The sequence below is a fragment of the Podarcis gaigeae genome (genome assembly GCF_964106915.1).
Source record: "Podarcis gaigeae genome assembly, chromosome: 10".
Taxonomy (NCBI): Eukaryota; Metazoa; Chordata; class Lepidosauria; order Squamata; family Lacertidae; genus Podarcis; species Podarcis gaigeae.
In genome coordinates this window covers 66060183-66599122 of record NC_139686.1, presented here as the reverse complement: position 1 = coordinate 66599122, position 538940 = coordinate 66060183, and the positions used below count along the sequence as shown (strand labels likewise).

Below are 538940 nucleotides of genomic sequence, written 5' to 3'. Positions count from 1 at the left end.
GTGAACCAGCTTATACTCGAGTCAATAAGTTTTCCCAGTTTTTTGTGCTAAAATTAGGTGCTTGGCTTATATTTGGGTGGGCTTATAAGCGAGTATATACAGTAATTCCTTTTTTAAAAATTTGGACTCACTTCTTAATTTTAGCCTGCTACTTTAAATTTATATGTACCCTTTAAATTGTGAGATGCTCAACATATTTAAGCATATTGCATTAGAGACGTTACTCTTTTAAATTAGCAATTTAATAGTAAATACTGAATACTGTACTGCAGTCCCATACATGTCTGCTATGAGGGAGGCTTGCAAGGTGGTGACAAAAGAGACAAAGGCCTTTTTCAGTTGTGGCTCCCTATCTTTGGAATGATCTCCCCAGTGAGGTCTGCCTAGTGCCATCATTAACATGTTTTTGGCACCTGGTAAAAACGTTAATCTTTGCCCAGGCATTTGATGGAATGTGATTATTTGCTGCCAAAGTTCTTTATTGCTATTTTATTGAGTCTGTTCTATGGTTTTAATTGTAATGTTCTCCTAGCCTAGCCCCGGTTTCATTATGCTTTATGTTTAAAAAATTGATGAATCGCTTAGACTATAAAGCAAGCAATTAAGAATTTAAAATAATACTAATACTTGTAAGTCAGCGCTGTTGTGTTTATTGGAGCTTATTCCTAGGTATGCATGTATACAATTACAAAGTAATGTTATAGTATAACCTTTTTGATGCTCTTTGGCAATTCTGTGTATTGTTAACATGCACATTTGTCTAAGTGACATTTTATTGGTTTTTCTTGATTTATTACTCCTCATATAGCAACTTACATCTTCGGGTAGTTCACATTTGTTTGTTTACTTCATTTCACAGGACTCAAATAAATTTCACTGTGGCTATTGATTTCACAGCTTCGAATGGTAAGTATTGGTTTGTTTATATTAAACTGAGTATCCGCACAGTATTTGTGAACTGTTTTGGCATTGTGTTTTTCATTTTACTTGTCCTATTGTGGGGGGACTCTAGTGAGAATACGTTTTGAAGATTTGGATCCAAATATTTATGTGGAAGAAAAAGACCCTTGCTTTTATGTGTCGCGCCCCCCCCCTTTTGTGTTCTCTATATTTCATCCCCCTCCCATATCTACTACAATACTGCTCAGAGGGTCTCCCAGGAGGTGCAGAAGACTGCAGCTGGAGCAGGGGGCAAATAACTAACCTTCTGTGGGCATAACTCTTCTCACAAAAATTAGGATTTAAGCCAGGAACCCACCCATTACACCCTAGCGAGGGAAAATGGCTTTCTTTAGGCTGTCTTTTGTTGTAAAAAATATTGTGTATATCTGTAAACCACAGTCACAATCTGTAGAGCAAAATACCAAACTGAGCATTCTAGCTTTTTAAAAAATAGCAGTCCATGCCACTTTTGGAAATCCAGAGCTGTTGCTAATGCAGTTTTGAAGGACTATTGCTTCAAAAAAAAGTCACACAAAGCATGCACAGTTTCTTCAGCATGCCAGAACCTATGGAATTTGTGTCATCATACACCTAAATAAATGCAAATAAAAAAGAATATTGAGAGCAAACACTTAAATCCAAATTCGTCATGGGAAACACACTGTATTTCATACCTGAATTAATACTTAAGACAGAGCTAGTGTGGAATCTCATATATTGATACTGTAAGGCATACTGCTCAACACGTTCACAAACCCCTCTCAACAATGTGCTTTGTTTCAACAGGTAACCCTGCACACCCAACCTCGCTCCATTATATGAACCCATACCAGCTGAATGCTTATGGCATGGCGCTGAGGGCAGTAGGGGAAATAATTCAAGACTATGATAGTGACAAAATGTTTCCAGCTCTAGGTTTTGGTGCAAAATTGCCGCCAGACGGAAGAGTGTCTCATGAATTTGCCTTGGTAAGGAATGGTTCTGCCGTTTTTAAATTTTATATATTTAAAAATTCCTCTTTGCCGGTGTTTCATGGTTCCTCATATATATATTTGTGGATCCATTTGTGCTCAGTTTCATTAATTTTTAAGAGTATTGTAGAAAATATTGGCCTTTTTCTGCTATATATGTTTGCATTTTAATCATGTACCGGAGGTTGTGTCAGCCTCCTGCTATCTGGTAAGGGGTATACAAAACATTCCTATAAGCAAGAATTAATTCTTTGCCCCTGTGTTTTTCCTTATAGAATGGAAACCCTCAAAATCCTTACTGCAGTGGAATAGATGGTGTAATGGAAGCATACTACATGAGTCTAAAATCTGTACAGCTTTATGGACCTACAAACTTTGCTCCTGTTATTAATCATGTAGCAAGGTAATGGTTACGTTAACTATTCTGGGAAAATTCAGCACAATGACTTTATGTTGAGTTGATGTCAGTCACCAAAAACAAAAAGGGGGAAAATATATTAGCTGTTTGAGGGACGGGGGTGGCGCTGTGGGTTAAACCACTGTGCCACTTGGGCTTGCTGATTGAAAGGTCGGCGGTTTGAATCCCCGCGACGGGGTGAGCTCCGGTTGCTCGGTCCTTGCTCCTGCCAACCTAGCAGTTTGAAAGCATGTCAAAGTGCAAGTAGATAAATAGGTACCACTCCAGTGGGAAGGTAAACGGCATTTCTGTATGCTGCTCTGGTTTTGCCAGAAGCAGCTTAGTCATTCTGGCCACATGACCTGGAAAAGCTGTCTGTGGAAGCGGACAAACGCCGGCTCCCTCAGCCTGTAAAGCAAGATGAGCACCGCAACCTCTGAGTCGTTCGTGACTGGACTTAATTGTCAGGGGTCCCTTTACCTTTATATTAGCTGTTTAACATCTCCCTAATCTCTCTAGCAAGTGGGTTGGTCCAAGGACAAGTTGGGACAGCCCCATGGTTTTCATGGCAGCCGTGAAGTCCTGGGCAACCCCAGATTTAGTGGCCTCAATGAGAAGGCCAACAGCTCTGCAGGTTCTCAAGACTATATCCCAGACCACCTCCGGCAGGGAGCAAGTGGGAAAGCAAAAGAATCCCTAATCTGTCTTGAGTGCCTAATGCAAAGCCACACACATTCTAGATTGCCACTCAAGCAGACAGGATACCTGGAGAGAGAGATCAAGTTCCTATAGACTAAAGTAACACCCCTTCCCTGACCCTCAAGACCTGCTCACCCACCCAAGTCTCAGTAATGCAAACCACATCAGACTCCACATCCCCATCGACAATCAAATCATGGTTAAGGTTAAACTTTCTTAAAGCAGACCTGGCATTAAGTAAGTTCCTTTGGAAGTGAGAGCCGGAGCATCAAGAAGGCTGATCGCCGAAGAATTGACGCTTTTGAATTATGGTGCTGGAGGAGACTCTTGAGAGTCCCTTGGACTGCAAGAAGATCAAATGTATCCATTCTGAAGGAAATCAGCCCTGAGTGCTCACTGGAAGGACAGATCATGAAGCTGAGGCTCCAATACTTTGGCCACCTCATGAGAAGAGAAGACTCCCTGGAAAAGACCCTGATGTTGGGAAAGATGGAGGGCACAAGCAGAAGGGAATGACAGAGAACGAGATGGTTGGACAGTGTTCTCGAAGCTACCAGCATGAGATTGACCAAACTGCGGGAGGCAGTGGAAGACAGGAGTGCCTGGCGTGCTCTGGTCCATGGGGTCACGAAGAGTCGGACACGACTAAACGACTAAACAACAAGAAGTTCCTTTGAGTAAAGAGAGAGCTAGCACACAGCATAACCACCAGTTGTCTGTGTCCCATTCCCCCCTCATCTGGCTTGCCCATCCTCTCTCAGCATACCTTCCCCTTCCCCCAGACCTCTGCAGTTGTGGGACTGCCAACTCTTCCCAGCTGACATTGTCCTAGACACATGATAAAAGACAAAGCAGAGATGCAACAAAACAAACCTTAGGTTGATTAAACTAGATACAACTTAGCAAGATAGTTTACATCACTGAATCTACCGCGGTCATTAGATGTTGGGGAGGTGGCTGTTGCACTTCTGCCCCCTCCAAAGGGTCAGCTCTCCTTTGGTGTCTCCCCCCCCCCCCCGCACCACTCCCCTGGGATGGTGCTGCTCATTTCAGCTCAGGAAAAGATACAACCACTCCCACAGAAGTCAAGCCCAGGCCCAGGGCTCTTAGCCAAGAAGGGGCAGGAAAGTCTCTCTCTGCTGGCCAGTGGCCGAAAAGGCCAGCTTTCTTGGGAGCAGAGAGTGCAGACAGTTGCGGAACAGTACTAGGAAAGCTTACTTTCTGCAATGATGGTCTGCTGCTGCCCTGCCAAATACCAGACTTCCAGCTTGGTGATTATTGCTTATGGTAAAAGGTAAAGGGACCCCTGACCATTAGGTCCAGTTGTGACTGACTCTGGGGTTGTGGCGCTCATCTCGCTTTATTGGCCGAGGGAGCCGGCGTACAGCTTCCGGGTCATGTGGCCAGCATGACTAAGCCGCTTCTGGCGAACCAGAGCAGCGCACGGAAACGCCGTTGACCTTCCCACCAGAGTGGACCTGTTTATCTACTTGCACTTTGATATGCTTTCAAACTGCTAGGTTGGCAGGAGCAGGGACTGAGCAACAGGAGCTCACCCCGTCGTGGGGATTTGAACCGCCAACCTTCTGATTGGCAAGTCCTAGGCTCTGTGGTTTAACCCACAGCACCACCCACATCATAAGCAATTTAGGAGTGGAAGACTTACTTGGTTTTCTTAAGGAAAACCATGAGGCCACTATTATATTGGCCCACCCACCAAAAGCTAACTACACATGTGCAATACATAGAACACTGGCCCAAACCCTGGCTTAGCTCAGCATGGCTCGGGAGTAAGAAAAGGATCAGGAAGGAGCAAAGCAGCTTTAAATTCTTTAAGAGCCTGCAAGTTCACATGCCCCAGGTAAATTTGGCTTACCATATAAGCCAGACCATTGCATGGTCTCTTAAATATAGATAGGTGCACTTGATAAATAAATACACCAGTTTTTAATGATGTCCTGGTTAATAAACACACTACTACCTGTCATTTTGAATGTTTTCGTTTCAGTTTTTAGTTTGTGTCTGTAGTACATAGATTTAAAAGCAATCTGAAAGTTTTATATTCTCATATTAAAACTGTAATTGTGTTTGTATGTGTTTTTGTTTTAGATATGCTGCCTCAATAAAAGATGGCTCCCAGTATTTTGTTCTTCTCATTATTACAGATGGGGTCATTTCTGACATGGCTCAAACAAAGGAGTCTATTGTGAATGTAAGTTATGTTTAAACTTGATCTAGAAAATACTTGAAATGTAGAATACATACTGTATTTTCCACTGGGCAACCACTCATTGCCTTGGGTATTTCTGTCTCATTAACGTTTTCACGTTCCTTTGTATTTGAATACCCTGACCATTCCTGTTCTTTTGTCAAATGTCAGCTAAGTAGATTCACTGAATTTTTTTGTAATTATCTTTATTAAACTTATTATTAAACTAAATACAAATTTAAAATAAATAAAACAAAGGGTTAATTATTAACATTACAGACGTAGGACAGCTCAATAACGATATGTACCAATACTCTGTTTCTCCTTTATATTTTCTATAATTTATATAATCTATAATTTATCATGGTTGGTGGGGCAGGCATTAACCCTTAACACCCATTGAAATGACTAAATGAGGTTCACTAATGTCAGTAGATCTATTCTGAGTAAAACTTAGTTGAATGCCACCAGAATAAGTATCTTAAGTATTTAATAATGAATCATTTATAACCCATATTTTCAGCCAACTATTTCAGAGCCTGATATAGCAAAATTCAGTCTAAAATGCAACAACAATAGAATAAGTTAATAGTGCACAGCCTTTGAAAGCTACCATGTATATCCTGTCTTCCATCACCTAAAGCACCTTAAAACACAAAGCTCCAATCCTGTACATACTTACCCAGGTGGAATCTACACACATATAAAAATAAAGTTCTGAAAATGCTTTTTTAAAAAAGCATTTTGAAAAATACACCAAATTTTCCATAAGGCTCATCATTGACATCTAGTGTCGCATTGTATATTGCACTTAAAACACACTTAAAACGTTTTATTTGCAGCTGTATAGCTGAGTCCCCAGTTGTACTCAATGGGACTTTTTCTCTGAATTGGTATGTATCCATTCACCTCCCTGGGGGGCAGTTGACATCATGCCATCAGGTGGAAATAGTGTTTCCCCTAGCATCTGAAGGCACAAATTGCCGCTGTCATGGAAAAAAAAGAAAAACTTGAGGCATTGCCATGCCAACCCCAGCTAGTTTCAATTTCTCCCTTCACCAGCTGAATTGTCAGCTCTTGTTGTCAGCTCAGGCCTGTTACTTATCTTATTTTGTGGTAATTTATGTGTTTTGGTGACTCCCTTTCCTCCTACCCTTTGTCTGACTGTACTCACCCCCCCCCCCAAAAAAAACCTCAGGGTTTGGGGTTTTTTTCTTCCTTCTCCACTTGCTGCCATTTTCTCTTCTCATCTTCTTCTGCCTGTGCTCCCTTTCTGTGCTCCCTTTCTTGCCTGTTCAATATATTAAGAATAAAAAGGTCCTTGTGTGCGCATTTTCTCAATCTCTCCTCCACTCACCTCTACTTCGCTGGGCTAGTTTCCAGCTCGGCAGGTTCTGGAGAGGTTCTAGGGGGAGGTTAATAAGAAATAGTCTGCCCAACCCATTGGAGATCCTTCAGATTTCCAAGAGGACTCTACTACTGGTTTTATTGTCTTAGATATGGAGGAGGATTGAATGGGGAATCAGATACTGAAGAAGCTTTTTAAAGTCATTTTACCCTGCCTCTTGGTGCAAGAAAATCTCCTCAGCAACTTTAGCGAGATGGTTAAAAGCCTCCATTGCTTTAGCTTATAAAAGTTTGCATTTTTATTCCCCCAGCCAAAATTATGGCCCATTCAACTAGGGCTGCGGCTACTTTACCTGCATTTTCTCTGAATGCTTCTCTGCAGGAGGTTTGTTGGGCAGCCACCTTGGCTAGTCCCAAAAGCTTTATTAAATAGTATAAAGTGGGTGTTTGTGCCCATCAGATGCCACGACATGCTTGGAAAGATACCAATATTACTTATCCTTGAAGGGTTCTTTTACATCCATGTAATATGGCATCAGGGTCTCACCCCTTTTTCCAGACTGCCTTTCTCACTCCGCATGATTGGCTTATTTCATATTCTTTATACAATATTTGCTTGAGTTCCCTGGGCAGGGATTGTCTTGTGTTTGTCTTTCTTCATGTCACTGTTCTGCTTTGGCCTCTATTATCCCGGCTTATCAGCATAGAAACTGGCTGGGATTGGCATGGTAACGCCACTAAGTTTTTTCCAATTAGAGTACAGTGGATGCTCGGGTTGTGAACGTGATCCGTACAGGATGCAAGTCCACAACCCGCAGCAGCACGTTTGCGCATGTGCGGGTTGCGATTCGGCACTTCTGCGCATGTGCAAAGCACGATTTAGCGCTTCTGCGCATGCGCGACTGCCGAAACCCAGAAGTAACCCATTCCGGTACGTCCGGGTTTTGGCGGTCCGTAACCCGAAAAAACACAACCTGAAGCATCTGTACCCTGAGGTATGACTGTAGTGATTTCTGCCTTCAACCACTAGGGGGAGCACCATTCCCACCTGATGTCATGTTACATGTATGTAAAAGAACCCTACATAGGTAAGTACCAATGATATCGTCTCCTTACCAGGCACCCACAGGAAGCCTGGCCTGTGTGAGAGAAGAAGCAGTAACTTCCCTGTAGTTCTGAGTTTAGGTGCACATGCCTTTCCTTTTTCTTCCACAAACTTGGTTTAGAGTAAAAAGTAACAGAAAGTGCCCTTTCTGTCTGTCCTTGGATTGAAACACATTACCTTTTTTTTTTTATCTGAGACAGACATATAGATGTTTAGCACAATTCAGTCAAACTTCAGCTGCTTCTGGTGCAATTGATATCGGGTATATGCTGAGTTCTCTCCCAGGATCTTAAACCTTAATTTTGGCTGGATGGTGCCTAGTGTTTGTTTGAATAACACAGTACAAGCAAAATAGCCAGGTTGTTGCTGCAAACAGGTAAAAAAATGTTCAAGAAAGAGAGTATATGTAGATTATTTTTCCAGCATAATTTTACTTCAGCTGCTCCCTAGCCATCAAACCGCTTTTAAACTCCCTCCCAAATAACAGCGAAAGAGGAGCTGAATCATACATATGTATATAAAATGTTTTATGGATCACAGGTATGTATTCAAATGTGATCTTTTCATCTATGATTGAAGGTAGTGTTGTGTACCACAATTAGATTGTACATACCTGCATGACGCTGGGATTTGCTTTTATCTTTAAATTATGTGACAATGTTCATATATGTTTTTCTTTTTCTTTTGAAGGCTTCAAAGCTTCCGATGTCAATAATAATAGTAGGAGTTGGCCCAGCTGAATTTGACGGTGAGCATCCTCAGTTTCAGAATGCTTTTCTTGGAAGGAGTCCCCGGAATTAGGGTCCAATTCACAGCATCACTTAAATGGCAATTTATCTTTCTTTTGTAGCTGATACTCCATTTTTCTTAGCAAAATGAACTCAAAGCAGCCTATGTGATAAAACATACATCACTCCATGCTCTGGTAACTTCCAGATTTGATTGAGACTGCCTTTGGAAGATGGCATGGAAATGTTAACTGGTCCAAAACACAGCAGCCATATTACTGGGTGGGGTTCCCTTGAGAACTCATATAATCCCTATTTTAAAACAGCTGTAGATGTTCAGGATCTTGTGTTTGTGAATAATGAAAGGATCACATTTTCTAGCAATACAGTTGAATTGCCTAATTTGGGTGAAACACCCAAACCTAATTGCTTGCTTCTTATTTCAAAAGTTCAATTGGGCCATAAAGTCCTATGTAAATAAATAACAAAACAAAGAACTATGTGTTTTTCATATGGCCTTTGTTGAACAGATTAAATGAAACAATATGATACATTACTCTGTCTTTTTTCAGCTATGGAAGAATTGGATGGTGATGAAGTAAGACTCTCCTCAAGAGGAATGTATGCAGAAAGAGATATTGTACAGGTGAGAGAAAGCACTTCTGTCTAGCAGATTTTTTATATGCTTAGAGTACACATAATGTATGTATGGGACGCGGGTGGTGCTGTGGTCTAAACCACAGAGCCTAGGACTTGCCAATCAGAAGGTCAGCGGTTCGAATCCCGCGACGGGGTGAGCTCCCGTTGCTCGGTCCCTGCTCCTGCCAACCTAGCAGTTTGAAAGCATGTCAAAGTGCAAGTAGATAGATAGGAGCCGCTCCGGTGGGAAGGTAAATGGTGTTTCTATGCGCTGCTCTGGTTTCGCCAGAAGCGGCTTAGTCATGCTGGCCACATGACCCGGAATAACTCACTGTGGACAAACGTCGGCTCCCTCAGCCAGTAAAGTGAGATGAGCGCCGCAACCCCAGAGTCGTCCGCGACTGGACCTAACGGTCAGGGGTCCCTTTACCTTTCCCTTTTTCAAATGTATGTATACAGGTTGGCTTACTCTTCAGGAAACCAGGCTGGCAGGTTCTAGATAGCAAGGACAATTCAAAGTGCGGGTCACACTTTTAAAGCGCTATACAATTTTGAACTGAGGTATTTTAAGGGTGACTTTCTGATGCCTAAAACCTGCTCACCTGTTGTGATCATCACTGCCATTCCTGCTCCATGTCCCATCACCACCAGAGGTGCAATTTGGCAGTGACCCCAGACAGGATCTTTTCAGAAGCAGCACCTAGGGTTTGTAACTTGCCTACTGGACATTCGGTTAGCCCCTATTTATAAGCATTCCAGTATTATATGAAAGTAGCTTTGTTTCATCAAGTCTTTAGCATGGAGTAACATTTTCCTAGTTTGCTGTTTTGATATTTTGCTGCGCTGTATTTGTTTTTCCATATGTAGATTTATTTATGTTTTGATACTGTGATATTTTTTATGTTGTATGTTAGTATGAAGGCCTTCAACAGAAAAGCCTAAAAATACCAATGTGTAATATAATGAGTGCTTTTTTCTGGGGGTACGCATACCCCTAAACATTTTGTGAATCTAAGTTTGGCCTCATTGAGGGCCAATATTTCAATATGAGTAGGAAAACGAGAGTATCCCTAAACATTTTTTAGAAAAAAGACACTGAATATAATATGCATCTGCAAAAGATCTGAAATATTAAGATCATCTTACCAAGTTAAGTTTCAAAATAAATGACATCTTATTTTTTCAACCTTTGGTTTTCATTTGCCCCAACAGCAATGCTAAACAAATTCTCTCCCCCTCCCCTCCATTTCATTTCAGTTTGTACCGTTCCGGGATTACATTGACAGAAGCGGAAACCACATATTGAGTATGGCCAGACTTGCTAGAGATGTCTTGGCTGAGATCCCAGACCAGTTTCTCTCCTATATGAGGGTGAGAGGAATCAAGCCATCGCCTGCGCCTCCTCCATACACCCCGCCTATTCATGTATTGCAGACTCAGATATGAGCACTCGGAATGCTGAATGCTTTTCACAAACCATAGAGCACTGTTAAGTGCAGTACAGTGGTGCACTTTAAAGAGCCAGCGAGCTGAAGCGAAGCGTTCTTCTTTGTCTGCAGTAAAGGCTTCTGGTGGCATTTGGAGCAAAATAACGTTAACTTCATATACCAAAATGTCCAACTTGGTTGCATGCGCAACTGAACAGCTTTTATGTAAGAGGAAGGAAATGGTGATGTCTGTTTCTGAGTTTTATTTTGTTTCTGACAGAATAAGCTACCATTGTCGTGTGTATTTTGGAGAAAGCACAAGTCACGGGTTCAACTCAAAAGTCCTTGTCTTTCCTGACTTAATATGTACATAAGATGTGAATGCAAATTCCTCTGTATCAATGTTTACATGTTACTACTTTTCAAACTTAACTACTTTTTATAATTCTTCTTAACCTTAAGAATTTGGGATATTGAATTGTCTTCTATCTTGCAATAGTAAAATCCACAAGAGAAGCAATATCTCTTTGAATGATTGTCCAGACAAAAACTAATGCAAAACTGTGAGTAGAAATTGGGAGGCCAAACATATTTGTAGGTCTCAATAATGGAAACACCTCACTGAGGTGCTCGGTAATGAATCATCAGACGGATTTGGGAATAAGCTTCCAAGATGTGAATACTGTAAGATTTTTTTTTTTTTGCAAGGTATTCCAGTTTCTGAAATAACTTGTGTTTACATTTTTTAAAGAATGATTATGCTGGCATAATAAATTTGAACAACAACAACACAGTGTTATTCTAGGAAATGGCAGCATCAACTTTTGAGTCCTGAAATTTGACTCATGCAATGTAATCTGTAGAGTCTCTTGCATAACAGCTGTAGAGCTTTGACAACCTAATTGCTTTCTGCAGGTTATTCTATTATGAGTGACTTGATGCTCTTATGCAAATTGCCAGTTGCTGTGAGGTTTGTCTAGATGGTCCATTCAAAGGGATGCTGGCACATTTTGAGTTATCTGTTGCCACAGTCACACCGCCATATAGGGCACACAAGTGGTAATGAATTAAATGTGTTAAAATTGCACAGCTATGTTGCTTTGTGCACAACTTTGTATATAGAACTACTCAAGTATTTTATTATATATGCCTGTTCTTATCCTAATTATCAAATGTTTTTGCATGTACAGTTTTTACACACAAAATAACACATTTTTGTGAGTATTTATGTCAAAACTTTTAATTAGAACAAATGGCCTTAAATCTCACAGATACCTTGGAAATGATTGTGAATTGCCTTCAGATACTGGAAAACATGTTTTACTTTTTTGTCAAAATTGTAATTGCCTTGTAATGTGTAGCTCTCTTATTTGACACATAACCTGTTTACTACTTTATTTACTACTATATATGTTATACAGACAAGTATTAAATTAAGGTGCATTTTTTAAGCATGAAAAGTTTTTTCTGGGAAAGTATATATACATGGCATTAATGGTATATAATCCTATGTAATACAGAATCTTCCATTTTTAAATATATTAAAGATCCTTAAAATATTCTCATACTGGATATGACTAATCAGTTTGCTCAAAATAGCTAAATGCTCATCTTGGAAACTCATACTGCAAATGTTGAATCTGCAAAAATAAGAGAGCAGTTTGGGTAGAACTAGTTAAAGTTTCTAAAATCTTTGAGAGGTTCACAACTTTTTAGAATAAGACTATCAGTGAGAAAGAAATGTTAAAAGAAAGTGGGGTTGCAGAGATTTCTGAGCATTGAACAGAACTTTTGTTTCTTGAATAAGATTCAGAGCTAGGCTAATATAGTGTGTCATTTTAGTGGATGAAACTTAATTTTTGCAAATTTCTGTGAGGGGGTCTTAAAAATACATTTTGGGATATGAGGAATTCAAATCTATTATTTTTGTGATTGGACAACATTTAGCTCAGTAACTCGCTACGTTTGATGAAGAAGCACATAAGCTGCTTTCAGAAGACCAGCGAGATTTAATTTCACCTTCTGAAAATGTCAGGTAATGCTAAATAATAAATTAATGTAATATAATACAATATAATTATATAACATAACTACAAGTACAAACATAACTACAAGTACTTGGCAATCATTTTTACACACATTTTACTTACCAAGCAAAACTGTATTAGTTTAACCAAAATATCTTTTGAATTTCTAATTCACATTGCAGTGGAACCTCAGGTTACGTACCAACTTTTTAGCAGCCCTACTTTTTGGAATTAAGAAAGTTGAAAATTCAACATGCCCTACTAAGCCATATATGTCTTCACCAGATATAAAATACCTCAGCAAAGCATCTTGTCTTTCTTGATTATTCTCCAGAAGGTTCTCAAAGGGGCTTCCCTCAGATTACATGTCATGTAATTTTAAGTACTTCACTTTCTCATTTGTGTTTCCATCAGAAACAAAAAGGCAATTTTCTAATGTGTCAGCTGAAATCTTTTCTCTGGTGTTCTATAATCTGATGTATGCTATAGGATGCAGAAAGCCTGTCACAAACTTCTCATATGATTTAATAATTGATTATTTCACTTGGTTCCTATGAAAACTACAGTCTTGTTATTTTAAGCTCTGTGTTGCAAATTCCATGTCAAATAAGATGTCTGCCTCATCAGCCTGGGGGGGGGGGGGCTTTTACTATCCATTTATAACCAGGCTTAGAAATGGGCCCGGGCGCATCATTTGCAACACTTTGTTCATGCAAGCCGCTTCCAGCTAAAGAGCGATTAAATGTGTCACACCCTGAGAGGCCAAGCTTGTTATAGATTACCATGATCACTCTCAAGGATCATGATACTATGGTTTCTCAGGCTTGCATGGAAAGAATTTAAAACAACACATTTGACCCAGCATACAGTCAGGAATCAGTGCAGTGTGGAGTTGTGCATTTTCATTGTTACCTAACTGAACAGAGATCTGATGGTGTCGGAAGGGGTTACAGGTGACCATAAATTCAAATTGCATCAGGTAAAAATCTGTTCATGACTGGTTCACCCAACTATGTCACTGCAGAAGACTCAATTTAAAGTGTGTGTTGTGACAGATACAATGTGGGATCTGTTAGGCGAAGTCTTTAGGCTATTTCCATCCAGGGTTGGCCCAAGACATTTTGACAGCTGAGGAGTCTCCGAGGAGCTGTACACGGGAGTGGAAGTGAGCAGTGCATTCCTAACAATCCCAATTCTGGCTTGAGTTCCTAACATATCAGGTAGGATGCCCCCATTTTCTTTTTTTCCTTTTTTAATAATAATTCTTATTAATTTTAACATATAAATTATAATACACACCACAAAACTTCATCACTTATATAATCTTTTTTTTGGGGGGGGGGAACCTCCATCAGCACCTCTGATGATCCACCGTTTTGACCATTTCTTATGCATTTCTTAAATTCATATTGCCTTTAATTATTTTAACTAACCATCCTCCCCCTTATACATTTTTGCAATAATTCCAATAATACTCCTCACAAAACTTCTTGCAAACCTACAAATGTAGTCTGATCATCACAAATACTTTTCAAATAGTCTGTAAATTTACTCCAGTCTTCTGTGAATTTCTGGTCCCGCCGGTTTCGAATCCTTCCTGTTAGTTTATCCAATTCTGCATAGTCCATTAGTTTCATCCTCCATTCTTCTTTCGTCAGTAGTTCTTCCATTTTGGGGCCAATAACATTCTTGCTGCAGTTGTTGCATATAAAAACAACTTACATTTCTTTCTGTTGATATCACTTCCTACAATGCCCAGTAAAAATGCTTCTGGTTTCTTTATAAATGTACATTTCAACATTTTTTTCATCTCATTATATATCGTCTCCCAGAAGCTTTTCACCTTTTTACATTCCCACCACATGTGATAAAATGTTCCTTCTTTTTCTATACATTTCCAACATTTATTGCTAACTTTATACATTTTAGCTAACTTGACAGGTGTAATATAACATCTGTACATCATTTTCATCACATAGGATGCCCCCATTTTCGTCAGAGAAATGTTTGAGGGGATGTCTCTTTATTTTCATCGGAGAAATGTTGGAGTGTGTGGAACAGGGTGTCCCCTTTTTCACTGGAGAAATATTGGAGGGTATGAGCTGCAGAAAACTAGTCAACTACTAAACAGGAGGCCTGACCAAGGAAATTGAATTGTTCCAGATCACGGTCACTACACTCTCCTTGGCCCTCAAGCCATGCCTGGGGTTGTCAAGCCGTATTGTTACTGACCTTGGGGCTTTGGGCATCAAGGCAGCTTACAATGAAACATTCTGAGCCGTCTACTTTATTTTCTTCTGCTTCAGCTTTTGGCATCTCAAGGTTTGCCTGCCCCTAAATATTTCTTGCGGCAACATTTTCCGGATGAAAATAGGGATGTCCTAAACAAGCTATTCCAATTGCCATTTCCTAGTCTCAGCCGTTGCCCTTTATGGAGTACTTAAATGATGATGATTGTAATGAAAGCATAATGGTTGTAAACACCAGGATCCTCATTATCTGTGTCTATTAGGAATAATGCAGCAGCAGGGGAAGGAAAAAGCCCACAGTCTGGTTCACATTAATCCTGCTCTAATAACAGGGCCAGTTTCATTAGGCGTCCCGAATGCTTGCGGATAAAATCCTGATTCCTTTCCTCCCTCCATCCTGGCACATCCTGATGTCACATTTCAGGCCTGCCACAATCGACAGACCACATAGGTCTCGAATGAATGATTGCGCTCCATCAGTAAGTTTTTTCTTTATTTTGCAGTGACAATACTGCTCTCAGCTGGTCCAGGATCCTGAGAAGTAAAGCTGTCGAAACAAAGCCTGGAAGATTCTTTCTCCCCTAGGAAGGGAACATTTCCTGTGTATTTTCTGAACAATTACAGTGGTACCTCAGGTTAAGAACTTAATTTGTTCTGGAGGTCCGTTCTTAACCTGAAACTGCTCTTAACCTGAGGTACCACTTTAGCTAATGGGGCCTCCTGCTGCCGCCACGCGATTTCTGTTCTCATCCTGAAGCAAAGTTCTTTACCTGAGGTAATATTTCTGGGTTAGCGGAGTCTCTAACCTGAAGCATCTGTAACCCAAGGTAACACTGTATAATGATATTAAAAAAAGAGAAGGTCTAGGAGTTTGGGACCCGTTCTGGGCACAGGTAGAAGAAGAAGAAGAAGAGTTTGGATTTGATATCCCGCCTTTCACTCCGTTTAAGGAGTCTCAAAGCGGCTAACATTCTCCTTTCCCTTCCTCCCCCACAACAAACACTCTGTGAGGTGAGTGGGGCTGAGAGACTTCAGAGAAGTGTGAGTGGCCCAAGGTCACCCAGCAGCTGCATGTGGAGGAGCGGAGACGCGAACCCGGTTCCCCAGATTACGAGTCCACCGCTCTTAACAACTACACCACACTGGCTGTCATAATTTAGGAGTGCTCCTAATTCCATCTCTGTCACAAGGCTCAGGTGTCCTCTGTAGCGAAGATTGCCTTTTATCAACTTGGGGTGGTATACCAACTATACCCTCCTTATAACCCCCAACATTCCTCAGATGAAAATAGGGACACTTTTCACTTCCAGCCAACTGACCCTCCTCAACCCTCCACCCCATTTTTTGCCATCGTTCCCTGCATAGCATTTCCTATCAGAAGAAGGATAGGTGCAGCCATCACCACACCAATGGGACACGGAACGCATGCCCTCCACTGTCCCGAAAAAACAACCTTGAGCTCAATGTTACTATATTTTATTATTTGATAGAGTTACAGAAAGAAAAAGACACGGCATTTTAGAAAGTGGCAAGATTAAGATGTGGACACACAAATCGTACTTAAAAAAAAATCAAGACTCATTGCGCTCTGCTCCACTCCCCCTTTCTTCCCACGCAGGGCTGCCCTACTCTCTGCCTGCACCTCAGAGCAAGTGCGTCACACAGGGCTGGACCTTGGTAGCAGCAGCAGCCTCCCCCCCCTCCTCCCCCTCTTCCCTCGCACTCCAGCAGTTGCTATGAGCTCCCCGAGGGTTGAGGCTGGCAGCAATGGTCATGAAAAGGCCATGGAGAGGCAACGGGATGGATAGCTGTCAACTTACAGATTTGAAAATAAAAGACCAGCAGCCTCAAAAAGAAGGGATCAGCAGCCAAAATAAGGGATTTTAGTCAACCAGCTGAAATACGAAGTTAAAAGGGACCAGATAATTTGGAAGAGCAGCGCTGGTTTTTAGCCCTTCGTTTCCAGAGGTTGCTGCTCAAGACACCAGCTGATGTAACACTGCAATTAAATAATTACAAACAGCAACCAATTTTTGCACAAAACGAAGTCCAAGCTACAAAGATGCTGCTGCAGTTCTGTATCTTTTCTCTCGTGTTCCATCTGCAGCTCTCAGTTCCATCAGGCGGAGCAGGAGGAAGGGGGGGGGAAATAGCGCCCAAAGTAAACCCGCAGATCAGACCATCTATGCTAGTCTACCACTACAAATCTATTGGAGAAGCAATTGCTGCCCTTCCTCCGCTTTCCCCCTCTACGGTTAGCCCTTGGAACACCTGCCTCCTCCTCCTCTCTCTGGACTGCTTTCTCTATGGTTGTCCTCGCTCTCCTCTCAAGGCTCCTCAGCAATTCATAGGCCACGCCAGGCTGCCCATCTCATCCGGGTCCTTCAGCAGCACAGCAGCAGTATGGCCTAGCGGGAGCGGTGGCAGCGGCGGCGATAGGCAGAGAAGAGGCCCCAGGCAGAGATGCTCAGTTTGGTGGCTGCGAGCAGGATGGTGGCGGAAGTGCCCGAGGCTCCCGCCAGTCCCAGCGGGGAGGGGCTCCCTGGGGCCGAGGCTGGTGAGAGGAGGCTGGAGGGGGGCGGAGCGCGCAGCCAAGCAACACAGTTGGAGCCTCGCTCCTCCCTGGCTGGCAGGGAGGGAGGGAGAGGAGCTGCTTCCTTTGAAACCTGGGAAATTTAAGGGACATTATCAATAAGGGACAGCAGCGGGACACAGTGCTGGGATAAGGGAGTTTCCCGCCAAATAAGGGACTGTTGACAGCTATGACGGGATGCTCCCTTGGAACAGGCACCAGTTCATCTTCCTCCCCAAGCTTGGCTCTGCGGGTGCTGGCAGGGGGTGGGATACGGATGTTCTGGGATCAAATCCGAAGGTGGGCTGGCTTTCATCATTCTGAGACTGCCTCTGGAAAATTGGGACACTCGGAGGCTGTGTCCCCTTTCGATGACAGGGTAGCTTAGCCGCTGTGATGGATGTACTGGTGACTCAAAGACTGAACTACTGTACAGTCACACACCTCCCTCTGTCTCCCATTCAGGTAAGCAAGGAGGCCTGGTCAGGGGTGTGGCCTGGGGAGAGGGGTGTGTGGCCGAGGGTAGTTCCAAGGGACAGGCTGAGAAATCTGGATTATCTTTTTTGGCCCCCAAGTCTGAGGTTCCCCAACCAGCATTGGACATCTTTAAATCTAAGGTGGATGCAGGTGTCTTCTTATCCGATAAACAATTGAACTAGGTAAAGGTAAAGGGACCCCTGACTATTAGGTCCAGTCGTAACCAACTCTGGGGTTGCGGCGCTCATCTCACTTTACTCGCCGAGGGAGCCGGTGTACAGCTTCCGGGTCATGTGGCCAGCATGACTAAGTCGCTTCTGGCGAACCAGAGCAGCGCACGGAAACGCCGTTTACCTTCCCGCCGGAGCGGTACTTGTACTTTGAGGTGCTTTTGAACAGCTAGGTTGGCAGGAGCAGGGACCGAGCAATGGGAGCTCACCCCATCACGGGGATTCAAACTGCTGACCTTCTGATCGGCAAGCCCTAGGCTCTGTGGTTTAACCCACAGTGCCATCCGCGTCTCTCAATTGAACCAGAAATAGCCTAAAAACAAAACCTTGTGGAGAACGTTCCATTTGTGTTCCCAAAAGTAACTCTGCTCGAGGAAAATAATATTGAGCTCAGACAAGAAAATCCCGCCTTTTAAGTCAACTCCACCCTTGGGAAAGGTTGTTCACTACAGCTGATATTATAGCCAAGCTACACTCCAGCCTTTGTCGGTGTTCTCAGTTGGCCGTGTTAAATGCTATGGCTTATGAACACTGGCAGGTGTGCAGAAATCCCGTTAGAAACCGTCTTGAGAAGCACTGAGTGTGGAATTGCTTCACCAGCTCAGTAGAAAATAATAAAGATGCTTTTCCTTTCTCTATAAGGGAGGAGGCGAGACAGTTTTTCTCTTTTTTTAAGTGTTACTTCTTAAACAGAAACTCTTCGTTTTTATTTAGGGAGCCTCAAAACACCTCCTTGTGATGTTACCAGGTTCTAACTTAAGTTTTACTCATATTGAATGAATGAACCTAAATTAATCATGTCTATTAATTTCAGTGGGCCTACTCTGAGTAGGACTAACCTTGGCTACAATCCGCTGTATGTATCAGGTGACTGTTAATACGTTTACTGGATAAAACTGATCACCTTACAGGAAGAATATTTTGCTATATTAAAAAATACGAAGAAAGTGTAAGAAAAAGGTCTTGACTGGGAGGTAAAGATGGGAGAGAAATCATACAGAGTTCAAATTTAAAGTCAAATGTACCCAAATCTTGCTTTCCAAAACAGCAAACATATGTGGGAACCCCTGACCCATAATACTTTTTCTACAAGAGTCACAGAATCCTTGAAAATCCTTGAAAATCAGAGCTGAGTGAGTTGATAAAACCTGATATAAACTTACCTTAAATAGGTTTTCATCTTTGTGGGCTGGCAGGTAAAAAGGTAAAGGTACCCCTGCCCGTACGGGCCAGTCTTGACAGACTCTGGGGTTGTGCGCCCATCTCACTTAAGAGGCCAGGGGCCAGCGCTGTCCGGAGACACTTCCGGGTCACGTGGCCAGCGTGACATCGCTGCTCTGGCGAGCCAGAGCCGCACACGGAAACGCCGTTTACCTTCCCGCTGGTAAGCGGTCCCTATTTATCTACTTGCACCCGGAGGTGCTTTCGAACTGCTAGGTTGGCAGGCGCTGGTACCGAGCAGCGGGAGCGCACCCCGCCGCAGGGATTCGAACCTCCGACCTTTCGATCGGCAAGTCCTAGGCGCTGAGGCTTTAACCCACAGCGCCACCTGCGTCCCTTTGGGCTGGCAGGTACTAGGGGCATTAAATGGATGGATTTCATGATGGGTGGGTTTAATAAAGTTAAGTGACACCCTCCCTTCAGATGTGAAGGAAATAAGCCGCTATCCTATCTTTAAAAGACATCTGAAGGCAGCCCTGATCAGGGAAGTTTTTAATATTTAATGCTGTACTGTTTTTAACGTTTGATTGGGAGCCGCCCAGAGTGGCTGGGGAAACTCAGCCAGATGGGCGGGGTATAAATAATAAATTATTATTATTATTATTATTATTATTATTATTATTATTATTATTATTGGGAAAGCTTAGTTTTGACCTGACAGGTATTGGTGGTCAACTGTACTTCAGGGTGATCATCTTTCTGAAATGATCCTTTGGATTTGATGCCCACCAGTTGCATTCTGTTTCCTGGTCTGACAGGTTACCTGAGATGAGTTTATATCATTCTGCTCATCCTTATGATTAACACCTCAATGGTACCCAAAGAGAGCTTGCATCCTTAGGTCAAAGACACAACGTCTCTCTACATTTAGCAATCTTGTGCAGTCAAATCATTATTGACATTATCAGACTGACAGATTTGCCTAGCCACTACAGGAAGCGTTCGGCAAACTAATGAATCTTTCACCAAAATTAGCTGCTACAGCAGCTCTGGCTCTTTTTCTGGAACCGTTTCAGTTGTTTTATGATGAACATGCAGAAACTGGGAGCTGATCTTGAGTTGTGCACCCTTGACTGTGCAGGAAGCATGCGAGGGAAGAGCTCCATCTGTTTTAGCAAAAAGAGACTTCTAAGAAGCCATGCTTCTTACGTCGTACTAAGCTACCCATTACCGGGACATCAGTCAAATAATGGCTCCCGGCCAAGGCATAAATACAATATGTATCAAAGGGGCACACTCTGCTGAACTCACAAACGTGACAAAGGAAGGATAATATCTAATACGCAAAAATATCTTGTTAAATCTAAATGCACCCATACACATTTTTGGACATTGTTCTTTTTTAAAAAAATAAAAATAATTTTTATTTTCACGTTTTACAATAGAATCACAAATCTTATTTTACAGATCCAATTTTAAAATCCTATCTCTGAGTCCCCTACCCACTTTCTGCGGTTACTTATGTTATATCTTTCTCCACTGTCTATCCAGTTCATATCTATCTATCTATCAATCATCCTTTCTATTAAATAGTGGGTGGACATAGTAGACAACACAGATATATATATATATATATATATATATATATGCAGGTTTTGGTGTCCTCGGGTGTCTTCCCGTGTAAAAGTTGGGGTGTCTAGGCGACGTTTCGACGAGGTCTCACTCGTCATCTTCAGGCTGGTGCTTTCGGCTTCTTGTTACTGGAACAGAGCGGGATCTCAATGTTTGAGTTCCTATAAATACTGTAGAGGGGGTGTGGTGTCTAGCCTCCAATGTTCTGGGCAGAGAGGAAGTTCCCAGGCTAGTGTGCCTTTTCTTCTTTTGTTCCTTAATTACTTGAGAGATACCTTGAGTGATTTCTTGAGTGATATCCTGAGTACCACTTAGGTGGGTCATTAGGTGTGGATTAGTTGCTAAAGTCTTTGTGTCTTGACCTCTTGAACTTTGTGAAGAGTTTTCCTGAGAAGATGGCTGTATTGCACTTAGTTGTGCTTTGGCTTGGCTTCGTGTATAGGGGCGAGCTGTGGTTTTGTGGCTTGTGTCAGCCAGATCTGTGTAGGGATTGCAGGGGGGTGCAGCATCCGGAGGTGCCACCATGGATTGGCTACTGGATGGTGTCAGTAATTCATCTGTGGAGAGGGTCTGGGTTTGGGTCTGGTGTGGTTGATTGGTGTTGGCGTTCTGTGTGCCTCTGGATCTGGTGTCAGTTTTTGTGGGGAGGGCTAATTTCCAGATGTCTGGCAAGCGGGATGTGTCGTCACGCTTGTTCATGTTGTGAGGGTGTTTCTCTATCTCGATGGCTTCCATGATTATTCTCTTGTGGTGATGTTCCGTGTTAAAGAGCAATTTGGAATCTGCAAAATTAATTTCGTGTCCTGTTTCTTTCATGTGTTGGAAAAGAGAGGAAGTTTTTTCTTCTTTTTTGACGGCATTCTTGTGTTCTGCGATACGTGCATTTATTCGTCTGTTTGTTTGTCCAATGTACGTGGCTGGGCAGACTTTGCAGGGTATTTCATAGATCCCTTGGTTTTCCAACTGGATTTTATCCTTGGGGTTTCTGAGGATATTTCTGAGGTATTTATAGGAACTCAAACATTGAGATCCCGCTCTGTTCCAGTAACAAGAAGCCGAAAGCACCAGCCTGAAGATGACGAGTGAGACCTCGTCGAAACGTCGTCTAGACACCCCAACTTTTACACGGGAAGACACCCGAGGACACCAAAACCTGCATTCCTGTACCCGTGAAAATCTACGAAAGCAAATATATATATATATATATATATATATATATATATATATATATATATGACACCTCAAGGGCATCATCAACACCTACCAACTGAATGTGGGCCTTTTCATCCATAATCTATAGCTCTGCAGCAGAGAAATAAGAAATCTCATTTCCAGTGCTCATGGTGTTTTGCCCTCTTATTACAATGACATTCTTGCCACTTCCAGCCCTATGATCAGGTCACCCCTTGCTGTTCTGGAGGCTGGGTCAACGTCTGAGTCTTTAGTCATTCCTCTGAAAGAGAGCGTTGTACTTCTGTATGTCACAGACCAAACGCGTGGGCCGTGAATGCCAACAATGGCCTTCCTATTTCAGGGTGTGCATTTCTTCCTTTTCTTTCTGTTCTGCGTTCCACTCCCACCAGCCAAGAGCGCTCAAATCATTATGTAAACAGCCTATTAACCTATGGACAATCTGTTCTACGAAAAGCGGCAAAAAGTAATAACCCTTCTTTTCCTCCCCTCCGCCTCCTAGAACAGTCGACTGTACTTAAAGTCAGCCTCAGCAGGGTAACGCCGCTGTTGTGGCCCACAATGGAAAGTTCTATTTTTGGTGTTTCCTTTATTATTTCCTTCTGGCGTTGACGAGGGAGGCTGTGCTAGGTGGAATCCCGCCGCGAAGTCCTGCATCGGCTCCACCACTCTGCAGAACGCACCACCAGCAAGCTGAGAAGGCTGTGCATCTTGCAGGCTTGCTTGTCAATCAATCAGTCAGGTCCGCAGACAGGTCTACACCCCATGATTCGGTGGCGATTCGTTGCTCGCTTGACCTACCTTGCCCTGAGCTGCTGCTGCTGCCAATCTGGGAAGAGAGGGGCAAGGTGGCAGGGAAGCTACTCCACAGTCTCCCAGGAGCAGGTGAAGAGTGAAAAGGAAGGAGCAGAAGCAGGTTACACAGGCGTAGTCTCTGCCTGAGGTCAGGGATAGGGGCTCACTGTTGTGGCAACTGCCTCATCAGGTGCACACTAACAACAACAACAACAACAACAACAACAATTTATTATTTATATCCCACCCATCTGGCTGGGTTTCCCCAGCCACTCTGGGTGGCTCCCAACAGAATATTAAAACACGATGAATCATTAAACATTAAAAGCTTCCCTAAACATGTCTTCTGACCTCTGATGGGAGGGCGTTCCACAGGGCTGGTGCCACTACCAAGAAGGCCCTTTGCCTGGTTCCCTGTAACCTCACTTCTCGCAAGGAGGGAACCGCCAGAAGTCCATTGGAGCAGGACCTCAGTGTCCAGGCTGAACGATGGGGGTGGAGACACTTCTTCAGGTATACAGGACAGAGGCCGTTTAGGGCTTTAAAGGACAATACCAACACTTTGAATTGTGCTCAGAAACGTATTGGGAACCAATGTAGGTCTTTCAGGACCAGTATTCTATGGTCTCAGCGGCCACTCCCAGTCACCAGTCTAGCTACCGCATTCTGGATTAACTGTAATTTCCACGTCACTCTAGTGGCGTTGTATACCACTACAGCAGCGGGCGTATTGATAGCACAAAACTGGAAAGGAGACCAAATTCCAACGAAGAGGAACTGGCAAGTGAAGTTGATGGACTACGCAGAGTTGGACAAGCTGACAGGGCAGTTAAGAGAACAAGAGTACCAAAAATTCAACAACAATTGGAGTAAAATCAAAAAATATCTAGAAGACTACTGCGGCGATTTAAAATTTTTGACTGGACTAGAATGCCTCTCATAAAGACAACTAGTAGAAACTGTGGAAAAGATGGTAAACAGAAGATTAGATACAATTGGAAAGGTATACAACATAGAATTCTATGGACCCAAGTAAGAGGTGGAAGGAAGTCCGGTGCAGACAAAGTAACAACACAACAAGTAGATAAGCAACATAATTTTTATTTTTTGTTTTCGCATACATGTTCAATGGTGTAATGTACAGAGATCTCAAATATTTATTGTAAATGTTGACGTGTATGAAAAAGATGGCTGTAAATCAATTGAAAAACCAAAACATATGGACAATGGAGAAAAAAAGTAATTTCTGGGTCACCTTCAAAGGTAGCCCCATGTAGAGGGCATTGCAGTAGTCCAAGCAGGAGACAAGGAGCTGAGACGTAGGATTGGTGGACATTTCCAGACTTGTAAGTGCACTTGTGACAGTTAAGAGTTGGTTCCTCACTCTGGACATTCCAGGCCTGCCAGCTCTATGACAAATGAGATCTCAAGAGATCTCACTAGAAATCGGTACCTTTTCCAATGCTGCTTTTGTGCCAGTGGCGGAGCCAGACCCCCCAAAAGGTCCCTGTTTTCCAGGTATGTCCCTTATTTAGAGAAGTTGTCCTGCTGATCACCAGTATTGATTGAAACAAAAATAACTTTCTCAGTAATATATTAATCTTTCTGATTGACACTCTGCCCAGCAACGAAAGTTTCATTCTATTTGCAAATTTCTTTGAATATCCTCCCAGGTTTTCAAATAATTATCTTTAAGATTTATATTCTTCGCTGTTAACCTTACACCTAAATACTTAATCTTCTTTTCAATCTTTAGACCTGATAGTATTTTTTTACTCTCCTCATTCGTGTTTTTTTACTAGAAGCTTGGTTTTATCTTTGTTGATTTTAAGACCTGCTATTTCTAAAAAAAAAAAAAACAAAACAAAACCTCTCCTAATGCTTTCGGAATTGACTCTTTTGGTGAAATCGGCACCTATTTTAGTGCTGCTATTGTGCCAGTGGCAGAGCCAGACCCTCCAAGTGTCCCTATTTTCCAGGGGTATCCCTTATTTAGAGAAGCCGTCCTGATTTCTGATTTGATCCTGGAATATCCCACTTTTCCTTAAAGGTAAAGGGACCCTGACCGTTGGGTCCAGTCACGGATGACTCTGGGGTTGCGGCGCTCATCTCGCTTTACTGGCCGAGGGAGCCGGTGTACAGCTTCCGGGTCATGTGGCCAACATGATTAAGCCGCTTCTGGCGAACCAGAGCAGCGCAGGGAAACGCCATTTACTTTCCCGCCAGAGTCGTACCTATTTATCTACTTGCACTTTGAGGTGTTTTCGAACTGCTAGGTTGGCAGGAGCAGGGACTGAGAAACGGGAGCTCACCCCGTCGCAGGGATTCGAACCGCCGACCTTCCGATCGGCAAGTCCTAGGCTCAGTGGTTTAGACCACAGTGCCACTTTTCCTTAGGATGTCTCTATTTTCATTGGAGAAATGTTGGCAGGTATGGAGTTATCCAGCCTCTGAGCTGCCTGAAGGCAATCCTGTACAGGGGTGTCTTTTTTAATGTTTAATATTCTATTATGTGTTTATATTTGTTGGAAGCTGCCTGGGGCGGCTGGGACAACCCAGTAAGATGTCTGGGGGTATAAATAGTAAAATTATCACTATGGAATGGGACATCCCTATCTTCATCGGAGAAATGTTGGAGGGTATGCAGAGCAGGTGAAGTGCCCTTGGGGCTGCTGCCTCCGGGGTTTCAGCCGCCTGAGGCAGCTGCTTCATCCCGCTTCATGGGTGGACCACACCTGCCTAATAATAATAATACAGTGGTGCCTCGTAAGACGAATGCCTCGCAAGACGAAAAACTCGCTAGACGACAGGGTTTTCCGTTTTTCGAGGTGCTTCGCAAGACGAATTTCCCTATGGGCATGCTTCACAAGACGAAAACGTCTTGCGAGTCTTGCAAGTTTTTTCGCTTTTTCTAAGCCGCTATGCCGCTAATAGCCGCTAAGCCGCTAATAGCGCTAATCCGCTAAGCAGCTAATGGCCGTGCTTCACAAGACGAAAAAACCGCTAGACGAAGAGACTCACGGAACGAATTATTTTCGTCTTGCGAGGCACCACTGTAATAATAATAATAATAATAATAATAATAATAATAATGGGCATCACAAGGCAAAAAAACCAACACACAGGCTAATTTAATTTGGGTGAATGTAAGAGAGCAGACGCAGGTGGCGCTGTGGGTTAAAGCCTCAGCGCCTAGGACTTGCCAATCGAAAGGTCGGCGGTTCGAATCCCTGCGGCGGGGTGCGCTCCCGCTGCTCGGTCCCAGCGCCTGCCAACCTAGCAGTTCGAAAGCACCTCCGGGTGCAAGTAGATAAATAGGGACCGCTTACCAGCGGGAAGGTAAACGGCGTTTCCGTGTGCGGCTCTGGCTTGCCAGGTGCAGCTTTGTCACGCTGGCCACGTGACCCGGAAGTGTCTCCGGACAGCGCTGGCCCCTGGCCTCTTGAGTGAGATGGGCGCACAACCCCAGAGTCTGTCAAGACTGGCCCATACGGGCAGGGGTACCTTTACCTTTACCTTTAAGAGAGCAGAACAGGGCCTTTCACACTGTCCTGCTTTTGTCAAGTTGGCCATCAGGTTTCAAAAAGCACCGAAATGAACAATTTCAGAACTGCATGGAATGAATCCAGCCAGGTTCCCACCAGCCTGCCAATTGAGCTACAGACGTAAAAGAGAGTGGCCAAATAGGTCATGGTCAACAATTAAGTGTTTTCCCCCTAGCAACAATAGCTCTGTATGAATTCTCTGCGTGCCTCCTTTGTTCAGCAAGGAGGCGTGGCTCTGGGCTGGGAAGGGATCTATTTAGTAATGTTAATCTGCAGAGGCCGACCGTAGCTTATCTGGATTTCCACACCTGCCCCAAATTTGCTACTTGGTGTCTTCTTAGGGTTTGCTCTTATTTATTCCACATTTACTGTGGTTTCTTTTTTAAAAAAACAACAACAAAAAACTTGGTTGATCGTGAATGCAGAGGCTAATAAGGAATTGGCTAGACAGAAATTAGGCCTCTCTCAGTGATGAGAGGGTTGGCTGGTTAGAGGAGGGGTGGAAGGCCACAGACATATGGAAATAATGACCCCAATTACAGTTGCAGAAGAGTTCAAATAATAGTTAATGATAATGGGCAGGCAATATGATTATGCTAAACTAGGAAGGCCAAAATACAGCACTCAGAGAGGAAGAAGACCCAAGCAGGATGGTTCTGCTGGATGGCTTGGGAGGAAAAAATGATTTGGTACAGCAAACAGCTGCTCCACTGGGGAGATCAGTCGCTGGATTTGGCCCAGAAAATTTTGTCTGGATGCAAAGAACCTGCCTGTCAAGGGCTGGACTGAGGAGGAATGGTGGGGGCTGCCCCCCTTCTCCTGAACCTTCTTGAAAACAGGAGAACAGTATAGATTTAGAACGGTGGTTTGCAGAAGGGCATAGTTCAGAGGCTGCAGAGGGGAGAAGCTGGGAAATATTGGGAGAGGAACAGCAGGAAGAAGAAGACCAGGGGAGAGACAGCTAACAGACTCAGTGTCCTTGCAAAGCATTCCTGACCCCGCCCCTTCTCCCAGGACCAGGCGTGCATTGAGGGTAGTAGAACAGAAAGCTCAGAGGCCGCAAGCTCAGATTAGCTGATGCAGGAGTGACGTTGAATAGGAGAGACGGAGGGGGTGGGATTTTACTTGGAGCAACGTCATTATTTAGGGAAGGCTGCATTCCTTCGTCTCTCGCTGTGAATATTGAATTTATTGGTAAGAACTTCTATTGCCTATCTGCTTCTTGGCTGCCACCGTCAGAGGGATCAAATTCCCCGAAGCCTGCCACTGCCACAGAACATGTGCAACTGCTTGCCCCAAGCAGTGGGGTGTAAATTCCTCAAACACTGAGCCTAATAGATTACAAATGTTGGCCATCCCTGGATGCAAGGTATGTGTCAGGGAACTGCCATCGGAGCTAGAGGCGGAGGCAAGGCTCCAAAGCGATGCTGGAGAAGGGCCCAGCAGGGAGAGAGGCAGCTCATCGGCTGGGGAAGGAAATCAGCGTAACACCAGGGATAAAGGGGGGCAGATGGGGGAATTGGCGAGGGGGCTCCAGGACTCCTCGCCGGAGACCGGCGGGGAGAGCACGGGTCCTCCGCTGCCCACACCCACCCTGCGCAGAAGACTTCCACGCAGGGAGAGTAGGCGTAGACTTGGCGTCAAAGAACTTCTTTGCTGGAAGAGGTTCAAGAAACGCCCACTGACGGATTCTGCTAGCGACTGAAACAGCCACAAAGTGAAGGGCTGTCCAGACAGAAAGGGTTTAACCAGGTAACCTAGCCAGGAGTGGCGGCAACTTACGCACGAGCAACCCCATATAACCATTACAGTATGCTATGGCATACCCTCCATCATTTCTCAGATGAAAATAGGGATGTCTTATTCTGTATTATTATCTTTATACCCCACCCACCTGACTGGGTTGTCCCAGCCGCTCTGAGCAGCTTTCAACGTATATAAAAACATAATAAAACTATACAGGGTTGCCTTCAGATGCCTTCTAATGGTGGCATAGTTATTTATCTCCTTGCCTCAGGGGTTGCATAATTCCATACTCTCCAACATTTCTTTGATTAGAATAGGGATGTCCTAAGGAAAAGTGGGGCATTCTAGGATCAAATCAGAAACCGGAACGGCTTCTGTAAATCTGGGACTGTCCCCGGAAAATAGGGATACTTGGAGGGTCTTATGTGGGGGAAAGACCTACATTGGCTCCCAGTACGTTTCCGAGCACAATTCAAAGTGTTGGTGCTGACCTTTAAAGTCCTAAACGGCCTCGGCTCAGTATACCTGAAGGAGCATCTCCACTCCCCTCATTCAGCCCGGCCACTGAGGTCCAGCTCTGAGGGCCTTCTGGCAGTTCCCTCACTGCAAGATGTGAGTTTGCAGGAAACTAGACAGAGAGCCTTCTTGGTGCTGGCGCCAGCCCTGTGGAACGCCCCCTCATCAGATGTCAAGGAAATAAACAACTATCTGACTTTTAGAAGACATCTGAAGGTAGCCCTGTTTAGGGAAGTTTTTAATGTTTGATGTTTTATTCTGTTTTTAATCTGTTGGGAGCTGTCCAGAGTGGCTGGGGAAACACAGCCGGATGGACTGTGCCTAATTTACTACTATAAATTAGTAGTATTAGTAGTACTGGGACGTGGGTGGTGCTGTGGGTTAAACCACAGAGCCTAGGACTTGCCGATCAGAAGGTCGGCGGTTCGAATCCCCACAATGGGGTGAGCTCTTGTTGCTCGGTCCCTCCTCCTGCCCACTTGCATGTCAAAGTGCAAGTAGATAAATAGGTACCGCTCCAGCGGGAAGGTAAACGCTGTTTCTGTGCGCTGCTCTGGTTCGCCAGAAGCGGCTTAGTCATGCTGGCCACATGACCCGGAAGCTGTATGTCGGCTTCCTTGGCCTATAGAACGCAACCCCAGAGTCGACCATGACTGGACCTAATGGTCAGGGGTCCCTTTACCTTTACCTTAGTAGTAGTATTACATGCACCAGTGCTGAGACTCCGCTTGGGCCTCAGTCCCTGGCAGAGTGAGGTAGCTTTCATGAACGTGACTAGCCCTGGCTTGGATATTCTGCACTTTGCATGCAGTTGTTCTGCCTCAGGCAGCAAAATGTCATGGGCAGACCTTTGTGGTCACTGTGGTTGTGGTTATTACTAGAGGGGGGAAAGAAGTGGACAGTAGGACATTGAGGTTGAAAGATGAGCAGTGGAAGAGAGGGATTCAGGACCCTAGAAATGTTGCAGGTTTTGCACTGGGTAACGGACCTTGCAATTTACAAATACAATTCTGAAATGTTGGTTTAGCAGCAGAAAGGCTCTTTCTTCCGGTGAGATGAGATTACCCAGGCTGACTGAACGCCAAGGGTGCTGTTGGAGCACACTGACCATTAAAAGCAACAGATTTACTTCCTTCCACAGATAGCAGAATATTCTCGGAGCAGATGGTATCTCTGTTTGCCAACTCAGTGAAATGTTGGCAGCTGAGCATTTCTTTAATAGCAACATCAACATCAGTTTTAGAGGTGAGTCCTTTTTTGCTTCCTTGTTCGTTGGTTTCCATGACGTCTAGAAAGCTATGACAACCAGAAAGACAGAGCAATGGCTATCATTATTTCCCTGTGACATTCTTTAAGCAGATTAAAGTTAGGGGAAGTGGAATTATTAGCTTGCGTCTATATTTAAGGCAGGGGTTGTATTATTGCGTAGACTGCTTCGTACAAAAAGCTGCAATTGTGGAATCACTCATAAACAAAGTTTACAAAATAAAATACGGATAACACACAACACTGCATATATTTAGAAAATGAAAATAACTACTGCCCAAAATCTTATATGTATATGTGTGTATTCTGTCAGTGTTCTTCAAAAGTTGTTGGACTACCACTCCCATCATCTCCAGCCAGTTTAGCCAATGGTCAAGGATGATGGGAGCTGAACTCCAATGACATCTAGAGGGCCAAGGTTGAAAAGCACGGCTTTAAAGTGACCAGGAAACAGAAATCCAGGTGTAGGTATTAGCAAGCCTGATCTCCAGTGGCTGAAACTACCTGCAGGTGGAACATTGGTTGGTTGGTTTACTGAAAACAGGGGCTTATCTAGGAGCTTGGCCAGCTTGGCCCCCACCAAAAATGCAGGCCCAGGATGGCACAAAAATCGTGCCTCTCCACTCTAACTCAAAGTGGCTAGGAGCCCAGTCTCTCATCTGCATGCTCCCTGGGCTGCTCTTCTGTAGCTCTGGGCGGCTGGGTGAGGAATTTGGTTACTGCAGGCTGCAGGCTCCTCTCTCCAGTTGGTTGGCAGCGCTATCATACCGTCCAATAGAACCACTCTGTTCTGCCTTAGTCAGACCATACCTGGAACACAGTGGTACCTCGGGTTAAGTACTTTATTCGTTCTGGAGGTCCGTTCTTAACCTGAAACTGTTGTTAACCTGAAGCACCACTTTAGCTAATGGGGCCTCCCGCTGCTGTTGCGCCGCCGGAGCATGATTTCTGTTCTTATCCTGAAGCAAAGTTCTTAACCTGAAGCACTATTTTTGGATTAGTGGAGTCTGTAACCTGAAGCGTATGTAACCCGAGGTACCACTGTACTATGCCCAGTTCTGGGCACCACAGTTTAAGAAGCACGTTGACAAGCTGGAACATGTGCAGAGGAGGGCAACCAAGATGATCAAGGGTCTGGAAACCGAGCCTTATGAGGAACAGTTGAAGGATTTGGGTCTGTTTATCCTGGAAAAGGGGAGACTGAGAAGAGACAGAATAGCCCCCCTCAGATCTGCTACTGCCACACCCCGTGCAACCTCACAGGTTGTTCCCCGCCTGCTCAGGGCTGCTTCAGCCTGCCAAACACACCCACCCCACTGCCTTATCTTTGCCGGCTGGACTCCCTCCTCCTCCTCTTCCTCTGCTGTTGCCACCTCCGCCACCATGACAAGGCCACTGCCGCTCCAGGTTAAAGAAGGGGGAATTTGGAAAAGCTACTCTAAACTGGTTAGGGACGCAGGTGGCGCTGTGGGTTAAAGCCTCAGTGCCTAGGACTTGCCGATCGAAAGGTCGGCGGTTCGAATCCCTGCGGCGGGGTGCGCTCCCGCTGCTCGGTCCCAGCGCCTGCCAACCTAGCAGTTCGAAAGCACCTCCGGGTGCAAGTAGATAAATAGGGACCGCTTACCAGCGGGAAGGTAAACGGCGTTTCCGTGTGCAGCTCTGGCTCGCCAGAGCAGCGATGTCACGCTGGCCACGTAACCCGGAAGTGTCTCCGGACAGCGCTGGCCCCTGGCCTCTTGAGTGAGATGGGCGCACAACCCCAGAGTCTATCAAGACTGGCCCGTACGGGCAGGGGTACCTTTACCTTTACCTTACTCTAAACTGGACCTTGATTTTTCTCAACCCACCAACGGATGTTGGCCCCGTCACTTACAAAGTAAGATCTCTGAGAGCGAGCTGTCAGAGTGCAAAGATAGACTAGGCTGAAATATTTCCCACTGATTACTTACACAAGCAACAAGAAGCCAATATCTGGGTCCTTTCCAATCTGATCTTTTAAGAAGTTGGAGCTACAGTGGTTGAAAAGGTATTTGCTGGGGGAGCCAGCAGCATTTATTCCACTGAACCTGTCAAGTTCTCTGCAATTATTAGCCGAAATGAGAGCAAAGGTTTCCTCCCCCCTGGCATGTGGAAGATTGTTAGGAGTAGAGGCTAAGAGTTATCCTTTTTGAGGCTTGAGAAGGAAACAAGCCACTGGAACTGATAAACCCCTTGTCAGGGATTAGCTTGCAATGCTGGCAGATAAGGTTTCCTTGCCTTGCTTCCAAGGATCACTGAATTTCATTGGCCTAAGCTTGCCAGACTTAGCAAATAACAACTCTTCTTTTTTTAAAAAAAATAATATTTATTAAGATTTCAAAAAAGTTACAATAATAAAAAAGAAAAGAAAAAGAAGGGAAAAATACAAAACACAAAAAGGTAAAAAACAATTAAAAACAAATCAATCTTTCCATAACTTGACTTTCATTTACTTGTTTCCCTGACCTCCTTCTAGTTCAATTAGTTATTTCAGCAAATCCTTTCCATTTTTGCTTTTATCTTAATAATTTATCTTACTATATTATAACTTTACATTCTCGCCTGTTAACAATCCATCTTTAAATACTCCTTTATAACATTACTGTTAAAACCACATAACTTCATTCCAACATCCTTCTAACATTCCTTAATTTTACAATATTTCTGTAAATAGTCTTTAAATTTCTTCCAATCTTCTTCTACTGGCAAATAACAACTCTTCTTGCCCTGAACTCCATTTTTTAATGGGAAGGGGGGTGTTACAGAAGAGTGACAGCAAAATACACAAAAGCAGAGATGTCGTAGTGGACCCTGAGAACAATATTGGTACAGGGTAGCCATATGATAATAAATAATAATAATATTTTTTTATTTATACTCCTCCCTTCCCGGTTCAAAAACTGGGCTCAGGGCAGCTAACAACAAATTTAAAACACTTAATTATGAAAGCAGCATAAAATGCAGTATAAAAACATGAATAATAATAAAAATCAAAAATCAATTTGAGGGAGATAAGCATTAGATAATCCCCAGGGTTAGCTGGCTGAATTGGTCCTACTTGGGCCAGCGAGGAGGCCAGGGGAGAATTAGCGGTGGGGTCTCAGAGCGGGTGATCTTCATAAAAGGGGAGGGGGAGGGAAGAGAAGGGAAATAAAGGATCGTGGTGAATTCAAATTAAAGGCCAGGCAGAATAGCTCTGTCTTATAGGTCCGACGGAAGAAGGTTAAATCCTGAAGGGCCCTGGTCATGGGACAGAGCATTCCACCAGATCAGAGTCATCACTGAAAAGGCCCTGGCCCTATTGGAGGATAGTCTGACTTCCTTAGAGCCCAGGACCTCTAAAGTATGGTTATTCATGGACCTTAAGGTCCTCTGCGGGGCCCTCCATGGAATTGCTGCTGGGTTACAATGCCAATTGTCCTTGGCAACTGGCCGTTCCGTATGGGACTGATGGCAGTTGTGTAGTCTGACAATACCTGGAGGGCACCTTGTTGCCTTAATACCTGCTTGGCCTAAGCAAAGCTTCTCTCCACCATTACTCCATTGCCAGAGACAATTGCTGGGACCTTCAGGCAGAGAGTGCTATGGTAGGACGCGGGTGGCGCTGTGGTCTAAAACCACTGAGCCTCTAGGGCTTGCCAGTCGGAAGGTTGGCGGTTCGAATCCCTGCAATGGGGTGAGTTCCCGTTGCTCTGTCCCAACTCCTGCCAACCTAGCAGTTCAAAAGCACGTCAAAGTGCAAGCAGATAAATAGGTACCACTCTGGCGGGAAGGTAAACAGCGTTTCCATGCGCTCTGGTTTCCATTATAGTGTCCCGTTGCACCAGAAGCGGTTTAGTCATGCTGGCCACATGACCTGGAAAGCTGTATGGGGACCCTGTGTGATCGCCACAGGGGGTGTTAGAAAGCAATAAAGAGAGAGGGGAAATGAGAGAGAGAGAGAGAGAGAGAGAGAGGGAGGGAGAGAGAGAGAGAGAATTCAGAAGGTAAGGTAACCTTTGTTGGGTGTTATACTGGTGTGGATGAAGTTTATATAGAGAGGACCGACGAAAAATCAGAAGTCCTTTACCTTCTATTTCTGTCTCACAGATTTCTGGCTTTAATTGGGCATTCAATGAGTGGCCTCCCTCCCCGCCCCCCATTACATTCTCCTGTGGTCAAACCTGGGGGCTTTAGCAAGTTACAGCTATATAAGATGTCCTTTTCGTTTCATTTCAGCTAATTGATGCAATAAATTACAGAGTCTTTACATTGACCAGGTGCCAACTACTAATGTAATTAGGTGTGGGAATTCCAAGCACTTTCAAGCATTAATGTGTCACCATAAATAATGCAGAATTGGAGGCTCCTTGGATTTTTGCTGCATCCAGATACGTTCAATATTGCATAGATTAGTCCCAAGATTGTATTGATTGTGCAGCGTTCCTGGTACCAGCAGAGCCAAGCAATGTTCCCATTTTCATGGCCAACGTCCACAGAAAAGCACTGGGATTTTATCATCTAGATGTTTGGTGACACAGTTCTGATTGCATTCAACTTATGTAAATAACCAGGCAGCTTGCAAGATGATGCGAGCTTTTTCGCTCTAAGGATGGTAACCATAGTATTACCTATAATTTGCAAGCTTAAAATATAAATAATTTCATGTTTCTACAGGGGGAATAGGGAGCGTTGACAGGCAAAGACCGAAAGGTCAGAGAGAAGATCTTGTCTTAGTTTTTAATTAATGAATGTGTGTTCAGATTTATTAATTTATTTGAGTATTTTCATTCTGCCTTTTAGGGCAAAAAAAAAAAAAAAAGCAGCTATCGGGGAGGTCCAGAGATACAATAAAAATATAGAATACATATTAGTTGAAATCCCAGCATAAGAGCACTTGACTCTACAACAATACAATACAATACAATACAATACAATACAATACAATACAATACAATACAATACAATACAATAGTTCAAGTAAAAATCAGGAGTGGCAAAACCACAGCCTGCAAGATATAGACCAAGATCAATTTTCTTTTTTTTTAATATAATTTTTTATTAGTTTTTTTTAACATATCATTTTCAACAGTAATTAAACATACTTTTACATCTTATTCAAATTTTTGACTTCCATCAATCCTGTCTGAAAATTTTCCAATCTAATCTCTCAGACCTAGATCAATTTTCAATTAATTGAAACATTTAAGGTTTTTAAGACCTGTTTGAAGCCAGTTAGTGAAGAAGCCAAGCAAATCAATCTATAAAGGAATGACTCCTAAAAACATCTGGTCTCCTGTGGTCACCAATATGTCGGCTGGGGCTGATGGGAATTGTCGTCCAAAACATCTGGATGACACCAGACAGCAAAGACTGGGATGGGCCATGATGGTGGTAACCATTCTTAAGGCCTAGGTAGGTCCGTGGTGGCGAGTCTTCAAATAACCTGTTTCCAAACTATTTGTGGCTTTGAAGAAAACCCCTAGCACTTTAAACTGGGCCTAGAGCAGAAATGAATTGGTAACCAGTACAGCTGGTACCAAGGGACATGGGTGGCGCTGTGAGTTAAACCACAGAGCCTAGGGCTTGCCGATCAGAAGGTCAGCGGTTCGAATCCCCACAACGGGGTGAGCTCCCGTTGCTCGGTCCCAGCTCCTGCCAACCTAGCAGTTCGAAAGCACATCTAAGTGCAAGTAGATAAATAGGTACCGCTGCGGCGGGAAGGTAAACGGCGTTTCCGTGCACTGCTCTGGTTCGCCAGATGCGGCTTAGTCATGCTGGCCACATGACCCGGAAGCTGTACGCCAGCTCCCTCGGCCAGTAAAGCGAGATGAGTGCTGCAACCCCAGAGTCAGCCAAGACTGGACCTAATGGTCAGGGGTCCCTTTACCTTTACCTTTACAGCTGGTACCCAATCCATTTTAGATGCTCTTACCCAAGCATAGGCCAGGTGTCAGCATCCTAAGGCCCATGGGCCAGAAGCGGTCTGCGGAGGTCATTTGACCGGCCCACAAGCCGCCCCCGAAGCAAGCTGCCCACTTGCGCACTGCACTAAACTGGCATGGTACAGCACGGGGACTTGCTTTCGCAGCACTGGAAACCACATCTGTGCATGCACAGACACCCAAAATAGCGTCTGCGCAGATGCAGATGCCAAAAATTGTGGGCATGCGCACAAGGGATCTCGGTGGGACCAATCCGGCCCAGGCAAGATAAACCTTGCAGACCCCTGGCATAGGCAAACTTGGCCCTCCAGATGTTTTGGGACTACAACTCCCATCATCCCTAGCTAACAGGACCAGTGGTCGGGGGATGATGGGAGTTGTAGTCCCAAAAAATACGGAGGGCCAATTTTGCCTATGCCTGCATCCCTTCAGCTCCCATGGGAAACTTAGCCGCTGCATTCTACACCACTTGAAACCAATATATCATCTTCAAAAACAGTCGCCCGTAGATACTTTATTCACATGGGCCTCATGTGAAGCAAGTTGTTTTTGTTTTGCTGAACATAGCTTGCAGACCCTCCAAGTGTCCTTATTTCTCATTTTCCAGGGACGGCCACAGATTTACAGAAGCCACCCCGGTTTCTGATTTGATCCCAGAATGTCCCACTTTTTGGATTTGATATCCCGCCTTTCACTCCCTTTAAGGAGTCTCAAAGCGGCTCACATTCTCCTTTCCCTTCCTCCCCCACAACAAACACTCTGTGAGGTGAGTAGGGCTGAGAGACTTCACAGAAGTGTGACTGGCCCAAGGTCACCCAGCAGCTGCATGTGGAGGAGCGGAGACTCGAACCCGGTTCTCCAGATTACAAGACTACCGCTCTTAACCACTACACCACACTGGCTCTCTTTTCTTATGACGTCCCTATTTTCTTTGGAGAAATGTTGGAGGGTATGGAATTACACGACCCAAAAGCCAAGGAGATAAGTAACTATACAACTTTTAGAAGACATCTGAAGGCAGCCCTGTATAGGGAAGGTTTTTTTTAATGTTTAATGTTTAATTATTTTTTATATACCTTGGGTTACAGGTGCTTCAGGTTACAGACGCTTCAGGTTACAGAGTCTGCTAACCCAGAAATAGTACCTTGGGTTAAGAACTTTGCTTCAGGATGAGAACAGAAATTGCGCGGCGGCAGCGGGAGGCCCCATTAGCTAAAGTGGTACCTCAGGTTAAGAACAGTTTCAGGTTAAGAACGGACCTCCGGAACGAATCAAGTTCTTAACCCGAGGTACCACTGTATTGTCGGAAGCCATCCAGAGTAGCTGGGGCAAACCAGTCAGATGAGCAGGGTAGAAACAATAACAATATTATTATTATTATTATTATTATTATTATTATTATTATTATTATTTTATCCCTATTTTCATGAGAAATGTTGGAGGGTATGAGCTTGGCCACTGTTGATTTCTTGCAGTGTTTTGAGCTCCACTCTGATCCCTTCGGTTTCTGTACTTGCCCCACCAAAATGCCAGAATGGGTTCCTAATTGTAGTCTAGGAACATACTGACTGCAATTTCAGAGAACCATACACAGAGAAATCTTTGTGTGCAGCTGGTGCTTTTGTTTACATTGGCGTGGCCACCACACACACACACCCGGGCCACTGCCAAATGCAACCCCTATTTTACACACAGGGGACTGGAAATGTGGCTTTTTTATTGGAAGAGACATCTAGAGGGCATGTGTGGTTCAGTTTGCAAACTCAGGTGAGCATAGGCGCTCGAGACCCAGCGATGCTCAGTTGTTAAAGAAGAGTTTCCAGAGCTTAAACCTGCGGAAAAACTCTCAATTAAGATGTGTGGGGACTAAATGTGATTACTGAGAGCTTTGGCAAATGAACTATACACATGCTCAAGAATATAACATATAAAATGCATTATATCATAGGGAAATTGCTGTGTAAATAGATGCATTTTAGGCAAAATTGCATACAAAAAGTATGTCTATTTTCCCCGATAATAATTTATTAGTTTTCAATTACAATAATCCAATAATAACCTAATTATAGCAATGGCAAATTATAATACAATTACTAATGCCAATCATTCAGTTGCCAAATTATAAAATTTAGGTGGCATGCCCCCCCCCCCCGCGTGCTAGAATTGATGGTTTGGTTTACTTTATTTCTGCACTCCAAAATCTTAAAGGTAAAGGTAAAGTGTAATGGTTATATGGGGTTGCTCGTGCGTAAGTTGCCGCCACTCCTGGCTAGTTAGCCTGGTTAAACCTTTCCTGGCTGGACAGCCCTTCACTTCATGGCTGTTCAGTCACTAGCAGAATCCGTCAGTGGGCGTTTCTTGAACTTCTTCCAGCAAAGAAGTTCTTTGATGCCAAGTCTACGCCTACTTTCCCTTCTGCGCAGGGTGTCTTCGGAAGTCTTCTGCGCAGGGTGGGTGTGGGTAGCGGAGGACCTATGCCCTCCCTGCTGGTCTCCAGTGAAGAGTCCTGGAGCCCCCTCTCCGATTCCCCCATCCGCCCCCCTTTATCAATGGTGTTACGCTGATTTCCTTCCCCAGCTGATGAGTCCCCTCTCTCCCTGCTTGGCCCTTCTCCGGCATCGCTTGGGAGCCCTGCCTCCACTTCTGGCTCCGATGTCAGTTCCCTGACATAAAGGTACCCCTGCCCGTACGGGCCAGTCGTGTCCAACTCTAGGGTTGTGTGCTCATCTCGCTCTAGAGGCCGTGAGCCGGTGCGGTCTGAAGACACTTCCAGGTCACGTGGCCAGCGTGACGAAGCTGCAGCTGGCGAGCCAGCACCAGCGCAGCACACGGAAACACCGTTTACCTTCCCGGTATAAAGCGGTCCCTATTTATCTACTTGCAGTTAAGGGTGCTTTTGAACTTCTAGGTGGGCAGGAGCTGGGACCGAACGGCGGGAGCTCACCCCGCCGCGGGGATTCGAACCGCCGACCATACGATCGGCAAGTCCTAGGCACTGAGGTTTTACCCACAGCGCCACCCGCGTCCCTGCTCCAGAATCTTACTAATTTCAATTACACTCCAGTAAAAATAACAATCCCTTTTACAACAACTGCAGTTTTAACGACTTCCATTCGTATTGACACATTAAATGATTTGTGAAACTACAGGTGAAGAATTCAACAGGGGCGAAGGAAGGCTAAGCAGCACCTGGTGCAGGGTGTCGGGGGGCAGGACATGCGCCGTGGGGCGGTTTGCTGACGGCACCATTCAAGTGGCGTATGGATGGCGGTGGGATCCCTTCACCGCTGCTGTAGCCGCAAGTGGAGGATCCTCTGCAGGCAGCTGTGACAGCGCAATGGCAGCGGGGCAAGCCCCCCGTGGGTTGCCTTCTTGTCACCCCCCCCCTTAGAGATGAACCCAGGGCAGTCCCCCTTCCTCCAGCACTGGCATTCATACTACAGGAGACAGTAAAGGTAAAGGGACCCCTGATTGTTAGGTCCAGTCGCGGACAACTCTGGGTTGCGACGCTCGCTCATCTCGCTTTATTGGCCGAGGGAGCCGACGTATAGCTTCCGGGTCATGTGGCCAGCATGACTAAGCCGCTTCTGGCGAACCAGAGCAGCGCACAGAAACACCATTTACCTTCCCACCAGAGTGGTACTTATTTATCTACTTGTACTTTGGCGCGCTTTCGAAACTGCTAGGTTTGCAGGAGCAGAGACTGAGCAACAGGAGCTCATCCCGTTGCGGGAATTCGAACCGCCAACCTTCTGAGCAGCAAGTCCTAGGCTCAGTGGTTTAACCCACAGCGCCACCCGCGTCCCCCTAAAGGGGTTTATCCACCTTATAAATGTTTGTGGATTTGAATCCAGCTACAATCTACACTATATGCAATTTTAATATATTGATCCCTATGGGTAACCAAAAGATTATGTTCTAATAAATTCTTATGCTCTCCTTTGTATAACACATAACTGATATGTGGAATTCACTGTCACAAGTTGTTGTGATGACCACCAGCTTAAAGGGAAAGGGAAAGGTACCCCTGACCTTTAAGTCCAGTTGCGGATGACTCTGGGGTTGTGGTCTCATCTTGCTTTACTGGCCGAGAGACCCAGCGTTTGTCCGCAGTTTTCCCCGGTCTTGTGGCCAGAATGACTAAGCCACCAGAGCAGTGCATGGAAACACCATTGACCTTCCCACCAGAGTGGTACCTATTTATCTACTTGCACTCCCTGTCGCGGGGATTCTAAAGGTTGTGTTCTTCATGGAAGGGATGGGGCTAAATTTCTTACATCTGGATGCCTTCCACCTCATTTTTGCCTGCACTCCAAGCTCAGGTGTAAATACCTGAATAAATCATATTTCTTAAAGCTACGACAATCTCTGCGGTCTCTTCAATTCTCCAGACCCTGGGTGGGTGTCTGTGGATAGCACCCAATTTTTCTAACAGTATGTTCTAGTGCTGTGTGTCTTCGTTTTAGGGTTTTGATTTGATTTACCAGGCAACACGCAGAGGTTTAGCATGTTTTACTGGAGTTATCACAAAGGATAAAGACTATGGTTCCAACCTTGGCATTTGTTACTCCTGAGTAGTATGATTGGTGGAGATTGTGCACGAGCTTGTATGCTACGTAACAGTTTAATTGACATCTATATAATTTTATGACAATTTATAGTGAATGGAATTGAAGAAATGAAGCAGCAAATTCATACCATGTCACATTGGCATTGTTTTGTTATTTTCTTAAAACACTAAGTTCAAAGAAGGGAAGCGAAAGCATTTTTCAATGCCCTTAGCTGTTAACCTGAACTGCCGCATGGGCTCCAGACCTTGAGCAATGCCTGCTAATGCACATTTCTCCTCTTGACATTTAAGGAATATACTAGGGGGTAAATTAAATCTTAACTCACTTTCACAATTGATGCTTTCAGAGAATGAATGTCAACAGGTGAAAAAAAATAGCTTCCATATATGTGTGTGTGTGTGTGTGTGCGCGCGCGCGCGCGCAATAGAAAATTTTAAGTTTCATAATCGACACATAGGCCCAGTTCAGACATAGTTTGAAATGATGGTCCTCTGCTTTGTGGGGAAGACTGCATAAGCCCAGCCTCTCACACTCCCCACGCCTGTCAGAAGCACCCATTTTGCTTTAAACTAACCACTGTTTCCCATGAATTCCAAGCCAAGGGAACTGTGGTTTGTTTCATAGAATCATAGAATCATAGAGTTGGAAGAGACCACAAGGGCCATCGAGTCCAACCCCCTGCCAAGCAGGAAACGCCATCAGGGTACTCCTGACATATGGTCGTCAAGCCTCTGCTTAAAGACCTCCAAAGAAGGAGACTCCACCACACTCCTTGGCAGCAAATTCCACTGTCCAACAGCTCTTACTGTCAGGAAGTTCTTCCTAATGTTTAGGTGGAATCTTCTTTCTTGTGGTTTGGAACCATTGCACCGTGTCCGCTTCTCTGGAGCAGCAGGAAACAACCTTTCTCCCTCCTCTATGTGACATCTTTTTATATATTTGAACATGGCTATCATATCACCCCTTAACCTCCTCTTCTCCAGGCTAAACATGCCCAGCTCCCTTAGTCATTCCTCATAAGGCATCGTTTCCAGGCCTTTGACCATTTTGGTTGCCCTCCTCTGGACACGTTCCAGTTTGTCAGTGTCCTTCTTGAACTGTGGTGCCCAGAACTGGACACAGTACTCCAGGTGAGGTCTGACCAGAGCAGAATACAGTGGCACTATTACTTCCCTTGATCTAGATGCTATACTCCTATTGATGCAGCCCAGAATTGCATTGGCTTTTTTAGCTGCCGTGTCACACTGTTGGCTCATGTCAAGTTTGTGGTCAACCAAAACTCCTAGATCCTTTTCACATGTACTGCTCTCAAGCCAGGTGTCACCCATCTTGTATTTGTGCCTCTCATTTTTTTTGCCCAAGTGCAATACTTTACATTTCTCCCTGTTAAAATTCATCTTGTTTGTTTTGGCCCAGTTCTCTAATCTGTCAAGGTCGTTTTGAAGTGTGATCCTGTCCTCTGGGGTGTCATCTGCAAATTTGATCTGGATGCCCTTGAGTCCATCATCCAAGTCGTTGATAAAGATGTTGAATAAGACCGGGCCCAAGACAGAACCCTGTGGCACCCCACTAGTCACTCTTCTCCAGGATGAAGAGGAACCATTGATGAGCACCCTTTGGGTTCGGTCAGTCAGCCAGTTACAAATCCACTGAGTGGTAACATAGTCAAGACCGCATTTTACCAGCTTCTTTACAAGAATATCATAGGGCACCTTGTCAAATGCCTTGCTGAAATCAAGGTAGGCTACATTCACTGCGTTCCCTTCATCTACCAGGCTTGTAATTCTGTCAAAAAACGAGATCATTAGTCTGACATGACTTATTTTTCAGAAATCCATGCTGACTATTGGTGATCACAGCATTCCTTTCTAGGTCCTCACAGACTGTTTGCTTAAAGATCTGCTCCAGAATCTTCCCTGGTATTGATGTCAGACTGACTGGGCGGCAATTATTTGGGTCCTCTCTTTTCCCCTTTTTGAAAATAGGGACAACGATGGTTGTTTAAACGATGGTTGGAGAACAATCCAAGACCTCAAGGAATGCTTTGACCCTGACTTGTTCTCATTAATCATACTTTAAGCAAACAACCGTTTCATGAATTCCGATGTCACAGGGAGCTGTGGTTAGTTTAAAAGCAGCATTGGCATGTGATAAAGTCAGTGAGGGAGAACATTTGAGCATTCTCCTGCACAGTCAACATTACACAGAGGAAGAGAGCAGGGTACATCATGTACCCCCTGTCCACATGTTTAGAAAGGTCTGCCGCAGAGAGACTATTCTATGTGCGCAGGCTGTCCCTGTGATTGAAAAACCTGGTGGTGCCACGTTCTCAATGAGGGAGGGGAGCCTATGCATGTTGAGCAGGCCCCACACTTCAGGCCTCCCCTCGATGTGTGTGCAATGGGAGGTGGGGCTCACAGACACAGCCTTGCCCTCTTTCTTCCAACCATGTTTGCGAGGTGGAGGTCAATGACTAAAAGAGGGATCTCAAAGCCAGAACACCCAGCCAATTAATGTGAACCTGTATCTGGGATACCATTTCCCCTAAGCAATCTCTTTCATGTTGTGATAAATGGAGGGTTAACCTGGCCCACCCGAAGGTAATCAGAAGCAGCTTGCGGGAGGTATCATTTTAATTACAGCTCTTGAGCATCATTTCAGTGCTCTAGTTGCATTGCCTAGGGGGTTGTTTGTCATATTCTTTTTTTAATGAAAGATGTGATTAAAGTTTGTTGGTCAGAGAACATTATCAGAATTTTAAAGCAGACTCAGGAATATGGCAAAGGAAGGAGATTGTGGATTCAGTCTCATACACACTTCATTAACAGCAAAGCCCATGGAACTATTTACAGTGGTACCTCGGGTTACATACGCTTCAGGTTACATACGCTTCAGGTTACAGACTCTGCTAACCCAGAAATAGTGCTTCAGGTTAAGAACTTTGCTTCAGGATGAGTACAGAAATCGTGCTCCGGCGGCACGGTGGCAGCAGGAGGCCACATTAGCTAAAGTGGTGCTTCAGGTTAAGAACAGTTTCAGGTTAAGAACAGACCTCCGGAACGAATTAAGTACTTAACCCACTGTATTATTGTTTATTAAATTTTATCATAAGATCTCAGGGAGGTCACAGAATAAAATACAAGGTAAAAACACAAGGAAATAACAAATTAAGTTCTTAACCCGAGGTACCACCGTAAGCATAATGGTCACAAATCCAATACATTCAGGATTGGCACTGGCCATAAGAAATCCAGTTGCAGGAGACTTAACTTAAACTTACAATAACTTATAATAAGTCTAAACCTTAACACTAAACATACCATGTACACCAGAAGGAAGAGGGATAGAAAGTGAAATCCTTGTGGCCCTACTTTTATAGTCAGTATGGCCTTGACAGAAAGAGATAAGAGAACCAGTTTAAGCCAGCTGTATTCAGCTTCTCTGAAGGAATAACCCAAACATCATGAACCTTCTGCTTGTTTCTTTCACACGGAGAAGCTTCCAGAACCCTCCTGAATTAATTAGTATAGGAAAGATCTCTACACATCTGAAACTGTTCTTAAACGGAGGTACCACTTTAGCTAATGGGGCCTCCTGCTGCCGCCACACGATTTCTGTTCTCATCCTGAAGCAAAGTTCTTAACTTCCAGGTTAGCAGAGTCTGTAACCTGAAGCATCTGTAACTAAGAAATGCAAACTGACATGCCCAACATTTCTCTGCTTCCCACCCAGAGTCCCTCCATCAACCATCTACCACCCCCATCAGTGTAGAACCCCAGACCTAAAAAATACTGTTCTTCTGATACATGGGCTAAATGTGAAATCATCTCCAGAAAATGTCCAGTCTGACTGCATGGTTATTTGAAAATCTAGAGATATGCCAGCCTTCTCTGTGTTGGGCTGAGCCTGCCTGAATGAGAGAAGGGCTTCTGCCAGAGCTGGCAATGAGTAGAAGGAACAGAACTTTAAAAAAAAGAGGACTAGGTCCCTGGAAAACACCAACATGGAGCTTCAGTAAATGAGCTAGTCACCATCATTGTGTTACCAAGAGATCTCCCTGCAGAGATTTATGAATCAAGAGAGAACTGCAGATTATCGTGCCAGGGACATCTTGAAGGAGGAATCTGAGGATTACTCAAACATCCTCAAACAACCTTATACTGAATTAGACCTTTGATGTTCCTAGCTTAGTACTCTCTCTCCCTCTTCTGGCTGGCACCATGCTAACTGGGTTCCATTTAAGTCGGCACAGGGGGAATTGTGGTAGGGATCGAACCCAGGATCGTTCATATGCAAAGCATATATTGAGCAAGAAGATAGATACATATTTAAGTTACAGGGAACCAGGAAGAGGGCCTTCTCGGTAGTGGCACCCACCAGATGTCAAAGAGAACAACAACTACCAGACTTTTAGAAGACATCTGAAAGCGGCCCTGTTTAGGGAAGCTTTTAATGTTTGATGCATTACTGCATTTTAATATTTTGTTGAAAGCCGCCCAGAGTGGCTGGGGAAGCCCAGCCAGATTGGTGGGGTATAAATAAATTATTATTATTAGTAGTAGTAGTAGTAGTAGTAGTATAGACCAATCAATGCTCTTGGAGGTGTTGAATGGACGCTACGGCAAAGTACAGTGGTGCCTCGCAAGACGAAATTAATCCGTTCCGTGAGGCTCTTCGTATAGCGGTTTTTTCGTCTTGCAAAGCAAGCCCATTGACAGCTTAGCGGATTAGCGCTATTAGCGGTTTAGCGGCTTTTAGCGGATCAGCTGATAAGCGGTTTATCAGCGGATCAGCTGATAAGCGGCTTAGGGCTTAGGAAAAGGGGGGGAAAGGGGGGAAACCCGCAGGAACTCGCAATACATTTTCGTCTTGCGAAGCAAGCCCATAGGGAAATTTGTTTTGCGAAGCGCCTCCAAAACGGAAAACCCTTTCGTCTAGCGGGTTTTCCATCTTGCGAGGCGTTCGTCTTGCGGGGCACCACTGTACATTATGAAGAGAGACTTTGTCTGTGTGGGCAACCCTGTGTGGAGGACCTGTGCCACTATTTATTGCAGTGTCCGTTATATATAGACCCAAGAGACTGATTCATAAAACCCCTGTTTCTGAATGGAACTCACTTGAATAGGGTGGAAAGGGTGAAATGGCTGCTGAGCGATACTGATGCCTTTGTAACTTATAAAGTAGCACTCTATGCATTGGCAGCTAAGAAGATCAAGAGGAAAGAACTAGATAAAATAGTGGCCAACTACAAAGGGGATTCGGATATTTAATTTGGCACATTTTACTAGAGAATCTTCTGCTATTCTATTTTATGCAACAAACCATGTTAGTAGTTGTGACCGTGGTTTATTTTGTATGTGTGGTGCCTGATATTTATGGTTATTGCTGTTTTTCCTTTTGTTTTTTTCTGAATGATGCCATGGCCTATGGCTAGCGCAATAAAAGTCTATGATGATGACGATTTATGTGAGAGACACAGCACTGCGCATGGGATGTGGCAGCATGGTGGTCTACTTTACCTTACTCATCGTTCGACAGATCACTCTTTTTCCCAGGCTGAGAAAGAGCACCCTAAAAGAAAACACCCCTTCATGGATCACTGCCTTGCCGTGGCGAAGGGGCTTGAATAACTCAGAGAAGCTGGAGGAAAGCAATGACAAACCTAGACAGCATCTTAAAAAGCAGACACATCACCTTACCAACAAAGGTCCATATAGTTAAAGCTATGGTTTTCCTAGTAGTGATGTATGGAAGTGAGAGCTGGACCATAAAGAAGGCTGATTGCCAAAGAATTGATGCTTTTGAATCATGGTGTTGGAGAAGACTCTTGAGAGTCCCATGGACTGCAAGAAGATCAAACCTCTCCATTCTTAAGGAAATCAGCCCTGAGTGCTCACTGGAAGGACAGATCCTGAAGCTGAGGCTCCAATACTTTGGCCACCTCATGAGAAGAGAAGACTCCCTGGAAAAGACCCTTTTGTTGGGAAAGATTGAGGGCACAAGGAGGAGGGGACAACAGAGGACGAGATGGTTGGACAGTGTTCTCGAAGCTACCAGCATGAGTTTGACCAAACTGCGGGAGGCAGTGGAAGACAGGAGTACCTGGCGTGCTCTGGTCCATGGGGTCACGAAGAATAGGAAAAGACTAAACAACTAAACAACAACAACAAAAAAGAAAACATGATTGGTTATCCTGAAGAGGAGGCACTCCACACTAAGACATTTTGCTGCAAGCCAGACTGGTCGTTAATTACTACTGTCTGTGTACATGTTTCACTGCAAAGGAACATAAGCAAAAAGGACAGGATCCTTTCCCTAGGAGTTAGCATTCTAAAGCTTGATAGGACAGGGAGACAGGAAATAGAGGGGAGGAGAGAGATAGAGGCAAGAGGTTGTTGTTGTTGTTTAAAGGGATGATTTAACTCAAAACATTCATCTGCAAATTAGTGCTGCATGGTTAAGTTAAATGAAAAGCAGTGGTATTTAATACATTTTTTAAAAAAAAAATATTTATACTTTTCAAATATATTTATACTTTTCACTGATTTTATAATCATTTTGACATTTTAAAACTTGACTTCCTTCCCCCTCTTTCTGTGGTTCCTTAAATGTATTTTTAATATTTTCTGCATATCCAAATTAACTTCTCATTTATTTCTCTTCTTTATATGTATACTCTTATATAGCTGCAGGTGATTTCAATAGTCCTGCCAGTGATTTTATCTGTCTGCAATTTATCTGTAAATATTCAATAAACAATTCCCATTCTTTTATTTTTAAAAAAATGTTATATTGATTTCTTACTCTTCCAGTAAGTTTTGCCATTTCTGCATATTCCATAAGTTTTTGTATCCTTTGCCGGGACTTCTTCTTCTTTCCATTTTTGGGCAAGTAACATTCTTGCCGCTGTAGTCGCATACATGAATAAATTTCTATACAATTTAGGTAGTTCCATCCCTATCATTTCCCAAACAAAGATTTCTGAGCTGTTTTTTACAAACGTTATTTTAAACATCCTTTTCATTCCACTGTATATGGTATTTAATACATGTCATTCTTTTTGAAGGCGGAGTAAATGATAGTCTTACAATGTGCATTCCGTGACATTTTATCACAAGAAGACACAATTCTGCAGGGAGCCGGGTGCAAAGGGTAATTCAGAGTTGGTGTAATTGGGGTTGGAGCTATATTATACTTTCTTCTTACCAGGCTTTCTTAATAAATCGGGGACTTGGGTAGCAGGCAGTCATTGTCAGATAACGAGCGTGAGCGGCAATAATTTAGGATCCAAATTAATCGTACTGTAAATGTTAACTCTAGAAGGAGACAGAAGAAATGAACTCCTACTGTGCCTTATCGTGCAGTCTTCCCAGCTGACATCCTACTGGGGAAGTGATGTGCTAAATCTCCAGGCTGACTCAGTGCTACCACTCTTGCAAAAAACAAAAAACAAAACCCTCCCCAAAAAAGCCACATTGATCCTAGAGATAAGTAGGTGCACTCAGAATGATGTAGAGCAGGGGTAGGCAACCTAAGGCCCTGGGGCCGGATCCGGCCCAATCGCCTTCTCAATCTGGCCCGCGGACGGTCCGGGAATCAGCGTGTTTCTACATGAGTAGAATGTGTCCTTTTATTTAAGATGCATCTCTGGGTTATTTGTTGGGCATAGGAATTCATTCATCCCCCCCAAAAAATATATATAGTCAAGCCCCCCACATCGTCTGAGGGACGGTGGACAACTGGTGGGAGGACGTTCCACAGGGCAGGTGCCACTACTGAGAAGGCCCTCTACCTGGTTCCCTGTAACTTGGCTTCTCGCAGTGAGGGAACCGCCAGAAGGCCCTCGGTGCTGGACCTCAGTGTCCGGGCTGGACGATGGGGGTGGAGACGCTCCTTCAGGTATACTGGGCTGAGGCCATTTAGGGCTTTAAAGGTCAGCACCAGCACTTTGAATTGTGCTCGGAAATGTACTGGGAGCCAATGTAGGTCTTTCAAGACCGGTGTTATATGGTCTCAGCGGCCACTCCCAGTCAGCAGTCTGGCTGACACATTCTGGATTAGTTGTAGTTTCCGGGTCACTTTCAAAGGTAGCCCCACATAGAGTGCATTGCAGTAGTTATTAGATTTAGTTTTGCTGCAACAGGCAAACATGGATACAGTTCACGTGAACAACAATGAGTCGAATCAAGTCTGTGAATGTGAGCATCAGGAGATAACAGCATCTGCAGAGGAGGAACCCCAAGCTTTTCAGAAGCACAAATTACAGAACTGAAGTCAACCTACCACAGATATATGGAAGGATGAACCATTACCATAGGGAAAAACTCAGGAAGAAAAGAGAGATTGTGTTTCAAGTACTGTACTACTGAATCCTCTCTCTCTCTCTCTCTCTCTCTCTCTCTCTCTCTCTCTCTCTGTGTGTGTGTGTGTGTGTGTGTGTCAGAGAGAGAGAAGTTGGGCACCCGCGGCATTAAAAAGTAGATAAAGTTACAGCATAAAAATCAGCAATAATTTCTTTAAAAATCCAAAGTTGATAATATACTCCAGAGAAAAAGCTTTTTCAGTGAATTAAAACCGCCCCTCATGGGAAATGCAGGAACGAGAAGTTATAGAATGGCAGCGAATTGGTTTCCACTTCCATCTGAATACTAATCTTCCTGCTCTGCAAAGGAAGAAGGGAGACTGATGGAGAATAACATTCTATAGTTACTAGCGAGAGTCAGGCTGGTGGGATTTCAATCATAAAATGAACTCTACTGGAACAGACAGAATTTAAATGTGAAAGCACCTCTCACCCACAAAGACTGCCATTTCTGCAGTTTTCAGTTGGGAATTTCTCTGTGCTGATCTCAGTTGATGCTGTGCTCTTCTCAGTTTAAAACCTCTCACCCTCCCAATTTTAAAACATCTGGTTTCAGATCATTTGTTGTGCTCACATGAGAAGAACTGGGACTCAAAATGGTTGGTGCCACACCTCTTCACGTAGGACTCAGCTGTTGTTGTTTAGTCGTTTAGTCGTGTCCAACTCTTCGTGACCCCATGGACCAGAGCACGCCAGGCACTCCTGTCTTCCACTGCCTCCCGCAGTTTGGTCAAACTCATGCTGGTAGCTTCGAGAACACTGTCCAACCATCTCGTCCCCTGTTGTCCCCTCCTCCATCTTTCCCTCCATCTTTCCCAACATCAGGGTCTTTTCCAGGGAGTCTTCTCTTCTCATGAGGTGGCCAAAGTATTGGAGCCTCTGCTTCACGATCTGTCCTTCCAGTGAGCACTCGGGGCTGATTTCCTTAAGAATGGAGAGGTTTGATCTTCTTGCAGTCCATGGGACTCTCCAGAGTCTCCTCCAGCACCATAATTCAAAAGCATCAATTCTTTGGCAATCAGCCTTCTTTATGGTCCAGCTTTCACTTCCATAGATCACTACTGGGAAAACCATAGCTTTTACTATACGGACCTTAGTTGGCAAGGTGATGTCTCTGCTTTTTAAGATGCTATCTAGGTTTGTCATTGCTTTTCTCCCAAGAAGCAGGCGTCTCTTAATTTTGTGGCTGCTGTTACCACCTGCAGTGATCACGGAGCCCAAGAAAGTAAAATCTCTCACTGCCTCCATTTCTTCCCCTTCTATTTGCCAGGAGGTGATGGGCCCAGTGGCCATGATCTTCGTTTTTTTGATGTTAAGCTTCAGACCATAGTTTGTGCTCTCCTCTTTCACCCTCAATAAAAGGTTCTTTAATTCCTCCTCACTTTCTGCCATCTATACAGCTGCAAATATAACCTTTAAGTGCATTATACAAATGTGACACTAGATGGTGATGGTGAGCTAATGGCAAATTCAATATATGTTTTTTAATTTTTTTTAAAAAAACATTTTCACAGCATTTTTTATATGTGTCTGAGTTTAAGCAATATGCTAAATTGCTTCTCCACTTGGAATGACTAGGTAGCCTTGCAAAATACCTGATGAGAGGAAATTCTGCTTGTGTGTTAGCAAACTAGGCCCCAAATCATCCATAATGTAGAGCACCGCTAAGCAGAATTGAACCCTCTCCATTTCCATAACCAAGTACAGTCAAACCTTGGTTGTAGAACGTAACCCATTCCGGAAGCCTGTTCATTTTCAAAATATTCAACAACTAAGGTGCAGCTTCTGATTGGTTACAAGAGCTTCCTGCAAGCAAACGGAAGCTGTGTCGGATGTTCAGCTTCTGAAAAATGTTCGAAAACCAGAGCATTTACTTCCGCGTTTTCGACATTCAGGAGCCAAAACGTTCCGAAACAGAGGTGTTCGGGAGACGAGGTTTGACTGTACACCCACCCAGCTAGACTCACTTCAGGTTTTGGAGCCCAATGGAGCGGGGAGAGGAGTTGAAATATCTGTATGTAGGAAGCTCTGGGTTTTAGAGGCTCTCTGTCCTCTGCTGGGTCTATTTTTATGTTGAGGAATCTCTAGTTGCAGAATTACCTGGTATCAGTTGCAGGCGACAACAAACCACCATTGACAATTCCCCCACTTTTCTTGCTGGGTAGCATTGTGGGAAATTAAAGTAGTGCTCCTCATTGGGCTACTCTGGGAAAATTTAAAATGGCGACTCACAGAGCAAGTGTTATCGCCAGTGAGCTCTGCTGTGGCCCGGCAACTTCCAGAGGATGCCACATGGCGATGCCGCACATCACCTACAAGAAGATTGGGGTGCAGCTTTCTGTGTCAGTTTTGCTCCTTAACTAAACTATAAGGGTAAGGGTAAAGGTAAAGGTAAAGGTCCCCTGACCATTAGGTCCAGTCGTGGCCGACTCTGGGGTTGTGGCCCTCATCTTGCTTTACTGGCTGAGGGAGCCAGGGTACAGCTTCCGGGTCATGTGGCCAGCATGACTAAGCCACTTCTGGCGAACCAGAGCAGGGCACGGAAATGCCGTTTACCTTCCTGCTGGAGTGGTACCTATTTATCTATTTGCACTTTGACGTGCTTTCGAACTGCTAAAACTATAAGGGTAGACCAAGGTTTAAACAAACTGGTCTGTCAGAGTCATGTCCAGTTTCAGCCTTAAATTCAGTTCTCTACATTCCTGCAGCAATCTGCAAGCTTTTTTTAAAAAAATTAATAATAATAGAAATTCATCCACATTTTACTGCAGATTTCTCATCATGTGCCTAATGTACCCATTTCTGCCATTCCCCTAGTATAGTGCATCTTCAGTTATTGTCACAAAGTACATGTGCGTTTTTTATGCATGTGTTTTTGTACATATTTTGTACACATTGGCTGGAGTACCACGCTGCAAAATTCAGAGACGTGCCCTTTTCAAAGGAAGGCTGTGTTTTGGTTTGCATAGCATTTGAGGAAGTGTGGATTTGGTTCTCCTTTAAAAGTGAACTTAATCAAATCTCTCTCCTTCATTCCTTGCTGTGCTCCTAGCAAGAATTTTGAAGGGGATTGCTTAAACCTTCACCTCCATGTTTTGCTTCCTGAAAAATAGCTGGCAACCTGACCTCTTGGTGGCTCTGTTTAATACTCGTATCCACCGCTGGGTAGGGTTTTTGCTGTTATTATTATTATTATTATTATTACAGTGATACCTCAGGTTACATATGCTTCAGGTTACATACGCTTCAGGTTACAGACTCCGCTAACCCAGAAATATAGCTTTGCTTCAGGATGAGAAAAGAAATCTGCTCTGGCGGTGCGGCAGCAGCAGGAGGCCCCATTAGCGAAAGTGGTGCTTCAGGTTAAGAACAGTTTCAGGTTAAGAACGGACCTCCGGAACGAATTAAGTATTTAACCCGAGGTACCACTGTATTCTTTAGATATTCTTCTTCTTTAGAAGACATCTGTAGGCAGCCCTGTATAGGGAAGTTTTTTAATGTTTCGTGTATTACTATGTTTCTGTATATACTGGAAGCCACTGGGGAAACCCAGTCAGATGGGTGGAGTACAAATAATAAAGTTGTTGTTGTTGTTGTTATGGTTTGAAAAACTGCACAAAGGGCACAACAAATTCCAGCCATTGCAGCCTCCCCCATTGCTGTGTCTCCACACAGAAGGAAGGTTTCACCTCTAGAATTTCTTCTTGGCATGCAATTGTTTAAAGAGCAGGCGTCTCAAGTGGAACAACGCTACCTGTGTGAAAGTGAGCTTTTGCTTTCAAACCTCCAGACTTCAACACAATGTTTCCCACTCAGTTTTGTCTCTGCTTCACCTTGAGAGGAAGCAGATACGCAAAGATTGCCGCCGAACTAAAGTAAAAGATGAGGGACTGTCAAGGCAGCAAAGCAGGTGTCAGCGTTGAGAATGTATTGCCAGAAAACGCTGTTGTTTTAAGTGACAAGTTCTTTTGAGGCATCATATTGAATGATCTGGAAAACCTGCTTTATCTCTGACAATTACACCATCCCCCCCCTTTTCTCCCCCTTACCTTTTCCTCACCGCTTGCCTTTCAAACAATTTGGCGTCTTCCCAGATTCCTCCGCAGGAGCCTCTTTCCTTCCTCAATCTGTGTGTGCAGGGGACTTATGATAATGCAGTGAAAATTCACCAGCGATTCATGGAACGAGCCGTACATTCAAATCTCCTGATGTTTCCACTTCAAGCACTGATAACTTCTTTCCTTATTTTTCCTCCTCCACCTTTCTCCCCCCCCCCCATTTTAATGAGTCTCATTTCAGTCTTTTGTGTTAAATTGTAAAAGATTTGCCTCTCAAAAGGAAGCCATTAATAGTGCTATTGTGCGACCCCAGGAAGACCTGCCACGCTTCGGTTCTATGAATAGAAAACGCAGAAATCGAGCGAGGTCCCCAAGCTTTTCGTTCCCAAAGGTAGATTGCTTCATTTATGGCCCGAGCCCAAGATTGGAAGCCACAGTTTTTTCAACATGCTAGTGACTGACTGCAAGAGTAACAGGAATCATGTAGGTTCAACATGTAGCAATGACAATAACTTTACACATTATAGTGGTACCTCAGAAGTTGAATGGAATCCATTCTGGAAATCCGTTCGACTTCCAAAATGTTCGGAACCCAAAGTGCGGCTTCCAATTGGCTGCAGGAGCTTTTGCAGTTGCACGTTGCACGTTTGGGTTCCAAAGAACGTTTGCAAACCAGAACACTCACTTCCGGGTTTGCGGCATTCGGGAGCCAAAACGTATGACTCTCAAGGCGGTCGGGATCCAAGGTACGACTGTACTTGGAGACCTTCCAGACAGAATTTTATCATGCATTCATGTTGGTTTGTGCTCACGATGGGGTGGATATAAATAATCTTGCTTTCAACACTGCTTGCACCTGCAAAAGTATTGGGGTGGACATACTGCTTTATTACACTTTCTGGGACTCCACATTTAAATTCTTATTCACACACCTCCTTGCTGGCCCTAGTAGGACCAACTTGGCCAGTTAGCCCTGGTGATCTTTCACTGTCTTTTGACTGCCCCCCCCCCCGCCGAAAAATGATCCCTGAATTTTTGAATTTTATTGATATTGATGCTGCATTATATGTTGTATACTATGCTGTTTTATGCTGTTTTAAAGTTGCATTTTAATCAATGTTTTATATTTGCTGTTAGCCGCCATGAGCCCAGTTTTTAAACTGGGAAGGGTGGGGTATAAATAAAATTTTATTATTGTTATTATTTCCGATCAGTGCATATGCTGTAGCTTCTTGCTAAAATCATGTAACTTTTCATAATGCAAATGTTAGGTGGGTGGGTTGCACCTCCAGATGGCAATAACGCTGCGTCAAAGCATCACAGACTTACCTCTAAGTAAATATGCATAGGATTGTGTTATTAATATGTTGTTCAATTGCTGCTGAATGTGTAGAGGATGGTGTTGATACAGTGGTACCTCGGATTAAGAACTTAATTCATTCTGGAGGTCTGTTCTTAACCTGAAACTGTTCTTAATCTGAGGTACCACTTTAGCTAATGGGGCCTACAACTGCCGCCACGCCACCGCTGCACAATTTCTATTCTCATCCTGAAGCAAAGTTCTTAACCTGAGGTACTATTTCTGGGTTAGCGGAGTCTGTAACCTGAAGCATTTGTAACCTGAAGCATCTGTAACCCGAGGTACCACTGTACAAGGTTAGGTAATGTATCTGAAAAGACCCATAAGATCAAGTTGTCAATTATGGATATGCCCATCCTTTGGTTTATGTCAACTCTTGCAGCTTTGCCAAAGATGGAATTTGCCTATATTAAGAAGAAACTCAAGACGACTATGTTAAACTACCAAATCAGTGCTGCTTCTAATAAACTCGACATAATTCTTCATTTCCACAGCAATAATGGCTCCATAAAGACTATTGAATCATTTCTCATTCTGAATCAGTGTTCATTCTCTTCCAGCTCTGTAACCAATCATACAATTTACTTATTGAAATTTCTGCTGTACTAGACAATGTACAAAATACATTTTGTGTGTGTGTGTGGAAGAGCAAATATGCCTGTGCTTGCAACTTTAAATGAATAATCTCTTACTTCTCCTAAGTCTCTTACTTCTCCTTCCTTCCCTACAAAAATGTGGCCTTTAATAAAGGGGAAGAACAAACAAAGGCACAGAAGATTCAGTTATTCACAGTATTGTTTAGATTAGGTCTATGGAGATGCTTTCTGAGAGAGGCATCTGGGCTGTTTCCTCCATATGTATAAATCAGGAGCAACCAGAACTTAATGGGAGCCAAGATTTGGCTTTGGGATACCATTCCCTCCAACATTCCTCAGATGAAAATGGGACAATTCTCACTCCTCCCCAACCCTCATTTTTTGGTCATGTCCTCCGAACATTTCCTATCAGAAGAAGGGCGAGTGCCAGCAACAACACACCAACGGGACACGGCACACACACCTCCCACCGTCCTGAGAAACCCCCAATCCCAATTGTATTTTAGTTTATTCTTTGGTAGATTTACAGAAATTAAAAAGACTCACATAAATAAGTAATTTTTAGAAAGAGCCAAGATTATTTCCCCCCAAATTATTTCTATTAATTTTCCAAATTATTACAAATCTAACCAAATTACTTAAATTTAATACAATTTCTTAAAATCAGGTTTCCCGCTCCTGTTGCAAACATATGTTGACTATTTCTTCCTATAGCTGCATCATCTCTTGTTTAATGTCCAGTTGTCATCCTTCACTAGTTGTTGTCCATTCTTGCAGCTGACCACATTTTTTTCCTCCTTACAAACAGCACCTCTGTTACATCTTATAAATATAAATCCATTTCACGTGTGTAGTCCTTCATATACATTGTTGTTTCAGACCTGGTGTGCTGGGAGAATTCATTACTATCTTCCCTTGTTCAGTTCTTTGCAGTGTTTATTTGGATGGGACAAGGGCTCATTCCATTCCTTCCACTGTTTACTGACTAGCGCAGGGATTGGCAACCTAAGGCCCATGGGCTGGAAGCGGCTCACGGAGGCAATTTAAGTGACCCACGAGCCACCCCCGAACCGAGCCACTCGCTCAACGAGCCTCCATGCGCTGCGCCAAATCAGCGCAGAGTGGCGCGGGGACTCTCCCGCGGCTCCGGAAATAGCTTCTGCGCATGCCCAGATGCCGGAAATCGTGTCTGCGCATGTCCAGGGTTGCTGGTAATTTCTTCTGCGCTTTCCCAGACGCCAAAAAATCACTTCTGCGCAGGTGCATTTTTCAGCGTCTGGGCAAGCACAGAAGCAATTTCTGGCTCCATGGACATGCGCAGATGTAATTTCTGGTGTCGTGCTGCGCCAGTCCGGCCCATGGAAGATCTCTGCGGGAGTAATCCGGCCCATGCCCAGTAAGCCTTGCTGACCCCTGGACTAGCGTACGAGCTGCGGCCATAAATAACTCACATGTCCAGTCTCCGCCATTAAAATTCTACTCCGGAGTTCTTCCTCGGCACACAGTTGAAAGCAAAATCTCTTCTCAAATTCGGCCTCTTGCCAGATCGAAAGAGCCAAGATTTAAAAAACATTTTAAAAAATAAATCAAAGACTCTTTGCGCTCCGATCCACTTTTTTTTCTTCCTGCCCTCTGCCTGCCCCTCAGAACCAGTGGGCCATGCAGGGTTGGGCCTCAGCAGTGGCAGCCTCTGCTCCTCCTTGCCTGCTCTCCAGCAGCCGCTACCAGCTGCCCAGGGGAAGAGGCCCACAGCAGTGGCCACAGTGAGGCCACGCCGGAGAATGCTGCCGCACGGCCACCACCAGTCATCCTCCTCTCTGAGCTTGTTGGCGGTGCCTCTGGCAGGGGAAATATTTGTTTATTTACTTTATTTTGTATGCCATCCTTCACCACAAGATCCCAGGGACATTCCGGGATCAAATCAGAAACCAGGATTGCTTTCTCAGTTCTGGGACTGTCCCTGCAAAATTGGGACACTTGGAGGTTATGGGATACATGGGGTCAAGAAACACCCCTGGAGATGTCCAGAGCATATTTCTCACTGCAATGTTCCTGGAAATCTACCTTCTCACTGCTCCTTACTGTGTAGCCAGCTACATTTTATCAGTTTCTTGCTATTCTCCTAATAGATTGGTGTTGGAAATAGTTGGTGATTATCTGGCAATATTTGAATATATGTTTTTAAGTTGGTCAGATCCCAGTGAACCCTATGCAAGTCTGATCTTTTGTTGACCCTTTTTGGTTTCCTCATGTGACAGGAAGCACCTCTCTTTCTCAATGTGCATCGTTTTCCCCAGCAATATGAATAGCAGAAGGACCATATGTTGAAATAAAAGAAGCTTGTCCGTATTATTCCCTCTGTGATAGCTAATCTGCCTACCCTTTCCAATGCTCTCTCTCTCTCATAGTTTTATATTCTGCTAATTACTTCCAGGCCTTTAGGGGGTTGTCATGAAGACGTACAAAGTGTTGATAGCTTAACTGTTAATTAATGTGGTAGAATAACGGTTGAGGTGAAGCACTGAACTGTCAGAAAGAAGAGGTTAAGTTGGGTGCATAAAAGCCACAAGAAGGTAAAGACGGGAAAGTTATCACTCCTGATTTATGGCTTCATCTTAAGAAAAATTAACAGCACTGCCCGATTTCAAACATGAAGCACCAAAAATGCCTAAGCTCATCACACAATTGCTTCCTAAATGAGGGTACTGACTTCAGCATTTGCACAGGAAGTTGGAAACCAAGTAGTTTTTGGTAAACCGTAATTCCCTAGGGCAACAGGTAAGGATGGAAGGAAATGTCAATTGTGGTTCTCTTAATTTCTATCCCCCCCAATTTTAAATTCAGGTTTCCACATTTCTACAGGAATTTGCAGTTTTGACTAACAGACAGATTTTTAATAAAATAATAATAATAATAATATAATCAATAGCAACAATATTTATTATTCTACTAATAGAAATGACTCAAAGCAACACATAATACATTTTCACAAATAAATTCATCTTTATGCATGCTTTCTCCTAATGTATACATTTTTGGGAACATTATTTCGCTAGAGGAGTACATCGCAAAATTCAAATATGTACAAAAGTGGAAGGATGGCTGTGTTTCAGTTCTCACATTGTTTTGGAAGGTGTGGATTCAATGGATTTGGCTTTAAATGCCAACCAAATCAAATCCCTCCCCCATCCTTAGCAGCCAGAGAGTCTCGCTGAAGTTGTTGGACTGCAATTCCCATCATTCTTGACCATTGTCCCTGCTGTCTGGGACTGATGGGAGCAGGAGTCCAACAACATCAGAATAGCTACCGGTTTCCCACTCTTGCCCCACCAGGAAGTGATAGCAAGTGGGATTCGTCACCCTTTTGAATCATGGAATTTTAATGTTCCGAGTGTCATGAACTGGCAGCACACCCAGGAAGGGGAAGAGGGGGCTGGAGATTTGGAGCTACTCAGTGGACATCAGAGAACATCAAAGGGTTAGCTGACAGTTCATGGGAACCAGGGGAAGTGGACACATCACCAGAACCGGAAGTGCCCCCTTCTTCACAAAAATGACAGTCTCTGAGGCAACGTGAACAGCAGGAACTACACTTTAAGAGACAGAGACAGCCCAGCTTACTAGCTGATCAGGGAAGATCATGGGACTCGCTAGGTCTGGGAGGAGGTTTGTGGTCACTAAGCTGGACTGAACTCAGGGCAGGTGAAGATCATATGCTTCATTAAGGAGAGAGACACAGCTACTCAGCTGGAGCAAGCTCAGGTGCATTCAATAAGATTGGGAGGAATAAAAACAGAAGGAAGGCAGAGTCTGGTCAACATTCACCGTTGATGGACCATGGCTTGACTGTTTTGGGATCTCCACCAGACTGTGGTTCCAACCCTGGATCTTATTCAGAGACGGGAACCTGGCCTTAAGGTTTGAATTTGAACCTTTCTCATTGCATTGGACCTGAACTTGCACTCAGCCATTAGAATATCTGATTCCTCTCCACTGTTGTCTTTGGGACTGTGGTCAATACAACTTCCTACTTGGTGCACATGGCAAGCAGCATAGCCTATTGGGAGTAAACTTTGGGTATGCTGGGGCTCAGGACACCAAGAGACCTTGGAGGTTATCTGGTCCAGCAGACCTGTGGTCCTCCTGATGTTATTTGTTATTTGATTACAAGCCCCATGCTGGCTGATGTTATTTGTTATTTGATTACAAGCCCCATGCTGGCTGGGGCTGATAGGAGCTGGAGACCTATAACATCAGAGTGGGGCACAGTTTCCTGAGTTAGACCTGGGATGTGTAGTTATGCTATGTCATGCACATATGAGCAGCAAAAAAGGTGGGAGGGGGTTGGAAGGTTTTCTGTATTTTTCATTCTCTGTTCCTGACAACTTACCAAGAGGGGAAAATTCTGTCAGGCCAGCAAAATACTATCTGCCAAGCATCCCTAAATTCTCCCTATTGCAGTAGCTCTTTGTTTTCACATTTCCTCCCAAAATCCCAGGTCAATATTCAAGATGTCAGCAATTAGAACATATGGTTATAAGGAGCAATTTAAAAAGATCCACATACACCCCTTATTGTTCAGTCCAACAGTGGGTGCAATGATAACAGATATGGGGAAAGAGGGGGATCTGAAGAACATAAGAATTGCTTGAAACCCCAAAGAGCAGGATATCATCATCCCAGGAGCAATGTGGAGTTCTACTCATAGTCTGTTCTGTCCATAACTGTTAGTCATGCTATCGCCATGAAGTCCATTTGCTGAAAAAGCCATTTGTGCTAGTTGCCATCTTAATCTGAAGCGTTGGAGAAAATCTGCTCGTTTGGCTTCTCGCATGTAACAGAAGAATGTGTGGGAAGTATAATTGAGGGCAGGAGAATGTGACGGAGCACGGCTAGGATGGGGAACCTGTGGCCCTCCAGATGTGGAATAATGGAGATCTCGCTAAGTTTAGGCAAGTGGTGGGGAACCTAGGGGCCTCCAAAAGTTACTGGGCAGAACCAGTGGTCAAGGGTGATGGAAACTGCAGTCCAGTAACAGAAGAGGCACAGGTTACCCAACCCTGGAATAATGGACTGAGTCAGGGTGAGTAACAAGAGCAGAAAGTCAGTTGAGAAGGATAGTAAAAGGGTGAGATAGTTGGAAAGAGGAGACAGCTGAGGAAAGAGAGAAGGACCGGTACAAAGCTGAGAGGTAGAATTTCTTTGAGGAGTCGGGTTAGAATAGGACATATAAGACAGAAGTATGTGTTGTTCCTTATCAAACAGCGCTTTTTCTTGTCGTCATTTCCCATAACAATTTAAATTTGTGAATGTGTTTTGGTCTGGCTGGATTCTTGGAACAAATATATCTCATTCCACATGCTATTGGGACTTACCACATATTATGCTGGGGTTCCGGTTGTGATTTACACAAACATATAGAGGGAAAGTCCTACTGCGCATTGTAAATCAGTGAGTGGTGGCAGCAAATTATCTTGGTTGAGGGAGTCAGGACTCAGTAGACCAACCTAGTGACCGGACTTACCAGTAACCACTAGGAAGTCAAATATTATAGGGACCCCTGGAGTAAGATCATAATAAGGTATTAGCAAAAGCAGATTTCTTTGTCCTTCTGTTTGTTAACATCTCCTTTTAAGTAGCCCTGGTCACTTAAGCAAGGTTCATAATGTGACCCAAAGACCAAGTTCATTGCTTTCATTAACTGACGCCCAGGCTGTGCACACCTTTTAAAGAACATTACTTCTCCACAAAGAGTATCGGTATCAAACTTTATTTTGGTCACAGACCAGCATGTGGATATAAAACATACAGATAAAAGGGGGGGGGGGGGCCTGCCAAGTGCCCAGGGTGGCATAGAGCTGCTCCTCCTGGCGCCACATGCAGGCAAAACAGGGCGGCTGCGCTGCCATTGTCCTGCATGCTCCACTTTTGGGGGCAGCAGAGGCTTTTTGGAGGGGGATTGGGGCCCGAAGGGGGTGCACGGGACAGGCAGCGGCCTTGGCAGGCCTCCCCAATGGCCCAGAAACTCGGCCTATGTGAAGAAATTGAGACTAGGCCTTGCCTTGGCCCCGCCCCCAACCCAACTGGCCAATCGGCTGCATCCAGCAGGTGAGGCGAAGGCAAGGCAAGGCCTAGTCTACTTGGCCTAGTCTCATTTTCCTCACACAGGCCAACTTCTGTTGTTTTTTTAAAAAAGATATTTATTAAAATTTCAAAGGTTTTACAAAAAACAATAATAAAAACAAAACACAAACAGAAAAAAATAACAGATATAGAAAAGTACAAAACTAAAAACAATTTAAAAAACAAGTAAAATTTCATTCCCTTATTTTCTTATAACTTACTTCCCAGACCTCCTCATACCTCCCCTTTTTGTATTCCAGTTCTAATTATTAATTCAGCAAATCCTCACCATTGATTTTCATTTAATTTTCAACCTTTCTTTTCTTTTTTCCCCCCTCCAATTTACTTAATCATTACAGCTGAGAACCACTTAATTTCTAAACCAACATCATTCTAACATTCATTAATTTTGCAATATTTCCCAAGATAATCCTTAAACTTCTTCCAATCTTCTTCCGCAGTCTCTCTTCCCTGGTCTCGGATTCTGCCAGTCATTTCTGCCAGTCCCATATAGCCTATCACCTTCATCTGCCATTCTTCCAAAGTGGGTAGATCTTGTGTCTTCCAATACTTTGCGATGAGTATTCTTGCTGCTGACACAGGCCAACTTCTGGGACCCAGGAAGCCCAGCGCTGGGTCCCAAACCACCTCTCAGAGGGTAGGGCAGTAATTGTTCTTGATAATTTTGTCGCCCACCCCCCTCCGCAATGGCACCCGGGGCAGACTGCCCCCCCTTCGTTCGCCCCTGAAGGCAGACTGGATTCTCCGGATATTTCCCTTTTCTTTCCCATGAAACAACAATCACACCATCTTGCAAACGGTTAAAAAAACAAGATTTGCTCACTCAGAATACTGGTGCGAGTGCAGCAGGCTTAAAATGGTAATTCAGTTACCAAGACCTACCTTAATACTGGTTTTTTATTTATTATTATTATTATTAGATTTTCCACCTTAATACAGTATAAAATGGGGTCTGAGGACTGGCATGCAGATTCTTCTTCACATTTCTGGTTTGGTGATCCGATGAAGAAGAGGAAGAGAAGAAATGGGCTGGGATGTGCCCAGGCAGGTAAAGAGAATATATCTGTCACAGAGTTCTCTCTAGCAAATTTACAAGAAAATTCCTATCATGTGCCTATCGAGCAAAACACGAATCGTTGGTTTGTCTGCATTGTAAATATCCCACAATATCTACATGCTTCTGGGAAGATTAAGATTGTGAGCAACTGGGTTCTTTGCAGTACCCCCAGCTGCTTTGGGGGGGGGGAGAGAAAAGATTTTTAAAATAATTAAAAGGGATGAAAGGGTGAAAGGGGGCAGATCTTGGGTTGGCACAAAAGACCAGGATTTAGCCTTTCTGGGCCCTTATGGTTGCCCCTCTCTGAAGACAATTTCCTTTCTAAAGCTTAGGGAAAGCCTATCTCTGGCTGGCTTGGGAGCTATCAAATTGTATGTGGGAACTATTGCATATAATCCATTTCACTAATAAATAATACAGAGCTCCACATGGTTCTCCAGAATGAATTATGCTGTAGTATCAGAAGCTATTTCCCCAAAGGTCATTTAACAAACTGTTGAAATAAGCATCTGCAGCCGAGTGGATGAATTTCATGCAATTTGCAGTTGCACAAATACGAATTAGAGTTGTTTGTCAAAGGGACTGGCTATTCAGAAACGGGCTATTCAGAAACGATTTGTGAATCTGAAAAGCAGGGATTGCTTTTGGTCTAAGTTAAGGAAATCATTGAAAACCAGCGGCCACCTCTTGCAGGATCTGCGCATGGGGAAATGCATAGAGCATGATCTGGTTCACATGAAGCACTTTTAAATCTCACCAATTTCCATGGGGGACTGTAAGAGCTTCAACTTGGCTAAGGCAATGGTTTTGTACAACAGATTTCCTTTCCGGGGACAGTCCTGGATTTAAAGAAGCCGCCCTGGTTTCTTACTTGATCCTAGACTTTTCCACAGGATGTCCCTATTTTCATCTGAGAAATGTTGGAGAGTATGGAGTTATCCGACCCCTGAGCCATCTAATGGCAGCCGTCTATACGGAAATTTGTTAATGGTCAATGTTTTATTATGCTTTTATGTATGCTGGAAGCTGCCCAGAGTGGCTGAGGCAACCCAGTCAAATGAGTGGGGTATAAACAGTAAAATTATTATTATTATTATTATTATTATTAATTAATTAAATAGGACATCCCTATTTTCATTGGAGGAGTGTTGGAGGGTATGGGTTTCTTTGGGAGTACTCAAACAAAAGAAGGTAAAGGACATGGGTGGCGCTGTGGTCTAAACCACTGAGCCTCTTGGACTTGCTGATCAGAAGGTCAGCAGTTTGAATCCCCCAAAGGAGTGAGTTCCTGTTGCTCTGTCCCAGCTCCTGCCAACCTAGCAGTTCAAAACCACACCAGTGCAAGTAGATAAATAGGCACCGCTGCGACAGGAAGGTAAACAGCGTTTTCACTCCATCTGGCTTCTGTCACGGTGTCCCGTTGCTCCAGAAATGGTTTAGTCATGCTGGCCACATGACCCAGAAAGCTGTCTGTGGACAAACACCGGCTCCCTCGGCCTGAAAGTGAGATGAATGCTGCAACCCCATAGTTGCCTTTGACTGGACTTAACCGTCCAGGTGTCCTTTACTCCCCCCCCCCCCTTACTCAAATCAGATTTTGCTAGTGCTTCCTTTGCCTTACAACATAGTTTTTGCATATAGAAATATATACAGTGGTACCTCGGGTTACATACGCTTCAGGTTACAGACTCCGCTAACACAGAAATAATGCTTCAGGTTAAGAACTTTGCTTCAGGATGAGAACAGAAATTGTGCTCCGGCGGCGCGGCAGCAGCGGGAGGCCCCATTAGCTAAAGTGGTGTTTCAGGTTAAGAACAGTTTCAGGTTAAGTACGGACCTCCGGAACGAATGAAGTACTTAACCCGAGGTACCACTGTATCATCTTCTTTGGCGATTACTCGTAGCCGAGTAAGATTGTCTTCCATAAACATGGTTTTAACAATGAGTCCGTAAGTGACGGTGGAGGCCAATTCTGGATCCACATGTCCTTCCACAGTGGGGTTTCCAGGCAGAAGTTGATCACGGTGTGGATTTGCCAAGCGTGCCTTCCTCTCAGCACGTTTCTCCCTTGCGTCCTGAATTCGAGTGTTTTCAAAGCCCGTGACACCTTTGGTAAAGGCTGTTCTCCAACTCGAGCGCTCGCAGGCCAGTGTTTCCCTGTGGTTTCTACATTTTTTTAAGATTTGCCTTGAGAGAGTCTTTAAATCTCTTTTGTTGACCACCAGCATTACACTTTCCATTTTTAAGTTTGGAATAGAGTAGTTGCTTTGGAATACGACAATCAGGCATTCGCACAACATCACCAGTCCAACAAAGTTGATGTTGAAGCATCATTGCTTCAACACTGGTGATCTTTGCTTCTTCCAATACACTGATATTAGTTCGCCTGTCTTCCCAAGTGATGTGTAAAGGTTTTCGGAGACACTATTGATGGAATCTTTCAAGGAGTTGGAGAAGGCGTTTATAAGTGGTCCATGTTTCACAAGCATATAGTATACCCTGAGGTGCATATATAGAAATATCTATATATACCCTGAAGAAATTTGCCTTTTTGGTGTAGGGATCAAAAAATCGTCAAGAACCAAAAAATGCCACTGGCCTCTTTATGTAACAGAAGGTGCATTGTCACAGAAATGACATCTGTAGTGTATCAAATTCCAAGCCACTGCCTAATGTGTCATTAACATTCAGATGCCTGCATTGTGTAGTCTTTTAGAAACGGGGGCGAGGGGGGGCTGAAACGATCCAATCTTTAAGGCTACATTTGGAGCACAGTGCTCTGTAATAACTTGAGCTTTTCAAAACCCCTTTCCCCACTCAGTCAAAAGAGGGTGGTGAAGGCTGTTGTTTGAGCCACAGCTGCTCTGATATTTTCAGAAAAATGAAAAGTGCCATTATGGTTAAAATGCTGTGAGATCAGCATTCTTTTCCCCCATGCACACACTCACATCCCCATTGTACATTTCAGGTTTTTTTATATATAAGGTCTGCTCTGTTTTCCTGGCTAGTAATTATATAGGATTGCCAGGTGACTCAAATTTTAATGGGTTTTCTTTCCTCGTGTTTACTCCTCACTTGGTTTAGGTTTAAGTTACAGGGAAAACATTCGAAACAATGGAAATTAAAATAAAACAATGGAAAGTAAAATAATTTTCAGGAACACAACAGTTCCTGGTTGTTACACCGTGCTTTGCTTTGCTCACAGCAACTAGCCTTATGGTACAAAAGGCAAAATGAGGTATAAATTTGAGAATAAGGACTAAGAAATAAGGAGCAGTCAACTATGCATGTGTGTGTGTGTATGCGCATGGTGTTTGGGTGGTTTGTCGCAGCCTTTTCTGTTCTGCTGCCAACCAGATGTTTTTGATTCCAACTTCCAGCAACCCCAGTCACTATGGTCATGATGGGAGTGGATTTCCAAGCAGCTGGATGGCACCAAACTAGGAAGGCAGGGAGAGGTGGATTTTCCCATTGATCAAGTGAAATCGCGTACCCAAAATCTTGTCCCCACCTTATCATCACTTCTTTAATCTGTTCTTCTTTAAGTTCCCATTCAAGTAATAAATTATACATTTTTGACAAATTAATTTGGAATTATTTAGAAGTTCTAGCTTGAGTTTTGATTCTTTATGAAAGCCAATTTTATTATCGGGATTAAATTTATCATATAGTTGATGATATTGTAACCAAGTAGTATAAACCTGTTGGAGTTCTTCATACGGTTTCAATTTTAATTGTCCTTGTTCTTCTTTTAAAAGTTGTTTATACGTAACTCCAATTTTTTTCATGTTTTTCTTTTTATTGAGATAATTTCAGATTCAATTGTTTTTGCCTCATCTCCAAAAGGGCTATATTGTCCAACATCTCTTCTTGCGTTTTATTAATTTCTATGACCTCTCCTCCAACCCGTTCTGTCTCCCTCTTTGTCTCCTTCAATTCTTTCTGTGTGCGTTTCATTGAGTCTTCCACAGCCTTGGATCTCACTGCAAGTTCTTTTACTTTGCCTGACAATTCCCCCACGACTGCTTCTAGTTTTTTATCTAATGTTTCCTGTACCTTCAATAATATTTTCTCCATATATTGTTCATTCCGCTTAAATTCTTTCCTTATTTCCACCATTAAACTTTCCTAGTCTCTGATCTCCTTCCCCTCCTTCCCTTTCTCCTGCCTAGAGGGGTGTCTTTCCCCTGGGGTGCCTATTCCCTTTTCCTCATTTTTCCCAGACATGATGTTTATTTTGCCCCAAAATACTGTTTGGGTCTTAAATTGTTTTGTGTAATTTTTTGACAACCTCCAGGGGTCGTAAGTCCAATCTTTCTATTTTTAGGTCAAATTCCCTCCCGTCCCACACAATGGCAGCAAACAAAGAAAGTTACTTTCGTTTTCCTTGTCTATTACACCGTCGCGTCCAAAGAAAGCCCACAGGAAACAAAGAGCAGAAAAACCAAACTGCTGTATATGAGGAATAATAATAATAACAATAAAAATAAATAAAAATAAATTTTATTTATACCCCGCCCTCCCCAGCCAAGGAAGGACCGGGGCAGCTAACAGCCAATAATAAAAGCAAGTTGAATGAATACAACTGAAAAAAACAAGATATAAATACATTAAAACATTAAAAGGAAGATATTTGTAATCCAATTTGCATTATTCTTTTTCCGCCGGCTTAATCCACTGGTGACTCTGAAAAGCGCCACAAACTCCAGCAACAATAGCGAACAGGGTTTCCAATGTCTTCCTCCTCACGAAAGGATGCTGGTAAGGGGGTGAATTTTATAAGTCCCAGCGCCAAAATCTCCTTCTCCAACACTGTCTTAAAATCCCCCAACAAAGTCCGCTGATCGGCTTAGTCCACTGAAAGCCTCAAGAAAACGCCACGTACTCCAAAAGCAATAAGGAACGGGCTTTCCGGTGTCTTCCTCCTCACAAAGTAATTCCTTGCTCCTCCTGCAACCTTCCGCCATATGCCATCTTCTCCCAGCTGCCGGGACGGACTCCCTTTCTGTGCCCTGCAGTTCTCCGAATTTTAATAAGTTCACTTTTGATGCAATGGTCCAATAGACTCCGCCAATTCCAATTCCAATTTGTTTTTAATTTTTGAAAGCTCGCTGCTTTCATTAGAAGCCTGAGACTGTGCAGCGCGGGGTTAGAGCTGCTCCCCTTCGTGCCCGCCGTTCGATCCCATCTCCGGGTTTATTCAAGATCTTCGACAATGATGTCTTCTGGAAGAGAATGAAAAAGAGAGACTGAATTAACAGCCTCTCTCAACAACGCCTGCCAAACAATACCCAAACCCAAGGGTCCAAGCACCTCAGCTTTTGTAGCTGGAGTCAGGGCTCTGCCTACTGAGGTGAAGTGAAAAAGGCCTGCAGGGCACAGCAAGAAGGCCTGGGAGGTCTTTCTCAGGAATGAACCATAAGGCTACTAAGTGAAAAGTCCCCAGGGTGTGGAGATTGGTTTACCTTCTTTGGGTGCTGGATGAACACGGGACCGGTGTCGGGCCATTGCCTTCTGCAGAGGAAAGAGAAAGCTGGATGAGACGCCTTTTGTGACACTACAAAACCCACCATTGACAGGTGCAAGGGAGCCCACAAGCAGGCCCAAGCCAGGAAAGAGTGGCCTCCCTCAGGCTTGGGCCCAATCCCTTGCCCCAGAGGACCTCCATGGGCCCTGCAGCCTCCTGGGCAGAGGTGGAAGGGCAGCACCAGGGAAGAGGGCAGGACATGCCTCTGGCATCATCCTGACACCCCAGGAACCCATGCCACTGCAGAACTGGGGGCAGAGAGCACAGTCAGCGGGCAGAGGGTCTGGGGATCCACTCCCTCCTCTTTTGTTTCCCCCAGTACTAACCTCAAGTTCTGGGAAGATCTGGGATAGCTTTCTTACAACTGCAACAAGAGAAGGACATTTGTTCGTCCCTTTGCAGCTTCCAAGATTGTTGCAATAATCTTCTCCTTGATTTCCCTGCTTCTACACTCCTCCTACAGGGGTACCAAACCCCAGGCCTTGGGGGCCAATCTTGGCCTGCAGCCCCCCCCAAATGCGGCTCAAAAGAGAATGTGGCCCTCTAGCTGACCACTGTCCCCTAGCCCTGTCCTATCAGCTGCCTTGGCCTCCTGCCAGATCCAGCAGTCTGGCTCTTTCGACTTTTTTTTCTTACTAGCTTTCCCTCCCCCACAAATCCTATACCGTGAGCTGCCCCCCTAGCCTATTCCTGCCCTGCCCTTCCGAAAATGGCGCGGGGGTTTTTACTTCCTCACCTGGAGTCTCAGAAGATTCCTCCTTGTGGTCCAGCGCGGCCACTTTATTGTTCTTTTTTATGCTCATGAAGGTTCTCAGTCTCCTGAGCCTAGAAGAGGTGATGCAGAACAGAAATACCTTTAGCCTAATAGAGAATTGCCAGCACATCCCTCCCAATTCCTTCCCTCTTTCTGCAGTTGAATGAACTGTAGGACTTCATAACAGCTGCAGAGAGGCAGCCAAGAGCCTTCAGGGCTTGGAGAGAAAGGAGGTACCAGCTCCTGCCATTCCAGGACCAAGAGAGCCTGGCTACCATAGTTCATGCCCTGATTGCTTCAAGACTGGATTACTGCCATGCACTGTACGTGGGGAAGCCCAGCCAGATGGGCGGGGTATAAAGAAATCATTATTATTATTATTATTATTATTATGCTTGACGAAGCTGCAATTAGTGCAAGATGCTGCAGCGTGAGTGCTTACAGGAACAAGGCCTTGTCAACATACAACACCTACATTGTTTTACCTTCTTGTAAACCGCTTCACCGACAACCTTTCAGTGTATGGCCAGTAACTCCCATATAAAGGTAAAGGTAAAGGTACCCCTGCCCATACGGGCCAGTCTTGACAGACTCTGGGGTTGTGCGCCCATCTCACTTAAGAGGCCAGGGGCCAGCGCTGTCCGGAGACACTTCCGGGTCATGTGGCCAGCGTGACATCGCTGCTCTGGCGAGCCAGAGCTGCACACGGAAACGCCGTTTACCTTCCCGCTAGTAAGCAGTCCCTATTTATCTACTTGCACCCGGAGGTGCTTTCGAACTGCTAGGTTGGCAGGCGCTGGGACCGAGCAGCGGGAGCGCACCCTGCCGCAGGGATTCGAACCGCTGACCTTTCGATCGGCAAGCCCTAGGCGCTGAGGCTTTTACCCACAGCGCCACCCACGTCCCAACTCCCATATACAAACCCCTTTAAGAGGGGACCCTGGAATCGCCACCATGGGGGGTGTTACCACTTCAGCCCCCCCCCCCCCATTTAGGGAAGATAGATTCAAGTATTCTGCGGGCACTGCAGCTGTCCCATTCAGGGACCAAGCCTGCAACCTTGGCATTATCAGCACCACATGATAATGGCCCTACGGGAATTGTTCTGGGGAGAAGGACATGGGGCAAAGAATAGGATGGGGCCCCACAAGCTTACCATTCTGTCCCGCGAAGGACCAGTCCACTAAGCCTGCCTTCCTTCTGCATTTTGGTTATTGATCGCATTGCTACAGATGTCTCTGCCTCCCAATGCCTCTAAATCTCCTGCTCTCCCACCTCTCTCTCTACTGCTCCTCACTATCCCACAATGGACACCTGTAGTTGGTGGCTTTTAAAGGGGAAGCAAGACATGTCACAAAGGAGGGCAGGTCATTGTTCCCATGGCAACCCACCCACCTGGACCCTGGGCCAAACTTGCCCCCCCCCCCAATGTTTCTTCAGAACTTGAAAGCACCTGCTGTTCCGTCTGCAGGTGAATCTTCTCTTTTGGAGTTCATGTTTTTATATCAGATCATTCTTCATTCAGCCCCATTTCCAAAGGGAGACAATCCCAATGTCCCTTGAAATGCAGTAGAAGACTCCCAAGTCTAGGGGTGTCCATAGCACAGGATTAGACAATCTGTTTTGCATTATCCCCATCCTCACACATAATCCTGGATGACATCTCCAGGTGGGGCAGAGAAGGTTCCCTGTCTGAAACCCGGGAGAGAAGCTGCCGGTCAGTGTAGACGATGCTGAGGTAGATGGGTCAATGCCCGACACTGTCCAAGGCAGTTTCCTATGAATATTCCTCTTAAGTCATTTACCCTGAAGACAAGCATGCTAACTTCTCCACAAGACCAACAATCAATTTCTCCATTTAAAAGACAATATGGAAAAGTCCCCGATTTATATACAACAATGCAAGTACAAAAATATTGAATATGAGAGGATTCTGACCTCTGTAATGAAGCAATAGGCAAAGGGTCCTGAAGCAGAGCAATTGGATTGGGCATCTGTCAGGGACTCTTCAGCTGTGATTCCTGCATTGCAGGGGGTTGGGCTAGATGGCCTTTGGTGTGGCCCCCAGTTCCACTGTACTGGGTCCTGTTATATTTATGCACCATCACTTTTCTATATGCCTGCTTCAGTCCTTGGAGACCTAGTTCATTCACCCTTCAAAAGCATGTCTTTAATGTGGTACCTAGTTGAAGGTGCACACCTCATTCCTGGCATTTATCTACCCTGTGCACACTACAAACACATTTGTACTACAAACAACAACAACAACAAACAAACAGCAAACCACCAATCCTGCAATGAACATATATAATTTTCAGTAAATTTTCTGTTTTGCAATTTAGAATATTCATTTAAACATCCTTAAAATAGCAATGACTTCCCTTCTTTTCTTTCCATGGTTCATTTTACATGACATAAATCCTTGCATATTTTACATAAACGAAACCATTCAGTATTTTTTTATTGCATCCATCAAAACATATTTACACTGTTGAATTTATCTTAATCCTGCCAGCGTTTTCAGTTGTGCACAGTTATTTCCCATATATTCAATAAACGTTTTCCAATCTCTAAACGTATGTTCTTCTTGTATGTTAAGTCTGCAAGCTGCGCATATTCTGTTAACTTAAGTTTCCATTCTTCTTTGGTTGGGACCTCGCTCGTTTTCCATTTTGGGGCTAACAAAGCATGGGCCACAATAGTGGCATACATAAATAACCTCTTTTGACACCTGGGAATTTCAGTCTGAATTCTCCCCAACAGAAAGGACTCTTTATTTTTTGGGGAAAGTACTTTTGAACATTTTTTTTCAATTCATTATGTATCATTTCTCAATATTCTCTTACACCTTTACAAGTCAACCACATATGAAAGAATGTTCCCTCAACCTTTTTGCATCTCCAGCACTTATCTAATTCATACTTATACATCTTAGCAAGCCTACTTGCTGTACATTATTTTCATGTAGTTCTCCTTCAAAGAATAGCATACTATTAACTTCAAATCACTTTTCCGGATCTTTTCCCAGAGGTTAAAAATCGATATTGTGACCTATATCTATTGCCCAGTGTGTCATTGAGGCTTTAACAAACTCATCTTTTGTTTCCCAATCTAATAACAGACTTTACATTTTGGAGAAAAGTTTCTCTTTGTTTTTGTAATAGTTCTTTTGAATTGTGAGCTTTGGTCCAGAAAACCACTTTTTCCTATCTAATTTAAACATTTTATGTAACTGATGGTATTGTAACCAATCCGTGACATGGCTCTGTACATTTTGAATATGTTATAAACATGCAATGCCAAATGGTACTGGAGAGCAAATCAATTTTCTATGCAATTTGTACATAGCGATTTTTTCTTTTCTTATAAAGATTTAATTTCTTATCTATGGCGGGGGGTTCCCTGGTCTCGCATTCTGCCCTAACGTCCGCTTCTGGATCAAGTACAATGGAAGCCCCATATAGACTGCATGGCAGTAGTCCAGTCCTAAGGAGTTGTAATGGGTTTTTTTGCGGGGGGTGGGGGATTGTGATTTTATTAATTTCTTGTAACCAACCTTGGAAGGATTTGTATCCTGAAAGGCGTGGTGATGGCGATGGAAGATAAATGAGAGAAGACAGGATGGCAGCTGAACTTGCATCCTTCTAATTAAAAGGTTTTTGATTGTGATGGATGGAAAACAGTTGGCAATTTCATAGCGATGCCTCTTATCAGAAAGGTGCCGGGAGGAAGATCTGTTCATGTTCTATCAGCAGTGCTGCAGCTTCTGAGACAGAAAAATTTGCCATGCCATATGTATAATCAAATGTGGCATCTGCCTCGTGTGTGTGTGTGTGTGTGTGTGTGTGTGTGTGTGTGTAGCTGGTTCACCTCAGCAAGAGAGAGGAAAGGCATATTGTATTCTTCTCGTTATGAAAGCTTTGCCTTTATTATTAAGGTCAAAAAGCAGAATCTTGGAGACAACTGTGCAATAGCTATTTTCAGTCTGTCAGTGCCGAAATGAATTGCTTCAAATTAATTACCCTGAAAGCAAGCCATTGGTTGTTTTAGGAGCCAGCATGTTTCATGTCTGCAGTAGGGCCTGAAGTGGGCTTAAAAAATTTGCCACAATTTTTCCTCATTTGTGATATACTGGGTGGGGGGGGGGGGTTAATAGAAAAAAATGACTGAGGAGAAGCAGCCTTGACCCCGTACAAGTGGGAGTCAAGAGAAATCTTACGTGTTCAAGTGTTTAATGCATGCAGGAAATGTATGTGCTCAAAACTGTAAGTGTATGGAAGGCAAGTGCATTTTCTGAAATACAAGTGGGGCCTACAACAAAATGTTGCAGCGTGAAGTGTTTCTGTTGAGGTTTCCACCCACTCTATTCCATTGTCCCTCCTGCCCAACTTTCTGTGTCCCCCTCTCCTTCATCAGTCAGTCAGTATTCCATGGCCGCTAAACCCACATGGTCTTCATTGAGGTATTGGCAATGGACAGCATTGAGGTATTTAGGGTTTTTCCTCTTTAAAAAGATGTACTTCCTTCTACCTTTGGGTCTTCTTAACCCTGATGATACCCCCCTTGTGGTGCTGTTTTAGCAATTACATTTAAGTCCTGAACTTTAGGGTTAGATAGAATCACACTGCTAGAGGTCCTCAGTTCCGCAGAGAATTCTGTTGTTTGTTCCTATCAGAGACGGCCAGCTCTGTTTTATTTTATGTAGTGCAGCTAGGAAATGGATGAATTTGTCCATTTCAGTTCTCTACGTTTCTCATTCTTCCAATCTTCAACTTGCTTACAGTCTGCAGCAATTTCTGATTTGTTTTTTTAACCCTCATGAAGATTCATTACCATTTTGGTGCAAATTTCTCCTAATGAGCACTTCTGTATATGCAGTTAGGCCAACGTGCATATTCCTTTAACCTAGTATATGCATTTTTCAAACTGGAGGGCCGAGTTTGGGGATGCCTGAGATGCCTGATCTAAAGCAATTCAAGTAATTCTGGCCACTGAGGCAGGAGATCCCACAGCCCCTCTTCCTTCAGTAAAAATAAAACAACAATAAGTTAAATTTTCTACTAGTCACTGTCCTTTAAAGGAACCCTGAATCACAGTCTGCCTAATGGTAGGGCCATCCCTATAAAAGTTGGTTAACCGCTGCTGATCTTCTCCTGGAATGCACAGAAGGATGTTGAGAGTTTAAGGAACTGGGGAAGAGATTCGATTCAGTTTGTATTTCAATAAGAATCTTTCAAATCCACAGTTTCCAAAACTAGATGAGACCCTGAACTCGGCCATCCTTTGGAATTCACCCTCATCCACATTTTGAAATGCAGTTCCTCTGATCAAACAAGGTTTGCAAAAATACACATAATAGGAAAAGTTTGCATTCCAATGGATCTGTTAGTAACAACATCATACATCAATGCCATCTGTTTAGGGAAACTGTTTGCAAAATATGGACATAGGTTGAAATGGCAGACAAAGCCATGTTTATTAGGGTAAATTTGCACTAAAATGCAGATGAATTTATATGAGGAATTTTAATTTTTTTTAAAAAAAACCCTGCAATTTGCTGTAGCAATGTGGAGAACTAAATTTAAGATTTGGAAAATGAGAAAATAAGAAACCCCAAATTGGCAGGTCCGTCTGTCCCTAGCTGGGATTCACTTATGCTTCACCTTGGGGCTACAGTGAAGCCAAAATGGTCCACTCAGCACCTTAATTTGGAAAAGAGATGTAGAACATTCCTCAAAATGCTATGCAATATTCAGGAATTCTGTGGCAGATGAAAAGGAGCTCCTTAGCAGACAAATGAGTCTAGAAAAAGAAAGAGACCACTGTTGTAAATAGCGTGTTCCTTCTTGTGGTTTAACCGTGGCATCATCATTAAATATTTTATACACTGCCGTTATACGTCATGTACAAATGGCCACTCTTTTTTCCAATTTAATATCGTCGCCACGGTAAATCAATCTTGACAAGTTTTCTTCAGCTCGGAGGAGATATATGGCTCTCATATGTATTTTTGGAAACTACCAATTACAGCTCGACAGAAGCAGACAGCCTTCCCTCACCGCAGACTGCTGACCAAAGAGCTGCGAGGTTCAGGAGGCAAAAAGAATATTGAACACTTTAAATTGGTTTTGAACTCGGAGCACGTTGAATGGCTTTGTGCTGACATGGCGAGGTCAAAAGGTGTCATGGTCTCTCAATAACTGTGTTCAGATTCTTCCATCTTAGCTCGCGGAAACACAATAAATCACCTGAATATAAGAAAGAAAGAAAAAAAACCCAAAAGCCTTTTAGTACAGAATCGGCAAATAAGCAGGAACCTACTGAATCAGTATCATTGTGGTCAGAAAAAGAGAGGAAAAAAACCTTTTCCATTCATCGTGGTTTGCTACGTTTTTTATTTGAATTCAATGAATTTAATAACAAAATGTGATTATTTTTAAGCATTCTTGCTGTACTTCAGTTTTACTTTAATATCCTTGTTGCTTTACCATCCTCGCTGTGCTCTTCCTGACAACAAGCCTGGAATATAGATCACTGTTATTGCAATGCAAGACAGCTGACACTGAAAGATGGGGATTTGCTAGGTATGTTGAGCTTGAATCTGTTGATGCAAGGAAAAAAATAGGTATATAGAAAGGAGAAATTCTGGATGCCCAGATCCAAGTTTGGAATAAATACTCTTTGGTGAGAGAACGCCAGCACAGATTTAAAATCACAAAATATGCAACAAAGTAGAAGGTGGAAATAGAGGCTGTTAGACCTTTAAAATATGCATTTCCAAGTGAGTCCCAAAATAGTCCTCTCTTCCCCAAGCATGGGGGGGGGGACACACCCAGATTTAGTACATTAGAAGTGGTTTACTAACAAACTCTCCAAAGGTCGGATTCATGTGCTTTTCCATACATCAGTCAGAAAGGTTGCACAGGAGGGTAGTAAAACTTAGCATAAGTTCCAAAGTTGTGAAAGTTCCTAAATTATTGGTATAGGAATACAAAAATGGCTAGTGCGAGATATTAGGCTAAACTGGAGCAACCAGCTTAGCCTCTTCACATGGTAAATTTATCAAGTATACTGAAAGGGGAACAAATGTTCGATTACCTAGTTTCCTCTCAAGGTGCATAGGAGTGGATTTAGCTAAGCCTGTTCAGACAGCTTACTCTATGGTATTAACCCCTTCATGTATTAATTAGAAGTAAGTGTGTTGGTTATATGAGACTGGGTATCCCACAGAACCCACCACCCCCTGATGGAAAACACAGGGAGACATTAATCTACTGGAATGCAGTTTAGCGTGGTTAGTTTATCTGCCCCCAAGAAACTTCTATTGAATGAATAGGAAGCAAGTATTACTAGTAGAAGCAAGTATTACTCTGGCAAAATAGTGCATAGCTGCCCAAAGGCAACATAGCAACCACCCCAGGCGTATCAAAGAGGAAATATTCTAAGGGACAACAAAACAAGCCTTGAGCAGATGTTCAGCAAAGGGGGAGATAAATTGGGCTGATTTTGAGATATCTGAAAGCGTCTTTCTTGAGAGATTTGTGCAGAAGGAGCAGGAAGTAGAGAAGCAGTGGGGTGAGAACAGAATGCAACTCGGCATTATTTTAATGAGCCATGAACAAAAAAAAACCCCAACCCTTTTGTTTCCTTAGTTATGGTGCTCATAAGAATTATGAATTATTAGCAGCATTGATTTTATTGTTGCTTTCAGCTGGAAGGATGTTGCAGTGTGATCTATAAACAAAACCATCTGGCTTCCATAAAAATGTGCATTAAATTAAAATGGGATTGAGAAACTAATGGGATTACTCTTCCACATACTGATAGTTGGTATCACAACAAACACTTGTGTGCATTAACAAGAGCAAGTCCTGGCTCACTTGTGTATTTAATTTAACACCCTAATACATGGGTAGGCAAACTAAGGTCTGGGGCCTGATCCGGCCCAATCGCCTTCTAAATCCGGCCCGCGGATGATCCGGGAATCAGCATGTTTTTACATGAGTAGAATGTGTCCTTTTATTTAAAATGCATCTCTGGGTTATTTGTGGGGCATAGGAATTCTTCATATATATTTTTCAAAATATAGTCCGGCCCCCCACAAGGTCTGAGGGACAGTGGACCGGTCCCCTGCTGAAACATTTTGCTGACCTCTGCCCTAACACATTCACAACCTTAAAGAATATGAGCCCTGTGCTAAAGAAATGAAGGGAAAAGCTGGGAGCATGTGAACTTTACACGACACTCTGTAGCACCCTGCTTGTGGTTAACGCTTAGCTGGAATGAAATATTCAACGCAGCAATAGAGAAATTAAAATAATAATTTATTTGTCAGACAAATAAATGAGAGGCACAGTGGTATGGTTACCAAGCTCTGGCCTGGCCTCCTGCCATTCTGGCCAGCACTTATATTTCCTTAATCCAGCCCCCTTGCTCCTCCTGTGGCTGCCTCTGTCCAATCAGCCTGGTTGAAATTCCTATTGGCTGTTTGCTAGAACCAATCACAAAAGATACACCCACTTCCTTCTGTCCTTTTATGGAACACAAAGAGCTATATATTCTTCCATCTATAAATGACAAATAAGTAGTAATATATCTTACATGTGTCTCAACAAGGAATCTTAATTACCAGCTCACCTCTTGCCCTCCTTGCCCTATTGCCTTCCAAAACAGATAGTTAATCTTGAATTTTTATCTTCAACAGATGTCAAGGATCTTGAGTTCACATCAACATTGAAAGATCTCCTTCATTTGAAGGTTTCTAAACAAAAAGCCTGACAACTATATATCAGGAGTGCTCTATGGCGTCTCCTGTCTGGCAGGGGGCTAGCCTGGTGGCTGACTTAATTTCAGGATAGTTAAAACTCTTACAACTATATGAAATAAGAATCTAGCATTTCTTAAATCCTTTGCATAATTACATTTAAGCCAATATATTTAATACATTATCATAGGTAGCCTTTTAAAAGGAATAAGGCCTTTGTAAAGTAAAAAAGGAACTCAGTAAAAAAAACAGCTTCAAAAGAAGCCTCTTCAGTTTACACCCCTCCTTTCACCCCTCCTTTCCCATTAGCTCTTCCCAACATTTATTGCCCTTTAACTCTCTCAGTTTAAAAAAAAAGAAACAGCTTTAAAAGATTTCCTTAAAATGCTCTCTTTTTCTGCCAGCTAGATGCCTCTCCATTGCTCTTGGCCTTTTTAACCTTAGGAAGAAGATATGGCTCATTTTACTGGGAGGCACATGGTATCATTTTATTATTTACTCATTCCTAATTATGTTTATCTCTGCTTTTTTATCTTCTGTAACATGTAGGATCAGTGTCTGCTCTCAGCCTGTAATTTCCTTTTTTTACGACTTTGAGAATTGTTTTCTGCTATAAATCAGGGGGCCCCTTGTCTAGGAGGAAAAAACATTGCCAAGGCCTTTTAGGCAGCTGGTCTTTTGCCTGGCATGAAACATTTGAAAATCTTTAAGATACAGGCCCTGATTGAAATATATAAGCTTTGATAAAAAATGCAGGCTTATGATTAGATGCCTCATTCCCCCCTTTCAAGCTCAAGGACCTTCATCCCAAGTGTCCTTGATAGCTTGACCTTCATCATATTCCTGGGGTAAAGCTCTGTATAGGGCCATGATATGAGGTAAAGTTTCATTTGAAATCATCTTGCTAATTGTACTTCTAAAACATGAAATGATACATGGCATCATACATAAAACCATTACTACTACTGTCAAAAAAAACAAGCAAGACAATAGTATCCCTTTGAGTCCTGCGACATTAGGTAACCAATTGGTGAGCCATCCCATATCCCATCCTTCCCATGTTTGTACTGGGACATGTGCTATATTCTCCATCTTTGTGGCCAACACACGGATTGCCTCACCATTATCAGAAATGTTAAAGCAACAGGCATTCCCTGTCAAGTTCAAGACTCCACATAGGCCTCCCTGCCTGGCAAGTACATAATCCATTCCCATTTTCAGCTGCAAAATGGCGGCTCTACTTTCATCCAACTGTTGTGCAATAAGTCTCAAACTCTGGGCCGTTGCATTGGTTACAAGTTCCACTACTGCTTGCAATCGAATTATTCTGTTTAGATTATAAATAGGATCCCGTGCCCCTTGTATGAGCTCACCAGGATTCCAGGAGGCAGGATCATAATAGGCTATGATGCGCTCTGGTGGCCAATCATCAGTATCGCTCCAACTTTGGGTACTTCCTCCTGCTATATGAGAAATATCAGCGTTTCTTCGTGTACGCTTGGCCGAACTAGTGGGCATAATCCACATTGGTGGTAATACCCATCCCAAGAAACAAGTCCCACTCCATTTGGAAGGGAGTTTCTTGTATGCCCATTCTCCACATATCCACCACAACCATCGGGTCTGAGGTTTTTGGTACGTGGAGTGCAGAAGGCGAAATATCAAAAGGGGTAGAGAGTTCACAGTGCAGTATGTTAGATTGCCTTTTTCTGTCACAGTTATGTTCCATACCACTTTCCATGCATGAATAAAAGGAGGTGCACAGGGCAAGGTATTCCGAGTTCGATAGGTAGTACCATTTGCCCAGGTTTGACTATTCTTAATATAATCCCAAGTATAGTGGCAATGAGAAGAGCCTATCATGGTAGGATCAGCTGCATCTGATGATTTATGCACACAGATTTCCCCTTGTACAGGTATAACTCGTATTGGTTTAGTTGAGTTCCATCCGGGGAAATTCTGTACTTCTGTTTGGTGTGGCATTTCGCTTACCATACCAATGGCACTTAATGGTATTGGTAATAAGGGCATACCTCCCTCTGAATCATCTGGCCCAAGAGAGCAAACAAGGCAATTAGTCCTATTTGCAACATTGGCTACCATCTCAGCTAAGCCTACCCACATATTGTGGTCATGGCGGAATCCATATTTAGCAAATTTGGTCAGATTCAAGGACCCTTCCCCTTCCCAAGGGATCAGGATTAATAATAAAATCATGTTGATGTCTAGCATATGCATTCCTTCCACAAAAGATTACCTTATTGTGATAGCAAATAAATATTAGTCCCAATATAATTCCCCCAGTGACAGAAATGGGGAACCACCAAGACCAAAACATATATCCCAAGGATCCCCAATGAGTAATATCCCTTATAATTGTTCCACAAGGGGGCAGTCAATCAATTGTATAAGAGAATCTTCCCGTTCACAGTCGCTGGTTCAGACGCTCCTCAAGCTTCAGGCGTGCGCAGGTCAGCCAGCTTCCAGGTTGTGGCTGCAGCAGGCCGGTCGTCTAAATGTTGCCCGTGACCTAGCCCGTTCCCGGTAGGGCTAGATACAGGGGTTTTTGGAGAGAGTTAGTTTTAAAGGATTAGAGGGGTCACCTTTGCACGTCCAACTGCCTTCGGACTTCTTCAAACGAGAGTGATGAATCCAGGGGGTCACCTCAGCTACCTTCACCGCTGTTGGAGTAGAGAGCAAGACGGTGTAAGGTCCACGCCACTTAGGTGTGTGTGTGTGTGTGTGTGTGAGAGAGAGAGAGAGAGAGAGAGAGAGAGAGAGAGAGAGAGAGATTTACTGTAGGAAGGAAAATCTGAAAACTGCCTTGCCTTGGGTTTGTATACACATTGCACATTATTCATCTCATCTCTATTTCACTTTAGCTGAAGATTTAAAATGGGGGTAGGGGTGGAATGTATTAGGAATACCGAAGGGCCTTGTCTTGTGTGTGTGTTGCTGTTTTGTGCCTAGTCCCTGTGAATCGACACATCTAATTAGCTGACAATGCGAACTGTCTCTGTGGGCTTTGCATCAGTGCATGTTGTGTGCAATGTTTTATTCAGACACTAAACGCTTCCCCCATGGACCATTGAACAAGTGCAGATAATGAGAACTCTGCTTTATAGGGCCGCTTTAAAATGTCTGCCTAGTAAACCCAGGACAGGAAGAATAATGCCGAACTGTGGGAATTGCGAGGTTTACGGCAACCAGAAGACAATTTATGGTTCTTTTTAAATATATAAACAAATAGTTTGTGTAAAGAAAAACAGGACCACCTGATCCATACAAGACAGCAGAGATGAAAGACTCTGTCTTAAAAGAGTTTTGCTAAAAAGTAATGTGAGTCACGCAGTAAGGTAATTTTAGACTCTGGACTTAATGCATAATCTCCAACATTTCTCCGATGAAAACAGGGGCGTCCTACTCTATTACAGTGGTACCTCAGGTTACATACGCTTCAGGTTACATACGCTTAAGGTTACAGACTCCGCTAACCCAGAAATAGTGCTTCAGGTTAAGAACTTTGCTTCAGGATGAGAACAGAAATCGTGCTTCGGCGGCATGGTGGCAGCAGGAGGCCCCATTAGCTAAAGTGGTGCTTCAGGTTAAGAACAGTTTCAGGTTAAGAATGGACCTCCGGAACGAATTAAGTACTTAACCCAAGGTAACACGTATTATTATTATTATTATTATTATTATACCCCATCTATCTGACTGGGTTTCTTCAGCCATTCTGGGTGGCTTCCAAGGCATAATAAAACATTAAACATAAAAAACTTCCCTATACAGGGTAAAGGTTGTATAGTTACTTATCTCCTTGGCTTGGGGGTTTGCATGACTCCATACCCTCCAACATTTCTCCGATGAAAATAGGGACGTCGTAAGGAAAAGCAGGACATCCCAGGATCAAATTGAAAGCCAAGACGGCTTCTGTAAATCTGGGACTTCTGTAAACCTGGAAAACAGGGACACTTGGAGGGTCTGTTAATGGTCTTATATGGGGCTCCCTCTTTAGCTGATAATGTGTATTACTCCAAAATGTATTAAGGCAGCTGTGCTGAGTTTGGGGGCCTTTCTGCTGAGTTGGGGATTGGACTTCTGCTGCAAAGTTCTGCCCTGATGACAGCACCACTCAGTGAAGTAATAGTTCTTGTTGTTATTTAATATATTGGGAAGGAAACCTTTGGCCCTCCAGATGCTATTGGACTCCAAATCCCATCAGCGCCAGCCAGCAAAGCCAACAGTCCAGGACGATGGGAGGAGTCCAGCAACATCTGGGGGTCCACAGTTCCTCCATCACTGCATTTTTGCACATGGCCATTTCTCATCAAATCAGTATACCTCAGGTTAAGTACTTAATTCGTCCGGAGGTCCGTACTTAACCTGAAACTGTTCTTAACCTGAAGCACCACTTTAGCTAATGGGGCCTCCTGCTGCCGCCGCGCTGCCGGAGCATGATTTCTGTTCTCATCCTGAAGCAAAGTTCTTAACCTGAAGCACTATTTCTGGATTAGCAGAGTCTGTAACCTGAAGCATATGTAACCTGAAGCGTACCACTGTACATAACTAACTACAAAGCTGCTTGCAGACTGTTGCTCTTTTCAGGTGGAATTCAATCACGTGCCAACAAATTCAGGTTGTGTAATTATAGCTGATTGGAGGGTCTAGCATACATGTGCAAGCACCCAAAGTTCATACACTGCCTGCTTATTTCAAAATGTTGCTATGTCCAATGACCTATCTTCTGGGATTTATATCTGTATTTCAAACTATTTACAAACGCAGAGTGAAAGAGACAGAATGCTGTATCCAAAAGACAGCAGCCAGAGGTAGCTTCCTATTTACCTTGAGGTAACTACTGAAATGCCTGGATGATATTCTGCTTACGCGGCAGTAAATGGGCAATCGCCCCATGGAAGCAAGACATCCCGTGTGTCAGAACACATTGATGTTTTTGAGATTTGATCATGTCTCTGATTTTTCCCCCCCTGAAAATGCAGCACTCTAAAGAGGCCGTTTTGGTTTTTTCCATCTGAAATCCATTGCAAACCAAGAATTAGGCATGATCAGTCTTGAATTGAGCAGCTCCTTTGATGAAATCAGGATGAAACAGTCCAATAATATATATATATATATTAAAATCTCTTTCTCCACTTATTCACAGCCATTCCGTACAGTGTACTTTGGGGGATATCATTCCTTCTTGCATAGCTAGTAAAAGAGTAGATCTTTCTTATTACTCCTTGCATTTGGAATCTTTCAACCAACATTTTCATCGATATTATTCGTATCAAAGCGGAACGTATTTGACAGACAGCTGTTCCTGAACTTTGATTTATTTCACTTTTCCCAGAGACATCTTCCCCTCTCCACACAATTTTCTGTTCATCCTTTGAGTCAGTCAGTCAAGAAATAGTTTCATTATTCAAGTCCTCTTTCTACTCTCGTTTCACTGTAATACTCTGGGTCGTAGCTGTCCTTCTAATTATCTTCTGGAATAGATGTGACTGATGTCTATAGTGCATTTGGATGTTTTCTGTTCGCTAAATAATTAAGCCTTTTTCCCTTGCTTACGGAACCGTACTATAGCTTGCATATATATATGGGATGCTGCATATAAATTCTCCCTTAACATTGCATGTGTGCTGGAGAAATGTCCTCTGCAAAAAGAAACGTATTTTAACAAGCTAGCAGAGTTTTAAATCACAGGTGGTCCCCAGATATCAGAAAGAAAGAAAAAAGGCCCAGTTCAAAGCATCAAGGTTTTTGTTTCTTTCCATTTGCTTTTTTGCCTTAAAAAAAATCAACGACAAATCCTTTCCGGGCAGAGCTTTGAAACAAAACAAAAAAAAAGCTTTTTTTGAGACTTTCAACCTCGTGAGCCAGGTAGAAACAACTAATCATATGATTTGAAGTGCCCTCCACAGATGTAACCAGAGGCGAGGACCCACTTCTTGTACAAACCTTCTGCCCAGCATTGAAAATAAGATTTATAAATAAGATTTATTTTGCCCCCTAGCAGAACCGATTCCCCAAGGACCATAATATATTACAGTGGTACCTCAGGTTACATACGCTTCAGGTTACATACGCTTCAGGTTACAGACTCCGCTAACCCAGAAATAGTGCTTCAGGTAAAGAACTTTGCTTCAGGATGAGAACAGAAATCATGCTCTGGCTCACGGCAGCAGCAGGAGGCCCCATTAGCTAAAGTGGTGCTTCAGGTTAAATACAGTTTCCGGTTAAGAACGGACCTCTAGAACGAATTAAGTACTTAACCCGAGGTACCACTGTCCTAAATTAACTTGGGCAATACACAAAACCCTGAAGAATGATGTGCAGATAAGGCATGTTCTAGTTAGTACCTCTGCAGCCTGAATGTCTCAATAGGGTATTCCTCGGGCAGCAAAGATTCCATGGTGGCCCATCGTAATGTGTTCTATCCTGAGACTTGAGGGAGGGGGAAGTATGCATGGCAAAGAGAGGAGAAATGTTTGTGTGGCTGTTCACATGTGGAGTGTCTGTGTGCATGTGAGAAGCAGGTACAGGTGTGTGTGCTCTGTAGGGCCCAATCCAAAGTGCTGGTTTTGACCTATAAAGCCTTAAACAGCTCAGGACTGCAATACCTCAAGGACCGCCTCTTTCCATATGAACCTACCCGGACCCTGAGATCATCTTCTGCGGCCCTCCTCCGTATGCCTCCTCCTTGAGAGGTCCAGAGGGTGGCAACATGAGAACAGGGCCTTCTCTGCAGTGGCTCCCTGTTTGTGGAATGCTCTCCCCAGGGATGTTTGCCAGGCGCCTTCATTATACACCTTTAGGCGCCAGGCAAAAAGGTTGCTTTTTAAGCAGGCCTTTAGTTGATCTGACTAGATTGAAGATTAAGGTATAATTATAATGGAGAACTAGATATATATAATAATTTTGTCGTTTATTATTAATAATAATAATAATTGGTGTTATTATTATTCTTTTAATTAATTAAATTTTCTGTTTTACCGTTTAGAATATTCATTTAGACAACCTTAAAATATCAATGACTTCCCTTCTTCTCTTTCCATGGTTCATTTTGCATAACATAAATCCCTGCATATTTTCTATAAACTAAACCATTCAGTATTCCATTATTACTTCCATCAGAACTAATTTACACTGTTGAATTTATCTTAATGCTGCCAGTATTCTCAAGTGTACACAATTCCCCCCCATATATTCAAGAAACATTTTCCAATCTCCTTTAAACAAATGCACTTCTTGTTCTCTTATTCTGTAAGTTAGATCTGCAAGCTGCGCATATTCCATCAGTTCAAGTTGCCATTCTTCTTTGGTTGGGACCTCGCTCGTTTTCCATTTCGGGGCTTACAAAACACGGGCTTCTTCCTGCTATTATTGGTGTTATTCTTAATACTCTTTATCTGTCTGCTTCCTCTTCCTCTTCTTATTCCTCTTGATCTTTTCTCTTTCCTTTTCGTATTTTTGACTTCATTTGTTCTAGATATTACTTTGCTGTACAGTGGTACCTCAGGTTACATACGCTTCAGGTTACAGGTTACAGACTCCGCTAACCCAGGAATAGTGCTTCAGGTTAAGAACTTTGCTCCAGGATGAGAACAGAAATCGGGCTCCGGCGGCCCGGCGGCAGCAGGAGGGCCCCATTAGCTAAAGTGGTGCTTCAGGTTAAGAACAGTTTCAGGTTAAGTACGGACCTCCGGAACGCATTAAGTACTTAATCTGAGGTACCACTGTACTGTATTGTGAAAACTTTAATAAAACTGTTTAGGGGGGGTGGGAATCCACGAGACACTGTTTGCTTTTTCTGTTCTGCTTCTGCCAGGATCGGACACTCACCCACTCCTCTGTTCTGAACAGAGGAGAAATGTCAAGATACGAGAGTGAACATGGCAGGGGCTGATCTAGGTGCATTTCCCCCCCACTGATAGGACAACTTCAGAGTAGTGGGCCCACACCATCTTGTGTTCTTTCCCCTTTTTCTGCTCTTTTGAATATGGCAGCCATTACGCCACCCACTGTGATGGCCTGGGAATCCGATTCAGAGGCTGAACCAGAGGAATCCCAGCCTGCACAGGAGTCCCCGCCTCCAGGGCCGGCTGAACTGGGGCAGGGCCTTGGATCTGAAGCGCCTGCACCTGTGCCGGATCCTCAGGAGCAGGCACCAGGTGATTCCACTCTAGCTCCAGAGGTGATTAAGGACACAGTGCCTACAGGTGCGCCTCTCCTGGCCCTGCTAGAGACAGGTGAGTCTCCCCCTGGGTCCAGTAACTCCCCAGCCTCTCCTGAACTGCAGAGGCTTAGGGCAGAGAGGCAGAGGGAACTGGTTTCTCCCAGGAGGAGTGCTCGCCTTAAGGCCAGGAGAGGCGGGTCTCCTGGGGGCCGGGACCGCTCCTGGCCTCAGTGAAGATAAAGGCCAGTCAGCCCGGTCCCAGGTTGTGGGAGCATCATCGTTGAGTACCTGCTCCTGCTCCTGCCCGGACCCAGACCTGACCCTCCAGTGTTCCTGTCCCCGCCCGGCTTCCTGCTTCGGACCTCGCCCCGCTCCTTGTGAACTGTTTCCAGGCTAGTGACCCAGGACCGGACTTCGACTACGTCAACGGTAACCTTCCCCCCGGGACCAGCACAAAGCCGCCATGTTGTGTTACGCCAACAGGTTTCCCTTCTGCCTTCTGAAGCAATAACATCCTAGGATGTCCTCACCGGGTTATTCTTGCTCTTCGGCGTACACGATATTGCAGAGGACATGGGTGGCATATCTCCACACTCTCCAAGGCTTTGAGCTCACAAGCAAAGTGATAAGCTGTTAGCACAGAAACACCTCCAAGTGAGCTGTAGGTGTCAGACGGATGTCAAGGTCAATTGGGGCTAATATGTGAGGCAGAAGAAACTGAAGGTGGTGGCGTGGCAGTCTGACATGCAGCTCGGTTAATGGCATCAAATGGCCTAGAAAAGAGGAGAGGTGGAACTGTTAAGTGAGGCATAACAACTAAACCTGCCGTTTAATAAGCCGCAGCGGAGATCAAAAAGAGCTCCTTCCCTCTTCCCAACCGGGTCACACTTAATCCCAAAAGGCTTGTGATTTGCTGAAACATGCATTTCAAAGCTGATTACATTTTGGGGGTGATCCCCAATGGAGGGGATTTCAGGTGAGGCGCACCTGGAGTCAACATGCTTCAAATTCTGAAGTAGAGTCTCTGTTCAGTGTACGGTATCTGACACTAGATGTTCATATTTGATATGACTTTTAGAAGACATCTGAAGGCAGCCCTGTTTAGGGAAGCTTTTAATGTTTGATGTATTACAGTATTTTAATATATATATTTTTAAGCCACCCAGAGTGGCTGGGGAAGCCCAGCCAGAGGGGCGGGGTATAAATAATAAATTATTATTATTATTATCCAGATCAGAAATGGGCACTATTTCACAGCTATGGCAAGCAGATGTTGGAGAATCCAAAGCATCACACTGCTGAGAGAATACCTTTCGATCCCTGAGCCCTGGCTGGGCAAAGGGGAGGTTCAGTGCCGCAAACTTCTGTGCTGTGCAATATGGTAATTTTACGTCTAATTTTTTTTTGTCTAAAATAGTATGTATTATTTCACTTCCTTCAATATGTGGTAAGGCAGTCCTGCTGCATTTGGGGACCCCTCTGCTTATTCTCTGAGCAAGATCCTGGACTTCTGCCCCCCCCCAAAAAAAAAAACATGACCTGGTTGCATCACTGGGGAGGATGTGACGAAAGATCAAAAATTATTTTTTTCATATGTGGAAAAAGAGTATTAGGAAATGATCCATAATGAATTTTTAAAAAAGTTTAAAAGCACCTCCCCCCCAACCCCCAACCCCCAGAGTCCTTTTCATTGGGGATAATTCAGACAGAAATTTGCAGGTGTCAAAAATGGTTATTTATGTATGCCACTACTACGGCCTGTGTTTTATTAGCTCAAAAATGGAAAAGGAGTGAGATCCCAACAAAAGAAGAATGGCAACTAAAGTTGATGGAGTATGCACATTTTGCAGACTTAACATATAGAATAAGATAAAAAGAACATTTAAAGAAGATTGGAAAACGTTTATTGAATATATGGGGGGAAATTGTGTACACTTGAAAATGCTGGCAGGATTAAGATAAATTCAACAGTGTAAATTAGTTTTGATGGATGTAATAATGGAATACTGAATGGTTTAATTTATGTAAAATATGCAGGGGTTTATGATATGAGGGACGTGGGTGGTGCTGTGGGTTAAACCACTGTGCTGCTTGGGCTTGCCGATTGAAAGGTTGGCAGTTTGAATCCCCGCAACGAGGTGAGCTCCCATTGCTTGGTCCCAGCTCCTGCCAACCTAGCAGTTCAAAAGCTAGGTTGGCAGGAGCTGGGACTGAGCAACAGGAGCTCACCCCATCACAGGGATTTGAACCACCAACCTTCTGATCGGCAAGCCCAAGGCTCAGTGGTTTAGACCACAGCGCCACCCACGTCCCTATCTATATATATCTAATATATATCTGAGTTCCTGGTGTTGCAAGGAGGCTGCCTGCCCATTGTTCTTGAAGTGGAGTGTGTGAGAGATATCTTTCTGAGTGTGAGAATGAAGTAGCTCTGTCTTCTAACTGAATCCAAGTTGTGTGGGAGAAACATTTCAAGTGTCTCATATATTCAGAGTTTATAATCACTGGGACACAAGAAGGTTCTCCCCCCCCCCCCCCTTTAAGCAGAATGCAAACTCTGACAGCTGACAGAGCTCTATTGGGTGACTTCTGCATGTCTAGCCTTCTTTCAGATGTTGATATTTTCATACAGGATTAATGCAGAAATGAATTTGCTAGAGGACAGCATTTGACTTTGGTGTGCTAATCTGACTGAAAATTGTTGAGTACTTTCTTTTTGTGCTCTCCGGCTTCCCTTGCCCTCCTCCTCGTTGTTTTTATGCGTCTTCCCACTCCGCTTGACAGGTAGCGTCATTAACAATTAGCATTTATATAGAGCTTCATCTCCGAAGCATATCGTAAACATTAGCCAATTTAATCCAAGGAGCTATTTGTGTTGTTGCACAGGGAGAAGAATGAGGCTCGCCACATGTCTGACAGTTGTATAATTGGAATCAATAGCACAGAAGCCCACTCATCTCTGAGTGGGAGGGGGGGTTGCCTTGATTTTAGGCAGCCTAGCTCTCTTTAAGGGTGTGTCAAAACTGGGTTTTTTCTGCTACTACGTTCTACAACTTAGAACAACCCCAGAAGTGTGGGGAATGACAGCCAGGGTTTGGGGGGGGGGGCGGCGGGAGCAGAGCGATCTTCATGCAATCTGTAATTATTCAGATTATGCTCAGCGCGTCAGTCTCCCTCATTTCTTGGCCTGGGATTTGCACATCGGTGTGTGGGGGGAAAAGGAGGATCAACATATTCCCTAGGAATTGCTAGTGTTGCTTACACTGAAAACAGAAGCAAGCAGCAACAGGAGCCCAGTTGTTGCGGAGTGTTACGGCAAAAATCTGGGTGCGAGGCTGCTCTGCCACCCAGCTCATCGGACTAAGTCCGTGGGTCCCTGCGGAGGAAAAATGAGCTCAGCCGTAGACAGGAGCAAACTGCAGAAGATCCAAGTTTATTGCGCAACAGGTTCAAGGCGAGATTGAACAGCGAGAAAGGGGTGACATGAGTTTTTGAAACTCCCTCCATGTCCCAGAATACAGTGCAAAACACGTCATGAATACATTAAAGAGAGGTTTGGTTACACAGATTACATCATGAATATATTAAAGGGAGGTTGGGTTACACAGATCAGCACTTCAGGAAGGTGGGGGGGTTACACAGATTAACATATGGAGGAGGGAGGGGGGAATATGCAGAGCTGGAGATATGCACAGATAAACACTTCCTGGGGATGAGAAAACAATGGTCCCAAATATGCATAGTCTGCCACCTGACATTGTCCGGAGGAAAGGCTGATCAGAGCAATTTGAAAGGATTAGGGTCTTGACACCTTGCTTGAGGGATTATGCTGAACAGGGGAGGTGTGATGGAGTCCTAGAGTAATTGAGCAAACTGGCACGCTGATTTTCTATGAATTTTATAGATTTTAGTCCCTTTTGACATTGACAATTGGAAATAAATTGATATATTGTAGCGAAGAAGAAGGTGAAGAAGACATGCCCCCCCCCTTCCGTAACAGGAGGGAGTTGTGGTGGTGGGGAGAAATGTCTGCAGGGCTCACTGTTGTAACAGGAGTTTTATGGTCTTAGATTTATGGTAATGTTCATAAGTGTACCAACCAAGCACATACATAGATCAGCACAGGAAGGCCAACCTGGAACAATTTTGATTCCTAAACTGACCAAATGTTTCCTCTGCAAGGTCAAAGTGGAAAAGCCTCCCCATTGTCTTTTCCTTCACAAATCCTGTCTTAAGGGTGTTCGAATAAGGTGTGAGCCTGTGACATGGTCCAGGAACTAAGTATTTATCACTACAAAAGAATGGCCAGGCTTCCTAGGCAATCCAATCAAGTTACCTGCCAGACAGGAGATAAACAAAGACAAGAGAAAAACATTTAAATTTCTGTTTAGACCGGCTTTTTCTGTTATGTATGTAGATGTTTCTGGGGGTGGTCTTGATCTACAGGATGGGAATTTCAAAAGTCTTTATAAGGCCTTGCATGCCATTTTTCTGGGTCTCTCCTGCGGGTGAGGGGAGCACCCTGTTGCAACAGATCAATAAAGATCAGGCCTACTAGCTGCTTTGCTTCTCAATATTCTCTGGTTGGCCTCTGTTATTTTCTCCTACCAATAGGGAACCTATGTAAGGACTCTATATGGGCTCTTGGATACCCCCTAAGAGAAAAGGGATTTTTTTTATTTACAACACTGTCTTGAATTATCAAGCCTACATTTGATTTGAGTTTTCTGCCATATATTTGGGAAGGGCCATAGCTCATCTGTTTTACATGCAGAAGGTCTCAGGTTCAATCCTTCTTGGGAACGTGTTTTGAGTGGGTTTTCACAGATGGGTTCTAGGCCAGGGGTAGGCAACCTAAGGCCCGGGGGCCGGATGCAACCCAATCACCTTCTCAATCCAGCCTGCAGACAGCCCGGGAATCATCGTGTTTTTACATGACAGGGGGTTTGGACTGGGTGTCCATCAATATTCAGATGATACCCAGCTCTACCTCTATTTCAAATCAGAACCAGTGAAGGCGGTGAAGGTCTTGTTTGAGTGTCTGGAGGCAGTTGGAGGATGGATGGCGGCTAATGGATTGAGAATGAATCCTGACAACACAGAAGTACTGTTCTTGGGGGGCAGGGGGCGGGCAGGTGTGGAGGACTCCCTGGTCCTGAATGGGGTAACTGTGCCCCTGAAGGACCAGGTGCACAGCCTGGGAGTCATTTTGGACTCACAGCTGTCCATGGAGGCGCAGGTCAATTCTTTATCCAGGGCAGCTGTTTAGCAGCTCCATCTGGTACGCAGGCTGAGACCCTACCTGCCTACAGACTGTCTCGCCAGAGTGGTGCATGCTCTAGTTATCTCCCACTTGAATTACTGCAATGTGCTCTATGTGGGGCTACATTTGAAGGAGAACCGGAAACTACAACTAATCCAGAATGCAGCAGCTAGACTGGTGACTGGGAGCGGCTGCTGAGGCCACATAACACCGGTCTTGAAAGACCTACATTGGCTCCCAGTACATTTCCGAGCACAATTCAAAGTGTTGGTGTTGACCTTTAAAGCCCGAAACGGCCTTGGCCCAGTATACCTGAAGGAGCATCTCCACCCCCATCATTCTGCCTGGACGCTGAGGTCCAGCGCTGAGGGCCTTCTGGCGGTTCCCTCATTGTGAGAAGCAAAGCTAGAGGGAACCAGGCAGAGGGCCTTCTCGGTAGTGGCGCCCGCCCTGTGGAACACCCTTCCATCAGATGTCAAAGCAATAAACAACTACCTGACATTCAGAAGACATCTTAAGGCAGCCCTGTTCAGGAAGGTTTTTAATGTGTGACATTTTAATGTATTTTTAATCTTTGTTGGAAGCCGCCCAGAGTGGCTGAGGAAACCCAGCCAGATGGGTGGGGTACAAATAATAAATTATTATTATTATGAGTAGAATGTGTCCTTTTACTTAAAATGCATCTCTGGGTTATTTGTGGGGCATAGGAATTCATTCATATTTTTTCCCCAAAATATCTTCCAGCCCACCACATGGTCTGAGGGACGGTGGACCAGCCCACGGCTGAAAAAGGTTGCTGACCCCTGATCTAGTCCTCCAGGCAGGGTGATCTCCAGCGGGCAAGGTACAGAGGTGAAAGCTGTTTCTGGATTCTGCTGGATCTCTCCGCGGCTTTTGATACCTTTATCCATGGTCTCCTTCTGGACTTCCTAGGGCAGCTGGGTCCCTCAGGGCTCCGTCCTCTCCTCCATGCTTTTTCACATCTACACGAAGGCGCTTGGATGACTTGAATGCTTTGCATTGAGGCTGTCGTGGGCTGGTTTGTTTTTAATTGTGGCACAGTTTTAGTCTATAGATCATGCTGTGATCTATGAGGCTGGGAGAGCTGGCACCAATTAGGGATGGCAGCCGTTTGGTGGCAGGAGACCTGGAAGCCCATGCAGGAACTCCATGTGTTAGATGGAGCATATTCTCTGTGTTAGATGTGTTAGATGGAGCATATTCTCAGCCCCAAGGGATCCGTAGGCTGTGCCATCAGGTGTGCTCAGGTGCAACCTTTGGCTCTCGCTGCCAAATATATAAATATATCTATTTAAAACTGGCTTCCTGAGGTGAGTGGAGTAGGATACATATGCAATGGCAGAGCCTGTCAGTCTTGCAGCAGACTCCACAAAAAACATCCTGCTCCTCTTTCAGATGGCTTGTTTACTGAGCATTCCTCTTGCTTTGTTTCTGGAGAGATTACACGACCTTGGCTATTTATCGAGCATCCATTCCATTATTATTTTTTTATAATAATTGTTATTAGTTTTCAGTTACAGTCCAATGATAGCCTCATTGTAACAATGCCAAATTATAATACAATTACTAATACCAATCTTTCGGATACAAAATTATGTAATTTAGGTGCCCTCCCTCGCGTGCAAGAATTGATGGTTTGATGATTTTCTTTCTGCGTTCCAAAATCTTACTAATTTCAATTACAGTGGTACCTTGGGTTAAGTACTTAATTCGTTCCGGAGGACCGTACTTAACCTGAAACTGTTCTTAACCTGAAGCACCACTTTAGCTAATGGGGCCTCCTGCTGCTGCCGCGCCGCCGGAGCACGATTTCTGTTCTCATCCTGAAGCAAAGTTCTTAATCTGAAGCACTATTTCTTGGTTAGTGGAGTTTGTAACCTGAAGTGTATGTAACCTGAAGCATATGTAACCCAAGGTACCACTGTACATTCCAGTCAAAATAACAATCCCTTATACAACAACTGCAATATTAACAACTTCTGTTCATATTGACACATTAAATCAGGGGTCAGAAACTTTTTCAGCAGGGGGCCGGTCCACCGTCCCTCAGACCTTGTGGGGGGCCGGACTATATTTTGAAAAAAAATATATGAATGAATTCCTATGCCCCACAAATAACCCAGAGATGCATTTTAAATAAAAGGACACGTTCTATTCATGTAACAACACGCTGATTCCTGGACCATCCACAGAACAAATTTAGAAGGCGATTGGGCCAGATCCGGCCCCCAGGCCTTTGTTTGCCTACCCATGCATTAAATGATTTATGAAGCTACAAGTGAGGCATTCAGTCTATATCCTTATTTTTCCTGTGTGTGGCAATTATTCTGTCCATGATGTTTCTTCCTGTCCTTGTAAAATGTTATGTCTATCTTTTCCCATTTGTTGCTGTTCTCCATCATGCCTTGGGCAGAGAAATATTCCATTATTGTTTCAGAAATTCTCCAATGCTCTGCCCCAGGCTTCATTGTTTTGCAACTCTAACAGCAGCTGCAAATATCACACTGTCCAGCATCCATTCCAATTCATTTGTGAGGGGATTAAACAATAACGCATCAAGCAAATGCTATCCCACACATTCCAGTGCATTAACCCACCACATTTCATGTTGCAAAAAGTCCATGATTGACAGTGGGGAGGGGAGAGGATTTGTTGCACCAGAGCACCAAATCAGCTGGATTTGCTGGAGTGTTTAGAACCTGCCATGAAATTATTTATTTGTTTAGAGAATTTGCGCCCTGCTCTTCAGCCAAAAAAGGCTCCCAGAGCAACTTACACATGATCCAAACAAGGCAATCCTTACTCGCAGGCTGGCCATCTTAAAAAAGAGAAACCAATGAAAGACGACACACTAGAGGAAAAGGGACACGGGGGGATGAGGAAAATAAAAACCTGGGTGCCAATTTCTAAACAGTTGTTCCTTTAGCGACTGGCTGGCCCTGTTCAGGGGCAAGAGGTGCCTGATGGCACTGGACCTCCGGGAAAGGTGATGAAAGGAGCCCTGCTTCCTTTCCAGCCCACTGCGGCAACCTGATAACGGTTACCTGCCCCCAGGTAACAGTTGAGAAAAGAGGATACCTAATGGAGTGAGCCCTGCTTTCCATCTCTCCCACTGAGCCAGCCTGGGGAAATGGCTAGTAGTGACAGCACTCTCAGTTAGCAATGCTAATGCTAATGCTAATAATAATAATAATTTTATTGTACTTTAACATTGTACAGTGGATGCTCAGGTTGCGAATTTGATCTGTGCGGGGTGCGCATTTGCAACCCGCAGCGGCACGTCTGCGCACGTGCAGGTTGCGATTTGGCGCTTCTGCACATGCGCAAAGCGCGATTTAGCGCTTCTACGCATGCGTGACCGCCAAAACCCGGAAGTAACCCGTTCCGGTACTTCCAGGTTTCGGCGCGTCCGTAACCTGAAAAAACACAACCTGAAGCATTTGTAACCCGAGGTATGACTATATTTTATGCCTCATGACTGTCTGCACACGCACACACTCCCTCTCCAGATGTTGTTAAAATGCCTTTCGGAGATGTGTGGTTCCCTCACCTCCAGCGAAATGCCTAAGAGAATTAACAAAGGTGGGTTTATGTGAGCATAAACACTTGCCAGTTTTTGAATTCAAGCTGGCGTTACTCATGTGTGGAGACTGTTGGAGCGGAAAAGGAGTCTTACTGGAGGATTTTCTTCTCTTTGCCTCTGTTGCCTTTGGCACGCTGCGTTAGAGTCATGGTTTTGTATTAACTCCTTTTCCCCACCCCAGAACTTCAAAGATCCCTTAAAAAACATATTTATCATGTTAAATATAAGGATATGATAAAACAGCAAAAGAAGCGGGTTTGATGAGTGTCCAAAATGATATAAAAATAAGAATGAGAAAGGTAACACTTTAAAAAGAGGATGGGACAAAGAAAACTGGGTAACTACAAGCAGGGCCGAATTTAGGTTTGATGAGGCCCTAAGCTACTGAAGGTAATGGGGCCCTTTATATGTCCAGCTGTCCTTTGTCAACAACAAATTGTCACTGTTTTGTGTTGAATATATGCTATATGGTAGTTTATGAACCTAATAGGTATGTAAAGCCATTTGCACATTCAGAATGTAGGCACCCTATATATAGAAATGAGCAAACCAGTGATATTTTAGGGAGCAGGCTAGCAGGCGGGGCCCATTACTTATATCATAGGAGCCTACACGACACTGTTGCTGTATGTAGGTTTTATTTGTTTTTTATCTTACATTTTGGAAAGGTACATCCAGGTTTTTCCCCTTTAATTTTTTTGGGGGGCCCCAAGAGAGTGGAGCTTATGCTATAGCTTGTTTAGCTTATACGTAAATCTGGCACTGACTAGAAGGCAGTAGTAGCCCAGGAAAGTAAAACTGGAATGAACAATGAATAACGGTGGTGTTATTGGCAGCTTGGGGCGCAGTATTGCAGCCAGCCTGCCACTGCCCAATTGCAGAGGCAGGCTGCAATCTATTTCCCGGGCCTAGGAAAAGCCAAAGAGGATTCACCCAAGCCCGTGAAAACCCCGTGTCTCCAGCACAGCTGCTGAATCTTGGGGCTGGCGTTGTCGCCGTCCCGCAATGGTGCCCGATTTAAAAGGTAAGCTTCATTGGAAGACAAGCTGTTGTCTATGTGGCACACACACAGTTAAAGGGTGCCTGGGATGTGGCAAAGCCCAACGCAGAAATAAAATCGTGCATTTGTGATGGAATTAGTGTCCTCATAAAAAATTGAAATGGCTCTCTGAAAACCAGCCTTTTTCAGTGGGAGCTGTCTTGAATATTTCATCCCAAAAGCCTCCCACTGTTTTGCAAGGATGGCGTTTCCAAAGTATTTAAGGCGGAGACTGAAATGACCTGCTAAGTATAATGCCAATGTAGTTCGGAGACTGCCTACAACTCAATTCCTATAGTTCTTCCCCCCATGAAGCAGTTGCTGGAACTGAAGGTCCCTGCCTTCCCACAGCTGCCTAAGTCTCCTCCTCTCCTGGGTTTCTTCCAAGCAATCGGAGACTGTGTCTGCACGAAGCTAACCTCTCCTCCATCCTTTTCATGCCTCTTCTGGTTCTGGGAAACAAAGGGAGAGGGGAGCTTGTCACAACAGTAAGGGAAGACACCTGTGAATCTTCACCAGCCTGACTCATCTCTGCCTCTTGGTTTCTCTCCTCCCACCCTCCTTGCTTCAGCTTCTGCCTCTGATTCTGAACTTCTCTCTGCCACAGATTCTCCCAGCTCACTTAAGCCCTGTTACCTCTTCAGCTTCTGACACATCCTCTTCCCAGTCTTCTCCCTCTGACCTCTTATTGTCCTCCCACCACCAAGGCTCTGAGCCTTCTTCCCTTGGGGGTCCCCAGCCGGTTCCTCCTACCATTCATCTGTATCCAACCAGTCCATGACATTCAAGTTGGCTTCACATTTGAGGATTCTCCTTCACATAAGAAGCTGCCTGCCATAAACCATTGGTCCATCTTGCTCGGTACTGTCTGTAATAATAATAATAATTTATTATTTGTACCCCGCCCATCTGGCTGGGTTTCCCCAGCCACTCTGGGCGGCTTCCAACAATGATGAAAGATACACTAAAATGTCACATATTAAAAACTTCCCTGAACAGGGCTGCCTTCAGATGTCTTCTGAATGTCAGGTAGATGTTTATCGCTTTGACATCTGATGGAAGGGCATTCCACAGGGCGGGCGCCACTACCGAGAAGGCCCTCTGCCTGGTTCCCTGTAGCTTTGCTTCTCGCAGTGAGGGAACTGCCAGAAGGCCCTCGGAGCTGGACCTCAGTGTCCGGGCAGAACGATGGGGGAGGAGACGCTCCTTCAGATATACTGGACCAAGGCCGTTTCGGGCTTTAAAGGTCAGCACCAACACTTTGAATTGTGCTCGGAAATGTACTGGGAGCCAATGTAGGTCTTTGTACTGACAGGCAATGGCTCCTCCTGATTTCAGATGCCTGAAGATTGAACCACGGATGTTCTACCTGCAAAATAGATGCTCTACTGCTGAACCACAGTCTTTCCATGTTGAAGATTAAGGAATGGAAGGTTGCCATTTTGAAGGCTGAGAATAACATTTCGCCCGGATTAGAAAACATTGGTTTCTAATAGTTACTGCAAAGTTTGGAGCAGTGGGGAGCATGTTTTGCTTTCTCTTGTTGGGATGTGACTTGTTCCTGTTTCTGGAGATGTCTAGATTGGTGCATTAAGCCATTCTTGAGCGTCTAGCACAGCTTGTTCTATTTCATTCTGATTTCTGCTTGTGAGACATTGCCATCTGGCTGTTGAGGGGTTAATCTCAAGACCACCATATGGTGTGTATGTAGGTTAATAGGAGTAGTATTTTGCCTTGAGGCAGAGGTTAGACCAGATTCTTTAACTAGGTCATAATGCAAGGCCACAAATAAATTAGAGTAAAAATTGAGGCGTTTTCCAGTATTGAACTGTGAGTTAAATGGAAAGGGAAGAAGGCATGGCTTGTTTTACATCTATAAGTAAGTAAAATGCTATTGCATATTGCCCAAGACCTTTGTGAAACCTCTCACTTCATCCAATTCCATCATATATACGCAGTCAAAAGTAACGCGTTAACTATATTCACAAAAATCAACCACCATTAAAATCCACATTTGCTGCATCTTAATCAATTCAGTTCAAACTACTGTTAAAACACTTGCATGTCATTTTCTAGCTCCTGTGGCAAGCAATGCTGCCATATAATTAATATGAAACCAATTATCTGTTATTAATCTAGTCACAGGATCCTGAGCTGTTTTCCCCCCAGAATCCTGTGATAGAATATATGGCTTGAAAAAGGAAAATGACATAGTCATGGTGGGAGGCAATATTGCCTAACTGGCTTCCGCCATAACCAGCAGCCTTTATATCGATGCTGAGCAGGGCAGGTATGTTGGCAAGGCAGCTATGGCCATGGCTCACGTCTCCAAAAGGGTATGGGAGAATGTGATGCTGGTAGACGAAGGTCTACCAGGCTTGTGTGTTGAGCCTGCTGCTTTATGGAAGTGAGTCGTTGTCAAGGACTGGGCAGAGGAGGAATGGTGGAGACCACCTTCCCAGCTTGACCCTTCCAGGGAGGAGGAGGACAGTTTAGATCTATAACAGGGGTCTGCGGGAGATCGCAGCTCAGAGGAAGATGAGGGGGAAAGTTGGGAAATAATGGGAGAGAAGGAAGAAGCACCAGGGAGGTGACAGCTGATGGACACAGTGTCTTTAGAAAGCATTCCAGATTCCCACCTATCCCAGAACCTGGTGAGCCTTGAAAGTAGAAGAGCAAAGAGCTCAAAGGCAGAGGGCACTTAGCAGGAGAGACAATGAGATTGATGAATGAGGAAATAGGAGAGATGGAGGCTGGAGATTTGCTCGGGACAACGCCATTATCCAAGAGGCTGGGTTCTATAGCCTCTCTCTGTAAATATTGAATAAAAAGCGGACGATAAGAATCATTTCCTTGTCTTTGTACGTTTCTGGCAACCAGCCGGGAGGCGCTGGCAGCAGCCTGGCAGTTGTGGGCGACTAAAACCACCAGGAGCAATGCCTCAGTGCCTTCCAGGAAGATTTTGGGTATCACATAGCAGGACAGTGTTTCAGACAAACACATTGCCTATGTTTGCATGCCTGTCTCAGTGATGTCTGTGCTGACTTCGTCATGCCCACGGCATGGAAGATGGCAAAATCCCCAAAGATATGCTTTTATGGGAAGCTGGAGCTCTCCAAAGAAGAGAATTCCTATCCTTCCAGACTGTTTCCAGATGCAAATGGTAACACTTTGCATTATGGAAATAACATTGACCTCGTTCTGAAGCACAGATAATAAACGAAGTGCTTCCCTTTGATAAAACTCGATAGATTGTAGTTTAACCATCAGGGACATTTGCTGGTCCTGTTTGGCATCAGTGGAGATCATATCATCATCCCATTGAAGTATAGCAGATAGCATTGCACAATTTATTTCAAAGTGTGCCAAACTTGAGAAGCTTCCTCCCTCTCACCCCCCACCCTTCCCTGCTCCTGAGCCTTCAAGAAGCCTGCAGTCTTCTTTGAATATTTTCCCTTCACAGGAGAAAGTCATTAGTGCACAGTGGAGGGTTTTAGAACTTCTGTGCAATGTTTTATAGGTGTAAATTGGAAGCTAAGTGATGCATCTCGAGATTTTTTGTGGTTTCTTTTAAGCTGAAATTGGAGGTCATCTCTATCAGAAACGAGGGGAATCATCATTTTAATAGGTAATCTGCATGTTGTCCTACAGGCGATGTTATTTTGCTACCCTCCTGTTGTTGTTTAAGAATTACGCTTTGGACTCAGCGATGCTTTATGTGTATTTCAAGTGCAGTATACAATGTGCCACTAGATGGCAATGATGAGCCTTATGGAAAATTCAATGTATTTTTAAAAACGCTTTTTAAAAAAGCTTTTTCAAAATTGAACATTTGAAGTATAAAAAGTTACAAGATTTCAGTAGGAAGCTACAGGCTGAATCCCTCATTCTCTGTTCTGCTTTCTGACTTCTGTCTTGTCTGGATTAAGCTTCATCAGTTCACCCTCATCCTAAACAGGCCTGAAACCAGATTGAAATGGATCTAGATGATCAGTCTCCTCCAGGGACATGCACATACTGGAAATGAAGAAGTATGGCTACCCTGAAAATAATAATAATAATGATGATGATGATGCAATGGACATTGTAGATAAGGCAGAAAGAGAGAGAGATTGTCTTGACAGAAACGCAGAAAATTCTTGAATGCTGCATGTGCATCAAAATGTAGCAAGCCAGTCCTGTTGCATTTTATTTTATTCTGGGGCCCTGCAGCTCATTCTGCTAAGTGGGCTTCTGTTCCAAAATTCTTCCCTGATGGGACCCACGGTCCCAGGTCCCAGGACAACCAATCAGGGAGCCTGGTATCTGTGGATCTGCTTGTTTTGTAGCCCACAAAGAACTAAACATTGCGCATGCAATGGCCACACCTAAGGATAAATTGCTGGACCACAAAACAATTTATAGAGGCTTGTTCGCAAGGAAGGCTGCAGGCAGTGGGAGATTGTTGTTCCCCCTCCGCCAACACAGACTGCCACTCTTTTAAGAATCCTCCCCCTACCAAGTCCTTTGCTCCCTGAAATATTTTTGGGTCTGTTGTGGTTTCCTCTGCATTTTTCTGTAAATCAGAAGGGACAGAGGAAAAAGGCACAGTCTAACGTGCAGGATATGCAAATGATCGCAGTTTAACTATGCAAAGCCTATTTGCTTCGGAGCAGCTCATTGGTTGCAAGCCGACACAGGATAAAATGTGGTCATTGGGTTTACAGAGACTACTGTAAAATAAATTAACTGCAAATTAGTCTCTCTCTCAATTTTCCTCTTCCCCCCTGAGAGATACATTTTGCACATTTCACACCTGTTAGGAGGAACAACATTTTCTTAGGAAGTTACTGACATTAAAACTGATGAATCCGAGCATATTTTAAACACAGTTTAAAATAGGTGTGCAGGTGGTGGGGGATTTGGTCGTGATTCGTAAGTTTTTTGTAAACAGCAGCGACGTCAAAGTTGCTGTTTTACAGCACATATTTTTGGCTCGAGGAGGAGAGGAAAGCTACCTAGTCTGGCAATAGCAACTATCTTGGCCAAAAATAACCACATCACTTTTTCATTTTTAATAGTGGCATCTGTTTTCCCTTTTAGACTCGCCTACTCAAAGAACAGCTTAATGCCAAAATATCCCCCGGCACATGGTCTCTGGGGGCTCTGAAAGAATCAGCCAACAGACTGCTACAAGTGAAGAAGGAATCTACTGGGGGATGTGAAATGGTAAGTAAGGATAGCACATCTGCCCTAGCATTTACGGTTATCATGTGCTGGTTTTCTAATTCAAACAACGCCATGGCGTTTGTCATTGCCAATGACAGTATACCATGATGCCAACATCTTGACTGATCTCAAGCTGATTGCAGGCAATGGACTTAGCAAAATGGGACTTGCATACCCTCCAACATTTCTCCGATGAAAAGAAAGGTAAAGGGACCCCTGACCATTAGGTCCAGTCGTGACCGACTCTGGGGTTGCGGCGCTCATCTCGCTTTATTGGCCGAGGGAGCCGGCCTACAGCTTCCAGGCCATGTGGCCAGCATGACTAAGCCGCTTCTGGCGAACCAGAGCAGTGCATGGTAATGGTGTTTACCTTCCTGCCGGAGCGGTACCTATTTATCTACTTGCACTTTGGCATGCTTTAGAACTGCTAGGTTGGCAGGAGCAGGGACCGAGCAACGGGAGCTCACCCCATTGTGGGGATCTGAACCGCCGACCTTCTGATCGGCAAGCCCTAGGCTCTGTGGTTTAACCCACAGCGCCACCCACGTCCTGATGAAAATAGGAACGTCCTATTCCGTAATGATGATGATATTATTATTATTATTATTATTATTATTATTATTATTATTATATACTCTGCCCAACTGACTGGGTTGCCCCAGCCACTCTGGGAGGCTTCCAACAGATATAAAAACATAATAAAACATTAAAGATAGAAAAAACTTCCCTATACAGGGCTGCCTTCAGCTATCTTCTAAAGGTTGTGTATTTACTTATCTCCTTGGCTCGGGGGGTCACATAACTCCTTTGAAAATAGAGATGTCCTAAGGAAAAGCGGGACATTCCAGGGTCAAATTAGAAACCAGGATGGCTTCTGTAAATCTAGGACTGTTCCTGGAAAATAGGGATACTTGGAGGGTCTGGACCTGGCTGCCATTTTGAAGAGATGACCTTTAGTGTATCTAAAGATGCTATTATCACTGGTATTTTATTTATTAAATCTCTATACCGCCCTTTCATCTGAGCATCACAGGGCAGTTTACAGTATAAAATCACAAAAAGGAACAACAAAGTAACAAGCAAAAACAATACCCACCCAGAATTTAAAAGGCCACAGATCATTTATTTAGCCAAAGCCCTGGGAGAAGAGGAATGTTCTTGCCCGGCACCTAAAGATATGTAACATGTGCCTGGTGAACCTCCTTGGAGAGAGCATTCCACAAGTGGGGAGCCATCACAGAAAAGGCCCTGTTCTTGCATTGCCACCCTCTGGACGTCTTGTGGCGGAAGCACACCAAAAAGGACCTAAGATGATCATAACAAGGTTGGGGGCGGTTCTTATGGGAAGAGGTGGTCCTATTCATTTCAGCCTGTAGGACTCTAGAACCCAGTTTAGCAGAATGAACAGAAGGCATCCCAAACACAGCACGGGTGGCTTAATGCCATTTTAATACACATTGCCATCTAAAGTGGGCAGTCCCTGTAAGGTCATTCATCCCAGAGGCTAACATTACCTAAACTGCATCGCTGCTTCAGGTTTTCTCCTTAGGTACTACTACTATACATTTAAAGCACCTTCAAACTGATAGAGCACTAGATCAATAGAACACTTTCATCTACTTTAGTTGCAGAAACCTACATTACCAGTATGGTGATTGAACCACGAAATACTGACAACCTGGAGGCAACCCCTCACTGTCTCATTGAAATCCCAACATAAGGTTGTCTCAGCGTATATAATCATTATTAAGCACAGGTTGGCTCGTGCTCAGGAACAGATGCTGAAAAGGTGCATAATTTATTTTTTTTCAAATCCCTAAATGGAGATGAGGGGAGAGCCATCTAGATTTGTATTGTGATGCTCCTATCATTTCCCTAAATCCCTCGATAAAACCATCTTCTATTGTTATTCTTTTGGAAGAAGGAACCAATGAGAGTATTTAGCAGAGATTGTATGCTTTTCTTAGTGATCCCCCCCCCCAATAATTCATGCCTTCGTTTGTTTCCCAAGTGTTTTGACAGGAAAACCTTAAAACGTCCTTGTCTCATCATTCTTACTCATGCAGTTATTGGGTTTTTTTAAATGTTCTCCCCTGCTTGATTTTAAACAGCATCTTTCCACAGAAACCCTAAGTATTTTTACAGCCAGGGCTTTTAAAAGCTCTGAGCTCTTGAGAATTTCCTTTTCCTGACAGTTATGTTAATGATGCCATTTTAAATAGCTCACTAATTTTGTTTACAAAGGCACATACTGTAACGTCAGCCTCCCAGTTTAATATCTTCCAATATCATCATTGTACTGATCTGCTCAATTACCCTGCTTAAGTATGTTCTCTTTGTCTGCAAACGCAGCTCGGCCCACACGTTTCGCGGCACATGCCAAGGAGAAGCAAGCAAATGTTTCTCTTTTCCCTTTTAGAATAATGAAGTCTGGGGGGAATAGGCCAAAAGCTGTCATCTGAAATACAGGGCTGCAGAAGCAATGGCAGAAAATAGAATTTTTTAAAAAGAAAAAAGGAGAAAACGCACAAGTGAGTTTAGAAAAATGGGCTAAGCAGCTTTAAAATAAATTATTTCCCAGACTACAATCCCATCCTGTTGGAAGTTTAAAGGTAAAAATGTTGAGTGATGTTGTTTCTGCAAGGCTAAATCTACACACACATATAAAAAACCACTGTGAAAATGCTTTTTTAAAAAATGTTTTGAAATATATATGGAATTTGTCATTAGCCCACCAGCGCCATCCAGTGTCACATTTGTAGAATGCACTGAAAACACACTTAAAATGTTATCTTTGCAGCTGTATAGCTGAGTCCCAAGTTAATACTCAGGTTAGATCCTTGTTTAGGGAAGAAAATGGCTCAATTATTAGATTCTGTCTGCTTTGTAAGCAGCAGTTTTATGTTGTGAATTGCCCTGAGATTTATGGATGAAGGTTGGTATACAAATTTAAATACTAATGCTAATATACTAATACTAACAATACCTGTCTGGGGACATGATTCATGCCATTGTATAAAGAGTGTATAATGTTCAAACAAGATTTTATGGAAAGCATGGGAAGGTGTCATGTATCAAGTCAGACTATTGGCTCACCCAATTCAGTACCATCTTCTTTGAAGATGGCTGCAGTCCTCCTTGATGGTTCTCAACCCTACCTGGAGAGGCCAGGGAATAAACCTGCCTTTTGCATACAAAGTACGCCGCAGAGCTGCTGTGGTTTTCCAAAGGCACCTACAGTAGCTGCCATTGATGAGCACAATCAGACAGAGTGGGTCACTTGAGGCTGCTGCTGAAAACATCCCACAAATATCTCATGCTCCTTGAACCCCGTAACATGACATGACCCTGATGCGAGTTTCCTTGCCCTGACCAGTGGCAGCCAATAATGCAGCATAGCAGTGGGGAAACTCACAGTATGGTGTGGTCAAATTATGCTGCTGGTTCATGAGCCATTACTGGGGGTGGGGGATAACATGGTTTTTGGCAAAAGTCCAAAGTCTCCCATTCTGGCATGTTCTGCTCATCCATGGCAGTAAAAAGCAGCCTTGAAGTGTGCTACGCAAGACTTTGAAATGTATTTCCAGAATTCCTTGCCACAGTTCACCCAACCTTTATTTAAAACCTCTGTATATAATGTCCTGTTTCCCCAGGTAACACTTCTGTTCACTCTCATTGGTCTCACCTGCCTCAGATAGCGAAGTTAGCAGGTGAGAGCTGTTATCTAAGAAACCTGGGACCTTCCACCTCTGAGCTTCTCTCTTCAAAGGAGGACAATTGTGAGGGGAACAAAGCTATATAATCTGCATATGCAGGTTTCAAGGTCTTTATGATATCAGTTGCAGACCAATACCCTCCTTGTTCCCACACCTATTGGCATGGTTATAACCCCTCCACCTCTAACTGGGTATTCAAGGCGATAACAGAAATCACTGGGTTACAGCCAACCAAAAGTCCAGAAGTAGCATTATTATCAACTTACATTGGGGTGGAAGGTTCACGGGCTATGAAGGACTTGCTTACAAATTTATTGACAGCTGCACGAATTATGATAGCTAGGAAGTGGAAGGGGCAAGCAGAATATAAAATGGAAGAATGGTATAAAGAGGTGTGGGATATAGCTATTAATGATAAATTAACATGTGCCATTAAGGTAAGACAGGGAGTATGCTGGAGAAATGGTTTTGAGGAGATATGGAAGGCGTTTGTAGAATTTGTACTGTTAAAACAGAAAGGGGTCAAACCATTGCAAAAGGTGTTGAAATTTTGGGAGGTTGGATAGTAACAATCGAATGGTCTCAGTGGTGGGGTGCACCTTTTTTTGTTTTTTATTATTATTAAAGCTAAAGGGACCCCTGACCGTTAGGTCCAGTCGTGGCCGACTCTGGGGTTGCGGCGCTCATCTCACTTTATTGGCTGAGGGAGCCGGTATACAGCTTCCGGATCATGTGGCCAGCATGACTAACTAAGCCACTTCTGGCAAACCAGAGCAGCGCACGGAAACGCCGTTTACCTTCCCACCGAAGCAGTACCTATTTATCTACTTGTATTTTGATGTGCTTTCGAACTGCTAGGTTGGCAGGAGCAGGGACTGAGAAATGGGAGCTCACCCCATCGCGGGGATTTGAACCGCCGACCTTCTGATTGGCAAGTCCTAGGCTCTGTGGTTTAACCCACAGCGCCACCCGCTTTTGTGATTATTACTTGGTTAAAATAAAATTAAAGAAGAAGAAAATAAGCAGACACTGTTCATTCCATGCTGCTATTTCCCAAACACGCCTTGCTGCTGCTGATGGCCTTGTACCTTGGCCAAACCTATAGGCATTTTCTGGGCCTTACGGATCATTCTGCAGCAATCGGGGGGGGGGGGGAATTCCTCGTTCTGCAATTCTCACATTTAGAGGGCAAATGCACCCCCAAAAGCATCCAGAACGTATATTAGGGGAAACAGAAGTCAAGCGCAAGCTGGGCATCTATGCTAATGAGAGAGAGCAACAAAGGCACAAGCGAGCATTTCACCACAGGCAATGCAAGGCATATCAAAAGGAAAGGAAATAAAAGAGCACAGCAGAGGACAGAGATGCTTTCGGAGGATGGTTGAAAATAGGAAAAGGCAATCAAAACAAGCAGCTAAGACGGCAACTGTACATGTTCCCACCGTATGAAAGCACCTCATATCAGCAATGAGAATAAAGAGCTAATTTATTGGACCTGTATACAAAAAGCCGCCACAGTCTGATCAAACCATCCAGTGCTGATTATCAGGTAGGAAGGTTTCCGTGAAAGACCAGAGAGGTTATATGTGATGATTATAATTGTGTTCAGATCTGGTGGCTCCTTGTTTTCCACTTACATTTTGCAATCAAAAGGTAGCTGTTCCAGAAAAACGTACAAGCAAAACCGATTAACTGTGAGCGTTTCATATAGCAGGCCTCACAAGCTGACCTTTTTTAATTGTCAACTCTCATAATGCAGATTTCCTTGCTGCCAAACGAGCAAGTAATAAAATGCTGCCAGATTACATCATTCCTTCTCTTTCTGATGTTTGGGCGGTGAGCGACATTTCTTAGGAAGCTGAAACGACGTCACACGTGCACAAGAGAGAAGCATTTAGCAGGATTGAGGGACCCCTAGATTCTTAAAAGTACAAAAACGTAAGGGAGGGAAAGCATTTAATTCCCATTTAATCTACCCTGTGAGGTAGGTTAGGCTGAGAGGCATTGACTTGACCAAGGTCAGCTTCATGGCTGAGTGGGGATTTGAAACCAGATCCAATGGGACGCAGGTGGCGCTGTGGGTTAAACCACAGAGCCTAGGACTTGCCGATCAGAAGGTCGGAGGTTCGAATCCCCGCGATAGGGTGAGCTCCCATTTCTCAGTCCCTGCTCCTGCCAACCTAGTAGTTCGAAAGCACGTCAAAGTGCAAGTAGATAAATAGGTATCGCTACGGTGGGAAGGTAAACGGCGTTTCCGTGCGCTGCTGTGGTTCACCAGAAGTGGCTTAGTCATGCTGGCCACATGACCCGGAAGCTGTATGCCAGCTCCCTCGGCCAATAAAGCGAAATGAGCGCCGCAACCTCAGAGTCAGCCATGACTGGACCTAATGGTCAGAAGTCCCTTTACCTTTACCTCCCAGATCCAAGTTAAACACTCTTAACCACCACACCAATACTAGCTCTGCAGGAAGTGAAGCAGTGTGACTGCCTCAAAACTTTTGTGGACACAAATAACTTAGAACGGCCATAGGCAAACTCGGCCCTCCAGATGTTTTGGGACTACAACTCCCATCATCCCTGACCACTGGTCCAGTTAGCTAGGGATGATGCGAGTTTTAGTCCCAAAACATCTGGAGGGCCGAGTTTGCCTCTGCCTGATTTAGAAAGTGAGATCACATGTGACTGCCCCACTAGAATCAAGCGCCCAAATCATCATGGATGTGGAATAAAAAGGAAGCCCGTGTGTGTGTGTGTGTGTGTGTGTGTGTGTGTGTGTAGGTAGGTGTAGAATTCAGTGCTATTTGTGTAGAAAAAAAGGTGCCGAATCTCACCGTGAACATTCTCATAGAATGGCAATGATGTCCACCTGAAAGGTGCCGGAACTGAGTTCCTGAGAGTTCCGCCTGAAAAAAAGCCCTGGAGATGTATTTCAATATGACTAGGAAATTGAGAGTACCCATAAACATTTTTTAGAAAAAAATGTACCTGGATGTACCTGTTCTTACACAAGCAGTTAATGGAGGGAATGTTTTCTGTACTGTCTGTGATGAACTCCCGGAGCCTAAGAGTTGGCTGTATCATTTAATGATAAAGCTACCGACTGGGTTCTATGGTTATGGCTAACATGCCTTTCTTGCTATCATTCTAGGAGCTGATTAACGGGACTTTTCAATGTTTTCATGGAGTTACTAAAGCTACAAAAGGTAGGATGCTTGTTTTACAGTTTCATAATATATTGAGATGACCTGCCGGTTCCCGTCTCATAAAGTGAGCATGCAACTATTTCTTGCTTCAGTGAAAGGAAAGCAATGCCCAAGAAGGCAGCAGCATGCTTGAGAACATTTCCAATATAATTTTCATTTTGAGTGACAGTCTGCTGCGAACCATCACATTATAATCCTCGCCTACAGACTGGGACGAGTTACTGTCACTTTCTTTAGGTGTCACTGTTTGGAATGGCGTTGCTTACACCTCGTCCAAATCCAAAAGCAAATTGTTTCGGATAGTTTGATAAAGACCTTTCTAGGGACTGCGTTCGGTTCCCAAAGTGTCGGGGAATCAATTTAATCCTGTGAAAATCAGTATTTCACATATTACCCATGCGAATAAAGCAGAATGCCTCTGACTAAATTTTGATGTAGCTCCTCTCAAGGGTCTATGATGTGGTGAAATGCCAGAATAACAGCATGTCACCCAATTGACCCTGAAGCGTCCAGCTGTCCTGGGGGACATTAAGGGAATTTATAGTTTATATCAGTGTTGTGGGTGAAACATGTCACATTAATTTAGACGGAGGGAGGTTGATCTCTGCAGATAACCTGGGAAAGAGGGCATCTGCTGAAATTTCCATATTCTAGTCCCTCTACCTCCAACCTGTTTGCATATTATGCAAATTCTTTGCTGCTTATGCAAATAAAGTGGAGGTTTGAAGAATTCCCTTTATTTATTTAACACATTTCTAGCCCTGCCCTCCAGGGAGGACCCTCACAACAGAAGGATCTGCGGCTTTTACAAGGTCAGTCCTAGCAGCTGCAGATGATGGTGATGATTTATTCCAGCTGTTTTCGATCTGAGTCTCTGCTTACAACATCTGAAACAGGGTCCTAATTCTGCATCCTCATAGGTGGGAACTTTGGGGAGTAATCCACTGGAGCAGTCAAGTACAACATTACCTGTTTTGCTAGAGTGGACATGTAGGAGCTGTTGGTCCATCCAGTCGAACTTCCTGTTACACCTGGCTGGAGCATCCTTTCTTTGCATGTGACTAGTAGGTGGGCATGACCTTTCCAGACCTGGTAAAAGGCCGAGTCACGAGGCCATCTTCCCTTTCTCCTTTTTCTGCTTCCTGCTTCACCTGGACTGCACTGCTGGCTATGGGTTATCTCCCATATGGGGTAAACCTATTTGTACAAATTTGTAACATCAACTCTTAAGCCTGCCTTCAGGGATCACACTGTGCTCTGCCTGATTGTGAGTAAAACTTCTTTTTGTTACTTCTGAACAGTGCTTCCCCCCCCTAAAAAATAAATAAATGCTTAGGGGTACTCTCATTTTCCTACTCATATGGAAATACTGCCCCTCAATGAGGCCAAACTTAGATTCACAAAATGTTTAGGGGTACGCGTACCCCTGCATCCCCCCAGAAAAAAGCACTGCTTATGAATAAGACTGTTGTGTCTTTATTCTTTTATGAGGGAATCAAAGGGGTCTTACCAGGAACATACTCCAATCTGGGCAAGCCAGATTGGATTGCTTATTATCTTAAGAGATTCTAACGAGTCTGCAACCAGCTTCCTGCTGTGTGATAGGGGAACACACTGTGCTGCATGAATAAACTTGCTAGTGCGAGTTAGGAAGGATGATATTAATCAATATATCCTCTCCTGTTACCCACAACATTTCCACAAGAACATAGGGTGCAGTACGGTGGTCCTTCACAACTACCTCCCAGGGTGATTATGCAGACCACCATAAATTCCATGAAGGGAGGCAAGGATGTTGGTGGTGGTTAAATATATTCCAAAGCTGAGCCTTCTTTGGGTAGAGCTCAGTGGCAGATCATGTCCTGTGCATGCAAAACATCCCCAATTCAATCCCTGGTCTCTCCAGGTACAGGTGGAGAAGATCCCTGCCTGAAATCCTGGACAGCTGCTGCCAGTCAATTCCAGACCCTCCAAGTATCCCTACTTTCTAGGAACAGCCCCAGATTTACAGAAGCCATCCTGGTTTCTGATTTGATCCTGGAATGTCCCGCTTTTCCTTAGGACATCTCTATTTTCATCAGAGAAATGTTGCAGGCTGTAGAGTTATGCAACCCTCGAGCCAAGGAGACAAGTAACTATACAATCTTTAGAAGACATCTGAAGGCAACCCAGTATAGGGATTTCTTTAAATGTGGAATTGTTGTTGTTTAGTCGTTTAGTTGTGTCTGACTCTTCGTGACCCCGTGGACCAGAGCATGCCAGGCACTCCTGTCTTCCACTGCCTCCCGCAGTTTGGTCAAACTCATGCTGGTAGCTTCGAGAACACTGTCCAACCATCTCGTCCTCTGTCGTCCCCTTCTCCTTCTGCCCTCAATCTTTCCCAACATCAGGGTCTTTTCCAGGGAGTCTTCTCTTCTCATGAGGTGGCCAAAGTATTGGAGCCTCAGCTTCAGGATCTGACCTCCCAGTGAGCACTCAGGGCTGATTTCCTTAAAAATGGATAGGTTTGATCTTCTTGCAGTCCATGGGACTCTCAAGAGTCTCCTCCAGCACCATGTTGTATTATGTTTTTTAAAAGTTGGAAGCCACCCAGCATGGCTGGGGCAACCTACTCAGATGGGTGATGATGATCATTATCATTATTATTATTAAATAAGATGCCTCTCTTTACATTGGAGAAATGTTGGAGGGTATGCAGTGCTGTATAGACAACACCAACACAGGTCCTTGATAAAAGGCATCTGTCAATGTGTCCTAGCACCAAAACAAATACACCTGGAAGTAAGTAGGCTGTATATTTAAGACAGGGAATTTCTATTTAATAGTGATAATAAAACAAAAGCCTGGGTTACTCATTCACATCTTGGTAGGCATGAATGTTGAGCGCAATTAAGAAAAGGGGAAAAAAACACCTAGCTGCTTCCTGTATCTTCCTACAAAGAATTTTTTAAAAAAAGAAATAGACCTCTACATGGATTTAAAAATAATTCTAATATGGCTTCCCCCACAAGGCAATTGTGACAATTCAATGCAATACCCCCCCTTTCTTCCACCCTACCCTCATCTCCCTCTCCACTTGTGCTGTATTTTGCAAGGGATAAGAATAGAACGATTAAGGCGCTCTTTGGTATAATCTTAACCTCCTACACGTGGATTGTTTGCCTCTTTCCACCCCCGCGTAAATGCTAGGTCTTGTTTCTAAAACTGTGAATCAATTGTTGGAGCTGGAGTCATTGACAACTTCCAGCCTCTGTTCTGTGCCATGGAGACTGGTATGCCCTTTATGTAGTTCCACAGAGACACGTGAGTTGGCCGACAGGCTGCCCTCCCAAGAGTTTTGGAATACAACTCCCATCAGACCCAGCTAGTAGGACTATCTTTCAGGGGTGATGGGAGATGTAGTCTGCAGCATCTGCCAGGTACCACATTGGTTGCCCCTAGTGTGGTCCTTAAGGTAGAAATGGGAGTCACGCCTACCACAGAGAATCATTTGGAAGGGGTCCCACAGGCAGTCTATTCCAAACCTTTTGCTCTAGGGCAGTGGCGTAGCGTGGGTTGCCATTGACCCGGACTGTGCAGAGGAAGGAAAACGGATGGAGTACACATGCACATTAAACTGCCTAACGGCGTCTGTGTCACCCAGGTGATCACAGCTGCAGAAATAAGAAAAGAAGAGTCATTCTGTTGTCTGGAGAGGTCACTTCCTGGTTCGCACAGAGAAGCTGTTTTCAAGGGAGCCCAGCGACGGAAGCATGCAGCTGTATTGAGTCAGCATCAGGTGTTGAAATGTTGTGCTCCCTAACCAGTTTGTGCCCGGGGCAACTGCCCCTATGCCTCCCCCATGCTACTTCACTGCTCTAGGGCAGGATCGTTTCCTCCAATATCTGACGGTAGAAATTAGGGTGGAGAGAGAGAGAACCAGTCCACGCCAAAAGCCATTGTGCTATACCGACTGAAAATTACCATATGCTTCACCTGGAATAGCTACTTGGGAAAGAACAGTGAGCAGGCACAATCTAATATGCTTATTCCTAATAAGTGCCGTTGCAAATGATGATCTTTAAATGCTTATAAACTAAGCTTCTAACAGAGACAGAGACATCTAATCCAAATTCAGGATATTCGTTACTAAACATTTCCATCCCCCACCCTGTTTAGTGGCAGCTCTAGTGAATCCTGTCTCGGTTAATAGAGATTGAACTAAATGCTCTTTTGTTCTCATCTATTTTCTGTGATTCCGAGAAGCTGTGACGAGGAAACAATAACCTGTGGGTGGCAGTTAACAGTAGAGTATCCCTGCACTCTGGCTGACAAGGCGCTTTGACTATAGTATAATTTAAAATAATCATTGGCAGCTAAAAGCTGTGAGAGGACAAGGGAGGAGCTGCCGGAAACCACAGCCCTGCCCTGATTATTGCAAAACTGCATTGCATTAGCATCCCTCTCCATTTCCTCATATCAGAGCAAAATAATGCTAAAGCGTCCATGGACATCTTTACCATGGAATCTGCCAGCCAACTTGTTCAAATCGTTGCAAAGAGTAATGTTTGCCACTTAAACATAAAAACATCTCTGAAATATCCTGTGATAAAAACAAACACTGCTATTCTTTTTTTAAAAAGGGAGAAAATCAGAGGTGGGGGATTTTGCCCTTTGAGATGCTGGGATAGGCAATCCATTTTTATTTTAAATAGTTGCCTGCTTGCTATTTCTGCGATGAACCTGATGTTCACTTTTCTGCTTGCCCCAAGAAATAATAGGTCATGATTTTTATTGAATGTGGCATGTGCTGTGATAAGGCATAGTTTTTCCATGTGTATCTGTGCTACAGCTAGGCAGTACCCGAGGCATATTATTAGACAGTTAGAAAGAATTGGTTAGACTAGGGTTAAAGTCAAAGAGAAGCAGAGATTCTCAGGGGGTGCTTGTTCTAAGGCTCTTGGTTGCTCTTTTTGTCCCAGCCAGGCAGAGAAACATGACAAGAGGCAGACAGCAAGGAGTAAATCTTTGCAAGAAGAAGAAAGCATACAGAGGCATGTCTAAAGTCTGTTTCTGGCGCCTAATCCGGCCCTCCAGTCAGTTTAATCCAGCCCCTGTGGCAGTTTATTATTTCCTGGGGTAAATCCTTAAAAAAGCTCAACAACTTTGAGCCCTCTTTGAAAAAGAGAGAGCTTGCCTCTGTGAAAAGAGATAATATGATGCTTGTTCCAGCCTTGCCAATCACAATCCTGCTGTCACTGCAACAACTGCAACAATGACTATTAGATGATATAATAGTAGCCAGGGAGTGCCTGGCACTGCCTGGGAATTTTTAGGAACCAAAAAAATTGTCATTGCTAAATAGATAGTGTAATTTGTGAATTTAGGCCTGTCATGCCAAAAACCGGGCAAGCCACACCCGTCACATTTTGGTCCACTGTAATGATTCAAAATGGCATTGGCATCCAAACCACACACCTTTTGACCTTAGAAGTGACCCAAGTTATAGTTACTTTCCCTTCAAAGATTTGCTGTTTCTTTTCATTGCTCAAACAAAAGTTGTGGGCTTTCCTTGCTACGGAATTTTAGATACCCTGATGATGAATTGGTTCAACTGTCTTCTCATATGACTCCTAGGAGTTATCTGTTCCTCCCAAGTGAGGATTGGTTCTTACAATATTCTCTTACGGCTACTTCACATGCTACAGACCCTCCAAGTGTCCCTATTTTACAGGGACGGTCCCAGTGCAGCAATTTCAAAACAAGGGTTTATGTAAGTTTTAAATGGAACCCCAGTAATCTGGTTGCTCCACTTTTGGCCAGCTGAAGTTTCTGAGTCGTCTTCAAGGATATAGAGCACATAACTCCATACCCTCCAACATTCCTCTGATAAAAATACGATGTCCTCAAGAAAAGAGGGGCATTCCGGGATCAAATCAGAAACCGGGACAACTAAATCTGGGATTGGTCCTGGAAAATATATACACTTGGAAGGGCTGCACTGTGATAATCGAATCTGGAAATTACCAGCATGGCCAAGTCATGTCTGTGAGAAGGGGCCTGTGACTATGACCCCCTCTTCCGCTACCCAATTTGTCCAGCTTAGGGTTTTGACACCTAGCATTGACAGGAACCTGTGACATCTTGGTGATGTCTGAAAGCACCTGCTCCCCAAAGTTTAAAACTCTTCCCTCCCATATGATTCCACTATTCATTAGGAAGGGTTTAAATATCTTTTAACAGTGCCCACATAAAAGCCATTGGGCGTGTATATACCACCCACATTTTTTTAAAAAAGGAAAAGCAATTCTTTGAAGGGAAAGCACGTATAACTTCAGTCAGTTTTAAGATCAAAGTGTGTCTTTCAGAGAGACAGCTTTAAAAAGCCATCAGAGAGAATCAGTCACAGGAAAGCCATCGCGCCGAATGCAGTCACAAATCCTTGAAACCTATTTGCGGAAAAGAAGAATGCTGACTACAAGAACCAACTTTTGATATCCCATTTTCAGACAGCTGCCGTCATCACAGATATGCACAGATTCAACTGGAAAGGTTTCAAGTCTCGACAGGCAAGAGTTTGGCAGGGAATCTGAACATGAATGCATTCTGACTGCTGTGATGGGCTTCCATTTTTACATATGCCATTTATACGCTACACATTGAAGCACATACTTTCCTGCCCAGGGTCCAGGGGTCTTGTGAGACTTCCGCCGCTGCCAGGGGAAGCTGGAGGTGGCGGCGGCTGAGGAGGCAGCCTGAGGGAGGAGGAAGAGGAGGGGATGGGGAGGGATGCAGAAGGGCGGCGCTTTAGTGGCCGCTGCAGCACTGCAACCGCCTCATGCTGGGCTCGCGGGTAGCGTGAGAGTCTCTTTCCCTCCCTCTCAGGTGGGGAAGGGCCGATGGAATTCCTCGCGCCAGGATGACAGCAGCCCCGACGTGCTGCTTAGCATCCCCTCCAACCAGTGCAGCATCTTAATGTAGTAATTTTCCCCTCTGCATCCCTTTCATAACTCTATTTTTAACAATCATTTGTCCCTCCATAGTTCCAATTTTTACTACAAGTTTTCTGTCAATCCTACCAATGTATGTAACTCTTTACAATAGCTTTTCAAATAAATTATAAACTTTCCCCATTCTTTATTAAAGAGGTCCTCTTCCTGGTTCCTAATTCTGCCTGTAAGCTTTGCCATCTCAACGCTGTTCATCAGTTTTGTCTGCCCCTCTTCTTTGGTCGGAGTTGTAGACCCTTAGGATCATCTAGTCCAACCCCCTGCAAAACACAGTCAGTGGCAGCCAAAGCAGCATGGCCGGATTTCAGTGCCGGATTTCTGTATAAGCTAAGCCAAAATCCCTTATTTTGGCTGCTGATCCCTTATTTTTGAGGCTGCTGGTCCCTTATTTTCAAATCTGTAAATTGACAGCTTTGTACAGGAGGCTCTTGCTCAACGTTTGAAGTGACCTGAAGCCAAGGCGACTGCAAAAGGAAGTGTACTTCACACTTTGAGAAACCTTGAGAAGCGTAGACCTGAGGGATTGTGCAGGTAAAGAGGAGCATTTGTTACATTCCTGGAGAATGTAGGTTTAAAGCTAAACGCGAGAAGGAAAAGAAAGTACTTTCTGGAAGAGCCAACGAAAAGGACCATGCAAGGCTGGACTGAGGGGAGTTGTCTAAGGGGAAAGCAGGTTGGCAGGAACAGTCCTTCCTTGACCCTAATGGCAATTCCATTTGTTCCAGGGCTTGCCTGGAAACAAAACAAACCAGCAGTCTAAAATGCCATGTACTTGGGGTTAAGTGTAATCCCTAATTGCTCCCATTTTTCAACATTACACAGAAAGCCTAAAATCTTTCTCTGGGGCTTTTGAACCGACAGAGTCTGTTTTTTCTTTGTTGCTTCATAAAATAGGAGTGTGACCAAAATTCTCTTCTCCTTAGAGGCTAAATAGAATTCATCGCTGCTTGGAATACATCTACAAACATTATTTATTTATTCATTCATTTTTAAAAACAGCTTTTCTCGGCAGATTTGTTTGGCTCTGCCAGCCAGCTGCATATGTGTTGTGTGTGTATGTGTGCAAGAAGTGAATTTACAGGGAACAAAGCAGAAGGTCTTCTCGGCTGTGGTACCCTCCCTTCAGATGTCAAGGAGATAAAGAACTACACAATTTTTAGAAGACATATGAAGGCAGCCCTGCATTGGGTAGTTTTTAATGTTTGACGTTTTATTATGTCTTTATATGTGCGGGGTATTTTTATTTTTATACAGTGGTGCCTCGCAAGACGAAATTAATTCGTTCCGCGAGTTTTTTCGTCTTGTGATTTTTTCGTCTTGCAAAGCACGGACTTTGGAAAAGCTTCAAAAATCACCAAAGTCTTCAAAAACCTCAAAAAAGGCTACCACACCGCGTGCTATGAGTTGCTCCTCGAAGTGAAAAAGGAAACAAATTTGCAAGACGTTTTCGTCTTGCGAAGCAAGCCCATAGGGAAATCCGTCTTGTGAAGCAACTCAAAAAACGAAAAACTCTTTCGTTTTGCGAGTTTTTCGTCTTACGAGGCATTCGTCTTGCGAGGTACCACTGTATTTTGATTTCTACGAGCCCACTATGAACACAGGGCAGAGGTAACTGGCTCAAGGAAACACAGCACAGGCATAGGAAGAGCATTCAGCATAAGCCTGTAAATGGGGAACTTCTTATGGTCATTGTATTAGCAGTTTAGGGGATCCAAGACAGAAAAAATCCAGCATCTTACTGATCCCAGTTGCTCCTGCTGTTTACGTCCCATAATTCTGCATGCAGTTTTGAGCTTGTTCACACAGGGCGGGACTCAACTAAGTTTTACTCAAGAGTCGACCCACTGAAACTAATGGACCTATCTTGGTAATGTTCATTAATTTCTCATATGTGTGTGTGTGTGTATCTATATATATATATTTGTGTGTGTATGTGTAATTTTATTAAGTTTTTTTTAAAAAAATTATATATATAAAACATAGCGATTTCAAACATTAAAATACAGAGTTCTTTCGAACCCTTAGACCTCCTTCTCTCCTTCCATGGGTTCCATCTTTAAGATTAAATTTACTGCATCTTTTACCCTTATCTAACTATTGTTAGATAAGGGTACACGGGTGGCGCTGTGGGTTAAACGACAGAGCCTAGGACTTGCTGATCAGAAGGTCGGCAGTTCAAATCCCCGCAATGGGGTGAGGTCCTGTTACTCGGTCCCTGCTCCTGCCATCCTAGCAGTTCGAAAGCACATCAAAGTGTAAATAGATAAATAGGTACCACTCTGGTGAGAAGGTAAACGGCGTTTCCATGCGTTGCTCTGGTTCGCCAGAAGCAGCTTAGTCATGCTGGCCACATGACCAGGAAGCTGCGGACAAACGCCAGCTCCCTCGGCCAGTAAAGCGAGATGAGCGCCGCAAGCCCAGAGTCGGCCACGACTGAACCTAATGGTCAGCGGTCCCTTTACTTTTACCTTTAACTATTGTATAGCCATAATTACCATTAAAACAATTCCACATTACAAGTGTCTTTATATCCCTGCCAAAGACTTTAACTGTTTACAGTGGTCTTTAAAGTAAATGACAAATTTACTCCAGTCTTTGGAAAATACTTGATCTTCCCGGTTTCAGATCTGCCCCGTCAGTTTTGCCATTTCCACATACTCCATCAGTTTCATCTGTCATTCTTTTGTTGGTATTTCTTCTTCCTTCCATCCCTGAGCTAGTAGCCTTATCGCTGCCGTTGTTGCATCCATAAAAAGTATTTTATCTTCTCTTGGAAACTCTTCACCTATAATACCTAGGGAAAAGGCTTCAATGTTCATTAGTTTCACTGAGTTGACTCTGAGTGAAACTTATTCGAATTCACCCACAAATTGCCCTGTACCTTCTCTTTGTGTGCCTTTGCAGGGAGAAAGGAATATGAGAACTGGTTGACTGTAGTTATAAATAGCATCAGTTCCTGCAAATCTTGTGGCTGGAAGAATTGCTGCCATGCCTTACATTTGCCAGTGGATTTAATTCCTTTTATCCGCTACTTCATATATTACATATCCTTGCACGGACAGAAAATATACTTTGTATGAAACAGCACCAGCTCCCAGCTTCCTGGGAGATTTTTGGACAAAGGGCTGACGTTTCAATGAATGAACGTAGTTAAGATTTCCTTTCATTTCTCCCAATGAAAATGCTCCTGTCCAATTTGCAAGAAGATGCCACAAAATGCTGGGGAGGCAGTGACAGACAGACAATGTTCAGAGAAAGGTGCAGGTATTGGTAGGGATTAAATTTGCATTTAGAGGCAAACCTACCAAATTCAGACGTTCCAAAACAATATGCAAACTGAAGCACAGCCATACCTCAAAATTTACACTTCTTTGAATTTAGAAATGTCATTCTACAGCCAAGGAACGTGCCCAAAATGCACATACTAGGATAAAGCATGCAAATTGCTGAAAAATGCATTACAGTGGTACCTCACAAGACGAATGCCTCGTAAGACGAAAAACGCGCAAGACGAAAGGGTTTTTCATTTTTTGTGTTGCTTCGCAAGACGATTTTCCCTATGGGCTTGCTTCGCAAGACGAAAACGTCTTGCGAGTTTGTTTCCTTTTTCTTATGTCCCAGGCACCGGGCGGCCGCGTGGATGGGTCGGCGCTGGCGGGAGCCTCATTTGTGGGCGCCACCGCCGCCGCCTCGTCGCCTCCCCCTTCCAAATCCTGCGTGCAGTGCCTGTACAGGATAGCCAGCACCAGCAGCGCAGCCAAGAGCAGCGCCAGCAGCGCAGCGGACTTTTTGCCCACGTAGAAGCCCGAGCGCAACTTGACGGTCATGGTGGCCAGTTGAAAGCGAGGGGGGAGCCTGAGCGACTGAGGAAGAAATTCAGCACAGGATCCGTGCTTCGCAAGACGAAAAAAATCACAAGACGAAACAACCCGCGGAACGAATTAATTTCGTCTTGTGAGGCACCACTGTATACTGGGGGAAATCGCTTTTCAAAAATGACTCCGTTAGGGAAAATCTTCTGAGGAGAAATCAGCTGATGGGTTTAAAGAATTTCCATGAGGACTTTAAAAACAATTCACAAACTGGTGTGGAAATGGGAACAGAACTTATGGTTGGAAAAATGAGAAACCAAGAGAAACCAAAACTGATTGATTCACCCAACCCTGGTTTCAGGACATATCCTCCATGTGGCACTAGAAATATGCCCAGAAATAATTGTGAGATTAAAAAAGAAATATAGGCAACAAAATAGGAATGGGGAATGCTGGATGAGAAAGTGAAGGCTTGATGATAAGTGGGACATCTGCTTACAGTGTTTCCTAACACTGGCCAAACTTTATGGCCAAATAACCAGATTGCTTACCCAAACCTTCACTCAGTCACAGGCCAGCAACATAAAAAATGGTCTGTCGAAAGTAATAACATATCACAGTTGAAAGCTGTAAGGGGATACAAGGACAAGGCAGTGTTAAGCATTTCATAGATTCCACCAATTAAATATGACAGCTAATCAAAGACAAAATCAGGAAAGCTGCAGGTTTAGAGAGAGCAAAAGCCACCTAATCAGTGAAAACAATGAAGGTGACAGATGTAGAAATATGAACTGTAAAACTGTTAATATTCCGCTATCCATTCGATTCAGACATATGGTGCATACAATGCCGAAGAATGATACTACATTAATTTAGTAATCAAATAGCATGTAAATGAAAGATGCTCACTACAAGCCAAAGCCACCTTAGTGAAATTCTTTATTATAACATCGCACCCACAATAATGCGGGTGTTCCAAAATTATTAAGGGAAAGCACACGTATAATGTAACAAAAGGACACAAGGTTACAATTTTAAAAAAACAACAATTTTCCTGAAAATGAAGAGGCAGTTGCTTTATTTTATATACTCACAAACAACAGCAGTCTTGATTTGGCATCTTTAACATGAAAGTGATTCCTTCATGTTTCATATATTGTGTATTTAGATCATTCTCATAATTGAGACCAGCTACCTAGTCCCAGAGCCACTTTTTTTCTATAAAGGGACATCTCCAGTGGCTTGCCTTGCAATTTATATGGCATCCTAAACTATCCAAAAAAGCAGCATCTTAAACCAGTGATTGTGTACGCAGTACAGTCACAGCAATAAATATACAAGGGCGTCCCCTTTCACAATACACCCCTTTGCACACACAGAGCTGCCCTCTCCACTGAAATAAACGCAGCAGCCAAGACACACAGGACTCTCTATACTGAAGGTTAATGTACAACAAGCCATTAAGACCACAACTATTTCTTTCTCGGCACACAATAGAGAAGTTGGGTCAGATTCCCTCACTTTGAAATATTCCTTTCATCGCATGGTAGCTCCACATAACGTTATAGCCATTCTATAACGTTCTGTAGAACTTGTTCCAAACATTTCTGCGGAAAAGAAACCTTATGGTCAGTTTGTTCAGCCACTTTGGCCTTTAGTGGTTAGGGATCAGGCATACCCATAGGTAAAATGGGTTCATACTTAGTGCAAACTTTGTTGACCTGGTCATATCACTATTCACAGTCTGCAGGCACAATTCATAGCATCTCTCCAAACCCACTATTTTACTTTTTTTGTTTCCTCTTGTGCCCAGCAGAGAGAAACATATTCGCCTTCTCTTCCAAGACAGAAAAGCAAGAGGCGAGTACACAAAGTCCTGGCCCATAATCCCAGGACTGTTTTCTTATCTTTGCATTTTTTGACATAGGAAGCTCCCAGGACATTGGTCCACGTAGCTCGGTATTGTCTAGAACGGGTTGCAGAAATTTATCGTCTGCTTTACCAAGCCTAAATGCCAGTAGGTGGGAGTTAGTAAAGGTAAAGGGACCCCTGACCATTAGGTCCAGTCATGGCCGACTCTGGGGTTGCGGCACTCATCTCGCTTTTTGGCCAAGGGAGCCGGCGTACAGCTTCTGGGTCATGTGGCCAGCATGACTAAGCCGCTTCTGGCGAACCAGAGCAGCGCATGGAAACGCCGTTTACCTTCCCGCTGGAGCGGTACCTATTTATCTACTTGCACTTTGACGTGCTTTCGAACTGCTAGGTTGGCAGGAGCAGGGACCGTGCAACAGGAGCTCACCCTGTCACGGGGATTTGAACCGCTGACCTTCTGATCGGCAAATCCTAGGCTCTGTGGTTTAACCCACAGCGCCACCCGCATCCCTCCCAAGGTGGGAGTTAGTTGACTGCAAAACCAAGTTGACTATCTATAGATAAGACTGACCTGCACCTAACCTTTCCATTCTGCGATCGTCCCAATGATAACTTTTCCACTTCACATACTGGGAACCTACTGCTATGTGATATGTTGGCAAAAGGAAACTATCTAGAGAAAGAAAAGGTGGTTGTGGTTGTCGAGAATTAAGGAAATGTGACAGATGTACATATTCTGGGAAGCAGACCTCCTTGGTTCTGCACGCCTCAGCAGAATGTAGGTGACATTTAACACACAAAGTCAAACTAGCAGATGGCTCCAAGCCCTCTGAGGATACATCTTTTTTAAGCCCAACTTACTCCACCGTTAAAAAATAATTAATATTTTAGAGAGAGGCCTTCTGCTCTAGTTGAACAATACGGTGCTCTTCCTTTCCGTAACAGAACTAGATGAATCCTGTCATAGCGAAAGAATGATTATCCTAAGTATAAAGTACAGGAATTTTCTATAAATTCAACAGGATTTCTACTGCCTTAAACACTGCAGTCTACAAATACTATTAAAAAAAATATTCACAATGCATTAAGAAAAGCTGATTTTTGAAACACACCGTTAGACTAAGATAAACACAAATTACTGGGGGGGGGGGGGAATCACAGAACATGATGGTCTTCGAATGTTTTAACCTCAATAACTCTAGAAGTGACATAAAATTTCTAAAAAGATTAATAAAACCCTGCTAGACAGATGAATAGGAAAGACAGCTCAACAGTGCCACCTTGTGAATTTAGTTAACCAGTATTTCTTCCTTGCTGTTTAAAGAATTTAGAGTTATGTTGGGTTTTTTATGGAATGCGTATCCTTAATCTATTTAAAACCACTGACAATAAACATCTGGAAGAGGGGGCATCTCTAATTAACAAGTACTTCATTTGTTAAAGGGTTAGGGAAAAGGTATAAAAATTCAGTTATTCCTCTGAAAATAGCCACAAGTCCAGCCCTTAGAAACACTGCTCACTCTTCTCATGCTAAACACTGAATAAAATGATAACTTCTGAATAAATATGTCTCCCTGTTTTGCAAAACAGGGCAAAACAATTAAATTGATCCTGGGGATTTCTCAACTAGGGGTTATGCAGATAGTCCTAGCTCTGGTTAGATTATGGTTCTGGTAACACCAAGGTTGCAGGTTTGATCCCCGTGTGGGACAAAGTCTATGATTACTTTTGGGTTGAATTTCCCGCACGTTGTGCTGCAGGGTAATTGCATGACACAAAAATGGCAAGCCTTGCTACCAAAAGTGCACAATACCTCTTACATAGTCATTCATGTCCACATTTCGCAGTGCAATACTGTCACAGTGCAGCAGGGGAAGAATTTGCCACAAAGGGACTGGTGTGACACAACCTTCGGTTAAGAAACTCTGCCCAGGTTGCATGTTTTGAGAGATGAGAGATTTATGCCAATTTGCAGCTTGGTTTAGGACAAAAAACTGTAGCCTGAAATAGATTTCTTAAGACATTATTGTATGCTATAAGTCTTTCCAATTGCATTTTCTGATATAAAACTTATGTAAAGTTATAGAGAAGTTTGCTGCAAAATCATAGTAAGCATAAGGTACTTCAGCCATGCCTTATTATCCACAGCTTCTGTGTGTGTCTTCAACATGTCAGGTAGAAAAAAATCAGGTGCAGTTCTTTCTAGAACGCAGATAATACATAGGGACTCATTCACCTCCTGGATTTCTGCTTTCAAAAAAGCTAGTTAACACAGAGAACTGTTTTAGCTTACTTATTAACCTAACCTAGATTTATAGCCTGCTTTTAAAGTCCAAAGAAAGTGTCCCAAAGGGACTATTCTGAATGGCAACAGCTCTCAAAGGTTATCTTCTGGAACCTCTTCCCAACACTGCTCCAAAAGGATACTTACCAGTAACTAGAGGTGTAAGAAAGTGAACCTGAAACCTGCATGTATAATATGCACTTTTCCACTGAGCTATGAGTCTTTCCCAGAGGTGTAAACTCCTCCAAAATGAAGGAAACTGAAGTCAATATGTGAAAGTTACTCTACACGCAACTATTGAAAGAGATTTCCCTAGCACTCGAAGCTGCAAGTTCGGCGTTGTATTTCTGCAGCACGGAGAGATGCTCTGTGCCAACAGTGCCTATTCCTAGTGGTGGCTGGAATGGGAATAAAGAAGTAGGAATCAAAACTTTGTATTAACCACAAGTGGCAGTTATACTGGCACGCTGAAGAACAGTAAATTTAAAAGGTCCGTGATAATAAGGAAGATTCTCGTTTTGAAATCTTTTGTAAGTTGTGCGCATCATTTCAGAAGCCCTGTGGATTTCATTTACAATTAATAGAAGCCATGAACAATACCAGTTATCTTTGTACTATTGCCTTTTGAGTTTCTGAACTGCATTTTCAAAAGACTCCAATCAAACCCACAAGACCCATCTCAAAAAGCAGATTAGTGCTATTAACCATTAATGCTAGCTGAAAGCAATAACAAACAGCTCATTATTGCTTTGTTTATTTCTCCAAGAACCTTGATTAGGAAACTTCAGCTGCATCTTATTTTTATTAAACCAGTAAGCTAAGTAATTTATTCTTTTTGGCCTGTGTTTCAATTTAAAATGTTCACATCCTGCATAGCGTAAGATGTTCCTGTTAAACCAATAAGGAAAATTCATGTTGTATTCTGAAGCCCTGTACTCTGGACATCAGCCACTAAAGTTAATCAGATTTTTTGAAATATTTTTAGTATTATTTATTATTTAGATATCTAATGGCATTTGCCTGGAAATGGTTTGAAGTTCAAACTCTTTCATTGCTAAATTTCATCCTGTTATTTCACATAAGAACTACTCAGAGCCCATTTGACCAGAAGATAACAAGAACGCCATCAGAATGGACTGGCAAATGTATATACCCTGCTCTATCTTAGGCGAGAGATGGGGAACCTGTGATTTTACTTTTTAAAAGAAACCATACATTTCCAGCTGCCATAATTACAAAATAACAGCAAAAGCAAGCACAGAAACAATAAGGAAGATAATTCTACAACGTTTTGAGAGCTGGCATACACTGAAAGCGAACAAATGGAGGCAGCCCTTGGAAATTCTTGCCTGTTCATCCTCAATGGATACAAAATTCTCAAAACATTGCAGAATCAATGCAAAGGGTGCAAAAGTTGGGCAAGGCATTGAGACAAGGAAGGTTGAACCACTCAAGTCTTAAGGGTGTTTATGCTAAAAAAAAAACCCACAACTCTACTGGGTTCAATGGAACTTTCTGATAAGTTATTAGACTTAAAACCTAGTAGCATAATCCTATGCATGCTCAGAAGGAAGACCCAGTGTTCAGTGGGGCTTACTTAGGAAAGTGTGCATAGGAACACAGCCTTAAATACTCAGCTATACTTTAAACTTCATTGCTTTCATCAGAACTTCTTAAAGATACGGAATGTGTTAAATGTGCTAACCTGCTGTAGCCTGGCATCCAGCATGTTAAGTGACATGCAGATTAGGTTAATTGCATGATGTGTAAATCAACTGTGGTCCTCGAGCACACAGTAGATTTCAGTGTTCTTTATTCTTGCCATTTTATTCCTGAGGCCCCATTTTCAAGTTCATTTGGGTTGCAGTAAAGGTAATTGTCACCCACTAACTTTCACGCGTAAATTTCTCCATGGTGAACAGTTCCTGCAAATGAGCTTCAACATATTGATATGTGAGACTCAACCCATTTTGGAGAAGACATGCTTTCCAAGTAGTAAAATCTGAATTCTTGATAGCACTAGTGCAGGAACAAGGCATCCTTACCAAGCAAAAACTACGTTTATGAGCTGCATTGCAGTAAACGAATCATATCAAAAATTAACCTATTGGACCTAAGCTACGCCACTGTTTTCCATCTTTTCGTTGCATACAGCTAGGAACACACACAGATATATTGAAAACATCCCAGATTTATAGCCCCTGCAACATAGCAAGCATGATGTAAACAAATTTATTCACATTAGTTTTTTGTGGTTTAATTTCCCTGATCTTATATTTATTAATTCCCAGGATTTTAACTGTATAAAAATGGCTTTTCAATATCTGCAAAAACAGTGCATCAGATTTCACATTCACTGCCAGTTACAAACATCCAGAATGTTTCTTTTTTCCTTGGTAAGAGTTTCAAAGCCTGCAGTCTCTTATTTGCTACAGGAAAAGTCCTAGAATTGAGTCATCCCATATGTCCCAAATTACCACATAAACCTTTGGATTTCCTCGCTGTTCGGCCATTGGAAAGGTTTGTTCAAAAAGATATGAAAAGTCACCACGTTCACCAAAATATAAAAAGCCAATTCCAGGAAAAGTTTAGAAAGCGATGGCACAGGAATATTCAGCCTGTATATGATATATGGCAAAATGAAGTAACGGAACTCTAATAGCTTCTGGGGAACTGTAACAACAAACAAACATAAAAAATATACCAAATTCCAGAAAACAGATTTTGATTTCAGTGCATCTGTGAAACTCCAGCCAGCAAATATATAGACTGGAACTAATATGTACTTCACCAGTTCGTGTCTTTGAAAGATCTTTCTCCATATGTAAAATGTGTAATGCCTGTTGTCTGCAAGCAAGTATTTGTGAGCAAACGTAAACTTCCAGACGAGGAATAGAGAGACGGTGGTGAGGATGCTGTATCGCAAAAAATGCTTCTGGACGGAACGGAGAAAATTGACCATTTTGCCAGGGGTTACTAGGTGAGGAAAGGAAAAAACGAGAGTAAAAGAAAGGAAATAGAAAAGCTGGGGGAAATGCAGACAGGCTTCATGGCTGCTCCTGTCGCCAACAACAATGCCGTCATTGAGGACCACAAAAGTGAAGAAAACCAGCACCATTGTGATGTATGGCCATGTCAAGAGCAAGAGAGTGGTTAGGTTTTTAAGTGACATGAGGTAGGCCTGGAGAAACCTGAAGAGTCTGAGGAGTTCTGAAAAGGATCCCTTTGCAGGCGAGTTCTTCTGCTCTTTGCTTTTCGACAGCTCTGCCTTCCAGGCCTCGCTTAGTTTTTGTGCAACGACACTTCCTCCGCAGAACACAGTCCATACAATGTTGGTCTGACGAAACATGAAGCCGCAGAACCCAAGCAGGGCCGACGTTTTGTGATTGCCGTAAAGGCACATTAAATAAGCAAAGAGAGTGAAGAAGGTTGAGCCTGTATCGGTATAATAAAGGAATGTAAAAAAATAAAGAGTTGGAAATGCTGCGAGCGTCAAGGTTGACAGAATTCTCTGGAATCCAGAGGCAGCCTAGAAAGGGCGACGAAAAAGAAGAATTAGGACTGTTGCTTCCATTATGAATTAGTAACAAAATGGACAACCACTGGAAACTTCGTTTGCGCAAGCACCACCGAATTGGACAGGCATCTCAAATCATTTGTCGCAAACCATTTTGTTTTAAGGTTAACTTCCAGGATTTCAACTGCTAAAAACAGAACTGCCAACTGATTAAATAAGTTAAATCATCTTTAATCAAGTGCATTTCACTTGATTAATGTTCTGATTAAAATCATGCATTGATAAAAACAATACTTCTGAAGCAAGAAGCATGCTTTTTTGTTTTTAAGTGATGCACCACTCCTCCTCCTCCTTTGAATTTATATACTGTCCTATACCCAGAGGTCTCACATATGTAACATTAGGCATTCTCTTAAAAAAAAAAAAGGATTTCCTTTTCTCTCACAGGCACAAAGAATCCCTGTTCTAAGAGGGTGTTTGTAATTTGCAGTTTATATAAGCATTTGTATTTTTAAAATAATGGCCTAAATCTAACATTGTGCTTAATCCCACTGACTTCAGTGAGTTTAAAATTTAGAACCATATTTTTTCTTTTAAAAAATACATTGCCTGATTAATGGAAGGGGATAACTTTTTTGCTTACTATTATTTTTTAACTGGTTAATCCTAACCAATTAATCTACCAAGCACTGCAACCCTAGTAAAAACCACATTTCTGACCAAATGACCCATCAAGAGTAAGACTGGATTCCCATAAACACTTACCTGGGACTACATGGCTCTTACTTCTGAGTAGACTTGTATAGGATTGCACCCAAAATGAATATTGCTAAGATCCTGAACATAACATAGTGTAAACCATCGCAAAATCCTTAAAAAGTCCTGATGACTGCATTACAAGCCTATGAAAGACCAATGTGACTTGTAGTCACAGGTGTAATATTAAGCACATGCATAAATCTTTGCTTGCCACGTGCGCAAAAAGCTTCTAAAAGTACTTGCTTTTAGAAAAAACAGGAAGGCAACATAGTCTAAGATCCAAATGTTATTGCAGAAACAGAATGAAATGCAGCTACATCATAATGGAAGAGTTTAGAGTTTTGCCAAGCCTCTGACACATTAATGGTGCTACTGTGTATAGGAATGACACTCTTTTAAGTGTGATACATTTGCACTGTACCTTTTTATGGTGCATCCTGCAAAAAAGCAAATATAGTAAATAGAAGTTCCCAATGCTGAACAGAAGATTAATGAATCTGAGCATTCCTGTAGAGCAGACTATGCTTCCAGACCACCCAAAGAGCCACGCTGCAGGTTTCACAATTCCAACTGACACCAAATATAAACCAGGAAGTGTAGTAATCATGGGGTCCCACTGCAAAAAGAGAGAACAGAAAGACAATAAAATTAAAAAGCTCAGAAATGTGTTTTTATAATTAGAAAAACAGAATGCAAAATTAATGAATTCAATTAAACTCCTGCTTCCTCTTTCTGTTATTCCCATGTATATTATTATTATTATTATTATTATTATTATTATTATTATTATTAACAGAGATTTGTACATCTCCCTGTGCAGAAATTAGTGTTCCAGGTATATGGGAAATTAAATCATCTTGGGAGAGAGATGAAAATCCCTGATTCACATTACATTGGCAGTTTCAAAAATGAAATGCACGTCATTTGTGTCACTTTTTTTTTTTTTGCTAAGGACGCAGTCTGCCGAAGTCATGTTTTAGAATTTTTGTTTAAACAGAAGACAAAGTTCCATCTTAACTGAATTCCATTTAACTGATTCTTGTTCAGTGGTACCTCGGGTTAAGTACTTAATTCGTTCCGGAGGTCCGTTCTTAACCTGAAACTGTTCTTAACCTGAAGCACCACTTTAGCTAATGGGGCCTCCCGCTGCCGCCACGCCGCCAGAGCACGATTTCTGTTCTCATACTGAAGGAAAGTACTTAACTCGAGGTACTATTTCTGGGTTAGCGGAGTCTGAAGTGTCTGTAACCTGAAGTGTCTGTAACCTGAAGAATATGTAACTCGAGGTACCACTGTATGCTATACAATTTGATATGTCAATATTCGACTATATGAGTCGGCTAACCCTTAATGCCAAACAGCGTTGGGTACAAGCTGGGAAATTACAAATTAGGGCTTGTTTCCAAATCATGATCTAGTGTTATAGATGAACTGGCCCTTGCATCCTCTTAGCTGTCTCATATAGTCAACTGGGTTTCATCTCTGAAATGTCTCTGATAGCTCATTCTGAACCGCTAGCCAAGAATCTGGTGGGTTTTTCCCTGACATATTAAAAAAAATTGTCCCTTTCTGACTATCCCAACTGCTAAGTCTATGTAAAGCCGAAATCGGCATCACTGCATGCTTACTGCCAAACAGTTGCAACAGGCTAGAAAAGTTATATGTGCTAATCCCTGCATAAAAGCTATTTGGGCAGCAATGGGGAACTTCCAGCCAGCTGGCCTAACTAGGCTGGCACAGGTCCGAATTTGACACTTAAGGCCAGTTCCCACAAGCTGCCACTCTGCCCCACAGCCGGCATCATCTATATGATGTCACGTATGATGCAGGTATAGGTGCAGCTAGCAACTGGCTGCATAAGATGAGGTCCTCATTGTTCTTTTGCAAGCAGGGTTCCCTCTCAGTGCTGATCAACTGATCACCATTGATCATAACAGGTAGGAATGGGCCAATATATATGTAGACTGTCCCTGGATAAAGTGAATTATTTTCTTTCAAGTTCCCAAAGTTCTTAACCTAGCTCAAGGTTTCATCAGAACTAGCCAGATGCAACTAAACATTCTGTTTTGGTGAGAAGAACTTGTGCAGTCTAACGATTATTCTATTTATTACCCATTGCTACTTATATCAGGAAAGTGGTAAATTGCGTGGTAATAGTCACTGGATGTGAAGCAAGATCTGAGTGATGTTTCATATTCCATTTAGTGAAAGTACATACCGTTTTTAAGTACTTTTTATAAGTAAGCTGCCACTGAAATTATGCTATTATTTCTGAAGGAAGGCTTGTAGGTGGAGCCTATGTATAAATTGTGGGTCTTTGAAATAACTGTAGGCAGGAATTTTGCCTCATACAACAATCCTGTATCACTTACTTTGGAGTAAGCCCAATCAAACTCAATGGGATTTACTTCTGAATACCCATGTATAGAATTGTGTTGTTAATGCGCTCTGCTTCAATGTTCATGTATGATGCGCACAGATTGCTGCTGCAGACTTACTGAGGACAGTTGAGGGGGAGAGTAAAGTGAACAGGGAAGGATTTAGAAAGATTAGGACTGTAATCCCTTGGGCTGCACAAATAAAGGGGGGAAATGGAGTTTCTAAGGAACTGCAATTGCAGCACCGATGCTGCTCCAGAATCTGTTTCCCATGCCAGGACTCTGACGAGAAACATGTAAATTGATTTTTATAAAGGGAAGAGTCTCTGAAAGTGAGCAGATTGCATTGTACAATTCCTCATCAATTAGGGTTGGAATTGGGGGTGGGCTTTCCGTATCAAAGGGTACAGTTTGGGGGCACTTTGAGCCCCAGCGCTTACCTTAAAAATCAGAATTATGGGACACAACTGGGCACCATCAAGACCTTGCGGTCCCGTTGGGAAAGTGAAACACATGAAGAGCTTTGCAGACTGAAAGCAGCTCTTTTACACACATGATTTAATTCTTATAGCTGTATATCAGAAGTTGTCCTTCGCCATCTGTCTTGTATAGTACAGGATTGCCCCATATTTCAAGGTAAATTTTTACTTCCTGTATCGGTAACAGTTTTGTCCTGCATTTCAGGTCTTCCCCTCTCTTTGCCAAGTTAGAGATCCTCTCCCAAGGCACATGTTTGAAAAGCTGTGCATTTAAGCACGGACAGATCTACAAACTCATGTGTATGTGTGTGCATGCGACAAATTCCAGACGGGCCACCCTAAAAGGCTGCAATAGATGGCAATGGATTGCTTTGAAGTCACTTGGGGGAGGAAAATCATCATCATCACCAGTGATTTTTTCTGGGGGGATGCATACCCCTAAACATTTTGTGAATCTAAGTTTGGCCTCATTAAGGGGCAATATTTCAATATGAGTAGGAAAATGAGAGTATCCCTAAACATTTTAAAGGGGGAAAAGCACTGATAATCACCCAACTGCCCCACCCCGCCCTGTATTTTGCCAGAACAAAAGTGGCAACCCTAGTTCTAAACCCTGATGGCCAAATTCAGATTTGCAGGGCTTGAGTAGTAATAATAATGATAATGATAATAATAATAATAATAATTTATACCCTGCCCATCTGGCTGGGTTTCCCCAGCCACTCTGGGTGGCTTCCAACAAAACACTAAAATACAACCTATTAAACATTAAAAGCAACCCTGTATCGGGAATGTTTTAGTATCTAATGCTTGACAATTTTTTTAAGTGCTGTAAGCCGCCCAGAGTGGCTGGGGAAACCTAGCCAGATGGGCGGGGCATAAATAATGAAATAATAATAATAATAATAATAATAATTATTTAGCATAGGCTTCCCTGCACCCCTTGACAGATGCCCTGCAAATCATAACTGGAAAGGTACGTGCGTGAGGTGTAAAACCTACAAGATCCGACAAACTACCCCTCTGCTTTGACTCAAGGCGGGCGAATTAAGAGCAGGTGAAAGGGGGGGGGGCTCGTGTCGGACTCCATCTCCCATCAACCCCCGCCATCAAGAGCCACGCCGAGGGATGATGGGAGTTGTAGTCCAGCTGCGGCCCGGCGAGTCCCCCCTAGACCTAGCCACCCCTGAACAAACCCCTTCTAGTCGCCTGGGATAAAAGAGGGCGAGGAAGGCGGCCGTGGCAAACAGAGGCGGACTTGGTTATCCCCTCAGCCCGAGCGGCTTCCCGCCCGGCCTACCTACCTGCTGGAAGCGCCCCTCGCAGTAGGCGTGCGCCTGAGGGACGTGGAAGGCCTCGTCCATGTAGGGCGAGCGCTGCTGTCGGTTGAGCGCCGAGAAGAGCAGGCAGGAGGCGAGGAAGGCGCAGCTGAGCGCCGCCGAGAAGTAGTAGGCCTCGGAGCGCTCCATTGCTGGCGCCGGCGGTCGGGAAGGGAACCGGGCAAGAAACGCGAGGCCCGCCCGCCCGCCGCCTCAGGACAAGGCGAGCCCGGTAAGCCTGAGACGCTGCTGCCTCGCGCGGTCGCCCAACCCCCGGCTCGGCGTTGTCCTCTCAGGCGGGGGAAGCCGCTGCTTCAAGCGGAGCCTTGAGGGGAAGGGGCTGCCGGGGACCCTCTCCGCCCCTCCTCCGAGAGCCAGGCCGGGCGCTTGGCGAATAGCTCCCTTTTTTTCCCAAGCTCGCCTTGAAAAGCGTGTGTGTGTGTGTGTGTTATTGCCACACTTTGTGCAACGGCTTCCGTGTCGCGTGTGAGCTTTGAAAAAATAATATTTAAAAAAAATACTTTTCAAGTTTACGCATTTTCCCCATTTTTATACCTTTCACTCATTTTACAAACATTTCTTTCTTTTTTAAAAAAAATATTTATACTTTCAAGTTTATGCATTTCACCAGCTTTATACATTTCACTCATTTTACAGTCCTTTTGACATTTCAAAACTTGGACTTCCTTCCCCCTCTTTCTGCAGCTCCATAACTTTACTTTCAATATTTTCTGCCTATTGCAAATTAACTCAATGTGCTCATTTATTCATCTTCTTTAAATATATACTCTTATGAAATGGCAGGTTATTACAATAATCCTGGCAAATGTTTTTATCTGTTACCCAGTCAGATGGATGGGGTATAAATAATAAAAATTATTATTACAGTATTAATAATCTGTAAATATTCAGTAAACCATTTCCATTCTTTTATATTTTTTTTAAATGTTCTCTCGATTTCTTATTGTTCCAGTAAGTTTCACCCCATTTCTGCATATTCCAAAAGTTTTTGTGTCCATTTTTCCTTTGCTGGGACTTGTCACACGTGAGCTCCCTGTGTGCAGATTGCAGCCCCTCCTGATATAGGCAAAAATAGGGGTGGTTGGCTTTTGTTGCCCAACTCCCCAGTACCCCTAAATCCAGGATCGGTCAGAGATGAATGGATAGAGGCAGGATCTAGTGGAAACCAAGGTGAATCTAGCAAGGAGGCGAAAGAGACCCAAAACGTCTCTTTTCAGGGTTTGCATTTTGGCTGGAGAAGGACATCCCCTCTACAAACAGTCAGAAATTACATCCCACCCACTTGTCAGGATTTGACAAGTTTTACATAGTTCCAGTTTACACAAAAACATTAGCATTTTATAAGACCATCAGGAGGCCTGTCAGGCATCCCTCAATCTGGGCAAACAATGACAATTAATAAAAAGGAGGTTCATAGATAGAGGAGAGGAATCCTTTCAGGAACTTCCCTTGATGACTATCTGATTACCTGTTCTCAGGCAAGGGGGATTAAGGAAGCAGAGGAAATATTTGCAGTCTTTAGGAGAGCCAAGATGGCTTTTGGATTGCTCTCCTGTACTATTTTAGACATGTGGTTTGTATACTTATGTATGTGTGTTTACCTTGTGCAATCATCAACATTTATTCTATATTTGAGATCTTAGAATTCCTATAGCACTCCCAAAGGTTCCTATTTTCAAGGGATTTACAGAAGCCATCACACTTTTCAGTTTGAACTCTGAATACCCCGCTTTTCCTTAGGACATCCCTAAGGAGGTTTGAGAGCGAACATCCTTTTCCTGTCGTCAGCCAGCCAGTCACTTTATTCAGAGGTAGTCTGTCCCTGAATCTTGAGGTTCCATGCATTTTTATCTGATGTGCAAGGGGGGGGGGGGTGAGTTGCAGAAATTGTTAAATGCCAGAATATAAACAAGGGTCTAAATTTGAGGCCACAGGCCAAAAGACCCTCCTGCCCCACCCCTTGGATGTGCACACATACGTAGAAGGAAGATAATTGAATATTAAGATCTTATTTTGTTGTTTTTGCTTATCTGCTTCTGCACAGGACCAACTGTGACTCACTGATCCTACTCACAGGATCATCTCGGAAAAATTAATTGGATCACCAGTGCTAAAGGTATTCATTTATGGAATTTATTTAAAAAGTGACCCCATTGACAGCAAAGATCGCCCATTAATAGCAAAGATTGCATCAGAATCATCCCTTTGTCAAGTGAAAAGTTCAAGAACACATTTGGAAACATTTTTTTAAGCTTGCAAATGGGATGTGTGTGTGTGTGTGTGAGAGAGAGAGAGAGAGAGAGAGAGAGAGACAGAAACAGAGAGACAGAGGGCAGGAAGAGCATATTTCATTTGACACATCACTCCTGAACTCTTTTTCCGTAATGAATGTCTCTTATTCTAAGCAATAACATTTCTACGGAATTTTGTAGATATATTTTTTAAAGAAACACTACGCACCAGTTCACTCTGTGAACAGACTCTGTCCAGCACAAAAGTCCCAGCACATTGCAGAGAACTCGGGGGATAGATCTGCTGTCACTTTGTGTAGGGTTTGGAAAATAAAAAAAGCAGTGATAACAACTCAGGCTGCCTTTTGCAAAAACACAGTATGGCTGTTGGAATCCAGCATCTGCAGGGTTTTCCAGAGAAGGGGTCAACGACAACTCCAGATAATGACTGGCTGAGCCAAAATGTATAAACACTGAAATGCAACGTATTTTTAAATGCTGGTTTGGCCGTGAAAGTCATGTATGTATTGTACTTCTGCACAATGAGAGGGTACGAGTCTTACATTGTTGTTTAAATCAGAAAAGCTCAATATAACTATAAAAATTAGTATGAGCGATATTCCCAAAGCTGATGCACGTCTTGCATTTTTGCACTGTGTCTTTGTTGAAGAATGGCAGGCCGCATAAACCCTGTGTACTTAACAAGATCAGACTGCTTGAATCAGAATAAATTTAGAGCATAAACTTTTCAAAGTAGTTCGGTTTTTCCAGCTGCTGACATGGAACACAGTCACTAGGCCAAGTTCATACTAATCTTGTGCAGACTTGACAACTTTTGAAATGTCTCTATGGACTGTAGCCTTAATAAGTAAAACTCTATGGACTGTAGCCTTAATAAGTAGCTTAATAAGTAAAACTACTAGGCAAAGAGCAAACACAAAAGTATCAACAATACCCGTTGGTCACTTTTTATAAATGTTCCAGGTTTGACTGATTCAGAAGCAGCATACTGCTGTGTTGCAAGATGCAGTGTTTAACACATCGACTGGAACTGTTTCCTGACTGCCTTGTTACTCTTATCCTGTTTAATGATGTGAAAAATGCTGCCACGCTAAGAAAAAAAGCAATGGAAGGAGCTATTGATGGAGCATTAATTAATCCTGCCATGGTGAGCAAATAATTTTTGTGTGTATTCATTACTGTGGTAACATAAGGTTTGCTAAACTCACAGAGCTATTTCACTCCTGCCTGTGTGAAATTCTGAGTTTCAGGAGCTGTATTAGATTTGAAGGAGAAGGCAATAGATTGCTATTCAGGTAGGAGCAGGTCAGCGAGACTGTTAACTGTGCCCAGTTGGACAAAGGTACAGATTTTTCAGGAAACTTGTGAAAGGTTGTATGAGAGAATGGATGGAACATTTACCGGGGCGCTCTGCCCTTTCTGTAGCAACTTTCCTGCATCCAAGAAACATTGTGTTTTGCTGAACACAGAGTAAAATGAATGGGGACTTTAATGGGTGTGTTCGTTCTCTACCCATCCTTGGTTCAAGCCGACCGTGTTTGATCTCTATGGCTCCCTCTGTCTCCCAGATGTCTTTGCAGGGAACTGCTGTGCTGACATGGCTAGTGAGTAGGGCAGACAAATGAGGAAATACTAGATATGTTTTGATGCTGATGGCTGCCTGAAAGTGGCCCAAAACCACTGTTTGAGAAGCACTGCCCTACTGGCTGTATTTTTGCTTCTTATTTGGACTTTGGTTTATTTGTCCTCATATTAAACCATTTTGAATATGCTAAATCAATTTCTCATTTTTTTAAAAAACTGCAAAATAGAAATTTCACATCTGGGTGAGAGAAGAGCTTTAGAAAAGTTTTCACTTTCCTCAGGATTTTAAAATGTTTATCCACATTTTCTCATGATTTTTTCTTCTTTGTTTCTTCTCAATATTCTTCTCATTATACTGCTATACTCTCTGCAAAAGGCTTTTTTTCTGGTTCTTTGCAAGATAGTGAGAGCTGTATTGATAGGATTCCGGTTTCCCCAGGTAGAAATGTGATGTGTGAATTTAATTTTCATTTAAATATCTACTTGTACTGTTACTACTGTATGTTTAGACCTCAAACATGGTTTTATTGATAGACCAAAGTTGTTTACAATGTGTGGAATTGCCCCCCCCCCCCCGCTCCTTGTTTCAACATTTAATTGATGACATAACTGGCCACTTCTAAAGTATATTTTTCCTTGTTGAACTAAGGAAAGCAGTGGGTCTATTTTGAGGCCTACCCATGGAAACCAAACTTTATTCTGTATTTTTTTGGCAGATTGTTGATCCATTTCAGTTACTCGTGGCAACGAATAAAGCTGTACATCTCTACAAGATCAATAAAATGAAGACAAGAACTCTTAACGCTGAAATAATATTCAACCTTTCCCCGAACAATAATGTAAGATGGCTGCTTACAGCATGCTCTGAATTCTTTTTTTTTCTTCTCTTTTTGCAATAATAGCACAATAAGAGCCCTGCTAGATCAAGCCAAAAGGCACATTTAGTCCAGTATTCTGGCCTCATAGGGAAGAATTTGAGCAGAACCTCCTGACTGTAACAGTGAAATAAGATTTGCTTGTCATCGAAGAAGGCTGCTAATCGAAAGGTGTTATGTATATTATTCACCACACAAAATATTTCCTGACCATCAGTTTGCCTGCACACATAGCCTTTATTAAGCCACCCTCGTCTGTGCAAGACTGAAACAAGGTCTTAACAAAGCATTCAATCTTAGGCTTCACAACTGCTGCCCTTGTACTGAGTTCATAAAATATGTAATCTGGATACTCATTTTACGAGATACTATTTTTTTTTCGTTCCCATTCAGGAATTGCCTCTGATTGTCCACTATAATCTGCCCCTACCCTGGTAAATAAGCACTGTAGGAAACAGTGTTCTTGGTTCTCTGGCTTTTCTTTTGGCTTGAGAATCCTCACAGAGGTCTGACCTATAAGAAGGCAGGCTTTCCTGTACAGGCCTGGACACTTTGTGAAACCCCTATCATCCCAGGAAAACATAACCCAGCCATGTATTTTGCCTTGTTGGCTCCCTTTCTTGTTCCTACAGATCTGGGTGGGTAGCAAAAACACTGGAGAATTGAGTTTCTGGTTGATAGTATTTTGTTTGATTGCTTACAAGTTGTGCAAGTCTGCTCTACAGCCCACACATGCAATGTGTCCTGGGCTTCCTCCAGACTCTTCCTGCAGTAATATTAGAAAGAACAAAAACCAACCAGAGGCTATCATGTACAGTACAGTGGTGCCTCGCAAGACGAAATTAATTCGTTCTGCAAGTTGTTTCGTCTTGCGGAGCACGGATTCTCTGGGTTATTAATGGTTGTAAGAAAAAGGAAACAAACTCGCAAGACGTTTTCGTCTTGCGAAGCAAGCCCATAGGGAAAATCGTCTTGCGAAGCAAAAAACGAAAAACACTTTCGTCTTGCGCGTTTTTCGTCTTACGAGGCATTCGTCTTGCGAGGTACCACTGTATTTACCCCACAAGGATCCCTACATAGAATGTGTCAACTAAGGGTCTTAGAAGTCCCATAACCGTACAGGAAGTTTATACCACTCATGCCCATCCCTTGCTTTGACACAGCTTATCATTCTTTAAATCTGACATTAAAATCCTCTGCATGTCCCTCATATAGTGACTTGAAAACACATGAATGAATATTAAACTGCCTATGATAAAATATGCCCACATTTGTTGTAAGTATTTATCTTGTGAGATAGTTAACATTTCACTTAACAACTAATTTAATCTTTTCAGAGCTTTGGAACCAAATAAATGGGAAAATATGTTTTGTGAGAGGCTCTGGGTTGCTAGGATGTGACTGACGTACATAAGAGCACACAATTCTGTGTTTTAGATTTCAGATGCCTTCAGAAAGTTTGGCATTTCAGACAGTGACACTGCCGTACTTGTTGTTCTGGTTGAAGACCAAGAGAAAACCGTGAATCTGGACGACGTAATACGTCAAGTGGAAGGCCAGCAAGTCCCCTTAGCAGATCTCCCCAAAATAACAGACCTACAGAAAGTTAAAAAGGTTTGTACAAGGTTGTCCCGGGTTAAGGGTTGAGATAAGGCAAAATATAGCATTTTTTTTGCTTCGTAATTACAATTTGCAATTGTAATTTTGCAATTACTTTTAATACTTTTAATACAGGGGGTGGGATGATCTGTGACTCTCCAGATTCCCACAGCCCCAACTAAAAGGACTGTGGCAAATGGGAGTTGAAATTCAATTTGTACTGTGCCACAGGGTGTTCATTTCTGAGATAGATGGACATATCTTAAACACATTTATTTAGCTCTCTAAATCCAGTGGGATTTCCCCCCAGCTAAGCATGGGATGCAGATGGCGCTGTGATCTAAACCACTGAGCTTCTTGGGTTTGCCGATCAGAAGGTCAACGATTCGAATCCCCGCAATGGGGTGAGCTCCCATTGCTCGGTTCCAGCTCCTGCCAACCTAGCAGTTCGAAAGCATGCCCCCAAAGTGCAAGTAGATAAATAGGTACTGCTCTGGCGGGAAGGTACGCTGCTCTGGTTTCGGTGTTCTGTTGTGCCAGAAGCGGCTTAGTCATGACCCTGGAACACAGTCTGAAGGAAGCAGACAAACGGCAGCTCCCTCGGCCTGTAAAGCGAAATCAGTTCCGCAACCCCAGAGTCGTCTGCGACTGGACTTAACTATCAGGGGTCCTTTACCTTTACCCTTAAGTATCCTTAGCAATGCAAGCATACCCCTACATTTTCTTAATCTTCTTTTGTGTCTTACATTTTCCCCACTCTGTATTGAGAGTTTTGACTACAAAGTATATTAGGGTGCAGTCCCACGGTCCCTAAAGAGGACATCCCAGCAGCCATTGGTGTTGCCATTTTTTGTGGGTGTAGAGGGAGGTCCAGAAGTAGAAAAAGAGGTCCACCCCTGGAGATCTTCTCAATTCAGCCATGGAGACCTCTGAAGCCATCCCTCCTCCCCTGTTGGCGCTGGGGGGGACAGAGAGAGAGAGAGAAGCAGCAAGTTGGGGCTGAATCAAGGGAGATTTTGGATTCATAGAATCAAAAGTCACCCCATTCCCCTAAGAAGTGTGTGAAAAAATATGACAGTCTTGGAGCTGCCATACTTATTTCCGCTCTAGCTGTCTCCTCCCCATCTTTGATTCCTGCATTGCAGGGGATTGGACTAGATGATCCTCATGGTCCCTTCCAATTTTACAACTCTTAAGATTTTATTATTTGCTCTAGCAGGGCATTGGAAATTATAGTAGCTATGCTTTGGATTCTCCCTTCTGCCTGCCATAGGATTTCTGTGCCCATTTTTTCAACTTACCTATAAAACTGGACAATATTTTGCTCCTCCGGAAAGTGACTATTCCATTTTCTTTGCAGTTGTACAAGCTAACCCCACAGGAAGAAAAAATAGGCACGCTGCTGGATGGCATCATTTGTAGAATGGCAACTAAAGATGTTTCATGAAAAAAAAAGTTAGGACATTGAAACAGTTTTAGCCCGAAACAAATGTTTATTTCAATTTTTCTGTTTGGTCGAACCAGTGTTAAAATGCCCTGGAGTCTAACTCTGATTTAATTTGGAAACGGAAGCTGTCACAATTTTATTACAAACGTGGAAGAATGTTTGGGTATTGTGATTATTTTATAATCAAGAAGTAAAAGTTTATTGTTCACTGTATTTTTGCATATTGCCCTTCTGGCAATGTACGCCAGGCGGTGCACAATTTAAAAGACTAAAAGAGAGAGAGAGTAAAAGATACAAAAAGCAAAACAATAAAATGACAGCATTCTCTCAAGTTATTGGTCTTGCTAGGTGCGAATGGTGTGGGCATTGTGGCCTTCTCCTTCCCCCTTAGTTAACGCAGTTCTTGAAGTAACCCTTGGGGGTGTGGTGGAGCTAGTAGCACTGTCAGATAAGGACTTTGGGCAGAAGTGGAGGCCGCCCTCAGGGAAACAAGGACAGGGGCCTCCAAATGAACCATGACTGGCTTACCACACTTTGAAGCAAGTGGTACGCATTACCAGATGAGCTTGTGAAGTTGTTGTATCAGTTCAGTTCCATCCACTTCGAAGACTTCGGCAAGTATCCCATCAGGTCCACTGGCTTTGTTGTTTTTCATTTGGTTAATAACTGTACACATCTCTCCCAAATTTGGAGGTACCGCAAGCAAATCCTCACCGTGATCAACTCCCATCTGGAAACCTATGTCACCACTGTGGAAGGACGTGTGGATCCAGAATTGGTCTCCACAGTCACTTACGGACTCACTGTTAAAGCTGTGTTCATGGAAGGCAGTCTTGCTCAGCTACGAGTGATCGCCAAAGAAGAAAACACATTACTATCAAAATAGGGCACATTACCACAATAGGACTGTTGAAGCCATAGTCTAAAATTGCCAAATTGTGCCACTGAGCAGAGAGGCTGATGCTGCTGTACTCTTTCTTAAAGCAGTTCCTGAATCTGTCGTATTTATCAGTACAGAACCTGGAACTAACTTTGTAGGGATTTGAATATCTGTGGTGTGATCCATACAGGCAGTCTTGGCTTAAGTGTGGGCCATCTGATGCTGTTCCTCGCAAGTATTAAGAGCTTAAGAAGAGCAGCTCGATCGGGGCCAAAAGCCCATCTGGAACAGCATCCTTTTCTCATAGTGGCCAACCATATTCCTACAGGAAGTCCGCCAGCAGGACTTAAGACAACAGCCCACTCCCCGCTTACGATCCTCAGTATTCATGCCTCTTCCTTAAAAACATTTCCCTACCTGCAATATTCTCTTCATTAGAATAAACCCTTGTCACCATCCAGGGTTACAACTGCTTTCATCCCTGATCATTGGACATGTGGTTGGGGCTTATGGAAGCTTAGTGCATGGTTACAAGTTCCCCATTCCTGTTTTAAGGTATTTTTTCCAAGGCTGAAACAAAAGCATTTAGTGCCTTAAACCAATACTCAGAATTAAGATGGAGGATTTTAACTTCCTTTGCTGCTGTATGGATGGATATTACAAAAAAAACCACCTGAATGTTACAAGTGAGGAGCATTAAGAGGAGTTTAGGATATACAGTCATACCTTGGTTGTTGAATGCCTTGGTACTTGTACGTTTCAGATCCCAAACGATCGAAACCTGGAAGTGAGTGTTCCAGATTTTCAAGGGTTTTTTTGGAAGCCCAACATCTGATGCAGCTTCCGCTATTGTTTCCGGCGCGCCTGCGCAATCGGAAGCCGCATCTAGAACGCATTTTATTCAAAAACTAAGGTACAACTATAATTTGTATCTTTTGTAGTTTATAGATTCTGAGAGTGTCAGTCTGTGCAACTTGGACAGTGTGCTGAGTCTTCATTTTTCTCCCATAGTTGTACAAGAAGCTAAGGGTAAACAGATTTGCATATGCTGTAGTATTTTGATAGAGAATGTCCTCTCATACTTGGCCTTAATGCCAAGTTTGCTCCTGGAACGTGATAGTATTTTAACTGGATAGATCTGATGCACAGGTTTTTTTACAATGACATCAGCAAAATGGCCCAGAGATCATTTAAGCTTTGGATCCAACACTTTATAATGTATACAGTGCTTGTATTTTGATTAACAAGGGAAAGTTAGACATCTTTCGTATATTCCTAGGAAGTTAGGTTGTTTTGAAATCAGAAAGGCAGCTGTATATGCAACAAAACCCACATGCTTGTACAAATCATAACAAGATGATGATCTGCAGATGCTTCTTCTCAGAGGGTATTAGAAAGCTGGAAAGTACCAAAATTTTGGGCTACCATTTAGTACCCTACCTTCCATTAACCCCTGTTTCATCCCCCACCCTGCAAAAATCAAGCCTGTCCAAGTCTGGCCACACAGCAAATATGCGCATTGTACAGGAATTGCTCCCCACAACTTTTGCAATTGCCTGTGCTTACACACCACAGGAAAAGAGAAAAAAAACCACGAGGACACTTGCCAGTCTGGCCCAATGAAAAATGCCATCTTTGTTTGCCTGAAAGGGAATATTGGAGCTTGAACGCAAGCAAACACCTTCCACCAATGGTCTCAAGGTAAATTCACCTGGTTATTAAATGCCCCCTTGCCCCTGATTATTACAGTTTCTGGTGTCCCAGGAAAAATGGAAGGGAGCACATGTTAGCTGTTTTAGTGGTGTAAGTAACTGGCAGCTTGCACACATTTAACTTGGGCACATTCAGCTTTATGCAGTTGGCAAATAGATATATTTCAATATAGATATATGTAGAACCCAATGAGTTTCTACTATACACATTTGGGCATTATGCGATATCCCTGAAACGTAATCCCAGCATAAGCCGAGAGTCACCTGTATTCATTATACAGCAGCGTTATGTGTTTATTTGCATATAAGCCCTGAAATAGGCCTGGCTCCAGCCTCCATATGAGCGCAGCAGCTGTGAGTGCTATTCAGTTTGGGCATGCCCCTTGATCCTACCACAGTTCATCTGTTCCAGTCAGGGACGCTTGCATGGCACTGATCAGGGAGAGGATAGGGCTTGCTGGCCTCTGGTCTAGCATTCTCTCAGCTTTGAGGTCATGAGGAATGTGAAGCCAGCCACAAGCCAGTCATAGTATTAGATCAGGGTTTCCCAAACTTGGGTCTCCAGCTGTTTTTGGACTATAATTCCCATCATCCCTGGTCCTGCTGGCAAGTGATGATGGGGAGTTGTAGTCCAAAATCAGCTGGAGACCCAACTTTGCAAAACCCTGTATTCGATGGAGAAGTAAACAGAAGGAAGATTAACTGACATGTTGCAGGGATGTTAATAGTCATCATTTGAATGAATTTGGCAAAAGGGATTGAGAAACTTAGAATCTGTCCTGTTATTAAGGTGTCAATATATTTTCTCAAACAAATAAATCTCTGGTCCTATTATAAGCTTCCCTTACCCCCTAAACATTGGAAATACTGGTGGGAGCTGGCGTTGAAGAATACCTAGAAAGCCATATGCTCCCCATCTCTGTCCTGTAAGATATCATACCCTCTTCTTTATTTGTTAAAGATTGCTGGTTTAACCTTAATACAATAAACATATTACATTAGGTATATGCAATGCTAGACCAGGAACTAATGGTTCCTCTTTTTTCTGGATTGCAGCACACTATACAGTAGTTTGTAGTTACGTCCAAACTAACATGGACCGTGAACCATAATTGCAGACTTGGGTTTAAACGTGGTTTCCAAGGCAAATACAAACCATCATTTACTACTTGGGGGTGATGTTTTGTGAGGGTTTGGTGCTGAGATCACACCTACTCCAAATTTAATATTATTAATAATAGTAATAGTAATAGTAATAATAATAATTTATTTATTTATACCCTGCCCTTCCCGGTTCAGAAAACCGGGCTCAGGGCAGCTAACAACAAATTTAAAACACTTAATTGTGATACAAAAAAACCCCAGCATAAAATACAATATAAAAGCGTGAATAACAATAAATTCAAAGTTCAAAAATCAATTTTGGGGGAAATCCATCCAGTAAGCATTAGATGGTCACCAGGGCTAGCTGGTTAAATTAGTCCTATTTGGGCCAGCGAGGAGGCCAGGGGAGAATTAGCTGTGGGGTCCTAGAGCAGGTAATCTTTATAAAAAGGGGAGGGAAGGGAGGGGAATAAAAGATCAGGCTAAATTCAAACTGAAAGCCAGGCGGAATAGCTCGGTCTTACAGGCCCTGCAGAAGGAGGTTAAATCCTGCAGGGCCCTAGTCTCATGGGACAGAGCATTCCACCAGGTCAGAGCCATCACTGAAAAGGCCCTGGCCCTGGTGGAGGATAGTCTGACTTTCTTAGGGCCCGGGACCTTTAAACTATGGTTATTCATGGACCTTAAGGTCCTCTGTGGGGCATACCAGGAGAGGCGGTCCGATAAATACCACAACTTTGCCACTTTAGGCTCCTTCAGGCAGGAGGGTGTGATAAAAATCTAACAATACTAATAATAATACTAATAACAATAACTTTGAAGAGCAGAAGCCCTAAATTTGACTTATGAGGAGAGTAACTTGGTATTTAAATTGAGAGCTGGTCTAGGAAATATGTTCATTTATAAGTGTTCCCTAATTAGGAATCGTTTAGTGATCGGTTCTTAAAATAAAAGTCACTGAATTATTTGGCAAGCCTAGCAGCCTTCCCCTAAGCTCCTGTGTTTGCAAAACTTAAAAGAAATAATACATTAATGCTAGAAGAGAATTCTTGCAAATTGGGACTTCATGCTAAAGATTATGCTAGCTGCAATATTTTCCTTTGAAAGGGATTGGAAGAAATGGTAGTGCCAACAATTTCATTGTTTTCACAGGTTTTCAGGATAACCTGTCTTTTCAAAAGCTGGACCGGTGTGGGGTGTGGGATCTGTAGGATAATATCTAGAGCTGGAAGAGGGAAGGATCTGAAGCTTCTGAAACAACACTTCGGCAGTATTATCATGGAAAATTAAAGGCTTGTTTTCATTGCCTGACAAAGCAAATGGCACATGGAATATATCATCCAACTTGTTGGCCGGAGAGCAGACACTATTTTTGGTAGTTTGAACTAACGGCAAGCAGGTACGTTTTAAGTCATATCCTTTTTTGAACATGTGTGAAAAATCACTCCAGCCCAGTTAACATAAACAGAAGGGATCATAAAACCGTTCCTTTTCACCGCTTGTGCCCCTAGAGTTGAAACACACCAACAGTACCTTAGGGTTTGCATGAATGCTTTTGCTGCCCTTTAAGTAATACACCAGCTATGCTTTGCTCGTGTCTCCTTTGTTAGAAGGATGCTGTCAAGAGAGCTGTGCAGATCATTTTATCCTTCTAAAGGGAAGATAACTTTTATTGCTTTGAAGCTGAGCTGATGGTATCTGAGGCAGTGGTACCAAACTATCCACCTGTAATGAATGCTTTTCACATCGCCTTATCTGCTGATGAATGCCTGTATTTTGGCAGAAAATCCTGACACATGCAACCTGGGGTCTTCCAGACGTCTTGGGCCACAGCTTCCAACTGCCTCAGCCAGCATGCCAAATGGTCAGCAACGGTGGGAGTGGCAGCCCCCAATATCTTGAATGGACAACAGGTTGTGGAAACTTGCTGGAGGGGACACATTAACCCATGCTAATAGTGCAGGGGATGACTTTCAAGTTGTTTAGCACCTAGGGAAGGCCTATGGGGAGTGAGGGAAAATGTTGTTTTCTCCTTCCTCACAACTGACCCCCTCCACCCCACCCCTGGAGGTTTGGGCAGGGCTACAGGGCTCTTCTCCCAGGGGGGCTGGAGCTATAGACAGGAGCTGTCCTCTTGGGGGTTTGTGATCCACTGCAATATTTTGTTTCAGGTCTCACGCAGATCTTCAGGTTTATATCCCCTATTGTTATTGACATAAGTCTATACGGTGCAGCCAGACTCACAAATTAAAATGAGAGGCAATAAACGAAGTGTTGACCTTCTAGGAAAGAAGCAACATTACAGTCATAGCATATTTAAACATAACCTTTAACACAAGCTTGGTGCTTTGGTAATGTTAATTAATTCACCTCTCCAAAAACCCAGCAAGATGAGCAAGTGTTACACATTCACGTTACAGATAAAATAAAGAGGTTAAGGGCTTTCTAAATGCCAGCTACTGAGTCAGCAGCATAACTGATATGTAGATGCAACTTCGCCTTTCCCACAGCACCAATGTCTTCCACTACAGAATTGAGTGCATAGTCTAAATGTAGCTACCTTGTGGAAACTAAGCAGGTCTGGATCTCATCTACATCTGGGTGAGGAACTACAAATATATGGACGAGCTCTCCTTGCGTGATTCTCCTCTTCATTTGTGCTCCTGCTCTCTCACATCATGCAAGAGGATCAGATCATAATATCAGTGGTACTCAGTAGCAGGTGTAACCAACCTGGTTCCCTCCAGATGTGTTGGACTACAGCTTCCAGCAGGCGTAATCATCATTGCCAACAGCTACTTGGGGATGTTGGGAGTTGTAGTCCACAACAATCAAAGTATTACGATGGTTATCCTTGTTCAATAGCACCACTGGAATTTGTTCATGATGTTCGGGCCTGATGGGTGATCTGTTCCACACTGCATGCACACCCCACAAGAGATGGAACAGTTCTAACTTGAAGACGCTGTTCGTTATGCACACACACTTTCAACATGCCCAGGGGTCGCCTGAACAACTTAGCTGCCCTATAGATACCTAATGAAATGTTCTTTCCTATGGCTCAATGCATGTGTGGTTTGTTCAGCAAATTGCTTGGGTATGAGGAAGAAGACCATCTAATTTCTGTGGTGTGATGTGGGGTGGGTGTGTTCCACTAAGGCAGAAATTCACATGGTCTATGTGCTGTGCCCAGAGAGAGCCTGATTTGCACCTGCAACTTGCAGCCAAAGCATCACACAATGAATTAAATGACAACAACATCAAGTCTGTTTCTCTTATTACCTTTGTGCAGCAGGAAGAGCAGTCACATCCTTGTTGCCATTGTCCTATTTTAGGGATTGACAAAATGTTGACGAGAGTTATTAGATAATGAACCAGATCTACTGAGATCCAATGAAATGATTAACTACACCGTTTCCACTCTTTCTGGATGACCCCGCATGACAGCTCGACCCCGCCCAAGTTTGGTTCTACAAAACTGGGAGCCTGTTAAATCAAAGACGAAATTACACCAAGCGAAATTACTGACCCAGCCTTCTTAAAATAGGTATATTTTATATTTATATTTTACATACTTTACATTTACAGGATTTACAGAGCTTCATCATTTTACGATCATCATTATACAAAGCAGTCTCGAAAGAATCATCACTTTGCATTCTTTTCTCTCTTGAATTTTGAGCGTTGCCAGAAAGAGGGGCAGAGAGAGACTTTGCATCCATCGGCAATTGTCCTTCGATAACAGTTCCAGTGTGTATAAGCCGAGCGTTTTGCCCTTCCTGTCCCTAAGAGGGTCTCTCTGAGCTTTTGATATCGAACGTCTTCCTTCAGCATGCTCAGAAATCTTTCCTGGCCCAGACTCCCCAAATTGCAATTAGTATGACCATGACAATGAGTGTGTAGAGTGTACCGACGGCAGTTTGCTCATTTCGACACCGCTGTTTGCACCCACAAGAATTCTGCACTGCCTCTCCGGTGGTAGCAGCAGGTTTTGGCCTGTGAGCACGAAGGCAGTGTATTCTGCCAAAAGAAAAAAGAAAATAGATTTAGCCTGTTGCCACTACTAAAGTTTAAGGCGTTACTTTACAGAGAGCCTCTCCTAGCTCTACCTAAAGGTGCTAAAGATTAAAGCCTAAGCCTAACCTTCCGCATGCAAAGTAGATGCCCTCTTACAAAGCTATGGCCCTTCCTTCCCCCAGGAAATGTCCTAACTGTGCTACTTGTGTCTTAACAATGTTATATGAAGAAACCCTTAGTTCCTTCCATTGCATTGTTCCGCCCCCCCGCCCCCGACAAAAACAAACCTCACCATGTCAGCAGCCTCATTATTTATCCCCTAGTAGGTCTTTCAGCACAGTAGTCTGAAGCTGAATATAAAATATAGCACCATCCCGATCTTATGTAATTTGTAGCCTGGTCGTAGCTGGAATCCAATATAGGTATGACTTTCAGATATCCTCATACCTTAGGAATTTACCAAAGCCAGACTAAACGTATTTCCCTCGGAAGTTCTAAATGGCAGACTGAGAGGCATCCCCTATCAGAATAGGCTTTGGTTATGTTCCCAGGACGTTGATTGCATGAAGGTGATCCTTCTGTATTGTGGGCAATGTGAGCAAGCAAGGTATCATCTGATCAAACCCTCACTGGCAAATTTGCTGGGAAAATCCAAAGCCTCCCATATTAAATTTCTTTTGGAAGACAGGTCAGATGATAGTACACTGGCCATGGCAAAGTTTCTTTTGGAGATTATAAGAAACAAAGATCATTATGCCCTAGATAAAACAAAATGACTGCCTTTGTTTCTTCTATCTGTCTGTCTGGTTGTTTTAACCGTATCTCGTTTTGAAATTGTTTGGTGGGTCTTTGGACCGCAGTAAAGTTTTGCTTTGAATTTAGCACCAGCATCCGTAACATTTGCCTGTCATGATGGAAAGCTCTGCATGACATGCTCTCCTTCTGCTTTCCCTTTTACCAACGTGTTTCACCTACCTTCTAGAGGCATGCATTCTTTTTCCTTGGTGGATTGCTCTTGCAACTTTTCCCTAAAAGCACGAAACCAGCCGAGATCCCGTCAATCAGTGACCTGAAAGCCCTCAGTCGGTAGCAGTGATGCTGACTTTCCACAGCTGAAAGAGGAGCGGAGAATTGAGACCCCCAGGGTACAACTTTGGAGCTGCTGCTGTTGCTATTGCAAGTCATGAACTAACTAAACCAATAGCACGTTCTCTCCCCTCGCTGACTGCTTGGGCCTTTATAAACAGAAGCAGCCAAGTCTCTGCCAAATGTGGAGCAACGAAAGAAGCCCTCCCCGTTTGTAGCATGCGTGCGTGCAAAAGGGAGGTGTGCGAGAAGTGGGGGAGACACTTGGCTGACAAAATAGACTGCTCTGTTTTCAAGCTGCCCCTTATGCAGGACACAGACACCTTTCCACGATTCTTCTCTTGCGATATGAGCACGGGAATTTCTCAAACAGATCTCACAGGTACCCCAAGGGCTCGCAATAGTCAGTCTGAACAGGAGGCTTATTGAATGTCACTTCTCGGAAGTTAACTTCAGATTCTGCACAATGACACGTTTCTACAGGCATTGAACCACTTTGAACGACAGGTGTGTGCCCCTAAATCAGGGTAGGCAACCTAAGGCCCAGGGGCCGAACGCGGCCCAATTGCCTTCTCAATCCGGCCCGTGGACGGTCCGGGAATCAGCGTGTTTTTACATTAGAATGTGTCCTTTTATTTAAAATGCATCTCTGGGTTATTTGTGGGGCATAGGAATTTGTTCTTTTTTTTTTCTTTTCAAAATATAGTCTGGCCCACCACGGTCTGAGGGACAGCCCATGGCTGAAAAAGGTTGCTGACCCCTGCCCTAAATAAACAAACTCCAGCAGTCCCTCCTCAGCCCTGACACAGTACGTGGCCCAACAAACATGTACAGCTTTATACCAGCAGGTTTGGAATAAAAGGAGTATGATTTCCTACATTACCTGCTCATATCTTCAGTACAGTAAGGCTTCTTTATATAAATCAGGCATATACAAGTTGCAGCCTACCAAGCTGATACCCGCCAACATTTCTCCGATGAAAATAGGGACATCCAATTCAATAATAATAATAATAATAATTTATTTATACCCCACTGGGTTGCCTCAGTCACTCTGGGCAGCTTCCAACAGATATAAAAACATAATAAAACATTAAACATCAAAAAAACTTCCCTCTACAGGGCTGCCTTCAGATGTCTTCTAAAGGTTGTATCTCCTTGGCTCAGGGGTTGCAGAACTTCATACCCTCCAACATTTCTCTGGTGAAAATAGGGACATCCTAAGGAAAAGCAGGACATTCCAGGCTTCTGTAAATCCGGGACTGTTCTTGGAAAACAGGAACACATGGAGGGCCACCTTCCTGGTTCCTTCATCCTGTACTTTCTAAATTTTCAGTGTGAAAATCCAGCTCTTCTGGCTGGCCACAGATAGGAGAGAGAAAAGAAGAGGGAGAGCGACATCAGAGACAGCGCTTTCACTCAAATCTTTTTCTGAGGGGTAGGGAACGTATGTCAAGTTTGCCTCTCTGCTGCCAAAAGCAAAAATAGAAAGATGGATTTTCTTCCTCCCCAACAGAAGTTCAAAAGCCATTGTTGTGCTCTTTGTCATCGTTTTTCTTGGCTTGTGCAAATGTGAGCCAGCAGCTCTGACACATTTTGAAAAGCCCTGGCATTTCTGTAGCATACATTTTCTGAGCCAAAACAAATTATACTTCACCCACAGCTAATAATGTGAATAGGAACAGCCATCAAGGGATTAAAAAAAAAGTAAACAAACAAACAAACAAAAACTGGTGTGAAGGGTCTTTAGGGCTTGAAATTTATGGAGAAACTTTAAAATGATTCACGCAACCTATAAAAAGCACTGTGCATTTAAACTCAAAGTGAGACTTGCCTGGAAAACTTTCATGAAAGCAATCCATCTGCTCTTCTTTTCCAGCGCTCGTAAGTGGAAAAGGAATCGTAAAAACCAACAGTAAAAATCAGGAGAAGGTTGCAGAAATGGAACTGAGGTCCCAAGATGAAACTGATAAGATATTTATGAAATCATCTCCAGACATATTATTCCTAATTGCAATGTATGAAACAGGACAATTTGTGCTATGGCTTCAGTGACGCACTAAACATGCTTCATCGTTCCGGACTGAGAGCCAGAATAAGTATCGTGACTAAATTTATGGGCTGAAAGCTCATAGTTGAAAGCTCGGTCCAGCCCCAAATTTGCTAGATGGCCTTATGAGAGCCATTACCTCAGCCTTGCGCCCCTTGCTCCATGTACAATGCTGGAATAACAGTCAAATCTGCATTTAGAGCACATGGTTTGCCCCAGTTCAGGATCCATGGTGCCACAGGCTAGCTTAGCTCCTTCTCACCCACAGAAATCCCTGTTTTGGGGAATGCTGTTGGCGGCTGCCACCAGGGACCCTGTTCCCACACATTCAGCAAGTGGAATAGTGGAGCACAACACTGGCATCACAGAAGGCAGCAGAGCAGGGCCCTGATTCAGGGCCGGCCCTCCCAAGAGGCAAGGAGGCATGATCTACAGAGGCAACAGATACTAATGTAGACCCTGGGCAGTTATCTTTCCACAAGGACCGACACTGATGCCGAAATCCAGCATTGGCTCAGCTCTGCGAGTGCAGCTTTCTCCCAATTGAAGTGCGGAGTGTTTGAGGACTGGGACATTTGCAGGGAAACCCAAATGCTTGTTTACAAAGCTATTGTACTACCAACCTTACTGTATGCTTGTGAAACATGGACCACTTATAAACACCATCTCCAACTGCTTGAAAGATTCCATCAGTGGTGTCTCTGAAAATTTTTACATATCACTTGGGAAGCCAGGCGAACTAATACCAGTGTACTGGAAAAAGCAACAATCACCAGTGTCAAAGCAATGATGCTTCAACATCAACTTTGTTGGACTGGTCGTGTTGTTCGGATGCCTAATTATTGTCTTCCGAAGCTACTACTCTATTCCGAACTTAAAAGTGGAAAGCGTAATGCTGGTGGTCAACAAAAGAGGTTTAAAGACTGTCTCAAGGCAAATCTTTAAAAATGTAGTATAAACACTATCAATGGGGAAACACTTGCCTGCAAGCGCTCCAATTGGAGAACAGCCTTTACCAAACGTGTCATGGGCTTTGAAGGCACTCGAACTCAGGACGCAGGGGAGAAATGTTCTAAGAGGAAGGCACGCTTGGCAAATCCACACTGTGACCAATTTCTGCCCGGAAACCAATGTCCCCACCAGTGGCGTAGCGTGGGGGGTGCCAGGGGTGCCGGGCGCAACTTGGGCGGGGGGCGCACTCGCACTAGCAGCTCTCTGCCCCTACTAAAATCCACGGGTTAGGGAGCCCGCGCTCGCTCGGCTTGGCGAGGAGGTCGCAGAAGGGAGAGAGCAAAGCCTTCTGCCGCGGGCAAAAAAAGGAGAGGAAGCCGGGCGGGCTGGCTGGCTGGCGGGGGTCTGGCTGCGCCTGCTGCTGCCGTTGCCGCTGCTGCCGGGCTTTGACAGCTTGGCGAAGTGGAGGGAGAGGAGCTGTATGGTAATTGCGGCTCTCTCTCCACTGGCCGCACCGAGCAGGGAGTCTGGCGAGGGGGCAGGAAGAGACTTTCCCCCCTTTTTTCTACCTCGCCTGGTCAGAAAGGAGAGCGGAGTCTCCTCAGGGCGCCCTCAGGCAGGGCAGGGCAAGGCAAGCAGAGCGAGGAGGAGAGAGAGGGGAAGGGGGGGGAAGCAGCCAGGAAACGCCGCGGTGTGGAGGGGGAATCAATTAAGGAGAGAAAGCGAAAAGCCTTGGAGAAAGGGAAAAAAGGAAAGAAAAGAGGCAGCTCCGGGAGAGCGCGGGGGAAAGAGAAGCCTCGCTGCTGCTGCTTGGGAGAGTAAATTACTGTACTTGCCTTGCCCCGGGTTAGGGGGCGCAAATTACTTGCCTTGCCCCGGGTTAGGGGGCGCAAATTACTTGCCTTGCCCCGGGTGCTGATAACCCACGCTACGCCGCTGGTCCCCACTATGGAAGGACGTGTGGATCCAGAATTGGCCTCCACAGTCACTTACGGACTCACTGTTAAAACCGTGTTTATGGAAGACAATCTTACTCGGCTACGAGGGATCGCCAAAGAAGAAGAGGTGTCGTGCTATCCCTGGACTCCAGATTCCCTCCCTGCTTGTTTATATAGTGGATTAAATTTGGCAGTGAGATACTAAGACCCTCTTCACATCATAAAGCCACTATGATACCAACTTATGGTACATTCTGAGGTTTAGAGTTCTAAATAGACTTCATCCCCAAAAGGACTAATTTTTTTCGATGTTTCCGGTTTCTTCCTGACACAGTAAGGGTGAGTCAGCAGTCAGCATTTGTCCCGCGATTTTCACCTCTCTTCAATCCTTTCTCCCTCCTTCCCTGTCTTCATTTGCCTTCCTGCGTTTCTCTCCTCCCAACTCTCAAGGCAATCTCAAGTCTTGCCTCTCCCTCTCCTGGCTCTTCTCAATCTCATCGCTCTCCTTCTCCCCTAACTCCCTTTCTCCGTGATAGGGTGTGCTCCACCATAGCAGAGCACCTTCCCTCGACCCGTCTCTGAGCGCAGCACACCAGAAGCTCATTCTAGGTCTTCAATAAGGAGGTCTTCTGGAAGAGAATGAAAAAGAGAGACTTTCTGTATCCAAGAAAGGATTCTCCAAATCAAAGTCATTCTATATCTTCTACAATGATGTCCTCTGGAAGAGAATGAAAAAGAGAGTTTGAACTAACAGCCTCTCTCAACTAAGCATTCTAAACAGTACCCAAACCCAAGGGTTCAGCCACCTCAGCTTTTGTAGCTGGAGTCAGTCAGGGCCCTGCCTACTGAGTGAGAAAGGCCTGCAAGGCACAGCAAATACAGCAAGAAGGCCTGGGAGGTCTTTCTCGGGCACGAACCATAATGCTACTAAGTGAAAAGTCCCCAAGGTGTGCAGATTCATTTACCTTCTTTGGGTTCTGGCAGCTGATGTTCGGCTGTTGTTTTCTGCAGAGGAAGGAGAAAGCTGGATCAGTCGCCTTTTGTGACATTACAAAACCCACCACGAACGGGTGCAAGAGAGCCCACAAGCAGGCCCAAGCCAGGAAAGACTGGCCTCCTTCAGGCCTGGGCCCAATCCCTTGCCCCAGAGGACCTCCATGGGCCCTGCAGCCTCCTGGGCAGAGGTGGAAGGACAGCACCAGGGAAGAGGGCAAGACATGCCTCTGGCATCATCCTGACACCCCAGGGACACAAGCCACATTAGTTGCATTAGCTGCTTTGGGAGCCTCTTGGAGGGTGGGGGTGGAAGTATTCAGAGACTGCAGAACTGGGGGCAAAGACCACAGTCAGCAGGCAGAGGGTCTGGGGGATCCAGTCCCTCCTCTTTTGTTCCCCCCAGTACTAACCTCAGGCTTTGGAAGAGTCTCGAAGAGCTTGGGCACAACTGCAACAAGAGAAGGACATGGGGACAGGTTAGTTCATCCCTTTGCAGCTTCCAAGATTATTCCAATAATCTTCTCCTTGATTCCTCTGCTTCTACACTCCTCCTACAGAGGTGGCAAACCCCAGGCCTTGGGGGCCAATCTTGGCCTGCAGCCCCCCGAATGAGGCTCACAAGAGAATGTGGCCCTCTAGCTGACTGCTGTCCCCCTGCTCTGTCCTACCAGCTGCCTCAGCCTCCAGCTTCCACTAGAAATGCTTCCTCTCCTCTCTCAGTCAATAGCACAGGGGGGGGGGTCACACCTATTCATTGAGGAAGAGGAGGAGAGTATTTGCGATTATGATCTGAAATAGCTGCAGTATGTAGAACTTCCAGGTTTAGAGGCAGTCTACCACTGAAGCCACCTGTTAGAGGACAATTAACAGGATTGGGCTATTCCTTGTGGGCTTCCTGGAGACATCTGGTTGGCCACTGGACCAAACAGGCTTTTGCTCTCCTTTTTCTGCTATGCTATATCCCATGAGGGATTGCAACACTCCACCCCAAAGGAAACAGAAGCATTGCCAGCATTTAAAGGCTGCCTCTGCCTAGTCTTTGAAGGACAACCCTGCCCAGAGAGGGAGGAGACCGTTAGGTGGGTCCTCCAAGCATCAATGGGTCCAAGAAGAGGAGCAGAAAAACACTGGGCGTCTGAGAGAGGAAGGTGGTGGAGTCTTGCTTGCAGACCCACAGAAAGGGCTTGACGGAGAGATGGAAGATGGAGGTGGGGAGACATGTAGTAGTTAGAGTGCTGGACTAGGGGGACCTGGAAGACCAGGGTTCAAATCTTCATGAAGCTCACTGATTGACCTTCAGCCAGTCTTTTTTCCCTCAGCCTAGCCTACTTTGCAGGGTTGATGTGAGGGTAAAAACTGGTGGCGGGGAGAACCAGGTATGCCATCTTGAGCTCCTGGGAGGATAGCTGGCCTATGAATGTAAACAATGAATGTAATTGATGAGATGGGAGAGGAGAGGAAATAGGAAGGCAGGGAAAGAGTGTGGAGGAGCTGAGCTCTTCGGGAGGGGAGTGACTGGTCAAGATAATTTCAGGGGGCTGAGGCTGTGCAGGGGATTCCAGGATCCCACCCCAGGAGACATAGAGAAGGGGAAGAAATACTACTAACAGTTTGAAGTTGAACATGGTATACAGAAAAAGTCCCTCCCTCCTGGCTGTACTACCTACGCCAAACCGTACCTCTCCAACCACCTCTCCTTCCGCCAATCACACACACTCCTCTCTCTCCTGATCTCCTCACTAACCCACAATGGATACCTGTAGTTGGTGGCTTTTAAAAGGGAAGCAAGACATGTCACAAAGGAGGGCAGGTCATTGTTCCCATGGCAACCCACCCACCTGGGCCAAACTCCCCCCCCCCATGTTTCTTCAGAACTTGGAAGCTGCTGTTCCGTCCTGCTGTTCCGTCTGCAGGTGAATCTTCTCTTTTGGAGTTCATGTTTTTATGTTGGATCATTCTTCATTCAGCCCCATTTCCAAAGGGAGACAATCCCAACGTCCCTTGAAATGCAGTAGAAGACTCCCAAGTCTAGGGGTGTCCATAGCACAGGATTAGACAATCTGTTTTGCATTATCCCCATCCTCACACATAATCCTGGATGACATCTCCAGGTGGGGCAGAGAAGGTTCCCTGTCTGAAACCCGGGAGAGATGCTGCCGGTCAGTGTAGACGATGCTGAGGTGGATGGGTCAATGTCTGACTCTTCCCAAGGCAGTTTCCTATGAATATTCCTCTTAAGTCATTTACCCTGAAGACAAGCAAGCTAACTTCTCCAGAAGGTAAAGGTAAAGGTAAAGGTACCCCTGCCCGTATGGGCCAGTCTTGACAGACTCTGGGGTTGTGCGCCCATCTCACTCAAGAGGCCAGGGGCCAGCGCTGTCCGGAGACACTTCCGGGTCATGTGGCCAGCGTGACATCGCTGCTCTGGCGAGCCAGAGCTGCACACGGAAACGCCGTTTACCTTCCCGCTGGTAAGCGGTCCCTATTTATCTACTTGCACCCGGAGGTGCTTTCGAACTGCTAGGTTGGCAGGCGCTGGGACCGAGCAGCGGGAGCGCACCCCGCCGCAGGGATTCGAACCGCCGACCTTTCGATCGGCAAGTCCTAGGCGCTGAGGCTTTAACCCACAGCGCCACCTGCGTCCCTTTTACTTCTCCAGAAGACCAACCATCAATTTCTCCATTTAGAAGACAATATGGAAAAGTCCCTGTTTTATATACAGTGGTGCCTCGCAAGACGAAAAGAATCCGTTCCGCGAGTCTCTTCGTCTAGCGGTTTTTTTGTCTTGCGAAGCAAGCCCATTGATGGCTTGGCGGATTAGCGCTATTAGTGGTTTAGCGGCTTTTAGCGGCTTATCGGATAAGTGGATAAGCGGCTTAGAAAAGGGGGGGGGGAGGAAAAAAAACCCTGCAGGAACTCGCAATACATTTTCATCTTGCGAAGCAAGCCCATAGGAAATTCGTTTTGCGAAGCACCTCCAAAACGGAAAACTCTTTCGTCTAGCCAGTTTTCCGTCTTGCGAGGCATTCGTCTTGCGGGGCACCACTGTACAACAATGCAGGTACAAAAATCTTGAATATGAGAGGAAGCAAAATTCTGGCCTCTAATGAAGCAATAGGCAAAGGGTCCTGCAGCAGAGCAAGTTGGGGGGGGGGGTGTATCTGTCAGAGACTCTTCTGCTATTCTTCCTGCATTGCAGCGGGTTGGGCTAGATGGCCTTTGGTGTGGCCCCCAGTTCCACGATTCTGTAATTCTAGGTTTGTACTCTGTACTGGGTCCTGTTATATTTATGCACCATCACTTTTCTATATGCCTACTTCAGTCCCTGGAGACCTAGTACATTCACCCTTCAAAAGCATGTCTTTAATGTGGCACTTCGTCGAAGGTGCACACCTCTACCCTGTGCACACCTCTACCCTGTGCACACTACAAACAACAACAACAGAAACAAATAAACAGCAAACCACCAATCCTGCATTGAATACACACACACACATAATTTTCATTAAGTTTTACTTCCCTTCTTCTCTTTCCATGCTTCATTTTGCATAACATAAATTCCTTCATCTTTTACATAAACTAAACTATTCAGTATTCCATTACTGTATTACATCCATCAAAATTTATTTACATTGTTGAATTTATCTTAAAGCTGCCAATGTTTTCAAGTATACACAGTTCCCCCCGCATATATTCGATAAACATTTTCCAATCTTCTTTAAACGTATGTTCTTCTTGTTCTCTTATTCTATATGTAAGGTCTGCAAACTGCATATTCCATCAGTTGAAGTTGCCATTCTTTAGTTAGATGTTAGCCCTGCCACATAAATCTGTTGAGTGGAATTCTGTTCCTCAATTTAAAAAAAAACCTGTTTATTTCCCCCCAATGTGTTCCCTTGGGTGTTATCAGTGTGTGGTGATCTTGTGGGAGTGGCCCAAAGGGCCACAATAAATGTGATAATGTGTACCCCTGTAAATCCTTGAGTGTGCTTCTAATAGAGAAATTATAGTAGCCTGTTACTTTATGAAACTGATGATTTTTCAACATGTGCTGCCCTCATTGGGGGCAGAAATACAGCTAATATGTAAATCACAAAGATACAGCGCAAAGCTAGAACATAAGTTGCTACATGACGCAAATGGCTACACGTGATACAGGTTCCCAACATGCACACTAACACAATGTATTCCTGCAAGGTCGTCGCAGAACATGGTGGGAATCTGAGCTTAGTCAGCAGAAACAGCCAATGCTTATGCATATGATTGATCTATCAACTTAAATGAGGTAATGGTGGAAATTGAAATGCTTTGTTTGAAACTTTATAAATACCACTGCCCAGACCACTGGGCTGAGTTGCAACTTTTGCAAAGCTATCCCATTGTAACCTATTGTTTTGCAATAAACAACATTGGATTTCTATCCTGCAGTCTCCTGAGTTTTCTTTATTGGCATAACGCAGGAGATAAGGCATTATTTGCTTACAACAATCTGAGTGTGCATTTGTGTGTATGTGTGCATATGGGCCAATAAATCATGGCATATGACCCCTACGCTCAGCAGACGGTACCACACTTCTAAAAGATAAAGAAACTATTGCACTGCGCTGGAAAGAACATTACCAACATCTCTTTAACCACAACTTCCCCGTAGCTGCTGAGGTCCTCTCACAAATTTCGCAAAAACAAGTTAGAGATGAGCTTGCAGTATCTCCAAATCTGGGAGAGTTGTGTACTGCTATTAACCAAATGAAAAACAACAAAGTCTGAACTTTAAAATGGAAAGCGTAATGCTGGTGGTCAACAAAATAGGTTTAAAGACTCTCTCAAGGCAAATCTAAATAAATGTAGTATAAACACTGACAACTGGGAAACACTGGCCTGCAAGCACACCAATTGGAGAACAGCCTTTACCAAACGTGTCATGGGTTTTGGAGATACTCAAACTCAGGACACAAGGGAGAAACATTCTAAGAGGAAGGCACGCTTGGCAAATCCACACCGTGATCAACTCCCGCCCGGAAACCTATATCCCCACTGTAGAAGGACGTGTGGATCTAGAGTTGGCCTCCATGGTCACTTACGGACTCACTATTAAGACTGCGTTCATGGAAGACAATCATACTCGGCTACGAGTGATTGTCAAAGAAGAAGATAGATCTTTATTCCCCTTTGTTTCTGATGTCGATCTTCACTCCTTTCCTTCCCCTGGCAGTGAAAGGGACCCCATTTCATGGTCCACCAGGTGCCAAAATGCATTGGGTCTGCCCTGCCCTAATCCATACACACTTGCAGCCCCATACATGTTTGCAGTCTTAGGCTGCAGCCCTATATACACCCTTGCTAGGAAGAAACCCTCATGAAATTCAATGGGACAGACTTCAGAGTAAATGCACATAGGATTGAGCTGCAAAGTGGCAAACCAAAGCACGCTTACTAAGGAAAAAGCCCATTGAACACCATGGGACTTTCTCCTGAGATAGCTAGCATAGATTGATAGTGTCATTCTGGGCTGTGATGCTATCAGCGTCTCTGCTAACCCAATCTGTTTGAAAAACACGAATCTAGACACAAAACACAAAACAGCAGCTCATGGATTTAGCATGCACAATTATTGAATCATGCATTAGCACTTATCTTGCTGACAGCAGAGAAGAACACGTATTTATTTCCTGAATTTATAAGATTGTTACTTTGCACCGTTATGCATAAGAACCTTTATTTCTCACGACAGAGAGTAACACGTATCTCTCCCCTGGATTTATTTCACTCGTTTCCTGGCAAAAGTGTGCAAACTGAGTTCAGTTTTTCACATATCTATTGACCCCAAATAGTGAGCCCCACTGAATCATTTGAACCCAACGCTGTTTGTATCCTGTTGGTCTTTCACAAGCAATCGGGTCACAGAACACGCGTCGACTTTCAGCTGGGCGAAAGCCGGCAGGGGGCGCTGCGAGCGGTCTTTGCCGGGACTAAGCACCAAGACAACGCCTCTCTGGGAATTCAAATCTCCAGTTCTCCACGGAACGTCGGGCGACGGAGAGAAAAAAATAAAGTCGTTTTCCTAGAGCGGCCGTTTCACGCTGACGACGTTTCTTAACGGGGGGGGGAGGAAGGACGTGAACTACAACTCCCATCAATGCCTCAGATGAGAGTTGATTGCGGGGCGGAGTCCGCGACTTGGCTTCTCTGCAATTGGCCGCGGTCGGTGAGCGTCGCTTAAATCCGCCAATCAGGAGCCGGGCGGGGCGGGGCTGCCGTTTCAAATGCAGCCGCGAGAAGCTGCCTCGAGCGGACTCATTCCCCTCAGCGTGTCGCTTCGGCCAGGTGAGGTGAGGCGGCGCTTCAGGGACGGACCCAGGCCCCGGGGGTGCGCTTGGAAGGGGAGAAGCGGCCGAAGCGCCTTCTCGTGGGTGTTTGTGCGTGTGGAGTTTTGACGCTCATGCGGCTAGTCCATAAGGAGGTCCCGCCCGGCGGTGAGATTCGGGGTGGCGCAGACTCAGGCCTGTGGGAGGGCAGGCCTGCTACACTTTAATGAAGAGGGAAACTTAAGGGGTTTTGTTTTTTTTTGCAAAAGGGATGGCCTGGAAGTAGAGTTGCCCCCTTTGTTATGGGGGTGAGCGGTGATGTTTCTTTTTAAATTTCAAATTAAATACAGTGGTGCTTCAGGTTACATACGCTTCAGGTTACAGACTCCGCTAACCCAGAAATAGTGCTTCAGGTTAAGAACTTTGCTTCGGGATGAGAACAGAAATCATGCTCTGGTGGCACGGCGGCAGCGGGAGGCCCCATTAGCTAAAGTGGTGCTTCAGGTTAAGAACGGACCTCCGGAACGAATTAAGTACTTAACCTGAGGTACCACTGTACCTATATTGCCATCACAACATAAAATGTTTAATATCACTGGGATAATAAAAAGGACAAGGGTGGAGCTGTCAAGGGTTATAGGGTCACACTGCGGTCGTGTGCACTAGGTGCGGAAGTGACTTCAAAGCAGGTAAGGTGAAAGGTAAAGGACCCCTGGACGGTTAAGTCCAGTCGAAGGCAACTGCACTGGTACCTCTGGATACGAACGGGATCCGTTCTGGAGCCCCGTTCGCATCCAGAAGCAAACATAACTAGCGACGGCACGTCTGCGCACACGCGTGTTGCTTTTCGCCGCTTCTGCGCATGCGCGTGACGTCATTTTGAGTGTCTACGGCAAAACCTGGAAGTAACACGCTTCGTTACTTCCGGGTTGCCGTGGAGCGCAACTCAAACATGCTCAACTCGAAGCACATTCAATACAAGGTATGACTGTATGGGTTTTTGGCGCTCATTTCGCTTTGAGGCTGAGGGAGCCAGCGTTTGTCCACAAACAGCTTTCTGTGTCATGCGGCAGCCAGACTGGTGACTGGGAGTGGCCAGTGAGACCACATAATACCCGTCCTGAAAGGCCTACATTGGCTCCCAGTACGTTTCCGAGCACAATTCAAAGTGTTGGTGCTGACCTCTAAAGCCCTAAACGGTCTTGGCCCTGTATACCTGAAGGAGCATCTCCACCCCTATTGTTCGGCCCGGACACTGAAGTCCAGCTTCAAGGGCCTTCTGGTGGTACCCTCACTGCAAGAAGTGAGGTTACAGGGAACCAGGCAGAGGGCCTTTTCAGTAGTGGCGCCCGCCCTGTGGAACGCCCTCCCATCAGATGTCAAGGAAACGACTACCCAACTTTTAGGAGACATCTGTTTAGGGAAGTTTTAAATGTTTGAAGTTTTGTTCTGTTTTTAGTGTTCTGCTGGGTGGCTGGGGAACCCAGCCAAATGGGCGGGGTATAAATAATAAAATAATAACCACCATCATCATCATCTTATCTGACTCCAAAAGGCAAAGAAACCGAATAATCCTCACAAGAAGAATGCAAGTAAGGTCAATGCACAGCTGACTTGCGAGCTTTGCCTTTCTACTGTTCAAAGCCCTGAGCTTCATAATGCTAATATATCCTTAAAACTGAATGCTTGCAAAATGCATTTTTAGATACATTTGCAAGGAACACAAGTCTGCTGCAATTTCACCCTCTGTATCTTGTTGAGTAAAGAACCGCAACTGCAAACTTTGCACAGCAGCCACTATTCTCCCCCCCCCCTGCCCCGGATGAAATCTGGCTGGTGGGCTACATTCAGCCATTGGGCTCCCCCCACCCCCCTTTTTACTGTGTGCAATAGCTGGTTTATGTACAGCTGAAGTGGTAAGACCCTCCTGCAACAAGCAGCAAATACTGCTTGTGGGATTTGACTCTCTACCAAAAGGCAGTGTAAAGGTAAAGGGACCCCTGACCATTAGGTCCAGTCGTGACCAACTCTGGGGTTGCGGTGCTCATCTCACTTTATTGGCTAAGGGAGCCGGCGTACAGCTTCTGGGTCATGTGGCCAGCATGACTAAGCCGCTTCTGGCGAACCAGAGCAGCGCATGGAAACGCCGTTTACCTTCCCGCCAGAGCAGTACCTATTTATCTACTTGCACTTTGATGTGCTTTCGAACTGCTAGGTTGGCAGGAGCAGGGACCGAGCAACGTTAGCTCACCCCGTCGCGGGGATTCGAACCGTTGCCCTTCTGATCGGCAAGTCCTAGGCTCTGTGGTTTAACCCACAGCGCCACCCGCGTCCTAAAAGGCAGTGTACTTCTCTGTAATAAAAGTTCTAATAAAAGGCAGTGTACTTCTCTGTAAATTAACCTGTCAGAGCCGGATTGTTTGCCATAAGTGGATATGAGGAATGATGGTGTAGTCCATGTGTATCTGATGCCAAGTACTGGCCAACTTTTTACCACTGTTCCGTTAGTATAGAAAAGATTCAGGTATAGATATGTATGGGTGTGCAATGGTGGTGACTGTAGTGAAGCAGCTCTTTGAAACGGGAATAAACATAACTGGTGCTGGATTTTTAAAAATATAATATTGAGCTGGCTTACCTAATGTGTTTTGCAGTCGCATCATGGATGACGAAGGGAAAACAACCTTGCATTCAGAATGTAAAATGACGGAAGCCAAACCCTATGAGTGTGTGAATAATGGTAGGTGATAAAAACAACATTGCTGTAAGATATAAAGCACATTTGTAAAATACTGTCTTGTTTGTCATGAGGCACCTCTAAAATCGAGTGCTCTTGAGTGGGAGGAGTAGTTCGAGAGACTGGTGGTATTCCTATTGGGATAAAAAAGTCAGGCAGCACAGTGCTATGCTCAGGGCTTGTAAGGCCACCCTCTACCTATGGCCTATACCCACGATAGCCAACATGGTGCCCTCCAGGATTTCTGGACTACAGTTCCATGACTTGGCCATGTTGGCTGAGGGTGACGATGGGTGTTGTAGCCCAAAACATCTGAACAGCACCAGTTGTCTGCCCCTAGCCTACACTATCTAATCTGCAGGCAAAAAAACTTGCATTGAGTTCAAGCTTGTGGCAATCAGCTAGATAATGTACTGCAGCCAATTCAGTTTATTAGCAAGAATATTAACCCTTGCCCCCTTCATTCTTCCTCCTGCCTTTAATACTGCTGAATATTCTGCACACACAATTTGCTGTAGAATAAAGTTACAAAAAAGGATACCTATAGGTTGCTTTAATGATGACTTACTTGTCATTAGGGAAATGTAGTTTTAGGAATAATACTTGAGCAAATGATTCTAATGACTTCTGGCTTTATAGCTATTCTGTTTTGAAATGGATGGCTGAAATTTCTTATCAGAAATACTGATCATATTGTTACATTGTATCCAAAGATAAAGACACACTGCAAAAATCTGATAACAATCTGCATAACAAATAGGCTCTGATTTAAGTTTATATTATAAACGTCTTCATTCTGGATTACTTGCAACTGTTTACCAGGAATAATGCTAGAAATAACTGCTATAGTGTTTAACTCTGCGCCCACTATCAAAGGTGATATGAAGAGCTTGCATTGAACTGTCCCTCGTGACCAGTTCAGTAATGCTTTGGCTTGACTCAGCTTAAGTACAGTTTAATGCTGGCTGGGCTCTAGCCCTGATCTAAAAACCTTCAGATAACAGTGGGCTACATATGAGCAGTGTCCGCCCCAAGGAAAACTCTCCATCAATATGATCATTGCTGTCAGCTTTTAAGGAGCCAGTTTTGTGGGGGAAGAAAGGGAAATGTGGGACCTGTCCATCAGTACCCTACCCTTAACAAAAAAAATTCCTTCCAGTAGCACCTTAAAGACCAACTAAGTTAGTTCTAGGTATGAGCTTTCGTGTGCATGCACACTTCATCAGATACACTGAAACAGAAGTCACCAGACCCTTCTATATAGTGAGAAGGTGGGGAGGGGTATTACTCAGAAAGGTGGTGGGAATGGGTGATTAGCAGATAGCTGTGATGAGCCTGTTGAAGGGTCATCACAGCTATCTTATCAGAAATACTGATCAGGCTCATCACAGCTATCTGCCAGTCACCTATTCCCACCACCCTTCTGAGTAATACCCCTCCCCACCTTCTCACTATATAGAAGGGTCTGGTGACTTCTGTTTCAGTGTATCTGAAGAAGTGTGCATGCACACGAAAGCTCATACCTAGAACTAACTTAGTTGGTCTTTAAGGTGCTACTGGAAGGAATTTTTTGTTTTGACTATGGCAGACCAACACGGCTACCTATCTGTAACTACCCTACCCTTAGTGCTGGTTATGGGATCCAATGTTTGTATGAATACATGTACTCACACAGCATCTGATTCAGAAGGGTATCTGTACATAGAACCCTTTGCGCACAGACCATCCTTTCTGGATTGGGGCACGTGTTCCACGCTGTATTAGAAATAAATTCTCTGTTCTGTCTTGCGTAGACTAGAATAATTTGAAACCAAAAGTAGTAGCAGAAGCTGAAATATCAGCAAGGCAAAGTGGAATACGGTAATATATCTACTATAAAAAGGTCAGCCATGATTAGTATAATAACTGATGCTCTGTTATGATTCCAGATTTTCGCCACCTGTCTGATGAAAAATTTGACTTTGACTTTTCGCTGTCTCCTATAAGGTAAACAAAGTATCTAAAGCAAACCGTATTTTTAAAAGAGCAAGCGATTTGGAGGTGTCTGACTAATTTGTCTTTATTCTAGTGAAAACGAGGATGAAGTTTTTGTCGGGCCCATGGGCCATAAAGAAAAATGCATTGCGACGACGCTTGAAGCCCTTGAAGCAACGAAAGACACAATTCCCCCATCACCACTTGTGGATGAACTAACATGGAGCCCCGTTTCTGAGGAGAAATTTGTGGAGATTTTTAAGGAAGCTCACCAGATAGCAGTCCAGATACAAAGTGGAACCAAAGCGAAAAGGAACAACGGTCACCAGCTGGAAGAACGAAAGACAGAGGCTGTAGAGAAATTTGTGCAAGAATCTAAATCAAAACTGAAACTCCTTGAGAAAGGAATAGTGATGGATAAAACCCCAAAGGAAGTTAGGAGAGAGACTTACTGTGTGTATGAAAGTCCAGTCTCCCCACGGCCACCTTCGTTTCAGAAACATTTAAGGCAACCGATCGTGGGGATGGACAGCTCTCATTCTCCACAAATTCCTCTAAATACTTCTAGTCCTGCCAGAATGGGCAAATTGCCCCACACACCACTTGCATCTTTAGCGCAAGGGAAGAGTGACAAAACAAATAACAAACCGAGCACAGTTCAGATTGTAAAAAATGCATCTGCATTTGGAAATAGTCTCTTGTCAGCGGGACAGGTAAAGTTTCCCCCCCTCTGGATAGATTAAAGCATAAAGGGCAGTCATCTTGCCACATAAGAATGGTAACTCCCTGCTAGTTCCCAATCATTACAGTTTTCCCCCTTGTTTTTGGAGTTTCCTACATAGAGAACAAATAGCTGCATGGTTGTGATCTTATTTAAATTTGTTGACCCGAGTGCATAATGCACTCTTGACATTTCTGACTTTTATAGCTAGCGAACTCTATTCATACGCCTTTCAATAAAACTATTGTGGTGTTGGTTGCTAAATATGACTTGAGGCTAATGTGAAATTGGTGGTCACCTCAATGCCTATCAGTGCTGCTGCTTCTGGAGTGTAGTCAGCTAGAAACGTCTAACCAGGTGCTGTGTGTCTCTTGCCTCGTTTGCGTGTCATATTGAGTTGCCAACAATAGCCATGGTTTATTCTTTGCTAATTGTTCAGGGGTGCAAACCCTGAGGCTGGTTTTAGATTTCACCACAAGCCAGACCATGGCTTAATTTCCCAGGAGGAGGGAGCAGAGAAGGCTATGCGTATCCACGTTGAACTATAGCTTGTTTTTAACTGATTTAATGTGACATACAAATTGTTGTGAGGTGTGTTAATATTAGAATGCTGCTTTGTTTGTCGGCTTGACTTCCAGCAGATGGTTCTTCTAAACTTAACTATTATTATTATTATTATTATTATTATTATTATTAAATTTATATACTGCCTTTCATCAAAAGATCTCAGGGTGGTTCACAGACTAAAATATCATATAAAAGACAGTAAATAATTAAACCCCAAGCAACATAACAATAACTCCGCCTTCCCACAAATGCATTTCAAAGGCTGTAGAATATTAATCATCCAAAGGCCTGGTTGAAGAGGAACGTTTTTGCCTGGTGCCTAAAAATATATAATGGAGACACCAGGCAAACCTCCCTGGGGAGAGCGTTCCGTTTGCTTAAAGGCTCTTTGAAATCCACTTGCAGGCATGGAATCAAACCACCGCTGCAGAAGGAAATGCTTCTCCCGCCGAGGAAAAATATCCATTTGCAAGTGTAGTTTGAATCCATGTCACACCTGTAAATGGACTTCAAAGGTGGGTGCTCTCAGTACCCATCAGCTGATTGCTCTTGAGGGAAAACCTCATTGGCTGCACTAGGGAGTCCCTGATGAGGCGGCCAATCCTAACCACATGTTTGCAGACCCCTCACTTGCTGTCGTATATGTCAGTTTCAGGGCAGTTGGGTGTGCTTTGGTGGAAATGGCCTTGCAGGCTTTATCGGGGACCCGTGCTGGGCCTGTGGGAAATTAAAGTGTTGGTTAGAACCAGTTTATTGAAAGGATATTTTAGTTTAATGGGTAAACACTACAATAACATTACTGTTGACATCCTTTGGTTTACAAATGTTTGAAATCTGAACCTTGCAGCCAAAACAAGGGAAGCTGCCCAGTATTTCCAGCTGGAATAATTTGAGCAGTATGGAGTCGTTGGAAGATTTACTCTCTGACAAATCAAGTCTTGCTTCAGATGCGGGAGATGCATCCTTCTCTAACAGTTCAACGGGGAAAGACAAGAGAACTCTTTCAACTTCCAGCAAGGTAAATGCTCTTAATGAATAACTCCTGCCTTTGTAATTCTTGGTGACATCGGAAACCAGATGTTCTAGATTTGTGATACTGGATTAGCGATCCTTGGACCCAGTGTACTCTGTGGTACATGAGGAAATAGGCTTAGCAAAGAATCCAGTGATGCATATGAGTGATTTATTGAAGTAAAAACTCATGGTCTGAATCGACTTGACCCTTGCTGCCAAATTGAACGGGGAGGGTTCTATATGCTGTTGTGGAATGGAGTGGATGAGGAGGGTATAAAGCTCTTCATGAGCACACATAATGGAAATAATTTCCCAGGAAAACTTAAGGGTTTGAAATCACTGATCTGCAAAGATGTAGTATCTTAATTTGAAGGAAAAAAAATGTTTAAACCCTTATTGCAGGAGCATTAGGGCTGGATATGCTTTCTTGTAGCCACACAGATGTGAACATAAGGAATATCGGTATTTCAGTAGGATAAAGTCCGTTAGATGTTCTTAGGGGTACCTAAATGACCTCTACTACTGTCTTTACAGTTGGGGATCAAGGCAACGCAGCTGAAACGTCCTAGTAATATCCGTATGCGAAAGAACACTTCAACTTCTTCTTCTTCGTCCTCTTTTTCCAGCATAAGCCTGAATTCAAGTCTGTCCATCTCCCCTAAGATAGGGAAAGGTAACAAATCCAAATGTGGTTTGATCCTGGTTGGCTCTAACCAACCAGAATTGGAATAAACAACAGTTGCAAAATGGTGGCCACTTGTCTAAATGGCCTGCTGAGTTGCGGGGAAACCTAGGTTCTACACACACACATGCTTCTATCTTCTTCTTTGGTGATCACACATAGCTGAGTAAGATTGTCTTCCATGAACACTGTCTTAACAGTGAGTCCGTAAGTGACTGTGGAGGCCAATTCTGAATCCACACGTCCTTCCATAGTGGGGACAACACACTCATACATTTTGCTCCTAAGAATACGGAATCCAAGCCCCAAATATTAAGTGATAGCAACAGTGGCCAAAATGCATAACTGCTGAGTTCTTTTGAAGCACAAGTGAGAAACTGATTTAATAAAATTGGTGCTCACTAACTTAACTAGTAATAGTCTAGTAATTATACAATTTGCATATTAATGAATATTTTTCATACAGAGTTCTAACCTTTGCAAAGACAATTATTCTGAGACATTGCACCTGTTGCAGTTAAGTACACACTTATGAATGTGGTCACCATAGACCAAATTGAATAATTGCATGGCTGTAACAACACCCTTTAAATAGTTCAGTCTCTTCTCCCTTGTTGGCTCCTGTGCTTCATACTTGTCCCAGGCACCTTCACTTTTCAAAATCCATGTCTCTTTGTCCTTATCAGTTAATTCAAATGTGTGTAACGCATCTCCACATCCATGCTGGGTGTCTCTTCTCTAATTCTCTTCCCCTCTCTCCCAACACTGGGAATTGCTTGCTCAAGTTTGTTGCCTTTGCTTTCCCGACACTAAAGCATTGGGTGCATTGATAGTGGTGCATACGTATATAAACAATAGATATAAAATTTCTTTTTTTTCCTCTCCCAGGTAAAATAGGTGTTGCTTCTAAAGTTTCTGCACGTGGCTCCCGGCTGTCCTCTACTGCAAGCAAGATTGCGATTGTTAAACCTATGAAGGGGTTGTCTGTGCAGGCTTCCCATTCTGATGCATCTGGAAAGCAACATGGGTCCACAAGTGCTTCAAAAACATATCCTCCAGTAAATGCACCCAAATACAGAGTTACTGATAAGTCTGAGATGGCCAGTGGGATTTTGAAAGAGGACTCAGATCCTAGTTTTCAGAAACCATTGCAGAAAAGTATATTGGGAAACAGAACAGCAACTTCAAGTCCCAAGCCCAAAGCAGTACCTGCAGTCTCAAAGGAAGGTAAGAACATTGGTCTTACCCATGTGATAGTTTTTTTTACAGTTTATCTAACTTTCAGTGTGCCTGCCCTTATTTCTGTTCTAAACATTGCATTGGATGGGGAGTAAGAACTGAACTGAGGATCAGTAAGTTGATTAAATCCTGTAATTGTTTTCTCCCTAGGTGTATCTGAGAATTTTGTTGTCAGAGTGTTACAACCAATTGCATCACTGTCTTGTGGTAATGTTGAAAGGTAATGTTCTATATTTTAATTCATATTTGTTTTCCTCTACGCTTCTGTCACCTTGAACTGGCTTGCAGGTACTGACAGGCTTATCAAGGTGGTTTAGAACTGGGTTTTTGTGTATGGGGTGTGTGAAAACTTTGTGTATATGGTGTGTGTGAAATTACTTGTGGAGAGACCTGAAGATGCTTCATACTACTTTAAGCAGTAGCATGTAAAGCAAAAAAGGCTGTCCAGTGGGATTGGCAGACCTTGATATTTGAAACAAAAAAAATTCCTTCCAGTAGCACCTTAAAGACCAACTAAGTCAGTTCTTGGTATGAGCTTTCGTGTGCATGCACACTTCTTCAGATACTGTATCTGAAGAAGTGTGCATGCACACGAAAGCTCATACCAAGAACTGACTTAGTTGGTCTTTAAGGTGCTACTGGAAGGAATTTTTTTTGTTTTGACTATGGCAGACCAACACGGCTACCTATCTGTAACTTGATATTCGAAGTCTTAGATGAATTCTGTCCCACCCCTTGCTGTAGCAGACAGGAGAGGGCTGGGTTACGTTGCCGATTCAGATTTTTGCTTGGCAGTAATGAAGTCTTGTGTTTCAACAGTGTCTGTGAAACTACCTATTTGGGTTCTGATTTGCACATCAGCAGTGAACATGAGATTGGGAATTTAATGTTGCCAAAAGTCCAAGTTTTACCCTTGTATCTCTTTTCAAAGTGTGCACCCAAAAGCTTGGTTCAGAGCGAGCCAAAACATGGTTTAGACTTCAAACATACATGCAAACTATAGCTTGCAATTTCTTGCTTTCATTTGTTTTCTTTTTGCTCATCAGTCCAGTCTTGAGGTACTGGGGCATCTGGAGGTAGAGCAGCTACTAATAAATTTGTCAAATCAGACATCACAACAAGCTGTAGTTAAGTTTAATTAACTATTGTTTGCCACAATCTCTGAAATGGACTGATGAGAATTTCACCTTGGATTACATGTGGTACCTAAGCACTTCTATAATCTCCCAGAAGATGTTTTATCTGCTGCTATATCACTTCTCTTGGTTTGAAAAACCACAGTCTGCTATTCCGAACACTGACTTGCGTTTCAGAAAAAGCCTCAGTTTGGGATAAAATCAAATTTCAATGGCCTGCAAACAGCTGAATAAAAAAGCTGAATTGGTTTAAAATGTATCCTATTGCAATTCTTAAATCAAGTTGCTGGTTGCTCTTGACTGCATTACTGAAAAGTATTCGGGATACCCTACATTTTTGAGTATGCACTTAAACTTAGAGGAATGCTTCAGTTGTGATGCATTATCGGCTTCTAACTCTTCGTGTATCCTTCTAGCAATGTTGCAGTTACCCCACCTCGCAAACTATCAGAAGACGGATTGGTATTAAATACCTGTTCTGCTGCCAAGTCTGCCTTACGGACTCCATCCAACAGAAGGCATTCTGCATTGCCTACTCCCATTGGCCGTCGTACGTCGGGAATTCCATCACTAACCCCCAGAACTGTGCCCAAAGCAAGGTCTTCTCCCGATCTCGTGTCTCTTCGGCAAGTCTCGAGTGTGTCATCCAAAAAGACTCTAGAAGCTAGGTAAATCTAGACATAACCAAAACTTGACCATCTTACATCATTTTCAAGACGGGTTCTTAGATGAAATTCTTTGTGTCTCTTCCTTTCCAGTTTCAAATGGGCCAGAGAGCGCAAGACCCGTGGGGCCTATAGCTCATCTTCAACAGAAGGATCTCCCCCACCAGTTGCACCTATTGCACTGGATTTTTCAACAGAGAAGTCTTCTGAAGAAACAGAACAGGACCTTTCTGAGCAGGAGAAACCAGCAGAAAGAACACCCACTGTGGAGGTAGGCTTCTGCTTTGTCTCCTTTTTTGTGTATATAGAGCAGCCGTCCCAGGCAGCTTTAAAATGTGAAGCATCTCTTTCAGAAATTACCATTGCTGCAGTGTCTGTGTTGAAAAGGAGTGTCCTTAATTTTCTTGGTCACTTTCCCACTGAGCCACTGCTTGTTGTGAAGTTTGTGTAAAGCAGGATTTCTCTGGTCTTATTTTAAGTTTTTTGCTTTGCAGAAGATTGTCCGCTGAAACAACATAAAGTAAATTTATCCACATGCCAGTTGTTAATGACTGCTTCGAAATAATATCATGGGTAATTACAGATATATGGAGACTCCTGAGTCAATCAATAGGAGGCTAAGCCAAACCAGTTCTTGGAGAAAGAACGTATTAAAAACCGTGGATTTTTAGGGTAGCAAACAGGTTTATTAAACCGTTTTGTTCTCATGGGCAGTTCTTTTGTAATTAACTTTATTTCAGGAAGCACAATAGGCAGTCAACAACTTATAAATTACTATTTTTTCCCTAGACTTTACTGATAGACATTGGAATAGATAAAACACCACTTGCCACCCAGGAATGTGAAAATAAACCCCTTATTGATCTTTTTAATACTCCTGAAATAATTCCAGTTCCTCTGTTGAAGCCTGTAGGACAGGTAAGATACCCCGTTTTATATTTCCCTTTTTAATACTGCTAGCATGCAAGGATATTGTTTCAATATAAATGTCAGTGCAGCTGTATGACTTCTCATGCGACATAAGCTGGAAAATGTACAGAGGACAAACTGCCATTCACAGCATATTGCATATGTGACATTCAGGAACTTAGCAAGGGGATTCTGACCTTGTATAGTGACATTGATTGGTTGTTGCAATATAAATATTTGAATTTATGGCTGTGTAGTGGTGTCAAAGAATGCCATTATAAGACTTGTTAGCAAAGGAGAAGTCTGCTATTGTAATGGTTCAAATATTGTTTTAGTCAATGTCTTAACTGTATTTATCTGTCTCTCCTTCTCTTCCCTCCTTCTAGCCAATAGATCTGAGCTCTCCTCTCATCAGTTTTACACCGGAAGGAAATAAAGAGAACCTGGATTCTCCTCTTCTGAAGTTTTGATTTCCTGAGCAAATCTCTTAATTTGGAAGAGTTTGAGTGCAAAAACTGCAGGGTGTGAGTGGGTAACAGACTAGTAAAATAGAAATGAAGTTTTTAAACTGAGCACTTGACAAGTGTATTGTTGATGTGTTGTTAAGGGATAATAATAAAGATGGCTTAAATATTGATTACTCAGTACTTTCAGGAACTGATCGCAGATGCCTTGTGTGTTAAAATATCTAGTTTGTTTTGCACAAATTTGTCAAATGTCATGAATTAAAATAAAGCAAAGGCATTCTAAAATGTATATTTTCATTAAAATATAGTGGAAGCCTTTCTGAATGCTTCCACCATTTCAATTTTACAATTCAAAGCGCCTACTAGGATTTATAATGTGCACACTGTACACTTAGGCATTTTGGTCTGTAATTTGTGACTGGAAACTCTGCAGTAACGTGAACAATTTGGTGAGTGATTATTGAGATTTACAGTATTTGAAGCAGAACTGATTTGCTGTATTATGATTAGGATGCATTTGTACTGTTCAATTTTCATAATGTGGATTTTAGTTGCATCATAGCCATATGGATCAGAAATCTGAACAAGCTGAGAGCTTTTATGCGCAGTGAGCTCTTGCTGTTCCTGTGCATCATGCTATCAAATGAAGAAAAGGGAATGATGGATCTGCCTCTGACATCTCAGTTCCAAACATTTCTGTGAAAATGAATTTACCCGAACAGATCGATTCAAGCAAGGGGGCGGGGGAATGGGTGACTTCACTGATAGTTTGTCTTAACTGGATGCAACGATGTACAAGTACTAGGCTGGTCCTCCTTTGCAGCTCGAAATGTAGTTCAAAGAACAAGTAAGTGGTAGTGACTTGGAAAGTATGGGAAAGACTTTGGCTTCAGTAAGCATATTAAAGCATACGTAGTTCTAATTCAGCCTTAGCACAAAGCTCTCTTTACTGCCACTATGAAAAGTCCTTCTCTGTGAAGGAGAAATCTGTTCCCTCTCCTGCAGGCCTTCTCACATGAATTCCTTGCTGTGTTTGGCTAACAGACTGTTAAATACAAAGGTCTGGTTTATTTGTTTATTTAATCCCTACAGTCCAAGTGGCTTAAAAATAGATGAAGACTCTTGTAGCATATACACTGAAACTAATATGTATCTTTCAGAATCTTGGTGGAGAAACTGTGTGTGTGTGTGTGTGTGTGTGTGTGTGTGTGTGTGTGTGTGTGTAACACAATTAGTATTTTCTTTTCCAACTAAGAAAAAATGTAAGAATTTATTTAGGCAAACAGGAACCAAAACATATGGTTACAGGGTCCAGCAGAGATCTATAGGTTACTATATTATTTCTAATGGTTGTTTCATAGTTTAGGTTTAATATATTATTGACAGATTCATATCAATAACTGATTCTAGACTAAATGTGAATTTAACGTAATTTAACTAGCAGAATCAAATTAAATACTGGATTGAAACTCACTGTGTCAAGTCATTGTCCCTTGCTGGCTTAAGCCATTATAAATCAGATGTTATTGTTCCACACAATATTTGGAAGAAGTTGCTACAAAGATAAGCTGGAAGTCCTGCAGAATGCAGTGAAAGTCTGCTCAATATATGCACTTTATTGTCAGAAATTGAGGTTCAGTCATTTGCAGTGCACGCTTAAGAGGGAATTATGTGAAACTTTAGTCAAGGTGCTATGTTCTTGTGTTTTGAGATATGAAACTTTTAGAGTTCTTAGTGATTAACATGTCATTGCTTGATACATAGTTAAGCAATGAATGTTTGTGAGAGAACTGGCCTCTCAGACTGATCTGAAGGGTATGAGAGATGGCATACCTCATTTGCCTGGGCCAGACTTCCCCAAACTCGGCCCTCTAGCTGCTTTGAGACTACAATTCCCATCATCCCTGACCACTGGTCCTGTTCGCTAGGGATGATGGGAGTTGTAGTCCCAAAACAGCCGGAGGGCCGAGTTTCGGGATGCCTGGCCTGGGCCATGTCAGCCTTTTCCTTTTCAAAAGCTTGCAGCGAGCAGAAAAGCAAACCGTCTCACCTAAAGGCAGAGCTCAACCCTGTAATCTGTTCTGGAGATCAGAACAGCCCTGCAAATATGCCCAAGCATGTGCAGTGAGCACTCGCCTCAAGAAGCATCTGCTGGGGTGAGAAAGTGGGGGTTCTCTGCTCACTTTAATAGCGGAGCAACTGCTGTTGGACCCAGTTCCCATTAGGCCCCCCCTCCATCGGAAAAAGACTGTTTTCTAAGTCCTGCTTTGTAAGTCACTCACTTTGGCATCAAGACGACAAAACTTTTTATAAAAGAAAGGAAACAGTTTATTGTATATTTACAAATAAACAGTAAACAGATGATAACATTGGCAGGATTATTGTAATAACCTGCAGTTTTATAAGTTTATATATTTAAAGTAGACGAACAAATGAGCAAATTAAGTTAATTTGGAATATGCAGAAAATATAAAAACATAAATGTAAGGAACTGCAGAAAGGGAGAAGGAAGTCAAGCTTTTTTTTTAAAAAAAGTATTTTTATTAAAGTTTCAACAAATTTTTATTGTAACAAAACAACACAATAACAGACAAAACACAGTATAAAACATAAAGAACAGAAAGAAATATATAAATTCAAATCTTAATTTCTTGTAGCTTACTTTCCCGACTTCCTCACACCTCCCCTTTCTGTATTCCAATTTCTAATTTATTTTCAGCAAATCCTTCCTCTATTTTGATTAATTTTAATATTGCTTATTTTCTTTTAAATTAACCATTCCGCTACTAACCACTTATCTTCTAATCCCCCATCATTTTAACATTGATTAATTTTGCTATATTTCTTTACTTATTGCTCATAAAACATCTTTACATATTCCTTTCAACTATGTCACTAATGCCGCACTATCTTTATATCCTGCATCACTTTAACATTCAAATAATTTGCAATGTTTTTGCAGATAGTCTTTAAATTTCTTCCAATCTTCTTCCGTTTGTTCTTCTCCCGTATCTCGGATTCTGCCAGTCATTTCTGCCAATTCCATGTAGTCTATCAATTGCATCTGCCATTCTTCCAGGGTGGGCAAATCTTGTGTCTTGAAGGAAGTCAAGCTTTGAAATGGTAAAACGAGTGTGCAATTATTGAAATGTATAAAACTGAAAATCATGAATGTTTCTGGTCAACGTGGGACTCAAAGCCATAATACCGAGATGAAGCATCTCATGCTCTAACCAACTCGGGTATGCTACCCATGTATTTAAAGGGTACACCGGCTCCCTCGGCCAATAAAGCGAGATGAGCGCCGCAGCCCCAGAGTCGGTTACGACTGGACCTAATGGTCAGGGGTCCCTTTACCTTTCACATGACCCTTTAAATACACATGCATTTGGAGAGGATTTCTTAACTTGGCAGAAAGAGAGAGACGACCTGAAATCAGGGCCGGATTTAACTTTGAAGAGGCCCTAAGCTACTGAAGGTAATGGGGCCCTTTATATGTCCAGCTGTCCTTCGTCAACAACAAATTGTCGTTTTTTGTGTTGACTATATGCTATATGGTAATTTATGGACCTAATAGATATCTCAAGCCATTTGCACATAGCAAAATATGTATTTTCTCAAAGTAATTGTTGAACTGAAATACAATTAAGAAGTATATTAATAGTGAATTTTTGTGGGGAGGCCCCAAGAAGAGTGGGGCCCTAAGCTATAGCTTGTTTAGCTTATACGTAAATCTGGCACTGCCTGAAATACAGAATAAATTTATCAACACAGGACGTGGCATTTTAAGCCGAAATAAGGGGCCACCTGTAACAGGACAGGTGGCCACCCTAAGGCTATTTAAAGCGGCGTGGTGACGTCACAGTGCAACGTGCGCGCGCTTGCTCCGAGGCGCCAATCCCCACTAGGCCCCGTGAGCCTGACTCGCGCTCATGAGACTCTCAAGGGGTCGCGGGTTCGAATCCCGTGTTGGGCGAAAGGTTCCCAACTCCGCCGCTAGGCCGACCTTCGCGTGCCCTTTCCAACTCGGCCAATTCTGCGACTCGTCGTCAGAAAGACCTCTCTGGTGGTGGTGGGGAAAATAAACACCGGCAACACAACCGCCCCGCCGCGGCCTGCGGTGGTTGGTCTCGCGCGGCCTAGCGGAAAGCGCCGCTTCCCCGCCCTCGGCGAGCTGGGCTCCGCCCCGCGGAAGGGAGCCGAGCCGGGTCCGTGAGGGGAAAGATGTTGGGCGCCGCTCGGCGGCATGTGGCCTGCGCTTTGTCGGGCGGCGTGGACAGCGCCGTGGCGGCCCTGCTGCTGCGGCGGAGAGGTGAGGCAGCAGCCACCTGGGCGGCGGGTTTCGGACGCGGCCTTCCCCTCACGCGAGCTCCGCTTTTTTCCTCACGGGCCGCGGGAACAGAGCCATCCTCCTTCCCCTGACGCCGCCTCACGGCCGCCGACGCCGCCTATCCACTTCTCAGCCGGGTGGGTGGGTGGGTTTGTAGGTGTATTGCTCGCGAGTAAGCCCCGAGGGTTGACTACCGTGTATTGAGAGGCCTTCTTCCCGCAGCCTTCACACGTGTCTCGTCAACACACACGCGAGTCTCTCCCCCCCCCCTCCATTATTCTCCTCAGGGAGCCGGTTTCCTGGGTGGGATTTATCTTGTTTTATTTCTTTATACAGGCTCGCCCTATTCATACGCAAAGGCTACCTTAAGAGAGGATTTTGTAAGCGAAAAAACAATGGGAAGGCTTCCCTTACTTCAGAGGAATATTTGAGGTCATTTGGAGAGTAAAAATGGCTCTCCCGTACTATTTCAGACACATGGTTTTTATATTTAGATATGTGAGCGTTTATGGATATTCTGTATTTGAGACCTTAGAATTTTAACACCACAAAGTTTCTTCCAGGGAAAACAAATGAGAAAACTTCTCAAGTCTGCCTGTGTGCAAGATCGATAAATGCATTAGTTGTATGTCTCCTTCTTGCGTGAAAGGGGCTCTTGTATCTACTGTAAAAGTATAAAGACATTATACTAATACACAGTGCTATTTTTATGGGAAAAGAGGTGCTGGAATTCCCCATGAACGGCTCCCTCGTTCTCTTAGAATGCCAATGGCGCCCACCTAAAAAGTTCCAGCTGAAAAAAATCCTGCTAATACAGTAAACCCTTTTGACTACAATTCCCACCATCCTTAACTATTGGTTAGGGTTAGTAGGAGTTGTAGCCCAAGATACCTGGAGCGCAGCAGTTTGGGAACTACCTGTGACCTTCATTCGTCCAGTTTCACCTTCCTTGGCGATTCCAAGCTCTGAAATGCTTCACTTATGAAGCTCTACTATGAAGCCAAAATAACATCTATTCCTAATCTGAGTATACCTTGGTTTTGTTGTTTTTTGTTTTGAAGCAGTCTTCTATTACAGCGTGAGGCTTCACAAAAAAAAGAAAAAAGGCTTGCTGAGAAAGACATCTCTTTTCGACAGCTTGCTTAATTTGCAAGGTTAGTCTTGAGTGATTCTTCATGCAAAATATTTTCTTCTTCTTTCTTGTCCTCTCTAGGGTACCAAGTGACTGGAGTGTTTATGAAGAACTGGGACATTGTAGATGAACAAGGAATCTGTTCTGCTGACAAAGACTGTGAAGATGCTTACAGAGTTTGTCAGATACTAGATATTCCATTTCACCAGGTTTTCTATGTAAAAGAATATTGGAATGAAGTCTTTAGGTAAGAGAGTTTTCATTAAAGATTTGCCAAGATAAAGCTTTGCATGGCTGTATGCAGTAATGAAGTAAGGGAGGCTGGTATCCCCAAAGTCAGCTTAGGTCTGTGCTGTAATGCAAACCTTTCCGCATATGCACAGACGCTCTGAATGACTGACTACATTTTCCTCCACCTGCAGTGGATATTGGTGGGGTTGCAACTTTAATCTTGCTGTTTTCATCAAAATAGGACTTGTAGAGCTCCTGTTTAGGAAAACATGCCGTTATTCATCTGCAGAGTGATCATTAAAAACATCAATTACTCTTTGCAAATCTATAGACAGGGGGAAAGGTTCTATGTAAGAGGCCCCTCGTGTGATATTCAGGCACAGTGGTGTAGTGGGCACACATTTTTGGGATGGGGTGCAACCAGGTCCCCCACAAAGGCCCCTTCTCCACAGGGCTGCATGCAGCGCAGCTCGGACCCGGAGAGCAGAGAGAAGGAGCAGGTAGCGTTGCAGCCCTTCTCCTCCACTTGCACCAGGCTGGGCCACGTGCAGTGGTTCCCCTCAGAATTTCCAAATTTTATGTTTGACTTGGGGCAAAATCATTCTCCCCCCACCCATCTCCCCCAAATCTTCGCATTTCTACACCTTTGACATTTTTATTGTTATAGCCCATTTTAATCTAATAGGACTGTCTTCTTCTCCTGCAAATGCTCCTGAGGTATTTTCCATTTCTTTTAGGGCATCTTGGAGGTATAACGAATAGAGAATGCATGATGGATGTCATGGCCTTGCATCCTTGTAAAATTTCCTTAGGGGAGACTGTGAATGAATTTTTCATGTACTAAAGGCTCTGATGGATCACTGTGTCTGGGATGAGAAAGTGTGTGTGTGTGTGTGTGTGTGTGTGTAAAACACAAGGTTTCATTTCCTTGTAGCTGATAGGTTGTTTGCTTGATATATCTGGAGATATCTGCTGTAGGGCAGTATAGAGTGCTGCAAATGGTCATTTTTCTTTTATAGAAATTTGTTTTATGATTTTGTGGGTTCATTTTTTTTGATGGGAGGAGTGGAGTGTGCCAAATCTGAGCAAGTGCCATATGCTTCTCCAGATAAAGAGCTTGGCTCAACCTCTACTGAGGATTCAACCTCTCAGTTTGTAGTCATAATTTATTTACAGCTAATGGTCGAGTCCATGCAGAACATTTTATTGTTGTTTGCAATGATGGGCTCATAAGGCACTTTGAGCACCTCATGAGCTCAAAACGCAGGACTCAGATGTTTAAAATACATGAAGACACAAGATGAAGATGTCCATTTTCAAACCATAAAGTCCAACCAGGTTCAGCAGAATTACCTTTGGGGGCTGATTCCTGTTCTACAATGCAAAGAAGAAGTGAGAGAAACCTTTGCAAGAGCAAGTGAATATCCTCTTCTGGCACTGCTTGATGGAATAGGGCATAAATCCCTGCTGATCAACATGCATATTCATAACTATAGACTTCATAGCTAATTATATTGAATATGTGAACATCTTTGAATTGTACAGTCATGGTTTACAAATATACAGTTTGTATTTGAAAGTTGTTGAAAGCATGCCTGCAGATTTTAAGATCTTGATCTTAGTAGTAGTTCTTAATCATGGTTGAATATACCATATTTTTCATCCCATAGGATGCTCCGTCCCATAGGACGCACCTAGTTTTTTTGGGGGGAAATAAAGGAATCCCCCCCCTTTATTTCCCCCCAAAAAGCTGGTCGGGGAAACCGAACCAGGTCGAGGAACAGCGGGGTGGCGGCGCTGCGCCTCCCTGCTGTCGCCCGAGCTTGTGGGGCTGGCCGATGTCTGCCCGGCGCGAGGGGCGCTCTGCTTCAGGGCGCCCCCGCCCACCGGGCAGCAGGCTGCTATCCACAGCGTGGGGAGCTCTGCGGGGAACTCCTGCAGGGCTCCCCACGCTGCGGATGTCTGTCCGGCGCGCAGGGCGCTCTGCTTCAGGGCGCCCCGCCCACCGGGCAGCAGGCTGCTATCCGCAACGTGGGGAGCCCTGCGGGGAACTCCCGCAGGGCTGCCTAGGCTGCGGATGTGTTCCTGAAGCGCCGGCCGCTCTGCTTTCAGGGCGCCCCATGCTCCGGGAAGCAGGCTGCTATCCGCAGCCTAGACATCTCTGCGGGACCTCCCGCAGGGCTGCCTAGGCTGCGGATGTCTTCCTGAAGCCTGTAGAGAGAGAGGGGTCGGTGCTCACCGACTTCTCTTGCTCTCCAAGCTTCAGCGAAAGCCTGCATTCGCCCCATAGGACGCACCCAGATTTCCCCTTCATTTTTGGAGGGGGAAAAGTGCGTCCTATAGGGTGAAAAATACGGTAATAAACACTGATCTTCATAATAAGTGCTAAATACAAGAACTGCCATGTTAACCTCAGAGTTTCTGAGCATAAGAAGAAACAACTTCAGTGAAATCCAGACAGAGGAAAGCTTGTTTAGTTCTAGTCCTCTTACTGGGATGAAAATACGAATTAGATAATTGTTTTTACATAATATGTGTAAGATTCCTGGTAAGCCCATGTGGTTAGATTTAGGTTAAACCTTGGCAAACATGGCTCTGAATTTCCAAATGTTCATAATCATTCTAGTTTTCTTTACAGCTACCTCTTAAATGAATATGAATTGGGAAGAACCCCTAATCCTGATATTATATGCAATAAGTACATCAAATTCAATTATTTCCTGGATTATGCTGTGAATAACCTTGGTAAGTTGCTTGCAGGTGTGCATTATCTACAACTTAACCAAAGGACTGTAGCTTAGTAGAGCACATGCTTCGATTGCAGAAATTATCTGGTTCCATCCCTGGCATTTTCAGGTAGGGCTGAAAAAGCCCCGTTTGAAACCATGGAAAGCCATAAAAATATTTAACTTCCTTATTTCCTGATATCCTGTATCCTATATACATGCCACCTGAGGTGGCATAAATATAGTACCCAGGAGGTCCCATCCAGGCAAGCAGTGACCTGCCTAACTGCAGCTAGGCGGTGGCCTCATAAGCATTCATACCAGTGGTCTGACTCTGTATAAGCTAGCTTTTTCTGTTTCATTTCTAAAGGCCAATAAAGAAACTGCAACCAAAATTAGGAGCAAGCCCTTGAGAAGGTGATACAGATTTTAAGACTGGCCTCTTGTTTTTTCAGGATTTAGGTGTACCATAGAAAACTAGCATTGTTATGTAATATGTTGGATCTTTTATTAACATAGCAGCATGTTCTAAGCTTCTCTCTGAAGAATCTCCCATAACATGCACATGTTTTTTAAACATGCCAGGAGCAGATGCAATTGCCACTGGACATTATGCAAGAACTTCTTTGGAAGACAATGAAGTATTTCAGCAAAAATACATACGCAGACCAGAAGGACTTTTCAGGAATAGATTTGAAGTAAGAAATGGTAAGTGGCCTACTGCTGAAATCCAGATCTTATATTTAATATAATTTATTATGCTGAGAATTGGGATGAGTGGGGCATATGTAACCTACATATTTTTGCCCATAACATGTATTTTGCAAAAGATCTCTTAGGATAGGATAGGGAAGGAAAAGCTAAATCAGAGCAGACAATTGATGCAAGGTTACATTATTTGGTGAAGAAATTCTGGAAAAGCTACTATATAGTGCTGCTCATTGTAGACCCCATAATCAGGATACTTGCCTTTGAGTATTGCCTGAACAAAAGTTGGGTTATTTACTGTTTTGGGTTGCCTTGTGTATGTTTTAGGGCTGTTGATTGCCCTAAAACATACACAAACGTACCTTATTGTTTCAGCCACTTTGTAATGGCCCATGGGTGAAATAAATGAATCAGACTTTACTTGATTGCATAGCACACACAGAAACCATTATATTCTGAAGGACAATGTGCAGTACATTATGATGCAAAGTTTTCTATATTTGTTCATCTGCAATTTATGTTCCATAGCATCTGGAATAATTCACAGGAAAAGCTTCTTGCTGGGTTGGGCTAAAATCAAATGAAAGGTTTATTGCAGCTCTAGCTTGAGTTTCTCTTTGGTTGGTTATGGAATAGTTTGTTCTTCCATGGAGCCTCCTTTATTAACCATGAAGCAAACTGCACATATTTCCATAGGCTCACACTGAGGAGCTCCATGTATATAGCATCCGTTCAGTTGAAGTGAGTGGGAGGGCATCATAGTTGGCAGATGAAGTGTGTACATCAGCACTTATTTTGTCCGCAAACAATTGCTGCTTTGTGCAGAGAGTGTTTTCTTAACATTTCGTTAAAATATGCATCACATTTTTTTGTAATGAGAAAGTTTGGATAGTTTTCCTATTAAACTTGAAATCTTTTATAATATTCTCTTTAAGTAATAGAAATACAGCGAAGGAAACATATGAGTGAAATGGGCTGTGTATAGTCAATGTAATTTTATTTTATATCTTTTCCTTCACCTCCCTTTTCACAGCTGTAAAACTTCTTCAGGGAGCTGATCATTTTAAAGATCAGACATTCTTTCTCAGTCAGATCTCACAAGAAGCCTTGCGGAGAACCATTTTTCCTTTAGGAGAGTTAACAAAAGACTTTGTAAAGAAGATAGCTGCTGAACATCACCTTCACCATGTACTGCAGAGAAAAGAGGCATGGTAACTCTTACTGTCTTATCATCAAAGCGCTTAGAGGGGCAATGCTCACTGAATGGGTCTTGTGTGCCACCATCAAAAAATGAGTGCAGCAGTAGAATTCTGTCATCCTCAAATTGTTTTTGTCACCCCATTGTTCTCCTGATAAGAGCTTGTTTTGCACACTATGATTGAAATAGAGATGATTGTAACAGTTCACTGTATGGTTGTTCCCTGGACAAAGAAGCCACATGTGGAGAAGGGGTAAGTTGTCTGGCTTTGCTGGGTCCACCTTCTGTGTTATGGCCCTGTTCCTGGGCATTCATGCATTGGTACTGAAATGTGCGTTGGAAAAGTCTGTGCCATGTGAGTGGGGCCGATACCAGCCATGGTATTGTGGGCATGATCACCAGTCCTGTTCTCCATGCACAGCTGAATTGGGGTCTTCATTACTTCTGGAAAACATTTCATGGTCCAAACTTGTGATGTTTTTTGTTTGAACCATTGGTATTGCTCACTGGAAAAAACCTAGCTTTTGTAATGTATTTAAAGCATGAGTAGTTAATGAAGTGTATATTTACAACTCTTGTAATCCACACACTGAAGTACAGTGTTTAAACAAACCTCCCAAAACATTGATATGATCGTTGCTCTGTGTCTCCATTTTAATATACCAATTTGTGGCAGTAGTTTCGAGGAAGACGAATAGAAAGGGTTTGCCAAAAAGTGCCTTATCTTTTACCACATTTCACATTCCTTGTCCAGTAGAAGTTGAATCTGCATGACATGTCACCAGAAGGTGTTGCATGGTAGAATCAGGCATGAGATGACCATGAATATATTATAGTATTCTTGCCATAGGGTGGTCAAAGAGTGATTCTTTCTGTGATTATGTGTTTCCTGGAAGAGTTGATCAGGACGAATGTGGTTTTCCTCTTGTGAATTAAGACCCTAGTTGGTGGAGTAGGGAAGGTGTTTGGGGATCAACCCATTAATCTGGTAAGGGTTGCCATGGTTTTGTGTGATGGTTTTCTGGATATAATTAGCAACAAAGAGGTGTATTGGAATTGCAGTAATTAACAGGTGAGGTGATAATGTTCAGGGAATTAGCTTCCAGAGCAGGTATAGTGGAGAGACTTCTGCTTAACTGCTCATTTTCATCTGAACTACACGGAATTTCACTTTCCTGCCTTTTTTAAACCAGCTGTTAGTTACTGAGATCTTTTGTAGGAGAGACCAGATATAAATGTTTTAATAAATTAATATTAGATTTTTATTTATGTACTTCAGGGAAGGATGTTGTCTTTGATGGAAATTGAAATTTGCTCTTTGCTCTGCATGTTTCTAGCTATATCTTCTGTGCTGTTAAAACTTTTAAAATATCCATGCTTTTTTATTTGTTGTTTGGTCACGATGGTCAGAGTTTCTGTTCCCTTGTTTTATTTTAGAGCATGGGAATCTGTTTTATCGGTGAAAGGAATTTTGAAAAGTTCCTTCTGGAGGTAAGTAATTACGGATTCACCACGTTAATAAATAACTTGTATCAAAAATGAAGGATGCTGTTGTTTTGCTTTGGTTTAATTTTCAGATTGTGGCCTGGGAGTAGGTTTTTACACACAGTTGTTTTCCTTGCAGTATTTGGAGCCCCGTCCAGGCAACTTTGTTTCCATTGAAGACAACAAGGTCATTGGAACACACAAAGGTCAGCTGGTATTTTGTTACTCTGTTAACGTTAAATGTCCTTGTGTATGGAAAAAATGGACTGCTCTTTTGTAATTTATTTGCATTTCACAGCACGATTATATATGAAAAGCAAGGTTTATACCTCTGTTTTCTGGCTCTCTGACCCCATATCTCATGAAGAGGAAGGATGCAGAGGCATCAGAAAGGACTTTTTTGAGTTGTCTTTCCTGAGTTCGCCCAACTAACAGTAGATTAAATGTTGAGCCCCGGTGCTTGTAGAACGCAATTTGTGTCAAAAGCATCTGGTTGTAAAAGCTTCAGATTTTGTAGTTAGCTATTCTACTGCTGTGTTCTGCTTCTGTTTTATTAACTGATAAATTGTAGGGAAATGAGCCTTTTTTAGGCTGACAAAATTTTGATCCTTTAATCTCTTTAAAGTAAATGGTAAAGCAGTATAAACATAAACATGCTTAAGGAAGGAATCTGTTAATGCTTGAAATTACACCAGACATGTAAAGGGAGAATAATCATTTTCACAAAGAAAGGAATTGTAATAATTGCTGGGCTTGGCCTTCAGCAGCGTGAGACTTTGCGGAGGCTTTTCAACAGGGTAGTTTTGCTGTGCATTTATCATTAAATCCAAAGGAAGCTGTGGGTTTTGATTCCCCAAAGTTAAGCCTAAGGTTTGGGAATGGGGTTGTGGGACTGGAATGTTCATTTATCTGGAGGCGACTGGTCTGAGGTCTTGCGCACCCTTCATTCCTTTAATACAGAGATATAGAGGTGGTTCCAGTCCTTCACGGTGCTTCTCTTCTTCATAGTTAGGTAAAGGTAAAGGGACCCCTGACCATTAAGTCCAGTCGCGAACGACTCTGGGGTTGCGGCGCTCATCTTGCTTTACTGGCTGAGGGAGCTGACGTTTGTCCACAGACAGCTTCCGGGTCATGTGGCCAGCATGACTAAGCCGCTTCTGGTGAACCAGAGCAGTGCACGGAAACGCCATTTACCTTGCAAGATGGAATATATAGGTTCAAAAGATTTGTAAGGAGGAAGAGGCCTACCCATTCGATGGCAAAATTGTTGCATATTTATATTCTCATGTTGGTATCTATCTAAAAATTTCACATTTCAAATTTTTGCATGTAACATGTAAATATGCACTTTTATTGGCTTTTGGTTTATTTATATGATTTAATGCAATCAAACATATGTTCATTGAGAAATGCTGATGTAATAAAATAGAAATGAATGTGAGTTATGAGCCATAATTCTCACTTGCAGAGCCCCACCTCTACCTTCCACTCATTAGGTGGCCTTTTTCATGCCACGATTGTTGACTTTCCAATCTGTAGCTTATAGACATTCACTTATCTTACAGGGCTTCTGTGAGAATTACTGAAATAATAGTGCTTCAAGCAGTAGAAATCTGCCATACAACCCCAGTTTGAATGTGCCCATTGGTTCAAAAGGGTTGGCAACCCCTGTTCTATTGTCTAGTTTGTGATTTAATTGGCCCCTCAGTGCAGTTTTGAAGGCAAATGTTACAAATAACCGTTGCTGTAAATACATCTACAAATGGGTGGCTTAAATTTGTAATCTCTATAGGCTAGTGGCATGATCAAACTCAGTAAGATTTTAAATTGTAAGACAAAATGTTGGTAGAATTCTCGTCTTTGTAAGTTTTAGTAGTTGAACTTTCTTTCATAATAACTGAGAACATTTTTTTGTTTCCTTGGTGAAGTAGAGCAAGACCCTCAATTATAACAGTTTCACAAAATATGCTCATATCTCCTCTAATGCCTGCTTATTTGCCAATTTGTTATCTGCTACTTTTCTTGATAAATACTGTTCCAAAGGCCTAGAAAGGAACTTGTGCCTGATCCGAGCTAATGAAGTGTATAAATATGGAACATTTTTTGGCATTTGAGGCGGGTGTGGCAGATGATTGTCAGCATATTTTGCATTGTTGAATCACACTTTTAGAAAAGGTTTTTGACTTTATAGACTCAGGCTTGCTTTTTTAAAAAATGAAAATGCAACAGTTGATGAGTGTCCCCTAAGTTTTCATGAGTTACTCATTCAGAAACTATGTTTTTAATCCGTAGGATTCTGTTCTCTGTTGAAATGGTAGGTTGCGATTTCTGGAGGAACAAAAGGATTAAGCAGTGTTAACAATGTGAAATATATATTTTATTTTATTTTTTATTTTTAGGTTGTTTCCTGTATACATATGGCCAGAGAGCCAGGCTAGGAGGCCTCAAAGATGCTTGGTTTGTTGTAGATAAAAATATTGCCTCTAGGGATATCTTTGTGGTAAGTTTTCTAATTCTGTGTACCGTTTGTAATTCCTGCCAAAAAGAATGCGGTTATTATTGGCCTAAGATTCTTGGCTTTTCCATTGAAAAGAAAAAGAAAAGCCGTTAAGTTAGCTGGTGTCAAGTTTTATTACATCCTGTTCAAACTGGCTTTTGATTAACAAGATTAACAAGATTCTTTGATTAACAAAGATTGAAAAGGATGTTGGCATCAGGAATCTAATGGCATGCACTGAAAGAAATTGTTGAGATTTACCTTAGAACTAATATAAGTTAGTCTTACCAAATATATTACTTTATCTTTGATTAATAATGTTTGTCCAGTGCAGTGTAGGTAGTGTTTATCATGGTATATTGCCTAAAACCTGTTTAAAATCCCAAATTCCATAGTAAAACCATGGTTTAGTTTGCATAGCTAAGCTTTGCCTACACACACACCTAGACATGTACCTTGGTTTAAGAACAGCTTAGTTTATGAACAACTTAGATTAAGAATCCTGCAAACCCAGAAGTAGGTGTTTTGGTTTGTGAACTTTGCCTTGGAAGCAGAACATGTTCCGCTTCCTGTTGAGTGTGTTCCATTTGTAAATTGAGTCCCCCGCTGCTATGAGAAAGCACGCCTTGGTTTAAGAGCACTTTGGTTTAAGAACCAAACGGGTTAAGTTCGTAAACCAAGGCACCACTGTAAAAGGAGACACCCAGTAAACCTGCTTGTCATTTTGCAAAATGAGGGGCTGGAAAGGCGAGGAAAACTGCAAAACTGTTTTAGCTATTTTAGTCATGCTGGCCAGACGCCAGCTCCCTTGCCCTGAAGCGGGATGACCACCGCACCCCATAGTCGCCTTGGACTGGACCTAAATGTCCAGGAATCCTTTAGTTTTACCTTTTCCTGCTATTTACAGATGTTGCACTATGATAGGAGCCCATAACACCCACCCACTTCAAATAATCATTTCACACCCTGTTTTTTGCCATTCTTTAGCCATTCTTAGACAAGAGGTTGCTAACCTGTGACCCTCTAGATCAGAGTTTTCCAAACTTGGGTCTCCAGCTGTTTTTTGGACTACAACTCCCATCAACGCTAGTTAGCAAGACCAGTCGTCCAGGGTGATGGGAACTGTAGTCCAGCAACATCTGGAGGATTGCAGGCTAGGCATCCTTGCTTGAGATTCAGAAATCATGCTTAAAAGCAAGCAAGCCAGTTTTTATGTTTGTTGCCATCCCTTTTGTAGAAAATGTAAGTACTGAAATCTACAAACAAGATAAACCACTGTCCTTGTGATCCCAAGGTATTTTGTGCCATCTTGTCCTATAGGAAACCCTGAATCTTACAGAAATTTTCATGGTTTCATGGATGTAGTTTCTCTCTTCCTGAAAGAAATATTTGAAGCAGTGACATCATTAAACATCAGACTTTTTTAAAAATTTGAGATCGGTCCAACACAGTCTTCTTCTTTGGCGATCACTCGTAGTTGAGTATGATTGTCTTCCATGAACACAGTTTTAACAGTGAGTCAGTAAGTGACTGTGGAGGCCAAGTCTGGATCCACACGTCCTTCCACAATGAGGACATTGGTTTCCGGGTGGGAGTTGAGCATGGTGAAGGTTTATCAAGCGTGCCTTCCTCTTAGCACGTTTCTCCCTTGCGTCCTGAGTTCGAGTGTCTTCAAAGCCCATGACACCTTTGGTAAAGGCTGTTCTCCAGTTGGAGCACTCGCAGGCCAGTTTTTCCCGGCTGTCGGTGTTGATACTACATTTTTAAAGATTTGCCTTGAGACAGTCTTTATACCCTTTTTATTGACCACCAGCATTACACTTTTCATTTTTAAGTTTGGAACAGAGTAGTCACTTTGGAAGACGATCATCAGGCATCCGACCAACAGGACCAGTCCAACGAAGTTGATGTTGAAGCATCATTGCTTTGACACTATTGATCTTTGCTTCTTCCAGTGCACTGGCATTAGTTCACCCATCTTCCCAAGTGATGTGTAAAATGTGTAGTCAAAAACCACAGTATTGTAAATGTGGCTGTGAAGTTACTAATCCGTAATAAAAGAGTGGTTTTGTAACTGTTTTCCTTACCCAAATGCTGCTTTTATTCATAATGATCAGCCATGTGATCAGCTAGTTTTAAATTAAAATTGTTGTACCCACTTCCAAGGCACCCTCTACAGACCATCCTGCACTTTACAGAGATCTCTTGCGGACAAACAGGGTACACTGGATCGCAGAGGAACCTCCCGCAGAGCTGATTCGGGACAAAATGATGGAGTGTCATTTCCGCTTCCAACACCAGATGGCACTAGGTGACTAGACTTCATTCATTCGTTCATTTTACTTCTGTGGGGAAGGCGTTTGGTATTACAGTGGTACCTCGGGTTAAATACTGTATTTTTCGCTCTATAAGACGCACCAGACCATAAGACATACCTAGTTTTTGGAGGAGGAAAACAAGAAGAAAAATATTCTGAATCTCAGAAGCCAGAACAGCAAGAGGGATCGCTGCGCAGCGAAAGCAGCGATCCCTCTTCCTGTTCTGGCTTCTGAGATAGCTGCGCAGCCTGCATTCGCTCCATAAGACGCGCACACATTTCCCCTTACTTTTTAGGAGGGAAAAAGGGAGTCTTATAGAGCAAAAAATATGGTAATTCATTCCGGAGGTCCGTTCTTAACCTGAAACAGTTCTTAACCTGAAGCACCACTTTAGCTAATGGGGCCTCCTGCTGCTGCCGCGCTGCCGGAGCACGATTTCTGTTCTCATCCTGAAGCAAAGTTCTTAACCCGAGATACTATTTCTGGGTTAGCAGAGTCTGTAACCTGAAGCATATATGGAGAGGTGTGGAGGATTCCCTGGTCCTGAATGGGGTAACTGTGCCCCTAAAGGACCAGGTGCGCAGCCTGGGAGTCATTTTGGACTCACAGCTGTCCATGGAGGCACAGGTCAAATCTGTATCCAGGGCAGCTGTTTACCAGCTCCATCTGGTACGTAGACTGAGACCCTATCTGCCTGCAGACTGTCTCGCCAGAGTGGTACATGCTCTGGTTATCTCCCGCTTGGACTACTGCAATACGCTCTACGTGGGGCTACCTTTGAAGGTGACCCGGAAACTACAACTAATCCAGAATGTGGCAGCTAGACTAGTGACTGGGAGCGGCCGCCAAGACCATATAACACCGGGATTGAAAGACCTACATTGGCTCCCAGTACGTTTCCGAGCACAATTCAAAGTGTTGGTGCTGACCTTTAAAGCCCTAAACGGCCTCGGTCCAGTATATCTGAAGGAGCGTCTCCTCCCCCATCGTTCTGCCCGGACACTGAGGTCCAGCTCTGAGGGCCTTCTGGCAGTTCCCTCACTGCGAGAGGCCAAGTTACAGGGAACCAGGCAGAGGGCCTTCTCGGTAGTGGCGCCCGCCCTGTGGAACGCCCTCCCATCAGATGTCAAAGCGATAAACACCTACCTGACATTCAGAAGACATCTGAAGGCAGCCCTGTTCAGGGAAGTTTTTAATATGTGACATTTTAGTGTATCTTTCATCTTTGTTGGAAGCCACCCAGAGTGGCTGGGGAAACCCAGCCAGATGGGCGGGGTACAAATAATAAATTATTATTATTATTATTATTATTATTATTATTATTATTATTATTATTATATAATCTGAAGCATATGTAACCTGAGGTACCACTGTACTAGGAAAAGAGCCAGTATTACTGCACAATGACATTTATTTGGATTAGGAGATAGCATTCAAATTTGATGAGAATGCGAAAGCTAGTTCTTTAACTTTTATTTTATTTTGTGTTTAGAGCCTTGCACCTTAACTCTAAATCAGGATGGGACTGTATGGGTGACAATGGTCAAGCCAATCAGGGCTCTTACCCCAGGCCAGGTAGGTACTGAAGATGCTTTTGGTTTCTTCCTGTGTGTTAAATTTACAGCCTATCAGTCAACTGGGACTTTCTTCCTGGGTGGGGAAAAATATGCTTAAGATTACAGCCTTAAGCATCTCACCGTTTGAATACAAGAGTCCTGGACAGGTAAAAAGCTTCATCAAAATATGTTTGAATTTCTTTATTTCTTCGGTCTGAATTGATCACAGTTTGAACTTTTAAAGTTGATCTTACATAAATTGTGTCCCACAATAAGTCTCCTTGGATTATTTTCCTGAGACATAATGACTTCTTCTGTCAATAAGTTGCAACGTATTTTCAGTGCAGCAGTCTTATGCAGTTACCTGAGAGCAGGCCTCTTTGCATATATCGGGACATATTCTTTCATTAGCCTGAGTAGGATTGAGCTGTGAGTCTGGATCTCTCACTCGGAGGCAAACATTTTCTTTTCCATCCTAGTGTGCAGACTCCTCCGTAGGCTTGTTAAGTGAGTATTTCAATATACCTATTAGAATATCTCCCGCCTGGAGGGAAATACTGTTTCTAATGGATTTTTCTTTCCTTGTTGCACAACTTTCTGATCCCTTGCATTTTCATTTTACTAATTAGCATTTATTGGGTACCATAAATTCAGTCGTCCCTATTTCTTTTTTTAAAGAAAGTTGTAGAATGTGTATAATGGACTGCTAATTATAGTGAAAGAGGCAACCCTAAGCTCTACTTCTTTCATTTTCCGTGAGTCAGTGCCAGATCCTGTGGACGTCTGCTTGGAAGTGGGACCCACTGAGTTCAGCAAAGCTCACTTCCAAGTAAATGATGAGAAGGGATGAGCTGTAGCTCAGTGAAAAAGCACCTGCATTCTATGGAGAAGGTCTCGTGTTGAACTCTTGGCTTCTGTAAGAGCAAAACTGGGAAAGACCTCTCATTGAGATCTTGGGAAGCAGTTGCCAGCTGTAAAAGACAGTGCTTGGCCATGATGGGCCAGTGGTCTAATGTAAAGTATTACAGTGTTTTGAGAGGGTGCAATACCTTTTTTAAAACGGATGAATAAATGAGAACTGTAGCTGTTGCCCACTTCCTTCTGTTTCATTTTCATCTCACACTATCCTAGAAGAAATGGGTTGCGTTTTGGAAAGCAGCATAATGGCTTCAACAACCGATGTGAAAACGCTCAGAGCGCTTTCTAAACTGCAGCCTCGCATCAAGGTGGTGACTCAAGCAAGCCCTACTTAAATCTTAAGAGAGTGATGCGAATAGCCAAGCGCAGGGTTGTGTCCACAAAATAGTGAGACTTAAGAACACTTAACTTTTCAGAAGAGTCTTGCCATCGAATTCTCATACACAGCTGAGTAGTTTGTTTTATTTGGACCTAGCGATGTCTTGAGTCACCACCCTCCAAAACTGCAGGATGGCTTTCAAATCCTGCAAATTTAACAAAAAAGGATCTACAATACAACATAAAAATGTGTGTATGTGTCCTGGTGTGCAGATTAATTGATGCTATGGGCTGTGTGCTTGTGGTCTATTGATGGGTGTGCTAGATAGTAATGATTAAGTTCAGACGTTAGTCTCCTAGTGAAGAGAATTTTTATAGGCACCTTTTGAGTGGCATATCAAAGGAAAAGCGTTTAACATACTTGCCATGGAATGCAACACTTGCCTTTTTGTTTATTTAGAAGACTGCTTCTTTAAAACTGTATATTGTATATATATCTGTGCATTTTTTTATATATTGAGTTTCACACATACCAATAACTTGGATGCCCTTGCCTATTTTTTCACATTGCCATGTTCAAAACAGGAGAGCTTACATGTGACTTTGGTTCTGTGTTCAGTTATCTACTCCTTGCAGTTACACAAACCCTCTGTGTGCTGTAAACATTGATGTCATTTGTCTTTTCAGTTTGCTGTTTTCTACAAGGGTGATGAATGTCTTGGCAGTGGAAAGATTTTGAGACTGGGTCCCTCGGTGTATACTTTGCAGCAGGGCAGAAACAGAGACAAGACGGCTGAGAATGGGCCTGCTGATGAGGTCAAGGTAGAACCAGCCACGTGACTGCTTTCTTTCATGCAAAGACTTTGTTACTTAAAGATGTTGAATTAAAAGAGAGAGAGATCAAATGGTCTTACAGTTACAAGAAGACATATGAATACACACCTTAACGTATTTCTTGGGATATTTTCACGAGGTGAATTATGATAATACTTTAGAGGTTTTTTAAAAAATGAAATATTTTTGACCTATGGTGGTGAGAAACAGAAGAAGATTTACTGTACCTAAGTCACTGCGGTCCTCTGCAAGGAATTCCCACACAGCAGGGTTGATGTTACCAGCCTTCATGTCATATTTTCAGACATCTTTGTAATCCAGAGTTGGTTTTCCAATGGGCCTGGTGCCTGAAGCCAGCTCCCCAGAGAGAACATCCTTGGGGATCCTTCTTCCATCTTCCATTCTGTGGTTATGACCAAGCCAGCAGTTGGGAAAACTCCATAGCACCTAGAAAACTAGGAAATGTGGAATAATGTCCTGGCTGTTTGCTGAATCTCCTTCTAGATTTCTCTAACCTTGAAAGAGGTGCCTTTCCTTATCAGCTTATGTAGTGTTCCCTGCGATAGAAGGAAATACAGCCATTTAAGCATTTTGCTTGATGGTAGACATGACAATTTGGAACACAGGAAGCCCCTTATACTGAGTCCAATTATTGTTCCATCTAGCCACAGCACTGGTGATTAGCTGTGGCTCTCCAATTGCCCTGTGTAAGAGCAACATAAATAATTCTATTTATATTGGGAACTGTCCTGTGATCCTCAGATGAACATCGGTATACAAAATGAACCGATTAATTAATTAAAAGACAATGAGCAAAACCTCCTGGCAACATCTGGGGAAAAGCCTTCTGTTAGTATGGCACCTCTTTTGTCTAATGAGGCTTGTGCAGGAGAGATTCTCCATGAATTTTCTCCGAAGTCTGAGACTGTAAACTTTATTAAGCTTTTTCCAACATTGTGTTTTTTTTCTGTGGATCAAAATTGCGCCTCTGTGAGGAAAGGTGCTTTAGCTTTTCGGGTTCAAAATTCTGTATTAATGAAGATCAGTTTCCATTTTCCACACTTGTTAAATAACTCATTTGCGAGTTCCTATGCCAACTATAAATAAAATGCTTATGAGTTATTATACATCGAGGAATCTAAGAATATGAACAAATGATTGAATCATGTGTCTGGTTATTTGAAATATTTTGATATGACAAGAGCATATACAAATCCCCACCCCTTATGAGGTAAATGTGTTGTTTTTTTTAGCATTTTCCTTACAGTTTTGCATGTACCTCAGGGCAGCTTTTTCTTAAGTTCTGGGGATCTTGTTAGGGCTTATAAAACAACGTCTGAACCAATACGCTTTAACCATTTTCTCTATGTATGGTACATACACATTTGGGGAGAGGAGGCTGTGAGCAATGTAGGAGTGTCGAGTTAGAACAAGCTGTCCTAATGTAAAGACCACCTAAGATGATTTTGTAGCTGCTTCCTCATAGCAACGAGCTAAGGTAACAAAGTTATTCTGTCAACATTTGCTTTATAAAGCACCTGCTACAAGCATACAGTTATGCCAGCTGTAGATTTAACAGCAAACGCTTTTATTTTTTCCCTTGCTCTCCCTAGCCCAGAAAATGTTTGAAAGCCTACAATAATGGTGACTATATTGATGAATGAAGCCCCACTTTGTGTGTCTGGTGTGTAGTTGGGAATAGGCCTTGGGCAGGCAAGCTCATTATCTTGTTCTTCAGGAGTGTGGGCAATTGAAATGGAAGGTGGGATTTTACTTGACCCTGTGTGAGTAACCTTGGCAGAAAGTAGGAATGTTAAGGATCATCTAGACCAACCCCCTTCAATGCAGGAATCTCAACTAAAGCATCCATGACAGATGGCCATCCAACTTCTGCTTAAAAACTTCCAAGGCAGGAGAATCCACAGTTTCCCGAGGGAGACTACTCCACTATCAAACAGCTCTTAGGGTCAGAAAGTGCTTTCTGATGTTTAGTCGGGATCTCCTTTTTTGTAAGTTAAAGCCCTTGGTTTGAGTCCTCCCCTCCAGAGCAGGAGAAAGCAAGCTTGTTCTCTCTTCCATGTGACAACCCTTGAGATATTGAAGATTGCTATCATATCTCCTCTTTTCCAGGCTAAACATACCCAGCTCCCTCAACCATTCTTCATAAGGCTTGGTTTCCAGACCCTAGATCTTCTTGGTTGTTTTCTGCTGCACATATTCCAGCTTGTCAACATCCTTCTTAAATTGTGGCACCCAGAACTGGACACAGCACTCCAGGTGGGTCTGACCAAGGCAGAATAGAGTGTTACTATACCTTCCCTAGGGACGCAGGTGGCGCTGTGGGTTAAAGCCTCAGCCTCAGCGCCTAGGACTTGCCAATCGAAAGGTTGGCGGTTCGAATCCCTGCGGCGGGGTGCGCTCCCGCTGCTCGGTCCCAGCACCTGCCAACCTAGCAGTTCGAAAGCACCTCCGGGTGCAAGTAGATAAATAGGGACCACTTACCAGCGGGAAGGTAAACGGCGTTTCCGTGTGCGGCTCTGGCTCGCCAGAGCAGCGATGTCACGCTGGCCACGTGACCCGGAAGTGTCTCCGGACAGCGCTGGCCCCTGGCCTCTTGAGTGAGATGGGCACACAACCCCAGAGTCTGGCAAGACTGGCCCGTACGGGCAGGGGTACCTTTACCTTTTATACCTTCCCTTGATCCGGACACTATACTCCTGTTGATGCAGCCTAGAATAGCATTAGCTTTTTTTGCCGCTGCATCACTGTTGACTCGCATTAAGCTTGTGGTCCACCAAGACCCCGAGATCCTTTTCACAAGAACTGATAGTAAGCCAGGTGTCCCACATCTTAACCTTTGTGCAGCTGGTTCTTCCTGCCTAAGTGCGGAATCTTAACATTTGTCCCTATTGAAAATCATTTTGTTAGCTTCAGCCCTGTTCTCCAATATGTTAAGGTCATTTTGAATCTCGATTCTGTCTTCCACAGCATTGGCTACCCCTCCCAGTTTAGTGCCACCTGCAAATTTGATGAGCCATCCCCTCAATTCCTTCATCCAAGTCATTTATAAAGACATTAAACAACAATGGGCCCAGGACAGAACCCTGTGACACCTCACTTGTCACTTTTCCCCCACGATGATGAGGAACCATACTCTTTGGGTTCAGTCAGTCAACCACCTACAAATCCACCTAACAGAGAGAGAGAGAGCGAAAGCTTTAAACTACTGAATATGAATTAAAAACTCTTCATGCAACCAAATATTCAAAGAGTATATATAACTGGTTGTATGGTTGCACCGCAGGGACGTGGGTGGCACTGTGGGTTAAACCACAGAGCTTAGGACTTGCTGATCAGAAGATCAGCGGTTCGAATCCCCACAACGGGGTGAGCTCCTGTGGCTTGGTCCCTGCTCCTGCCAACCTAGCAGTTTGAAAGCACCTCAAAAGTGCAAGTAGATAAATAGGTACCGCTCCGGCGGGAAGGTAAACAGCGTTTCCGTGTGCTGCTCTGGTTCGCCAGAAGCGGCTTAGTCATGCTGGCCACATGACCCGGAAGCTGTATGCCGGCTCCCTCGGCCAATAAAGCGAGATGAGCGCTGCAACCCCAGAGTCGGCCACAACTGGACCTAATGGTCAGGGGTCCCTTTACCCTTTACCTTTACTATGGTTGCACCGTTAAATGGCGATTGTTCTGTCTTACAGCAATATCAATTTTTTTCTAGCGACATTCATTTTAAAGGGAGCAGAAAAGGTTAACCTTGGTTTTGTTTTTAAAAGGCTTGTGAATTAACAAAAATGGAATGTTTATTGCATTAAGTAAAACGGCAGGTGTCAAAACCACCCTCGTGTTGGTCATGCAAGATATTTCACTTTCTCTGTAATCCCCATATGGAGTGCAACAGTGTCCTTTGCCGCTTCCCTTCTGAAGATGGTGTTTTTCTTCTGAATGGAGCAGCTGTAACACCAGCAATGGTTTAATGATTTTTGGTTTCTCATTGAGCACAGGACTTCTATGAAGCTCATTATCTGCCATGCGGGCCTCTTGGATCCACTTGAGTTGCCAACTGTTTTCATAGCCTTCTTTTATTTCCTGCTAAGCCTTTATGTGACTCTGGCTGAGAGTAAGTGAGGCTCTTGGCTGCTTCAGTTTTGCTCAGAAATGACCTGCTTGGACTACTTTCAATATACCCAAGTCCAAGCTGCTCTTTCTGAAATAGTCACATTTCCCCTGTCATGTGTTTACTAAACAAAGAAAAATGTTTTGTTTTATGTTCAATAGGGCTAGTTGAACGTTGCCAAAATCCTGAGAGCTGGTTGGATTCTTACACTTGATTTTGTATTTTTGTTGAAATTTGTCCTCTAGATTATATATTCTCAAAGCAGTAGGCACATTTTATCAGGGGAAAAAAGTTTTTAATATATTTAGACTACTTGTGCCTCAGGTTCATATAAATGCAGTTCAGAATCTTCTCTTACTACTTAATTAGATTTCAGTGATTTTAGTGGGTCTTTTGTTGTTGGCATCGTTCCCTGTTGTGTCTTCTGGACTGATCTGTAGCCAAAATTGATCTCAAATCTTTTACTCCAAGCAACATTTTGGAGGGAAGGGTGGTGATTATAAACATTGATTCTGAAAACCTGTGTCCCTGAAAAGATAAGAAAAATGCATGGGCGTGATTTGGCCAAGACCACTTGGTGAGTCCATGATCGTAATGGCTTCAAAGCTATGTAGTTCTTGAGACTTTTGAGAATACAGAAATTTGCTTGAGTGCTTTGAAAACAACTATATTTCCTGCCCGGGATGGCTTCCTGTTTGGTTCTACTGCTTAAACACCTCTAACATACCTGGATACAGATCTTTTCTTCTGGGGATACTCTAGGGTACACTGTACCGACACCTAGAAGAAAAGTACTGTCTGCAAAAATGGACACAGGGTTTGTTGTGCAAATCCCATCATGCAGCTTCAATATTAAAATAGGGTGTGTGTGTTTACTTGTGCCAGGTTTGAGTACTATGCCACGATATTGGCATATCTTGATTTTGAAAAATGTGTGCAAGAAGATGCGTCATTTCTGATTCATCGTAGGGATGGAAACTTTCAGCCAGGCAAATTACAAACAAGCCAGCTGTGGACCCCTGGATATATTCTCCCTATATATACATATATATAGTAACAGTTGTTAAATGTAGAGTTGATAAGCAAGTCTCTAATAGAAAATGGTCATTATTAGGACTGGGTGATATATCGTTCTATCATCCAAAACTGGTTTGAAGTCTATATCATGATATCGGTTTCATAATTTTTGACCTCAAAATCTATTGCAAATCACGACGTGTGTGTGCTATGCAAAAATCACAGTGTGGGGAAAACCTTGAAGTCAGCCATTGCTTCTACATAGCTCTATCCTTATTTCAGACATCGTGATATATTGGTATATTGTGATGTTTAGCTGGAGATATATTCCGATGTTGAAAACCAGATCTCGCCCAACCCTATTATATCCCCTTATTATCCTGTTCAGCAGATTCGATTTCAGAGTAATGACAAACAAAACACTATGTTCTATAAAACATACCCTTAGGGGGTGTTTTAAGAGCGTAATTCTTGTGGCTTATTGTATCTTCCAAAAGCTCATTTTTCCACAATCATGTATATGAAATTTAAGTCAGCACTGATAGAAATTGTTGTGGACACTCTTCACCTTAACAGAAGAAATGAATAGATTTTATCCATTGGGGGAAAACCCCTTAAAATTGGCCATACTCCCAAAATAGGAGGAAGCCTTTAAACAATTATGGATTGGTTTAGTCTTGATTTAGAGATGTGGTCTGTTATTGTTAGGTGTTATTTTTTTTGTAATGGAAAATGACTACTGTACTTGCTCAGTTAAGTTGGGTGGTAAATATTCTTTTCACTTCAAGGGATTAGGATTGTTCCTGGAGTAATTCACAAGGGCCATTAAGAGTAATTGCTTTTGCCAATTCTTTGCTTAGCGTTTCAGCTGATTCCTTAATTAATCAATTAAAACAAAAGTTATTCTGGCACGTTAATGCACATGTCAGTTTGAGAATAATTTAGTTAGTGGATGTGTATCCGTTCCCTCTACTGGACATCAGGGCTGGAAAAAACCAAAGAGGTCAAGGAATTTGAAATACTTTCCCATGCTGTTTTCTGCCATTGATAGGCTAGGGGCTGGATATAACACTAACCAAATACAAATTTTACGTGGTGCTTGGTGAGAAGCTGTAACCTGTCAGTCCCAGTTTGTGCTAGAATAGTTATTTAAACCCAGACTCCTAAGCATGAGGGGGGGGGGGGAGGGTTTAGCATACCTTGGTGTAAATAGAGTTTGCATTGAGTTCTAAAATGTTCTGTGAAAAGACAGTGACATATTTATTGGTATACGTACTTGATTATAAGCAGTAGCACATGCCTCTATCCGCAGGTGTCCTGCACCTTCACCATTTTCACTGCCTTTCAGAACTCCGGTGTGACATCACCTTCCTGAGTTCCTTCAGATCCTCCTTAAGACCTACCTGTTCCTTGACACCTTTAGTACAACCACGTAATTCGCTAATCTAAGATAAGGCAGGTGTGACCAGAAAAAAACACAAGCTTTTCCCTTTTCTCTCTGACCCCATTTCCCTCCCCATTATCTCCTTTGTTGAATTTTAGACAGTAAGCTTCATTGGGCCGAATTCTGTCCTCTTGTACTTTGCATAGGTAGCAGCATTGATGCAGTCCTTTGAAAAATAATAGCGCCGCTTGTTCCTTACCCTTGTAATTTGACTTTCATGAAGTGCTACATGCCATGATTTGCAGGTGAATTGGCTCATACCCTATGATTCCTGATTTATTTTCATACCTTTGGACTGTGTTGCTACTATGAGTCACCTATATATCGACTCTTAAGAGTGGCATTCTTAATTTCTGTAGTAAATGCAACTAACTGAAGGTTTGTGTATAGGCCAAATGGGCGACATAAATACTTCCACCAACAGTATATTCGTCCAACGAGCAGGTGTGTTTAATGTCAGATCACAGCCTTAGCTCTTATTTTTAAACCACGGCTGATAAAAGGGTTGATATCAACACTTTGTATTTATCCACCACGTCTTAAGTGTCAAAGGAAATTCTTCTCCTGGACCATTGAAATTTATATTCACACTCTTGAGTATAAGGTCTGCCTAATTCAAAGTTTTTAAAATAGGCTATTTGTGCAGGAATTGTATCTTACTAGGGCTGATGCCAATACTTAGGTAGATGTCTCGATTTTGCTTAGAGCTTCTCTGCTTCCCCTTCCCTGGAAGCATGAGAGGGTGTCTGTAAACACTTTACAAATACAAGGTAGGGGCTTGCTCTTAATACTGAACACTCAGGAAACTGAAAAGCTGGCAGGGGAGGAACTTTCTACTGCATATCTTGTTGAGCTAGAAATACAATCTGCAATCTTTTTGGCTCTCTTACTTCACTGAGTGGGGTAGAGAGATTAGAACAGAACGATTGGAAAAGCTCCATTTCACTTGAACAGATGGATTCTGAACGTCTCAGATGTGCTTACAATCGGAGAGCTTTCACCAGAGGAGGAGGGCGGCGAGAGCCAAGTCCCTGGCTGCTTAGCAACTCTTCATTGGTTATTCAGAGAAGCTGAAAGCTACTCTCCGCAGGAAGGTTTGAGCTGTGTGCATGTAATTGAAATATGCATTGATAAGTCAGTGGCTGTGTTTTAGTTCGTGGGGCGTCGCATCCAATGGAATTGGTGTTCACCCTGTCACAAGACACTAGACAGGAGCAAAGACTTGTGGGAAGTAGGCGGCACTCCCTCGGTTAAATCTTTCATCTCGTCATCTGGTCCCCCCAGGAGGGAGATGCCCAACTCCGGAACGTGACATGACAGGAGGCTGGAGTTTACTCCATGTAAAATTCATGAAGCAGCTGCCCTTAAGAGCTGCCTGTGTTGCTTCATCATGTGCCCAAGCATGCATTGTGTGGCTTGAGGGCTTATTGCAATCTCCTCTCCAAGATGTGGCCCGTCAACACCAAATTCTGACTAAGCTAAAGGCTTGGGCTTTCATGATGCCTCTGGATTCTGTTCAGTTTTCAGCTAGAGCAATGGCATCCCAGATAACGGCTAGACGCACCTTGTGGCTAAAGAGCCAAAATGCAGATGCAGCGTCTTAAGGTGAACTTTTCTACCGTTCCCTTTTCTGGCGGTCACCTTTTTGGAGAAGGGGCATTGAAAGATGTCCTTATTGAATCAAAGGGTAAAAGGAAAATTCTGCTAACCCAGAGAGATGACAAGCGACCAGCCAGTCGTTTCTCACCAAACGCTTCTCAGTCTCAATCCTTTTGCCCCTTTTGAACCCCAAATAGACAAAGGGGCTTTATATTCCAATCCCAGCCCTTTTGTCAGTGTTTTCAAGGGAAGCAAGGGTTCCAGTGGTTCCAGGCTTCCTCAAATGCAAAGACAACCAAACAGACTAGTCTGTGTCCCTTGTGGGGAGATCGTCTTTCCAGCTTGCTTCCTGTCTGGGAAAGGTCTGAGGTATGTTCCATTCCAATGGATACAACGCCCCACAAACTAAAAAGAACAATTGGTCTTACCCATGGGTAGGCAAACTAAGACCCGGGGGCCGGATCCGGCCCAATCACCTAAATCCGGCCCGCGGACAGTCCAGTAATCAGTGTTTTTTTACATGAGTAGAATGTGTCCTTTTATTTAAAATGCATCTCTGGGTTATTTGTGGGGCATAGGAATTCGTTCATTTTCCCCCTTCAAAATATAGTCCGCCCCCCAAGGGCTGAGGGACAGTGGACCGACCCCCTGCTGAAAAAGTTTGCTGACCCCTGGTCTTACCTGAAATTTTGGGAGTGTATTTACTGTATAGCTCTACTATACACTGTTTGGGGGAATATGGCCTCTCTTGAGTGCTAGTTTGTCACGTTCCTTGTGTTGCGTTTCCTTGCCTTTCAGATATTTAGCAATTTGGAGATTACAGAAATTTCCAGAGCCGGGGAAGGGGGAAGTCGGCAGGTATTTTTTCTCTCTTTAGGTACTTTCTGCTTGGCGAATCCGGAAAACTGAGGGAGTGCTGCCCATAAGTCTTTGCTCCTGTCTAGTGTCTCACGACAGGGTGAACACCCACTCCATTGGATACGACGCCCCACTCCCAGAATGACACTTCAGGTAAGACCAGTTGTTCTTTCTGCCTGCACTTTTGGAGACAGTATGCCTGTGAATGCTAATTGCAAGTAAGTGCAGATGAGGAGAGCTGAGGCTCTGCTTCCCATGGTTATCTCCTTGAGATACAGCTTGTGAGAACAGTGTGCTGGACTAGGTGCTTTGCCCAATCCAACAGGGATCTTAAGTCACAGGAGTGGAAGAGGAAAAGAATGCCACCTTCACTGTGGTTGGTTCTGGCTTATCGAACGAAACCCAAACACTGTGGATGTGAGCAACAGAAGGAATACCCCTGGGAGGTGGAGGATCTTGGGAGAGCAGCAGTTACAGGTAAATGAGGTTCTCTGCCTTCTCTTGGCGTGGGTTACCAAGAGGAGACCAATGGATAATAAATGGCTGGAAGCATGAATACAAATCCACAAACTTAATTTATTGTTAGGTTCTCTCATCTGTGCTTCAATTCCAGTGTTCTGCACATTAATAAATATACATTTGTTTAAAAAACCCCTCCAGTGTCTAATCTGCCATAAACTACCAAAAAAAAGACCACCCCAGGATTTCACCCCCCACCCCCAGGGTTAACACAGCTGACACACTTTAACAGTTCTGATAAAAAAATTAACTAACTACATTTCATTGGGACAAAATATACACATAGATGTGAAACAGCTGTAACATCATTTAGCACATCCCCAGGTATGATAGGCAGATATGTTCACATTTAAAACTTTCTTTTTTTTACATCAGATTTTCATACAGCATGAAAGCAATACTTTTTAAAGAGCCATACTCTTTCCCGGTTCTCTGAGCTTGACAATGGAGTTGGTTTAAAAATAAAATAAAATTGAACAAAACAATTTCTGATTTGCTCTTGAAATCCAGTTATCAGGTATCCCTTAAATAAGGTAGTTTTGCAATATCTGAATGCAATCTAAATATTAAAGGGCTGCATTCATAATCTCTTAAAACTGAATCGCTGACCTTATCAAAGTTAAGCACTTATAAGGCGACTTGATTTCAAAGGGAGAAAGAACTTAGCAAATGCTCAAGTCTGTCACTGAAATCTGGGGGGCTTAACTAGGCTGCATCATGCAGACTGACTTAAAAGTTTCCCTTTTTGGGTAAATGAACAAACGAGGGGCAGCTTTGTGCATTCTGAGACCAAGTATCAGAAATACAAGTTACACATTTATTATTTTGATAAATTGTGAATTTGTTGTCAGCTACCCTCCCCAACCCCTGGGAGTCTAAAAGGGATTTCCACATTATGGAGAAATGCTGTCCAGCCCATTAACTAAGGCCTTTACTTCTGGAAAGGCACTTCTGGGCATTCAGGTTATCAATTCTGCTTACAGTCCTTAACTGTGCGACACAAAAATAGTTAATTTCACATTTCCCCCCCTAAGCAAGTATAAATTTTGTAGTGCAGAAAAATAAAGAAAATGTTTACATGTAGATGGAATAGTGGGGGAAAAGGCAGGCTTCCTTAAAAATCACCCATAAATACTTTTGTTGTTACTGAATGATTGGCTGGTGTAGAGGAGTACAAAAATACACACTGAATCCTTTAAAATATTTCAGATTATTCTGACAAATTCTGTTCCTGAATTTAAGTTTCCAGAGATAAGTGGCAGCCTTTTTTAAAAAGACTGTATTACAGTCAGGCGTGATGCAGACGTTAGTTATATTTCCCCACCCTGAAATGCCAAATTCAAGTACACTTGTGCAATTCTTTTTAATATAAAAAATATCAAAGCTCTTTCACAATTACTCTCCTGCTATCAAATTTTTAAGAAAACCGTCATATTACATGAAATGTACAAAAAGAAACTTTTAAAGAATCATCATATAAAATATATAAAAAATATCTACAGCTATATATATATATATATTTATATTTTTATATATTTATATCAAAATGATGGTATTTAAAGACAAAAGTGTCCACCACAAGCTGGCGTGGAAGCTGGCAAAGGAATTGAAAGGGCACTTGGTGTGGTTATGTTTTTCTCCTGAGTTCACAGATCCTATTGGATCCCCAGATCCCCAGCGTAGGCCAAGAGTGAGAGCAGGTAGGGCTTGGTTTAAGCCGGTATGTCTACCGTACTTTGGACCATTTATTCCTCAAGGATATCCTTGCAGCATTGCTATGGCTCTGTCCACTTTCCCAAAAGGCATTGCTCTCCGGTAGCGACTTCCATTCATCAGCCTCCGCTTGTTTTGGCACAACTGATGCAGACAGGCAGACCCTGAAGGTACCATAAGCTGCCTTACTGTGTAGTTTGCGGGAAATGGGGCATGGCCGTGGGGTGCCGCCGTGAGAAACTTCCCCCAGATGCAACATCCCTTGGCGAAGGCAGAATCAAAAGGTCCCTGGGACGTGGCATCACCGGCAGAGTCGTCTCTCGCAAGTTGCAGCAGGTGTCACCATTTCCTGATGATTCAAATTGAAGTTTCATTACTGCCTCTGTTCATGAAGAGAAGCAATCATGCAACTTGGGGTTAAAATAGAGGCAGGCTGACAAATCCTCTCAGTGAAACTGCCAAGCTCATTTTAATATGTTAGCATGGAGAGAGACAGACAGGCGTCAGCAGCTTGACACAGTAGGAAAGTTAAAAAGTGGGTGAAATTAATGACAGGATGTTTTCGGGCAAGGTAATTGGTAAAAAGCAAGTATTCTGTTAACTTGGGTTATGCTGGTAGGGGATATTGTGATTACCGTATTTTTCGCCCTATAGGACGCACCTAGTTTTTTTGGGGGGGGAAATCAAGGGGAAAAAGTCCCCCCCCCCCAGGTTTGGCAGCCATCCCCAAGCTCCGTCTCCCTCTTCTGCCTTCAGGGACAGCTTCTCTAGCCTCCGTGGGGCAGCGGCTTGCCCTGCTATCCCCCAAGCTTGTGGGGATGGTGGGGGGAGAAGCAAGCCCAGCCAGCCTCCAGATCAGGTCGGGGAATAGCGGGGTGGCGGCACTCCGCCTCCCCGCTGTCCCCCGAGCTTGTGGACTGCAGGCTGCTGCCCGCAAGCCTTGTGAGCCCGCAGCACCTCCCTGGCTTACTATCCTGATGAGTCAACTGACGTTAAACCAGAGTTCCCCGTTTCAGAAGCAACAGAGAACTTTGGTTTAAAATAAAGCAGGATTGAAGCACTGAAATTGGTGCACAAGAGAAAGCAGACGAAAAGGAGGAGCAAACAACCCTGACGTTTATAAGAACAAACGTCTGCAGTTTGGGCCATTGAAGTGTTAAAAAGTATGGAGAGGAGCAGGCTTCAGAAACCCGAGTGGGGCAGCAACACCACGCGACAGAGAGGAGCAATTCACAAAGAGTCACACTCACTCAGAATCAGAAGTCTCCGCAGTTACGGTTCCCACATGGACGTTCATGGCCAAACCGTTTATCTGTTCTGGAGGCTGATCTCTTCTGGGGTTTTTTATTGTTACTCCAGAATCTGAAGTGGCGCGGATGCCATTGTTAGTCCCAATGGAAGTCATTCTTGGCGAGATAGTGGTTTGATTATAATCTGACAGTTTTTCCCTTAGTCTGTTCTTCATGTTCTTGTCCACCAGTGGCGGTGGATAGGTGACTTTGTTCTTCAGTATGCCTTCCGTGGAAAGAAACAGGAAGTGATGAGTGGAGGAATTCAGTATAATGAAATGGAGACAAATTCAAAACCTGTATTTAAGGAAGACTCAATGCTCCATGTATTCTTAGATTGGAAATAAGTAAGTCTGGCCTATCATTATTCTCAACCACCAATGCCTACCAAGACTTTGTCCATCTGGAAAAGCAATTTATACGGGAACAATCTTGGTACCCAAGCCTGCCCTTCACCTACCCTTTGGTACAAATCGTCACAGAAGAGAGCTCAGATTGAGACATGAAATGAAAACCCAGCAAGTTCTCCCTGTAGGGATCGATTTCACAAAGTCTTTCAGCAATGCTCTCCGGCGGCCATGACACACAGCAGCCATGTCCGGCAGGTGATTCTACATACTCTCCTGCCTAGGCATCTCACTAAATTTACACTTGACAGTCAGTCATGGCTCCCGTCACTTAGGGTGCATGCATCCTCAAAAGGCATGTCTGCCATTTTCAAACTACATTTTTAGGCTTGCACCAAAGCATCTTAGGTGCACACCTGCAAAATTGTAAGGTGGGTGAAGAACTATTGTGATTCATTATTTTGTATTAAATACATAACAGACCTGTTGGATCAGACCAAAGGCCTATTGAGTCCGGCGTTCTGTTTTCCAAAGTGACCAACCAGCTGCCTAGAAGAAGCCTACAAGTAGGACTGGACGACATAGCCCTTTCCCACTGCCATTTCCTAAGGCTGCCTCTGATCCCACAGGTCTTATTCAGCCCGTATGACTATCAGCAACCAAGCGATTTCTCCTCTCTGTGTTACCCCAATTCCTTTTTAAAGAAGTCTTAAGTGGTGGTCATCACCCACATCTCATGTCACCAAATCCCATTGTTAAACACAATGGCTGTCAATCTTTTTGGGCCAGTGGGTACATTCGGAATTGTGAGATAGTGGCATGGCAAAGAACAAAGAAACTACTCCATCTGAAAGGGTGGGGGGAAAGGCAGGACCACAAAATGGAGCAGGCATCATTTCCCATTGATGGAGGAAATGCACTGCTCTGCTTGCCTGAAGCAAAGCTCTCTGCACCTCTCCTTTGTTCAGAACGGATGGGAGGATGTCCAATCGTGACATCCAGTGAAATGCGGGTATGTTTAAGGTGGTGTGCTCAACGTAGGAGAGGCTGAGACAACGCAAACAGGGAGAGCTAACGGTCTCTCAAGCATTGTGGATTTCTGGGGATATATTTACAGAGACCTTTCTCCATTACCTTTCCTCTGTTCTGGCTGCTGCTGGTGGTTCTGCTGCACAAGTGGCTTGTTCTCCTTCTGCTGCCCTTCGTTCTCTTTATCCTGAGGCGCTTCGCTGCTGTGGTTGGTGTGGTTTTCCCGGTGAAGTTCCACGTTCACCTTGGTTTCCACCTTCAGCTTTTGCTTTGCACTTGGCTCCTCGCCGTCACTTGCCGTTACACCCTCAGAAGGCCAGTAGGGTTTCACGTGATTGGGAACAGAATCCACTGCAGGACACAGGAAAATAAAACCCCAAACCAATTAAAAACAAAAAGCGGCACACAACATTAGAGCTTCTCTCTGCAGATTCCTCTGTTCTTGGAAGCAGCTTTGGCAACTATCTACAACACAGAATACGCCCATTTGCAATGACACATCTTTGGCCAAAGCGAACTAGTTTCAGTCTGTGGTATCTCCTGCCTGAAAACCTGGAGAGTTGCTGTCAATCAGTGTCAACAATGCCGAGCCCAGTGGACCAATGATCTGACTCAGGATGAGGCAGCTTCCTTGGCTCAAATCTGGTTTGCGTATAATTTCAGGTTTAGGTTCATGGTTGCTTCTTTTCTCCTTATTTGCAGCCACCCTGCTGGCAACCTTCGCTCCACAAATGAATTGGAAGCTCAGCAATGTAATCGGGGGTTGGGAAGCATATTTTTCTCACCACTGAGCATTTATTGGACCACCATATACACACACACAATCCAAAATTCATTCTTCTAAAACAGCACTGGAAATGTTCTCACTTAAAAATAAAACCAGGGCAGAAGAAACTTAAGGGGGGGGGGGAATAGGTGATTTCTTGATCACAGCCAGGGACCAAGAAGTACTGTAACTGGATTCTGAGTGATTCCCTTTTACAATAAAGGGTTTGGTGATTACTTGAGTTTCAAGTACAGTGGTAATTTGGGTTAAGTACTTAATTCATTCCGGAGGTCCGTTCTTAACTTGAAACTGTTCTTAACCTGAAGCACCACTTTAGCTAATGGGGCCTCCTGCTGCCACCGCGCCGCCGGAGCATGATTTCTGTTCTCATCCTGAAGCAAAGTTCTTAACCCAAGGTACTATTTCTGTGTTAGCAGAGTCTGTAACCCGAAGCGTCTGTAACCTGAAGCATATGTAACCCGAGGTACCACTGTATGCCACTTTCTAAGCCCCCATTTTCAGCCAAATAAAGTGACTTGTACATTTTGCAAATGATTTTTATAAATGAAATTAAGCCTCACTAGGTGATGTTGAGGGGGGGGTGGGTGGATCTGCTCTGCTCAGTCTGCTTGTCACTGCCTCTCCTGTTATGGAGAGCATTGTTTGCAAACCAGGGCAGTCCTGCTGCATTAGGAAACACTGCACTCTTGCTCTTGCTGAAATGCCACAAGAGAGACAAGGCCGGGAAAACGCTCCACATTCCTGAAGAGAACAAGGAGCTGTTTTCTCTCTTGGTGGCTTCATGTGCAGCCCTGCCCTTTGCTCATCATGGACCTGTTGCCTAGATTGTGTCAGCTGATTGGGGCAGCATTCCTGTAATTGCTAACTGAGAGCTTTCTTCTTTCTCGGCCTTCCACACTGTTCTGGGTAACACCCAAATGTGGCCAGGGGTATTTTTGGCTTTCTCTGAATTGACTGGTGCCGCAGCTTCGCAACCAATGAAGGAAGCCATTGCCCCATTCGCCTAAGGAACTGCGACAGCCGAAGACCTTTTTAGACTAAGAATCCTCTTGCGTAGTAAACGCTCATTTTGACTATGGCTCATCTCTGCTGCCCTTTTAACTTTTAAAATGATGTTTGTCTATCAGGTGGGGAATGTGAAATAACAAGCCAGTTGTTCCAGGGTTGTGGCCTGAGATTCTCCATCTAATTTCATGTGGGTGAACAGAAGGGATGGTGGATGGAAAACAGGATGGAGAAAGTACTGTAGTACTTTTGGCTCCGGTTCTGCTGGCTTCCCCATCCACTGTCAGCAAGAAGGGTCCCCCAGCCCTGTCTTAGGCCAAACCCATCTAGATTTGGGGTGCATCTTGCAAGGACAAGACCCTGCTACTCTCTGAAGCACACCAGCCATTTCAAAGTGACCTTTAAGGCCCCCACAGGAGGAAGCACAGTTTTAGCTGTTACTCTCTTACCTTTGGGGGTGCTGTGGAGTGGACCCCGGTCATTGTTTTTTGAGCTGGCTGCGTTCCATTTTTTCCCTGCTTCTACCCCATCTTCCTCACTATCTGACGAGTGTGAGGAGGCATAGGAGCTGCTGTGTTCGTCAAGGGACAACTCGCTGTCCGAGTCAGAATCGTTCTCTGTAGAAGTAAACGAATGAAAGTGTTGAAACAACGCAGTCATACGGTTTACTATATGCAAGAACCGAGGGAAACAGCAAGTTGATTAACTTATCACATCCTTCAAGTGTTCTTTAGTCACAGGTGTTTGGTCTAGTCCGCTCTATCAATCCTCTTTGTGCAGTCACAGAGGATAGGGCTCTCGATGGCTACTAGCTGCAACAGTTATGCTCTGCTTCCAGTGCTGGATGCCTCTATAAATGCAAGTTGTTGGGAATCCCAAGTGGGAAGAGACCTGTGGCACTCATGTCCTGCTTCCTGGTTGGCTTCCAGGGGAGTGGTGGTAGGACACGATGAGGCAGAGAGCAGGATGGTTGGATGCTGAACAAGCAACAGGCTTGAGTGAGAGAGGAAGGAGAGGCAGCTGAGAGGGAGGTGGGGGCTGAGGCTGCAACAGGAGCCTGCCGGTCCCACTGTATTCAGCTCCACTCCTCCCTGGTCTCCAAGGGCATAGAGAGCTTTGCATGGAGCAGAGAAAAGAGCACAGAAAACGGACTGAGTTTATGATGGCTGGGAAAACAGCTGGATGGGGAGGAGACTTAGGGAAAAGTGGGAGACACAGTTCTGGCAACTGCTTGACCCCCGGGGCCAGTTCCGCCTGTAGGTTTATCAGTTTGTATTCTGTTTCTTTGAATAAAGAATCAATTTTATTGCTCATCTCTGTGCTGACCTGCAGCTGAACCAGCCCTGACACCTTTGCACGAGTAACTGTACAAACGCAGCTTTGTATCTTGCTATATTATGCATTGTGGAGGATCTCTTGTTGCCCTTTTCAACACAGTAGTACACTTACGGCTCCTGACATTTCCTATTACTACAAATATTGATTTGGTCCTGATGCAATATGGAAATTACTGTATTTTTCCATCTATAAGACTATTTTGTCTATAAGACTATTTTGGGGGCCTCAAAATTTAGAAAATAGGGGGATTGATCTTTGGGGGGGGATTATTTGGGGGGAATGCCGAAAATCACTCACCCACCAGAATGCAGCACACAACCGCTTGCGTCGCAGCTGCCTGGTTGCGTCTATTAGCCCTCCTGATTGCCGCTGCGACAGCCAATATATAGCTGCCCTCGTCGCAGCAAGTGGGAGCGTGATTGGCGGCCGCTGGCGGCAATCAGGGAGCTGATAGGTGGTTTCCACTCGCGTCGCAGAAATCACCTATCGGCTCCCTGTCTATTGGCTGCCGCAGCGCCACAACAATCAAGTGGCCAATTCTCAGAATCCCTCACTCACCGGAACGAAGTGCAAGCCTGAGTTTTTAAGCGGTGATTGGCTACTTGATTTTTTTTGGGGGGTGGGGGGGGGGGAGATGCCGAAAATCGCTCACCCGTCAGAACGAAGTACAAGCCCAAGAATGTAAGCGGCGATTGTAAGTGACGCGAGCGGTTGTGTGCTGCGATTTTCAGCATCCCCCCCCCCCAACAGTCAAGCAGCCAATCGCCGCTTACAATCTTGGGCTCGTGCCAAAAAACCATTCGTGCATCCCCCCTCAGCTACACTTGTATAAGATGAACCTAAATTTGGAACCTCATTTTTGGGTCAACAAAGCTTGTCATACACGGAAAAATGTGGTAGTTACTGTTGCCGCTGCTACTTAAGCCTGCCCTAATCAATGGCACCTGACAATGAGACAAACGGCCTATAGTTTACTGAAACTGAGAAAAGCACTGATTGTATTAATACATGGTGCTGGTTGGTGGGGATTAGAGGAGATGTTTGTCCTATACGGTTCTGAGAAGAAAGACCTCTTACCATTGGATTTTGATGGCTTCTTGTGGAAGATGGAGGAATCGCCTTCTGTATGACCAGCTCTTGCTTGGCTGGATGACACACTAAGCTTCTGGGCGGCTTCATCTCTAAGAAGAAGAAAAGGGGGATGATAGCAAGCAAGCCCACAGGGACATCTGAAATTCTAGTTTGCTGCTTCAAATGCAACGTTTGCCTGGCAGACTGTATGGCATCAGTATAGCCACTGCAATGGGCATTCAGCCTATACTTAAATGGTGAAATCGAAAGATGCATATTGCACAAAAACGAATCTGCAGAAGCGTAAGGGAAGCACAACTTGCGCAAAAGCAGCAATGCATTTTATTTCATTTTTGCAAAAGCAACACAAAAGAGAAAAGGGAGAGGCCTGAAAGCCATGCGCCGCCACCAGATTACCTGAGAATATAAGCAAGGTAGCTATTGTGACTCTTGGCTGACCTGACGGTGCTTTCTAAGGAGACGGTGGATTCCCCAATATTGGTGCGATACATATTTGGCTCTTCTATATATGTGTCGTTACAGTTCAGAGACCGCTGGGAGAAGGGGAAAAATAAGAGGTGTTGACCAGTAAACACATACGTTTATTTTAGAAACCACCCATCAAACTGAAAGGTCAATATTATTAAAGCTGATCTATACATACAGGCCAAATCCTGCAGTGAAGCTCTTGCTGGGCTGTACCATTTCATACTGAAATTAGGGGGCTGCACACTGAAATCCTCCAATGCCCCTGAACACAGAAAACTGGATCTCATGGAGACTTGCTAGCTTTCTTCCTGACATGCTAGTTTACTGTGGTTTTTTGGGGGGGCGGGGCAGGGGTTAATATGATGAGCAATCGGTAACAGGTGACACTCACATCTTTTTTGTAGTGGTACACCCAATCAACAGCCACATCATGTGGTTATCCTGATCATGAGCTTTGGTAGTCAAATGAGCCCTACATTTTTTGTTTGGAGGAAGCTTAACTTTTAAGTTATTTGTCCAAAGAAATATCCAAAGAAAGGATTAGTCTCACTAATCTTTTTCTTGGGCCATCCAAAATTTGACTTTTAGGAAACGGCGAGCTTTTAGCAGGAGAAACTTTGCTCCTGAAAGTCAATGAGCGGCCAAAGGTTTCCAATGATCACTCATTTGATTAATAAAATCAGATAATAAATGTAAATTTGGGATCTAAGAATATGACAAACAGGACTGAAATAACTCTAAATGTTTCCTTAAAATGAGTTTCTGCCCTTAAACACTAACAAGAAAACTAGTGAGTTGCAGTAAGGTTATATCAACTAAGTCTTACTCAGAGGAGACCTAACGAAATCAATGGACTTAAGTCAACTCTAATCACTTAAATAGTTTAATAGGAATATGACATAATTGTATAAATCCCAATGCATATACTTCCATTTACATTCTAAAAAAACCAAAGCTGAATGCAGCTCTGTTTTATGTTGGTAAGAGAGGATATGTCCTAAAATAAACAGAGTTCTAGGCCAATTGCTGATGGCTGGGAATCCAGACAAAATTTGGCATTAGCAATTTTGTCAGGATACAGAACTATTATGCGTCAGTGCTGGGAAATGCTTTTTGCAGAATGGCTCCTTACGGTTAACAATGTAGCTCTTGTGGTGGTGGTGTCATCATTGAGCGGCTTCTTTCCAGTGAAAGTATTCTTCAAATGTTTCCTCACTTCTTTATTGAATATACAGTGGAAGAAGAAGATGAACAGGCCCTAGATTTTTTTTAGAGGGATGAAGAGAAAAAAGGACAAAAGAAGAATATGTTTTAAAAAATAGAAAAAAAACTTTAATATCCTTTAATATTTAATATCCTTTAATATTTAAAGGAGGAGGAGTTCACTAAGTTTGTAATTTTTACCTATGAAGCCCTGACTCGGCACTGCATAATCAGAGAAGTGATAATCCAAGGAAGTGGATCTGAAGACACGCCATAAAGACACTTTATCAAACTCACCTGTAAGCAGCTGAAGATAGCAAACAGGTAGTGAAATGTCATTACATCACTGTTCACCGCCATCAGACCGAGTAACCAGGTAGCGCTGATCAACAGTAGCAGTAGGAAAGCAGTCCGCAGTACGGAGCTAGACGAAAACCACAAAATAATTTGTATTGGGCATGAAATACGGCAGTCCCTGGAGCACACACACTGCTATTCCCAATTCTGCCCCAGGAAAAAAAGAAATTCTCAAAGCTCTGGCTGAAATGCAGAAGTTCAGAATGAAACACAAGTAAAGTCAAACGCTAGTTTTGTCTCGTTTGCTTCGTGACGTTGTAAAAAATGAGTTTTTGTGACTCGTCCACCAAATACACTCCAGGCAGAGATACTAACTACTGATGTGTGAATTCCAGTTTGCTGTCTCCTAGGTAGCCAGACCCCAGAGGCTTGGCTTATGGCCTAAGTAACACTCACTGATAAAGCAGGTGATAGGTAAAGGGGATTTATTCTGTAAAGGTAAAGGACTCCTGGACGGTTAAGTCCAGTCAAAGATGACTATGGGGTTGGGGCGCTCATCTTGCTTTCAGGCCGAAGGATCCGGCATTTGTCTACAGACAGCTTTCTGGGTCATGTAGCCAGCAGGACTAAACTGCTTCTGGTGCAACAGGACACCGTGCCGGAAACCAGAGTGCATGGAAACGCCGTTTACCTTCCTGCTGCAGCGGTGCCTATTTATCAATTTGCACTGGTGTGCTTTTGAACTGCTAGGTTAGCAGAAGCTGGGACAGCAACGGGAGCTCACCCCATCATGGAGATTCAAACCGCTGACCTGATTGGCAAGCCCAAGAGTCTCGGTGGTTTAGACCACAGCGCCACCTGCATCATGTGCTAGCAAGTGTTTTCCTCATCAGGTGGTATGCTTCCACTGACACCAACTCCTCTCTCTGTCACACACACACACACACACACACACACACACACACACTATTATACTGAGCACACCTTCCTCTATAGAGTGATTCAGAAAACTACAACAATCTCCAGAAACCAGATGTTATGTCTTACCCTTGTTCATCACTGGGCAGTGGCAATACCTGCCTGTTATGTACACCGTTAGTAAAAATGGTAAGGGACTGCCTTGCCTCTAACTTGTACATATTTGAGGGTGGGACTCCTCAGGAGACAATGAGGCAAACTCCCGAACTGTACAAGCAGGGGGTGGGGGAGATTTGTTTGCAGATCAACAGAAGAGCTACTTCTGTGCATTGGAATCTTTATCACCACCTGATCCACCTGAAGTTCATTCTAGCCCCATCCTTGCCAAGGGAAGATCCTGGAAGCTGGATTAGGTCATCAATTACCTGGGACCTAATGGTAATGTCACAGGCTAGGAAGAGGCAAGATGGTCCCCTCCAGATGTTAATAGACTACAACTCCCATCAGTCCTGACCAATGGTCATGCTAACTGGGGCTGATGAGTTGTAGACTCATTAGGTCAACACATTAACTACCCATTCCATAGATGTACCCATGTTTCCTTAATATATTGTGCAAAAGTGTTGAATTTTAGTATGTTGTAAGCAGCTCCGTGGGTAAATTCTGGCAGGGTATAGATAACATTTTTAAAAATTAACATTTTCTTCTCCTTGCTTACATCTTAGCAGAAGCATGCTGTCACAGGGTGTAGGCACCTTCTGGCCTGAAGGCAATTCTTTTACCTTTAGCAGCTGCTTTCAGGGAGTACATCACTGTAATTATGCTATGGGAGAAAGTATCTCAAGCTGGGGGTCACAAGCAAGAGAAAACTGAAAGGGGACAAGGGAGGGAGTGGCGGAGCAAGAGCTGACAGAAGGGAAACGAAAGATTCAACAAATAGTAAAAAGAACAATGGCACTAAACAACGTTTCGAAGGAAGAAGTGTCCCAGTTTCAGTCTGGGAGCAGGAACAACATGTTCTCTCTCTCTGTCTTACCACTTCTCATGATTAGTTTCTTTCGGTCACGGTTACAAACTTACACAACTCCAGTTTTTTCCAGTGAACGCTGCCGTCGTCTGCATGATGCTTTAACTGCTAGTATGAAGATCACAACGTTGATCTGGAGGGGGGAAGTGTGGATCAGAATAGGGATGAGCAGATGTTTTCCTTCCATGAATTCGCCAAAACACAAATTTCTACTCAGCTAAGAGCCCCTCACTTCATGTTATGCTTTGCTTTCTTAATTCAAGAAACTTTGGCTCAGTTGTCTTGAAGATTCTGCTTTGCAAGGTCTGAAGTAAAACAAAGCTTCTGGAGCCAGCTTAGTAAGAACAAGAAAGATTTTGGCCTTACAAATTGTACTTGCGAAAGGTAGATACTACTGCAAATGCACAGGTACCATTATCGTGGACAATAATGCTTGTAACTGTTGCAAAAACAGCATGCCGGATAAACTAGTCTACGTCAAAGTATGGGACAGGCTTGAGGCCAGGAAGGATTCACGCAATACGTGGGAGGAACAAACAACCAGGAAATCCCTTGGGGCACAATAAGTGTGAGACTGCTGAGCTCTGGGACTTGGTTAATGTTGTTACTTCACGCCAGTGTTCAACTCAGCTGTAGAGTAAAGGTAAAGGTAAAGGTACCCCTGCCCGTATGGGCCAGTCGTGACCGACTCTAGGGTTGTGCGCTCATCTCACTCAAGAGGCCGGGAGCCGGCGCCGTCCGAAGACACTTCCGGGTCACGTGGCCAGCATGACGAAGCTGCACTGGTGAGCCAGCACCAGTGCCGCACATGGAAATGCCGTTTACCTTCCCGCTGTAAAGCGGTCCCTATTTTATCTACTTGCACTTGGGGGTGCTTTCAAACTGCTAGGTGGGCAGGAGCTGGGACTGAACGACGGGAGCTCACACCGCCGCGGGGATTCAAACCGCCGACCATACGATCAGCAAGTCCTAGGCACTGAGGTTTTACCCACAGCGCCACCCGCGTCCCCAACTGTCGAGTACTGTAGTGCGATTTCTTTATAACACGGGAGTGCTGAGGTTTGGGGGCTCATCTAGCCCTGAACATGATCAGTATTATGCAAGAAGCCTTTTTTAAGCTATATGCCGGTGACGGTGGGGTGACAGTTCAACTCATTATGATGTGCATCCCCCAACTGGGCTTCCATCCTCCCCAGGCCAGAATACTTTAGGCTGATGGATGTTTTGTCCATTTTGCAGCTGAAAGGGTCCTTAGAGAGGGGATTTGTTAGGATAAGAGGAAACGATTTCTCTTCCCCAAATACATTTTGTTTTTCAAAGGAGTTAGAGACCTTACAAGCTTACAGTATTCCAGACTGAGAAAGGAAAAGAGAATTCAGGGGTGAGTGATGCATATCCACAATACTATGTGAGGAGGCCCAACAGGCCAGTTGCTTCCAATTAAAACTTTTTTTTGTAATAAATGTTATTACACTTTCAAAAAGTTGACATATATACTTAAATACATTTAAAAAAAAATATTTTCCCAACTTCCCACCCCATTTTCCATGGTGTCTGAATTTCTCCCCCTCTGCTGTGCAATACCTTCCACCTCTGATACCATCACATCACTACTGTGTTCTCCAATTCCTTCTGCTGCTCATATTTCAAATCCTGCTTGCAAGTTCATTCCCAATTACAACTTCTAAGTGGGTGCAAGCCACACACATCATGATACTTACGGGCATAATTGTTCTCTAGATTTGATTCCTGGCCAGGAAAACACACAAAAATATCCAAACCTTTTAGTAATCGACAAAAGGTTGATATAATAAGTTACAAGTCTCCTAGCATGCAGAAAGGGATGCCAAGTTTTGATTGAAATTTGTACGGCAAGGCTTTTTTTATAGTTTTAGGATTATTATCGGAGCTGTGCTGTCCCATGTTTTTTGTACATTTGATTTGAATTTAGGGATGTATACGACAGATGAATTTTTAGGAATGTTCTACAGTCAGAGTGCTTGGCAGTAATAAATTCAGCTCGGATGCATTTCATGCCGTTGGCAGATCCTGCAATACTTACAACCACAACGATCACAATAGGTCCTGCAAAGCTCCAAATCAGGGTGTCGTGAACGGAGAGCCAGCAGAAATCTGGGTTCCCATAGCCCTGTGGATCCAGCCCCACTGCAAGACCTGTATCACAACACAAAAGCGGAAGGAATTTCTGAAGTGGAGTGCCCATCAAAATAGTTCACACTCGCAATCCATCCATATCATGAGTATTGGGTAACCATTGCCGGAGAGGTATGGTCTTTCCCTCTCAGAGCAGCCACCACCCAAAAATACTTAGCCATCTGGAAATGTCTGGCATCAGTTAATTTGGCAGAAATAGTCTGCTTTTCAAGACTCAATATTCATTTGTGGCATTTGCACCGAAGTGTAGCCAAACATCTGAATCCAATATTTGCCGGCAGTTTTATTTTATGCACATTGCCTTAAGATTTTACGAAATTAAAATAGACCCAATTCTTGCCCTTAAGTGTGCAGTTCACCTACTGTGGAAATTAACAGGAATTATAGTATTTCTCTTAGGTTTGGGGCTTGTTTTAGGGCTGCTCAGAATCATATACAATGCAATGCAATAAAATACAGAAGTCCAAATGGGCTTTATCCACAGGAGGATTAAATACTTTTGTAATGTCTGAAAAGTGCCAGAGAGCCTTTCTACATTTTTAGAACTCAAAAACTGTGTGCTTCAAATAAATACAAAAATAACACAACTAAAAGCACAGCAACCATGCCTGTTGGTATAGAGTACCTTCGTACTCGAACGGCTTGGCTCCTGAACAAATCAGCTCCCAAATGCCACAAACTCAGAAGTGTTCCTTTTTGCAAAGGTTTTTCAGAAGCCGAACATCTGATGCGGCTTCCCATGGAGTGCAGGAAGCTCCTGCAGTCGATCGGAAGCCTCGCCTTGGTTTTCGAACAGTTTCAGGAGTCGAACACGCTGCATTGTTTTTAATACTTGATTGGGAGCCGCCCAGAGTGGCTGGGGAAAGTCAGCCAGATGGGCGGGGAATTAATAATAATAATAATAATAATAATGATTGACAACCAAGGTAACACCACTGTATTCATTTTATCTTTCTCTATCAGGACTGCTCAATATTTTCAGAATATTTGTGAGTGGAAATAATCCCTTTACCCTTCACTGCCTCAGTTTTTGCCAAGGGTATCCATTTTACTGAACACCTCAAGCTTGGGCAGAAAATATTAGACTACATAATTGTCAATAATTTAATTTGGCTGCAGATTATGAGGCTCTTTCTGTTGCATGAGTTTTTGTATGTGCAAAGGATCATAATTTTACTTGCCTGCCAGCTACCAGAACAATGCATTGTTTTCTAAGGAGCCTACTTCTGAACTTTTCAAGTCCTGACTTCCTGGGAAACCATGCATGACTCACAATAAGCTGTCAGCAAACCTTATCGTCTCCTTTGTTCTGCTACCGCTGATCATTTGCAACAAATGTTTGGCTTGCATTATTAATTATTGTGCAAACATACATAAGGAGTGGGACCGGTCAAACTGTAATTTATAGTTTTGCACTAGGAAAGCAGACAATACACACACACACACACACAGTTGAAAAGTTTATATTTTATAAAGCAGAAGCTGTTGACTGCTTTGGGCTAGCGGACACATTTTGAATTTTGAGGAAGTGTTTTGGGCACCAGACACAATATGGCTTTATTTTGGGTGTGCAGCATCACACCAAATGGCCCCATTGGTGTGTGGCATGACAACAAATGAGAGAGAGTACAGTCATTTCTCCTCCTGCCCTGCTGCACAACCTCATGTTTAATACAGGAGTTCCTGTTGGTCCCGATTGGGGAAATAACACGATAATGATTTCCCCTCCAAACAATGTTGCTGTTGCTGTCAAATAACAACAGGGGACATCCCCTGGTACTAGAAAAAGTACCGCCCCACAGCCCCACCAGGGATGTGTGGTGGCACCTGCGAAGTGGTGGCAGGTTCTGGTGAGATCTTGCAGCACACACAAGATAATGCAGCATCTCACCAAAAGCAACCACTACTGCTGCCCCTCCACTGGCAGTGGGGTGAGCGCGGAGCCCACGGGAGTGCCCCCCTCTTGGGGTTTCGCTGCCCCAAATGGCTTGCCTTGTGGGTGGGCTGGCCCTATTATTTATTGAACTTATATACCGCCCTATACCCAGCTGTCTCAGGGCGGTTCACAGAAAAGATCAACATAAAAATCTATATATATATATAATCAAAATAAAAACAACAACCCAATACCCCCATCCCACATTTTAAAAGGGATGTCAGTCATATCAAAGGCCTGGTTAAAAAAGGAACGTTTTTGCCTGGCGCCTAAAGGTGTATAATGAAGGCGCTTGGCGAACTTCCCTGGGGAGAGCATTCCACAGACAGGGAGCCACTGCAGAGAAGGCCCTGTTCTCGTGTTGCCACCCTCCAGACCTCTCGAGGAGGAGGCATACGGAGGAGGGCCGCAGAAGATGATCTCAGAATATAGAACAAGTAGAAACCCAGAAAATATAGAACAAGTAGAAACCCAGAAAGTTTAATTTAAATTGTTTTTGGCTTCAAACACTGCATACTTAGTCTTTCACACCCTGTTCTCCAACACCCCCCCCCAAAAAAGGCGCTTGGCGAACTTCCCTGGGGAGAGCATTCCACAGACAGGGAGCCACTGCAGAGAAGGCCCTGTTCTCGTGTTGCCACCCTCCAGACCTCTCGAGGAGGAGGCATACGGAGGAGGGCCGCAGAAGATGATCTCAGGGTCCGGGTAGGTTCATATGGAAAGAGGCGGTCCTTGAGGTATTGCAGTCCTGAGCTGTTTAAGGCTTTATAGGTCAAAACCAGCACTTTGGATTGGGCCCTACAGAGCAGACACACCTGTACCTGCTTCTCACATGCACACAGACACTCCACATGTGAACAGCCACACAAAGATTTCTCCTCTCTTTGCCATGCATACTTCCCCCTCCCTCAATCCCTCTTTTCTACAGGCCTTCCATACACACAGCTCTACCCCACTCTGACCAAATTCACCCCTCCCTCTCTTTCACAGGCCACACATGCATAGAGACCACAGATACAGACCCCCTTCCTCTTCTCTCTCATACACACATGCACATACACACAGAAAGAGGCCACACATGCATCTCCTTCCCTCTCTGCCCTCCATCACCCGTCCCAGCATCCTTGAATGAACACCCCCCCCACCCCACATACCTGTACATACAGAAAAGCGCCTCCATGGGTGAAGGAAGTACTTGCCATCAGCTCCAAGTGGCTGGCGAGCAACAAACGGCTGAGCAAATCGGACAATCCCTGCTGCTCCTTTCTTACCCCAGACAAAGAGCTCCTTCATGGAAGTGAGGCAACTCCCGGCTGCCAGCCCCATATTTAGTTTAATGGATTAAATTGATCCGTTTTAAAGGATATTCCACATTAATCAGGCAGGAATTGATTTTTTAAAAAAAGTATAACCTAAGCACATACAAAATCGGAGGTGGCAGCGAGCAGCTTAAAAGCATTCCGCTTCCCTCACATAGAAGGAAATGCCTTGTATAAAATGTTTTACTCCGGTTTTATTCACATTACAGCACAGTCCTATGTTCAGAAGAGTTCCACCGAATTTATTCCCAGATATGTGTGCATAGGATTGCAGCTTTAACTAACTGATTAAAAGTCATGCAATTAATTGGCTACCATTTTAAAAACTGCACGACAGCTCTATCGGCTATATTTATTTGAGCCTGCGGTGCACCACTAAGGATTTTTTTTTTTATTAATGATTGCTATTTCATTAGCAGAAAATATAGAACAAGTAGAAACCCAGAAAGTTTAATTTAAATTGTTTTTGGCTTCAAACACTGCATACTTAGTCTTTCACACCCTGTTCTCCAACACCCCCCCCCCCAAAAAAATCTTACAAGGAATACATTTCACAGCTCACTAATGAGACCTTTTAAACAGGAGCACAGAGGCCCAAGATAGCATTCTTTCAGCCCCAAGCAGTGAAAATCCCTGGATGCTGAACAGAACAAAGTAAAAAAAGCCAATGTTCCACATAGTCCAGCATCCTGCTCTCACAGTGGCTCACCAGATGCACAAGAAACAGGTTTTCTTCTGCAGTGCTCTCCTCACCACAGAACATAATTTTAGTGGAAGTTAGGCAAACTCTGGCTCTTCTTTCCTTTAAATGCGCTTTAAAGACACCTTATTTTTTTAAAAAAAGGGGGGGAGGTGTTTGGACACAGAAATGTCATGCAGGATGCTGGGTTAGAATAATCGTGCTATTTGTCCAGTCTCGGTTTTTCTTTTTGTTGTTGTTGAATGTAAAGGTTTTTTTAATTGTTTTACAACATTTTACTGATCGTTTGTGTCAGGGGCTCAGGAGCAGAGGCACAGGAGAGGGAGGAAATGGAGAGCGAGGGGGAGGAATCCGAAGGGAGCGTAGGCGGTGACAGTGATCAGAGGGATTCCATGAGCCTCTCCAGCGAATCGGAAGATTCACAGAAGGGAGCGCCGATGGCCAGGGCAAGGGGGGTGCCAAGGGGGAAACCCCAGAAGGAAGGGGCCAGCGGGGACTCCCAGAGCAGCAGTTGGAAATCAGGACCAGCTTCCCCACCAGAGCGCAGTGGGGGGGAGGAGTCCCAGGCATCGGGACCAGTGTTTTCACCACCAGCGAGAGGAGATGAGTCAGGATTGGCCACGCCTCCATCGGAGAGCGGGGAAACGGTCAAGAGGAAAGTTACCGGCTGGGCGCGCGTGCCAAGTTCAAATGTACAGGCGAGCGGCACAGCAGGTAGCCCGGATAGGGAGCCAGGTCCTAAAGCCCGCTGGAAGGAGGGGCAAGACTCAGGGGGGTCAGCGTCAGAAGAGTCCAGAAAGGAGGAAACCCCAGGGGGCAGAAGGACCCAGAGGAGGAAAGAACAACGGAAGAGGTGGAGTAAGGCTAGAGTCTTAAACTGGTGTCTAGGAGGCGGAGACTCAGATGGAGCTTCGCCGGTCTAGGTTCTAAGACGTAGAGTTGCATGCTGCGGTTTGGAAATGGAAACTAATCTTCAATAAAGACTTTTATACATTATTACTGACTAGCGTTGGTCCTCTGTGAGCTGGGACCTGGAGGCAACTCTGACAGTTTGTTTGATGCATTGTATTAAGTATCAACAGCTATGCAAGGTAATGGTCCTTAAAATGCAGCAAAGAAATCTTCTAAGGAAAGAAAATTAAAATATGCATAACTTAAAAATATGGTGAGGTAGGTAGCAACCAAGGAGAGGGTTTTTTGTGGGTTTTTTTGGTGTAGTGGAAACTCAGCTATGGAGAACAGCTTCCTTGCAGAGCGGCTTGCTTGGTGCCTCTTTTGTGGCCTTTTGGCACCAAATAGAGACCTTTTCATTCATCCAGTCTTTTAAACTGTTTGAAACCAGGGCTGCAAGTGATTTATGCTGTCTCTGTTGTTGAACTGTTGGTTTTAATTGTTATATATTGCACCTCTAAGGTTGTTTGTTATAAGACACCGGGGGAATATTTACTGATGGGTGGCAATATAGATGTAATTAAATAGTAAACAAAATAATAAATAATTGTCTGCAGGGTCACATTTTCTCTGCGCCTGAGGGAATATTTCTACCAGCCCAAGTGAAATCTAGAGCATGTCCGCCTCTTTCTCTTCTCAGAATATGAAAAACACTGCAAGCAACCAAGTAATTATAATAAAGTGAATGAAGTTATTCCTGAGGTATGTGTGCGATTCTTGTTCCAACTTGAATGCAGTTATGTTTTAAGTCCCTTTATCTGCACAGAAGTTACTTTAAGTAGGGCAAGAGGCACCCAGTACAAATGTGTCTCGTCTTCATTTTGTGCCTGGAAATGCTCCTAATATCTAAAGCAGTGGTTTTCAACTAACACTGGCCTCTGTCCCTCTTTCCTTCCTCTGATGCCCTCCTGTGTCTCTGCCTCCCAAAGGCTTGCACAGCTGTTTGTTGCAGCAGCAGCCCTGGCTACAAGCTCCGCAGGCGAATGGTGACTCTGGGGCTGGCCAGGGGGTGCTGGTTGCTGAGAGCTATGGCGGCCTCAGAGTAAGCAGGAGAGGGACCCCAGTCAGTCCTTGCCGTTGGGAATGAACAAACAAGTGGGAGGCCGGGCAGGCAAGCAGGCAGGTACTGCGCTGGCCTTTCTTGTGCTTGCTGTGTGCAAGGCCTGCCTGGGAGCTGAGTGCCCAGTGCCAAAGGGGAGCCTTTCTGCTGCCTCCCAAGGTAAGGTGCTGGCCTCACATTCACCTTTGGCCAGTCTCTGTTCGGCCACTAAGGCTGGGAGCATCCTCTTCCCAGGCCCCTGTGGGGCAGTGTGAGGAGGCACCTCTCTTTGGGACAGGAGGGGGAGTAGCTCAGAGACCAGAGGCAGCAGTAGCGGGTGCCCAGAGAACTCGCAAGAGGGGAAATGAGAGGAGGCCGAAGAAACACTCCACAAGGGAGGGTGTTCAAAAAAGGGTGAGAGGTTGCTAGCTTTGCAGGCAAGGGGCGACATAACTGGACTCCTAAGCCCCACAGGGGTGCCACAAAAAGAATGTAGTTGGTCAAGGGAGCTGTGGACTCAAAAAGGTTGAAAACCTCTGATCTAAAGGCACCACTGATAAGTATAATCCTAAGGATGCAACTACTTCTTGAATTAGGCCCAGCACGAGGAAAGGGGAGTGATTATAGGGCATATATCCATTGATTTAAAAACAGTGTCTCTACACAGGGAACTGGAAGTCCGTATGGAAGTGTTTCAGATATGGGGCATTATTGAACAGTTCAAAGTAAAGGTAAAGGGACCCCTGACCATTAGATCCAGTTGTGGCTGACTCTGGGGTTGCGGTGCTCATCTCGCTTTATTCACTGAGGGAGCCAGCGTACAGCTTCCAGGTCATGTGGCCAGCATGACTAAGCCGCTTCTGGTGAACCAGAGCAGCGCATGGAAACGCTGTTTACCTTCCCGCTGGAGTGGTACCTATTTATCTACTTGCACTTTGACGTGCTTTCGAACTGCTAGGTTGGCAGGAGCAAGGACCGAGCAACGGGAGCTCACCCCATTGAGGGGATTCAAACCACCGACCTTCCGATCGGCAAGGTTTAACCCACAGCACTACCTGCACCCCGAAAAGTTCAAAAGCCAGAGCTAAATAGCAAAACTTAAAATGTCAGGCATCTCAAGTAGAGAACATGCAGCGATGTCACCTGGTTCCCATGACTCTTTCAAAGGAAGCCATGACAGCCATACTGATAGAAGACAGTTGTAAGTTTGTAGTGTAGATATCTCCCCACCATATTAGTTTTTCCTCCTTCATCATCTAATTTTCCTTACCTGTTATAATGGCAGGGATCCCCCAGCCCATGACGTAGTAGAACCTCATGTGTCCAAAGTTGATGTTTCTCACTTCCGTCAGCATCCGGTAAATGTGAAGCTGTTCGACGAACATCCAAGCGAAGGTGCTCATGTAGAAGTAGTGCAAAAGAATGGCTATCACCGTGCACACAAACTAGAGAAAGAAAGAGGCCATGAAATTAGAAGGCCTCTGCTGAGCCACAAAGTAATCTGGCACACGAGATGGATTTCTGTTAGACATAAACAAGCATCTAAACTTAGAGTTAGCCTTTAGCAATCACAACTTGCCTAATTACAGAAAGTTTATCCTAATGTAGTAGTGCTCTTTTAGAAATACTTGCACAACATCTGCCTTGCCAAGATAAATGCAGCCTCCTAGCCATGTACAGTTGCAATCGAACTGTAATCAAACCCCATTGCAAATCAGGTTTATTATCAAAATTTACAGACCTCCAGCTGTTTGCAATGAGCAAATCAAACGAAAGCAATTGAAATAGCTCAACATGAATGGATGATTCAAGTGGTTTCCCCAAATTCAGCTGAAATTGCAATTTAGCGCTTTGTTCAAGCCTGGACAAACGGCAGCTAGCCTAAAGGGTGGTTTACTACATAGGTGGGGAACCTGTGGGTCTCCAGATTCCAACTCCCCATCAGCCCCAGAAAGCATAGCCAATGATATGGGATAATGGGAGTTGTAGTCCAGAAACATCTGGAGGGACACACGCTCCCTTCCCTTGGTTAAGATCAATGACAGTTTAGGGTTTGGATGTAACTCAAAGCTGATTAATCAGCAAATGGAAGCTGAAGCTTCTGATCTCCTCCGTGCAGCCATAATGGAGGAGTTGGTGGTAATATACCAGATCAAGACACCTAGGTTCATCCCTGTAACAATAAAGCCTAGTTTATCATTCCATCTGAACGCAGTCACCATCTCTTACACTGGACTACTGGGGAAGGGTGAGTAGACTGGCACTTGGCCACCTCCTCTAATCAAGGCATTCGCAAAGGAGTCGGTGAGGAACCGAACCTCCCCTGGCAGCCCTACAGACCTGCCTCACACTCTGAGAACTATGGATTTAGTTGCTCTGGCTAGTTCTTTAAACAAACCAAAATATGCCCTACAAAATAAAAAAAAAAGTTTTTACTGCTCTAAACCTGTGTGTGTGTGTGTTGGCTTCTAAAAATATTAGTTTTGTACAGGTCACCATGATGAAAACTATTATTTCAGGTATGCAACAAAGAAAATATATCATTCCCCCCCCCCATCAATCATCCACGGATGATTGAAACCTCTCCCTGCCATGTTACTGTTGCTTTACAGAAACTTATAAAAGCTAAACCAAATGACGAGGAATTCCATTTCATGTGTGCTCCCACATTCTTTGACTTTTCATGCTCATCCGCGTGTGACTCCTTGGACAATTCTTATTCCACAAGGAAGGATTAATAGTTGCCTGAAACACAGTCACTGCTTCAAGGAGTGGCCCTTTACTGTGCAATACGTAGCTTGCTAAAGAAAATACCTTAGCAAATGGTTTAAGGAACAGAAACAGGTAGCAGTATATTGTTGTTAATTGAGGAAAAAGAGGGGCAGAAGACTGCTGTTCTCATGCTAACATAAAGGAAATTGGTTTCTGGAAATTCTATCAAACAGAAATACGGGTTTATAAAACACAAACAGGCCCTTTGAAGTGACTTGTTGAAAACGAAGGATGGGCACAATAATTTTTAAAGAACCACCCGCAGGAAAGATGATGCAGCACTTACAGCTACGGTGAAGCTTGAAATCCTAAACACAAACTAATTTCCCTGTATTAGTAATAGAGCCTTCAACCTCTGAAACCTCCTGCTGACAGAGCAACAGACCGCCAGGCACCAGAGATATTAGGTCAGGGGTAGGCAACCTAAGGCCCAATCGGTCCGGGAATCAGCATGTTCTTACATGAGTAGAATGTGTGCTTTTATTTAAAATGCATCTCTGGGTTATTTGTGGGGCATAGGAATTCGTTCATTCCCCCCAACCCCAAATATAGTCCGGCCCACCACATGGTCTGAGGGACGGTGGACCGGCTGAAAAAGGTTGCTGGCCCTTGTATTAGGTGGAAATAAATGGCAGCCACTGTGCCTGGTACTTCTTTCAACTCTGAAAGATGAAGAAGAAATAGTGCCAGCACCATTATTTCCCCAAAGCGCAAACACAGCTTTATTCTCCCTTTTCTTTTAAGGGCCTAGCGCTGAGAGGAGCAGCTATAACAGCCTCTTCCTGCTGCTTATTCCTGCCAACGCTCACCCCAAACCGCTGGCAAACTTACTGGGGGTCCTGATGGGATGATGCTTTGGGGTGGGGTGGGGTGAGACCTATCAAACCTGGCACGGGGCCTGCTTTGACCGAACGGGACGTTCTTCCCAGTAAGCGTGCAGAGGACTGGAGCCATGAGCAACGCAGTCTTGCGCCCTCTTAACAATCTGTTAGCAGTTCTGAGTCTGCCTACGTTTGTCACAGGAACAGGGTAGGGTTCCTGCTTAAAGCCAAACCATCTGCCAGGCTTCTGCTTGTCCCAAACAGTGCTCAATTGAATGTGGGTTGGGGCCAGCGCAGCCTCAGCATCAAGCATGTGTTCTGATTCGTTTGGTGCCCTGTTAAAAGCTAGCAGGAGCCTGTCATGCGACAGGCATTGAAATTAACTCTTACCGGATTTTCTGTCTGGTTGATTCCTATCAGGAAGACTAACTCTGAGAAGAAGAGGGCAGCCACCAGGTTTTTGTGGATGCTGTGCAGGTTGGAGCGCAGGGTTCGGATCAGCACAAGGAGGACAAAGGTGAGCAGCAAAGCTACCAGTGAGATGGAGACCGTTGTGTAAGTGATAATCTTCAGGGGAAGTGCCTCGCCGTTCTGTGGAGTTAAGAAGAACCATTTTTGCTACATGCCCTTTCTATGTACTATATATAAAAAATGTTACTTGAGTTAATTTCACGCACACCCAATCACATAGTGTAAGGAAGCAGGAACTGTAGTGACTCCAAAGAGTGATAAAAATGTCAGGTACCTTCAACTCACTTGATGGTTTTGCTTAGTAATAAAAAGAAAACCACAATTAAATTGGTTTCAAACCACCAAGTAAGTTTTTACTATTTTTTTCTTCCAAATTTATAGCTTCCTGAGGCACAGTGGAACCTCGGTTGTCAAACATAATCCGTTCCGGAAGACAGTTTGACTTCCAAAACATTCAACAACCGAGGTGCAAAAGGCTGTTGGCAAATTCAATTGAGAAAATTGAAAAACATGCAGCGGAAGCCGTTTGACTTCCAAGGCATGTTTGAAAATGGAAGCATTTACTTCCAGGATATTGGCATTCGGGTTTTGAAACGTTAGTCAATGGAGGCGTTCAAGAACAGAGGTTCAACTTTATATCCGGACCAATAGGAAAGAGCATCCTCTAAATTAGTAAACTCAAGTAAGCTTTTGGGAGCCTTTATGAAGATACAATCTTTCAAGAGGCAGGGGTAATTCCATGCACTGAATACTATGCTATTTATAGGTAGAGTGCAGATTCACTCAGCTACAGCTAACCTTGCCTATAATCAGATTTTTGTGTAGAATCTGTGGCCTGAAATATGAGACTTTCAGGCTTACTTATTTCAATGTTTCTAGCCCTCATAGTTTTGGAGATAAGAACGCAATTTTGCCTTGCCGGAACACGATCAGCAATTGGCTCTTACAGTCACTTACAGAAAGCTACAGAGCAGTGTGTGCATATAAACATAAGTGTATATAAACTGGCCTGCAGAGACCTGAGCAACCATCTTGGCTATGAAGGCAATAAGCAGGGCTCATTGCCAAGGATCCGTAGTAAGGAATGGCCTACATTCGCACCACCCTGCAGCTTACTGTTTTCTCCTTGATCATGGGTTAGCGACAGGGCAATGTCATTCTTCTCTGCATTTGGAAACATATGGGTAACTTCCGAAGCAGCTCTCAATTTTGACAAGGTGATTATTCAGCCAGGTGCAGGGCCTGTGACTTCCCTCCATCAAGATATCCAAGGACTTAAAATGGGCAAGCATGGACTGAAGTGCAGGGTAATGGTGCCCAGGCACAACTCTGTTAATATTTGGGAAGCCAAGGTTTCCTGCCCAGTTTTTATGGCTGTCTATTCAATGGCCATTCTCATCCAGTTGGTTGTATCGGAAAAGAATAATGTCAGCTCCCAGAAGGTTTACTGCGGAGCCTCCCCATCTGTAAAATGGGAGTCACAGCAGCTCCCGTCTCAAGCTTAGGGTGAATTAAAGCTGCAGAGCAACTTGGAAATTGGAAGGGTGAAAAAACTGATATTAAGGGATGGAAATTCCGGGTACTAGTTCTGTATATAATTAGCCATCCTGCCGCCTTGTATGGGCCTTCAGGGAACATGATGGAGATGAACACATTCAACAGGAATGTGGTGGTGATGTAACTTGTTTTAGAGAAATCTACAGTGTAAGATGGTAGCAAGCAAAATAAATTAGTAAAAACAAGCAAACTAACTATAACAGGAATCGGTGTCAAGGCATGCCGTTCTGATAAACTGGTGATTTGCCTTTCAAGATAAACACAAAACACTGATGGAGGTCTAATCAAACCTGCTTAATTTCATAACTTTAGCAAACCAAAAAAAAATCCCCACGAAATTGCACTTACTTCACGTTTTGAAATATCCATTAGGACAGCGAAACTGGTCATATGGTTGCACTGGCAAACAATTCGGCTCTGGCTTCTAGAGAACAGCTCACATCCCTTTGAGGACCAGCCCCCGGTTTCTCCAATTCTAATCAATGGGAAATGAAGCAAAAAATAAATAAAATAAAAAAAAAGATCCAATGACATTTGTATGACTGGCTGACAGATGGAACTATTTCAATGACGAATTGCTATTTTCCTTAAATGGCTGCCTCTCCTTCACTCGCCGACTATTAAGTAGCAATGCATCTGTTCTGCCAATTTCCATGCACAGAACTTTGTGAGAAAATACAGACAGGAATAACCTGAATAAATTTGGTGCTCTCCATGTCTTCCAAAGAAGGGCAGCCATGTGTTCTACCATGACAGCTCCATAAGGCAAAAACAGGTAGTAGTAGTAGCAGCAGCAGCAGTAAATAATAATGATGATTTATTATGTATACCTTGCCCATGTGACTGGGTTGCCCCTGCCACTCTGGGCGGTTAGGGAACAGATGCTTAAAATAGCAAGATTGCTGCTTCTTTAAACCTTGCCTCAACATGACAAATGTCCAAATTATATGCAGATAGCCTAAATAAACTACGTAACCCATTCTTACTACTTTATTAGGCTTAGCTGTCTCTTTGATCTTCAAATAGTATTGAATCTTCTCTTGGTTAACACACTGCAGTAAAACTCATTATTATATGTCTCTTTCTTTATTTGATATGTGTATATTTTTATGCTCTTCTATTGATTGCATAAGTGTATAGCTAGTGAAAGAGCCTGCGTTTCCCATGCTTTCAATATGCCATCTTGATGTATGGCATATTTTTTTGCAGAGGCGGTAATAGTTGTAATCTTAGCATACAGGAATGAAGGGCATGATCCAGAGAAAAGTGGGCACTTTAGGTCTCACTGACTGCACCTGGAGAGCAAAGAATGTGCTCAAATTTCTTCTGTTGAAATTATCAAGTTCCTGCCGAACTTAATAGCCCTCTTATCAAATGTATAGTTGCTGCTGCTCTTGTTCCCAGGCTGGTAAGAGACTGTCTAAAGTCAAGATCAGAAACTGATGGAATCAAAACTAAATTTGGCCCCAGAAGGAGTGCCACTTAGCTGCCAAATCTGTCCATCAAGTGGAGAACTGGAGGGGTGTGATGGGAATTGTGTTTCTGGTAACACACCTGCCAGCACACAACCCAGAGAGACGTGAGTTGGCGCCTTGATTCTCCATCCTTCACACTCAAAGTGGGCTTCCAAGAAAACTAACTGCTCACTAAGAGTCTAAAATTTACACCCATGTGAGCTGCAGAGCATTGGCACTGCAGGCAAAAGGCTCAGGTTCCGTCTCTGGCATCTGGAAGGAGCACTGGGAATGTCCCCGGTCTGAAACCCTGCAGAGCTGCTACCAGTCAGTGGAGACAATACTGATGGACCTTGATGGACCCAGTTTAAGACAGCTTCCTATGATCCTGTCACAGTTAGCAAAGATGTAGGTGACATATGACTCCCCCTTAGATGTAAAAATATATGGATAGGAAACCTTAGTTGCACACAACATATTACTCGGCTTATAGCCAAATCAAGGGATATTTAAAAACGGTCTTAGGTATGAGCACCATGATTTCCATCACCACTACAGCAAGCAGGGAACCACGGCCCCGTTCCCTCTACAGCTGTGATCCCAATGGTATTCACCCCTGTCTTCCAGGTGCAATTAGCAATGGAAAAAAGCTGTCATTGGCACCAACTGGATTGCAAATTGCAGGGCCGGGAGTAGATTTCCATTGGGATGGTGGCTGGAGAGAGAGGGGGAAGTTCCTTGCATGCTGTGGTCAGCATGGAAATCACACACATACCCCTTACATTTTTAAAGCCCCTGGTTTGGCTACAAGTCATGCAATTAAAATTACACGTAGGAAGGCCCTTGCTGACATGGGAGCTCCAGCAGAACAACCCTCTGTTGGGCTGCGTGAGCACAACATATATCGCAGACATAGGTATTTTATGCAAACTCCCTTTTTTTTTCTTGCAAGGAAATCCTTAGAATAAACTACAATCCCACCCATAATATGGGTTTGGAAGATGAAATATAGAGAGGTCAGAGTTCTCACAGAATCCACTTCATTCCCGCCCACAGGCATGTATTTTCGATTTTTTTTCATTACAACCAATGAAGATAACTAATGAGAGCAACAGCAAGTTACTGATAAAGACTTGCAGACTGCCTTTGGGCCAACTTGCATCTTCTCCACTTGGACAGTGTGTGCGCTTTCTCTTCTTGTGCTCCCTTTAGACTCACATGATACTTGTTACAAGACGAGACACACATTTCCTCCTACTAAGCAGCCTGCCTTAATTTTAGCCAAATGCTCTGTCTGGACTTTGAGCAGAAATGTAATGGGGCATGAAAAACCTCCCCTCTCCGGAGTCTCAAAGCGGCTAACAATCTCCTTTCCCTTCCTCCCCCACAACAATCACTCTGTGAGGTGAGTGGGGCTGAGAGACTTCAAAGAAGTGTGACTGGCCCAAGGTCACCCAGCAGCTGCAGGTGGAGGAGCGGAGACGCGAACCCGGTTTGACAGATTACGTGACTACCGCTCTTAACCACTACAGCACACTGGCTCTCAGTGAGATGAGATGGACCAATTTGGTACGGTGGCAGGATTTAGACTGAACAAAAGAAAGACAAAAATGATTGTAAAAAATATGGATCAAAATATGATTGAATTAATGCAACAACGAACGGAGATAGAGGTGGTGAAAAAGGTTAAATATTTGGGAATTTGGGTAACAGCCAAGAATATTGATTTATACCAAAATAACTATATACCGGTTTGGAAGGGAATAAAGAAGGATCTGGAGGTGTGGGCCAGGATGAAATTATCATTTTGGGGAAGAATTTCTACGATAAAAATGACGGTGCTACCAAAGATGTTATTTCTATTTCAGACCATACCCATATTAAAGGGTATAGGAATTTTTAAAGAATGGCAAAAAGTGATTTCAAGGTACATCTGGCAGGGGAAGAAGCCTAGAATAAAATTTAAATTATTGACGGATGTAAAAGAAAGAGGAGGCTTCGCCCTGCCAGATATGAGACTGTACTATGAAGCAGCCTGTTTATGCTGGTTAAAAGAATGGATAAAGTTAGAAAACAATGAATTATTAGATCTTGAAGGATTTGATAACAGATTTGGGTGGCACGCGTACCTTTGGTGTGACAAAAAGAGGGTTCATAAAGGATTTGGAAACCACATCTTCAGGGGTTCATTAATTGAGGTTTGGGAGAGATATAAAAATATACTGGAACCAAAAGTTCCACACTGGCTGTCCCCGTTAGAGGTAATAAGTGTGAAGAAGACTAATATGAGAAACAAATGGGCCACCTATGGGGAATTGGTAACTAACGAGGGAGGAAAATGGAAATTGAAGCCATATGAACAAGTTAAAGATTTAGTTTATGATTGGTTGCACCACTACCAAGTAAATGAAATATTTAAAAAAGATTTGAAGGAAAACGGTTATGTGGAAAAAGAATCAAGTTTCCAAAAGGACATTATAAATAATGAGTATAAAACTCTGTCAAAAATCTATAAGATACTGCTGGAATGGAATACGAAAGATGAAGAGGTTAAATCGGTAATGATACAGTGGGCAAAGGATTTTGGGTACAATATTCAATTTGAAGATTGGGAAAAACTGTGGAAAGAGCATTTAAAATTTACGGCATGTATAACACTGAGGGAGAATGTGATGAAAATGTTTTACAGATGGTATATGACACCTGTAAAATTAGCAAAGATGTACAAGGTTGATAACAAATGTTGGAAGTGTAAAGATAAGGAAAGGACATTCTTCCATCAGTGGTGGGAATGTAAGAAAGTGAAAAGCTTTTGGGAAATGATATATAATGAGTTGAAAAAAATGTTAAGATATACTTTTGTGAAAAAACCCGAAGCTTTTCTTTTAGGTATTGTAGGAAAGGACATTAGAAGAAAAGACTGTAAGCTTTTCCAGTATGTGGTAATGGCAGCCAGAATCCTGTTGGCTCAGAAATGGAAACAAGAGGAAATACCGATGATAGAAGAATGGAGACTAAAAATGACAGACTATGCAGAACTGGACAAACTAACTGGGAAAATCAGATATACTAAAGACCAAAAGTTCATCGATGACTGGGGGAAATTTGTGGATTATCTGAAAAATATATGTGGTGTGAATACAACGCTAGTGGGACTTAAAGAGGCACTGTAAAAAAAGAAAATAAGTATTGTTTATTAGAAATAATGGGACTAAGGAGGAAAAATGGCAATACGAAAGAAGGGAATGTGTACTAAAGGTATAACCACGGATGATTGTCAGAGACGCTGAAGGAAGTCAAAAATAACTATGATTTGTTGTATGCGGGATTAAATAAATAATTGGATGGAAATATATAAAATGTATAACAATAAAAATTATTATAAAAAAAGAGAAAACCCCTCTCTCTCAGCACCAGGGCTAAACACTGCTCTAAGATTTACCCTTCCTGATAGAAAGTGGCAGCACGCGAGATATTCAGTGACTCCTATCTCAGATTAGCTGTATGAAGAAGACCCATTAACGTTACATGTTCACATGCAATAGCAACTTTCCAAAATAATACAGATTGTGAAACATACGCAGTTGAGTGGTTCCAGAACACACAGACCGGTTTTGTTCTCTCCTCTGTTTCCAGCAATGCATGATCAATCATAATGGGGCTGTCCAGAAGATTTGGTAAAGATTCCCCATCTCTGTAAATTATTGCACTAGTTATTGGGGTGTTTATGATGGGACGATTGGGTAATCTGGAAAAAAAAACAACAACCAGGGAAAAAACATACCATTACAGATGTGAAAACAAAGCTATGGTATTTTGCCCAGTTTCAGATGAGAGCTCTCCACTGAATTTAGATGGATGTGGTGTCGGGAAAAAATCTGAAGGGGTAGTTCAAATGTGTAAAGGTAAAAGGTAAAGGACCCCTGGTTGGTTAAGTCCAGTCAAAAGCAACTATGGGGTTGTGGCGCTCATCTCACTTTCAGGCCAAGGGATCTGGTGTTTGTCCACAGACAGCTTTCCAGGTCATGTGGCCAGCAGGACTAAACCACTTCTGGCGCAACGGGACACCATGACAGAAACCAGAGTGCACAGAAACGCTATTTACCTATCTGCCATAGTGGCACCTATTTATCTACTTGTACAGGCATGTTTTTGAACTGCTAGGTTGGCAGGAGCTGGGACTGAGCAATGGGAGCTCACCCCATAGTGGGGATTCAAACCGCCGACCTTCTGATCGGCAAGCCCAAGAGGCGCAGTGCTTTAGACCACAGTGCCACCCGCTGTGCATGCTTATCACATGTATGCTTATCATGTGATGACTGCAAGAATCAAGCGACAGCTTATGCATGTTACTGAGCCATCATAAATCAGAAACCACAGATAGAACAATAGCCCGACATAACCTGAAGCACAATATTTTTAAATGGAGTCAGGTGATATATTCTACTGCGAGACAATGAGTCATTAGAAATCAGGTGATGTACAAGCATGTGTGAACCTACCCTAAGAAATCTAACAGCTTCTTACCAAAATGATATCTCTTTTAACATAGATTAATTAGATTATAATTTAGAACAACAGAGGCAGCCTTGTGGATGAATAGAGTTGTGGTCAATATTGGTCCCACTGAGAGTAAACCCCCTAAAATAATGGCCAGGAATAACTTAAGTCTATTAATTTCAGTGGGTCTACTCTGAGAATTAACTTTGTTAGCTACAACCAGTAAGTTTTGAAGACATATAGTATTAAAATCGCAACACGTGATTGCTCTCAGGTAGCAAGACCTTCCCATTCCAGAATACAATAGACAAATGCTACCCAAAGCAAATGAATGAAGCTCAGTTTTACCTCAGGCTCCTTCGGTCAGGATCATAGCTCTCAGGCAGAAACTGCCCCAGGGTTCGATATACAATCACGATAGCAACCGCATGCTGCGCAGCGTCCTCTGGATGCCGACGTTTTCTTTTTGCAAGCACATTTTTGTTCTTCAAAAGCTCATCTTCTATTTTAGAAGGCAACCGAAGGTTTGAAGGCTTCATCGTAGGAATGGCTGAAGATAAAACCAATGCCAAATTTTACTATCATCCAATGCTGGGGTTATGCTTTAAAGACCTATTTCTGAGCTTGCTAAATATGAAGTGATTTTAAAAGGACCCATTTATTTTTTGCCTTATGAATATTGTAATTTACATAAAATCAAAACATGACTGGAGTCTTCCCTCCCCCTTAGATTTTCATATCAAGAAAATGGCCTTACGCTGAGCCAAACCTGGGATGAGTTGGTACAAATGGACATGGTGGTACTCAGTTTAGGACAAGCAGGGGGAAACTGCTTCTTCTGTTTGTTGTGTGAACATTACCCATTCTCCAACCCCATATTGGGTTTTATCCAGACCTAGTCATGTTTGAAGTAGATGCGTTGGCTAGCTTAAATCCTGTTTACTTCACTGGGCCTCTCCCTGGGGAGGATTTTTGTTGTGAGGTGTTGTTTTGTTTTGTTTTTGTTTTTATTATGTGTGTTGAGTTTTGTGTTATTTATTTATTACTATTTATTTGATTTATATACTGCCATTCATCATAAGATCTCAGGGCAGTTCACAAAGTAAAATACAGGATAAAAACATAAAAGTAAGTAAAACCAAACAGCAAAACAACCCCCCTCCTTCCCACAGACACATTTAAAAGGCTGCATTTTTTCCTTGTGAACTGTCCTGAGATCTATGGATGAAGGGCTGTATACAAAGTTAACAACAACAACAACAACAACAACAACAACAACAACAACAACAACAACAACTGGATCCAACTGCCTTTGTCTCATAGCTGATCTGAGAATTCACATTACAGGTTTCCAAACGCCTGTAGAATAAGAATCCTACCTTTTCTATCGGAAGCTCTGAACAAAGTATCAGGAAACAAAACAGACGATTCCAAATCTCTAGGATAATCTTCTTTAATCGCATCAAACTGTGGTACTTTAGCTCCCGTAAAATTAGACTTTTCAAAGATGTCAACAGCAATAACTAAACAGATAAAAAGAGCTTGCCGTAACACATATTTTTGCCACATACAAGTCAAACATCCAGTGGTGTTTTAGTAAATGTGAAGCTTTGCTTTGTAAACTACATGGATGTTGAGAAGAAATCTGGATCTATTATTGTACATCATTCACACAATCTTAATAATATAAGCCTTGGCATTAAGATAAATGACTAAGGCTGCAGTGCCTCATTCTATGCTAGTCCTACTCAGAGTAAACCCATTAGTTAATATACATTTACTTCACTGGCTCTACTCTAAGTAGAACTTAGTTGAATGCAACCCACTGAATTCAATGGGAGGAATTCAATAATAATAATAATAATAATAATAATAATAATAATAATAATAATAATAATAATAATACCCCGTCCATCTGGGCGGCTTACAGTGTTGCTTTCAAGGAGATTGCTCTGCCAGTGCAAGCATTTCTGTTTGCCTGATGGAACAATCTCCCACTCACATTGTTCTGGGGGTTCTGCTGACCTCCCCAGACCCAAAGCCTTTTTAAAATTAATTAATCTAGCCAATGAATCAAATAAACATTGCAGGCCTAAGCCTGAAGCATTAGGAAGTCATATCTGATCAAGAACAACAGCTACTTACTCATGTTTGTGGTAACAGTTATGAAAGGTTTCATGTAGGTTTTTTTCATGTTCTTGGCTACGTTGCTGAAATATTCCTCATAGTGTTTCAGCAAGTGTGCTGCGCCCCCCTCTGTCCTCTGGATGTGTTCCCAGTGCTCTTTGGCACGAGGGTCCAGTAGAGCACTACCTGCTTTTATGATGTTCTAGGAGAAAGAAAGGGGGAAATGCTACACACAAAATGGAAGAACAATACTTCCTGTCCCCCCAAAAATATTGTTGCTACAGGTAAACATGCAAATGAAACAATGCAGACACATCCTGCTGTAGTTTTGCTTAAAGATTTTTTTTTGGGGGGTACCAAGGCTGTTTTATTTTAAGTATTTCACATGATCCAAGATTTATAAAAGCAACAATAGAAAAATAACATAAAATCACAGGCTCTATAAAATAAGGAAATAGCTATCTGCATTTGTTTTCAAGTGAAATGCATTTACAAGAGATTTGTCTGTTCTGTGACTTTTCCGAACAGCAGTTATTTTGGGGACTAGACGATGCATGCGTCCAGTGCATCCTACTCAAAGCCTTTGCAAAGTCTCACTCTTCAGAAACACTTAAAGGATCACTGTATGCTGTGCAGTTTCCGCAGCCAACTTTGTGATGTCTCCCTGCAGGACGTGGGTAGGACTGTGGTATGGAACACATCTGCGCTATTTCTGGAGCTAAAGTGGCGCAGCCCAAGTTTTCTCAGTATCGGTTCAGCATTTCTTACCTCATTGAAATCCACATCCCTCGTTGCAGCTAGATCAAACCCCTGCTGCTCGCTTTCATATTGCAGCACCCTGAGCATCATCTGGTAGGCGGTCCGAATGTCATTTCCATAGAAGGAGCCCGTGTGGTTGGTGGCATTCTGGAGCACTTTGGCTATGTGCACTGACTTGTCGCCGTCCATGTTGGTCTCGTTACGGATAAGCTTTTCATTCTGAAGACCCAAAACAACAAAGGCTCCAACTTAGCAAGGAAACTCCACCTCTCTTCCATGTCAAAGGGCTTAATGGGATGCTGATTCCCCAAGTGTGTAGATCTACATGCAGCGAAGTGAGAAATTGACTCCTGGACTTGGGCATATTGAAACACACTCCGCTCACAGCGCATGCAGACTGTCATGTGATCAGGTATATGTGTGTGTTTGTGGGTGCACATCTGTATACATGTAAGAGGATACTTATGAGCCCAACACTTATTTCTGTGTTGCACCATGTGTACTGCCTGCCTAAACACTGAAAGACCGTGTGAAACAGCTCTTGGTGGCCTCTGCACAATCTCAGATACAGAATCTGCACATACACAACCAAACAATCAAAAGCTTAAACTCCACCAGAGGAAATACTAGTGTTCCTACCTGGTTTACATAATTAATGTAATGTCTCTACACGTACGATTGTGTCGCTGCTCACCCTAGTAATAGGGTTGTCAAATTTGCAGATGGCACAACCGTGATTGGGCTCATCTCTGAAAGGGAGGGTGAAACGGACTATAGAGATGAGGTGGAGCGGCTGACAGAGTGGTGCAGAGCTAACAACGTGCTCATAAATACAAGGAAGACAAAGGTGGACTTCAGGAGACAGAAGAGCAATGTCCAGCCACTTTTGATTGATGGGGTCTGTGTGGAGAGGGTAACAACGTTCAGATTTTTGGGCATTGAATTACAAGAGGATCTGTCCTGGAGTGTCAACACAAGGGGGCTTGTGAAGAAGGCGCAGCAGAGACTGTACTTTTTGAGAATTCTAAGGAAAAACCATCTTCCGCAGAAACTGCTGCTTGCCTTCTATCACTGTGCCATTGAGAGCGTGCTCACTTATGGCTTATGTGTGTGGTACGGAAGCTGTACTACCCAGGACAGGATGGGGTTGTGCAGAGTTGTTAAGGCAGCAGAGAGCATTGTTGGCTGCCCACTCTCCACCTTAGAGCAGATTTATGCCACAAAGTGCCATAGGAAGGCACTGGACATAGTAAAAGATCCATCGCATCCTGGTCACTGTCTCTTCGAGCTCCTGCCGTCGGGACGGAGATACAGGACGATGAAGACAAGAACGAGCCGTCTTAAGAACAGCTTCTTCTCCAGAGCGATCTCGGCCCTGAATGGGAAGCCTGGACTTTGAAAGTCATCTAATCTTCCTTGCTGTATTATACTGTATTGTTTTAATTAGTGTTTTTATAGTTGTTTTGATTTTGTGTGGAGTGCCCTACCTGGGTGGATGGAGCAGCCAAGTAATTTCGTTGTCCCCGAGAGGGGGCAATGACAATAAAGATATTATTATTATTGTTGTTATTATTATTATTATTATTATTATTATTATTATTATTATTATGCTCTGAGCATATTCTGTGCGGCAGAGAAAAGGCACTTCCTGCTTGGTTCCAGTTTGAATAGGAGCGTTAAAAGTTTCTGTAGCAGTAGCAGCAGGCAGGACACGTGAATGCTCAGAGAACTCTAAAGCGAGTAACAGTCACAGGTAAAGAATTGGGTTTTTCCTCTCTTTGTGACACACCTGTAATTCCATGTAGGAATGTGCAGTTCTCACCCTGTGGGCACAGCAGTTACTCGGCAACGATTTCCAGCAATATTAAAGGGCAACTATGACTACAACACAATGCACAAGTCAGCAGACATTCGGTTCTTCCAAAGCCTCCTGTACTTACCATGATTTTCAGATCCACAAAGGCAAGGGTAGTACAGTTGAAAAGTTCGGGAGGGAGCCAGCCTTTCTCGCTGTTACAGTGACGAACAGCATTTCCTTAAAAAGAAAATGTCTTTGTGACAGAGACAATAGTTGACGGCCATTTGCCACATTTAAAACTACAAATGTTGAGCTTTGGGTTATCTTAAAGAAGAGTATTTATTGTAACTTAGAAGGCAGAATGGGCAGGGACACAGAGGGGCAGATTTCATGCCACATCTACAGTCCTGCCAGACTGTGGGGCGGTGGCACTTTCCCCACCTATTTTCTGTGGCAGCTCCAAAGTAGCACAGAACTTGGGGCTGGGCCAGCTCTGGATCTAGCAGATCCACAGTCAGGCCTGCCCTGTGTCCAAACATCCAGCAGAGGACTGGCCTCTCTTGGTGAAAACTCCACCAACAGAACCTGGTGAAGCGACACTTCCACTGAATCCAACTCCTACCATCAGCACAGATCGAGGGTTAGAACTGCTGTGTTTAGAATAAAAACTTGGGTATCAGGAACTGTTAGAAATATTACAGGTGTTCTAAAGCATAATTCTCTATCAGTGACCAGGGGTTTGTCTGTCCTTTATTTACCATTTAAATTACATACACATCACAGTGGAAAACGTGCAGTGATATTGCAGAATGAAAGAGAATGTATCAGCTGTATTTTCAGTACAAGGTTTTTCTTTTCCCATATTGTAGGAGTGGCCAACTCCCAAGAGACTGCGATCTACTCACAGAGTTAAAAACTGGCAGTGATCTACCCCCTTTTTGGGGGGTTGGGTCAAAGTTGTTGAGTTTTTTCAGGGAGGAGGTAAAATATTGAGCTTTTTTTGGGGAGCCACAGTTGTTCAGCTTCTTTGGGGGAAGCCAATGATCTACCAGTGATCTACCGCAGACGTCCAGTGATCTACCAGTGGATCACGATCTACCTGTTGGACATGCCTGCCATATTACAACCATTTCATGATTTTTAATGTTCTACCTCCCATTGTGTTACTTAAAAAAATGTATTCTTAATAGTTTCATGTTGATTAAACTTTCTGTCTATGCTATGCAGTTTCTTGTCTTCAGGCTCTAATAATGCATTACTCTCTGTGTGTACAGCAATGTTTTAGAATCTCACTCCCCCACCCCCTGATGCTATGATAACACTTTCAACATGTTAGCGGCAGCACTCACCTGTTGATCCTTTGGGACAGGGCACTGCAGCAGGCAGCCCAAATTTGGTCTGTGGCCACCATATGCCAGCTTCAAATGCTTTGGGGCATCCATTGTAAACCACTATGTAAGGTGGAAGGGAAACAAAACATTTCTTTTTCTGATAATATAATAGCACTTAAGTTATAACAGAAGGGATTCTGCTTTGCTGAGGACAAACATTCAGACATTCTTAGTTCTATTCTGGACTTTGAAAGTAGGAGGAGAGGGTATTCATAAAACATGTCAATCGTCACTTTCAGTAGAAGCAAAGGATAAAGCAGCTTCGGATAAGATGCTGTAAGGTTTGTACATGCTTAAACTAGCAATCTCATCTGAGAAGTTTCTACAAGAGATGTAGAAGGAGAGCTGAACAAAGCAGCGGGCAATTTGTTCTGCAGAAAAAGCCTCCGTTGGAAAGGCAGTCACAAGTATTTGGAATATTCTGTTTACATTTGCCCACTGCCAGGATTCTCTTTTCTCTGAAATTCCATTAAACAATTTATTTTATTTATTACAGAAATCTTTCTATTGCCCTTCAATTAAAAAAATAATTATAGGGTGCTTTACATAAGAGGAAAACATAGCAAGAATGAAAATGCAGGTGAAACAAATCAAAACAACAAAAAGAAGCAAAGATGAAAACGGATTTTAAAATTGAGTCTAAAATGGTCTGGTGTTGAAGTATGTATAGGTACCTTCACAGCCATGAACAGTAACTTCAGCAAAGGGATTATCACAGCGATTGCACTGTCGCCCAATCACTCCTGGCTTACAGGGACACTGCCCTGTTTCTAGGTCACAGGTACGAGTGTGGGAACCAGAAGGGAAACAGTCACATGGGTAACAGCGGTCACTGCTCTGTGGTCTGTAATGGTTTGCCTGGAAAAAGAGAGAGGCTTGAGAGGTGCTTGCAAATCAAGGATATGAGCAGTGGGTAGAATGCACACTTCAATGCGATCTAAAGATTATCTCAGGTAAAGGAACATTCATCCTCGGTAAAAGGAGGCTTAAAGTTGAGCGGAGAAAACTAGCCGAACAATCTGGACCTGAGAAGGTTGGTTTCAAAATACAGAGATGCACTTCTGAACCACAGTTTCCCCTCGAGTGTGAATGACTACTTAACAGCTTTGGACAAAACAAGGGCTGTCAAGTACTCTGCATGTTTCATCCCTTTTAAATGAAATATTCCCTTTCTATGTGTGTATTGGAGACAGAAACGTGTCCGAAGTGAACAACATTTCTGAAGTAACTACATGTTTTTACTTCAACAAATTATATACACCTGGCAAGACGTTGTGACTAGTTCAAGCATGTCTATGCATGTATATGCAAAAGAGTTTGTGAGAGACCCAACTGGAGAAATTCATCAAAGCGTATTCTGCATACTCTTAATTAATAATGTGCAGAAGGTGCTAAGTTTATTGCCGAATGAAAGTAGGTGTCTGCAGATTGTCACAGCCAGCCCAAACAAAAATATAACCCTGTACAAGTTCATTTGGCCAATTCTCAGGTTGGCCAAATGTTTTTCTTCTTTTCCTTCTTGAAATGTAGCTATTGAAGCCAGCTTCATGGAAAGCAATATAGAAGGCTTGCAGAAATGATAGATAACATCAACACAACTGCTTCATTCTGAATTGCAGTTATTTCTTATGCTTTAGCTTGAACTTTAGTTCCACATGAAGTGAGCAATCTTTTGCTTACCTTACACCGACATATTCCATTAGTCTTATTGCAGTCAGGATCAAATCCCTTGCTGATCTCACAGTTACATGGCCCGCAAATGGGATTTCCCCACCAACCTCTAGGACAAGGCAAATCAATTCTACAAAGAAGGTGGAAAATATATTTAATGTTCAGCTTTGGAGCTACAAAATGCTAAAAGATCTCTTTTACTGAAACCATTGAGGCATAGTTTGTCAAGTTATAGAAAATGGGAGGGAAAGTGGGTGAAAAAAATTATTACTGAATAAAAATTATGGTGGCACTCGTTATATAGCACTTGATGTGGAATTTGTTACAAATATGCACCTTTTGCACATTTTCTACATGATAAAAAGAATAAAGGAAAATTCTGCTTTGAATAAGGCAGACCACTGATTGGACTGAACATAAGGTAGCTCCTCATTTCTTTATATGAATACAAGGGATTTGGGGGAAGGAGACAGAGTAGGAAAGGAAGGCTAAGAATTAGCCAGTGTCGTTTGCTTACTTGCTTTCACAATATTGCCCATAATAGCTTTGCCCACATTCACAGGTGTATCCATGAGAAGAGCTTGGCTTATGGACACAGGTAGAGACATGCTCACATGGGTTCAGGCTGCACACGTCAACACATTCTGTCCCAAAGTACCCTGAGGAGACAAGGTTATAGACATATAGCAACTGCTTCGTAATTTATGACCTGTGCATTTCAGGAAAGCAGTCTATTTTATTCTTCTGCGCTAATAGCACCTCTTTGGTTATCAGGAAATTTATCTCCTCCTGCAATACTCTGTCTAGAGAGATTATTGTTAACAGCGTCGTAAGGTTACACTTTTCTAAAAAGTTGGGATCATATTTAGGAGCAATTTCCGCCCACACACATTTTTCCCCCTTTTTTTGCTTAAGGCATTAATTAAAAATATAGGGTTGGGCAGAGGAACCCTTTTGCCCAATTCAACACATACACACCCCAGTGCAAGAGAGTTTGGGTTGCAGTCTTACCTCTGAAGTAAACGTGCATTAACTCAATATCATTCTGCAGGTTGAGGGCCGAGGAACACCTCTGCCTAGTCTACTGTCCCACCTAGCCCAGTGCAAAAATGGTGTGGATTGCAGCCTTATTTCTGAAGTAAGCAAACTACTTTGAAGTAGTTTGAACTTCAAAGTCAAACCCAGTTTGAAAGAAACTGGCTTGCATAAAGACAGGGAGGATATTAAAACATTTTGAAAATTGAAACCATTTTTTTGTAATCTAAACAAATCAAATCTGTTTTGCTTTTCCATCACATATTTAACTCTCTGATTATTTTCAAGCTCGTGTCAATCTTTCATTTTTCTCCTGAAAATCCCGTTCTGCAGCAAGGAGAAACCTTTCAAAATTCTGCAAACTAAAACAAATGGACATTTAACAGGTCTTTTAAAATGCAGCTTTTAAAAAAATGACATTGCAGAAGAATTTGCATTTCGGGTAGGATGTTTTCCTCCTCCAAGAGAAGGCATTCAAAATGAGTTCACGAAGATAATGGAGAGCAACAGGGTACCATCCACAACTATGATGGGTGCTTGCTATTCTTGATTTTTATGGGATTATGAGCATGAATTTCTGCAACTGTTGCCAAGTTCTTTAAGAACTTTCATAACCACAGAATTCTATAATCCCCCCAGGTTCTCATTACTATGAATAGTGTGCTTGAAGCCATTATTACCTGGATCACAGACACATGAATAGCTGTCCCAGTCATCGCTACAATAGCTGTGCTGGGGACAAGGGTTAGAATCACAGGGATTGTCCACTTCACAGCCTTCCTTGACATTAATCTTGATTGCCTGCTTCATGTTCAAAGTCGCTACATTGGTGGACGTTTCCCCCATTCTCACTCCCTGAAAAAGGAGTGAAGGAACATAAACAATGGTAACATCCAACTAGTGTCCCAGCTTTAACAGTGTTAAAATGGCAGAACAGTATGCCTCCCCCCCCCCAAAAAAAATAATTCCAGATCAGTCATGGAGAGCTAATGAACCGGAAACCATACTTCTTAAAAGCTGGTGTTAAAAGCAATCAAAACCAACAAACCACTGGATGCCATCCTGACACAATACGCTTAATTAAAATCAAACGGATCTGGGGACACAGTTATGTGCTTAAAGTCTCATTAATTTAAATGGGACTTATGCTCATTGTCTTCATAATTAAGTCAACTGTTCAGTGTTTAAAAGAGATGCAGAAAAACAAATGAATACCACCCCTTTTTGCCCTCTACCCCAAATCGGCCCATTCCCAGAGGAGATGAGAATGCTTCTCATGGGTAAACATCCCCTCGTTACTTATTTCAGCTCTCACCTGGAGACAACCATAGAAGCCTTGCTGAACAGAGACTTGATCTCCAGAGACGCCTCCTACAATAATGCTTTTCATTTTAAGTCCAGGCAGCTGATTTCCAATCTGTACAGTGCTCTGAAATGAAGAACATAGCAAAGGAGATTGCCACTTCTTTATACATTCTCGGTTACAATATTTCACTGATATAGGGGACGCAATCAACAATAAACTTAAAGAGGTAATGGAAGCTGTTCGTGTTCTGCTTCAACAAGGAAGCATTTCCAAGAGGTAAAATGCCTTTTCTCCGTCAACTACAGGACAGCCAGTTCAGTCAGCCTTCTCTCTCTCTCTCTCTCTCTCTCTCTCTCTCTCTCTCTCTGTCTCTTTCTCTCTCTGTGTGTGTGTGTTCTGTAGTCAGGAAGGGATAAAAATCATTTGGTGCTAAAAATTTCTTATGGGCTCCGATGTGTGATATGTGGGTTTTGGATCTAGCTTATTATAACTACAGAGACCAGGTTATCCTTCATGGACCATTGGAGGAAAATGGGTTCTTTTGAAAATTATTTTTATTGAAAGGTTTTCATGGATAACAAAGGTACAGTGGTACCTCAGAAGTTGAAAGGAATCCATTCCGGAAGTCCGTTCAACTTCCAAAACATTCAGAAACCAAGGTGCGGCTTCCAATTGGCTGCAGGAAGCTCCTGCAGCCAATCGGAAGACGCGTAAGCCACGTTGGATGTTTGGTTCCAAAGAATGTTTGCAAACTGGAACACTCACTTCCGGGTTTGCGGTGTTTGGGAGCCAAACTGTTTGACTTGCAAGGCGTTTGGGATCCAAGGTACAACTGTACATATAACATCTCTGTTTTCAGTTCATGCAGTCCTATCTGCAGGTGAGTTACATTTGGTGTGATACATTGCTATCATAGGCTTTGTGAGGTTGGGTGTGAGGAGAAAGATATGGGGAATGAGAAGTGGGGCAAGGAAGGGGGTAATGATGGAAAAACAGGTTCTTCAACCCATTACAGACGTAAGGTAGAACAACATGGCCTTGGTATAGTTCACAGTTATGCCGCCATATTGGATTACTAACAGTTGCTCATTCTGGTCTCATGTTTATGCTGAAAGGTTACTGATGCCACCTCACCTGATACATCCCATAATCCAAGGATACAACAGCCAGGTACTTGATGTCTTTGCCATCTTTAGCACTCTTCAGTTCTATTAGCACATGATGCCACTCGCCATCACTGATTTGGGACTGAGTCATCCGCAAACTAGCCACCTGGTTCAGTCCATCGTAGACTTCAAATACCACATATCTGTTCAGTATCTGTTGAAAACATTAACTTCGGTTCATTGCTGGAAAAAACGGGTTCTATTTCAATCCCTTGTCATGTACTAGTAACGATACCTGCAGTCTGCATAGTTTGCACGTTCACCTGGGCTGTAAAGTCTGCAGCAAACCAAAGGTTGTGCATTCCAGACTATCCTAATACAGTGGTAACTCAGGTTACAGACGCTTCAGGTTACAGACTCTGCTAACCCAGAAACAGTACCTCGGGTTGAGAACTTTGCTTCAGGATGAGAACAGAAATCATGCTCTGGCGGCGCAGCAGCAGCGGGAGGCCCCATTAGCTAAAGTACCTCAGGTTAAGAACAGTTTCAGGTTAAGAACGGACCTCCAGAACAAATTAAGTACTTAACCCGAGGTACCACTGTATTTGTTTATAAATATATATTGAGAAATATTTGTATCAATAGTCTGCCTTCCATTTGAATGCAATCTATTATTTTCTATCAGAAACGTCTGTTTATGGCAAATGGATTGATCAGTGCTGTAGCATTTAATTTCTCCTACCTGTTTGTTCTAGACTTGTTCTAGACTTGTTCTAAACTGCTATCTGGAGTAAACATACTAGGGAATAAGCCTCACTAGACGCTGTTGGAGCTGCTTCTGAGCAAACATGTATCGGACTGTGCTTTATGACTAAGTACATTATACATATTTAAGTTTGGTGCTGTGTTGAACCAATCTACCTGAATGTTGATCTTGGATGCGACCCCTGCATTTGCTTGCATCAACATGCCATTAACCTTGCGCGTTCTAAACATGAGACCAATGTACCATGGCACAGAAATAGTGATATCAAGATCACTCCAGATGATGATGCTTTCTCCGGTGAAACGTTGAGGGAAAGGCATTACTGCAGCATTGGATAAAAAGAAAACAAAACAAAGGCACAATTTTCATTGAAAGTTTTGAAATAGAGTGGGACACACACACACACCACATAATTTTTTTCAGGACATTCTCAGTTGCACTGGCATAAATCAAAGCATGGCACTCCTAAGTGTGGCTGGCTGAGACTGTGCTCAGGACATCTCTTCCATGGAAAGTGGGATGTGGATAGACATGCTAGTGGATATTTGCCTGGAAGCACACAAATCCAAGTGGGCATTGTTGAGTAAATTAAGGGCAAGTTGCAGTACTCAAGTGGTTCAGCTCTGGCAAAGAATTAGTGTCTACACTTTAAAGATAGTGAACTAATGGTCTTCACATGTTGAATTACGGCTTCCAAGTGGTCTATTATGGGGCTTTAAATGTATGTGCCATGATAGCCAACACTTCCCTCAGTTTGGAGAAACACACTGCATCAACTACCAGTGGAAATCAATATCAACTAAGAAAGAGCAGATACAGCAAGCGCTTGTATGGCAGTATATAGATTGCAACCCTTTCGGAGCAGCTGATCTGTATATCGTCCTTAAATCCACATAAATGTTTAAAAGCTTTTGCCAGTCTGAAGCAACAAACCGTACAGCAAGCTTGCCGCAGAATAGATTCGTTCACTGCATAACAGGCATGCTGAGCTCAGCTATATGTGTAAAAAAGGGCATCATTTCTAATATCAACTTTATAAACACAAGGTAACTAAACCCAGCTTGAATTTTATGGTTCAGATTTTCAACAGCAATATGGGTCTGTCAAGCTCTACTCTCTAGGCTGTAGTAGACATGCCATCTTATGTATCAAGGCCTACCAGATGGTTAATAAACTTCATTTTCATGGCCCCAGGTGAGCCGCAAAAAGGTGTGTGTGTTTTTTATAAAAGACCTGGTAGACTAAAACACATGGTTTGTGTGTCATGAACATCCCAGGGCCTATATATTTGACAGCCCTCTTATAAATACACGTAGTTCTCCAAAGTATTTGGCATTCAACAGCCATCGTCCCCCCGCACACTTCCAATGTTTGCTTCACCTTGGTCATAAATTGCTAAGAGTTCCCTTTTATTGACATTACTTATTTCCCCTTATGCATATTTCTCCCCACAGATACGTTACGGGAAATAAGTAATTGATCTGGGGGCCTCCTGACAATAAAATGAATCTAATGTTTTTCTAAGGAGATTTTTTTTTTTTTTTGGCAGGAAAATCGGTTTACACAGGAATACAGAGCTATGTCTCTGCTCCAAGTGCATTTTATGGGAAGGTAACGAGAAAGGGGACTAATAACCTGCTACTTAACATGAGTCAAATAGGTTCTGACTCAAATCGTGATTAGATATTAACAGGCCATCAAAATGTATTTTTGAGTTCATTAGTTTTACAGGAGGAAACCTGTGGCTTAATGTTCCTTTTTAAAAAAAAGATTATTGCAACAAATCTCTAGATCCTTTTTCCTAAGTTTGAAAAAAAGGTGTGGCTGTACACAGTTTTGCTTATACTAGGACAATATAAGAGAACCACACACACTACCCACCCTATTACATGCATTTGTGGACTCTCCTTCCTTGGGAGGTTTTTAAGCAGAGGTTGGCTGGCCACCTGTCATGGATGCTATGATTCTATGAAAGCACCTAATGGGCCAAAATACAAGGCTGAGGGCCCAACAGCTGCCCTGTAGCAATTCATATTTGTTCATATATTATGGGATGTTTTACATGTAAAAGGGAAAACGGACAAATTGCTCACCTTGCTCACAGTTCTTCCCTCCATACTGCAGGGGACACTCACAGGCGTAGGTATTCCATTTGTTCACACAGGTGCCTCCATTCTGACACCAGTTGGTGGTGCAGTAATTCTTCTGAGCTAAACAGCCTGGCATTCCAAAAGAATCGGTTTAGCCCTCCACTTGTTTAGCATTCTACATACCCCCATGCTAAGAAGAAGCTACGATTAATCTCATTGTTAGCTTTCTGAATGGCTGCAACTATACACAGTAATCCAGGGGAGCCGGGGGGGGGGGGGGTTAAGGAACTCAAAGATGCAATATCACAATCAGCGAGTGCATTAAATAATTTGCGGCGTGACATGACCTCCCCTTCTTTTCAGTGCTGGGGGTCTACCCAGGATACAGACTCTTCTTTCTCAGATTACTGAAACTGTATTGCAACAAAGGTCACCTTTGAAATCCAGTTCTTGTCACTTACCCTGCAGGGTAAGTGGGGTACATGTGACCCTTCAAACATTGTTGGGCTCCAGGTCCCGTCAGTCCCAGTCAGCATAGCCAATGGTCAGGAATTAAGGGAGTTATCATCCAACAAGTGCCGGTACTCACCAGCAAGCAGAGGGAGAGGGCAGCGCATAAGGGAGGGGCCTGACGCCAAGGCTGGGCAGTGAGGGTGGGTTAGCTGCTTGTTGCTCCCTTACCCACCCACCTACTGGGATATAACTCCTCAATGAAACAAAACCACATTTGTTCTGTTTTCGTGCCTGCAATATCGAGTTTATACCTGCAAGAGTGCCATTGTTGGCTATAAAACTGGCCATGTCAATTGGCTTGCTGTCAATGGAGAGGTTCCTCATACATCCAACAAACTGTCTGTTGTGCACAGGAAAATCTTCAGGCAAGTTTGGAACTCCTCCAAGGAGCAAAGGGCCAGTTAGATCCAAAGACCTTAAGAAATCAGAAATCCAAAGACGTTTAGAAATCAGGTATCAGAAAATCCCCCCACAATGGTTTTTGAGTGGTGGGCAGGGACCACCCACCTGTCAATCACACAATATTGAATTTGGCTTGCAAGGCTGCTCATGATAAGGATTGAAATTTTAGATTGTAAGCCTGCAGGGCTACGTTCTGTCCCCCCACCCGTGTATTTTCTTTTAGATTCTATTATTTTATACCCTACAGTGCTTTTTAGGTATGTAAAAACTAAGATAACAACAGTTGTCTGGCCAATAGGAGAGACTGCATCTAAAATAAGTATTCTCTCCAATCTCAAATGTACTTAGAATAAATCATCTAGTGAGTTCAACACAAATAAAAACTCTTTCTTAGCACAGTCACATTTGAAAGCGCACTCGCATATGACAATGACCCATCTTAAGCATACCTAAGAGATAAGGAGAAGGTCTTTCAAGATAAGTGGTTTATATCATTTGTGAACAATAACTTTTTTTTAAAGCGCCTTACTTTTTGGAGCCTGTCTGCGTTCCCTGAGCAGCACACGAGTAGTTTCCAATAAAACTTCCGAAACGAACAGCAACTGTAGTATCGCAATCATCCACTGTTACGACTGCCACCTTCTCCCCTGAAGGTCCATGAGGAATACCTAATCTTCCTATGTTGGGCTTCCGAACCAAACAGATAACAACAACAACAGTGAGAAAGGAACTGTCAGCAAACCTGCAAACATTTAATGCAAGGGGGGGGAGCTATTAATGCAATAATTTCCCAAATACTTTTGCGAGAGATAAAATGACCAGCATAAGCAATTAGATACTTTTTCCAAAACAGCTCTGCCAAAGCAAAAACGTTTAAGCAGTTTTAAAAATGACCCCCCCCCCCAATGAATATAATTCACAGCTATCTCCTAGCCAACAGCCTGGAATTATCCTTGGGAGAAGAGGAGGAAGATTTCCAATAAAATTCTTAATTACTGTCTCCTTGATTGTGGACAACATCCCAAACCAAAAAGCCCAATTGGGTCTACCAATAAGTTGTCTCTTCAGCCCACCAATGTTGCTGTAAAACTGCTATAGTCAGCCCTACAGAGAAGTTAAGACGATTGCTGGTGGCATGGAAGGGCAGTTCAACAGAAAGGAAGTATAATCTCAATGACTGGTTTACCAATCCCAAATTTCCTTGCTTCCTTGGGAGAAAATGCCACTGAGGCTCAATGACATAACAGGAACTGCAGGAAATGTATTACTGCACCATTATTATAAATGTTCAGTAAATGATTGATAACAAGGAATCCCCACAACTGGCCAAGTTCCAGATCAACACACTATCTGGTCGTGGAATGGAGAGACACAGGTTCCCGTACATGGAGCTACAGCAAAATATTTAAATCACATTCACCATGGGACTGAGAATGTTAGAAAAACCCTTTTAGTAAAGCCTGGCTTCTACTCTGACCGCTAAGAATGCAAGAGAATTTTAAGTGCTATCATATCCATGTCTACCCAGAAGTAAATCCCAATATACTGGGTTATTCATGCATTGCAGGCGGTTGGACTAAATGACCCTCAGGGTCTCTTCCAATTCTGCAATTCTATGATTCTATAGTCAGCAGGACTAATTTCCTAGCAGGTGTGCTAGAGTTTCAGGATATTGTTCATAATCTCGCATGTAAAGTCCTGTTGCTGTTGAAGACACTGGAGTCACTCAAATTAACAGGCATTAGCTAATATTAACCTGAAATAGTATTTACTGCTGCAATAATTAATGCATACAGAGCAATAAAATAACTACTGCTTGAATTACAACCTAATTCATTTTAATCCTGACAATGAGTAAACATATTGCACAGATAATCAATGTCGTACATGATCCTGACGAAAGGCAAAAGACTAAAACTGTCATATAGGGATAAGCTGCTCTGAAAGGATCACCACAGAATTTGTACTTTTCAGAAATTTCTCAAAAGCTGTTTCCTGATAGCAGACCATCCCAGTGTTTTCCATTTCCTCCTGTGTTTACGGTGACCACATCATTTGGCAGCTCTTCACACAAAGGGCTTGACATCTATCAGGTGACAGTAAGGCCTAGTTCTCACAAACAGAAGATGAGATAAATCTCTATGCATGCGCAGCAACAATTCATAGTGCAGGTGAGGGCCTCAACTGCTGGAAAGTTCGTCCACATAAAACAAAACAAAACTGCACATAGAAACTAGACGTCAAGAAGAAAACAATTCTTTTTCCTGACATCTATGTGCAGTACAGGATATTACTGTGAGCATGTGTGGCAGGCAGGCTGGGCGGGCGGGTGACAGACCATTCAATCATGTCAGCCTCGCATGCAGTACAGGCTACAATCAGTTCCACATCCTCATCTGCAGTTTGTGCCAACATTTTCCAAATTCAGCGAGCAGTAGATGTAGTAACGTGTGCAAGGTCAGCACCAAAAATGTGAGGAATTTCATATTTCACCTTAATATTGTCATATGAACACCAAAGCTAGTATCAATGTTCTACCGGGTATATAAAGGATGTTTTCCCCTCACAGATGTTGGCATTTAGACATGAAATAATAGTTATGTCTGTGATGCTCGCAATCTTAATACAGAGTTTACCAGTCTTCCTACTTTGGAGCAAACAGAATGAGGGTTTCTTTTATATTCAGTTGAGCTGAAGGTGACCTTGCTGGCATAGGGTGCTTTCTATCAGCTTAGGCTCTTGTGGTGGCTGCAATCTTTCCTGGAAACAAGTGTGTGTTCTCTGGAAACCTGTTTAAACCGCTGTAATATGTTGCCTATGATGAGGTTCTTGAAGATAGTTCGAAAGTCAGTCCAAAACACAGCATCCAAGATTTTGAGTGTACAGCTTGCTACTAGAAACATACTTCACTAGTTTGGCCAGATTTGCCTAAGTTTCCTTCCAAGCCCAGTTTGACGTCCTTATGTTAAACGTTAATCCTCTTTCATAGCTTGGGATCTGGGTTCCCCCAAGGACCGCCATATTTCATGTCAACCTACCTCAACAATAAGTCTAATTCCAGCACTGCTGCTGTTGCTACCCATGTTTTATACCCCTAGCCCAGGGGCTCATCAGTTCCCACTGCCACACTATCCCTCGTTGTTTTCTAGCTCTTCCTTTACTCCTTTAGAGTTCTGGGATACCACATTTCGTCTTGCCAGAAGCCAGCCCTGATTCAAACTCACATTGTACTGCTTCTTATTTGGCTGTCCCAGAAACAATCTGGGAGATGCTGCAAAGAAAATTATTCTCCTACAAATGGCTTCTAGAGCAAAATTTTCTTTACCTGTGTATTAATTCATTAGGACATTGCGCTGTTCTGTGCCTTCTTATTAGTACCCTGAAAGTGAGTTCTCACACTACCTTCCATACTGGTTACAGATACCTGAGTCAGTGCCGTAGCTATGGGCAGGTGGAGGCTAGCTGGGGTTTTTTTGCCCCAGATGAAGCCTCCAAAGGGGCACTATTGAGGCTCCCAGCCTGTGTGTGTGTGTATGCAACTGCATACATGGTGTGTGTGTGTGTGTGTGTGTGTGTGTGTTTGTGTGTGTGAAATTTGGTCTTTGTCCTGGGTGAAATAAAGCCTAGTTTCACCTCTGCCTAAGGGCAGGTTTTGATTATCTCGCTGCCCTCTCCCTGCTAAAGTGGGGGTGGGAGCAGGCTCTGGAGACTGACATGAGCAGAAAGCTACCTGGAGCTGAAGAGGAGAGACAATGAACATCACCTCTTCTCCAGCGTCAATGTTTCGCTGAACCACAGGATTTGTTTTGGCTCTTCTGACTGCACTGAGCGAAAGCAAAGGAAGAGGTGTAATAAGCTTGCAGCTCCCAGCTGCAGATCCCAGCTAGATAAACCTTGATCTGCTGTGCCTCTGCTTCCCATTCCAGCTTTGGGCTGGAACAGGAGGCAAAGGTTTCAGTTTTAGAGGGAGCCTGGAGTCCATTTTGCCCTGCAGAACCTGGTTTCCCCTTCACACACCAGGTAAGGTGGTAGAACGGGACTCTGCTTCCTGCTCCAGCTCTGAACTGTTTCTACTCCCATATCCAGCCTCAGCTCCATGAGCTGGAGAGTGCAGGACATTTCCCTCTCACATCATGCTGCATATCAGACATTTTGGGTTGGCTGGTCGACTCCTGCCTGAGTGCAAAATATATAGATATTCCAACTGTTGAATGAGTGGTTAAATTGCCTTCTTCTTCTTTTTAATACAGTCAAACCTCGGTTGTCAAATGTAATCTGTTCTGGAAGACCATTCTGAAATGTTCAACAACCGAAAAACTGAAAACGGAAGCCTCAGTACAATAGGGAAACTCAAAATGGAAGCCACGTAGCACGTTCGGCTTCTGAAAATCGTTTGAAAACCGGAGCAGTTATCTCCAGGTTTTCGGTGTTCGGGAGCCAAAATGTTCCAAAATGGAGGCATTTGGGAGTTGAAGTGTGACTGTACAGTAAAAGGAAACAGCAAACTGGAAAAGGATCACCCCTACATTCCATCTATTTTAAGACGAGAGACCAAAGATCTATAAAATACCCAGAGTTTTCAAAACATGCAAAGCACATGCAAATTACAAAATGTAGTGAGAGCTTTGTACTGAGGGCACTTTAAACAAAAGGATGCTTCTATGCTTGCATGCCTTGGTCAGCGGTGGAGGTGAAGCGTGTCAACTGTATAATTTTACACTCTTCCCCCATTTCAAAGAGCCTGGATCTGATGGCTTTCAAATTCTTTTGCAAAAAAGTGTTCACTCTCCCAGGCTGACCCTATTAAGCCCCATGTTACCTGAAAGCCATCTTTCATTAGCTGGAAATTATGCCGCAGCTTTGCATTCAGGGGTAAATGCTCAGCGTTGCACAGCCAAATTTACCAGCATGACTACTATTATTGTTAATGGGAGCTATTTAACAAAGTCTGTGCTTGTGGCATTGAAAACGTGCTTTTTGCTGCTTTCCAGCATACTGTTCATATGAAAATAGATTGTGATTAAGTCTTCAAAGGCCACATACTGTTGATGTAAGAGAAGAAAGAGGTGGGCAGGAATAATAAAAAAGAGGCTTAATTACTAATAATTGCCTTGAGGTGGCTCAATTTCTTTTCTTTTTGTTTCGTTCCATTACTTAACAGCAGCAATAGTCAGGTGGCAGCCTGTGGGCAGCATCTGGAGGAAGCAGACAAGGGCCGTTTCCAATCAGATGGAATCAGTTCCTATCGGTTTCTGTGTGGCCAGAAGTCCTTTGGCTGCTGTGCTTACCCCACCCTTCTCTCCACATCCAGTGGCTTATTTGCGGGCTCACAAACACTCTTCTTCCATTAAATCCATATAAGAATATATTACCATATCTTACAATATTACTATGTCTTATCTCTGAATAACACAGGATGGCTGCTGTAGCTCTGTGTCTGCTGTTAGACGGCAGAATGCCTCTGAATGCCTGTTACTGGGAAGCACTGGTTCTTCTGGCAGTCTTCTCCTGGCTCTCTGGTGTGATCCAGTAAGCTCTTCTTATGTTAAGGGGTTAAAGAGAATGCCAAGGCACCCCTGCCCTTTGTGAGGATAACTTCCAACCAGCTTTAATGAGGATTTCTTTTCTGTCCTTTTCAAGTCAGAAGTCTGTACATACTTACCTGTGAATAGGAATGGGGCAGAAATTGCTCAGTTCATATTTTAATGGAAACTTTCCTAATTTGTGCATGTGAATTGATATACTCCTCTGACACTATAAGCGAGAAATTGAGGTTTTGGCGGGATGGGCTGGATTGGTTTGATGGGAGTTGGACATTGTGGAAGGCCACAGAGAACCATCTCATCCCCAATATTCTCTAACATCTAAATGAAACTGCTGTGAGTGTTTCTGAGGATATTTGGAGAGCAGTGTCACTGGTATGCTGATGACACTTGGCTCTAAGACTGCAATTGGTACCCAGATGCAGTTATGGACTGGATAAGAGCCAAAAGGCTAAAACTGGATCCTGACAAGATGGAGGACTTGTGGATGAGCAGTTCTCTCAGGTCTTGGAACTGGGTGAAATGCCAATTTTGAACAGGGTTGTTCTCTTCCAGAATGAACAGATGTGTTGTTTGGGAGTGCTCCTGAGTCTATTTTTGTCAGCTTGTTCTTGGCCGTCTCACTGAATGGCAGCACAGCCTTTAGGTAAAGGGACCCCTGACCATTAGGTCCAGTCGTGGCCAACTCTGGGGTTGCGGTGCTCATCTCGCTTTATTGGCCGAGGGAGCCGGCGTACAGCTTCCGGGTCATGTGGCCAGCATAACTAAGCCGCTTCTGGCGAACCAGAGCAGCGCATGGAAAAGCCATTTTCCTTCCTGGTGGAGCAGTACCTATTTATCTACTTGAACTTTGATGTGATTTCGAACTGCTAGGTTGGCAGGAGCACGGACAGAGCAACGGGAGCTCAGACCGTCGCGGGGATTCTAACCGTCGACCTTCTGATCGGCAAGTCCTAGGCTCTGTGGTTTAACCCACAGCGCCACCTGCGTCCCTAGCCTTTAGGTAGGATGCAGTAACTCAAAGCTGTGGCTGCCAAGAGGTGAGAGGACTATGAGAAGGGGAACCAAATCACTTGTACTCCAAACTTTAGAATGTGGACCAGCTCTAAGAAGCGCCCCCCCTGCCCTGCACACAAACAAATGATTATATTCCAGGGTCCTGGCTTTATTTAAAAGGAAAAATATACATCTTTATGCCCTGGTAAACACAGACACTAATCTTATGTTGTGAACATTTTGCAAATGAGGATCTTTAAAATCCAGGAGATGTGGCCACTGTGTACATTGTATTATCCTTTAATCTCCAGATCTCATCTGTACAGTGTTTACCACAATGCCATCTGTATCATTCACAGATACTTAAGTGGCTATTTGATTGGATCAAGAATCTACTATAAGTGAACTGCGTTTGTTAGACTGAAATCCACCAAATTGACAATGCTTCTGTTTTCCATCTTGACTTCAAAACAGAAAACGCAAGGGAGTTTTCTTTTTATCTCGTTCAGGAAGTTTTCAATCACACGTGGGTATTTATAATCCTGTCTTTTACACTTGGGACATGCAGCTAAATTCAGCCCTGCTCACGAAGAGACTCACACAGCCAGTTTCCTTATGCTTGTAATATAGGGCAAGGTGGTAACTGAGGAGCATATACAGATGCATATAACTAGACTTCTGCCTTTCTATCTGTTCAGTTCCACAGCAACTGTTGCTACAACAACAGTTAATACACCCCTAAGGATTGGGCAGTTAATCTTTATTTATTTAGCAATTATTTATTTATTCATTACATTTCTAGGCCATCCATCCACTAAGTCCTCTGGACGGTTTACAAACTTATTAAAAATACAAAATACAATTGGGGCGAGGGGGAATAAAAGCAGTATATATAACTACATAAAAATCAGCACAAAACAACAGCAACGACCTCAAAGCCACCGTAAACAAAAGCAGCATAAAATCAACATTAAAAACAGCAAAGGAAAAATAAATTAATGCAAGAATTTAAAAAGCACAAAAATATAGAAGTCGTGGATTGAAAAGGTCTGGGAAAATAAAAATGTCTTCACCTAAATTATCTAGAGATGTATACCTCAGTCCTGCAAGGAAGACCTGCCTTCTGCATATACAGCTAATACGGATACAGGCGACAACTGTTATGGGCACGTTCAATATGTGTGCGACTGTGCATGTGTGCATAACTGTAAACCGGAAGTAGCCAGAAAAGGGGCTTAATGTGGGCAGGGCCATAACAGGCTTATGCATGCTCCACCGACATGCGTGGGGGTCAGGAATGTAACCCCTGTGGCAAAATGGTTGTTGTCTATATTCATCTGAGCCCCAGTGAAGAAGCAGGGTGTGTTCTTGATGCATATGGGAAAATTAGTTTTTATTTAATCATAAATAAATATTTTAGCCCACAACGTATAAAAGAGTTAAAAACAAAACTTCAAAACAGTTAAGAGCAGATTAAAAACACATGGCTAAGCACAGTAGAGTTTACACACACTAAAGACAACAACAAAACAACAACAACAACAACAACAACAACAACAACAACAACAACAACAACAACAACAACAAAGCAGGGCATAGATGATGATGTTGATGATGATTTATGTACCATCCTATACCAGGAGGTCTCAGGGCGGCTCACATAAAAAGATCACAGTATATAAAATAAAAATAGAAGCAATAACCCAATAATACCCCCCCCCCCAAAAAAGAGCCACATTTTAAAACGGTATGGGATGTTGATCAGGTCAACCAAAGGGCTGGATAAAAAGGAAAGTTTTTGCCTGGCACCTAAAGATGTCTAATGAAGGTGCCAGGCAAACTCCCCTGGGGAGAGCATTCCACCAATGTCCTGGCATGGGAGGAACATAGCCAAGGGAAAACTGGTGGTTTAAAACAACACCAGAAGTGAAGCAGAGACAGTTAATTGCTGTGTGATCAATTTTATGTAAAACAAGTGTACCTATTTCAATCTAAACATAAGTCTAAGGGCATCAAATCATGTCTATAGTAAAAGTAAAAGTAAACCTTAGCTATCTGATTATTTACTTGTTTATTAAAAACACTTCTAATCTGTTCTTCATCGTAAGGGCTCATATCTTATATCCATTGACTGAAGTCCAGAAGCTACTGAAATGCTTGGAAATCCTAATGGCTTTCCTAAGACAGCCAAGCAGGCAAGTATCTTCAAGACTGTTCTTTTGGAACACAAAGATTACACCAAAAATAGGTTGCACTAAAAAAAAAAAAGCACACAAAAACAAAGATACGAAAACACAGGGGAATGCCCTTGAAAATTAGATGAAACGAATATCATATCTGGAACAAGCTGGCCTAGTCTTCCAAAGAAATGGCATAATATGACCGTTTTACTGATTACACTACTTACAAATCCACACAGGCCTAGACACTCAGATATAATAAGCACATATAGTGTAAAATGAAGTTAGCAAGTTTGGCTCCAATTGTGCACACTATTAAGTTGCTTAATTCTTGTTGAGTTAAATGTGATTAAGCTGACTGTGTCCATAACTACAAGTCCAGTTCAGATGAGCCAGAACAAGCCCCAGACTCATAAGGGTAGCTGTAGTTTAGGAAAAACAAGAACACGATGGGGAAGAGTGGGAGAGCCTGAACTTTGCAGCATCTCACGGTTTGGTGTTATGTCTGAACAGGGATTTCTGATGCTAGTTGTTCTTGTTGTCGCTGTTAAACCAAACCACCCTCAGTCAAGCAGATATAAGCAATAAAGACAAACAACGAGCAAAAGTCACACATTTTTGTAAGTCATGCCAAATTTTAGGGGCTCACTAATCAGTAGTAAATCATTCATTCACTGTTTTGAATGGTTAAAGGTTAAAGAAAACCTGTTTCCTACTGACTTTTGAAAAGCTAAATGACTATTTTCTTTTCATACAGTTGTGCAGCCAGATGGGGGAAAGAGCAGCAGAAGTAGTTGCGATTAAAAAGTATCATGTTCACAGTAGTCCATATTTTTTCCCCTTGCAGCAATTAGTAGAAAACAGAGGAACCAGTAATGCAGTCTGCAGGAGAGGTGCTGGAAGCCAAGGGTGCACTTTTAGTTCAAACATGTTCACTCTCATTAGGCAGATCGCCAGATTCAGAAAACCCTTTCATTAACCTACTGGTCTGAGCCCAAAAGACTAATGTATGAAACTGGGGGTAGGGGGGTTGGGGAGATTCGGATTCTCAGGCGATACTTCGCTGGTTCAGTGGTCAGAAATCTCATTAACTGCTTTGCTACGGACACGTTTTTAACTGAGCACAGCTATCAGAGCCAAACCTGGGTGAAAAATTAAACAAACGGGAAACAAATAAAGCCGCAGGAACTGAAAAGGGCGCATTTGCAACCTTAGGGGAAGAAGCCGGTGAACACCAGACAAGCTTTTATGCCTTTAAGTGTGGGTTTGTAGCCTGTGAGGATTGGAGGAGTCAATTAGAGGCAACTGAAAATTAGGAGGCATCAAGGCTTGCATTCAGTAAGGTGCCCTACCTCAGCTTCAGGGTAGTGGGAGAAGGGGAAAGAGTGTTAGGATTTTTGAAAGCAGACAGGCAAAAGAGCAGGGAACCCGCCACGTATTTCAACAGGAGGACACATTCCTGCTGATCACCAAAGGTATAAATGAATCCTGAGCACAAGCACTTTCCTCCTTTGAAGTGTCTCATTGGCTCCCCTCCCTCCCCTTCCATGTTCATTAAAGAGACGGGGCTTTGTGCATGCTTGTTTTCGAGTATAAAGAATGCACACCCATAATGACACTTTCCACTGAACGAGCCAAGGGCTTCACAGACCTAGGGAAGCACTTCACCATTTCCTTTCGCTAAGAAAACCTAGGGCTTCTGTTTTCCAGGTTCTTCTTTATTATTAGTTCAAAGGACACACCCAAAATCCCGAATGATATACTCTATACAACTTTGTTTGTATATGCATAGCTGAAGATGCACCTCTTTGTCCTGAACTTTGACACTATATCTATATCTATATGGGCCTACCCTATTATTGGGACTGTAACTTGTTTTAATCTGTTTTTATTGCTGCGTTTTAAATTAATAGAACTACAGAATCATAGAGTTGGAAGGGACCTCAAGGGCCATCTATTCCAATCCCTGCCATACAGAAATCACAGCTAAATAATTCCTGACACATGGCCACCCAGCCTCTGTCATGGTCATGTGACATGGCAATTAAATAGCTGTTTGGGCAGACGGCCACTGAACTCACTGCCCAGCTAGAGCTGACTCTCAAGTCATGCGGATCTTCCAAGTCGTCAGAGATGCTTTCCCCCTAATCTTTAAATGCTTCTCTCTCTTTAGAGATCCCTCCAGAGTCTCCAGGTACACTGTTGATGCAGCTAAACATTCAACACTAAGAAAGCACTATTTTTCAGTTCTCTTTTTCTTTGTCTTCCACAGACAGATGTGAAATTCTTTAAAGAGCTTCTGAGTTCCTGAAGCTTACAGTGTGATTAAATGCAGATAAGGGTGCACTTCAAAGTCCTTACAGCGAATTCCTAAGGTGCCAGCTGAATGACTATATGGAGCAGTGTGCCATGCTAAATCCTTGCTCCCATTAAATGGATTATAGAAAAATGCCCATCATTACCATTTTTTATAAATGTTTTGAATTAAAATAGGAAACTAATGCTGAAAGTCTGCAGCCAACAAATTGATTGACTTATTCACAGTGAAATTCACAGGCTCATACCTAAACCCTTTCTTATGCGCCCTTACTGCTCACTTGGGCTTGCCAGGTCACAATGCTAGAGCAACAGTAGAATCTCCACTGACAGAATTCCCCTCCTATTCATCTCCTAAAGGTGCAGCCCTTCTGGCAGGGAAATCCCAGGAGTACTATAATGAACAATCCTATTATCCTTTGGCTCATCTGCTCCTTCTTCACAGCCTTCCAAAGTTCTCTAATTTGTTCACTTCCTGTCCGTTGGCAGGACTTCCTGTCCTGTCCCTTCCTGTCCTCGGTCCCAAGTGAAGTTTGGCTCCATTTCCTTTCATGCCTCCTTTTTTTTAGCTCCTTCTCTCCACCATCAACTGTTCCAGCTGGTCCCTGCTTTTCAGCTGTCTGCTTTCCTGGTCTCACTGGCTAGATAGCTTGTCCCTCAACCAGTCTCCCAACCTCTACATATATAGATCATATAGTCTTGCTTGAGCCTGAGCATAAAGGTAAGGGACCCCTGACCATTAGGTCCAGTCGTGGCCGACTCTGGGGTTGCGGCACTCATCTCGCTTTATTGGCCGAGGAAGCTGGCGTACAGCTTCCGGGTCATGCGGCCAACATGACTAAGCCATTTCTGGTGAACCAGAGCAGCACACGGAAACGCCGTTAACCTTCCCGCCGGAGCGGTACCTATTTATCTTCTTGCACTTTGACGTGCTTTCAAGCTGCTAGGTTGGCAGGAGCAGAGACTGAGCAACGGGAGCTCACCCGCCGACTTTCTGATCAGCAAGTCCTAGGCTCCTCACTGGCCCTTCTTGCTTCTCCTCCCTGTTTCCTCTGGCCCTTCCCTCCCCCCCCCCTTTTCTCTGGTTTCTCTTTCCAACCTTCATTTCTCTATCTGCCACTTTCCTACTGGGCTCTCCATCCCTTCACTCCCCCACCTCCTTTCCCCCTTTTCCAGTCCTCAAACTAGTTCACAAAGCATCTTTCATCATTAGGAGAGGTTTCAATCCCAAGCAAACTGACCAGCTTTTCTTCACACTGTATTACAGCTGTACTATAAAATGCTGTACTACAAAAACAGAATTAGTCTGACAGATTTATTCTATGAGCATTCAGATCAGGTCAGCCAATCAATGTCAGAGGCTTCACCTCCATCAACACAGTACAATATAGATTACTATATGGTATCCATGGCATACTGTAATCTATTGTGTGTGCTTGAACTGATAATTAGCAGACCAGTGGGTAAAAAAGGAATAAGTGAAGAAAGAAGATAACTGGATGTGTGTAATCTAGAGTCCTGTGCAGGAACTCAAAGTGTATGTTTTTAGAGGTGTGGCACAGATTGCGACTGCACCAACTGGTCTTTGTCTATGGAGAACATATGGGCATAGTGCCCTATGGGCATAGGGCTCAACCATGCAATCAGCATATCCAATTTTTCTAGCGGACAAATAATGTACCGTATTGGCCTGAATATAAGCCTCACTTTCCTCCCAAATTCTAACCATGAAAAGTTAAAATACCGCTTAAATTCTCAACCTTACAAAAATGGGCTTTTACTATATTGCTGCTGAAACAGACATACATTAAAATGTAACCCAAAAAAGTTTTATTGATGATTTGCGAGCTTGAGACTGATCATTTTCCATTTATGGGTGTGAGTGCCTGCAGAATTGTAGCAACTGAGAGGCGATTTGCGATTTTAGTGATTGTATGGTAACTTTTGCGGGCTTGCAAGATCAAAGGCTTAAATTGGCTCGGAGTTACAATTCTACCAACCTGCAGCGATTTTCAGCCTGTAACCCAATTTTAAGGGAGTGGCTTATATTCGGGTATTGTATTTTCTTCTCCCTCCCTCCTGAATTGTAAAGGTGCAGCTTATTTGCGGGTGCAGCTTATATTCGGGCCAATACTACCATTGCATCTACACACACAAACCACTATGCAGAGTGCCAATGTGTGAAGTGGATTGAAAGGGGCGGATTAAGTCAGCCAATACATTCACAATCTCCAGTGAGTAGACTTGGAACTTCTGAACTGGGCTTACAAAACAAACGGATAAGAATCCATTACTTAATACACATTGACATGTGTCTGTCTTTTCCCTTATAAAAAATGCCAGGTCACGAGACCATAAATTCCAGTTACCAAGATGCCAGATCACAGAGGCTGGGTGGAGGTCTGCATTAGACACAGGCTAACTGCAGAGCCATGCGGATGTTCTGGAGAAGAGGCAAATAAAATAGTTTCAGTTTTTAGTACTATTTGTCAATGGCAAGTTGTGACTTTACACATGTCACACAATGATGGCAGATTATAGATAATGCCATATTGACTTAGGTAGGACATTCAACTCTTGTTCAAATACGCAGGCAGAAGAATTGACAATGAGAGAGCTGTCCTTCCAAGAGCTCTGCAAGGTCATGCAATGATCATGACTGACAATGGAATTTGGTCCATGGTCCACAACCAGGCCTGTAGGGATTGATGCAGGGGCAGCCTTAAGGGAAGTGGGCAGACAGAGTAGAGTATATTGTGCATGCAAAATTTCAATATTATGATGAGGAATTCAAAACATCAGTCTCAGTTACAAAAAAAAAAGAAAACCTGTGTCGTGCTAACTTATGGCAACGAGTCCTGTGTGAATGGATGTTGCAGCAGTATAGTCATCTAAAAGAGTCCAGGTACCACTCTCTTCTTTCATCCCTATCTCTTGTCTAGTTCAGGAAGAATTGATATAATGAATCAATACCATGAAGCACTATGGAAAGGGAAGGGAAGTCTCACCCACCACTGGCATATTGCAAAATATGGGTTTATTTTTTGTATAATTCCACTTTGTTTGAAAAAAAAATCTCTTCCTTTTTCTAATTGCAAAGTCTTTAATCAGATCCTCAAAACTAATCTTAGGTAACATATCTGCTTCTAAACTTAGTAGAGATAAGGCATCCAGCCTGCCTTGTTGCATAGTTTTTCTGCCGGGATTTTTTAAAAAATATACTTCAACTGAGAAAATGAATGCTCAGCTGAGAAATTTGTGGCCAATGATGTTAAAAACCTGGGAATGGAAAATTTACGTGGTCCCCCCCGCCCTAAGCATATGCTTAATGGTTAAACCAGCCCTGCCTGAAGGATATAGGAGGGCCTCAGCTTCCTGGCCCCTGATCACAGTGATGATTTCATCACTATGTGCCAGGGAGAGAGAGTTTTCCTATCCCTAAATTCTCTGTATTGTAGTTGTGACAAGATGTCTGCATATGCTATTTTTAAAAAAATACTGTAATGACACAGGCAAGGTCTGCAACTTACAACACCAATAAATATTCATTCCATCAACTGTAGACTGGGGCAGATTTTCCTCAAGTATAAAGTACAATGTTTTGCTGATGCAGCAAACTGCATTCAAAACCCTCCCTGAGCCAACTGTAAGGCTGACCAGCTAGCATATCATTAACGCAGACAAAAAAAACTTGGGGCACTTGAGTGTGAGAGCAAATTAAACATGCAAGCCTCCTGCCAGACCAAATGCATTGTGTACGATGAGCCAACAAATTTGTATCACTTGAGATGCGTTTGAGCTTTGTGTAACTGAACAGTTCACTCCAAATTCTTCGGCAAAGCAAAAGCCCACTAGTCAGCAAACTTTTTCAGCAGGGGGCCAATCCACTGTCCCTCAGACCTTGTGGGGGGCCGGACTAATTTTTTTGGGGGGGGGAATGAATGAATTCCTATGCCCCACAAATACCCCAGAGATGCATTTTAAATAAAATCACACCTTATACTCATGTAAAAACACACTGATTCCCGAACAGTCTGTGGGCCGGATTAAGAAGGCCCCTGGGCCTTAGTTTGCCTACCCATGCCTTAGCCTTTCACAAAGAAGGGCCCCTCTCTTACAGTTTTGAACTTTGTCAAAGGCTTGGAAAGTTTAAGTCTCGTAAACCATCCCTGTTTGAAAGCCATGGAAACACGGGCGGTGGTGGGGAATCAAGTCTGTTACAAAGAAAGCTGATTTTTCTCCACCGCCAGCTGCCCTGCTGGATTACAGCTCACTTGACTAGTGGGCAATAATGAAAAATATCCTGCCACATACTAACTGCCACTAACAAAGAAATGTTTTGAAGTTAGATTTCTCCCTGGTGGGAGTGTGTTACAATTTTTCTGCTTATGCATAGTTTGATAAAGTATGTGATTAAATGATTCTATTCAGACGGCTTGTGAATATTCCTAGTTTTTCCCTGTTCCATACAATTCTCAGAACCTATGACGTTAGGCATCTGTCATCCTTTGCTCATTTTGAGCACCTGCTAGCTCCTCCTAATACAGGCCGTAGATGAGCAGCCTAGGAATAAAGGGAATCTACTTTCTGGCTTGCAAATGAGGAAGAATGAGCTTCCTGGAGATGAAGACTGCTGGGATTGTCAGACTCCCCAAGCCCTTTCACAGATGCTGTTTGCACTGATTCTGTTTGTATCCTCTGGCACCTATTTTGAAACTCTGCATATTTCCAGAATCTTGCAGGTTCGAAGTGAAGCTATTCCAATGCTAATACGACCACATGGGTATGCTTACATATTAATAGCTGGTATTCACAAAGATTCATGGATGTACATATGCATGTAAAATCTTAGTATTTTATTAGATGTAAACTTTAGAATATTGTTGAGCAATCCATCCAGAAACCCAATATGGGCAAATTTTCTATGACAGTTCCAATAACTTTCTCCAAGGGAAAAGGCAGGCATACAAGTCTCTGTCTACTCCAGCCCCCCCCCCCCCCCCCGTTATTCACTTGCTGCTGCCTTTTCTACCTAATCCTTCTTAGGAGAGCTCCTTGCTGGTGGCTTTCCATCTCAGGCACCCAGTTGCAGGATGCTTTCTGAATTTTCTTCAGGTGGAGTTGAAGCAGGTTGAGACAGTGGTGGAAAGGGAGGGAATGGACTGAACAACATTTGATTTGTCAAAATGCTTGTCTGTCACTTCAAGCCGTGAAGATGAGCAGGCAACACATCTGAAGAATGTGCTGTGATCACCCTCTATAGTGAGCAACCTTTGTAATATTTATGTCTGTCTCCTTATTACGTAATATTATTCAAAGGAATATATATACATGGCCCCATCATAGCAAGATTCTGTAACTGCACAAGCATTAGGATCAAAGCAAAGATCTTTTAGCTGCATAAGCACTAGAGTATGTGTTGCTACAGGTAGCAATTAATTGTTAGGGGAATTTTTTTATTTTTTATTTTTTGCCCTTTCTACTGATGGTGGCAAACACAATGTTGTGCTAGCCTTCCAGGGGTGCTGGGCTGAAAGAGGAGTGAACATATGGGGCAGTTGTTGACCCCACAACCCTATTCTGAACCCCTGTGCAGTAGCATCAGTGAGCACCTATACCCAGCACAGTATCTCTGAAGTAGTGGCGGGCAGAATGGAATCATATAGGCCCTCTGATATTAAAGAGTTAATTTATAAGACTGGGCCTTTAGGAATCTCTTTCCAATAATCAGATGGGCATGAACCCATCTGCTACCAGTTTGAAAGAAAACCACCACACAGCAGGCGTGCACAGTGATATATAATACTAATATTTTGAATTGCCATCCCATTTATATACCAATTTACCAAGCACAAGTTTTCAAACAGCTGAAATATCCAATTTATAGACCATGTTTGTGACAAGAAACATTAACAAAGTTATAAAGTTCACATCCACATTCAATTCACACTCTGAAACAGATGTTATTTTCAGTCACAGCCTTGTTACAATAATCTTCTCCAATGATACTGTTTATGCAGATAATCCATCCCAATCCTTTAATGAATTAGTTCTGAAGGCACTGGGACTTGATTCTATCTCTCTGACTATGATCTCTGTTGGTGACAATTGCACCACAAATTGTGAAAATAATTGCGTGTGGAATTTCAGCGAATCCTCATTTCAGATGTCATCTGTAATTTTGTTATATGCTGCTGCTCCAGCCATCTATGTCCCGGCACCATAAAATGAAGTCATCAGCTGACCAAGACATAGGGATCAAGACAACCAGGTGGAAAGTACCTTTATGGCTGCCTAGTCTTGAAATGTTCTTGAAGCACTACAGAATGAAGTTACAGACAGGCATCTGACACACTGCTGTATAACAAATGGAAGACACTCAAGTGTGCTAAAATAACATTTCAAAACATACCTTGTGTTCTCTAATAATCTGGTAATGTCTACGGCTATAACTCTAAGCATATTAACCAGGAAGTAAATCTCACTGAACTCAACAATACATATTTCTGACTAGATAAATACATTTCTGATTAGTTTGTAAGATCTAAACTGACAATCAAATTTCCAAGCTCTACGAAATGGAGTTGGGTAGTTTGTGGGCAAAATATTTTCATCAAGGAATGACTAAAAGTGCAACGCAATAATGGTTTTAGTTATTCTGTGGATATTCAGCTGCAGCTACAAATGGAAGAATTATAATTCAGTGGTAGAACACATGTTATGGATGCCAATCAGACAATTCTGAGAGGTATTGATCAGCAAATAAAATGAGGACAGAACAGCTATACTACTGCTACATCATACAAAGATCCATTCACTGTTCAGCTAGATTATACCTAATTAGGATAACCCTGTCCTTTAATGTTATAACAACATGTCACAAAATTATTAGATTTGATTAGGTGCACACTATGTTTAATTCCTTACCGATATAATACAAGTGCATGATTTTATCTGCATTCTGTAGATTGCCTTGAATTTTATCTGTTTTAAAAGGCATACAGATGAATTGAGCTAGAATTTGATTCACTTTCTTAGTAGTTTTGATTTCTGACTGTGCCATCTACACTGTGCTGTGCTTGGGCGTGTGGCATCATGTCTGCACAATATTCTATAATAACAGGATACTTCTAAGCACATGCAATAGGTGTATATCTGAGATGAACAGAATGTGTTCTGTGAGCTCCATCCAGATATATAAAAAAAATATTTTAAGACTTGGCACCTATCAATTGATAGATGATTAAGCTTATATACCTTTAATACTTGTGTAGAAAGGAAAATACTAGCAGTTGCGGGTTATCTAAAGGCTGTGACGGTGGTTGAAATTCTTTCTACCCAGGTACTGTAGACTCAGAATCCTTATACTAGACTCAGTCTGGCAAGCTGTTAAGACACATCAACAGTCAGCATTCTTGCATGCACACATGTTCTCTCTAGGAATCTAGAGAGACAGGGAATCACAATGATTCATTGCTTTGGCTATTTTGCATCCTTTGCAAAGAGGATGAAGTTTCCACCTCAGCCATCCCCTGGGATTGTGACATATACCCGACCTTTACCTTTATTGTAAAGGTAACTGTTGGCACCACACTTAAGACTTTGAATGTTCATTCCTCCAGTTTACAGGTTTTGGGAAGGGAGAACAAAAAAGTTCTTGCTATGTATTGCCACAGTAGAACATGCTCCTCCTTAACCTCTTCTGGGGAAATGGCTAGACTGAATTGCCAGTCTGAATTGCCAGTGAGGGGCTGGTGTACAGCTGCAGTGTTTGTTTCATGATAACTTGTGTAAGTCACCACTATGGACACCTTCTGGAAAGAGCTCACTGCTCCTAAAAAGTGCTTTCAGTAAAAGTGGCCTAGCTGTATGGATTCTTCTGACTGCTGGCTTTTATTTCCTTGTAAGCTGGGCACATTACTACACATTGTGTAGCGAAGGTGTGGCTGGCCACAGATCTCTCTTCAACTACACATTTCCATATGGATCCTATTAGATTGTGATTATTATTATTTTTTCATCCATTAGGCAAACTGCTAATCTAAACTATCTGGAATAAAAAGGTGTTTAGGTTCTAGGTTGGTCGATGACTTTTCAACAAATTAAAGGTATATTAATTCCAAAACACAAATATCATTACTATTAATAACTCAGCAATCAATTCTAACTGGCACATTCTCAGATTGCAATCTAAACAATTACCCTGGTATTTACCTATGACGTAAGATAGCATTGTTCTCCAGAGGATAACAGTGAGATAACTAGGGACTGGTATACAGTGGAGCAAATGATAATCTCAGAGGTACAGTATGACTGTGGTCACATAACAGGTGACTGCTATCATCATGCAAAACCTGTTTTCCAGAAGGAAGTGAGATAATCTATCTTCCAGTTGCAGAGGCAGCCAGGGCTGCAGGATATGTTATGCTACCACAAATGGATCTTGCATTTGTTGACTGGAGATTGCAGAGGTGTATTTTTTCATATATGCTTTGCTCAAAACAAATTGCCCAATCAGCCTGTCAAGGCTGCTTTACATACCTACCAATGGAAAAACAAGCTGCAGAATTCTGTTGACTGTTACACAGCATGTTAGGATTTAAGAGGCTACTCTCTAATTTTCATTAAGTGTATGCAATTGTTAGTATTTGTTCAAATTGTGTAATTTGCTTTGGCATTCCCATGAAAAAGACATGCTCAATTTAATTTTGGATGAAGCTTCACTTTGTATTAAAGAAAAGATAATTTAGTTGGTAGATTAAAGATAACATGATTCACAGCAAGGGGATTTGGAAGCACATCAAAGATTTTAATTTTAAAAACTCCTGCTCCACAAAATCAGTCAAAGTCCTGTTTTCCTTTCAAGACTTATTGCAGGTGGTGTAATAAGTTAAAGATACCTGTGAAGCCTTGAAACTTTACAACATAATTCATCCAAAGTGGAAACACTGGAATTTCTTCCAAGTTTTAAGGAGGTGCATTTCTGATTAAGGGATCTTTGTAACAATTGTGTCTCATTTGCCTCAAATGTTAAGAAAACAACAAAATGTTATATTTGCCTATTTCTATCATCATGAATTACCGGTATATCTATCAATTTTTTCAAATAGTATAGTAAAAATGAGATTGATACTGGAGGTTTCCTGGTGGTCACCTGTCTATTTGACTGATCTAAGAATAAAGCTCTTTTTAAAAACTCTCTCGTTATGTATACAGTGGTGCCTCGCAAGACGAAATTAATTCGTTCCGCAAGTTTTTTCGTCTTGCGAGTTTTTCGTCTTGCGAAGCACGGTTTCCCATAGGAATGCATTGAAAATCAATTAATGCGTTCCTAGGGAGACCGCCTTCAGACCAGGTCCGGGGACAGTCTCTCCCCGGACCTCTTCTGAAGGCTGGTGGGGGGGGGAGGACTTTTCTCCCCACCGCCAGGCTTCAGAACAGCCTTCTGAAGGCTGGCGGTGGGAAGAAAAGCCCTTCTCCCGCCGCCAGCCTTCAGAAGAGTTCCTGCAGATCGCCCCTCGCGCGCGGCAGACATTCACAGCTTGGGGAGCCCTGCGGGGGACTCTTCTGAAGGCTGGAGGCGGGAGAAGGGCTTTTCTTCCCACCGCCAGCCTTCAGAACAGCCTTCTGAATGTTGGCGGTGGGGAGGAAAACCCCTCCTCCCACCGCAAGCCCCGGGAAGAGAGGAGAAGCTGTGCGCCTTCTCCTCTGTTCCCGGACCTCCCGCCGCAAGCCTTCAGGACAGGTCCGGGAACAGAGGGGAAGACACGCAGCTTCTCCTCTGTTCCCGGGGCTTGCGGTGGGAGGAGGGTTCCCCGCTGTCCCGGAGATTTCCCTATGGGCTTTCGTCTTGCGAAGCAAGCCCATAGGGAAATTCGTCTTGCGAAGCCGCTAAAAAATCGGAAAACCCTTTCGTCTTGCGGGTTTTTCGTTTAGCGAGGCATTCGTCTTGCGGGGCACCACTGTATATTTGTGCGTGTGTGATACACACACATATATACAGTATGCAGAACTTGAAGAGATGCTAGTTATTACAAGTGTTTCAGAGAGAGGGCCATGTAAAAAGATCAGCATATAGATAAATGTAAATATGTTTAGGGAGCAAGAGAACTTTGTCTTGCCTTGGTTGCTAACACTGGCTAAACAACATAGTATTGAACCATTTTAGTAGAGCAGAGATGAAATATACAGGAAGAACAACGCTAAAACAGAAATCCAGAATGGTAAGGTAATAGATTTGCTGGGAGAGGAAGGAGAAAGCAATAGAGAGACCTAGAAATAATGCAGATATGAAATTAATAGAAAAGCTGCCTTACTTTCAAACCTGCTCTATTTATGCAGTTTAAGTAGAGCAATACACTGGAGTTATTATGACGTGTCTGAGTTGTATCAAGTTTAGACATAACATCCATTTATCTTGGCATAGCCCATAATCCCTAAATTATCTATGTCTTAGCAAACCCCTCATAGTGCTTTTTTAAAATCTTAGTCCTCCTTAAAACAAGAGTCTGCCAATGAATTGCCTCCAAATACATACCACTGGAGGCAAAAGTGGTGTTCTCTGCCTCAGTCAAACAAGGGATGGAATCCTGACGAGAAAAGGGGAGCAGAAGGCAGGGCTGTGGCTTAGCCTTGCTTAAATCACCCACCCAGCAGAGGCTAGTGCGCACTGCATGTGTGCCAACAATACACCAAAAGGCCACTAGAGCTTCTGTAGCCTCAGAGAGGACCAGAAGCTTCCTCTACTGTTTCTAGTAAGATTCAATAGGCAGTTGCTTCAATGCAATAATTCTGTAGCACCATCCTAACAATCTTTCAGAAAGATCCACCATGAACAAGCTTTCTTCAGATGCCACCATTTGAGGTATGGAGGATGACTATTTGCTGGTGGGACCACCAACTGTGGAATGTCTCCCCCAGATGAGCTTACTAGGCACCAACCTTGATGTTACTTCAGTGCCAGAAAAATGATTTTTTATTTTATTTCTCCTGACATTTTCATCCTCTGTAAATTGCCTTTGTTTGTTTGTGTGTTTTTATTTTGCAGACTACTTTCATATAGTGGTGTTCTAATGCTTTTGTTTTAATCTGTTTTACTGCAATTTTAACTTCATGTACACAAGCTGTTGCAGGGTGAGGAATTAAGTAAATAAAAGCTAGACATCTGCCTGGCATGTGACTGTGATCTGATCCTGAGACTGCTTGCACCAATTTTGTTCCCAAAGCAGCATATTAATTTACTTGAGCTCAGAGAGGCAGAATCTGGTTTTTAGAATAGGTACAAAATTAGCTTGTACACAAAATTTGCAAAGCATTTTCCCACCTATTTTCAAACATGAATAATTATACTGCTAGAAGACATCTATCACTTGGGGGTGGGGAGAGCAAAAGAATCATGAAAATGAGACAAAGGTTTATTTTTAACCAGTGTGTGGGATCACTTTCCTTTTTAAAGAATACCCTGGAGCTGTCTCAAGTCCTTATCTTTTTGGCAGCTGCTTAGAATTCTAAACCAACAACCACGCTAAGAAATCCAGACTTCAGCTGATATATGCTCCTTTTCCCAGGCTTCTTGGCCAATGGGCAGGAATGGCTTCAGCAAAAAAACTATGAATTACTCTATCATCTGTCGTTTTATCAGCTTTCTATTAAAGCTACTTTCTGAAATAACACCCAAACGCAGAGTGTTTCTTCAGATTGTAAGGAAATTTATCACGGGGTCCAAGCACACAGATGAAACAAGCTACAAATATTTGTAATTGTATGGCAGGGAAGCAAAATAAGCAATATAAGACTGAAAATAAAAATACACGCAGGAATGGGTAAGTTTCCTTCATAAAAGAACTTAAAGCAGGCTGAAACAGTGGAATTGCTCATTTTGTTCAAACGCTGAACCATGGCTGAGGGTTACCAGAATGAGCAGCAGTGAGCCCTAGGCTTTATGTGCAGCTGCAAGGACCAGTTTGGAAGCCTTTGCTTTCATTTTTGCTTAACCACAGCTTGTTGTGATGTCCAAAGCCAGACAAACCATAGTTCATATGGTTTCTTGAAGCAAGCCAATTTCAAACCATGGGGTATGAAGATAGGTGGTTCCAACAAAACATAATTAAGATTGCTTCAGTCACAGAAGTGGTCCAGCCAGCCATTTGGAGCCAATATGTGGAGACTTCATGAATATCCTGAATCTCTATATTCAAACTATAATATGATTTTCAATGACACAGCATCCTTATTGATATAATTTTTTTGTCTTCTTTTCAGCATCCTGTATACCACTAAACAGCAACTAGTTTACCCAGAAGGCTGCTTTGAGAATGGACGCAGAGTCAGAAGGCCAAGACTCCTACGTCCTCATAAGAGGACTACTAACAAATCAGGATGCTACATATGCTACTCAATTGACCCACCTCTTTTCTTCATGGTTTGGCAACTGGCGAGAGAGTAAGAAAGAGTCTATCAGGGAACTGAATTTGTCTGAGGTAAGTTTTCAGCTACTGACTCCTGCTATGTGGTTTAAACATGAGAACCCTCTATATATAATCCAAATTGTTTTGGCTACAGAAGCAGACCAGGTAACCATTTGGAGCAGCACAATTCAATGGGAAATGCATGTCCAATCTCTCCTTGGCTTTGGTACAGTTAGCTCTCCATGTGTATTGAGACTCTGCTGTGTTTCAGAATTCTCTCGGACAACTAGGGAAATCCTGAGGTCCTCTTTTAGTTTGTATCAGAGTGTCTTGCCACTGGAGTTGTCACTCTGCCCCGCCCTACCCCATCCTGCCTAAAGTGCCAACCAAACCATGAGACACCCCTGAACATTATAATACTTGAAACATTTGAAAACCCAGAGAGCTGCAATACATTTACAAGCTTATCATGTGATGAAAAAAATCCTACTCTCATCATTTTGCTTCCTAAGCTTAGGAAGACAATGCATTGTGTACCATCAAAGTGCTAATTAATCAATCAGCAATTGTATGAATATATCCTCCATCTCATCAAGAAGCAACTATATTCCTCATAAAGTTTCCAAACAGAAATTACTGATCATGCTAATGATGAAATAATTAAGTCAAGTCAGCCAGGGTTCTTGGACTTTTATCAGCTGATAATCAAGGCACGATCCAATCAAACCAGCATCTTGAAGCCCCATTTAGTGTGTGCTTAAATCTTTCTAATTGAAATTAATGACACTAAAATGTGTTTAAGTTTGACTGGATTTTAAGTGTGCCAAATACTTAATGTAAACTCTAAGGAGGATGTACTTAACTAAGACAAATAATTCTAATCGTTGAACAGGCCAACGAAAGCATGATGGCATCAGGGATTCAGTGCCATTATAACAAGATACAAAATTGAACAATGTAAGAGAAACACCAAACCTTATCCACCAATTAAACTCTTCAGAATGTGCAACAGGTAACATTTTTACTTGAAATGCAGACTCAAGATTATATGTTTCTTAAAACCTCAGAAACAACATGGTAGAGCCAGATGCTTTAGAAGTGGCAATTATTTGCTATTATCTTCAGTCTAAATTGTTAAATTGAAAATGGCATTCAGCCAGTGAATTCAGAGCTATTTCTTTGTTTATGTTGTTTTTCCCCTCCCTGGATATTTACCAAGAGCTTCTGACTTAATTATGCTACAAATACAGCAGCAACAACAACAACAAAAAGAATCTGAATAATTGCTCTCTTTACGTTTAAAAATAAAGAAAGGCTTCCCCTGAATCAGCAGTTTCTTATGACAGGAGGAGTTCAGTGCACAGAACAGAGCTCTTACTCTCACAAGTTGAAACCCATATTGTTCATTTAAAGGAGGATGCTGATCTGTATGCAACCTGCTGGACTTGATTTTCTAAGCCTTTACATAGACTTTAATGCACCACTGTCTAGTGGACAGCAGCCATGGCAGCCTCACTGGCAGAGGTACAGAATCTTACACCAACAGTGCTAAGGGTTAGAGCCAGCCACTCTGTTGCTCTTTTAAAGCAGGGAGTATTATGTCTCAAATAAAAACTTCCATTCCAGCAACATGCTTTGGCTAAATGTAGGTCCACTGTACAAGTCTAAAGACTGGCTCTGGTTCTCTTGAGCAAATAAGCTGGCCAATATGAATGAAGAAGAATTCAGTTCACAAAAATATATCCCAAATATGTTGCCTTACCTTGTTATAGTACTGCACCTGGACAGAGTGCCACTGCCCATCACTAACCCCTCCTGGAACAAAGGGGGCAACTGTCGTAGTGGTTTCCCCTGAAAGGTTGCATGAAAGAGAAAGAAAAACAATCACCTTATAAAGTTCCACTACACTCTCATCTTTGTAATTAACAAAAATGTTGATTAGCAGTTGAGGGAAAACTTTCCATTCTTCTTCCTGCACTTGACTGCATTGAGGGCAGGAGTGGAGAGAGGGTTGCCTTTCTCCAAGTTATTCATTCATTCATTCATTAATTCATTCATCACTGGCACTGGCATCATTCTCACATTTAGAAAACAAAAGCCAAGAAGGTATTGACACTTAAATTCCTTCACAAATAAATGACAACAAAATGACTAGCTGCAGAGTATAAACTGTGCTTACTATAAACTTTGGCTTGATATAAATTATGATAATGCAAACAATATTCAAATTTGTTAATTACGATCCTACAAATATAGAGGATTACACCCCCTATATCTAGTGTTCTGGTGCTTAAGAAGGTGGCAGTCCTCAAATTTTAACTAAAGAGTGAAAACACTTTTCCTGACAAAAGGTAAATAATTAGGGCAAATACAGATTGTGCAAACAGTTGTTACCCACAGAAAGAATGTGCGTTTTTGTGGCTTTCTTGTTTTTCCAGGCTGGGGTCTTACAGGACTGTCAGATAAGGTGTGAGGGAACAAAGAAAACATTTTTTGCCCTAGAAAGCTCCAGGAGTTCTAACCTTGCAATTAATGGCATTGCTTCCTTTCTTTTCCGTTAAAATGTCTTTTAAAGATTGGATCCGATAAAGCAGAGAATGTCAGATTAATTGTGCATACCAGTACAACCAGCCTGGTGACTATTCACTGCTGTCCTGAGGTAAGAACAAACATCTACAGCAAAAGTACACAAGGTCCTGTCAAATTGGTCAGGCAGGGTTTGTTATGAATGACTACTTAGACAAAAGTTTCCATTACAGAAGAATAAAAAAAGAAAAGAAAACATTAAAAAAACCCCGATGCATACGATAAACCACTGTATTTCTAGCTGTATTCATGCAAACGTTTCCTTTAGTTTAACATACACACCTGCTCAGTTTATACAGACAGGCATTAAACTGAAAGAGGAACACAAATACAGCCTCTTTTTAGAGGTTAGGCATTTCCTAATTTCTGCAACACTAACAAAAACAAACAATGCAGAAGTAAGGCTCCTCTTATCTCAGTCCCCCTAAAAAGAAAAGCTACTTCCATAGTAGGAAGTTTCATTTCATAGCAGTCGTAAAATGTATGTGCTTGTCTTTAAATCTGTGACAACTTTCCAACTTCTGTTTATTTTACAACATTGGTTATTCAAACAAAGTGGAAACTGAAAGCATTTCTGTTTGCCCAAGGTAGAGCATCGGATTTTGGGCAGCCCCCACCCACTCTGTTACTCACTGCAGCCCTCTACACCTCCTACAAAATGTGCTCCTGGGAGTTGGGCAACCCTTGGGAACAGTTTGGTATATGGAATAGAATTTATACCTGGCTGGTGAAAACTGAATGCCCCGCCCCTGCCTTGCACAAGAGTAAGCACTTTCCACACCACTGAATTATATGTTGGGATTTTGCCCCATGTTGTCCCTCAGAGGCTTACATTAGTTGCAGGGTTGTCCAAATTCTACAGAACCCCAAGTACCATATTTTTCACCCTATAGGACGCACTTTTCCCCCTCCAAAAATGAAGGGGAAATGTGTGCGCATCCTATGGGGTGAATGCAGGCTTCAGGAAGCTATCCGCAAGCCTTGAGAGCCCACGGGAGTTCCTGCCGGGCTCCCAAGGCTTGCAGACAGCAGCCTGCAGCCGAAACCTGGGGAGCGCACCCTAGGCTTTGGGCAGCTCTCCGCAAGCCTTGGGAGCCCAGTGTGACTTCCCGCTGGGCTCCCAAGGCTTACGGACAGCAGCCTGCAGCCCGAAACCCAGGGAGCGCAGCGGAGCGCACCCAGGGCTTTGGGCAGATATCCGCAAGCCTGGGGAGACTGGCGCGACTTCCTGCCGGGCTCCCTAGGCTTGCGGATAGCAGCCTGTTCTGGGGGCTGGGGTCAGGGGAAGCTCGGGCTTCCCCCGCCCCAGTCCCGCGCCTGGGGAGGAAATAATTTTTTTTCTTTATTCCCCCCCTAAAAAAACTACGTGCGCCCTATGGGCCGGTGCACCCTATGGGGTGAAAAATACAGTAATTTCACCTCCTTCTATACTCAAGAATTTGTACATGTAGGTCTCGGTTGCTGAGATGCTTTGTGACCTATATTTGCTCATATTACAGAATGCAACGTGAATCAGATGTAAGGCTATGTGTCACTTATTTTATTAAAGGATAGTTTAAAAAATAATACGCTGTATCTGTTAGTGTAAGGATATATGCCTGAGCAACAGGACTTCTTCTCCCTTTCCAGCCTTCCCAACCTGCTCTGAAACAGATTCGGGGAGGCAACTGGGGGGCACATGGGGAGAGGAAGTCCTGTTGCATAGATGGAAATCCTTGCACTAAGAGGACCACTTAATTGCATACAACCCAACAGCTCTTGTATCAAGTCACCCCAAAGTAGCTGCACGTGGCAAATTGTGACCAGATGGGAATGCATAATAGCATGAAAAATAAAATTCAACCAGTTCAATGGGGCCCAAAATACTGGTATCACTTGCACCCACGCTGACTGCAGGCACTGAAATATTGCTTTATACATCGGTTTTTCTTGCTGGATCAGAGCACTTGACTCTCCCCTGACTTACGAATTTTCCATTTTAAAAGGGAAATGTTTTCATGGATATGATTTTTCATGAAGCAGACTTATGATAAAGGAACGCAGCCATGCTGATAAAATTTAATATCTCAAAGATCTTACGTAGTATTTAAGAATGTATATACAAGTATGGCAGTCCTCTTTTTCTCTGTTTCTTCTCTATAGTATTTTAGCACAAATCTTTTGCAAATAACGTCTGGCTTATTCAGACACAAAACAGGACAAGCAGCCTTCCTCTTGCATCACTATTGCTCTTTCTTAATAAAAAAGTGCTTGAGGGTGCAGACACCAACAAATAATAGATACCATCTAGACAGAAATCTTCTCTGGTTACTATATATACCATAGGTTGATTTCCAATTAGACTTAGCAGATACAGAAAGTATTGCTTTGGGCAAAATGCTTTACATCTAATTATATCTCTTGCGTGAAAGTGTAGGAGAGTGCATTTAAGGTCCAGAATACTCACACACCAAAGCTCCTATGACTCTCAGAATTGATGCATAGCTCACATAAGCCAGCATATGTGGGTTTCAGCCTTCTTAGTTTTACTGAACTCAATAGCCACCAGCACCCAGCAACTTCCTTAAAATGTGCATTTTTATGCTTCCTTCTCCATTTCTATGAAGCCCATCCCTCTACCTGACAACCCAAAAAACTATTGTCTTCAATTTTTAAAACTGTGCCCTGGCTAACAGATCCAACTCATCTTAAAGGCAAGGTGTGTTGCTGCTTAATGAGTGTAAAGGAAATACAAATAAGTTTCAGTCAACTAAGCTTTCATCAGACATGGATAAAAGAAGTGGTAGAGACCACATACGTTTCGACAGTTAACATAATCTGCTTCCATGATCACTTTCATAAACCTAAGACCATCTTAAGTGCAACTAATATTCCTATTGTAAACGGAAACATTCAAATGCAAAAACACCCCAAAGCATAATTAGATCGATTTATGCTTTTAAAAATCTCAGTTCCTTGTTAATACTTTGCACCCATGAACAGGGAAACTAACTGAATTTAAATTGGTCAGAATCATGGGTTACTTTATACCAGGAACGCTTACCCTTTCTCGACCCTTAGCCTCCTTTGAAGGCCAGCTGTGATGATGGCCTAAGTCATTTTGTCCAGCAACTGTGCATTCAGTTTTGTGCATGCACACACATCCACACAGGCCGTACTTCAGTCCATACTCTCACTACACACGGTGTGTGTGTGTGTGTGTGTGTGTGTGAGAGAGAGAGAGAGAGAGAGAGAGAGAGAGAGAGAGAGAGAGAGATGCAGACACCCAGCAAACTCACACACAGAGACACAGGGGAAGCCGAGCTGTGGCTGTGAGGAAGAGATAAAGTGCTCTGAAGAGCAAACACAGATTTTTTTTCTACCTGCAGTGCTGAGCTGGGAAAAGAACCTCTCCTCTTGGAACTGCCCTGCTGCGATGGGAAGATAAAGTGCACTTTCTGCTCTTCAGAAAGCCAACTCTGAAAAGCAAAGATAGTGACTTTCCTCCCCATTATCAGCGCCACACTTCTCCCAGCCTACAGCTGCAATGGAAAGAAAGACCACCTGAGTGTTCTTCCTCACCTTGCAAAGGTGCCTTGGTTTTCTTCCTCTTGTGTGCCACTACTGTTGGGAGGTCTTAATGCTCAGAAAACTAGCAGGAGCATTATCTTTTAAAAACAAAATTACTGTCCTGGAAGGCTTGGGGTGTCAAAAGTCATATATTCAAAAAATATGCTAGGTATATCAGCTTGGGAAGAAGAAGAGGAAGAGTCTGGATTTGATATCCCGCTTTATCACTACCCAAAGGAGTCTCAAAGTGGCTAACAATAAAGAATTACCTGACGTTCAGAAGACATCTTAAGGCAGCCCTGTTCAGGGAAGTTTTTAATATGTAATGCTGTGCGGTTTTTAACACTGATTGGGAGCCGCCCAGAGTGGCTGGGGAAAACTCAGCCAGATGGGCGGGGTATAAATAATAAATTATTATTATTATTATTATTCCCTTCCTCCCCCACAACAAACACTCTGTGAGGTGAGTGGGGCTGAGAGACTTCAGAGAAGTGTGAGTGGCCCAAGGTCACCCAGCAGCTGCATGTGGAGGAGCGGAGACGCGAACCCGGTTCCCCAGATTACGAATCTACCACTCTTAACCACTACACCACACTGAGCTGCTCTGAACCGTGGGTAGAATGGAGGCAATTTTGGAGGTTCTTGCTCCCCACTGCAGCCTCTAGAGGAGTTGCCAACCCTCTGGAGTACTTTTTATTTATTTTCATGGTACAGAAGATAAAATTTTGAGGAAAGAATTCTTACAACAGTAAAGGCCAATAACTCGTCCTGATGAAATACAAACTTTTACCATGTCACTGTGTTAAAAGTTTCATTTGATTACTCTAAAAGATCATGCCACATTTTCCCGTGAGTGCTGGTTTGATTCCTGCCACAGTCTGAACAATTTATGTATTCAATAAAAATTTGCCATACATTATAAAAGGAATATGGATTGTGTTTGCCCTTTGCCGCTCTCACCTGGCATGTTAAGTTTCCTCTGGAGTACTTTTAAGCCGTATGTCAACCATCTCAAAATGTTTAAACCCAAAAAATAGCTTCTTCAATGATATCAGAATCAGAGTTCCAAAAGACTACATCTTTGCCTTATGCACATCAAGAACCAATCCAGCAGTTTTCAGTATTCCTGGCAGTTTTTTGAATTCCCTTCCTTTGTTCATTTAATTACAGTGCCTGATGCTTGTTAGTTTGGGAGTAAGTCCCATTGTGTTCCATGGGGCGTACTCACAAAAAAGTGTGAATAGGATTGCAGCATGAGGCACTGATCACAGTGGAACTTGCTTCTGCTACACATGAACAGTGTTGCCCTACTATGCGTTTTAATTCACTTAAGTCGAAAATAGGCCTACTTTTTGCTGCACTTTCTATTTCCAGCCACTGTGTGAATGGTCTAGTACAAAATATTGGGGGCATGTGCTTCAGTTTAAGTACATGAATGGTCCCATTGACTCCTAAAGCAATTTGGGAACACTCAGTACCTTATAAAAATAGGCACTCACAGCTCACTATTGTAGCAATGAATCCTTCAATGTAGCGTATAGTTGACAATGAAAACTTCTCATTCTATTTTGTAAAACCCATCATGTACTTTATGCAATTGTATAGTGCGATACACACTTTAAAGAGCATTAAGTTGTACAAAATTGGAATTTCTGAGTAAGCATGCATAGGCTTATAATCTTATTTATTTCCCTTTTGAGCAGATCTCCTAATAGTCTAAAATCCATTTGCTTTGTGACTGTAAATCCAGTATTTGTTCCAGTGAACAGAACAACTGCAGACGTTTTAGAAATACCCATGCACTAATTTGTTTGAAAACCACAGGTTTTGACCTATCATTTATATCTATATCTATATCTATAGCTGTATCTATATATTTTTATATCTATCTATCTATCTATCTATCTATCTATCTATCTATCTATCATCTTCTACATCTACTGCCTTTCTTCTTAATGGTTCATGGGATCAAAATCATACTTCTCACTCTAACACAGTATCCCCCAACTCCTCCCCGCTCATGGACTAGGGGTGTGTGTGTGTGTGTGTGTGTGTGTGTGTGTCTTGGTGGACTACTTAATGATTTTCCACCTGTAATGTGCTGTGCTAGATGCTGTAAAAAGTTCAAATGTATTTTCACTGCATCTTTCATTTATTATGTATTGTATCTTGCTGTATTGCGATTTGAATTGCATAGAATCCAAACTGTAATGCAACAAAATGCAGTGTCAGTAATAAATGAAGCACTCAAAATACAGTTAAAAACAATGTGAATATTTAATATTTACCACTTCCATCTTCAAAGAAAGAAATGGCATGAACCTCCTAAATGGAGCTTGTGGACCCACAGCCCACAGCTTAGGAACCCCTGCTTTAGTCCATCACCAAGCATAGCCACGTGGAATCGCTGTTTTGTGCTTTTTTAAAAAATCTGGATACAACTGGGTGACTCACGCTACTGAGTTACCGTCCAGTTTCACTGACACATGCACACATTCAATAAGGAGCTACTGCTGGCTTTAGCAAGCAAAAAAGACAGAAATGTCTTACCTGCAGAGAACGTCAGCTGGATCTGTTCTTCAATTATTTCAAGTGCAATAAAATCATGTTTTTCATTAAAACGCCCATTGTAGAGAAGCAGAGCATTCCTTTCCCTGGTTGCAAACCTAAAACAGGTCAGGAAGCACACGGGAAGAATTATCTACAGCAAAGTTGCTCCGTAAACAAACCTCTTAAGAATTTCCCGCCACTGTGTTAACAAAGAATGGACCACTTACTATATTCCTAGCTGTAAAATGGAACCTATTTCCTTTGTAATGTATCATATATTAGCAAAATGTCTGAAATTGTACCTACGAAGAGAGCCGATGACATCACCACAACAGTTTCCTAAATATAATACATTGGGTGGCATTTAGTGCTAGTCCTAATCAGAATAGACTCATTGAAGCTAATGGACATGACTAATTTAGATTTACTTTGCCAATTAATTTTTTATTGAGTTTTACCAATTTTTAACAAGTTAACATCAAATCCAATATACATTTAAAAGTTGAATCCCCACCCTTCTTCCATGATGTTTTTGTTCCCACCCTTTCCTGCTGCATTTTTCTCCCAGTCAATTTTTGTGGGGCCTGCTATAAGTGCCAATCAGCCAATCAACAGTTACAGTCAGCCTTGCTTGTAAATGAATGAAGAGGAGTGCACTTTAAGGCTCCATATTATTTCTTCTGCAATTGTGTCTTTATCGGCATCGCATCCAATGTCCCATTGTGGCATCAGGTACAGAGAAGGTAGCTGTGGTTTGGGGAAAATGGCTTAGCAGGCCAAATTAGGACACCACTGACTTATTATTATAGTGCTTGGAGCAGATGTGCGAGGTTACAAAAAATGGTGAGTCGAACCATGCCACTATCATTTTCATGCTTTTTGGAAGCCCAATCTTAAATGTCTACTCAGAAGGAAGCCCAACTGTTGTGGGTGGAACTTGTAAGAATCTGATCTTAGGACTGCAGCCTGCATCAAAGACCTGCCTAGCTGTTCTGCGCTATTCGTCATGCAACCACCCATCTCCATCAAGGACATATTACTGGGATGTGTCCAAGAAACTATTTCTTTAAAACTGTGACTGGTTGGTGGAAGGAAGGAAAGGAGAGAGAAAGAAAAGCTCCTCGGCCTTATAGTAGGTGGCACACAGCTGACAAGTAATGCAGAAAATGTGACAAGACGCTTAAGAAAAAAGAAACAGCTTTTGATGAATAAGTAGATGATTCTAAGCTGCCTCTACTTTTAATTTAGCTGTTTTTATTGCATCGGCTTTTTCAGCTGTGATATAGGGCATACATAACCTGCAGCCTTCATGCAATTTAGGAACTAGAAATTTTTGGTTAACTTGCAAGACAGCTTGTGGGCAGGTGGGTTATTTTAAAAACACAAACTGAAATCAAGTGGTGAACTTCATTAGATATGTCTTCAGCTCTTTGCCATGGTTTGGCTTTGTGTGTGAACCAGGTCAGTGATTGGAATTTTCACTAGAAAGGAAGCAAACTTACATGAGAGAAACAGTGAAATGGAAGCGTTGCCTTAATCCTTTGAAAGTGACAAATGACTCTGGGGGAAAGCTCCTTGTGGTCATCTCACAGTAAGGTCTCTCATATTCGCCAGCAGGGCACTCGCATTTGAAGCCTCCTATGAGCAGATCGACACACCTCCCACCATTCTTGCACACTCCCGGAGCACAGCGCCCAGAGCGAGCGTTCACTTCGCAGTACTCTCCTAAAGAAACACAACACAATAAAAAAATCCATCCAGTGTGAGGAGATAATAATATGCCTCCAAAACCTTTAGTAGATCAAAAGCATTTCAAGTAGTGACTGATGAACTTCAGCGGAAGAAACTATCATCTGAAATAGGTTATGTATTTATGTCTAATTCCATAAAACAAAGTTGCCCATTCTAGCCTCGTGAGTTAGCTGTTAAGTGCCATAGTCTGCTCTTGCACCTCTGACAGAAGACCCCTCCATGCTCTCCCATTACACCAGGCCAGATGTTTCATTCTTATGAAAGTAATTGACACTGTTGCAGAGGAAAGAGCTTCTATTGCATGATTGTGGTGGTGGAATTAACAGTCAAAAGGACTATTAAAATGTCATTAAAAATACACTAACATCAAAAGCATTTCCACCCACATTACAAGGATAGCACCATATCTTGCTGTCTGATCAGAGCCAATCCTTATGTTACTTAGTAATCACAACGAAGTCTCTCAGGCTACAGTGCTTTTGCATGTTTGAACTGTTGAGAACAGCACAAACCTAAATAAATGGCTAAGTATGGTCTTGCCCTATTGCAACTGGAAGAGAGTATCTACCAATAAAGCCCTGACTTCTATCTGGAGTGACATCTTACAGAGCCGATGAAAGGGCAATTGACAACAAACAAACAGGGCATTGACATGCACATATGTACTTGCAGAAACACTACAGAATCAAGTAAACAAGAGAACAGGCAGCTGTTTGTATGGTCTGTAATCTTGAAATTACTGCCATTCTTATGGGTAGATAAAAATAGCCCTGGAGTTATTAAATAATAGCACATTGTTGAATGTATATTTTTAATAACTACTTGGGTGATCCCTGAACATTTCACCAAGGTCAAGAATGTCTCCTGGCAAGTCAACAGATCTGTTTGCTCATTCTATTGTTTGTCCTCTGTTCCTGTTTGAAACAGTGGTTGCCTTCATATTTAAAAGACCCTCTTTCACTTTCACTCACATCTGAAATCAAGACTGCAAATTTAAGATGTTAGCAACACAGGAGGCGAAGCATAGGAATTCATGGTGGGCTGGAGTGATATTTGTCTTCAGTAAAGGGATGTACGACATAAAGGAGCTATAATAAAATACTAAGAAATAACAATAGAGTGCCAGAACTTATTTGCTCAAGGTCTGTTTATGTAGTCATTTATCCTGGGACACCAACTCCTGGACTTGACTGAACTTCTAATTTGTTTACACCTTCAAAATGTGAATGTGATTCTGAAGAAATCTGAATGACTGAACAATGCCTAGTTATCTTGAGGGCTCTTGACCCTTCTCTTCTTCATAAAAAAGCCAAGTGATCTTGTAAACAATCCTATGAATGGGATGGAGGGGGTGGAAGAGTACTGAGTTTGCTAGAGATGCAGAGTGAACTGTGAAAGGCCCACAGAGTAATGGGTTTCTTCCATTGTATAGGGCAGGACTATTGACTCAGATTAACAACCCAGACAGAACCTGTGAATTCACACTCATGTAAAAACACCTCTTCTCATACTTGTTATCTCCATATGAATAGTAAGAAATAAGATCATCTTTGCTCTTTGGGGTGGTTTACATGTGTACCTGGCAGGTAAATGGGACACGGTTGCAAGACATAGGCTTCTTCTCTTCCCCCAAAACACACAGAACTTTTAGCATGACCTGAACTGAAGTCCACATGGCTATACCTCTCATGGGACCTTTTAATTCCTTGAATGTTCAAGCAGGATCTATTCATATACGAATTTGCATACACATGCTCTGGTACGCATAAGGTTCTGAGCTTCTGAGCCACACATCCATCGTATGTTGAGCCCATGTGTGAATCAGCTCTGCCTGACACACATTAATATAGTGTTTGCTTTCTGCACACCAATATTTTGACAAAGTCTAGAAAAATGTGACAGCAATTAAACCTAAAAGCTAGTGCAGTTGTATTTTAGAATGTTGGGTTAGTATTTGGGAGACCAGAGTTAGAATTCTTTGGGCTATCTCTCAGCCTAACCTACCAAACAAGGTTGTTGTCAGAACAAACAGAGAGGAGGAGAAATACATACCCTACTGTGAACTCTTTGGAAGAAAGGTTGGATATAAATGTAACAATAAATTAACTTAAATTAATAAAAAGGCTGCATTGATTCAAAAATTCAAAAGCAATTGTTTCTACATAAGCATGTTTATCTCAGATTGTCTTGTGTGATTTGTGCTCATACTGTATTGTGATGGCCATTGGCTATAAACAATAAAATCTACTGCCATCAGATTGTAAGGCTTGCAAATAAAAGTTTTGGAAGGTTATGTGTCACTTTGATGGTAAGCCACTGCCGCAGAGGTACTATTCTTGTGCTGTACGCAGATAAGACAGTGAAAATGCTTAGGATTGGGATGCTAATGCTTACACTGTGCAAATATTTAAATGTGTGAACTGGAGAAAGTGTGGTATGATGCTTCGTGTCACTTTGTCTCATCAAGGAGGACACTTGCCAGTATTGGAAGCTCTGCATTTCTCACAATAAATATAAACTAATTTTGGGGTAAGACAACAAAAATGGGGTAATATAAGAGTGACAGCAGCAATTGGGTAGACAGGCCAGGAAGATATAAATTTGGCATTCCATGCATATTGTTCCAGCAGAAAGAGAGCTCTCACTACTCCCTCAGATTTCACAGAGGTGCCATGCTAGACTCAGGCTCCTTCTAGATCCTTCTAGGCTCACTTCTAGAAGATACTGCAGTGACTAGCAACATTGTGCCAGTTCAAGAGAACTCAAAAGCTTTTGTGCCTTTTGGTTGGTCCTAATAAAGTCATTACCTGACTGTTTTTCTGCTTATGTACCAGAACAGCGTCCCTGATTTTTTATAATGCTAATAAAGTAAGCATAGTTTACCCTTTTTAATACAACCAGGATTTAAAAACTATAGGCGGAGATGGAATAGCTGTTTTCTCCTCCTCTTCCTCCTCTTCCTCCTACTCCCCTACAGTCTCTCTGTCTCTGTCTGTCTGTCTGTCTGTCTGTCTGTCTGTCTGTCTGTCTGTCTGTCTCTCTCTCTCTCTCTCTCTCACACACACACACACACACACAATTTGGGATCCCTCTTTTCTTTTTAATTTGGATTTTAAAAAATAATTTAAAGAGGAAAGAAACAATGTATTTGGGATTACAAGTTATTTAGGGCACATCTGCTAACAGCAACAAAAACAATTCCCCCGTCAGCAGAAAATGCAAACACATTCTCAAGATTATATACTTAATTTCCATTGTTTACAAAAGGATGTCCAGTGTCCTTAATCCATGATGTCAACAGAAGCTGTACAGCAAGCCTAAGAGCTGGCTTTATTTATTTACGAACTTACTTATAGGTTCTTGCACTATCCATGGAAATAAGTACATCATTTTTATCTGATTGGTCGTTAAATGTTCTTACAACCAAGCCCGGATAAATAAAAATGCAAAGTATGAATAATTAAAAAACAAGTAGGGGATCTGAATAGAAAGGAAGAGGGGAATAACAGTTTGCCTAGAAGCTTAAATTTACCCATTTAAGCCTTTTTGAATATACTGTAATCCAGGTTTCAGTTATTTGCAGACACACCTCCATACACCTGACAACTACAAATAGTTTGCCTCAAGCCAGGAATTCAGTATGATGATACCCTTTGTTAATTTAGCCTCTGGCTGTGCTGTACTGATGGGGTTGGGACTCAGGGCCTTGCCATGCAATGTTCTAACTGAGGGCTATCTCTTCCAGATACTCAGTTAAAGGTGCCATCCTACACTTGCCTACTCAAAAGAAAGGTGCACTGAATTCAGTGTGACCTCCTACCAGTGTGTGTAGTGTGTCCAGAACTGCATAAGAGTGCAAAAAAACAAAAACAAAACACCACTTCATGACATAAACAATAATAATAAAGCAGACCATGGTTAGTTGAATTCAGTATCTGCAAACAGTAACATGCAGATTTGAGCTACAGTCAATAACTCTGAATGTTAGCAAATCCCCAGTTTGCATTATACAGTATTGAGATATAAGGAGCAATGAGTAAGTCGGTTACTTTGCAGCAATACCCTGCTAACTCTCAGGGTTTAACACAGGATAAACATGTTTAAGATACACACATAAATATTAAAGTTATTTTCAGCACCATGGGTGATACCCAATGCTGGTGATATTAGTGGGTCTACTTTGAGTATGACTGATATTGGGGAAAGAGCATCTGCTTTGAATGTAGAAGGTCCCAATTTCAATCCCTAGCATCTCCAGGTAAGACAGATACAAACTTCTGCCTGAAACCTTGGAGACCTGCTTCTGGCCAATGTAAACAATACCTGGCTAAATGGACCAAGGGTCTGGGTGGCGGAGACTGCCAGGTTACCTTGTATTCGCCATCTTGAGCTCATGCTGGAAGAAATGCATGATATAAAGTTATAAATGATAATAATTAGATAACAGGGCAGTTTCCTATGTTATCAACCAGAGACTTAACTATGCTGAGGATAGCAACAGTGTGAGTTTTTAGTATCAGGAGGAACTGGCAATAATTTATCAGTCTATCAAAAATGCCAGCTGAGAGCAGCAGGGGCAAGCTTTCAATCCGTCTGCCAGAAAAAGGGAATTGGCAGACAGGAGCAGCCACTGTCCAGGAGAGCGAATAGAAGCATCTGCTTATGGTGGTCTTAGCTGCTCTTGCCAGTTGCCCACTGCCCACTGGGAGCAGCAGATACATTCACTTACCTTCACTCTCTAGAGTGAGTACGTAGGCAACTGGCAAGAACAGTGGGGAGAACCAAATGTTTTGCATCAATTAACCCCCCCCCCCAAAGTGATTCAAGAAATTCACATATAGAGATTTTATATCACCTGAGAGAACATCTCCAGGTCTGTGCTCTGTGTCCTTGTAATTTTGTATTCAAGAATACATAACAGAGAAATTAAAGCCCAAAATTTCACGTACAAAAACATATTTACTTTTAATGCAATTAAATCTGCTTTATACCCTTTGCGAACATGCTTTTTATTTTCTTATTTTTTGCTGATAACATTCTGAGTATCTGCTGTTGGATTATTTGCTTTTGAATGGGAGGATAGCTCTGGTGGTATAATAAATCTAATATTTTGTTTTAATCCTTAAATATATATTATAAATCCAATCGTGTTAGAATGTCCAGTTACATATGTATATGTGGTTTATGATAAATTAATAAATTTTTAAATTTAAAAATAGAAATAACATTCTTAGTCAAAAAGGAAAAAAAAAACCCAGACACAGCAGAATTGATTCTTTGGCATGGTAGCAATTTGATTAATTATTTAGCATCTTGTTACCATGCTAGTTCAGCGCTAATGAGAAGCCTTATTGCAAAGGGAAGTGCGTGACTAGGCTGCCAGTTGGGATTCAACATCATGCTGATCAAGCAACCTAAAGGCAAGAATTCATAATACTTGAATTTGTGAGCAATTAATCACAAGCAGTTATACCAAATTCAAATCAGAAAAGACCCGCTCAATACCTTCCTTTAATATTTCTCCATTTTGCACACACAGCCCTCATGTCCCATTATGAATAACAATAGAAAGTTGAACTCAGAGGGGAAGAGTTTATGCACAGCCTTAAAGGGAGGAAAAAATACTCAGAGACTTGTGCAACTCAAATAAAACTCCCCCTGGGAAGGCAAAGGCACAGGTTTTGCATACCTTGGAAAACAGGAACAAAGGAAGTTGCCTTATACTGAGTAAGTCCATCTAGCTCAGTATTGTACCTCTGGGCGCTTCTCCTTAGCTGAAATTTCAGTGAGCCAGAGGGCATTCTGTGTAATAGTCTGCCACTTTCATGATATAACAGGTTTCCGGTGAGCCAGTAATGGAAATACAGTAATATTGCTAATAAAGATGCCTAGAGGTCAGGAAAAAAGGAGGCACATATCCACACTTGCCAAGACAAGGGGCAATGATCGTCCTTCTCTGTGTGCCCTCTCCAAGGGAGGCGTGGAGGGTGGCAACATGAGAACAGCCCTTTTCAGTGGTTGCCCCCTGTTGTGAAATGTTCTCCCCAGGGAGGTGTGCATGGCACCGTCACTGACTACTTTTAGGAGCCAGGCAAAGTCGGTGCTTTTCAGCCAGGCTTTTGGAATTAACTTGGAGGGATTTAGATACTGTGGACTCCAGGATCCGTTAGACCACCTTTTATGTAAATGAAAACAAAAAAATTGCTTCCAGTAGCACCTTAAAGACCAACTAAGTTAGTTCTTGGTATGAGCTTTCGTGTGCATGCACACTTCTTCAGATACTTGAATTTGTGAGCAATTAATCACAAGCAGTTATACCAAATTCAAATCAGAAAAGACCCGCTCAATACCTTCCTTTAATATTTCTCCATTTTGCACACACAGCCCTCATGTCCCATTATGAATAACAATAGAAAGTTGAACTCAGAGGGGAAGAAGTGTGCATGCACACGAAAGCTCATACCAAGAACTAACTTAGTTGGTCTTTAAGGTGCTACTGGAAGCAAATTTTTTTTGTTTTGACTATGGCAGACCAACACGGCTACCTATCTGTAACTGGAACTATGTAAATGAAAGTTTGCCATTTTTATTTTATTTTATTTGCATTGGTTTTAAGTTCTGTATTACATTGCAAATTGTTCTAAGCTTACTTTTAATTTTAAAAAGTGACTAATCAGTCCAGTATTATTAGTGCAACGGTCAAGAATAAATGAGGAAATACAGAAGAAACTTCTAATGTTGTGTCTCTAAACAGGTCCCAAGCATCTGGGTGATTTGACCCTCTTGACTTTGCCATTCAATTTCCTTTTTACCAATCCCTTCATTTTTGGGAAGTTTCTTCTACTGTTAACTTATTATCTCCTAGCAACAATATGGAGAGTTAATTTATTTTCTTCTTTAAAGTGTGGGTGACTATTTGCTTTTGCAAAGCAATGGAAAGGTATTCCACATCCACTGGAAACAAGCAAAACAATGTATGAAGGCTGGCATTTATGCAATTGACTAGTATCCCCAGTTTGATGCTGATAAGCATGAATATGGGAACTAGCCCTCAGTCGTCTAGGGGTTTTTATCAGTATTCTTGTAATAGTGCTGCTTTTTTCATCAGGTGAAGAAGGATCTTATGACCTCAGGGCTAAAAATTTTCATACTCTCAAAATACCACCCAAAACTATTCAGCAAAGGGCAAAACCATGGACATACCCTCAACAGGAGTTATTTCTCCAGTCCGTGATGGAATCACCTATATGATGAAGGTGACACGGTGAACTTCAGGGTTCATGGGTGGGTGGGGAAAGGAGGATTTAGTGATTACACTGATGTTAGGCATATCACTTTCAATTGCAAAGCTTCCTTAATGCCAGCACTTTAAAATGCTTTTGTAACATCAGAAATCCTGTCAGACCATTTTAAAGCCTAATTAAAAAGAACAAACAAGAATGTTGAATCTCCAGAAGGGGTTTCAAAAGAAGACAGACCAGGACTTTGATCTGTTGAAACATTTCCACAGGCAAAAAGCAACAGATGCCAAGAGGGGAGGGGGAATACTCAAGGTTTTCAGTGGTGAGTGTGCATTGCACCCGGGGCTGGTTGAACAGGTCAACTGAATAGTGCTGAATTCTGTAGATGAACACCAACAGAGACATCTCAGTAATCAGTAACCGAGACAGAATGGAAGATCTGCAAATCTAATGGTCAGTGCTTCATTGACCGTGCAGGAAAGTCGGAATTGACTTTTAGAAACCTCATGGCAGAATAAAGTTAACCCCAGAGGTGATTTATGGCACTTTGACTTGGGTAAAACAGTCAACAGTAAATCAGTAATGTCAAAACCAAGAAATGAGCCAAGTACTCAATACTACAATTAATTTAACAGCTTTCTCTCCCGCTAACAAGAAACTGTCTTTCATCAAACTATTAAATTAACCAACTGTGCGTACACAAATTGATGGTTTCAACACAGAAAGGGCTAATCTGCACTACTGGATGAAACAGATTATCTGGATCCATTTCAATCTAGATTCTGACCCAGATTTGGAATTGCTTGCTGGCTCTGATGGATGGCCTATATTGAGAGATAGATGGAGGTATATAACCCTGCTTATTTTGTTGGATATCTCTGGAGGATTTAAGACCAACTAACCATGGTATTCTCCCACATAGAGTCTCTGAGTTGAGGGATCAATGGCATCTTTTTCAGTGGCTCTGCTCCTACCTAGAGGGCCAGTTCCAGAGGAGGTACTGTGCTACTGTATTTCAGCCCAGTAGCATCTATGTTATGGGGTCCCACATGGATCAATTTTGTTTCTTATGTTCAACATTTACATAGAGTTAATGAAGGATATTATAAGAGGATATGTAATTGGATGGCAGGGACGCAGGTGGCGCTGTGGGTTAAAGCCTCAGCGCCTAGGACTTGCCGATCGAAAGGTCGGCAGTTCGAATCCCTGCAGCGGGGTGCGCTCCCGCTGCTCGGTCCCAGCGCCTGCCAACCTAGCAGTTCGAAAGCACCTCCGGGTGCAAGTAGATAAATAGGAACCGCTTACCAGCGGGAAGGTAAACGGCGTTTCCGTGTGCGGCTCTGGCTCGCCAGAGCAGCGATGTCACGCTGGCCACGTGACCCGGAAGTGTCTCCGGACAGCGCTGGCCCCTGGCCTCTTAAGTGACATGGGCGCACAACCCCAGAGTCTGTCAAGACTGGCCCGAACGGGCAGGGGTACCTTTACCTTTACCTTAATTGGATGGCATCAATATGCCAATGACACTTAGCTCTACCTATATTTCCCAGCTATCTCAGATGAAGCAGAAGTGCTGATCCAGTGCTTGGGAAAAGCGATGGATTGGATGAGGGTTAATAAATTTAAAATTAATCCTGACAAAACAGGTGCTGTTTTTGGATGGTTCATATGCACAGGAAGGAACCTGCCTTCTCCTTAAAATATCAGGTGTGCAGTCTGTGGGTGCTATTTGGTTAATCTTTATCGCCTGCACATATTGGGTGATATGCCCAATAGTAAATCCACTGTTATCTATAGATATATTTTCAAAAAATTATAGGCTGTATTTTAAAATAGTGTTGCTACCTCAAGCCCTTGGAATGAGAGTGTGTTAAAAACAAATATAAATAAGTACGCTTTAGTTTTACTTTACTGTTGTGTAGCATAAAACAATCTTCAGAAAAGAAGGGAATGCTTAAGAACATAAGATGAGTCTGCTGAATCAAGTCAATGGTCCCTATAGACAAGCATCTTGTTCTCACAGTGGCTTGTGGAAAGCCTGCAAGCTGGACTTGGGAGCAACAGCATTCTGCCCACCCACAGTCCCCACAACTGGTATTCAGAGGCATAGTGCCTTTGACAGTGGAGGAAGAACATAGTCCAGATTCCCAGACACAATGAACAAATGCTCTGCCTGACCTGCTAATCAAACACATAGAAAGAAGTGTTTTAACTTGCAGAAGTGGGTGAAAGTTTGCTACTGACCAGCTCAGTAACTGAAATATAACTTAATCATACACTGCACAAGAATTATTAATTTTTGCATTATTGTGTTTTGCAATTCTCCTGAATGTAGTACATTGTGCAACTGGCAAAATTAATCTCTCCGCCTTGAAGACTCCAGAGCATTACTTCTCACGATTATAGAAAGAGACAGAGGAAAGCCTGACTCTGACTCCAGTGCTTGAATAAAAGAACACTGTCACACAGGCACAAGCAAGTTCACATGACCACTGTACAGGATGCCGGTTGGGTTTTCTTTCTTTTCTTTGAGCACAAGCCACAATTTCCACCCCACTGTTTGATCCACTTTGGAAAGGTTTGCAAGAGCAGCAAGCAAAATAGCAATTTTTGTGACCAACAAACAGCTCCAGTGCACAGAACCCATCTAACCCCTGCCCCCCTGCTGTAGTATGTAGGGATTTAATTTTTTCTCACAAAAGGAGGCGGAACAGCTAAGGAACATGGAAAAACAGATACAGAGGCTCCATACTGCAACAGAAACTTTTTTGATTCCCTGGGCAGTGACTAATTTGGTATGTTTCTTTTACTTACATTTAGTAAACAAAGTAAAATAAAAAAGTTTGAACTGTCATCCTTGCCTAATATGGTATTTGCAACTGACACCCATCGTTACAAATGAATGTTAAGAAAAGGGGGGAAATCAATGGGAAAATTAGAAGCTGGGAAATGTTCTGCCCACATTACAGCTGGAAACCCTAACTCTTGGACTGACATGCTGATTTTAGTACTAGATAGTGATTTTACAAAATGTGAACATAAAATCTGTTCTCTTGCTGCTTTATGTCCAAGACATATGCTTCCTACATACAAAATGGGGGGAATCTACTTTATATTCTCTAGTCTATGACATGTTGTGTTTCTTCCTTACCACAAGTATCTTCATAGTCTGAGATTGTTGTAGGCAGGTATTCAAGCAAGTGAATGTACGTTTTTGGCCAAATGAAATTAAGTTGCTCCAGATCTGATTTAAACCCACAAATATTATGTCTCCTTATCACTCACCTCCCTGCATCACAGGAAGTACAGTCTGTCCCAGGTAATTATAATTGGTGGGTATTTCCATTTCAAAAATAGCTCATAAAAGCTCTGTGTAGCTGACTATTTGAAACAGAAGACTCCTGAAGACAGAGAAACTTTCATCATGTATAAATTACATCTAAACAAATGAAAAGCTTCAAAGTATTGTGGGAGAAATGAGAATGGGAGGGGAAAAGAAGCCTCTTCATTGGGATGTAATTGCCTTTTGGAGGAAATCAAGGTGTTTGGGGCTAGACGTATATCTGTAATATAATCTAAGCAAACAGATGAAAGATTTTGTGCTATTTTCTTGTAATTATTTTTCCAAGCATAGGGTTAAGTGGATTTTGAGAGCTTCCAGAGTACACTGCATTTCCTTGAGGATTACCACTCCAACAAGGGTAGTCCAGCCTTTTAAGGCTAGGATAAGATTTTCAAAAAGACAGCATCAGGAAGGTTCCAGTGTGCACTGGCACTACAAATTCCCTACATTCCTCAACTTTCAGTCAAGCAAAAGTGAATACCCACACCACATTTTTGCCTGTATGCACCAGGGCAGCCACCATTAGGGATGATTTTTGTTCCAGCCGTAAAAAGCACAGTTGATTCCTTTTTATCAATTTACATGGTCAATAGCTGTGCTGTGGCCATTCTTCTGGCAAATATGCAGATTCTGTGGTCTCACATGCAGCTATAGCTCCAAACAAGTTTGAGAACTATGATCCAGAATGTCTTGTCAAGGTAGATAAAGAATTTAAGAAATGAGAGATAAATTGTAGTTAAGGAAAGGAGTATCAACCATCTGTTTTTGAGCATAGGAGTGGAACCCATGGCACTCTTATTAACTGTTGTTGGTCTCCAATTCCATAATTCCTAACCATTTACTATGCTGGCTGGAACTATGGGAGTTCAAGTCCAATGATGGCTGCATGAGAACAGGTTCCTCATTCCTATTATACAGGTAACAACCATTCTCAAGGGAAATGTGAATATGCCTCACACTAAATCCATTTATCTTCTATTATCTGCATCTGAGGGCACACTCATGACTTACATGGAGCATTTGCAGTGTTTATGCTAGTGCATAGTGACATGAAGATGCAAAAGTGAAGATGCATGTTCACACAGTGAACTCATTCCAACTAAAACACATAGTGAGCACACACCCAGAAACCATGGCCACTTGGGTTCAACAGTGCATATAAATGTACAATCCAATGGCCCCTGAGAGGGCACTGTAGGGGCTATGGAGTAGACTAGATCTACCCCCCCCCCGCATTGTCAGAGCTCACCTCTTTGATACCACCAACTTCTCTAAAGCCCTGGCTCAACCAACATTGCAGCTTCTGCACTGGAAAAGCCAAGTAGTGTTATAACAGTGGAAGGGATAGAATTCAAAGGATCCTAAGCCTTCCTGGTGCCCAGAAAGAATCAATTTAGACATGCGTCTGAGTGCATCTATAGCTGTCTTTCCCTTTCCTCCTATTGTTCCCAATAGGAAGGGAAGGTGTTTAAAGGAGGAACAATTTTGTGTTCCACTGTTTGTTTCTTCTCTGTGTACATAAATCTTCACAACTGACCCCAAAACTACATGATTCAATATAACTGAACTGTTCTAGCAAATCCAGATTGTATGAAAGTGTTTCCTCATCTCTTCAGAGTTGAGCTGGTGCTCTATAGCAGGTTCTGTTGGGAAGTGCCAGAAGCCCTGTTGTCCAGATACAGAAACATTCCACATGTGTAGGGTGTGTGAGAATTAACCCTGATAACCTCAGCCTTGATCTCTGTGCATTTTGCCATCTTTTCTGTACATAGTTTATGACAGTTCTTTGGTCTGCACCATTCACCAGCTTCTATCACACCACAGCCATCTCAGTTGTTCAGAGGAAAGATAACAATTGAAACAACTGTGAGGTGGGATTTATATTGCCTTAATTTACTGCACTGGCCCTCCGTAGCCTATACCCCTGATTCTACTTAGACAACAGTCCAGTTAAAGAATCTTAGTTAACTGGGGATGCGAGGGACTGAACACTGGACCTTGTGCATGCAAAGCATGCTCTGGGTGCTCCTGTTTATTTATAGTTAGATTTAAATTTGGCCTTATGCTTTGGTTTCTTTTTGGTCTTTTGATTTACCGAGAAGCTAGAAGGTTGGCCTTTCTTAACACATAACATAATGCAATGCTTATTTCACAAAAGTAAGAACATACCCGTGTAGTCTTCATAACATTCACAAGTATAGCCTCCTTCTCGGCTTCGGCAAAGGCCATTGTTTCCACAAGGGTTAGAGTAGCACAAGTCAATCTCCGTTTCACAGTAGTCACCTGTAAACCCAGGGGGACACCGACACCTCAGCCCGTTGATGGGGTGTATGGGTCGGAAGAGGACAGTGTTTGAGCTGATAAATGGAGCAGAGCTGTCAAATTTAAGTACGGACACACACTTCATGTAGTTTTCACAAGGTTCTCGCAGACAAATGTTGTCATCAAAAGGCAATACCCGCTGGGTAGATATCAATGTTAGGAGTGTCCTGTTGAGGTATATCTGCTCCTGAAGGTCCTCCGAGGGGAAGAACTTGTTCCGAATGCCACCAGGAAGCAAAGCAGAAAAGGTCACATTCAGAATATTGGAGCTGACATCTGTGTCGTTTTGAATATTGAAAACAAAAATGCCCTCTTTGGTTGTCGACAGCACAGTAGCCACACCTTCCACAAAGAGAGCAAGCAGTGGTGAGAGAAACTTCTCTTGGGACATGTTTTCCAGTCGTACTGTGATACTGTTGGTCAGCATGTCATCGGTAATGATCGTCACCCGTAAGGTGCAAAGCGCGGTAACACTGTGAATGCCATCTATGGAGGAAAGAGAGAAGAATCAGAGGTGTTTCCAGAAACATTCCCAAGTGCTTACACATGCAGGCACCATCAAATAAGGGGTGCTGATTCATATCATGCACAAGAGCAGTAAAGATTATGCCAGCCAACATCTCAAATGGCCAGTGGTAGTTCAGTGCTGTAAAGACTCCACAAATGGCAGCAGCCAGGAGGACCTGGCCCACTGATAACTGTGGGGTCAAAATGAGCCCTGACAGCATGGAAATGGGTAGGATCAATGAAATTATTTAGAATGGAACTTTATGCATTTCAGATCAGTAGCTGGCAGCTTACAATACACACTATGAAGTTCTTGCTTTCTACACAACACCCACATTATCCACTCAAGCAGGCTCAAATTCAAGGAGCTAAAACCAAAAGTAGACTTCCGTCAGGAGGGATATGCTCCTTAAGTTTATTACAACTTTGAAATTGCAAATCTAGCATTGTATCCATTCAATAATTTTATGCAACAATGCATTTTTGAAAATAAACATTTCCCATAGAATAAAATCATATTTTAAAGAGTTTAAAGAAAAGAAACTGGGAAAAAACCATGAAAAAATATGGTGGTCAAAAAATTTTCCACCCTACATGACTGCAGTTAATTTTCTGAGATTTACTTGTGCAAGCTATACGGCCAAGATAGTTAAATAAAGCAGAAAACTGAAATACATCAAGTAAAGAGGAATTTCATCTCTAATGCCCATAGAAAATTGTTTTGGTTTGTTCTCCATCTGTTATCTCTAATCTATCTGCAGCAAAAACCTAAGGATGACTTGTTTCATCTTAAATCCCAATGTTTTTAATTGACTTGCTGCTAAGTATTACTTTAATAGTCTATTATTTATATTATTGCATTTTCTGTGAATGTTCTTAACCACCTTGAGTGCTGTTTTATAGGGGATTGGTAGGAAATAAGTTATCCCCATTAATAAATAAAATAAATGTGCCCCTCATCATAATAAACTCTTTGCTCACTTATCTAATACCTTTACAATTTTGAATTAGAGAAGCAGTAGGTGAAGGCCATTACTGAAAATGGTAGTGAAAGTTTCACAGATTAATCAACAGAAAAAACAATCTCATGTGTTTCTAGTGCGTATCTCAGAAGTACTCACAGTTCAACGCAATGAGGAATGCAGCCTGAGTGATCAACTCTAATCTGTTAACTGTGTATTGTTCATATAAAAATATAGTAACTATATTAAAATTACCTACAAACCTGAGTAAAACAATCCATCTACTTGCCTTTAATGCTATGATGCAGTTTATCTATGTCAGTTTTGTTGCAAAATTTTAAAAAACCTTTTAAGCTGAACCGTTTAAGTTAGGAAGGACTATGGATCTGAATAAATACATTAACCACACCAGCAATAAACATTTTCAGTCATTAATGATCAGCCTAGACAGAAGTTCCTAAAACAGGCTTGTCAGGTTAACCAGTAGTGTCTTTTGCATCTTTTAACATCAATCATTCTGAAACCTGATTATCAAGCAGATGCATAGCTGGAATACTTAAAAGTATTCAGTAGCAGCGGTATATTGCAATGAGCAGGGGCATCAAAGACTTGGTGCCGTTCATCAAGTTGCCTGCATGCTTTCACTCATAGTCTGAACACCCACAACCCCAACTTTATTTAAAAGGTAGATGTCTCATTGCAATTAGCATTGTCTTTATCTTGATGTGAAGAGATTGGTGAGCATTTGGATAAGTCTTAAGGGGGAAAGGAGAAAAGCCAAGTCTCTTCTCCTGAAGAGCTCATTAGTGGAAGCAACTTCCTACCCCTGCACCCCACCATATTCTCCTCCTATATTGGTCAACGAAACTGTACTCAGAACGTAACATATTTGGGTTAATTAGCTATTTAACCCATAGTGTGCTTCAACCAAAGTAAAAATTGCACCGCTGTAACTAATTCTGCAAATGGGGCTGGCTTTAACTGTGAGAAACCTTGGTTAGACTAAATATCCCCCCCACCCCCCAAATGGTGGTTGCCAAAAACTCCAAAAGCAGAATCCTGACATGAGAATAGATCAACAGCTGATGCTTATAAATGTAACCATTTCTAAGTCCCATTGATTTCAGTAATAAGGAGTTAGGAATGTGCTTGAACCACAAAGAAATAAGGAGTAAATAATTCCCAGGCTATCTCTGACTCGCCTTTCAAACAAGGGAATCAATGCACCATCTTTAAAGCTCTGAAACAGGAAAATGACTGCTAATAATATTGGTAACCCAGAACCACTAGGAAAAAACTATGGATTTTCTTGCTGAATTCCATGGCATGTGAATTGAACTTAAAAGGTACAGTTCAGATATCATTTAAGAAAACAGCGAAACTCTTGTTGCTTTTAACAATAAATGTAGATTCAGTGCATGGGCACAGTGTGGATTTCAGCACAATAGAAATATAGGATGTAACTTATTACAGTAAATGAACACAAACAACACTAACTAATCATTCAGGCTTACTTTGCAATAACTGCCATCTAGATATAAGCCTCAAGTTGGTTCCTGGTTCCTATGCAACAGGGGGTTTGCGTGTTTTGCCTCCTGGCAGCACAATGTATTATTATAGTTCCTCTCTCATAACTACAGTGAAGAAAAGGTACTGAACAAAGAGCTTTTTTTCCCCTTAAGAAAAGCACAATGATGTATATCACATGGTATGTATACCAAGAAGACAAAATATCATTACTGTGTGAGAAACCACTGGAGTCCAGGAACTGTCATAATCAATATCAACTGTCACAATACACAAGACGGCTTCCCCAGAATTCCCAGCATCTATTCTGACACAGTTAATAAATCACCATAAAAGGCACAGCATCAAGACACCATACAGCTTTGTCCTCCAAAAAGTGAGCACAAAAGGAAATTGGACATGAATGCAAGCAGCTATGGTGATGCTGAAATACAAACTATAAAGCAGTTTAAAATAACTTTGTTCAATCCTACAACACAAGGATAGTGGAGTATTGAAAAGAAACCATATTTAAACATAAATAAAAGACTTTTATTTAAAATTGTTAGCGCAATAAGCAAAACCATGTTTTTGTCAGACGACTGGCCTCTGACTAATTGCTATAGGCCACAGCATGCGATAAAATCAGTTTGTTAGAAATTGTTCACTTAAAAAATAGGAGGGACTTGTGCCTAGCGCTTATGAAAGAACAATACACCTTATTCTGAGGGCCTCCGCTAGAATGAAAATGCAATGAGCTAATAATACAACCCAACTCCAGCACTTGTTGCAGCAACAAACTTGCTGAGAAGGGGGTCATCAACCTCTGCCCCAGCATGAGGCATGATGTTATAAAGGCTCTGCTGTGATGTTATGACTGCACCACAAAAAACTGAACACTGACACAAATGCTGATGATTAAAGACTGTGCATTAAGGTTTAAGCAACTTGTTTAAGCTGGGGGATATTAACTATAACTGTACATTGAATCTCAACTAAGGAGAAATGAAAGGCTGAAATTTTTAATGTTTAACACTGCAGTCATATTAACCACCTGTAAGTAAGTTCCACTGAATCCCATACAACATGCTTCTGAGAAGACTTGCATACTTATGTGCATTTAACATGCACATTCAGCTTTATGCGCCTGACAAAAAAAACTAAAAAGGGGACAGAAAGGGGATGAGTGTCCAGGAAAAGACTTTGGCAATCCCACCCACTATTGAACCCAATAGGTTTTGATTATACACAATTTTGGCTTTAGACACAATCTTGGGAATGTAACCCCAACGTGAAATGAGAGTCGCCTGTACAAAATCCCAGTCAGTCACTTTGTACAACAACGGCAGCTGACCAGATAAAAACTCATACAACTTTGGAAGCGAAATATAGATAGTCTTCCACCTCGGGAGGCACATTTACTGTCGTACTCCAAGTATGACAATGACAGCAATCTTATTCCCATTTTCCCAGGACTAAGCCAAATTGAATTCACTAGGATTTACTTCTGAATAGACATAGTTAGGATTGCAGTCTCTAAGTCTGGATTCAATTCAACAAAATCTTTCTGAATCCTTGGATGAAAATAATATAAACAACTGAGGAAATATTATTAAAGAAAAGTTGAAAAAGTCATTCCAATGTTCTGTTCCATTTATGTAATTTGCAGGGAGACTGTTTTATTTTAACACACAAGCACTCACCATGAATCTTTCACTGATATCTTTTTAAAATATGAGTCATATTTATCTTTGGTGATTATGGCTGGAGATCTGGAAATGCTTCATAAAAGGGAGGCAAATGTTTTGGGTTTCTTAAAGCGCCCACTTACAAGATATCACCTTTGTGGATGTCTGAATAGTGTGACTAAATTAAGAATATGACCTCAGTAAGGAAAGGAAAACTGGAAAAGGAACTGCATTTCCTTTGCTGTACGTAAAGGGCAAAAGCTAATTCCTTTGCCACAGGCAGGAAATGCCAGCTAAATGCAGAACCACTGTCCCTAGAATTGGAAATAACTTTTTTTTAAAAAAAAAATGCATTTCCCTATTTCACTCAAATAGGAGAATCTGCAGACAAATAGGGAGATTGTGATCTATGGACAATCCAGTCAGCCAGGAGATTCAGGATTGAGTCTGGTACCTAAGGAATTGAGTCTGTTCCCTAGGGAATTTGCAACATTTTAAAAAGACCTGCTTGAATTAACTTCCAATTTATCAAACATATACCGCATTTTGAAAGTCTTTCGATGAGGAACATGTGGTTCTCCAGATGTCACTGGGACTGCAAGTACCAACAGCCTTGAACACTGGTCTTATTGGCTGGGGATTATAGGAGTCTGAGTCCAACAACGTCTAGAGGGCCACAGGGTCTATCCCTGCTCTAAAGTCTTGTTTGCGCAGATTTGGTAATTTAGAGAACCCATAGGAACAAATCACACACACCCCAAGCCTTTCTAGATACTGTGCCTTGAGCTCATGTACTCCTTCCATGCTCTATCTCACGTGGATGCTGTAATTTTCTCTTTTACTTTCTGGTTTTCACAGACTAGTTTCCGGCTACATTCACATTGGGAAGACTGACTTGCACAATGCAATGTTTGCCAATTAGAAAACTTCTTCCAACTGTTGTTTCCAATTTTATTTAAGAAGCAAACTGTGGTTTACATACAGCATAGTTTGCCCAATTAAGACACTCTCTGGTTTGTGCAAACCAATCAGTCTCCCGCACCATAGAATCCACACCACAGTCCCCTGTGCGCGAGACTGATTGGTAGAAGTTGTAAACTATCTTTCTGGAAAGCTTTCTCTCTTGCTCCTTATCTTCTCATTGAGGATCAGTTTCTCATGAATTTCAGGATTTGACACATTTTTCAAACCATTTGAGAACTTCTGCTTTAAGCAGTCATTTTCCATATACAGTGGTGCCTCGGGTTACGTACTATCCTCCTTACGAACGCTTTGGGTTACATGCTCTGCTAACCCGGAAGTAGAAGCTCCTGGTTGCGAACTTTGCCCAGGGATGTGAGCGGAAGTCGCGTGAAAGCACGTCTCGTGTTAAGAACAGTTTCGGGTTACAAATGGACCTCCAGAGCAGATTAAGTTCATAACCAGAGGTACCACAGTAAATAGTTTTAGCTCAGACAGTGCAAGGAGAGCAAAGTGCCTATGTAAAAAGCCAACTCTTGAAGGCAATGTCCTGCTTATGAGCAGGAAGAATCTCCCCCCTCAATATAAAACATATACATTAACACTCAGAAAGTATCACATGTCATTAATTTTGTGCAAAAATATAGCATTTATGTTTAATCTTTAACAGGGCATCCCTACACAAAACACAAAAATCACTTCCACCACGTAACAACTGATTTTGGAGTCAACTGATTTTGGAGTCAGCATGATTCACATGATTACCGTAGCCTAAATATATGGGATGCATAGGTCTATACTCTAGTAAGAGCAAAGATTTGTTGCTAATTCATGTGCAACTGAATTTGTGCTCACCTTCTCTCCCCTGCACACTCAAACCAAATACACACACAAAAACGAATACAGTTTGCACCAATAACACATATTAACTAATGCAATGTGGTAAAATGAAATCCTCACATTTGTCAAACCCTTTGCTCACTTTCTCTTGTTACAAACTAATTCACGCAACATAACAAAAGGCTGCATAATGGCTACCATTCTAGTACAAATGACCCTGGGGTCGCAACAACTCTGTTTTATCAATGCAGAACTGCATTCTTTGCAACCCCAGCTACCCCTAAAGTATGTGCTGATAAGGACAGAAGCATCCTATCAATGGGACCATATCTCAACAGTTTTCACACACAAACCCGCCCAATTCCTTTTCTTATGCTCAAATACAAGTAGCTTGCAAGCAGCTGCATTCCAGGCCCCTCTTTGCTTATGTGCTATTGCAGCTGCTGTGGCATGACAACAGTCCCTTAGCATTACGGCCTTTAACCACTATAAGTCTTGGTTTACAGCCTTTCCCTCCTGCTGACCTGCCACAAAGCAGCCGCTTCACTCAGTCAAATGGGTTTTCTCATTGGAGTGTTAAACAAGGTGCAGGTTTTAAAACCTCTTCTCATTGTCAGAGCCCTTGCCTCTGTTTCATCCGCTGACCTTTGATCTGCAATTACTTCTGAGATGCCTGAGGTCTTCTGCTCCAGACCTGCCTACTGAGCACATGGTGTCAGGAAAAGGGGGGCATGAAATCATCACTCAAGACAGCAAGCAGGAGTTTCTTCCTGATAAGCCCTGAATACCTTTCTCTTTCTCAAAGGTGCATTCATAACTAGTAACATCAAGCAAATACCCTGTGTCATATTGTAAGACTGGTTTGCAAACCCCAGATCACTATGCCTCTCATCTGTAGGCAACGGTGTATCGGGAAATTTTTAAAGTCTATTTTTTTTACAATTTTTTACGTACTGCAAGCTGCTCAGAGTGGGTGGGGTATAAATAATAAAATTATCATTATCATCATCACCTCATCCAGCTACTCACTTAGCAATTGGTTATGGAATGTGGGAACCATTCCAATTAAAAGTATTGTAGCTGATGTTGCCCAGTGTGAAAGCTCTTTCCATGGCTCATTCTCTCACACAAGCGTGTGCTTGATGGAACAATGCATGTGTGAATCAACTTCTCATATTAATATCTCACCTTTCTACTCAGGAGCTCAAGGCGGTGTATGCAAGTCTCTTAGGGAGTCTCTCATTGAGTCACTGAGCTACACAGCTTCAGCAAGATTGCTGCATCATGTGCCTTCAGACCCCTCCCTGGATAGATGAGATTTCAGCTCTCTGTCTGGAGGCATGATGCATGATTTATTTCTGGTAGGGATTGAGGGAATAGAGCAGGCATAGGCATAGCTAACAGGACCAGTGGCTAGGGACGATGGGAATTGTAGTCCCAAAACATCTGGAGGGCCGAGTTTGCCTATGCCTGGAGTAGAGCATGTGTGGGGAATATTTGGCCTTCCAGGTGCTAAGCTACAACTCCCATCAGCCCCAGCAAACATGACCAATGGTCAGGGGGGGAGTGGGGGGGGAGCTGTAGTTCAGCATCATGTAGCAGAATGTTAGAGAGTGCTAACTGCATGTAAAGAACTAGGCAACTCCTTCTTAGGTTCTGCTTCACAAAGCTATCTTTCAATTTACAGTGTTTATTTCTGTGTAGCTTGTCAGTTACGGTTATGACATTTTCTTTTAACAGGGTGGGGCTGAAACAGCTGTAATATTCATAATGGACTTGACAATAAATTACCATGAATTATTCCAAACAAATAAGAACAGAGAGTTAATGTTCACATTATAATGATGTCTGAATGAATCATCTTATTTGGAAGTGGGTTTTAAGTGGGTTCGAGGGTGTTTTTGCGAAGGGGGTGGAAACAGAATGCTAACAATTTGAAATTATTCTTCTAACATTACAGATGCAGGAGCAAAGAATAAGTCAAGAAAATTAAATAGACACAGAGCAAGTGAGGTGTTCAGATGTGATAAACTGATTTTACCCTGCACCAAGTTTCACAATCAGCTTTTAGTACTCAAAGAAGGAGAAACTGTCACTATAAGGGAAGACAATACTTCTCACAGGAAAATCCTTAGTGAACCATGGTCCTCATCACTGAGACTAAAATAATTTTGCTGTGAAGTGCCATGGCTGCACTCTCTTTCACACACACACCATATACAGTGCAGAAAGTCAGGGAAGAGTCATGAGTTGATGGGCCAAGGAATGTAGATGACGACTGGATGAGCACCTGATGCACACCACTTCCTGCAGAAAAATCCTCAGAATGCTACATCTTTAAAGCCTGCAGCAGTGTATCTATAACCACAAACCATATTTCCCTCAACTACTTGCTGCTTGCTCATTTTACTCAAAACAAAAGACTATTATGGCTACTTAGCACACAGGCAGTGGGGGGCATTAAAGTGCAGATTAGTTCACCTTGACTTGAATGTTGAATGGAGGAAGGAAGATCATGAATAGGTCTATTTGTGCAAAAAGGAATTATTTCCACCACTGAAGTTTGCAAGAAGAAAACAAAACTCTTATTTTCATTTCCCCCCTAAAATTGTTTAAGGGAGTATTTTAAAAGAAAAGCTCCAAACACCTAAGGCAGGATGATAGCCCCTCAGTACTACAACCCCACATGTTCTGATGAGTGATCTGATCAGAAGGCTCCAACTTTGCCTTCATTGTACAGAATGACTGCCTATTCTGTACCTCTGAGTCTTTTTAATTTCGCTTTGAAATCCAAATCCCTCTAATGCATGGGGCTCTCACAGAACAAGCAAGAACAACGTGCATTTCTGAAAAGCTATCCACTTCTTACAGTTACAAAAATGGCTCCTCTGCTTTCCAGTTTCCTAGAAGCATCTGCTGGAGTCTTTTGTTCTCTCTAGTTGAAAGTTTAATCTGTACAAATTCACCTCAGCCTCTGCCCATAGCCAGCATCCACCTGATTTCTTACTTACAACCTGTTCAGGGGTTGTTCTACTTGTCAGCTCTGCTTGCCACTAACTCTGGCTTTCATTTACCGTTGGTCTCCCTGCCTTCTGCCCAACCAGTCTTTGTAGACATCAGCCACCACAGGCATTCACTGAACACTGAGATATCAGGCTGAAATTTGGTACACAAGCTCAGGACGCAATTCTGCATTTCAAGTTTGAAAACCCTTGCCATCTTCACACCTGACGAAAGTGCAGTACATAATGCAAAACAATATCTCCCTTGAAGGCTGAGACACTGGCATCAAACTAGCTGTGCACATTCAGAACGATGTTCTGTGTTTACAGTGCAAAGCCCAGCTTGACCTCTTCCACATTCTTGAAGTGTCCAGGGGGGAATGAAAGATGTACAAAACAAAACAGTATTTTCCTTGAACAGTATCAGAAAGAAAGTTGTTTTGTTGTTATTGTTGGCATAATGGATGTAGCCAAGGGGGGGGGGCAGCTGCCTTCCCAGTCAATCAAAATCAATACAAATCAATACAAATCTGAGGTTCTGCCACCCCTAACAAAAGCCTGCCCCCCCCCAACAAAAATTCTGGCTACTCCCATGGTTGGTACCAGCTCGGCTGCAGAAGGAAGTGTACAAGGCGCCAAAAGTTGGTATGCGCATTTCAAGCACAAACTACAGCTCTGCACCCATTTCCAAGGGCAACACCAAATACACAAACATTATGCAATGCAATACGTCACCCAAAGACTGAGAAATCAGAATGAAAGTTGCTGTTCTCATTCAGGAGGCCATAATCTAAGCCCTAGATCCATTATTAAGCAGGTAGAGAGAAAGTGAGGTCTTTTGAATGGTTAGCTTTACTGGCTTAATTGGTTATTCAATTTTTTATCAGTCTTTTGATCGTCACAATTTAATATTTTGGAAACCTCTAGAGATAGATCATGCGAGCAGTTTCAGTAGATATGTATATAAATAGTGTTGAAACCAGGCCTAGTGTACTTTTCTCCCTAGCCATGGTATATGCTACAAATCTAACCCTGTTACCTAGAAAAGCAAGCTGAAAAGGAAGAGACAAAAGCAAAGATCTAGCCATGGATGTCCATCATGATTGACGAAACTAATTGTTCCCTACTTGAGAACAGTTGCAGTCTGGAGAGGACTAAGTTCACTACAAACACATCACAGATAAGCAGCAAAAACCAAACAATAAAACAGACTCTGAAACATTAAGACAAAGAGCACACTCATGCCACAAGTTATTAAAATCAAGAAGATTTTAATTAAGAAAATATGGAATACTGAATTGCATTTCAGAAATTTAATCATACATTTCCCCAACACTGTACATTCTCTTACTCCAGATGGTAAAAAAATAGATCAGATCTTAAGTGTAAATTCCATGTAAGCTCTTGTATTCAATGGGCATATACATATAAACGTATAGAGCAAAGATCAGAATGCAACCCATTAATGTTTACAAGCCTGGATGTATGAGATATTAAAGAGTGGAAAGATCACTTCTTAATACTCCATTACTCTAATTTCTCTTCTTAAAGCCTTTGCATGAGTAATCAGAGGTGCTCAAGCAAACCCCATACAGTACCTTTAATTAAAATGTCTGTTTCTGAAAAGCTCTATCTCACACTAATCTCTCTGTGTTTAGCTGCTAGCTTTTCAAAACAGGGCACAACAACAGATGTGTGCTATGAGAAGAAAAGCCAGATAGCAGCAGCTTAGCTCAGCAACCCACTTGCCTTTGCTAAAGTTTTCTTTTCTTTTAAGAGGCTCCACTGCCAAGCCATGCACAGCTGATCAGTGGCATTCATTGGCTCTCTCTCTCACACACACACCCATTGCACCTGCTGGTAGACTGAGAGCTTGGTGAAAAGTCTCAGACTGGAAGACATGCAAACCAGCCCTCAGCAATGTGGACTGATACTTTCTCCTTGATTCAGTAATAGTTGAACAATGATCACAAAGTCTGCCTGTTTGTGTGTGCCAGAACCCAGCTTTAAACTAGCAGAGCGCATCCAATCAAGTAGTTGCTCCATTTTTGAACTGGTCTTTGACTGTAATAATAAATTGTTGTTGTTGTTGTTGTTTTGTTATAGTTGCTCCATTTTATTTTGCTTAATGTCACCTGTTTTTTAATATTTGGTATTTTATCACATCTCTGAAATATATTTCGAAATACAGAACGAATTAAGTTTGTAACTAGAGGTACTATTGTATTTTGAAAGGATGCATCCACAACTGCATGAACCCCAACCTCCATTCTTCACCATGTGCTCAAACAGTGTTAGAAAATAGCATAACAACATTGTCAACATTCCTTGACAACATTTATTTTTAAAACTTCTCTCTTATCTTCCAGGATGAAATTGCCCAAGACAACTGCCAAAATTACTTAGAACATCCATTCAAAATATAACAATAAATCTACAATAAATGCTACAGAAATAAAACCAGAAGAAGAGATAGAAGATAAAAGCAGAACCATCCAAAAATCAAAACAGCAATAAAAGAACCCAGCAAACACTAAATAATAAGAAAGCAACTGAAACTGCAAATAACTAACAGGAATGCACTTTCCTAATACCATTATTTCTGCTCTTAAAAACTGTCACGTAAAAGTTAACTAGAGACTACTAAAAATTGTATGTGTTTGCTCTAGTGGAACTGAACCACACAGTGGCTAAACTTTGCCTAATTTATCTGCCAAATGTTGTGTGCTTCAACCCAGTCTTCTTCAAAAATGCCAGCCCAAGGATGCCCTTTGCAAAAATTTGTTTTATGGTCCTTCACATAACAGTATTCACAATAAGATATTGTCTAAATTGTGCATGTGTCTATATATACACAATTGTAAAACTTAAACTGGCAATACATACTTTACAGAAGCCACTGAAATAATGATCAGTCAAGCAATCTGACTGCAAAAACTTTTCCTGTGATTCCAACAATGTACAAAATAGACAGCAGGATTGTGCACTGCTTCTTTTGAGGAGACAAGTCAAAGAATGACAATAAGCATGATATATTACCCTGTACAAGGGACATATCACTCATTGTTGTCAACACAGAGACTACTGATTTCCAGGGGAAATCTTAGGTTCCTTACAGACCTTAGAAAATAAGTGAGGATAGATCATGTGACCTTTCCTAAGATTCTTTTGGTGACAAATGTGGAGAAGATTTCCTGATATTTTATGCTAGGAGACATAATGAAGGAAAGAAATTATAATTTTAATTATAATCAAGAAGTGATGCTTCTTTTGACAACCCGCCAAATATACGATTACTATATTTTTATCTTTATTGTCATTGTCCCTTGCAGAACAATGAAATTGAAAAACTACATAAAACTACCACAAAACTACATAAAACGACCACAAAACTACATTAAACTACATAAAAACTACATAAAACTACTACAAAACTACATAAGACATTTAAAACCCCCTAAAAACTCTAAAACCCCATGCTAAAATACACTATACTACAGAGACCCCTTATGCTGCGTTTAGAACCAGATTTGCATTTGCGTAGAAACTGATTCTCAGGCAGCTAGTCCTGGCCTTTATAATCCTATACCTTCTTTCAGAAGGCAGAAAGAGATCATTTCCAGGGTGCATACTATCGTGTGTGTGTGTGTGTGTGTGTGTGTGTATATATATATATATATATATATGCAGGTTTTGGTGTCCTCGGGTGTCTTCCCGTGTAAAAGTTGGGGTGTCTAGGCGACGTTTCGACGAGGTCTCACTCGTCATCTTCAGGCTGGTGCTTTCGGCTTCTTGTTACTGGAACAGAGCGGGATCTCAATGTTTGAGTTCCTATAAATACTGTAGAGGGGGTGTGGTGTCTAGCCTCCAATGTTCTGGGCAGAGAGGAAGTTCCCAGGCTAGTGTGCCTTTTCTTCTTTTGTTCCTTAATTACTTGAGAGATACCTTGAGTGATTTCTTGAGTGATATCCTGAGTACCACTTAGGTGGGTCATTAGGTGTGGATTAGTTGCTAAAGTCTTTGTGTCTTGACCTCTTGAACTTTGTGAAGAGTTTTCCTGAGAAGATGGCTGTATTGCACTTAGTTGTGCTTTGGCTTGGCTTCGTGTATAGGGGCGAGCTGTGGTTTTGTGGCTTGTGTCAGCCAGATCTGTGTAGGGATTGCAGGGGGGTGCAGCATCCGGAGGTGCCACCATGGATTGGCTACTGGATGGTGTCAGTAATTCATCTGTGGAGAGGGTCTGGGTTTGGGTCTGGTGTGGTTGATTGGTGTTGGCGTTCTGTGTGCCTCTGGATCTGGTGTCAGTTTTTGTGGGGAGGGCTAATTTCCAGATGTCTGGCAAGCGGGATGTGTCGTCACGCTTGTTCATGTTGTGAGGGTGTTTCTCTATCTCGATGGCTTCCATGATTATTCTCTTGTGGTGATGTTCCGTGTTAAAGAGCAATTTGGAATCTGCAAAATTAATTTCGTGTCCTTGGTTTTCCAACTGGATCTATGAAATACCCTGCAAAGTCTGCCCAGCCACGTACATTGGACAAACAAACAGACGAATAAATGCACGTATCGCAGAACACAAGAATGCCGTCAAAAAAGAAGAAAAAACTTCCTCTCTTTTCCAACACATGAAAGAAACAGGACACGAAATTAATTTTGCAGATTCCAAATTGCTCTTTAACACGGAACATCACCACAAGAGAATAATCATGGAAGCCATCGAGATAGAGAAACACCCTCACAACATGAACAAGCGTGACGACACATCCCGCTTGCCAGACATCTGGAAATTAGCCCTCCCCACAAAAACTGACACCAGATCCAGAGGCACACAGAACGCCAACACCAATCAACCACACCAGACCCAAACCCAGACCCTCTCCACAGATGAATTACTGACACCATCCAGTAGCCAATCCATGGTGGCACCTCCGGATGCTGCACCCCCCTGCAATCCCTACACAGATCTGGCTGACACAAGCCACAAAACCACAGCTCGCCCCTATACACGAAGCCAAGCCAAAGCACAACTAAGTGCAATACAGCCATCTTCTCAGGAAAACTCTTCACAAAGTTCAAGAGGTCAAGACACAAAGACTTTAGCAACTAATCCACACCTAATGACCCACCTAAGTGGTACTCAGGATATCACTCAAGAAATCACTCAAGGTATCTCTCAAGTAATTAAGGAACAAAAGAAGAAAAGGCACACTAGCCTGGGAACTTCCTCTCTGCCCAGAACATTGGAGGCTAGACACCACACCCCCTCTACAGTATTTATAGGAACTCAAACATTGAGATCCCGCTCTGTTCCAGTAACAAGAAGCCGAAAGCACCAGCCTGAAGATGACGAGTGAGACCTCGTCGAAACGTCGCCTAGACACCCCAACTTTTACACGGGAAGACACCCGAGGACACCAAAACCTGCATATATATATATATATATATATACTATTTACCTAGAAAACCCATCCGTTTCTAAATTTAGAATCACTTGTTAACCAAATCAAGATCTTACTTAGCTAGAATGAACAAAATTCCACAATGTTATCCAAGGCATTCTATTCCCAATGTTCTTTGATAAACACTTTGTTTCCAACTTAGTACAGTTACAAGGTCTCATTTGAAGTTCAAATTACAGCTTTCAAAGCTAAATAGGATGCTGAAGACTCTCTTTCACCCTAGCTCTAAGCTACTCTCTACCTTGGGTTATGCAAAAATCACTGCTTTCCATTCATGGAATTTTGTTGCTTAGATTACTGGCACCCCCTCGGTCCACAAGCATCCTTATATCTGTCCTTTGCTTAGGCACATATTGGTTTGGATCCTGTAGACCAGGTCTCATCCACCTGGTGCTCTTCAGATGTTTTAGCCTATAACTCCCATAAACCCAAGCTAGCACTGTAGTAGACTGATCTAATCTATGAATGACTGCAAGTGGTCTTTGGTCACTGAACTTCACCTGTCAGAGATAGTAACTCAATGGTCACTTACCTCGGCATGAAAAAAGAAAGATATTGCTAATAATTACTGACTCTCTCCCACTTTACTTCAATCTTGTATTTACTCCTAGTACAGTGCAATCTTGACACTGGCTTCCTCCCTTTCACCCTTCTAGTGAGAACAGGGTTTTAGCTAGGCTACCATTGAGCACGGCCAATAAAGTGAGATTAGTGCTGCAACCCCAGAGTTGGCCACGACTGGACCTAGTGGTCAGGGGTCCCTTTACCTTACCATTGAGCAAGCAATAGGTTTAGTTGCATTCAGTGCCTGTCATACTGGCTGCTGTCATAGCCAATGAATTATTATAAATACCATTTTCTTATGCAGACATGACAGAAACTCCAATTACAGCCCATTCAAGCTCAAAGAGACGTGTGTGTGTGTGTGTGTCCTGTCTTTATATTCGTAAGAGGCCTCCCGTGCACTGTCTGCCTTTACTCTTCCTCACCCATGTTATTTCTAATCTCTATGGTAAATCATATACTTCTAATTTTCTCAGAAAACATAAGAGAAACAACAGGATTGGTCCTTTAACAAACTTTTGGACACTGTTTACTGGCACCACTCTATTTATTGACATAGGCATTCAGCTAGCAAAAGGAACTCAATGATCCAGGAAATGGTTTCACTGGAACACCTCTCAAGGTCAGCATCTCATTGATCCCACTGGAACTAGCCAACTAGAAAAAAGGCCCAGACTGTAAGGGTATACAGTATGTGTAACCAAGAGGTATTCCACAGTAAAAATAGGTGTTAAATTTTTGTTCTTCATCCACAGTACAAATTTCTTCTAAGCCCATGTTTGTGTGTGTTACAATGTCTTCAGCAGAAAGAGAGGTCAGACAATAATCACAGAAAAAGCTACAAGTGCTGCTCTTACAAACTTTCTGAAAATGTAACAATTCACACAGGATCTATACAGTGGTACCTTGGAAGCCATACAGAATCTGTTCCTGTAGTCCTTTTGACTTCCAAAACCTCCAGAAACCAAGGTGCAGCTTCCGATTGGATGCAGGAAGCTCCTGCAGCCAATCGGAAGCCGCGGAAGTTGTGCCAGACGTTCAGGTTCCAAAGAACGTTCGAAAACTGGAACAATCACTTCCAGTTTTCAATCATTCGGGAGCCAAAACGTTCAGTTTAAAGGCGTTCAGCTTTCAAGGTTCCACTGTCTGTCAGTTACAAACAATTACACACCCAGTCACACCTGATCTTTCTAACTCCCAATATTATGGAGATAGGAAACTTGGTAAACTGGAGAGACCAACAGCATATAGCACAAAGGGATGGGAATTGAGAGCTGAGTTGATGGAAGATTTCACACCCCAAATCTGAAACAGGAATAGTAACAGTTATTGTTGAATAACTATATCTACCTAGTCACCTCTCAGTTTTTTATGCCTTAGGCAGAAAATTTATGTTTCAAGGATTTTCATGAGCAACCCTGAAGACTAGAAACTTGCAGTTTAGAATGAAAGCTTAGATTCTCCACATTCTGTGCATGCCAATCAATGATTGCTAGAAGAGGCCATGTCTTGCACAATGTCCTAGACACCCTACTCAAAAGTAAGGAGACTCCTACAACTAGTTTCCAAGTCCATTATACTTTGACTGTTTATTTCACAAAGCAAGTACAGTAGCCATGACTGCTGCTGTACAGAATGGATTCTGTTACCATACTGAGACATAATTGTGTATTTTTGTTAAACTGGTTTGGGTGGTTATACAGTAGTTAAAATCCTAATGACTGACTAATCCAGTAAAATGTTTGAAAAGTAAATGGAGCACATCTTTAAAAAAACCTGAAGTCAAGCAAATCAAGTTCCATAAATACAAAGAGTGTTGGAAGTAAAAGCTTCTGAATTTTATTTAAATATTTAAAAGCTCACCTGTACACACATGCAATCACTAAATTGACATTTCAAAAGTTATTTTCATGGAGGAGGGGGAGCTGGGAAGGTATTGAATTCTGCCCATAAAGGAAGCCTACGGCAGGCTGTGCCTCAACAGCACTTTCAATTACCTCTCATAAGCAGTTGCTTTAAAACACACACACACCCTTTGACTCAAGTATGTGTCAAGAATTTTACAACCAGTGAAAGATTTAGGAGCTTGGTTTGGCTTTTCATAGGCAATACCAGGTATATGGAGTGTGTTTTTAAACTGAAGAACAGACCCAATGATCTCACAGCTTTCTGCTCTCCCTACATCTCTGCTCACTCATCCAGCAACCTGTACGAACATATCATGATCTAACATATTCATCTGACTCACAAATTAAGGCATACAGCAAGAATTGCTTTTATGTCTCTAAAGCGAGCGGGGGGGGGGGCTGTTATCTTCTTCTAGGATCTTATGAGGAAGTAACTGATTGTTGGCAAAAGTTTGATTAAATGAAACCTTGGGAGCTAACCTTGAAGGGTAAAAAGGAACATGCGTTAAGAAAATCCACAAGCAGAGGAAGATTACTTGCCACCACCTGAAGATGAATTTTGCATTTTGAGAGTTACATCCCTTCTGAACACCAGGCAATATACAATCTGCTTCAACTGACTCCACCTAGTACACCACCCACAATTAATCCCTGGCTTTGCTAAATTAAAGACTGCCACGATTCTCTTTACTTCTACCCACATGTCAATGATAGTGGGTGACTTTTTAACCTGCACTTACAGAGCCCCTTTCAAAGTGCTCTATGAGATAGTATTTTGCAAGGAGCTTGACAAACCCAACGTTCTCCAGCTGAATGGCAGTGTCTGCAAACCCTCTTTCAGCTGAAACAGGTTTTTATCTGCCCCAAATGATGTCAGGTATAGGGCAGCTGGGTGCAGTTTGGCCAAAATGGCCTGGTGGGTCTAATTTGGCCCACAGGCCAGAGGCTCCCCACCCCTGCTTTGCAATATATAACAGGGGTAAACAAAAGGTAGATTTGGACCTATGGGCAGATCTCAGTAGTGGTATGCAGTACAGCAGAATGGATTTGGGCTCTCAAACTAAACAACACCAACAACAAAATTGCTCTCCCCCTTCTAAATAAGTTTCTGAGATGAAGTAATCCTGGTGGGAAAAAATCCAGCAGTGGATTTTTGTGTGCTAGGACTGTGTGACTACTAGAAAAAACAAATTCCTGAGCTGGGCATGTGATCAGAGTCACCCTGGGTGATATACAACTAATACTCAGTGACCTATGTCTATTGATCCTAATGGAGCTATTCTTGAGCTTGGTTTCTTAGTTCTAAGAGTGTGCCCCCCATCACTATTTTGCACATGGCTCCAGTTGGTTCTATTGAAAAACCAAAGTAGATCCAAAAAGCCCGAACTCTACCTGCCCCAATGTTTATGGAAAGCATAGGCAAACTTGGCCCCCCCAGATGTTTTGGGACTACAATTCCCATCATCCCTGACCACTGGTCATGTTAGCTAGGGATTATGGGAGTTGTAGTCCCAAAACATCTGGAGGGCCAAGTTTGCCTATGCCTGGTTTATGGGAACCAACACACCAATTGCTGTTCATGTTCAGTATATGTTTGTTCATAGTGGTAAACTGGGTTATGCTAGCAAACGTCTGGAACCTACTAGAAAATGTATCATTGCATAGGTATTGATATTTCACAGGTTTCAATGTGTGTAAAAAGACACTAGCCTCTTGTCCCCACCATTATCCATAAGCCAAGTAGTCACATATCTTCGGTATCTCCCACCAAGTATTTATTTAAATGCACAAGTAGTTAAGATGCCTGCCTGGGAAACATGACATGGGCTCTTGTGGCTGACAGGGCTGCCTATAGCTCTTTATTTGTGAGAAGGAGCCAGGGGCCACTCTCAGGGGAGAGTTGATAAAAGCTGAGATGCTTTAGCCATTTGTCCCTTCCCTCCATCTAAGGGGCCCATACCAATGGGAAGATGACCATCCTCGCTGATTACACATACACGGGTTAGAAATACTGTGTTGTTAGAAATTATGTTAGGTTTGTGGTGTCTCCTTTGGCTTTTGAAAATTCGGTTGAACATTTGCCTACTCCCCTCTTCCTTCTATTTTTAACAAAGTTTCAGAATTGGACTAGTGGGATCTGTGTGTGTTTGCCAGACTCAAGATTCAGTTAATGGGACAACCCTAGTTTCACTCTTTTTTCTCGGACTGTAAGTGACTAAATCATCTAAGTAAGAATTAAAGAACTTAATTCAAAATGTGCACCTCTTAGGCAAATAAAAGTGTTAAACAGAAATCAGTGTGTTTCGGCTACTGGCCAAGCTGTTTGACTAAGTACTTTGTGTGACAAAGGAATAGCAAAAAGGGCTAATCAATGTATGTTACTTGTTAACTATTCATTTTGATTGCAACAACCTAATCTCTTATCTCTGTTTACTTAACACAAAATAAAAATTTGGAGAGTGAAAACGTGCTACTTGACAAATTCACTAAGTATTTTAAGGTGGGACTTAGGTTTGCTCTGTTAACTTAATACACTGTAGGTCACCGGCTTCCCTCAAATAGAGATAATGACCAAGACTTCTTATGTGGTGGGGAAATCTTGTATGGAAGTGTGGAAGGGTCCTTTCAACTATGGTGGGGAAATCTTGTATGGAAGTGTGGAAGGGTCCTTTCAACTATCAAAATGGAAGGGACCTTAATATTTACCCAGAAAAGCTTCAAGAAGAGTATGAAGCTGACCAAAAATGGAAATTCTGAAAGAGCTGAGGATGAAGTGGGACCTAATCTGGAAAAAGGCACTCCAAGCTGCTACCACCCACTTGGGCAACCAAGAACATCTCCTAAGCTGAGAACCTGATTCTTAAAAGGAAGCACAGCAACATCCAAAAGAGGCTGAACATTCACACTAGATCGGTTCCACCAAACAACAGTACTTCCTTCTTGCCTGGGTTTAGCTCGTTTGTTTGCCCACATTCCATCCGTCATTGATTTCTCTCGTTTATCTGACAATACTCTTCCAAAATTCACTGTTGGATTTGTTTAGGCCATGGATGGGGAAGCTGTGACCTTCCAAATGCCATTGAACTTCAACTCCAGTCAGCATTGCCAAAGGCCAGTGATGATGGGAACTGAAAGCCCATCCCAAGGTATTAAGTCAGAATTGCAAATAAATTCTAATTTTAAAACAATTTTTAAAAAGAAAAAGAAAAAAGAGCTTCTGTAAAGATTTCTTACCCTAGTCATCTGGGGAGAAATTCTGCTCACCTAAAGCAATTAGGCAAGATTTTACAAATTAGGATAGAAGATTAAGCGAGTTTACTTTTTTTAAGCCCTCGAAAGCAATCCTTCTCCTTTGGCTGTAACTCAAGATGACCAAGAGTACAGAGCTATGCACGTCTTCTTAAGCGTTCCGCTGAGTTCAAGGGCTTACTCCCTTGTAAGTGATAATAGGACTGAAGCCATAGGATGCAATCCTACAACACTCACCAGGGAGTATGTCCCACTGAACTCAAAGAGCCTTACCTTTTGAGTAAGACATGAATAGGACTGTGCTGTGATGTAAATAGGTGTGTGCACACAGGTATGGCTGCACTGCCTACCCATTATGAGAAAAGCCTGTCCCTTCCTTCTTACTGCCAGCTGTCCAGTTCAAGTAGTGACTGGGAATACAAATTTCTCTATGGAAAGTAGAAATGGGACACTTCAGCCTCTGCTCATCTGTTGCCCTCTAAACATTTTCAAATATCAGCCTCAGCCAGCACAATGAGGTTGGCATACAGTTAAGGGTTAATTATCTTTTCACGTTAGCACTACAGTATAATCTAACTGAAAATTTGTAGGGTAGTTATTTCAATGTCTGCCTCTTTTGTGTGTGTGTGCATCTGATAAAACATTCTTGTTCCCGAAAACGTGTGCCATAAAAAATATGTTAAATGTGCTACAAAGTTCTTTCTTCTTTGTGCTGCAAACAACTGATACAGATATTCCTCTGGAAGCTTTTCTTTATTTAATTTTCTTTTGCTAAAAACTGCCAGGTATTTTTTAAAAACAATTTTTATACATAAACAGAGAGAAAGCAAGTTTATTTTGAAAGTAGTATGGTACTGTTTACTGCCAAAATTGCATTTGTTGATTATTCAACTGCGCTCGAGAACAAAGGAAAGTCAACTTAATAAGTTTGGTGATTAAGATTTCTGGGCATCATTGAAAGAACTTACAGAATAATTAACAGACCTCGGAATAAGTCAATTTGCATAATTACAGTTTAGATAATTAAGGTTATTTCATTGTACATAAGGGCTAAATATGCACCACCATTCACAACTCTGTGTTTTCTATTAGCAAACAGTTAAGTTCCATATATATGGGTTGATGACATTATCTTGGGCTTAGCCAGCCTGTTAACATAGTTAGTAGCAGTTATCCTACATTGAGGGCCATGACTTTTCTTCAGCAGGGGATTATACAATTTTCAGTGCTGGTGGGAAGAGTTTTTAAGTCCATCATCTGCTACACTATTTGCTTGCTTCAACCTGCAGCCTCAGCAGCACGTGTGAGTGTGTCTATGGTTGTGTGTGTGTGTCTGTCTATCGATCAGTGTACAAAAACAATCAGAGAACTATAAATAGTGTGGTTACACCCTGATGGTGGCTACAATCCAACAGAGACCTGGTGCAATCATAATACTGCCAATCTCTGAGCCAGGGTTTAAAGGCTGGAAATTGCAAAACTACACATTGTCAGCAAGCTCGCAGTCTTCCTCTCTTTCCTCTTCTCTTCTCTTCCCTACCTGACATCTCTTGTTTACTTTAATCCTGCTTTACCGATCCATCTTCAGCAGCACTAACCATAGTTAACAACAAGCGCTTTCCCTCTAAAACCCAATTCAAACCTTGGCATCAACTATAGTTAACATGTTTTCAGGATATAAGCCAAAGTGAAACTGTGTCCACAATACAAGTTTAGAGTGAAGACAAAAATATAGCACCTCCTCATTTCCAGCATATATATTTCCTGTTGTATCTTTGTACACTGTAAGTCACCAGTTACCATTTTCTGGGTCTTCTGCTAAGCACAGAACAAGCTAGCATGTTATAGAGGACAGCGTCCTGGTCTGAAGCTCTGTGGTTTCTGTGGCTCTCCTGATGTTGGTAGACAATGACTCCCATCATACCTGGCCATTGACCATGTTGGCTGAGGCTGATGACAGGGGCACAGATTCTAAAATGACCTAGGTTCAAATCTGCACTCAGCTATGAAGTTTGTTAAGACTGACCCACTTCATAGGCTTGCTATGAGGATAAATATCCCCATGGCAGCTACCATGAGCTCCATTGAGGATGGGCAGGATACAGATATAATAAATAATAGTACAGGCTCCTAAATAAATCCACCCTAACTGTAAAACCTTCCATCCACCCCCGCTCGGCAAATTACTAGCTCCTCGGCTTTTGCATCTGTAATGGTCATTTGTGTCCTAAAAGATACTGATTCCTTGCCCGGTCAACTGGAGACAATTTTTACTCACCACAGGTAACCAGGTGAGTGATTGCTTACAAGTCTGTAATAATAGTAATTAACTGTTTATTAAAAACAATGACTTGCCTAAATATCGACAACACTGAAATAGAAACTAAAGTTTAAGAGAGCAGCAGTTTAAAGCCAACTGTTTTCATCTACAACAACTTTACCGCAAAAAACAGTGGAATAGCCGTTAGCACACAAACTTGGCTATTTGACCCAGTGGCTTTCTCACAAGCCCATTGAAAAAGAGCATCTCCATTTCCTAGACATAATATAGTCAGGAGGAGAAAAGCTCAATGCAATGCATTGGGGGCCCCTTTGCATAATACTGGAGCTTCTGCTGTTTGCTGCCAACAGCTTTCCCTCCCACTAAGTCAACGCAGACAGAATCTTCCCCTCCAGTTAAACAGGTGCACATGTCACAAAAGTACGTTAGCAACAATCTGAAAGATTTGTTGCCAATCAACTTTAAGGAATGTCACTTTACTTAAGCCTCAATTGAAAGAGATTTTTGCATATTCAGAAAGAGAGGCAAGCTATTTTTAGAACCTTGTGTGTTAGAGAATTGTAACGCATGCCAAGGATTGAATAAAAGATCTGGTGTCCGCTGAATAAGGAAAGAAGTTAAATCTTACATTTCTTGCAGTGCCTGTTCACAGTAATGTAGAGGTTTGCAAGTAACTTAAAACTTGCCTGTTTGCCCCTGAAATAGTTCCATTCAGCTGACACTAATGAAATTAGGAAATGAAATTAGGATGTTTTATATTGCTTGTGGATTACACCTTGTCATAAGGAGGGAGATAATGAATGAAACAGGACATAGCATTATCCCACTCTCTCAAAAACACCATCCATATGCAAAGCAACATTGCTCAGTTTGGGCACTGGACTTGTGCTCATGACCCTCAATTAAAAACCTGATTAAAAACTAGCAAGGAAGTGATGGCCAGCTTGGCCAGAGAAGTGACGACTTCCTACTTGCAAGAGGTAAAGGTAAAGGTAAAGGTACCCCTGCCCGTACGGGCCAGTCTTGACAGACTCTGGGGTTGTGCGCCCATCTCACTTAAGAGGCCAAGGGCCAGCGCTGTCCGGAGACACTTCTGGGTCACGTGGCCAGCGTGACATCGCTGCTCTGGCGAGCCAGAGCCGCACACGGAAACGCCGTTTACCTTCCCGCCAGTAAGCGGTCCCTATTTATCTACTTGCACCCGGGGTGCTTTCGAACTGCTAGGTTGGCAGGCGCTGGGACCGAGCAGCGGGAGCGCACCCCGCCGCAGGGATTCGAACCGCCGACCTTTCGATCGGCAAGTCCTAGGCGCTGAGGCTTTAACCCACAGCGCCACCTGTGTCCCCTACTTGCAAGAGGGGATGGTCCCTATTTGCCTAAATAAAGTAGTGGAATGTCAGCTGATTCAGCCCATATTTGAGTTATCTCCCTGAATTAGTTGGCAAGTTCAGACATTTTGTTATATCATATACAGTTTTTAATTTTAAACTGATGTTGGCGTTTGTTTTCCTTTCCTTTTTATTTTTGGCTTGAAAATAATATAATTCAGCAGAGATTCTATTTACTGAAATACCTTCAAAAACTTGGTTGGAAAACTACCATCAATGTTAGAACTGTGCTTAATGGCCTGTGACTCTAGTTATTTCTGCATTAAGCATAAAAAACAATGGAGCAATCTCCCTGTGTCAACCTGGAGGTAACTAAGCCTGACTTCACATGGGCTTATGTCCAAGAAAAAGAGAAAATGTTTTGATTTTCCACCCTGCACATTTCAGATACAATCCACCAGTTCCCTTCAGTGATAACACACCAACTGGTTAACATGATATTCACATAAGCAATGCTCACACAATTATTATTAATTATTATTATTATTATTATTATTATTATTATTATTATTACCCCACCCATCTGGCTTCTAAAAGTTGCGTAGTTCTTTATCCCCTTGACATCTGACCCATTCCACAGGGAGGGTGCCACTGCCAAGAAGGCCCTCTACCTGGTTCCCTGTAACTTCACATGTGAGGGAACTGCCAGAAGACCCTCAGAAGAGGACCTCAGTGTCTGGGCTGAGTGATGAGGGTGGAGACGCTCCTTCAGGTATACTGGGCCGAGGTCGTTTAGGGCTTTAAAGTTCAGCACCAACACTTTGAACTGTGCTCAGAATCATACACATTTGATTTTTAATAATAATTAAAAATCAGCTTCGAACAAAGTTGAAATATTTATTAAAACTTCAGGAGTTTATTTGTGAGACTGTGTCCAAATTGAGTTATTGAAAAGCATAACAATCTAGATTTGTTCTAATGTTCCCTAAACATTTTTGGGTCAATCTATTGTGCCTTGCACAAATCCTGCAAAAATTCTGGGAATTTGACCCAAAAATGTATTGATTCTCCATTTACATAAACAGGTGGGTTGGTAAATTTTGTAGACTTGCTTATAAGGTAGGTGCGTCAACTATTAAATATGGGCAGTCACAGTATTCCCAATATTCAGTTCTATCTAACTGGCCCATGACTGTTGCCCAGAGAAATATATTTAAACAGCATTTTGCCAGACAGCTTTTTTTTTTTTTTTTTGGCCTTAAGGGTTAAAAATCAAGTGAGCATAATTTTGCTCTCAAAGCCTGATGGCTGCCATTTAATGAAGAGAAACTGCTGAAGGCAATGGGATTTCTACATGAAAAACTTGAAACAGGTTTTAGGCAACCACGTTAAAAGTCTCGTGGCACTGAAATCTGTCTTCTTCTTTGGCGATCACTCATAGCCAAGTAAGATTGTCTTCCATGTACACCGTCTTAACAGTTAGTCTGCAAGTGACCATGGAGGCCAATTCTGGATCCACACGTCCTTCCACAGTAGGGATATAGGTTTCTGGGCGGGAGTTGATCACAATGAGGGTTTGCCAAGCGTGCCTTCCTCTTAGCACGTTTCACCCTTTTGTCCTGAGTTCGAGCGTCTTCAGAGTCCATGACACCTTTGGTAAAGGCTGTTCTCCAATTGGAGCTCAGAGACCAGGGGTGGCAGCAGCGGCTGCTTGGAGGACTTCCAAGGAGAAGGAAGAGGAGAGGAGGCTGAAGAACACTCCACAAGGGAGAATGTTCGAAAAAAAGTGAGAGGCTGCCGCAAGGGGTGACATAACTGGGCTCCTGAGCCCTCCAGGGGTGTCAAAGAAAGAATGTAGTTGGTCAAGGGAGCCGTAGACTCACAAAGGTTGAAAACCTATGGCTTATGTTAAATGGTTAGATTTTAAATTTTCTCTAGTTATAACCTGCATTTTAATCTGTTGGAAACTGCTTCAGGACCCTTGGTGAAAAGTATAGAAATGTGTGTGTGTGTGTGTGTGTGTGTGTGTGTGTGTGTAAGTAATATGGTGGGATCTCAAAATGCCTGGGAATATGATTGAAGGGCAATATAAAAATATTTTTAATTCTACAATGTTGGATTCTTCCCTCTTCTACCCCCTCCAGCTGTAGGAAACAGGGCTCTGCTACTGTTAAGGAGACAGAAGATGTAAAATGAAATGTTTAAGCATGAAGCACTGCAGAAATGCTGTCTCTTACACCACTGCCGGTAATACCATGTTCCAATCTTCCACCAGCTTCAGCACCAGCCTTCAGTTATTCTAAGTGAACCATACCCTGTGTTTGGCCTTTGGTGTCTCCTCTTGATTACAGTTGTCTGACAGCTTGTGTATCCATAATTATTCTTGTCTAAGATTATAAGTCCAAAGTGGTTGTGTTTAGTTAAATTATAGGAATGTATGTTTCCTCAGAACACATGACACATATGCTATCTTCAAAACAAAAAGGCAGATCTATCTAAAGTATCTAAAAAGTAAGCTGTAACTCATGGGATGGTTTTTGCATCACTGTATTGGACTCAATCTGGGACATTTAACAAGGGGCCTTGCCATTAACCTTTCAGAAAATTTAGACTGCAATCCCATACACACTTTCTTGGGAATAAGTGACTGAATTTATTTAAAACTTACTTCCTGGTAAAGTTTTGTAGGGCTTCATGTAGCTAAATTATAAATAGTTTTTGACAAGATTATTCTACATTGGCCAAAAGAAGACGTCACTGAAACTCATTTTCAGATCTATTGTTAAAGTTTGAACCTGCAGGCTGGATGGACCTGAACAGAATTGCAAAACAGAACTTGGAGGATATCAGGTTTGCAAAGGCTGGCGTAAGGCAATATGTATCTCTGCAGGGGTAAGCCATCCACTCCTAAATAAAACCAAGCCAACCCCCACTAAACAGCTGAATCAACCTACAATAAGAGCTTGATAGGCAAGCGTACTCAGATGGCATGAATACCATCATCTGTGAGGGAGCTGACAGAAAGGTATCTTTTCTAAAGGATCCCCTCAAGAACCACTGGTTCTTTTCAGAATGCACGAGACAGCTACATAACAAAAGAATATGACAGACACACAAAGTCTTTCAAATGAAACTGTGAGCAATGTTTAATCAATTAACGAAACACTGCATCATATAGCAGATCTCCCCCCCCCCACTGTCGTTTAACAATTCACTCTCCGTTCTCAGGAGTCCTTCTTAGGATATAATCCAGAAAAGAAACCACTTACTTTGTTCATTGTTTACTGAATTACAAATCTCTCTAACCATGCCGGGAAAGGTTATACTTGCATCATGAGATCAGCAGAAGAGAAGCACTGCATAGTGGGCTTCGGTAAGAAAATGGACAGAAATGATAAAAGCAGCATCAGGATATGAGCAGAACCTGATGTAATATTCAAGGGCAGGCAAGTAAGTGGCAAGGAATGAAAGAAGACAATTAATAGACAAAGTTGCTACCAATCTTTTATTGTCTGCCATGGCTGCCTGTGACAAGAATGATTTTGAGGAAATGTTCTGCATTGCCCAGATTGTGTGTGGCAGGCATTTTATGTATGTATAATTTACTAGTGACAAATTCCTGCATCACAGGGGGTTGGACTAGATGACCCTTGGAGTCCAATTCTACAATTCTATGATTCTATGAAATGTCCATGAGCTAGAGGGTGTTTCTTCCCTGTGGAGGCAGCACAGCAAGATAGGTAGGAGCAACTTTCTTGTAAACTAACCTGGGAACTTAATTAAATTCTGGAGGGTGGCATGACTAGGTACTTCTACTTTTCTCAAAGAAGCAACACGTCTTTGACACTGAACCTGTTATCAGCTATGCACAATCCATGGTGGGAAATGCGTCAAAACAACATGCCTGCCAGAGGCTGTAAAATGAGTGAATCATTCATTATTACTTGAATCCTGAGCAGGAGGAGAAAAAAAGATAAATAAGAGATGAAGGCTTAAGCCTTCTAAGTGCTAAATATCATCCACTACAGTAGGCTTTGATGAGACCTAGAAGTGCTGAAGACCTCTCACAGTCAGCTCTCTAAATAGCAGCTCTGATATCACTGTTACCACTCACAATGATTTGTCAATATGCTTTGTGATTAGAACTGTTTGTGCTCCACGCTATTAACCATAACTCTGGACTGAGTAAATCAAAATTCTGTGGTAACAACTGAATTCAACCTACCACAACTGGACAGATTTTAATACAGTTGCTTGTTTTGCATGATACCTCAACTTTGATTGGCCAAGGGAGGGGCTATTGGAGAACTGGAGGGCTCACCCCCTCCTGACTACTGGATGTTTTAGCAGCACACACACCCTTGCCCCCTTTTCAGATTTTGTCAGCCATTGTCCACACAATGTCATGTCTATAATCACAGCTTTGAGGACTAGAAACATGCCTTTTTAAAAAGGAAAGGAAAGAAAAAGGTAAGATGCATTCAACTCTGCAATCAAAGTCAGCTTTTGTGGTTGTGCAATAGTTTCCTCTTATGCTTAATGAGGTGAAAGAAGTGGACAGCATTGTTGAATAGAAGACTTGAAGAGGGGTGGTAATACCTAACCTAAGACCAATAAATCAGGTACCGCAACTTCTTAAAAGTTATTGTGCAACTGAACTTGGCACTTTTATAACAGAAACAAAAACTGATTCTTCCCTATAGTAGCAGCTTACCATCTAACAGATGTTTACTTGCCTTAAGATACAGTCATACCTTGGATCCCGAACGCCCTGGAACTCGGACGTTTTCGCTCCCAAATGCTGCAAACCCGGAAGTGATTGTTCAGGTTTGCGATCGTTCTTTTGGAACCCAAATGTCTGATGGGGCTTCTGATTGGCTGCAGGAGCTTCTTGCAGCCAATCTGAAGCCGCAATTTGGTTCTTTAACATTTTGGAAGTTGGACAAACTTCCAGAATGGATTCTGTTTGACATCCAAGGTACGACTGTATAGATATCTTGTACAGTACCTAGCACAACTATGACCACTTTATAAATAAAAGTGAGGATTTCACAGAAAGAGACAATCAAATATTAGTTCCTACCGAGCTGCTTTGGGCTCAGTGACTCAAAAAATAAATAAATGATAGGATAGGCTAAAATTGTGGTTACACTTTCCAATTATTGATTACAAGCAACAGCTTGTCGGTGTTTATTGTCCTATACACACAATCAACCCATGGAAAAAGAAAAGGAATCAAGCTCAGCCCCCACCCTCACCTCTTTTTCTGTCATTCACCCCCAATGTCTACAGGTTGGGTGTCAAATTTCTGTAGGGGTCTACAAACTCTCCCCCCCCCCGTGTGTGTGCGTGTGTGTGTAAAAGAAAGAGGAGGGGAGAAAGAGATTTAAAACTCAGGGTATTTGATATGTTAATTACACTGGGGCCTGGATAGTTCATATCCGTGCAGAAGATCACTGGGCTGGTACCAAAGGGAATATATGTATTATGTTTCAGACTAATGAACTTGAGGAAGGCAGAAAAATTAATATTATCGATGTCTGATCCATGATTCAAAGAGTATTCTCTGGCAAATATGCCAGAAAGCAACTTATAATTATCGCTGCAGTTACAAACGCGGAATCTCGCTCAAATTTCAAGTAGATTGCAAAGTGAGAGAAAAGATCCTTCATGCTCTCTCACACTCAATGCAGAGGAGAGGAGGGATGTGTGCTATTGCACAGAACGAGCCTCTGTTTCAACTGGCTTGTATCAGATAACCGTCTACATATCAGAATTTTGTGTTTTTTTCTTCTTCTCAGAGCTGCGAAAATCCCTGCGTACCCATCCAGAATGGTCAAAGATCACATTTACAAATGTAGCACAGTTCTCTGGTTGCCACAGCAACGGGGGGAGTCCTGTGAAAGACTTGGGTCTTTTTGAGCTTAGCAGTTCTGCCAGTCAGCCTGTTTATGAGTAACTAAGGAGAACAATGATATTCACTGAACACTTGTTCAAATTACCACATGCCAGACAAGCTAAGGGGGAAAGGGAGAGGTCTAAAAGAGAGCAAAGAATGAAACCACTGCACGGCGGCTGGAAACGTTATATGACAGGAAGCCTTTTCAAGTGGCTTATGGAAGAGGCACCTGTAGCTTGTCGCGATTATTATATTTAGGTTGGTTTCCATCTCTCTCTCTAGGACCACTGATGAACCTTCCCACAGCAACAAGTATCAACACTGCACATCTTTCTTTTTTAAAAAAACATTTTGCTGCTGTGCTTCCAAACCAAATGCAGTAGCTTTCAGGATGAAGCCCTTTAAGATCCTTATTTCACTGCATATTTGGAAACTGTTTTTGTTGAACCATTTTTCTTCATCATCTTCGGTATAATGCCAAGTCTAAAGCCCATTAGACAATGTTATAAGCTACATTTTTTTTTATTCCTTTTAAGAAATAAATCCCTTGAAATGCCAATCCAGCGAAAGATGGATCTATACTCATTTTGACATTTACCAAATAAGATGTTACGCAGGGGTATGTTTTTTAAATACCCGTTTAAGGAAAAGGCTTTAAGCAAGATTAAGTAGGAATGGTTGCATTCTCACAGGCATATGGTATCTAGCACACTGGTAAAATAAATAACTGAGACAAACAGTGCCATCTGACTCTGGCCCAGAGAAATTCAGGTCATTATTCTAAATGGGTCACTGCATGTGAAAAACAACATAACACACAGTGAAACGAACAGGTTGATCACAGGATTCATCCTCTGGATACAGAACAGTTTTGTCTAAATGCTTATAGTGGACTATGCCTAATCAAGCAGTTGCCATACAGGAATTGTCTATGCATAATCGAGCAATTGTGACCAGAGATAGATAAAAATATTCAGTACAACATATTCCAAAATTCAATAGAATTTAGTCATGGATAGGCATTCTTATAGCTTATGTATATCGTTCACATTTCATAACTGCCTAAATGCAACACAAGTTGCATTCTGCAATCTATATTTGATCAGGTGTCTATGAGGCTGTGGCTCCCAGTTTATATCCGTATAAGAAGCCTATTCGCAAATATAGTTGCAAGATATCTGTTCATGATGTAGCTACTGTAATTGTGACCTGGACAAAATCAGAACAAGTAATGGTTCAATCCCCGTATGAAACAGCTGCATATTCCAGCAATGCAGAGGGTTGGATTAGATTATTCTCAGAGTCTCTTCCAACTATATGTTTCTATGAAGCTTCACAATGGCTGTATGTGGTTCTAGGTGCATCCTTGAGATCACTGTAATCTTGTTCCTTCACAAGACCAGTCCAGCACAGCAACTTATGACCGACCAAAGCTGAAACCATCCCAGCCCCTTTTAATCTGTCAGTTAATATTCCTGTTTTACTATCTGAGGAAGAAGGAAAAACAGTAAGCTTATAAAACCCCACTGTGAGATCGGTGGGCTATATCCATCTTGGCGGATCACACTATTTAGCGCCTGTACACAATCAGCGGTTGTTGTTTTTTTAACTGCCTTACACATTATAGTAGGAGCAAGTCCTCTTTTTTAGAAAAGCAAACCACTTCTACCCAATAGCATGTGAGGTAGTTTTATGTCTTTTATCCAGTATGTGCACTGATCAGAATCATACGACAGCAAGGTGGGGTCTGTGCCAACATTTCATAGTGTTTCTTCAGTGTACATGTGCTAGAAAGAGAAATGCAGCTGCCTCACACGTTACAGGGTAAAAGAAGACAAACATTAAACCTTTAACATTCATCACTGCTACTATAAATGGTGAAGGATCTCTGTGAAGGAAGAATTCCCAAGCTGTGCTTTTCAAGTCTGATCATAGCTATTCAAGCCTCTGCACTAGGGTCTATGTTCTTTCTCTGTAACTCTAGGGAACCAAACTGAGATCCATGCTTGGGCCCAAAACTCTGAGCCCTGCTGCACCACAGAAAAGGAACCTTCATTCTCATTAAGACATTTCTGGATGAAAAGCGATTAAAATAAGCATTGATACACAAACCGTACTCCAGAGATCCTTTCTCTTGCAAGTGACAGAAATCTGCATTTAGACAATGAAATGGGCTCTTCAATTTAAAGGGTCCCTTACTTTCAAAAGGCCATTACAAAGGTGCATCTTGCAGCCTACTTTTCTTGAGGGATGACTAAGTGTAGGTTTCAGTCACTATGGCAACTCTTTTTCTTGCGCCAACGCTTTTTCTAGCCCAGACAATTCTTTCTTGAGAAAGGGCATGTTGCAAGACTGCGCCAAAACTGTGTTCAAGCATTTACTGACAAGAGGAGAATCTATGAGGTTACCAGTTCGGTCAAACCTAAATTCTGAATTTTATGTTAATGTTGGCAAAGTAACAGCTGTTTTATGAAAAATTAATACAGAATATGAAGCATGTGATCTCAGGAAACATTTACAAATGAAACATTGTTTCCACAAATTAGTATTAGAAAATAAATCAAAAGACATAGTAGTTTAAGTACTTGATGAATCAGGAGGCAACAAAATAAATGCCGAAGGTGCTCTTTATCTTTATAAAAAGTTCTCTCACATATCTCTCATTATTGCTGTCTGCCAAACTAAACATTTATTTCTCGGCACTGCACGTATGTACTTGGAAGTTAGCAGCACTGATTGCAATGGAGTGTATTTTCATAGAGGCTTAAACCACCTTAGATACTGATCTGTACAACATTAGAAAAATATTCCATTGCCAACATCCTTATTTACAAACGATCTTTTAGCAGTAATATGCAGGTCATGCTGCCATGTCTTGGTTTTAATCTCATTTCTTTATCTCTATAGAAATGATAAATATTTGGGCCTAACTGGCATGTGCAGTGTTCACATTCATTCATTTGTCTTTTATAGTCTACTAAGAAAGGTTTTGGATATATACAACAGATAGAGTTGCCTTTGTTTTAAAAGAGATATTAATGTTGAACCATAGATGTACTATTTCCCTTAGTGTGTGTTCTCTTGTCCTCATGTTATCTCGGATCAAGCAAGATTCCACTGCTTTTTGAAGCATTACAAAAACCTCAAGAACCTATGAAAGGAACACCATAGACAACAATCTCTCTTCTGGTCATGCTATACAAATGCTGAAAGGAAAGGCTATTCCCATCTATCATGTATGTTCTGAATACGGGAATCCAGAGATTTCCAACCTAAATGTTTTAATGGAGAGGTTATATATATTTAGTCATCTGCTCTTAATTGTGCAGCAGGCTGGCTTCCTTATGGCCAGCCAACACAAATATTAATTAAAAGTTCATTGTAGGGAGAGATTTTTTTAATGGCTCCAAATAAGGTGCTTCCACATTGAGGGCATCTGCCAGTAGGTAATAAAGAACATTTGCTTGGTCATATCTTACAAGCAAAACATGCCAGATGTTTTAGGATGTGAATAAAAGAGCACACCATACGTAAAACCCAGGACTCAAGAGTTTCTCAGCCTAGCTTCCCTTTTACTTGTTTCTGCCTTGGATATTAACTACTGCCTGCCCTTAAATAAGCAGCTACTTTGAGTCCTCCTGATCCTCTCCTTGACCTTGACTATGTTTGACTGCATCTGGTCCCTCCAATCTTTGACTGCTTTGGAACCCAACCACTGTCTGTTCTACATGGCACTCATGTCGCTGAACCACTTGGACTAACAATCAACCAGTGACCCAGGTCTAAGGACCCAATGGTCTACAGCAGGACTGGGGAAATCTAGGCCTAAATAGGTATATGCAGCCCCCAGGTCTTACTATCTGGCCCCCAGGACTTTCTCTAGGTCACACCCTCACCAACTCAACTCTGCACCCTCAAGTGCTTTTGCTTGGTTAGAATGTATCCTTGAACTGCAATGACATGCCTTGCTTGCCAGATGGAGAGCTATATCATCCCCTCTCTGTAAACATGTATTTAGCTTTTGCAGGGCTATAATGTAGCCTACTATATACAAAGGAAAGAGTCACATTCATTGCTCTTTCTGCTTTTTGCCCCCACTGTCATGCAACCCCCATAAGATACCGGTAACCTGCAAGGAAATGCAGCCTTTGGGCTGAAAAAGTTTCTCTACCCCTGCCTTACTACAGCCTGACCCTACTGCAACCTGTCACCAGTCCAAATTTCTACCGTGAGGCAAAGGTGTCATGCACAGGACTACTTTTAAGTAATCTAACCTTTGGCTGATGCATTCCATAATTGAGACATGGCGTGTAATAATGGTGCCAGAGCTGGACTCTCACAAGTCCTAGAATGAATTAGATCCTCATGATAGAACTTTCTTTTACAAGCCCATCAACAGATAACCAGAAAGATTTAAAAAAGCAACAAAACCTACCATACAGCAATCTTTAATGTGCTAAATAAAAGTGCATGCTTTAGGGCAATACTAATATGCAGCTAGTTTTTGTAGCCTATTAATTCTTGTCATACACTTACACAAACACATAGATAGCAGGTGTCCAGTGTATTTTGCTATAAATACCAGATAAGTGGTAAAGTGGTTTTAGTTAAAAAGGCGGCAGTATGATTTTTGTGTGTGGATTTGCTCTGAAAGCCTAATCAACAAACTACTCATTCAAAGACCAACTGCAGAAGTAATTAACAATGAGTAAGAATCTGTAGGAGGAATACCTCAGGAATGTTATTAATTTTCTAAGTTCTATCAGCTGTTCTAGAGTCAGAAGCCTGGAAAATGTCACCAGCCTGTTATAATGGGAAGGGGAGAGATTATACATATGTAAGAGAACACTAAAGAGAATCTTTCAAATATTTAATGAGAAAGGATGGCCTTGTGCCTAAGACACGGTTCTCACTTATGGCTGTGCTTGCAGCACCACATATCAATTAGAAAAGGAATTTAACAGAGTTAATTAAACACAGGAAACGGGGAGGGGAATCAAAATGTTTATGTGCAAGGTATTCTTACCAGAAGAGTAGCAAGACAAGTGGTGCTATGAAAAGCAATATACTCTACTGATAGATGTGTACAGTACAGTACAAAAAATAATAATTCACTGCTGTTCATTTGATGAGAACATGTTTGGAACAGCAAAGGTTTTTTTGTTTTGTTTTTAGTATCCAAAGAAGGACAATGTGAGGAAGGTCTCAATGCATAAGAGTTCAGAACAGAACTGGTTACTCATGTTCTAATTTTGAGAACCCTCTGCAGATGTGCAGTGGTGGAGCTTCATGCTCCGGCACCAGGGGCAGAGCGCAGGCAGGGGCGGGGCTGGCGCGTGTCCCTGGGGCATGGCACGTTGTCCAAAGGGGTGTGGTCACATTCTGGGGGTGGGGTGCACCACCTGCGGGTGCAGCCGCGATGGAACCCCACTGGGATCACACTGCTGGGGGTGGTGAGCTCCCCCCACCCCCCTCCGCCAGTGCAGATGTGCACACTCAGAATTCCAAGAATTAATTAACTAGAATTTTATCAGAATATACTTGTCAGGGAACTGACATCGGAGCCAGAAGTGGAGGCAGGGCTCCCAAGCCATGCCGGAGAAGGGCCAAGCAGGGAGAGAGGAGACTCATCAGTTGGGGAAGGAAATCAGCGTAACACCAGGGATAAAGGGGGGCGAATGGGGGAATCGGAGAGAGGGCTCCAGGACTCTTCACTGGAGACCAGCGGGGAGAGCACAGGTCCTCCGCTACCCACACCCACCCTGCACAGAAGACTTCCACGCAGGGAAAGTAGGCGTAGACTTGGCATCAAAGAACTTCTTTACTGGAAGAAGTTCAAGAAACGCCCACTGACGGATTCTGCTAGTGACTGAACAGCCATGAAGTGAAGGGCTGTCCAGCCAGGAAAGGTTTAACCAGGCTACCTAGCCAGGAGTGGCGGCAACTTACGCACGAGCAACCCCATATAACCATTACAATACTTTTTTATTTTATTAAATTATTTTATATACTACCTCACTGAGTTCAATGCAGTTTTACCACAACAAAAATACAACGTGAAGTCAATAGTAACATATCAACAGCAATGTGGAAACAGTCGCAGAAAGCAATAGTATCAAAAGCAATATTGTCAATCAAAAGCTTGAGGAAAGAGGCATGCTCAGGAAAAAAAAACTTCAAAGAGGATAGCTGTCATCACCTCTTCAAGAAAATAGGTTCCATAAACATAGGAGTAACTGCGCTGAAGGCCCAACATACTATAAGGCATGAGTTTTTGTTTATTCTTCCCTATGCTCCTTGCCACCAAAATGCTGTCCCCACAACCCCCCAAGTCTATCAAGCAGGACAACATTAATTAATGTTTTACCTATTGAAAGCCCAAAGGAAAAAAGTCACTACACAATCAGAAGACACGTGATACAGCTCTCTTAGGACACTTAAAAATGTCAAACAGCAGTCTAGTGTTTGAATATTATCCTACCTCAGAAATCCCCTGCCTAGAAAAGACAGCCTGTTAGGAAGAGGGGTTCTGGCCTCAGCCTTCTGTTTGTTTTCTTCATGCAACTGGTTGTTTTGTTTTACTTGGTGGTAGAGTGATCAAGCATGCAATTTCCAGCCTGTATTTTTTTTCCTGAATGTGCATTTCAGCTCAGCTCACAGTAGCCCATTTTCGGATCTGCTTCTTCTGCAATACAGTTTCTTCTGCCATTTACTTGATTCAGGAAGCCTAATCTAGAAAAAAACTGTTAAAGGCTGATCTTCAAAGCACCCTTCTGGCCTAAGCTCATTTCAATTACAAATAGCCAGTGGGGAGACAGGGGTGGCCTACGCCAACAGAATTGCTTTGAGGACTCGCTGTCTGTCTGCTTCGAAAAGTCCCTGAAACTGTATCTAAACTCATCCCATACGATCTTATAACCACAAGCAAACCCAAACAAATGCTACCTCAAAAAGCAACTACAAAGAGACGAACAGCACACAAGAGGAATCAGGATTGCTACATCTTTATAGTTTCCATATCATACTTGCTAATAGCCATTATCTTTATTAGCTCTTAACTGCTACTGTTTCCTTGTCAGAATTTGTATCCCAAGAAGCCATTCATATTTCAAGTGGTCTGAACTGAGACAAAAATACTATTTCTTATTATTTGTATTACTACCATACATGGTCTAAACCACAGAGCCTACGGCTTGCTGATCAGAAGGTAAGCGGTTCGAATCCCTGAAATGGGGTGAGCGCCCGTTGTTCGGTCCCTGCTCCTGCCCACCTAGCAGTTCGAAAGCACGTCAAAGTGCAAGTAGAGAAATAGGTACCGCTCTGGCAGGAAGGTAAACGCCGTTTCCGTGTACTGCTCTGGTTCACCAAAAGCAGCTTAGTCATGCTGGCCACATGACCCGGAAGCTGTCTGAAGACAAATGCCAGCTCCCTTGGCTTATAGAGCGAGATGAGTGCCGCAACCCCAGAGTCGTTTGCCAGTGTTAATATATACTTAGCATATCCTCAAAAAATGTAGGTCCAGCATTTCATTGTAAAGAGGGGGTTGCAATTTCACTACCCTTATGCTCCAGCTGCTCTGGTAACGACTGATTAATTAACTGGTCTATCAAATTTATGTCCCTCTCATCCTCCCAAAGGAGCCCATAATGATGTTCTTAGTTTCTTGCTGACCTTCAGCTAGGATAGCCTCAGAAGCCCTCTCTGGTTTTGATAACCAGAGTCTTGTTTCTCACTTCAGCAGGAGTAACTGCAAATCTTCTGTGAGGATTCTGCTGTGTATGTGTGTGAAATACATTTTGCCTAAGATGCTGAGAGGGATCATGTGGTATACAGCTTTAATAATTCAAAGTACCTGTCTAGAAGAAGTGTGGTTGAGATACAACTCTGCTAATACAGAATTAGTATAGTTTAGTAGAATTAAAACAGACTTTCCTTGGAAACTGTGTAAAAACACCCCTTGTTTGTCAAGGAACAAAGCTGACAGCCCTTTGGCAAAGCCTCAAGCAATCTGAGCTGTCCACTTCTTCTGCAGTAGCACATTTCACTCCACGCTGACAACTGTCATGAATTCTCTTGTAATCTTCCATGTCAGTTCTTAAATGCTGGCTGAATAATTCACCACTTCATACCAGGGAAGGAAACCGCACTGGCGAGACTTTCTCCTGTAGACAGAGCAAGCATGCCAGCTAGTGCATTCTTTGAACGTATTATGTGAAGAAATACCTTTCGGAATTGATAGGCAGAAGGGGCCAACAGCAAACAAGCCCGGCCCTGCCTCCCATTCCAGCACTAGTATCAAAAACTTGGATAAAGGTTGGCAAGGCTGGAAGTTGGGGGTGGAACAGTTTCCTTGCCCCACAGGGTAGAAGACAATGAATGCCCCCAAACCTGGCTGAGCTTCCTTCATGCTATATGTCTGCGCTTTCAGGTGCACCTCAGCTTCAAGCAGGTGACAGTGGCAGTTGCAGGGGGTACCGGTAGTTCCTTGCTATTATCTTTTTTTAAAGAATATTTTTTTATTAACCAAGCAATCACATCAAATCAAACCAAATTACATAAATTCCAAATTACACAGCCGAATTTTAATTTTTTGTTGGGGGTACCCATATTTCAAGTTCCGAAGGGGATCCAATCAACTTCTTGCTTCTTGCTGCTGTTTTAATGTCCACAAATCTAACCTTATGATGTTCACAGTATTATCCAGTACTTTCTTATTATTTTTCCACATCTCTTGTTGTTATTTTCATATATTTTTCCTTTCTCTTTCTCTTTGTGACCTCTGATATTCTCCACAAGCTGGTTAGAACAGTTTGTAATCCTGTGTGGATATATTTTTTTTTTATCCAATAACCATATCCAGACGTTTTCCATATAACATCACTTCCATACATCAAAACAGTCTTAGCGTCATTAATCTTCACCAATCTGCCTCCTTTCTCAAAACCTCTGAGGAGATTCACCAGGAATGCAGTCTGAAAACAAGTCCGTTCCTCCTCTCGGCTATAAATCCTTTGGCAAGATGGCGACTCCGAATTAATTGCTGCGCCATTCCAAAAGCTCTTATTGCTTCTCGATCTCCACAAAGCATACTTTTGGTTAAAGTTTATCTCCACACAGACCTTAAGCATCCTGCTTGGGTCAGTTCAACCGACGACTCTAATGAGGAGGGGTTCTTGCAAATCACATAAAAGGAAAGTAAAAAAGGTCCGTCCCCCCATTCAGTCCCGTTGTCAACATACCCAGCCTTTGGTATATCTTCATCGTAAAATAGTCCTGTTTCTCCAACCCGTTGTCTTCTTTCGCAGGGGTCACTTAAATTAGCAGATTTCACTCCCCTTCTTCACTTGAAATATGTGCATTTGCTTCTTTTGTAATTAATTATTCCAAATTGCTGCAGCTAGTGCGTGATCAGAGACAGCGTCCAGGAGAGCCGAGGTCCACACAGGGGCATTCTGCCTAGGGCCCTCACCCCCTTCTTTCAAAATAGGGAGTGATTTATGGGCACAGCAGGCAAGGGCAGTGTTCCCCATTTCCTTGGGGCAACAAGGGAGGCTGCCTACTCCCATAACAGCCTCTTAATTACCCCGTGTGGGTCGGAGAGATGGTATTGTCGGCCATCTTCCAATGCGCCCCCTAGTGGCCCCCAGTTCCTTGCCATTATCTTTCCTCACGAGTAGCAATCATCCCTGAGAGTCTTGTCAGCCCCATTCTTCAAACAATCCATGCATAAGGAAGCTTCCAATATGTGGTACAATGCATTTGATCAGAGCAACTTGACTGATCCCCACAGTGAGATCTCGATCTCTCTCGTCTATTTATTGTGGACCTTTGTTTCTGTTTGCCCTGTGCCCTCTCTGTGAGCCTCTGCTCTGAGGCTGCTGCTTGCCCTCAATTCTGAATCACTACGCTGGCTGCCTCCTTCCAGAACCCTAACAATTCTGCCCACAATAATGTATTGTACTTGCCCTTTATTTGATTGTGCCCTAGTTGTCCTCCATTTCATGCAAATGCCCACTGATGTCCCCATGTAGAAGAACCTCATTTGGAATAACTGTCCTAAAGATATGAGGAAGGCAAGGCTAATCGTACAAACTAAACTATTATGTGAGTAAGTCTTTCTCATATAGTCTTATGAGTAAGATTATTAGGACTGAGGCTAAAGGGTTTTTGCTCTGTGCATGTGCAAGTGCTTGGAGGTTAATCACTTCAAGTTCAACAATCAATTAGTTAGCCTTTATTTACATACACGGACACCCACACAGAAATTACTGCATATTATATTCCATACAGTTTCTGCTGTTTTGTTGCAAATATTTTTTAATGTTCTGGTCACAATTTATGGCATCACCACAGCAGTTTCTTTTTCATTAGAAGTCACACTTTTTCAGACTTTCTAGTCAGACGCAATTTGTGTTTAATCAGAAACACAGCATAAATCTGCTGTAGTCTGTTGCAATAGAAACAAATCCTCCACAATCAGGAAATGTGCCAAGAAAGGCTTTTTCATTATTTACCTGCCAGAGTTGCACACCCATTTCTTTTGGAAGTAAAAGAAGGAAGTTTACTTATCGGCTAATATCAATACCACCAAGTCACAAACTAGGAATTCACACTGCACCTGAACACTCCTTTGAGAAAGAGAAATGAGTTCTTTAAAAAGTCTGTCATAAAATCTCTGTTGTATTTCATGATAGGAGCTTTCTACACCCCCACCCCTTTTTCTTTCTTAGCGTAATTACAGGAGCTTGGCTGCCTATTTCAAGTGAGAACTGGAATACTAAAACTCCAAATGTCTCTCCACAATGCAAGTTCATCTTTTCTCTTCTGTATCTGATAATGCAGGGTCCCCAATCACATGAAGCATTCTACTCATACTGAAGCAAAAGTAAATTGAAGAACCCTGCAAACCTTCGCTGCTCAATGTGGAAAAGGTGGGCAACTGAGTAGGGTGGGACCACAACAAGTGAAAGAATGTCAGGGCCCCCATCCACACTTTGAGCAGCTCCCCTTTCAGGTGCATTGTAAGTTCTTCCTAGGGGTGTTGTTAGGGAGGAAGGGAGATGAGACATCACTCTGGAGAGTTGTCTTTTGATTCCAGTTACTTAGCTCTAGACAGCCATTCAAATTTTGGTCATGGCAGCTCTAGGTTGGGTAGGATATGGGAGTCAATCTTCAATAGCCACATTTATGGAACATTTTGCTTGAATGAAGAAGAACTATGGGAATCTTTACTAAGCTTTCAAGAAGTAGTCATAGGGCAAACAAAGTGGCTGTTTAATCTACCCTTAGAAAGTTAATCCTAAAAGGGAGGTCAAGATCCCTAGCTATTTACAAAGGGTGAGCCATTTTAGTCTAACGTGGATGAAAAGTTGGATGAATTATTTGCATCTTACTTTAGAATGGAAGTGTAGGGCAGATTCCAGTGCCTGAACTACTGTTGCAAAAAGGGAGTCTGAGGAACTGAGAGATGCCAGACTAGTCCCAATAAGACAAAATCAAAACTGACAAATCACCAAGCCCAAGAGATCTCAAATGTCTCAAAGTGAAATTGCTGATCTTCTAACAAAAATATGTAACTTGTCCCCTCAGATCAGCCCCCATGCCTAAGGAATGGAAAGTGGCCAATGTAAAACCATTTTTTAAAAATAGGAATTCATGGGGGAACCTGGAAATTACAGGCAAATTAGCGTAAAGTCAGTCCTGGGAAAACTAGTATTGTTAAAGCTAAAATAACAAAGCATATAGAGGAACAAGCCTTGCTGAAGCAGAACCAGCTTCAAGTAAGTCTTGTCTGACCAACCTATAGGAGTTCTTGGAGAATTTCAAGATATTTGTGATATTGTTGACATGGTGTACTTAGACTTCCAAAAAATTCTTGACAAATTGCCTCACCACAACTCCTGAGTAATCTTAAAGGTAAAGGTACCCCTGCCCGTACGGGCCAGTCTTGCCAGACTCTGGGGTTGTGCGCCCATCTCACTCAAGAGGCCGGGGGCCAGCGCTGTCCGGAGACACTTCTGGGTCACGTGGCCAGCGTGACATCGCTGCTCTGGCCAGAGCCAGAGCCAGAGCCGCACACGGAAACGCCGTTTACCTTCCCGCTAGTAAGCGGTCCCTATTTATCTACTTGCACCCAGGGGTGCTTTCGAACTGCTAGGTTGGCAGGCGCTGGGACCGAACGACGGGAGCGCACCCCGCCGCAGGGATTCGAACCGCCGACCTTTCGATCGGCAAGCCCTAGGCGCTGAGGTTTTACCCACAGCGCCACCTGCGTCCCATGAGTAATCTTAGCAGTCAATAAATAATTATAGCGGTCCTGTTGTGCATCAGGAATGGGTTACATAACAACAAGCAAAGAGGAGAAATAAAGGAACAGTTCTCCTGACGGAGGATGTATAAAGTGGGGTCCCCCAACAATCAGTACTGGGACTTGTGCTTTTTAAGTTGTTCATAAATGATCTAGAGTTAGGGGTGAGCAGTGAGATGCCAAAGTTTCCTGATGATACTAAATTGTTCAGGGTTGTTATAAGAAACAAGGAGTACAAAGAGCTCCAAAAGGACTTCTTCAAACAGAGCACATGGGTAGTAAAATGACAGATGCAATGTAAGGTAAACAAGGGTAAAGTGATGGATGTCAGAGCAAAAAATCTTAATTTCAAGGGGTATGAACTGGCAGTGACTGACCAGGAATGAGACTTTAGGTTTGTAGTGGATAGCAAGCAAAGGCTTTGCAAATCCCACTGCCTTTTGGTTATGCCCATTCCTACTGAAGTCTACAGATTAAGAAAGGGGTTTGTCTATGGTTGGGTTTTTTTTTTTTTTAAAATAATGTGAATGTTTTTCCCTCCCAGATAACCATCTTGATATAAAATCCTTGTGATGAAAAGGATTGGGAACAATTTAACCATATGCAGGTAGTCAAGGTCAATGGCTATACTGACCGCACATAGCTATGGTATAGGTAAATGTATATCCCTGTTGCTCAGTGTTCATTAGAATTTCCATCTCAGATAGGAATCTTGGTGAAAGAGTATTCCTCACCCGCAACCCCACCCCACCCCCAGCATGATAGACAAACTTGATGAATGTTAGCTCTCCCCAGCATTTCAGTGAGCAAGAAAAATGGAGAATTGTTTGGGATATGGTCAATTTGTGTGCATTTCCATGCTCTAAGATTAGAAGAAATTGGGGGGGGGGAATCTGTGCAACATTTAATTAATTTGAGTCAATTAATTAATTGTTGGTATTTGTGTAGAAACCCACAGTTCTGCTGCAGGGATTGAGCCAATGGAAAAATGGGGGGGGGGTGAATTTAGGGAAATGGGAGGAGGGAGTTACCATTTTTATGCTAATTTTTTGTCCATTTTAATTAATTATCTCTCATAGAGACAAATGTATAGTCCTATACAGACTTTTTAGTATGGCAGAGCAATACCTCAAGGATTGCCTCTTCGCATATGAACTGACCCAGACCTTGCAATCATCATCTGAAGCCCTTCTTTGGTGCCTCCTCCACAATAAGTCTGGAGGGTGGCAACACAAGAGCGGCAGCGGCTCCCCTTTTGTGGAATGCAGTCCCCAAGAAGGTTTGTCTGGCACCTTCATTATAAATATTTAGGCACCAGGCAAAAACAGTCCTCTTCAACCAGGTCCTTGGCTAATTAATATTCTATGGCCTTCTAAATGTGTTTGTGGGGTGGTGGTATTGTTTTCTTTTCTTTTAACTATTTACCGTATTTTTCGCCCCATAGGACGCACCGGCCCATAGGATGCACCTAGTTTTTTGGGGGGGAAATAAAAGGGAAAAAAATTATTTTCCCCCACCCCAGGTGCTTGTGGGGCTGGCAGCGGGGAGAAGCGCTCTTCTCCCCGCCGCCAGCCTTCAGATCAGGTCCGGGGACAGCGGGATGGCACGCTGCGCCTCCCTGCAGTCCCCCGAGCTTGCGGGGCTGGCGGCAGGGAGAAGCGGGCTTCTCCCCACCGTCAGCCTCCAAACCACATCGGGAGACAGCGGGATGGCGGCGTTCCGCCTCCCCGCTGTCCCCCGAGCTTGTGGGGCTGGCGCTGGGGCTCTCCTGAAGCACCGACCCCTCTCGCTCTCCAGGCTTCAGCGAAAGCCTGCATTCGCCCCATAGGACGCACACACATTTCCCCTTCATTTTTGGAGGGGGAAAAGTGCGTCCTATAGGGCGAAAAATACAGTATTTTCTGCTTTTATCCTGTATTTTTATCTTGTTAACCATCCTGAGATCTTCAAATGAAGGGCAATATATAAATTTAATAAAAATAATACACTTTTTTAAAAAAACTGCTTTGGGGTTTTTAAACAAACAAGTGTTGCAAAAATTTTATGGAAAAATAGATACATAGCTAGCTAGATAGAATAACCCTTTGAGGAGACATTCCCCCACAAAGTTTTACTGGAGTTCTTTAACCTGGATATACCTTTGGATTCATACATAGAGAGCATCTGCTCTGCCTCTGAGCTATGGCTCCCTTCTCCATTTATAAAGTTACTAATGTCCTTCAGACTCCTTTCCCCCTTTTCTTCAAAGGGGTTTGAGGAAGAATAACAGAAAAGACCATACATAATTGCTGCCTCCCAATGGCAAGGGGGATTTTTGAAGATCATAATAATATAATCAATAATATGATAAAAAGCTGTAATTCATTAGCTTTTAAAATAAGACAAAGCATGAATTAAAAACAATTTTTAAAGTGTAAGGCATGCAAGAAAGAACACAAAGAAAATTGCTTTGTTGGTGTTCTTAAATTATTAATTGTCTTGCTTTCCCAAATGATCAAATTACTCTACAGCTTTAACAAAGTGGTGTTTCAAAAGCAGCTATCAGGTTTTTATCTCTCAAGGAGCGTAATAATCTCCAATAGTCAAGAGTGCAGCACAGGTTGACTGAAAGAATAGGCAAGGAAAATGCATTCCGTATTCTCTCCCAATGTGGACCTGCTCTCTGACCTACAGGGGTTTTTATAAATGCTCAGTGCCCAATATCACACCCCATGACAGCCTGTGCTCATTAGGCCTGACACTCCTGTGCAGATCCTGCTTTTGTTAATAAAGAGTTAACTCCAACTTGCTAGGTGCAATTTACTGCTGCTCACTTCTGTCAACTAGCAAGAGATGTGAGAATTCAAGGACACATCCCAGTCAGATAAAAACATTATAGGAGGATGCAGAGAAGGATCACCAAGGGGTGTGACTTGTGGATAATTCCAAGGGCCACATGTGGAAACCCAGAAAACCACATTTGGCACCTGGATTTGATGTTCCCTATCCCTTTTATAGACCAGGGCCACAATACAACATAGGCTTTGGAGGCACTTAAACTCATTGAAACAAATGTGCTTAGGCATGTTCTTTACAGGATTATGGCATTCATCCTACTTCGTATCAGATTTATTTACAGTAGTACCTCGGTTTAAGAACAGTCCTGTTTACGAACGATTCAATTTATGAACTCCGCAAAACCAGAAGTAGTGTCCTGGTTTGTGAACTTTACTTCAGTCTAAGAATGGAATCCGAATGGTGGAAGGCCTCATAAGGGAAAGCACACCTCGGTTTAAGAACGGTTTCGGTTTAAGAACGGACTTCAGGAACAGATTAAGTTTGTAAACCGAGGTACCAATGTATTTAGTTTTGTCACTCAGGAAGCCGTGATTCTTCTCTAGTGTTTGTGCTTCTCCCCAAGAAAGATGCTGCACTAACAGTTCCTCACTGTAATGCAAGGAACAGCATGTGGTCCAAACATACGGAACATCTTAAAAACAAACAAAAAAAAAAACCTACCAGGTTTTATGCTTCTGTTAAGAACTGCCATCATTTATTAACTTGATTGAGATTAGTTTCAGCTATATTCCACTATATTTCTATAATTCAGGGAATATTACTATGTTTCCTATTGGTTAGCTGTTCCAGTTTGGACAAGCTTTCTAAAATGCCAAGGGAAGCAACATTCCACACATGTTGTTATGAACAAGAATCCTAGCAAAACATGATATTAGAATGCCTACATAAGTCACACCATCTTGTGAGGAAGCTTGCTTACAGATGTTTACAGAACTGTTTGTTCTGGCTATACATGTAATAATTAGACATCAGGCATAACTAGAGAGCTGTCATTTGATTTCCCCCTGTAGGCCTTGAATTTCATATTTTGACAGTCAGTGGTGGGGTCCGACAAGACAGACAGAAACAGCAAGAACAAGGGAATAATTCACACCACTTCAGTGGCAGTTGACACTATCTGCAACGAAAGAATTACCACAGCAAATAAAGGCACTGCAGCTAAACCATTACTGATAAAAAAGCATTTGGATAGTTTTATCTTACCTTGGCACAAGGGTTCCATAGCTAGTCTACCAACTATGCACAAACTCTCGGAGATAACTCCCTGCATTGTTAATCAGGCTTGCTCCAGAAGGCCCTAACTACCAGATGCGAGACATATGTCTAATGAAATTGTACTTGACCTTGTATGACTGTACTATGTCAAATAAAATTCTAGCGAAACAAATACCCCAAACAAAAACAACATGCACAGGTTCTATATTGCACATGTTTACATCACAGCAGTAGTTTCCAAAAGTACTACTAGATTTAAACAAACAAACAAAAAACCCCAACAACTCCCAAGCCTATGTTAGCAGCACATGTGTAAATTGCACTTAAATTTGAGAAACATACACATCAGCTCTCCAAAATATAAAGCCTGACAAACTGAAAAAAAAATGTGAATTTGTGAAATCGGATTAATTCAGAAAAACAGAAAGACCACAAATATTCAGCAGACTAGAGAGTTGTAACGCAGTAGTAGAATGCATGCCACACACACCTTGGACTGAGACCTAACAGAACTACATTCGGATTCTAGCAAACTATTTATCTGACAGTCTGATCATCTGATATATTGGTTCTTATTTACTTACTTAATAAAAGTATTCATGTACCACAATCTCATAAAACATCAGGATAGTGTAAAGCAGTATAATTTTTTTTTTAAAAAAAGGAACTATGTTACTTGCAAAATAAATCCCAGGTGATGAAGTTGGATAAAGAAAACAAGTTCATTGATACCTAAATAACATATTCTGACTAGCATAGTTCATATATTCAGAGAGCAATATGGGAATCGCTCCAAAAGCTATCCCATACATGTGTTATATTGGAACTGGCCCTTATACACCGTATGACATCAAGTTCCCTCATAACTATCTGTTTTAACTATTAAGTAATTTGAATAACAATCATGTTCACATATTTTCAGAGTACCAATGACACCACAGTTTACATTACCTTAAACATGTCTATGAAAAGATGAGCTGACTGAAATAAGTACAAAAACATTACTTATTTTAGGGCTGTATGCCTGAGCCTGGCTTCTAATTCCTGGATCCAGTACAGATTCAATGGGTGGAATAGGCAGGCTATAATGACCCACTAAATATGGGTCCCAAGGTAACAAAACAAGTGGCTTTGTGCCAGACAGCAAATGAGTGGCCCTCCCTCCCTCAGCTGTTAGCTAGAAAGGCAAAGGAAGAGAGCAGAAAGTTGCAGTGCTGTGAGCTAGAAGTAAAGCAGTAAGCTGGAGACAGAGTCAGAGCAATGTTTGAGAGCAATGGTTTCTATTTGGCTCAAAGGCTGCAGCTATGGGAGAAAGATCACCCTTTTGAGGTGTTGATGCCATTATAGGCTCAGGTTGCATATATGTGCAAATAAACCATTTATTATGATAACACCACAGCCTCTGCTGCGTCTCATTTCCAAAAGGATGCACAAACCATTGGTGAGCGCCTGAAATCTTACACAGCTCGGAGATTGGCGTGGCATGCAATATTATTAAAAAAATAAAGCAAGTTGCCTTGTTTAAAATATGCATGTGTTATTATATATATTATATAAACAACTGCCTCTTAAGAATCAGCTGCAATTCATAATAGAAAGTTGAAAACAACTGAACAAACACCAAGAACCTTCTAGTCAGGTGTAAGAGAGGATTTAAGTTAGCAAACAAATTATCTGCCAGATGGTAAGGTCATTTCATGCTATTCAAATTATACTTGTCAATAGCTTAAGAGAGAGCAATTTCTGTGATATGCTCCACTTATACCAGACAGTTTCCAAAAGCTTAGGATAAGCTTACGTTCACCTTTTGAATGCGGATGTGCCATATATTTAAGCCCCTATTTCAAACTGCTTGTGTGCCTACACATTAGTCATTTCCCCCCAAGGATGGTTCCACCTAGTCACTATCGACAAAAACCTGTAGCATCCTTACGAAATGTATCAGGCAGGCATCACTTGGGGAACTGCTGGCAAAGCCGTCAATGCCAAGAAACAAGCTGTGGCAAGCCGGCAAATTACCAACAGGCCAACCAGTAATGAGGATTAGCAGTACTTAAATTAAAAAAAAGTCCCTCGTTTCTTGTTTTCTCAGCATTTCACTAGACATAAAATGCCCAACAAAGCCAACAGTGACTTAATAAAGCTGTGAGTCTTAAAAAAAGAGGCCATTTTACAGATGTAAAGCCTCTCGTAGCATATTAAATTAGGCAGAAAACTAATTCTGACAAGAGATAGACAAGCTTCTGGATGACCATCCTGGAACATGGTGCTGAATTCCTACTGTGAGGAATGCCCAAGTGCAGTAATTGACAGTAATTCTTGCTGAGTAATGAGGATATTGCAAGATATATGTATTTTGATGCAACACATTCTCACAGTAATTTATGTCAGCTAGCAATGAAATGTTGTGCAGACATACTTAAAAAAGCTAGTAGATTAAATTAGGATAAAAGGCAGGCGTCCTGGTGCAGCAACACAGTAGAATGCTATAGGAAGTATAACAAACAAATCCAAACAAAATTAACTACCCTAGCAAAATATAACAGTGGTTTTCAAAGTGTTTTTTCCTGGGCCACGCTGTCAGAATAAATTTTTTAAAGGTAAACTCTGATTTGTTATTGATAAGAAATACATTGGAAAGCAAAAAGAAACAACTTCTAGCAGTGCTTGATTTACAACATAGAACAAAAATACTTTATAATATTATTACGGGACATCCAGAAAGTAGAAAAGAATGCAGCTACGTAAGAATACGAATCATTCCCAAAATATCCATATTCTGCTGATAAAAAAATTATACTACACTACACTGAAACAGTTAAATGCTTCTTTGATGGTCCTTGAATATTCCCACATTTGCCATCATCTCCTGCCGTACTCCTGCACACCACACCCTTTAAGAACCACTGTTCTAGAACTTTTAAGGTATGCCAAGGGTTAACACTTAGCTCTATGTGTGCAAAACTCGTGCCCTACCACTAAATTATAGGCTCTTAGTTCAGGCAATAAGTTTCTGCCCTTTAACTCTTATTTCTCCAGGTCTCTTTTTTACTTGGTTTTGCTCCCATCCACCAATACATATATAGATAGTAGCCGTTAAACCTTTTATTTATGGTGGCAAAATTTCCTATCATCATAACACCTACATAACAACAACACATCTTGGGTGTTGTTGTTGGGTCGTCGTCCCCCCTCCTGTTTGTACTGCCGAAATGTTTGGGGCTCTATTGCCACTCAGATGGTTTTGAGACAAATCATGCTTCCCCAAAGAGCGCTGAAAAGAGTTTGGCTCTACATCACTTGCTTTGTACATGATAAGGATTATATGTTCATGATTACATATGTCGGCAGCAAGAGATCTATTGGGTCTTTCACTTTTCTTGTGATTGCTGTTTAGTGCTTGTCTCTCATAAGTGACAAAGTACATCACCATAGCACTACAACTTTAAATGTTGGGAGAGTCAACACCCTTCATTTTCCTAGAGTCTGCAAGTGGATTGTTAGCTCCTCTTGGAGCAAACCACACTCTTTTTTTCCAGTGCTACCAAGCAAAGTTTTTGCCACAAAATCACCGCATCCACTTCACTGCTTCTTAGGTGAAATAAACTGCAATTATTATTATTTTTTAAAAAAAGAGACGATAGTCCTGAAAGTGCCTTCTTTCCGAAGCACCTCTGAAAGCTGAAAAAAATAAAACACAACAGTCTAACCTTAAAACAGTGGATTTCTGTTAGGGCTGTCACTCGATTAAAGAAATATTAATTGATAAGTTAGATAAAAGACATACAGAGCAATTCTAACGGGGCCCAGGAATAATAAGAGCAGTGAAGTCAGCACAGCAGCTGAATACTGTCAGTTCTACTGGCCAGTGTGTGGGATGCTTTTATTTTATTTTTCTACCTATCAACAACTGTAGACCTATCAGTTCAACAGTGAAACAGACTCCCACGTGAGGTTCTGGGTGCTCTTTCTTTGGAGGTTTTTAAAGCAGTGGATGGATGGCCATGATTTAGCTGAGATTCCTGCATTGTGTAGGGGGTTGGATTGGATGACCCCCGGGGTCCCTTCCAACTCTACAATTCTATTATTCTATACTCCAGGTTCAAATTCCTTTCCTTTTCATGCATTCAATTTGCAGTTGCCAGAGTAAAAAGGAGGCAGATCTAATCACATCTTTTAAAACTTTCTCTCAGACTTACTAATTTTGCTTTCACCAAATTAAGCTCATACAGTTTAATGCAGTGTTGGCCAAACTCGGCCCTCCGGCTGTTTCGGGACTACAACACCCATCATCCCTATCTTACAGGACCAGGGGTCAGGGATGATGGGAGTTGTAGTCCCCAAACATCGGGAGAGCCAAGTTTGGCCATCCCTGGTTTAATGTAACCTTGGCTATGGGAGACCGATAATGTTGCACAACCTTGTGAAGTATCACCACATTATATATAGCTTAGTCGGTAGAGAATGACAGTCTTAATCTGAGGGTCATGGGTCATTGCAGGGGTTGGAGTGGATGACCCTCGTGGTCCCTCAGAACACTACAATTCTGCTATTCTATGAGTCACATCCCATGTCCACTCTCACACTGACAGTAATCACCTTTAGCTCAAAGCAGGCTTTGAAAGCCAATGTTTTAACCTTGGTTTCAAAGCTTGCTTTAAGGACAAGAATAGTTACTGTTACCACTGCAATGCATCATGGGTAAAAAAGAAAGCATTTGAGCAAAAAAAGATGCATATGTAGGGACATACTCCTTGCAACACACTTCCACTCTCCTAACCATGATAAGGAGAATTTTGGCTTGCATTCTAAGAACTGAGAATGAAATTCTTCTCATAGAAAAAGGCATTCCCAGCTCTTTGTCGCTGCAACCACCTGCAACTCCAGATAGCCATTCTTGAGTGGCAGGGACCCTGTGTAATCCTGTTCAATGTAGTTCAATAGATTTCAACCAATGGGGAGAAATCAAAGGGCCCATCTCTTGCATCAACAGAGGTGGCTTCCACTTGCACTATTGCTCTGTTGGATTCAAACCAGCAGCCTGCACCTAAGCCATAACATTCACCTTTGCTTCAAATTACTGCTATATTTTAAGTCTCTTTCTCAGTTTTTCCTTAAACAAAAATTTGAACACCCTTAGAAGTCTATCATGTCATAGAATTAAATTCAGTGGGGGTTTTTTCATGTTATATTTATTACACAGCAGATGGTGGATCAGTGTCTCCTGCATGGGGGACATCACTATCTAGGCAAAAGTGTAAAATAGACCATGCATTCAGAAGGGTAGGATAATCCAATAATTGTATGACCTGCAGTGATATCATGGCAACGATGTTCCACACTTATGGAATTTATTTCCCTAGCGGCAAGGAGGAGGCTACCAGAACCATTTATGTTTTAATCCCTCCTTTGTTGACACCTGAAGCCAACCCTTTCTTTCCCAAGCAACAAGGTAACAGTGAACTATAAAAACAAGTCCTTGCAAAATTAGGCTGATATGTCAATCATAGAAGAACTGGTTGCTCTGCATAATTCTATCAAAACAAGCCTTCAGCACCTCCATGGAACTGCAGCCCAAAAATTTAATAACTGAAACAGGAGCAAGGTCACTTACATAAAGCCGGAGTCTGTTGCAGTTGAACAGGAGCTGGTGCTTAACAAGACGTATCAATGGTCTGTCAAACCCCCTACTGCCAACCACGGTTTCTGTGGTGATAGTAGCCCTCCAGGGTTTCAGGCAGATGAGACTTTCCACCAGGCTGCCTGAGATCATTTAACTGAGAATTTCATAGGTGTGTAACCACCACACAAATTCTGCCTCCTTCTGCTTATAGTTGGTATGGAGAATAGTAAATGGCTGAAAATACACTACAGGCGCATGTGTCTTGTAGGAAAGGTAAAATATTATGTGTCAATCTTGCCTACTGGCTGGAAGGAAAGGACACAACAGCAAAAGGACCCTTTTGGGGAAGTGGAGGAATACAAGAAAAAATGGGTGGAACAGTAGGAACAAGAAGTTCAAGTAAATTGAAAGAACTGGGAGGAAAAGAGGAACTCAGCGATAAATCTGAACATTTGATATTTCTACTTTTGGGGAATTGAATTGGGACTCACTGTTCTCTGGATGAGGGCCAGAGCATTTTCATAACGAATCTGTACCCATAAATAAGATTCAGGCACTGGGTGGGATCTAAAGTTAGTTGCAAACAGTTCCCATTGAAATCAATTGGACTTGGGTTAGCCATGCCTAACCATGAGTATTTATTTCCATGGGAGCTCAGTGCAACATAGTCTGGTATCTCCCCCCCCCCCCATTGCTCATGCTAACTTTCTTGCATTTCTCACTCAGTAGCATTAGAGTTCCAGTCGCTTTCACCACAAAAAAACAATATTTAGGGAGATTTTTGTTAAAGCAAGCAAACAAACAAACAAACCTATTTCAAACTAAAGGTAAAGGTAAAGGTACCCCTGCCCGTACGGGCCAGTCGTGTCCGACTCTAGGGTTGTGCGCCCATCTCACTTAAGAGGCCGGGGGCCAGCGCTGTCCAAAGACACTTCCGGGTCACGTGGCCAGCGTGACAAAGCTGCATCTGGCGAGCCAGCGCAGCACTCGGAAACGCCATTTACCTTCCCGCCAGTAAGCGGTCCCTATTTATCTACTTGCACCCGGGGGTGCTTTCGAACTGCTAGGTTGGCAGGCGCTGGGACCGAGCAACGGGAGCGCACCCCACCGCGGGCATTCGAACCGCTGACCTTTCAATCGGCAAGCCCTAGGCGCTGAGGCTTTTACCCACAGCGCCACCCGCGTCCCGAGTTTCAAACTAGGGAAGTGATTAATTTGTCACATCAGTATTTGGATGAGATGCATTTCAACTGGAGCATAGAGAAATTGTGTAACTAATTTAACTGGAGGTGCCAGAACAGTGAGGGGTGGCTCTGTCTAACATTTGATCTACCTCTATGAAGGGAAATAAAACACCTAACTGGGTTTTATTTGAAAACACAAACAGCACTGAAAGAACACTCCCCCCCCCTCCAGCCACAAGCATTACTCCTATTTAAGCCCCATCGGGTACAAGCAGGTCTTTTTAGTACAGAGCCTAGGGTATTTTTTTTGTGTGTGTGCTGTACCCAAATAATGAAAGCAAAAGTACTTGCAGAAGAGGAGTTAAGTGCCAAAGAATAAATAAAATACCTAATCCATTATGATCTTTGCTGGTTTCTACATCGCATTCATACAGTGAGCCACCAGACACCACCTTTCTATCAGAATAGTATTTTTGCAGAGGATTTGTACTGGAATACCCATATAACTAGCTACATTAGTTACCAGTTCACATATAAATATTCATTCTTATATTATACAATTTGAACTTCTAGAATCTAGAATAAATCAGCCTTGCAGCAACCAGTAGGTAGATTTAAAATCAAATAAATATAATAACTCAAAAGATAACACATGGTGACTACACGGCAACTATCAACATTTTAATTTATCACCTCAGATACCGTTTTCAAAAAACAACTGTTTCTCACAGAATTCTACTAGAATTGCAGTTTGTAGCTGCTTGGTCTCTCTCTTCTTCTTAAGATACAGTGGTACTTCGGGTTAATTCGTTCTGGAGGTCCATACTTAACCTGAAACTGTTCTTAACCTGAAGCACCACTTTAGCTAATGGGGCCTCCTGCTGCTGCCACGCCGCCGGAGCCCAATTTCTGTTCTTATCCTGAAGCAAAGTTCTTAACCTGAAGCACTATTTCTGGCTTAGTGGAGCGTGTAACCTGAAGTGTATGTAACCCGAGGTACCACTGTATTCACTTAAAATCAAGGAAAGAATAAACAGGCAAAATATTTCAAGAAAGTAATAGTCCAATTGTGTGCCAAACTTTTGGGATGTGTTTTGGCTTCAGCAGTATTATGTACCTTCAGTAACTTCCTCATAAATTAACTACATTTTTAATTAATGTAGTAATATGTGTTTCATGTAGCTCTCTGTGGTGAAATATTTTAAGTTTTTCTCTGCCTTTTAGCATGGGGCAAGCTTCAGCTTGACAAAGCTTCAGATCCAGTATCCAATAAGTTTATTAAGGTTATTCAGTTTCAATATGATTTAATGTACCTGATGGTTTTATGAAAAGCAAGAATTATGCCAACTCACTTATTGGGCTCAAATGTTGTTGATATGCTGATATTTAATATTTCCTGTCAGTTTTCAATTTACTTTTAAAGTTTATGTTGAAGGTGTAACAAATATCCAATGGTCCAAGAATTGATGTTTCAGTATCTAAATGCTTACAACACCTTAGCAATTCATGAACTAAAACACTGCAGTGGTATGACAGGCTGCAATCCTATGCAGCTTTCAGAATAAAGTGGAATTTCCTTGAGAATAAACATTTCTAGAAATGTGCTCTAAGAATATGTTTGTAGACAGATACATGAGTAGAGGATCAGGCAGTGTTAGAAATGTGCCAGGTGCATTTTGCAATTGGTACAGGTCCAATTGTGACCACAATCTCTGGATGCCAGGCTGGTGGCTGGGGAAAGCAAAATGTCCCTTAGAGAAGGATCTGTAATATTTTCCTTGAAGCTTGAATTTGTTTTATTCTGGATTATTTTATTTGATGATTTAATGTGTTGCAAACAACTTTGAGATTTGTTATTTAAAATATAAAGTGGTATAGAAATGATAATGATAATAAATCCAATTGAAAAGAAATGGCGCCTAGACATTCCACTGTGGCAACCACAACCTAGGTTTAAGGTGCCATTTGGAGATTAGCTTTTATATGTGAGTTTCTAGCACTGGGATCAGGGTGACAGGATCTCATGATTTTTGTAAACATGAAGGACAGCTGATGAGGCAAATACACCTTTGTGTGTTCCACTTTACATATGTGCACTGTGATACCTGATTTGGACAAAGATCCTTTGTATATATAGAAAAAAGGTGTGGGTGTGTGCGCGCGCAATGGTCACAGCTAATCAAAGACTTCATGCTCCACCCCCCCCTAATATGGGAATGTTTTCCATGTAAAAATTAACGTGTCTGACATAGCCCTTGTTTTGGGCCTGCATGAAGATGTTCAGGTCAATGGGGCAAACCTATGGATACAAGCGAAGAAAGCCAAATACATTGAGATCAATAGATTTGTGTACAGTGGTACCTCGGGTTAAGTACTTAATTCGTTCTGGAGGTCCGTCCTTAACCTGAAACTGCTCTTAACCTGAAGCACCACTTTAGCTAATGGGGCCTCCTGCTGCCGCCATGCCGCCGGAGCACGATTTCTGTTCTCATCCTGAAGCAAAGTTCTTAACCTGAGGTACTATTTCTGGGTTAGCAGAGTCTGTAACCTGAAGCGTATGTAACCCGAGGTACCACTGTACAATAGTTAAATGATAATGTTGGAACCTTAGCATGTTTAGCTTTCTTTGGATAGCAATGGGAATCAAGATGATATGTTTCCTGTCCACCCACTGAAATCTTCAGAATTATTATAGTGTGAACACTAATAAACAGCTCCTTCCTGTCTTATTACCCCAAGCAGAGGCATCTGAGGTTTGTTTTATGACCTACTCTTCATCTTCTGACATTAGATAAGGAGCTACTTTTCTCTATCAGTTGATTCAGCTTGTTGATGGCTCTGTGATTGTCACCCAAATACAAGCCACTGCAAGCCCAGAGAATGGAGTGTATTATCTCTGGAAATCTTTAACTAGCGGGGAAGTAACAATTACGTGCTAACCACAATTAGTCACTTCTAAAGTTGGGCATGAAACCTAAGTCAGTTGTCAAGTGGAATATAGCATGGTTGTTAGCACCACTTTCACTAGTCCAGCAAATATGAGGAGCGCACTGAATTTGGGTGTGACTTGTGCCACTGATCTCAGTATGGCCATTCAAGCCACAAGCGCTACATTCTAATTAGGTGTTGATAGAATCAGACTAATTTGAGTAACGTTCCAGGACAAAGCAGCCAGAGAGAAACACCTCCCAAAAGTTATTTGCACATGCTGAAGCCATTTCTCCCCAAAGTAAAAAGACTATCTGGAGTGAAAAGCATTACTAACAAGATCCTGTTCACAATGGGTCTCAAAAGGTCAACAAGCGTTGCAGCTGCCCAGGAGACCTGCAATAAAGACAGTGTGGAGAGGGACTGCAAAAGGCTAGGCACTGCATTATTGATGCACAGTATGGGCTTCGATTTATAAAGAGTTAAGTCCACAGTTTAAAATGAAAGCCGAGCTTAAGGGCCAAGTTTTTGTTCAGGAGCTTTTTTAAAGGGTTATTCAAAATACCAATGTAGGTATATGAGCCTTCAAATAAAAATTTGCAACTTGTAAGCATATCATCAAAATCACTGAATCATTTAAAAGCATAGCACTTTAACACAATAAATGCTTGCTAGCATATAGAACACACACACACACACACACACACACACACACACATATATTATACTTGGCTATTTAAACAGCACACAAACTGCCTTGCTGAATCACACCAAAGAAAATTTCCCCCCTAACACTAACCAGCCAGATGTCCCCAGGAAACTCATAAACACTGCACGAAGGAGATAATAATCTCCTGACATTTGTCCCCTGCACCTGGTAATCACATCTGTCATTTCTGAGAACTCTTCTACCATTTCTTACCAACTCCTAACCTTGGATCAGAGTGCAGACTTTACTGAAACTACATTCAAAGCCAATTTCATGTAACCATTGCAATTCAAACCTATAACTTCAAACCGATCTGCTTGTAACAAGCCTCAGAAACAAATACAACTGATGGAGCAGGTCTTGCCCATGAAATCATATGCAAAATACATGTATTAAGACACAATCCAGCATGGATTAAGCACTTTTAAATCCCATTTATTTCAACAGAAGTGTGTTAGCTGCACATGGAAAAAAAGGAGATATCAAAATGTGCTTAAACTTGGCACAAGTATGGTTAACTTTTTAAGTGCCATTGCACTTTATTTTCCTGCAACAGGCGATCAAGACTACTCTTCCAAAAAATTGTCCTTCAAGATCCAATATTGCCTCAGAATATTTCTAGAGGCCCATTTAATTCTGAATGTGAACAATCTTCTTTTCTCTGCTTCAGATCTAGTGGTGCATTGTTCCCACAGCAGCATCAGTCTAATCCTCACTAATATAGCAAATGCATTTAGATTCACTTTGGCTAAGCAGAATCTGCTGTGTTAATCATCAAACAGGATGCTATGGAATTTGGCCTTGAAGTATTATCCTCTTACTAAGATGTGTTTCGAAAGAATGGCAACAGATGTACAAAAGGAATTGATTCTGGCGAGTCTTCTGTTTTGCTTTCCTATTATGACAACTAATAATAAGTATGACCATTAATATTTACAAATTTGGCTACTAAAATGCTAAGAATGCAAAAGAAATTCATACATCTTTGTGTAATACCCCACTGTGATTTTACAATGGAAGAGACATATTTTATGCAACATTAAGACACATTAATCTTAAAACATGTCGCTCTTCTTCCTTATATATATATAGGGTATATATATAATATCCAAACACAGGCAGACATCTCTTGCTAGAGAAGTCAGTGAAGCTTCCTCTTACTACTAATTTAACTGTTCTTTTGACTACAGCCTTGGACATATATCAATGCAAACTGTTGCTAGGTTTAAATTAATTACCAGTATTATGCTCAACATTCAAATAGCTTAATCCTACCCAGCAGCAAGAATGCAGACACATTTAAGTTTTTTTCCTAAACAGAAATGTTTCTGTGGATCAAAATAAGATTGGTTAAATTCCACTACAAAGTAATGTCAGGGCAAAGCACACAGCTTTTCAAGTTTCCATGGCTGCTCTCCAAAAATTTACCCTCCCCCCTCAAAAGAAGTCTCAGGGTATCAAAGAGGCACAAAGTCCACACTTGCCTATGCCAACATATTTGGCCACTAATCAACTTTCAGCCACCATTTGTAGCTACTGTCTGTAGTCACCAAAATTAAAAACAAACAACGTGCTTCCTTACCTGAAACCGACACTTTCATTATGGCTTCCAAGGGTCTGTTGTTGTCCAAGTCGCGGCTAAGCTTAAGTTCTCCAGTAGCAGAGTCCAAAAGCAGCAGATTTAACTCATTGCCCTGGACAAAGGTGTAATCAAGTTGGTCTGATATATCAGGATCATGAGCAGGGATCTTGCCAATCACTCCAGAAGGGAAGCTATTAGACTTATTGGTGACATAGTTGTTGAAAAGGATCTGGAAGTCTTGCAGCACAGGAGGGTTGTCATTCTGATCTTGAAGGCGTATGTGTACGGTGGCTCGGCTCACAAGTGGGGCTGAGGTAGCTTGAACCACAATTACATACTCTGTCTGGCTCTCATAATCTAGATCCATCAGGGCTGTGAGATCACCATTAAGAAGGTCAAGCTGGAAGACCTCAGGGATGTTCCCTTCCACGATCTGATACATGATTTGTGCATTAGTTCCCTCATCGGGGTCTACAGCACTGATCCGGGCTACAATGGAACCTACGGGGCTATTCTCCTCCACAAAAATGTCAAATTCATCTTGCTGAAATACAGGTGGATTATCGTTGATATCCAGCACAGTAACCTGAATATCCACAGAGGCTTTGAGGGGTGGGATGCCCCTATCCACAGCAAAAGCCCTCAGGCTGTAGACAGCCACATTTTCGCGGTCTAGCTTGCGCAGTGTCCGTATCACCCCTGATGTGGCCTCAATGTAAAAATCACCATCACCATCATCACCACCCTGGAAGGTATAAAGGATGCGGCCATTAGGGCCAGAGTCACGGTCAGTGGCAGACACCTGCAGGACACTGGTGGAGAGGGGCACATCTTCGAAGACGGCACCCTGGTAGCGGTCACGAAGGAAACGGGGTGTATTGTCATTGGAATCCAAAATGAGGATCTCCACATAGGTGGTGTCAGATTTCTGAGGGATCCCATTGTCCTGGGCTGTGATGGCCAGTGTGTAAGAGGCTTGGTCCTCATAGTCTAGCTCCATCAAAGTTGTGATTGTGCCCGTGTCAGGGTCGATGCGAAATTGAGGGATGTTATCCTCCAGGATGTAAGTGATCCTAGCATTCTCTCCAGTATCCTCATCAGTGGCACTGATAGTTACAATGGGTGTGCCAATGGGCTTGTCTTCACTGACACTCACAGTATAGTGGGAACTTTGGAAAACTGGTCGGTGCGTGTTGGCATCTGTGACATTGATGAAGACTTGGACAGTGTCAAATAGAGTTCCATCAGAAGCAGTGACAGTCAGCACATACTGCCTCTCTTGCTTGTAATCCAGCGGCAAGGCCAAGGTGATCAGCCCACCTGCACTCTGACTAGTGATAGCAAAGCGGTTCCTTGTGTTGCCACTAGTGATCTGGTAGGTCACCACACTGTTGACATCCTTGTCCACCGCCGTCAGTGTCAAGACACTGCTGCCTACTGTTGCGTCCTCATTAAGCCTGAGCTGGTAAACTTTTTCAGTGAAAGTAGGGCTGTTATCATTGACATCGAGGACGGTGATGGACACACTGGCTGAGGAAGTCATGACAGGGACGCCATTGTCCCTGGCCTCCACCCCAAAGTGGTAGTTCTCGACAGTCTCCCGGTCAAGCTCAGCTGACACTGTAATCCACCCGGTGCTATTGTTGATCTGGAATGGGAAGCCCATGTCCCCACCTGGAGACACCGGTGCAGAAGGGTGAGGCAGCTCAATGAGTTTGTATTCCAAGCGGGCATTATCCCCAGAGTCAGCATCTACTGCCTGAATGTGTAACACTGAGTAACCCAGAGGGACGTTCTCTAGCACAGTGGCTTGAAAAGGGGTGCTTACAAAAATGGGGGCATTATCATTGACGTCCAAAACTTGAATGGACACCATCCCACTAGAATTTATCTGTGGAGGCCGCCCCGCATCCTGGGCCTTGATCCTCAGTGTGTATTCTCGGATAGTCTCATAGTCCAGGGGGTTGATCAAGTCAATGGAACCAGAAAAAGAATGGATGTAAAACTGTCCCTTGAGGTTCCCACTCACGATGCTGTAGTGCACCTGGGCGTTGTTGCCGCGGTCTCGGTCTGTAGCGTGCACCTGCAGCACTTGGCTATTTACTGGGGCGTCCTCTGGGATCTGCACTAAGTAGCGTTTCTCGCTAAACTGCGGCGAGTTGTCATTCTCATCCTCGACTGTGATATGCACCGTGACTGTGGCGCTCCGAGGACCGGGCTCTTTACCTTGGTCATTGGCTTCGACCACAAGATGATATTCAGAGACCTCCTCTCGGTCCACAGGGGCACAGGTCCTCACAACACCAGAGTGAGGGTCAATCTCAAAGACTCCCTCCCCAGCACCCGGTTCCAGGATACGATAGAGGAGATTAGCGTTGTCTGGGGCATCCTCGTCCGTCGCGCGAATCGTCAGCACCTCGTAACCCACCTCCAGGTTCTCCCGAATGTTCTCCCGGTACTCCGGCTGCTCGAACACCGGGCCGTGGTCATTGGTGTCACTCACTGTCACGGTCAGGAAGGTGACGGCCGAGCGGTGCCGCGGCACGCCGTGGTCCGCCGCAATCACTTGAAGCACGTGGGTGTCCTTTGTCTCGCGGTCCAGGCTGCGTGTGGTGACCACCACCCCCGTGTCGGCGTCGATGGCGAAGTAGTCGTCGGAGCGCTTGTCGAAAAACGCCTCCATGGAGTACGTCAGACGGCCCGCCTCGCCCTCATCTGGGTCGTGGGCTTCCAAGGTGATGACGGCCGTGCCCGCCGGCTGGTTCTCCGCAATGGACACTTGGTAGTTGGGCAGCTTGAACTGCGGAGGGTAGTTGGCGCTCCTCAGCGCCCGTTGTGGCGGCGATGGCGGACTCTGGGGCCAAGAACCCCGGCTGCCCTCCCTCCCCATTTGCCATTCCTGAGAAGCCGCCCGCCTCTCCCTACCCAACTTGCGCTGCCCTTCCGGCCCACCTGCCGACCACTCCCTTCCCTCAAAATGGCGCCCACCAAATTCGACCAGGACCTCCCCGGGGCCCCTGGTCACGTGACAAAGAAGCCTGAGGCTTTCCCCCTCAGGGCTCCTGAGGGGAGGCCCGTCGAGGCACCGGCAGCGCGGGAAACTCGTCAAGGCCCGCAGCGCCTCCAGGAGTGGCGTCTCCTCTTCCTCCGTCCCCTCCTGAGGCTCCGGGGCGGCGGGGCAGCGAGGCCGGCCGCGCAGCCTCCGCCTCAGCTCGGGGCCCGCGTCGGGGAGGGACAGGTGCGCGGGGGCTCCCGCCCGTCGGCGACTGAGGCAGCCGGGCCCGTGCAGGTAGGCCGCCAGTCGCAGCGTGAGGGAAACGCCGCCTACGCGGGAAACCAAGCGCAGGCGCAGAGGCACCGGGTTGGGCGCCCCGGCGTCGCACCGCGCGGGCACCGCGGTCCTCCTCAGCAGCCCGCCGGGCGTCACCTCCACGGCTCCCCTCAGCGCGCGCGGCGTGCGAGCCTCGTCCAGCGCGTAGAGCCACCCGGGCCCCACGGACACGTCCAGCAGCGGGGCCCCCCCGGCGGCAGCGGCGGCTTCGTCGACGTGCAGCTCCCAAGCGGCGGCGGCGGCCGCGGGGCCCAGCAGCGCGAGCCACGGCAGCCAGGCGGCCACGGGCGAGCGGCGCGGCATCTCCAGGGCGGCCGCGGGGCCACAAAATCCATCCACCCGGCCGCGCTGCTGCTCATCCGGCGGCCGCGGCGGCGTCCATGAGCGCCGGCCTTATGTGGCCCCTCAGGAGGGCAAACTTTCCTTTTTAATATCAAGTTCAAAATGGCTCCCCGTATCCCGCCACCGGAGGTGAACCTGCCCCTCTCGCCTCAGCCCGGGCGGCGGCGTTGCCGGCGGCTCCTTTCAGCAGCTAGCTGCCCTGAAGCATCGCTCCCTCAGGCGCCCGGGACTCGGGGACAGGATTCCCCCACTGGCGGATCCCAAGCAGCCGGCCCCAGTCCGTCGATCCCCTTTTCACGGAGCCATCGCAAGACTTTCAATCCCCGGCGACGGGAAAAAAAAGCCTTTCGCAACCGTCCGGGGTTAAGTTTGGCTTCCCGGCACGTGCGCTGGGGAAAAGTTCGCCGCCGGGCTGTGGATCTCTCCGCTTCTCCGCCTCCGCTGCTGATTCCTCCACCGGAGATCTCTAGGGATATCGGCCGCTGCAAAAGCCGCCCCCGAGCAGAAGCAGGCAGGCGTCGGTGCCCGAGGAGGAGTTTCCTGCCTTTGCTCGATCTCCTCTTCTCCTCGCCCCCTTTTCCCTTCCCCAGCGGCAGATCCCCGGCGACCGATCCGTCCGGGGTAAGTTTGGCTTTCCCGGCACGTGCGCTCGGGGAAAAGTTCGCCGCCCGGGCTCTGGATTTCCGCCTCTCCTGTTTGCAGCTGATTCCTCGCCACCGGAGAGCTCGAGGGAAAAAAGCCGCCCCCGAGCAGGAGGAGGCAGGCGATCGGACGGGCAGGCAGGCAGCCGTCGGTGCCCGAGGAGGCGTTTCCTGCCTTTGCGCTCAACGGAGCAGAGGCAACCTGCGCCGAGGGAGAGGCGGGGAATCTGGGACGGAGGAGCTGCCGGCGAGAGGGAGGGAGAGGCGGTCCCGGGGCGGCTCGGGCCCCTTCTGCCTCGCCTGGTCGGCAGCGGCCCCTGTCGTCCGCAGGGCAGGAGTTTGCTGGGAAGGCGTATAGATAATAAACATTAATTTCCGATGCCCAGAGACGATGGTCAGAAGGCACCTTGAGGATCAGGAGCGGTGCCGGATTTACGTGTAAGCTAAACAAGCTATAGCTTAGGGCCCCACACTCTTGGGGGCGCAAAAAAAAATATGAAAGGAAAAAAAAACCTGGATGTACATTTCCAAAATATAAGATAAAAAACAAATAAAATGAAACCTACATACAGCAACAGTGTTTTGGGTTGTGTAGGCTCATATTTGTTTTATGCAAATGGATTTAGATACAGATTGTTGTTTAGTCGTGTCCGACTCTTCATGACCCCATGGACCAGAGCACGCCAGGCACTCCTATCTTCCATTGCCTCCCGCAGTTTGGTCAAACTCATGCTGGTGGCTTCGAGAACACTGTCCAACCATCTCGTCCTCTGTCCTCCCCTTCTCCTTGTGCCCTCTATCTTTCCCAACATCAGGGTCTTTTCCAAGGAGTCTTCTCTTCTCATGAGGTGGCCAAAGTATTGGAGCCTCAGCTTCACGATCTGACCTTCCAGTGAACACTCATAGATACCTATTGGGTCCATAAATTACCATATAACATATATTCAACACAAAAAATAGTGACAAATTTGTTGTTAACAAAAGACAGCAGGGCATATAAAGGGCACCATTACCTTCAGTAGCTTAGGGCCTCATCAAACCTAAATCCCGCCCTGATCAGGAGTCCAACCCCACTGCGGTGAAAGAGTATGCAGCTGTCCCATGGGGGGGGGGGATTGAACCAGAGCAGCGCATGGAAATGCTGCTTGCCTTCCCACCAGATTTATCTACTTGCACTTTGACATGGTTTCGAACTACTAGGTGGGCAGGAGCAGGGACCGAGCAACGGGAGCTCACCCCATCACAGGGATTCGAACTGCCGACCTTCTGATTGACAAGCCCTAGGCTCTGTGGTTTAGACATTTCACTAATTCAGGTTTATACATTTCACTAATTTTGCAATCAAAGCTTGACTTCCTTCCCCCTCTTTCTGCTTCTCCTTAAATTTATTTTCAATTTCTTCTGAATCTCTAGATTAACTTAATTTGCTCATTTATTCATCTACTTTAAATATATATATAACTGCAGATTATTACAATAATCTTGCCAATGTTCTTATCTGTTTACAATTTATCTGTTAATATTCAATAAACCATTTCCATTTGTTTATAAAAAGTTTTTTATCTTGATATCTTATTCTTCCTTTTTTTAAAAAACAAAACTCCACATTTATTTATTTGGTTTTTTTAATTGAAATTTTACAGTCACAAACATACAACATAAAGACAAAATTCCAAAGAATCTTTAGGACTGCCCTGCTCCCCTTTGTGGGTCCTATTATTAATCATTTCCTCCTGCATCTTTTATAATAATCCAAATCTTTTACATCTCAATTATATCCAAAATTCACCATTAAACTACAAGTGAGATTTTTCATATGTCCAAAATCATGCTGCAACAGCACAATGCACCATATTCAGTTCTTCTGTTTGAGATGCAGAACTTCTACCCTCATACACAACTTGGAGGTATTTTAAGTATATCCTAATTCCAACTGCTTCTGAATTTGCTTCTTTGAGCTGCACCTTTTCCCCGCTGCTACAGTGGCCTCTAGTGGCAAATGAGAGAGTTGCTTTTGCGCAGCCTTCCAACTGAATTCTTTTTAAAGCCATTCTGCACGTTATTATTAGGCAAAGCTGTGTTATAGGATGTTTGGCTGTCGCGATACTTGAAAAAACGGCTTGAACATTTTATTGGACTACTTATGGTGCAAAATAAGCATAGTTATGTGAAATTAAATTTCATTTAGATCACTAGAAGCAAAGTTCAGTTCAGATTAATTTTGTTAAAATCAGTCAAATACAGTCATTCACAAGGCTGCAGTAGACTTACTTGGAAGTAAGTTCCGCTGAACTCTGTAGGGTTTGTGTCTGAGTAAACTTGCTTCAGAAAAAGATTTCTTTTAAAATAATTTTTTATTGGTTTTACAGTTTAATTTTATATCCACACACAAAATAGAATCAAAAAGTGTAGAATTCTCCGAAATCTTGGGCTTCCTTCCTCCCCTCCGTGGAGTCTGCTAATAACCATTTTCCACTGCATATCATATCATCCTATATTTATCCCTAAAACACTTTATATCCATGGTTCTTTTCAGAAAAAAATTCAATTCCCACTGATTTCCACAGAATGTGCACATGCACTCCGTAATGGATTTCACTTAGGTTTCTATGGATTGCATCTGCCGTGGAGAAATCAGTGGAAATTATGGGAAAATTACAATGTCCTTAATAAGGTAGCTGTTCAAAAATATTTGTCCTTGGTGAAATTACTCCCATGATGAATTCACCTGCTGTGGTCACTATCAATATTTACAATCTATTGGTTAGGAAGGAATGTTGGGGTTTGTGTGTTGGAGTTAGGTGCAATGAAGGTGCAATCAAAATTTAGAATGGAAAAATAGATCTCTACTGTTTTGTCTATGAAAGAACATAGGAAGCATGCATTGAAACAGATAGACTTCTGCTTCATCAAGCTCAGTATTGTTCTCAATGACTGGCATGAGCTCTCCTGGGTTTCAGATAGGGGCATTTTCCAGAACTATCTAGAGATGCTGAGAAACGTGGAGCCTTCTGTAAACAAAGTGCATATTCCAACACTGAGCTACAGCTACTGTGCTCTTCCTCCTTTTATCCTTGCAAGAACCTTGTGAGGCAGGTCTTCTACTTTGGCGATCACTCATAACCGTGTAAGATTGTCATTCCATAAACACAGTTTTAGCAGTGAGTCCGTAAGTGACTGTGGAGGCCAATTCTGGATCTGCACATCCTTCCACAGTGGGGACATAGGTTTCCAGGTGGGAGTTCATCATGGTGAGGGTTTGCCAAGCGTGCCTTCCTCTTAGAACGTTTCTCCCTTTCATCCTGAGTTCAAGCATCTTCAAAGCCCATGACACCTTTGGTAAGCACTGGAATGCTCACAGGCCAGTGTTTCCCAGTTGTCGGTGTTTATACTACATTTTTAAAGATTTGCCTTCAGAGAGTCTTTAACCCTCTTTTGTTGACTACCAGCATTATGCTTTCCATTTTTAAGTTCTGAATACAGTACAGTGGTACCTTGGGTTACATACGCTTCAGGTTACATATGCTTCAGGTTACAGACTCAGCTAACCCAGAAATGTACCTCGAGTTAAGAACTTTGCTTCAGGATGAGAACAGAAATCATGCTCCGGCGGCGCGGCAACAGCAGGAGGCCCCATTAGCTAAAGTGGTGCTTCAGGTTAAGAACAGTTTCAGGTTAAGAATGGACCTCCGGAACGAATTAAGTACTTAACCCGAGGTACCACTGTAGTTGCTTTGGAAGACGATAATCAGGCATCCGAACAACACAACCAGTCTAACAAAGTTGATTTTGAAGAATCATTGCTTCGACACTGGTGATCTTTGCTTCTTCCAGTACACTGGCATTAGTTCGCTTGTCTTCCCAAGTGATGTGTAAAACTTTTCAGAGACACCGTTGATGGAATATTTCGAGGGGTTGGAGATGGTATTTATAAGTAGCCTATGTGTCACAAGTGTCACATAAGTATCCTATGTGTCACAAGGGACGCAGGTGGCGCTGTGGGTTAAAGCCTCAGCGCCTATGTGTCACATAAGTAGCCTATGTGTCACAAGGGACGCAGGTGGCGCTGTGGGTTAAAGCCTCAGCGCCTAGGACTTGCCGATCGAAAGGTCGGCGGTTCGAATCCCTGCGGCGGGGTGCGCTCCCGCTGCTCGGTCCCAGCGCCTGCCAACCTAGCAGTTCGAAAGCACCTCCGGGTGCAAGTAGATAAATAGGGACCGCTTACCAGCGGGAAGGTAAACGGCGTTTCCGTGTGCGGCTCTGGCTCGCCAGAGCAGCGATGTCACGCTGGCCACGTGACCCGGAAGTGTCTTTGGACAGCGCTGGCCCCTGGCCTCTTAAGTGAGATGGGCGCACAACCCCAGAGTCTGTCAAGACTGGCCCGTACGGGCAGGGGTACCTTTACCTTTACCTTATGTGTCACAAGGGACGCGGGTGGCACTGTGGGTTAAACCACAGAGCCTAGGGCTTGCTGATCAGAAGGTTGGCGGTTCGAATCCCTGCGACAGGGTGAGCTCCCGTTGCCTGGTCCCAGCTCCTGCCAACCTAGCAGTTCAAAAGAATGTCAAAGTGCAAGTAGATAAATAGGTACAGCTCCGGCAGGAAGGTAAACGGCGTTTCCGTGCGCTGCTCTGGTTCGCCAGAAGTGGCTTAGTCATGCTGGCCACATGACCTCCTGGAAGCTGTACGCCGGCTCCCTCGGCCAATAAAGCGAGATGAGCGCCGCAACCCCAGAGTCAGTCACGACTGGACCTAATGGTCAGGGATCCCTTTACCTTTACCTTTATGTTTCACAAGCATGCAGTAAGGTTGGTAGTACAATAGCTTTGTAAACAAGCATTTTGGTTTCCCTGCAAATGTCCCGGTGAGGCAGGTAAGGTGATAGGCGGTAAGTGGCCCAAGATCACCCAGTTAACTTCTTGGCTGAGCAGGGCTTGCAAGAGAAGGACTTTAGCAAGATGCAAGAAGCCTACTTTCTCTCCTGTTTGTTTCTAAGAAGGAATAGCTCCACGCTTCATCTGTATGAAGAACCAAGCACTAATCTTATCGCTGTTTTTGGAAATGGCTCTGCAAAATTCCTCCCACTGACTTGTATTGTTTGAAAGCCAGGAAGAGTTTTCTCAACGGCTGACAGCCCTTATGCCAAGATTTTTTGTGCGAGACATCTTGGCAGCACACCAGCCAGCCTTGTACCTGAAAAGAAACAAGTTGCGACTCTCCTGCTGTAAATTTTATTCACCCAATAGCACGGCTGCTGTTTTTAAAAACCGCACAGGCAAAGGCTATCATTGGCTGTAATTAACTTATTTATAAACCTATCTTTAAACCTGATGACATTCTTCTAAGCTGAATGTACCCTCAGGAGGCCCTCTCCACCCTGCATTAGCATTACCTGTGAATCTTCCACACTCTAAACATGAAGGTCAACACCCCGCCTCCCCATATATCAGTGGGGGAATACACAAGTTAAAACTTGCGTTGAAACAAAAGCATTAATTAAACAGAGACAATAAGCAACTCTGAAGCGCGGTCTCAGTCTCTGCTACTGGGGAAACATGATTTATTCATTCTCTGAGTAGATTTGAGTAAGGAATATATCTAAACATCATGCTAATGACATTTAAAACTTAAAAGAGAATGCTTAGCAGGGCTCAATTTAGCTGCAAGCAGTCTGGCTTATATCTATGCTCAGACTATCGCCTCACAATTCATGTTTGTTTAATTGTCTGGATCTCTTGAAAGGCTGATTCCAATTAATCCAGCCATGTTCTCTTCCCAGAATTGCCTCTCTTCTAGATAGACACTTCACAAAGGCTGCCCTGGAGTTCTTTCGCAGGAAAAATAAGCCCCTGAATCAGATTTTGTAGCCAGCACCTTGGCACTTTAATGTATGAACCAATGTTGTAAAGAAACTTACAAAATACAGTACATTGTGCAACTGTCAGATTTATGCATGCAAGTGTGTATACCTTGCCATTTCTGTTCAATCCCTCATTGGCAGCACAAAGTGGTCTTGTTTTGTTTCTGAGGTTCATTGCACAAAATCTTGTTCATTTACTTTTCCTTTGTGCTATCAATGTCTGCAGCAATTATTTATTTACATTTGCATCTCACCCTTCCACCAACAAGTGCAGAGGGGGCTCCACATTCCCCCCCCCCCCGTTTTATCATCAAAAAACCCAAGAGCTAAGCTGAGAAATGGAGACTGATCAGTCTAAGATCACGCAGGGAGAAGCCCCTCACTCACAACCCACAACTCTATTATCACACTGTCTTTCTCAGGGCAACTCCAGCCTGCTGGTATTTTTGAACGGGATCCAGCTACATACTGGCAAGTTCAGATTGTGCAAGTTAATTTTGAGGTCATGTGCAATAAACCTGCTTTCTCAGAAGATCTGACCTTTCGTGATAGAGAAGTGCTCCAGAAAGTGTGGGATAATGTTTTTGTGTAATATCACAAGCAAATCGGAACAAATGCTCAATAAATAGCCAGTGTGATCTAGCCTCCCTGAAAACAAATCAGGATGAATGCTCAATAAATTGGTCATTTGGAAGTGACCTTAGCCAACGAATGACCGTTAGGTGGGATGGAGCTATGCCCAATAAAACTTGCTTTAGATGATGTTTTGGGTGGCTTTGCTCATGCCAGGGATCTTCCTGATTGATGTCCTTATTTAGGGGAAGAAAATATCCTGTCTTTCCCCCTGTGGTCTGATTCGCAAGAGATCCTGGGATTTATTGCTTTCCCTCTTCATACATACATACAGACAGACAGACAGACAGACAGACAGACAGACAGACAGACAGACATACTTACTTGTATGCCACCTTCACACAGTTCAAACCATGATCAAGGTGGCTTACTACATGATAAAAATATATATCAAAAGTTAGTTATAAACAATAAATGAAACATTAAAAAAGACAAAACTTAAACTGAACAATTTCCACATAAATCACAACAAAATCTAAAAAATAATAATGCAAAAACAACAACAGCAACAATCACCTCCCCCAGTCCAACAGCCCCCGCCAAAGAGTCTGTTCAGCAGCCTCCACTTTTGTAGCTGGAGTCAATCAGGAGCTCCACATCCCAGGCCAGGTGGAAAAGGCCTGCAAGGCAAAACCAGGTTAGGGCACCAAAGGCTCATTTTGTGAGCTGCCATGAAACATGGGTTGTTCACCGTCAAATGATGCAAGGGGCCTTTTCCACGTGTTTTCACCGCTTTGGAGTGAATCCGAGGACATTGGGTTTTCAAGTTAGGGCGCTAAAAGATCATTTTCTGGGGCGTCGTGAAATGTTAGGTTTTGACTGTCAAACGTTGCAGGGGGCATTTTGCCACTGCTTTGCACTGCTATGGATTGAATCAGATGATGTCGTTTTTTTGGCAAAACCGTGACCCTGTGGGTTAGGGGGGGCGATGGCTCATTTTATGGCTTATCATGAAACATGGGGTTTGCACCGTCAAATGTTGCAGGGGTCCTTTGCCAGTGTTTGGCACCGTTTTCAAGTTAATCAGATGGTGCCGGGGTTTTGGCAAAACTGTGACCCTGCGTGTTAGGGGGCCTCTGGCTCATTTTCTGGGGCATTGTGAAACATGGAGTTTTTACTGCCAAACGTTTCAGAGGGTCTTTTGCAAGTGATTGGTGCTGCTTTGGAGTGAATCTGACAACATCAAATTTTTGACGAAACAGTGACACCACAGGTTAGGGCACCAAAGGCTCATTTTGTGGGCAGCAGATTTGGCTCATTCACACGATCCTTGGGATCACATAACTTTTTGTTGTTGCATGGGGTACTGTAAGTAGCATTCAAGTTAGCCATTACACAGAGTAGATTCACTTAAGTAAACAGGTCTTTATTTATGGTAATCATGACGAACTTAAATCCTTTGATTTCAGCAAGTTTACGCTGAGCATAGGCAGGCGGGTGGCGCTGTGGGTTAAACCACAGAGCCTAGGACTTGCCGATCAGAAGGTTGGAGGTTTGAATCCCTGCAACGGGGTGAGCTCCCGTTGCTCGGTCCCTGCTCCTGCCAACCTAGCAGTTCGAAAGCACATCAAAGTGCAAGTAGATAAATAGGTACCGCTCCGGTGGGAAGGTAAATGGCGTTTCCGTGCGCTGCTCTGGTTCGCCAGAAGCGGCTTAATCGTGCTGGCCACATGACCCGGAAGCTGTACGCCGGCTCCCTCGGCCAATAAAGCGAAATGAGCGCCGCAACCCCAGAGTTGGCCATGACTGGACCTAATGGTCAGGGGTCTCTTTACCTATACCTTTATGCTGAGCATGACTTGCTCTGGGGGCTGTGTGATTCTATACACACGTACCTCAGAGTCATCCCCACTGAATTCTTCCCCACAGTTCGTTTGCAATCCTATACCTATTTACCTGGGCCTGGGTATAAATCCCATTTCACTCCATGGGATTTACTCCTGAGCAGACATGCATACGATTACAGTGTTACTCTGTCCAGCTTCACTAAGTTATTTATTTAAATCATTCATAGCCTGCCCATTACAGCACCAAAAATGTACTCTAGTTGGACATAACAGTCTCATAAACTTTTAAACACCATATAAGGGAGGAAGGAGCATCTTGAAGATAAATGTGGGTAGGTCATTATAACATTGTGCAAATATGCATGTGAGTTAATGCACATTCGTTTTAGCGCTTGGATGGGGTAAGTGATTTATTCCACGGGAACAGCTTCAGTACAAACAAATAATTAGGAGATTCAAAAGAGCACAGCTGGACTGATTTTAGAGATGCTTTATTAGTAGAAAGAGCCTTATGCATTTGGGGGGGGGGCTGCATCTGTGCAGCAAAGTTGATTGAGAAACCAAAGAGGAACATTTGAAAAGCACCATTCAGTAGCACCTTGGAGAAAACAGCATTGGGGGACCATTTAAAGAATGGAAACTCGGCCACCATGTGCATTTCAGCCCCTCCAATACCCACCCTGGGTGCTGAGTGCTAACAGGAATGAATCAAAAGCAGGTTCACTGAGGTCACTTCCAGGCAACTTGTTTATTGAGCCTTCGTCCTAATTTGCTTGCAGGGATATTAGATGACACTAGCTATTCAATGAACATTTGTTGCGATCGCTTTGACTTTGCACAGGTTTCTTTGCGCTCCCCCCTCCCCCCAAGTTCATTTTTCCCTTGCTTCCCTTATTACAAAAAGTCCAATGTTTTGGGGAAGGGGTTTTGCTGCACAAGACCTCCAAATCAGCTTAAATTACGCAAGCTGAATTTAACAGTGTGATTGAATTTCCCCCCCAACAGTTACCCAGCAGTCTGGGAGAAACAAGAAGGAGGTACTGGCATGTTTTGGGAAACTCCAAATGTTACAGAGCTAACCTTAAATTAAGAAAAATAACTAATTAAGTATCTCCCTGATACTGATCATGCCCGGTAGACATGGAAAGTTTGCTTATTCGTTCAGAGCATTTATACCACGCTCATCAGCTAGAAAAACTCCCTGAGGGGTTTTGAATATGGGGGGGGGGGCGCGGAAGGGAAAACTTGGTGAGCGGGGAGCAGTATGGCTTACCTGAGCCCCATGCAGCTTATAATAACAAATTATAACAAATAATTTTATTAAGTTTGATGATTTTGTTTACAGATGTTAACTTCGGTTTAATGTATTCTTTTTGTATTTTTCCTGACTAGTTTAGACTGCCCCTTATAAACCATTTAGATGGTTTTTGTTGTTGGCATCTGTCTGTCTTGAGAGACAATGGAGCGAGCCTCTGGGGGTGAAGTCAAACAGCAGCGTAAGCAGCACCGAAGTGACCTCTCCGGGGTCCGAACCTGGGCAGTGTGTAATGGATGTCCTTGGCTGCCCAGACAACAAACCCACCCTGCTGACCTTGTTGATATGGTCCAAAGGAGAGCAGAGCAAGAGGTGTGGCACCATCTGGGCTGCTGGAAGGAGGCAACTGCCATCCAATTGTCTTAGGCAGGCATAGGCAAACTCGGCCCTCCAGATGTTTTGGGACTACAATTCCCATCATCCCTGACCACTGGTCCTGTTAGCTAGGGATCATGGGAGCTGTGGGCCAAAAACATCTGGAGGGTCAAGTTTGCCTATGCCTGGTCTTAGGGCTTTACTCCTTAGCCTTGCCTTCTCCCAAAGCTATCCCACAAGGTAGCGGAGGTTTAGGACCAGAGTTTTCCTTCTCATAGATGAGCTACCTTCACACACACACACACACACACACACACACACACACCAATTTTGTTAAGCAAAATCACTGCCATCCTGAACAGGAGCACTCTGTTAAACAGTGACCTTATGCTGCAACATGGTGTTGTGGGTACCACTGGTAAGCCCTTAGCAAGGAATTAACTCTCTGCCATGTGGAGAGGAGCATGTTAACAATTCCCCAATTAGATTTCTAATTGGGGGCAGCAGTGTGACAACCTTCTCTTCATCAAGTCATTGACAATTGCTGCTGAATGTCCTTTCATTTGTTCACCTAGCATTTACGGACCACCATTCATACCAAGTGAAATATACTCGGAGTCGAGTGTGAATTTCATGCTCTTTATTCAGCTCATAGTAGCAGGGAATGAAACTTCCCCTAAAATGTCTAGCTATATATACGTTATTTACACAATGGGTCCCGTGTGATTGGCTGATTCCGGGCTGCTCCTGTAGGCCAACCAGGTTGCGGATTCACTTCCTCCAGAAGCCTGATTGGCTCCTCCTGCAGGCCAATCAGGTTGCTGATTCACTTCATCCAGGAGCCTGATTGGCTGCTCCTGCAGGCCAATCAGGTCACTGATTCACTTCCACCTGGAGCTGGATTGGGTGGCTCCAGCGGACCAATCAGACTGCTGCACTCTGGATCCTATTGTTCTAGGATTCAGCTCAGTACATAACACCAAGGTTGCGGTATGGTCTGGCTCATGGTTGGTGGTGGAATGTCTTTATGTTGTTGTGAACTGCTCTGAGTTGTTGTTTTGCAAATAAAGGGCAGTGTGTGTGTGTGTGTGTGTGTGTGTGTACGCATGAGAGAGAGAGAGAGAGAGAGAGAGAGAGAGAGAGAGAGAGAGAGAGACTGCATAGTCCATTACAGAGGAGCAATTTATTAAGTGGCATAAATGATCACTTCAGCAATGGCACTCAGCAGATTGTTAATGTGTCTGTGGGCCACACATTGTCAGGGACTGCATAGAGGAGGAATGGTGGAGACCGCCTCCCCAGCTTGACCGTTCCAGGGAGGAGGAAGAAAGTTGAGATTTACAGCAGGGTTTTGTGGGAGGTCACAGCTCAGAGGCAGAGGAGGGGAAAAGTTGGGAAATAATGGCAGAGGAGGAAGCACCAGGGAGGTGACAGCTGATGGACACAGTGTCTTTAGAAAGCATTCCAGACCCTCCATCTCCCTGGCGTGTCTTAAAAGTAGGAGAGCAAATAGCTCAAAGGCAGAGGGCACTTAGCTGCACCCATAGAAGTGACAAATGAAGAAGTGGGGAAGACGAGGTGTGTGGAGATTCACTTGGGACCTTGCCATTACCCAAGAGGCTGGGTTCTATAGCCCCTCTCTGTAAATACTGAATAAAAAGCGGACGGTAAGAATCATTTCCTTGACTTTGTACGTTCATGGCAACTGGCCAGGAGTCGCTGGCAGCAGCCTGAGACACATATCCAATTTTTCCATGTGCTCTTCGGGGCATGTTCATCCATGCATAAATGGTTTCAACTGAATTCTGTCTCATTGTTTTCTGTCCCCTCTCCTTAGTTAGAACTTGCCCTCCCTCATTGAGTTCCAGAAACTTGAGGTCCATCATGGCCATATGCACAGGTAGTTGTTTACCTGTGCACAGACATAAAAAAATAAATAAACTGAGATACAAGTTTTCTGATATATCAGATTTGCACAAAAGAGCGGGTGAAAAATGATTTTTAAAGTGTATGTCACATTGGACTCCACCAGCAGCCCACCAAGGAGCCTCACCAACAGAATCAGGGGACATGGCATCTAGGAAAACACCACCACATTTAGAAAAATGCTCCCCATACAATCCATTTCAGTGCCTTAGATAACATGTGATTCTGTGTTGGATTCCCTTACTGCATGGATTGGGAAAATCCCAATTAAATAGGGGGAAAGTGCAGGGCAATGTCTTGCGGCTGATGTGAAAAATACACATACATGGGATGCATCAAATTCATCTTCAAACTGCCCTGTATGTGCACAGCCTCTCCCCTTGTCCTTTATCCTGTGAAACCAAGGAAGCAGGGAAATCCAGGGCATTATTGGGATGTGCCATATAGTTTGCCGTCAGCCCAGAAAATCCACCTATACACAAGAGGCTTGCGACAGGCTCATCAGATTGGGGGAATTCTCTCTTGTTGTTATAGATGCACCTGAATCCAAGCCTGTACTTGCTACCCAGATCATTCAGGCACCTTGCATCGTTTCATTAAAAGGGATCACTCAGTAAAGTTTCATAAACAGAGAGGGAAGCAACCCTCCCACTTTTAATAAATTGAACTGGTATTGCTGCGTTGCTTGTCAGCTACGTGCGTTAAAGTGTAAGCTTGTTAGTTTAGCTATAATTATGTCATCTTGGGCAATTATAACCTAGGAAATTCCCCAGTGTTGTTTTTTTCCAGAATGAAAACAAACTGGCCAGCCCAAACCAGAGAAGAAATGTGGCGCTAGGTGTGTTGGGGGGGGGTGAGTACTTTGTGAGTGTTTGCCCAAATGGGCAAAGCAGGGTGGACCATATCCCTCTCCCCGTTCCTCACCTAACCCTGGAATCCATATCCTATATTTAGCATTATCTCTTCTTGTCCTAAGAATAAGTGAGGATTTGCTCACAAATTTATTGACAGCAGCACGAATTATTACAGCTAGGAAGTAGAAGGGGCAAGCAGAATATTAAATGGAAGAATGGTATAAAGAGGAGTGGGATATAGCTATTAATGATAAATTAACATGTGCTATTAAGTAGGGGTATATGCAGGAGATATGATTCTGAGGAGATATGGAAGGTGTTTGTAGAATTTGTACTGTTAAAACGGAAAGGGGTCAAACCCATCGCAAGAGGTGTTGAAATTTTGGGAAGTTGGATAGTTAACAATGGAATGGTTTGGTGGTAGGGTGCACATTTTTATTCTTATTTATCTATGTTTATTAATTTGTCAAAAAAAAATTAAAGGGGAAAAAAAGAATAAGTGAGGATGCACAATTTGCAGACCATGTCAACCCTATTCATTTGTGGAGCAGGGGGTGGGGACTCACAGCAACACCAAAGATAACAGGAGCCATTCCCTGCACTTCCTGTTATGCACTATTCTTTTTGAAGGATGGTCTTTGTTAAATAATGGAATCAGATACAGAGGCTGGAAGAGAGACAGTATGTGGACTTGAGGGGAAAGGGGTTCAAGCTTCAGTTTCTATCGTCTTTTTTAAAAAAACAAAAACCCACAAATACCCAGATTACATCATTCTCAGCTGAGGAGCAGAGAAAGGCGTGCCCTCTGACTCTTTCTTTGAGAGGTCCCCCCCACCCATCCACCTCGCATTTAGAGCATCTCAGAGAGGTTATGGTGCTGGAGGAGACTCTTGAGAGTCTCATGGACTGCAAGAAGATCAAACCTCTCCATTCTTAAGGAAATCAGCCCTGAGTGCTCACTAGAAGGACAGATCGTGATGCTGAGGCTCCAATACTTTGGCCACCTCGTGAGAAGAGAAGATCCCTGGAAAAGACCCTGATGTTGGGAAAGATGGAGGGCACAAGGAGAAGAGGACGACAGAGGACGAGATGGTTGGACAGTGTTCTCAAAGCTACCAGCATGAATTTGACTGCGGGAGGCAGTGGAAGACAGGAGTGCCTGGCGTGCTCTGGTCCATGGGGTCACGAAGAGTTGGACACGACTAAATGACTAAACAACAACAACAGAGAGGTCCAAAACAAGTCCAGAGCAGCAACCAAATAGAGGAGATGGAAAAGAAGAGCTGCTTAGGCAGTGCCTCCACATCACAGACAAATTGCTTAGACTGAGGAACAGGTTAAGAGATTAGGGCACTGCGGAAGCCCACCCCAATCCCTGCTGAGCCATGCATGCGATTCCAGGGGTTTTGGTCCTCAACCAGTGTTTGCAACCCTTTGGAGAATTGAAGGTGCAGTGGAGGTTCCCATAGCTTTAAGAAATGTGACCTATTCACATATTGAATTTAGATGGGAGGAGTCCAGATCTTAGAGCATGGTCATCTCAAGATGACAGTAGTCCAAGGCATCTCTCCCAGCCTCCCTTCAACCAGTTTGCCCAGGTTGGTCTGGCCTCTCCTCAGCTATCCCATGCCTCATGCCATAGGCCCCAAACTCTTCCTGTGACATCATGTCCAGTTACCCAGGCAACCTTCCAAATCCCCTATCTCTGTTCACACCTCAGGGTGGGGGGCAAGACTGTTCTCTTGCATTGCCAATGGTCCTCAATGGCCCTTAATGGTCATTTTGGAATTGCTCACCTCTCCAAAAGGGTATGGGAGAATGTGTTGCTATAAATGAATACCAAGATGAAGATTTTAAATTTGGAGGTTTATGTATAATATGTTGGTATGGGAAACTGTCGTGTAACGGGCCAATGGCCGTAATACAGATCAATCCAATCCAATCCAAGATGAAGGTCTAACAGGCTTGTGTATTGAGCATCCTGCTTTATGGATGTAAGTTGTGGGCAACTTACAACTGCCAGGAGCGATGCCTCAATGCCTTCCACATGCTCTGCATAAGGAAAATTTTGGGTACCACACAGCAGGACAGAGTTTCAAACAAAGACTGCTCTCCTAAGCCCACATTCCCAGCATGTTTGCACTCCTATCTCAGCGACGTCTACACTGACCTGGTCATACCCACAGAAGGGAAGATGGCAGGATCCGCAAGGACGTGCTCTATGAGGAGCTGGCTTCAGGCACCAGGCCCATTGGCAAACCAACTCTGTGTTACAAAGATGTCTGCAAACATGACCTGCTGGCAACATCAACCCTTGCAGAGGACTGCAGTGCTTAGATATAGACAGGTCATGCATCCATTGAAGTGACCAGAGGAGAAATGGCCACTGGGAGGAGTGCAGGGAGAAGAAGCACAATGGTGCATCTGCAGCAGCACAACTAGGCACCTTCATCTGCCCCAGCTGCAACAAAACATGTCTCTCCTGTATCGATCTCCACAGCCACAGCAGGCGCTGCAACTTTCCAATAGCTTGACCTCACCCCCAAAGGCACACTCCTCTGTTGTTCCCCAAGACAGAAGGATGCCAACTCTTCCTACCCAACCACAGTGGCTTTTGGGAGCCAGCGGGAGGAGCAGGCAGCTTGGCCAATGAGGACAGAATCTAGAACTCTGAATCTCTAGTCAGAGTGATTCTGTATTTCAGGTCAGCCCTGCAGACCGCAAATATGTCATCAAAAATTGCTAGCCCACAAATACCTGTACTGGTCTCTCTAGAAAAACATCCCTGTCTCATTGACTGAAAGCAATTCTTTCTTGCTTGGGAAAGTGCCTATTTATGTACCATGATTCAGAGAGTATAAATCTTCTTCAGAGCTTGGCTTCAGAGCCGAGGCATGTATTCCTACATTCTGAGCTGGCAGAGTTCACAGTTCATTGGTGCCAAATCCTTTACAAACAAAGGAATCAGGGGCAGCCTTTTGCACAATTCACATTTCTACCACTAGGTAGAAGCAAAACCTCTTAGAAAATTGCTCCACTAACTCAAACATTTCATGAAACCCCTATGGGTTTCATCGATGCAGATGTTTCCTCTGCAAGGAAAATGAAAGTAACATATCTCTTGGATTCTGAGAAGCAATTCTCTTTGAATTCAGTAACGTTTACTCCTAGGTAAGTGCATCTAGAATTGCAGCCCAAATATCATTATACCGTCAGTTTGCTAAGAAGGGAGTAGTAACAGTTCCTATAAATCATGCTCCAGCTATCTAGTTATGCATCCAAGGCATTAAAAAACCTGTATTGATTTAGTTTAGATACAGATGTATACCATGGTTCAGCTGCTAAAGAAAATAAGTAAAGCAATTAACCGGAAATCAAAATTCCCCTAGAGCAGTATGTACTGTACAATGAAATATTATAGCATTCTCTGATCATAAACAGGAGAGCACTCTGGCTAGATATCGTTACCTGATCCTCACTTCTCTGAACATGTGAGGAGGCAGGGAGGGTGGTGAGATATCAGGAGCAGTGAGAGGCACTGAAGGGTTTAGTTTCCCTGAATGTGACAGCACTTGTTTTAGTGACAGGGATGAGGAAGCTGTTGCCCTCCAGATATTCTCAGACTGCAGCTCCCATCAACCCTGAGCACTGGCCATGTTGGAGAGCGGCTGATGGAAGTTGGAGTCCAACATCTGAGAGCCACAGGTTCCTCATTCCTAAATCAGAAGCTGCGTCCACTGCCTTTTGATCAGGTAGCTTAGTGAAGGAGGAATGTGGGACATTTTTCAAGAGCAACGATGATATTCTGCTGGAGCACCAGAGTAACTGATGGACTCTCCTTGCTCTGGCTAGTGAATGATAATGGAGTTTCTTCTTCTTCTTCTTCCTCTTCCTCTTCCTCTTCTTCTTCTTTGGGACATATTATAATACAGGAAGCTGGAGAATGAGGGAGGGGAATTAGACAGAGGCTGGATACTGCTTGCCTTTTTATAAATGGAGTCCCTGCTTCACACCTGCTCTCTGCCAACAATCCTTTGTGCTTCTAATCCTTTGTGCTAACAGTTCAAAGCTGCATTTCACCTGTTGAAGCTCGCTGTTTTACAAGCTGGGCCCATGCAAGAAGAAATAGTTGTATTTTCTGGGTCACCTTCAAAGGTAGTGCTCTATATGGGGCTACCTTTGAAGGTGACCTGGAAACTACAATTAATCCAGAATGCGGCAGCTAGATTGGTGATTGGGAGTGGCTGCTGAGACTATATAACACTAGTCCTGAAAGACCTACATTGGCTCCCAGTATGTTTCTGAGCACAATTCAAAGTGTTGGTGCTGACCTTTAAAACCCTAAACGGCCTCGGCCCAGTATACCTGAAGGAGCGTCTCCACCCCCATCGTTCAGCCCGAACACTGAGGTCCAGCTCTGAGGGCCTCCTGGCAGTTCCCTCATGCGAGAAGCCAAGTTACAGGGAACCAGGCAGAGGGCCTTCTCAGTTGTGGCAACTGCCCTGTGGAATGCCCTCCCAGCAGATGTCAAGGAAATAAACAACTATCTGACTTTTAGAAAACATCTGAAGGCAGCCCTGTTTAGGGAAGTTTTTAATATTTGATGTTTTATTGTGTTTTTAATCTGTTGGGAGCTGCCCAGAGTGGTTGGGGAAACCCAGCCAGATGGGTGGGGTATACATTAATAATAATAATAATAATAATAATAATAATAATAATAATTACTATTATTATTATTATTATTATTGCCACGGAGTTCAAGAGCACTTACTCCCAGAAAAGAATTTCAGCTGTACAATGCTAGCCAATTATGCACAGGATTGCTAAGAAATTGGGCTAGTATGTTATGCATTGCACAGACACCTCCTTTGGGGTTGTGGGCTCTCCCAGAAGAAACAAAACGCAGTGGGGAAGCAACTTAATTGGCTGCTAAGTGGGTTAAACGCCCTGTAGAGCTGATGGAATTATATTGTCGGTTTCATCTCCTTTGGAACAGTTGCTGATCTCTCTCTCCTGAATGATATGCCCCACCCCTGCCGAAATATTAAGTGATCTGGTTACAGCCTTCTTGGCTACCTCCCCTCCAAACTTGTTTGCTATGAAAAGGAGAGGTTCATTTCTTGGTGAACCTTCTCCGTTTCCCAGGAGTACAGACTGAAAGGCACTGTGACTTCAAGAAGGCAGCTAGAGTGGGAAATCGCCACATCACAGAAGGGCCGGTGCCAAAATTAATATTTACTCAGCGCTGTGAAAGATCCCCCCGGGGAAGCAAGAGATGGACAATGGACACTCAGACTCTTTCCACTTGCTTGTGCATACGCACGTCCAGTTTTCACTGGGATTTCAGCCAGAGTCTGAAGACCATTATTGAAGAGGCGGAAATTATCCACCAACTTTCCCCCACCCTCCCCAGCTAAATCTCTCTGCCCGAGTTCCAAAGCTGTCCTGGGCAGCCTATTGTCTATCCTTTATGTGGCATTCGGAGCCTACAATGTGCTAATTGCATTAATAGGTTGTGGAATTTGCCACTATGAGATGCTATGGTTAGGGTTTAAATGAGTGGGGTTTTTTTACTAATTCATGGAGGACTGGTTAAACCGATAGTTACAGGGTTATGACATCTAAATGGAACATCTGGTGCTATTTTTCTAGAAAAAGAGATGCCGGAACTTCACCACGAACACCTCCCTTGTTCTCTTATAATGGCAATGGCTCCCATCTGATAGTTGCCAGTGAGTTCTGGCCAAAAGAAAGCGCTGAGGGCATCCATTCTGAGAAGCACAGTACATTTGAATGTCAGGTGCCAGAGACCAGGATGGGGAAACTTTTTGCTCCAGTGAGCCAGATCCTTAACTGGTTCCACCCCTGTAGGCCAACTTTGACAGGTGGATGAGACAACCCACATGTCAATCACCTGATGAGATTATGTCATCAGGTGATTGATAGTGCAAAACAGTTTTAATCGAAACTGCTGCTAAAGCAGAGGTTTTTGGGTTTTTTACTCCAGTTTTACTAGTGGATTTACATTAAGCTACCAATTGTTCCTTTGTAGCCGTCTCAACACCTGCCCCATACCCAGTGGCATAGCGTGGGTTGTCAGCACCCGGGGCAAGGCAAGTAATTTGCACCCCCTAACCCGTGGATTTGCGCCCCCTAACCCTAACCCCCAGATGTTGCGCCCGGTGCGGCCGGCCCCCCCTGCACCCCCCACGCTACGCCACTGCCCATACCTGATGTTGCCTATGAAGTCAGGTGTGAGGCAGGTGGTTTAGAGCATTAGTTGTGAGCACCCAAAGATCTGGCGGGCCAGTGTAGCACACGAGATGGTTCCAAAGATAAATTCACAGAGGACATGACTGCTCATCATAAGGGCTGTATGCTTTCTCCAGAATCGGAAACAGCATGCCTCTACAAACCAGTTCCATGGGAACACAAGCAAGAAGGTGCTGCTATAATCTTGTGAGCTTTTCCAAAGATCTGATTGAGCAATGTGGAAAAGCGGGTGCTGAATTAGATGGATTCTGCTGGGCTTTCCTTAGCTGTACATCGGTATGATCCTTACATTTGATAAGTTATATCTCAATGACTTTTGTGAAAATCTTGTGTGAGGTCACTCTTATTCCCATTGCACAGGTGGAATGACTAAAAGTGATTGACTTGCCTGTGGATTTTTATTGCTGCAGTAGATTTGTAGCTAAGTCTACCAGATGTGGATCCCTTTTGTATATTGAACAATGTGCATGTTAGAAGCTTGAAATGTAACAAGGTTGTTCTCCTTTTCAAGTCACTTCCATTTTCCAACTGTTTGCAGTGGTCCCCTGTGGAATTTGGTCGCCTTGCCTCTTGCTTTCCATTCTGCATCATAGTTGTGGCAAGCAGAGGCAAATATAGGGGTCATGACAAGTTCTGATGCACTGGGAAACTTGACCACAAAATTCCGAAGCATTCGATGTTCTAGGTAAGCAATCAGTTCACCTGGAACATTGTTGGCGCTGCTTTATTAGTCCATGCAACATAAAATGCACACAAAAGACTCTCCTGCAAGGGGAGAAATTGGCCAAGCTGCCCTCCACAGCAATTTGCCCAGCAGTAGCGATCTTCTAATTGAGGAACCTCTAATAAACTCTTCACAAACCCAATCCCCTGCCCCCGCTGTAAGCCCAACACAGACTGTTCAAACTTCACACTGGACTTCAAGCATCTGGCATTGTGTGCCTCCCCATTCTTCCCCCAGACTCTGGGTCCTTGGTTTCCAAATGAGATGCAAAAGCTGCTCTCATCAGAAAAGAGATTTGGGGAGCCATGTCATCAGCTGGTGTTGGTCCACTGTGCTTCATTAAGTCCAGAGTCAACGCAGTCGTCTACCAGGAGATTTTGAAGCACTGCCCAAAGTACCAAAACCTGGTTCAATGCCCATGGGATTACTGTGCTTGATTGGCCAGCAAACTCACCTGACCTGAACCCCATAGAGAATTTATGGGGCATTGCCAAGAGAAAGATGAGAGACATGAGACTGAGCAATGCAGAAGAGCTGAAGGCTGCTATTGAAGCATCCTGAGGTGTCTTCCATAACACCTCAGCAGTGCCACAGGCTGATAGCATCCATGCCACAGGCCGCATTGAGGCAGTAATTGATGCAAAAGGGGCCCAAACCAAGCTCTGAGTACATATGCATGCTTCTACTTCTCAGAGGTCCAATATTGGTCTATTTGCAATCCTTGTTTTGCTGATTTCATTTAATATTATAATTTTCTGAGATTGTTAATTTGGAGTTTTCATCAGCTGTACGCCATGATCATCACAATTATAACAAATAAAGGCTCGACATATCTCACTTTGCATGTCATGAGTCTATCTCATATATTAGTTTCACCTTTTAAGTTGAATTACTGAAATAAACTTTTCCATGATATTCTACTTTTCCGAGTTTCACCTGTATGTCTGAATAAGGCTAAAATGGTCCTTCCATGTTAGTGTTTAACAACCTATGAAACTGCACTTGATATTTCCAGAATGAGCAGTTCTTCTGGCCCTTGTTCTGTTTCATAATAGCTGTTCAAACATGCTCCATTTCCTTCAAATATATTCTCTAATGTATCCAAATCTGGATTAAGTTTCAGACTGCAGGGTCTTCATCAGCAATTTTCACTTTCTGTTGTGTCAACAAAAGCAGCGATATCAACAGTTTTATGTTTTCGTTCTCTTTGCCTCTTGGATTTGCGATAAATCTTTCAGCATTCTTTGAAGCTTAGTCAGTGGGGAAGCTGTTTTCCCCACTCTTGCTATTTTTGCAAACATATTCTGCCCGCCTGCCTTGGAAGACTGACTTGTCTGCTAGTGTTCCTGTACAGGAACATTCATATTCAGTAGTATCCATACTGTTTATTTTATAAGGACGTTGGATTTCTGGCCGCTTCCCATAACAGCATCCCATTGCGTAGAATGCTCGGTATTTATACAATGTTTTTCCTAAGCACGTTGTATGTATTATATTTAATCTATACCACAACCCTATAAACGAGGCCAGTAGTATTATCCCCATATTATAGATGGCAGCTGAGTCCTAGAAAGAGAGAAAGCTAAGGCCTGCTTCACACATGACTTTTTATTTTTATATTTTAATGGGAATATATAATGGAGAAGGGAGAAACTGTGTGCATCATCACAACGTGTGAAAATAATTTGTTAAGCTGGGCTGGCTCAATACATTTTGCTGCCTGAAGCAAAGACAAAATAGCTCCCTCCCCCAAGGCACATACAGAAGCCAATTTGACTGGCAGTTGAAGATGGCAAAAGGACAGTATCTTCCACGGGACTTGAGGGCAGCAGGTTAGCAATAATAATATAATATAATATAATATAATATAATATAATATAATATAATATAATATAATATAATATAATATAATATAATATAATATAATATAATATAATATAATATAATATAATATAATATAATACAATATAATATAATACAATATAATATAATAATGTCAGGGAACTGTCATCGGAGCTAGAGGCGGAGGCAAGGCTCCAAAGCGATGCTGGAGAAGGGCCCAGCAGGGAGAGAAGCAGCTCATCGGCTGGGGAAGGAAATCAGCGTAACACCAAGGGGAAAGGGGGGCAGATGGGGGAATCGGCGAGGGGGCTCCAGGACTCCTCGCCGGAGACCAGCGGGGAGAGCACGGGTCCTCCGCTGCCCACACCCACCCTGCGCAGAAGACGTCCGCGCAGGGAGAGTAGGCGGAGACTTGGCGTCAACAAACTTCTTTGCTGGAACAAGTTCAAGAAACGCCCACTGACGGATTCTGCCAGCGACTGAAACAGCCACGGAGTGAAGGGCTGTCCAGACAGAAAGGGTTTAACCAGGTAACCTAGCCAGGAGCGGCGGCAACTTACGTATGAGCAACCCCTATAACCATTACATAATATATATAATATAATATAATATAATATAATATAATATAATATAATATAATATAATATAATATAATATAATATAAATGTTTTAATTTATATCCTGCCCATCTGGCTGGGTTTCCCCAGTCACTCTGGGCGGCTTACAACATAAAGCACAACTAAACATCAAACATTAAAAAACAAGATATCCTATACAAACAACAAACAAACCAACAAATCAATAACACCAATATCAACAATATTAACCATAATAAACATTTTACAGTTATACCCAAATTAAAGTAATCGCCAAACCCAACTAAACCCAACTAAACCAACACCAACCCGACCAAAATGAAACAGACGAACCAAAATTAGAGCCATTTAAACCATTTTAAAATTTAGCAAGTTGCCCCAACCCAAGAGTTGTTCCAGCAATGTCCCAGTGGCTTCCCAGGTGCCCCTTTTAGCATAGGAGTGTCAGGGCAGGCCACATGGTACCCACAGCTCTGTCGCTTCCCTGCACCTTAGCATCTGCCACCTGAGACAGCTGCCTCAACATAGGGCCGGCCCTGTTGTTAGGTATACTCTATAAGAAACCAGTGATATACAGTACTGGCTTTCCAACAGGCACACCCTTGGCATAGTCGGTTTATTTGATGTCCATATCAGAGTTTCTGTATGTTAGGATGAAATGTGGCACCATGCTTTGGACCGGTTTCTCCTTCAGGCTGATTGCCATCGTAAGAGTGGATTTGTCTCTGACGCTACTGAAAAAGGAAGTCATCAGTACTTGTATTATTAGTGAAAAGGGAACTGATTCACTGAGAGATGCTTCAAACATGCACTCAGGATATGGTGGTGCTCTTGTTTGTCTTCGTCAAGAAGATCCCCATTATGCTGGAGTACATAAGACCATCTTCCACATATTTGAGACTTCTCCCGGTGCCACTTGGACAATCTTTGGCTTCATAAACCAAGATATGAGCTGCAGACTTGGACAATCTTCTTTGGCTTCATAAACCAAGATATGAGCTGCAGACACACCCTATTTTTAAAGCATACAACTTTCCCCAAAGAATTCTAGGAACTGTAGTTTGTTAAGGGTGCTGGAAATTGTAGCTCAGTGAGGGGTAAATTGCAGTTCCCAGTCTTCTTTTGGGAAAGCAAAGTGCTTTAAGGAATAAGCCTTGTGTGCTACCTTGCTGCTCCTTTTGCAGAAGCTGGGAAAGAAGCCAGGAAGCCTTTAGTTAACTATAGTCCCCCATTTTTCATCATATCTGAACTGTGGTTAATGGCCCTCAAACAAGTCAGGATATGAAACCAACTTTAAATTCATCCATGGTATGCTTGTCCAAATGGAGCCAATGAGTCAATTCCCTCATCGGCAGTTACAGAAATAGTAATGACCTTTCCCCGCACTGTAGTAATGAGACCAGCAAAATTATGGGCTGTAGTGTACACCTTGAGAGGACAGCAAGAGCAGAGGCCCGGGCCTTCACATTCCTGCCATCTGCATCTGGCAAGACTACCAAACAGCCTGAGAGAATTCTGCCTTAACAGGAAAAGAAAAGAAAAGAAAATGCTTTTTCGCCCTTAAGTTTCATGAAATAATTTAAATTGCAAACAGCCTTGATTGCATTGGCAGAAAGACAACTATAAATGCCGCAAACAGAATAAACAGTAGGCAGCATGGCTCTGTGCAGAAGTTGTTGTTGGACTCCCAACGCCCCAGCCATCATGGCCCAAGGTCAAGAACGGAGGAAGTTGGGAGTCCAGTCACATCCAGAGGGGACCATGTTGTCTTCCTCTGATTATTCAGCATGGTACCCTCTGAATATTTGCCTGTTCTGAGCTGAGAAATGCACGATCAACATTTGGTGTCGATGGCACTGCAAACTTATTTTCCCGTCAAACCAGTAGGGGATGGTGTTATACATAGAATTACAGCTTGCTAATTCATAACTCCGAAAGGAAGGTTTCGCACAAATGGCTGGGTTTATTGAACTGTATTGCGACCTTTATGATCAATCTGAGAACCGACCTTGTCTGAAGGAGCTGGTCTAGTGTAAAGCTCCGGTGATGTTCCGGTCACGATTGCAGGACTTTTGACAATGGTAATTTAATTCCATTGTGGCTGTTTTATTGCTATTGGAGATCTGAACAGTTGCTTCTTACGGTTTGTTCTGCTTCCATAGATGAGATGGAGGGGTGGAGGTGAGGGAGAGACGCTCCGAATAATATGAATGACAGCGATGAGTCAGCAGTTGTCAACAAGCTAACGCCAGGCCAATGAGGAATTGGAGCAGATTGAGTTGCAGCTGAGAATGTAGGTGACAGGAGTCATCACCTTGGAATTTACAGGCCTGTCAACCCAGCAAATGCTTTCTAACCACAGGAGTTTCATGTTAACCTCTACTCAGCATCCGTTTAGAAGCTGCAAGCAACCTCCGGCTTTGAAACAGAGCATCTAACCGTCAGGTGCTGCCATTCTTTGCACTCTCACTTGGCACTTGCTTCAGAGTAAAAATCCATCGGGCCACACAGTTAAACATTTAAGCTGAAATCTTATATATCCACAGGAATAAGCCCCATTTAACTCAATGGGATGTATTTCTGTATGGGATCATTAGAGATGAAGAGGCAGGGTTGGCATTTGACAGTTCAGAAAGGAGAACGGAACAAATCTTATTTGTTCATTCCTAGCTCCCTTCTCAGCACAAAAATCAATTTAAGGAATCAGCAACAAAACAATTCCTCCGTCAAATAATATACATGTTTAAAACAAACAAAAACCACAGGTAGAAACATTAATTCCATAAAAAGGAGTTAGAAGCTGCAAACAACCTCTTGCTTTGGTAAAAAGGAAAGCTTTTAGGAATTGTCAAACAATAGCCAAGCATTTAAAAGAAAGCTTTAATTCGGTTTCCTAAGAGTGTAGCTAATGGCAGAATTAGGCTAAAGCTGGAAATCTTTGCATATTTTCTACCCAAGAAAAATGATACTTTCTTGTACTGGGCATTTTGGTCCTCGCAGAAAACGCATCGGACTCAGAGACAGTCCTGACACCTGAGCAATTATGATGTGAACTGCTGTGATGACAGCTGGCATTTATTTCCTTTATGTGTTCCTATTCCTGTTCTCCAATAGGAGAATCTAGGCAATACGGCTTCATTGAGAAGGAAGAAAGCAAAACTGTGCTGCTGGAAAGAGTTGCTAGGCAGTCAAGACTGAGCTGCAGACAACTGGCAGAGCTCAGCCAGGAGACAGGGTCCAGCTAGTCAGGCACAAAAATTAAAGTAAAAAGTAAAAATAACATTTTCCCTGAAGCCCCACTGTATGCGGTGGGGCTAACTCCCATTTAAATGAGCATAGGATTGCAACAGAAACTAAGATGTGGAAAATACTGATTGCATTTTATGTTTTGCATGCGGAAGAATACATTTAGCAGGGGACTAGCAAAGACCCTCCTCCATTTCATTTCCCCACATTCTTTTTTTAATTGGGTTTTATAAACAAGAATAATGTTATACAAACATACCAAGTTTTCTCATGACATTTGTATATCACAAATACAGCATAATAAATGTGGAGTAATATCTACAACCTATGGTTCATTATTAGTGGTCAGTGTATAGGTTCCTGGTTCATGAATAGGTTTGAACAATTAGGAAGAAAAGAGGGGGAGAGGGGAATGGTAAGTGGGGTGGCGTCAGGTGCTTATGCTTCTATTCTTCTCCTTAGTGTATGTGTGGGGTTTTGTATCAGCGTTCCTTGTATGGGTTATCTTACTATTCGCTTGTTGTGTTTCCTTGGTGGTGAGAGAGATTATGGGTAACCTAGGGTGTGGTTGAGGGACACGGGTGGTGCCACAGAGCCTAGGACTTGCCGATGAAAAGGTTGGCGACTCAAATCCCCGCGACGGCGTGAGCTCCCGTTGCTCAGTCCCTGCTCCTGCCAACCTAGCAGTTCAAAAGCACATCAAAGTGGAAGTAGATAAATAGGTACCGCTCCGGCGGGAAGGTAAACGGAGTTCCTGTGCACTGCTCTGGTTCGCCAGAAGCGGCTTAGTCATGCTGGCCACATGTACACCGGCTCCCTCGCCCAGTAAAGCTAGATGAGCGCCACAACCCCAGAGTCGGCCAAGACTGGACCTAATGGTCAGGGATCCCTCACCCTTTACCTTTAGGGTGTGGCTGGTTGTTTTTGGTTGGCTGTATTGAGAATTGTTTTTATGTGTGAGCGGCGTGTGAATGTGTATTTTTTAATCAGGTTAGCCAGATTGATTTGTCTGCTGTCGGCGGATTCTTGTTGTCTTGTTGGGCTGCGTATGTGATAAAGGGGAACCATACCGGGGTGAAGGCATTTTCTTCTATTTATCCCTGTGTCAGTTTATTACATGAGTAGGCAAACTAAGGCCCGGGGGCCGGATCCGGCCCAATCGCCTTCTAAATCTGGTCAGCGGATGGTCTGGGAATCAGTGTGTTTTTACATGAGTAGAATATGTGCTTTTATTTAAATTGCATATCTGGGTTATTTGTGGGGCCTGCCTGGTGTTTTTACATGAGTAGAATGTGTGCTTTTATTTAAAATGCATCTCTGGGTTATTTGTGGGGCATAGGAATTCATTCATTTCCCCCAGTATATAGTCTTGCCCCCCACAAGGTCTGAGGGACAGTGGACCAGCCCCCTGCTGAAAAAGTTTGCTGACCCCTGGTTTATTGGTTAGTTTTTCGAATAAGGCTGTTTCCCATACCATTTGATCCCATTGGTCCATGCTTACTCCTGACAGGTCTCTCCCGTGTCTGGCTAGGATGTTTCTGGCTGCTGAATTTCCCCACATTCTTGTACTATAAGGAGGATCTGGGAAGATTACCTGCAACTACATTCATCTGCATAGCACACGCATCTGATCTCTATTTATAGCGGCATGAGCACAACTGGAACTGCAGAGGTCACAAGCCGAGATGATTAATAGTCAGCAACTACTGATCCGTCAGAATGCAGTTGCACAGAACCAGTTTCCAACTTTTCCCCGAAACACCCATGACTTGCTTAAGGCATCTTTTGCTTGGCTGAGTTTGGCGCCTGGCTAAGCCACCCATCGTGCTTTTTTGTGTAAATGAGTAACAAGTGTTCTGAAGACGATGAGCCTTCCTTCCTGACTAATCTGCTTCACTGGCATAAGTTGCCAGACACAATCATAGAAGGGACTGTGAAGGTCATCTAGTAAACCCCCCTGCAATGCAGGTACCTCGGTTTACAAACAATCTGTTCCGGAAGTCCGTTCTTAAACTGAAACCGTACTTAAACTGAGGCGCGCTTTCCCTAATGAGGCCTCCCGCCACCAGTGCCCTTCCACCGTTCAGATTCCGTTCTTAGACCGAGGTAAAGTTCGCAAACCAGGACACTACCTCCAGTTTTGCGGAGTTCATAAACTGAATCATTCGTAAACAGGACTGTTCTTAAATCGAGGTAGCACTGTAGTATATTGAAGGATATTCATGGGGTAAATTATTAATGCATAATTAAACATATATGTATTGTGTCTAATATATAGGTTAATGTATATATTATTCTTTCATGAGGTAAATCAGTTAATGTGCTACACACATAATTGGACAGGGTCACCCAACGAAATTGAACGGTGGGCAACTCAGGGCATGCAAAGAAGAGAGATCCTTCTTCACACAGTACAGAGTTAAACTGTGGCTTTTGCTCTGACAAGATGTGCCGACTGCCCCCATTTTAGATGGCTTTAAAAGGGGCCTGATTCATGGAGGATAAGGCTGCCAGTGGCTGCTAGTGAGGATGCAGAATGCCAGTTGTTGGAGCATAACAAGAGAGAATTATGGCCACTGTATCCTAAATAGGGATGCGGGTGGCGCTGTGGGTTGAACCACAGAGCCTAGGACTTGCTGATCGGAAGGTTGGTGGTTCGAATCCCCGGAACGGGGTGAGCTCCCGTTGCTCAATCCCTGCTCCTGCCAACCTAGCAGTTCGAAAGCATGTCAAAGTGCAAGTAGATAAATAGGCACCGCTCAGGTGGGAAGGTAAACGGCGTTTCCGTGCGCTGCTCTGGTTCGGCAGAAGCAGCTTAGTCATGTTGGCCACATGACCCGGAAGCTGTCTGCAGACAAACGCTGGCTCCCTCGGCCAATAAAGCAAGATGAGCGCCACAACCCCAGAGTCCAGTGGCGTAGCGTGGGGGGTGCAGGGGGGCCCGGCCGCACCGGGCGCAACATCTGGGGGTTAGGGTTAGGGGGCACAAATCCACGGGTTAGGGGGCGCAAATCCACGGGTTAGGGGGTGCAAATTACTTGCCTTGCCCCGGGTGCTGACAACCCACGCTACGCCACTGCCAGAGTCGGCTACGACTGGACCTAATGGTCAGGGGTACCTTTACCTTTACCCTATCAATAGGCTTTCTTAGATGTATCTGGTTGGCCCCTGTGAGATAAACTTGTGTCATCCACTAGGGATGAAACTCAGTCTCAGGTGACCGCGCCAGTATTTTTGCATGCCCCTGTTTTATCAGCTCACAAATCCCAAACTAAGTCCGAGTCATTTTTCTGCCCATCCCGCTGCACAGAACGGCTCGGAACCTTCTCCAGGAGAGAAATGTCCATCTCACAAGGGATACATTCCCTGCAGTTAATGATGATTTGCACCCAGAGATAGAAAGAAGAAAGAGCCCTTACCAGAGAGGAATGGCAAATGAAGCTGATGGACTACACCGAAATGGCAAAGATGACTGGAAGGCTCAGGAGGAGGAGTTTGGATTGGATATCCCGCTTTATCACTACCTGAAGAAGTCTCAAAGTGGCTAACATTCTCCTTTGCCTTCCTCCCCCACAACAAACACTCTGTGAGGTGAGTGGGGCTGAGAGACTTCAGAGAAGTGTGACTGGCCCAAGGTCACCCAGCAGCTGCATGTGGAGGAGCGGAGACGCGAACCCGGTTCCCCAGATTACAAGTCAACTGCTCTTAACCACTACACCACACTTGGCTCAGGAACCAAGAGGACAAAAACTTTAACAAAGAATGGGCAAAAATTATAATTTACTTAGGAGACCACTGTAAGCAGACGAAAACATTAGAAGGATTTTAATATCACTTGTAATGTAACAGGTATTAGGGATAATATGGATGAATACAAAATATAGATTGGGAAATAATATGTAGCTGATAATGTTCACATTAGGACACATGGAGGGGATGGGGGAAGTCATGAGATTCAGAGAAATCTCTTTACATGGATATGTATTTGGTATTGTTATAAACTTATTTTTGTAAAATCAAATAAAACTGAATTCAAAAATAAATAGATGATGATTTGCATTATTTTGCTGAGAGCCTTATGACACCATTTTAGTAAACGTGGCCACCTAGCATCTGCACCGCATAATACAAAAGAAATAAAAGACATTTGCCTATGCACACCACATTGCATTAGTTCTGTGTAGATCACAGCACATTAAAATAGCCTTCAGTAAAGGGCATTCAACTCTTGCATGTTAACTCTGCCAGTCAAAGAACAACCTGTTCATTCAGCATTCATACTGGTCTGCTAGCACTAAACTTGCATGACGGTGGCATTATGCCTGTATTTATTATTAGTGAGCATTTGTTTTGATTTGTTTGCAGGGCAGTTATATGATAATGAGCATTCACACTGATTTGTTTGCAGGATGCTTACTCATATTCTCATTAACCATTTGTTCCTCCCACACTTTTCATTTCCTTTTCAAATGACCCAAAGTCTTTTTTTCTTCTTTTTTAAATGGCGTAGTTGCACTTAGGCGACAGAGCACTTTGATTCGCTTTAATTGTGCAAACCTCAAGTCCTGCTCTGCGCTTGAAGCCTTCCAGCTAAATAGTGGCAGTCTGCAAGCACCCATAATGCATTCAGCTGTACTCCATGTTCTGCGCTCTGCTCAGAAGCAAGTGTACTGTTCTTTGACAAGATCCCAGCAGATATTTCCCTTTTTAATGCTATTAGGCTACATGTTTTATGGCTCTGGTGGTTTTTCTTTGCACAATAAGAACCTTTTCATTGCTCAGTAATTGCTCAGTATTCCAAACAACCCTAGAGTGGGCGAAACACAACTTAGCTGACCGTATTCTTCAGATTTTGAAGGATGAAATGGAAAGTAGATGAGTTCAGGTATGCTTGCATCTTGAACTTCTTAGCTCACCAAAAGAAGATGGATATTTTGTACATTTGAGGTGATGTTAGGATTCTTTGGCTGCAACGCTATGTGTGGATCAAAGCCAAAGGATACTACCCTCTAGTAATGGCATAGCCACGACACAAATCAGAAGATTAAATATCTTCCAGAATAGAGATAAAAGCAGCAAGAAAAGGTTTGCCTGCTTATGTTGACCTGTTGTGCAGCTGCTAATGACAATGGACAAGACACGGTGGCTGAGCGTGACTGCAGCTCATGGTTAGGAAGGAGAGAGTTTAACCTTGAGCCCAAGTTTGGAGAGCACCCTAAGCCAATCCTTGGTTTAGGTCAGGACAGGGCAGTAAGAAGGATTGGGAAGGAGCAAAGCTCTCTGGGATATCTCTGCACATCCATGCGGTCTTGTGAACCAGTTTGGTGTACTGAGCTATGCGGACTGCATTATAGAACCTCTGTCCTTAAAAATGATGGCAACATGAAAACAAAATAAGGATGCTGTACATGAATGACTGAGTAGGTGTGCTGAATTCAGTGGCTTACTCCTAAGCAATAGCACTACCTTAAGACAGGTACATTATTTGTACCTGGGATGGCCCAAGTACAGTCAAGTCTCCATGCGAGATTGCCTTGTGCCTTTTCTTTTTCCCCCTTTTTATAATTTTTATTGATTTTAAATACTTTAACAAAACAAATAAAAACATTTTAATGAAACAAATTACAAATGACATATATGAAAAAACAAAAAAAAACTCCCAAAACCAGAATATTTTTATATATAAGAGTTTCCTTCCACCTATTATGACTTCTGATCTCCCCATCATGGGTTCCAAGTTTTCTATATCAACTGTATATTATTTATTGTCTGACTTAAGTTTTTCTAATACATCTGTAATTTATGTGACTTTGCAGGAGTCATTCTAGGCCTGCCAAAGATTTCACATGATTACAGTGTTCTTTTAAATATAATATGTATTTATCCCATTCTCTATTAAACATTTGATCTGATTGATTCCTAATTCTCCCTGTCATTTTTGCCAATTCTACATAATCCAGTAATTTCACCTGCCATTCCATTTTTGCTCTTTGTTCCATATTCTCTCCTTTCCAACCTTTGGCCATATTAATTCTTCTTGTGGCGGTGGTTGCGTACATGAATACCCTCCTCAAATCTCTCGGTATATCTGTAACCATTATACCTAAGAGAAATGCTTTGTGCCTTTTCTTCCAGTCAATCTGCCAATGCTTGTCTTCGCAGGCAGGGTAAGTCCCTAACTCACTGAGGGTTTGAGACCCATCGGCCACCCTCACTTGGTTTAGCTGGCCAGTCGAAGCCATTCGGGGTGTGGCTGCTGTCGCATGCTGCAAGCTTCTAGGAGCTGCAGGTGAGAGCTGAGTGCAGGGAGAGGGGACCAAAGGTGGACAAAACTCCTGACGGAGCATGAAATGTCCCCTACCAAAAGTACTAAAGGTAAAGGGACCCCTGACCTTTAGGTCCAGTCGTGGCCGACTCGGGTTGCAGCGCTCATCTTGCTCTATAGGCCGAGGGAGCCGGCGTACAGCTTCTGGAGTATAGCCAGCATGACTAAGCTGCTTCTGGCGAACCAGAGCAGCGCACGGAAATGCTGTTTACCTTCCTGCCGGAGTGGTACCTATTTATCTACTTGCACTTTGACGTGCTTTTGAACTGCTAGGTTGGCAGCAGCAGGGACCAAGCAGCAGGAGCTCACCCCATTGCAGGGATTTGAACTGCCGACCTTCTGATCGGCAAATCCTAGGCTCTGTGGTTTAACCCACAGCGCCACCCACGTCCCCACCAAAAGTACTAACCCTCCTCTAATACCATGTTGTAAACAAAATCTGCCCTTTTCCCCTTATGGGGTATCCAAGAGCCGGCATAGAGTCCTTACATGAGTTCCCTATTGGTAGGAGAGGCCAACCAGAGAATACTGAGAAGCAAAGCAGCTAGTAAGCCTTATCCTTATTGATCTGTTGGAACAGGATGCTCCCCTCACATGCAGGAAAGGAGGAGGACCCAGAACCAAGGTGTGCCTGCCCTTATATTGACATTTTAAATTCCCTGCCCTGGAGCTCAAGACCACCCCTCCATACACCATACATACATCACAGAAGGGGTGTAACCCAAGACCACCACCCCCACAAACATCATACCTACATCACAGAAAAGGTGGTCTAAAACAGAAATTGAAATGTTGTTGTTTTTCCTGTCTGCCAGGTTATCTGATAATGCCTTATCTGATTGCCTTTCTTGGTAGTCTGTAGCCCTTTGAAATGGTGATTACTCAAATCCTGAGACAATGGGAAGGCTCCCTGACTCTCTCCTTCCTTGCAGAGAAAACATTTGGTCAGTTTGGGAGTCAAAATGGTTTCAGGTCGGTCTTCCTGTGCTGATCTATGTATGTGCTTGGTTGGTACATTTATGAACATTTATTATGAACATTTATTATATAGTAAAGGTAAAGGGACCCCTGACCATTAGGTCCAGTCGTGGCCGACTCAGGGGTTGCGGCGCTCATCTCGCTTTATTGGCCGAGGGAGCCGGCGTACAGTTTCCGGGTCATGTGGCCAGCATGACTAAGCCGCTTCTGACGAACCAGAGCAGTGCACGGAAACGTCGTTTACCTTCCCACCGGAGTGGTACCTATTTATCTGCTTGCACTTTGACGTGCTTTCGAACTGCTAGGTTGGCAGGAGCAGGGACCGAGCAACGGGAGCTCACACCATCGCGGGGATTCGAACCACCAACCTTTTGATCGGCAAGTCCTAGGCTCAGTGGTTTAACCCACAGCGCCACCCGTGTCCCTATTTATTTTAAGACCTTAAAATTCTTATCTTAAAATTCTTATACACCCCATAGTTGTGTACACATTCACATGCTGTTCTCCACCCGTGTTCTCGGTCCAGGCAAGGAGGAGGCATTATCAGGCAGGCAAAACTACTCAGGGCATGGCCTGGAGAGGATTCCAAGGGCCACATACAAAGGTCAGGAGAGCCATATGTCTCTGAGGTTGCAGCTGGATAGTTAGCAATTTTTTCTGTATGCCATGAGTACTTTTAGTTGGCTCGATACTGAGGCAAAATCAAAGTCCTGGGTTGGCTGGCATTTTTCTCCAGGGCCTCCCTGACCGGCTCAGCTGAGGTCTTCTCACCCCACAGCTTGAGCTCTTTGAGTCTGGCATGAAACGCCATGAATCGGACACAGCGGCGAGTCCTGGAAAACGTATAGATATCCTTGGCTTTCGCTTGAGTGAAGGCTTTAAGTCGATGGAGAAAGAGGAAGTTAATATTTGCCAAGGGTATCTTTGCACAACTGGGACGCCTGCCATTGTTCCTGCGAGGATGGCCATACAAAGCTCCAAAGGGTAAACAGCCAATTAAGGAGCACTAAGTAGTTCTTTGAGGGCATATCTTGTGCTAATTCATGTCACAATGAGTCCTGGTTGCTCAAGCTTATGGTCAAGTGCCTGAGGAAGAAGTCTCAAGGACCCATGAAGGGCGTAGCCTGAGCAAGGACAAATAGCCACCAGGATAAATTCCCACAGGCCTTTTTTTTAATTCGAAAATACCACTTTCTTCAAATGGGGAATTAGAATAAATGGCTTCAGAAATGGACCGAAACCTGAAAAACACGAAGGTGGTTTTAACATGCTCAGGACAACCCCAAGGTTTGCAGAAATATGAAAAAATCTCTTTTCTTTTAAAGCCTAGGGCAGAAAAACTCCCCCAAACAGCCCAAGGAGAAGAACAGTCTTTACCAAAGGTGTCATGGGCTTTGTTTTTTAATAGTTTTCACAATATTATAAACAAACAAACAAACAAACAAACATAAATCATAGCCTTATTGAAAATCACACTTATTAACAATTCTTATGAAATTTAACTTAAACATTAACATCCTTAAATAATAATAATAATAATAATGATAATAATGATAATAATAATAATAATAATAATAATAATAATAATAATAATAATAATATCTTTATTGTCATTGCCCCCTCTCAGGGACAACGAAATTACTTGGCTGCTCCATCCACCCAGATAGGGCACTCCACTTAAAATCAGAACAACTATAAAAACTCTAATTAAAACAATATAATATAATACAGCAAGGAAGATTAGATGACTTCAAAGTCCAGGTTTCCCATTCAGGGTCGAGATCGCTCTGGAGAAGAAGCTGTTCTTGAGACGGCTCGTTCTTGTCATCATCGTCCTGTATCTCCGTCCCGACGGCAGGAGCTCGAAGAGACAGTGACCAGGATGCGATGGATCTTTTACTATGTCCAGTGCCTTCCTATGGCACCTTGTGGCATAAATCTGCTCTAAGGTGGAGAGTGGGCAGCCAACAATGCTCTCTGCTGCCTTAACAACTCTGCACAACCCCATCCTGTCCTGGGTAGTACAGCTTCCGTACCACACACATAAGCCATAAGTGAGCACGCTCTCAATGGCACAGTGATAGAAGGCAAGCAGCAGTTTCTGCGGAAGATGGTTTTTCCTTAGGATTCTTAAAACACTTCACTTTATGGAATTAAGCATATTAATTCATCACTTAACATAAATAAAATCCTAAGCCAATTAAGTATCTGCAAGCTAGTTTCAATTAATTTAACTTAACAAATTAAACTAGATAATCATTAAATTTATTCCACTCCTTCTGATACTCTTCCTCCTTCTGGTCACGGACTCTTCCGGTTAGGTCAGCTAGCTCCGAAAAATCCATCATCTTCATCTGCCATTCTTCTATTGTTGGTAATTCTTGGGTTTTCCACTTTTTAGCTAACAAAATACGAGCAGCAGTTGTGGCATACAAAAATAATTTAACATCTTTCTTGGGCAATTCCAAACCTGTTATTCCAAGAAGAAAGGCCTCTGGTTTCTTTATAAATGTATATTTCAACATTTTTTTTCAATTCATTATAAATTTTTTCCCAGAAGTCTTTCAAAGGTGTAATGGGCTTTGAAGACACTCGAACTCAGGACGAAAGGGAGAAATGTGCTAGGAGGAGGGCATGCTTGGCAAATCCACACCGTGATCAACTTCCGCCTGGAAACTAATGTCCCTATTGTGACTGGGAGCGGCCGCCGAGACCATATAACACCGGTCTTGAAAGACCTACATTGGCTCCCAGTACGTTTCCGAGCACAATTCAAAGTGTTGGTGCTGACCTTTAAAGCCCGAAACGGCCTTGGTCCAGTATATCTGAAGGAGCGTCTCCTCCCCCATCATTCTGCCCGGACACTGAGGTCCAGCTCCGAGGGCCTTCTGGCGGTTCCCTCACTGCGAGAGGCCAAGTTGCAGGGAACCAGGCAGAGGGCCTTCTCGGTGGTGGCGCCCGCCCTGTGGAACGCCCTCCCATCGGATGTCAAGGCGATGGACAACTACCTGACATTCAGAAGACATCTGAAGGCAGCCCTGTTCAGGGAAGTTTTTAATATGTGACATTTTAGTGTATTTTTTATCTCTGTTGGAAGCCGCCCAGAGTGGCTGGGGAAACCCAGCCAGATGGGCGGGGTACAAATAATAAATTATTATTATTATTATTATTATTATTATTAAGGACGTGTGGATCCAGAATTGGCCTCCACAATCACTTACAGACTCCCTGTTAAGACTGTGTTTATGGAAGGCAAGCTTACTCAGCTATGAGTGATCACCAAAGAAGACATATGGTGGAATCAGATTCTGCCATGGCCTCCCTAAAAGTCACCAAAACGCCTCCTCATTTTGTTGGGGACTTTCAAAAGTATGTGTGTTTGCATGTGCACGTCCTCCAACTTTTCTCTGTTGATAATAGGGCCGTCCTACATACTCACCCATATTTCTCCAATGAAAATAGGGACGTCCTAAGGAAAAGTGGGACATTCTGGGGTCAAATCAGAAACTGATACAACTTCTGTAAAACTGGGACTGTCCCTGGAAAATAGGATCTGCATGTGTGAATATATGACATTGTTCTAGACTGGTCACATCTAGATGACTAGCTGTGATGGCCTGGGATTCGGACTCGGATGCTTAACCTGAGGGATCCCAGCCTGTACAGGATTCCTCGCCTCCAGAACCAGCTGAGCCGGGGCTGGGGCATGAGCCTGAAGGGTCCTCACCTGTGCTGGATCCTCAGGTGCAGGCATCAGCTGAGCCTGCTCAGGCTCCTGAGGTGATGGAGGACCCATTGCCTGCAGGTGCTCCACTCTCAGCCCCGTCAGAGGAAGCTGAAGTCCGGTAACCCTCCAGCCTCTCCTGAGCTGCAGAGGCTCAGGGCAGAGAGGCGGAGGGAACTAAGTTCCTGCAGGAGGAGTGCTCGCCTCCAGGCCAGGAGAGGTGAGTCACCAGAGGATTGGGGCCACCCTATCTGCCTCAGGGCAGATAAAAGCCGGCCAGCCCCAGTCCCAAGTTGTGGGAGCAACTTTGTTGGTTGCTAGTTCCTGCCTGAAACCTGTCCTGCTTTCCTGCCAGAGCTCCTGGCCCGCCCTGGCTCCCTGCCTGTTCCTGACTTCACCTGACTCCCTGCCCTGCAGCCAGCTTCAGCTACTACGGACTGCCTCCGCGTTGCACCTTTGACCACGGTCCGGACTTGGACCCCGCCTTTTGGGTAACCCCCAGTACCAGCACACTAACTCTAAGCCAGCCATCATATACTTGTGCATATAAACGGCCTCGGCCCAGTATACCTGAAGAAGCGTCTCCACCCCCATCGTTCAGCCCGGACACTGAGATCCAGTGCTGAGGGCCTTCTGGCGGTTCCCTTATTGTGAGAAGTGAGGTTACAGGGAACCAGACAGAGGGCCTTCTCGGTAGTGGCGCCCACACTGTGGAACACCCTCCCTTCAGATGTGAAGGAAATAAGCAGCTATCCTATCTTTAAAAGACATCTGAAGGCAGCCCTGTTCAGGGGAATTTTTAATATTTAATGCTGTACTGTTTTTAACATTTTATTGGGAGCCGCCCAGAGTGGCTGGGGAAACTCAGCCAGATGGGCAGGGTATAAATAATAAATTATTATTATTATTATTATTATTATTATTATTATTATTATTATTTTATTTATTATGCTGCTCTTGAGGGGAAGAAAAAGTTGCTGTGAATTGAGAACAAACCTGCATCACTTCCTGCCTTTTGGGGTATCTCTGGGCCAACCATAGGAAAATATACCGTATTTTTTGCACCATAACACTCACTTTTTCCCTCCTAAAAAGTAAGGGGAAATGTCTGTGCGTGTTATGGAGGGAATGCCTACGGGTGGCATGCCTACGGATTTTCCTCCTCTAAAAACTACGTGCGTGTTATGGTTGGGTGCGTGTTGTAGAGCGAAAAATACGGTAATAGCTGGATTTCTCTGTCTTGTAGGCCAGCATCTCCCAATATATCATATTATCCTCCACATCATGGGGTGGGAAGCAGAATCCTGATTTATTAGGTGTTTGTGCTACTCTTCTGGATAAGCAGAAATGACTGCACACCTGGAACATGACCTGACTTTCCTCATCTGCCTGGGCCAGGTGTAGGAAAATAATATCGCTGGTTTTCATTTGCTCATCGGAAAATAAATACATGAAGTGATATATTAGCTGCGTGTGTCACTTACGGTAGGCAGAAATTTGAATAACGCCAGTGATGATGCTCCTGCAGTCTCTGGGCCTGGCATGGGAGTGCATTGGCACAGTTAAATCTAGTGTGCAAGCTGCGCTTGCGCCTTGAGGCGTCTAAATTTGCCACAGTGACATGTACGCCTTAGATACAACCCTTTTGGATTACTATAAGGCGCTCTGCGTGGGGCTGCCTTTGAAAAGTGCTCAAGAACTTCGACTGGCTCAAAGAACTGCAGCCAGATTGATGACCGGGGTTGGTTATAATGAGCATACAACTCCCTGCTGAAGCAGCTCCGCTGCCCTGTAAAACCCAAAATGGCTTAGGTCCAAGATACCTGAAAGACCGTATTCCCTCAGACAAACCTCCCCGGGTTGTGAGATCTTCAGCAGAGGCCCTTCTCTCACTCCTGCCCCCCTCACAGGCATGCTTTGTTGGGACGCAATAGAGGGCCTTCTCAGTGGTGGCTCCCAGACTTTGGAACTCCCACCCTGGAGAAGCCAGACTGGCTCCCACCCTGTCCTTCCTCCGGCAGGCGAAGACCACCTTGTTCTAACAGGCTTTTGGGAACTGACTGCTTTTAATGGAAGGGCTGGTGCTGTGCTGTTTTTGTTGTAATTATTGGTATGTTCCAGACCAGGCATAGGCAAACTCAGCTCTCCAGATGTTTTGGGACTACAAATCCCATCATCCATGACCACTGATCCTGTTAGCTAGGGATGATGGGAGTTGTAGTCCCAAAACATCTGGAGGGCCGAGTTTGCCTATGCCTATTCCAGACAGATTTTATATCTGTGCATAGTTCTAATTCCATTAAAGCTAAATTGTTGTTGTTTTTCCTAGGTTTTTAACCATTCTTGTTTTTTTCCTGTAAGGTGCCTTGAGTCCCACCAGGGAAAAAGTCGGGGTATAAGTAAATAAAAATGATAGGAAAACAGCAGGCTTTCTCAGGACTCATCTACACTAGTAAAGAAACGATGATTTGGATGCACTATAAACATGCAACAACACCAGATGGCGCCAGAGAGCAGGAAATTTTTATACACATTTTTCCATAGGGGTTTTTTATTTTGTTATAACGATATAATTTCTGACTTATTCATAGTGTTTTTCCCCTATGTGTAGATCCACCCTCAGAGGCCCTACAAGTCATCATCCCCCCAACCTGTAAATGATTTTGTTCTCCATCTCAGGGGCATGGGTCAGGGGGGAGACCTCTTGTTGGTTTCATATGTACGTGCAGAAATTAGTGTGGATTCATACCAAAAGGTAGAGGTTAGGTTATGTTTATCGCAAGGGTGGGGAGCCTGCGGCCCTCAATATGTTGTTAGACCTCCCCCGAGCTCTTATTAGCCCCAGCTAGCATGCCAATAATTAGGTTTATTTTTAATAATGTGAATTTATTGTTCTGCTAAAAAGCCATAACAAACCCGTAGCAACAGTACCTATAAAACAATACAGTTCATACATCCACAATATGAGCCAACATCCATGATGTAAGAGTGACGTTACCCGAGACACCAACAAACTCACATCCAACTTGATTTCAAATTAAATCTCTTGAATCATCACAACAATTTATAGTGATTTTTTCTAACTGCTTTTATTCTGACTTCTTTTCTCTTTTCTGCAGCCAGAGCATAGAAATCTCTGTGTTACAAAGCTATTATTGTCACTCAAAAGAAACTGGACCATTTCTGCCGGGGTGCCCTGGTTTATTGAATTGATGTATTGCTTCTTGAAACAACTGCTGTCGTTTAGTCGTGTCCGACTCTTCATGACCCCATGGACCAGAGCACGCCAGGCACTCCTGTCTTCCATTGCCTCCCGCAGTTTGGTCAAACTCATGCTGGTAGCTTTGAGAAGACTGTCCAACCATCTCATCCTCTGTTGTCCCCTTCCTCTTGTGCCCTCAATCTTTCTCAACATCAGGGTCTTTTCCAAGGAGTCTTCTCTTCTCATGAGGTGGCCAAAATATTGGAGCCTCAGCTTCAGGATCTGTCCTTCCAGTGAGGACTGAGGGCTGGTTTCCTTAAGAATGGAGAGGTTTGGTCTTCTTGCAGGAATTTCATCAACATGGAGCTGCTACAGACAAGGTAGTCTTTGATCCCCAGGACAAGTCAAAGGCACACACAGAATCATAAAATGATAGAATTGAGAGACAGGCAGATGCCAACAAGGAAAGAAGAAATCATATAATTTCCACGTGCTGTGAATAAAACTAAATCTTACCCCCTCAATTTTCAGTCCAGTTTGAGATGTATAGGATGGTTGTTGTTTTTTAACCCATTACTTGTTTAAGAGCTTATGGAGAATTTTTTTCCCCCTGTGGCAAATGTTTCTTTAAAAATGTGTGTATGTGTGTGCTTGTATATATCAAGGGGAAGGGACTCCCCAAGAAAGTTATCTATAGATCAAAATCAGTTCAAACCCTGATAATGTATCAGCAAATAATACATCTGTCATTCAGAATATCAGAAGGATTCTTGATGCGAAGAAACAATGCAGTATTTTTATGGCTGTGGAAAGCAAAAATGAGGTTTACGCCAAAGCTGATCTCTCTCTCTCTATTTCACGAAGGGCGCTGTGATAATGACATAGCATATCACAATTTATTACAGCAGGATCCTTCCCCTCCAACCCCCGGTAATTACATAGGTTTTCCAGAAAGAAAAAGAAAAATATGGGATCGGTTTTCTGAGCATAATACTATATTATTATGGATCTTTGTTAACATCTTTAATCTTGACTCAGCTAAGAGGTGAGATGAGTATCTCGAACAATGTAATATGGTCGGAGTACTTCTGTGGTTGAGTAACAAATCCTGACCTTTAACCCTAGGGCAGCCATGACACTCCAGGTGTTGCTGCGCTCCAGCCACAGCCAATGGTCAGAGACGATGGGAACTGTAAGAACCTTTGGAGGTTTTCAGGTTCCTTCTCAGAGAAAATACCTTGTTTCAACCCCCCAGATTTGGGATAAGAAAGGATTAATTTCTAGGGTTCCACCATTAGCTTTACTTCTGTATAGTAGAATCTTCCAATTGGTTGGCATACTCAACAAATTTGAGCTATGCAAACAGATATGTGATATGCCTCTTCCAAAGATATGGCATTTAAATAGCAGCTTATCTAGATGCTAATCGGCTAATGCAAAATATAGATCATTTTTTTCTGATAAAGCAGTAAATGGTAAATGGTAAATTCTAATAAGTCAGTTGGCTAAATCTGACATACTGCTAAAATTTTGTAGTAATACTCTCTGTCGCTTGGTCACGTTGTCTCTGTCTGGCTGGCCTGCTAAAAAAACAAGAAGACTGTTTTCTGTGGCTTGATTGATGACAATTCTTAGAACGTGATAAGATCCAGAGAAATTTATTCAGTGTGTGAGTCAGCTCACACATACACTCTGCCCTTTCCCCACCCCCATAAATGGGATGTGGTAAGTCCCATTTATATTGCACCTCAGTCTTGTTGCTAAAGAACCATTTCTGTGCTGCTTTTTACTGTTTTTGTTCTATGTTAAGAGTTTGTGGGTGCCAGACCTCTCTAATTCTTGGATCCAGCAAGTGTTGACATATAAACCAAGCTAGCTTCCTGTTGAGATGGTCACCTGGATGATGGGCCATTAAAAGAACAAAGGGCGTGGGAATGTTATGGGAGGCAGGAGAGGATATATTGTTTAATGATATCCTTCCTAACTTGTGTTAGCAAGTTCTATGTCTTAGAGTTTAAAGATTCCCTTTAAACACACAGTGGTTTGCTTGTTGGAGGTTTGTCTGAACCTCTCTATTTAAGATTCCCTTCTTGTCCCTCTTAAAAAGAATATACACAACAATCTTATTAAAGTGAATATAAAAGTAGTTTACTCACATTCATTCAGTTCACAGTTAGATCCCTGAAGGCAGACTTAGGTTACAAAAGTATATACACATGTGGAACTATCCCATAAGGGAGTTAGTTCCTAAGTGACTGCGAACAAGCAGTCACTTCTCCTCTCACATAGAAAAACAAAATGGAGAAGAGCCGAAAGAGAGAGGTGTGCTTCCTGTCTTGCTCTTGTTTCCGGGCAGAGAGAGGGCCAGATTAGACCACATCCTCCACTAGTCACATGCAGAGGAAGTTTGTCCCAGCTCAGGAGGAAACAGGAAGTTTTCTCCTGGCTGGTACAAAGCATCCCCTAGCATGTTCACTCTAGGAATGTTGTACTTGACTGCTATGTGTTTCACATCCCACAAAGGGAATGGGGGGGGGGATCTGTGCCAGATGCGAAATGGGTGGGGCCCCTCCTTCACCTCTTTATTAGAAGGACAAAGTTTTAGAGCAGAGTTTGATGTGGCACAACCTAGAAGCAAAGCAGCAAGCAGAGAGTAGTGTTGAATTCCTGTCTGAACCCAAGGTTGCGGCTACGGGAGAAGCAATATCCTTTTGGGGTGTTGATGCTGTGAACCCCTCCATCGTAGGTTCAGGTTGTATGTGTGTGTGTGCAAATAAACCATCTATTATAAAGACGACACTGTCTCCGTTGTGCCATATTTGAAAAGGAAGCATGAACCCCAGATGAGCACTTGGAACCCCAAAATAGCACGCTGTTCGGAGATTGTGGCAGTGTGCAACAATACTTAGTATTGTATTTTATTTTTGACATTTCCGGGAGTCACGTGGACGGCTTATGCTGCTGGGCAGCCAGAAATACAGAGTTAAATGAATGAATGAATAAGGAGGAAAGGAAGACAGCTCTGTTATATAAAAAATAGATGTAATGTGCTGTTAGGCAAATAAGCTGTCATTTCTCTGCATGTCAGACCCTGGGAACAAAGGGAAAGGGTGTGGGAAATGCAGAAGGGACATTAGTAAGCTCTTTCTACAAGGGGGACAGCTTCTGTGACATACGAGAAGCAAATCGGAGGGAGGAAAACAGCCGCTGAAACATTGGAGTGAAGATCCAGACTGTCCAAATAAGCTGATTTGCCAGTTTAAGAAACGTGAGCTTTACTAACAGCAAATGGAGACAGAAGGAAAACATATTTGTAAGTGACAGGTGGTGTTCCCAACGTTCCCTCTCTGTGTTTGTTCTTCCCCAGTTGAGTAGCTCAGAGCCTGCTTGCCCTCACTCTCTTACTGCCGCTTAATTCGTAACTGCCTTATGAAGTTACTACGCAAGGATTTTATGTGAGCAAAGGACACAATGTGTTATGAAAGCCGACAGCGTTCCCGAGGACGGGAACATTTTGAGTCAGCGTCACGGTGGTGGTGGGTGGGTGGGGACGGGAAATTCCCCACTACCACGAGAAAGCAGAAATATAAAGATGACAGGACCACTTCCTGCATAGGGACAGAAGGATCCATCACTTCAGATAACAAGCAGGACCAGAGGCTAAATCTAACCCAAGAATGAGGTATGGCTTATTGTTTACTCAAATTCAGGCTGCAATCAAAGTAACCTGGGAGCCAGCCCCACTGAACTCATTGCTTCCAAGTAGGCGCGTGTGGGACTGAGCTGTTAGCTAAACATTTTGCAGGTGAAAACGATGAAATATATTGTCTATGCCTAAGCAGTGTGTGCTAAAGAGGGGCAGGAGAAATGCAATATTTTAACAAGCGGCAAATATTGCATGGCAAATGCGTGACCGGGATTTAGACTGAATTGAGCTTGTCTGTGTATGATCAGCTCAACACTGTGCCATCCAATGCAATATAGAACATCAAATAAATATGCAGTATAGAATGCAGGGCCCTGGATCCAGTTACAGTTAGTCGCATTAACAGGGCAAGCTTATGTCCACTTAGAAGTAAGTACAGGCTTGTAGATTTACTCAGAAAGAGTCGGAGACGACCAAACAACAACAACAAACTTGAGCTGGACTGGGGCATTTCTAGTTGGCAACTCATTTTTTGGGGGGGGAGGCATATACAGTATTTTAAAACAACATTTGGAACAGCTTTGTCTCCCCTGCCCCAATCAACTCATTCTCATTTATTTATTTATTTAGCATGTTTTATGCCGCTTTCCAGACAATTATTGTTCGCATCTATTATAGATGCATTTATATAAGAGATAAATAAAAGAGAGAGAGAAGAAGACTGAAAGAGACAAAAGGGGAAAAGGGTGGAAGGAAAGGCAGACAGGGGGGAAATTAGTTCTTTAAGCTGGTATGAAGTCTTGATCTATATATATTGGCCTCTACTCCCGGGTGATCTCCCCTTGCTGGTGCCTTTTTCTCCTTTGGCTGGTGGGATGGGGCCAGATTATCTCTCTCCCTGCCTCCTGCTTCTGGCAGGGACAACTGACAGTTGGAGCCGAGCGTTCTTTCTGGCACAGGAAGTGAAGCCGTTGCTCCTCGCGTGGCCGATGGATGGGGCCAGGTCGGTCTTCCCCTTGCAGTGATGCTATTTTTGGGAGGTAGGAGGTGCCATCTCTGGTTGACCCTTGGTCCTCGGGTCAGTGGCAAAGGCCACAGTGTGCTTCCCTCCATCTCTGAAGATGTTGGGCAGTTCCCGTAGGAGCCAAGATGCAAGCGAAGGGAGAACAGCAACAGGTGTGCCCCCCCCAAATTATCTATTTGACGGGCTTATTCTCTTCTGTTTGTGTCTTGACTTAAGGCACAAGAGGGGATTAATAAGAGGAGAATCTTGGCTGAGTAGCAGAGGTGGGAAATAGTTCTTTGGTAGTGGGGTGGAAGTTTCAGGAGCTATGTTGGGAGCCCAGTGGGAAGCCTTTGGGGGATGATGGTTTTATGCAGTCAGCTTTCCAGTTCTCCGTTGCTAGCGGAGACAGCATGTTCTCTCTCAGTGGGACCAGCAAGATGGTTAGATGTTGTTAGCATATACCTGTAGGCAACCTCTGGATAAAATATAAAGGACAATGGCTTTTGAATTCACATAAAAGCACAGCGCAGCATATATATTTCATACGACTTCCTTTGTCATCTGAAAGCAAGGGCAGATAAGTTGCTTGAGGGAACAGAATTCATCCTAAGAGTTGATGGCTGTTTTGGGCGATATCTGGTTTTCATCATCATGCTGTCTCACCAGCGAAACATTGTGATATATCACAATGTCTGAAACAAGGATGGAGCTATGTAGGGGCATTGCGGTTTTCCCCGCAATGTGATTTTTGCCGGCGCCTGCTCTTGGAATTCTCTGCCCCTTGCATGAGACAAGGCCATGCTGGCTGGGGCTAATGGGAGTTGGAGTCCAGCAACGTCTGTCAGCCACAGGCTCCACATTCCTGCATTAGATAAAATAAACACATTTATCCTGGAGTCACTGTGACTAAGCAGGAATCAGGGCTAATCTAGATTGCTTAGGAAAGAGGCATGGGAAAATAGGATAGCTAGCTTTCTCAAAAAAACATATGCCCTCCCTATCCAGAAATCATTTATTTTTACATCCAGAAAATGCAAATGATGTATCATGTGGTTGTGCTGCTCTTTCATGACTAAGCAAATAATCTGTATTTAGAGGTCACACACCTGGAACACTTTATGCCTCTCCAGGGCAGAATAGGAATCGCTGGTTTCGGCAAACCTCGACATGCCAGCACCCCCTCCCTGTTAATAATTTTCATTCTCCACACTTGGAATAATAAAATGATTTATCGTTTGCTCGCTGTTGCCCTTTTTCTGGTAAGCAAAACTTTCTGGTAGCTCACTTTCACATACCTGGGCTGAGGTGGCTTTGAAAACGAATGGCTAGGATCTACAAATGGAGGTATTCTCAATCTGTCTCATTCCCCCCCCCCCCGAAATAACCCTCTCCATCAATCATGCTTGAGGACTATGGCTCTAGGGCAGCTGCAAGTCTAATAAATTCATTAATGGCTAACACCCTTCTGAATTCAGAAGATGCACTTCCCATTTAATCGGACGGCAGACCTTTGAAAAGCTCATGTACTTTGGACACAAGTTCATGTGGTCCCCTGCAGAAAGATTATAGTCACAGTGCTTGGCATCTGTCTGTCTGGAGAGACAATGGAGTGCGCCTTCTGGGGTGAAGTCAAACCAGCACTTGAGTGACCTTGTATGGAGCTCCTGGGCTGCTCAGAAAACAAGACCCCCCTCTCAGCCTCACTAATGTGGTCCAAAGGAAAGCAGAGAAATACGTTTGGCGCCAGCGTGGCTGCAGAAGTTGCCAGAATAGGGCCCACAATGCACCACCCAACTGCCTTAGGGACTCCACTCTAGATTTGTGCAGAGTTTCCTCCTTAACCTTTCCTTCTCCCGAAGTGATTTCGCAAGGCAGCAGACATTTAGGTTCAGAGTTTTCCTTCCTCCAGATGGGCTACCTTCCCAGGTTGACGAGCCCCGTTTGCAGAAAAGCCCCTCTTGACCGTTGGACACGCCATTCGTCTTGTCCACTCAATCCACCAGAGCCCATCTTTGCAGCCAGTTAAAACCATTCCCGGGATTGTGGTTGCTGCCGCATGCTGACAGCTTCTAGCAGCTGGTCCCTTACTTTTCTCGCTCTGATCTGGCCACAGTGATCCCTGCGGCTGCCCTTGAACCTGACCCAGAAACTCCAGAGGGTGCAGAATGCTCCTTCTGGGGTCCTTGCCGCAGGATCACATTCATCCAGTGCTTTACCAACTGCACTGGCTCCTGGTGGAGTACAGGGTCAGGTTTAAGGTGCTGGTTTTGACCTTTAAAGTCCTATGCGGCCTAGGATCCACGTACCTACGGGACCGCCTCTCCTGGTATGCCCAGCGGAGGACCTTAAGGTCCACAAATGACAACATTTTGGAGGTCGCAAGTTGGTTAGATTGGTCTCAACTAGGGCCAGGGCCTTTTCAGTATTGGCCCCGACTTGGTGGAACGCTCTGTCACAAGAAACTAGGGCCCTGCGGGGCTTGACATCTTTCCGCAGGACCTGCAAGACAGAGCTGTTCCGCCTGGCCTTTGATTTGGATTCAGTCTGACCCTTATGTTTCCCTCCCCTTATGGTTGATCTATGGGCTACTTTTAAAATGAGGCTGCATTTTAAATAGCATTTTAACCTGTATTTTAAATTGGTTGTTTTTTCCCTATTATGTTTTTACTGTAATTTTACTGGTGTTAGCTGCCCTTAGCCTGGCTCTGGCCAGGAACGGCGGGTTATAAATAAAATTATTTATCATCATCATCATCATCATCATCATCATCATTATTATGAACCACAGGTGAGAGCTGAGTGCAGGGTGGGGACCAAAGGTGGACAAACTACTCCAGAAGGAGCATGACACGTCCTACACCAGAGACAGTACCTGTCCCCTAACACCCCATAGCACCCCATAGGCTAGTTTCTACATTCACATTCCTGTCTTCCATCCAGACAAGAAGAGGCATTATTGGCAGAACCACTTAGGGGCATGGCCTGGAGAGGATTCCAAGGGCCACATACAAAGGCTGGGAGAGCCACATGACCCTGGGACTGAGGCTGCAGGGGGACAGTTGCTTGCATTTTTTTTTCCTTGATACACCATGAGTACTTTTAGTTGGGTCGATACGGCGGCCAAATTAAAAGTCCTGTGCTGGCCTGCATTTTGCTCCAGGGTGAGCCCATTAGCAGGACGTGTCCCCCACCACAGGTACTACCCATGGGTGTAGCCAGAATTTAGGGGGGGGGGGCAGGACACACACCTGTCATCAACCCTTTGTCTGGGGACTCAGCTACAACAGTAAAGAAACAGCAATTTGAATGCGCTATAAGCAGGCAACACCAGATGGCGCCAGAGAGCAGGAAATTTTATAACGCGCTTTTCCATGGGGATTTTTTCTCTTTTGTTATAAAATCTAATACTGTCTGACTTATTACATTTCCCCCGTGTGTAGATCCAGCCTGGCTCTGCCTAGCTGATTTGGAACAAACTATCTCAACAACAGATATTTCAGATTACTTTCTTTTGACCTCAAGAGCTCAGAAAAATCGGTGAAAACATTTCAAATACAGCATTCCGATTATTTCTACTTTTTTATTTAGTCACTTGATTTACTTACTTATTTATTCATTTTTGCCAATGATTTTTTATCGGTTTTTACAAATTACTGCAGATCAGACAGAATCAATTACTTGATTTAGGGTGGGGCCCTGCCCACACTACCAGGGGTGCCAATTTGAATACAATATAATAATTATTATTATTATTAATAATAATAATAATAATAATAATAATAATAATAATAATAATATTTTATTATTTATTGTTTATACCCCACCCACTCTGGGCAGCTTCCAACAAAACACTAAAATACAATAATCTATTAAACATTAAAAGCTTCCCTAAACAGGGCTGCCTTTAGATGTCTTCCAAAAGTTTGGTAGTTATTTTTCTCTCTGACATCTGGTGGGAGGGTGTTTCACAGGGCGGGTGCCACTACTGAGAAGGCCTTCTGCCTGGTTCCCTGTAACTTGGCTTCTCGCAGGGAGGGAACCGCCAGGAGGCCCTTTGGCGCTGGACCTTAGTGTCCGGGCAGAACGATGTGGGTGGAGTTACAGATAGGTAGCAGTGTTGGTCTGCCATAGTCAAAACAAAAAAAATTCCTTCCAGTAGCACCTTAAAGACCAACTAAGTTAGTTCTTGGTATGAGCTTTCGTGTGCATGCACACTTCTTCAGATACACAGATGGGGGTGGAGACGCTCCTTCAGGTATACAGGACCGTTTAGGGCAGGGGTCTGCAACCTTTAAGACAAAAAGAGCCACTTGGACCCGTTTCCGAAGGAAAAAAAACTGGGAGCCGCAAAACCATTGCAACATTTAAAACAAATATAACACTGCATATATTGTTTCTTACCTTAATGTCTGATCTGACAGTGGGCGGGAAGGTGACGTTGGGACGGTGCGTGACTAACGCACGCACCGCCCCCATGCGACATCACAGCCAGTACAACGCCCGCCACAGTGTCGGGGTGCACAATGTGGCTCCTCCCCTCGCTAGTATCTGCCCCGGAGCCGCGGCAAAGGTGTAAAAGAGCCACATGCGGCTCCGGAGCCACAGGTTGCAGACCCCTGGTTTAGGGCTTTAAAGGTCAGCACCAACACTTGAATTGTGCTCGGATATGGGGGGGGGCGGTGTCCAGGTAAGCCCCGCCCTGCACAAGCGATGCCGCATTGCATGGAAACACCCATCAAGTTTGAGGAAGGCAGTCCCCTCAAATATTTTATGGGGGGGGGACCGAAGACCCCTAGCTCCTATGCATGGTCCTACCCGTCCCTTAACAGCCGTTTAATTAAAGGATCAAGAACTCATGCAACTAACAGGCTGGGGTTCCTTTAATGGGGGGGGGGCAGCCCTCGACTCCCCCCACCCGCCCACGGGCATGGGGCAGCACCAGTGGCGTAGCGTGGGTTGTCAGCACCCGGGGCAAGGCAAGTAATTTGTGCCCCCTAACCCGTGGATTTGCGCCCCCTAACCCCCAGATGTTGCGCCCGGTGCGGTCTCCCCCCCCCCTGCACCCCCCACGCTACGCCACTGGGCAGCACCGACCCCCGCCGCTCCCTTCCCTCCAAAGCCAGACGTCCCTTGGAGCGCGCGCGCCGGGCGCGCATTGGGCGAGCTCCTCCTCCCGGCGGCGCGCAGCGGAGGCGCGCGGCCTCGCCAATCACCCGAGAGGAGGCGGAGCGGCGCGCGGGCCGGCCGGCCCCCTTTGCGCGCCGAGGATGCTGCTGCTGCTGCTGCGAGCGCTGGAAGGAAGGGGGCGAGCGGTGACGGCAGCGGCGGCTGCGCAGGGCGCACGGCACGGCCTTGGCACGGCGGCGGCGGGCCTGGCGGCCGGAGCAGGAGGCGAGGCGGGCGGGCACCTGCTGCTGCTGTTCCCGCCGAGGGGTCCGTGGCGCAGCGGGAGCCGGAGAAGCGGAGCCGGAGCCGAGAGCGCGGACCTGGCCGGAGCGGCAGCGTGAATGAAAGTTTGGTCCGAATTGCGCGCCGGGTAAGGAACAAAGCGCTCCTGTTTCCCACTTTCGCCCGCCAGTCCCACCCCCGTCTTTCTGGGTTGTGTTTTATTTTGCCTCCTCCTGATGTGGGAAGGACCCTGCAGCCCCTTCCTCATCCACCCCATAATATTTCCCGACCCCAAAGGAGCCCCCTTGTTTGGTACCCCCAACACCTTTTGTTCCCTAAGCGCCAATGCGCACCGTGGCAGTTTTGGAGAGGCCCGCATTTTAATGCCCCCCAAAACCGAGCCTGCTAGTGTGAGACCCCCCCTTTACCCCTCCGATTGACTCTTATCCCCACATCTGTCTTGGGATCGCCCCCCTCGCTCTTTGGGTCTCCCGAAGTTCCTTAGGTCGGCTCAAGGAAGCAATCTCCACCCCCTGCTTTTACGCACGGCTCTCGGCTAAGCCTTTCTAATCCGCTGCTACGCTCCCTTTTTCTTCCATTTCCTCCATTATTAAGATTGGGGAGGGGAGACCCCATTCCTAACCATCTAAAAAAAAGCCTCGGCTTTTCCAGAGGATTGAATCCTCTTTCTGTCGGAAGCAAGGAGCTTCATCGGTTCCCTGGGAACCGCTTTTCTGTTTTCCTTCTCCTTTGACCTCTTCTCAGCCATCTAGTCTTCTCTTTGCCTTGTTACTATTGTCGCTTATGCCTTTCCTATGGCTGAGTTTCCGCCTCCCCACCATCCTCTTTAAAAATAATTACATTCCTGAACCCCTGTAGGAATGATGGACAATATCTTGGCCAGAGAGATGATACAGTTTTCAGGAGGGAATGCCATTTCTTCTCCTGTTAGTGGAGGCACTGGTTCTTATGTGCTGTAAGCCGCCCAGAGTGGCTGGGGAAACCCAACCAGATAGGTGGGGTATTAATAATAATAATAATGCCTTTTGTCCATATTTTGTGCCTCTTAGCTGTCTCCCCCCTGTCTTCTGTGATTTCCCCCCCCCCCTTGCTTTGCCATGTGGTTAATAAGGTTGTGATCTTCTGGAATAGGAAGGGTTAAGTGTGTGTGTGTTTGTGTGTGTGTGTGTTTGTGTGTGTAAAGGGCTAGTGGTAGATGTGGGGTTATTTTGAATTTTGCTCCAGGGAATAAGATGAGGGAGGACACTCTTGTGGGTTGCATCGGAATTGTTTACTTGTTAGAGAGATTCAATCTGTGTCAGGGAAGGCATGCTGTGGTCAGTGGCGCTTTGGTTTATTTCGATTTGGTTCCTGGTCGATTTGGTTCCTGGTCAAAGGGGTCTGATCCCTGCCTGCCTTCTCCTCCGCTCCCCATGCAACATGAAAGGCCGGCGTGCCATTTCATTAAAAGTTGCATTTTGTTTTGCTTTGTTTCCCCGTGGGGTGTGACATCGTCACTTTCCACATTACTAGCAACGGGACTTTTTTTGCCACAGCTTGTAAGTGATGGCAAAATCTCGCCTATGAGCCAGTGACTTAAGAGAACAGTGTCCCGTGAGCTGGATATCAAAGTTGTAAATGCCTTTTGTAGATAAGTGATCCCTCCTACTCTCCCTTCTATCCCCTGATAGCTGGAAGGATTCTGGATCCATTCATGAATGGAGGCTGCTCATTGGCCTTGGGTAGAACCACTGCTAGTTTGCCTTCCCTACTTCACAAGGTGGTTGTGATCTTTCAGCCTTATTGGAGGAGGAGTGGAATAGTAACATCACACATAATTAACAGTTATTAGCAAGCTTGAGCTGCTTGATCCCTCTTGCCAGATGTAGTCACATGATTACAGACTGAACAATTAATTTGTGTGTGTACTGTTGGAGAGGATTTTGCTTGAACCTTTGGTGGATGACGTTCTTTGTAATGCTCTTTTGCGGTTAATGGTTTTTTTTTAAAAAAGTGTCTTCTTGTACAGTAGAGCACTCTTAACAGATCTCCATTAAGTTCACACAGTGGATAGGATTTCCATCACAAACACTGTCTACACAAAGTTCTTCTAAAACACAGTTCCATACTCTGCCTTGATCTAAAGAAAAAGTTCTGAGTGGATTGCTGATGGAGTTCCTAGCAGACTTGTTGGGTTGAAACTGAGTTCCTACATTCTTCAGCCTCAAAGTTGGCATGTCTTTGTTGTATGTTCAGAGTTTTGTTCCCATAAGAGTGAACAGACCTTCTGTCTATCTGTTAAAAGACAGGATAGACTCCTTTGCATTCACACGGTCAATTTTAAATAGAGACTCCTCTGCTCTTGCCTGGTGGTCAAGCAAAGAATCACAGCAAGTGAGACACAGGACCTAGCAGCTAGATTAATCTAGAAGCTTTAAATAATTGCCATACTTGCCTGTAGTCTTTTGCTCAATTAAAAGTTGGAGGGACGCACAGTGGTGCCTCGCAAGACGAAAAGAATCCGTTCCGCGAGTCTCTTCGTCTAGTGGTTTTTTCGTCTTGCGAAGCAACCCTATTAGCGGATTAGCGGATTAGCGCTATTAGCGACTTAGCGGCTTAGCGGATTAGAAAAAAAGGGGGGAAAGCGAAAAAAATTCGCAAGACTCGCAATACGTTTTCCCATAGGGAAATTTCCCATAGGGAAATTCGTCTTGCGAAGCACCTCAAAAACGGAAAACCCTTTCGTCTAGCGGGTTTTTCGTCTTGCGAGCATTCGTCTTGCGGGGCACCACTGCATTTATTTTCCTGGTCAACTCCCAGCATGATGAGCAGATACACTCCTTGCAGCACCATAAGCTTGCCTAATTCAGCCTTTCTCAAACTTGGCTCTTCAGAGATTTTTTGGGACTACAACTCCCATCATCCATGAGCACTGGACCTGGTAGCTAGGGATGATGGGAGTAGTAGTCCAACAACACTTGGGTACCCAAGTTTGAGAAAGGCTACTTAATTTTGCCCAGCCTGCCAGGGTTTCGGGCTGAAATGGTGCTTTCTACACATTGGTGACAGTTCTAGGACCTGTGGCACTGGAGCGAGGGGCAGGGATGGGGAAGTTGTGTTCAGACCTTGTAGGATCACAGCTCTTTAACTTCTCTGACCTTGCTGGCTGGGACTGATGGGAATTGGAATATGAACGCATACAGAGGACTTGCAGCAGGGGTCAGCAAACTTTTTCAGTAGGGGGCCGGTCCACTGTCCCTCAGACCTTGTGGGGGGCCGGACTATATTTTGAAGGGAAAAAAATGAACAAATTCCTGTGCCCCACAAACAACCCAGAGATGCATTTTAAATAAAAGCACACATTCTACTCCTCTAAAATCACCAGGCAGGCCCTACAAATATCCCAGAGATGCATTTTAAATAAAAGGACACATTCTACTCATGTAAAAACATGCTGTCCACGGGCCAGATTGAGAAGGCGATTGGGCCAGATCCGGCCCCCGGGCTTAGTTTGCCTACCCATGACTTGCAGGTTCTCTACCCATGGTTAGTCCAGTGTTAGTTTCAAAATTGTAGTGCTGTACAAAAAGCTGGGTGGGGGGGAAGTATCCCTGATGGGGGGGAAGCCGGTTTGGAAAGCTGTGTATTAAATCTTGCTGGTCTTGTTTTCCCTAATCCTTTATTTCACACGTTGCGATCATGTGAGTCCCCTGCCGCTGCTGGATTCCTTTGAGCTTTTCCTTTGGAGCCTGTGTTCTTTTCTGGAGTCAAGGGGAAATGGACACTTATGTAATAGCTTGGTGGAGATAAAATGTTGACTTAGCTGAACCAGGAGATACACAATGTGACCTGGTGCAGTGGAAGAAGATGTCAACTTAGAGAAGCAGCATTTTAACAGATTGCATTGTCTTTGGAGGGAGATTTGCGCCCCACTCTTATTTAAGTGTTCACACAACCCTGCTCTGCTAGACAGCCACCCCATAGGTTCTTTCTCTGAAGGGCCACAGTGTGTGTTGCATGCATGTGTGTGTACAAAGTGGCAGGCAATGGAGAAGAATCTCTGCCTGAGATTCTGGAGAGCTGGTTTTAGTCAGAGTAGACAGTGCTGTTCTCGAGGGATGAGTATAAAAACTGTCTTATTTATACCAGGTCATACTGTGCTCCTGCACCTGCAAAATAAAAACACAACGCCAAAAACCCCCAGTGAGAATAAGAGCACAGTTTTGTGGGGTTCTGTCTGTTTCTCACAAAGGCTGATTTGGTGCAGGGTCCTTAATATCTGTCAAATGGAGCGTTCCCAAGAAGTAAATGGCTTTGGCCTCCCCAGTGATGTTGGTTTTCTGGAAATGAGGGCAGTTTGCATAGGATGTTGTTATGGTGCCTCGGAGAGCTCTCTGACGTAGTTCGTTACGTTTTACTTGTACCGAGTAAACAAAGCTAAAAATCTTTGCGACCACCAAGCTTGTCTAATACTGTATTTGCAGCCGACATCCATTTGTTACCGATGAACTTAAGCAATGCAAAAATGTTCACGGGAAAAACACAGCGCTGGAAAATTTGCCGCCCACCCCACACTATCACTGGGCAGTTCTTTTGTACTGCTTTAAGGGATGTGGGTGGCGCTGTGGGTTAAACCACAGAGCCTAGGACTTGCCGATCAGAAGGTCAGCGGTTCAAATCCCCGTGATGGGGTGAGCTCCTGTTGCTCAGTCCCTGCTCCTGCCAACCTAGCAGTTTGAAAGCACGTCAAAGTGCAAGTAGATAAATAGGTACCGCTCCGGCGGGAAGGTAAAACGGCGTTTCTGTGCACTGCTCTGGTTCGCCAGAAGCGGCTTAGTCATGCTGGCCACATGACCTGGAAGCTGTATGCCGGCTCCCTCGGCCAATAAAGCGAGATGAGCGCTGCAACCCCAGAGTCAGCCACGACTGGACCTAATGGTCAGGGGTCCCTTTAATCAACCTAATGAACTGGGATTGAGATCTTACGGCTAGCACAAGGCCAGGCAGGTGGATGGGAGAGGGAGGGATCAGGCCCTTTGCCTTTCCTTGTCATGCTGTAAGATCTTCAAGAGAGAATTAGCAATTGCTAATGCACTATATTGTACCACCACACTTCCATCTTGACATAATCTGAGGGTGGTGGCACATTCCAAGAACCTCCAGGCTGATGTTTAATTTCTCTTGTTGCAAATAATCTTGTGCCCAAAGCCTATGTGTTTTGCGAAGGATCAAGCCAAATCCAGCCCACCAGCCATGTTTCCGTGCCTTCCAGCTTCTTGACAATCCCCTTAGGTGTGTGATGAGATCGAAGGTTTATTTACAGGGGCTGTATTCAGCTTGATAAGACTGGACATTTTGCAGGCCTATGAGATGTGCCACACATTCTGTTATAATGTGGGAGTCCTTCAACTCTTTGGTTGAATCTTTATAGTAGGCAACCTGGAGCCCTTCAGATGCGTTGGACTACAACACCCATTGGTCCACGCCAGCATGGCCAGTGGGTCAAGAGATGATGGAATTCAGAAGGCACCAGGTTGTGTGTCCCATAGAATAAGCACACTCCCTCACTTGTGCCCTTTTGTCTCCTGAAAGAAGTAGCGACGTTCTGAAAACGGCTTGTTCCCTGCAGCCTTTTCACGACTGCTTGTTGATATGGAAGGTTCACATGCAGCTGCTTCACACCTGCATGTCACTATTACTCAGTGCTTGGTGACTGATGGCTGACTACAAACAAGCTGGCAAGGGTTGTTTGAGGTGAGATTGGGTGTAGCCGAGAGCTCCTTCTTTGATACTAAATCTGTGGAAGATTGGCCACACCAATCATCACATGAAGTATAGTAATTAAATGGTGTGTGTGTGTGTGTATGTATGTGTCTATCGATCATCTATATCTATCTATCTATCTATCTATCTATCTATCTATCTATCTATCTATCATCTGTCTGTCTGTCTGTCTGTCTGTCTGTCTGTCTGTCTATCCATCCATCCATCCATCCATCTACTCTAAAGCAGCAGAACCAATATTTAGTCATAATAAATTCAAGTCATTGTCAATGCCATTGCCAACAGCTGGGACACAAGTGTCATGAGAATACTTAGGAATGATACCACTCAGTCCACTGGTTCTCTTCCAGAATCAATAAGAACGTGGCGTTTTTGAAAGCGGAGAGCCATTGCAGGGAAATAGGGTCAATACCTTTCGTGCCAGAAATGTTTCAGAAATGAATGAAGCCATAGAAGCTACTCTATAGCTTAGCCAGCAGATCCGGAAGAGAGTGGAAAAGATCTGGGACAGGGGTCAACAAACTTTTCCAGCAGGGGGCCGACTGTCCCTCAGACCTTGTGGGGGGCCGGACTATATTTTTGGGGGGAAAAGAAAAAAGAACAAATTCCTACGCCCCACAAATAACCCAGAGATGCATTTTGAATAAAAGGACACAGTCTACTCATGTAAAAACACACTGATTCCCGGACTGTCGGTGGGCCAGATTTAGAATGCGATTCGGCAGGATCCAGCCCCCGGGCCTTAGTTTGCCTAGGAGGTCCATGACTACACAAGGGTCCACGGTAAAGGTGAAGGGACCCCTGACAGCTAAGTCCAGTCGCAAGCGGCTCTGGGGTTGCGGCGCTCATCTCGCATTACAGGCTGAGGGAGTCGGCGTTTGTCCACTTCCGCAGACAGTTTTTCCGGGTCACGGGGCCAGCATGACTAAACCGCTTCTGGCGAAACCAGAGCAGCGCACGGAAACGCCTGTTTACCTTCCCGCCAAAGTGGTACCTATTTATCTACTTGCACTTTGACGTGCTTTCAAACTGCTAGGTTGGCAGGAGCAGGAACTGAGCAACGGGAGCTCACCCCGTCATGGGGATTCGAACCGCCGACCTTCCGATCGGCAAGCCCTAGGCTCAGTGGTTTAGACCACAGCACCACCCGCGTCCCCTTAAGGTCCACTGTAGAAAGCAAGAATTGGGTGCAACGCAACACTTTTAAGTCTGAGATACAGTATGATTGGGGGATTAGAAATGGCATGCCGATCAAAGATTCCCTGGAACCATTCACAACTCTGTAAAAATGGCTCTCCATCTTTTCTGAAACTGTTTGTGTGGGGGGGTTATGGGTTTATTTTGTTTCTGTTCTTGCTTAGCGCTTTAATTTTGCATTTTTAGACTGTCACCCACCCTGAGATCTTTGGGGGAAGGCCCGTATGAAAATTCGTTAATTAAATAACTAAAATCGCAGCATGGAGTCGTCTCCTAGCAATGGCAGGTGCAAGGGCCCTTTGCTTCCAGTTGTGAAGTGGGGGAATTTCCAGGGTCTCTTCTCTGCCCTCCAGTCCCTTGGCTATTTCTTCTGCTTCAACTACTAGCTGTTGTATCTCCTGAACAGATGTGTCACCCCGGGGGCACAGCTTGTTGCAACTGGGTGTCACAGTGAAACTGGGCATCACAGCTGCATTTACATAGCTGAGCTGCTGCCTATATCTTTCCCCCTTAGATAAGAAGGCCGCAAAGGGTGCATGAGGCAAGACTGAATGCAGTTGTGTTGTTCTCTCGAATGCTGTGTGCAAGGCGGCCTGCCAGATGAGTAGAGCTTTTGCTACTAAGCTTCTGCAGCCTCAAGCCTTTGCTCACGTCACAGACGCTGTTGTAACTGACTCTAGCCACTGACTTTCTGGGTTGAGGGGTGGAGCAGACATGTCAGTTAAACAAGTCTTCTTCTTCTTCTTCTTCTTCTTCTTCTTCTTCTTCTTCTTCTTCCTGATTAAAAGAGGAGAACTTTGGAAATAACTTGAAAAGGTATATTTTGAAGGTCTTATACCCCATGTTATGTTTGCTTCAGGTTTTCAGGTTTTCAGGTTGCATCCCGCAGCGACCCAGAAGTACAGGAAAGGGTTACTTCCGGGTTTCGCCACTCACGCCTGCGCAGACGTGCAAAATGACGTCACGCGCAGGCGCAGAAGCGGCAAATCACGACCCTGGCGTGCACAGATGTGGGCTGCGTTCTTTTCAGGTTGCGAATGGGCCTCTGGAACGGATCCCTTTTGCAACCAGAGGTACCACTGTATTTCCATGTTTTGTGACTTCAAACCACCGCTGCGGTTCTCTCACTGGAGTACTTGCCCAAGACTTGGATCTTGGCATCCAGGAAATTCACGTGTGTCTGGAACCAGTGGCTTCAAGTTTCAAGAAAAGAGATTCCGACTAAACATACGGAAAAACTGTCTGACAGTAAGAGCTGTTGAGCAGTGGAATGGTCTCCCCTGGAAGGTTGTGGGCTCTGCTTTCTTGGAGGTTTTTAAGCAGAGGTTGGATGGCCATCTGTCGTCAATAATCTAGTTCAGATTCTTTCATTGCAGGAGTTTGGACTAGATTACCCTCAGGGTCCTTCCCCAGTGGCTGGGGAGGCCCAGCCAGATGGGCGGGGTATAAATAATAAATTATCATTATTATTATTATTATTATTATTATTAACACTTGTGCATACAAGTGTTCATATTCGGGGGATTCGTACAGTGGTACCTTAGTTCTCAAACTTAATCTGTTCTGGAAGTCTGTTCCCAAACCAAAGCGTTCCAAAACCAAGGCGCACTTTCCCATGGAAAGTCCATTCCAGACTTTTACAAACAACCCTAAAACAGCAATCTAACATGAATTTTGCTATCTAACGAGGCCTTTGATCCATAAAATGAATCACAATAACAAATTGACAGGAAAATAGCAAAAAAAGCGCACCAAACTTAATCCGTTCCGGAAGTCCGTTTGACTTCCGAAATGTTTGAAAGTACAGGTGCCCCGGAAACAATTGCCATCAGCCGCATCGGATGTTCGGCTTCCGAAAAACGTTTGAAAACCGGAACACTTACTTCCTGGTTTTTGGCGTTTGGGAACCAAGGCATTTGAGTACCAAGGTGTTTGAGAACCAAGGTACCACTGCATTTGGGGGACTATTAGGGGGATTCTGCAGAAGAGGCTTCAGCACCAAAGCCGTGGATCGAAAGAGTAGCATTGGTCTGACCTTGCTTAATGTGCAGCCGCTGTCTCCTTCCTATGTACGCTCTTCGGTTGCTCACTTTCGTTTTTTGTAGCCACAAGGTCTGAAACTCTGTGTGTGGAAGAACACAAAGAGCAGCTCATATAACTGAGCTTCAGGTCCCATAGCCACAAGAGCATCCATTTAGCGCTTTTTTTTTTTTTTTTTGGCTAGGCTGCTTGTTTTATTTTTTTCCTGTTGACTAATGATGGAGATTTTTCAATAGTCTAAAAGCGTGCTTTTAGTGCTGTTATGTACTGCCTGCAAATGAATGCTGCTAGATAAAATTCCTTTGGAAACGGTTCTGAATGGCACCAGTGAAGAAAGCTACTGTACTTGCATTCCATTACCCTGTGTTAATGCTGTAAGTGAGAGAGCGCATGCCAGGATTATGTGCAGGCAATTTAGGGGCAGAGCAATACTTGTATTTATGGATTCCATCTCTCTCTCCCACTCCCCCCCTTATCATGCAGTTTCAGAATGAATGACAAGATGCATTTAAATGCCCGCAATTAAAATCCAGTGGATCAGAACAGTGATAAATGCAAACTAAAATGATTTAGAAAGTGTAACATAGATGAGCAATCCAGTCCCAAACAGGTTTAGTTGGGAGTGAGACCCTTTGATTTCCCTGGCATTTTTTTCTTTCTATAAACCAGTGATCACAGTCGTGTATCATGGAATCTGCCAGAGTTTGTGTCCTGCTTTCTTTAATTTTGTCCCGTGCAAAGTTGCTTTTGCATGATCGGTCTGGCCAAAATTGTTTTGTTCCTCTTATTGTCCCATCCCATTGTTATAAGAGCCTCTTTCTTTTCATTTTCTAAACGCTCTTTTCATAGTGGGTTTGCACCCTGTGCTTTTAATCCATTAATTTTTTACACTCTCTGGAATAAATAACTGCTGTTTTACTATTTTATAGCTTAGCCGGTGGTGTACCTCTTCTTTTGAGATTTGAGGGGTGTGTGTGGCAGGGGGAGGGACGACTGCATTGAATTTATTGGTGCTATATGTTTGTCTCTTGGTATGTAGGATCATTTGAGTCTACAGTGGTACCTCGGGTTACATACGCTTCAGGTTACATACGCTTCAGGTTACTGACTCCGCTAAGCCAGAAATAGTGCTTCAGGTTAAGAACTTTGCTTCAGATTGAGAACAGAAATCATGCTCCGGCAGCGTGGCGGCAGCAGGAGGCCCCATTAGCTAAAGTGGTGCTTCAGGTTAAGAACAGTTTCAGGTTAAGAACATACCTCCGGAATGGATTAAGTACTTAACTCGAGGTACCACTGTATCTAGTACAGTGGTACCTTGGTTCTCAAAAGCCTTGGTACTCAGACAACCTGGAACCCAAACACTGTAAACCTAGCAGTAAGTGTTCCGGTTTTTGAACGTTTTTCAGAAGCCGAACGTCTGATGTGGCTGACGGCTATTGTTTCCGGGGCGCCTGCGCCAATCGCAAACTGCCCCATCGCAGGTATTTGAACCGCTGACCTTCCGATCGGCAAGCCCAGGAGGCTCAGCGGTTTAGACCACAGCGCCACCCACGTCCCTATTAGCAAAGATTGTAGGATGACCTTAAAGGACCAGTTGGATCAATGGATGGATATCTGGTTGAACGCCAGAATGTCTGGCACCAGAGGGACAGTATTGGCTGAACTGGTGCCTGGAGCTGTGGAATGACCACCTGCTTGAAAATCTCCCCCAGAAAAGAGAAGGTTGGAAATAGATTGATAACTGGCTGGGGAATTGGCATCGAGTTTTGAGTAGGTTCCAAATGACTGCAGATTAGCATCCATCTGGCGTCCTGCCTTCCCTGAGGGGACACATCGATTACCTCAACTGGCGAAGGGCCCAGCTGATAGAAGTCAGCCTTGACCAGGCAGGAGGAGAATGGCACTAACTTGATTCTGGTTCATTTGCATGCTCCAAGCACAGCTTGTCTACCTTCCTACAGGCAAGAGTGGGTAGCTGTCTCATCTTGAAACTAACAAGCACCAGTGATTTTCCCCTCCCCACATGTAGATGCTAAACTTTCTTTTCTGATACATTTCAACAGAAGTAAAACCCGAAAGTAATGAAAAATAGGAAAAGAGAGAGTTATATATCACATATTCTATTACATTCAAAATTACAGTCCCTGCCAGATAGGAATGGCAAACCAAGCTGTTGGACTGCGCCGAAATGGCAAAACTGACTGGAAAGCTCAGGGACCAAGAACACAAAAACTTAAAGAAAGAATGGGGGAAAAAATATAATTTATTTTGGAGACCACTGTAAGCAGATGAAAACATTAGCAGTATTTTAACGTCACTTGTAATATAATAAATACTATGGATAATATGGACAGATATAAAATATAGAGTGCAGTGGTACCTCGGGTTAAGTACTTAATTCGTTCAGGTACTTAACCTGAAACTGTTCTTAACCTGAAGCATCAGTTTAGCTAATGGGGCCTCCTGCTGCTGCCGCGCCACCGGAGCACGATTTCTGTTCTCATCCTGAAGCAAAGTTCTTAACCTGAAGCGCTGTTTCTGGGTTGGCGGAATCTGTAACCTGAAGCGTATGTAACCTGAAGCATATGTAACCCGAGGTACCACTGTATGAAATAATATGCAGTTGAAAACATTCGCAATAGGACCCATGGAGGGGATGAGGAGAAGTCTTGCGATTCAGAGAAATCTCTCCATATGGATACGTACTTGGTTTTGTTGCAAATTTATATTTGTAAAATCAAATAAAAACAAAACAAAAATACAATCATTGAGGGGGTTCCCTTCTTTGCCTTCCTTGGTTCGTTTTATATTCCACTTCCTCTCGCCTCTTCTTAGTTTCCCCAATCTTTCTCTGCTCCCCCCGTTAAATCTAGTTCTAACTTACGCTGCTGAAAATACTAACAGATGCCAAACTTTCTAGGATGGGCAGTAGACAGCAGCCTGGATGAATTAATCCAAAGTATATAGGGCACCTGGACAGCATCTTAAAAAGTAGAGACATCACCTTGCCAACAAAGGTCCGTATAGTAGAAGCTATGGTTTTCCCAGTAGTGATGTATGGAAGTGAGAGCTGGACCATCAAGAAGGCTGATCACCGAAGAATTGATGCTTTTGAATTATGGTGCTGGAGGAGACTCTTGAGAGTCCCATGGACTGCAAGAAGATCAAACCTCTCCATTCTGAAGGAAATCAGCCCTGTGTGCTCACTGGAAGGACAGATCCTGAAGCTGAGGCTCCAATACTTTGCCCACCTCCTGAGAAGAGAAGACTCCCTGGAAAAGTCCCTGATGTTGGGAAAGATTGAGGGCAGAAGGAGAAGGGGACGACAGAGGACGAGATGGTTGGACAGTGTTCTCGAAGCTACCAGCATGAGTTTGACCAAACTGCGGGAGGCAGTGGAAGACAGGAGTGCCTGACGTGCTCTGGTCCATGGGGTCACGAAGAGTCGGACACGACTAAACAACAACATATGGAGCACTTATCTGCCTCGTGGCACTTTGCAGGCGTGTTGGTTGCAAGGAAGAAAAACAACAACACCCTAATATGTTTATTTTAAGACTTTCTGTGTGCAGCAGAGTTGGGTGGCAGGTGTATTCTAGTAACTTGCCTTTCTCTTCCATTTATTTTCCATCTGCTGAGCATATTTGACAAGCGACGTGTGTGGGAAGGAGGCAAAAAATTCAAGTTTTGCCAACTCTGGGCTGAATGAGGAAGGACAGAATGCCAGTCCCACCCAGAGTCAACGATGCACTCTGTAATATTTCTTTATCTTGCATATTTTCAGCAGCAACCTTTATGAAGCCTGACATAACAATGTGATCTCAATGCGGATAATCATAGTCATAGTGGGCCCATTGAAATCACCAAACCTGAGTAACTGAAATTTCTTTCACTGATTCTACTCTGAGTATTTGCCCAATATTCACAGTATTTGCACTGGTTAAGGGAGGAAAAAGCATTTTGTTGAAACTGAGGCTGCGTACACACCAGACCTTTAAAGCACATTCAAAGCACCCTCCCCAAAAAAGGAGAATTATGGGAGTTGTAGTTTACCTGTCACAGAACTACAAGTCTAAGCACCCTTAAACTACAGGTCCCACAATTCTTTGCAGGCGGGGGGATGTGCTTTGAATGTGTTTTAAAGGTCCAGGGTGTTTGCAGCCCTGGTTATAAGCACTTAGTTAGCATCCAGCCTTCTCCTTTTACATGATTTGTCTTGGAGCCAAACTATGCGTAAGATCTATAATACGATACCGTGATAGCTTTTTCTTTGCTTAAAAGCAGCTGCGAGGGTTTGTATTGGTGCTGAGTGTACACACTAAACCCCCCCCCCCCCAAGCTGCTATTCAGCTGCTATATGATGAACGCAAGTAAAATAAAACACGATGTGGGAATCCCTTGTCAAAGTGGATGCACGTTTTGAAAATAAGCTAGGCCTCCACACCTTCAGATTTCTCTGTCTCACGAACTCTCTTGAGAGCCTTCTGGCTGTTTTCCTAATGCGGTTTGCTCATAAAATTTGTCCGGAGAAAGGCCTGCAAGAACGTTAGTGCTTCTAAGAAGGCGGAAGAAGTGAAACACATATTCCTTTACTAAGAAAACGAGCTGTGGGGTTTTGTGGGTAAGGAAGTGGCGAGGTACTTCTGCTAAGAAGACAAAGCTTCTCAAATTCCATGTCTGCCCTCGCATCGGCCAGGAAGAAAGTCTAAATGTCGTCGGTTGTGGAAAGAGTGGCCTAATTAGAAGTTGGTATGTGCAAACCTTTTGCATGTCTACTTGCAAGTAAGCCTTGCTGATTGCAGTAGGATTTGCTTACAGGTGAGTTGTAACCTAGAGATTGCATTTGAAGATGGTATACTCGGAGCAGGTCTGTTGAAAACAGCTGGCTTAAGTTACGGCTAACTTAAATCTTCTGAGTGTGACTTGGTTGGACACCAGCTTTAAACTGTGAGTGGTGGACTGGCTCTTGCCTTTTAAAGCTGAATTTTCTCAAAACCAGCGTACATTTATTTGGCCGCTTTGTTATCAAAGCGAGCAATTCATACATGAAAAGGTAAAAGTACCCCTGACTGTTAGGTCCAGTCGTGGATGACTCGGGGGTTGCGGCGTTCATCTCGCCTTACTGACCAAAGGAGCTGGCATTTGTCCATAGATAGCTTCTGGGTCATCTGGCCAGCACGATAAGCCGCTTCTGGCGAACCAGAACAGCGCAAGGAAACGCCGTTTACTTTCCCGATGGAGTGGTACCTATTTATATACTTGCACTTTGATGTGCTTTTGAACTGCTAGGTTGGCAGGAGCTGGGACCGAGCAACGGGAGCTCACCCCGTCGCGGGGATTTGAACCGCCGACCTTCTGATCGGCAAGCCCAAGAGGCTCAGTGGTTTGGACCACAGCGCCACCTGCATCCCTCATACATGAAAGCTCAGCCTTAAATAACTCATTAAGCTGGAAGGGAACCCAAGGGCCGTCTAGTTCAACCTCCTGCTATTCAGGAATAACTTAGGGGAGAATCTTGCATGGAGGAAAGAACATCATGTTTGTTGATAGTTCAAAGTAACATGAGAGTACAGTCCAACCTCGGTTGTCGAATGCAATCCAAAACGTTCGGGAACCAAGGTTTGACTGTAATCTCTGAGCATAGTTGTCAGGGGCTCAGGAGCAGAGGCACAGGGGAGAGAGGAAACGGAGAGCGAAGGGGAAGAATCTGAGGGCAGCGTAGGGGAGTATGACAGTGGCCCGAGAGATTCCATGAGCTTCTCCAGCGATTCAGAAGATTCCCAGAGGGGGGCGCTGATGGCCAGGGCAAGGGGGGTCCCAGGGGGGACGTACCAGAAGCAAGGGGCCAGCGGGGACTCCCGAAGCAGCAGCGGGAGATCAGGACCAGTTCCCCCACCAGAGCGTAGTGGGGGGGAAGAGTCCCATGTATCAGGGCCAGCGTCTCCTCCAGTAGGGAGAGAAGATGAGTCCGGGCTGACCACGCCTCTATCAGAGAGTGAGGGAACGGAGGGGAAGTCAGGTCCAGCTAGCCCCCCCGAAGGGGGAAGCAGTGACAGGAGCAGTGTAACGGTCAGGAGAAAGGTTGCCGGCTGGGCGCGCGCGCCAAGTTCAAATGTACAGGTGCGCGGGACAGCCGAAAATCCGGATTGGGAACCAGGTTCTAAAGCCCGCCGGAGGCAGGGGGAAGACTCAGGGGACTCAGCGTCAGAAGAGTCTAGAAAGGGGAAGACCCCAGTGGACAGGCGGACCCAGAGGAGGAAAGAGCAGAGGAAGAGGTGGAGCAAGGCTAGAGTCTTAAACTGGTGTCTGGGGGGAGGAGATTCAGACGGAGCTTCAGCAGTCTAGAGTTCAAGACGTAGAGCTGCGCGCCGCGGCTTTGAAATCGAAACTGAATTTCAATAAAGACTTTTGTATATATAAGAACCGGCGTTGGTCCTTTGTGAGCTGGGACCTCGGGCAGCTCTGACAATAGTTAACCATGGTTAGGTGCTCTGGCTCCTAGGTGCTTGGTCCATGTCCTGAGTCGCATCCTCACACATTCTTTGTTACCTTGACCACAGGTTGTCAGCACAAGGATCAGAGATGCCAGCCCTATAGCATCTGTTATTGAGCATGTGCTGATCTTAGGGTTTCTCCTGGACTTAAGTTACACTTGCAGGAGTCTGCCTGCCTGAGCTCTGTTCCTTGAAATTCTGAGGGCATCAAGCATTGCCGGTTCTGACATGGGTCTTTGGCCAGTTTCGTTTCGTATACCAAATTTGTGACGGCGCTAACATTGCCTGTTGCTTCTTGGTAGCACCGTGTGGTTTTTTCCCCCTGAGCTAAAGCATCCCTCACACATACCATTTGCCGCTGATTTATGTTAAGGTCCTCTTAGGAAGGGAGAAAGGAACTTGACATTGGAAGGTCGTAACGTGAGTACCGTATTGGCCCAAATATAAGCCACACTTTCCTCCCCAATTCTGATCGTGAAAAGTTAAAGTGTGGCTTATATTCAAGACCTTATGCCACTGGCAAAGTGGCGTCCCCCCCCCCCCGGAAGCAGCCCAGGAACCCCCAGTAATGGCGCCCATCCTGTCCGCGGCTCCCAAGCCTCCCCCAAGCTGCTGAATGTTAAAGTTGTGGCTTATTTGTGGGTGCAGCTTATATTCAAGCTAATACGGTACATCTATTGAAAAGCTCACTATGTGACCCTCGGCCTCAGTGTTCAAAACTAGCCAGGGGCCAGGCGCGTTTTGCACCTGACTGTCGGCCATTTGCAATCAAGTGAAGATGCCCGGCTGCCAGGACGTCTCCACCATCTGGGGATCATTGGATCTGGACTGATTTCACACACTTAATACCCCATCCTGTAGAATTCTATCAGTTATGTTTTATCTGCACAATCAGACTAAATTGGTGGAAGCAAAATGCCTTTTCTGTGTACCCTGAGTCAGGAGCGGTCACCATTCGGAGAAAGAGGCTGGAATTGGTCAATATATGGTTCTAGTGACCTTTCTTCTTTAAGTTCTCTCGGTGTTGTCATCTGAACTAGCCAGATGTTTAACTGAGAATCCATCACGGTCATCGTTTGAAAAATACGACTTTACCGCCGTCTTGCCCCATAATGGCAACTAGACATTCCATTTTGGTGACTGCAAACTTGGTTAAAGGAGCTATTTGGCACCTAGCTTATACCGTATATCGTGAGTTTCTAACACTGCTGGGCCTGTCTTTGTCTCTTAGCCAATCTTGATTGTTGTGAGGATAGTATCGTGTTGCCCATTACCTGTGTGCGCGCACGGCCTCTGTGTATCTCTTGGTTGACACGTCTGAGAGTTTTGGCATGTCTCGGTGCTTCACAGCAGTGGCAAAGCAGTGCTCAGGCATGTGACTCGAAGACTCCACTGTGAGTCTCTGCTTCCCACTGTTAACACAACAGAGCGTGCTGCTGTCACCAAAATGCAAGTGATTTGCCTTGGCATGGCTCAGCCGACAATGGCTTTGGCAGCTGCTGCTGAAATCCAAGAGCTGACTAGCTCTGGTGCCCTTCTCATCCTGCAATGCCAACCAAACCTAGGCTTCTACAGGTTGTACCACCAGGACCTTACCTTGGAGGAGGGAAAATTCCTTCTGTCATCAGCATTTCTTCTGAATATGACCTATGGGCTTCAAAACACAGGGCATGTATCGTTTTTGTATTCGTAACAATGAATGGAAGCCTATGAGGACCGTATACCTTGGTTTTCGATCTTAATCCGTTCCGAAAGTCCATTTGACTCCCGAAACTGTTTGAAAACCAAGGCGCGGCTTCCGATTGGCTACAGGAGCTTCCTGCACTCAAGCGGAAGCCGCTTTGGACGTTTGGCTTCCGAAAAACATTCATAAGCCGGAACACTCACTTCCGGGTTTGCGGCGTTCGGGAGCCGATTTGTTCGACAGCTAAGCCGTTTGAGAACCAAGGTACCACTGTACTGGTTTTCAGTCTAAAATTCAGCTCAATTGTTGTGTCTGTTAGAGATTTGTGTTGTGTTGTGCTTCTGGCAGAAACAAAAATCGTTTTAGGATCAGAACAGCAACGTTCGTATATAAAAACCTAGCAGTCCATACCCAAAGAGTAGAAGTAAAGGTAAAGGGACCCCTGACCATTAGGTCCAGTCGTGGCCGACTCTGGGGTTGCGGCGCTCATCTCGCTTTATTGGCCGAGGGAGCCGGCGTACAGCTTCCGGGTCATGTGGCCAGCATGACTAAGCCGCTTCTGGTGAACCAGAGCAGCGCACGGAAACGCCGTTTACCTTCCCGCTGGAGAGGTACCTATTTATCTACTTGCACTTTGACATGCTTTTGAACTGCTAGGTTGGCAGGAGCAGGGGCCGAGCAACGGGAGCTCACTCCGTCGCGGGGATTCAAACCGCCGACCTTCTGATCGGCAAGTCCTAGGCTCTGTGGTTTAACCCACAGCGCCACCTGCGTCCCTAAGTGTAGAAGTACTGATTTATTTATTTATTTTGCTGGTATGCTATATGGAAATTTGAACTTTTCCTCCCCGCCCCATCTCCTTTTGAGGCTGAAAATGGCTCAGTTTCATCACTTATCCGGCTTGTCACTTGGGTGCTATTAAAAGGATAAAAGAGCCAAAGATGGCTTTACTCTTTTTATTTAAACCACATGTCACCACATGAGTTCCGTAGGACAGTTTTAATGTTAAAAGGTCAACGCCTTTTTTTTTTTTTAAAAAAAAGCTATTTCAGAAGGTAAAGGGGAAGTAGAGGGAGCAAATACTCCAACACGTACAGTAATAATAAGAGGATATATCATTTAAAAGAAAAAGATTGCTTGTCTAGTACAACCAGTGATTCAGTTGCATGGACATTGGACAACTCTGTGTTATAGACGAGATGAATGGTGTTCTCAAATATCTGAATGGCTTCCTATGAATGTTTTATATAAGCTAGGATGACTCTTAATAATCTGTATAGGGAAAAGTTCTAGATTTTGAAGACCAAAATAGACTGTGTGTAGGATGTTTGTGGGAAGACTTGAGAGATTTTTTTTTTTTTAAAGAAGCACTGAGACGCCACTGTTGCTATTGCTCTCCTGCTGTGCTAAATCGAGTTGAGTCACATCCTCTTGCAGCTTCCCTGAAGGGCTTTCTCTTAATTGTTGGGATCCCTTTGCACCCTAAAAATAGATCAGGGAACACTTTTACAGGACTCCTAACCTTGACCCTATAAAGGCTCCTTTGTACAAGAGGGTTTCCTGTATTATTCCATTAAATATTTCTACCTTGCCTCGTGGCCCAGATGGATCTCCAGAGCAGCTTACATAAAATAATTAAATTTGGGACTGTACTGATATATGTTTATTAAATCAGTTTTTGTTGTTAATGAGCGGTGATAGAAACTCAGGTATACTATAGTCTAGTTGCCAAATGGCGCCTTAAACCTAGGTTATGATCACCACAATGGAATGTCTAGGCATTATTATTTTTTTGCAATGGGATTTAGCAATAAAAATACTACTACCATAATAATAATAATTTTGTTTCTATACTGCTATATATTTCAAAGAAGAATCTCAAAGAAGTTCACAACACATTGAAACATCAAATAGAACAATCCAGAATCAAAACAAATTCAATCTCCAATGAAAATATTTCAGATCATTCTCTATGTGACATTTGTTTTCCCCAGTTGCCGGCCCGGCATCCAGAGATCTCCATGTGGTGGCAGTTGGACCCATGCCACTCACAAAATGCGCCTGGCTAATTCCTAATTCTGGTTATGATTGATGTATGCATTATGAAAAGTGGCCTTGGATAAATTTTATCCTAGTTTTCTATGATCTTATATACTTTATTGAAAAAACAAACAAACTATTTTGGGGGGGGGGGTCAATTCCTGGATGCGTATCAGCAAATTAAATTCTGTGGCTTCTGTTGAAACCACTAAGCCTCTTGGGCTTGCCGAACAGAAGGTTGGCTGTTCGAATCCCTGGAACAGGGTGAGCTCCCGTTGCTCAGTCCCTGCTCCTGCCAACCTAGCAGTTTGAAAGCATGTCAAAGTGCAAGTAGATAAATAGGTACCGCTCCAGCGGGAAGGTAAACAGCGTTTCTGTGTGCTGCTCTGGTTTCGGTGTTCCGTTGCACCAGGATTGGCTTAGTCATGCTGGCCACATGACCTGGAAAAACTGTCTGCAGACAAATGCCGGCTCCCTTGGCCTGTAAAGTGAGATGAGCGCCCAACCCCAGAGTCGTCTGCGACTGGACAGTTAAGTCCAGTCAAAGGTGACTATGGGGTGCAGTGTTCACCTTGCTTTTCAGGCTGAGGGAGCCGGCGTTTGTCCACAGACAGCTTTCGAGGTCATGTGGCCAGCATGACTAAGCCACTTCTGACATGACAGGACACCATGGCGGAAACTGGAGCTCACAGAAACGCCGTTTACCTTCCCACAACGGAGGTACCTATTTATCTACTTGCACGGGCATGCTTTCAAACTGCTAGGTTTGCAGGAGCTGGGACAAAACAATGGGAGCTCACCCCGTTGCGCAGATTTGAACTGCCGACCTTCCAATCAGCAGGTCCAAGAGGCTCAGTGGTTTTAGACCACAGCGCCACCCGTGTCCCTAGTTTGCCTTTAGCATTTAGGTAGGCACACCAAGCAATAGGTGGGGCGGGCTTCTGAGGCTCTGTGCACATGCTACTCACAAACCGTGTCAGTTTCAAAGGAGATGGGACTTGTGATCTGCAGAAGCCTGCAAGAAATGGAAAAGGAGCTGTTTATCTGGAAATGAGACTTCTTTTCTTCTGGGCTATCACAGAGGGTGAGAGATAAAGGTAAAGGGACCCCTGACCGTTAGGTCCAGTTGTGACCGACTCTGGGGTTGCTGCGCTCATTTTGCTTTACTGGCCGAGGGAGCCGGTGTACAGCTTCCGGGTCATGTGGCCAGCATGACTAAGCCGCTTCTGGCGAACCAGAGCAGCACACGGAAACACCGTTTACCTTCCCGCCGGAGTGGTACCTATTTATCTATTTGCACTTTGACATGCTTTTGAACTGCTAGGTTGGCAGGAGCTGGGACCGAGCAACGGGAGCTGGGATCATCTTAATAGATGGTCCTAGTTGCGGGCAGGCTCTCAACCTGGTACCCCCCCACCCTGGCGTGGGTGGAACTATCGCACGCACGCCGGGGTGGCACCACAATTAGCCAGGGCTATTGCCCAATCATGTCAAAGGGTGATAGTGGGGAAAAGTATAGAAGCAGAAGCACGACATGTCACAAGGCTTTGGCCCTGCTTTGGACTTTGGTTGGTTGCCCGGCTTGAGTCAGGGGCCAGGTAGGAATTTTTCCATTTGGCAAATTGGCATGGGCCACTTGGTTTTTGCCTACCTCTTAGCAATCGTCACAAGTTTGTAAGGTTGGGCGGTTAGGCATTGGCTTATTGTGAATTGGGGAGGGGAGGTTGGCCATCCCCTGCCCCTCCACTGTCAAGGGTATTCCATTAAAGGAATCCAGGGCCTGGTGCCTGTCCGAAGTCCGCTTGAGGGGCTAGAGCCATGCCAGGCCTCTGGGAGCACCAGAGGAGATGCAGGCGGGTTGCCCCGAAGCAATTTCCCTTTGGGTGGTTTACCATTACTTCCTGTGAAGGGGACAGGAGTCAGATATAGTCTTGCCAATGCCTAAGCCAATACCGCTCTCATTCCTGTAATCAATAAAGTTGTGGCCAAATTTTTGCCCAAAAACCTTAAACAAAATATCCGTGTCCGTGTGAATTTATTTATCTTAATGGGGGGTCAGCTTGAGGGTCTTGCCACACAACAGCTGTCCAACGTTCTGGAAGCCTAGTTCGCATGTCATGGGTATAAGTCTCAGTTAACCCACATCCACCATCATGGGCGGTTTGCCTCCTCCTCGCTGGCGGAACAAATTGTGGTTTTTGGGGAGCGAGAACAAACTACAAGCATTGACTTGGAGATAACAGCAAGCCAGGAATTGTGGTTTGTTTCCTCCCGACGTGAATCCATATATGTGTGAGACAATTGTGACTCACTTGTTCACAGGAAGTCACGATTTCTAGCTGACATGTAAATATGATGGGAGCCTGGATGCATGAATGTGACAGTTGATTAAAAAGAAATAACGAGAGACAGTTCTTCAGGTGTTTCCGTTTTTTATTTGAGGAATAAACCAAACGCGCAGGTACCTGCCTGCATTTCTTATGGTGTTTTGCTTCTTAATTTCATGTCTGATGACGTTAGTAACGCACCACACTTCTCAGAGCTCAGCGAACGTCACCTTGCGTCTTTGTTCAGGGCTGATTCATATGTGTGTGTATAGATAGATAATCTCATTACTCGCTGCCACATCACTTGGTGAGTCTTGGCTCAATGTCTTCAAAAACCATGGCTTGAGGTGAGATGCATATTCAAAGCTCTCTCTGTGTGTAGTGTCTTTATTTGTGAAGTCTGTTGATATTATAGTCATTGGATGCTCTTTGCGTCTCCCGGCAGATCCAAAGAGCTCTCTCACACTCCTGAGGTTCAGTTGGCCTTCCCTGGGGAGGAAAGCTTTAGTGTGACAAGCACTGCCCTGTGGAACTCCCTGCCACTAGAGTTTCGGCAGGAACCACCCTTCTGAAAACCGCACTGCTTAGATAGGCCTTCACAACATGATTTTCTCTTTTTAACCAAGCAGTGCCTACTGATGTTCTTAATGGCATTTTGTGGATATTTGTGGACCATTTTTCCTGACCTTTCATATGTTGTAAGCTGCCTTGATACACTTTACGAAGGTGTGGGTTGTCAATACATGAAGCAGATAAGATTGTGGTATGGACCTGTGGGTGGGGTGGCATCCAAACAATTTTAAGTGCCAAAAGGGGCATTGTGGGTGAGGGTCATAGAATCGTAGAATTGTAGCGTTGGAAGGGATCCCAAGGGTCATCTAATCCAACCCGCCTGCACTGCAGGAATCTCAGCTAAAGCATCCATGACAGATGGCCATCCAACCTCTGCTTAAAAACCTCCAACGAAGGAGAGTCCACAACCTCCAGAGGGAGACCGTTCCACTGTCAAACAGCTCTTACCGTCATAAAGTGCTTCCTGATGTTTAGTCGGGATCTCCTTTCCTGTAGCCTGAAGCCCTTGGTTTGAGTCCTATCCTCCAGAGCAGGAGAAAACAAGCTTGTTCCCTCTTCCATGTGTCAGCACTTGAGATATTTGAAGATGGCTCTCATATCTCCTCTCAGTTTCCTCTCCCAGGCTAAACATAGCCTGCTCCTTCAACCGTTCCTCATAAGGTCTTAAAATGTGGGTGCCATACGTAGAGCAAAGCTTCTTTCTCCATGGCATAACTCCTAGGATGCTTCTCTCCTCAGCATTCATTTGATAAGTGTAGGCAACTCCACTGGGAGAAAACGCTTCCAGGCTGAGGCTATGGGGCGGTCAGTAGCAGATGCTTGTTCTTCTTTGGCGATCACTCGTTCTGAGTTTGAGCATCTTCAAAGACCATGACACCTTTGGTAAAGGCTGTTCTCCAATTAGAGCGCTTGCAGGCCAGTGTTTCCCAGTTGTCGGTGTTTATACTACATCTGTTTAGATTCGCTTTGAGAGAGTCTTTAAACCCCTTTTGTTGACCACCAGCATTATGCTTTCCATTTTTAAGTTCGGAATAGAGTAGTTGCTTTGGAAGATGATCATCAGGCATCCGAACAACACGACCAGTTCAACGAAGTTGATGTTGAAGAATCATTGCTTCGACACTGGTAGCAGATGCAGCCCCATTTATCAATATGCCTCATTTAATAGTCTAAATCTGTTGGAATTCTAGCCCGGTCAGAGGTATGTGCCTATCTGTTCAGGCACCGGCTGAATTCCTTTGACCTCCCTCCGGCGACTCCCGGCAGGAAAAACATACGAGGTCCGTTCCGGCGATTTTCCTCAGGCTGTGAGAAAAACACACCAACTGCTTCTCCTCCTCCCTGCTCCCTGCATATCCCCAGGGAGGGGAATCAGACACAGACAGAAATGTAACTACATTCTTTTATTCCTGTCTTTAGCAGTCATACAGTAAAGATGTCTGCTCTCCTCAACAAAGCAGAGAGAAACTCCAAAAACCACCCATGTACATCCTGTACAGGTCATATGACACATCCTGAGCTCACATCCTGTGCTCAATAAGGAGAATGGACTGCCCCTTCGTTTTCATGGCAACAGTCACATACTTCCTGTTTGGCTTTCCAGCCACAAGCAGCAGACTGAGCTGCTAGAGCCTTTGCTTGCTGCAGCATTGCTGCTTTAGAATAACATACTCCCCCTAAAGTATCAATGCGTGCTGCGAGCAAAGCGTCATCCAGAGAAGAAAACAAACAGTTGTTATACTTATAACATTCCCCTGTTGTTTCAGTTCCACCCTTGGAACTACCCGCCACTGGTTTTACCAATGTACCTCTCTGGTTGTGTGACTTCCAAGGAATGAGTGCTTCTGCATTACCTTGGTTAACAACTCTCTGTTGTGCCTTTGTCTCTGACTCAGACACAGCTTCAATTTGACCTTGGTCGTTTACAACAGCAACAGCTAAGTTAGCAAACTCTTGTGAATACCTCTTGGGTGGTACACCCTTCGTTGCTCTCTCAGACCTACGTAAGAGGTGCTACGTAAGAGTTGGCCAGGGGGTGCTGGTTTCCAGGAACTGAGGCGACCTTGGAGTAAGCGGGCAAGGGAGCCCAGCCAGCCATCCCTTGCCCATGGACAGACAAGTCCCAGGTCCCTGTGGGGCAGTGTGAGGAGGCACTTCTATTTGGGGTGGGGTGCATCTCAAAAACTAGGGGCAGTGGCAGCGACAGCGGCTGCCCAGAGGACTCCCAAGGAGAGGGGATTGGAGAGGAGGCTGAAGGAAAACTCCACATGGGAGTGTGTTCAAAAAAGCGCGAGAGGCTGCCAGCTCTGCAGGCAAGGGGTGATGTAACTGGGCTCCTGAGCCCCCCAGAATGTAGTTGCTCAAGGGACCTGTGGACGCAAAAAGGTTGAAAACCTCTAAAGCGTGCACAGATTTCCTTTACACCAAAAGTGTCGTAATCTTGGTGTGGTTTCCGCTTCCAGAAGGAGAAGCGCAAATTTAGCCTGACGGAATCGGCTTGCGAGCTTCTCTGTGGTTATGTTGCAAGGCAGACTTTTCCATCTGTTGACTTCTGCATTGTTTCTTCGAATCTCAAATCTTGCCCATCCAAGAATCTGTTCACACAGTTGGCAGACAGGATGAAGTCACCGTTAGGGGTTGCAGAGTTTCTCTGTATGGCGTGGCTGTGGTAATCGGAATGCTGTGGTAATAGGAGCTTGCATGTGTGTGTTTATGTAAGTTGGGGAGTGTGGGAATTCTTCCCCAACGTGGGCACAGCAAAAACATTTGCACAGATCTGTAAATGTGGAAGAGCCACTCCTGATTTGCGTTACTTTCCTTTCTTAACAATTTTAATATAAGATGTTGCAATTAACAATTTTAATATAAGAGGTTGCAATGGCTACTGGTGGGGCCGCTTCTCACTGTATTTCCAACACGTTAACTAGTTTCAAGGGGATATTACCGATCAAGTGCATTGCTAATTGTTAACATTTCGCTCAAGGTCATACTAGCTTAGTAATACAGTGGTACCTCAGAAGTTGAACAAAATCCATTCCGGAAGTCCATTTGACTTCCAAAACGTTTGGAAACCAAGGCACGGCTTCCGATTGGCTGCAGGAAGCTCCTGCAGCCAATCAGAAGCCGTGTTGGACGTTTGTGTTCCAAAGAATGTTTGCCACTGGAACACTCACTTCCGGGTTTGCGGCGTTCAGGAGCCAAAACGTTTGACTTGCAAGGCGTTCAGGATCCAAGGTACGACTGTATTAGGATTCAATATGTATCAGGGTTATTGCTTCCTAAGTTTTCTGGATTCCTTGCTGCCATTTTTGGGGGGGAATGCAGTTTAAAAATGATTTGTATTTATATATAGCTTGTTCAAGTGATCAAGTAACTCCATATACATTATCCCAGTAAACTTTACCAAGTAGCCCGTAAGGTTGAAATCATCATCTCTGTATTCAAAGTCCCAGTATTGAGTTCATTACTGTTTAAATTTGAACCCGGCATTTTCCCAGCTGATTTGCAGAGCTCTGTTTCCTAAATAACAATTTATTTTGTCAGCCTCTCTGAAACGTAGAATTGGTAAGGGTTTTGCTCCGCGAGCAAATGACACAAAACTTTGTGATGTTCTATTCCTCAGTGCTCTCATACTGTCCGTCTGGTGGAAATGATTGTTCCACAAAATGCTTTCTCTATTAATAGTCACTTTTTTATTTTAAAAAGGATTTTGAAATGTAAGCTAGAGTGTTTTTTCTTTCTTTCGGAAACGGGATTACTATTTCTGCCGCAAGCGGTCAATGCGTGATTATAAGAGCACTCTGTATAATTATAATGTTTATCATTCGTGTCCCCCGAAAATAATCTTTTCCTTGTCTCTCTCGCTCCCCTTTGTGTTCTGCAGGGACTCCAACCGTCATGTTAAGATAAAGCAGAAAGGAGCAGTGCTGAACATGCTAAAGAGGTTAGACAAAATAAGGTTCAGAGGTCACAAGAGAGATGAGTTCCTCGATTTAGCAGAGTCTCCTAATGCTTCCGACACTGAATGTGGAGATGAAATTCCTATGAAAATACCTCGTACGACAGGCAAAGACAGCGATGAATTGAGAGACCCTGTAAGTATCTGTGCTATTGACATACTGTATTTTTCGCTCCAGACCATAAGATGCACCTAGTTTTTGGAGAAGGAAAACAAGAAAAAAAATATATTCTGAATCCCAGAAGCCAGAACAGCAAGAGGGATCGCTGTGCAGTGAATGCAGCAATCCCTCTTGCTGTTCTGGCTTCAGGGATAGCTGCGCAGCCTGCATTCGCTCCGTAAGACACACACACATTTCCCCTTACTTTTTAGGAGGGAAAAAGAGAGTCTTACAGAGCAAAAAATACAGTACGTGCCAAATCCCTGGGTGCCTGAGCACCCACAAAATTCCACATGGAGGGGCTGGGCACCCACAAAATTCTGTGCCAGGCCATGCACGCTGCATGGCACCCACGGCCCTGGGGGGCCAAGATGCCACTCCTGGCTGAATGAATGAATGAATGAATTTATGAATGAATTTTTATTGCTAAAAGCTATAAGCTGTCACAATTGGTCACAATCTGTAGGATGCAAACAACTGATTTAAAACTGAATAACAAGAACAGCAAAGCAAGCATACAAAAGTGCAAAAATCACACCTGCATAAGTTAAGCACTCCACGTCTCACACTCCCCCTTATGATACTTGTCTTGGTGCCTAGCTTTCAACTTACTTGCAGCCAAGGCAAATTTTGCAACCCGTAATAAATGCATTATTTCCAGCCAGCAAAATACAGTGGTACCTCGGGTTACATACGCTTCAGGTTACAGACTCCGCTAACTCAGAAATATTACCTCGGGTAAAGAACTTTGCTTCAGGATGAGAACAGAAACCGTGCTTTGGCGGCGCAGCGGCAGCGGGAGGCCCCATTAGCTAAAGTGATGCTTCAGGTTAAGAACAATTTCAGGTTAAGAACAGACCTCCGGAACGAATTAAATACTTAACCCAAGGTACCACTGTAAAGATTTGCTCAAGGGGAGTTCGGTTGGAAAGAGAGCAAAGGATGTAATCGAGGAATTTTTGTCTAGCGCTAATGATGTGTGTCTGTGTGTGGTCGCTTTCTTACTTTGAAAAACATTTTTAGTGTTTGTAAAGTGAAAATTATGCTCTATTTGGTTTTTCTTATTAGTCCCATGCGCACTTAATGCTTTAACTATGGATTGTTTTCTGGACGGATGATATCTGAACATCTAATTCAGTGATGAGGAACCTGTGGTTTTTCCCATTATTGTTAGATTCCCAGCTCCAATCAGCCCCGGCAACCAGCAGTAATAAGGGGAAAGGAAATATGTGGCTCAACAACATCTGTAGGGCCGCAGATCCCCCCCACCACATTTAACCCATAGTTAAAAATTAGCCACAAATCAGGATGTAAACTCAAACATTGTTCAGTAATACTTCTGGACCAAAGTGGTCCATGGTGAAGGCAATTTACTTCCCTCTTCTGCATCCTTGTCTGCAGGGTGAGAAATTACTGTCACTCATGTCTCTGTGTACCTATCCTCTGAGCTTAACTATGATTTCATTAGGCATTTGAGATCCTAATCAGAGAAGGGTGTAAATTTCAGGGTTATATCTGAACCAGGCCACTGGGAAGTGGAGTTAAATCTGATCCGTTGTTTTCATTATCATCATCATTTTGTCCTTTGCTGCATTTCAAAGAGTTAAAGCCATGCTCAGGACTGCTTACATAAAAATATCTACACTGGTACCTTGGTTTAAGAACAGCTTAGTTTATGAACAACTTGGACTAAGAGCGCTGCAAACCCGGAAGTAGGTGTTTTGGTTTGTGAACTTTGCCTTGGAAGCAGAACTTGTTTCGCTCCCTGTTGAGTGTGTTCCATTTCGAAATTGAGTCCCCCATTGCTATGGGAAAGCACGCCTTGGTTTAAGAACGCTTTGGTTTAAGAACGGACTTCCAGAACTGATTAGGTTCAGGAACCAAGGTACCACTGTACCTAATTACAAACATAACAAAAGTACAGTGGTACCTCGGGTTACATACGCTTCAGGTTACATACGCTTCAGGTTACAGACTCTGCTAACCTAGACGTAGTACCTCGGGTTAAGAACTTTGCTTCAGGATGAGAACGGAAATTGTGCTCTGGCAGCGCAGCGGCGGCAGGAGGCCCCATTATCTAAAGTGGTGCATCAGGTTAAGAACAGTTTCAGGTTAAGAACGGACCTCTGGAACGAATTAAGTACTTAACCCGAGGTACCACTGTAGTCGTAAACAATAAATAAAACACATCGAAAAGTGCACAGCCAAATTGAACCATTTCCACATAAATCGTAATTAGATCTAAAAATAAAAATACAAAAAGTTAGTATCGATTAACAGCAACAACCTCCCCCAACAAAACTCCCAAAAGAACACCCCAGCCCCAAAGTCTGTTCGGCAGCCTCAGTTTTTTTTAGCTGGAGTCAGTCCCAGCAAGGCAGGGAGCAGGTCCCGCAGCCAAGATGGTCTTCTGGCTTCTTCTGCAGCACCAGCTTTTGTTTTAGATGCTCCTGCCGGTATCTAATCCCAGGGGCTGGCGTGTTGTGTGTTCAGCTTATACAAACGGCCTGCTACCCATGTAACTACCCTGTAACTAACCCAGTATTTTAAGACGGGCGGGTTGGCATTTTAATTCGGGCAGCTACTGACAGTGTAGGCAGGACGACAGATTGGGAATGAATGGCTATCAATTTGGATACTGTTGATCAGAGCCCAACCTAGTTGCCTTTAGCCTTCAAGATTTTGACAACAGCAACTGTGTCACGACCTTATTTGAGGTGGCTTATCCTATTGGTGCCGTGTAATCCTCTTCTGGAGGAGGAATGAAAAGAGGGGGAAAGAATGATGGAAAGATGGGGGAGAGGAAAAGCCTAGCTTTTGGTTGGCCTAGCTGTGTGTTGCCTACTCTGACTCGTTACCAGGGCTGGATAAAAATCAATGGATTTTTTAAAAATTAAAAAGCATATTTTAAAAAATTTAATAAGATTTTTTTTCTTTAAATCATATTTTTTATAATTTAAATTGGATTTTTAAAATAAAATGATTTTGGAGGAAAAATCTTTCTAAAGATAGTTTTCTATTTTAAGTTATATTATAGTCCATCACGAAATAAGGATTTGTTTAAGTTTTTCATGGGTGCTAAAACTCAGTTTTTTTTTTTAATGTTTAACCACATCAGTTAACAAACATGGATACATATGCGATAATGTTATTGTTTTCGTTAAATAAATTGATTAAATTGTTATTAAGGAAATGATCACTTTTCTCCTTCCAATAAAGTACAGCAGAAAAGTTGTCCAAATATCAACAGTTAACTTACTAAACATCACCTTCATTTCATTATTATCAGTCTATGTATTTCTAATAGTATAACCAAATCAGTAATTTTTGATATAACTGTAAAAACGACCCTGAAAATGTATTATTCCAAAAACGAAACCTTCATCTGGTTGCAAATATTAAGAGGCTACCAGCAAGAATGAGTCTTTCTGGGAGGGAAAAATTATTTAAATAAAATCTTACTGACTAGTGATTTAAAATGATTTGACTTAAATCAATTCCACCCTGCTTGCTACAGCTCTCCAAGATCTGACAGGGTTCCCTTTCCCAGCACGGATTGATTCATGTACAAAGCCCTCTTCAGCTCAGCACCAGCATAAATGAAAGCTTGTCTCCTTCCTTTATATCCCTAACCAAACACTTTGCTCTGCAAGAGAGGGCTTCATTCAGGCGCCATCTTGCCTGGAGTTCTGCTCCACATGACGGACCATTAGTGTGTCAGCACCCACCCTATGGAACGGTCTCCTCATACAGATCAAGCAGGCGCCTTCTTCCCTGTCCTTTCAGTGTCTGTCAAAATACTTTCCTCTTTCTGAGCCCGGCCTTGGCTGAGGAGGGCGGGGTATAAATAAAAATTATTATTATTATTATTATTATTATTATTATTATTATTATTATTTCAACAAGCCATCTCCGTGGAGATTCTTATCCCATTCAAGTATCTGGAGTGGATTCAAATTTGCTTTTAAGTGGTTTTAAAGATGCTGTGGGTTAAACCACAGAGCCTAGGACTTGCCGATCAGAAGGTCTGCGGTTCGAATCCCCGCGACAGGGTGAGCTCCCGTTGCTCGGCCCCTGCTCCTGCCAACCTAGCAGTTCGAAAGCACATCAAAGTGCAAGTAGATAAATAGGTACCACTCTGGCGGGAAGGTAAACGACATTTCCGTTCACTGCTCTGGTTCGCCAGAAGTGGCTTAGTCATTCTGGCCACATGACCTGGAAGCTGTACGCCGGCTCCCTCGGCCAATAAAGCGAGATGAGCGCTGCAACCCCAGAGTCGTCCACGACTGGACCTAATGGTCAGGGGTCCCTTTACCTTTACCTTAAAGATGCAATTGTTTTATTTTATATACGTTTCTGTTGTATTATGAAATTGCTTTGAGATGCTTCACAGGAAATAATAATAATAATAATAATAATAATAATAATAATAATAATAATAATGATGATGATGATGTCCAATGTAGACGAAGCCACAGGGAACCAGGGCAGCCCTGGAATATAACAAGAGTATATTAAAAATCACCCTGATTGGCTGCAGAGCGCATTTTTCCCACTGAGGAATGAAGTAGATAAGAAAGACCTAGGCCAGGCTTGCCCAACTTCCAAGAGTCTGCTATCTTCTCCCACTATAAAATAACTGGTGGTGATGTACCCACTGGATTGACCAAAGTTGTTGAGCTTTTTTCTTGGGCGGTGGGAGGGGTAGATCCCACGATCTACCACAGCCAATCCATGATCTACCAGTAGCTCACAATCTGCCTGTTGGCCATCACTGACCTAGGAAATCCCTGGCTGGATTTTCCATAGTTTTCATTATTACTTAAAAGCAACTACAAAGGTTTTTTGAATTGGATCAGAGCATATATGCACTGGGAGGTGGTAGATTTAACCCTCCTCCTTGCACCATTTTGCTGACATAAATCTCCTCTTAAAGTCTGTATGATCAAACGGGAAGGCTTCTAGGGCAGCTTTCATGTCAAAAACATTAGGCGATCTGGTTCTGGGTCTTTCACGTCTCCATTGTTTTAGCCCCAAGTTAATACAGGGAGGCTCCATGCACCCGAGTTTAGACATCAAACTTCTGCGACTGGCAGCATCTATAAATTCAGCTCTGTAGAAGGACAGATCTCGACAAACAGATGTAGTAAAGTGAAGGACAATGCATGGCAGATTAAAAGGGACCTTGTGTTGAAGGTGGGTCTTAAGTCTGGAATTGCTGGAGGCTATTGAAGTTCCCCAACGCAATCAAGTCAGCGACTTGCAATATGGTGAAAGCAATGAGCAGATATTGGTGGCTACTGATGGCCCCTCCTCAAGTGTTGTAGACTTGCTTGTTCCAGCCTCTTGAGTTAAAAATAACCTGCTCTGTGCCATGCCACAAAAAAAGAAGAGTGGATTCTAGAGCTGTTATATTGACTCTGCTGCGTGACCTTGACGTGTGAATTAAAACGCAGCTCAAGGCAGCTGAGTCGCAACCATTTCAGTTCACCTGTAGCGCAAAGGAGTTCCTGAGGGGTTCAAACCAAGTTTGCTTTCTAAATATCGATTGCCCGTCCACTTATAAACTTATAGTCCTATAGGTTTGATAATGTTATTTTTTCTCCCTGATCATTTAATATAACCTGGTTCATAGGCTCCCATTCCGTAATTCTGATTTTACAATCGCTTCTGAGAATGGAGGTTCGTTTAGCCACCATGCCTAAGAGCTGCCAATTGACCTGTTTTTTAAGATGGTTTTTCTAATCCTTCTTAACAAGGTGCCTGAGGCATGTTTCCTCCAGTAGTATGGTTAGTTTCTGCTGTCCTGCAGCTACTCCTACCTTACTTCCTGGTTATGTCCACAACTTTCTTTTTTCTTTTTCATAATTTTTTTTATTCAGTTTTACGGATAATATCTACATTGAAATATCAATCATAATCTTAAACAAAATCCTTAGACTTTCCTCCCCCCCCTTCATGGGTCCCATTGTTAATCTTTTTCATTTGCATCTTATAACTTCTTCCATTTCCCCTTAAAACTCTATTTTTTACCATAAAAGGTAAAGGTACCCCTGCCCGTACGGGCCAGTCTTGACAGACTCTAGGGTTGTGCGCTCATCTCACTCTAGAGGCCGGGAGCCAGCGCTGTCCGCAGACACTTCCGGGTCACATGGCCAGCGTGATGAAGCTGCTCTGGCGAACCGGCACCAGAGCAGCACACGGAAACGCCGTTTACCTTCCCGCTATAAAGTGGTCCCTATTTATCTACTTGCACTTAAGGGTGCTTTCGTTTTTTTTAAAAAATATATATATATATATTTTTTATTAACAATTTTTGTTTGAATCACAATACCAATAAAACAGTACAATATCACATCTCTTAACATAGATCTTTTCACTTCTTTGGACTCCCTCGCATCTCCCGCTCCTGCGTTCCTGGTTATAACTTTATTCAGCAAATTTATCCCCTTATTTCTAATCTTCATATCTAATTTTCCAATGTTATATCTCTAATTTTGACTATCATTTTATTCAAATCTTAAAAAGTTTAGATATAACCAACATATTCCAAAATTTTTATCATTTCTTAAATTTGTCTTATCTTCATAATTCACTTCCTTAAACTCAATGGTGCCAAGTTGTTTATACTCTAGCATACTTCTTAACATTCATACAATTTACAATATTTTTGTAAATAAATCTTAAATTTCTTCCAATCTTCTTCCACCGTCTCCTCTCCCAGGTCTCAGATTCTGTCGGTCATCTCAGCCAGTTCCATATAGTCTATCAGTTGCATCTGCCACTCTTCCAGTGTGGGTAGATCTTGTGTTTTCCAATGTCTAGCGACAAGTATCCGTGCTGCTGTTGTTGCATACATAAAAAATGTTCGATCCTTCTTTAACACATTCTGGCCGACAATACCCAAAAGAAAGGCCTCTGGTTTCTTAGGGAAGGTATACTTAAATACCTTTTTCAACTCATTATATATCATTTCCCAGAAAGCCTTCACTCTAGGGCAAGTCCACCAGAGGTGAAAGAATGTTCCTTCGTTTTCCTTACACTTCCAACATTTATTGTCAGACAAGTGGTATATCTTTGCAAGTTTGACTGGGGTCAAATACCATCTATATATCATTTTCATAACATTTTCTTTCAAAGCATTACATGCAGTAAACTTCAACCCAGTAGTCCACAACCTCTCCCAGTCTTCAAACATAATGTTATATCCAATGTCCTGTGCCCACTTTATCATAGCCGATTTAACCGTTTCATCTTGTGTATTCCACTTCAGCAGCAAGTTATACATTTTTGAAAGTACTTTAGTCTTAGGTTCTAACAATTCCGTTTCTAGCTTCGATTTTTCCACCTGGAATCCTAGCTTTTTATCAAGTTTAAAAACTTCTTTAATCTGAGCATAGTGTAGCCAGTCTCGCACTTTGTCTTTCATTTTCTCCTGACTCTGCAATTTCCAATTATCTCCATCTTTTTCTAAAATTTCCCAATACTTCGGCCATTTGGCCTCCATATTGAGTCTTTTCCGGGCCTTAGCTTCCAATGGTGAAAGCCACCTTGGAGTTTTACTTTCCAATAAGTCTTTGTATTTTATCCAGACATTAAACACTGCTTTTCTGACAATATAGTTCTTGAAAGTCTTGTTGATCTTAACCTTGTCATACCATAAATATGCATGCCACCCAAAAGCATTGTTAAAACCTTCCAAATCTAGTACGTCAGTGTCCTCGAGAAGTAGCCAATCTTTTAGCCAGCAGAAAGCTGCGGCCTCATAATACAACTTTAAGTCTGGCAGGGCAAAGCCCCCTCTTTCTTTCGCATCAGTTAATATCTTAAACTTAATTCTGGGCTTTTTGCCCTGCCAGACAAATTTAGAAATGTCTCTCTGCCACTTCCGAAAGCACTCTGTTTTGTCCACAACCTGCAAAGTTTGAAACAAAAACAACATTTTTGGCAATACATTCATCTTAATAGCAGCAATTCGGCCTAACAAGGAAAGTTTCAATCTTGTCCAACTTTCTAGATCTCTCTTAATTTCTGACCAACATTTCTCATAGTTGTCCTTAAATAAACTCAGATTTTTTGCTGTTATATTTACCCCTAGGTATTTTACTTTTTTAACCACATTTAACTCTGTCTCTTTCTGAAACCTTTCTGACTCTGTAACTGTCAAGTTTTTTTCCTGCTTTCGAACTGCTAGGTGGGCAGGAGCTGGGACCGAACGACGGGAGCTCACCCCACCGCGGGGATTCGAACCGCTGACCATGTGATCGGCAAGCCCTAGGCGCTGAGGTTTTACCCACAGCGCCACCCGCGTCCCTATTTCCCCCCCCCCCATATTCTTGTTAAATTACAAGTGTTATAACAATCCTGTCAATGTTTTCAGTTGTTTGCAGTGTTCTCCAAAATAACTTATAAATTCCCCCCATTCCTTATTAAAGTTCTTATCTTCCTGGTTTCTGATCCTCCCCATCATTTTCGCCATTTTGGCGTAGTCCATCATCTTCATTAACCCTTCTTTTTTATTGGGAACTTTTCTTCTTTCCATCTCTGGGCTAGAAGTATCCACGCTGCTGTCGTGAGTAGTATTTTCTGCTCCTTTGGTATTTCTGCACCTATAAGAACTAATAAAAATGCTTCTGGTTTTTCCACAGATGTTATTCGAAACATTTTTTTGGTTTCATACTGTACTTTTCTGTGTATAAGACGATGTATTTTTCTTAAAGAATTACATTGAAAAAGGGGGGTTGTCTTACACACAGGTAGCGCATTGGGGGGGACATGGGATTAGTTGCTGCCGCGAGTCGGAGATTGTCAGCGGCTATTGGGTGTGTTATTGGCAGCTGCGGCAAAGACTGTTCTTGATTGGTTGTCGCTGCGTCAATTGGGCGGGCGGTTGTTGGCTTCCGTCGGCTTGGGGACAGACGATAGAGCCACTCCGCCATTTCGAGGAGGTGAAATTGCGGGCTTCATGGCCCCAGCCCCCGTGCAAGTGAGGGGATTCCCAGCCGCGTCACCTCCTGGCCAGCTAATTGGCTGGCTCTGGGGGTGTGGCCTGCCTTATTTAAACCAGGACGCGGCCGGGGATCTCCCTCTTTGTCACCTGCCAGCTGTTCTTGCTTTTCCCACCCTCCCGCCCTATAAGGTTTCCGTTCCTTGACCTTGCTATGGACCTTGGTTGGTCGCCGTTGAGGGGCCTGGTAGGAATTTTCCCACTTGGCAAATTGGCACCAGCCACTTGGTTTTCGCCTACCTCGCAGCAAATCGTCACAACTTTCTTGGTATTGGTGGTTAGGCATTGGTATTGGTATTGCTCTGTAAATGGAAGAAGGGAGGAAGCGCCATCACCTGCCCCACATATTGAAGGGTAGTCCGATAAAGGATTCTGTGGGGCGTGGCCCTGTCCAAAGCCTGGAGAGGTGAGGGCCTAAGGCACGCCCCCGAGCGGTGACCCCGGGGGAGTTCCTAGTCGATGTGCATCAGCAGGGCTCCCCCTACTAGTAGTTAACCCTTCCCGGACTTCACGCGGACGGGCTGAAGTCGGATTATACAGTGGTACCTCAGGTTAAGTACTTAATTCATTCTGGAGGTCCGTACTTAACCTGAAACTGTTCTTAACCTGAAGCACCACTTTAGCTAATGGGGCCTTCTGCTGCCGCGCTGCCGGAGCCCGATTTCTGTTCTCATCCTGAAGCAAAGTTCTTAACCCGAGGTACTATTTCTGGGTTAGCGGAGTCTGTAACCTGAAGCGTATGTAACCTGAGGTACCACTGTAGTCGGTTAGGACCAATGCCTAAGCCAATCCCGCTCATCACCTGTAACCAATAAAGTTGTGGCCTTATTTAGCCCATTAACCTTAATAATTGAGTCATGTGTCATTATTTCCACGGGGGGGGGGGGGAGCTGGAACTCGCCACGCAAGTGGCTTTTCCAATGCGTGTGAGTGGCGATGTTCAGCAATCCCCCTAAAAAAGCTCAACAACCATTCTCCCCCCATTTTCTTAATTTGGAGTCCCCCCCAATAGGGCGCGTGTTATACACGGAAAAATACGGTATATCATTTCCCAAAATGCTTTTACTGCCTTGCACATCCACCACATATGATAAAAGGTGCCTTCCTTCCCTTTACATTTCCAACATATATTTAGCGCAGTTCTATACATTGTCCACAACTTTCACTGGTGTGGATGCATTTCATATGACATCCTGTGCCTACTTAAAGGTAAAGGGACCCCTGACCATTAGGTCCAGTCGTGACCGACTCTGGGGCTGCGGCCCTCATCTCGCTTTATTGGCCGAGGGAGCCGGCATACAGCTTCCGGGTCATGTGGCCAGCATGACTAAGCCGCTTCTGGCGAACCAGAGCAGCGCACAGAAACGCTGTTTACCTTCCCGCTGGAGCAGTACCTATTTATCTACTTACACTTTGACGTGCTTTTGAACTGTTAGGTGGGCAGGATCAGGGACCGAGCAACGGGAGCTCACCCCGTCGTGGGGATTCGAACCGCCGACTTTCTGATCTGCAAGTCCTAGGCTCTGTGCCACCCACGTCCCATGTGCCTACTTACCTGGGAGTAAATCCCATTGAATCCAAGGGGGCTGGCTTTTGTGTAGACACATACAGGAATGCACTGCTGGTGCATTTCCCCCCCAAATTGTTGGGATCATATATAATTCAAAACAATTTTTCTTTCATCTGTTGCTGCATCTAGAAAACACAATACAAAGGGCCATGTTGTTGTTTGCATTACCTATGAAATGAAATGTTATTTCAGGTGCGTAACTATGTACATTACATGGATAGAAGTAAAGGCCCAACTATAAGATGCAAGTTGTTCTCATCGTAGTTAATACATGTTGGAACCCGAGCAGGCTACCTGCATGGTATCCAGTTTCATGAGATTATATCTCATTATGCAGTTCTTTCTAGATTATTGTGTAGAGCACACAGTTTTCTAAAGGTGACTCTTCGACCTTTGCTGCTTTAAACACAGATTCCAGCAAAATAGGAATTTGCGGTTCCGGTTTTTCGGCCAAGTCTGTAGTTACAGCACCATTTTACACGGCCTTGTAAAGAAACTATTAGCCGACCTTGTCTGCTCGCTGTTTTGTGTCAACCTTGTAAGACATTAGCATTATTCGCCACAGGTGAGCAGATGAACAGCTGCTTTTAAAAAACGGCTATAATTGGAAAGAAAAGAAAAGAAAACTACTGGAGTTTATAGTTACTATATGCTTAGGTGATCCAGTTGAAAAGACAATGAGTATGTGAGCATGCTCAATGTTGCTTGTCGATGGAAAATATTGTAATCGCATTGGGTGTTACAAATTCCTATTCTAATACAGTGGTACCTCAGGTTAAATACTTAATTCGTTTCGGAGGTCTGTACTTAACCTGAAACTGTTCTTAACCTGAAGCACCACTTTAGCTAATGGGGCCTCCCACTGCTGCCGCGCCGCCTCTGCACCATTTCTGTTCTCATCCTGAAGCAAATTTCTTAACCTGAAGCACTATTTCAGGGTTAGTGGAGTCTGTAACCTGAAGCGTATGTAACCCGAGGTACCACTGTATTGGAAAATCGAGTACAATTTTTGTGAAGATTAAATACCAAAGATAGGCACAACCCATTTAGTATGCACTGACAAAATGTGTCATGATTAATAGAAAACCTTCTGTGGCTGAAGCCTTGCCACTTAGCTCTGGGTTCAGCTTGGCTATATTTAATTGCCATGTGACTTCCCTAGAGGAGCGAGCACATTTTAAGGGAGGTTTACAATATTTTGCAACACAGCTGGTGTTTAGCAATAAAAAGCCTGCCTTTTGTGCCCTGTGTAAATATTAGAAAGGAAAAAGTACGCAGGGAAATTCTGGTGACGTCGTCGGGATTTTTGCTTTTTTGGAAACTTTGTGATGGAACCGAAACATGGATGTGCTTTGAGACGTTGGAGCCAAGAATTTTAAGAGAGAAAAGTTTGCATTCTTCTCCTTCCCCCCCTGATTTTTCATGAAAACTCTGATGGATGCGGATGAAACTTTTTCAGGGACTGTGTCATGGCAGAAAACCCTTTTAAAATTGTGGAACAGGCTCTTGAGGAGAGGCTCAGAAAGAAGCTACTGTATTGTAGTAATACCTGACGGAGAGCATTTTAGTCATGCCTGCCATGCTATTTAACTACATTTGGTTTAGCATACGTTGGCATCGTTCCACAAGTAATACTGTTTGTCTTGTTCTGGGTTATTAAAGATTGTTGCTCAGATTTGCTCCATGCCCAGTGTATACCTTCCATTCTAGTTGTCAGCAGCAGGGATTTTATAATTTTTGTCGCCTGCATTGTCTTGCAGTGCATAATTTACATCTGTAAATTTTGCATGTTACTCTGCCAAAGTTTTCAGAATCTATTATTGAGTGAAGGTGGCGAGCTGATCGTAGCTGCTATCGCACAAACTTGTGTTGGAAAGACAGATTAGAAATTGGCTTGGAGGGGAGCTACATAATTGACTGGCGACAAAATTGGCCCGTGAGCATAGCTGTCACCCATCCCTTATATGGCGGGAAAGTCCCTTATCCCAGCGCTCTGTCCTACTGCTGTCCCTTATTGATGATGTCCCTTAAATTTCCCGGGTTTCACAGGAAGCAGCTCTTCTCCCTTCCTCCCTGGCGGCCAGGGAGGAGGGAGGCTCCAACTGTGTTGCTTGGCTGCGTTGCTCACCCAATAAGGAGTCTAAGAGCGACTGGGGGGTGGAGCTTGCATGCCTTGTGCTGATCAAATCGGCCGCGTTGCCTGGGGACTCGCCTTTGCTCAGCGCTTCCCAGCGGAGAGGTGACAGTGGTTTCCTTGCTGCATCCCCTTTGCTGGGTTGCTGCGCTGTGGGAACCACCGCTTGAGGCTTCGTTTGGCTGCTAGCTGGGCTTTCTGCCTTTGGCTCGGAGGGGCTCAGAAGGTGAACATACCTGTGCTCTGGAAATCCCCTATTTTGGCTGCTGATCCCTTATTTTCGAGGCTGCTGGTCCCTTATTTTCAAATCTGTAAATTGACAGCTATGCCTGTGAGCCATTTTAAAATTCCATTGATATCTCACCTTCCTCCCTTCCATGGAACTCAGTGGGCAAAACAATGGGTCTTCTGTCCCCTGACCTGCTTAGTTTCAGCATGTTGTTGCATCATGTGTCTTCTGGCAATGCCAAGTTAATTGGCCACTCTTTTTGTAAAAAATATTTTATTCTCACCTTGTTTACTTCCAAGCAATATGTGTTGACTGTGCGAATCCAGAAATGTCATTTGTTGCAGGGCAAATACTAACCAATATACAACTATAAAAGCAGTCCTTAGTGGTACTCTGCATCCTGACATACAGTGGTACCTCAGGTTACATGCGCTTCAGGTTACTTACGCTTCAGGTTACAGACTCCACTAACCCAGAAATAATACCTCAGGTTAAGAACTTTGCTTCAGGATTGGAACAGAAATCGTGCAGCAGCGGCGCGGCGGCAGCAGGAGGCCCCAATAGCTAAAGTGGTGCTTCAGGTTAAGAACAGTTTCAGGTTAAGTATGGACCTCCAGAATGAATTAAGTACTTAACCTGAAGTACCACTGTAGTTTGATAATTTTGACCCAGTGATGTGTTTATTAGCTCCCTGCCAACTCATTTAAAAAAAAATAATATTTATTACTTTTAAAACTTACAAGAAAAAAAGAGAAGAAAAAACAAAAGAGAGAAAAAGCCTGCCGACTCATTTTTATGCAGTTTAGCAATCCACTTTATCAAAGATATCTGCACGCATACCTCTGGTTTTTGTGTGTATATATATATATATATATATATTTTCCTTTGTTTACGCTTTATGTAGCTTCTCAGTTCCTTGAAAATAGCTCTCTTTTCTAGGAAGTTAATGCTGTCTGCCTCCTGAACTTTGCACTGCCACATCTTTCCCCCTGTTTATTTTTGCACAGAAGGAATCTGGTTATGTCCAACGTGTGCTAGGTATTTAAACTTCCCAGGTTTTTTTTCTCATATGCTCCGAACATGGGTGCACCCCTCTATTGTCTGCCTTGCACGAGGACTGCAGTCCTTTCTTTGTTACAGCTCGCTCCATCATATATTAGCATATACATGAGATGGGATTTATGCAGCGTCAGCTAGTGTTCAGCAAATGCTTTAATTTACATTGCTGATAATTGCTTAAATACTTTCTTTGAAGGGGGGGGGGGGAGAAACCAGGTCTATTGACTTGGAATGCCCGTAATTTGAAAAGTGCTTTCCACCCAATAGAAAGGGGTTTTGATGGTGATGATTTTTGCTGCAGAACTCAAATGCTTTCCCTTATGGCTCTCAGAGAGTCTGAGCATGCGCAGTGTCCGAGGACGGCTGACTGAAGAGGCACGGTTTCTTTTCTTTAGCTCCTATTGATTTGTTTCAGAGAGCTAATGCTGAATAAGAGGTTTGTCGATCTGCTCTGCACTTTGCTTTTTAAAAAAAATAATAATACAATAATCCGCACCCACGTTTTATGAATCGCTTTGAGGTTTTTTTCCTTTTGGAATGTCTAGACGACCCCCTTGAGAGAGGCTGCTTTCTTACCCACGAACGTTTTTGTTCTCTCTGCCTTTCCCCTGTGTAGGCTGGTCCTGGGACCATCAACATGGCTTCGGGAGTCCAGGATTACAACAGAACGGAGTCGGATAGATTAAATGAGATCAAAGGCCATCTGGAAATTGCCTTACTGGAAAAACACTTTCTACGTAAGTACAGAGGAATGTTTTTATGGCATGATAGTGGCCCATGTAGCAATGATCTGGTGCATGGCCAGGAAGGGGGGGTGGGGGCGAAGGACTGTAGGAAATGTGGATTTTAAAATGTTGGCTAATCTTATGACAAGCTGTTAATGTAAAAGAACCACCTGGCGTGAATTCACTCGTTTCGATAGCTGCAAACTCTTGCAAAGTTCAGATTTATAAATGTGGAGCGATGACGTGTTTAGGAATCGGCTAATTGTGGAGAGGGAGTGATGAAATGTCTTATCTAGGCAAAGGATGATGGCAAACACTAGCTTATTTTCAGCAAGTCAGGCGCTGTGCGGCTCAGAAGCTTCTAACTATTGATGGTCAGATGGAGGTGCGCTTTGCAGGGAGGGAAAAGAACGATTTCCTTTTCAAATGGAATCCTCAGTGTGGTTCTTTTCGGGATAGCAAGGTTTTTCTATCAAGTCCTATGAACACAGTGGCTGCCTGCTTTCAAATTCTATTGTGTGTGTGCATGTGCACATACTGAATTTCTACTTTGTCCCCTTTCCTTTCCTATGACCCGCATCCACTCCAGTGAGTCAGGGGACCTTCCCAGTGCAGATTTTGGTGACATGGGATCTTGCAGGAGGGGCGGGGAAGAATAGAAACTCCTTTGTGTGAATGAAAGATGGAAGTGTTAGGATACAGCCCTCTGCTCGAAGTATGTAAGCTGGATAACTATAACGCAAAACTGTTTATAAAGTGGTCAAACTGCTTCAGTTATATTATGATAACTAAAACCAAAGTATTTTGGTTTCAATCAGAAGTCACATTGGTATATGCGTTCAGAATAAGCAGCCTGTAGAACTGTGTCACAGATGTTTCTGTTGTTGTTGTTATTCTGCTGGGAGCATCCCAGAGTGGCTGGGGAAACCCAGCCAGATGGGCGGGCTAATAATAATAATAATAATAATAATAATAATAATAATAATAATCTGTTCTCCCCAGTGTTAAAGACAGATGGGTATTGTGGGTGCCACTGTAGGTTTGAATTAATCAAGTAACATCTAAAAAATAGTTGCTCACCATTAGTTGTCTGATTGTGGAAACTGAAAACGGATACAGCTTTACACGCATGAGCAGAAAGGAGCTGCTATGACCCTGAATTTAGTTTGACTTTCCTAAAATGTTAGCTTGATGTCATTGGATCATAGTTTAAAAACAAACTGGCCATTTTCAAAAGAAGGAAACGTCAACCACGGTTTCTGAAGGTTGATTTTTTTTTAACCAACCAGAGTTCGTTTTAAAACACGATCCCTGGCCCAGGTGGAAGGTAAAACTAAACTCCGGGCAGAGTTCTCCTCCTCGCCAAAGGGTGCGGGGGAGAGGGAAAAATGCATGAGCCGTAAGACTACTTCCTGGCGGTGCATGTAACACTAAACCATGGTTTGGCTTTACGTGTCTACGTAGCCATTGTTCAGCTCATTCTGAACAAGACACAATTAAGGTGAAAAGCAGCGACTGTACATAAAAATAGATCCTCTGAGGGCTTGTTTACATGGGTACTAGGCAAGTTTTCTTTTTTTAACTGCCTCGCTGCAAGCCAAAGAAACAACCCACGGGCTCAGCATATCAAGGCAAATGCGAGGAAGCATCTCCAATTTCTGGCGGCAGAAAGCTAGCGCCTTTTTACACCAGCCTGTTCTGAATAGGGGAGACAAATTTCGATACTGAGCGATTAGGAGGAGAGCTTCCTTTCTGCTTTCTAGTCAATCAAGAAATATTAGTTGGGGTGGGGCCCCTTCCCTGGAAGCACGGAGTGCTGTTTGTTGCAAGGCAAGATGATGATGATGATGATGATTCTGGTGACCTCGAGGCTTGTGGCACTCTGTTCTCTGCTTAATAAGCACAATCCTGGCACATGGCTAGGGTGGCGAGAGTCGCCTGTCAGGTGTGGGAACATGCCGGGGGTGTGTGTGAAAAGGTGCTCCCCCCGCCCTCTTGTGCACACATTGGGTGGCAACAGTTTGCACAGTGACTAAGCACGAGGTGAGGAGCAATTTGAAGAGGGTGTTTCTGATTTAACCCTGCTCGCTTTTGCTCCACGGTGCAGGATGAGCTTTTATGTCTGTGTGAATAATGCTGCTTTGTTTCCTTTGGTTTCTGGTGTGTGTGTGTGTGTGTGTGTGTGTGTTTTACAATTGCAGGCTGCTTGGAGGCATGCTACGCAGCAAGCAAATAATAAAACTACAGCAGCAACAACAATAATAAGAACCCTCTGGCTTGTTCCTTCTGGTCCTGAAACCTAAGGCAGTTACGATCTGGCTCCAATCCAGCAGAGGGCATGGTGTTTAGGAGGAGTGGCACACATACGGCTCTTTGTAGAATGACAAAATCCCACAGATTGCTGACTTGGCAAGTGGGGAGGAGCAGGGAGATTGAATCTGACCCCCCCCCCCAGCCCAGCTCCATTTTAGGATTCGTAAGATTCCAGCTCTTTAAGTGCTAGAGGACCACAGAAAGCTTCCTTATACAGAGTCAGACCATTGTTCTACCCAGTTTAGGATTGAGTTTCCCATACAGTGGTGCCTCGCTAGACGAAATTAATCCGTTCCGCGATTCTCTTCGTCTAGCGGTTTTTTCGTCTTGCGAAGCAAGCCCATTGACAGCTTAGCGGATTAGTGCTAGAGCTGTCAAGCGGCTTCCAGCGATCAGCTGTTAAGCGGCTTATCAGCGGAACAGCTGATAAGTGGCTTAGCGGCTTAGGAAAAGGGCAAAAAAAGCAAAAAAAAACCCGCTGGGGGACGCAAGATTTTTTCGTCTTGTGAAGCAACCCCATAGGGAAATTCGTTTTGCGAAGCGCCTCCAAAACAGAAAAACCCTTTCGTCTAGCGGGTTTTTCGTCTTGCGAGGCGTTCGTCTTGCGGGGCACCACTGTACTTGGGTCTCCAGCTGTTTTTTTTTGGACTACAACGCCCATCATCCCTTGCTAGTAGGACCAGTGCTCAGGGATGATGGGAACTGTAGTCCAAAAACAACTGGGGAGCCAAGTTTGGGAAACTCTGCTCTACACTGGTTGGCAGGGACCCCCCTGCACTTTGGGACAGGGGTCGCTGCCAGGAGATGTCGGCGTTTGGACATGCGGCCATCTGCATGTATATGAGATGCTCTCCCACTGAGTTTCAGCCCTTTACCGACCTGGGGATTTGCATGTTCCAGTCTGCCAGCTGAACTATGCAAATTTTGCACACATGCTTCCTAATCCAACTGAGGATTTTGCATGCTGCCTCCAACCGGGCTGGAAGGTTTCTACCTGTATCACATGGGCTTAGTTCAAACAAGTCTTTGTATTGTGCCTTCTGTCTGCTGCTGCCCTAGTGGCCTTGAGCTGAAGGCCTGCTTTTTCTTCCTTTTCAGCGGATAAACAAGCCAAAGCATAGCTTGACAGTGTTGGTTTAGACTTGTGTGTGCTTTGAATTTTGTCACCTCGCTCGAAGTGATTCGCTTGGCCTTGAATTAGAGCTCTTGTAATTGTAATACAGTGGTACCTCGGGTTGCAGATGCTTCAGGTTACAGACTCCGCTAACCCAGAAATAGTACCTCGGGTTAAGAACTTTGCTTCACGATGAGAACAGAAATGGTGCAGAGGCGGCGCGGCAGCAGTGGGAGGCCCCATTAGCTAAAGAGGTACCTCAGGATAAGAACAGTTTCAGATTAAGAACGGACCTCCAGAACAAATTATGTTCTTAACCCGAGGTACCACTGTACTTTGCAAGGAGGAGAGTTTTTCACACTTCGTAAGCAGAGGCGTTTCTCGACAGCTGCTGGCCTGTGGATTTGTAGAGGCCTTTCGTGTAGACCAAAGACCTCCCCCATGGTGCCAAAGGAAAATCTAACCTCTGTGTTTCCTCAACCAGTGTTTGAAATTGGCCAAGCGCCAGGTGCGTTTCCCACCAAGTAAAGATGTCTGGGTGCCAAGCTGGCGCCTGTCATCACCATCTGGAGGTACATGCCTGGGGATCATTGGATCGGGACTGTTTTCACACACTGTAGAATTCCATCAGCAGTATTTTATCTGCCCAAATGGATTGAATTTATGGAACCAAATTGCTTTTTCTGTGCAGCCTGAGCTGCTACAGAAAAAAAGGTCGGAATAGGCCAATATAGTATGTGAACTGTCACTGGATCAAAGTGACCTTTCTTCTTTAAGTTCTTGACGTTCTTCCCCTGAGGCGCAGGTCAATTCTGTGTCGAGGGCAGCTCTCTACCAGCTCCATCTGGTACGCAGGCTGAGACCCTACCTGCCCGTTGACTGTCTCGCCAGAGTGGTGCATGCTCTAGTTATCTCCCACTTGGACTACTGCAATGCGCTCTATGTGGGGCTACCTTTGAAGGTGACCCAGAAACTACAACTAATACAGAATGTGGCAGCTAGACTGGTGACTGGGAGTGGCCGCCGAGACCACATAACACCAATCCTGAAAGACCTACATTGGCTCCCGGTACATTTCCAAGCACAATTCAAAGTGTTGGTGCTGACCTTCAAAGCCCTAAACGGCCTCAGTCCAGTATACCTGAAGGAGCGTCTCCACCCCCATCATTCAGCCCGGACACTGAGATCCAGCGCTGAGGGCCTTCTGGCAGTTCCCTCATTGCGAGAAGTGAGGTTACAGGGAACCAGACAGAGGGCCTTCTTGGTGGTGGTGCCCGCCCTGTGGAACACCCTGCCACCAGATGTCAAGGAAATAAACAACTACCAGACATTTAGAAGACATCTGAAGGCAGACCTGTTTAGGGAAGTTTTTAAGGTTTGATGTTTTATTTTGTTTTTAGTGTTCCGTTGGGAGCCGCCCAGAGTGGCTGGGGAAACCCAACCAGATGGGCGCGGTATAAATAACAAAATTCTTACTAATATTATTAACTGAGAATCAAATCCCAATCAGTCCATTGTTTGAAAAATAAGACTTTAGAGCCCCCCAAACAGCAACTGGACGTTTCGTTTCGGTGACTGTGACCTTAGTTTAAGGAACCTAGCCTATATTTCTGAGTTTTCTAGCCCTGCTCAAGGCTACGACGTGATTCAGAAGCCTATAAATGATGTGCTTTGGGTCTGCCCCATTCCTTTCTGAGCCAGTAAATAGTGTGTATCTGCAGTTGTCTGCCTCTTGCTCTTCTCTGGACCTTTGGTGCTAGGCTAATGCTGTAACAAATGCCTGACAGATATCATCAGAGCACCTACGGGTCTAGATACCTGATCCATGCATGACCTAGTAATATATACAGTTGTTGAAGACAGCTTGACACAGCACTTTATCCGCCACCGCCGCCGTGTTAAAATAGCATTCTCGAAAAATCGTAGGCACCCTGCCTAAAGCCTTCTTAACAGAGAGGGGAAAAAGAGAGGCGATTCGCCTGCCTCGGGTATATTTGTTTTCCTTTTCTCCCGCTAGAGCTTCAGTTGCCTGCTCACACTCACCCTTCTGCTTCCGGGTTGTCACTTTTCACTAGCAACCGTCACTTATCGTCTGCCCGAGTTCTGAGATTTGGCAACCTGTAGCTGTTCAAATCCATTACTTCAGTTTGTGGAACCAAAAGGGAAGCGAGCTAGAAAACAGAAGTAATTAGGATGCTAACAAAACACTATGCTTGAGACTACAGCAAGGAGGGAAATTTCCCCCTGTTTCATGGTATAGTACTTACTTTCTAATTTTATTTATAAGAGTGTTTCAAAACTGCTGCCTCATGTTTTTTTAAAAATGCCTATATTAAGGAACGTAAGGGATTAGCTTCGACAGAAAAAAGCTTTGTAGGATAATATAATCCAGCAAATTGGAAGTTTTTGTTTTGCATGTGTTTAAAGCTGTTGAGAAGTCTTGGAAATGTTTAGTAGAAAAGAATGTGTGAAGTGCTGTGTTGAGGGAGTCATGTGTGCTAATATTTTTCAGCCAGCATTAAAAAGGGAAACAAAGAAAGCCTGTTAGTGTATTATTTGGGGGGGGGGTGCAGGATTTGGTTGGTCTGGTTTTTGAGTATTTTCATGATAAAGAGGAAGTAAACAGCAAGTTCATAAGACATGACTTCAGTGTATTACTTTGAAGAGTTATGAGCCTCCTTTCAAAATTGGAAACTTGCATTGCCACCTAAAAATGAGGTTGTATTTTGGGGGGAAATGCAACTCGTTGTGGAAGATAGAAAATGCATTTGTTTCTATGCAATTCACCCTTAGGGCTTTTTTCTCTGAATATTTTTTCTGTCTTCTTCTTCTTCTTCTTCTTCTTCTTCTTCTTCTTCTTCTTCTTCTTCTTCTTCTTCTTCTTCATCCCACTTTCCCCCAAGATTGGTAACTCAGGTGGCTTATAGATAAAATACACAAATAAAATAGAAAGCACTACGCCCAATGCAATCCTCTTCTGCATCGCTTTTGGCTGCACAAGAATTCACTCTTGAGAACGAGTTTGCGGCTTATGATTTTGCCTCTGGTGCTCATAGAAAACTGGAAGCCTTTAATGTTCAGAGAGAAAGACTGAGAGCTTTGTAGATCAAAGGACATACCAGCAGTCCTGGAACGGGCCAAATTTAGTCACCTCGCAGAAACATTTCTTGCATTAGAGCTGGCCCGGGAAATCTTTTTCTGTCTGAAGGCTGTGTTCCTCTCTGTGCAATCTTTCAAGGGCCGCATGCCAGCGGTGGGTGGAGCCAGAGACAAAACCGGGCGGAGCAATGGATGTAAACGCTACCTTTTGTAGAATCGTAGTGTTGGAAGGGGCCACGAAGGTCATCCAGACAGCCCCCTTCATTCAGGGATCTTTCGCCCATCGTGGGTCTCGAACCCACAGCACTGCAATTAAGAATCTCATGCTGTACCAACTGAGCTGTTTCTCACCTTTGTACAGTAAGGCTAGTTTCTGCAGACACTCATACTGTCTCGCCTCCCTCCAGACAAGCGAGAGGGAGCACTGAAGCCCAAGGAATCATAGAATCATAGAGTTGGAAGAGACCACAAGGGCCATCGAGTCCAACCCCCTGCCAAGCAGGAAACACCATCAGAGCACTCCGGACATATGGTTGTCAAGCCTCTGCTTAAAGACCTCCAAAGAAGGAGACTCCACCACACTCCTTGGCAGCAAATTCCACTGTCGAACAGCTCTTACTGTCAGGAAGTTCTTCCTAATGTTTAGGTGGAATCTTCTTTCTTGTAGTTTGGATCCATTGCTCCATGTCCGCTTCTCTGGAGCAGCAGAAAACAACCTTTCTCCCTCCTCTATGTGACATCCTTTTATATATTTGAACATGGCTATCATATCACCCCTTAACCTCCTCTTCTCCAGGCTAAACATGCCCAGCTCCCTTAGCCGTTCCTCATAAGGCATCGTTTCCAGGCCTTTGACCATTTTGGTTGCCCTCCTCTGGACACGTTCCAGTTTGTCAGTGTCCTTCTTGAACTGTGGTGCCCAGAACTGGACACAGTACTCCAGGTGAGGTCTGACCAGAGCAGAATACAGTGGCACTATTACTTCCCTTGATCTAGATGCTATACTCCTATTGATGCAGCCCAGAATTGCATTGGCTTTTTTAGCTGCTGCATTGCAGGACACATTGCAGTTAGGGGCAAGAAACAGGGCTGGTGAGGAGCGTGGTCTGGGGAGAGTTTTGGGGGCCAGATTTGCGGGGTCTGAAGGGCCGCATTTGGGCTCTGGGCCTGAGGCTCCCCACCTATGTATTAAAGTGAGGGTCAGGACCATTCATTTCCCACTGGTTCCCAGAATTAAATCAGCATCATTTCAATTCTGCATGTGTTCTTTTTTTGAGCTGCACAGCCCATTAAGGATCTGAAACAGACATGCATTCCTCTTCTATTGTTCCCCTTCGGAGGCCATCTAGTATTGAATGGGGCTGGGCGATACCTCGTTTTCAGCATCATGATATATCACCAGCTAAGCATCATGGTATATCATGATGTCTGAAATGAGGATGGAGCTTTGTAGAGGCATCCACTGGCTTCACGGTTTTCCCTGCATCGTGATTTTTGCCTAGCACACACCCGCTCACATCATGATTCACAATCTATTGCCAGGTCAAAAATGGTCAAACCGACTGGCTCTAATGTATAGAATAAGAGAACAAGAAGAACATTCGTTTTAGGAAGATTGGAAAATGTTTATTGATTATAGGAGGGGAAATTGTGTACCTTTGAAAACGTTGGCAGCATTAAGATAAATTCAACAGTGTAAATAGGTTTTGATGGAAGTGACAATAGAATACTGCATGGTTTAATTTACAGCCATACCTCGTGTTGCGTTAGGTTCATGTTGTGCCTTTTTGGCTTGCGAACGTGGCAAACCTGGAAGTGTACACTTCTGGGTTTCGCCGTGTGCGCAGAAGTGTTCTGCATATTTCGTGCATGCGCTCTATTGCACTCTGCGCTTGCGCAGAAGCGCTGCTGTAGTTGCGGACTTTTCGGGGTGCGAATGGCACCCCGGAACAGATTGTGTCTGCGACTAGAGGTACCACTGTGTATAAAATATGCTGGGATTTATGCAATGCAAAACGAACCATGGAAAGCGAAGAAGTCATTGATATTTTAAGGTTGTCTAAATGAATAGTCTAAATTGTAGAACATTTTTTAAAAAATAAAAGAGAGAGAGGGGGAGTCAAACCGATATCACCATATATAGACTGGTTTTGGATGATATATTGCTATATTGCCCAGCCCTAGTACTGAAGATGCTGTGTTAGTGGTTGCAAAATTAGCACCATAAGGGGAAATGTGGAGGGTTGTTCCGATATCCTCTTTCTTTTACACCTCTCCCACCTTGAGTCAGAGTGGGCTAAGTGTTCTTCCCACCTACTTCAGCCACAAAAATAGACCGAAAGCTTTGCCATCAGCGCCACCCGGGTGCCAGAAACCTGCAAGTCAAAACCTCTGTTGGGGGCTGCCTTGCAGAAATCTTGGTGGATGCATGCACTTAGAACGGAAGCTCCATAAAACGTGGGTCTCTTCTGATGCTGCTGTTTTAAGAGAAGCTAGCTGTATGCCTCTCAACTACGTCATTGTGAAGCAGAAAAAGCTCTCCTGATTCTGCCCTTAATAAACCATTTTTTAAAAACCCAGGAATCTTGAAAGGAGACGTTTCACTGGGATGCATAATTGCAACTGTCAAGTGGTGTTGTTAGCAATGGTAAAATGTGAGCTAGGGCGCTCTGCACCCTTTCAAACAGTTCTCTGTTAAAATAAACAAAATCTCCTGTTGCATTGAGAAGAACAATGCAATTAGCTGCTTGTTGAAACATCGAGCGCAAAACACTCCCATGTGGATTTCTGAGCATCACAGGCATAACAGCCTGCCTTTATTTTGCACGAGAGAAAGGATGCAATGCTAACAAGGCCTTGCTGTCGTGTTCACCAGTCACTTTTCCCAGTTACAGTGAGCTTTTCTGATGACTGAGCTATAAAAACTGGTCCCAGCCCCCTTGCAGACGTTGTTTCTCGCGTACTCAAGCCTAGATTGAAAATTTTTTCACTCCTCTTTGGGAACAGCATGTCTTGTTTTTTTCAGAGGTTAGCCAGTCACCGCGAACTCTGTTAAACCCTTAACAGATGAGGGATTTGTGCGACATCTCTAGTGTATAAAAGATGTCAGACTTGCTGAAGTTCCGGGCTAGACCTGTCATCATTCCTGTAATAGCCCATGAGTAAAATAGTATCAGTGAAACACCTGGTGAGGAAAATAAAAAATAAAAGTAATGCTTGGTGGTTTGTAAGCACGGGAATTTGAATAGCTCCTTATCAGCTACGTCCGAATTCTATCATGACACCTTATTTGTGGCATGACCAGTTTGGTTTTTATGACTGTGATCAGGAGGGGTCCTGTAATCCTGTATAATTTTGCAAATTAATGGCAAAAGCCAATAAGCCTTCCTCCAGACTTTTAGAAGACATCTGAAGGCAGCCCTGTTTAGGGAAGCTTTTAATGTTTGATGTATTATAGTATTTTAATATTTTTTTGGAAGCCGCCCAGAGTGGCTGGGGAAGTCCAGCCAGATGGGCGGGGTATAAATAATAAATTATTATTATTATTATTATTATTATTATTATTCATTCTTCAACATTTCTCAGTACTGGAGAGAATAAGGCAGCGCTTGCCTGTGTGTAGCTACTTCATATAAATGCGCGTAGTTTGGGAATGTGGTCTGCAGATCGCTGCATCGTTCACCAAGGGAACAGTGCTAAATTTGGGGAGCCAGCTTCATTTAAGGGCAGATGGGGCTCGTCAACCTGGGAAGGTAGCCCATCAAGCTGAAGAAAAGCTCTGCTCCTAGACCTCTGCTGCCTTGCAGGGCATCTTCAGGAGAAGAAGAGTCTAAGGAGGACACCAGGCATCCCCAACCTGCGCCCTCCAGATGTTTTGGCCTACAACTCCAATGATCCCTAGCTAACAGGACCAGTGGGCAGGGTTGATGGGAACTGTAGACCAAAACATCTGGAGGACCGAAGGTTGGGGATGCCTGGAGTAAACCCTACACAAATCCAGAGTGGAGTCCCTAAGTGTGAGGAGCAGTTGCGTAACAGCCCTCAGCAACTCAGCATTTTGACTAATCTACTTTATTTACATATAAACACACATGGAGCACTGCAACATGGCTCTTTCTCTCTCTAGCATCAGGCAGCAAAGAGAAAAAAGAACAAAGGACAATTGTCCCATTTCACGGAACACAGTAACACAAACATCCTGTCTCCGTCGCATCCCACTCTGTGGAGTCAAAACATATATTGTCATGTGATAGACAACAATCCCATGACTGCAATCATGGAGCAGGAATTCTAACACTAAGATGGTTGGATGGTGCCCTGTATGGCTCCTTCGACAACTCCTGCAAATAAGCTGGTGCCAAACGTATCACTCTGCTTTCCTTTGGACCCCATGAATAAGCTCAGTTTGTGTGCTTTATTTTACAGTTTGGCATTTCTTCTAAACTAGAGAGCTTGTTTCCATTGGCAGGGGAAAGAGAGCTAAACCGCCCCAGAGAACCTGTCGATCGTAAGTATCTCACAGTCAGGAGGGGGCCAAATATTCACATATCTCTAGATATTAGATATTAGCTAATATCTAATGACATCCCCAGAGACAAGAAAAATGTATTCCTCTACGCAACAGCAGCAGCCAGGATATTGATTGCAAGGAATTGGAAAGGGGAGAAAATCCCATCAGTATTAGAATGGCAAAATAAACCCTGTGAGTTTGTAGAAATGGCAAAATTGACGGCAATTATTAGAGGCCACTCAATCAGAGAATAATTATGGAGTGAAGGAATACATTAAAAATATGGTTCTGGAATCGAAATATTAATAGATAATGTGTAAAACGTGCAGGGATAAATAAGAAAATAACAACAGAATTAATTGAACGATTATTAAATTATAACAACACAAGATGGAAGAAGTAAAAAATTGAGATCACACATGGGTGAAGGCAAGTGGAGGGTATATTGGAATTTATAATATCACTTATAATATACATTTTCTAATCGTGTTATATTTATATATAGCAAAGGGAAGTTTAAAGTAATTAGGTATATTTTAATTCAGGTAATTTATGTAATAGGTTTATGTTAGAAAACAAATATGGATTCTGAATTGATTGTTTGTAATTCTCTTTGGTTTAGGAATAATAAAGAAATTTGGAAAAAATAATAATCCACATATCTCAGTACCTTGCATTTTCTTAAGTGTTTGAGCCTTCCCGCGTAAGAGGGAAATTGGCAATTCGTCTTGCCCTTTGTCCCTGCCCCCAAAGTCCACGTGATAAATGCAAGATTGCCACCCAAGCAGCCCTCCCGTAGCTACAAAACCCAGTTCAAACTCCATTTCAGGCCTTGGCTTTCAGGAGACTGTGGTTAACGTTGGCACTGATGAGTTGGCAACTGCGGTCGAGGGAGGAGAATGGCAGTTAGCGGGGAGTCTGCCCATATAAACATTTTAGTGCTTTTCCACCTGTCCATTTGCAGGCGAGCAGAATGACGTTTGCCGTGACACTTTCCGCTGCTGCTGTTTTTTGTGTGTGCTAGTTGTAATCCGTGTTATTCCTGGAGTGTGAAGAGGCAGCCTGCCAAAAAAAGCCACCGCTTTAAGTGGGATTGCCATTTGCGTATGTTAATAAGTGCAGCAGCTGGGACAGGTTGCTGAAGAAATTTGTACTCTGACCTTCGGTGTGAAGATTGTAGGACAAGGGACATGGGTGTCTTCTGAGAGATAAGGGAAAGGCCACATCTTTCTGTGTCATTTAGAAGAGTCTGATCTGTTAGGGGGTCTTCGGTTAGCTCCGATTTGATCTTCTTGGAGAAATTCCCCAGTGCTGAAAGTGCAGTTCTCGTCGCCATCTTTCTAGAGGACATTCTCAGTGGCTGCACTTTCACTGAGTTTCCTGCCTAAGAAGGCGTGCTAAGCAATCTCTAGCATTTGTGTGTTTTTTAAGATCTCTAACTAAAGTGTAAATAATATCAATAATAATATTACCAAAATGTTACCTTTTTATTACTAAAAAATCCAGCCATGTTAATATTAGTAAAACACTTTTCCTTTATGCTGATTTTTACTGTAGGTTATGTGTAGGTTATACACATGGTAAAGGATGCCTGACAGTTAGGTCCAGACCCCCAAGTCTGAGGTTGCAGCGCTCATCTCGCTTTACTGGCCGAGGGAGCCGATGTTTGTCCGCAGACAGTTTTTCCAGGTCATGTGGCCAGCATAACTAAGCCGCTTCTGGCGAAACCAGAGCAGCACACAGAAACGCTGTTTACCTTCCCGCCAGAGCGGTACCTATTTATCTACTTTCACTTTGACGTGCTTTCGAACTGCTAGGTTGGCAGGAGCAGGGACCGAGCAACGGGAGCTCACCCCATTGCGAGGATTCAAACTGCCAATCTTCCGATTGGCAAGCCCTAGGCTCAGTGGTTTACACCACAGCGCCACCTGTGTCATGCACACACACACACACACACACACACACACAGAGTGGTACCTCGGGTTACAAACACTTCGGGTTACAGACTCCGCTAACCCGGAAGTAGTACCTTGGGTTAAGAACTTTACCTCAGAATGTGAACAGAAATCGCACGATGGTGGCAGCAGGAGGCCCCATTAGCAAAAGTGCGTTTCAGGTTAAGAACGGTTTCAGGTTAAGATACACACACACACACACACAAACACACACACACACTTATTATGTGAACTGCCACAAGGTCTCCTTTTAAGCCAAAAGGAGGGGATGTATCATCCTACAAACAAATAAATAACATAACCTTCATAAATTTTCCATCCTCCTTCGGCATACAAATCTGATCTCCTCACCGCAACCCCTCAATCCTTGGTAAGCACGTTTTTTCAGTCCTGTCCAATTACATTTTATTTGTTCAAAATTCCCTTTGTTTCAGCTGACTCCTGGATGGCTTTGCTAACATCTACTGTGCTGCTCTCCAATGGATTGGTTAAACAGGCTAAGTGTCTCAAACAGACCAATCATAATGATACAGGCTGTGCTGACCTACATTAACTTTTTTGGCTCTCTAATGCTTGGCATCTCGCCATACGGAGTCCTGTTAAACTCCCAGAGGATGACTTGCTCTTTGCTTCGTGGGAATTTTCACTTGAGGGCCGTAGAAAAGTTGGTGGTTCATTTGAGACCATTGTATTCCTTGGACCTAACGCAATATTCAACCCAGTAATGCATCACGACACATCCTGAAATAGGACCAGAAATGCTAAATAGGGAAGTTTTATCATGTTTAGGGAAGTTTTTAATGTTTGATTGTGTTTTCAATGTTCAGTTGGAAGCTGCCCAGAGTGGCTGGGGAGGCCCGGCCAGATGGGCGGGATATAAGTAATAAATTATGATTATTATGATTATTATAAATAAAACTGTTCAATGGTTGGCATACTGGATTTTTCTCTGAGTATGCCCCAGTTCATATTGAAGCATCGCAATAGCAGCAACTTTCTGCCCAATCCATGCTAAGCTTCTCCATTGCCATGGTGGGTGTCCTGCCTCTCCATTCACCCCCTTTTCATTGCAAGGTTAATTTTTTAATATAGATAGAAATTTTATTTTTGCGTTTTCTATTTTACATAAACAAATGAATTAAAAACATAAACATATACATTCATACCTTGGATCTCGAACGCATTGGTTCCCGAATGATCAAAGCCGGAAGTAATTGTTCCAGTTTTTGAACGGTTTTCGGAAACCAAACATCTGGCGCGGCTTCTGATTGGCTGCAGGAGCTTTGGTTTCCAAACCTTTTGGAAGTCGAACGGATACTACTTGCCAAAAAATGGAAATAAGAAGTAATCCCAGCAAAAGAAGAATGGATGCAAAAACTTATGCAGAAATGGCAAAACTTACTGGAAAAATAAGAAATCAAGATAACAATTTTTTTAAATAAAAGAATGGTTTATTGAATATTTACAAATAAACTGTAAACAGATATTGGTAGGGTTACTGTAATAACCTCAGTTTTATAAGAGTATATATTTAAAGTGAGGGATGCGGGTGGCACTGTGGTCTAAACCACAGAGCCTAGGGCTTGCCGATCAGAAGGTTGGCGGTTCAAATCCCCGCAACTGGGTGAGCTCCTGTTGTTCGGTCCCTGCTCCTGCCAACCTAGCAGTTTGAAAGCATGTCAAAGTGCAAGTAGATAAATAGGTACCGCTTCAGCAGGAAGGTAAACGGCGTTTCCATGCGCTGCTCTGGTTCGCCAGAAGTAGCTTAGTCATGCTGGTCACATGACCAGCTCCTTCGGCCAGTAAAGCGAGATGAGCACCGCAACCCCAGAGTTAGTCACGACTGGACCTAATGGCCAGGGGTCCCTTTACCTTTAAGCTCCTTTTCATTGTCATGCCAAATGAGGGGAGAGGGATAGGCTCGTTTTTTTGGTTTGGTGCTAAATTATGATTTGGCGGTGCATATATGAGAAATCATCTTATGTCCATTTGTTAGTTCTGAATGGAAATGGCATTAACAAAAGTAGCAAATGCCTTTTTGATTACAGGTGAAGGCTGTGCCCACGAGTCGGACAGTGTGTGAGGTTTGATCAGTCAGCTCAGTACCAATTATACAATGCTCTTGATGCAAAATACTATTTTGGAAAGAGCCTCTAAAGAGATTTGCCATAATTAACACAGGCTTAGTAAAGCTATTTCTGTCTTGTGTTTACACAGGGAAATAGTAGCATTGATCCGCGCAGCCAGCTGAAGGCATTAAACTTGCCAGTGGCCTCATTATTTAACTTGGCCTCTGCATGCATAGCATACCGGCTGTTCTGCTTTGGTGACTCTCAATTTAAGCTTATGGGTTCGACTCTCAATTAGTTTGTGGACGGCTAATTATCTTGTCATCTTTCATTCTGGTCAGAACATTGCACAGGTATGAAGTGTCTGCTCCAGCTTGTGTAGGACGCAATGTACAGCTATTTCACTGTCTTTGATGGCCTGGCGAAACAACTGGGCTGTGTACGTGACTTGTCAGGCAAGAGAGGTGTGCAGTAGAGGAAATGGCCAGAGATGCAGAGGGTTGTGGGATTTGATCAGAAATTATTGTCAATATATCAAACCCAGTCAACACAATGCATTCTTCGTGGACACAATGGCTTGATGCATATTTTATAATTCCTCATAGTAATCCCACCTGACCCCACACTCTGGATATTTGCACTCCTACAACCCCATGGACCAAAGCACGCAGTTTAGTCAAACTCATGTTGGTAGCTTCGAGAACACTGTCCAACCATCTCGTCCTCTGTCGTCCCCTTCTCCTTGTGGCCTCCATCTTTCCCAACATCAGGGTCTTTTCCAGGGAGTCTTCTCTTCTCATGAGGTGGCCAAAGTATTGGAGCGTCAGCTTCAGGATCTGTTTTTCCAGTGAGCACTTAGGGCTGATTTCCTTCAGAATGGAGAGGTTTGATTGGATAAGCTCTGCTATATCAGGCCAATTGCCCAACAGTCCATCATTCTGTTCATGTTGAAGGGCAATGAGATGCCTACTGGCAGCTCACAAAGAAAGCATGGTGTTAATGGTCCTGTTTGTCTCCAATGTCTGGTCTTCCAGGGAGGCCTTCCACAACCAACTTGGTCATGAATAAAGGAAGCCGTAGTCCAGCAACATTTCGAAGGCATCTGGTTCGAGAAAGTTCTGTGTTGATGTTGCTTGGCGGGGGCAGGGGGGGGAGATCATGCAAAGGGCTTCTGGTTGTCTTTCCTATCTGAAATTTAATACACTTCAGTACAGTGGTACCTCAGTTCTCAAATGCTTTGGCATTTGAACAACTTGGAACCCAAACAGTGCAAACCTGAAAGTAAGTGTTCTGGTTTGCGAACTTTTTTCGGAAGCTGGACATGCTCCATTTTGAGTGCCACACTTCTGTTTTGAGTGCTACGCTTCCGTTTTGAGTGTTACTCTGAGGTCTGTCTGTTTTTGCTATTTGTTTTGCATTTTTGCGGCTTTGTGTGTGTCTGTGGAACCCAGTTCAGCTACTGATTGATTGATTGATTGATTGTGTGACTTCAGTACATTGTTTATTGCTTTCATTTTATGGATCAGTGGTCTCATTACATAGTACAATTCATGTTAATTTGCTGTTTTAGGGGTTGTTTTTAAAAGCCTGGAGCAGATTAATCCATTTTGCATTACATTCTGTGGGAAAGTGCGCCTTGGTTTTGGAACGCTTTGGTTTTGGAATGGACTTCTGGAACGGTTTAAGTTTGAGAACCAAGGTACCATTGTACTAGTGTAAAAAGGTCAGAAAATGAAAGGAAGGAAGGGGCTTTTTACTGTTTCCTAAACACTTCTGACCTCACAGATTGCAAGAAGGGGAAGGCGCACGTTTGGAGGAGTTGAAACACTGAGTTTTACTCATCACAGATACATTAAGCGCAAAAGACAAGTGTTTCCTCTCTTCCCATCACGGCCATGTGGGTGCCTCTTTCTGAAATGTTGCCTTAAGTGTTTCAGAAAGAGCTCTGTATGTGTGCAACTGCTTAGCCCATTCTATGGTTTAAGGAAGAGCGAGCACATGAAATTCTGTGGGCGACCAAGGGGGTTGCTATTATTTTCAGTTTCAAGCATTACTCCAGATCCATCAGGGCAGAAAGTGGTGACCCGTTTGGAGAGAAGAGATTGTGAACACGCCTTGACATTCAGACTAAATCTTATCATTTGGAATATATTAGAATATTTAAGTATCGCAAATCTGCACATGAGATGTCACACAAATCTAGCTTCCGTGTATGATCATCTGAAATTCAGGAGCAACGATGCAACATTTAAAGTAAAATACGGTACCAATGCAAGAAGAACCGGGGTAAAAACCATTATTTGTAGGATATGTTCCAGTGTTATAAAGTATCTGGAACTAGAATGGTGGAGGAAAAGCTATCAAAGGTGTGGAAAATCTCCAGTTATCGGAAACCCAACAAGAATCGTATCCTGATGTGAAGCTTGAAGAAGTTCAAGTATTCGGTAGAATACCTCCTTTCCAGATCTCGCTGAAGAATTGAGATATAATCACCTGAGACCCTTCTTCGGGTGTCTGAAGGGTGGCAACAAGAGAGCGGGCCTTTTCTGTGATGCCTTCTAGAATTTTCTCCCCAGGGAGACTCACCTGGCACCTTCATTGAATATCTTTAGGCACCAGGCACAAATATTCCTCTTCTCCCAGTCCTTTGGTTAATTAAACAATCTTTCAAACTGGGTGTGTGTATTGTTTTGGTTTCTTACTACGTTACACATTTTTGTGTTTTTATATTGTAAACCACCCTGTGGTTCTCAGATGAAGGGTAGTCTAGAAATTTAATAAATAAAGTAATTATAATAAACAAATTAGTTACACAGTATACGGTAGCATAAAAATCACCTGATGTTGCATCTTCCCTCTGGTGTTTTTTGTGAGGTTTTTTTAAGATCTTCCTCCACAGAACAATGAGGAAAGCTTTTGAGGCCAGCATGGTATCCGAATAATTACCTTAAAAACCAGAGTGTACAAACCCTCGGATGACTCAAAGTTATCCTCCATTCCCCTCCCCCCCCGCCCGCTGTTTCATTTCCCACCCACCTGCATTAGTTTGAGTGACTGTGCAAACAATTCTTAAAAGGTCATTAAAAATAAAATGAAGGCAAATGGACAAAAGAAGCCTTTCATAAACCTAGCGTGAGCACTGCACTACGTTAATCCGGTGGGCTAGACCTTTAAAAGCAATAATAGCTTGTATTATTAGTAAGCCAGTATTGTCAGAAGCATTTTCCTTCCTAGAAAAAAAGCAAAAAGCAAAAACAAAAAATCCTGTGCGCACGGCTTTAGAATGGCAAAGGCATTTACTGTAGAATGAGCTTTGCATTACCAATCGTATTCTTTGCTGGGTGCATGCAAGCTATCTATGAGATGTGAAGGAATATTCACTTCACAAGTATGACCCACATAATACTACAGTGGTACCTTGGTTCTCAAATGTTTTTTGATATAATTTTTATTATTTTAATTAATAAAACATATAACCACATTACAATAATCAATCAAATGCATTTGCTCCGCTGAGCTCGTGACTTCCCTCCCTCCCTCCAACTGGTTTTCTGTTTCCTCATAAGTTATGCACGCCTTTCTAATGTCAGTTTATGTCCTTTAATACATATCGAGTCCTATTGTTTATGGTCAGATACTAATTATTACCCTATGTTGCAGGATTTATGTCAGTAGATAGTTTTCACTCAGGTCCACATATGCAAATAAGGGATTGAAAGTGACATTCAGTGATTGGATAGTTACAAAAAATGGTTACTGTTGCGTTCTAGTGGAGCTCTATATAAGCAGGCTGGCTGAACCCTTCATTTCAGTTCTGTTCTGGCCTGTGAATAAACAAGAGCTGTTTGAAGAATCGCTGTGTCGTCTGATATGTTCACCCACAGCTTAACACTGCTAGTGTAGTTTTTACAATAATCTCTTAAATACTCAATAAATTTACTCCAATCTCTCTGGAATTTCTGATCGCCTTGGTTCCGAATCCTCACAGTCATTTTGGCCAATTCTGCATATTCGATCATCTTCATCTGCCACTCCTCAATCGTTGGTAATTCTTGTAATTTCCATCTTTGGGCTAAACCTTGTTTCTCAAACTTAATCCATTCAGGAAGTTCGAATTTTACTATCTAATGAGACCATTGATCCATATAATGAAAGCAATAATCAATGTACTGTACTATAAAATAAATAAGACTGTATTGTAGATGATAAAAATTATATATAAAAAAAATATTCTTACCTGCATTGTTTGGATGGGGGGCTTTTATCCATTTCCACAGTCACACAATTAATCAGTAGCTGAACTGGGTTCCACACAGCCACAAAAACAAATGAACCGAAAAAGCCTCAAAAACAAAAATGCAAAATAAATAGCAAAAACAAAAGCGCCAAACTTAATCTGTTCCGGAAGTCCGTTTGACTTCCAAAATGTTCAAAAACCAAGGTGCAGCTTCTGATTGGTGCAGGTGCAGGTGCAGGTGTCTAAACAATAGCCAACAGTCGCATCAGATGTTCAGCTTCCAAAAAACATTCGAAAACCGGAACACTTGCTTCCGGGTTTTTGGCATTTGAGAACCAAGGCATTTGAGAACCAAGGTACCACTGTATTTAATTCCACCGTCCATGCCTATTCCTCTCCCTGAGTACAGCCCTGGGGAACATGAACAACCCTTTAAGTTCCTAGGTTTGGTGCTTGATTTTAGTCTGGCTATCAAGGGCGCGGGTGGCGCTGTGGGTTAAACACTCAGAAGGTCGCTGATCAGAAGGTCAGCGGTTCGAATCCCCGCGACGGGGTGAGCTCCCGTTGCTCGGTCCCTGCTCCTGCCAACTTAGCAGTTTGAAAGCACGTCAAAGTGCACGTAGATAAATAGGTAAATAGGTACCACTCCGGCGGGAAGGTAAACGGCATTTCCATGCGCTGCTCTGGTTCGCCAGAAGCGGCTTAGTCATGCTGGCCACATGACCCGGAAGCTGTATGCCGGCTCCCTCAGCCAATAAAGCGAGATGAGCGCCGCAACCCCAGAGTCGGCCACGACTGGACCTAATGGTCAGGGGTCCCTTTACCTTTTTATCAAGGACAATCCCCTTATTTTATCTTTCCTCCCTTTTTTAACAGAGGAGGAGCTCAGGAAGTTGCGAGAAGAAACAAATGCTGAAACATTGAAACAAGAGCTGGAAAAAGAACGTCTACGAAGGATAGAACTGGAGCAAAAAGTCAATGAAATACTTAAAACCAGGTAAGGCAACCTGCAAGGTGCAGTACAGTTGTGTTTGTGCGTTGTGGTTTTTTTTTTTAAAAAAAGAGACCAGGCTGTTCTCTAGGTGATTTAGCCCTGGGAATGATGAATAATAAAACCTGAAATTTCTTCATTTTGGTACTCAGTGATTTTGAAGCAGTGACATTTCTAGAATCCATACAAGGCTGTATAGAAATCTGATATCTTTCATTTTAAAAAAACATTTTCATGGTCATATTCAGCAGCTGAGATGCATTGTGTTATTTATTTCTGGTTGGGTCTCAAAGTGCTGTCCTCCTCTCCCATCTAAATGGCATTTTTGCCCTTATTAGCGACATTTGGGTGACTTCGGACATCGTAGTGTCAGAAGCCACAAAAACAGTTAACCAGACTGAATCCATCCTCATTGAAAGCCTGCTAACCGTTAATTAAGCAGCGACAATTGGCCTCAAATCTATTATTTGGTGGGCAGATCCTGTCTTCACAGAGAGGTGAAGTCTATGGTGTTTTTGGGTGGTTTCATGTTTCCTCTATGTAGGAAAAGCAGAGACTAATGAATTGGTCTGTCTGTGAGACAACTTATATATTAAGCATTCCTGAATCATATATTACAGGTTGCCCCAGTGGAAAGTAATTCTTTTCTTTGCGTTTTTCAAGAGCTCCTATCACGTCCATGTAAAGAAGACATACTAAACAAGCCCAGTAGCATCAGTTTCATAGATTTATCTATAAGGATGCTCAGGGATTGTCTAGCGCTGGGTATAGCATCTGCTGCAGGAGGCACGTTGCCAACAAAACAAATGTCTAAATGATTTGAAATGGTCTGATCAGCCATTTGTCTGATGCAAATTGCATTCTGTCATTTCTGCGTTTTACAAGTTGTGAGCTAGTTTTATCGCATAGCAAAACTGTGATTACTGCTAGCAGTGTGTTCCTTGCAAACGGGAGCTACCGTACTTTTCCGTCTATAAGACTACCTCATGTATAGGACGACCCCTGTTTCTGGGGACTCAAATTTAAGAAAATGGGGGGAGATAGCACAGAGTTGCAAAGGATTACGCAGAGTTGTTGAGCTTTTTTGGGGGGGATTGCCAAAAATCGCTCACCTGGTAAAGGTAAAGGGACCCCTGACCATTAGGTCCAGTCGTGACCGACTCTGGGGTTGCGGCGCTCATCTCGCCTTATTGGCAGAGGGAGCCGGCGTACAGCTTCCGGGTAATGTAGCCAGCATGACTAAGCCGCTTCTGGAGAACCAGAGCAGCGCACGGAAATGCAGTTTACCTTCCCACCGGAGCGGTGCCTATTTATCTACTTGCACTTTGACATGCTTTCGAACTGCTAGGTTGGCAGGAGCAGGGACGGAACAACGGGAGCTCACCCTGTCACGGGGATTTGAACCGCTCACCTTCTGATCGGCAAGTCCTAGGCTCTGTGGTTTAGATCCGACTCCTGTCTGTCCCATTGCCGGCAGAAGCTGCAAATCGCCTGCCCAACTGCCGGAGCACCAGCCAATCAACACCACCCATTGAAGCAGCAACCAATAGTGTGCACAATAGCTGCTGACAGCCTCGGCAGCAACCAATCAAACGTCCACTCTATGCACTACCCATGTATAAGATGACCCTAACTCTTTAGCATGATTTTTACAGAAAAAAACATAGTCTTATACACAGAAAAGTACTGTATTTCCGCTGTAGCAAGCAAGGGGAATCTTTGGCCCTACAGATGTTGTTGAATTTCAGCACCGACAGACCCAGCAAGCATGGCCAATGGTTAGGGATGATGGGACTTGTAGTTTAGCCATATCCGGGGGTGGGGCTTTTTTTTCTTTTTTGGCAAAATTACAAACAAATTAGAGGCTTTTGCAGAAAATACTGCTTCCGACTGCAGTATTCCAGCATGTTCGGGAAATTCTGAACATAAGGCAACCCTACTGAAGAGCCAACCTCAAGTGACTTGCTTTGGAAAGGCAATGTAGACATATTACAAATGAGCTAGTGGTTGTGTTCCAGTTCCTTTCCCTTATATATCATGATATAATCCGGAGGAGTGCTGTTGGTTGCCCCTTGCGTTACAATGGTACCTTGGGTTACAAACACCTTGGGTTACAAACAACTTGGGTTACAAACACTCCAGGTTACAGACTCCGCTAACCCGGAAGCAGTACCTCGGGATAAGAACTTTACCTCAGGATGAGAACAGAAATCGCACAGCGGCGGCAGCGGGAGGCCCCATTAGCTAAAGTGGTGCTTCAGGTTAAGAACGGTTTCAGGTTAAGAACGGACCTCTGGAACGAATTAAGTTTGTAACCAGGGGTACCACTGTATAGGGACCCAACCGGCTTCGGCTGGAAAGTAGGCATTTAGTGTCACCAAAACTGTCCTGTGTAACCCTGTTCCAACAGAGATTCAGCAGGCATCCTGAGGGGTTTTTTTTGCTTTCAGTTGTCTCTTGAAGTCCACGCCAACAAGCCTTTGCAGCTGTTTAATTAGCCAGTCACTTTTAATTATTATTTGCATAGTTTTTAGTGCTTTGTTGTAGACCGGCCTGATGTTTTATGATGTGGCAGTCTAGAAATGTGTCTGTGTGAGAGAGAATATCAGGGCAGGATGAGGTTTGTAAGTGATTCTGCTGCAGACTGCTTGCCCTGCACCTTCCAGGTCCGAGCGAGAAAGCACTTGCCTCCAATAATAATAATATAATAATTTATTATTTATACCCCACCCATCTGGCTGGGTTTCCCCAGCCACTCTGGGCGGCTCCCAACGGAACACTAAAAACAGAATAAAACATCAAACATTAAAAGTTTCCCTAAACAGGGCTGCCTTCAGATGTCTTCTAAAAGTCAGATAGTTGTTTATTTCCTTGACATCTGATGGGAGGGCGTTCCACAGGATGGGTGCCACTACCGAGAAGACCCTCTGCCTGGTTCCCTGTAATCTCACTTCTCGCCGTAAGGGAACCGCCAGAAGGCCCTCGGAGCTGGACCTCAGTATGCGGGCTGAACGATGGGGGTGGAGACACTCCATCAGGTATACTGGGCTGAGACCGTTTAGGGCTTTAAAAGTCAGCACCAGCACTTTGAATTGTGCCCGGAAACGTACTGGGAGCCAACATATGTCTTTCAGGACTGGTGTTACGAGGTCTCAGCTGCTACTCCCGGTTGCCACTCTAGCTGCTGCATTCTGGATTAATTACAGTTTCTGGGTCACCTTCAAAGGCATTGCAGTAGTCCAAGATAACCAGATAACCAGAGCGTGCACCACTCTGGCGAGACAATCCGCGGGCAGGTAGGTCTCAGCCTGCGTATCAGATGGAGCTGGTAGACAGCTGCCCGGGACACAGAATTGACCTGCGCCTCCATAGACAGCTGTGAGTCCAAAATGACTCCCAGGCTGCGCACCCAACCTTCAGGAGGCTCAGTTACCCCATTCAGGAGCAGGGAGTCCTCCACACCTGCCTGTCCCCTGGTTGTATTTAACTGCTCCAGTGGATTACATCCCACATCCTGCCTGCCTGCCTTTCTTCCTGCCTGATACCCCTCACTGACAGCTGCAAATCACTTGCAGAGACCCACAGCTGTCCATTCATCCAAGGCCTTCCCCGTAGATGTGCCATGGCTCGAGCCTCGGCCAAATTCGGCACACAGCCCTGTTTTTATAGTGCTGTTTTACTGGCTATGTGTTGTACTTTCGCTTTAAAGATGTTTGCTGTTTTTATGCCGTGCGCTGAGCAGATATTTTTTAAAATATTAAGTGGCCCGGGCATCCTTTTAGAGAGATCAATAAAATATCTCCCCAATGTTAATATGCTTTCCAGTTGCCTAACCATTGCTAAGTGTTCTTCTATACTCTAGCTGAAAAGCCTGGATTCTGGAATGCAGTAGTTAAAGGAGGGCAGCTGCCAGTGCAGAGCTGTGCTTAGCATTTGGGGCAATTGCAGTTGAGACGCAGGTGGCGCTGTGGTCTAAATCACTGAGCCTTGGGCTTGCTGATTGGAAGGTCGGCGGTTCGAATCCCCACAACGGGGTGAGCTCCTGTTGCTTGGTCCCTGCTCCTGCCAACCTAGCAGTTCAAAAGCACATCAAAGTGCAAGTAATAAATAGGTACCGCTCCGGTGGGAAGGTAAACGGCGTTTCCGTGCGCTGCTCTGGTTCGCCAGAAATGGCTTAATCATGCTGGCCACATGACCTGGAAAAACTTGCTGCAGACAAACGCCAGCTCCCTCGGCCAGTAAAACGAGATGAGTGCTGCAACCCCAGACTCGTTCACGACTGGACATAACTGTCAGGGGTCCTTTACCTTTCCATTTTGTATTTGCAATATATATTCTTGTTTTGGTTCTTGTGAGTTTAGGAACAGCTCCATTTCCTGCCTAGTGGGATAAGCACATGAAGCATCCATTTTTATTTTTATTTCACTTTTTCAGCGAATTGCTTTCTTGCTTTTATGTTGTCTTTTGTCCATATGCAAGTTTAGCTGAACAGGAGAATTTAAATTCAACATCTTTTTTTAAAAAAGCAATTTGCAGCACTAATCAGCAGGACCCTTGGCTGGCTGATTTTTTCTCTCTCATTTATTTATAGCCTGGCAGGCCATTAAACACTGATGTTGCACGTAGAACGGCTACTGTTGAGAATTAATTCATCCTGAGAATTAATTTGTCCTGTAATGAGATATTTTTAACATCCCATTAGCTTCCTAACCTACATGGGCATGTAGATTAGGGGAAGATAAGGCACTAAATTTGCGTACTTTTTTGGGGGGGATAATAGGTCTTTTTTGTGTAATCCCCATATTTCCTAGGCAAGTTATTAATTTGTAAACAAATGCAGGTTCAGTTATTTTTGCGGGCTGTTTACGTAATACCTAGTGCAAGGTAATCTGCACGGCTAAAAATATGAGAATAGGTTCTCATATGGGGGTCCGCAAACCAATTATGGCCCATGAGCTCCTTTTTAGGTGCTCTGCCAAAAGGTTGGCAGAGAGTTTTGAACCCCTGCCCCCCCAAAACCCCCATAAAATTCTGATGTTTTCACCAGAGCTTTATACTCAAACTGGCTAACAAGGCCCTGACCTAAGGCTGGACGATACCTGGTTTTCAACACTGTGATATATCGCCAACTAAACATCACAATATACTGATATATCACAATTTCTGAAATAAGGATGGAACTGTGGAGAGGCATTGGCTGGCTTCATGGTTTCCCCCACATCATGATTTTTGCATAGCGCACACATACCCACACCCCATTATTCGCGATATATTGCCAGTTCAAAAATTATGAATCTGATATCACGATATGGACTTCAAACCGGTTTTGGACGATATATGAATATATCGCCCAGCCCTAACTAAAAACCATGCTTTTCATAATGCAACACTGGTGCAGTCTGCTATTTCCACTCTAAAGCTTTATCGGTTAAAGATCCTTTTATAGAACCTAGCAGATGCTAAAGTTGACAAGCATTTGACCCAACTTTGCTTTCAAAATCCAGGCAAAATCAGCTCCTCTATAGCACACAAATGTGTTTAGCACAAAACGTTCGGGAGTGGTTTCTCTGATTACTCATGTCTGTCAGAGTTTATTTCTGCACCTATTTAAATGCTGAAATATCCGTGAAACCAGGGCTGTTTTTCTAGAAAATGAGGTGCCGGAACTCCCTTGTTTTGTTATAAAGGCAATGGCAAAGTTCGCAGGCTATGAAGGACTCACAAATTTATTGACAGCTGCACGAATTAGTATAGCTAGGAAGTGGAAGGGGCAAGCAGAATATAAAATGGAAGAATGGTATAAAGAGGTGTGGGATATAGCTATTAATGATAAATTAACATTTCCCATTAAGATAAGATGGGGAATATGCAGGAGAAGTGATTTTGAGGAGATATGGAGGGTGTTTGTAGAATTTGTAACGTTAAAACGGAAAGGGATCAACCCATCGCAGGAGGTGTTGAAATTTTGGGAGGTTGGATAGTTACAATGGTGCTGGGGTGCACATTTTTATTCTTATTTATTTATGATTATTGCTTTATTGTGGCGCTGACCTGAGAGGTGCCGGACACTGAGTTCAGGGGAGTTCTGGTTGAAAAGAAAGCCCTGCTTGAAACTGTAAGTGCACTCAAATACACAAACTTAAAAATATAAAGTGGTATAGGTAAAGGTAAAGGGACCCCTGGCCATTAGGTCCAGTTGTGGCAGACTCTGGGGTCGTGGTGCTCATCTCGCTTTACTGGTTGAGGGAGCTGGCGTACAGCTTCCTGGTCATGTGGCCAGCATGACTAAACCGCTTCTGGTGAACCAGAGCAGCGCACGGAAACGCCGTTTACCTTCCCGCCAGAGCGGTACCTATTTATCTACTTGCACTTTGACGTGTTTTTGAACTGCTAGGTGGGCAGGAGCTGGGACCAAGCAATGGGAGCTCACCCCGTCGCGGGGATTTGAACCGCCGACCTTCTGATTGGCAAGTCCTAGGCTCTGTGATTTAACCCACAGCGCCACCTGCATCCCAAAGTGGTATAGAAATGAAATTAATAATAATAATAGTATTAATAAAAATAAAAATAAAAACTTGGATATAAGGTGACCACTCTTTTTTTGTTTGGACAGAAATAGTAAACCCACCAGTAGCTTATTGGCATAATTTGCTGTCACTTACGGTAGAGATTTTGCGTTTTGCATGTCATTGCTAGCTGCATTTTAGTTAACTTCCTCTGATGAATCTAGGTCAGCCTTCCTTAGCTCCCCAGATGTCGTTGGGACTGCACATCCCATAATCTCTGACCCAGAGACCAATGTTCCCGGGATCTGATGGGAGTCAGAGTCCATCGGCATCCGAAGGATGTCAGGATGGGAAAGGCTAGTCTAGGGTTTTGAAAAGGTAGAGAGGTTAGAAAGGACATTCTTAGCAGAGCAGATTGTCGTCCAGCCCCTGCTTGGGACCCTTGTTTGTGGTGCTCTTTGAAGGCTGCCTGCCCGCGTAAATAACAAGTGCATCTTGGGTCAAGTTTCCTTTTCAGCTAGTGCGTCAGGGGCGCCAGCTGTAAAAATAAGAAAGCTTGCTAATTCCTTGGCAGTGATTCTCGGGTGTTTCTGTGGGTTGGAGTTGAATGGAAGTCTGCAAACCTGCACTTTGCTGCTGCGTGAAATTACATGCCATTAGCCGCTCACGGCCGGCTCTGAGCGACGTTTCACGCTACTCTTAATTGCCGTGCGACTAAATACAAATGGGCTTGAGCCGGTGCTACCAGCGCACTTGATAGAAACATCGTTTTATCAATTAAGAAAATTAAGACGTTAGGCAGATGGGACGTCATGGGTTGGAGTCTTCCTGGTTTTAAAATGCAGGTCAGCTAGGGGAGGTATGGAAGATTTGGTTGTGTTCAGGAGCCAGTGTGGTGTAGTGGTTAAGAGTTGTAGACTCGTAATCTGGTGAACCAGGTTTGCTTCCCCGCTCCTCCACATGCAGCTGCTGGGTGACCTTGGGCTAGTCACACTTCTTTGAAGTCTCTCAGCCCCAGTCACCTCACAGAGTGTTTGTTGTGGGGGAGGAAGGGAAAGGAAAATTTTAGCCACTTTGAGATTCCTTAGGGTAGTGATAAAGCGGGATATCAAATCCAAACTCTTCTTCTTAAGCTGTTTTGGCATCAGCTCTTATATTCCTGCAGTAGGTCCCAGTTGAAACCATTACCTCCCTGAAGCTCAGCACTGGCACCCCACAGGGATATGTGTACCTGTACTCGTCGTATACATATGACTGTTTTTCAACTGATCCATCCACTGTAATTATTAAGTCTGCAGATGATACTACCATAATGGATCTAATTACAGGTGGAGATGAATCAGCATACAGGGAGGAGGTTCAAAAAGTATCTACATGGTGCTTAGAGAATAACTTGCACCTAAATGTTAGCAAGACAAAGGAGATGGTGTTCGACTTTCGGAGGAGAGAGGGGAACTAGCTCCCTTGTATTTCGGGGGTGGGGGCTGTGTGGAGAGAGTCTCTTCCTTCAATTTCCTGGGAGTTTACCTTAGTGAAGACCTCACTTGGAAAAACAATATGACTCAGGTGGTTAGGAAGGCCCAGCAGAGACTCCATTTTCTCAGGGTCTTGTTAAACAGCAATTGATGACCTCCTTCTACCGGTCCACAATAGAAAAGTTTCCTCTCCTATTGTATCAAACTGTGGTAAGTCGGCTTGAAAGCCACGGACAGAAAGTCTTTACAGAGGGTGGTGAACACAGCACATGATATCATGGGCTGTTCCCTGAGCCCGCTAGATGACATTGCAAGGGATCGTTGCCTTAGGAGAGCGAGAAAAATTCTCAGGGATGATTCACACCCTGGCCAGCACCTCTTTAATCTTCTACTCTCGGGCAGGAGATATAGAAGTGCCAACAGGCTAAAAAACAGTTTCTATCCGTGAGCTCTTAGGCTGCTGAATGGAAAATAATATAGTACAACTGACTTTCGAGGTTGGTGTGTTGTGCGACAAGCACACAGAGTGCAATGAGATTGAGTGTTTTTTTTGGGGGGGAGGCTCTGTTAATTTCATTGTACACAGGTTGTACATGGACAATAAAGGTATGTTGTTGTTGTTGTTGTTGTTATACTGCCCTGTACCAGCAGATTTCAGGGCATAAAATCACAAACTCTAAAAAAACAAAATGCATAATAAAAACAAAAGTACAGTGGTGCCCCGCAAGACGAATGCCTCGCAAGACGAAAAACCCGCTAGACGAAAGGGTTTTCCGTTTTTCGAGGCGCTTCGCAAGACGAATTTCCCTATGGGCTTGCTTCGCAAGATGAAAACGTCTTGCGAGTCTTGTGACTTTTTTCGCTCCCCCCCCCTTTCTAAGCCGCTAATAGCCGCTAAGCCGCTAATAGAGATGCTTCGCAAGACGAAAAAACCGCAAGACGAAGAGACTTGCGGAACGGATTATTTTCGTCTTGCGAGGCACCACTGTAACCCAATACGCCCTCCCCAACACATTCTAAAAGGGCACTGGATGTCTAATCAGCCAAAGGCCTGGTTAAAGAGGAATGTTTTTTGCCTGGTGCCTAAAAGTGTATAATGAAGGCTTCAGGCTAACAATTGGGCTCTCCAGGAAGAATTGGGGAGTGGGATGCAGAACTACCCACTGCCTCTCCCTATTTCAAACTTTCTTCATGGTTTAGCCCCACCACTTTGCCCCAGTGTGCCTGCCTTTTCCTCCTTTTCCCAGCTGCCTATTAACCTGGGAACTGCAACTGCCACCTGTAACTCCATTTCCCCCTCCTATTGCAGCCCCTGCCTTCTCTGTTTCCATGCTTTATTTTCTTTCAGCAGTGCTGGGAAGCAATAGAAATTGCCCATAGCATGATGTTACGCTTCCCAGGTAGCCAGGTCTGAGCACCTGTCTGCCTTCACAGAACATACATGGGGTTTTTTTGATTGACAGGATCTTGTTTCAGCACTGTGGAGCCAAACCAGGGACTTTGTGAAAGTTTTCGCCGTAGAACATTAAGCATTTGGTGAATACGTGAATATTCAGTCTGATTCTTGCCAAGAAGCTGCTGTTATCTCATGTCTACAGCGCTGAAAATCGGTGGGGGAGAAATACAGCAATTTTCCCTGCTTACCTTGGATATCGGATGTACTTTTCAAATGCTTCCATTCTATTTTATATGGTGTGCTCCATATCTGCCTGTCTAGTTTTTTTGATGAGGGATACTTAGAAGGGTACATCTTCTAAACGGCCTCAGTCCAGTATACCTGAAGAAGCATCTCCCCATCGTTCAGCCTGGACACTGAGGTCCTCTTCTGAGGGTCTTCTGGTGGTTCCCTCACTGTGAGAAGTGAGGTTACAGGGAACCAGGCAGAGGGCCTTCTCGGTGGTGGCACCCGCCCTGTGGAACGCCCTCCCATCAGATGTCAAGGAAATAAACAACTATCTGACTTTTAGAAGACATCTAGGGAAGTTTAGACATTTAGGGAAGTTTGTAATGTTTGATGTTTTGTTGTATTTTTAATATTTTGTTGGATGCTGCCCAGAGTGGCTGGGGAAACCCAGCCAGATGGGTGGGGTATAAATAATAAATTATTATTATTGTTATTATTCAAGTCATAGCTGCAAAGGAAGATTCTTCTTTAAGTTCAAGCTGAGATGCAAAGGAAGAACCTTATTGCCTTTTACTGCAAAAGCAGGCCACATTTTTCTCATCAATCTTAGCGCTGTGGCGCTTTTCGCACTAAGATTAGAGATAAGTGCCTGCCTGCTCTTAGACCGCAAGTGACATCAGGCAGAGGTTTATCTCAAATCTCATTGCTAAGCACCACAGTGCTAAGATCAGGGACAAGAGAGCCTTTATCTCAGATCTTAGCACTTAGATGGGAAATGACCGCTCTCTGAGGTTCCCCACAGCTGCTATGTTTTCAAAACAAGAAAACCTGTAATCTGATTGGTAAAATTCTGACAGGGCTGCTGCTGTATCTCTTATTTTTTATCCGAATGTTTTGAATCGGCCCTTGATTCAACTGAGTCTCATAAGAGGAGACTTCAAGGTTCAGACAGACAACGCATAATACTTTTAATTTGGGGTCATGCAATGTTTTAAATCATGTTGTTGTTGTTATCTTTCCTCTTCTAGCAAGCCAATAAAGATACACCAACACACATATAAAATACAGTGGTGCCCCGCAAGACGAACGCCTCGCAAGACGGAAAACCCGCTAGACGAAAGGGTTTTCCGTTTTGGAGGCGCTTCGCCAAACGAATTTCCCTATGGGCTTGCTTCGCAAGACGAAATGTCTTGCGAGTTCCTGCGGGTTTTTCCCCCTCCCCCCCCTTTTCCTAAGCTATTCCACTGATAAGCCGCTTAACAGCTGATCGCTAAAAGCCGCTAAACCGCTAATAGCGCTAATCCGCTAAGCCGTCAATGGGCTTGCTTCGCAAGACGAAAAAACCGCTAGACGAAGAGCCTCACAGAACGGATTAATTTCGTCTTGCGAGGCACCACTGTACATACTTATTTTGTGAATTGGGAGATGCTATGCTTACCTTACTACTTTTGTTTGTTTGTCTTGTTGCAGAACAGAAGAATCACCACCACCTCCACAACCCCCAAAAGCACAGACACAAGCCAACGGAACAGGTACCTTTTGACCCATTACTAGCTGTCTTAGGGACAATGTTAGAAACTCAGATATAATCTAATTGCCAAATGGCTCCTTAAACCTAGGCTCCGGGTGCCATGGTGGAATGTCTGGGCACTAGGTTGTTGTTGTTTTTTGCAAAGAGATATCATCATCATCATCATTATTATTATTTATAATGATGCTTTGTATTTTAAGGGGGGCGGGGAGAGAATCTCAAAATGGTTTTTAAAAAGGTAAAGGGATCCCTGACAGTTAAGTACAGTTGTGAACGACTCTGGGGTTGCGGCACTCATCTCGCTTTACAGGCTGAGGGAGCCGCTGTTTGTCCGCAAACAGTTTTTCCGGGTCATGTGGCCAGCATGACTAAGCCGCTTCTGGCGAAACCAGAGCAGCGCACGGAAACGCCGTTTACCTTCCCCCCGGAGCGGTACCTATTTATCTACTTGCACTGGCGTGCTTTCGAAATGCTGGGTTGGCAGGTGCTGGGACCGAGCAACAGGAGCTCACCCCGTCATAGAGATTTGAATCGCCGGCCTTCCGATCGGCAAGCCCAAGAGGCTCAGTGGTTTAGACCACAGCGCCACCTGCGCTGGTTTACAGCACATTAAAACAGCAGTTGAAACAATCCAGAATGAGACAAATTCAGTCTTCAATGAAAATAGTTCAAATCCTTCTCCAAGTGACATTTTGCTTTCCCCAATCACCAAAGTTGCATCCAGAGATCTCCATGTGATCGCAATTGGACAAGTGCCGGTTGTGAAACGTGCCTGGCACCTGGCTAATTTCTAACAAAACTCACTAGGCACCTGGCTTAGGGATTTTGGTCAGGTTTTCACCTGAGCCAGAGGAACGTGTGAGAGAGAAAGGCCTAGAGAGACTGGCCAGAAGAGAGAGAGTGTAACCTTCGAGGAGATATTTTTAGTGCAGGAGTGGGTAACTTTTTTGGCCTAGTGAGCCAGTTCTGTATCTCCCCACTCCATGGGCCAACTTTGACAGGTGGGCAGGAGCACTCACCTTGCCAGTCACCTGCAAAATGTTGACAGCTGGTGACTGTCCACCTGCCAAAGTTGACCCCACTTGGTGGGGAGAGGAGTCTGCTTTGCCAGCATGTTTCCTGCAGGCAACTCTGCGCCAGGCAGGATTGAAACCCACCACGCCCGGCGCATCAGCTGATGTTGCCCGGTGACACCAGCTGATCACCAGACGGGTGTGATGGTGGAGCATTGGCCCTGTGGGCCAAAACTGCACCCTGTAGTGCGCCAGAGTTGGTCTGTGGGCTGGAGGTTCCCAACCTCTGATGTGGAAGAAAATGTAATTCTCTCTGTTTGCAGATACTGTTCTATGAGTTCCATGCTACTAGATGGCACACTTCTAGATGGCTAGCGATAGACAGTTGTTGAAGAATAAGTTCCACAAATGATCTTTGGAAAATGGGAAGATCTATTATCCTTGCAAAGTACATCAGAGTACCTCCCCCATCCCAAATTCCTGAGATTTATTACGTACTCCTGTGTGGATTGATGGATGAGTTATTGCTTCAAGTTCCCCCCTCTAAATTAGCTGTAGTGCAAAGCTGTTTAAATTCCTATCTTGTGCTCTTTCCTGTGATTCTCTTTTTACAGCTGCTTCCTTTTTTGTTTTTCCTATCTTTTAATGTGTTATTCTCTCTAGAACTTGCTTTCTCTGTAAACACTAGTTATGCAAGCCTTAAGAAATATGTTCCCGCTGCTTTTTGGAACAAAACCCTTTCCCCTGCCTACTGTGCTCTCTAAAATCAAATTTGAAAGTATAGGAAAAAGTAGATTGCGTCTGAAACTTTTAAGAGGTGGCTTGCTTTGGTGTGATGAAGGTGAAAACATTCTTTGCAACTTCAATTGTACGGCTTAAATTTGATATGCATTAAAATAAAAGGGAAAACAAGATATTTCATACCCTGGAATCATGTTTGTTTTGACTGCTTCATTGTGCCATACAGAGGTTCAGTTCAGACATCACACTAAACCATGGTTAAGGAAATCAAATCATGGTTTCTCGTGATGTTTACATTGACAAATTCTGAGTCAGAACAACGTTTTGCGAGCTGCAGTTTATGGTAACAGTTGAGAAGTTGTTTTCATAGACTTCGGAAACTGCTGTGCCGTGGAGATGGGAGTGAAACTTACGAAGCTCTGTGCTGAAAAGACACACCACCCTAAACCATTTGGGTTTCGGTTCTAAAAGCTATCACAAACCATGGTTTCTTCTGAAATCTGTATTGACCCTGCTAGGCATGCCTGCAAAGTAAGGTGCTCTCTCCCAGTTTACCAATGTGCTTTCATATAATACGCTGCCTTGTGGCCTCTTTTCATTGGTGCTGTAAATGGAACCGTATTAGAGAAACCCCCATGGCATCGTACTCTGCATTTGTGCCTCCTTTGCATTCTGGGGAACCTAACTCATCGATAGGTTTAGAGGCATATTTTTAGGCCTGCCTTCAGGATCACAGAAATGGTGGCACTGTGGGTTAAATCACAGAGCCTAGGACTTGCCAATCAGAAGGTCGGTGGTTCGAATCCCTGTGATGGGGTGAGCTCCCGTTGCTCGGTCCCTGCTCCTGCCAACCTAGCTGTTCGAAAGCACGTCAAAGTGCAAGTAGATAAATAGGTACCACTCTGGTGGGTAGGTAAACGGCGTTTCCGTGAACTGCTCTGGTTCGCCAGAAGCGGCTTAGTCATGCTGGCCACATGACCCGGAAGCTGTACGCCGGCTCCCTTGGCCAGTAAAGCGAGATGTGTGCTGCAACCCCAGAGGCGGCCACGATGGACCTAATGGTCAGGGGTCCCTTTACCTTTACAGGATCACAGAAGGGTCAAGTCTCGAAACTGTGGCAAGATGCCAGGATCCGAGGCTGGTAGGGCACAATATGGCCAACTATTTAGCTACCACAGTAGGCTATGGGACAGGTTCCTCATTGAAAACTGTCCCCAGGCTATTGCTACTGATGAGTCTCTAGGATTCAGACTAGGTTTTTTAAAACAATTTTTTGAATTTGGTTTGCAAAAAAAGAAAAGAAAAGAAAAAAGAGAATAAATTTACATCAAAATGTCATACACATTCACATATTGAGATTGTTCTGAATCGCCTGACTTTCCCCCATCCCATTCCTGGGTCGTCTTAACTTTCATCTGCATAACAGTACTTCTCCAAAGTTTTCATCATCTAAATTGTGTGTAGTTTCTATTACATTACAAGTGTATTTAGAATCTTGCTAATGTTTTATACTGTTAACAGTGATTCTGTATATACCACATTTTTCCATGTATAAGATGACCTCTATTTTTTTTAACCCCAAATTAAGAAATTAAGTTGTTTAGCCTTTTTGGGGGGGAGGTCACTTCCGCCAATCACTCACTCGCCTGCCCTCCACTGCCAATCGCTTGCGACAGGCACTGCCAATCACACTCCTCACCGCAGCCGCCAATTGTCTGCCCACTCGCTGCCACCAGCAGCCCACCCACCCACTTGCCGCAGCTGCCAATACCTGCCTGCCTCGCCACAGCTGCCAGTCACCCGCCCAATCGCCGCTGCCAATCTCCTGCTTGCTGCTGCCATTAATCACACGTCCTCCCCTGTGGATTCACTATCCGTGAATAGGGCAACACCCATTTTTTGCCTAATTTTTAAAAACAAAAAGCACCGTCTTATATACGGAAAGATACGGTATATTATAAGCATTTCCTGTTCTTTTTTAGTTTCTCGTCTTCTTGGTTCCTGAGCTTCCCAGTTAATTTTGCCATTTCGGCATAATCCATCAACTTGATCTGCCAATCTTCTTTGGACTCTCTGTGTGTGAATACATTCAGTCATGGGTGGGACCAGTTGATCATGTGACCAGACCTTCCATCGATGGAAGAGTTCATTCCCTAGAGCAGGGATGGGGAATCTGTAGGAGGCCCCCCATATCTTATTGGACTACAACCCCCTTCATCCATGACCATTGGCCATGCAGGTTGGGGCTGATGGGAGTTGGGACTGATGGGAATTGTAGTCCAGCAATACACCATTGGCTATCACGGTGAAGACCTGTTAATACGGTTGCTTTAGCTTGCATATGTTGTACTCAACTGACCTCTTAGAACTAAAACGTTGGTTTTTTATCGGCAGATAAACGCAGCAACATGATGTGTTCACGGGTTCAAAAGTGGGTCTATGACAAATTTGGGGAATATATTGAAGACTTCAGGTTTCAGCCCGAAGAAAACACTGTTGAAACTGAAGAACCACTTAGTGCTAGAAGGTAAGTCACACAGGAGTATCAGTTTTAAATATATATATATATATATATTTGAATGATACCATCTGCTAAAAAAACACATTAACAGGGACAATTGCTAAAGGGTTAGAGGCTGCTTCCACTCTGGGAATTAACTGTGGAGTAGCTGTGATTCGTTCACTCACCCTTTATAGGGCCTCTGCACAAAATTGAGAAGAAAGTATTGCCCTCTCAGGTTTTCCATAGTCTGCTGTTTTTAAGAGCTCGGGAAATCCAACTTTGGGGTGGGAGTGGGGAACACTCAGTAGGATAGCTGTGAAACTTACCTCGGTGACTTATTTAAATGATTTTCTAGCGTGTATAAATTTCTCTAGCCATTTTTTTAAAGATATATATATTTATTAAACTTATATTCTGCCTTCATCTGAGGATCACAGGGTGCTTTACAGTAAAAAAAAAAAGTCACAAAAAATAATAACAAGCAAACAAAAAATAAAAGCCCCACAGTTTAAAAGTCCATAGTAGCCTGGGAGAAGTGGAATGAGGTGAGCCTCATTCAACAAGCGGGGAGCTACCGCAGAATAAGTCTGTTTTTGTGTTATTGCTATTTATTAAATGTGTATACTGCCCTATACCAATAGTTTTCAGGGTTGGTCGCAATCCTCCAGACTTCTTGTGAAGGAGGCGCACAGAAAGGACCTCATGTGGTGATTGCAGGGTCTGAGCTGGTTCATTTGGGGAAAGGCTGTTCCTTAAGGTATTGCAGTCCTGATCTGTTTTATAGGTTAAAACCAGCACTTTGCATTGGGCCCAGAAACTAATTGGTGGCCAGTGCAGTCGGACCAGGTTCAGTGTAATATGCTGTATTGTTTTTAACACTCGATTGGGGGCCGCCCAGAGTGGCTGGGGAAACTCAGCCAGATGGGCGGAGTATAAATAAATTATTATTATTATTATTATTATTATTATTATTATTATTATTATTAAGAACAAGCCTTTTCTGTGGTGGCTCCTTGCTTGTGGAATTCTCTCCCCAGGGAGACTTGCCTGGCACATTCATTGAATGTCTTTAGGCACCAGGCCAAAACATTTCTTTTTAACCAGCCCTTTTGTTTTGGCTGATTAGCATTCTATGCCCTTTTTTTAATGTGTTTGTGGGAGGAGGGTTTTTGGTTTTTGCTTTCATTCTTTCTCAATGTATTTTGTGTTCTCATTTTGTAGTTTTATGTTGTGAACTGCTCTGTGATTTTCAGGTGAAGGGCAGCATTGAAATTGGATAAAAATATACATGCCGAAGTTCTGACACAACACACACAATTTTTGAATAATCTGTGTTGAATATGGGGTAGTAACAGAAATATGTTTGTCCCTCAAAGATAACATATCATATGATCTACTATTCATTTTCCAGGCTCACAGAAAATATGAGACGATTAAGTAAGTATCTAACGTTGCTCTTACGTGTATATAATATGGTATTTGTATATAAAATGCAAACAGTGTTGAGAAATATTTAAGTGGATCTTGTAGCAATAAAACCCATATAATTTTGTTACCTCAGTGTCACATATAACATGGAGTTAGATAAAGTATATTATTAATATTCAAAGTTACAGAAATCTAAAATGTAACAAGCATGATGTGACAACTGTGAATATTCATTTTTTGCAGTGTATCTAATTCACAGGATTAATTAATTGTCTAATTTAAAATAGCTCTCAAGCTAATCCCTAGAACTTAACGTTTTCCCAATAGTAGCTTATTGTTGTGCTCTGTTGAACAGAAATAGAAGCTTGAACTCTCTTGAATATATTTATCTGACAACTAGAGTGATAATTGGACTCATAGGCCCAATTCAGACGTCATGCTTTTGGGTCAGTGAACCATGGTTTATCCTAGCTTGTAAGGAGCTATTAAACCACAGTTTCATGTTGTGGCTGTCATGGGAAACTGAGTTAAGAAGTGAGGATAGGCACACCAAACCTAGTCATTGAACAAGAGCCGAGGGGCCTGGTGAAGAGGGAGAAGCGATCTTGTTCTGATTTATTCTGCCCAATGAGTCTTAACTATGGAACAAAGTTTAATTAATCAAGTGTTCCATCGTTAAATAATTCTGTTACTGTTTGCCAACCCATTAAGACTCATTGTGCAGAATCAGTTTATTTTTCGATTCCAAAATGATCACGTTGAGTTGATTTATGTGCTGGCTTCAGTCTAGTTTTATAAAGCTCCTTATCAGGCAAATGGAGCTGGACCAGTTCTGAAAGTCAAATGTTTGTGGGGTTGGGTTTTTTTTAGTATATGAGAATTAGAGTTGCTTAAGATTAATCTGAAATTCCGCAGGCCTCACACAGAGGCATCTCACGCCACAAGAATGGCCAGAATGCAGCCTTTGCCCTTGTTTGTAACCTCCCCTTTTAATACAGGCATGGAGATGAAATTGGACTGACCAGGATGTGTGGTTGCAGTCCTGCCCATATTTTGAGCTGCCTTTGACCTCTTGCAAAACAATATTTTGCTACTGTGCCATTCCTTTCCTAAATTAGGGTGCAGTCTGAAGGCACGCGGGTGGCCCTGTGGGTTAAACCACAGAGCCTAGGACTTGCCAATCTGAAGGTCGGTGGTTCAAATCCCTGCGACGGGGTGAGCTCCTGTTGTTCAGTCTCTGCTCCTGCCAACCTAGCAGTTCGAAAGCATGTCAAAGTGCAAGTAGATAAATAGGTACCGCTCTGGCGGGAAGGTAAACGGCGTTTCTGTGCGCTGCTCTGGTTCGCCAGAAGCGGCTTAGTCATGCTGGCCACATGACCCGAAAGCTGTACGCCGGCTCCCTTGGCCAATAAAGCGAGATGAGCGCTGCAACCCCAGAGTCGGTCACGACTGGACCTAATGGTCAGGGGTCCCTTTACCTTACCTGAAGGCAGCTTCATACGGGCAGATTCATCTCTGGAGAACACGAAGGTGTGATTTGCATGTAGGAAGCGGATAAAAAACCCTACACGGCCTTATTTCACCTTGAGTGTGATCCTTCCCAGGGAGGCTGTTTGCGTATACAGCAGCTGCTCACAGAGCGATAACTCGAGTGATGCTGATGCGTGTGTTGATCAGCTCTTAGCTTCCTGAATTCCTAGAAACCGCGAGATGCCATGCCTAAATAAGGACTATGGGAGAGTGTGTTTAATAACAAGATACACCACTTATCTGCGGAAACATTCTAAATCAATGACACACATCGCTTCTCCTTTAATCCCAAGGGAAAGGGATGTTAAAAAGTTCAGGCAACTATTGGGCCCGTGTGGGTGGTCCCCTCTCCCCTTTCCAATTAAAAGTATTATGTCTTTGGAAGCATTGCTGTCTGCTTAGGGTATGTTTATTTTCTCTTCTGCCTAGAGAGAGGTGCCAAACCCGTCACAAATTTTGTGAAGAATCTTTCTGCCTTATCAGACTGGTATTCTATCTATACTTCTGCTATTGCCTTTATTGTAAGTTGTCCTTTCTCGTTCAGGTGAACTTACAGACATGAACTTCGCTCAGTTTATTGGGGGAGGGGGGAAAGCAACTTTACCCAATTCTAAATGTTTAAGCTGGCTTGATAAATATGAATCCTGGAAGTCAACAACACTCAGAATGACATACACAAATCAGCATTACAGTGTCGTGTGTTGTGACACCAAGCATGCCTCTTGGAGTGTCGGTTGTGTAGAGTTGCAAAAGTTTCTCTGTTTGTCAATGCTTGCCCATTTTTAAAAGATGCACTGATTTTACCTGTTTGCTGTTCTGGTTCATTCGTAGTGTCTAGTTTTCCAGATTACTGTAACAACATCTCTTAACATCCGTTAAAGGAACACGATGGGGCTGATAATATAGAGAGAGCAGATTGTCTTCCACTTTAACAAAGAGCTTTTATGGAGAATACCACCCGGGCTGGTTTACCCTGTTTCAAATATACTTTAAATGTGGGTTTAAGAATATGGTTTGGCATGGTTTTTAAGAGTTTGCAGGGTCTTATTGGGTCTCCTGCCAGGTTGTGCCTCTTGATAGAATAATGTGTCTTTCCCCTCAAAACAAAACAGAAATACTATCCTGCTTCTAGAAACCTAACATATCTGGGAGAGTATTTCAAGGGTACATACCAGTTTTATGCAACTAGTTTTAATCTGCAATTCTCACTTGCACTCCATTGTTCAAGCAAAGCCGAATTGCACGATTTTTGTGCAGAAGCCTTTAAGTAACCACAGACTTCAGAATACACTGATAATATTAGTTAAATGAAGCAATGGAGATTTTGAGAGGGTAAATTGTTGTACAGGGAATGGCATTTCATGATAATGAGCAGCCGTTCTGGGCCTGTTTGTGAGGAGAGCTTGTTGCCGTGGAAGCTGAAAGAATGTCAGAAACCTGCATTTTCTTCAAGGGGCATTAATTACAGGATGGGAAAAAGCAGGAATGTCACTTTGTAGGGTCAGTATAATACCGTGTGTGTGTGTGTGTGTGTGTGTGTGTGTGTGTGTGTGTGTTTCCAAGTGAAAATGTTTGGCCGTCTGCATGATTTCAGAGCGTTGATGCCAGTTCAAAAGTATAAATTGATTTGATGGAAACCTGTAGCCTTTCAGACTCCAGGGATGAATGGAATTAGGGCTCTGCAGATTCTACTGCACTACAAGTTCCCCATCTCTCCTATACATGTTTACCTGGGAGTAAACCCCATTGAACATAGCTGGACTCATTTCCAGGTAAATATGCATAGAATTGCAATGTAAGAGAGTCTGATTCATCTCAGATCAGTACAGATGTCCTGGGAGATTGTTTTCGGCATGGGTATTGCATGAAAGCATCATTATTATTTCTTTTGTAATTCTTTATTTCTTCTTCTGACTATAGATCTACATGAATGCTGTATGGCATGGCTGGGCCATTCCTATGTTCTTATTTTTAGCAATTTTGAGGTTATCCCTAAATTACCTCATAGCCAGGTAATCTCTCAACTTTCTTCTGTATTGAGGTTTCAGTTTGTCACTTGTTTTGGGACTACGATTCCCATCATCCCTGACCACTGGTCCTTCTGATGATGGGAGTTGTAGTCCAAAAACAGCCGGAGACCCAAGTTTGGGGAACACTGGATTAGATGCTCCTTGTGGTCTCTTCCAACTCGTATGATTCTGTGGTTCTATATCATCTGCCAGACTTCCTAGGGAGAAGCAATCTGCCACAACTGCAGCTCCTCTACAGGTTGTAGCAGAGGGAAGGGAACTCTACAGAACGTTGATTTTGGAGACAAGTCAATAACCCTACCCAGAACATTATTCTAAAAGCAGGAAAAGTGACGATGCAAATCTACTCATTTCAAAGTTCTGTTACCCATGGTAACTGAACATGACAGTTTCTGCCTGTGTGCCATCAGATTCTTACATCAACACAGGCCTAATAAACTTGTGCTGGAACTGAAATTGCTTCAGCATCAGCAAGCACATTTCATCCTGTTCACTGAGTCCCTGAAGCCCTCTTCACACGTTTGTTGTGCTTAGGGAACCTCCATTTTTGCATGTCTTCTCCACTTCTGGAGAAGGTGGATGTCTGCAGAAAGGAACCTCTTGCAGGGTTCCCAGTTCCATGTGGACGTTCAGGACCCAGCATTGTGCTCCTGATGAACTTTGTACCGATGAAACCCCCCTCCTGTGAAGTGGGCTACTTTTATTTGCATGCAAGAAGGCTAAAATGCCCAGTATCATATTTTTTTTTTTGTTAACAACCAGCAGAATGCTAATCCCTAATTAAAAAGCCAAATGCGGTAATCTACACAGAATGGATATTATTTGTGTAGGAACGTTCTTGCAATGCCATAATTACTGCCGATTGTCAAAGGATTGATGAGTGTGGGTTTTTTTTTAATGTTAATTATGGCTTTGTGTAGTTGATAGGGTGTTTGGTTGGTTAAGAACAAACATAAGCATTATTTACATACTTGTAATCTATGGCAGTCTTTTGAATATTCAAGACCATATGATTCTGTGAGGCTGCATGACACAAACTGGGTGGTTGCATTTGGGGGAAATAATTAAAATAGATCTGAAAAGATGTTGTCTGCTACCCACACAGTTGCTTTTTTTAAGCCTTACTTTTACTCTGTTAACTGAGCCTTATGGAAAAGCTAGTCTGTTTAATTAAAGTATTTTTATTTTTTATTTTTAGAGGGTGGAGAATACAGTGGAGTATTGTGCCTGAAGTTTCTGAGCCCATTGTAAGTCCAACTAATTCTAGATACGTTTTATCTATTTTCCTCATTGTAATAATTGACTCTACCAGCTTTTTATGATTAGTATTCAGGGATGTTGCGCCACAAACTTCCTTTTATGCTTTTCATTGAAAACTCAAATATTGCACTTAGCAACACACCATTGAAGGCATCGAGTCATGAGAAAATGGCTTTCACAGTGGACGCTCGGGGTGCGAACGTGATCCGTGCGGAATGCACGTTCGCAACCTGCAGCGGCGCACCTGCGGGTTGCGATTCGGTGCTTCTGTGCATGTGCAAAGCACAATTTAGCGCTTCTGCACATGCGTGACCGCCATAACCCGGAAGTAACCCGTTCCGGTACTTCTGGGTTTTGGCGGTCCGCAACCCGGAAAAACGCTACCTGAAGTGTCTGTAACCTGAGGTATGACTGTAAATACTTTTCCAGAGCTGCTTTATTCTGAAAGTCTATAACTGGGGAGGTTAATTCCCCTGAGGCAGTTCTCCAAGCAAACTTTGCTGCCCTCAGCCAAGAGCCCGTGCTGCTCTCATCATCCCTGGTCATTGGCCATGCCAACTGGGGTTCATGAAAGTTGTAGTCCAATCACATTTGAAGGGCCACGGGTTCCCAGTCCCGAGTATAGACTATAGGCTTGTGGTCCGTGTAATGGAATGCACTTCCATTTAAAAAATAGATATATTTCCGTAGAAAACTGGACATCTGGTTCTTTATGGGGAGAGAATGCTTGCATGGTGGAAAATTCAGTCACGCGAGCCCCAAGCACGGGCATATCATAGTCATTGTGTTGCCACGAATCTGCTGCCCCTAAGCTGATTTTTCGCTTAAAAGGTGAAGGGCATGTAAAAAAATCTTGTTGCCTCGTTTCTGGTCTTCTTTCAGGAACCTCCAAAGGAAGATCTAACAGTGTCAGAAAAATTCCAGCTTGTTCTGGACGTGGCACAAAAAGCACAGGTAATATAATCCCTGGCGCCTCCCATTGAAAGGATTTGTGGGTAAGATCTCAGGGCGGTTCATAACACAAGTTTTCTTGTCAGCTCCCAGATCTGTTCTTTGTGGTCCATATTTTCCTGTGCCAACCTAGGTGCATCCCATGAAACACCTCAGCAGGCTTCTTAGTCAGACGCCTGGCTTTTGCTATCTGCCGTATTTTTCTGTCTATAAGATGCCCCCCCATGTATAAGATGTCCCCTATTTGGTGGGACTCAATTTAAGAAAATATGGAGGGGAGATAGGTCAGAGTTCTTGAACTTTTTTGCGAGAATTGCCCAGAGTTTTACAGCTTTTTTTGGGGGGGGGGATTGCCAAAAATCGCCCACTTGCCACAGCGACAGCCAATCGCAAACAGACCCTTCCCCAGCAAAAAAAAACCTCCTACCCGACTGAAAAAACCTGCTGGCAATCACACTTCCCAGAACAGCAGCCGCCAATCGCGGCAGCGACAGCCAATCCACAGCAGCGTTTGTTGCAGAAGCCAATCGCCAACCCAATTAGAGAAGCAGCAGCCAATCCAAAGCAGCTCTTCTAGCAGCCAACAATCATCGCTGACAAGCTCCTATTCGCAGCTGCAGCCAATCACACCGTCCACCCCATTCACTATCCATGTATAAGACGAGGCACAGTTTTGAACATGAATTTAGAGTAAAAAAACACCTTGTCTTATACACGGAAAAGTACGGTATATGTATTTCTTAGCTACTGAGGGCTGCCGCCCAGTAAATTCATTTCTGAACTGAGAATTAAACCCAAATCTTTTGGTGACTCTGACCTGTGCACCCTCATTGAAGAGAGTTAGCTTGGCCCACGTGAAAAATCAGTTTCAGATGACTCTTTTCTTCTTGACTTCATGCCGCAATATTGCCTCTTGCAATGTGTAGACCGTACAGCGTTTGAAATGTTAGTGGCAGATGAAATTGATGGAATATGCAGAAGTGGCTAAACTTAACTTGTAGAATAAGAGGCCAGGAAGAAAGTTTGTTTTTTTAAAAGGAAGATTGGAAAAGGTTTGTAGGATACTTGAACAATTATTGTAAACAAATTAAAGGCGTTAGCAGGGTTAGAGTAAATTCAGCAGCAGAAAGCAAACTGATATAAAATGGAAAAAGAAATAATAGGGTTTAATTGGAATATGCAGCAGAAATGGGTAACTAAAATGAATCATGGAAGTCGGGGGTGGGGAGGAAGCTGATGCCAGATGTATGATTGATATTTTGGTAAATGTGCAAACTTTGTAAAAACAAAACAAAACACAGACACAAAAACCAACAACCACTAAATAAAAGGGGGGGGGGGAGTTCAACGTTAGTGTAAATGCGGTCATTTTCCCTGCAGTCATTTCCAGTGTTCAAAGGATGTTTTTAGCGTTCTCAAAACAGCAGTCTTTTTACACAGGATTCGCAATTCTGGCCATTGGCCAATCTGTAGTTTATGGTTCCTAAAATACAAGGCACCGGGGGGGGGGGGGAGCAAGCAGCAATTTCTGGAATGTGAAGATTTTATGAGTGCCGTACTTGTGACTGGAATAAAGATTTTCTTCCACCTTTGCAATGAGATGGAACTGATTTAAAATTTAAAACGATGGCTTTATACCCAGAATAGAACTTTAACTTAAGTTGCACTGCGATATATTCTGAGCTGACATTCCCGTCCTCTTTCGATTGCAGAATTTGTTTGGCAAGATGTCAGACATACTGGAAAAAATCAAAAAGTGAGTTTTAAATATATTTATTTTCAGCATATTTGAATGGGGAAGAGAGAATAAAGTGCCGCAATGTCTCACTTATTTCTCTGTTCCTTTTCCCTTTCACAGCTTGTTTATGTGGGTGCAGCCTGAAGTTACGCAAAAGTTGTACATTGCTCTGTGGGCGGCGTTTATAGCATCCTGCTGTATTCCGTACAGGATCATCGGCCTTTCAATGGGTAACACTTTTCAGATTTCTTGCTGCTCTCTGTGGTCCTAGAAGCTCACATCTATCTTGACCAGGAACCAAGTTTCCATTATTAGCCATTAATTGGGCATGCTTAAAAAAAATACATGCATGGTGTCAGACTTGCTTGGAGATGGATGTAAGGTAAAGGACCCCTAGACGGTTACGTCCAGTCAAAGGCGACTATGGGGTTGCAGCACTCATCTCGCTTTCAGGCTGAGGGAGCCAGTGTTTGTCCATAGACAGCTTTCTGGGTCATGTGGTTAGCATGAATAAACCGCTTCTGGCGCAACTTGACGGAAACCAGAGTGCACGGAAACACTGTTTACTTTCCCGCTGCAACAGTACCTATTTATCTACTTGCACTGGTGTGCTTTCAAACTGCTAGGTTGGCAGAAGCTGAGGCAGAGCAATGAGAGCTCAACCCGTCGCGGGGATTCGAACTGCTGACCTTCTAATCGGCAAGCCCAAGAGGCTCAGTGGTTTAGACCACAGCGCCACCCGCGTCCCATAGATGCATGTAACCCCTTCTGAGAACAATTTCTTTTAAATGCTTCTAGAACCATCCTCTCAATATGGCTTACAAATAAAATTAAAGCATAAAATCATTAAGCTGGCCATATAAACAACCATACAGCACAGAAAATGCTAGCATACAGTACACAGCAATGTCCAAACTTGAAGTGATAGAGGGCAGCTAGTAATTTCATTTTATGTTTTGGGTTTTTTGCCTACCCAAGATGGGTTATAACATTGTAAGGAATACAATTTAAAACCACCCACCCCAAACAGGCCTGCATTAATTAACTCTTTCCAGATAGGTCATGGAAACCTTATTTTTCAGCTGTCAAGATGGCCAAGATAAAGAGGTCCATAGCTGCACCGCTGCTGCTGCTTTGCTGTAAATCAGCCTTAACTTCTGCTTTTTGCAGTTGTGTGGCCGCTTGAATTTCTAGGCTCACATCTCTTGCAGACCCTATAGTTTCTGGCCTTTTATTCAAGGGTTGAAGTACGGCGGTACCTCTGGTTGCGAACGGGATCCGTTCCGGAGGCCCATTCGCAACGTGAAAAGCCCGCAACTGCACAGGTGCGTGGCGCAATTTGGTGCTTGTGCACATGAATAAAGCACAATTTAGCGCTACCGCGCATGCACGAGTGGCGAAACCCAGAAGTAATTCTTTCCGGTACTTCTGGGTTGCCGCGGGTTGCCGCAACCTGAAAAAACGTAACATGAAGCAAACAGAACATGAGGTATGACTGTATCTTCGTTTTGGTTGTACGGTGACTGTATCGATAGCACAATTCCGGTTAAGCTGATATTTCGCTGATAACCTTTCTTTCTCTTTCTTTCTTTCAATCTCGGTCTTTCCAATTACATAGGACTTTATGCAGGAATCAAATTTTTCCTTATCGACTTTGTCTTCAAGCGGTGCCCGAGGCTACGAGCAAAGTACGATACCCCTTATATCATATGGTTAAACTTGCCCACAGATCCCCAGCTCAAAGAGAGAGCTAATGCTACAGTATCAAGACGGGTAAATAGAGTTTGATGTTTTCTTTTGTTCTGTTCTGTTTTCACGTAACCGAACGATATCCATTTGACTTCAGTGACTAGAGCACATAGAGGGGCTGGCTGGCTTTTAAGGCTGTGGACCCAACATGCACATACCAATTGGATTTGATAGTTAAATCAAATCCCCCACTTAAAAAGCAGAAGGCCCTGTGAATGTAGATATTGGGTGCTCCAAGACTAACAGGTGACGTTCTAAACCCCAAGGGTCATCTAGACCAACCCCCTGCAATGCACTCACAGCATAGGATAGTAGTCGTGATCCCAGTCTCACTCAGTCGTGACAATATAACACAGCAAATATAATCCCCATCAAGTCCTTAGCGATTGTACACATCCTCAGGAATTCTGATCTTGCCCACAGCCATTGCCATACTAACACTTAATGGCAGACTTCTTCTTCTTCTTCTTTCTTCTTCTTCTTCTTCTTATTCTTATTCTTATTATTATACTATGACCATGATAAAGAAATAGGGGCAGGTCAACTGTTTTTGCTCAGTTTCTAGCAGTGTGTATTCCTCTATTGAGATTTACAGCTTGCCCTTCGTTCAAAGATACCAGGGAGGGTTAAGTACAATTTTGAAACCCAGATTAAGGCAATTACATGATTTGAAACGTCGCCTGACCCCAGTTAAAAGTATTGTGTGTTGAGTGTCTGAACTTTTAAGTCTCCTCTTATGAGACTCAGTTGAATCAAGGGCCGATTCAAAACATTCGGATAAAAAATAAGAGATACAGCAGCAGGCCTGTCAGAATTTTACCAATCAGATTACAGGTTGTCTTATTTTGAAAACATAGCAGCTGTGAGGAACCTCAGAGAGCGGTCATTTCCCATCTAAGTGCTAAGATCTGAGATAAAGGCTCTCTTGTCCCTGATCCTAACGCTGTGGTGCTTAGCACTGAGATTTGAGATAAACCTCTGCCTGCTGTCCCTTGCGGTCTAAGAGCAGGCAGGCACTTACCTCCAATCTTAGTGTGAAAAGTGCTACAGCGCTAAGATTGCAGAAGAGAAAAACACTACCTGCTTTTATGCCGCTAAAGGGAATAAGGTTCTTCCTTTGCTTCTCAGTTTGAATTTAAAAAAGAATCTTCCTTTGTAGCTGTGACTTTAAAAATGATGATGATGATGAACTGGCTAGGTTTTCCCAGCCACACTGGGCGGCTCCCAATAGAATTAAAAGCACAATAAAACATCAAATATTAAAAACTTCCCTAAACAGGGCTGCCTTCAGATGTCTTCTGTTTATTTATCTCCTTGACATCTGATGGGAGGGCATTCCACAGGGCGGGCACCACCACCGAGAAGGCCCTCTACCTGGATCCCTATAACTTCGCTTCTCTCAGTGAGGAAACTTCTAGAAGGCCCTTGAAGCTGGACCTCAGTGTCCGGGCAGAACGATGGGGGTGGAGACACTCCTTCAGGTATACTGAGCTGAGGCCTTTTAGGGCTTTAAAGGTCAGCACCAGCACTTTGATTGTGCTTGGAAACGTACTGGGAGCCAATGTGGATTTTTCAGGACTGGTGTTATGTGGTCTCGACAGCCGCTCCCAGTCACCAATCTAGCTGCTGCATTCCGGATTTGTTACAGTTTCCGGGTCACCTTCAAAGGTAGCCCCACGTAGAGCGCATTGCAGTAGTCCGAGCGGGAGATAACTAGAGCATGCATCACTCTGGTGAGACAGTCTGCGGGCAGGTAGGGTCTCAGCCTACGTACCAGATGGAGCAGGTAGACAGCTGCCCTGTCTTGGAATCGCCTGACGTCACATGTAAAAACGGCCCCTGGAATCTGGCTGGATCCAGTTCTCCATCCCTACCCTAAGGAATCCAGCATGTTCTTGCATCTGGAGTGCCCAGTACTTCATTCAAAGTCTTCTCCCTGAATTTCTCAAAGGTGCAAGCGTTCTACAGTGGTGCCTCGCAAGACGAAATTAATTCGTTCCGCAAGTTTTTTCTTCTGGCGAGTTTTTCGTCTTGCGAAGCACGGTTTCCCATAGGAATGCATTGAAAATCAATTAATGCGTTCCTAGGGAGACCGCCTTCAGACCAGGTCCGGGGACAGTCTGTCCCCGGACCTCCTCTGAAGGCTGACGGGGGGGGGGGGGAAAGGACTTTTCTCCCCACCGCCAGCCTTCAGAACAGCCTTCTGAGGGCTGGCGGTGGGAAGAAAAGCCCTTCTCCCGCCGCCAGCCTTCAGAAGAGTTCCCGCAGGGCTGCCTAGGCTGCGGATAGCAGCCTGCTGCCCGGTGCGCGGGGCGCTCTGAAGCAGAGCGCCCCTCGCGCGGGGCAGACATCTGCAGCTTGGGGAGCCCTGCAGGACTTCCCCGCAGGGCTCTCCAAGCTGCAGATAGGGGCAGCAGGCAGCTATCCGCAGCTTGGAGAGCCCTCGGGGAACTCTTCTGAAGGCTGGCGGGGGAGAAGGGCTTTTCTTCCCACCGCCAGCCTTCAGAACAGCCTTCCCCTCTGTTCCCAGACCTGTCCTGTGCGCCTTCCCCTCTGTTCCCAGACCTGTCCTGAAGGCTTGCGGTGGGAGGAGGGCTTTCCTCCCCACCGCCAACATTCAGAATGCTGTTCTGAATGTTGGCGGTGGGGAGGAAAAACCCTCCTCCCACCGCAAACCCCGGGAACAGAGGAGAAGCGCTGCGCGCCTTCTCCTCTGTTCGCGGATCTCCCACCGCAAGCCTTCAGGACAGGTCCGGGAACAGAGGAGAAGGCGCACTGCGCTTCCCCGCTGTCCCCGGAGATTTCCCTATGGGCTTTCGTCTTGTGAAGCAAGCCCATAGGGAAATTCGTCTTGCGAAGCCGCTAAAAATCGGAAAACCCTTTCGTCTTGCGGGTTTTTCGTTTAGCGAGGCATTCGTCTTGCGGGGCACCACTGTACATTCCAGCGACACTTTTGATCTGACAGAGCCTTGAACTGCTTTTTCCCACTCATAATTTTACGTGGTCCAGTCACGAGGGGGTTGTATCGCACTCTTTTTCTGAATGTTCAGGTTTTCTTCAGTTGAGCTGCTTTGCCGATATGCATATATTCTTTTTGTTTGGTCTATCAAAGGAATCTATGGAGAACTCATTATCTACATTACACCAAATTAACCTTCTGCCGTACTTTCTCAGCTAATACCAAATTATAAACAAAATGAAGTGCAAAGTTACACCCACTGTTAAACAGATTAAGAGCCAGAAATGGTAAATCTAGTTAAGGGCTAATTTAATTTTAATGGATTGAAAATATATGCTCTAACCACTGATACATTGGAGTGATTTTTTTTTCCTTTTCCCTTTAAGATTGCAATCATTGTGTGTAGTCTTTTGGAATGTACAACCTTGCAACTTCACTCAGTTCATGTTTTTTATTCTGTATATTATACAGTTAAATAGATTTCGCTTTTTTCTTTTGTCACTGTCACATTTGTGTTTGTTTGTTTTTTCCTTTCCTGCTAGCTGTCAGGGCATGAAAAGGTACGGATCTTAGCGTGCAACACTTTCTTTCTTTCAATTGGATCATTTGTGTTCATAATGAGCTGATGCCTTTTGTGTGTGTATGCGTGTGTAAGCTTATGTATTTAGTTAACAGTTACTTTGTATGTTTGTGTGTGTTGCATATATTTAATGGCTTGGTTTTAATTTGTAGTTTCTTGGAAATGCATAGTAAGTGTGGCTCCTGCTAGCTGAATGATCTTGAATTAATTGTGTGCAATAATATTTCCAGATCTAGTCGAAGGAGTTATTTTGATGTGCTTGTTAAATGCCGTCTAGCGAAAGGATCCTCTTCTGATGTTCAGAGTCAGACAGAATTATGTGAGGGAGATCGGGGACAGATATGCTATCTCCAGCTCTGGCAGTGGTGGCCAAACTTGTACCTCCAGCTGTTTTTTGGACTACAACTCCCATCATTCCTAACCACTGGTCCTGTTAGCTAGGGATGATGGGAGTTGTAGTCCAAAAAACAGCTGGAGGTACAAGTTTAGCCACCACTGAGCTATGGGTAATTGGAAGTGACACTCTTCAGTGCAGAGCCTGTCCTACACCCGAAGGCTCTCATTATTATTATTATTATTATTATTATTATTATTATTATTATTATATAAATTTCTATGCCGCCTTTCATACGATATCAAAACACAAAATTACAGTATATTTCGCTCTATGTGTGTCTTATGGAGCGAATGGAAAACCCCCCAAGAGCCGTGCTCCCTTTAAAGAGCGTGCAGCTCTTGCGGGAGGTGGGTAGGGACAGAGCACACGGCTCTGTCCTTTCCCCCATCTCCCGCCAAAGCCCCCAAGAGCCGCGCTCCCTTTCACGAGCCACGCGGAGTGTGTGTGTGGCTCTTGCGGGCCTGCAAGCGCCACACACACGCTCCACGCGGCTCGTGAAAAGGAGCGCTGATCAGAGCCTGGGATGCATACAGGCTTTGCTCAGCGCTCCCTTTAAAGAATATTTTTTTCCTTGCATCCCCCCCCCCCAAAAAAAAACCTAGGTGCGTCTTATGGTCAGGAGCGTCTTATGGAGCGAAAAATACGGTGCATAGAATCTTAAAGTTGAAAGGGACCCCAAGGATCATCTAGTCCAACCCCCGTGCAATGCAGCAATCTCAGCTAAAGCATCTATGGCAGGTGACCTCCAAGGAAGGAGAGTCCACACCTTCCTGAGGGAGACCGTTCCACTGACGATCAGCTCTTACTGTCAGAAAGTTCTTCCTGGAGTTTACTCAGAATCTCCTTTCTAGCAACTTGAAGCCATTGGCTTGAGTCCTGCCCTTCGGATCTGGAGAAGACAAGCTCGAGACGACCCTTGAGATATTTGAAGATGGCTCTCGTTGTCTCTTCTCAGACTCTTCCTTTCCAAGCCAAACATACCCAGACCCTTCAACTGCTCCTCACAAGGCTTTGTTTCCAGGCCCTAGATCAGGGTTTCCCAAATGTGCGCCTCCAGCTGTTTTCCAACTACAGCTCCCATCCTCCCTGACCGCTGGTCCTGCTAGCTAGGGATCATGGTACTTGTAGTCCAACAGTAGCTGGAGACCCAAGTTTGGGGAACCCTGTCCTAGATCACCTTGGTTGCCCTTCTCTACACACATAGCATAGTCACAAACAAAAACAGTACTCCCCACCCAGTTTAAAAGACCATAGTTTAATTAACCAAAGGCCCAGGAGAAGAGGAATCACTTTGGACTTCTTGTGGAGGAGGCATATGGAAAAGGGCCTCAGAAGATGATCACATGGTCTAGGTTGGTTCATATGGGGAGAGGTGGTCCTTGAGGTACAGGATTTGGAAAAATGAAAGATCAGCATTCTGAATTGCACCGATTATAGGTTTTTGCTTCAGAACTAGCCCTCCAATTTTGGGAGGACAAACCAAGCAGGAGATCCAAGCGAGAGAATCCAAAACAGGAGGCAAGAATTAAGGGCCACATGCTTGTTCATCTCCTCTCCTCCTCTGGCTGGCATCCAAGGGACAGGGCTTTTTTCAGGCGGAACTCGCCGGAACTCAGTTCCGGCCCCTCAGGTGGGCGCCATTGCCGTTCTGAGAGAACAAGGGGAGGCGGCGTTCGTGTTGAGTTCCGGCACCCCTTTTTCGAGAAAAATACCGCTGCCAGGAAGTCCTGCCAGGAAGTCCGGAGCTCCATTTGTCCGGCAGTTGCATGTGCCCAAGATGAGGGGTCACAGTGCTTGAAAGGATTCAGAACCTTCTGGAAAACGCTTTGTGACGATGTGGAAGGAGCCAAACACACTTGTTTACTCCCGGCATTTGGCATTGTGAGAAGCACGTTTTGAGGATCCACCTTATTTCCGTGATGATCTCCTGTTTTAGGCTGCTCTTGAGATGGTGTTTTAATCGTTTTAACTTGCCCTAGGACCTTAGGGCGAAGGGCAGTCAATAAATAAATAGCAACAGCAACATTGTAGTAGAGTAATGGTACGCCCAGTTGTACCCAATATGGCTGTTGGGGAATGTGTTTGGGTCATTCCATGCCAAATCAACTGATTTTAATACTCGACTGTGCTCTCACAACCCAGATCTTCTTAAAAAAAAATTATGAGATAATCTCAAATTAATTTTTAAAGATTTTTTTGGTCCAAAATTGGGCACAGGAGACATTTTAAAATTTTTCAATTTTTGCGTGAATGCAATTTCTGCGTCAATTTAGAAAAAAAACCTGTTTCACTTTATTTTTGAACCAATTGCGCTTATTTTGGTATCAAAATAAAGCTAATTTTGTTCTCTTTCAAAATAATGTACAAAAATTGTATTGAGTGCTACAGAAAAGGGTCGCCGACCATGCAAAGTGAATTTTAGCCATTTTGTACCTTGGTAGGTTCAATAAGCCATAACATGCAAACCTCAACTAACACATGTATCATACTTTTTTTTTTTTTTAGAAAGGGCTACCATGAACTTGTTATGTTTTAAAAATAAAAAGGGTGGTTTTTTTGTGGTTTTTGATTTGGCGTGGAATGACCCGTTCACCATATTCTCATTTCTCAGTTGCAATTCTACTGGAACTTTTTTTAAAAAGCTTTGCGTTAAAGATTGCAGTTCAGACAAGTTGAGATGGTCATATGATGTTGATGAATTGAATGTCTATCCCCCACCTCTCTCTCTCAGAGGAACCCTGCACAGCAAAGAAATCAGCTGGGTTTAAAATGCATAACTGAAACATTCAAGCAGAATTTACTTAAATAGGAGTTATTGCGCCAGCTTTTAAGATGCCAAATGGTTAAACAAAACTTTGACATTCCTTAGAGTTTGAGGGCGTAATATACGAGTGAACATCGAGATAGCAGCCTGAGGGTCCATTGCACATTTTATTTTATTAAAAACTGAGCAGATCTCTTTCCTTCCAAGGGCCAGGACGGCAGACCACATGGGAACGTCTTTTTATCATTTATTGCGATAATAATAATTATAATAATAATTTATTATTTGTACCCCGCCCATCTGGCTGCGATGACACCCTGCGGTTCGGCCCCGTTTTATCGGGGTGGCTTACAATAAAAGCACGCCTGAACAGCCCCTTGTTTGCATGTGCCACTTAGGATCGCAGCCAGCCTTTAGTAAAATACAATAGAGCCCACCTGAAATGGCGCCGTTTCTGACTGAACATGCAGCGATGCATGTTCTCACTCCTCTCTCTTTGTAAGACCTTTCTGCATTTAGAAAAAAAAAAAGTTTCTGCAAGATAGCTTCTCTTCCCGATGCACTAGATTTCTCAAGAGTTGTGACACATGGACACGCTCCACACAGACAGTACAGGAGCTTTCTAATACAGTGGTAGCTCGGTTTTCGATCGCCGAAAACCCGGAAGTAAATGCTTCCGCTTTCGAACGCGCCTCAGAAATAGAACAGCTCCCGCTGAGATTTTTCCCCAGTTTTCTCTATTGAATTTGCAGGTCGCCCTTTGTGCCTCAGTTTTCAAACGTTTCGGAAATCCAGAATGGATTACGTTCGAAAACCGAGGTACCACTGTACGCAGTTCACATGTCTGCAGTAAGAAGTGGTATAGTCCTGTTTTATTGTAAAGGATAAAGGTAAAGGAACCCCTGACCATCAGGTCCAGTCGTGACCAACTCTGGGGTTCCGGCACTCATCTTGCTTTATTGGCCGAGGGAACTGGCGTACAGCTTCCGGGTCATGTGGCCAGCATGACTAAGACGCTACTGGCGAACCAGAGCGGTGCACAGAAACACCGTTTACCTTACCGCCGGAGTGGTACCTATTTATCTACTTGCACTTAGGGGTGCTTTCGAACTGCTAGGTTGGAAGGAGCATGGACCGAGCAATGGTAGCTCACCCCGTTGCGGAGATTCGAACTGCCGACCTTCTGATCGGCAAGTCCTAGGCTCTGTGGTTTAACCCACAGCATCACCCGCATCCCAAAGTTTTATTGTACCACCTGATAATTCTGAATGGCTAGATTGGATCTAATTCTGGCTCACGCGGAATAATAATAATAATAATAATAATAATAATAATAATAATAATAATTTATTATTTATACCCCGCCCATCTGGCTGGGCCTCCCCAGCCACTCTGGGCGGCTTCCATAGAAACCAAAAATACAGTAAAATATCACACGTTAAAAACTTCCCTGAACAGGGCTGCCTTAAGATGTCTTCTGAATATCAGGTAGTTGTTTATCGCTTTGACATCTGCTGGAAAGGCGTTCCACAGGGCGGGCGCCACTACCGAGAAGGCCCTCTGCCTGGTTCCCTGTAGCTTCGCTTCTCGCAATGAGGGAACCGCCAGAAGGCCCTCGGCGCTGGACCTCAGCGTCCGGGCTGAATGATGGAGGTGGAGACGCACCTTCAGGTATACTGGACTGAGGCCGTTTAGGGCTTTAAAGGTCAGCACCAACACTTTGAATTGTGCTCGGAAACGTACTGGGAGCCAATGTAGGTCTTTCAAGACCGGTGTTATATGGTCTCGGCGGCCGCTCCCAGTCACCAGTCTAGCTGCCGCATTCTGGATTAGTTGTAGTTTCTGAGTCACCTTCAAAGGTAGCCCCACGTAGAGCGCATTGCAGTAGTCCAAGCGGGAGATAACCAGAGTATGCACCACTCTGGCGAGACAGTCCACAGGCAGATAGGGTCTCAGCCTACGTACCAGATGGAGCTGGTAAACAGCTGTCCTGGACACAGATTTGCCCTGTGCCTCCATGGACAGCTGTGAGTCCAAAATGACTCCCAGGCTGTGCCCCTGGTCTTTCAGGGGCACAGTTACCCCATTCAGGACCAGGGAATCCTCCACACCTGCCCGCCCCCTGCCTCCCAAGAACAGTACTTCTGTCTTGTCAGGATTCAACCTCAATCTGTTAGCCGCCATCCATCCTCCAACCGCCTCCAGACACTCCCACAGGACCTTCACCGCCTTCACTGTTTCTGATTTAAAAGAGAGGTAGAGCTGGATATCATCCGCATACTGATGAACACCACTCCCGACCTTTTATAACACTGGTCTACATGGGCAAGACACGCAGTTGTGTTGGGTATCAAGCCTTGGTCCTGTCCCCCCCCCCCCTCCATAAATGCACGTACTGAAGAATAGAGGCAGGGTGTTGTTGTTTTTATAAGGATTGCATAAAATCGGAAAACCGCCCCTGTGCGCTTTATGCATCTGCCGTGCATTAACGGTAATCCGATTTTATTTCCTTGCAGCTTCAAACGGCAACGTCGCGAAGTTGTGTGGGCTCAAGCGCCCCGACGGGAGTAAGCAGAGACGACGACAGCAGCCGATTTCACACCACCAAGAGAGGCAACTTCTATGAAGTATTTAATCTGTCGGAAAACGAACGTCCTTTGTCAGGTAGCAGCGCATACGTAATACACGGGCGTTGGCCGTAAATAGAAGCGCATTTTTTAAAAAAGAATTGCGCGCAGTGCGGCGGTACTGAGAAAATGAACTGCCCTGTAATGTTATCTGCTGTTAGGTCCTGTGAGCAAGAGGCCAAATTAATTTTTTATCTGACATCCATAAGATTCTTTGAGCGAACCTGATGCCTGCCGCTTGGTTTGCCTTTTGTGGTAGCACGAATTTGAGAGGGCAGGAAAGGTTCATAATCCTGCGAGAGAAGTAACTTAACCCAGTTCTTGAAACAAATACTTCAGGGTTTAGAAAAAGTTTTGGTACGCATTCTGGAATTCTGGTACATGGCCTTGTTGCTTTTAAAGAAAGATTTGTCACCATAAGTGAACAAAACATGTCCGCGTTCCGTTTTCTTTTTTGGGGGGGAAATCTCTTTTTCCTGGGCTGCCATTGTGAAGGTTTGGCCCCTTGATTTCTTGCATGAAGTATAATGTGTTTGTTTTCTTTTGACAGTGTGTGAGAATGGCTGGCGCTGCTGCTTAATTAACAGAGACAGGAAGATGCCCACAGACTACATTAGAAATGGAGTGCTTTACGTCACAGAAAAGTAAGTCTTTATGCGATTTGTAAAGGAGTTTTCAGCCTGAGAAAAAATTGACTAACTGGGAGCACCAGCAGTTTTGTAAATTTCAAAGGGAAAAACACAGTGCAGCTACTTTTGCAAGTGCCATTAAACCAAGGGAGAAGGTTAAAGGTATTTCACACGTGTCACCGTAAATAAATGTAAGAAAAATATACAGGGCGTGCAAACTAGCCCTCAGTGGATTTCCCCCCTCATGAGAATGCCAGAACTTGTTGCAACAGGATCCATTCACTGTTCACATGAGGTAGAACCAATTCATTAAATAGTAGGCGTCTCCTCAAGAAATAATAAGAGAATTGGATTTAATGGGTCAGAAAAGAGTCACCCAAGTGTAGCTGTAATATCCTGGGTGCAATGAAGTTCTATCTCAAAAGGTAAACAGCGTTTCTGTGCGCTCTGGCTTCCGTCATGGTGTTCCGTTGCGCCAGAAGTGGGTTTTTTTTAAAAAAAATTAATTATTTATTTGGTTTTTCAAATTATAGTTTTACAATCAGATATCCAACATACATAATAAAAACAAGATTCCAAGGAATCTCCTGGACTTCCCTCCTCCCCTTTGTGGGTTCTATTGTTAATCCTCCTGCATCTTTTATAATAATCCAAATCTTTTACATCTCCATTATATCCAAAAATCACCATTAAACGGCAATCCTACTCACGATTTTAACCGTTTACAATGGTCTAAGATAAATTAAAAATTTTCCCCATTCCTTACTAAAATTTTGGTCTTCCTGATTTCTGATTCTGAAGAAGTGTGCATGCACACGAAAGCTCATACCAAGAACTGACTTAGTTGGTCTTTAAGGTGCTACTGGAAGGAATTTTTTTTGTTCTGATTCTTCCGGTCATTTTTGCCATTTGAGAATAATCTATCAACTTAATCTGCCATTCTTCTCTGGTCGGGGCTTTATTTTTTTCCATCTCTGGGCCAGTAACATCCGCGCAGCCATGGTCGACCACGCCATAAGTGGTTTAGTCATGCTGGCCACATGACCCGGAAAGCTGTCTGTGGACAAACGTCAGCTTCCTGGGCCTGAAGGCAAGATGAGCACCGCAACCCCATAGTCACCTTTGACTGGACTTCACTGTCCAAGGGAAATTTACCTTTTTGTTGCGATGCGGGTGACGCTGTGGTCTAAACCACTGAGCCTCTTGGGTTTGCCGATCGGAAGGTCGACAGTTCGAATCCCTGCAACGAGGTGAGCTCCCGTTGCTCTGTCCCAGCTCCTGTCAACCTAGCAGTTCGAAAGCACACCAGTGCAAGTAGATAAATAGGTACCGCTCTGGTGGGAAGGTAAACGGCGTTTCTGTGCGCTCAGGCTTTTGTTACGGTCCTCTGTGTGCCAGAAGCAGTTTAGTCATGCTGGCCACATGACCTGGAAAGCTGTCTGTGGACAAACACCGGCTCCCTTGGCCTGAAAGCGGAGTTGAGTGCCGCACCCCATAGTCGCCTTTGACTGGTTTTAACCATCCAGCGGTCCTTTAGCTTTTCCTTACCATTCTCAAAAGTAGACAGGTAAAAGTGAAATGACCTGTAGTGGCTGGATTTCTGCAGTCTGAGGAGAAATGCTTCAGACTTCGAACTCGGTGAACCTGATGTGTTTCTGGAATACGTTTTCTTGGTGCCATTCCATGCACATGTTAGGCAGATCTCGGAGTTCTACACATTCATATACTTCAGAATCAGAAGACGGAGGGCTGAGCCAAATGAACTTATAAGAAAAATTTATTGGCGTGAAAGGGGGCATTCTGGGAAGCTGAAATAATTTCTCCAGAGGCCTTTCTTTGTTACACCTGTGTGCTGGTGTTAGGCTACATGACCATGTCACTCAAGACAGACAAAGCTCTCCAGGAAGTGTTGCTGCCATTCTAAAGTATTATTAAAGTGACATGTTATATGTCTGGCTCGATCCCAAGGGCTCTGCAAATTGCACCCATAGAAGAGTTGGGAATCTTAAACCTATCTCCTCCCCTGGGATTTTTTCCTCTGCTGGCTAATGCCAGGGCAAGTGAGTTGTGCTCCTGGCTGTCCCTCTATATGATAGATTAAAGTACACACCATAGAGCCCCAATATTCTCACCCCATAAACTTGTTGAAACCCCCTCACCGGCTCCTCCCAAGGCCACCACATGAGCCTCTTTGGCCCTGAACAGGCCTCTTCTAATTTGGAACAGAAACAGCTTATTTTTGCTCTCAGTGGAGTCACCCCTTAGCCAGAACTTATTTACGGTGTCACTCTTGCTAGGAAAAAGAGCATTTCAAAGCAAAAAAGCAGCACCCAAACTGTAGTCAGTTGAGCCTTAATTTGTGCTGGGTAGTTATTTGCCTTCACAGGGGTGGGAATATCCCCTTATTGCCAAAGGGGGTGTTCTTTTACCTCATCTGTAATCTTCAATATTCCACAAAACAGACAGAGCTTCAAGTTATGGGTGATACCAAACATTGTCACACTCAGGGCAGGCCAATTGATTTCTGTGGGTATGTCAATCCTTTAAAAAAAAAAAAATAGACTAAAAGCACCTAGTGGTGAGAAAGAGGATATTCCTGAGACTTGAATCTTTCCTGATGAATGGAAGTGATATATCTGTGTGGAATTCCTTATGGAAGGGTATTTAATATGTGATGCTTCTAGCATTGTGTATGCACATGTTTTGTTTGTAATGTCAGTGTATGACAGTCTCTAAAACTATATAGAGCTTAGTTGTTCGATTTGGTGTAACTGCTCTTTCATTTTTTTCCCCATTTGTCTGGCAATTTAATTATTCCTTGTTGATTTGCAAAGTGGTTTGTATTTAAACTAAAAATTGAAGTTAGTTGGCAAGGCTTTGAATCATTTTGGTCCTCAAACATCTATATAATATGTAATGTTTTCCTTTCCTTTTGTCCAGTTATTTGTGCTTTGAAAGTTCCAAATCTGGTTCATCTAAAAGAAATAAAGTTATAAAATTGACAGATATTACAGATATTCAAAAGGTAGGTCCATGGTGTCTGTTTAACATGCTGTTTTTAAATAATAAGGATGAAGGTTGTATTCCTGTATCTTGAGGCAAAACATTTGAACATCACATTGGCGCCTAGATCCAGTCTCTGTACAGAGGTGGAAGCCCCTTCTGGTCATTGTGTTGTGTTTCTTTGTTATGATCTGTAGAACCTTCAGATCATGTGGATCTCCTTAGCGCAACAACTCTGAAATACTTGTCTCAGCTAACTGACCCAGGAACTACCTTTCCAAGCATATTTCTGGGCCATTGCAGATCCTACCCTAGGAGCCATCCCCTAGGGACCTCCATAAAATATTTGAGGGGGCAGAGCTCCCCCAAAGTTGATGGGCATCGCCATTCAAATGATGAGTGTCTTGTGATTGATTATGCAATGTTGTATTCAAGTTGGCACCCCTAGACCCAAGTATGTGGGTGGTGCTGTGGTCTAAACCACTGAGCTTCTAGGGCTTGCCAATCAGAAGGCCGGTGGTTCGAATCCCTGCGACGGGGTGAGCTCCCGTTGCTCAGTCCCAGCTCCTGCCCACCTAGCAGTTTGAAAGCATGCCAGTACAAGTAGATAAATAGGTATCATTGCGGTGGGAAGGTAAATGGTGTTTCCGTGCATTCTGGCTTGCGTCATGGTCCTCTGTGCGCCAGAAGCGGTTTTGTCATGCTGGCCACATGACCCGGAAAGCTGTCTGTGGACAAACGTCGGCTCTCTTGGCCTGAAAGCAAGATGAGTGCTACAACCCCATAGTTGCCTTTGACTGGACTTAACTGCCATGGGGTCCTTTACATTTTACCTTTTAGTACAGTGATGGGGAACTTTGGGCCTGAGAGCCAAATGGAGCCATCTAGGCCTCTCTGTTTAGCTCTGGGGACTCCTTCCCAGGCCACCCAAGCCTCACCAGCCCTGCTTTGGACTCTCCTTGAGAGTTTTGGCCTAGCTCTCCATACAAAAAGATACAAAAACTACCATACAAAAAGATACCTTTCATATGCCTAGCTCCACCTACCGCTCTGGTAACTTCAAGGTTAGATTACTGCAATGTGTTATACGTAGGCCTGCCTTTGAAGACTGTTTGGAAACTCCAGCTGGTACAGAATTCAGCGGCCAGGTTGCTCACCGGAGCAAGACAGTTTGAGCATATTACACCGATCCTGGTCCAACTGCACTGGCTAGCAATTAGCTTCCGGGCCCAATTCAGAGTGCTGGTTTTGAAGCCTTAAATGGCTCAGGACCGCAATACCTCAAGGACCGCCTCTTCCCATATGAACCTACGCGGACCCTGAGATCATCTTCTGAGGCCCTCCTTCGTGTGCCCCTTCCTAGAGAGGTTTAGAGGGTGGCAACATGAGAACAGGGCCTTCTATGCAGTGGCTCCCCATCTGTGGAATGCTCACCTGGTGCCTTCATTATACACTTTTAGGTGCCAGGCAAAAACTTTTTAACAAGGCCTTTTGTTGACCTGATTCACAACCTATACGATTTTAAAATGTGGCTCTTTTGGGGGGGATTGTTATTGGGTTATTGCTTTTGGTTTGATTTTATATGTTGTGGTCTTGCTGTGAACCTCCCTGAGACCTCCAGGTATAGGGTATAGAGAGGCTGCCCAGGAATGACAGTGGCCCTCAAGCCTGCAGAGGGGTTGTCCACCCCTCTCCTAGTATTATGATGTTACGATACGATACGATACGATATCTTTATTGTCATTGTCCCTTGCGGAACAATGAAATTGAAAAACTACATAAAACTACATAAAAACTACATAAAACATTCAAAACCCCCTAAAAACTCTAAAACCCCATTTTAAAATACACTATACTACAGAGACCCCTTATGCTGCGTTTAGAACCAGAATTGCATTAACGTAGAAATTGTTTTTCAGGTGGCCTTTATTACCCTATACCTTCTTCCAGAAGGCAGAAGCTGAAAGAGATCATTTCCGGGGTGCGCACTATCCTGCGCTATCTCTGCCGCTTTCTTATGGCACCTGGCAGCATAGATTTGATCTAAGGTGGGAAGAGTGCACCCGATAATTCTCTCTGCAGTCTTTACAACCCTGGATAGCATTGTTTTTTCCCTGGCCGTGCAGCTCCCAAACCACACGCACAGACCATAAGTTAGTACGCTCTCCACAGTGCAATGGTAGAATGCCATCAACAGGTCCTTTGAGAGATTGTTTTTCCGGAGGATTCTCAGAAAATATAACCTCTGCTGATGTCGTTGTTTTAATGCCCTCCCTTTTGTGCTATCGACCTGAGAAGGTCTCCAGCCCTGGCCAGATTGGAGCCTTTCCCACGTTGCCTCCACCGGTTCAGTATTTAAATATTTCCTTTTTCTTTCTTCTTTTCAGTACAAAGTGCTTTCCGTCCTTCCCGGATCCGGAATGGGGATTGCGGTATCAACGCCGTCTACGCAAAAAGTGAGCAAGCAAATAAAAGGATCTTATTCTGCCGGCTGAAATATTAATGCTTGTCTGTTTTTGGAGCACTTAACTTGAGCCACGCGGATTCCTTTACTAAACTTTTTTTTTTAGTTGTTGCAAGCATCTGTGCTGCAATTTGCAACGAAAGGGAATTTAGTCATTATCTTCAGGGAAAGCGAAAACGTTTCGGGTCCTTTTTTAGCTTGCATATGCATGGGCCGTCTTAACAAAAATCCACCACAGCGAGTGTTTTAGAGCAAAAAGGGAATAGTGAGTCACGTTCTTTGTCAGTAGTAATGGAAAGAGCATGGTGATTTGGGGAAGTTAATGATGAGAAACGTATTTAGTGAAGGCGTTTGGTAACAATGACTTGAAAGTAACCTGAGAATAAGTCCCATTGAATTCAGTGAGACTTCTTCTTTCCCCCCAATTATAGTTTATTAAATTTTCAAAAAACAACAATACACAAATACACTCCAATGCATATTATTGTTTCTTTTATTTTGTTGACTTCCCACCCTGATTTTCATGGTAGTTTTTTTTTTAATTTCTCCCCCTTGCTGCACCCTATTATTTCTCTCCTATAGCATAATAACAATACAGTTGTACCTTGGAAGTCGTACCTTGGAAGCTTAGTTCCCAAACATTTTGGCTCCTGAATGTCGCAAACCTGGAAGTGACTGTTCCGGTTTGCAAACTATTTTTGGAAGCCCAACGTTCGAAGGGGCTTCCATGGCTTCCAATTGGCTGCAGGAGCCAATCGGATTAATCTGTTCCAGACTTTTAAAAACAACCACTAAAACAGCAATTTAACATGAATTTTACTATCTAACGAGACCATTGATCCATAAAATGTAAGCAATAATCAATATACTTTACTATAAAATACCATATTTTTCGCTCTATAAGACGCACCAGACCACAAGACGCACCTAGTTTTGGGAGGAGGAAAACAAGAAGAAGAAAAATTCTGAATCTCAGAAGCCAGAACAGCAAGAGGGATCACTGCGCAGCGAAAGCAGCGATCCCTCTTGCTGTTCTGGCTTCTGGGATAGCTGCGCAGCCTGCATTTGCTCCATAAGACGCACACACATTTCCCCTTACTTTTTAGGAGGGAAAAAGTGAGTCTTATAAAGAATAAAATACGGTAAATAAGACAGTATTGTAGATGATAAAAATTAAAATTATTTTTTTTCTTATCTGCACTGATGATAGTCATTGTTTAGATGGGGTTTTTTTTAATCCATTTCCGAAGTCGCTCAATCAATCAATCAATCAATCAATCAATCAGTAGCTGAACTGGGATCCTCACAGTCACAAAAACAAATTAACTGAAAAAGCCTCAAAACAAAAAATGCAAAATAAATAGCAACAACAAAAGCAGCAAACATCAGCTCCAAATATCACCTTAGAACACTGCAATCAGAAATGGAAGACTTGAATTACAATGGGAGGGGGACACAAATTAGCAGTGGAACAGGAAACACAGGGGGACGCAAATTAGCAGCGCAACAGGAAACACTGGGGGATGCAAAATGGAGCACGTTTGGCTTCCTAAAAGCATTCGAAAACCGGAACACGTACTTTCAGTTTTGCAGCATTCGGGTTCCATGTTGTTTGTGAACTAAGCTGTTCAAAATCTGAGGTACCACTGTATAGGATTGCACAGTTAATTCTTACCGATGCACTAGAGATCTCCGTATTTCAGTCATTATTGTTACTGACTCTTCTGCTTTTCTCTTCCTCCCCCCTTCAAGCCTTTGGTGTTTGGTGCCATGGTACACAGAGACGAAGCTTTCGAGACAATTTTCAACCAGTATATCAAGATAACTTCTGCAGCATCCACCAGCGAAAGCTAGCAGATCACCGTGGGTTCTCCTGGGGAGACTTCTATTAATTTTACTCACTCGGTAGTGAATAAAAAGGTGGAACATCCTTCATCGGTTCTGCAATAATTTTCTTTGATGCATATGTCTTACGTTACACACAAGTGTATTTTATATACGCCTTCCATGTCTTTGTTTTTAAAAAAAGCTTTTGTAAAAAACAGAAAAATAAAAAACACGGCGAAAGTGCTATCATCACTATTAGCCTTGCACATCAAGCACTTTTAATGTTTATTTTACGGACATTAAAAAGCTTAGGAAGATCCTTGGCAAAGCTAGCTCGAGGGGCAGCCCATAGAAGCTGGCTTGCGCTACCCTGAAATCCAAGGGCGTGATGGTACAATCTCAGCAACGGGTTCTGCGCACAGTCCAATTATTGTCGATTTCAGTAATGCCACGTAACTGGGTGCAGAATGGCAGCCTGACTTTGCAAAACGTATAAACTGCGTGTTTTTGGGAGCCCTGATAAACGAATTCTGGAGAGCTTTTGATAAATATAAATAATATTATTCGAGCATATGGAATACCTGTAGTTACTATGTCTGAGCAAACTTTCTTGCTAAGACCCCTGTACCTTATCAAAGAATTCCCATCTTTTGGAGTCCGTTGTGCTGAGAAATAATAATAATGTCTCACAGTGAAAGTTGGCCTGCTCTTTCATCCCCTGATAAGATAAACCAGAGGAAGCCACTGTTTTCAATAGAAAGCACCTTTTAGTAAAACTTGTCATTTTTGTGACGAATCTCCATTTTTAGGAACTTCATTTCCCTTGCCCCACCAAGAATAAATTGGCATTGTGCTGCCTTTACAGTTTCACTGATTTTCTACTTTCTTCTTTTAAAACGTTTGTTCTAATGAGGTGTTTTTTTTAAGTTGTGAAAATTGGTTTCCTGTAGTCCAGGCTCACTCTATGAGGGCAGGTTTGCTCATCAAATTCGCACAGCAGAATGTTTGGTCTCCCCTCTCCTCAATATAGTAGTATGTTTGGGAGTGTGGGGGTGGTGTTTTTCCCCCTATGCACAAACATGCCAATTTATTTTCCGTTGCTGATCGTTCTTGCCTCTTGCAGGCTTCCTCTCTGCTTTTTAATTCAATAACACTTTGTACGCGGAAGGCTTTAATCAAGAAGAACTAGGAATGGACTCCCGATTTTTCAAGCGCTAACTCCATGTTATGTGCAAATGCATATATATAATGGATTACCAGTGGACCAATTTTATTATTTTTAAATGAGCAGCTTCAGGGGTTTGGAGATTCTGAGCAGAGAAGTAATTTGGGATCTTTAACCCTTTCTGCACTTGCATTTTCCATCTCATGAGCATTTCCTCGGCTGCTTACCCTGTGAGCTTCCAAGTCCTTCATCGGCAAAGGGCAAAAACGCAACTGGAACCCCAGCGGGAGGGAGAGGGTGAAGCAGTTCAGTTGGGGAAAGGATTAAGCACATACACCTCTGCTTGCTCCATCCTAAAACTTGTATTCATTTTTCTTTTTAAAAAGGCAATAGGGGCTCTGCTTATTAAACAGTGCACTTGGTGCAGGAAAATGAATTTCTGTGGACTTCAGGCTTTGTTAGGGTAGAAAACTGCTTTCTCCACATTGTTTTAGAAGAAATAAATTTGCAAGGGAAATAAGCAGTGGCAGGATTTTGCAAAACACACTTTTCTTCAACTGCAAAACTCCTCTTCTCAAAGGGACTTAAACAGACTTGGAAGTTTAGTCCGGTCCTGAATCCGAAATGTCAATGTAAGATTCACAGTATTCCAGTTTCACCAAGAGCAATGTTGTAAGTTTCTCGGCCCAACACAACTTCATTTTTTTAAAAAAGGCAATTGGCAATTTATATACTTTTTTTTGAGCAAGTATGTTGTATACCCTTTGAAACCAGTTGAAGGAACATGGGCATAACACATGTTGGACTTTTATGGGAGGGTTTTGTCAAGCATCAGCTCAGCAGGTAAACAAGTTGATAAAAAGATGGGTAAAATAAGCATTAAATCAGAATCGTAGAATGTTGAGTTGTCTTTTCAACAGAAGCAGATCCCATGAAGTTCTCGTTTTTTGAAAAACAGATTATATTTTATACGGAGTGAGCTGTTTTTCTTATTTTTGTATCATTTTCAAATGTAATTTTTACCTTCACTCTGATCATGAAAGTACTGGTTCTGGTGAACCCCTCCCACTTGTGGCCGACTGAAGTATTGTTCTAGAATGTGGTTTCTTGAAGTCCTGTCCGGCTGTGATGTATTGATAATGCCACAATCAGTCCCTTACCTTTTCAGAATAGAACAATGAAAATAAAATGCCAGTATGTCGTAGTTTTTAAATTTTAGTTTCCCCTCTCTGCTGTGATACTACTAATACAGGTTTGTTCGAAACAGTCTGCACTTTGAACAATGCAAACTTTTTTTAAAAATAAAATGCTATGGTAGTAATGTATTTTGCAATCTGCAGTGCAAAGAGGGTTCATTCCATTATCAAGTAAACGAACTGGATATTTACAGATCAAATCTGCGATAAGGTGGGCAGACATGCATATACTTTTGCAAAATCCAACTTGGCATTACACAGAAGTACCGCAAATTTAACTGCTATGTCGTGTGATAGGCCATTAGTTACAATAACCTAAAAATAACTTTGGCAGTCTTGAATACCTTAACTGTTTTTTATTTCCTATGTCCTGAAATGTTGAGCATTTGCCAGGCTATTCTGTACTGATGTAACCACTCTTAGGTTTGGTCTGAATTCATCTCTTTCCATGGGATTTGCGGTATAGTCCAACTGAATTTAGGTTCAGTAGGGCGACTGAATGTGAAGTATTATTTTTCAGCAACATTTTTTAAAAACCACTCTTCATAAATTTGCTGTATCAATATGTATTGTTCTGACTCTATCTGTGGCTTATTGGTGAATATTTGTATTTAATTAGATAACTTCTACTCTCTTTTTTTTGGAAGTGATCCAGTTTGAGAACCTTTTTCAAGATAAAGGCGGATGAAAGCTGATCACATTTTATCTTCCCTTTCTAAAATTGCCAGAAACGGAAGTTTTATTACACGTGTTAGTTTTGCGAGGCGAGATTCGACTTCGGACGAATTATGTAGCAACGTCGCACAAAAATCCAGCAAAAACCAATTCACGATGAGTTCTGCAGACCGAGTGAGGAAGCGCTGGAGAGATAGGAACATTTACAAACCCTTAAATCAAACCAACTTGGTAGTTTATAATGAACGATGTACATTTTTGGCAGATATTTTTTTATTTCTGCTACTAATCATTAAATAGAATGGATGTGAAATAATTTTTATGTCTGAGGTTTGAGTCTATATTTTGAAGTTGTAAATATTTCATTAGCAGTGTAACTTTTGTTCAAGAGGAGACTTGTACTGTATCAGAAATTGAACTTAAAAAAATAAATTGCCCTGTACATTTTTTAAAGACACTTGTTTAAAGAAAAAAAGAAGGGGAGGGGGGGGTCTTGGTATAAATTATAATTTTTATTTAAATAAAATAAACCCTAAAAATGCTTTGATGCTACCAAATGTGCCTGTTTTCCTTCAGACTACACAGACAGTTCTTTCTTTCTCTGCCTGTGTTGGAGTTGGTGTTTCTCAGCCTTTTCAAGACATTGGGAGATGAGACGGGGGGCTTCTGGAAGTACCTGGAGTACTGTGTCCAGTTCTGGGCACCACAGTTCAAGAAGGACACTGACAAACTGGAACGTGTCCAGAGGAGGGCAACCAAAATGGTCAAAGACCTGGAAACGATGCCGTATGAGGAACGGCTAAGGGAGCTGGGCATGTTTAGCCTGAAGAAGAGGAGGTTAAGGGGTGATATGATAGCCATGTTCAAATATATAAAAGGATGTCACATAGAGGAGGGAGAAAGGTTGTTTTCTGCTGCTCCAGAGAAGCGGACATGGAGCAATGGATCCAAACTACAAGAAAGAAGATTCCACCTAAACATTAGGAAGAACTTCCTGACAGTAAGAGCTGTTTGACAGTGGAATTTGCTGCCAAGGAGTGTGGTGGAGTCTCCTTCTTTGGAGGTCTTTAAGCAGAGGCTTGACAACCACATGTCAGGAGTGCTCTGATGGTGTTTCCTGCTTGGCAGGGGGTTGGACTCGATGGCCCTTGTGGTCTCTTCCAACTCTATGATTCTATGATTCTATTCTATGATTCTGAACAGTATTGGAATCCACCTTTGGCACACACATGCTAAGCCATATAGAACTACAGTGGTACCTTGGTTCCCAAACGTCGAAACCCTGGAAGTAAGTGTTCCAGTTTTTGAACATTTTTCGGAATGTTCAAAAACGTGCGGTGCCTGCACCACCTCAATACGGCTGTCGGCTATTCTTTCTGGGGTGCCTGCACCACTCAGAAGCTGAGCCTTGGTTTTTGAACATTTTGGAAGTCAAACGGACTTCCGGAACAGATTTAAGTTTGGCACTTTTGTTTTTGCTCTTTATTTTGCGTTTTTGTTTTTGAGGCTTTTTCGGTTCATTTGTTTTTGTGACTTTGTGTAACCCAGTTCAGCTACTGATTGATTGATGGCATGACTGCGGAAATGGATAAAAGCCCCCCATCCAAACAATGGCTATCATCAGTGAAGGTAAAAAAAAATAAATTAAATTTTTATCATCTACAACACTGTCTTAATTATATAATACAGTACATTGATTATTGCTTACATTTTATGGATCAATGGTATCGTTAGATAGTAAATTTTATGTTGAATTGCTGTTTTAGGGGTTGTTTTTAAAAGTCTGGAATGGATTAATCTGTTTTGCATTACTTTCTATGGGAAAGCGTGCCTTGTTTTTTTGGAACGCTTTGGTTTTGGAACGGACTTCTGGAATGGATTAAATTTGAGAACCAAGGTGCATGCATTTATCTTGAGTAGTCTTACTGAAATATAGTGGGATTATCCGATTCACAAGCCAAAATATAAACTCACACAGGGGCTTTTTCTGGCACAAGGCTTGTTGAGCTGCATGAAAGGGTAACAACGCGCTTGTACAGTTCCCATTCATTCCCAGAGATCTTGTACAGGCAAATGTCCTGCCAGATTACGCTCCACGTGTATTTTGCTGCAACAATTTTCCTGCTCCCCGGGGCTAAATAGAAAAACACTGTCCATTTGGACACTTTTTATTTAAAGTCCAATGAAATAAGCTTTTGGCTGTACAGCGTCAGCCAGAGCTGTTGGGTAGCTGTCATTTGCTTCTGTACATTTTAATTAGAGCAAAGATGCTTTTCTTTTATAAATTATTTTTATTCAATTTTTCCAATACAAAATTTATACAAATCATACATCTTTTTTATATCCATTCTCTTTTTGACTTCCCTCAACTTGCCTGATACTCCTTCCCTTCTTAATTCCTTGCACATTTCTAAAGCCTTTCTTCAATTGCTTTTATAAATTATTTCTTAGTTTTACTCATATTCTAACATTTCTTCTTACAGAGCTTCATTAAAGCTTACAAACATTATTTGATTATCACTTAATTTATGCATATATTCTGTAAACTTTTCCCAATCTTCTATAAATCTCTGATCTCGTCGATTTCGGATCCTTCCAGTCAATCTATCGAGTTCTAAGATGCTTTTCTTCCAAGGCTTGTCAGCAGCTGCAATCACTGTCAGCCACAGAACCAGCTGCTTGGCTGCAAATATACAACCCTACACCTTGCAGGGAATATTACATGTTTCGTTTTACAAGGCACAGCAGATGACAGGAGGCAGCCATCTAAAGCCTTCTGGACATACCATTTCTGAGGCGATGCAGGAAATAACAAAACAGCACTAAAAACATGACGCCCCATCCTCAAATCCATAGCTTGTTAAAAACTATTCATTCCTAATACCTTTATAAAAAGGAAGCAGTAGCCTAAAATACAGTGGAACCTTGGTTTTTTAACATCTCGGAAGCCGAACGATTCGGAACCCAAACGCCCAAAAACCCAGAAGTGAATGCTTCCATTTCGAACATGGAAATGGAATTCTGGAATGGATTAAGATCGACAACCAAGGTTCCACTGTATAGCTTACCAAAAAGGCCCTCTTCCTTGGTCCTGCTAAACCTATTTCTGGGGATGTTGAGGGACACAAGAGCTCTTCCAAAGTTCTTAGTAGACAGGCAGATTTGGACAGGAGAAGGTGGTGCTTAAAATATCCCAGATCCAAACCATTCAGACATTCAAATAATAATAATAATAATTTTATTATTTATACCCCACCCATCTGGCTGGGTTTCCCCAGCCACTCTGGGCGGCTTCCAACCGAATATTAAAAACAATACAGCGTCAGACATTAAAAACTTTCCTAAACAGGGCCGCCTTCAGTTGTCTTTTAAAAGTACAGTGGTACCTTGGGTTAAGTACTTAAATCGTTCCAGAGGTCTTTTAAAAGTACAGTTCCAGGTCTTTGACCATTTTGGTTGCCCTCCTCTGGACACGTCTCCAGAAACAGGAGAATCTGGAGCCGAGACAGAACTCTTGCTTGGTTGAATTAAAGCAGGTTAAACTGCTTTCTGAATCACCAAAAACCACCAAGGCTTTGCAGGTGTCTATATTCTTAAGGATGACTCATGCACCTGCAAGTCATTTCAACTCATAATGCAGAGCCTAGGAGATAATGGATAGCTCAGTTGGTAGAGCATAAGACTCTTAATATCAGGGTCAAGAGTTCGAGCCCCACACTGGGTAACTGATCTGTTGAGAACACAACTTGGAAAAAGAGGCAATACATGTATTTGGAGATAATACAGAGCCTATAGCTCCTTCCCAGGGCAGCAGAGCGATTTGTGAGCAACGTGATGAGATTACAGGAAACATGGCTTGCAGGTTGTAACAGAGCAACAAGCCATGCTCCTGCACAACCTCTTGTGTGTTGCACTTGAGCCTGCATGAGTGAAGCAGCCATTATCATCCCGCAAGTATACAACTGACTGCAGGTGGTAGACGCTGCATTTATTCTACGGTGTTCAAACTATGGAAACTTGAATGAACTCCTGGGATTAGGAAAATATTTGCCCTTAGAAACAGAGCTGAGCCGAGCAAATGTCCTGATCCCCTGACCTACCTGGCCGACAGACAAAGTTACAAGTGCAGAGGCCAGTCTACAATAGGAAGAAGAAGAAGAGTTTGGATTTGATATCCCGCTTTATCACTACCCGAAGGAGTCTCAAAGCGGCTAACATTCTCCTTTCCCTTCCTCCCCCACAACAAACACTCTGTGAGGTGAGTGGGGCTGAGAGACTTCAATGAAGTGTGACTGGCCCAAGGTCACCCAGCAGCTGCATGTGGAGGAGCAGAGATGCGAACCCGGTTCCCCAGATAACGAGTCCACCGCTCTTAACCACTACACCACACTGGCTCTCCAAAGATCAGGAAACGCAGCCCAGGGTCAGTCCAAGTGAGTCAAGTTAGAAGTTCAGCAGTCAGGATACAGTCCAGAGTCAATCTTGATGTAGACCTACCTACCTATCATTTTTATTTGGTTTTACAAATACGAAGTTATACACACACAAAAACGAAAACCATATCCATATAAAGAGATTCCTCCAAATCTCAGGACCATAGCTGTCAACTTTTCCCTTTTTAAAGGGAAATTCCCTTATTCCGAATAGGATTCCTCGCAAGAAAAGGGAAAAGTTGACAGCTATGCTCAGGGCTTCCTCCCACCCCTTTCATGGAGTCCCATTTTAAACATATTACTGCATATTCTTCAATACTCCAATTTTTATATCAAATATTAAAAGTTTCCCTAAACAGGGCTGCCTTTAGATGTCTTCTAAAAGTCTGGTAGTTGTTGTTCTTTTTGACATCTAGTGGGAGGGTGTTCCACAGGGCAGTTGCCACTACTGAGAAGGCCCTCTGCCTGGTTCCCTGTAACTTGGCTTCTCGCAGTGAGGGAACCGCCAGAAGGCCCTCGGCGCTGGACCTCATTGTCCGGGTAGAACGATGGGGGTAGAGACGCTCCTTCAAAGGCCATCTTGAATTGCCCAGAAGTGCAGAACCAGGGCACCTGTTTTCAAGGAATCCTGGATTGGCCCAAGAGCAGTTTCTGGAAATCTGGGCTCAGCAGAACACATTCCTTTTTCCATATACAGTCGTGTAGTTGAATCTTGAATGCTTTGGCTCCTGAAAAAAATTGGCTCCCGAACGATTGAAATCCAGAACTGAGTGTTCTGGTTTTTGAACGTTCTTTTGGAACCTGAATGTCCGATGGGGCTTCTGCGGCTTCTGATTGGCTGCAGGCAGCTCCTGCAGCCAATCAGAAGCTACGTTTTGGTTTTTGAACGCTTTGGAAGTCAAATGGACTTCCGGAACGGATTCCGTTTGACTTTCAAGGTAAGACTGTACTCTAACCATTGAAGTTGTCAAAGGGCAGATAGAGAGGCTCATGATGAGCCCTTTGGCTGTGGTGAGAACAATTGTGGCTTATTTGTGTTCAGGGCCAGCCCTCCCCTTAGGCAAAGTGAGATCAGGTGGCAGATGTTATGGGGTGAGGAGCAGACCGAGCTGTGTGTGCCACACAATCTGCCCTGCATCTCCTAGGCTAACCTGCTGCCCTCTGGTGCAGTGTTTCCCAACCTTGGGTCTCCAGCTGTTTTTGGACTACAACTCCCATCATCCCTAGCTAGCAGGACCAGTGGTCATGGATGATGGGAGTTGTAGTCCAAAAGCAGCTGGAGACCCAAGGTTGGGAAACATGGCTCTAGTGTACTGGAGGACGCCGTCCCATTTTCAGTGCTGAAGTAAGATTCAAGTGCCTCTCTGCTTGGTTTCTGCACGTGAAATGGGGAGGTTGGAGCAGGCAGCAAATTGTAGAAGCCCAATTTCTGTGGGTCAGGATTGGGTGGTGTCATTTTCATAATGCAATGCTATCCTCTTAGCTCCAGAAATGGATAGAAATGATCTGGGAACTGCAGCCAAAGAGATTCTTAAACTGTGAAACAAGGTGATAAATTGCTGGGTAAAGTTTGATAAACTTGGAACGCAGGAACGAGAGATGTGAGGAAGTCCAAAGAAGCGGAGAAAATATGGCTATTGTAAAGTTATATGTTATTTTGTCTGTTTTTTTCTTTTCTATTGTATTAAGAAAATCTTTAATAAATATCTTATAAAAAACAAACAAAGAGATTCCCTCACTGCGAATGGCGAGGTTACAGGGAACCAGGCAGAGGGCTTTCTCGGTGGTGGTGCCAGCCCTGTGTGGAATGCCCTCCTATTAGATGTCAAGGAAATAAACAACTCTCTGATTTTTAGAAGACACCTGAAGGCAGCCCTCTTTAGGGAAGCTTTTACTGTTTGATGTTTTATTTTGTTTTTAATATTCTGTCGGGAGCTGCTCAGAGTGGCTGGGGAAGCCCGGCCAGATGGGCAGGGTATAAATAAAATTATTGTTATTATCAAATAGGCCATCCCTATTTTCACTGGAGAAATGTTGGGGGATTATTATTATTTTAGTCCCAATGAGGGCATTGGCTTAGAAGTGTGTTGAAGTCGAGAAGGTAATGGAAGCGAGAATGTCTAGCTAGAACCATGGCACAAGTGCAGATATGTAGAATATCAGGCAGTGGGAGAAAATGCAAAATACTGTTCCTTTGAAAAGGGCAAAGACTGGATTTTAACAAGCCTCATATCCACTGGGAAAGGATTGAAATTGGAGGTGATTTTCGTTCTTTGGACAAAGGCAGTAGATGAAAAAGTACTGTCTCTAAAGCAGAGGGCTTGGTGAATTATCTCTAGTTTGACGGAGTGAGTCAGTGAATAGTGATGGCTCTCTGCACTCCCACATAGGGGGGTTATACTTTAGTGTGCATGAATGAAAGCTCATGAGAGCTTTGAGCTAGATTCACCACCTCCGAAACACCCCCATTCTCCTGGCATAATGAGCTTATATACCTAAAATCACAAAATATGGCAATGCCAAGCTGACTTAAGTTTTTGTTTCTATTTTTTTGTTTTGTTTTTTTACTGCTACCTATTAATAAATTTCCAGTAGTGATGTGTGGAAGTGAGAGCTGGACCATAAAGATGGCTGATCACCGAAGAATTGACGCTTTTGAATTATGGCGCTGGAGGAGACGCCTGAGAGTCCCATGGACTGCAAGAAGATCAAACCTCTCCATTCTGAAGGAAATCAGCCCTGAGTGCTCACTGGAAGGACAGATCCTGAAGCTGAGGCTCCAGTACTTTGGCCACCTCATGAGAAGAGAAGACTCCCTGGAAAAGACCCTGATGTTGGGAAAGATGGAGGGCAGAAGGAGAAGGGGACGACAGAGGATGAGATGGTTGGACAGTCTTCTCGAAGCTACCAGCATGAGTTTGACCAAACTGTGGGAGGCAGTGGAAGACAGGAGTGCCTGGCGTGCTCTGGTCCATGGGGTCACGAAGAGTAGGACACGACTAAACGACTAAACAACAACATTAATAATTTTATTGTTTATTTAACATAATTGTTGCAAAATATAAGCAAAATATTCCACATACATACATACATACATACATACATACATACATATATATATATTTCAAATAAGCACATATACATGAAAAAAGGAACAAAAGAGAGAAAAATAAGAAAAGAAGAAAAAAAAGAGAAAAAAGAAGAAAAGTTGGAAGAATTTCTCCCAAGTTTATTCTACAAATATCTCAATATGAAAATAATAATAGAATTTCATTGATTGACTTCCATCGCTTACACTGCACTTCCTATATACATTTTCAGCAAGATTGTATCTGTTATTCCGTATTTTCCCCATACAATCTCACACAGTATTCTAATCAATAAGTTTTCTAAATCTCTCATAAATCTATTCTAAACACAACTAATACCTTACATTTAATCCTTGTCTATATAAATACTCATTTAAGCATTTCCATTGTTTCTGGATTATATTTTTGGGTTTTTGTCTTATCAAATCAGTCAACTTTGCTAATTCCAAGTATTCACATAATTTATTCAACCATTCTTCTTTGGTTGGAATATAATTTCCTTTCCAACTATTGGCTATCAACATTCTCGCTGCTGTTGTCGCGTATAAGAAAATATTAATTTTGTCATTTGGGATGTCTCCATTCAAAATTTTTGTTTCTAGAATCCTCCCATCCAAACAACGTAGCGTCGCCCTTTTTATATATAGTTCAGGAGGGACGAGCTACTTTTTGTTTTGTTTTTAAGAAGGAAAATAAAGATCTAAGAACAGATCGGTTCACTTTGTTATACACCCACATGGGAACAATTCTTAGCTCACTTCTGGGTGGCGGTTAATAATTTTCTCTGATGTCTCATTGGGGGAGATCGGCACCTGAAAAACTGAACAAGCTCCTTCTTCCATTTATCTGAGCAAGCCTGGGAGGCTGAAAGCATTTATTCTTGCTACCCCTCTGCTAGTAATGAAAAAATATAGAAGTGAATTTCACAAAGAGCTCCAGAAATGATCACCGGCGCACACAGCTGCTTAATTGCCTAGCTATTAATGTGAAATATTAGTCTAATAGCTCTTCTTGTGATAGAGAATCTTGACATAAGCTGAAATGAACTCTTTTAAAATGAGCAAGAATTGCTTGGAAATAGCTCCCCTAAATGGAGTGGGTAAATAAGCCAGTACAGTGGTACCTTGGTTCTCAAACGCTTTGGTTCCCAAACGCCGAAAACCAGGAAGTAAGCATTCCGGTTTTTGAACGTTTTTCGGAAGCTGAACATCTGATGCGGTTGTCAGCTATTGTTTCCTGGGCGCCTGCACCAATCAGAAGCCACGCCTTGGTTTTTGAACATTTTGGAAGTCAAACACAGATTAAGTTTGGCGCCTTTGTCTGCTTCTGGAGAGGGGTTTGGGTAGTTGGCCTTCAGGTCAACTTCCAGATCTGTGATGTTACAGGACTTAATGTTGCAACCAGTAATTACAGTCATACCTCGAGTTGAATGCGCTTCGGGTTGAGCGCGTTCAAGTTGTGCTCTGCGGCAACCTGGAAGAAACGGAGCACATTACTTCTGGGTTTCGCCACTCGTGCATGCACAGACGCTCAAAATGACGTCACGCGCATGCGCGGTAGCGGCGAAACACGACCTGGAACGGATCCCGTTCGTATCCCGAGTTACCACTGTATCTGACTATAGGTCAACTTAACATCTTAACGCTATTGTGATAGTGATGGTAAATATTGCTACCATAAACATTTAAGATTGATGTGTGTGCTTGCGTTGGAATCTGCGAATGTTACCCAAGTTATTTATTTTCTCTGGAGGAGAGGCAGTAACACTTGCCAGCTTTTCCCTCCACTCCAGCCTTTTTTTGTATTCGTGAAGCCAAGAAGTTTACATTTTCAAAAAACATCCACTACAGTACTAAAAACTACTGAAACCACACAATTTTAAAACGGGATTTGATGCTGCACTGTATGTTTGTATGTGAGATTTATTTTATTTTAATGTCACGATGTCCGCTGGAGGCTTGGTACTGATTTGCTACTGCTGGAAGACAACTGGGAGAGTCTCCGAGTGAGAATTCTGCACTGTTCATTCCTATTCTTTGGTTTAATGCCTATGGCAACTGGGTGGGGTTTGTTGCTGAGCAAGAGACTTGAGGGTTCATTGGTGCCAATATGTGATTGTCACAGCTTGCAGCTTGTCAAATGCCCATCGAATCTTAATGTTTTTATGTTTTTAAGCTTCGGTAGGAACAAGACCCAAGTGGCTAGCAACCAGTCTGCTAGATACATGAACTGCTCAGCTATCCTGTAAAACCAGCAGTGCAACGGGATAAAATATTCTATGTGATGTTCAAGCGCTTTACGTCTCTCAAGAAAGCAACGAGACAATTCTCCACTCAACGCTTCTAAAAAACGTTTCCACTGCAATATTGAGCGACGTATAATCAGCTGGTCTTATGCTGGGTGTTTCCAGCGACATCACTGATGATAAGATACACAAATCCTCTTCCTGCATTTTCTTGCAGTCGGGTGAAATTTTGTACTCCATTTTTCTCTCACACACATTTCTGAAAGGGTTTCCCTCCGCGGCAGCCGTCCAGTGCAAAAGTGCTCCTGTGGCCTTTAGAACAAACGGTAGAAAAAAGGCAACAAGTGTGCCAATGTTCTTGTAATAATAATAATAATAATAATAATAATAATAATAATAATAATAATAATTTATTTATAGCCCACCCATCTGGCTGGGTTTCCTCAGCCACTCTGGGTGGCTCCCAATATAATTAAAAGCACAATAAAACATCAGACATTAAAAACTTCACTAAACACGGCTGTCTATCCACGTAGCAATGTCATTTATTGTCGTTTCTCTTCTTAAGTTTAGATGCCTGCGTGTGGTTTATTTTTTTGCTCTAAGCTCCACCTCTCCAGACCTGTGGGAAACACATCTCAGTGAAAACCAGGGGTAGCCAATATGTTTCTATTCAGATATCATTGGACTGAAACTCCCACCATTTCTCCCCCCCTCCATAATTTTTATTAAATTTTCTATTTTATATTTTAGAATATTCATTTAGACAACCTTAAAATATCAACGACTTCCCTTCTTCTCTTTCCATTGTTCATTTTGCATAACATAAATCCCTGCATATTTTATACAAAACTGAATCATTCACTTTTCCATCATTACATAATTTATCTTGATGCTGCCTGTGTTTTCAAATATACACAATTTCTCTCCATATATTCAATAAACATTTCCCAATCCTCTTTAAACGTACGTTCTACTTGTTCTTTTATTCTATATGTTAGGTCCGCAAGCTGCACTTATTCCATCAGTTTAAATTGCCATTTCTTCTGTAGCTGGGACTTTGCTCGTTTGGCATACATAAATAACCTTTTTTGGCACTGGCAAATTTCCTATCCCTGAATTTCCCTTCTTCAGCAATGCTGCCCGTGGCAACCAGAGTAAGATCAGGAAATACATGAGTGATATGTAACAAAAAGCAGTTCCATAGTCTGGATGAGTTTCAGTCTGGAAAAGCCTCTGCAATATTGCAGCCAACCACTTGAGGGCAGTAAATGCTCGAATAAACCAGCTTCGATTCTAAAATCTAAATGGACAAAGCAGAAATGGAAGAATAACAGAAATTTCACCAGGGTTAGTAGAACCTGTAATATTAGGAATTAGAAGCAGCTGTAGTTTCCCATTATTCATTAGGATTTTTATTTTCTTTTTAAAGAAATCAAGAAGAAGCAGAACACAAACATACCTACTTAGGAGGAGCAACAAAGAAGTTATCCATCGCTGTTGTTCCAAGAGATGCTGAACCATCAGAGAGAAGCAAAAGCCCTTTGTTTGGAAGAAAATTGCGAGGGCCCGAACTGTAAATCTGTTTCCTTTGAAAACCTTGGCAATTTAATCAATTTCTTTTCAAATGAACTTGATGCGTTTTGTACCATTGATTGCTTCTAATTTATATGCAGGCAAATAATCGTTTTGGCAGGGAAAGTTCCCCCCCCCCCAATTTATTTCTTTCAGAACTTTTTGACGCAGAGAGAAAATCCGAAGTTTTGTAATTGAGTTGCCTAAACAGAAAACTCTTGCCGTCCTGGAAAAAACATAAAAATGAACTGGACTCCAGTGCTAAGAGAGGTTTCTCTGAGGTCATGTTGACACAGTGACTTCAATTTAACAAGCCATTAAAATGCTTTCATGTGTTCTGAGACCGGTGTTAAAAGCCTGGTTCTGACTGAAGTGGCAAACCTTTGTCTGGGATGTAGCACTTTGTCTGGGAATGTTTTTCATCCAAAGATTCTCCTATGTAGAAAACTAGATATCTGAGAGAAACGTTCTAGTAGAATACAATTCTTTTCTCCAGTATCTAGTGGTATTTTTTGGTGGAGGGGAAAGATTTGTGCGGTGAAGATTTTCATTATATGCTCTCATTTTATGCTCTGCTCTCAACCTGAAGTTCTTGTTAAAGGGTATTGGGAATTGTAGCTCAGTGTGTGTGAACCACAGTTCTCAGGATTTTAAAAAAAATAATTGGTGGGGGGAGATAAGCTCTTTAAAGATCCTTAATGAATGATGTGACTTTGGGCCAAAAGTGAGATGGGAACTGTAAAGGATCTTTCTGGAATTTGAGCTGCAAGAGTTTCTCTGTTCATGGGTGTAGCCAGGAGGGGCAGCTGCCCCCTCCAATCGAGTAAACCAATAAAAATGCTTAACTAAAAGTAGAAATAAACAGAATATTTGAAATGGAAATGTCCAAAGCTGAACTATGTCACATCATGTGGAAGGAGAAAAAACTCAGCAAAAAGCAGTTAAAAGAGCCGAACATAGAAGACTTGGTAAAAGAGGTGGGAATCTGTTACTCTGCCAAAAAAGATGACCTTGTACCATAAACGTGTCATTCAGTATCTTGTGGGGAGTAAAGACCTGGCTGAGGTCCACAATTAGAGGGGAGCATTTCAATGGGATATGCTTATTGAGGTGGAATCAACACACACACACACACAAAATGCTTTTTAAACAAACGTTTTGAAAAATACATTGAATTTGGCATAGCTCACTGTCGCCACCTAGTGTCACACAGGTACACTGCGCATTGAAAACGTTTCATTTGCAGCTGTGTAGTGCACACAGGAAAGCTGCATGGGGGGGGGAGGAGGAATTTGAGAAGGAAGTGCTGAAAAGGTTTTCAACAAATCGAAGACAACTTGTTTCAGTTTTGATTTTTGAAAAAATAAGATAAAAATGGCGTGTTCTTTGGAAATTTGCAAGAGTTAACTGTGTGAAAGGTGCTCCCTGATGTTAATTTTTCATTTGACTTCCTAGTTTTCAAATGAGTGAAGATTTTGACGGATTTTTCCTGAGCACCTGGGGGCGGAAGAAAGTAATTTAAAACAACTGTGGTTGAGATATTTCATTCCAAATCTGCTAGACAGAACCAGGCAGAGGACGATGGCAAGTCTTGCCACCCCCAACATAAATCCTGGCTACACCTATGTCTCTATTAATTCCATAGAGGGGAAGAGCAGACCTTCCAAGTGTCCCTGTTTTCTAGGGACAGTCCTGGATATACAGAAGCTGACCCAGTTTTTAATTTGATTCTGGAATGTCCTGCTTTCCCATAGGTCATTCCTATTTCCAACGGAGAAATGTTGGAGGGCATGGAATTATCCAACCCCCGAGCCATCTGAAGGCAGTTCTGTATAGGCAAGTTTTTAAATGTTTGAATATGTTTTTAAATGTTTGATTATGTTTTTACAATGTTGGAAGCTGCCCAGAGGGGCTGGAGCAACCCAGTCCCATGGGTGGGATATGAATAGTGAAATTGTTATTATGGAATAGGACATCCCTATTTTCCTCGGCCATGATCTTCGTTTTTTTGATGTTGAGCTGCAAACCATACTTTGTGCTCTCCTCTTTCACCCTCATTAAGATCATGGCCACTGGTCCCATCACTTCCTGGCAAATAGAAGGGGAAGAAATGGAGGCAGTGAGAGATTTTACTTTCTTGGGCTCCACGATCACTGCAGATGGTGACATCAGTCATGAAATTAAAAGACGCCTGCTTCTTGGGAGAAAAGCAATGACAAACCTAGAGAGCATCTTAAAAAGCAGAGACATCACCTTTCCGACAAAGGTCCGTATATTTAAAGCTATGGTTTTCCCAGTAGTGAGAGCTGGACCATAAAGAAGGCTGATCGCCGAAGAATTGACGCTTTTGAATTATGGTGCTGGAGGAGACTCTTGAGAGTCCCATGGACTGCAAGAAGATCAAACGCATCCATTCTGAAGGAAATCAACCCTGAGTGCTCACTGGAAGGACAGATCATGAAGCTGAGACTCCAATACTTTGGCCACCTCATGAGAAGAGAAGACTCCCTGGAAAAGACCCTGATGTTGGGAAAGATGGAGGGCACAAGGAGAAGGGGACAATAGAGGATGAGATGGTTGGACAGTGTTCTCGAAGCTACCACCATGAGTTTGACTAAACTGCGGGAGGCAGTGGAAGACAGGAGTGCCTGGCGTGCTCTGGTCCATGGGGTCACGAAGAGTCGGACACGACTAAACGACTAAACAACAACAATTTTCCTCAGAGAAATGTTGAAGGGTGGGGAATAGCTTGGTTTTTTTTTTATCTTCATGGAGAACTGCCTGCTCTGTGGAATGAATGTACACACCTATCTATGCAGGAGTTATGTGTGCACAGAGACAAACACGTGATTATTAGTCAAAATAATGGGCTTCCTTTGCCAAAATGGATGCCTTGCTTGCTTTTTTGTATTAGTAGTAGCATAAAGAAGAGCAAATATATGCCAGTAAACAGCTCATGGCGATTCAAGGAGGACACCTTCATTGTTTTCCAAATGTCTCGTTCAGTCTGTCAGATCTGATGACTGTTGACTGGACACTTTCAAGCCGTTTTGCTATGTTATTTATTTTTATTTGTTCCCCTGAGAGATCCTCAAACATTCTCAATTTGATTTAAGGAAGTTTCCAGGAGCAAATTGAACATGCTGCAGAGAGCAGTTTGGTTTCATGGTCAATACGCAGACAATAAAGTACAATAAAGGTAAAGTAATTCCATTTTGTGACACTATCCTTGTGTGTTTACGTTTCAGACGGATTTTAATACTCCTGTCACCACTTCAAAAGGGTTTTAGGTACCCTTTTTTATGGCGGAGTCCATAAAATTGTTTGTTGCATCTAACTCTTCTCCAAAATGGGAATGTAAAATAGGCACACCTAAAATTTGACCCAGACGTGATTCTGCTGCATAATTGTGAGGCTGCCTTGTTGGACCAAAGTAAAGAATTGCATGCTGGAACCTATGACTTCAGATGTTTAAACCCAGTGCAATTTTTCTAGAAAAAGAGGTGCTGGAACTTTCCAGTTTCCTTATAATGACAATGGCACCCGTCTGAGAGGTGCCAAAACTGAGTTCTGGCTGGAAAAAAACCCTGGTTAAACCCAAATATTAGAGAGAGGAGCAGCAATATTAGTTTTGAGTGCTCTGGAGCACAGCATGAAACTTCCTCAATGGTGACATCGCAAAACAAAACCTAACCAAAGCACACTGGCCAAGATGCAAAGCCCAGCTAGTTCCCCTAAGCAACTCTTCAAAGAAAAGAGGAGTTTCCGCTCTCCTCTAGGTAGGCGTCTGGAATGAGGTGAGGGATTCTACATGGACAGAGCTAGTATAGTGGTCCCTTGGTTCTCAAACTTAATCCGTTTCGGAAGCCCGTTCCAAAACCAAAGCTTTCCAAAACCAAGGCGTGCTTTCCCATAGAAAGTAATGCAAAACGGATTAATCCGTTCCAGACTTTTAAAAACAACCCCTAAAACAGCAATTTAACATGAATTTTGCTCTCTAACAAGACAATTGATCCATAAAATGAAAGCAATAATCAATGCAGTGGTACCTCTGGTTACGTACTTAATTCGTACTTAATTCTGGAGGTCTGTTCTTAACCTGAAACTGTTCTTAACCTGAAGCACCACTTTAGCTAATGGGGCCTCCTGCTGCTGCTGCACCACTGCACGATTTCTGTTCTCATCCTGAAGCAAAGTTCTTAACCCAAGGTACTATTTCTGGGTTAGTGGAGTGTAACCTGAAGCGTATTTAACCTGAGGTACCACTGTACCGCACTATAAAATAAATAAGGCAGTATTGTAGATGATAAAAATTAAAATTAATTTTTTTCCTTACCTGCACTGATGATAGTCATTGTTTGTATGGGGGGCTTTTATCCATTTCCGCAGTCACACAATCAATCAATCAGTAGTTGAACTGGGTTCCATACAGTCACAAAAACAATGAACTGAAAAAAACAAAAACGCAAAATAAATAGCAAAACCAAAAGCAGCAAATGCAGTGGTTCCTTGGTTTTCAAACTTAAGTCCGTTTGTTCGAAAACCAAGGCACAGCTTCTGATTGGTGCAGGCACCCCGGAAACTAGCTGACAACCGCATCAGACGTTTGGCTTCTGAAAAACTTTCAAAAACCGGAACATTTACTTCCGGGTTTTCGGCGTTTGGGAACCAAGGTACCACTGTAATTGCAATTCATTTCTTCTTAATTTCTCCCTTTCCTTTAAATCAAAGATGGGGAATGTATGACCCACTATACAGGGCGACCAAAGCGGTTTCTGTGCCAAAACCAGCCCAAACCCTGATTGAAATGGATCCCAGCTAGAATAGTACACTCTTTCAGTGTGATGGAGCAACAGTCCTTTGAGGACCCTGTTAAGAAGATCTGCACTTCTATTTGAAACTGAATTCTGCCTTGTTTAACAGTATGAAATGTGTGTGGCTCTAAAGAAATCCCTGCTTAGTTCAACATTTGCAGTATACGGATTAGAAAAGAAAGGAAAATGGGGGGGAATTATTCCTTTTGTACAAAGAGCTGGTCTAGATTCTCAAATAGCTGCGAGAGGCACACTGCTGCCGTGTTAGTTATTCCACGCCGAACACTCGGTGAAAGGTGTGCTAATCAAAAGGAGCTTGAGAGCTTCTCAACCCTCAGCAGAGTTGAAGATGGAGGCAGATAAGTGCAGAGTCTGAGGCTGCAGGATGTGTCAGAAATAAAGATCTGCAGGAATGGGTTGCCGGGAGATGGGAAATCCTATGTACACCATGAGATTCCTGGACATTTCAGGGTAATGATCAACCACACGGCAAACACTCCTTGAGTCCAAATGCTTGCAAAGCAATAAATGAGATTTGCTCAACAATCCCCTTGCCCACACATCACTGTGGAAACGGACAAATGGGCTGTAATTCGAACAGCTTTGCCAATCTTTACCTTTCCTGTTGGACGTGAACATAAAGCTTTGTGATTCGAGGACCCGATCCCCACTTGGGGAATGAAGACTCGTGGACACAGTATATTAAGTTAATGGGGAAGAAAAAAGCCACAACTTTATTGATTACAGCATGTGAGAAGGTATTGGCTTAGGCATTGGACTGCAGAAAATTGGACTCCACCCACTCGGAGAGGGGTGAGTCTGATGAGGGGTTAGCCACCAGTAGGGGGAGCCTGATGATGCAAATACAACTATAAGCTCTCCCCTGATGTCACCGAGGGTTGTGCCATGGCCCCCCGCCACACAGGCATCAGACAGGATCCACGACCGCCAGATTCCTTTAACGGAATACCCAAATTTGAAGGGGTAGGCGATGGCCACACCTTGCCCTTCCACACACCAACAACACATTCCAATGCCTAACTGCCAAATACCGAGAAAGTTGTGACGATTGCTACGAGGTAGGCGAAAAAAACCAAGAGGCTGGTGCCAATTTGCCAATTGGAAAAAAACCTCCTACCAGGTCCCCTGGGCAACCTGGGTGACCAACCATGGGTCCATAGCAGGGTCAAGCGAGAAGCTATGCACTATAGGGAGTGGTGGGTGGGTGACTCGCGGTAGATCGGGAGCGCAATGGCGGGGAGAGCTGGCGTGGCCGCATTTGAGCGGCTAGACCACACCCCCGCGGTGTCACCCGATTGGGTGCCCAACTGGGAGGCGTGGCGCGGCAGCGATGATGACAGGGCAGGGGGCAGGACGCCCCCTGCGTGACGCGGGAATTGTCTCCCACTCACAATCCCTCCCCTCCGGAAGGAGGAGAGGCTTTCTCTAACCAGGTCTGCGATGGAAATCAACAACTCTTTGGTTCCTCTTTTCCGGGGTGCAAGCAGTGAAACCTATGACGTCCACAAAGAGAGACCCCTGTCTCCAAAGGGTGCGTCTTCCCTTAGGAAGGACCATAGCTCAGTGGCGGATCAGTGTAAACCATACTGGACAAGAGGGTCCAATGGTCTGTCTCAGTACAAGGCAGCTTCCTGGGACTCAGCTATGCAGCTGCAAATATAATGTTTTAAGTGCATTAAACAAATGTGACACTAGATGGCAATGGTGAGCTAATGGCAAATTCAATATATATATTTGAAAGCCTTTTAAAAAAGCATTTTCACAGCGTTTTATGTACGCATGTATATGTCTAGATTCAGCCCCAGATTCCTAAATCATCCTCCTCCAATGAGAAATGGTTACAGCATTAGTCTAGAAAAGGGATATTCAATGATGTATGGCGTTAGGAAAGTGGATAAGGGGTACGTTTTTCTATTAGAACTTGGGGTCTAATGATGTGGGAGATTCAGGAAGGGCAGAATGAAATGCTTCTTTATAAGCATAATATAATAATTTATTATTTATACTCCACCCATCTGGCTGGATTTCCCCAGCCAGTCTGGGCGGCTTCCAACAAGAGATTAAAAATACATTAAAACATCAGTCATTTAAAACGTCCCTAAACAGGGCTGCCTTCAGATGTCTTCTAAACGTCAGATAGTTGTTTTTATTTCTTTGACATCTGATGGGAGGGTGTTCCAAAGGGCGGGTGCCACTACCGAGAAGGCCCGCTTCCTGGTCCCCTGTAACTTCACTTCTTGCAGTGAGGGAACCTCCAGAAGGCCCTCAGCACTGGACCTCAGTGTCTGGGTTGAAGGATGGGGGTGGAGATGCTCCTTCAGGTATACTGGACCAAGGCCGTTTAGGGCTTTGAAGGTCAGCACCAAGACTTTGAATTGTGCTTGGAAACGTACTGGGAACCAACATTGGTCTTTTGGGACTGGTGTCATATGGTCTCGGCGTCCACTCCCAGTCTAGCTGTTGCATTCTGGATTAATAGCAGTTTCTGGGTCAACTTCAAAGGTAGCCCCATGTAGAGCCCATTGCAGTAGTCCAAGCAGGAGATAACCATAGCATGTATCACTTTGGCAAGACAGTCCACGGGCAGGCAGGGTCTCAGCTGGCATACCAGATGGAGCTGGTAGACAGCTGCCCTGGACACAGAATTGACATGCGCCTCCAAGGACACAGCACCTAGATATCCGACGGGATTTGCTGACACAAGACATGGGGACAACCACCAACTTGGAGGCCACCAATGACTTATTAGGTCAGGGTTGGCTCAATGGATTGGAGGTGTTAGGCCTCTAAAGACCACTACCTGGGTGACAACTATGGTGCCCATACCCTGCATGCTGGCTTTCCCAGAGACATCTGCTTGGCCACAGCAGGAAACAGGATGCAAGGCTAGGTTGACATTGGGTCTGATCCATCAGGGCTCTTTTTATATGTGTCATGTTCTAGGTTCAATTTCTGCAGTTGCCTGGCCATGTACCTTAGGGGAAAAATATTGGTGCAAAACCAGGAGGAGGAGAGGGGGAAGAGAGAAATGGCCCCATAATATAGGCACGGAAGCATGGGAACAGTTGTGGAATATGGATATAAAATTTACAGCATGTCATGGTCTAAAAGAAAATTATATGAAAATGATATATCGATGGTACCTAACACCGAGTAAATTGGCAAAAAATTCATAAGTGTTGGAAATGTAAAGAGAAAGAAGGTTCTTTTTATCATTTGTGGTGGTCTTGTAGTAAGGTTAAAGCTTTCTAGGAAATGATGTACAATGAATTGAAAAAGATGTTTAAAATAATGTTTGTAAAAAACAACAACAAAAAAGAGAAGCTTTCCTTTTGGGAATTATAGGGAGAGAACTACCCAAACTGTATAGAAATTTATTTATGTATGTGACTACAGCAGCAAGAATGTTACTTGCCCCAAAATGGAAAGAAGCAGAAATCCCAGCAAAAGAAGAATGGATGCAAAAATCTATGGAATATGCAGAAATGGTGGAACTTACCAGAAGAATAAGAAATCAAGACATCAATCATTTTATAAAAGAATAGAAATGGTTTATGGAATATTTACAGATAAATTGTAAACAGATAAGAACATTGGCAGGATTATTGTAATAACCAGTAGTTTTATAAGAGTATATATTTAAAGTAGATGAACAAATGAGCAAATGAAGTTAATTTGGATATGCAGAAGATATTAAAAATAAATTGAAGGAACCGCAGAAAGAGGGGGAAGGAAGTCACATTTTGAAGTGTTAAAATGGTTGTAAAATGAATAAATATGAAAAGCATAACTTAAAAGAAAGGAAGAGAGAAATGGCCCTCCTCTTTTTCTTTTATTTTAAGCAGGAATTCTGTGTTTTTTCTTTTTTTTAAAAAAGGTGTTTATTAAGATTTTATAAACAGGAAAAAGTTACAGAATAGAAAAGAGAAAAAAATAAAAATAGAAAAAATACAAAAATACAAATGAAAAATACAAAATACATAAAAATTAAGTGATAAGTAGAAAAACACAATTAAAAAACAAATCAATCTTTTCATGTCTTAAGGTTCATTTACTTATTTTCCTGACCTCCTCACGCCTCCCTTTTTTGCATTCCAGTTTACATGGTAATTCAGCAAATCCTTACCCTCTTTGTTTTTATCTTAATTTTATATCATAACATGTTGAACTTCATATTTTCATCTAATTATCAGTCCATTTTTACATATTCTTTTAACTTTGTTGCTAAGGCCATCTCATTTCAATCCTACATCATTTTAACATTCATTAATTTTACAGTGTTTCTGCAGATAGTCTTTGAATTTCTTCCAATCTTCTTCCACCAACTCTTCTCCCTGGTCTCGGATTCTGCCAGTCATTTCCGCCAATTCCATGTAGTCTATCACTTTCAGAATTCTGTGTTTTTTTCTTGCTGCCCTAGAAGTCTGAAATTCAGCGAAACCCACAAGACACTCTCCCTTCTTGTCCCTACATCAGGCAGAAGTTGCATCTATTCCCCTACCCCTTTTGAACCTAAGTCCAAAAGTTTGTATTTGGGGGGGGAATGGGAGGAAGGTTTTTGAATGACCTTCATAAACACATTATCTGTCTTCACAACCTTGGAGCTGCCTTTGGGAAAGGAGTACGGCCTCCTCTCCATCCTTCTGCCAGCCGGCAGCCCCCCCCCTTTTGACAGATGTCAAACATGATACAAGAGATCAAGAGAAACAAATCAGCATGAAGCTGGCCTAACTAAGACTCTGTTCCTACTTGTCTCCTAATTGCATATGTAAATCAGTCTCTCTCCTCTCCTCGCTGAAATCAATAGCCAAACTCCCATTGGTTTCAAAGATCAGGAGCTCTGTGAAAAGAGGCGCATTCAGCTTGCAAAACAATGCAGCGGCGGAAATTATGATCTCCCTTTGTTGTGTCTTTCTCCGGCAACCAGATATTTCAGTCAAAGTGACCTTTATTTTCTATTGACTCCAAAAAAGCCGAGCAACAAAGCAAACACGCGTTGCCAGAAATAGGAGCCATAACTTAGCGCAAGTGCGAGCTGTAGGAAAGAAAAGGCCCAGATGTTTCTGTAGCTGTGCTTTCTGATCTTGAGCAGGTGGCAATCGGCGGGTCCTCATTGATCCCACAGCGGAAAAGGCCAACGGGAGGAGGCAGCTGGTAACTGGGTTGCAAGGCTGTGCTCGATATGCTTCTTCACAAGAGCGAAAATGTACAGCAGATGAGAGACTGCTCTGTGCCTTGTTCTTATCTCTGGAACGTCTATGCAGGCACCTCTGGGAAATCAATGGACAGATGCGGGGGACAGGTCAGGTGCTTGTTGTCACATGACTCTTTGGCACTCAGAACCACACAAAACTTGCTGCCTCCACAGCCAAGGTCCTACAGGCGTTTAGTTTTCTAGGCACCATCTTGATAGGTCTCCTCCATACTCATGCAAGGGACTTACCCCACAGATTTCTTTATATTCTGCCAAAAGGTACTTCCACCTGGCCTTATATGACCAACTCAGTTGCGGCAGCTCTCAGGTGGGCGCCATTGCCATTATAAGGGAACAAGAGAGTTCTGGCACCTCTTTTTCTAGAAAAATAGCACTGGATCATCTTATTCAGGGTCAGTACCCATGTTTCAATTCAGTCTCCATTATTGGCATAAACAATCCATGAGACACGGGTGGCTCTGTGGTCTAAATCATTGAGCCCCTTGGGCTTGCTGATCAGAAGGTCAACGGTTTGATGCCCCATGATGGAGCCAGTGTAAGTAGACAAATAGGTAGCAGGGAGATAAACGGCACTTCTGTGCACTCTGGTTTCCATCACCGAAGTGAGTGTTCCGGTTTCCGAACGATTTTCAGAAGCCGAACTGAAAGTTTTGGAAGTTCAATGGACTTCCAGAACGGATTCCGTTCGACTTCCAAGGTACAACTGTACTGGTCAACTGCTGATTGGAAGGTCAGTGGTTCGAATCCCCGCGACAGGGTGAGCTTCCTTTGCTCTATCCCAGCTCCTGCTAACCTAGCAGTTCGAAAGCACACCAGTGTGAGTAGATAAATAGGTACCACTCTGGTGGGAAGGCAAACAGCGTTTTCGTGCGCTCTGGTTTCTGTCACGGTGTTCCATTGTGCCAGAAGCAGTTTAGTCCTGCTGGCCACATGTCCTGGAAAGCTGTCTGTGGACAAACACCAGTTCCCGCAGCATGAAAAGTGAGACGAGCCCATAGTCGCCTTTGACTGGACTTAACTGACCAGGGGTCCTTTACCTATCCCCCAATCAATCTCCATTATTGGCATAAACAATCCAGTGCCCATGTAAGGATTTACATTGGTTATAGTTCTTTCTTTTGATATACTGGAATGTTGCTGAACTCAGGGAAGGCAGAGGGAAACATGTTAACTGTAATTCGTGGATTAAGGCTCCTGGAAGACATGGGAAAGTCTAATTCAGTCACGAGATAGTGAGCTCAGAGCTTGGTGGGGAGTTGCCAATTAAATTTTTTATTGAGTTTCATAATTTTTAACAAATCAGTATTGAATTGTTTCACTTTTAATGCAAATTTATAAAGCTGGCTCCTCACCCTTCTTCCAAGGTGTTTCCAATATTTCCCTGCATCATATTATAGATTTTAATATAATTTACACTTCAAAATAATGTAATGATTTAATATTTCATCTTAAATCGTTTAACCTTTCTCAGTTTACTTCGGCTGCCCATAAAACAATTCCTGCTTGCATATTTATAAACTGGATGGGGATTTGCGTACAAATCCAACATATTTTCTATGAAAGCTGTAAGAAGACGATGGGCTGTGTACAACTCAGGTATGCTCAAAGCTGACCTATTAATGGACCTACATTAGCCTTGCCCATTCCTTTCAATGGGTGTGCTCTGAGTGAGACTACCACAGACTGCTCCACTGCTGCTACCACCATGAGTAATACTGTGACTTAGACTCCCGCCCTTAGTACTAGAGCTACTTTTATACTTTTCAGTCTGAATTTCCAGGTTCCTCATCCTTGATGGTTTCCAGTAAAGGGCCGGTGGTCAGCGAGAAGCATTGATCTCCGTTTCAGATCAATAGGGAGTAAGCTTGCATCTTGTGAAATGTTTCAGCTATACCACTGTGATCAGAGCTCAGAAAGGAAGTTTTCAAACAGCTGCAGTCCTAATTACTTCTGAAGGCAGAGTTCGACATCTGATACATGCGCTTTCGGATGTATTAAGAGACGAAATTTTAAAAAACCAAATGATGTGATTGGACACTGACTTGAGAGATGAAGTTTAAGTTTTATGTCTCCGCAGATCAAGGTGAAAAGTCCCCCCCTCCCCCTAATTTAGACTTGTGTATGGATTGAATTTCAATGACTCCGTTGTGCTATGCATTCCAATCTCCCTATCAGCGGAAAACTGATGAACTTCCTGAGTGCTCACAGGTAGCGAAAAGGAGGTGGTGAGATGGAACAGTTGAGAGGGAGAACAAAAACCTATTTGCTCCAATCCAGTGGGAAATGGCAGCCAGCTATCTTTTGCCAGTCAAAAGATTGTTTTAATACCCTCTCGGTCAGAGTAATAACCTTAAACAAATAGATCACTTGTATTTACTTTGTAATATCTGTGCTTTTACAAGATTGACTACCTGGTGGGACTGCCTGTACAAATTTCACAGTGGTCTCAGGGCGGCTCGGGGAAGAGGACCCTTCTCGCTCTGAACGGCGATGGAAGGCTCCGTCGCTGACATGCTATGAATTAATCATAGCCCTAAAGGGATGGGTGAGGATAATCATAGGGAAAACGCCCCCGCGAATTCCGCCGTAGTGACTTGGAGAGTGCCAATAAGCTGTCACAGCACCAGGTCACTTTTGTACAATGAGGAACAGCGAGAGCAAATATAGGCTGCTGCCTGAGGGAGAAAAGATGCTCTCAAAGAAGAGTCGACCAGGGCACCCGGAGCTGGGAAAAATTCCTCATACTTGCATTCTCACGGACAGACATCAGGGAATGACACGCACACACAGAGATTAATCTCTTACTACAGTGGTACCTTGGTTCTCAAACTTGATCCGTTCTGGAAGTCCGTTCCAAAACCAAAGCGTTCCAAAACCAAGGCGCGCTTTCCCATAGAAAGTAATGCAAAACTGATTAATCTGTTCCAGACTTTTAAAAACAACCCTTAAAACAGCAATTTAACATGAATTTTACTATCTAATGAGACCATTGATCCATAAAATGAAAGCAACAATCAATGTACTGTACTATAAAATAAATGAGACAGTATTGTAGATGATAAAAATGGGGGGGGGGGAATTACTTTTTCTTACCTGTACTGGTGA

General features: G+C 43.4%; 8 protein-coding genes and 6 long non-coding RNA genes across 44 annotated transcripts in view; 11 read left to right on the top strand and 3 right to left on the bottom strand.

The window, feature by feature from the left end:
* CPNE8 (copine 8) overlaps window positions 1–12029 on the top strand; it is a 57440-nt gene extending 45411 nt beyond the window's left edge. For 5 of the 8 annotated variants that reach the window (XM_083701533.1, XM_083701532.1, XM_083701535.1 and 2 more), the window contains 7 exons: window positions 860–906; window positions 1729–1910; window positions 2189–2316; window positions 5119–5221; window positions 8361–8418; window positions 8971–9044; window positions 10295–12029. In XM_083701533.1, coding sequence (XP_083557659.1) covers window positions 860–906; window positions 1729–1910; window positions 2189–2316; window positions 5119–5221; window positions 8361–8418; window positions 8971–9044; window positions 10295–10483 — 781 coding nt within the window. In that variant the 3' untranslated portion in view covers window positions 10484–12029. Of the gene's footprint in view, window positions 1–859; window positions 907–1728; window positions 1911–2188; window positions 2317–5118; window positions 5222–7595; window positions 8298–8360; window positions 8419–8970; window positions 9045–10294 lie in introns of those variants that run through there. The other 3 variants (XM_083701539.1, XM_083701536.1, XM_083701537.1) reach the window with 3 other exon arrangements.
* Window positions 12030–60836: 48807 nt separating this feature from the next.
* On the top strand, window positions 60837–117636 carry LOC310826576 (uncharacterized protein). Of its 2 annotated transcripts, none has more exons than XM_083701694.1 (6): window positions 60837–60928; window positions 61486–61541; window positions 61825–61952; window positions 100177–100302; window positions 107167–107221; window positions 117115–117636. In XM_083701694.1, exons 3-6 carry the CDS (start codon window positions 61929–61931, stop codon window positions 117288–117290), a joined length of 381 nt encoding a protein of 126 aa, XP_083557820.1. In that variant the 5' UTR covers window positions 60837–60928; window positions 61486–61541; window positions 61825–61928; the 3' UTR covers window positions 117291–117636. The 2 variants fall into 2 exon arrangements, with proteins under 2 accessions (XP_083557820.1, XP_083557821.1); XM_083701695.1 differs by lacking the exon at window positions 117115–117636 and adding an exon at window positions 107994–108464.
* Window positions 117637–118944: 1308 nt separating this feature from the next.
* ALG10 (ALG10 alpha-1,2-glucosyltransferase) lies at window positions 118945–130780 on the bottom strand (the record flags this gene model as incomplete). 2 transcript variants are annotated; one of them, XM_083701570.1, is made up of 3 exons in its annotated part: window positions 118945–125707; window positions 126876–127070; window positions 130616–130780. In XM_083701570.1, the coding sequence occupies 3 exons, from the start codon at window positions 130778–130780 to the stop codon at window positions 124652–124654; spliced, it is 1416 nt and encodes a 471-aa protein (XP_083557696.1). In that variant the 3' UTR covers window positions 118945–124651. The 2 variants fall into 2 exon arrangements, with proteins under 2 accessions (XP_083557696.1, XP_083557697.1); XM_083701571.1 differs by lacking the exon at window positions 130616–130780 and adding an exon at window positions 127347–127442.
* On the top strand, window positions 130723–138743 carry TPRKB (TP53RK binding protein). 2 transcript variants are annotated; one of them, XM_083701682.1, is made up of 6 exons: window positions 130723–130862; window positions 132696–132767; window positions 133867–134050; window positions 135204–135326; window positions 136800–136976; window positions 138322–138743. In XM_083701682.1, exons 3-6 carry the CDS (start codon window positions 133907–133909, stop codon window positions 138406–138408), a joined length of 531 nt encoding a protein of 176 aa, XP_083557808.1. In that variant the 5' UTR covers window positions 130723–130862; window positions 132696–132767; window positions 133867–133906; the 3' UTR covers window positions 138409–138743. The 2 variants fall into 2 exon arrangements, with proteins under 2 accessions (XP_083557808.1, XP_083557809.1); XM_083701683.1 differs by lacking the exon at window positions 130723–130862 and adding an exon at window positions 131115–132462.
* A 1472-nt stretch (window positions 138744–140215) lies between these two features.
* On the top strand, window positions 140216–147909 carry LOC310826583. 4 transcript variants are annotated; one of them, XR_014555856.1, is made up of 5 exons: window positions 140216–140989; window positions 143257–143503; window positions 144615–144705; window positions 145440–145651; window positions 147104–147909. It is a non-coding gene; the product is annotated as an uncharacterized lncRNA (long non-coding RNA). The 4 variants fall into 4 exon arrangements; XR_014555858.1 differs by adding an exon at window positions 145787–145854 and having other exon boundaries at window positions 144615–145651; XR_014555855.1 differs by lacking the exon at window positions 144615–144705.
* Window positions 145637–147224, bottom strand: LOC310826598. Its single transcript, XR_014555876.1, has 2 exons — window positions 147097–147224; window positions 145637–146124 (listed from the first exon to the last, which is right to left on the bottom strand). It is a non-coding gene; the product is annotated as an uncharacterized lncRNA (long non-coding RNA).
* A 10314-nt stretch (window positions 147910–158223) lies between the features above and the next one.
* GTSE1 (G2 and S-phase expressed 1) lies at window positions 158224–255441 on the top strand. Of its 4 annotated transcripts, XR_014555830.1 has the most exons (13): window positions 158274–158466; window positions 161102–161187; window positions 163113–163170; window positions 163253–163871; window positions 165294–165464; window positions 165995–166133; window positions 167031–167369; window positions 167532–167601; window positions 168934–169185; window positions 169276–169453; window positions 169972–170100; window positions 170478–170619; window positions 255431–255441. XR_014555830.1 is itself a non-coding variant. In XM_083701498.1 (12 exons), the coding sequence occupies exons 2-12, from the start codon at window positions 161109–161111 to the stop codon at window positions 170559–170561; spliced, it is 2118 nt and encodes a 705-aa protein (XP_083557624.1). In that variant the 5' UTR covers window positions 158224–158466; window positions 161102–161108; the 3' UTR covers window positions 170562–172027. The 4 variants fall into 4 exon arrangements, 3 of the variants coding, with proteins under 3 accessions (XP_083557624.1, XP_083557625.1, XP_083557626.1); XM_083701498.1 differs by lacking the exon at window positions 255431–255441 and having other exon boundaries at window positions 158224–158466; window positions 170478–172027; XM_083701499.1 differs by lacking the exon at window positions 255431–255441 and having other exon boundaries at window positions 158274–158471; window positions 170478–172027.
* TRMU (tRNA mitochondrial 2-thiouridylase) lies at window positions 174399–191964 on the top strand. 4 transcript variants are annotated; one of them, XM_083701598.1, is made up of 11 exons: window positions 174420–174870; window positions 176102–176267; window positions 178890–178996; window positions 179563–179685; window positions 180719–180891; window positions 182321–182374; window positions 182508–182574; window positions 184768–184868; window positions 187064–187176; window positions 188676–188758; window positions 190663–191964. In XM_083701598.1, exons 1-11 carry the CDS (start codon window positions 174783–174785, stop codon window positions 190683–190685), a joined length of 1098 nt encoding a protein of 365 aa, XP_083557724.1. In that variant the 5' UTR covers window positions 174420–174782; the 3' UTR covers window positions 190686–191964. The 4 variants fall into 4 exon arrangements, with proteins under 4 accessions (XP_083557726.1, XP_083557724.1, XP_083557725.1 ...); XM_083701597.1 differs by having other exon boundaries at window positions 174440–174870; window positions 187032–187176; XM_083701600.1 differs by lacking the exon at window positions 188676–188758 and having other exon boundaries at window positions 174399–174870.
* CELSR1 (cadherin EGF LAG seven-pass G-type receptor 1) lies at window positions 200404–357620 on the bottom strand. 3 transcript variants are annotated; one of them, XM_083701225.1, is made up of 35 exons: window positions 352856–357620; window positions 294168–294806; window positions 281168–281390; window positions 279666–279781; window positions 272743–272831; window positions 248068–248225; window positions 247388–247551; window positions 246627–246752; window positions 244689–244855; window positions 243796–243981; window positions 242671–242784; window positions 242036–242210; window positions 240838–240979; window positions 240330–240450; window positions 239324–239507; window positions 238608–238709; window positions 237401–237495; window positions 235470–235679; window positions 234720–234903; window positions 233954–234097; window positions 232923–233124; window positions 231655–231822; window positions 226969–227095; window positions 224983–225183; window positions 222270–222444; window positions 214942–215054; window positions 212933–213012; window positions 210935–211061; window positions 210567–210692; window positions 209363–209499; window positions 208952–209055; window positions 206986–207153; window positions 204850–205095; window positions 203330–203594; window positions 200404–202461 (listed from the first exon to the last, which is right to left on the bottom strand). In XM_083701225.1, the coding sequence occupies exons 1-35, from the start codon at window positions 356487–356489 to the stop codon at window positions 202437–202439; spliced, it is 9237 nt and encodes a 3078-aa protein (XP_083557351.1). In that variant the 5' UTR covers window positions 356490–357620; the 3' UTR covers window positions 200404–202436. The 3 variants fall into 3 exon arrangements, with proteins under 3 accessions (XP_083557351.1, XP_083557352.1, XP_083557353.1); XM_083701226.1 differs by having other exon boundaries at window positions 200404–202428; XM_083701227.1 differs by having other exon boundaries at window positions 209405–209499; window positions 352856–357618.
* Window positions 357007–396818, top strand: LOC310826591. The gene is made up of 3 exons (XR_014555867.1): window positions 357007–357149; window positions 369795–369858; window positions 396691–396818. It is a non-coding gene; the product is annotated as an uncharacterized lncRNA (long non-coding RNA).
* LOC310826596 lies at window positions 376199–387372 on the top strand. The gene is made up of 3 exons (XR_014555874.1): window positions 376199–376408; window positions 384051–384508; window positions 387051–387372. It is a non-coding gene; the product is annotated as an uncharacterized lncRNA (long non-coding RNA).
* Window positions 385662–386583, top strand: LOC310825773. The gene is made up of 2 exons (XR_014555529.1): window positions 385662–386033; window positions 386281–386583. It is a non-coding gene; the product is annotated as an uncharacterized lncRNA (long non-coding RNA).
* Window positions 396819–400384: 3566 nt separating the features above from the next.
* Window positions 400385–514995, top strand: GRAMD4 (GRAM domain containing 4). Of its 10 annotated transcripts, none has more exons than XM_083701516.1 (20): window positions 400385–400451; window positions 432832–433042; window positions 447682–447802; window positions 467964–468084; window positions 479154–479215; window positions 483363–483495; window positions 484883–484908; window positions 486859–486950; window positions 488350–488441; window positions 489658–489706; window positions 490602–490673; window positions 492383–492426; window positions 492529–492638; window positions 494027–494181; window positions 497659–497676; window positions 503374–503521; window positions 504035–504128; window positions 507054–507138; window positions 509504–509572; window positions 511333–514995. In XM_083701516.1, the coding sequence occupies exons 1-20, from the start codon at window positions 400447–400449 to the stop codon at window positions 511432–511434; spliced, it is 1809 nt and encodes a 602-aa protein (XP_083557642.1). In that variant the 5' UTR covers window positions 400385–400446; the 3' UTR covers window positions 511435–514995. The 10 variants fall into 10 exon arrangements, with proteins under 10 accessions (XP_083557642.1, XP_083557643.1, XP_083557637.1 ...); XM_083701511.1 differs by lacking the exon at window positions 400385–400451 and adding an exon at window positions 401274–401418; XM_083701518.1 differs by lacking the exon at window positions 400385–400451 and adding an exon at window positions 401370–401591.
* A 9388-nt stretch (window positions 514996–524383) lies between these two features.
* LOC310826607 lies at window positions 524384–530114 on the top strand. Its single transcript, XR_014555884.1, has 2 exons — window positions 524384–524431; window positions 525643–530114. It is a non-coding gene; the product is annotated as an uncharacterized lncRNA (long non-coding RNA).
* The last annotated feature ends 8826 nt before the right edge of the window (window positions 530115–538940 follow it).

Bases quoted from the DNA above. Each gene is read 5' to 3' on its own strand.
- CELSR1 (XM_083701225.1), bottom strand. From the start codon at position 356,489: ATGCCGCGCCGCTCGCCCGTGGCCGCCTGGCTGCCGTGGCTCGCGCTG. The intron at 247,552-248,067 runs GTAAGGCGCTTT...TGATTTCTTAAG, and splicing joins ACGCAGACAGGCTCCAAAAA to GTCTTTGGATCTAACTGGCC. The intron at 227,096-231,654 runs GTATGTTTCACA...CCCATTGATTAG, and splicing joins TTCTGGAACCACTCAACTGC to AATTGGAGAAACCGGGGGCT.
- LOC310826576 (XM_083701694.1), top strand. From the start codon at position 61,929: ATGGGCTGGGATGTGCCCAGGCAG. The intron at 61,953-100,176 runs GTAAAGAGAATA...TTTCCCTTTTAG, and splicing joins GCTGGGATGTGCCCAGGCAG to ACTCGCCTACTCAAAGAACA. The intron at 107,222-117,114 runs GTAGGATGCTTG...GTGCCTTTGCAG, and splicing joins AGTTACTAAAGCTACAAAAG to GGAGAAAGGAATATGAGAAC.
- GRAMD4 (XM_083701511.1), top strand. From the start codon at position 401,291: ATGGGGCCAGATTATCTCTCTCCCTGCCTCCTGCTTCTGGCAGGGACA. The intron at 479,216-483,362 runs GTACCTTTTGAC...TTTTATCGGCAG, and splicing joins GACACAAGCCAACGGAACAG to ATAAACGCAGCAACATGATG. The intron at 492,639-494,026 runs GTAACACTTTTC...CCAATTACATAG, and splicing joins GATCATCGGCCTTTCAATGG to GACTTTATGCAGGAATCAAA.
- TPRKB (XM_083701682.1), top strand. From the start codon at position 133,907: ATGCAGTGTTTAACACATCGACTGGAACTGTTTCCTGACTGCCTTGTT. The intron at 134,051-135,203 runs GTGAGCAAATAA...TTTTTTTGGCAG, and splicing joins CATTAATTAATCCTGCCATG to ATTGTTGATCCATTTCAGTT. The intron at 136,977-138,321 runs GTTTGTACAAGG...TTTTCTTTGCAG, and splicing joins ACCTACAGAAAGTTAAAAAG to TTGTACAAGCTAACCCCACA.
- TRMU (XM_083701597.1), top strand. From the start codon at position 174,783: ATGTTGGGCGCCGCTCGGCGGCATGTGGCCTGCGCTTTGTCGGGCGGC. The intron at 176,268-178,889 runs GTAAGAGAGTTT...TTTTCTTTACAG, and splicing joins TATTGGAATGAAGTCTTTAG to CTACCTCTTAAATGAATATG. The intron at 182,375-182,507 runs GTAAGTAATTAC...TTTTCCTTGCAG, and splicing joins TTGAAAAGTTCCTTCTGGAG to TATTTGGAGCCCCGTCCAGG.
- GTSE1 (XM_083701498.1), top strand. From the start codon at position 161,109: ATGGATGACGAAGGGAAAACAACCTTGCATTCAGAATGTAAAATGACG. The intron at 163,872-165,293 runs GTAAAGTTTCCC...TGAACCTTGCAG, and splicing joins GTCTCTTGTCAGCGGGACAG to CCAAAACAAGGGAAGCTGCC. The intron at 165,465-165,994 runs GTAAATGCTCTT...CTGTCTTTACAG, and splicing joins CTCTTTCAACTTCCAGCAAG to TTGGGGATCAAGGCAACGCA.